General features: G+C 38.9%; 7 protein-coding genes and 7 long non-coding RNA genes across 31 annotated transcripts; 6 read left to right on the forward strand and 8 right to left on the reverse strand.

Annotated features, from left to right (window-relative positions):
• Positions 1–1,432: 1,432 nt before the first annotated feature.
• Positions 1,433–54,641, reverse strand: LOC137483141 (uncharacterized). 8 transcript variants are annotated; one of them, XR_011004380.1, is made up of 6 exons: positions 24,152–24,269; positions 11,876–13,362; positions 10,689–10,751; positions 4,262–4,982; positions 1,896–2,346; positions 1,433–1,505 (listed from the first exon to the last, which is right to left on the reverse strand). It is a non-coding gene; the product is annotated as an uncharacterized lncRNA (long non-coding RNA). The 8 variants fall into 8 exon arrangements; XR_011004365.1 differs by lacking the exons at positions 1,433–1,505; positions 24,152–24,269 and adding exons at positions 51,828–51,941; positions 54,160–54,641 and having other exon boundaries at positions 1,532–2,346; XR_011004374.1 differs by lacking the exon at positions 1,433–1,505 and having other exon boundaries at positions 1,532–2,346; positions 4,262–4,404; positions 4,806–4,982.
• On the forward strand, positions 24,466–49,742 carry DYNC1LI1 (dynein cytoplasmic 1 light intermediate chain 1). Of its 2 annotated transcripts, XM_068205980.1 has the most exons (13): positions 24,466–24,700; positions 24,992–25,065; positions 35,338–35,454; positions 36,944–37,174; positions 40,367–40,536; positions 41,677–41,770; positions 43,379–43,514; positions 43,895–44,006; positions 45,438–45,497; positions 45,624–45,668; positions 46,199–46,319; positions 46,488–46,646; positions 48,804–49,742. In XM_068205980.1, the coding sequence occupies exons 1-13, from the start codon at positions 24,537–24,539 to the stop codon at positions 48,914–48,916; spliced, it is 1,596 nt and encodes a 531-aa protein (XP_068062081.1). In that variant the 5' UTR covers positions 24,466–24,536; the 3' UTR covers positions 48,917–49,742. The 2 variants fall into 2 exon arrangements, with proteins under 2 accessions (XP_068062081.1, XP_068062091.1); XM_068205990.1 differs by lacking the exons at positions 24,466–24,700; positions 24,992–25,065 and adding an exon at positions 25,669–25,785.
• A 2,008-nt stretch (positions 54,642–56,649) lies between the features above and the next one.
• On the forward strand, positions 56,650–68,220 carry CMTM6 (CKLF like MARVEL transmembrane domain containing 6). The gene is made up of 5 exons (XM_068206043.1): positions 56,650–56,852; positions 61,592–61,768; positions 62,705–62,803; positions 64,246–66,541; positions 66,613–68,220. The coding sequence occupies exons 1-4, from the start codon at positions 56,727–56,729 to the stop codon at positions 64,393–64,395; spliced, it is 552 nt and encodes a 183-aa protein (XP_068062144.1). The 5' UTR covers positions 56,650–56,726; the 3' UTR covers positions 64,396–66,541; positions 66,613–68,220.
• A 7,840-nt stretch (positions 68,221–76,060) lies between these two features.
• Positions 76,061–102,484, reverse strand: CMTM7 (CKLF like MARVEL transmembrane domain containing 7). The gene is made up of 5 exons (XM_068206057.1): positions 102,243–102,484; positions 83,465–83,638; positions 80,611–80,709; positions 79,499–79,580; positions 76,061–79,142 (listed from the first exon to the last, which is right to left on the reverse strand). Exons 1-5 carry the CDS (start codon positions 102,402–102,404, stop codon positions 79,129–79,131), a joined length of 531 nt encoding a protein of 176 aa, XP_068062158.1. The 5' UTR covers positions 102,405–102,484; the 3' UTR covers positions 76,061–79,128.
• A 1,130-nt stretch (positions 102,485–103,614) lies between these two features.
• On the forward strand, positions 103,615–106,756 carry LOC137483185 (uncharacterized). 2 transcript variants are annotated; one of them, XR_011004389.1, is made up of 3 exons: positions 103,615–104,799; positions 105,431–105,504; positions 105,999–106,756. It is a non-coding gene; the product is annotated as an uncharacterized lncRNA (long non-coding RNA). The 2 variants fall into 2 exon arrangements; XR_011004388.1 differs by having other exon boundaries at positions 103,615–105,504.
• Positions 106,396–141,559, reverse strand: CMTM8 (CKLF like MARVEL transmembrane domain containing 8). The gene is made up of 4 exons (XM_068206069.1): positions 141,266–141,559; positions 113,646–113,819; positions 109,542–109,658; positions 106,396–106,949 (listed from the first exon to the last, which is right to left on the reverse strand). Exons 1-4 carry the CDS (start codon positions 141,431–141,433, stop codon positions 106,866–106,868), a joined length of 543 nt encoding a protein of 180 aa, XP_068062170.1. The 5' UTR covers positions 141,434–141,559; the 3' UTR covers positions 106,396–106,865.
• A 576-nt stretch (positions 141,560–142,135) lies between these two features.
• On the reverse strand, positions 142,136–147,070 carry LOC137483181 (uncharacterized). Of its 2 annotated transcripts, none has more exons than XR_011004386.1 (3): positions 145,211–147,070; positions 143,102–143,613; positions 142,136–142,222 (listed from the first exon to the last, which is right to left on the reverse strand). It is a non-coding gene; the product is annotated as an uncharacterized lncRNA (long non-coding RNA). The 2 variants fall into 2 exon arrangements; XR_011004387.1 differs by lacking the exon at positions 142,136–142,222 and having other exon boundaries at positions 142,899–143,613; positions 145,211–145,360; positions 145,879–147,070.
• A 12,283-nt stretch (positions 147,071–159,353) lies between these two features.
• On the reverse strand, positions 159,354–182,502 carry GPD1L (glycerol-3-phosphate dehydrogenase 1 like). The gene is made up of 8 exons (XM_068206107.1): positions 182,371–182,502; positions 177,565–177,742; positions 176,691–176,831; positions 172,834–172,972; positions 171,574–171,686; positions 163,271–163,504; positions 162,762–162,868; positions 159,354–159,870 (listed from the first exon to the last, which is right to left on the reverse strand). Exons 1-8 carry the CDS (start codon positions 182,421–182,423, stop codon positions 159,774–159,776), a joined length of 1,062 nt encoding a protein of 353 aa, XP_068062208.1. The 5' UTR covers positions 182,424–182,502; the 3' UTR covers positions 159,354–159,773.
• A 23,548-nt stretch (positions 182,503–206,050) lies between these two features.
• OSBPL10 (oxysterol binding protein like 10) lies at positions 206,051–330,749 on the forward strand. Of its 3 annotated transcripts, none has more exons than XM_068206132.1 (12): positions 206,051–206,715; positions 237,453–237,634; positions 239,369–239,448; positions 249,835–250,026; positions 269,191–269,401; positions 277,664–277,824; positions 296,156–296,302; positions 302,792–303,275; positions 311,857–312,043; positions 313,454–313,636; positions 315,424–315,577; positions 316,295–330,749. In XM_068206132.1, the coding sequence occupies exons 1-12, from the start codon at positions 206,066–206,068 to the stop codon at positions 316,337–316,339; spliced, it is 2,676 nt and encodes an 891-aa protein (XP_068062233.1). In that variant the 5' UTR covers positions 206,051–206,065; the 3' UTR covers positions 316,340–330,749. The 3 variants fall into 3 exon arrangements, with proteins under 3 accessions (XP_068062233.1, XP_068062240.1, XP_068062249.1); XM_068206148.1 differs by lacking the exon at positions 206,051–206,715 and adding an exon at positions 206,767–206,978; XM_068206139.1 differs by lacking the exons at positions 269,191–269,401; positions 277,664–277,824.
• Positions 321,131–372,617, reverse strand: STT3B (STT3 oligosaccharyltransferase complex catalytic subunit B). The gene is made up of 16 exons (XM_068206119.1): positions 372,063–372,617; positions 349,911–350,019; positions 347,848–348,135; positions 346,077–346,142; positions 342,388–342,487; positions 337,799–337,897; positions 336,154–336,300; positions 334,184–334,232; positions 332,431–332,585; positions 330,537–330,748; positions 330,259–330,446; positions 329,577–329,748; positions 327,053–327,226; positions 325,972–326,085; positions 324,727–324,939; positions 321,131–322,782 (listed from the first exon to the last, which is right to left on the reverse strand). The coding sequence occupies exons 1-16, from the start codon at positions 372,590–372,592 to the stop codon at positions 322,702–322,704; spliced, it is 2,697 nt and encodes an 898-aa protein (XP_068062220.1). The 5' UTR covers positions 372,593–372,617; the 3' UTR covers positions 321,131–322,701.
• On the reverse strand, positions 330,816–332,053 carry LOC137483245 (uncharacterized). Its single transcript, XR_011004409.1, has 2 exons — positions 331,914–332,053; positions 330,816–331,852 (listed from the first exon to the last, which is right to left on the reverse strand). It is a non-coding gene; the product is annotated as an uncharacterized lncRNA (long non-coding RNA).
• Positions 372,618–372,766: 149 nt separating the features above from the next.
• Positions 372,767–449,315, forward strand: LOC137483223 (uncharacterized). 5 transcript variants are annotated; one of them, XR_011004396.1, is made up of 6 exons: positions 372,767–374,954; positions 432,298–432,361; positions 438,053–438,280; positions 443,949–444,084; positions 447,568–447,761; positions 449,226–449,315. It is a non-coding gene; the product is annotated as an uncharacterized lncRNA (long non-coding RNA). The 5 variants fall into 5 exon arrangements; XR_011004404.1 differs by having other exon boundaries at positions 447,572–447,761; XR_011004398.1 differs by lacking the exon at positions 372,767–374,954 and adding an exon at positions 400,614–400,760.
• On the reverse strand, positions 444,709–448,053 carry LOC137483238 (uncharacterized). 2 transcript variants are annotated; one of them, XR_011004408.1, is made up of 4 exons: positions 448,018–448,053; positions 447,151–447,511; positions 446,679–446,734; positions 444,709–445,186 (listed from the first exon to the last, which is right to left on the reverse strand). It is a non-coding gene; the product is annotated as an uncharacterized lncRNA (long non-coding RNA). The 2 variants fall into 2 exon arrangements; XR_011004407.1 differs by lacking the exon at positions 444,709–445,186 and having other exon boundaries at positions 445,561–446,734.
• A 45,466-nt stretch (positions 449,316–494,781) lies between the features above and the next one.
• LOC137482210 (uncharacterized) lies at positions 494,782–496,082 on the forward strand. Its single transcript, XR_011003970.1, has 3 exons — positions 494,782–495,305; positions 495,413–495,577; positions 495,709–496,082. It is a non-coding gene; the product is annotated as an uncharacterized lncRNA (long non-coding RNA).
• The last annotated feature ends 19,614 nt before the right edge of the window (positions 496,083–515,696 follow it).

Genomic DNA, 515,696 nt, shown 5'->3' on the forward strand with positions numbered 1-515,696 from the left:
TTTGTCTCGTTGACAACAGACAACACTTGTCAAGACAGCCCAGAGAGTGTCACGCACACTGCACCTATGGCGCGCCTCTTGCATGTTAGAGGAAAGTTGTCCTTGGGGAAGTCAACAGCTAAAGACTTTTAGTGGAAGCAGGATTTCTTAGCAGTCTTCTTGCAGTGGCCTCCAGTGACAGTGTTCTCCCTAACTCTGCTATCAGGCCCCTCAGAGAAGTCAGGTTTGTAGGTAAGGAAAGATTTAACACAGGGAAACAGTTGGGAAGAAATGCACTCTAACACACACCAGCTCTGAACACCTTTAAATCACAGCTTTTAATGAGAAAGGCCCTGTAATGAAGGATTCTGAAAAGGAACAGGATTATTTAAGGAATTTGAAGAGCAGGATGATTCTATTTTGTAACTGAAGTTCTGCATATTCCAAATTATGTCTAATAACTTACTATTTGTCACTGCTTCTTCAGTTCATTTTCACTCAACTCTGATCTTCAGGCTTTCTTTTAGACACATATATAGGAAAGAATCACACAATCCTTATTCTTAAATATCTTATTCCAAGTCTCAGAATTTGTTGTATCTTCTTTTGTATGAAAGAGCCGCTGGACAAGACCTGTGTGTATTTGCGAGTACCTGCAAGTAAAGTTGCAATAGCAAGTTCTCCTGAAGTGTATATATTTAACATTGTAATTATTTATTAATGTTGCCACTCTATATGTGCATATATATTTAAAAACCATGCTGTTTTGGTACCAAATAAAACCTATAAGGGGAAGAGCACTATGCTGCAAGTATAACTGCATATTCTCTCTGATTTTATCAAAACAAGGAAGTCACCAAAAATCTATGCCGAGTGACCATGCCAGAATGGCCAATGTGGACCTGACGTGAATGTCTGTGTCCCTGTCTCCCATGCTTGGTCCAGTGTTTATTCCCAGTGCTTGAGCAGAAGCCTGCTTGCTCCAGAGCATGTCACATCAGGATGGGCACCACGGTGAATTTGCTGTGCCGTACTGTAGCTTTTCTTTAACGATCACATCAAAACCTATTTAGTTTCAAGTGTGGCAGCCCTAGTATCCAGCTGGTCCTTTTCCACATCGTGACATCTAGAGGACAGTAGGAGTTTGCTTTATCCATGTCTTGGCTTGAAAAGACAGGTGTCTGCTAAGGAAGGCAGGAGCCTCCTTTGAAATGGAAAATGCAACCCCCCCTCCCTCCAAATTATTATAATTTTAAATTAAGGTGCTCTCAGGCAATGATATGGGAATAGGAATAATAGTTTTTTACTAGGAAAATTAAAAATACAAATGCGATAGTACAAAAAAAAAAACCACTGACAGAGTCAGAATACAACCTGACGCCCTGTTGGTCAGGGTGTTGGTAGCAGTCCCATTAAGTGGTGGCTGCAGTCCTCCTGGAGTGACAGGAGTGGTTCAGGTAGAAGGCTGTAGATTTCCTCTGACGGTCCAGTGGTGGTGTAGGTGGACCTGGTCTTCCTCTGGGAATCTAGTGGAGGGGACAGCCGCTCCTCTGGGAATCTGGTGGGAAAAGGCTGCTTGTGGTGTTCCAAACCTCAGATTATATCCAAGTAGGAATGCTTGGCTCCTCCCCCTGGGTGGAGCATCTCCCAATGGGATGATGTAATTTTATCAGTCACACAGTGATGTTCAATGGCCCATAAACAGCAGATATCTCTCTGGAAAGAGGGTTGGTCGTGGAAGAGATAAAGAAAACTGCCCCAGCTGGTTTTGACAGGTGTCCCAATTAACAGAAGATAACTTCCCCACCTCTAACAGATGGCAATAGAATACACACCCCCAGCCACATCTTGCAACCTAAGACAATCCATCCAGCCATAATTTTACCACAGGACTTGTTTACCTGAGGGGTACTTACAGCAAGCTTTGGTACAACTTCCATCATCATTTTGCCATATCTGTGGCTTGTAGTTCCAAAATAATTTTTCTTTTTCCATTTCTAGGGGGCAGACAAAGCAATTTTTATCAGCTGGCCTTTTTTTTTCAGTATGGATTATTTTTAAAAGGAACTTAAATAAAATCTCTTCTTATTAACACTCAGTTGCTTATGTGTGTGGAGGTTACTGAAGGAAAGGAAGAGATCTGCCCTTTATTACAATTCAAACACACAGTCATGCAATCAAAAATTTTGACATTTTTCCTTCAAAAATATTGTGATAGCATCACTACTTTCCTCTAAGGAAAGAGGAGCAGGTTTCTTGCATAATTGTTTCTTATACTGTACTACTGTTTCTATGTTATACAAGGTTCTTGTATCATTTGCATTCTGCTTGGGATCTCTGGTCTCAGGGAGGCAGGCACGCCATCTGCTGTGGAAGATACAGAATAAAATCAAATACCATTTATGAGAATTAAAAAAGTGTGTGGGGAAAAAAAAACACTCTTAAAATATTACCTCTGCTGGAATTTTGTTTTTTCAGGAAAGAAATTACCACAATTCAGGGTTTTAAAACAAATCTCATTCTGAAGAAAATAAACATGGTACAGAGATGGGCAGTTTTTCTGAGTTTCTTTTGCCCATTTCTAGGTTAAATCATTAGAAGCCCAAAGGAGCCAACTGTAATTTGTAATTTCAAGGACAGTGGGGGAAGTTTCAGGAGGAATAAAACCTATCTGCTCTCAGATAGAGTAGTCTCAGCATCTCATTCCTGCCTTGTACACTAACTTTCTTTAGCAGACTAGATTAAGTAGAAGTAGACCAGGGTTTTCTCTCTGCTTTTGGCCTCAAAAAGCAAACTTTTCAGGCTCTATTTCAAGTCCTTGGAGACCCAAACCCAGCAATACAGCAATCTCCTAGCCAGCCTTACAGCTGTAATGAGATGTAGATAACCTCGCCGCTGATCATACCAGCAAGACCTGGCTAGCAGAGGAGAAGATCAGGATTTGTGGCATCCCCAATCACTGCCAGGCTATGGAAGAGAGAAAAGAGTATGGCCAGCTCCAAAGGGACCTGTGAAAATTACAATTTTTTGCCAGATTCCACAGTATGAAAATCTCAGCAGCACTTTGTTTGCCTAGGATATTCCAAAAGAGAATTTAATAGAAGAAATGCTTTCTATGTTATTAATAAAGTTCCCTCTCCTTTGCCACTCTAGTTTAAAAGCCATTACCCCCTAGGTGGCACTGTCCAATAAAACAAGGCATGTTTAAATATTGAATGATCATTAAGAAAGAGTCATTAAAGTTGGAAAAGACCTTCAAGATCAACTTGTGGCCAAACACCACCATGTAACTAAACCATAGCACTTAGTGCCACATTCAGTCATTTCTTGAACACTTCCAGGGATGGTGACTCCAGCACCAGGAGCAACAGGTTGTACCAATGCTGTACCTGCCACTGGCTGCCTGGGAGAAGAGGCTGACCTCCACCTGGCTACAAGCTTCTTACAGGGGGTTGTGGAGAGCGATAAGGTACTCCCTGAGCCTCCTCTTCTCCAGGCTAAACACCCCCAGCTTCTTCATCTGCGCCTCACAGAACGTGTGCTCCAGGCCCTTCATAAGCTTTGTTGCCTTTCTCTGGACACGCTCCAGCACCTCAATGTCTTTCTTGCAGTGAGGGGCCAAAGACTAAACACAGAAGTTGAGGTGCCGAGCACAGGGGGACAATCACTGCCCTGGTCCTGCTGGCTATACTGTTTCTTTTACAGGCCAGGATGCCATTGGCCTTCTTGGCCACCTGGGAATACTGCTGATTCATGTTCAGCTGGATGTCAACCAACACCCCCAGGTACTTTTCTGCTGGGCCTGTGGAATTCTTGTTTACAATGTAAACTAGCATAATTATGTTGAATGTAGCTATTAGTCTCAGTTTGGTAATCCTCTTTTTGTGAATCAATCTCTCAAAGTCAATAAACACACTGCTGTGAATCTCATTTAAATACAGCATTTTTACTTTCAGAGCGCTATGGAACATATTTTCCTGGAAAATTATTGTGCATTGCATGTATTTGTTCTGTCTGTGCTCAGTGAATAAACCAGCAGAGGCTGTGCTTACTTTAGCAAGTTGTTCCGAGCAGCAGAGGCAGATTGACAGCTGTAAACTGCAGGGGCTGAGGTTCCTCACAGCTCCAGTATATTCTCACACAGAAGTTATTTTGCATCTGGTGGGAATTGGCCCAGTACTGCACATCATCATCACCTATTTTGAAACTCTCTGAAAAAAAGCTCTCTCACAAAACTTCCTCAACCACAGGACCTCTCAGAAGCACCAAGTTCCCCTTTCACCTGTCTCCCATAGATATGCTTCACACCAGTCTCCATTATGTACATAAAAACTCCACAGGCAGACAAAAGCCCTCTTTTCTCACTCCTCCAGGTTCTGAATGACACTGTTTTAGTAGTTTCATATCCTGCTCTTCACTCTGGTGCTGGAACATGGATTGCTTGGTGGTGCAGGGGAGGAGGAATACCCTTTGTCCTCCAGGCACTGTAGCAGTGCCAGGAAAACACCTTGAGTACACCCTTCTTACCTCTTACTTTCACGTACAAAAAAAAGAGAGAGGATATCTTTCTGACAGTGTTTACCACTGTGACAGCATTGTTCACAGTCAGATAGAGATGCTGAGCCAGGAGACAAACTTAGACAGGATGTTGGCATGTAGAAAGAGAACAAGTGGGTGCAAAACTTCTGAGAGCAAGGGGGTACCTCTGAGAAACAGGGAACTGTGGAGCATAAGGGATTTAGAGGAATGATGCCACAATATCATCAATTAATTTCTGTAATTCCCTTTTGAGAAGAGGTGCTCTGCTTTTCTTCATGTTATAGTACCTGGTAAATAACTCCATCACGTACCTCCTCTTTGCTCATTCAAGATCTCCTCTGGTTTTACTTGTTTATGGTATTATGTGTTGTCCCTTCCTTTGGGTCTCACAACAGCACCATTATCTTTTTTGGGTAATGGGTTTAAGTCCAGAGATCATCCAAATTGTGCCATGTAAGGCTTTCCTAGGATAAGAAACAAAATAAGGTTTTGTATAATCTTTTTCATTTTTCTCTTCCAGTGTCATTCAGAAGAAATCTGCCCAACCAATTACAATTACTCTGACCAACAAAGAGGTTGTGGGAGAAGAACTATTCACATATCACCATATATCCAGGGTTGTTTACCTTCCAGTAGAGAAGGCCAGGACAAATCTTATAGAACTTTGGTTTCCAGTTCAACTCTCAAATTGACTGGAGTACCTTCATTTCAATAAAAGTATGCTAAGACTCAATCCATAACTTGCAGAGGGGCAAAATTTCCAGTGTTGCCCAGTTAGGAATAAAAGGTCTCTAAAACATTTTGTGATTACATCAGTGCCTTTTAGTGCAAGCAGGAATTTATTTATTCCTAACAGGAGGATGTCTGCATGATATATGTGTTTATGTCCAATGTGTCAAGCACTACTTTATGCCCTTCAACCTTGCAGAGCTTTGACCCTTTTTAAGACACAGAACTAGAAAGCAAATGTACCTGTGATGAATCAGAGGCTTTGAGGTTTGGTTCTTTCAGCCCAGTATTAAGAATTCTTCCTGTGCTGGCCCAAGCTGATATGCACACTTAGTAGGAAACTCTTAATACTGAATGTCTGGTTTGCTAGCTAGGAGGCTAGGAGCTAGGAGACTGGAGTTTATTAGGAAATTATATTATGTCTCCAGGCACTGAAAAAGTAAATTCTTACTAATGACTTGTTTGTTGTAGTTATTATTCTCAGCATTTCTCCAGACATTCAGAAATAGATTATTCCTCTCTTGAGAAGTATAAAGCAATTTTTTTCACTAAAGAAACAAATTATTTGGCTGATAAAGCCTACATGAGATGTTGCAAAAGCCACAAAATGTGTTCAGTAGTTTTTCTACCTTAACAGTATGCAGTAGAATTTTTATGTATGTTCTCATTATTTTTCCTTATTTTTTTAAGCCCTCACAGGCATTTGAGTAAATTGGAAGTATTTTTTTCTCCAAAACCTTTAGGAACTTTGAAACATAAGACTGCCACAAAATTTGTTGAAAGATGTTATATAGTGATGGAGTTGGTTTTTTTTAAGAAATAGGAGGGGGTTTTACCTATTATTTGCCTAAAATTGTAAGGCTCTGTAAAACTTGCATCTAAATGCCTTCATGCTGCACATCTGAAGATCATACTGAGATATCCCTTTTTTGTTTGTTTGTTGTGAAAAGCAACAGAAATACCCCGTTGGCAGCTACTATAGGTCTCTGTGTGAATCTGTGTGGTTCTGACTCAGACAGTCTCCAGTTCAAGTCAAAACCTCAGGTTTTAATGATATATGATTAAATGCAAAGGGAGTTTTGTTGGTTTTTAAATTAAATTTAAACTTGCAGTGTTACATCCCAGGAACAAAATACTGCATCTGATCCTGGATGAATGCAAGACAAAAATCCTAACCCCTATGTTTTCTTTATTTATAAAGATTAATGTAGACTTTATTTTATTTCAATAGTTCATGTTGATTCTTGAATTTCCAAATATATTTGACTGCAGTAGTAATTTCTGAAAGCTATTTTAGCTTCTTTCTATCTGTCCTCCCTGCCTAATCTAACTCAGTTGTAAATGCATCTGGCTTCAAAGGAAGAAGGAAAAAAGCATAATGAAAATAGTCAATGTGCTTCAAAATGTTAAAAAAATGGAAAAACTATTTAAAGAACAAAACATGTCTCAGGAGCTTGAGAATCACTGTGGACTGACATATGGTAATCTTATGTCAGCATATGCCTGTGCTGCTTCTACAGCATATCTCCATTTGCTAAATTCTATTTGTGTCCAAAGTTGTAGCAAGAAGATCAAGTTTCAGTGCAGTTTAAAAAATGTACAAGCATGATGACATGTTTAATTTTTAATTTTCTGTAGAAACAATTCTGCATATTTTTATTCTTTCCTTGCTCCTTTTTCTGATTTCAGAGACCATCTTGACACTTCAATTTACCCATCTCACCCCATGTTAAATTCTCAGTATCAGGAAAATTGGGATCAACTCCAAGATTAACAAGTATTTATTTAAGTTGTGGGGGGTGGGGGGGAAGATTCAAAAGATGCAATGCATAGAAACATGTAGAATTAGAAAAGGGGAAACAGTTTCCTCCTCTAAATCTAGTATTTTAATAACCTAATCACTGAGTCATTGTGTGTATTTGTTTCTGGATTCTAGAACCCAGAAATCCCATTCTGAACTAAAGAAATCTCCCTTTGGAAAATTTTGCTGAAGTTAATATAATTTTAGTTTCAATTAAATAGAAATATTAGAAAAGTGTTGGGAAATTTCAGCTGCAAACTAGCTGTGAGTTATGAGCTAACCACAATTCTCATATTGTTTCCTAAGAAATAGTCCTTCCTCCATCTTAAAGCTGAGAATATCTGTTTCAGTTTTATAACCCATGTTAAGGCTGACAAACTACATATTTGACTCTTCTGGTTACCAGAAAAGTAGGTTATTAGGAGCTCCAAATAATGCTGATAATTAACAGTACAAATACTGACTATTGTATATGGGTATAAGATTCCTTCCATTACTACAGTGTAAATTGAAAGCATTTTACTTAAGGATACTGCATGACAGGAAAATAGGTTAGAGCAAGAAAAGATTCCAAGGGTAACACTGTGTTGTTTGGGTTACACAGAAAAAGTAAATGGAGCACGTATTTCCTTTCTATCTGGAAACAAGCAGTGAAGAATTTAAATTTCCAGTCAGATGGTCAGGGAGTGGATTCTCCTCTCAAGATAAACCCAAAATAACTTTGCCAAAGGAATGTCTCTAGATTGACACTGCTATACTCCAGCTGAGAAATTCCCCCACATTTCTGAGTCTCAAGCATGGATGAACACAGCAGACTGGTGAAGTAATCATTTAATCATTCAATTCCATTAAATGGGACATTGGTTAGCTGCATGTGTCAAGAGCTAGAAAAAGAAGAGCTACTTTGAACATGCACAGGCCTTGGGATTAGAAAACCACCACAATTTCTGCCCAATGATTGCTGCACTAAAATCTCTTGGAGGTTTCTGTCATAACCCAATGCTGTGGTGGTGGCTGGGGAGAGGCTGTGCAATGGTAGCTGCAGTTTCTGCTTCACTGCATTACCTTATAATGACATTAGCACATATTTTACATTCTGTGAGGGGAATACTTCCCTCCTCCTCCTCCCTGCCGCTTAGAAACAGTGAAGAGATGAGATCTGACACTTGAAAATGCTATAGTGCTGTGACCTCACCGGGGCATAAGATGGTCTTAGTGGAGGCAGAAAATTCAGCTGCCTGAAGTACTTTTTCTTCGTCCAGCTGGTGTCCTACTGTCTGCAAAGCTGCTTCCAGACAGCACTGCTTTGTTATTCACTTGACTTTACTAGCCCTTGTCAGAGTTAATTGGATTTGTGACATGGTCAGATGTTTATTTCTTGATTCTGTTGTCCCTTGCCTTACAGAACACATATGCCAGGGGAAACAACAGTACATCTAGCAAATACCAAACTATGAAGAGATACACAGAAATGCTGTCTAACTTTTTAGGAGATAAAATTTAAGGAAATACATGCTTAAAATATTTATTCCCTCTAATTTATGACAATATTGTCACTTAGCTCTGATTTATTACAATAATTAAAATAGTTATAAAACCTTTTATAATATATCCACAGCTCTCTAGATAGTCAAATATCACATTCATTAATATGGTCATGTATAAATGCCCAACTAAACCTTATTGTAGCTGTATGCTGTTTTGGGGACGAATGCACATAAATCACATAAACACAAGGTTACATTTCTGGTTAAAAATCTTAGTTTATTAATTATTTGAAAAACTTACACTCTTCATGAAAGCCACTGCCTACAGTTATAATTTTATTATACTTTCCTTTGTGTAGTAACTTCTGTTTTGTATGAGATGATATATAATAGTAGTTATACAACTCACTTTCTAAATCTTTGCTAGTATTACTGATGTAGTATTTTGCTGTAAAGGTTTTTAAATGCAATGAAAAAATGTTTATGAAATTATTGATACCTCTAAATGATTTAAATCGAAAAACAAAAAATTACTTAATTTACAACTGCTACAAAAAGCCTGAATTTTGGCATGAAATCCCAGAGAAGGTTTTATTCTGAAATGCAGTCTCCCTTTTTACAGAAGTTTTGGTTGGAAGAGAGGCCCACACGTGACCTTTGAGAGCAGATAAACACACATGCTCACACCACTCTGGAAGTCACAGTGGGTGCAGTCTTTTCTTCAGGCTTGAAACAAGAGTGAATCAACCACAGTTTCTTGTACAAGGAGTGTATAGAAATACCTGAACACTCATTCATATGTCAGCATGAACTAAATTTCATAGATGTTATATGACAGTAACAGCAGGAAGAGAGGGGGAGAGAGAGACAGATTGACAAAGCAGTTAAGCATGGGCTTAACTTTAAGTTTGTATCCAAATCCTCATGAAGTCAACAGCTATGCAGTTGGAGCTATGCCAGAATGTAGCTGAAGATGTGACCATCATAGTCTACTTTATGTAAGCATGTTATTATAAAGTTTGTAAGCAGAAATTGAGTTAGGCAGTTATTGATCAGTAAGTGTTATTAATCAGTAAGTACAATTATTAATCTGTAGGTGTTGTGAAAAACATGTTGGCAAATTTTTTTATATTGGCTAGTGCAATATAGTAATAAAATAAAAGAGAAGCTACTTGTCATCACATCAGCAAGAAACAGAGTGTACGATTTATTTCTATTTCATTATAATTTTATTATTAAGAGACCCCCAGTGCTTCAATACACATAAAGCTACAGTAGCAGAGGGGCAAATAAATTGAGCTTGGTGTCATTTTGGGCAGCTATTTGGAAGCATCTGAAAAATGCACAATAAGGCTAACCTCCACTCCAGCATATTGTACTAGCTGAGGAACAGGAGAGGAATGCTTAATTTTTTTTTTTTTTTAATTATAGTGCTTCCACCTTTTGTACCGATTTTGACAGGCCATTGGTTCCTTAAATAGGGCACAATTTAATCATTCATCTCTTGCACTGTGAAGTAACATTGTATAAGCCAAAATAATGTCCACCTAGACTCTGAAACTGTCACTCTACCCCACTAAGAACTTCAGGAATAGAGTTACTGCCTTTAGTGGGGTCTGAAGTAAAATCACTAAGCATATTTGCTGAAAAAGTTACTAAGCTGGAGAAATTTTATCAGAATACCATCTTCTTTTGTAGCACTGTTCCCATTTGCCAAATTAATTACAAGACTTTCTTATGCTCTACTGTACTATGTTAATTAAAAATTCTTCATTACATTTCCTTGAGGGCAGTCATAAAAAAGGTATCATCTCCAGATAATGGTCTATAAAATATTTGGTGTATCACAGTTCCTTCATTACATGTATCTTTCAATATCATTATTTGGCTTCAATAAAATTGAGATTGATTTATTTATTTACATGACATCAAGTAACAATCTACAACCAAAAGCTGGAACAGAAAAGATGGTTCTTCTCCAACCCTGCCTATTATTGTGTAATTGATTTATTTTTGGAATAGAGCTCCATTAGGAAAGGTAAGTTTTTCAGCAAGCTATTCAAAATGCAGCAAAATAGTAAAGAATAATCAGGAAAAGGAAGAAAAATTGTTTTGTGCACTTTTATTATTTATTAACCTGAGTTGGCACTTACTTTGATACAAAGAGTTACACACCCCAGAATGCTCCATGCTCTTAAATTGTACTTTTCTCAGCCCTAAAAAGATAGGATAAAAAAATTCTAAGGTCAACAACCATGTACACACCAGCATAAAGCTTATCAGCTTCTATTTATTCTTACAGTTCTTTCACAATACATTATTAATACCAAGGTTGTATCAACTACCATGAATATTTAACTGATTGAAAAATTGCATGTTAGTCCACAAGATATTGCTGATGTCTGATTGAATCTCAAATAAGATTAGATATTAGTAGGGGGGGCAAACAAGAATGTCTGTTAAGATAAAATGAAAGCACAAAACCTCAACAAAACCTAATGCTAATGTCAGAAGCCAAAATCCAAATTAAAAAGCAACATTCCTCTAGACATGCTGCTGCATTTTGTGTCATTTCTCCATGAACCTTCCTCAGAAGCAGGATAGCTACAAAGTGATGTGTTAAAGGCATCCATCCCTGCTTTCAGGTACAAGGCCTTCCTAAGTGACAGAAATAGAATGTCCACTTACGAAACAATTTCTTAAAGAACTACTAAAAGTTGGCACAAGATAAAACATTTCCAGGCCTGGAAGTTCCTTAGCTTCCAGCCCTGCCAGGAGGCGCAGTGTGTCACCTCAGGTGACAGGGACCCTTTGGGAGGGATTCCATCTGGACACCTGCTCAGGGACCTGCAGCCCAGCAAGTGCTGCTAGCCCTGCCGCAGAGGCAGCTGTAGCTCTTGGAAGGCTGGGCCACCTGCCAAGTGGATGGGTAGAGGCTGGCAGGCAACCAGCAAGTTTCTGGCAAAAATTTGACAAGCTTGGGTTCCACAATATTTCTCTTTTAAAACATAAGAATGCTACCTTCTCTTCACAACAAAATACTAAATAGTTTATATTAGGAAGTGCATTTTGTACAAATCCATTTTCTCCCTCCAAAACCACACACTGAGTAAAATTTAACTTGACAGTTTGTGGTGAAGTTCAGATAAAACCAAACATTAAGGAATATATGCCTAATTTTAAAAATCAGTATTGAAATAAATAGAACCACACAATCCACCTGGTAGGTCTGTGGCATCTGTTGCTTGAGTAGTGCAATAGGGGACACTGCAGAAATTCTGTAATTAGATCTAAGAAACACTGAAGTATCACAAGCAATGTATCTGTTTACCTATGGCACCTCCTCAGGCAGACCAGGGCCACACACAGGCAGACATTGACTGGAACAAGGGGTTAAAATGTAACTCTCCCAACTTTTTGTTGACTTCCTTTAGCTAGATATAGTAAAAGAACAACGTGATTGTGTGATACAGCTCAATATGAAGTTGCCTGAGCACAATATTTAATACGTATTTTAGACATAAATTAGCACATATTAATGTTAATGGAGTTACAGTGCTTATTGTGTCTGAGCTAGAACCTTCAGCTTGGGTTGTGCAGTTTGCTTACATATTTAGAAGAGCAGGAAAATCTACAGCCCTCCTACTGCCAAATAGCATAATAATTAAGTAATTTTTCAGCAACTACTTAGCTCTTCAACTAGCTAAGCTAAAGAATTCTAGCAGCTATACTTTTGGGGATTGAAGGCTGAATCCACACTATATATTCAATATTCCTTCCACATTTGTGTCAGTGCTTTACAGTCTGACAGGGCGGCTGGCAAGCCCCGACCCAAGTTCATATTCATATATTCATATATTGTTTTACAGTCGGGAGTTCACTATAAGGAATGGTGACAGAGTTGTCCCTTGTGAGTACCTACATCTGACTGAATTTGGTTTTCAATATTCCCCCTTCAGCTTTAAACAAATGCAGGTTTCATGCACCCAGATAAGTATTAATTAGCCTGATGCCTATCACTTGGGGGGGAAATAACTTTATGCCATGTTACATTCCTTCAGTTCTTATAAGTGTGAGAACCAGTTTCAGCTGTTATATGCATTTCTGCTTTTTTTTGTGCAAGAACCTAAACAATCTGGTAATGAAGGTAGAAATGACTGTAGCAGAGAATCACTGTCCCATCCTATCCTTTGACAGCATGAAAATACCAGCATTTATGGTATCCTTTTGCAGCCAGAAATTTCTGTTGTACCAGTACAAGACTTGCGGGAGAAAATACCTGAAAAGACAACAGAAAGTGCAAAGTCTTGTCTCAAAGTTTCCATTTTATATATTGCACTATTTAACTTCCTTGATCAAGGAAGGTGGTGAAGTTCAACTCTTCTTCCTTGACAGCCAGCAGGAATAGAGGCAGTACACATTTTAATGTGATGCTGTCTCCTGCACTCTCCAGACCATCGAGAAGAGCTGTGCATTCCCTGTAAGGCTTCCACTTATGGATATGATGATGAATATAATATATTTGGCTGCCTTCCTAACAATACCTAGCAGCATCCAGCACACATGCTTATACTGTATTAGAATATAACAATTTTGTAAATGTGGAAAAGGGACTCATTTTCTGAAGTCAATAAGTACAGCCAGCAAAAGCTGCATCAAACGGAAAGGACTGCACTGCAGACCACTTGTATAAATCAAAGCCTTTTCTTCAGAGAAGGACACCTTTATTTCACAAATTGATATCAAGCTCAATTTCTCTGTCCAGCTTATATGTTCTTGGTCACTGGCATTTTTCATGAGACAAAGCAAATGCTGATACTCTTTAGGCTGTAAGGGAAAGCAGCTGCTAGTCAGAACTGGGTTATTGAGAGCACTTGGTCAACCCAACTTCACAGAAGGTTTAAGTACCTCCAGACTGTATCACATCTGTCAAAGCAGCAGCAAATACAACACAAAATGTAGAGCAGGTCCAATTTTTAGTGTGTCAGTAGAATCAGCCTGCAGTTATTTTTAACTGTCTTGGAAAGCTTAGCAGGCAGATACAGTTAATCCTATAAAGGATTTGCAGGTATTCATAGCTTAATAAGTAAGTATAGTGGATTAAGCCAATAGGAAATTGTAGACCGTCAAAGACAATCTTTACATTTAAAAAATTAAAATAACAGATTCTTTTATACAGTTCGTTCCTGGCAATCACCCTAAAATGTCAGTATGTGAAAGAATCCCATAGAGTGAAATATGAAATAAAATATTCGTCATTAATGTCAATGTGTGATATTTATCAGAAAGCAGCAAATTACTCTTGTCTTCTATTTCCATTATCCTGTAAGTGCTTTGAAAAGCAGAACTGCATTGTGAAAACAAATTATAAATATGTCTACTTATGTAATAAATAAATAATAAAACTAAAACTGTACAAATCATTTTAGTAAGAAGAAAAAAGCCTGAATTATTTTTAAAGGTCATATTCTATACTGCTTGTATTCTTTTTCAGGATTCACTGAGTTAGGCTCAGCTGACAGATGTGGGCCTTCAGTATATTCAAAAACACTGTGAAAAAGAACACACATAATAAGACAAAGGGAAAAAATCAGATTACACAAAACTATTAGGCTGAGGAAATCTAGGACTGGCTATGAAAAGCTTTGGAAGTGGTTCAATACTGAATGGGTGATAAAATGCCAGAGGCTATTCAGTGTCATTAAGTCCAATGCACATCAAGAAGGGAAGAGAAAATACACATATATGTGTGTATATATATGGGGTGTTAGTATCACCAGGAAAGAAATATGAAAACATCTGGTGCTTAAAGGAACAAACATACCTGGGATTTATTTAAAAATTAACAGAGAAAAACATGAAAAATCTGCCCTGTAAACACTCAGGCCACAAACAAATTATGAATCCTATATGGAGCTTTAGTCATTCCATTATCAAAAACATCATGATAGAATTAGAAAAACATCTAGAGACAAATATAAGAGCGATGTATCAAGTAATGAACTTTATTCAAAAGGTGACCTGGTAACAGTTACTAACTAGTTTTCACAACATAAATATTGGAAGGCATGCCTTTTTTTTTTTTTAAATAATAAACTGACTTCCATTAGATATTGTGAGGCACAAACTGTACATGGACCAGAAAAATCATGACTTCATTGATTCAGCAGTTCTATTCAGTAGGTCAGCAATAACTGTTAAACAAAAGAGTCTCCTAGTCACTGAAGGCCCAAAGAGCATGATGGAAAAATCACTGTAAGCATGACTGCCTCTGGACATTTTTCCCATAAGTATCTACTTACTAGGTTAGATAGATTTTTCATCTGGCTGAATTCAGCAGTTCTCAGGTCCTCATGACTAGAATGACTGAAATCATGATGTATATTGTTTGGTATATTGTCACAAGAAATTTGGCCAAGAGCTCCCTGCTTCTATCACTGCTACTTCAAAAGAATCACGATAAAACAAAACTGCTTCATTAACTGTCCAACTGAAGCAGCCTAATTTCCTACACATTTTTAAGGCTATATATTCTGGCTACCAGACAAACCACTGCTTTCACACCTCAACTGTGTTAACTGAAATATAGTTGAAATATATGTAAGTAAGAGCTACATGAAAGAGAAGAGCAGGATATTACTCCACAATGTTATAATTAGGACCCTGCTCTTCCCAGATGAGTCAATAGTGGGATGTATTGTTGACTCTGATGCTTGAACAGAATTGTGAGACATACGAACATAGGACTTGAAGGGAACTCCTAAATCACTGCAAGTACTCAACTCTTACACTTGCAGTTGTATCACTTAATTTATTTCAGAAACTGACCAAAGTCCCTTTAGTAACTACTCTATCAGATGGCAGTCTCAAAGTGTCTCTCCTCTGACAGAAAATTCCGTTTGATTTTTAGAGTCAGTGTATTCCTAGTCAGTTGATTACTTATGCTCTTCTACTAACACAGTTCCTTGGCTTCAAGAGAGATTTACCTCTGTGATGGTGCATTCAGAGAAGGAAATTATATCATCTGTTAAAACTCGTTTAGCTTGACTCATTGAGGCAAGCCCTTTCACAGCACATCTCTCTTACTGTGGTATGCAATGTGAAGAGGTCCCAGCTGGCTGTGACACCAGGCCTGTCAGAGCAGAGACACTGCAGACATTCTACACCCGCATTGCCCTGGTCCCAAGAGCTGTGCAGATAGGTTAGCACATTCCTTTCAGGCCAATGTGCCCTGTCATTGAGACAGCCAGTCTTCCTCAGCATGCATTCAGAGCCAAGCTAAGGTGGCTTGGCTTTGAATTCACTAATTCACTTCTGGAAACAGTTTAGTGGTGGTTAGATTAATTATTTATGTACTATACTTCACTGTGTACTGTATTTACGCCCCTAGTTTCCCACTGTACACTTCCAATCCCATAGATCACCAAGCTCTTTCTCCTCACTGACTCTGTACTGATTTGCTTTTCTGGAATGCAATGTTTGCATGAAACAGACTCCAGTTTTTCCATACATCTCAAGGTCTATGATAACTTTTGACACACAAACTGAAAAGATTTTCAGCATTTGCACTAAGGGCTTTGCTGGAATGCTGAGCCCTGCAAGTCGCTACAATGACTCTGAAGCTTAGTGACAATTCTGTTATGAGAATGTCATGACTTATAGTTTTGGAAGAAATATCTTAATATAGTAGCGACATTACTATATTAAGTATCTTAATATATATAACTGACATCACCATCACAAAGTTTCTAAGAGATATCTGAGAAGGGAAGAAATGCAGTTAAAACAGTAGGAAATCAAGACTGACAGAACACTTGATAATGGTTCTGCACTTCTTAAGAGCAGTCTATCTTAATTTCTCACACATTCCAATCTTTCCCCTTTACAATCCAATTTTCTTAGGTGACCTGGACACCTTTCACTCCTCATGGTTTCTCTGGCTCCGTTCCATCCTGCAGATTTGTTGCTGCAAGTCATTCCTCCTAATAGACACTGCACAGAGAACACAGTTTCAGGAAATCCACCACTTATCTCACTGAGTGCTTCACTGTCATATCAGCAATTCTTATGAATTCAGGAAGGGCAGGGGTCTAGGAGTGGGAATGAGAGATATTGCTTAGGCAGTGGATTCTATCCTGACACAAGCATGAAGGAAAGACCAGCACAAAGATCAACATAAACATAAAAAAAAAAAAAAAAAAAAAGGATTTGAAGACATAAAAGGGCTCCAAAACATGGGGATACCATAAAAAGAGTTTTATCACAGAGCGAATGAAACATAGTATCATGGAATCACTTGAGTGGGAAAAGACCTCCAAGGTTATTGAGTCCAACCATCTGCCTAACACTGACACTAAATCATGTCTCCAAGTACCACAATATCAGAAGCTCCAGGACCTTAATGGTCCAGAGTGATTTGGTGGCTGGGAGGATGAGGGGCATTCAAGTTTTACAGATGACAAAGAAAGAACTGTGAAAGACAAAATAGCTTAAGAGAAAGGACACACAGAAAAACATTTAAAATGAAGATTTTTTTTTTTTTAATGTGTGGCCTTCTTCAGAAATTTAGATTTAGTTATTGAATATCACCACATAATAGCTGTGTATGCATATTTATTCTTATGAAAGCAAGCAAAATACTACTGAAGTCGAATATACAGCCTACATGTATTTACCCCAATATGAAACCATACAATGTTTACCTTACAGTAATTTATACTCTAACATATATTTTGAAAATCTGTAACACATACCTCAAATCAGACTATGTAATTAGAAAGATCTGTGTTTGCTTAGCAGAGGAAGCAGGAAAGTGGTACTTCCTCATTCCCTTTCTGCCATCCTAATGTCCTATTGCCACTGTACCTGGCTGCTGTGTTACTCACACATTGAAGAAATGAATAAATATGAGGAAACAGCCTGCAGGAAACAGCCTGCGTTTGACTATCCTTTCATGCCCATTTTGCTTTGTTGCAATACCTCTGGCTTAACATGGGTTTCACTTGATTTAGTTCAAGTCAAGGGAAGAATCAGCCCCATGATGTGCCCATATACCTATTCAACACAGCCTTAACATTCCTGACAAACCTTCTGAACACCTGTCCAAAGGCAAAACAAAGCAACTGGATTTCAGATGCAATCTGAATGTAATGTGATGTGAGCCAGACAAATGCTTCAACTGACCTTGATCTCTTTCCAAAACATGGAACACTGCATTAATAAATATCAATATTCATTTCAAAACCTTCAGAGTACTTAGCTGAAATGCTGTCATGGTAGCCATACAGTCAAGTGTTAGCAAATTTTCTTCTTAAAGACAGATGCTGCATTGGCAGTTTGCAAAGAATTTGGACAAAAAAAATTAAACCAAACACAGGAAGCCCCAGTGACAAACAGAATGCTGGACAACTATAGGTTTTTGGGGGAAAAAACCCACCCTGATTTTCTTACAAAACATGTAATGTTGAATAAATCAAGAATTTTTCTTTTATTGCTTTTTTTTTTCTATTATACTCACTGAGGTATACTTGCTGTGAATCAGTTTCATAGAATTGTACTTCCCCAAATTAAAATTTGATCCTTTTTCTTCATCCTGTCAAGATTCTTACCAAAGTAATGAGAAATTGTTTTTATGGTCCACAAGATGAAATATTTATTCCTTTATTATGAGTCAATAAATTTATAAAAATCAGTTAATCCTCAACTCCATCCATAGATGTGCTCCCATCCTAAAGGGATTAAGAATCAAACAGAGGCCTTTCCCTTGAGTGTGGCATCACTGAGCGAAGGGCAGGGGTAAGAACCTGGGAGGGTGCCATGAACGGGACAAGAACAGAGCATCTGTTCCTGTGTGGCTTTTTCTCTCCTCCCACACATTCAAGGGAGAGATGCACACAAAGTGCTTTTTTCTAACCAGTCAGGCAAAGGGCCATCATGGCTCTGTCCCATTGCTCTGTTTATCTCAAGGACAGCTACAAAAGCCTTGTGCCGAGTTCTGAGGCTCTCCCCTCATGCCATGGCATCCCCCTCCCTATTCTTCAAATGTTGCCTTATGTGTTAAAATGTGTCTCAACAACACATATTCTTGGCACTCTGCAGGCAGTTCTGCTTGTTGTTTTTGTGCATCACATCTCTTAATACAACAGAAGGATAGATCTTGCCAGGACTTAAACAAAAGCCAAAAAACCCCCAAAACAATCAGGCCTCCTTCCATGCTAAAGAACCTTCATAATTCTGTTTACTGAATGTATTATTTCTTTTAGGTTTGCTTTCAAGTGAGAACTCTCAACTCTCATTGCCAGCATTTTGCTTCTTATCATATTAACTTTTTTTGGTTTTCTGTTAGACATCCTAAGACATTTTAAGGCTATTCTAAGGCAGTTTCTCATATGGTCAATTTTTTGTTTATTTTCTGTTTGGGCTATGTTTTTCTACCAATTCACAGAGAGCACAGTACAGGTTAGTCACACATTCATAACTTGATTATACTAACCAAAGTCATCCATTTATACAGTTCTGAGGAGGAGGATGATTTTACCAGGCAATTTTATTGAAAAGACATCATCCTCACCAAAGATTTTCACACAAGAGTAATATGGAAAAGAATATCCTCCTCCAACATATGAAACAACATACCCCTTAGTTAAAATTGTGATTTCTAATCCAGTAGTTTAAGGAAGTACATATGTATATATATATTTGAACTCTGTAGGGCTTCAAAGACCAGACTGTGAAAGGGAAAAAATGAGGACATTACATGTATCATTCTCATTTTGCAGTAAATGAAGATATCTTATTCCTACTGAAGACAGAGCAAACACAAAAATCTTCACGGATACCTTGAGACAAAATGCATAAAGTAGCTGCCACACCACAAACACATCCTTATTTTATGTTAGTCTATCCAAGTAGTCATGCCATCTGGCAACCAAAAAGCCATTAGAAAGAAAACCAGCTACTTGAGAAACAGTCATTCAGCTCCCTGAGGTAAAGAAGTCCCTGAAAAGGCAGAATTGTAAATAAAATACAAGGAAGTACCTGCTGCTGACTGCCTCTACATTAATCTGAAAAATTATTCATCCATATATATTTTTTCTGAATAAACAGTATTGTATTAAATAACCAAACCAAACAACCAAACCAAACCTGAGACATTTCTCTCTTGGAAGAAATTATCCTCCTCAAACCAATGGAACAATTGTACTTACACCATGTGGCCCTGAAAGAGCTGAATGTGCCTTGAGAGGGAATGTACCTGGTCTCCCAATGGAAAACAAGGACACTCAGATCCTGGCTAATTAGACCCTCCATAGTTATGTATCTTCTATATATTCATAGTAAGCACATATTTTTAATCAGCAATGAGACATATAAAGCACATTTTAAATCCCACTGATTTCAAGTAATTTTAAGGGTGTACTTAAACATGTTTAAGATGCTCTGGTAACAATTTAGATTCAAAAATCAAATATTGAAATAAAACAGTTTTTGTTTCCTTTTCAGCAGGCCATAATATACTGCTTCACAGTTAACTAGTCCTGACCATTCTTAAAAATTTACCGTGCAGCATGTAGAAAATAAATTTAGAACTAAGTGGTATATAGTTACAGTCTGCAGAGCTTATGTTACCAACCAGCACAAACCATAACTGGATGAATAAGAAGATTTATTGGTCAAGTGAAAAATAGAAATGTGATACATAAAACTGGTCAGAGTGTACTATTTCTTAGGATTAATCCCAGTAAGGCTCCTGAGACATGTTTGTTATTCTTAAGTATTATCTATACAGCTTATATGAACAAATTTCAGCATACAGATTGAAATATTAATTCTGTGCTAAAGTAATCCATTTGCAAATTGCAGTATTGCAACTATTCAGGTAAGTCATGCAGTATTTTTTTCATTTCTTGATAGAATAACTTGAATTTTGTAAACAAGATCAGTAATTCACTTTCAAGATTAAGTTTCAGATGACTGGCTATTAAAACTAAAAAAAGCCACTTTCAAAAATCATTACCAACTTCATGAATGCTTTCTGAATATTAACTACACACAAATTCTGATCCACAAATAATGACTAATCACCCTGTCTCTCTTTTAAAGACTTAGTTTTATAATTTTTGAATACATTGCAGCCAAAGGCAACAAAACATCTTTTTGTAAATTTTATGTATTCTGCTTCTTCATTGCTGTCTTTCCAAAAGGAAGCTTTTTGCACAGCAAACTACAAGCATGTATTGAGCACAGTGACCTCTATAATTCTGATTTCAACAACAAGGTCAACATTGCTAAGAAGCCAGTTTTGCCTTAAAGGCAAAAGTCTCTTTAAGAACCCAAACTGGATCTTTTAAATGTAATTGAACTATAATAAATTCATTTCCACAGGCTTATGAAAAAAATGCCTTTTAAATTTGCAACCAATTTTATAGTATTTGGCCACTGACAATAGATGCAGACAGGAAAGCTGGACCATTACTTTTTGAATTTCATACACTGCTAACTCAGACAAAAGTTTTTAAGTGAAGAGAGACAGGCAACAAGGAGCCCCCTGTTAAGAACTAGCACAGGAGAGTCAAAACACATGAGAAAGTGAAAAGGCACAGAGCGTGAGAGAAAGCAAGACTCTACACCCAGGATCACTGGCCAGATGTGCACAGGTGGTGTCTCCCTGTTGGTGCCTCCTTGGTCAGCACAGCACAGCTGACACAGCTGGCTCCCTCCCAGAGTCTGCTCTTCAGCATCACCCCCGGGGCAGCTCACAGAGGGATGGACAGCTTGCCTGTATTAGGAAATTACATTATTTCACCAGTGAGATGCTGCTGCAGTTAGTCTACTCTTGTGCATGCGTGTAGTTAAGCTGTTGGTAGCGCTGCTTCCAGTTAGAATGGTTGTAACAATCAGCTGAAAAAATGTTATTTCTCAGCATAGTTGAGGGACCTGTTTCTTCATTACCTTTGTATTGGATAGGCATACCTATCTCTGTAAGTGTAACAGCCACTGAGTATAACATAGTATCAAATCAAAAACTTTGACTTCAACACTTACATTTTGATGGCAGGTAAGGCCTTGTATTTAATGTCCTTGGCTAAATAGCTACAGGTTGGGTGAGGTAGAAGAAAATGAGGCTTCAATGTTTGCTAGGCATTTTTGAAAATGCTACATGGAGTGGTTTTTACTATACATTTACAAGATAATTTTGGCAGATAGAAAGTTATTTCACAGGGTAGGAAAGGAAAAAATGTATTACTGAGTTCCCCCCTGCTTTTCTATGGTTGCTTCATCGTAGTTTTCCTAAATTTCCTCTTCCTATCATGATGTACAGCTAACTCTATGAATAATTTAATTGGGATACTCTATCAGCACACCGCAGTTGATGAAGGCTTGATTCTCTCAACATTTTTGCTTCCATCCTGATTTTTTTGTAACCTAACATGAAAGCATGATGACCAAGCATTTCCATTTTCACTTTCTCCTCTGCAGCTCTCGAGACAAAAATAAAATGGAGAGGGGGCAGAATGGGAGGGGTGGGATGCCTTCTGCTAAAGGCAGAAAACACATCACACAACCATCATCAAAACTTCATGTGTGACAATCTGGTAAGTGAATCCTCAGGGAATTTTAACTATACATGTCCCTTCACAGGTACATAGCAAAATCCTCCATGACAAGAGGATGAGGCAGTGAAAGCCACCTTAAAAATACTCCAGAATGAATGGATGTCAGGGGAAGGAGGAGGGAGAAAGAAAAGAGGCAGTCTCTCTTTCACTGTGAATAATCCTTGGTAGCTTTATAATTACCAGGTTTTGGTTTTGTTGTTTCTTTTGGTTTGTTTTTTTTTTTTTTTTTTTCCAGATAGCAATATTAGCCTCCATAACAGTAAAAAATCTGGAAACTTGCACCATCTTTTCTCAGTATCAATATGTTCCTAACTCAGCACAAAGCAGCAAGCTTTTATTATCATCATTCTTACTTGTAGCTTTTTATTTTCTGCTACTTTCACATATTTAAATATTACTTCTGTCATCTACATTCTAGCTTCAAAAAAAGTCCTAGGGTTATATCATTTACATATCTCAACTGAACATAGTTCACATATGAACAATATTATAAAGAACATAATTTAAAATAACAAGCAACATGAAGTAGTTTAAAACTCTCCTTACTTTCAGTGCCTCTGCAAGTGAGGTGTTTAAAGCTAATTCATCAAATTTCAGTGATCTTCTCCTTTTTAATAAAGTTTCACAAAAATCTAAAAACCATACATCAGGATAAACAGCAATCTATTTCTCATTTTATATTAAAAGCAATGCTATACCTATTGATTGAAGTAGGTGGTTGAAGTTTGGACTCTATGAAGTTGTTTCTTTTAGGAAATGTATTCCAGAATCTGTTGGCATTCTTTGTGTATTTCCCCCTTTCCCTTAGAACATGAACTCAACCTGCAGCTGTTTACTGTCACTGAAAAAGCATTCCCATCCCATCCCACTCTTTCCAAATTCAAACTTTACCCTTCTTTTCCCCTTACTCTCTGGTCAATTCTGTTCCCCACCCTTTGTATTGGCTCTGCTGCTTGTCAAACACTTCCCACAAGCTGATTCAGCTCATTAAATTAGCAGCGTTATTCAGCCATTTCAAACATCATTTTTTTCTGTATTTCTGTGATTTAAGTCAGTTGACCCAACATTGGTGAAATCCAGAGATAACAGGTGAAGGCAGTTTACAGCAGGCAATAAGGAGGCCTTGCAGGGTGGTCATGCAGAAAGGATTTTTTCTTGGCAGCTTTTCAGCAGCATTCATCTATTCAGTGGTCCCTGTTTACCAGACAATGCATCAACATCAAAACTTTGCAAGTCTTCTGCACCTACATTCTGTCCATGACAAAATACTTCTGATCAATAACTGTGCATGTACTGTGACAGATACCTCCAGTTCAGCATATGGCTACCATCACTTCACTTATTTTATACCTGAAGTACCTGAAAGAAATACACTTTCATGAATGGTGACCTATACAACAGCTGGTCTCTATTAAAACAACAAACATGAAAGAAACCTCTGTATTTTGGGTTGCAAAGCAACAGAGAGCCATTGAGAGAAACACATGGCTAAGAAAAACAGATTTTTTTTCCCCTGTTTCAAAATACTACTTAAAATCAGTGTTCTCCGGGAAAGAAAAAAATCAATACAGCAGCAAGAAAAATAAAAGTACAAACTGCTGGCACGCATAAGTCGCTGATACAGCCAATACCTTTCCGCACGGCCAGAATCTCTGGGAACGTGCATCCTTTGTTTAAAAGGGGGGACTCAAGGAAACATCCCCTGAGTTAGGTTTTCCCTGAATTCCCCTTAAGGGACAAAACTCGACCATTGAACTTTTACAGAATTTACCATCATTCTTGTGTTACCCTAGGAAACGTATAAGGAGAGGGTTGGCACACGTGCTTGCTTCTTCTGGAATTCTAGCCAAAGTCGAGCTGTTAAAATGATGGCGATGTGACCCATCTTTTCCGAATTCTCAAGCGGTACTCGTGAAGGAAGACCAAGCAATGAGGCCTCTTGAGTGGGGGACCACCCTGTCCTCCCCAAAAGGCACATCTTGCCCCTGAGCCGCACTTACTTCTCTTGGACGAGAGGTGCTTCCTGCAGGGCCGGGGCTGCCCGGGGAGCCAGCGGCACGGCGCAGACCCCTGCCCATGGCAACACCTCGCACGGGGAAGCGATGCCGCCGGGAGCCGCTCGCTGCTGAGCCAGCGGCACGGCGCAGACCCCTGCCCATGGCAACACCTCGCACGGGGAAGCGATGCCGCCGGGAGCCGCTCGCCGCTGCGGGACGCGGCTGAGGGGAGAGGCCGAGGGCAGCGGCCGGAGCGCCGCTGCCGCTGCCCCCGCCCCGGCCCCGCCCCCCCGACATCCGGGTCCCCGCCGGCGCCGCGGCGCCGCCGCCCGCTCCGCGTCCCGGGGAGGCGGCGGGGCAGGGGAGGGAGGAGGAGGCAGCAGCGAAGATGGCGGCGGCGGTGGGGAGAGCTGGTTCCTTCGGCTCCTCTTCTTCCGGGCTCGGCTCGGCTGCCAGCTTTTCCTCTGCTTCCTCCGCCGCTTCTACGGCCACGGCCAACAACAACAACGCGGAGCTGCGGGCGGGCGATGAGGACGATGGGCAGAACCTCTGGTGAGTGCCCGCCCCGCCCCGCGGACCCGGGCGCGCTGGCCGCCGCCCTCGGGGCGCCTCGGTGCCCTGCGGGGGGCGAGGGGAAGGGGGCTGGATAATGCCCCCGCCCCCGCTGGGGCTCAGTGCCTCTCAGTCACTGAGCTGGGGGGGCACCTCCCCTTGGCAGTGGCAGCTCCTGCCCTGCCCCCCGCCCCTCATGCCGTAGCCCCCCCCATCCCCATGAGATGGCGAGGGTGGGGAGCGGGAGGAAGCGGGAGACTCTTCCTAAGTGCTGTCGTCTTTCCGTGCCAGGTCCTGCATCCTCAGCGAGGTGTCCACGCGCTCCCGCTCTAAGCTGCCTTCGGGGAAGAATGTCCTCCTGCTGGGTGAGGAAAGCATCCCGATCCTGCTGCCATCCACCGCACACAGGCTGGCTTCTGAGCCCTCTCTTGGGTGCCTGAAGCTTCCCTTGTTCAGAGCCCCAAGGGGAGGGGTGGTGATGGGTGGCAAGGCGCTGTCTTAACCCTCTGCTTCCTCCCTTGCATGGCTTTGCTTGATTTTGGAGATTGTCCACAGATGCTTTAGACACGCCCCTCATCGTAGGTACCTCGCCATAATACCCTCACTGTCCTTCCCCCACCCCGGCTCCGTAGGCGGGGATGGCGTGGATGGGAGCTGTTATTGTCTCTCCCCCGTGAGCGTTGGCTTCGGGGGGCGTGCGGCTCCCGAAGCCTCCCTCGCCGGAGCTGGCGGGGCCGCTTGCCGGCGCTTGCGGTGTGTCATACGGACACAAAACCCGCTTCCGTGGCCCGAGCGGCATCAATGACGGTGCTGCCTGCGGGCCGGAGGGCGGGGAGGGCCCGGGGAGGGCCGTACGAGCTCTGCCCTGCCCACTCGCACCCAGCGTGGAGGCACCAGCGGCAGCGCTACCGCCCCGGGATCTGCACCCAGGGCCTTAGTCCAGCCTGGCCCTCGGCAAGGTGAGAGGTACGGAAGGGGACTTTGATAGGACGGTAATGAGACACCCAGCTGCAATTCATGAAGGAAAATGATACGTCAAAATTAAAAACTTCATGGAGGAGAGAGAGAAATGAATGCTCTCAAGTGTATGAATAACTATTAGTATTATTATTCGTGTGGTGTGTTTTTTGTTATTTTGTTTGGGGTTTTTTTTCCCTGAAAGACTATTAAATACTATTACCAGTAGACAACATAATGAGTTCAGGTGTATGGATTTATAACTAGCTGCTGCTTCTGCTCCTTTTGCCAACCTCCCTATCCCCAGAAAGAACTGTGCTAGTATTTGGAAAGAGGGTTAAAATTCAGTAGAGATATTCTTGCAGACTCTGTGAACATTATGATTCTGCGTCATTTTGTGGCTTATATTCTCTTGAGGTTCTTCGAGTTAGGCTTTTCTTTTTTTTTTTTCCCCTCTGTAATCCTAAAGCAATCACTGTGATCCTTTTCTTCCTGTTTTGATAAGCTGAGTGGTTACTTAAAACTTAGAAGGAGACTGAGAAGGAGAAAACTGTTCAGGGATGATCGCATGGTCTTCTGAAGTTCTTACAAGACTTACTACCCTTTAATTTGTTGCTTTGTGTGTTATGTAATTAAGGAGGATATTGAGATTGGAAGTTGCAGTAATATTAAACAAAGGAAATATTTCATAACGATTGACAGCTTTTTATGTGACACTTTGAACCTAAATTGGATGATTGTCCTTGCTGAAGTTGGAAGATTCTTCTTCAAGCTGTGATCCTTGTCAAGAAGATTACACTGTTTGTTTTTCCTCACTCTTTGTAGTCAGGTAATCCTTAGTGCTCAGTAACTGGAGATTTCTTTCTTCAGAGCTAGAAAGGTTATCATAAATTGTTTCCAAATGCTCATTTAGTTTGTGCTGTATAACCTGTGGTATATAAATTTTCTTTCTTACCATTTATGTAGAGCTGATAGAATGGCTTAATGTAATACCCTTTTTCCTTTAATTAACTGTTGCTCTTTTTTTTTTGGAAAATGTACAGATTTATAGAAGAAATTCTAATTCTTGCTTAGAAATTTTGTTTTCTGGAAGGCCTTGATCCAGGAGGTGGTAAAAAAACCCCAAATTTGGCATGTATTTAGGAAAAAGAATATCAGCTCTGAGGACTGGCCAGAGAGGACCATGGCCATGTTTATCATGAGAATGCCTAATCTTTGTTGTTCACTTGGAAGTCGTGATGCTGCTCCTGAAGCACACCATCACAGGGAAAGGAGAGGTCTTATGTATTCTGTGTTGGACAGATTCAGTATGTGAAGTTCTGTCTGTTTGGATTCTTGAGTAACAGTTTCTCTGTTATCAAACATTTCCTCTATGTTCAAGCTTTGTTCATTTAGATAGTTTTGTACTAACTTTTGTTACCAATACAAAGCACTTCTTGTCATGATTGTTTTCAGATTCTTTATACTTTCAGTACTTTTAAGGAAAAGGTTTAAAGCTGACCAGCCTCTTGATGGTTTTCAGTCAGTTTGTGGCAGGCGAATATTTACTGTATAAACAGTCATATTGGTCAAAACTTGCCAGATGAAATATGGTTTATAGTAACAAATGAGTTATTATTTTCAATACAAACTGCATTAAAAAAAAAAATCCCTTAAACCTCCAACTTCTCATGGCCTCAGCCCTGAAAAACCAACTGGAAAAACCCACCATGCAGTATTCTTTTGTTTGCTAGGACAGGTTTTCTAATTTGCCTACAGCATTTTTATTTTTCAAACAGTGCATATAGTTGTATGCCTAGTTGTTCTGGGAACCTGTCTGTGTCTGGCATGCTAATTCTGCTATTTCAGTATTTATTTTTAGCTGTGTTAACATCTCATTTTTAAGAACCTGGAAAGCAGTTGGAGTTATCTAACTAAAAGAGACCGGAATGCCAAATGTTAATCTCTAGATATGGCACATAGTTTTATGAAGTGAAGGTTAACAAATAACGTTGGTAATCTTTTGCTCGAAATCAGTTCAGAATTAGTTGACTTACAGTTTTACTTCTCCAAAGTTGTTTCACTTGCAGACATTTTTTCAATAACTATTTTTCTTTAAAGTTTAAACTCTGATTGGCACCACATGTGGCATGAAAGCTTCTCATCTTTCTGTGCTTGTATGAACAAATAATAAAAGTGCAAGCTTTTCTAAACTTTACTGTAAGTCCCTTATGCTCTGATTCTTAGGTAGTTTTGTCAGAGTGGCCACAGCTACCTCATTTAGCAAACTATACCAGCAGAAAATGTAAAGTGTCCATGCTTTCTTAAGGAAATTGAGTGGTCTCATTGACATTTCTAGCTACTTTTTTGTAGATAGCTGAAGCAGTGTTTTTGTTGGTTTTGCTTTATTTTTTTCTCTTTTTTCTTCTACTCCTGCACTGTCTTTTGCTCACTTGTGTAATAAAGGTTGATCACAGGAGATGGTTTTTGTGATGAGAAAACTGATGCTCATAGTTGGGAGCTCTCATGTTCATTCCCTTTCTGATATTATCAGCAAGTGGTAGAGGGGAGCAGCTGACAACTCACCACTGCAGATTGAATGGAATCCATAGTGCTGTAGAATGTGTGAAGGCTTGAATTCAGAGACCTGAACTAATAATTTCTCCAATAAACTGCTGCATGCATTCAAGCAGTAATGTTCAAAGTCATTCCAGGATGCACCAGAACACACACTTCCAGCTGGCAAGCTAATTAAATAGTTGGTTTTTATCTGGCTTTGTGTTTCATACATTCCTCTGTCTCTGAAGCACAGTATATTCTTTGCCTGAAATTTTAACAATGTCAAGCCATCCAGTGACACTCATATGCCTGACTCTGTAGCTGTATTGCACAGTACTTCTGCTGAATCACTAGTGGGCTTGGGTGTTTGTATGCATTTTATTTGACTTGATGATAAAAGCTTTGAGTTTAATGGGCGGTGAGAGTTCAGCTGCCTCATGTCCACATTTTCTCTTTACCCCAGACATCTCCCTTCCCAGGGCTAGGCCTGTTTGTTTGAATCTCGGAGCTCTGCTCCTGTCCAGTGGCTGTAAGGATGCTTGGTAAGAAGCACAATCCACAGCTAATTTACAGGTGCACTTTTCTGTGTGCACATGTACCATTTTCTGCAATAACAGCCATTCCCAATATATCTTCAAGAGCAGATTTAGCTTGCTGCTTTTTTCTAGTGGACCTGTGTATATGAATAACTTGAAAATTAAGTTTTAATACAGCAAATTTTTGTGAGGCTATAAAATCTGCTTACTTAAATTTGTACTCAAAACTATAACAGTTAGTTTTTCTTTTATTTTTTCCTTTTCAAAAGGCTGACAGCTTGTTATCATTTAATAATTGAAACTAATAAAATACTGCTTGTTCATATTGTCCATATTATTCATCTCAAGTATTTTAAATTCCCTAGTACTGCAGAAGTTAACTCAGAGGGTTTCTTTTTGTCCTCTTCTTGCAACTAATTCACCTTCTGCAGGCAATGAAAGCCTTGCAAATGTAGTCAAATTGTGTTTAGGTCAGCAGAGTTATGCTTCTAAAGTGTCAATTGTTTTGATGGGGCATTGACCTAGATAAAATTCTAATTGCTTGTTTTGTAGCTACATTTTTTTAGAATTAAGTAGTACTTCTTTGTTGTGTCCTTCCTGCTATAATACCCTTCCAAAAATCCAGAATTACAAGGATGCTGTGTAGTAGAAGTCACTTAGAACAGCACAGAAAGTTCTGAAATTCTTGAATTGCATTTATTTTAGTTTGTCTTCTTAGTGTCAGAGGTACTGCTGGTTACTGGATGTATCTCAGAAATAGCTCCAAAGGTGAAGAACAGTGAAAGGAGTTGTGCTTTTGTGTTCTCCAGGCAGGTTAATGGCAGGAGTACCAATAAAGATGTCCCATGGATAGTAACATGGGATTATTCTATTTTGGTATAGTGAACTTGGATAACATACACTAGACAGCTTCCTGCTATGTTAAAGGAGAAGGACTGAGTTTGGAATGGATGCTGTTCATAGTCACTGTAGAATTTTCTGCAATATTTGCCTTTCTCTGACTGTGGGTCTCTCCAAGCACAGGTAACACCATTACTGTTTCCACAGTCAGGCCATGTTCTCTTGTGGTGCAGGACATGGCAAAAGACTTGCTGGAAGAGTTGTCTACATTCTGCTTTTTGTCATGTTCAAAGGCTGAAGTGCAATTAAGGTGCTCCTCAGAAAAGTTATTTAATTTTTCAGTGTCACAAATATACCAAGCGAATAATTTGTGAGGGGAAAGACTTAATCTGGCAGAGTAAAATAAACTTGGAGAAGAAGACAATTTTTATTCAACAAGCAAATGAAATTTAGTGACAAGTTATTTGTAAACTTGTTATGGCCTAGTTATTGTGAACTTCCATGTTGGTTTGAGAGATTGTATGCTCTCATCAGCATAATGAATTTTGTTCTTTAATTCTCTGAAAGCAAACTAAATTTGGCTTAATCTGATTATTTTGGTCTTGTTCTGTAAAAGACTTTCTTCAATTAGTATAGAATGTGTAAACAAGCCTCTTTCACTAATATGCAGCTGTAGAAGAGGCAGTTATTAGCTTGTGACAAGTATTTTATCTTGAAAATAGCTATAGTGCACATGTGCTTGGTTCTAGTAGGAAGAAAATCATTATGTCTCTACACCACTGTGTCAGGATTCAGGCATTCCACATGGTATGGAACAGAGATTGCTCTGGGATTCTGGGAAGGCATCTTAGCCCCATTGAATAACTCATGTTTAGACCTGATGGCTTTGTTCTATCATATTTAAGCAAGATAGATTTTTTTCCTATTAATAAAAATATTCAATATTTTATGCTGCAGATATTGAATGTTCTGAATTTTTCTACCCAGAAGCTGTCTTTTGCATTGTAAAAAGTATAAAGCTGATTCACAAAAGTATGCTTGGGTATGTGGGGCGTGCAGAAGATGTTAATTGGGACCATTACTTCTAGTTTTTTTTGGCGTTGTTTGAACACGACTTTTTAGAGATGAGCTGTAGAATTCCCATATGAAGCTGAATTTTAATTGATGGGTTTAAAATGCAAACAAAGAACTTCTTTCAAGGAAAATCTAGGATTAAAGACTACAAACAAGTAAGGTATCCAAGGTTTTTCAAAGATCTGTTGAAAAAAAAATCACAGTCCTGGATTGAAGAGGGACAGGCTACCAATACTGATGACACAAAAGTATTCACTTCTTGCTTCTTTGCTTTGACATGTTTTAAACACACTGGACAGTTTACAATGGAGAAACAATTTAAACAGACAGTCAAAGCTCATGTCTGTCCTGGAGATAACACATTGATTGCTCCTCCATGTACAGATTTCTGTGACAAGTAAGAAATGTCTTGTTATAGGACCAGTGAAATTCTATTTCTGTTTTCATTTGCTAAACTGAAAGAATTGTTGAAATAGCATGAGTAGTAAATATTTTGAATTTGAAAATGTTAATTGAAAGTTTGAAGAAGTTCTGTAACAGAGAGCCTAAGTCCTCCCTAATGTAAGGCTGAACAGTTGGTGTAGCAGGACATAGATAAGTGCCTGTGTTTGCCGGTACTCACAGAAGGACATTGATTCACCTCACTGCCCATCCTTCCTGTCTGGAGGGACCACTCTGCTAAATTCTGTATTGTGGCAGAACATTTAGTGATACTTGATTTCCTGCTCAGCAAACATGCTTTTTGCCTGGAGTAGTGAGAAGGGAGGAGGCTGGGAAGGGTTTCTATTGTTATAGTTTCCTGTATGTTTGAGGGCAGTAGCAAGAAGGATGTTTTCAAAATCTGTTTTGTGAACTGAGTAGCACCTTGGACAGAGGAACTTTCATAACCCCAAACTGGAGCTCATCAGAGGAATGAAGTAGTAGCAATGTGAGGATAAAAAATGTGACAGTGTTTGTTTAGTTGAGTATAAGACTTTCCATTTTGTTAACAAGACAGTGAAATACTGTGTGTAAGCAGATTGGTTTGGCTTTGTTTCAACTGCTTCCTAGCCTGACTTCTGTGCAAAATTAAATCTGTTGTTTTTCTTTTACTTGTATTCAACTTTGCATAGCACCCCTTGCTAGAAGCATCACTTCTGTTTCCTCACTGTTGTATTAATGTGTGAGTGCAGTTTGGTATAATGGAGAAGTATTGTTCTTTAGTATTTACTCTGCAAAAGGAGGCCTTTTTATATTATCTGCAAAAGAAGGACGCAAAATCTACCTGATTTTTATTCTACCTTGAAATGCTATATCAAAAATGCTATGTCAGAAATGTTTTGCTCTGTGACCTTATGTATGGAAGTCAGTTGTTAATGTAATTATCCCACAGTAAAAAATAAAGAAGAAATTACAGGATTTTCCAAAATTCTTAAATGAAGTGGAGGATGACGGTAATTATTCTTGAAGGTGCATAAGGCTCTGTTTTCTCTGTTGCTCCAGTAGCACTTGAAAAAAATTGTTTCATAATATTAATAGGCAGTGATGTTTACGCCTAGGGAATATGAAATTTTCCTTTTGTCTGATACTAAGCAGCTTTACTTCTTCATATACTTTAGAGAGAAATAAGAAAGGTAAATATGTTAAATGTGTTAAGGTTTGCTATTTGAAAAGCCAAATGTGAGTATATATGTATTGTGATTGACATTTTTTCTAAACATATATACTTTTATATATGTCTCAGGTAGTAATTAACATTAACTATATTACTATGTTGTGCATTATCAATCAAACCTCCAACAGCTAATAGACTTTAATTCTCTTGGCCCAGACAGTTATCTTTTCCTCACCTTTATGATCAATTGTTTGGGCAAAAAGGAGGAAGTCCTTGTGTCATAAATGATAGTCCTGTTTTTACTTACTCATGGCTTTTTAAATAATACTGACCCTAATTTGGCTTAAATATATCAAGAACTCTGCATCTCCTATGGGGTAGGGCACATTTAGCTAGGCAGCTATGTTGTACTCTTGCAAGTGGGTCATCCTGTTTGTAAACTAGTTGGTTTATGTATTACTAACTTCAGACTTCACTGATGCATCATTCTGGCTTTCCCTCATGAAAGATGAGTGCTGTTCTCTTCATGCAGTAACTTGTACAGCACTGTTATGTGTGTCAGTGATCCACCTGCCTGATCTTGATGTTTTGAAATGGGCGAGTATTTGCCAAGGACAAGAGAATAGTCAGGCTTCCTCATGGAACAGATTAAATTCAAGTTCTTGGAAGGAACTGATGGAAGGCTGAAATAACTGCTGTGTGTGCATATGTGTCCAGAGGTACTAATTTTACATCAAATCAATTTGTCTTGTGCTGTACTGATAAAATTTCGTTCAGCGTAGAAGGGTAAATAAAATTCCAGTTCTTACTTTGCCATAAAGTATTAATTTAACAGTGTTGAATTCCAGTTTATTTTAGGCATTTGGAAATACAGGTTTGGAGAGGAAATTACATAACACAGAGCCATGACAAGTAAGGGGCTTGTGGAAAGTGTATTTCTAATTTGCCTATATTGCTTAGCATAAGCACTCTCTAACAATAGTTGTCTAGATATTAGCATCTGTATAATAAGTATGGTTTAGTTTACTCTGTTTAGGTGCATCTTTTATCAGGTGCAGAGCTTTTTACAACTGTAGATGTTTTTTAGACTTGTTGCAGCTACTTTAACAACTGGTAGATACACACAGGAGATAGTAAAGTTTCCCAAATTCAAGCAAGTTGAAATCTTTATTGTCACCTGTATGGATCAAACTCTAGTATGCAAAAGAACTTAGCTGGAAGTCAGCTGTTCTGAGAAACTCAGAAAGCTCTTAAATGCAACCCCTCATTAAAAGGAATAAGAAATTTTAATTGAAGCTACCAATTCAGAAAGGTAAAATAGCATAATGAATCATACAGACATTATTGGCAAAGTTAAAGCAGCTTCATAATTTGTCAGAGCAGCAGCAAATAAAGTCTTCTCAGTTATTTGTAGATGATAATTTCAAGAAGCTTGGATAAATACAGAGGTGAGGGCAGAGGAGGAATTGTAATTCATCTATGGTGATGAAGCTTGAACTCTTCACTTTTTCATCAGAATTATTTAAAAGATATTCTTACAAGAGGAAAAGCTTGATGTATGACTGGAAAGTAGCACAGATTTCCAATGGTTATTTAAAACTAGCTGTAATTGCACAAGTACATCTTGATTTAATACAGGAGCTCACAAATGAACCATTAAATTGTGGAAAAGTTAAAGGGATACAACTTAATTTTTCATTTGACTTGTCTATACTTAACTAGACTTCAAACTTCAGTTCTGATCTTATTTCTCTCTTTCTCAAAATATATTTCATTTAAAATACGTTCATTCCATTGAGTAAAATCCCCACGGCACTTTAGACTAAGTCTTATGTTTTCCAGTATTAGTGAAATATTCAAATAAAGCTATCCTCTAAATTGAAGAATTAGTGTGGCAGTCTTGGGGATGTTATGTTAAGCAAATTCAAAATCAGTCCATCAAAGTATATTGCTGTTTTTTACAGTGGTTGTAGCTATAGTGTTTTTAATGTAGCCATAGTGACATCTATAAGATCCTGGTCAGTTCTCTTTAAAGGGAAAATGTCATTATGTTTAGCAGTGAAAGTTACTGCCCTCGAACTTTTGTCTTTGTTATGTGATTAAAAGCATATGTTTAGACATGCTCTCTAGGAGAGCATGTCTCTCCTCTATCTGAGAGACTTGGGAAAAAATGTCCTGTTTTAACACAAAATTAATAAAGTGCTTCTTAGGGACCTGGGATTAACCTTAATTTTATAAGCTGTGAGTGAGTTTCAAGAATTTTGTAATGTCTGTTACATACTCATCATTCTGCAAATTAGAGAGAAAAAAACAAACTGGCAAACCCCTGCTTTGTGTCCAAATTCAGCTTGATTACTCTTTTGAGCTGGAAAAAATGCACATGAAGTTTTCCAACTCTGAGACCTAGGACGACAAATGAAGTTTTTCAAGGGTCTCTGTCAGTTGTGGTGTTTACATTGTGCATATGCTGTAAGGTTCAGTGGTTATCCATGCTCCCTTTGGAGGGGAGAAAACAGGAGTGAATGGATCTGGATTGCAGGCTTGTCTCTGTGCTATCCAAATACACACACATGTATTGTAAGGCAGTGAGCTTACTATTTGTCACTTCTTTTCAAGGTCTCTTGAGACCTGTAACAGAGAAAATATTCAAAGAAAACCAATTCATAAAAGCTGAGGTAACAGATTTGCCTTATTCAGTGTGCTGTTTGAAATGAGAGAGTTTTGAACTGGAAGAGGAGCTTACTGTGAATTAAACTGTACTTTAGAAAAATTTAGTTACTACTTAGGTTGTAGTTGAAAGACTGAAATTGTTTGAGGTGTTTAACTACTCCTTAGCATATCCTTTTAAAGATGGGTATAAGAGCCTATTTTGATAGCATGGTTGGTGGCATAATTGCATTGATCAATAAGTAGAAATAATATTTGAAGCTGAAACATGCAGTTAGAACAGATGGATGATTTGGGCAAAACTTGCTGTGTTTCAAAACTCCAATGAGCTCAGTCACCCTGTTGGGATATGGTTTTCTTCTTGCCCCAGGTGGTTTTTAATATGTAACTGTGATTAAAGACTGAGTGGTATTTTACTTCTGTCTCTCCAGGTGAAGATGGAGCAGGTAAAACTAGCTTAATAGGAAAAATTCAAGGAATAGAGGAGTACAAAAAAGGAAGAGGAATGGAGTATTTGTATTTAAATGTGCATGATGAAGACCGAGATGGTGAGTCTGCATTTGTAATATCTTAAACCAGTTTGAAAGCAATGGTTCAGTAGTGTGATATTTGAAATGACAGTGGGATGTTTTTCATTTTTATAGTATGCAGGAACCCAGCTTATGCCAGAAGTGATTTGTATCATAAGGAATTTTGTCTGTGTAATTTCTTCGGTAGATACCAGGAATGACCACTTAAGTGGTAGAGGGGGAGAGGAACCTGTCAAAAGAAAAAGCTAAAAAGAAAAGACCAGGGAAGCAGACTTAGCTGCAACATTCTGAATAGATGTGTGTTCCTCAGGCCTAGAGGAGGAGGTGCCCAGGCTTCTATCTTCCATTTAATTGCTGTGGCAAGTAGTTATCCTGAACCTACAGAGAAACCTTTGTCTTGCTGGCACGCAGTCTGCCAGACTACTGTCATTGACTGATGGATAGGAAATTGTGCACAATGCTAAAGGAGATTTAAAAAACAAAAAAGAAAACCCAAAAACCTGGGTGAAGGTATGGTTAGAAAGGAAAAAGTATGTTTAAGATCCTGTTTAATACCCCAGTACCTGGAGTTATAGGATGTGAATAAGGATATACTGGAAACTTTGGAGAAAAATAGGAACTCTTGTGTATACTATAAAAAAAATCCCAAACATGTTGAAGGAGAACTAGAAGAAGTTGGCCCTTTTTTTTTCTGAAGTCACCTGCTTTACTGACATTCATGTCTGGGTATTGGTCTCAACGATGGCATGGAACCAGATTTAAGAAGGTTGGGAGTTTGCTTTAAATGTCTTCCTCAGAACTTCTGTAACAGGTAATAAAAATTTACCTGAAAGGAAATGTAATTATATGAAGCCAACTAATTTTGAATCAACATCTCTTCTTTTACTGCACAAGTGTTTGTGAATTTGTAGTACTGTGGTATTTTTGGGGGGAAAAACAGTGGGATGGTCTATTTGTATGGTGATTGTCCTTTTGCAAATTGGAAGAGTAAATCTATGAAGTTAAACTCAATCATTAAAAACTTAGAGTTCTTCAGGTTTTTTGAGTGGCTGAGGTACATTCTATACTCTAAGAGTTAGCCAAGCATGTCAGATGGAGTTTTGAAGGGGAAACAACAATCCTTGAGAGCTGAACAGGCCAATGGCTGCAAAAATTGACTGAGTTCACCCAGTTTTTCTCTTCAAAGTTGCATCTTGAAGAAAACATTTTTCTACTCAAAAATGGTGAAGAGCTATTTTGAAAATGTTAATGCTTTCTCTGGGTCCTCCCTTTCCGATAATGTATTTAAGATCTTCAGTTATCAGCCATTGAACATGAGGGTTTGAAAGGCAAGGAGCTTGTCTCCCCACAAGCTGCAGATTCCTGTGTCATTATGTATGTTCAATGGACTGATAAAACATCATCTGCTTTCTTCCTTGTATTTTACATGTCCAAAGAGCATTCAGTAGCCATTATGTAGTGGTGTGTTTCACGTAAATCTCATTGAATGTTTTTCCTTTTTTTGTAGACCAAACAAGATGTAATGTATGGATTTTGGATGGTGACCTGTATCACAAAGGTCTTCTTAAATTTGCAATGGAGGCAAGCTCTCTAAAGGACACTCTAGTTATGTTGGTAGTAGACATGTCTAGACCTTGGACTGCACTGGATTCTTTACAAAAATGGGCAAGTGTTGTAAGAGAACATATTGACAAGTTAAAAATTCCTCCTGAAGAAATGAAAGAAATGGAGCAAAAGTGTGAGTATTCTGTAAATACATGAGAATCCATTTAAATATGCTTAATGCTTTCTGCACCATTTAATCTCTCCATTGCAGTCTTTTTCATTCTTTGGAATTGTTATTTAAAATTAGAACTTACCAAGCAAGTCTAGCTTCAGATGAGTCTCAAGTAGCTATGTGAACAGTACTAGTACTTCTTTCTAACAGAATAACAATGTAGGGGGGAAAAATTCAGAATTAACATAGCTGAAATTACACTCTCACTTTTTATGTATTTACCTAGGTACGATTCACCAAGCAAAAAAAAAAAAAGTCTAAGCATTCAGTTTTTCATTTATTTGTCTAAAGGCAGATCACTACATCAGCTTCTTAACTGTTCCTGTAGTTAGCTAGTTAGAGAATGTGGGACGTGTTTTGTGCCTACCAAAAGTGTAAATTTTGAGAGGACTCGTGGCAGCATGGCCACGTCTGGGCCCTTTCCACTTGAAGAGTTTTATTGGAATTATTATTGATGTTAACAGAGCTGTGTGTTTGTTGGTCTGTCAGTGTCTTGTCTTTTTAGTTTTAAACATGCAGAACACAGAGATCTTGCAGGGTTTCTTAAACTGCCTGATGGAACTTGGATTATAGCTCCATATTACTTTTGAGCAGCCCTTTGCAGGTAGTAGAATTTGAGTCTTACCCATTAATTTCTTGGTGAATTACGACAAGGAAGAGATTTGAGAAAGCTGTGTGTTGAGATCAAATAGCATGATTAAACTTTCTTTTTAAGTCTGGAGTTGCACTCTAACTGGTACATTCTTAAGCAATGAGTGCTTATGCTAATTTAGAAATGCAGGTTGTAGCTGTGCTGTGATGAAGTGGAATGTAAGGTGACAGTTGTAGATACTCTGGAATGAGGTATGAGGAATATTAGTTGTTTTGTTTGTACCTTTAAGAGACAAATTCTTCTAAGGGAAGTATCATCCTTGAGAATTGTATCTTCCACAAGAGGTTGTTTAAGTGGGAGTAGCTGAGCTCTCTTGGATGTGTTTTTTGGTTTGGTTTTGGATGATAGTGTATGTGTATTAAACATCCCTCAAACACTTTCAGGATAGGATTTTGCTGGATGAAAGTATGGATACAGGATCTATGATATCAAAGGTGTATAGCTGATAGCTTTGCTTCTTTACAGACTGAGTGAACAGAATAGAGAAACTCTACAGTATCCAGAAAATGTAAGCAATTAAATGAGTCAAGAAAAAAATGCTACTCCGTTTAGTTTTGTCTGGTTTGGTTTTCTGTCATGCGGTCTAATTCTTACAGATGTAAGTCATCTGAACATTGGGTATAACAGAGGCCCTGGACACAATCCAGGTATGGCTGGAAGCTGGTTTTTGTTTTGATCCTGTTGGGAAGTGACTTCATGCATTGCTAGGCGGGCAGGATCTTGACACTGCCAAAAGAAGGGAGGGAATATTGCTTGCCTGACTTTTGGCTACAGGATCCCACTAGATTCTTGTGTCAGGCTCAGAGCTCCTGAGAGCTGATTTAACTTGCTACCAGGACTGAAATCTACTGAGGGTTTGTGTGTGTAGTTTTCTGGAGGCATGCTGTTGTGTTTGTCTTCATTTCTAGCAGCTTAATTCCACTCAAAGACAGACCCTGCGAGGACTAGAACTGATACAGAAAGGCATTTGTGGATACATAGCAGCAGTGTGTGAAGTGTTGAAATAGCTCTTCATCTTCACTGAATTAATCTATATTTAATGAAATTGTGTTTCTGAGGAAGACCTGAGATAGTATTCCACAGTTTTGGAGCTGTGATATACTAAATTAATCCTCCTTTTTACTGCTTTCCCTACTTACATAAAGATTAGTGTGATCACACATTGGGAATTTTAGGAATCCACTGGAGGATTTATGCAATTATCCCAGGACAATTACTATGCAGGAAAGACACTGTAGAGTGACTGGCATATTGTGGTGAGAACTCTGGGTTTCAGATACATCCAGTTAATCTCAGAAGCTCTTTGGACCAGACTTGAATTAGCAGCATTCCCTAAATTAGAGCCTGGGTTGACAGTTTGAGATGATAACCTGTGCATGTGCTTTTTGTTATTGTGAACTCCAAGATCCACAGAAAAATTGAATAATCTTCACCTAATATAATTTTTCCTCTAGGGCATTGAAATAAGTTTTACTCTGGTAATTGCACAGACGCTTCTCTAGGTATGAACTCAGAGGGCTTCAGTCAGTTTAGTGACAGTAGCAGTGGATTAACACAGAAATGAGGATGTTCTGCTGTAGTTCACTGCCCCTGTGCACGATGCAGTTGAGCTGCCTCGCTGCCTGACTTCTTGTGCTGAATCAGGATGTGCTATTCATGGAATAGTAGGCAGTGCTTTGGTTTGGTTTGGTGGAGCCGTGTTTCTGCTGTGTGGAACAGGACATGTGATGTGAAAAATACAGACGTTTTATGCCTCACATCGCATCCCTGAGTGTAGGAATAGTAAGTGACTGTGTAATTAGAGGCTTGGGCATGTGAGGCAGAACATGACAAGGACTTGCAACAAGAATTAGGACAAAGGAAAGTTAGAGTGTAACTTACCCTGCTTGCTACATTTTAAAGTAATATCTGATAATTTTAAAGTATACCAAATGTTTAATGTGCTATTAGGTAATTATAAAGCTAGTTAAAACTAGTGTTTATGTATTCTATTATTTTTTGTTCACACTACTGTTGAGTCACTGTACAGAGAGTGAAGTATGGAAAAAGGGTCTGTAGGTAAAACCTGGTATACAGCAGCAGCTAAGCAGTTTGTATGAGGCTTAATTCTGTTTATTCTGACAAACTGTTCCATTAACTTTACCAAGAAGAATGGAAGGAAAGTTATGTCCTTTAGGAAGCAGATCAAACAGTAATCCTTAGTAGCAACTGCCTAGTGGTTTCACAGTGATAAAAAAAATATGATTTCATGTTGTCCTTATGGGCAGTTTTATCTGATCATGTTCCTCTGGCTGCTGATCCAGCAGATCTCAGACTTGCTAGTTCTCCCTTGTGCTGCACAGAGCCAACAGCTAGCCAGGACTAGGTGCATGCTCCGTTTTTTTCAACACCAAGATGCAGAAGTACTATAAAATCAACAGTGCTAGAAATCAATGGCAGTGGAGATCATTGTTGAAATAATAAAGCAGCTGATGTTTTAATGTAACTTTTTTTACTTTCAGTGGTAAGAGACTTCCAGGAGTATATAGAACCAGGCGAGGATTTTCCAGCTTCTCCACAGAGAAGAAATACTTCATTACAGGAAGACAAAGATGACAGTGTGATTTTACCCCTGGGTGCAGATACACTAACATGTAACTTAGGCATTCCAGTAGTAGTAGTTTGTACAAAGGTTTGTTTCACGTTTTAGGTTTTTGCATATTTTATTGAAGTAACTCTGTCAATTGCTGATTGGGGTGGGAAGCACATGGTTGTTAAGTTATTCTGAATACCTCACTTAAGAACTCCTTAAAAGTGTTTAATATTGAAGGTTGGTTATCTTCTGGAACCCATTATTTAATGTAATTTTGGAATAAGCTTTTCCTTTAGTTCTACCAGTTTTCAAGGACTTGAGAAATACCTCAGACCTGGTTTTACTCACAGAAATGAGCTAGTCAATAAGCAACTAGAATTCCCCTTGATTTTGACAGTCCTCCATATTTTGAAAATAGTGGGTTTTCGTAATATTTCTGATATTTTTCTGAAGATAAACTTCTTTGAGAGTTGTAGTTAGTGAAGCGCTGCTTTTTACCTTTTCTCAATTCTTAGGGTGATTATGTGATCAAACAGATCTGGTTTCTGTTAGATATGTAACCATATTAAAGAAAGCAATGATGTGGTTCTCCTGTGGCTATTTTTTATCTGGTTTTGTTGGGTTTTTTTCCCCCAGTTCCTCAGTTCTCATTGGCATTAAGCATACTGCTTCTGCAGCCTCTGCTGGCCCCCAGGGAAGACATAAACCTTTTGATGCATGTGCTGTTCCTTCTCTGGAAGGCTAACCCTCTCATTTGAGCAGCATTTTTTTTCCCACCTGCTAGTGTCTATCTATTCTTTTTCCCACCCCCACACCTTTTTTCTTTTCCTGCTTCCATATTCCTTGCTTTTGCCTCCCTTTGCAAAGAGCTAGTTAGTAACTGGATTAAAAACACTGTCTTTTAATGCCACAGTGTGTAAAAAACATTGGGTAAAAAATGGTGATATCATTTAGTGGTAAGTTTTCAACAGAGATTTTGAGTGGGGAGGAAGAGTGAATGAAAAGTTCCGGTCACCTGAACTCTCAAGTTATGCTGACTCCATTTACATCCAGTTATATATTACTAAAACCAAAAAGGTTCAATTGTGCTTCTAAACTATCTTAGTATGTTTTTGTTTTCCTCTGCACTACCCCACCCCACTCCATCTCCCTTTCCCCTTGTGAACTGGATGTGTAGTAGCACTGCTATTTTAGCAGATGACTGAAAGCAGTATATTAATTCTGTGTTTATTTTGACAGTGTGATGCCATCAGTGTTCTGGAAAAAGAGCATGACTACAGAGATGAACACTTCGACTTCATTCAGTCACATATCAGACGGTTTTGCTTACAATGTATCCTTTAACACATCACAAAAATTATATAATTACTCGAGTCAATGTTTATATTAATAATTACAAGTTTAAAAGAATATTTGTGTCTGTACTAAAGTAGGATGCAACTGTCTTACTGTAGCTTACAGTCTGCTTCAGCTACCCCTATGGGCAGCATTGAATTAAATTTTTCTGTTTTCTTGTATCGTATTTTTACAGAGCTACTAGAGTTACTAGTATGTTCCCTTACCATTAATTTACTTATTGCCTCCATTTCCGTATTTAGGAAATCAGTTCTCAGAACAGCACATCTTAGCTGACAAGCTTCCTAAAATAACAACAAGATAATTCATTTAAGTATGATCCTGCTCCAAATGAACATAAGGCATGTTATTAATTTTGTCCCAGATATGCAGTCTCCTCCATGTTCAGGAATTCCACAGGATGAGGTTAGAAGGGAAGGAAAGAAGTGTGAATTGCTATAGGCAAGGTCCACTGAATTTCCTTGTATTGGTGCAGAGACAATGCACAGAAGCTGTTGCTGTGCTATTATTATTTTTAAACTTCATTTTGTAACATACTGTCTAGTGTTGTTTAGTCAGATAGACATGCTGAGATCTAGATTTTAGATGCCAGTAACATGTCTACATTGTGTCATCATTTGTGCTGTGGTGAAGGGAAGTTTAAATGCTGTTGGAGGGACAGCAGGTGACAAATCGAAAAAATTGTTCAAGAGCCAGACTTCAGTTGAAATGGCACTTCCTTCAAAGGGCTTCCAAGACCTTATTTTTCACAATGAAATAAGTAGTAACTCTTGTATGTAGCAGAAGAATATAAAATAGTAGGGATTAGCCTCCATGATTGCATATGCCACATACAACTTGAAATTCCATTCTAAATTTCACAGAATAGGAATCAGAGCCCATTATATAAATTTCTTTTAGGATTTGAATTGCAGGCATGTAGAAATAAATTAGGGAATTTGGTATTTTTATAATCCCAAAGTAAAAATTTCTTTTTTTTTTCCTGTGCATAAAATGTGTTAATTTGATACCGAACCATGCTAGAATACTAAGCACTCTCTTGGGTCTCTTGGTAACTGATGCATAGTAAACTTATTTGCCTTCATTTCCTCTAAAAGCAGATCACTGTATAATGTAAGAATTTGTTCCCCTAATTAAAAAAGCCCAGATGGGAAAGTGGAAGATCTTTGGCATTTTTGATGCTGCTAGTGTTAGTGCTGCCGTGATTGCAGGGTGGGATAATGAGAACATATAAGGACATGGCATGAGAATATTTGTTCACTAAAAGCAGAAGACTGTTTTAAAGGCATTGTAGTGAAACCGTTGGTACTGGGGGGCTTTGAAAGTGAGAAGAGCCTTTACTTTACTTGAAAATCAGTAGCTGAGCTGGCCTAAAACAAATGCAGAAAAAAAGAAAGATTGATTTAAATTACTTAATAGTTTATTTCAGAATGAAATGATGGAAGTTACTTGACCTGTTTTGCTTTGGTTTTGTATTCCCTTTCAAAATTCTACAAAGTAGTTGACTCTTTTTTGATAGTGTAAAGGTTACTTCAGTTTCTTTTACTAGCCACTAAACTGAGTTTTCTTTAACATGTTTATTCAGATGGGGCAGCACTTATTTACACTTCAGTAAAAGAAAACAAAAACATTGATTTAGTGTATAAATATATAGTCCAGAAGTTGTACGGCTTTCCTTTCAATGTTCCAGCTGTTGTTGTGGAAAAAGATGCAGTATTTATGTAAGTTATCTGCACTATCATGGGGGTGTGACTACAAAATGTATCTGTGCAGTACTGTAAAGCAGCATTTAGAGCCTTTTTTGGTTTATGCTTTTTAAAGTTCTATGTAACATTCTCATGAGCTGGAATTTGGTGAGGGCCAGTGGATGAAGACTACAAGCACTGCTCCAAAGGGAAATGTTAAGCCCAGAGATTTTCCTCTTCTCTGTTATTTTTAACCAGTCTCTATCTACTTGTTTGTACTGATCAATAACCAGCTTGCATAGGAGAATGGCCACTGTGACAGCTTTGCTGCCTCTCAGTTGTGTGCAGTTCAGGAGTGCATGCAAGAATAGCCTGAAACAGCAATAAAATTTTAAGCTAAATAATCCTTTTTCTAGTCCTGCAGGTTGGGATAATGACAAGAAGATAGGAATATTGCATGAGAACTTCCAGACACTAAAAGCAGATGACAATTTTGAAGATATCATAACAAAACCACCAGTCAGAAAGGTACACTGAGATGTCTTCATTTTACTGCTTTGGTATTTATTTGCCTGCAGTTTTTTTATGTTTCATTGAGACTATGCTTCCAGCTTATCAAAAGTGTGATGTACCATGGAGGGATGGTGTTCTTATTTTGTTCTTAAAGTTGCTCTTTAGTTAACAAAATTAGGATCATTATATGTTTTTGTTCTGTATATCTCTTCTTCAGCTTGCACCTTTTTTTCCTCCACTGTTACACTGTTCAAGACTATAAATACACTTGTGTTGCTTTTAAGGCATATTTGGTATTGAAAAGCCTAAACATGATTTACTGGTTTCTCAGGTTGAGTTTTTTTGGGTTTTTTTTGTTTTTTTTGTTTTTTTTAAGAACATTTAATTTTGCTCTGAATTGTTTATAACTTCATAATACTTTCTGTTTCCTTTAGAGTATTTAAAATAAGAAAGCTTGAGACAGTGTAAAATCAAAAAATAAACATGTGCAAACAGCTTCTACATATATTCAGTGTATTTTCCATTGTACTATCTAACAAAAGGCCTTGACAGAATGACCTGTAAACATATGTGAGGTTGTTGAACAAAATGCCTGCAGCAGTGGACTCCCATGCACTCAGAGGGTATTGAAGGCAATATTTCTATGGCTTTTTTTCTAACAAAGCTAATATTTTGTGACTGAACTTATTTTCAAGTGGGAATTATTTTAATGGAGAAAACTAATAGTATGTCCTTTCTGAACTCTTTAGGTAAAATATCAAGACATTTTAAATAGCTATCCAAGGAAAATACAACTGACAATATTTCCTCTTGCACGATTATAAACTTCAGGCCTGGATTATAAACTTTGATACTGATATTTGCCGTGCTTGCTTCGGCAGAATTTTTTATGAGCTTATTTGGGAGGAGAGTGCTTGCAATTTGATGCATAGAACTGGGATCTGAGATGTCTGTGTCCAGTTCCTGCACCAGTGTGATGCAACACAGGTGAAGAGTCATGTGTGCCATAGTTACCCATAAAGTATTACTGAGGTGAGGCCTCAATAAATTACCAGGGACACAGGCATGATGAAGAGTGTGCGCATCCTTGAATGTGTCTACTGACCCTGAGACCCCTGAATATGCCTTGTAACCATTTACTTAATTCCTTTTTACTGAACAATTAAGTAAACTTTTTAGTGGGTCTTTCTGGGAATGTATCTGTAGCTTTATGCCTGACAGGTCAAAGGAGTTAATGATAATTCTATTTCACTTCTAATTAACTTGGCTTAAATGGAATCATGAGGCAGCAGTCTTAAATATGAAAAACGTGATATGCAGCAATCATAGTATTTTATACATCTACTTCATTATTGAATGTTTGGTCATATTCATCAGCAGATAAAAAAGAAAATACCTTTCTTTCTTTCTTTTAGTCAAATTTATGGTCATGTTTTTGTATTGCAGTTTGTTCATGAAAAAGAAATTGTAGCAGAGGATGACCAAGTGTTTCTTATGAAACAGCAGGTAATTTTCTGTCTATAAAACAAGGAACAAGAGTTTAATTTAACAACATTCCCAATACAAATTTGGGGTTGTATTCTTAGTCCATGTAATATCTAACACTTCATGTGTATGTTTGGTTTTTTGCAGTCACAGTTGGCTAAACAACCACCTACTGCTGCAGGAAGGCCAGTGGTTAGTAACAAAAATTTTAAATTTTAAATATCATCACATGAAAATCATTAGCTTTTATATATTTAGAGGGTTGCTTTTATCTGCACTGCCAAATATTGTTGGATCTCATTGTTTTTAATACACAGTATTTAAAGACTCATAGTGCTCTAAAATTATGACCCTCCACAGTGAGTCATGACAGCTTGTATTGACAAGGGCTAAAGGTCCTGGCTTTCATTTTCATATGTTAGCATGCATTTATGGCCAGAGGCACATGGATTTTCAGGTTTCTCATGGGGATGAAATTAAAATCTTCTCTTGTGCTTTAGTTATACCAAAATTAATAGCTTTAACAATGTTCTATGAGCATGAAAGAACTCGTGCGCAATCAGCAAAATCGAATCCTGCGTCATTTCAGTTCCATGAGATACTACATTTAAAATACAAAAGCTTAGGTGGTGTGAGAAATAACAAAATGCTTCATTTAATCTATTCTTACACTTCAGGTTTGTTGTTCTGTTGTATTTTGGTTCTGTTATTTTTCTTAATAGGATGCCTCACCAAGAGTTCCTGGTGGATCTCCTAGAACACCAAATAGATCTGTAACATCGAATGTTGCCAGTGTTACACCCATCCCCACTGGGTCAAAAAAGATTGATCCCAATATGAAAGGTACCTTTTCTTGTGAGGGCACAAATGCAGCTGGAGAAGCAAAACAATTGCTTTGCCTGCTTGCTTTAATAGGCTTATTTAGATTTATTAACATACTAAATCAGTATTTACTTAGAAAATCTGTGTTGGTTTTGTGTTGTGGTTTTGCTTTCCTTCTTCCCCTTGTAGCTGGAGCTACATCTGAAGGAGTCCTGGCTAACTTCTTCAATAGTCTCCTCAGCAAGAAAACTGGTTCTCCTGGTAGCCCTGGTGGTGTTGGTGGCAGTCCAGGAGGAGGTGGCACCGGAGGTGCTGGCAGCAACTTACCACCATCGGCAAAAAAGTCAGGTATGATTAATGACATTAAAGATCGACTCAATTTTAATTGAGTGATTGATTATTCCTGTTAGCATAGTTTATCAAAAGTATGAATACTACTATATTTAACTGAATGTTTTTTAAATATATATATATAAATATATATATATGCTTTTATATTCTATATGGCTTTTTGCTTTTGTTTTCAAAGCACTTTAGTATTGCCTTTTTGTGGCTTTCAGAGGAGCGAAGAAAAGATCTTCATGTAGTTGTTTAAGCATGAATCGTGTCTGCATGAGTTCCTCGTTTTTTCCCTTTGTTTCCACCATTCCAATGAAATGGCTTATGCCATAAGCCTCTTCCAGCCTTATTTAAATAGGTTAGGACTGTATTTCAAGCTGAATCTTTTTGACAATACTGTCAAAAGTATTAAAATAGTTTTAAATTTTGTTTCACTAGTGTTCTAGCTGTTGTGTGGTGAGCACTTTGAGTTTGGTGACAGCCTGTAAAAATATGTACGTGTTTTCTTTTGACAGCTGTTTATATATGAGATGATTAATAATTTTTATTAATCTAGAAATGTTTAACAGTGACTGTGCTAAAGCTAGATGCAGGATTATACTGGCATTTCTTACTATTCCAATCTAACGTGTTTCTGTATTACTTAAGATCATGTGTACACAGGCACCTTCCCTCCCTGCTTTCCCAGAGGTTAATAATGCTGCACTTAGGGGAGAATGCTGGTCTTTCATTGGTACTTCACATTTCCCACTAACATCTCGTGTAGATTAACCCTGATTTTTTTTCACCTGTGCACACTTCCCTTCTCTAAGTGTAAAACTCAGTGGGCTAAACAAAGTTTGAGTGTTTCCTAATGTGCTGTAGGCAAAGTCAGCAGTGCCACTTTAAACAACATATGGAGATTGTTCAAACAAATGCAGCTGACGCAATGTGAGGCACAGAGAGCACCCACTGAAAAATCCTGTGGGGAGTGGCTGGCAGCAGGTTTGGATGATGCCAAGCAGCACTCCAGAAAAGTGTTCTTTCTGGGGCTGTGGCAGAAACTTCAAGGACAGAATTTAATTATTAAGGAGCAAAACAGTTCTCAGATATGTCCTGCTATGCAACATATGAAGGGTTAGGGTTATAGCAAGTTTAACATCAAAAGGGACTATGTTTTTAAGGAATTACCATAAATACTAACAAATTTCACTTAGATGTGGCCTCTTCACCTTCCTCAGTGTTTGCTGACTTGTATTTAGTGGTATCTGTGGCATTCACTCTTCAAATCTGAAAAGTGTCTGTTAAGACAGTAGTTTGCAATTTGAGAATAACTTTTTCCTCAGCAGCTTTGGGAAATTCCTCTGCTTATTAGTTGGAACGTTGGCTGCTTTGATTCTAATATGGTATTATCTTTTGTTAAATTATTTGAAGAGCAGCAAGGTACATCTGGCCAAAATTACCTTTATGGATAGTGCCTGTTAATTTGCATCTTCAGAAAGGATGCTGGGACACTGCTACAACTGCACATGTGTCAGAACATTCTTTCAGAACAGATGCTGTGCACTCTTGTCGTAGTGTTGGAGTCCTAATCCTGCCACTTCCTTTTCCCATGTTGTCTCCTCCATTCCTGCTATAGGACATAGTGGGACAGAAACCTAGACTGAGGAGTGGGAATTAAAAGGGTGGGGGGAAATGGTGTGTTTTGAGCTTGAATTAGGTTAGAGTGTGGCTGCACAAATGTTTGTGCCATTTCAAGTTAGGGAGGAGATAACTGGGTGAGGAGAGAAAGGGATTTGCCATCTGCAAGTCTGTGTGCACCCATGAGCAGTGGTGTCAGGTTCATGCTGACCAAGTACACAAAACTGACTGCTGGGCTTGGTGAAACCCCTGATTTTTACATTCAGCATTGTTTCAAATACAAATTAGACAGAAAATTGTGTAGAAGTAGTCATAACTGCTAGTCTTAATAGTCTTCTGTACTTCATACTTTAAGTCTTCAGAAATATGAAATGATATGACTTTCTCTCTACTGCTTCTTTTCTGTTTCTTTTGGGTTTTGGCCTTATGCCTTAATTGTGCACCCAAAGCAGGCAGTAACACTTACTAGGATTTGTCTGATTTGAGAATTGAAGGTACCATAGGCTTTTCATAAACATGACTGAATGATACACATTTATTTTGTAGGTCAGAAGCCAGTTTTAACAGATGTTCAGGCAGAATTGGACAGAATTTCACGAAAACCTGAAATGGTCTCTCCTACATCATCTACATCTCCCACAGAAGGTGAAGCGTCTTGAAGACACCAAATAAAACAAATTGTTCAGTTTTCTGGGATAATTCAAACTTGCCTCTGCCTCTTCCTTCAGTGACTGGAACTAAAGAACTGAAATATCTTTCAGAACACAAACCATTGATGTCTTTCTTTTATATGTGTTGCCCAACTTTACAAAAGGGAGCTGTACAGATGGAGAATGGTTATCACATTGTGTAGAAGCACTGCTCACAGTGCAAAAACAGTAATTTTTTTTTTCTGGGTTTTGTTGAAAAGTCAGTGTAATTCTGTAAAATTGCAAGTATGTCCACTTAAGTGATAGGGGTTGCTTAGAGCAAGAAAACTGATACACACCACAGGCACTTAATTTACATTGATTTCCCAATCTGTTAGGTAAGTTTAATACTATCTTAAATAGATTAACCTCTACATGAGAGAACTACTGCTAGTTTTTGAAAGAGAAAAATAATTGCACAAATCTGTAAGCAACAAATTCCAGTTATACTTAAACACTTCATTGGGAATATGGTTAAAAAAAATCTGTTTAATCTCCACTGAAATTTACACTGCATTCAAAAACTCATGCAAAAATTCATTCTGGGTATAAGACTAAATTAGTGGCCCTTTTTTTTTGTTTATTCATCTTTGATTAATTGCAGACACTGAATAAAAGATGTATAAAGAAAAAGCAGAGGTTAAATGTACAGAATATCAGTATCCAGATTTGTCTATATATATATGGCTCAGCCTTAATGTCCCCCACTATGTTTCCCACACTACTTATGGTTTAAAATTGGTCATCAAAACTGTAATCAGTTAATAAAGTATTCTCTGCATTCAAATTTAAATAACTTTCATTGAAGCCATGGTGTTCTTCTTCGTTTACAGTTACATCTAAGGATGTGGTATAAAACATCTTCAAACATGCTTTTATATTTTTACCTCTCAGTGAATAACATCAGTGGCAGATATTTAAAATTCCTTAAAACATTATTTCTGGAAGGAAGGGGATAATTCTGCAGTGTTTGTTCCTAGCTTATCTGACTTGGGTGGTGAAACTAGCTTATCTGACTTGGGTGGTTTGTGCTGCAATGTTTTCAGAGCACACTCATTAGACTAAGGATCCTGCTGCTGGCTGCAGTGTGTTGTCTCAGTAGTAGTTAACCAAGGTTAGGACTTAAGCTTTCAGCACACAAATATTGAACATCACTTTTTCCTCTGTGAAATTTGTGGTTACTTTCAACTTACAGCCTCAGACCAGGAAATGTAAAAGATATATCCTGATCAAATGATTGCCAAGACATTTTAATGAGTTTAGGTTTTCTAGTTTTTTTTTAATCAGTCTTAATTTCTCTGATTTGTTAGAAATCTCTGTATTTTGAATATGGTGGTACTCTTCTTCCCCAGTTCCTGCATTCTGTAGCAGTTCTGGCGAATTCACAGAATGGGTCAGTTTGGGAGGGACCACAGTGGGGTCACCTGGTCCAACCTCCCTGCTCAAGCAGGGCCATCCCAGAGCACATGGCACAGGATTGTGTCCAGACAGTTACAGAATATCTCCAGTGAGGGAGACTCCACAATCTCTCAGAGCAATCTGTTCAGTGCATAGTCACCTGCACAGTAAAGATGTTCTTCCTCACCTTCCAGTGGAGTTTCCTGTGCATCCCTTTCTGGCTGTTGTCTCTTGTCCTATTGCTGGGCACCACCAAGAAGAGCCTGGCTCCATTGGCACCCCCCCTTTAGATACTGGCAGACACTGATGAGGTCCCCCCTCAGCCATCTCTTCTGGAGGCTGAACAGGCCCATCTCTCTCAGCTTTTCCTTGTGAGGGAGATGCTCCCTTCCCTTAATCATCCTTGTTCTCCTCCATGGGACCTGATCCAGGAGCTCCATATCTCTTGTCCTGAGGAGCCCAAAACTGGACACAGCACTCCAGGTGTGGCCTCACTAGGGCTGAGTAGAGGGGCAGGATCACCTCCCTTTACCTGAGTTATCTCCATATTTTCAAATTATCTAAATTTATTTAGGAACAACATTTATCTTGCTGTGCACGTAACTCCCTCAAGTTTAGCACACTTGTTAAAATAGAAGATTGAATTGTGGACTGAGAAGTTTCAGTGGATATTCTTAGCTATGTCTTTAACTGCAGTCCTTAAAATTTTGCTTATGTTGACAATTCAGTAAAGGTGACCCATGGGGAAATGCATGACCTGCTGATGAACAGCTGTATGGAACAAATTGTCTGGAAGAAAAAAATTAGGCTTCTAATTATGGATGCATGGCACACATCAGTATCAGAACAGTTGTCTCTAGGTTCAGTATGAAAACTTGAAACTGAATTTGGAACGTGCTTGAGAGAAAGGATCCTCTGATGATGAAAGCAGGACCTGGTCTCACACAACTGCAGTGGTATGTGTCATTAGGGTGAAACTGTATTTTAAGGGCACCATTTTAAACTGGTGGATACTGTCCATATTTTTGAAAGACAACTCCTGCAGTCTCTAAGTTACTTCGTTTGAGCATCTGTCAGAGCACAAAACCCTTTATGAAGCTGGAAATCTGGCCATATAATGATTAATAGCTATTACACCAGGTGCCCTTATTTGGGGAGGCTGGGGCAGGGGAAAACCTCACAAATGACTCATTATAATTTCACTTCTCAAAACAAATGTCACTTCTCTGTATTTGAAGCTTCTAAATGTGTTTTTCCCTAAGGAAAAACACATAGGTTTGGAGTTTTGTGATTGTTTTGATTTTAAAATTATTACTTATTTTTAATTTATTATTGACACAAAGACTGTCCCTTACCATGCCTTTTCATTCTAAAAGACTAAAGTAGCCTGCTTACCTCCAAATTCTCTTGATGCTACTGTCACTTCCTGTCTGCAGCCTGTTCATGCCGTCTGGGGGGAAAATCTACCACCAAAGGAAAATACCTGAGAATATTTCTGTGTAACCTGATGTCTTTGGCTTCTAGTTTCCCTCTGATGAGACCAAGGCTCCTGGGCTGGTTGGTTTGCCCTCTTGAGCTGCAGTTCCCCCAACTATTGCTTTGGTGAGAGTAGACAATTAAGATGGGATTCACCATAACTATCATGCAAAACTAGTCTCTGTGAAAGACGTCCCTTTCCATAAAAATGCCAGTAAACCCTGCTCCCTGTTCTCCTTCTTTCACCATCAAGTCAAGCACTAAACTAAATAAATTGGGTAAAACATTGAAGCTAATTTGGCAAGAATACTTTCTTGCTCTAGGCTGGGGACGGGTTAGGTTTGGGATTACCCCAATTTTTGAAAGAGTAACATTACAAATTACATTAATTTTACTCTCAATCACCCTTCTGTGCCTTTAGTGCTGTTGGGTACAAAGTTTCAGATTAGCACATAAAATGCAGAAAGCAAAGAGGTGATACAAGAAATACAGGGCACAAGTTTAATAATGATACTTCTAAAGTTCTTTTCAGTATGAACACTGAAAAAAATGCTACAATATAAATCAACTAAATTCCTGTAGACTTTCAGGGCTAGTTCAATGTAGACAAGTTGCTGATTAGATTGAAACTAAACGGTTTCAGGGGAATTTTGTAAATCTTCTCTTCCTCCTTCTCTACCCTGTTCTCATGTCAGTTCTTTTGAGTATACTGGTTCTAATAAAGCTGCTCTGCAAATTTTAAGCTTGACATTTTTGAGTAAATGTCCACTTTATTTCCAGGCAGGTCATATTTTTCAGCTGAAAATGACAAAGCATTTGGAAAGTGTCGGGCTTTCATCTCCAGTGCCATAAGGGATACTTAGTAATAACTTAAAAATGCTAATTCTTCATCTTCAGCTGTTTAAAAATCACACATTCAAGCCTGTTTAATGTGGTGTCACGGTTTGTGAAGTTCAGTTGCAATACTGAGCACAAAAATAGAGCCTTAAGAGCTAAAGAAAGCTCAGCAGATGCAACACATTCAAGTCTTCTCTGAGCTCATTGTTGCAGTACTTGGTATATTCCATTTACTAGCTAATCATCCTGTATTTACTTCATGTAATACATGGGGATAATCTTGAACCAAATATGTTGAGATACCCATGTGAGAATATTAAAATGAAGGAGGGAGTCATGCCTCAGACAGACTGTCTTCAGTGGAGCTCCCTGAATTGTGCAGTAACACATATTTCTTCCTCTTCCTCATCCCTCTTCCAATGAAACTAAGTCTGTCTCTCAGTGGTTTGGGCTTCCAAGCTGCTTTCCCATTTTTCTACTTCCTTCTTCCTTGCCTTCTGGCAAGAAAAGCAAAAAAACCCCATAACTGTATTTATGAAAGTGAGAAAAGAAGAACATGAATTCATGAGGTCAGTGCTGCCAATTCCGAGTGTGAGGGATGCAGGCTTTAGTGTTGCATTGTAACACAGCACACAGAGCGTGCCGAAGAGCCACTGGGATGGCTGAAAACAGCCATGCAGCTGTGGCCTGAAGCCCCTTTTTTGCAGTAGCTGGCATTTACTCAACTGCTTCAAGGAACTCCAGTCACAATTTTTGAAATTATTTCAACATGGGGGCAAGAAGTGGCAACTGTACTACAGCTATACTGTGTACACTGCCATCTCCTCTAGTGAGGGGACTTTCTCTGTTGGTATTTCTTTTTGGTCACTATGGAGGGTGTCTTGGAGGAGATGTAATGAGGGAGAAAACTAGGTCACTCATCACTAATCTGCTTCCACTGATGTCCCTCTCTGTGCCTGGCTGACTGGAGATGTTACCACAGCTCAGCATCTAACCGTGGGGCTGCTTCTCTGCCACCATGTCCTGCCTTTAGCTCTGCTCCTGCCAGTCCAGCAGAGGCTGTGGCAGGGTAAGAAAGACTTCTTTTTCTGGAAAACTGTCAAGTGTAGCACATAACCAAAAGGAAATTAATAGCTGTATAGCTGGAATGGGATTTCCATCACATCACAGTCAGCCAGTTACTGTTATTTGCATTAAACCCTATTGTTACTTACAGTAACTGTTGTTTTAATTCCCCCTTTAAAGGAAAAATACTGTACTGGAAAGTTAGTGTGATAAAAAGGGTAAGAAACACCTGCTGTACCTCTGTGAAAAACAGCATAATGTAATGCTTTAAGTATTTTCAAGATATCAACTCCTATGCTGTTGTCCAGTTTTCATTCCTTCTCTATCACATGACCTTACAGTTCCCTAGCTTTGCTGTAGTTTCGCTTTTCCTTAGCCTCTTATAAAAAAATAAATAAATTGGCCTCAATAAGTTAGGTTTTAAATGGCAAGCTAACCTTTATCATTCAGGCACTGTTGATATGTATTTCCTGGAGAGGCCCTGAATAGGAAAACCAGCTTAAAGACAGTAGAAACTGGAAAGAGATTGCCATCTATTTTATCTTTTGTAGTCTTGTTTTGTGTTTCTGTGGCTCCTTGAAAAGTAGTATGTCCACAAGACAGTTGTCTTCAGTACTAACATCTGTATCCATAATCTAGCAATTCTGCATGAAGGCATTCTAAAGACTCATAATGGAAGGGCTACAAAATAGCCTTAGATGCTACTGAACATCTTAAAAAACTGGACAGCCGCTTCTATCTTGGTTAAGTCCTGTCTCTGTCAGACCACAGTATAGCCTAGGCACATGCTTTGTGGCTTTGGAGTTCTTCAGCCAGTTGTGAAATATTATGAAGGAAGAAAAGAAAACAAGAAGGAAATTTCCTTCAGAAGAGAGATGCCAGCTTCTGAAATGTAATCTAATTTATAATGTACTAGTGTGAAAAAAGGTAGTGAAGGTACTGGGAACTTATAAGCGGATCCTGACTACAGCAAATGTTCCTGACAACACCTACCTGCTCAGTCCTGTAGTCTGGGATGCTGCCAACAGAGCCATGTTACACTCACCCCAATCCCAGGCAGAAGCTGGGGCACGCCCATGGTGACACCTCATTTGTTTTAGCGGAAACGCCTACGCCTCGGGAATCACAGCGCTTGCCCTACTCATTTGCTTCCCAAGCCAGTTCCTGCAGCCAAACATTGTCTGTGGCAGTGACAGGTCTGTATGATCCTGCCTAGGGACACTGTGGATTCCCATGGTTTGTGTTTTCTTACCAGGAGAAGAAGGCACACGGCCTGCTGGTACACACTCAGCAGGGAGCATGGCCCAGCTGCTTTGGTTCTGCATCTGCCCGGTTAAGGGGGTGTCCTGGCAGAGCTAAAAGTAGCCCCAGCCTCATGGGGCTCTGTAGCACACACATTCCCACTGCACTGTGCAGTTCCCAAAGAGAAGCAGTTCCCAAAGAGAAGTATCCGGACAGCCTGACCTGTTCCCTAAGCAGGGAGTCTGTTCCTATACAGCTAATGTTAAGCAAGCAAATCTCCTCTTTTTCAAACTATAGCAATCTTCCATTTCCTTGAATTTAAACATGTATCATTGAACTTGACTACAAAGGACCATAATAACTCTGTGGGCAATACATCAATAATATAGAAGCAAACATAACACACCTTTGCTTACACATAAAAGGTTCAATCTACTCTTAGTAGGCAACAAAAACTATAGCTTCTTTGAAAAGCTGACCTGGGCAAAGGTATGGGAGATATTAGAGGAGGCTTGGTGATATGTTTTCTCTCATTGACAACAAGGAATTTCTTCAAAGACAATGATTCTTCTCCTGTACTGAGCACTGGTGAGGCCATACCTTGAGTGCTCTGTCCAGTTCTGGGCCTCTCAGTTCAGGAAGGACATTGAGGTGCTGGAACAAGTCCAGAGAAGGGCAGCTGAGCTGGTGAAGGGCCTGGAGCACAAGTCCTATGAGGAACAGCTGAGGGAGCTGGGGTTGTTTAGCCTGGAGAAAAGGAGGTTTGGGGGTGACCTTACTGATATCTAGAACTGCCTGAAAGGAGGTTGTAGCACGATGGGGGTCGGGATCTTCTCTCAGACAACACATGACAGGACAAGAGGACATAGCCTCAAGCAGCAACCAGGGAAGGTTTAGGTTGAACATAAGGAGGAATTTCTTCACAGAAAGAGTGATTAGACACTGGAATGGGCTGCCCAAGGAGGTGACAGAGTCACCGTCCCTGGAGGGGTTTAATGCAAGACTGGACGTGGCACTCAGTGCCACGGTCCGGTTGACACAGGCTGGATTCAATGATCTCAGAGGGTTTTTCCAACCTAATTGATTATGTGAATGTAACCAGGGAAAGCTTTGTCTTAAAACGCTCTTTTGATACCGTAATCTCGTGTGACAAGTGAATACTCGTGTAAACTTCACTTACCAAGCCCCGGTTGGCGAACTGAACCCCGACGGCGCCGGCGCCTGGGGCGGCCCCGCGGTCCGGTCCGGGCCGTCCCTCACGCTGCCGCCCGCGGCCGCCAGGGGGAGCGCTGGCGCAGGCAGCGCCTTTGTCCCACCTGGACCAACAGCCGGTGCAACCACAGCCCCCCGGGGCCCCTCGCCCTTCCCGCTCCCGTCCCGCCCGCCGCCCTTTTGCAGTCGTTTTTCCCAGCTGACAGCCGGCTGCCCGGCCATGGCTGCCCGCGCCGTCTACAACACGACCACGGAACCGGAGGCGTCCCGCCGACTGCCGCTCTTTTTCTTGCGGTCTTTCCCCGATGGCAGCCGGCGGCCCGGCCCGCCCAGGGAGAATGGCTCCGCCTACAACGAGACCACGGAGGCGTCCCGCCGACTGCCGCCCTTTTTCTTTCGTTTTTTTCCAGCTGGGAGCCGGCGGCCCGGCCCGCCCAGGGAGAACGCCTCCGCCTACAACGAGACCAGGGAACCGGAGGCGAAGACGCCCCGCCCGCCGCCCTTTTTCTTTCGTTTTTTTCCAGCTGGCCGCCGGCAGCCCGGCCCGGCCATGGAGAACGGCGCCGTGTACAACGAGACCACGGAACCGGAGGCGAAGGCGCCCCGCCGCCGCCCCTTCGGCTGCACCCTGCGGCACCTGCGGGGATGGCGGCTGGCAGTCAAGGTGTTCCAGACGGTGAGTGCCCTCCTCCCCTCGCCGCGCGGGACGTGCCGGGCCTGGCGCGCAGGGAGCGCCTCTGGCAGGATGGCTGCCCCGGGCCGGGAAGGGACCTACAGTCTCCGGGGGCTGAGCCCGGCGGGGGGGTGTGCCCCGCTCTGGGATGGAAACGAGCGTGTTGTGAGGACCTTCGTCTTTACGACGGTCCCCTGTCGCTTAAAAATTAACTCCTCGGTGATCCGGAACAGGCTGGGGAGATGGCCGCACACAGGCTTCGAGGGAATGGGCTCTGCCGGTCGGAAAGGGCTGGCTCCGCCGGGAAGGTGTCCTGACTCGTGACGTGCCATGGGGTCACTAAAGTTGTGCAGACCTGTAACTCAGATGGAGAGCTGGCGTGGTGCCTTATAAAGCTGTTCAAAGTGGTTTATGGTGGCGAAGTGGTGGGAGTGTTTCTTCCTCATGTCCGAGCTGCAGGAGCAGGTGCTGACATCGGATGGTGCCAGCGTCGTGTGCTGCAGCCGCCGTGGTCCAGCTCCCTGCTGGCCTTAAACACCACCCGCCCCGGCTCAAAATCAGAGGGAAGCCTCGCAGGAAATGTAGTGCTTTCTTCTGAGGTTCGGGTTGGATGAAATCAGGAGGAAGAAGCCTTTGGTTGAACCTCACCATAGGGCAGTAGAACTGGGAAGGGCATTGCTGGGTCATGAGCTCCAGACCTTCCTCTCTTGCTGCTCCTGCAGCCCATTCTAAGCCTGTCAGTCTGTGCTGTCCATGCTAAAATTAAGGAGCCTATTTCTTCCGTGATTTGTGGTAGAAAATTGCACCAGAAACCCGTAATCATGGTGTCCCATTGCATGAGACATCACTTCATGTCAGGTAGCCTGACTTTTTTTCTGCCTTTTATACAAATTGTTGTTTCTGAATCAAGCAGTTGGGCTCCTGGTGCAAGGTCCTGTTCAGTGTTTGGTGACAGGCTCTTCCAAAATGTACCAGTGTGACTGCTGATAAGGATGTGAGGAGCATCACTCTGATGTACTAGCAGGGAATGAGTGAAACCCGTGGTGGTAAAGGGCGGCTGACTGCCAATGTGTGTCAGCCTGCATTTTGCAGCCAACACAGTGTCGTTTTAGTCAGATGTGTCATGCTCACTGGAATTATAGGTGATTTCCAACCCTTTTCTCGTTAACTTCACCATTGCAGAAAAGAGGACATTTGGCTTTTAAGCTTCATCTCACACACAGTCAAAACTTTCAACCAGAAATGTAATATTCTTTAGTGTTCGTAAAGTGGTAACACTGCCAAAAATAAAGTTTTCTAAGAGGGTTTAAAAAAAAATCACACCTAAGAATGCTTTAAATAAATATAATGGAACAAGAACTTTTAATTCATCTACTGGAGATTATTAAAGCAGGATCTGCTGGGTTCTGCTCCCTGACAAGCAGAATGTTTATATAAATAGGTTCATTAACTAAAATAAAATAAGTGATTATGTAGGCAAATTTACTGTTGTACCAAAGACTTAAACTGTTTAATTATTTTAAATTCTTTCTAAGTAGAAAAAAAAAGAAAAAATATCATTATCCTAAACAGGATAAATAGCTGCTTGATCTATTCTTAAATAAGTAGCAGTTTGTGGCCTGAACCCATTAGTCAGTGAGAGGAAAAAGAAAATGGAGTTATAGTTGTTCACCCTCCTAATTTCCAACATTTTTCCCTCCTTTTTTGTAACCTTTATCAAAAGGCTGCAGAGATCTTGAGGTCTGGGTCAAAACACTTTAAACAAGCCCAGGAAAGTCCTGAAGGTGGAAGCCTCCGTCTCTGCAGTAACAAGGTTCCTGTTCTGGGAAAGATTTTTGTAAATGTCAGTGATGGTCATTAACTTCTGGCTTTGTGTTGCAACAGTGGTTGTTACTGGGATTATGACCTGATAATTGCTTGTGTGGACTGCTAAACAGGGTGTTGCAGTCAGAAAGTGGGCTCTGTTCATTGTAGAGGTGATCAAAGGTTTTATAAAACCTTCTGAAATCATCTGCAGAAAACTGGCTTCTAGACCTAAGAAATACTTTCCTTCAGATGAATAATGGCATACACTGTAACCATAGCCAGTTCTTTTGAGCAAATGAAACAAGGAAAATGTCACTGCTAGAAGTCACAAAAGTGAGTGCCAAAAGGATGCTGGGAGGCATGTTATTGCACAGGTTTCTAGGATGTTGTTGTTTTGGTTTTTTAAATTTTTTTAATAGGTGGAATGTTTTTGTTAGTCCATGACTGGTTCAAATTCAGCACAAAGGTAAAGGGCACAGTGTGTATTGTGTCAAGATTGAGGTAGAAACTAATTCTTATCTAAAGCAGGACAAGTTGTCATCAACTATTGTTTAACTTGAGTCAAAATGCCCTAGCTGGAAAGGAAAATTGTAATTCAGGCTTAAAAATCAGCTCCTTTTTGAGCTATTAATGTCCTGTAGCAGCCTGAATTGTGCAGACTTAGTAGTGAATTAATATGTGCACCCTTCTGAACTAGGAGTTCTTGGGCTGTGAATCCCACTGCTGAGCATCTTCACAGGATTGTCGACAAGTTCATTGATCTGCTCTATTTTTGTAGCAATTTGTTTGTTAAATTCTTTTGTAGCAGTTCACTTGTGAAATCTTTTTTATAAAACTGACATTTGTTTAGAAACTTCCAACAGTAATGTCAGTATCAATGAATAATTTCTTGCTAGTAAAAGACAGATGAAGATGTTTAATTTCTGGTGTGCATACAGACAGGACTGATAACAAAATAAAAAAAATCCAAAACAACTGGTTCTCCAACAATGCTTTTGGTGTTTAAAACTTTATTGGTGGTAGTAGGACAACAGAGGAATCCCTTTTTTTCCTGATCGTGATATCAAACAGCAAGTTAAGAAACCCAAGCAGAGCTCTCTGGCATCTTATAAATGTGCTGCTGATACATTAACTTAATCAAAGCACTTACTGAAAGTTCTTCAAGCCAACTTTTTTTTTTTAATTGATGTACTCTATTTTATTTCTCAACTTATTAATAAAAAAAATTGAATGTTGACTTGGACAAGTCCCACACAGGATTCTACTTGGTAAATCTCAATTATTTGACACTGAACCCTTTATAACTGCTCTTTGAGTGGGATTTTTTTCAACTTGTTTGTACACTCAGTGGAGAAGCTTTTTTCAGCTATGTAGATCATATGGCTATCTGGACATATGTTTTCTTTAAGGACAGATTTATTTTCTTTCTGTTCTGTTTCAGCCCAAGTGAAAGTGATGACTTGCTGTTTCCAGTGCTTATAAAATAAGTTTTTATGTACAGTGCTATCTCACAGCTGACCTAGTGAAAAATGTGAAATTGAAAGTCATTGTATGCAGCTATAAGCCCATGTTTAGAAATGTAAAAAAAAAAAAAAAAAAACCCAAACCATAAGAACTGGAAAGTCAGAGTTTAAAACATTCCTGGTCTGACATTGTAGTTCACTGGTTTAGGTGCAAGGGCTGCTGAGAAGTTTGTGTTGCCAGCCACTGTGGGAGAGAAAGGAAGCATGTGGAGGCCTGGTAGTAATACTGATCTTTCCCAGCTCCCATTCTTTCCCTTTCTGAGCTCCTGTTTACTTTATATTGTTGCATTTCCAAAACGTGGTTCTCTGAAGTGCTCTTCTGAGACCTAGCTTAGTAAGGGGAATTTACACTTCCTACTGCTAAATTGTTGTTCTTGTTTTTACTGTGAGAAAACTGAAACCAAAAACTGTTGGTTATTTTCCAAGAACAATTCTGAATCTTAAATTTAGATTATTTCTTTTTAAACAAATAACTGTCAACCTCTTCATTGCCCACATACTCTTATTAAAAATATGATTGTCATTCTCATATCAGTCTCAATTTTATGATCCAGTCTAATTCCTTCTCATGGTTTTGTTCAATTTGGTGAACTCCTTACTACAAAGATCTCTAAAGCTATGCCATGGGATGAAAGAAGTGATGTTATTTATGGGATGAAGGAAACTAGCAAGAAGTGGCCAAAATAAGCAAACAGTTAAATATAGCAATATTCTTTATTGTACAATAAAATAGTAGAGACTCCAGCAGCAGGGATATGGTGACTGTATAGGAAGTAAGTCACATTCTTTTCTCAAAACACACTGTGGCAGGAAGGTGAAGATAAACCTCTGCAAAAATTAAACATTGTCCTACATGGCTTGTACATAGTGTAAGCTTTCAGTTCCTACAAGAGCAGTCAAGCTTCCGTCATTACTGGGTCACAGGCATGTGAGTGTTGGCTTCATGGACTTTCTCTGAAGTTTTATCAAGTGAGGTGAACTTTTAAGGAGGTAGCTGAGTGTGTCAGGGCTGTCCAGTTTCCCCCACTGCCCTGGACGCAAATACATTCAGAACTGAGTGCAGCTGTCTGTGGTAAGCAGCAACATTTTGCAGGATGTGTATTCTCCATTCTGCTTCAAACTGGCAGTTGCACAAACCCACGAAACAGCAATTTTGTCTGTCTAATCAAGAAACCTCTGTTTTGCTGTGTGCTCAGCTTACCTGAGTGTACTTTATGGACCACCTTAACAGCCAAGTGTAAACCATGTCATTGTATAATTATTTCTGTCTGTATGAAAATAGTACAGAACTTCAAACTCTTTGTAGATTGAGAATTTTTGTCACAGCTAGCTTATTAATGTTCGTATCAGAGTTGTCTGTTTGTTGAAGATGTTAGAGACTTGATCCAATTCAAGCATGTTATTTGTTTGCAGATTTTCTCTTTTGTGGCTGTTGTTTGTGAAGAAATTGTGGACCATTGCATCACTTGTAGTGGACTTTACCTCTTTGAATTCACAAGCTGCAGTGCCTTTCTTTTGAGCCTCCTGATTCTGTATGTGTATTGCACTGATTTGTATGAATCACTGGGGGAAGATAAAGTGCAGAAACTGGTAAGAAAACTTTTTTTTTGAAAAACAAACCATTTCTTCTAAGTGCATAAAGTCTGCTGTGGAGTAAAAAGCCTATGCAAAATGAATCTCCTTTTCTTCTCCATGTAAAGGGTAGATTAAAGTATCTTATAGTTTAAAAATGAGCCAGCTTTGAGAGTTTATATTGACATCTTTTTCAAAGCTGGCTACCTGCATGATTTTAGGACTTGTGTGGAAAAGTCTTTCCATTAATGTACATTAGTACATTAATGGTACTAATACTACAGCATAGCCATCGCAGATCTGTACACATATGGAATATAGTTTACTACCAGCATGATGCTTGCAATTAAAAAAAAAATTACCCTATCTGTTTTCCTACTGGGTGTAGACTACCTCCTTTTGGCAATAATCATAACTTGTTACAGTCTATGGCTTTATACTTCAGAAGATCCAGTAGTGGGAGAAAGTTGCTCTGTAAAGTCAGCAGGAGCATTATTCCATCTCACAAGTGTCCCTTCCTATGTGCCTTCAGAACAAACAGTAGTGTCTTTATGTGAGGGTCCAGATAAGGGAGTGTAGTAAAAGGTTTGAATGAGCACATTTACTTACAGTTTTCTGATTTCTTAAATATTTTACATAAGGAATAAAGCTACCACGGTTGTCCTGAGCTTGAATTTGATGATGAAAAAAGGTTAGATGAAATTAATTAAATATTTAAAAAATACAAAAACAGGGCAGACTCCTTTAAATAGCTGATAATGCTATTTAAATAGCTGATAATGTTGAATGTCATTTAGAATACAGTTGTAAAATGTATTTTCTGAAGCTTCCATTAGCATCAAAATATCAAAACATAAATTCATAGGCAGGTTTACTCAGCTGTTGTTATGTTTGTTCTTTTTAGGTAACCTATCTACAGTTAAATTATATATGTTTTTATATATATATTTGCAGAATTTTTGGGCTGTGCCAGTCATAGGTGCCTGTTTTCTGTTAGCATCAATAGTGTTTTCTGCAACCTCCTCTGACTCTGCTGTTGAAAGTGCTGCATGTGTAAGTCTTAAAATGGCAAGATTTACTTTGTATTTATCTGGTATGTTATTTTCTCTGTCCTCTAAACTTCACTCAATTTGCAGAGAAGGAAATGGGCAGGGAATAGAACTCAGTGCATTGTGATGTTTCAGGAGGAATTAGCTATTTCAGATCTTCCAGAAACTTATCACAGGAAATCCAAAGAGCTGGCATTCCTCAGGATAGCTGGAAAGCTCTGTGTGCCCTTGCAGCTCCCCACCTTTTGCATGCTGCCTTGCATTTGTATTATTACCTGTCATCTCTTGCTGTTCAACATTGTCATCTCTTGAAGCTTGCCCAGTTCTCTGATACACTACTTCTGAAATTTCTGGTTTTCCTCAACTGTCCTTTCATAATGTCACCCCCTCACAAAGTCAAGAAATCCTGTCTTTTGCTTTTACAGAGCATATGTGGGCAACACTGACTTGCACAACTGCAATAAGAGCAGCAGTTTCCTCAGTGACAGAAATAGAGCAACAGGGCATTCATCTCCTAGGGAACACTCAGGGCAAGGCACTAAAGGGGCTTTTGGAATGCTGTAGATATCATAATTCCCTAGTCATTTGAATACTTCTTTTGAGTAACCTTGGAATTGTGCACATGTGAGTTTAAAAGATCAAATTCTTGAATGAGAAAAAATTATTTGGAAAAGAAAACAAGATAATTCTGTTCCATGGCAGCATCAGCTATTAGGGATACACAGTTTTGTGTAGTCATCTTACGTGATGTAGATCTATTTAGACCTAACAGTTTGAGCATAAATCAGGTGTCAGCTTTGCTTGTTTTCTGGTACAGAAAAAAAAATCTACTGTGATTTAATACTTATTAATGTCAAATTACTTAGGTCCAAACCAGTTGTGTATAATTTAGGTAGAGTTAGAATAACGCATATGTTTCTTTCCTTGTTTGAGAAAAGCTGCCTTCTCCTTACCACTTCTCATCTTGCCACGACTAGTAACAAAATGTCATTCACAAAATGTCATTTCATTCTCCCTTGCTGACTCAGGCTCTGCAAATCTTCTCTTCCTTCACCTTCTGTGTGTTATTCTTCTTCATTTACTCTCATTAATCAACAGCCCTCTCTTGGATAAATAGTCTGCTATATGCTGTGCTATTTTAGTAACTGATTTTGGCAATGCAACTAATATACTTTTGCTGTTAAACGTTGATTAGAACACAGTATAAGGTTCACACTTGATTAAAAGAATGAAAACTACAAAAACTTCCGCAATGAATGTGCTAGAATTGTGATTTCTGATCTGTGTCTAATTTGAATGGAGCTATCGATTTACGGAGGACTGTAATCTTAATAGTATAAGTGTTATTAATGTATATAAAATGGTACAGTGAATCTTTCCAAACAATGTTAGAATACTATTACTGTTTATGCATGTTAAAATCACATATTTCTGTCCTTTTCACAGGTATTTGGATTTTTTGCAACTTTGGCCTTTGCAGCTGAATTTGGTATAGAGTTCTATCTCAGGCGAAAACAAAACATCAGTGGATGCCCTGAAAATCCTGGTAACACTCCGAGTGCCACAGAAAATCAGCCATTAAATAAACTAAGCTAACTTCCTGAAATGGTTTCTTCTTTTTTAATTTTTCTTCTTTTTTTTTTTTTTTAATTGGAGCCAACTAAAATGAACTTTCAGTGCACTGTAGGTAACAACTTCTGTTTCTTTGTTCTAGTTGATTTTGTACACATTGCTCATCACAAATTTTTATGGATTCTTGGTCAGATAATGGCATATTGAGCATCATGTTCTAAGGTAACTGATCCTGCCACCTGCTGGGGTGACAGGCACTAAAAAACCTTGGGTCTAAGCAGAATAACTTCAGGACAGCAGTGTGCTGATTTGATTTTGACAGATATGACTAATATTAGACTATATGACTAAGATTAATGTCTGAGGCATAAATTCTGAGCTATAACCTAAAGATATTTCCTGGTTAAATGAAGTTTAAGGTTGTGAGTTAAAAATTAGCACAGCAGAATTCATTTTGTACTTCCTGGTCAAACTGAATGCAAAAGGGATACCTAACTGGAATTTAGAGGAATGTTTATCCTTAAGTAAGGGGTTTTGCATTGTTTTTATTACTCCTATGTCTCAGTTCTGTCTGTGGAGATCAGTTTAATGGTATAGTGACTGTAGGGGGTTTATGGGGAAGGTAATGAAAATGGTATATTGAGGAGAGAGTTTGACACCCCATGATTGTCAAAGTTTACACTTGTATGCCAGAATCTTCTTTCAGATGGTTTTGAAAGCTGTAACAGTTGCAGGAAGAAACTTGAAAAGCCAGCAGTGAGAGTAATAAGATAAAGTATTTTACATGAAGCAACCCCAGAAGTAGCAATCTGAGTATCAGTAAGGAAAGAACCTTACAGCACGTTGATACTACCCTGGTGAATATCACTTGCAAGGTTAATACCATATGTGCCTTGTTTATGTATAGATAATGCTAACTTTTGACAGAATGGTTTTGAACCTCACCATTTTCTGTGTTTATAAATATGGCAGTATCTTAAGACTCCTTGCTGCTGACTAGCTCAGTTGGTAAACAGGTAAATAAGCACTTGTCCCCTTGATTTGTTTTGCAAGCAACAGTCTGTAGGACTGCAAGGAACACCACTGATGGGACATGTATTGGACAAGTGACGATTGTGTCAGACCAGATGTTGATGGCTGTAAAAGAAATGAAGTGCTGAAAAAGTATTTTTCTGATGTCTCAGGTAAAAGCAAGACTGCTGTGTCTCTCTTAAGAGGAAAGCCTTCAAAAGCAGAGCAAATTACTGTAAGCCAGGAGATGTTCCAAAATACCAAAGCAAATGAGAAAAAGCTGACAATGTTTGAGTGCTTGAGACGTTTGCCGTGTCTCCCAGGAGTTAACTGCATTTCACCGATATCCCAATCAGAGAAAGTCCCTAACCCTGTAACCTGTTGTGGCAGCATTGAGACCAAACCCTCCAGAAACTGGCTGAGCTGTATTTGGGAAAGGAAGAGGAAGCTGTTTTAAGACAAAGGACTGTAATAGCAAGTCAAAGTTGGTCTTTTTCCCATTGCTGCCACTTTCTGGTGGGTATGATTTTGTGATATTCTCTCTCTCTATGGCCTGAGACTTAAGACTAACACTACACTTGGAGGATGTTAAATTTTGCCAGGTAGAGTGAAGCACCACATTAAAGCCACAGCTTGGTTTTAGAGGAGATACTTTCCTTCATAGAATTTTCTGTGTTGTAAAGAAGAAATGTTCTTTGGACTGGCTTTTATTTCCTTGTATTTATTAGTGTCTGCACTAAAATCTGATTTCAGTCAGTGCTTGCTGTAGCTGTCTCTGATAACTGGGTGGATTAGGGATATTTGGTTTACAAGCTGTGTTACTGGTGATACAGAATATCCATAATGAGAAATATCTCCTCTATGATCTGCAATGTATTACTCTGGGGACCCTGCTGGAATAATTGACATTCCAACAATCTTGTTTTGGTTTCTTTTTATTGCCTGGAGTCCTGCTGATTTTTTTTTCCATATCAAAATGTCTATAGTCTTTAAATCTTCATCTGTAATTGGTAGCTGCAAATATAGTGTAAGAGCAACACTGTGCTGCTAAGTATTTATTAAGCAATGCAGCACCGTGAATGGACTTTTATCTTGAGGTAATTTCTCCTGTTATTTTTCTCAGCCTGAAGATAAGTTAATTGAAGTCTGGGTTTTGGTTGTTTTTTTTCTGTAGGTTTTTCCCCACCTAAGTAATGTGGTACTGATGTCCATTCCTGGAGATACAGAAAGGGATCTGTAAAATCATCTCCTGGCCTTGGCAGTTTACCTGGCCATAGTCTGTCACATAGTAGTTAAATACTAGGAGCAAGTCACAGAATGGTTATAGGTTTAAGGCAGTTGCCTAAAATGTTCCTTCCAAACCCGTTGTTGGCTAACATGCATGATAGTGCTGTTAATCCTTGCACCTCATAAGGTGCTTCTGCTCTGTTTTTAAATAGTTGAGAAGCAGATTTGTGTGTGTGTGTGTGTGTGCTGTTTTCTGCTTCTGTGAGGTTATTTTTTAAACTGTTTTATCAGCTTCCTATATCCTAGCTTTCCTTATCACTCCTAGGTCCTCTGCCCTCCCAGTCTAGGTGGGGGAGAGGCTTCCTTGCTGCAGTGACTGAGCAGACTGGTCTGCAGTCTTGACGTGCTCCTTTGATGCCTCTGGTGTCAGGTGCTGGCTTTAAATGCCTGTCTCTTAATTAGACTGATCCTAGAGAATGCTGTTGGAGCTGGATTAAATGTCTGGTTCTGCAGGAGTTCTGTGTGTATGGCTGGATGCCTCTTACCCCTCGTGCTCTGTCAGCAAAGCCCTTTGCTTGTTTCCCAGCCTACTTCTGATGAAATCAGACATTATTTAAACCACCTCTTTAAATTGCTTTCATTAAGGTGGTTGATTTTGGCTTAAGCAGATTAGGAATTGTTCAGGAGAGTGATAGGAGTTCTGGCAGAAGTGCTGTTAGATAGAACTGCCTCAAATTTCTTCTGTTGGCAATGTGAACATCTCTGTACATCATAACTGGTAGTAAAGCCTGTTGAAAAGAAGCAGCTGGCCCAGTACATCTGTCTGTCTGGGGATTGTCTTCTCCATTCTTCACCACAGTGCTTGGCAGTGGTGTTGGAGCCTGCTCGGACACTCAGCCTTGGTGTTTTCCAGCTGAACCTGTCAAGGTTAAGGCTCTGCAGCCACTTTCAAGGCTTTTTTGCAGTGCCTTGAGAATCAGTGCAGAGGATTTTGCAGGATAGGTGAGGGTTTGTCCAGGCTGGACTGTGAGATTCTGCTCTGAAGATCTGTACTGGGCATTGCTTAGATTGTGAATGTTAATTTTTGTGTTTGATGTTTAGCCCACATTAAAATCACAGTGCTACCAGTGCCCTTTGGTTCTGAGTATGGGAAGGAATTGTGCCTTACTGCCTGTACCCTGTGCTTGAAAATAGCAGGGAAGGGTTGCGGTCTGTTACGGGTGGGTTCTACCTTTGCACCTTCCAACCTGAAAGAGCAGTGAGCAATCTCACACAATTCTCAGAGCTCAGCACAAGATGTATTTGTGCAATGGCTGTCGTGGTGATCCTTGTTCAAATTTGTGCAATAAAATATCAAGCTTTCTACATGGAAGGGAAATTCTTAGTGAAATTTTCAAAGATTCCATAAAATTGTAGCAAATAAATATGCTGATAGTGCCTTTAGTATGGAAGTAATCTCTTTTTTAGTCTAATTCTGTAAACATAAGCAGCTCTCTGGATATTAAATTTTATGCTGGACAGAGCTATATGTCACTTTTAATGCCATTAAGAATTTAAGTGATTTTTAATTATTATTAAAGTGGGATGAGAGTACATGAATGTTATATATATTTCCAGTGTTGCATATATGTTTCCAGTGTTGCATTGAATTTCTATCTAAATAATTTTTAAATGCTTAAATATTTTTTATCATTCTAAACCTGTGATCTTTTTTAATACATTATGTTTTCTTGATCTAAGGAACTTTATAAAATATTTTGTAATCATTTTTTAAAATAAAGGTTTAATAAATAAGTGTTTCTTGGTTTTGCTATGATTTGTCGTTGCTATGTGCTTCTCCCAAAACCAGCCATAGGAAATAACATCATTCTTTTGTTCCTGGTTTGGAGGAAAGAGCTTGCATTGTGTTTGCCTGTTCCTGGGGAAGAGGGTCCAGCTGGCTGGATATTCTCACTAGAAGTTCCCAGGAAAAAAGATCTGATAAGGTCAGTATTGCCCCTGACCACAGGGTCCAGCCTAAGTAGTTCCAATAGCTTTTACATGTGGTCTATAAGTTACTGTGAGAAGCATAATCAGGTGCTGCTTCCTATTGTCTGGATTACATGGAACTGAAAAAATAAAGGGGCAGACTTGCTAAAGAAAGGAGCACAACCTAGCAAAAGGTGCTGAGAGCAGATAATTTATTCTGCTGTAGAAAAACACAGACTTCCTTGGTTGAGGGACAGCCGCTTGATTTTTAAAAAAATTGTTTGGCTGATTGTCAGTGGTAGGGGGTGAGGAAAAGGAAGCAAACCTGCATGTTTCACTTTTTGGCAGGGGAGCACTTTTTTGTTTCATAGTCCTACAGATTACCTATTACCTGGTGGTCATCTTGTACACAGGAGGAGAATGATGCTTCCTTCATTGCTGGCACAGAAACTGGAATGCCACAGTATGCTTTTCTTTATTTTGTAACATGAAAAGATGAAATAATTTTAAAGATTAAATTGTCTCTTTGATGAAATTGCCAGAGATGAGTGTAATTGTAAGGACTCAATAGGGAAAAAGGTCTCAAATGCTTTTAATTACCTAGATGCAAGAAAACAATCAAGGCAAAATGTTGTATTAGAAAGGTATGTCAGTGGTGGATTTTACACCATGAGAATATAATTCAGAAATACTAGATTTAATAATTTGAAGCTTGACCACACAGTTTAAGTCATGTTATTGCTAGAATCATGACAACCCCCTTCTCAGGAGCCTAATCCAAGTTGGTTCACTGTAAGTGACCAGAATGTAGTGCAGCAGGGCAGAATATGGGCTGGTAGCACGCAGCTTTCCTTTGTGAGTGCACAGGCACCACCTGGTCACTCTGTCTGTGCATCCCTCTGTCAAGGCACAGATGTGTTTCCTTGCTTTGGGATGGCTTTTCTCCTTACAGGGAGGAACGGGACCAGCCATCTGCTCTCTCACACAGCTTGCGGTCATGCAGGAGCCAAGCGAGGGTCACTGCCTGGCTGGGCTTTGGGTGTGGCTGCCCCTTGGATTCGGAATGGCTATTCTTAGCCCGCGGAAGGAAGCACAGGGAAGGGCAGAAATGTATTTTGCCTTGTTCCTGCCGTCTGCACAGGAACTTGCCGACAAGCTGCAGGATGGAAGGTTGTCCACAAGAGGGCAAAGATGATCCTGGGATTGAACTGTATTTCCAGTGGGATTGAAGCCCCCCATGTCCCTCTGTTGTCTATGTGGCTATAAATTGAACTGTGCATTTTAGGGATACTCTTTCCATTAACTTTCTTATTTCTCAATATGTAGCTTGAAGTATTTTGGCAATATAATCTCATCAGTATTGTCTCAGGGAGATACTTTGCCTGAGCAGTTTGAAAGGGTTTTACTTGCATTACTTGTGTTTTGTAACCTGCCAATAAATGTTTTTAAAAATTCAAGTCGAGCTTCAGCTGCATGACAGCACCTGCACTTAAAACATTGCACTGCAGTCTTGGAGAACTTTGTGGTCTGTACTATGCTGTGGTTTTCAATGAAAGGTCTGTGGATCACAGGTGGGAGAGGAATGGAGTGGGCCATACCTTGCATTTCCTGGACTCTTAAGAAGTTAAATGAGGGAAGCTTATTATCCAAAAATGCAAATTATGCATGCTGGAAAAAAAAACAGGGCCCACAAACAGAAATGTTGGCAACCATAGCTGTAAAGCGTGCCAGACAGGACTTCTTGCAGTTCCAGTCCTCTCCAGGCATCCCAGTGAAACTTGCTTTGACCAGCCCACGTGCCCTGATCACTTACTCAGTTTGTTTCTTATGACCTATTATCTCTTGGCTGAATTATTGGTGGGAAAATAAACCAGACTTGGATGTTTAGAAGTTGGCAAGTCCTGAGGTGAGAGTCAGGCTTCATCAGGAGGTGACAGCACATTGTTCTGCAGCATGACACATATGCAGCCAGATGGGGACAGCAAATCCCCAGTCAGGTATGCACTGCTTGATGTGCTGCATGGAGGCAGGCACTGTTCTGCAGTGCTAAGCTTGGGGTGTATGTCAGAGCTCTCTTTTTAGTCCTCACTTGGACTTACAGGAAGCATAACATGGTAAGACAAAAAGGATGACAACTTTTCTGTGACCATATGCTCTACCCTTGCTTAGCGACTGGTGCAATGTTGCTCAAAATAATGCAAGCCTGTCTGCACTACAGCCCTCCTTTTAACTACTTCCTTTGCACCAGCTGCTTCTCTCCCAGAAATAGCAGTGCAGACAAGATTCTGAAATCCCTGCTCATGTTGAGGTCCAGGTGAGGAAGGGATGGTTACTTAATTGTTCTGTGGTCTCTGCACTCCACTAACCAAAAGTGTGGAGCTGCTGTCCTGATGTGAGCAGCAAGGCATCCTCAGCAAGGAGGACAGACTCATCAGTCCTATTTTCATTAACACCCATTTTCAGTCTCCTTTGCCTGCCTGCTCAGTTTCAAATGCTTCAGAGCACTGGGTTTTGATACTCACATTGCTAAAGCCCTGCTTCCCATTCCTGTGCCTCAAACCTAAACTAAACCTCCCTATGAGTGCAATTCATAGCAACAAGAGCTTTGGCTACATCTCTGCCTACTAGTTTCTCAAAACAGCTGGGATAAAGAAGCTGTGGAGGCCTTTCTGAGAGGGTACAATACAGCTCTAGAAACAACTGGCTCATTAATGTAAGCCTGTTTTCTGCCTCATCGTCCTTTTGCTCAGAAAGGCTTGTTTTATGAATGAACCAATGTTGTCCTTGACTTGATACAGTTTTTGTTGGTTTTTTTTTTTTTTAATTGTAAACGCTTGTTTCTGGCAATTGTGCATCTCATTTGAGGGTAACAAGGGCATAATTATTCAGCTCTCATGCATCACAAACTGCTGAGCATGAGGTATTAATGGAGTGCTTTGCTGCCACCATAGCTTAATAGCTACAGCTGCAACATTGTGCTCTTGTTTGGCAGGGGTTCATGGAAAAGGGGGATGCAGATCATTAAGCTTTATGTTAAGAGTGATTTATGGATGTAGCAATAACAGTAGACTATGCTAGACAGACAAAGCACTTCTGATGTAAAAGGAGCTGTTACACCAGCAGAGCTGTAATTCATACTAGTGGTGGTACAAAGCCCCCAGCACCAGTCCACCTCATATAACCCCCAATAATCATAATAAAGGAAAGCTGTGTTAGTGTAATTGTGTGTGTGTGCTGGCAGGGGGAGGAGGGGAATCATACCCTACCATCACAGCTGGCTTGCAGATGTAATAGAAGGAAGCTGCAAATGGGTGCTTTTGGCTAGCTACAGGCTTTGAGGTGGTATCAAATCCCTAGCCTGGTCCCTTTCCATCCACCCAGCTACAGCACCAGCTCTGTTATGTGCTGAGATACAAGTGGCACAAGTAAAAAGTGAGTGTTGCCCCAGCAGCACATGGGAAGGTAAAAGCAGTGTCTCCTCAGCTCCACCCTGAGATGTTCTAGCTGAGAGGCCAAGCTGCCCTGGTAGCTGATGGAAGAAGATTCTAGAGAGTGAATCAGAGAGGAAGGGTAAACTCCTGCACTCTGACTCGCTGCTATGATTCACTCTTGCCCTTCTCTTCCCTCATCAGATGTGCAGGGGAGAGTGGCTGAGTATTAAGGCTAGTCCCATGCAAATGGTCTCCAAGATACACTGTCCTTTTTCCCGGGACAATGATATTTACTCTCTTTGAGCTGTAAAAGTAGTGCAGAATGAGTGCTGTCTCTAATTTCCTAGTCTGACCTCATATGCTGAAGGGTTATATGCCTCAAGTCTACACCTATGGAGTCTTCCCCACATTCCAGTTCCTTCTTGTTACAATTCCTCCTGTGCTAAGAGGGCTGTCTGTCTGTGTTCTCTTCCTACACAGGTGCAAACATGTAAGAAAAGAACTAGTGGTTCAGACGTACTTAATTTAGCAATGACTCTCCATGGGGGGAGAATCCCCTCTGCAGGGAGGAATGCCCCACCACCCTGCGTAGCTGCCACGTCATTCACACACATGCCAGCTCTGCCTCAAGAGCTGGTGTGTTCTCCTTGTCTTTCTGCTGAAGGGAGCCCCTTCCCTTCAGCACCCACAGAAACACACAGGTGCTTCCTTCACCCCTACACAGGACTGTTTTTCTACACATACCCACACATGCAAGCACAGAGCACTCAGCCTGCTCCTTTTCTTCTGTGCTATTCCCTCCTTCCCAGGTGCTTGGCTTGCTGCACAGTTGCCTGCCCGCCTTTGCATGGTCCCAGCTGTCTGGAGTCCCCTGGGAGAACGGCTCTGAAGTGACAGATGTGACAGTGCCTCTGTGCACCAGGCAGGGCTGAAATCATTGCAGAGCCAGGCACAGTAACCTGGGGGCTTCGCAGCACCAAATGTTGGCACCAGGACACCTGGGCATTCCTGGGTTACATCACACTGCAGGCAGAACTTCTTGTCACCGTGAGGAGAGCAGGACTGCTGCTCTTTGTCTTAGGCTTTACAGGTTGCAGTTTATTCCTTTCAAGTGGTTGCTTTGTGTCTTGTTATTCTAGGCCTGCAAACATCTACAGAGCACGAAATTAAATTTACACAATCTTGGGCACTCTGAATTCACATCAGTCTAAGCCAGGATTACCAAAAATTAACTTTAATTGAAGCAAATTTATCTATGCCCTAATCATTTTTTTCTGCTTTAAAAGCTCAGGCCTTTATGGCTGGCTAGTGCTCTGAAGGACATACTTCACCCAAACATACGTCTCACTTGAGAGCCAGCGTTTACCCAGTGACAAAACTGCTTTTGAAAATACTGTTGTGCCTTTCTGTAATGCTGTAGTTCAGCAATATGGATAAACCAGGTGCTGCTGGAGGTGGTGTTATGCTCAGGAAGCAATATAAAAATGTTAATCCAAGGAACAGCACTGTTCTGGGCTGTTCCCTCAGGAAATGTAGTGCTGTAGTGACCCCTTGATTTTAGCTCCTTCATCTGCACTTTCTCTTTTAGCTCTGCCCTCGTTTCTCACTATCACCACGCAAGAAGCCAAGGTCCCTCACAGCCTCCTTTTCATGAGCCCTCCCTATCATACTACTGTCCCCTGCAGCACATTACAAGCAGCCACAGTCAAATTGGGCCTTTGACTATTCAGCACTGGAATCTTAAAGCCAAGTTTTCACAGCACTAAGCCAGGACAATGCCAAGGATTTTGGTATCTAAATGCTGCCTCCCTGTAAAACTGAAAGCTCGTCTTGGCAGCCACCTCACCCCTGAGGCAGGTAACTCCTGTGATGCTGCAACTCTTCTAATTATTGTTTTCTTCTTCTTCCCTTGTTTTTTTCTTTTTTCACCCCCCTAACTTTCAGTCTTCCTACCTGTGAAGTGCTGCTTCTGGGCATGGCTAGAGATCTCTGCTTTCACTATTAGCACAGCTAAGGCAGAGGTTTGGTAAAGGGCAAAAAGCAGACAGATGATTTTTTTTTTTGCCAACTGCCCCAAGGCAGAGGGACTGGTTCAGGCACATGATGAAGGTTTGTTTGATCCTTAATAAATTGGCAAGTCATTCACACAGTAGAACAGTGCAGATATGAGATAAGAAGATGAATCATCAGTTAATTAGAAATATGGCCCTTTTTTTCCCCCTATTTTATGCAAGCTTTGTGATAGTGGGAACCCGCTGTTGATGTTGATCAGTCCCTAGTAACAAACACTGATGCGTACTTGCCATATTGGCTGTGAGAAACCAGCGTGCGGACCCAGGGGACCAGCTGAGGCTGATGGACCGGGCTTAGGGACAGGCAGAACAGAAATAAACTCTGGAGTAGCCTGCTGTGGGTAATCAGTGACCTCTAGAAAGGACATCATTCTTTTCCTGTTTTCCAGCTGCTCTTGTGCTGGAAAAAAGTAATTGTTCTTCTCCAGGAGAGGGAGATAACAAGCACTAGTGCCACTTTCTGACTTGCTAGGGTTAGCAGGGTTTAGCAGGGTTAAAAAGCCCTGGGACCAGGGACTGGAACTAAGAGCCACCTGTTCCCAACAGGATGGCCTCCCAAGTGTGCAGCCCTGTGTGTCTGCAGAGGAGCGAAAGGTAAGCCAAGGGCATGGCACTTGCACTTGCTCCAGTGTGAAACTTGAAACAGCCCCAACAGGTGGGTTGCTTAAGAGCACCCTAGAGCTTTGTGGTGAGGGCTCTCTCTGGCCACCTGGGTATAAATCTCTGCAGGCAGAAAGAACAGGATGTGGTCCTCCCTTTCTCTGGTCCACACTTCTCCCTGGCTCACACAACCAGCAGCACCTCCAGGATGCCCAGCAGGGCACAGTGGTACGTAAATCCAGCTTTCCTTGGCTTTCAGATGGCACTCAGTCTAAAAGTAGGTCCATACTTTGCCCAACCTGCAGCGATGGCCAAGGCCCATGGCCAGCACACAGCTTCAGCAGCATCATGTGTCTCCATGCTATCTCTAAGCACAGTGGAGCCCACAGCAATTTTAAGTTAAACAGGGCAGAGCATATGGCAACTTGATGCCACATTCCACAGCCTGTGGTCAGGTCTCATGCATCCCCCCACAGCTTTAGCAGAACAGAAAAATCCCAGACACAGGGTATAAAGCGCAGGCAAGCAGTAAAGAGACTTCTCTGTCACTCCAGGCAGATCTGCCCTTTAATAACCAGCACAGCCATAAACTGTTAATATCTGCCACCCCTTCTGTTAGTGCACAAGGCACTCACATTAGTTCCCCCACTCACAAGCTTTCTATGGATGTTTGCACTTATCTTCCTTCTCTCCTGATCCTTTTTGTCCCAGGAAGTTCCTAGTCCTACTCCATGAAGCATCACTCGACACCCCACCACCAAACACACTTCCTTACAAGTTATCATTATCTGGTGTCCTGCTACCCCCTTTAAACCCCACATAGTGAACTGTTTCCAAACAGTGCAACCAATTCTCAGCAACAGAAAAAGTGTACAAGTTATGGAGGTCACATAGCCTGCAGTGTCTTCATCCAGCACTGTGGTCCTCAAGCTTTTCAAAGCCACTCTTCCTCTTTTTTAAAAGTTTCACTTCCCCTTCTCATTTTCTCAGTTTCTACCTGATAAAAGCACTATTCACTCTCTAGCTTATCTCAAGCCCCCAGAGCTCAAACATGAGGTTTTGTTTTTTTCACAGTATGAAAAAGTTTGTACTACCAATTTTCTTCTCCCAACATTTACATTTTAATTTTTTCAGTAAAAACTGAATCTCAAACTCTGTGTTAGCTCAAAGGATAAGCTACACTCATCTTGGAACTGAAGAGGATTGGACAACTTTTGGGTGGGATAGTTGATACTGGCACATCCAAACACAACAGCAGGGAACAGGTTTTTCTGTGGCTCTCACCTATTGTCCTCCAGTTACAGGATGTATTCTGATATTCCCCTGAGAGAAAGTCATTGCTTTAGTAGAGGAAGGAAAAAAATAACCAGGACAACAGTCTGATTCTCCACATCACCCAAACAACTAACGGAGTTTATTTCTAAAACAGCTGGAATCCCATATTTGACAAAGTTGCAGACAGATGGAGCTTTGAGAACCAGGTTGACACTGAAGAAAACTTAAAACACTTTTGCTGGCAGAGGTACAGCAGAGAGGCGTTGAATTCCCTGCCAGACGGAGCTGTCATTCAACAACCCCCGATGGAGCTGGTGATAACAGAAAATCTGTGCTTTTCTTGGTAGACATGCTTCACAAGGAGGATTTGGGGAAAGCAAGGAAACTTTGGCAGCAGAGATGTCAGTCTTCCAGCCTGAGAGCCTCCTGATTAGGAGCATCTGGTGGGTCTGTGGACCCAGCACTGTCACAATAGCCAAAGCTGCAGGAATATTTTAGCCCTGTCAGTAGGCACAAAAACCAAAAGGGAACTGGTAACTTACATCTCTTGATCTGGTATAAGCAAGTGCACTTACGGCAAAACATTCTTTGGATGACCACAGAACATAGTTCAGAAATTCTTTGGTTGTTAGACTGCATGAAATTCCCCTTGACTTTTTTTTTCTCCATATGGTGACAAGTGACAGAGTGATGTGAGAGGCTGAAAAAAAAGCTGGAGTGCCAGGAGTGGGGGCATGGTTTCAGGGGAAAGTGGAAACAGCCTTTTCTGCAGAGCAAGCTCCCCCAATCCTTAGCAGGTGCTTCTCCCTGCTGGCACTGCAGCGCTGAGGTCTCAGCTGCATCCTCACTCTCTGCAGCAGAACACTGCTTGCCACAGAATTGTCAAGTGGGCTTAATGCTTGTGGGAAGGTTCCTACTGTCAATCTGAGGTGATACCTCAGGAGGTGAAGGAGAAATAACACAGTCTTTTTTTTCTAGGGGAACAGGAGAGGTTGTATCCTTAAACATCTGTCATACTAGTCCAAATTAAAGTCAGAGTGCTGGTTTCCAAAAACTGTAAAGTCAGTCTTGGCAGGAGGACTGGTGATCAAGCACCCCTGTAGCAAAAATTAGACACACACATGTATATATGTGTGTCTGTGAGTACCTTCTTCTGTAGGTATTTTCACTCAAAGTGCCCAGAATGAAGTCTCTTGTCACAAAAGGCCATTTGACTGCTCCTGTGCTGGCAGCGCAAGGAAAGCTGAGCTATCACTGACACTGCTGACAATGGATTCCCAGCTGAGAAGAATTTTTATTCTCTTAAGCCAGAGGGCCTTTGAGCTATGCTCAATTCTGGTTGTTAAACAGAAAAAAATGGCTCATTTCTGACTAAACACAAAACACATCATCTGAAGGTAGGGGGCAGAAGTTGAACATTGTAGAAAAATAAGAAATAGCCAATATGAAATTAGTAACAATATACCTGCCTGTTATATAATTTCTTTGAATAATACCCCGTATTAATATTGAAGCACTTTATCTTGGCGTGAATGTATGTACCTTCATCCACTAAAAACACAATTTTGTGTTTTGAATTGTTTCCTGCTCTGTGTTGGTCTGAACAGGACACTTTTGAAAAGGAATAGCAAAAAGAATCACAGAAACTGTGCACCATGAGGAGGGGGATTCTTACCTCTTCAAGTTATCTACTCAGTTGTTTTCATTTACTTACTCAAAATTTTTGACACTTTAGCAGTTGACCAATTTTCTGTTGCCAGAATTAAAAAATAAATTCTAAGTAAATATACATATATTAGGATGGAAAAAAAAGTGGCAGCAAATAGCAATATATGTTGACCTTCCATGAGGCACAAAAAATTTTCTGAGAGAACTATTAAATTAATTAGCAGTATTGATGCATAATTTCAGACAAATAGAAAAATATATAGGAGGCCAGAAAATGCTTTTTTCTTCAGACTGTCCCTGGTAAACTGTATAAACCCAACTTCTGCTGCACCATCATGCAGTTATCCTGACAGAATAAACCGAGTTCTACTTCACAGCTAGAGATGATAGGAGAAGCACCAAAAGAGGAAGAGAGGCCCATGCTACCTTTTTTCCTGCAAAGAATTCCCAGCTCACCAGAGATGGATTGCAAAAGGAAAGACAAGGGTGCCAAGAAGGCATTGTCTCAGCACTGAAGTTACATATAATTTCATTATGATACCAGGTTGGACAAAACTGAACTGTTCTATCTGTCCAGGCTCTGGGCAGTGTCCCCAGGAGCACAGATTCCAGCTGAGGCAGAGGAAGTGATAATACCACATGTAAGAGAGAGAAAGAAACACATTGCTCCATTCACAATGGGCTTTCCATAAACACTGTTAGATTACAAAGCGAATAATTTATAGCAAATGCACAGAAATTTTCTAAAGAAATGGTCTTACTATGAAAAGGAGAAAAAATAAGACCTCATAAAATATTAAATGTATGTTCTTGGGTGCATATTTTCCTGTATTTGGCAAGGAATTTTTTAAGAATAATCTTTGCTAAAAAGTCATGGAGAAAATCCCTGATTTCATCATGTACTGTTGGGGTTAAGGAGGAAGTGCTTGCAATGATGTTTTCAAGTTGCAGTTCATAATTTTTGATGCTGGCTGAGCTGATGTTAGAAAAAGTCCACAGTTCTGATAGAAAGAGGTAACAAAGGCTTGGGTCAGCTTATCCAGGCACATATTAGTTTGTAACTGTTCCTTTGTTAAATGTATAATCCTTGGAAGTTAAGAATCAGGTAGGAATTTGCAGGATTTCCCTTGTGTAAACAGATGGAGGAAATCAGAAGGAATTTTTCTGTCCCTCTGAAAGGAGAACCAAATGACTGTCCAAATGAGTTTTAAATAACACTTATTGCAAATAGCTGGAAACAGCCACAGCCCAGCTTGAGAGATTGAAGTCGTCTTTCTCCGAAACAAGCAGGTTCTCCATTATAAACTTCTTTGGGTGGGGGGAGGTGGGGGGAGCAAAAAAACTTTGGTTCACAACATTGTTTTGCATAGGAATTCAAGTAGAACTTCCAAAGCTACCAGCTTGTCCAGGCTAGTAACAAAATACCCACGGCTCTCTCCTCAGTAGTGGACACTCCTCTTTGGTATCCTGTTCTGTAAGGCAGACGTCTTGCACAAGTGATGGAGTCACACAGATGCATCTTTGAAAAGGAAGACAGTGTCACTTGTGTTGCCACAAACAAATTCATCCAATTTATTAAGCAACACACTGGAAACCTTTTGGTAAGGGGTGGGGGAGGGAGAAAAGAAAGCATTGCTATGTTTACTATTTGCTAGAAGCAAGTTATTTTGCTCTTGTAGTTATTTGTTAACAGATGTCAGTAGCTGTGACAACGTTTGTGATGACAGAAAATTTGGAATTATTGCTTTTTGAGTAATTCTGAGTCACAACAACCAGGGCATTAATAGATCCTTCCAGGCAGACACAGCCCTGTGCCAGAAAATATAAATATTCATTTTGGGAAGCACTCTGGCAGTTACTAAGCGCGATACTTACTTGTTGACTGTGTGATGCACGAAACTTTGTAGGATGACCACATGCTTATAACACAAAGTATTGTAGCCAGGAACCCGAAAGTCTGGATGAGAAAACAAACCAACCACAAATACTTATGGAGCATTAGATGACACATATTCCATGCATGTATGGACACTTTTGTGTATTCAGCTATACATTTTATGGGATTAACAGACCCAAAAAATAGTGGTTCTTTTTACTCCATTCTGACAAAAGACTAAAAGTCCCAGAAGTTTCTGTAGTATAATAGCAGCTTATGTCCTATCAAAACTGAAAGATAGACTGAGAGTTGTGCACAAGGGGGGAGAAAAAGCTGGACAGCAGCATGGAGTGTCAATTTCTAAACTTCTCACTAGGATTCTGCAACAAAGAAAATATTGTTTCCAGCACCTCTGATTACTGCTCTTTTACTGCTCCATTCAAACAAGTCTTTCCCTGCTGTCTGCCAAATAAACAAGTCAGGTAGGTCTCCTAGTCTGTTTGCACCGTCAGGACTAAGTTTCTGAAAGTAATTCTTTATTCTGGAGGAGTTGTATTTCAGGTCCTGCTGCTGTGAAAATACTGTCACCCACACTTGGAAGTCATGCCTCTCTATGTAAAGCCTTCCAGCCAAGAGAAGCAGAGAGCATCTGCCAGACGTCAGCTCAGAGCCTCAGTGGGTTTTAGCTCAGGAGAAATTATCTTGAACAGGGCTCTGTTCAGGAGCAGGAAGCGTTGAAAGCCGAAAAGAGGAGTGAAATCCTTTAGGTAATTTCCAGCTGATACAACAGTCATTTGTCAGAAGTTAATTGTCTTAATTCTTCACCTAAACACATTAGTTCCTGTGAGTTAAAGCAGAAGCCTTTGGTTTCAACACTCTGGCAGGACAAATACCAACTTTAGTGGTGAGTCCAGCATCTGACAACAAAATATTTTTGTTGGCACTGTGTTACAGAACATTCACTGAAATGAGCTAGAAGGTTGATCATCCAACCAAGACACAAGTAAGGCAGGTCTATAAGAAAACAGAGGTAAAAGTGATAGATTTCCAACGGCCTACTTAATATATATTGCAATATAAAAAGTGTCAAACTTAATAAACACAGTCTTACCGCTCCAGCCACAAGTCCAGTTATATTGTAACTCTTGGATGCTGCTACAATCGATCCAATGAGAAGCAGAATTGTTCCAATTAAGTAATGAAGAAACTCCTGAAAAGACAAGCACAGCATGCATCAGAAGGGAAACATATCTGCAAGGCATTTTGATATGTCTCAGAAAGAAAGTTGGCAGAGATGACTCAAACCCTCAAACTCAGAGGACAAAACATAGTCTAAAAGGGAAAAAAAAGCAAAGCAAAACAAAGCAAAAAACCAAAAACTAAACCCCAGCAATTCACCTTGTGAGTGGATTTTATACCAAATCTCAATTTCTGTTCAATAAAGAACAGTTTGGGTCTACTAATGTTACTGGAATAGGATTTACTTACTGGGTATGGATGCAATCCTTTCAATTCAGCACAGCACATTATTTCATTGCATCAAGTATGCACCTTACTTAAAGAGATGGTTCTGGAGGAAGGAGCCTTAAAGACATATTTCTCTAGCCTATATGAAATGGCATAAGTGGAAAACCAAATGCTCCTACTTCTGATAATCTTAGGAAGTAAGCACTGGATCTACTGCTGCATTTACTAAAAACTTACATCAACCGAGACTGGAAACCACAGGGAAGGGAAGGAAGCAAAGAAAAGCACAGCTGCAGTAAAACATCATGCCATGAGGTTTTCTGAGAGAGGACCAAAGCATCACATTTAAATTCTTCTCTGATATGATAATTATCAATCCAGGAGTCAATTCTACCTTGTTACAAACAGGGGTTATCTGTAGATTTCGATTTTGAATCCTCACAAAGCTTATGACAACCAGTGCAGGTGTTTGCACACTGAGCATGGGCTGTTTCTTGTGCACAGTGGGGTGGGGCAGGTGGATATCTGCTTCCTCTATCTGCATTTCACTACCAGCATGAGCCAAGCAAATACAAAGCAGAGGAGAGGAGAGATTCTGTCTCAAACCAGAAGACAGAATATAGTCCCAAAGGAAATTTTCCGAGGAAAGCCCAGAAGATGATCAGTCTACCATACCAGTTTCATTCTGCTCAGGTGTTAAAAAGAGCTGAGGAGGATTTTTCCTCTAAAGTAGGCTCTGCAACCACAAGTTACTTTCCTAATTTGTAAACTTGTTTCGGGTAATCAAAATCTCAACCCTTGCATTTGCCAGAATAAATTATATGCATAAGGAGGCTTCTCTGACTAGCCTGTGACGCAGCAGGCAAATGGGACATGCCATTGCCTCCTTAGAGACATCAAATAAAGCAGTGTACACAGGCTACTACTTCAGAGGAATCCAAGGGATGGGCAAAGCTGCAACAGAGTCATCAAAGGCCACATTAGGTGGAGAACCAACCCCCGGCAGGGCCGGAGGAGTGCCCCTCTGGAGAAATAACTCCGAAGCTTTAAAAGGTGTCAGCAATGAACAACCTCTTGAACCACTTCAGCTTTACTGGCTGCAAATCACACCCCTGACTGCAATGTAAAGATCCTGCCAAGAAACTCATCCAAATGCTAGCTGTAGTTTCCCAGACTCTCTCAAGTCTTCCTCTTCTGTTCTAAATATACTTAAATGTGACTGAAAATGAGGTTGTTTGTTTTGTAACAGAGCAGCAATGTTCAAGCATCACATCCTATAAAGCTTTCTGAAGCTGAGCAGCCACAAACTTCAGTGCCTTAAACTCTGGAACGTTGAGGAATAATTAAACACACCACCAAAAAAAAAAAAACCAAAAACACAGAAGCAGCCCATGCAGAGGCAAAAATAGCATAGTCCTGTTACAGCAATGCACACATTAAATGCTGCTCTGCAAAACTGTCATTTATTAGCTTACTTCACTCCTTTATTTGAATCCATGCATCTGTACTATCTCTAGATAAATAAGTACATTTAGAAACAGATAGTGGTGGCACACACTTGAAAAAAAGTCTAACAATAGTTTCAGCTAAAAAGAAAAAGAAAATGAATTTTTTTCTCTCTGGTTATAAGTGGATGGATGGACAAACTGTTATCTTAGATCTGTAAATTACTTACATAGCTTCCATTAACTACCACCCAACCACTTCTTGGGTTTAAAAATTCCTCTCTATCTCTCCATTTGGCTTTCCCCACTCCTTTGGTCCTTCTTCAGTGGAACTAACACATGCAAGGGAGGCATGTTCTAAGAGGTTGCTAAAATCCATCATCCCACATTAGGATGCAGAACTCTTCTGCTAGCTGACCTGAGCCAGAGCTACTGAGGAAGTTCAGGTGTCACATTTTTGGTGCTGCCTGTTGGTTCTCTGTTAGGATATGAGAGAAGGATGTGTATGGGAAATGTGGGAATGAGGCAGGAACATCCTGTAGGATATCCCAGGAATGACCAGGCTGCGGCAGTCAGGCTGAGGCTACTGTTTTTTTGTTGTTGTTTAAGTTATCTAAAACCATACCAAAAAGAGGCACATTTGATTTAAATAGCACAGACTTTATTTTGGGACAGGAAGTAGTACATGAATTCTAAAGCTATGATTTGGTACTTTAGCAATCCCTGAGCTGCTATAAATGACCTGAGCTAGGACCCATCTGCTGAAGGCTTGATGATCAGTAGCTTCCTTTTGATTGTCTCTTAATAAAATTATTGCCTTCCACATAGTAAATCTAGATTTATGTCTGTGTAAAGCAGGGCAGAATCAAATCCAAACCAGCTGAAAATCGTACAGTTACACAATCTGCTGAACTGAATACAAGCAACAAAAGGATTTGCATACCAGGTAAAAAAGAATTGAGTGAAAGACAGCCTGTCTTTGTGAGACAGCACGAGGGAATGGACTGAGAAAGTCCCATCAACGCCCAAGAGAGAAGAGGAACCCAGGCTTACCGCGAGTGGCCAGCTAACGCAAGTCAGCTTCCTGTAGACTCTGAAAATGTGCATGATGTAGAAGAACAAAATCATAACCAAGTCGCACATGGTGACAATCTGAAAGAAGCTGTATGCACTGTAATCTGTCCATGGAGAATTGTTTACGCTGATGAATCCAATCAGCAGTGAGATCTGGAAGACAAAAGGCACATTCAAGGTGTTCACTATGGTGCTCTGAAGGTAGCGGAGATGATTTTAAGCACAACAAAATGGCTCTCAGAAACAAAAGACAAATGTCTAATGTAAATGGGGTGGCCCCAACCAAACGGAGGACAAAGCAACATGAGGTTTTATAATTAGCTGATAAATGAACTGAAGCAACCATTAGGACTGGTGATGGCCAGAAGGAAAGCAGCCTAAAGAGCTCAACTTGAAGATGTCTCTATGTACAACAGAAGAGGTCTCAAATAGAGAAATGGAACTGAATGCCTGGAGTTGCACCAGTGACTGAAGCATCTGAACCCCAGAGACTTTCAGGAGTCCACTGGAAGCTGTGAAAATGGAGGTGTGCATGAACACATGCACCTTCCCTTTCATTTAGTGACATTTCTCACATGCACAATCAGAGGACCTGAGCTAACAGTTTTCCTCTTCCTTTTCTGCCACTTTTAGAGCAGAACTATTAGTGGACTGTAAGGCAGTATCAGAGTAAATAATATAAACATTTGGAGGAACTGATTTAATTCACCTCACCCCCAAAACTTTTATAAGTTAACACTGCCACATAAAACTATAAAGCATTATTGCACAACTTCTTTCAGCTGTAGGCTTGCTAAGGACAAAAAACTATTTCCTTTTTTTCTTTAATCTAAAGCTACTAGTTTATTTTACTAATCTGGCTGCTTCCACCAGCCTGGCTAACCTGGGTGATCAAAATAAATCTACTGAGAATATACTAAAATATTTTTTTTATTACAGACTCAGTCAATGCATGCTTTCAGCCACTGTAATTTTTAGTTCATCCAAAGTCAGCCAGAAGCTGTAATGATTCACATTTTAAGCGTTTCTCCTAGACATTAAAAAATTATCTGAGGAAGCCAGCACTTCAAGACTGCACCATCTTTTCCTGCACACTCATCTTCCAAACTCCTAACCAACTGTATTCATTATCAGAATAATTTCCTTAAGATTAAAAGAGAAAAAAAACAACCCCAACGCCCAAACAACATAGCTTAGATTCTCCCTAAGTGTTAGCCAAGTTTCACCTGCTCAGGTCTAAGTATACAGGTTAAATATATGCGTGTACAAGGGCAACCAAAAGGTCTGTATGTAAAAACTTCACAAGGACCTGCCACTTTCATCAAACTCCATCCAAACAGCCACGTCAATGTCTTGACAGTGAACCACCTCAAACTGTTGGCTTCAGAGAAAAAGGTCAGTGCTCCGGATTCTTTCCCAAACAAGTGGCTAAGCTGTTGTCAGACCTGGTCCAGCTCTTTTACTTTTACTGTGGCAGTCCAAGGAGCTGATATTAGCCCTGTAAGTGAGCCCTGCTCTCTGAATTTTAATGTCAGTTAAGCAGAGTCATCTGACTTAGCCACTGAATAATAATAACTTAAATAATAATAAAAATAATTTAACCTGAACAATCAGAAGGAGATTATTTACCCTATAATCTAGGAGAACACTCTAAGTGATGCAAGACACAGCTAGTATTTCCATAATTTAAAACTAAATTCAATGAAATTTTATTCTATAGGAAGACTCAACAAGTCACAGCAAGCACTGAGCCTTGCTCTTGGATAAAGGTGGGATGAGGATAACACTCTCTAACCGCCAAAGGCCAGAAAAAGTTTCCCTTATTTAGGTGTCTTCACAATAATCAGTTCCTAGTTTCAACTACACTGTAAAAATCAAGAAGGAAGTGTTAATTCACAGAAATATTAAATCTGCCCACCGGCTCATTTCATGTGTGAACAATTAACTTTAGCAGTTTTTTTTACAGTGTACAAAGGATAAAGAGGAGGACTAGACTCTTGAAGTACAACCACCATCCAAATAATAAAAAGCACTGGAAAAAAGCCCTTAGTTTAAGCTAGACCCAGTTCTTTCAGTTTCATGGAAGCATAGCAGTATTTTTCTTTTCAGTTAAAAGGTATAAAAAATTGAGAAGCATAAAGAAGAATGTGAGTCATCCAAGGACAGAAAGTACATCTGAGGTGTCACAATCCTCAGAAATAAGAAGATACATGGTACCAAGGAAGAATCCGCTCAACTTCTGACAGGGTAGAACCATGGATTTGAACAAACATGCTTTCCATGTCAACAGTTCTTCATGACTAAAACAATTCCAAATCCAATTAGTAAAGATTCTCCCTTCTTTGATTTTAGATGTGCCTCAGCACACAGATAGGAAGAAACTACTGCATGGCAAGAGAAGTTTCTTTCAAATATTTACTTTCTTAGCATAAATCTTGCAACATGAGATTTCTAAACAGTGTCCTCGGTTCATAGGCACGTGCTTCTGTTTCACAGGACAGGCGCAAAGGGGACCCTCTCAACAACTTTATATAAAGAGGTACCCCATCTGCCACACTATATTGCCTGCAGATACAGTCAGAGTTTAAAACTGACCTGTTGAAAAAAGAATGCAAACAAATACAAGTATTAGAGCCACACAATATCACTTGTTCTTTGAAACTGACAAATATTGAAGTTCCTTCACCAGATACTGGTTTATCATGATATACCAGGTGATGACTATACCTTTTTTCCCCCATGGGATTCTGGTTTCCAGAGAACTGAGTGATAAAGTGATAAATATGTAACTGTCTGGGATACAGATGAACATCTATCTCAGAAGTCAGTTTGTGGCACAGAGAGAGAGAGAAATTAATGGCAAAGCACTGAAGTGATCAAATGTTATGAGTGTTCTTTATACATCTATACTCAGGGGAGCAGGTTTATACACCCTGAAAATAAAAACTGGAGGCACAAAAAAAAAAAAATCCAAGGCACTGCTATTTCCATTTCAATATAGCACTTCACAGGTCATGACAGCAACACAGATGTAACCCATAGCCAGCAAGCCAGTGTGACCACAAGTACAGGTCAAGTGATGGTCAGTCTCATGAGAAGATTTCAGTGGGCTCCACAATATACATCCGGGCTCCAGACCTGCATTACGAAAGGGGCGAGGGACACATTGCAGGGTACTATTATTTAAGTGCTTTCTGGTTTCTGGGAACAAAATAAAGACCATATGCATTAATCAACCCCAAGGAAGGATTTCTGGATTTAAATAAAATTCCATATTTACTCTATTTCATAGAAGTCAATCAGCTTAAATGAACCCATTTCTTGACTCTCCTTTGGACCAGATATTTGAAATGAGTCGTGAAGCATGCTTAGGGACACTGGTATAGATCAGGAACTATCTTGCAGTCAAGGCAATGTGAGTTAAAGTTAATCAGCACTTAGCAGACAGAAAAGACATAACAGAGCCTGCAAGACTTTTACAGAGCCTGCATTCTCTTCCCTACTTGGAGCTGAAGATAAGGTAACCACATTCTCACAATCAGAAGTCCATGGCTGGCTCATGGTCATCATGATGGCCCCCAAGATCCCAAGATCTTCTCTTGAGTACTGCTTTCCAACCTCCAGCCTGTACTGGTGCAGGGGCTTGCCCTCAAATATCTCCAGACACAGGACTTGGCATTTCTCTGTGTGGAACTTGATGAGACTCCTCTCTCCAGACTGCCAAGATCTCCCTCTTTATGGCAGCACACACCCCCTTGGCTCATCAGCCGCTCCTCCCAGGTTTTTCATCACCTACCAACTTTCCAGGAGTACACTCTGCATCATCCAGGTCATTAATGAAGATATGGAACAGTGCCAGTCCCAGTATGGACCCCTGAGGTACACCACTAGTGACTGGCCTCCAAATGGATCTTGCACTACTGATCACAACCCTCTGGGCTGGGTTGTTCAGTTTTAAATCCATCTCACTGCCCTGTCAGCTTGTCTGTGAAGATGTTATGGGAGACTAGAACCTTACCAAGATCAAGGTAAACCACATCCATCACTCTTCCCTTGTCCACCAAGCTAGTCACCTCATTACGGAAAGCAGTAAGGCTGGTCAAGCATCATTTCCCCTTTGTAAATCCATGTTGACTACTCCTGATCACCTTCTTGTCCTTCATGTGTTTGGAAGTGCTTTCTAAAAGGATTTTCTTCATCATCTCCCAAGGGACTGAGGTGAAGCTGACAAATCTGTAATTCTGGATCTTCCTTCCCGCCCATAGATATTACATCATTCTGTTCAGAATAGCACACTTTTCTTTTGTATCTCTCAGGCTAGAGAAGATAGGGAAAGACTGGACAAGAGGGATACATTCTCCTCCCCTGTGCTATAAAACACTTCTGGAAGTGTTCCCTGGAAATGCTGTTTCTTTTTAAAAATCAGCTGGTTTCCTTCTTGTTCTTCTTGTTCCTGTTATTATACTCAGTAAAAAACAAAAAAAATGTGTATCAAGACTTCAAGGAAATTAATCTTCCACTGCAGGAAAATTCAACACCTTCTTAATGAAAGGAGAGGAATCATGCCTTCACATAATGAAGAAATTATATATAGAAGGAAGATCCAACTTCCAATTACTCCTAAGGCAAATGCATACTGGTGAAAAGCCCCATGGCATTAGGTCCAGATGCTGTTGTACTGCTGATTTCAGATGCTTTGAATTCCACCTCTAACTCCCCATGCTCACTCTTGGGTGGCTGTAGTCCTGCAAATGCCATTAGGTTACAGAGAAAGCTTGGCTCCAAACACCCTGTCCACATGCTGAGACCCGGAGCAAGCCAGCCACACAACCCTCAGCCTCTCTGCTGGATGGGTCCTCTTGTGGCTCCCAGTCCTGTCACTGGTCACAGAGGCCACCAGTAACACTGCCCAAGAGCTGCCTGCCCCTCAGGACTAATGGGCTCTCCTGCACGAACACTCGGTGCTGGAGGGCACCAGCACAGAGGGAAAAGCCCAGGCCAAGCCAGCAAGTTCAAAGAAGCTTAACAGAGAATCGCCTGCTCCAAGGAAGGGGCAGGCAGGAGTGCATGCCCACCAGTCCAGAGATTACACGTACAATTTTCTTCACTCGTGCCCTGAGGGTAACTAAGGAAAAGATTTGTTTTGCTCTACATGTACCTACAAGCCAGCTGGAACCACAAAGCATTTTCTGCTCATGTGGTAGAAGATTGTAGTTTATCTGACCACAGAACAATTTTATAACCCAGGAATCAATCTGTGCAAGTGCTTTGTAAGATCTTTTTCTACTGTCCTGCTATAATGGATGTCATAAATAAAGCTCTGGCTTTATTGCCAATACCTAATTCTTCTGTAACATTTGGAGAGAAATAAATTTTCCACAGACACAGCTACCTGCACAAACATAAATCCCACATGATCTCCAAAACTGACAAAAACCTACTCTTAAAGGAAAGCCTAATGTTCTGAGGACGAGAGGCCCATTTCCACAGCAAACACTGACACAAGAAGGAAGAAACTGTAAGACACTGACTCTTGAATCCTGACTCTAGTTTTGTAACCCTGTTTCTGTCTGAACTTCAGTAAATCATGTATTTCACCACTTCAGCTCCTCCAGTCACCAAATGAGGACTAATAAAGACTTCACATGTGTTGTGCTAAAGTTTTGCACCTTTGAAACACTTCAGACATGTAAAATAAAGGCAAAATTTTTGAGGACTGCTAGTAAATGTCTAGGGCAAGATGACTGTTTTCCTTTACAGAGTGAATGAAAATAGATGCCTACTAAAAATACCCCAGCAAGCAAAGAAGCAAAAAAAGACAAGACAAAACCCCCCAAAGCCATACCAAAATACCCACATCCTTTTCCTCCCTGCTTCCCTCTCCAAAAAGCCCAAATGGACAATCAACAGATCACAGATGTAACAGACAAGCAGGTGTGAAAATCATCCAAGGAGGAAGCCACATAACAAGCAAAAGGAGGAAAAGGTTCACTTTCTGAGAGTTGCTTTAAGTTGCTACCTCAGCACACAAGATAAACAAAAATGAGTCCTAGCTCACTGTAAAATGGAAATCGGTATTTATTTCCTGTCTGCCATTTATTTACTTATAACCAACTGTGAGCAGTGATTCAGAAAGCACACCATGCACAAGACATTGCAAATAAACTGTTTTCTAATCTTTACTGCTAGGACTACTTCACTGCTCAGCCTCTTGACCATCCCTCACTGTTCAGTACTGCACATTCTCAGTCACCTCAGTGCAGCAGTTCTTTCACTACTCTGACAGTGACTGTGGAGCACAGGTTGCCCTTTCCCAGTGTGGCTGTGCAAGCTCCTGCACAGCGGTGATGCTCTGGTGTGGGTGTGTCACAAGCTGCCTTCACAGCAGCTCACAGGGGCTGGGCTTCCTGTGATGTTGATAACATATCAGTGCTTCTGCTGCTGCTGAACTGAGCCCACACAGCAACAAGGCTTCCTGCCTCTCTTCTCCCTCCCCTCATCCCAAAGCAGGCTCACAAGTGGGCAAGACATTGGCAATGCCAGCTGGCTCCAGCGGAGCAATGGGATTTTCCAGCCCATATGATGGTGTGTTCAGTGATAAAAGCTCAAGACAAGGAGGTTTCAGGAGGAATATTTTGGGTTATGGCATTTCTCTTCCCAAGCAACCATTACGTATAGAATCACAGACTCACAGGATGTTTTGGGCTGGAAGGGACCTTAAAGGCCATCTATTCCCAGCCTCCTGCCATGGGCAGAGGCACCTTCAACTAGACCACCTATCCAGCCTGGCCTTGAACAGAGGAATGGAAGAATTTACAGCTTTGCTTGTGTGCGCAGCTTTTGCTTTCCTTATAAAACTGTCATTATCTTTATCCATGGGTATTTTTGCCTTCCTTCTATTTTCTTCCCATCCTGCAGGGGAGGGCAGTGAGTGAGAGGCTGGCTGGGTGTTTGGCTGCTGGCTGAGGTTAACTCACTGCATGTGGCCCACCCCTTATCTGGATTTCTAGCTGCTGTGGTAGTACAAAACAATGTTAAAAAACTTCATTGCTGAAAGACACAGACTATGGTTTTTACAAATCCCAAGATGACGTACTGAATTGCCAGGCTGAAACTGCTGTCTGACCATGTAACTTTAAGCTCTGGATAATAGTTTTCTTTCTTTATATAGAAATAAGATGTGAAATGTCAATCTAACTGTGGGAGGAAAGATAACATTAATAAGAAGCAAAATTGCCTCAAGGTGCCCAGTTACAGAGGAACACTATAACTCTTATCTCAAAGTTTCACCATAATACCAGGACATACACATCCTCATGTATAATCCACCCAGCTCTGCGTTATCTTTTAATTTAATTACTTTGACATGCAATGTATAACCACATCCTCATGTTTCTCAGAGTATTTTTTTCTTGACTTTTCCCCTCTACTATATTCTCCCACAAGAAGAGACAACTTTTTGTCTCTGGTGTTTCCTTTCCTTTTTTTTCCTGCTCTTTATTCCCTTTTCCTCTTCTTTCCCTCCATTACATTCCACATTTCTTCTCCTTTTGTATGCCTCATTCTTTCCCATCCAAATCTCCCTCTATACATGGCAATGCACCCCAATTCACTCTTTTAATGTTTCCTAACTATCTTGCCCACTCTCTTGCATCAGGACGTGTATTGAAATTAGCTAACCAAAAATTAGCACCATTCAGGGGAAAAACGTCAGGGGAGAGGATACAGCATAGTGCTACACCTGCACAAACACTGTAGGCAGCAGCACTGGCTCACCAGTTTCCTGTTGGTAATACCTGAAAGTGCTTTTCTTTTTCATCCATTGTACTTGCTGGAGGACTGATGAACCTTTGTATTGCTTTAATGTCCCTCCCCCTGAATCTGAAAAGAGGAGGACCCTGAGAACTATTCGTAAAATTGATAAAACCTGTTTGATTTCCACTATCTTAAAACTTACCCAAGTTTTAATGCAAGCAATTGTACAGAAACTGTGTCTGCAAATTTGGAGCAAGGGACAGCACTGACTTTCATGTAATTTCATCACAGCCTTTTTTTTTTTTTTTTTTAATACAAGAGCTAAATGCTTTTTGTATCTGAACGAAAAAAGTCAAAGTTTCCAGCTTGTGACAACAGCCAAGATAGTAAATGGAATTTTCCATCCCTACAAGAGCCAATCAGGATAACTGTGCCCCGGAGAAATGTCACTGATTACAGCTGTACATTTCCAAATGTTACACCTCAACACAGTGAAGCAACACCCACATATTATTAACTACATATTTCTGGATGGAGTAAAATAATTTTTAACAGCTTCCCAAATCAGAAAGATGAGCAAAACACAGACCAAGGTTACAACTGCAGCTCATTCAAGACTAGTTCAGATAATTTAAGCAGCAATGTTGACTGCTGCTGTAATTGAGATTTCCTTCTTCCAGGGCAGTGTTGGAAATGTGAGCTGTAAGCCCCTGCTAGAAAACGAAGATAAAAGGCACAGTCCATTTGAAACTTCATTAATGACAGATGAAATCAGCTGCCTGCAAGTGCATGGTTCTGTGAAGCAGTCAGTCTTTGGTTGCACAATCATCTCTCAGCCTCTGCGTCTGGGCAGATTTCCTTCTTGTCTGGCTGCTTTGCTAAAATAAGGAGGCTGCCTGGCCTCTGATAAGTCACTTCTCTTGTGCACCACCATCCACAGGCTATTTATTGAAGATAAAAAAGGTGGGAGGGTGAGAAAAGCCAAAATAATCTTATTCAGACCCTCTACAACACAGATAAGAGGACAATCCTAAGTACAAGCAAGTGGTGTTCTATATCTATTAATAAGAAGTTATCTATCTGCTCAGACCCAGGCCTCAGTGGTAGAAAAGGATGTGGGGTAATCCCAGAACCAGCATATGAAGGGCATTATTAAAGAGCCCTTGTTGCAGGGTGTTAGCCATGATCATTAAAAAGGAAATTCTTTGTAATGACTAGCTGCAATTAAGTCCTGCCTGCCACTGATCACAGGGCATGCAGGACTTCAGTCCTGCCCCTGCCAGCTGAACTAGCTCCCTGCCTCAACCCCACAGCTGCCTGCACACACTGAAAGGCACCATAAAATCCTGCATGTTACTTACTGAAAGCTGAGGACTTCATAGTTACATGGCAAACAATATGCTATATTCCCAATCAGGCAGTGAATTAGTGAAAAAAGGAAAAGCTTGTTACCCACAACAACCTCATAATTTTATTTCTTCTTCTTTCCAATTTGTTTAAAGATCAACTTAAATTTAAAACATTCCAACTGTGAAAGCACTATCAGTAAGTTTTTTCAATCTACATAAAAGCTGCACACATGACCCTCAAAGTATTGCAGCAACTGAGTAACATTGCACAAGTGGCATAATGCAAGTTACAAACAATTCCCCAAACACATATTCCACTGCAAAACACTATTAATGGCACAGCTGACTGCTAGCACGTCTGCAAAGGATAGGAACAGAAATTTCAATACAGCAAATGCCCTAGCAAGGTTCCAGCTCTGGGAAACACTGCTGCTTTCCCTCTAACTTTCAAAGAAGTGCCACCTGCAACAACTGGGCAAAGCCAGGAGAACCCTGCACTTTGTAGCTTGTTCATTTATTAATAAGGAATTAATTCTCTTTTTGCAGCAATAAGGTAATATTCAACAGAATACTACCTTATTGCTGCAAAAAAACATGTATGCACATGGCTGCTGCTGTAGTTCACCCCACTGTAGAAGATCATCAATCTTGCATAGTAGGGAGAATCTCTAAATCACATCTCAAAAGACTACAGGAAGTAAAAAACACTGTAAGAGACTTGAATCTCCAGACTCCCTTAGGAGAAACTGGAGTATCTGGTGATAACAGCCAAAAATGAGGGGAATTAGTATAACCAAATCTCTCCAGATTCAAAAATTGCACAGCAAGCTGTGATTGATACTTCTGTCTTCTGCAAGTCAAGCACTTAGAACATCTAGATCCTCCTGGAGAGCCACGTCAGCTGTTCTCTCCATCTGGTAAACCTGAAAGTCAGACAGAAGGACAGGAGAAGACACTCCACAGTGTGAGTAGCTTTGTGAAATGCAGAGCAACTGCACGAGACTGCCCACCTCACTTGCCATACATCCTTCTAGTTGGCTGGGAAGATAAACTGGGTTCCTGCTTGCAGGAAACAGGCAGCTCTGAGACCACCACTCTGAACCACTCTCTGATATATCGTTTGGCATGTTTTATTACTTGCCCATTAAAAAGCCCCAAAGTGAAGTCCCATATTGCCAGTGATACACAATATAGAAAGAGCTTAATCCATACTTGTGAGCTATAGAGCTCTTGTAGATAAATTTCATGGCTGTCTAAAAATGGATCCACCAACCGTGCATGGCAATACCAGTTACAGAGAAGGATCCCATGTTGGCTGGCCAACCAAGCCTGGCTCAGACTGGCTGGCTGCTAGAAGCCCAGGGTACATTGTGTATATTTACAGGCAGCAAAGTTTCCACCATAAGTTTCTGGATATCCAATATGTATCTAGCAGTGCAGAGACAGTTAAAACTACGATAGGAACATACAACACAAAACCCAGTACCCCAGGGCAATGATCATTCTAGTTAAGCTATCCAATTAGATGCATGAAAAAACAAACAGCAATCTCATCTTCCTGGAAGTTGTTTCTGAGATCAAGGGATACCATGTGAGCAGCTCAGTGATGTCTCATGCCTCCACCTGCCAACCCTCTGCGAGCAATCTGCTCACCACTCCCCCTTAGAGATGCTGCTCACAACACAGCCCCTTCTCACTGTCTGAGGCATTTAGTGCTTGACTGATTCAGATCTTCAGTTGACACCTGCCATATCTCTCCCTGCCTCAGAGATCACCACACTGACATCTGGCAGTCACAGACAGCAGTTGAAAAGTTGTTATTTATCATCTCCAGCAAGGGCTTTGCTAAGGCATAGAAATGGAGGCTTGAGCGAGGTCTCCTTGAATAAGAGGAGGACTCGTTTACATTACCAAGTTCACTTAGATGTGCTGGCATATCATGATTTTCATCAGGAAAACACAGGTGAGAGTTCCTGAAAACATTAAGACAATGCCCAGATGAACTGCCATCATTACAGCCTGGCTGCTGGATCAGGGTGGGTCTTTGCACACCAGAGAACAACCTTTTCTAGTGTGAATACTTGATGCTTAGCAAGGTGCCACTGAAGTGAAGGGCAATGGAAGAGGGGGAAAAATTAGAATAGATGAGATTCCCCTATGGCACTGTTGCAGCTGGCAGCTTTCAGGGAGCGCCTGGAGACTGACACGGCTCACCAACAGGCTGGGACAGCACTCCTGTGTCTGCTAGGAAATTGGGTACTCAAGCAAGAGCCAAAAGGCTCAATAAGCCAGCAGGTGAGAAGCAGCAAGTGGGGACTGTGCTTTTCCCAAACAAAGAAAAGAGCTCTTGCAGAGGATGATTACAGACTGGAGGAAAATAGACCAAGTCAGTCTGCAGTCTGCAGCTGCTGATGGTCATCTCATGTTAACAGCATACTTTTTGCCCAGCTGTCAGCACTTGTGTCTTGAACTCATTAGTGGTACCCCTAAAAACAGAAACAAATCAACAAACTGCCAAAAATATTATAAGACAATTCTCCTTGAAGCAGCTTCTCAATTTTGTCATCATCACACTTCCATTTTCCTTCAGGGAAGCTGTGAGCAGAAGAGGAAGCCCCTAAGCATTACAGCTGCTGCTATTGTTGCAGGAACAGCAGCCAGGTTTGTTTTGGCTTTGAAAGCTGCAGATATCTATTCTGGACCAGTCAGGCACATCTGTCTTTGCCATTACATTTGTCAAATAACCATCATCACAGTGCAGGGAGTTGTTTCAGCCACAATGACCCCTTTAAGAATCTCAGTTACACAAAGAAGAGGAAGCTTACAGATGGGTGAAGGGAAATCACAGCAACTTCAGAGTCTGAACTCTGTGTACAGAAAATAGCAATTTCTGGCTGCTGTATACTTTTCATATGACCACAAAACAGGAGGACAAGGCCACAGCACATATGATGTGACAACAGCACAAAGGGGACAGCTCAGCGGCAGGACTGAGTGAACACCTCACAGGGACTCCCCAGGGAGGGCAGTGGAGGAAACACTTACTCATAGAAGGAAACACTGTCTGGCTCTGGGGGACAATACCCCAGTAATGCAGAGCAGGTACCAGAGCCTCAGGGTCAGGTGTGCTTCTCTCACTGATGGCTTCTACTGGATCACAGTGAGACACAACAAATTGTCCCAGCCCCTGCAGTCCTGGAACCCAGTGAAGGATGCTTGACAAGATGCTCTTTGTCATATATAGGCTCTGAGCAGATGGAGACTGAACTTGTAAACAAGGGATCCACTGGTGTCTGTCACTCTGTGGCAGGGGAGGAGGATGTTCAAAGGGGCACCATCTCCAAACAAAGTGAGGACAGGGAACACACTGCTCTTGCACATCTTAAAAGGAAGTTGCAAAACAGTAAGAATCCACGTTTTTCATCACATCTTATTATCCACAAACAACATGTGACCTAAGATTTTTAAACACCACCTTAAAATTTAACTTCCCATAAAACAAATGTGCTAAGAAACCACTGCCAATACTTTACTCTGCTCCTTCAGGCATACTAAGCACATCTCAGGTAAATTTCTATGCTTCATTTCCCTTTTTTTTTGTTATTTCAGAAAACGTATTTGTTGACCCCTGTTCAATCACCTCTACAGAAAGAATCACCTCTACACACACAGAGATTGCTAATGAATGTATTGCAACAAATTCTAATGGATGCACCAAATAAGCAATGAAAAGATGGCTCCAACTTTGAGCTTTTAGAAAGCCTCTTTTAATAAGTAAAAAGTAAAACATTCACTGACACATTCAGAGCAGAGATATCCTCGTGTTTAATAATGACTATAATTGCCTTGGAGTTTATTTTTTTAGCCTTCTAGAGCAGTTCTTACATCAGAAAAATTACAAGTTTCTTTTTTTTCCCTGAAACATGTAAACAGAAATTAAAACAGATGGTACAAAACCTTCCCCTGCCCAAGAGAAAAAGCAAAAGGACTACATTCTCAGCTTGTGGTTTGAAACACATGGAACCACTTCAAACTTATGTATTTCCTGCCCCTCTATGCCAGACACTTGTTCTTGCCCACAGTCGCCTTGATGGCTGCACTGTTCCCTAAAAACACTTATGGAAAAAGAAATCCACAGAGCTGAAGTAAAGCTCCATTAGTTCCCTGGTACTGTGTAACCTGGTGGACATCTGCATCACTGCAACTGAGAACAGCTGCATGGAGACAAGACAGAAGAGGAAAACTCCTTAAAATGGTGTTGCTTGTGGAATTTCACCTCATCAAATAAAAGTGTATCAGCCTACCAGCAAGCACTCCTTGGTTAACATGCAGAGAACACAGTGTTTGCTTCCAGCTCTTACGCAAACACCTGGACAGAAAAAATGGCCACCCAGAGCAGCAGCATGGAAAAAACACCACTGGCTGAGGCAGCCGGCTTTGGTGTTCTCAGAGGGGAAAATAACAGGACCTCCCAGTCCTACTGGGCTTAATTACTAAGCTTGGACATTCCTTACTCGTGTGCTCCAGCTTACTTTGGAGCCATCTAAGACTCAGATAATTTTTTTTTTCCTTTCTCTTTGTTCAGCATGCACAGCAAGGTCTTTTTACTGCAGTTTCCAGCAGAACAACAAAAATAATGAGCAGCTACAACAGCTCTGACCTTGGCTTCCGAAAATGTGTCTCACTGCTTAGTCAGTAGCTTATCTTGCATATTTTTGGGGTGATTTTCCACAATCCCCCAGAAAGCACAGTCTATACAGGACTCACAGACAGGCTTACAATTTCAGCACCTCTGCATATCACCAGAATACCTCTCTTCTGACTGAGCAGCTTTATAACCACAGAAGCAAAATCACGCCACTGACACACTGCTGCATGCATGGAATTAGATGTTTTACTTCAATCACCTCCACGGACAGAAAGATGTTTCAACCTTAAGATCAAGTTAAAAGATTGATTAGCTCTCAAATAATTCCAGGCAGCACTTGCTTTTGTGAATTTCTTATTGTTGCATCGATGATTTTGATCAGGAATTGTTTCCTTGCACTAACAGACTTTGCTTTCTTTTCATATTTTAACTTCTGAGTATAGCTCCCTAGTAAATTAGTCAGATATTATACAGCACATTCAGAAATGGAACTTGGCCATAGCAACCTAACTACCAGCATTCTCTAGACTTCAGTGTTAGATGAATGAATATTCTCTTGAATACTATTATGCAACTATGTATTAGTATACAAATAACCCAGAGAGGTTTCAGTACACTTCAAAGTTGCTCAGAATTACAGACTGTCTTGTTGGCCATTCACTTGTCAAGTATGTCATTGCTTTTGTCAAGGCATACTTTGGAAATTAAATAGATACTCTGCAGAAAAGCTTTAGCTATTGCTTTAGCATTTTTAACAAGTTAAAATAATGTTGTTAAGTCAACTTTTATTGAATTTATCTGCTTTTTTATATATTACAATTGGTTGTAAATATTTTCTTCAGCCTTGAGAAGGTAATTTTGATTTTCTTGTTTTCTGTCTTGCGAAATTGATGGCTCATATTGAGCTGACAGAATCAGCACTGGTTTTAGCTTAAAACACCCTGTGTTTTGAGGCTGTGCTTACTCTGACAGAGCTGTAATAGTAACAGTGGTGTCATTGTGGGAACAATGGCCTTCAGTCTGAACCGTGACCAAAGTTAGCTTGGCCAACCTGGGGGAGGTGAAAGAGAGTCAAAGAAGGCCATGGGTCACTCTGCACCTCTCAGGAAAAAGGAGTGGTCCGACAACAGTTTGAGAAGCCTGAAAGACCTACACAAGCATGTGCTGTGCCATGATGGCTCTTCCTACATGTGAGCTTTCAGCTCTTCTTTTCTCTCTTCAGCCTGTATGGTCACACTCCTGCAACGCTCTGCACCAGATGCTTTGGACAGGACAGGTAATACAATCACTCCTACCAAGTGCCTAAGAGAGAGAAACACCTCCACAGGCTCCCCTGTCTAACATGGGCTGTGCTGGAAGAAGGACCTCGTCCAGTACAGCGCCAGTGGCATCCTCCAGACTTCAGCTGTAAAAATATAAAAAGCACATGAGGGCTCCAGGACAAATTCATTGGAACCAGACTTGTTTCAATCTATCAACGCTGGCACTTGAGCCACCCTGGTGACAATATAAATGCACATTCATACCACTGACCCTAATGGCACAGGATGCCTCAAAAAACTCCCAAGAACCCATCTACTGAGAACTTGCCAAGCTAAGCAACAGAGGCCCCTACAAAGGCTTATAATAAAACAAACCAGCAGTAGCACAAACACAAAGCAAATGTGCCTCAACCAAACCAGCACAGCTTATGCAGAATGCTGGAGAGTGCCACCTGTGTCAATTTTGGCAAGCTGACAAAAATTCAAGTCATTCAAGTCAGTTTCTCTGGTCTAAGTGTATTGTGTACACTGATTCGTGCCCACTCACAGACTTGCTTAGTACACTGCTGCTACAGAACCAAGGTGGCCACAGCGGGATCCTGCACGTATCCTTAAGAGGTCTTGGCAAAACAGCAAATACCGAAAAAAAAAAAAAAAAAAAAAAAAAAAAAAAAAAAAAAGAAGGAAAGGAAAGAAAAAGCAAAAGCTGTATTAACAACATCAAGTTAAGCAAGCTAGAGCAAGTAAGATGTTGACACATACTGCAATTTCCTGTTAAAATCAGAATGTCAGTTCAGTCTGGATTTTGAAAAGAGCTCCAACTAAGGTTAGTAACAGTCACATATGGAAAAGCAGCTTTCAAATTGTCTTACTGCCACACAAAATACACAAGTCTGCATAACTGTATTTTCTCCTCCATTTTATTATCAACATATTTATAGACTATTCCCCAGGCCATGAAGTCAATGCATTAAAATACACTGTCTTTTCAAAGCTATAATCATTCTGCAAGGTTAAAGAAATTCTCTAGCAAAAAAAGTAAAGGAACTTGTGTAGGCTTACAGCCAAGAAACACTTTTTTCTCCTTAATTTCATTCCATGCTAGACACCACAGCACCCAGAATTTCCAGAGGAAGCACTGGTAGCACCCAACATTAGCAACAATTCAGGCTGCACAATCTCTTCAGTAATCTTGAGTTTTAGTCCTTCTGTCTTACAGCAGAACAGCTGTAACATTACCTTCGATTTTCTTCCTATGATTTCCATAGCAAGTTGTTGTCATATATTAGATCAATGTCACTCACATATACATAAAATTGTTGGGGTTTTTTAGGTTGCAAGGACAGTAAACAGTCCTTAACATAACAGTAAATGATTAAATGTTTCTTTCCTGCTCTCTCTCACACCCTCTACTTCTTGGTAAAGGGGATTGAGGAATAAAGGGAAAACAAAAATTTTAATGTTTCCTCTTCACAACCACAACCACTCAGAGGCCCAGCACAGAATTTAATGTGATATATATCTAACCCAAATGACCTTACCTTTTTCCTTTGCCAGCATAAGGGTTCTCAGTAAGACTACAGCCACCAGCCACACCAACACTAGTGCAGGAATGTTTACAGATTTGGCATGAAGAAATCTTTACCAGAAAAAGTTACTGCCAGCATTTTGTACTAGAAGAACTGAATGCTCATAGAAATGGACCAGTGGGTATAAATATTGTCTGAGACGAAATAAAAGAGAATTGAAGAAATATTTCGCTCTCCCTATTTTATTGGGTGCAGGAGTATATCTAGAACTAATTTATCATGGTTATTTCCACATGCTACAGCACAGACATTTGGTTTTCTTATGGAATTACTTGAGAAGGCGCTATTGTGATATGTGATATTGCAAGAAGTTCATTTGCCCAAAGTTCCTTGAATATCTGAGGTAACTCCTACTGATGTTTACAGGCAGGATGAAAAGCATAAAAATATAAGAAGGTAAAGCTGAAAGAGTGCAAAGAAAAAATAATTTAGATTATTTTAACTTCTGTTAAAGTTGCCACAGAAAGCCACTTGCTTAAATTTGGAGGAATTTTAGATTCAATAGCATTGATAAAATATGACTTTATGCAAAGTATGTGAAGCCTTACATAAAATTAGATAGATTTACATCCAGCACATGAAAATATGTAAAGTATGTAAAGAATGCATGCACTTAATAAGCACACCAGAAACTGACATTGCAGCACAAATGCCCATGCTGTGGCAGCTTTAGGAGTTACACCTCAGAGCTGTAGAAACACCAGGGCAGGATGGAGGGCAGAGAGGATGCGTTATTTCTAGTCCATAAAAGGAACTGCTCTTTCCACAGTGGTGAAAGCAAATAGGCTTCCAGCTCATCAGCAGAGCAAAAGTCTACTCCTTTGGGGCTACACGTTCTCTTGCAATGTAGACACATGCTTACTTGTCTCCTGCAAAGATTCTCCAAATCCACTCAGTGGTTTGGGAAGAACCCAAGCTAGAAGAAGGCAGCAGACAACTCTTTGTGCTCCTACTGCACAGAATTCATAGTGAGGGACAGCTCCGAGGTCTCACGAGTGCAGGGCAGATGCTCAGTGGGTAAAAGCAGCCATGACCAGTCACGGTCAACTTCATCTCTTGCTACTGAGGGTCATTTCTAAGGCTAGATGACAGGCAATAATGAACTGGAAGAAACTGGACAGCTTTTAAAGACAGACTTGAGGATTTGATACTACTACTCAGTATCTTAGAACGCAATGAATCCTAACTTCGAACGTCAGTTTAGAAATCTGGGTGCTTATAATCTACATAACTTTTAAAAAATGACTGGACAAATACAGGCAGGAGAAAGAAGGCACTGGGATCTTACAAAAGATGGAGGCAACAACTCCAGGATAAAACTCTGTCAAGGCACAAGTTTTTGCAGGATGAAAACATACATATGGATGTATCTGTACATGATGTCTTTCATGCTCTTTCCTGGGTATAATCCTTGCCACTACTGTAATTAAGCTGACAAATCACCCCACAGATAATTATGGGCCATAAAAATGAGAAAGAGCTAATCCATCAGTTAATCTTCTCCACATCTACATGGAGCTGAATTTCATGCACTGACTTAAGGCATCAGCTCAAATCCTGGCAGCGTTCCACCATCGCCTGCTTTTGAATTTCAGCCATACATCTCCCACATCCCTCCCTGTGTCACTGGGTCACTGCTGGAGGTCTCTGACAGACAAGGCACGGATCCAGCTGGAGCTGCAGCCTCAGCTGTGGTGCCCACCTCTACCAGATCGCTGTGGGCACTGGCACTTGGCCCCGCTGTCTCCTAAAACCTTACCCTCGCTACGGAATGAGGTGCTGCACTGCAGCACCATGTGCCATCGCATCACGGTGCTACCGCTGTTAATGGCAAAAAGTTAACACTGCTACTTTGGGCTCGTACTCGACCGTCTGGCCAGAAGTGCTCATTGCTGCATTAGGAAGAGGCAAAGGCAGCTTGCGACAGACGGCAAAGCTTCGCTCTGCCAGAGGAACGTGGGCTTTTGGTCCTGCGGGGAGCTGCGAGAGCTGAGGGGCCAAACCCGCACGGAGCCGCGGCTCCGGCACTGCCCGACGGCGCTCTCCGGCCGCGTCGCCACAGGAACCGTCCGGCAGGGATGAGCGCGATGCCCGCGGGCTGCGAGGGCCCCAGCAGGAGCCCCGGCAGCGGCCCCCGCCCCGCTCGCCCCTTACCATCTGAGCCACCTTCAGCATGCCGGCGCAGGAGCGGAAATAGCCGCCGTCCATGAGCTCCGCGTCCGAGCCCGCCGAGGAGGAGGCGACGGTGACGGGCGGCGGGGCCGCGGGCCCCCCGCTGCTGACCCCGGTGCGGATCACTCGCGCCCCGTGCGACATGGCTGCGTCCGCGCTCCCCTCGCCGCTGCCCGGCCCGGCACGGGGATCGGGACGGGATGGGCTGGGACGGGACGGGGCGGGGCGGGCGACGGCGCCCCGGGGCTGGCAGGGCCGGGCGGAGCGCGGCGCTTCCCCGCCCGCCCGGGCTCCCGCCCGGCCCCGGCGGCCGCGGGGCGGGGGAGGCCGACGGGGAGCCTCGGGGGTTTCTCTGCCGCGGGGGAGACGCCGCCGCACCCAGCCGGGGCAGCGGGGTCCGGGACAGCCGGGAGCGGGAGCCGCGCAGGAACGCTCCCACCGCGCCGTGCCGCCCGCCCTGCGCAGCTGGGTGACATGGAAACAGGCCGAAGGGAGGCTTTCCAGGCAGGGAGCGGGACGCCTGCCGGGAGGGAGCTCCGCACGGAGCAGCTTGGCGGGGACAGTGACAAACCCCCAGCGCGTCGAAGTTTGTCGGCGGTGCGCTGGGAGGGGACCGACTCCGGTGCTTTGCCGTGGAGACACAGCTGCAAACGGCGGCTTCCCACACGGCACCCACTCTTGCCAACCCGCCGCCCCCCAATCCTCTGATTCTCCATCTCACAAAAGATAAAAACCATTTGCGTTAAATGGGCAGCAACAGGTAAAACTGTAAGGACTGTCCAGATGTCTCAGGCCCAGTGTTTGAATTAAATCATACAACAATACTAACTAAATGCAGCAAAGGAAGCTATATATTTCCTCAAGTTTAAAAATAACTTGTTCTGCTTTCTGACAAGTGAGGTAATAGCAGGCCTCTGAGCTGGGCATATGCCACTTTTGTACTCACTGCAGTAGTAACCCCATCTTCTGCTGCTTCGTTCTACAGTTACAATGCAGATTCTGTTCATATTTAGTATTTAATAAATTCCTTCAGCAACTAAAATTGTCCTAATAGGGAAGACATGTAAGCCCAGATGATCCCAACCACACATAAGGTCCCAGCATAAGCAATTTACTTGGAGCAAAGTGGGTTTGCCAGTGTGGGCAATGGTCCTCACTAGAATAAGCAGTACCCAGTTCTGCACTTCTGTTAAGCCATCTTGTGGTTGAAATAAAAGGTATTACCTGTCCCACCACATTTTATCTCATGTCATTAGATATCAAAGCTACAACACTGGCTACCACCACAAAAGTAAAATGCTAGCTGCTGAGAAAAAAAGGAAAAAAATTTTCCACTTTTAAACAGCTGTTTTTTTGGGGTTTTTTTTTTGTCTTCTCCTTACAGTTCCCATTTGGAAACATGCATGGCTACACGTTTCCATAAGCCCTGTGGAGGAAGGTTCCAGTAACTTCTTCACTTCCTATTTAGAAATATGGGGGCTTTACCTGCTGGTTCAGCTTCTTTAGTTCTTTATTTCTTTTGCAAGTGTGTGTGTGACTGGGGCCCTGATGATCTGAGTTCAGGGCAGTGAAACAGAAATAACTTTAAATTAATACAAGTGGTATAACAGACGTATTTTCTACCCAGTAATACAGACATCTTCTGTGAAGCACTGGGACAAAGTCAACCTAACTCTACTGTATTTGAAGTTTTTATTACAGTTCTCATGCTATTTACTTTGTCTTGTTAAGTGCATTGTGTATGATGATGAAAAAAGGTACTGACAACTCCTTAATAAATGGAAATTAATGGGCATAAGTTGGCAATCAAGTACCCTTATGTATGTGACTTAGAGTTTCAGAGACTGTTTGTCTGAAACCAATTATTTATAAGTCAAACACCTTCATTTTTCAAGTTGATTAGCAGTTTGTTTATTCTTCTAAATATCTATATTAAGAATTTCACTAATGACTTCATCACTTACCAGTTGCTCTTTGAAGGCTTCTTTCAATCTTATGAGTACTAACCTACAGCTGATACAAACTTTGTTTTAATTGTTATATGATAAACCACAACTAGCTTATCATCTTTATCAATATTAGAATATACAAATGCATTAATTCCTACTTTCCAAATCAATATTTAAGACTAGTGAACTGGAAGATAATCTTTCGGGTGCTTATGCCTTTCTCTAGGCCTGAAATTGGAGGAACAAATTCCAAAAGGAATGGTCAGCTTGTGCTGTCTCCTCCAATTTTAATTAGATATTCAGAACATCTGAAAAACAAGACACTTGGTGCCTGGGCAACAGTTGAGAAATGAAACAGATGAGAAAGAGTGTGGGAAATAAGATAATTATCTTTGTGAAAGGACAGAGCAAGGCAGGTAAGTTATGATTTGTGAAGGGAAAAAAAAAAAAGCAAGGCCAAGTACAAAGCAATTTTTTGCCTAGTATGTATTTTTTAAAATTCAGAATTAAGGATTCAACTCACAGATTTCTCTTTGGAAGTCATTCTGCAGATCTTCCTTGAGGATCAGCACTGAAGTCTCAGAGAGCATGTAGATATTTTACCAGAATCACTCCTTATCTGGTTTTATCTTACATTAAAGGGCTAAAACTGACATGTAACACACAGTTGCCATGACAATCTTAGGTAAGCTGGACAAAACAGAACTTCCTCCTAGCTCTACTCTCTCTTACTGCCTCTGACCACAAATGAGATCTGGGTTATGAGTTTAGACCAAACCATTGCAGTTATCACAAAATCTTGAAATGTTTGTGCAAACATAGTCACATCCTTTGGAGTTTAAATACATACATCAAATAACAATTAAGAAAGAATTTCTAGTACTACTGAAGCTTTTTGACTGAAGAGAAATCACTGATGAAATTTTAATTCTAGCTGTATTTCTAGTCACATTTTATCAGTTGGCACTTGGATCATTTCAATGTCTTTGATTCTTTTTATTCCCAGTGATGGAAAAGAACGTACATGATTTTAATGACACATTTTATCTGTGTAGATAAAATGCAGAGTTGGTAGCCATTCTTCCTTCTTACAACTGGATAAATTTAGCAAGCAGCAGACAGCCTGACCTATGTTGTGTAGGCCAAATGCAATTTGCCGAAAAGTATAGGTTTTTAAATAATATCTTGGCTTCCCTTACACTGAAATCTTATGACTGACAGATAATCAAGAAGAAAACCATGTGATCGAGAAGGGAATTAGCTGTCTGCTGATAAATCTTCTGCAAGGCACATATGTAAGTAACCACAATCTTCTAAATAAGTAATCTTCATTTAGTTACAAAGAGAAATAAAAAAGTTTTTTTTTAATCAGTAAGGTTTCTCTGCTACCATATATTATCAACCAAATAAGCTTTTGAAGACTAGAAGGGAATCCAAATCTTCTTAATCCAAGAATAAAAGATTCACCAGTAGTTTTAAATGAGGAAAGCTTTAAATAACATCATAAAATAATCACAACCTTTCACTCACCATGTAATTTCTGGAAAAAAAAAATCCTTAGGTAATTTGTATTTGAAAGTAATTTTCAAAGGTATCTATTTTGAAAGTCATATTCTGTCATACTTCTGCTTGATTCAAAGTTATTTAAATAGGAGTACCAACTTCATTTGTTAAACTAACAAGTTGCAGATGATGCCAGCAGACAGGAAAGGAGGGAGGAAATTCCTTGCTTGTAGCACTGGTGGCTTGACAGTTTTTCTGTGGATTTAATCTTTGTATCATTTAATAGGATTTAAAAGCCCAGATTTTAATAAGAGAGAGTAATGGCCTAATCTGAGGAGAAGAAAACCCAAACAATCATAGTCTGCTGAGAAACAAGAAGTGTTACCTTTAGCCAGAGATTTGTGATGCCCTCAGCAGGTTAAGCACCAGGCACTAAGGGGGTGTTGTCTGGGCTCCTGCTTTGGAGCCTGTTGGATCTGAGAAACCTGTTAAGATAATGTGTTCCAGGCACAACATTTCTTCAGCTACAGACCTGAGCTTCAGACCTACAGTAACAGGTTCCAAAAGCAACCTTGTGATGTGAGAAGCTGTTAGACTATGCACACTGACAGGACCATCAGAATTCTTGGTAGTATATATTGTACTCTGAAAAAGAAATTTAAAAAGCAACCTTCTACTCTCAGTTTACAAAACATGTACAGTTGGATCATTTATTTATTTATTTTTTAAAATTTCAGGTGTTTTTTTTCTGCACAATGTCACTTTTTCATACATAGTAATGATACAATATCAATCTTAGTTTTGGTAGCCTTCAGTATCAAAAGTATAACTGTAACATTTAAAAAGTTACATTTACATACCTGGCACATTGAGTAAGATTTTTTAAAGGTCTAGTAGTAACAACTATACAATGTCTAGAAAATTACTATGTTAATTTTAAAAGAAGCAGTATGAAATTTTATTATATAGTACAAAGTCAGGTTAAAAATGTCTCTAAAGATGGCATTATTATAAATAATCAATTGATCTTGGTTTATGTTGTGTCAATTCTAGGAGAAATGTTCAAAAATACCTCATCCCTCTTCCAAGCTTTTATCAAAAATGAATAATCCTCACGGTACTTTACACTACAGAATTCACTTTAACAAAGTATTTACTGCAAAGTTCGTGATCGCCAGGATATAAAGCTAAAATATGTATTTCCAGCATAGCAGGAGGTAACCACGAAGGCAAAGAACTGTTGAGAGAGAGGAAAAAATTGATTAGGAAATAAATATATTTGAAAACACTGTAATTTCTAAGGAAAAAATAGTTATGGGACTTGGGAAAAAGGAAAATAGCAAGCTGACAAAAATGGCACGCTCTCACCTCGTGCTTGTGTGGCCATGGCAGCCAACACTGTGTAAAAGTAAGCTCATACTATGCATACATATATGGGCTTGGAGCAGACAAAGCATGACACATTTCAACTTTTTTTTAAAAATTCCTCATTATATGGCCTCAGTATGGATCTTGCAGATTAGACTGCCACCAATCTAAATACTTGCCACTTTTAGAGGCTGAGGAATTGTCTGTGGGACAAGGTGAGCTCAGCCTAACACTCCTGCCCTGCTGCTGTGTTCCAGATATTGCCTGCAGCCCACCTGTACCTCAGCATGGCACACAGTGCATCTGTTTGCTTACAGAGAAAGGCTGGACCCAAATGCAGGCCTAGATGTATTCTCAAACAGCACTGCTGATTAGGTTACCAATTCCAGAGGTCCTCTACTGATAAATAAAATTCCTCAGTGTCAGCAGCCACACTGTCATATTACTATGTTGTCAGAAATTGATAACATTATAAGCCTTCTACAGCAAGCTAGATTTATTTCACTTGTACTGATATAGTCCAATTCAGCACTAGTGCTTAAGTTCTTGTTAATCACTGCATGTTGTTCAAAGCAGACAATATTCAAGATGGTCTTCACGAAAATACCGGAAAGTTTTGTGCTAGTAACCGAATCAAATAAAGCTGCCACTGCAAATAGGATTAACACCACTTTTCTAAGAAGAGAGCAATGAGAGGACAAGAATGAACAAACACAAGTTACAGGACAGGACATTTCAATTAGATATTAGGAAAAAAAAAATCCCACAATGTGAGTAATCAAACAGGCACACAGGCATTGTGGAATAGCCATATTTGGAAATACTCAAATTCAAGTGGACAAGGCCTTGGTAGCCTGATATGAGTTAGCCCTGCTGTAGGAGTGGAGAGAGTTGGACCAGATGACTTCCAAGAAATCCCTTCCAGCTTAAAAATATTTTATGATTCTGCAGTTGTTCCTGGCTTATATGCCATCATTGGCATAGGTAGGCACTGCTGAGCATTCATCCAGGCAATCTAAGCCTTAAAAAAGAGGGCTCTTGGTGAGCATTGTCTACTGCAAATTTAATCTCTAACTCCAAAAAAATGTTGATGATGATGTAAAATCTTATTACAATAAAATACTGTAGCATTCTTCTTTGTCCGATTATTTTGTTTCTTATTAAATAAAAGCTTCATCTAAAATCTTTCTAACAGAATGACTATTGGGGATAGATTATTTGCTAAATCCTCTATCCATGAAGCCGTTAATGGATTTTGAAAGCAAGAATCCACATTTAATAGTTTATTTAGACACTATATAAGATAAACATTATTAGGAAGTATTAGAAGAGAATCCAAACCTCCCATGAGACACTGAACAGTCATGCATTTTGCATAAAACCTGAATCAGCATGGAAGCTTATCTAGCAGCAAGCAAGTTCTTGTCAGCTGCAGTGGCTGAGTAACAGATCTGTAGTTACAAACTGCCAAGAGGAGAAGACCCTGAACACCACTGAAATGACGGGGATTTAATGATCCAATTCCCAGGACAAAACCAGAGCAGGTGTTCAAGTTCCTGTGTTCACGGCCATACAAAATAAGATTCAGACAGGAGATGCGAATAGTCAGGAGGACAACTGCAGAAGCATGAACACTCAATAATTTGGAATTCCTGTATACAATTGAATTTGACTCCTATTGCCACAATATGAAACAAGTTATTTTAAAAGTCCCTTAACTTTGCTAGGGAATGTGTTCATCTAACTCAAGAAGTGACAAGGCTCTTTCTTTTCTGTTCCTTTTTTGTTTTGTTTTTAAGTTATTTTTTATCCACTTTGACTGTTTTGGATTTCTAAATCTAAGCACTAAGATAGTAATGTCAGACTAATTAGTGATTTCATCATGTTACATGATTTTTCATATGTTGCCCTTGCAACTCAAAGGACAGATTATCAAAAGTTGAAGCTGTAACAAGAAGATCATTGTGGAAACAGCAATAGCATTCCAGGGCTTTCCCCAAGGAGCTGTGTGGACAATGTGGACAATAGCTCAGCCCACAGAAAGCTGAACGCATCTTATGCATAAGTATGCAAAGTTAGCTGAGTTAGTTTAAACTGCTTTTGAAGTTGTTCAAGTGCATTGGGGTAACTCAATGCTCACACAATCTTTTTTGTCTGCTCTGATGTGCAGACCTCAGCCAGAGAGCTGGTAATAAATGGGGGCAAGGGAGGAGGAAATCAGTGTGATCTTAAAAACATTATTGCTTTTTCTGATGTGACTGTTATCTGATGGAATTTCTAGTCACCTCTAAAAATTATTAACTAAATTGCAGCTACTTATAGGTTTTATGTGTGACCTCTATCACTCTGCAGCTTTTCAAAATGCAGAACACCTGCAACTTCAACCCATACTTCCAACGAGCCTTCATTGGACTTCATTCTTACTGGACGTAGAACTGATTTAAACAAAAAATGAACTCACTGAAGAAGCTGCCCAGCTGTTGTAATTGTGATTGTCCAGATCTTTGGTAACTGAAGATGCATCTACAATGGCAGCAATGAGATACAAAACAAAGGCACTTCCATTAAAACACAGACCCTGTTGAAAAGACAAACATACGTCATTAATATGCACAGGCATTTGTTTTCCACCATTACAAAACTCTCTTCTGAAATACACTGAACACATGCAGTATACACCAGAATTGTCATTCTTAACTGTTTTTGCCTTCTTCCATGTTTCTATCTGTAAGATTAAAATTTAACTGCTTTGAAGATCCATAAACATTGAGCCATAATTTTGGACAAACTCTTCTCTCCATCACACTAAATCCAGAAGCTGGTGTGCTGTGATTTTCCAGAAATCAAAATAAGGACTCAGTTTGGTTACTGCAATCTAAGGTTAGGAAGTAAGAATATGACTCTACATGATAAAAAAAAAAAAAAAAAAAAAACAAACAAACAAAAAAAAAAAAAAAAAAAAAAAACAAAACAAAAAAAAAAACACAAAAAAAAAAAACCACAAAAAAAAAAAACAAAGAAACAATACCAAATTGCACTTTGATTACATTTCTAATCTACACAAAGAAAAGAATCAACAGCTCCTGGCATATGGAGAGTATTTATAAAGCTTCCAAAACTTTGTTTTCTACACTACTGAAGGACATAAAGAGAGTGACTTTTTTTCTCAGTTGTATTCTTCCATCTCTCTGTACCTTTCCCTTCTGTCTGTTTTTAAGAGGAGAAAGAAACAGGTAAATCCGAGGAGGAGAACAGTCTGACTGGACTACATGGGTCATCAAGACCCATGGCAAACGCTGCATTTTCTCTTTCAAGAAGCAAAGTTAATGTCTCAGGGTACTTATATTTATTACTAAGAAAGAAGCAAAGCAGATAAAAATGACCTCACATAACCATACAGAGAGCAAACAAAAAGTTTGTTTGGTTTTTGCATGTGAGAAAGAACAGGAAAGGAAGAGAGAACAGATGTCTAAGAAGATGAAAGAGAAAAATGTACGAGGGTTTTTTTAAAGTACATGATTTTAATGCTTTGTCTTTTACTTTTTCACTACTTGGTCATGGAAGTTTCTTCTTATTAAATAAAAAAATTAAATCCCTTCAAACTCCACCCTGCTACTTGTCTAAGGCATACAAATTTGGTGCCATGTTTAGGTGGAATGCCTCTGATATGCTTTCCATCTAGTTACAATTGCAGGAATGGGTAACTCAATATAGACCTGGTCCTCATGTACATAATCAGCTCCCTTCAGCTTCTGACCCCAGTTTTGCACTCTAGACTGTCACACAAATATAACCTCTAACTCTGTTGCTCTAGTTGCCTAAATGTTGCCATACTGGTGCAACTCCAACTTATTAATTCCCACTGTGTGTCCCAGTGGATCCTAGGAATTTATGCCAATTACCCACAATTTAATTCACTTTTCACCAGCTTTGGCAAAATCTAAAAAAAGCTGCAGCTCAAGAAGAGAAGTTAAGAAGGAACAGTGGAAAAGATCCACTTATCCTTCTGTAGGGAACTGGGCTGGGCAGTGCCTCAGCACTCAGATGGAGTCCAAGGACTGGCACTTGAGATTTGATTCACACACAAATGAGTGTGGGGTTCATCCCACCTATATCAGTTTGTTTAATAAAAGGTACTATGTCTATCCACCGATCTCACCCCTTGTTTTATCTGAGCAGTACAGCAATAAAATATCAAACTGTCAGTTTTAGGATGAGATGCCAACAACTGGCAGGTTCTGGTGAACTTCTGTAAAGCACTGATTTAGAAACTCCAAATTTGATTACCTAGAGTATTCGTTGTTATTTTCAGATTTCCCATTCCAAAAAGACTCAATTACCCTGGAAAGCTACAAATCCCTGCAATATCTTGTCATGTAGAAAAATGGAAAAAGCACATAATTTCTGCAAAGTGCTGCTCTGGGAAATAACACTGTTGGGGAAGATGGGATGCAGCGCAAGCTGATTGGGCCTTTGCTGCCAATATATTACTCAAACCAAATGGTTCATGTTAAATTACCATCTGCTTCTTAAATTCAAATTCACCAGATTTTTAAAAGCTTCCATTGATTGTTTTAGCAAAAAACTTGCACTATGAAGGAGAGTCAGTTTTGAAGCACGTCTTTTGGGTTAATTTGCAGTAAAAATAACTGCATCTTAAGCAATTTGGTAATGTGCTTAACCTGCAAAAAGTGCATTTATGACAGAGATGTCCAGATGTAATTTTGGATACTGCATACAATAGGAACAGTTTGAGCTAACAGTCACCTAAGGAAGCAGAGAAATAACTGGCAGATACTGAAATTCAGGATTCTTCAGAGACTAGGGTAAAGGTGGGTATAAACTCACTCAAAAAGATGTGTGTCATGCTCTTTCCTACAAAGACTTTAAATGCACCTCTTTGAAAAGAGACTCAACGTTCCTCTTGGTCATACAGGAGCAGCAGAGAACCAATTCAAGGGCTGTACCCAAAAGCTATTTTAATACCTTAGGGCAAAACAAGCTGGAACACAAGTATCTTTTATTTGTTGTGTATTTATTTTCTCTTTATATGACCCTTTTATATAAAAGGAGACTACCTTTTGGACTTATATTTATGTACATCTACAATATATTTGGAACTCAGAGCAAGAAATGTACTTGATATGAAATAAAAACAAATCAAATATTCCAGTTTGTCTACCACATAGATCAGGGGCAACTCATTTATGTGCAGTTGTCTCTGAATAGCATTCAACTGATGAAAGAAGGGTAATGACCAAAGCTTTATTCAAATGGATATAAAGATGCTTTCCCTTTGAATGTACTTTACTTACTTGTAATGCAATGGGAAAAAAAAAAAACAAAAAAACCCTCACACCTTTAAATGTACTCAGACACATTACTGCTGTAATTGAAATAATCCAACATTTCTATAGCAGCGTTACAGCCTTAATGGTAATTGCTGGTTATGAAACTTGAAAATAGAGAAGCTATCTGAACATAATCCTGGTTGTTCTTATTAGTAATTGCTATAGCTGGCTATTTATTGAAGCAGCAAATGGGAACACTAAAAGAGAAGAGTATTCCAGTATTCAATTTTAGTCACATACACAATATAGCTGATAACAAGCTGTTAGCAAAACAGAAGTCAAATACATTTCATCATAGAAATAACAGAATTCTAGTCAATAATATTTAGCTGTTAAAAAAAAAACCAAACAAAAAAACCCCAAAAAACCAACAAACCAGTATCTATCTCACTGTATCCAACAAATGCAAAGATAAAATTTATAGTGATTCTTAGATGGGTCACAAATAGCCAGTTGGCTGAAATGACAATGACTTTTAGGATCTACTATCCTGAAGACCAGGCTGTTATGCAAATGAGGTAAAAATATACTGTTGAGAGTTAGAGCTAGCCAGGTTTGCTCAAACCATAAAAACTGGATCTGCATTTTAAGTGCCTGTGAAATTTTTCTGTAATTACAGTAGCTGTTTATCTGATTTGCTTTAACTCTTGAGCTCAAAGCAAAGGATTACACGGTACATATTTTACATATATATAACTTTCAGCACCATTTTCACAGTAGACTACATAAGGATTGTCAGAGTGTTGCTACCTCTGAACTACCCTTGCTTTCACTTCAGCAGAGGAAGACTTATGTTTTAAGAGCCCAAGTCCTGCTTCTAATGCATGGTGTTGATTCCAGTAGGGATTTCTGCTGTTTAAGCCATATGGCCAAGTCTGTTACCTCAGAGGCAGCAACAGACCCATTCTTCATGGGACATAACCACTACAGAGAGAAAAAGAGGTCAATGTGCATAAGTATCAGTCACACACATTAAAAATCAAGACACTACGTAAATCACTGAACAAAATGGTGAAACAGCATAGAAAAAGTGCTTTGAAAGTATCTGAGTAGTATGAAAGTTAAACACTGCAGGTATGCAGCCACACAGTAATTAGGGAAAAATCTGCAAAGAGTACAAGTAAAGTTGGTTAAATATACATGTAGAATGCACCAATATTTTATTCTCTTCAAAACCCAGCAAACCTGGAAAAACAAATAATGGGTATATTTACCACCATGGTCCATGGCACCTGTGGGATCCTGGTGTAGGTCATTGTCATGTAGATGATCAGAAAGAAGACTGTGAGAACCCAGTAGAACACAGCTACAAACATCACCCAGCCAAAGGCTGGATAGAGAAAGTATTCTGTTCCAGCAATCAGGGTCCACACCAGCAGCCCCAATACCTGCAAAAGTTATTGAGAAGAAAGAAAACTGTTACAAAGTTCTAGACCTCATACATTCATTTGAGGTCGAGGGGTGACACCACTGCCACTCACATGAACCATTCAATGAGCTGAATGAGGATGCTGCACTGGCAAAATACTGATCTGACAAAAAAGAACCTATACAACTGGTTTTACTGTGGCAGGGTGTCACAAAGGAAAAGGCATCTTATCTGTTGATTTAGCTCAACCTTTAACTACTTTGGAGCCATACTTGCAGTGGTTTTACAACTAGCTCCCAAAAGGATTGATTATTGTAGCTTACTTGCTGATGTGCATGAATTCAAATACTGCTGTTTAGCTGCCAGCAATGTCACTTTAGAAACAACAGCCTGTGAAAGACCACTGGGATCTTCAGGTTCAATCTGCCACAGTCACAGGTCACTTACTAGTTGGAGTCAAGCTCAGAATGGCCCGCACCTGCTCTGTGGATTGGCAGACACCACAGACACAGAACAACTCCTAGACCTTACTGTAAAAGGTTGTAGTAAAATATCAACGCCACTACAACCTATAACTCTAAATGGAGAAGAGCAAGTCATGTTGGGAATGTCATTATATTCCACAGCTCTTAAAACATCTCCTAGGTTACTTGACCTTAAGTAGTAGACAAGGACTCACACTCAAGCAAAGTCCTCAAGCAAACCAGTCTGAGGGAAAAAGCCTCCCTCCTGATGTGGCAATCTGTTCAGATCTAAGACATGAAGAATTACGTGAACATACTCTCTCCAGTTTTCTCCAGTGTTAGGTGATCTCCAACGCATTAAAAGGAATGAGGAGCAAGCAAAACATAAGTCAAGTCATATGCCACAGGAAAAAAAAAGTCGTGTGTTTTTCAAGTTGCTCGGCAATTAGAAAAATCTTAACCATAAAAAGAAAGCGATATTCTATACCTTAAAAACAATCAAAAAAAAAAAGGAAAGCTCGCTTTATTAGACTCAGATGTGGGAACTAAAATTCCTGTATTTGCAACAAGGCTTAGCTGTTTCTGCTATCTGGACTATGGTGAAATTGCCTAGCAGTGAGAAATGGTTTACAAAATTAAAGCAAATAGAAATGCATTTAACACATAAGAGCCACAGCTGGGCAGCCTAAAGAATCTTCTACCCCAATATTCTATTCCAGCAGCAGTTAGTACCAGACACCTGAAGAAATACATTAAAGAACAGACCATGCAACAGTGACATATATTTCCTTGGACTACCCTCCTCAGCTCTCAGGACTGTGCAGTGAAGGGACTTCCTGAGCTTGTGGTGATAGCTTTGTAATCAACAGACCCTGACAGCAGATGATGGTTTTGCTACAGCTTCATTTGCACAAGACCCAATCCTATTCCCATGCAATCTGCTGGCCATGGTCACATTTACTTGTCTATTGCAGAATTGAACATATATATAATGTTTAGAGATCTATCATTCATGTTTACAAGACAAAACTTTACTGTTACAGAAAAGTTTCTTGTAATTGGTCCTCCTACCACCTTGCATCTTCAATTTTTATTTTATTTTGTCTTCAATTCATCTTCCAAATTGCCACACAAACTTAATTCAGTCCTCTAGCATTTATTGACAGGAGATTCAGTGTATATTATTTGTACATTAATCTACATCTGCATCATGCATACAAAAAAGCACTGCACAAATGTCTGTTTTATGATGTGTTTGGAGTTTTCTTTCTTTCTTAAGAGAGAAGGCATATAATGGTCTGTTTAAGAGCATTGCCCCCCACGGTTTTCACCAATCCACCAGTTTCTCTTCAACAGGAAGCTCTAGAACTGGCTCAGACCAGGATAAAAATTCCTGCTTTTCACAGCATACCAGGGGAGGGCAGCATTGCCTAGTAAGAACAGTACAAATAGCGTTAAGTGGAGATTTTAAAACACATTATTTTCAATGCAGTTAGCGGTTCAGCAATGCTTCCCATAGTTCATTTTAATTCTACTTCCAACAACGTTTTACTAATAGTAGCAATTCAGTTAATAGCACCTCAAATTGCAAGAACTACCCACAATCAGATAAAAAGCAACTCAATTTTAGAGTAACAAGTATTTCAAGGCTAAACAATTTTGATAGACTGTTTAGCTAAAAAAATACAATTTTCGTAGGATACATAGTTGTTTTTCATTACACCCATACACTTTAATCCAAATATAAATTCATCATCCAGAAATTATACTGATAAACAATTGACCTCGTGCTTGATAAATAATTATGGAAGGCAGATTTATCCTAGATCTGAGTATCTTATAAAATATGAAGAAGAGAAATTTTGAAGGTGAGGGAAAACAATTAAAAATCATTAAATACTCTGCTTATAAGTGTTGATTTTTAGAACACTTTTAAATAGAGAAGTAGATTTTCATGAAATGCACAAGACTATGAACAATTTTTATTACTAAATGCAATAAGATTGATAGGGATACCTCAGCTTATATAATGGATTATTATTTGAAAAAGCGAAATCTTCACAAGTGGCAAATTATTAAACTTAAAAAGGAAAATTCTGAGGTTACACAAGACCACTAATCTTACATAACCACACACTAAAGCTAGCAAGACATTCCCTAGAGCACGAGTATCCAGGTTGGGCCCTGTTTTTTCCAGCAGTATTCTAACCTGGAATTATCACCCCTCTTCCAAGATCATTTTAATATTTAGGTGGCTGGACACTGCACAGGTATTCTGAAGAATTGCTTTTAATCCACATTTTTAGCTAGCTTGTATCAATGGCAGAACAACTCACCCAGGCAATTGAGATGCACCACAGATGTTACAGATTTATATTCTTAACTGGTTCCTGCATCGTAACTTTGATGGGTTGCATATTAGAGCACATTTGACATTTTCAGTTAGATCCAGACAATCTTACAGCATATTACTGGAGCTGACAGGCTAAAATAATATTTCAGAGTTCTTGATTAGACCTGAAAAGGTCAGATCAGCTCATGGTCAACAATTCACTCTGTGTAGTTAAATGATATGGCAAATGGTTTCACTGCATATGTAAACATATGCAATAAATTGATTTAAAGTTCACACTGGCCATCAGCATCTACAAAATACCTCAGGAGCCAAAGGAATCCAGAGATCTAGGCAAGCCTTCCGTGATTAGCTGGTATTCCCAGCATGCTAAATACCGAGAAGCTTCTGCAGTGTTAAACACCTGCCTCGTAATTTTCTGACTGTCCCTTACATGACAGGTTTGCTGTTCAACAGATCAGTACAAACTGGGTGACACTGCTGTATCTGCTGGAGCTGAGAATGCCACTTCTCCTCCTGGTTTGGTGTCGTACCTCCCCACTGGGAAAAAGTGGACTATATTCAAATGTCAACTCAATGAGCATCCAGCATACAGAATCTGGCAAGTGAGTGATAGGCAAGCAATACTTGATTCCAAGATCAGCAACAGCTGAGGAGTGCCTGCAGTAATTCAGTGAGCACAGAGGGTGCACAGCCACCTTCACTGCTCCAGGTCAGCTCCACCCAGGAACTGGGGGAGGTCTGTATCTCATTATGACGAGGTAGGCTAGAGTGTATTAGTAAGAGCTAAGTATTTGATTTTAATTTATGAGCAAGTCAGAATATGCTTAATTAGAATTACAGGAACATACTGCTATTCTGGAAAAAATGAGCCCAAGATAGGGGGAGGGAAAGGCATGAAGAAGGCCCAAGAAAATAATGCATTTTTACCATTAATGTGGTAATGGATGAGAGGGGATGCTGGGTCCTAAGACTATAAGAACTCCACCAACCGGGTCCAGCTTTTCAAGTCAGATGGGAATAGGGATGTCAGTGCAAGATAAAGGCAAGCAGTTTTCTGTTGTTTATGGCAGGTTCTGATTTCAACTCAGACATTTATTTTGTGGTCATTTGGCTGCTGCTTGATCAGGTACCTCCATTACTAAAATACATTAATATGTCAATGCACTAATGCATACTTCAGCAGTTGGCAGAGACCATAAAAAGTAAGTAACTTGGTAGCAAAGTCCAACATTATTGAGTGTACAGGTTTAAAATTAGATGCTTAATTACATCTTCAAACCCTTAAATAAATGCCATAATTCTTCTGCAGTGTTGAGAACTTCAAAAGTGTGGGATTATTTAGTCACTTAAAAAAGGGCTTTGTTGTTAGCACATGAGACACATCTTGTCTCGTATCACAAGTCAGCAGGTATAAAAGCAGGTGTGAGCTTGAATCTGTGTTTCCAGTTTTGCTTTTTAAAGCAGCTCAAAAACTGCAAAAGAAAATTTTTGCTTGCAACCTGCATTTAAAAAGGCTATGATGTAATAACTCCTCTCCAGTGGTACCAGGGTTTGGAATTCTCCAGCATTTCTCCTGAGTGGTTAACTCAGCAACACAGTTAAAAATGTGTATACATTCTTTCCACAATAAAAGAAGTCTCATTGTAGCAGAACTGACAGGAAGAAAAAACCAAGGCTCACATATTAAATTAAAAAAAATAAAAATTGGCATGTTTGCCAGAAGCTTTTTCTATCTTTTATCCAAGAGATGCTTCCTGCGACCATAAGCACTGCAGGATTTATATGGAGTTGCTACTGGCACAGATGAAAAGGATGGCAGATGGATACTAGAAGAGTTGTGCATTTGCAGCACGAACTGCCTCCTGTATGCAGAGCCACCTAAACATGGACAGCATCCAGCAAGGAGAAAGCAAGACATCTTGCCTCTTCTTCCTAGCAAAGGAGATTTATGACTAGAAGACAGAGAGACCATTCTAAATTATTGCACATCATTATTTCATTACTAAATCACAAGTTAGGAGCTACCTTAGCAGCAGCACAAGCAGCCTGTCAGTGTCTCAACCTCCATCCTTTTCTCCCTTGGCTACATACCAGGACGGTGGTGCTGGTGTGGGTTTTAAGGAAAAAAAAATGAGCGAGAAAAAGAGAATTCTCTCTTTACTGTTGCTGTAAATCATGTCCAGGACAGTCAGTCATGGGAACAGGCAGATTTAATGGTATCATTTCCAGCTGGTTTTATTTTACAGATTATTTATAGATACAGAATTACTTTTTTTTAAATGTTTTTTGCAGCTCAGGCTAAATAGAGTAAATGTTTGCACTGCACTTTAAAAGTGTCTTTAAATCAGAATTTTTGTGCTCTCATACATCATCCATGAAGTGACATACAACAATTCTGCCTTCTGCCACTAGAGCGAGCACAATCATTGCTTTTTTTCTTTAGGAAAGGGGCACTTTGCCCAGCAGTAACATCAGGGCAATTTCCATTCAATGCAAGCCCTGCAAAGGACCACTCAAAATAAGCAAGATATATACATGTATATATATGTGTGTGTGTGTATGTGTGTGTGCGTGTGTTTGTGTGTGTATAAATATTTCATTAGGGTAATTCCAAATTTGAGTGTCTTCCCACGGGAACTTTAACAGGTTCACTACCATCCCAGGTACAACAGCAACATGAACTGTAGGTTTATTCACGAACTGGTCAAAATAAGAACACTTGATATGTTTCACTAAAAAAAAAAAAAAAAAAAAAAAAAAAACAAAGAAAAAATATAAGTGAAATCCTGTAATTGCTAGATAAATCAAACATAAATCCAGACTAAAATACAAAATATAAAAATCTTATTTCTGCTGCAGTCAGAGAAAATGTGATAAGCATGTTTTTAAATGGAAAGATTCAAACTTCAAATATTTTTATTAACACTGAGTAAAAGTGCAAAGAGGAGGAAATTCAAAAATGTTTTTCAGCTACAGTTTTTAGAGATATAAGAACCTCACTTAAGTGTCTTTGAAATTTCAAGGGCCATGTGAATGTGCTCTGGAACATCCTAATCAATACATTGCCTTACCCTACTCCTTCTCTTTCCCAGTCTCAAACAATTTTTTTCAAACAGCAAACATTACAATGAGCTGACATCAGCCACTCACTAGTGTCCCCTCCTCATTAGATTTTTCAGGGCTTTGCCTTGCTAGAAAAAAATTTAAGTCCACAGTGCTCGCAGAAGCATGCCAGTGGTCATAGTGGACATACCAATTTTATAATTTGCACAGTACAATCCTTAGCATCAAACTTAAGCAGCAGCTACAGGTCTCAAGTCTCTCCTAGCTTTGAAAACACTTCTGCCTAATAAAAGCCCAAAATTCAGTCTCTTCTACTTTCCCAGATTTTCTAAAAATTGCCTGAATACCTGTTTAATTACTTTCAAGTGACCAGTTTCAGTGATGACTCTTCCCACTGGTCTTCAAGATGTGTGTCATCCTCTTGGCTGTGTGGCAGCACCAGCACACATCCCTCACTACAGGCTAAATGGGCTTGAAATAGTGGCAATACTGACCATTGCTTCAAAGAACCACCCCCCCAGAGCTGTTGTTTAGGATAGAATTCCTAAGAAGGAAAACTGCTGGAAGCAGCACGTGCCAAAATATGTTCCGGAAATATGTCTTCATCAAAGACTGAACTTTCTTACCCCAGAGTTTAGTCCAAATCCTATGACATGTCAGAAAACCTCCTGACCCAAGATTGAAATGGGTCAAAGCCTTCTGGCAGACACTTCATTCAATAGAGAACACACCTATTCCGGAATGAAACTTCAGACAAAGCCCTTCAAGGGCTGACAGACCTCTGTTGCCTTTCCCACACTCCACAAAGCAGGGAAGTCCTTCCACACCCACCCCAAGCCCCTCTGAAAGAGCCCAGGAGCACCTCTGCCTAAAAAATTGGGGACCAGACCTCCTTATATGTGACCCAGTAAAGAAAGTCCAGTCCTGGTGTTCAGATGGTGACGCTCATTATCCAGAGCAGCCATGCAGTGAGGATGCACTGAACTGGCCACGGCATGGGTAAATAAGGGTATCAGCTTGCACTTCCAAAAGGAGTCACACTGGGAAGCAGAGCCAGCACTCAGGGGTGCCCAAGAAACTACAGAGTCTCATTGGGAAGAGTGGAGAGAGGGAGGTGTGCAAGTGCGAAACTTTTTTTTCTGATCAGAATAGGCACTGCCCAGGCATAAAGATAACAGCACCTGGGCAAAATGCAGCAGCACACCCAATTTCATGTCACCTTAATAATCTACCACCTACTAAAAAGGTGTAAATCACAAAGGTACTCCTTCTCCACTGCAGCCCATGCATGAGAAGTCTTCTGTGATACGGTGCTCTGGCTCATTGCATCTGGTATCCCAGAAAAATAACCCAGGGGTGGGAGTCAGTAAGGAAATTGTGCTGTCCATGCCAGCAGCACATTACAGGTTGCTTCACCTGAGAAATATGCATGGAATGTGTGAGACCAGAGCTAACACCTGTAACACAGTAAATTTAAGGAGGTAGCTTATATTAAAAAAAACAAGAGATGTTTTCTGGAAAACACAGACATGCTACATCAAAATTATGAAATCACTACAACAGATTTCTTACAGTTTCTCAGGAAGCTCTATTAATAACTAGAGGAAGAGTAGTGGATATTTAGAAGGTAAATAAGAAACAAGAGTTTGTTCAGGTTGTAAATTTTGTTCATGTCATCAAAATGTTACAATGGAAGATTAGAAACTCTTAGGAAAAAAATAAAAGTAATAAAAACCTCTACCAAAGAGAGAATACCAGAGTGCTTTATAAATCAATGATGTACCCACACACTGAGTATGTTCTGCTCATTCCTCCCTTCCATTTACAAAATGATTCAGTTGGATTATTCAAGGCACAGAGACCAGCTCCTACAAGAAAAGAAAGTTAAAGCTGAAAAAAAGACAGATCCAATTTTCTGTTGAAGACTGAAGGAGGATATGACAGAAGTCTGCAGAATGTCAGGTGGCACAAAGAGGGGAGCAAGGAGTAGAAGAGGACTTGCCACACAAGAAGCAACCTGCTGAAATTATTACACAAAAAAATGAAAAGCAAACAGAATGAAATGGTCTTTAAAAACAAAACAAAATCAAAAAGAAGGAAAAACCCCACAGTACATAACCAAATCACAGAATGCCATAGGAAACATCAATCACACTCTGGATCAGCCCTGTCTGTATGTATTATATACATACATGACAGTCAGGATAGTCAGCAATCTTCAGCACTGGAAATTCCTAAATGTGCAGTTTGATAGAAAACCATAAAGAGAAGAAAAGCTTGCAGTATGTACTCCTTCTTACACTCTTCCCTAAGTTTTCAGTACCAGTGACTATTAGAGATTGAGCTAAACAAACCACTGACTAGATCCATTACTTCTGGTTTTAACTTGCCTTCCTTTCCTGCAACCCTGGCAACCAAGGACTGGAAGATGTAGAAGTGTTAATAGCATAGGATGAGATGATTACATGCCACATCAATATATAATTTGTTTCTAAAGTAGAATTACAACAAATAATCTCAAGCAACTGTGAAGAATCTGACTTGAATTATATCATCATGAAATTTATCTTCTCAGTAGAGCGGAGGTTGATCATTAACAGGCCATTAAAATGTGTACAAAGCATAAGGATTGGTCCTTGTCCCAGGGCACTTTCCACATTAAATGCTCTGGAGTTTGAAGGCTGCATTCAGGAGCACAGTGCTACTTATCCATGCCTGTAAATTCTAACTCAACCTTGTGTTTTGCCTGGGGATCTGCACACATGGAGTAATTTATATAGGTTACTGTACACCATGCATACATTAACTTGGTATCACAGTGCTACCCACCATTTCATCTATAAAGAGGCAGCAGAAGACAGCCTTGTCTGTGCCCATCACGTTCCTTAGTCTGAAAGAAGTGCCCTGATGCAGAATACAGTGAGATGGGCAGGAGAAAGACCTGCAAGCTCAGAGCTGCTGCAGCTGGCTGGGACCACACTGTGCTATCAGTGGCTCCATCAGGGCCACAGCGTAAATAAAGAGGGGTGGGACAAAACGCTACTGGAGACAAGCAGCCTGACCTTAACAGCACTTCCTCACCTCTCTGGAAGGTGACACAGTGCAAGGCAATGACCTCCACAGTGCTCAATCTCTAAAGGTCGACAAGAGCATCGAAACACCAAGGAGAGGTGACTGCCTGGCCTCTTATAGAACAATCCCGAGGGATGCTACTGAAAGGAATGCTGCTGCCACTCCCTTTTCCTTCCACTTCAGCAAGGCCTGGCTGTGGCAGGGGTTTCTCCCACCACCCAGAATTTCCTAGAGAGAAACACTGGGATATTGTGCAGAAATGCTTGTTGATTCCAAATTCACTGCCTCCTCCCAGCCCTGTCAGGAAACGGTGAAGTGGTACTGCTACAGCAAACACTGCAGTATCATGGAGCTGGGAATTACTCACTGGAATTGCTACTACATTTTTCCCTTCAGCAGCAGAGAAAAGAGAATGTAAAGTAACAGCACATTAGAATAAAATAAAAAATAATCTGCCTTTTCAGTTACTTTCTGAGCAAACTTTCATTTAACTACGCCTTCAAGTATGAATTTTAAAGCAGACAATTACAAAGCAGAATAGTCACATAGAGACACAGAAGACACAGGATATGTATTTCTTTGTTTCCTAGTGGCTGCTTTTGTGCAGCCTCTAGAGGTGATGGCTTTTTTGAGGAAAAACTTGAAGGTACAAACACCTTCAGATATAAAAGTAGCAATTAAATTCCATATTCCAATAATTTTTCCTTTTCAAAAACCTGCTTATAAATCAAGACTGGTGAAACTAAAAGCCTGAATGATTTTTTATTTAACGTTAAAATATTAATACATTTTGGAATTCTGAGTAGAAGCTGTAACTGATTTCTTTGGGAATTAACACTCAATTTAGTCCTCTAAACAGTCCTGTCCCCATAGAGGCAGTAGAGAGGTAAAAATAAATCCTATATGACCCACATGAGATCCAGAGGCAATTTACTGAGTTGATTTGTGAGGAGACCTATCATCGCACTCATACAATGCCAAATGATTTAACTGAGTTAAATTTTAGGTTTTCATACTATAAAATTATCTGTAGATTTGAGACCTCACATTTGTCAGGAACATCAGCTAGTTGGTGGAAGGACTTAAAAGAGCTTGCAGTGCTTCTTTGAGGCAATTTAAACCAAAAAAAAAAAAAAAAAAAAAAAAAAAAAAAAAAAAAAAGGAAAACCACACTGACCACATTGGCAAGCTTTTTGAATTCTTGTTTTGAGACATGAAGCTAAAATTTGGACAAAGGAAGTAGCTTCCTCACATTCACCAAGAATGTCAGTTGATGATGAATTTCACATCTCTTCTTAAGACAGAAAGGACTTCCAGAGTGCAGCTGCAGTTTAACTCTGGGGTAGAGTTGCCCCCATCCACCTCAGGACCTTGGGTGGGGCAGACAAAAAGCTTAACATATTCCTTTTCCTTTCCACAAATGCAGTGACTGGTTCACAAACATGAGAGTTTTCCTGAGAAGGACTGCAGGCTTTCAAGCCAAACAGTAGAGGTATATTTCTGGAGGTGAAGACCACAGTATAGCTCTTGAGTTCTGAATACTGTCTCTCCTTTATAAAGCAAATATACAAATTAAATGTGCAGGCTTAACCTGCTGTCTTCACTGAATACAATGTTTCTTTCTTTCTTTTGGGAAGTGCATTGTGAAGAAATGATTGTCCTTGTACAGAAAAACTAGGAAAAAAATGTACTAACTGTCTGTAATCTCATTTAATTTTTCTTTTATTATTTAAACTAGAAAAGGGTAGAAGCAGGTTCTGCGTTCAAAAGATACAGGACCATTTGTGTCTGTCTGAACGTGTCTTCCCCAATGTGGCTATTTACTATTTTTCTTTATTACTACAACTACTACTGCTTCTTAATGGAGCATGATGGCAGGAAGGGTTTGTTCTTCTAATCTAATAAAATCAAGTAACATAAAAAGTCTTCCCTAACCTTGATATTGCCTCTCCTACGGACATACAAACTCTTCCTTTGAAAGAAGTTTTGCAGTGCTCTATTGTCCTTCTTCCCATCTCCCCTGAAGGGACATAGTTCCTAAGGGTAGAAAAATACTAGCTTCTCAATAAATGACAATGGTTCTGTAAGCTGCTTTTAACATTTGGTGCATGTGTGCATGTGAAGTACATATCCACAAAGAAAAAAAATTCATTTTGCCATCGTTTTTACATTAATAAGGTGAACTATTTTTAAAGGAGAATTCCTAACAATGGTTACCTATGAATTATAACTGATTATTTATGTAGTTCATTTTGTTTAAATGGTGCCTACAAGAGAACAATGCTGTATACAGCTGCTTTATTAATAATGTCACAGGCTCTTTGTTGCTATTTTTACATCTCCATCTTCCTGTTAGGCCATTTAAATAGAGATGCCTAAAATTAGCAAACATGCAGCATTGCTTCACAAGTCTTAGCTGCTACATTAAAATAGGAACTTTATTACTTCTTGGGAAATAAGTTTTATTTTGTTGAATAGCTAAGATACAAAGTCATAAAGCCAGATATGATGCAATGGAAGATTCAAAGGGAGTACCTGCTATGAAAAGCTATTGCTGCATTCTTCATCCATTTAAACAGGAGGAAACCCTTAAATGCTCATTCAAAAAAACCTTTAGACTGAAAGTATCTTTTAATTTCCACAGCTGAAAACCACAAAAATTGATTTTGTACAATACAGAATTTTTTCTTACTGTGAGACAGAATCTTCTAGTCATCAAAAGTTGAAACAATGAAACAATTCCCCTCACCTAACAAACAGAGGAGAAAATAAGATGATAAACAGATAAGAAGTCTGCATTCAGATCTGGTTTTGTCTGCCTATTTAGAAGTTTATTATTTCTCTTGTCTACTTCTATACTGAGTCCCAGGTATAATAATCCAACCCTAAGGACTATAATTCACATTTTTAGGTAAAGATTAAGGATTTTACAGAGACTGATCCACATGTTGTAGAAGTACCGCAATGAAAAATCCTTTTCCTTCTCTGGCAAAATTGCTTTCTTTCCCGAGTACACTTAGCAATAACAACACAGAAGAACTGCATGCCTATAAATATTTAACACTTGCATATGTTGTTCTGGAGGCATTTATGTTCAAAGGCTTCACTGTCAGAAAGGACCATTTTGGCCATGTTGCCAATGGCATAAAGATTTCAACTTACAACATGCTTTTTGGAAAGAGATGACATCTTGGCAGAGACGTTGCACTGATAAAATTAATCTTGTCTCTAAAAAAAGCTGCCGTAATGTCTACTGCTGTCATTGGTAAAAAACCCCAGCCCCATTTCTCATCTGAATTTTTCTGAAGTCAGTTTCAAGTCATGTCCTTTTCCAAAATGTCCATCTGTCACCAACATATCAAAGATAACTTTGAACTAAGGGTCATATTCAAAATTGTTGACAAGACACAACTGAACAAGAGATAATCACAAATACTAGCATAGCTTCTGGCAACAAGCTACATTGGGTTTTTTAATTCTGCTTTATCTTTCTCTTTATTCTTTTTGTGGTAGTAGTAGAAAGAGTTGACTTTGAAGGAATCAAGAACAAATCCAGAAGAGATGTTCAGGATATTAAAGCAACTTTAGGATGAAGAATTACATGCAAGTGAAAATATTAATGCCAAATCAAAAAAAAATTAATTGGCCAAACAAGTAAAACAACTCTACACATCAGTCATGCTGTTAGAGAACTCATTTTTCTCAAGCTCCATAACTTTATTTTCAAGGTTCTGAAGAAAAAAGTCCACAAGCCTGAACGACTTCCCACAGCCTGTCTGCTCTCCATAATAAATACTCAAGCAGTGCATACAGCATAAAAGAACAAAGTAAAAAGGTCTGTGGGATACCTGACACTCGAAATTCAAACTACCAAAGTCATAAATTAAGTATACGTGCCTGTTTGCGGGGCAGGGTATAATGTTCACCAACTGCTTCAATGGGCCTTATGTAAACAAAGAACAGAACAACTGGTGACAAATGCCAGCTTTCTAGTGCAAGAAAAAGGTCTCCAATCAAGGAAAAAAAAAACCTCAATCCATTGGCTTATCCAGATTTAAAAATCTGAGCAGAAATGATTTAATGTCCCTCAGATGTTTGGTCTGCTTTTGTGCCAGAGGTTAATGCCCTGCAAGGGTGACTGCAGACAAAGCTGCTCCTCAGTTACTGCACTCTAATGCTCAGTGTATTTGAGGTAAACAAATCACTGGTTTGTGGTATCACCACAGGCTAGAATGTGAACTGCAGTGAACAGCAAGGCATGGAGACCTTGTCAACTGTCTGCATTTATGAGCTATCAGCCTGAAACCAGAAATTCTGTAATTGCCTCCCATAATGCATAAACACAGAAATGCCAAGAGATGCTGTTTTCACTGCATTCCCTCATGCTTCACTGTCCCCACAATACAGCTTATATATTTTGGGTTTTCAAGAATTTTTGATTCCATTTCTCCTCTAAATCTGATTTCCCAATACAGCTCACAGATGTCAGAATGGCTACAAACTACAGGGATTACTATGGATTAATGAATCTTGTATGCCTGAAAGTGTTTAAAGCAATTACACCTCTTAGTGGTAAGGTATTTCCCACACATTCTCCTTCCAGCTCCTCTGTCAGCAGGGCAGTTTCCTCTGGGAGACAAGCATGTTGTTAGACTGAAAGCTGGTACAACCCCCACATGGATCTAGCAAAGTGTGCCCTCGGTCCTAGCCCAGGCTAGAACTTTGTTCTACATTTCGGGGAAGTCTCCTCAGCACAACATCAAACTGTTGGACTGAGATAGCACTGCTTGCTCTCCATGCCATCCAACCTCCACGCATTCCCTGCTCTACCAAAGCCCAGTGAGCAGACCAGGACACCAGGACACAACACTATCTCAGCTTCATGCGCAGACTAAGCTGTGAGAAGGGAGGACAAAGCTCCACAGCATCGATCACTGGCTGATAAGAAAGGCAGATAAATGGAGGGCAGTCACCTTGTCAGACTCCACCACCAAACAGTTTACAAGTCAACCACCACTGCTGCGCTCAGGTCACAGCTCGAGCTGAGGGGACTGACTGGGTCAGCTGCTGGGGCGGTGCAGGCAGCTGAAAGTACCAATATCCAAAATTGCAGCCACTGGCTTTGTCCAAGGCTGTCGGCATCGGAGCTGCGATTCATGAGCAGCAAGTGATGCAGCACACACGCCAAGGTTATGGGGAGGAGAGCTCTAGGTAAGGTAGCAACATCCAGGTTGCTGAGGGGTTACAGGCAGAGTGAGGGTGTGCTCTGCACTTCCTTTGGGGGAAAAACACTTTGAAAATATCTTTGACTGCACACGAGCTTTTTGAATAAAAAAGCCTCCATATCACTATGCAATCTTACAGCTTGCCCCCTTCCCACCCAAACAGTTCTTCTGAAAAACCCAAGCCTTTTCCTGCAGTGCTGTTTATATTATAGCATCCCAATATACACAATCGAGTAAATTATATTTGCTTAGCTAACTTCCAGACCTTTTCCCCTTTCTATTTCCTCAGATTTGGATAACAGCTTTCTTCTGCTCAATATTTTCTTCCCTAGAATGACAATAGTGCAGATACAATAAAAAGGTGTTACCAGCCTTTTGTTCAAGTGCTCTTTGTTGAGCATTTCAGCTATTTACTGCCTTCTCAGAAGTTCCTGTTTTCCCACTGAGGGGGGAAGGGAAAGCCTGTACAATGACATGGCAGCTTTTTGTTCAAAAAGTCTGTGTGCAGTCAGAGTTAGCACATTTTCCCTGCAAAGCCTGATATTACTAGTTTCAAATCAAAAAGGGAAAAAATCTTAAAATAACTTCAAAAAAATTATATATATATATATATATTTATATAAATTAGTACTAAAAAAGTAGAATTTTGCAGATATCCCTTTCTTCAAGCTATGAACTATTGCTATATCAAAATGCCTACATCCACACACACTGAAAACTCAGCCCACTATGATCAAATGTGCACAAACACAGAGGCATGTAGTGTAATCTCCTACTGCCAACAATATTACAGGTCTTACCACATAAAACCAAGAAACCAAAAAGGAATTAGGGCACTGAAAGATATCACAAGCTGGGAGCTTTGCTAGTTCACACAAAGAGAAAAGGAAGAGCACAGCATGCACAGCAATTTGTCTTTGATACAGGAAAAGGCATATATCGTTTGATAATCCAGTGATAAGGCAGGACAGCTATGGGACAAACCCATCTGTTGTACTGAATAAACAAATTTAGATTGATAGCTGTGATGCTGAGCTGTTTTGATACATAGGATTTAATAGAATCACAATGTGGATGTAAAAAAAATGATCAGTGTTTCATTATGAAATAAGGTATGTCCTGGGACTGTGGGATACACGACTATACGGAGCTTTGAAGAAATACATAAATTAGGCAATTGGGTTATAAAAGAGCATGTCCAAGCAATGGATCTGAACAGCTTCCCCTTTCATCATCCATCAGCTAGATGTTCAAGCCAAAGAAACTATGCACAAGAAACAGGTAGCGTGACAGGGAATTTTGGGGGTAATCTTGGTACCAAGTGGGTTAACTGTGCCTTTTATTCTCCCAAAGTCAATTTTAGCACAACAGGTCAACATGAAAATGTTAAAAACTGTTAATTAGGTTCCTCCTAATTAACTCCTCCTGAATCTAATTTGACAGAGAGTGCTCCACGCAGGGGTATTGGAGAGGAAAGGTCTTAAGGGATCTCTTTTACCAGACTAATCCGTGGCCCTGGCAGAAGAAACCAGTGGGGAAAGTTTCTGTGCATACCCTTTTCTTCAGCGCTAAACGGAAGCAACAGCAGAGCCGCCCTTCACCAAATGCTAACAAGAGGATAGGAAACGACTCTCGGAAAGGAGCTGCTGGTCCTGAGGAGTCTGACAAACAATGCCAGCGCTTATTAGAGCACACAGACCTCGCAGTAGGCTGGCTTTCATGTTCTCTTCATTTCGTGTGCAGATACATCGGGATGGCTGAAGTCAATGGGAAATTCACAACAGGTTTTAAGAATATCAAGAACTGATTCATTATAACTTTCTCTTCATAACAATATTGTTTGCATACATTAGATCTTAATCTGATTTTGTTCCCATCAATTTATCCGGACTGTATTTGCACTAGTTCTCATGGCCATCTTCTTGCTTGTGTACACTGTCCATGTAATATGTAATCTACAGAAACATCAACCAACACAAGTCAAAATTAAGTGTTCTTTTTAAATTCACTTCTCCACCTTTTTTTTTAAACTGAGACCTAAATTGAAGAGGCATTTTGAAATTAAGCTCAGGTTTTAGAGTGAAAATTACTTCAGGTATATTATAGGGTGGGTTGGGTTTTTTTGTGAGTTTTTTGGGGGGGAGAGGGATTTTTTGTTTGGTTTGTGTTTTTTCTTTTTTTTTTTTGCCCCCAAGACTAATATTCCCCTGTACAGCTTAATAAGAAAGTGAAAATTAGATGTAACCAAGCTTAGAGAATTCCTTTTCATTTATCGCTGTGTACTCAGTTTAATTTTAACTTGAGCTGGTAGAACACTTTACAAGAGACCCCATCTCACCTTTAACACATTATCTTGACTTGCTTACTTCAGGCAAACATTTGCTAGATAGTTGTCTGTTACTGCATTAAGAGAATGTCAAGTTCTTTGTACAAGCGTCTGGTCACGTTTCACGATTGCCAAAGTCTAGGAAGAAATCCCCAGTTTGAAAAAACTGCTTGGAAACCTCATTCTCCTGGGTAAAATTCCTACCATTTTTACTGAGAAGTTAAACAGAAAATCCTTTCAATATACCAAATGGAACAATGAAATTGTACCTAGTAAAATATAAGCTGTTTATCACTGTTTCACTCATGGCAAGTTTCATCATTAAATTACAGTTCCACAGGCCTGCATTATATGTTCAAGATTAGTTTTATACATCCTTACATGGATGCTCATGTTTCAAACAGAATAAACACCACAAGAGAAGCCATCTCTTCAGATAGCTCATTACTTTCCTCTTGCACACTGCCCTTTAAAGTTAAGTCCCAGCAATATAAGAATGTATTCAAAAGAGTAAAATAAGGATTGTGGTTTTCCAAAACTAAATATAGTAGTTTCCCAATGACAACTGTCTTTCTGCCACGTATGAATTTTATTTGACATCCAAGCTCCTTCCCATGCATTAGGGAAATAAATAAAAAGAACACTAATTAATGTATTGATTCGTACTGTGCTATATCTTAGTAACATCATAAGGAATGGGAAATATTTTCAGCTTGGAGGTCAACTGGCAATCCACAATAACTGCTGAAACTGTATTGCACAGTCCAATGACTGCTTATGCACATAGAGCGGCTTTGAAGCATCAATCAGAAACTCCAGCAGGGATCTTGCTTTTCCATGCAGCCTGAATCTCTTATATTGAAGAGCTTTTCAGCCTTTTTCATCTTTCACTGAGATCACCACAAGATTGTGGTTGGTCTCAAAAAATCCAGCTCTGTCCTGCCTGTTTTATGCCTTTTGATTTAAAAAAAATTGCATTCTGGATGAATGCAAGAACTAACCATGTCACAATATTCACCAACAACCTCCTAAATCACTGTATCACTATCAGTATTTCTAATACTGTTCTAAAACACTATGGTATTTCTCATAGTTTTGTCCACCCACAGCTTTATGAAACCATTAAAGATGATGTCTCATACTGAGCAGAGCCTGTTCTTTCAGGTGCCCAACACCTCCCCTCTTAAAACAACATTTTGCCAAAATTTTAGTGTAGGAGCTGCATTTTCTATGCTGATTTTCTCTGTCAAGCTTGAAGAAGAGCAGATGAAAATTATGCAAATGGCAAGTTACCCTGAGCTGCTGGACAAGAGGGCTTGAAGAAATGAGGCAGGGAGACAAAACAAAACCAAACCCACCACAGAAGAGAGATGGAAAATTAGGACTTGGGACAGAGGCAGAGGGGTGGATGAGATAGAGGACAAATATGTTGAAATGCTTGCAGCGAAGTATGCAACACTTCCAGAAACGAGTTCTTCACACATCTGAATTCTATCCTTGGTTAAGTATACATTATGGTACAGCCTATAATTTTCTGACCACATACTTTCCCCTTCTCCACACCACCACCTGCATGCAGCAACAGAAGGGAGAGCCTCCTTTAGAACAAATGCCTCCCCCTATTTTGCTTTCTGCCTGTTTATCTGCGTGGCCTGCAGAACTGCAACTCAGAGCTTTGCATCTGCTTGGGCTCTTGAAAAACACTGTGTTATCTGTATTGTACCACAAGTCCATCAATAAACTATTTAACACATCTCTGTGAGATAGAGTAGTATGCTATCCCAATTTTAGACAGTGAATTAAAATTAGAGTCCAAATCCAAATTTCTGGAAAACTCTTTTCCCACAGCATTTATTATGGCACTGCATTTTGCATCTTTAGAACACAGAGCTCCAACTGACTTTCAGACACATCTGAGAGTAACTGCTTTTTCTGCAACTCAGATCCAAAGATGGGGATTCAGAAAACAAGGAGTAGAGTGAACACAGTGAAATATAGGGCTTACTTGCCTTGTCTAGCATCCCATAGAAACACTGTGGTTCAAGCAGGAGATAAAAATCAAATTTTCCAAGGAAGCAATTAGCCAGGAGACCATCCTCTCCCTTTGAATAATCCCTTTCCTTACTCACAACATGACTTCCTCCAATGCTGTGCGCACAATATCCCAGTCACGCCCAGAAAAGCTCTTCTGTGCAATGACCATGGCAGAAGTTTCTTGATAAAAACAACTTGATCAAGCAGGTTTTGACTGGATTCCAGTACATGCACACAATTCAATATGAAACCAACACTGCCAGGGTGAAACTAATTTTGGTGCTTCTTAACTTCCAAGTCCTTAATAACATAATAATGTTTTTTAATTGTTAATTATTAAGTGACTATACACATGCAAGCTCTTTGAAATATCACATGGGGTTCCTGATAGCAAGGTACATCACAGTTTACAAATTAAACTACAACCAAATCAGCACAAATGCTGTCATTTTTTGGTCTTTTTTCCCCCACTGAGGATTGAATTATAGCGCCACTCTCCCCAGCATGTATCATAGCTGTGTCCTGTGCCTGTAAAGGACAACTGTGCATTTGTTTATGCTTTCCAGCCTACAGCAGTAGCAACAGGCATCCACCACAGACTCACCTTCTCCTCACCTGATCCTCGTCAGTCTGCTCTACAGTGGCTGTCTCTGGCTGGGCACAACCAAAGCTGATGTTATCGGTTGAAGTGCCATTTTAAAGACACATTGTAGAGGTTTTACTTTTGTTAGAGGCTTTTTATTTTACCTCCTCCCCTGTCCCTCAGTGCTGAATTCCTGCCTGCAACACTCTGTCTCAGTTTTTAAGTTTCATCCACAGTTCCTCATACTTCTCTCAAAACTGTGCTGCCCCATTCAGCTATCACCTGCCATAGGAGCTGAAGCCTTTGGAATACCATTGTTGTTGAATGCAGAGAACCTATGCTAAAATATATATTAAAGGGACAGACAGGAAAAAAAAAGAAAAAAAAAAAGAAAGGTAAAAAAAAAGGGGAGCCTGTTAGCAGCTGCAAAACTTTGAGGCTAAATAAATGGATCTGTGCAAAGACAGTGTCACCTTGAGTTTATTTAAATTCAGGCCTGGACACAGCAGCCATGTTTAAAGCTGATGATACAAACTGTTCTTATTTTCTGGTATAAAGCAGAGGTTCTTGACAGATTTCCTTTCAAGTTGTGCACATTAGGCTACCAGTTAAACACAAGAAGCTATTACCAGAGTATGATCAGAGAGGCTGCTTTTCCCACATAGCCTCTTTCCAGGGTCCTACTTAGGACATTTTAAATTTATTTATTCTTCATAACTAGATGATGATATATCCAGAGACTGACACCTTACTGATTATTACCACACTTTGTCTCAGTTCTACAAAATCTGATTTTAGCACATCTTAAATCAGACCAGAAACATTGTGGCTGCCCAGAGCAAAGTGCACAGACTGCATGCCTCTAACAATACCAATTTGTTGAAACTGGTTTTGTTTTGCTCTGGAGATTTTTCTCTCAGCAAACCTGTGGTTGCATCAGTGTCATCTGCACATCCATAGCTTGCAAAAATGGTCAGTGTAAACACTCAATATTGCACTCTAGCTTGGCAAAAATGCAGTCACGCCCAGGACTGATCCAAGCCTGTGCAGTGAAGAGGTCTGGCAAAGCCTGGAAGCCGTATTAATGCGTGCAGAACCAAGAGCTCAGCCTCTTTAAGTTCATTAACATAAGCAAAACACCAGACTTTCCTTGGGCCAGTCCCAGGTGCCACTGAAAGCAGTGACTTGATTCTTTCCTTACTCAGTCCCTCCTCCACTGGAGTTTTAAGAGCCTTATACCTGATCTGGTCCTTTCAGAGGCAGGTGAATTAGTGCCAGCAGCTTCCACGTGGAACTGGCTCAGGCCACAGGAACAGAACTACCTTGCCAAAGGCCTGATGGATGCTAAAAGCTATTTGCTGTTTGACCCTAGGAAAAAAAGAGCTAGTTCCTCTCTGCAAGGACACATTTTCTGCTGTTTTTCTGGAATTCAAAGGGGATAAAGGGTGGAAATATCACACAATACAATATGTACTTTATTCAAAATAAAATGAAGCTAAAATCTATTTTTATATAAATATACATGCATATACACACATACATTTATATATATCTACATGACCATTATAAACTAAATATATGGCATGGTTATTCCCAGAAGAGAGCAGCAAAGAATAGTAGGCTGACTGAGGAGGCAATCAACAAACAAGAGTACATCATCATTCCCTCCACACTTCCCATTCTGAAGGATTCAGAGTCCCCAAGAGAATTTTTCTATGGTTTTGAGAATTCAATTTTTAAGAAGAATCTTTGAGGCATCACTGCTCCAACCCTGCCTGTTGGTGCTACACAGAACAGAGCAGACACATCAGCGGGCTCCCCAGGTACACAGGAGTGCCCCCATCCAAAGGGCAGGAAGTGAAAGGCATCTGCTTTTGCTCTAGAAGCAGCATTTTGTTAATGGACTCAGAAACCTGGGGGCCATTAATGATTTTGCAAGAATCCAGTGTGACCCATAGACAACTTCTTTCTGTGTCCTTTTCCCGCTCACATTCTTACTACGCTGCCAACAAATACACTTGATCATACACTGCATGGAAAGCAGGGTTTTTTAGATAGGCATACAGTATTTCAAGATCTCTAATCTGCGGTCTTAACAGTGTATAATAAATAATTACAAAGATAAAGCAGGGATGACAGTGCAGAAAGAATATAACACAATGGGAGAAAAAAAAAATCCCAACTGAACAACAAACAAACAACCACAAAGAAGAGACACAGACGTGTCTGGGATTTGAATCCATTTTAGGACAAAATGCACCATCAGGTGTCTTCATCTTTATCAGGTATCTGGCATTACCACTGTCTTCCCATAGCATGATTATGCAGGGATCTGGGACTCCTGTGCATATCTGGAAAAAGGCAATTTTCAGGAATGCAGTCACAGTCTCTTTGCAACTATATCATTGACCTTTGTCCTCAGACCGTGATGGTCACCTCAGCATTCACCCTCGTGACTCACACCCAGCCACAGCATCATGCTAAAGCTAAGCACCTGGGAAGCTCTGCCTATTCCATTAGGAATAATGAGAGGACTGTACATTTCACTATCATACAGACACAGGCCACTGAAGCCCAAAAAGATTATTTAAAATTAAGTTTGTGTGCATAAGAATTTTTGCAAGCACAAAAGAAAAATAATTTCTAGAGTTTGGGAGCAGGGGGGAGGAGGAAGGATTTATATTATATTCACTATCCACCCAACCACAAAGTAGATGTTTAAGTATGACTTTAAAGCATTCTTCTCATGAAGAGATAATGACATTTCATACATGTTGTACCTTAACTCTGACGTATTGAGAATATTTTGCATTTTTGACCTTTGGTAAAATTGCTTCATTCAGTTTAAGAGGCATTTTCACCCTCCTACCACTTTAGCCCTAAGACTGTTTCTATCATCACTTGGAGCACGTTCAAAAGGTTCTGCTTTCTTGTGTCGCCCAAACAGTTCTCTCTTCCCAAGGAAACACCCTGATCTTGTCCAGGAAACCAAAGACCTTACAGGAAACAGAACTTTAAATAACCATATGATCCTAAAGGAAGGTGGAAATCATATAGATGTGTGTATTCAGTACACTAAGGACAGCTAAGGGTTAGCGGTGGAACAACAGCACCTAAAAAAGGCAAAACTGAAACCTCACTTCAGCAAGAGTTTTGTCTGATCAAGACCAAAGGAGAGAGCTGAGACTTCATATTGTGTGTTTTCTTATTCATGCATAGGAGCATGAAGCTGCTGGATAAGTGACTGACTAGTCACTACAGGATTTGATTTTTTCCATTCAGTAATTCAAAGTGAATAATATTAAGATTGCGCTTGTGTACATCTCCTCTAGGCAAAGCCCTTGTTCAACATGTCAGGAGGTAGCTCAGTGTTGTCAACTACTTGCAAGCAGACATGCTATGATTGGAGTAAAAATCACATACGAAAAAATCTCTACTGTTCCTGAAAGAAGAGAAAATCTTTCTGCCACTCAGGTGAGGAAAGAGGCTCTTTGGAACTCTCTCCATGCTTCTGAGCTATTTGTCTGAGCTTTTCCAATAAATGGGAGGGCAGGAGGAGGATGGTGTATATATACATAAAACTTTGAACTGCAGTCAGAGAGGCCATAAGACTAAAAGAAAAAGCTAAATGCAAGGAGAGCTTTAAGTACAATTTTTGTATTTTAGCTTTCTCACAGTAGATCACCCTCTCTGTATTATTTCTGTTTTTCTTAACATTTATATGACTTTATTGCTGAGTTAATTCAACACTTGAATATCTATAGTTGAGTTTGATGTAGTTGATTTTCTCAGGAAAAGGTGAAAAGTCTATTGAAGAAATGCTTGCACGTTTCTAGATGTTCCAGTTTTGGCAACCTCAATATCTTAGATCTGACATAACTTTTAATTTCTATTTAATATTGTGAGGGTTACCATTCTACTAGAATAAACAAAGTCAACAATATTTCCTTTATGAATTAAACCTTCAAAGGGCTAACATTTGAAGAAGAATAATGAACCAGTGATCAAAATTATTTTTATTGTCCAGAAACATAAATTTGAACCGCAATTTTATGTGGTGCTAATGAAGTAAATAACTTCCTATCAGGCTTCTATTTCAAGTATCTATTTTATTCTGGGCATTTCAAAGAATAATGTGCATAGAACAGCATAAAGAAATGCAACTGTAGGTACAATTAACTAAAACTTACACCATCACAAGATCTCATGTACAGCAGCAGCAGAGTAACAACCTTCTAAACCTTTCCAAGCTATATGTATTTGTTTTTGTCAAGGTCAAATAGCCATTACAAGCCTTAAAATCAGTAGTGCAACTTTTACAAGAGGCTCCATCTAGCACACACTGGTGTGAAGCAACAATCTGAAGAGATCAATGTCATCCTGCTAAAAAGTAAATATTTTTATAACCACATCCATGGCAACCACAAAACTCTCCACCTCCCCAAAGTGATCCATAATGCTTGACTTGAGAAGCTGATTTAAAGCTCTGAGAAGGTATCACTAGCCATCATTTTTCTTGGCCATAAAATCCCAGGAAGATAAACGTAGCTTTTCTGGGCCATCATTTTACAGAAAAGAAACACTCAAAAGATATCTCTAGAAATTGCTATACTTGCTCATTTTGAAACTGTAAATCCTCCAGGGGGACTGGTGGTGCTACACTGTAGGAATCAGTATAAATTATTTTATATGATGTATTTTTACTCCAGTGTCAACCCAGGCAATTGACATCTCATTTTCTCATTTAAAGACTTTGTGTGACACCACTTACATCTTCTATACTACTTTTCACAAATGAATCTCAGTGCTCCTTACTAAGATCAGTACACATATTCCATGAATGGATGAGACATTCTGAGAAGTTAGAGAGATGCAGATAAATTAACTTGCAGAGTCAATGGCCAACTAAGGCCAGTAAATGCAAGTTTCCAGAGTCAGAAGCCCCTGCCCTGTCCAGCAAGCAGCACTACTTCTGTATGTAAGTGCTTTGGAAAGGCTTCCACGCACCAAAGTTATGTTTTATGCCAGTTTCCAAAGGCCTCTCAGAAACTCAGTGGCATTTTACATTTTGCTTTTTCCACTGAAATGAACTGACCCCACTTTTTTCCAAGTGAGTGGCAGGAAACCTTGCATCTGCTCTGGTCATAGGGGCAGATGTTGAAGGCAATGGAAATCTGTCAGCACCAGGTAATTTAGCCTACACTTCAGGCTGCATTTCTGAGCTCATTCATGCTAGATTTGTGCAGTGCTAGACCAAAAGGCATTACAGAATTAAGCTGAACCAGGTTTGGGTACATAACTCTATTACTGCTGAATAGGCACAGTCGGCCTCGTCCCACATTTACACAGGCTCTAAAGCAGCTACATAAAGGATGGAGATAATACATGATCCATCATGAAACCTGTCTTTATAAAGCTAACTCATTTTGAACACATTTGAAACAGCAGACTGAGTTAATAGCAGACCAGTGCTTCGCACGACTACAAAGAATCCCTTAGTAGGAACAGTTAAGCTGAATTTACTGTGCCATTACACCACAGTCTCAGCGCAGATGTAGGCTGGTTACCAGCACACATGGAAATCCACACAGCAGTTAATTCATCTTCACAGTATGCAAGTTAGGGATGTGGGAGCAAAGACTGATCAAGATCCTTCAGCTGGAATACTTCATTTATGTGGTAACTTTCTGCTTTTCCATTCTCTTTGGTCAAAGAATAACACAGATTTGGCCTTTGCCTACACAGAGAAGAGAGCTCCAGTTTCAGAGCCAGGAGACACAGACTGCACCCCTCTTGCTGCATACACATTGCTGTCTGACAGCAGCAATAATCAAATATTTATGCAGCCCCACAGTGCAAACTCTCAGAGCATCTAGCACCATTGTTTAATGCCCCTAGCTCAGCTTTAACATGGACATGGGATCTGGCAGATGAGTAGCTGCACTGATAGCAGATATTACTAAAAACAGTCCTCTTCCCTGTTCATGTCACAGGTGTCCCAGAGAAGGGGCACCAGAAGCAAAGGGATGCTCCTACCACAGCAGCTGTTCTTTAGAGCTCAGAGCTTAGACTGCAAAAGATCTACCAGGCTGCAAACTACTGAGACTGAATTACATGCTGATCTTATTTACAGGTTTGCAAATCCTTAGCAGAAGGATTGTGCTATAAGCTGGGGCATCAGTACTGAGGGTCAGAAATATCCTGAAGGGTCAATCAGTGCAGGTAAGGCACAACAATCAGAACAGGCTGATTTAGGGTACACAACTCCAATACTGCTGAATCTGCACAGCAATTTTTGAAGTCACGCTCTGTTAAAGCACATTTTCTTTCAAAAAAAAAACAAAACATACAAAACTGGTGGAAAATGTTTAACCAAAACCCAATGCCAAATATATGTGTGTGTGTATATATATATATATATATATATATATATATACACACATAAACTCACTATTTGATTTCAGCAACTGAGGTTCTTTCAGCTAATTCCATATAAAGGTATTCACTAATATATTTTTCTTTAATTTTACAGAAGAATAGCTATTCTAGCTGCTTTAAAATAAGTGGAATTAAGAATTAGAAGTATTTCCTAAAAGGCACTATCTGTCAGTACTCTACTTCTGTAGGACCTGCCCTACACCTTTCAGCTTAATATCAAGAACTGTTCTCTGTTCTCTCAAATACACCATTGCAAACCAGTAAAAGTTAATCTACATTAGAGACTTCTATTAGCTCCTTTGTTTTGGCCAGGAACTGCTCATCTTCACATTTTACAATTATTCCAAGAGCTAGGAATAGCTGAGAGGAAACAAAATCCCCCTAAAAAGCACCATCACTGTTTAGAAAGGTAAGCTGCACAACACCACCTGTCAACACAAACTGGAAGGCACACTTCCAACATAGAGTAAGCAAGAGCCTGTCCATGCCTTGTGGCCATGTAGCTCAATGTGAGTGCAGCTGATCCAGTATTCACAGCCAGGATGAATACATGACATTCCAGCAGGACTCGGGGAAAAGCCTTGGGCACCTCTGTAACAATCTACAGTGGGATCACTCTTCAGATAAAGCACAAGAAAGGTACATAACTCTGTTGTAATTACTAACTGGAAAAGAGTGGGGAAAACAAAGCAGCTATTATTTCAAAAACTTGTTTATTCACAGATCTACCACAGCTTTGACAGTGAAGCATCTCCTGTACTTAACAACCAAAGCAAGCCTACAATCACCTATCTACTAGAGATTGACAGAATTCCCAAGGACACTGGCACACAGGGTACCAGCAGGGACCATGCTCCGACCTCACAGCCTCATCACTATTGGCCTGCACAGCAATCTGGCATCTCAGTGTGCATCCTCTCTCCAACAGCACTGTTCCTGCCAGAGGTCCCACACCACACATCAGACTGAAGCTTCGCCTGGTTATTTTAACTTTGAAGTCAGCAAAACCAACAGCCATTCCACTGCTCTGGTGAAGCACAATGTTTTCAAGCCTCGAAAACAAATATAGTCTGATAAGTTTATCCTTGAAGCTTCAACAGAACAAAAACTTCACACAAGAAACTCCAAAAGTTAGTTGGGGCAGCCAGCTCTTTAAGACCCTTAATTATTAATAGTGTAGATGAGTGGAATGAAACACATCATTTTTAAGAGGAGATGCTGAGTATCTCTTGCTCAACACACTGAGGGCACACGGGCCTGCAGAGGGATCCCAGCGTCGTGTTGTTCACCGCCTGCCACTAAAGCAAGCGACCGAATTTAGCACTGCCTGGCCCTCTGTATGTTCATTTACAGCTTATGGACTACCTGCAAAAAACAAATTCACTACCAAACCCAAAAGGCGTCAGTTCATCTCCCATTCTGCCCAGGTGTACCTAAGAAGTAAGAATGTAAGGAAATGGTTTTTATTGACCTAGGAATCAAAGATAAATTGTTTAATTAACTCTCACATCATGACTATTTATGTGCTATAAAGTGCAAAGCATACACAACCAATGTGGTTACAGAAAAGTCTCCAGAACTCAGTTCCCTGTCTGCCAGAACTCGTCTTTCCGCTACGGGACGTGGTGATACCGCAGATACCACGGGAGGCTGAACATACCGCGTGTGCCCTGCGCTACTTTTCCAGCTCCCAGGCGGGACGTGTGTGCCCCCGCCGTGGAGCTGCTCTTGCTTCCGTGGGTTCGTCCTTCCCCCGCGCTTCACCTGCGGGCACGGACCCTGGGCAGCCGCACCGGGTGATGCGCTGAGGGACACCCCAATCCCTCACCCCAGCCCCTCACCCCAGCGCCGGCCGAGCGCTCGGCCGAGGCTCCCCCGCCCCTCCGCGCCCCCGGGGCACTCACAATCTCGGTCACCATGAGGAGCCCGGGCACGGTGCGCAGGAACTCCTTGTCGTAGGCGAGGGTGCTGGAGCTGGCCGACAGGTTGGCGGTGAAGGAGCTGCTGGTGGTGGTGACCGTGTGCGAGCGAGGGCGCGGCGGCTGCTCCTGAGGCGGCACGGGCGGCTCCATGGCCGGCGCGGCGTGGCGCGGCTGTCGCCGGACGGGCGGCGCGGAGGCACCGCCGCTCGCCGCTTTGTGTGGCCCCGGCGTCGCGGGCAGCCCCCGCCCGGGCGCGGGGGAGGAGGAGGGTGCTCGGCGCCCAGCCCCGGGCGGGGAGGCGGGTCCGGAGCGGGGCCGCCCGCCCCGGAGACCGCCCAGCCCTCCCGCCGCTGGCCCCGGGGCGGGACCCGGCGCTGCCGGTGCGAAGCAGCCCCAGCGCTAGGGAAAGAGGGTCAAAGCGGGTCCCCGCTCGAAACCATCTCCTGACCTCGCGGACTTTTAAACACTTGGGATCCCGTCTGCTTCCAGTGCGGCCGAGGAGCGAAGCCGAGCCACTGTTGTCTGTGCCGCAGCCCCAGGGGCGAGCACGGTTTGGAGGGTCCAGCCTCGTGCGCCGGCCGTCACTGTCCCTCCAGGCTGTCACCCCTGGCTCCACGGGCAGCAAAGGCTGGCGAGAGCCGTGCTGGTGCTGCAGGTGGCTGTCCCCACTGGCTGCCATCGCCTGGGAGAGGAACCGCCGCGAAGTGCCGCGGGCGGGGAACAAGAGTCTAGGAGCTAACACAGCCCTCCCAGAGCTGGAAATGGGGGTCTTGCTGGGGTCTGCCAAATAACCAAGAGACTGAACAACGCAAAAGACTTTTAAAGGCCATAAAAGTCACTGGAAATGTAAAGTATTAAGTCATTATTGACCTATACTACCTGGCAGTGTTGAGCTGTTTCTTAACCTGTATTTTTCAGTATTCCAGTCTGAAGTGTCATCTTTAAAAAAAACAAATCCAAACATTTTTGTTCTTTTAAGACCTTCTAAAGAGATTTTCCATTCCACAAAAACCATGGGGTTTCAACAATAAGCAAGCAGGTTATAGATATTTTCAACGTTCAGAAACTCTAATTAGCAAAGGATTTTGTGGCCATTCAGAAAAAATGAAGTGTTTTCCACATGTCTGGTGGCTATTGTCCTTGAATTGTTTACTTCGGCTCTCCTACTGGATAACAAAGGCTGGATTTTGTGGTATTACCTTTCAGCAAGGGATTGAAGCAGCTGGGGAGGGAGGAGGAGGAGTATGGGGGAGTTTCTCCCAGAAATACAGGTAACGTGAATTACCCAAAGGAACTGTTTTTGTGCATTGTTGTGTCTCCACTCACAGTGTAAGTGTGTCACAGTACAGGCTCCATGGGCTTCTTGGAATGTGTATCTTGGCTCAGCCTCTGTGGAGCCTCCATGCTTTCTACACTCTGACTAGGAGAAGAAGTAAACTCTTGCTAGGTCAAAATATGCAATTTGGTGAAACCTTTCAATGTAAGTGTTTTAGACACTGGTGACTTTTTTATTTAAGATGGCAGAAGAAATGTGGCAGAGTTTTGCAAACATGAACTGTAGGTCATCTGAACACGATGCCTGTCACTTGACACGATAAGATATACAGATAGCTTTTTTTTTTTTTTTAAAGACCGTTAATAAACCATATATTCAAACCACTGAACACAACTCCTTAATCATGAAACAAGGAATTATATACTTTTTGGCAAAACTGTAACTTTTTTTTGTGACATTAACAGTAATATGGGGTTTTTTGTGTTCCTGTTTTATCTCTTTCTTTTATATAAGAGTTGATATTTTAAAGGAACAGAACACACCTGTGCACTGGTCTGTCTGGAAGCCTGCTTCAACTGGCTTGCAAGTAAAAAGTGCTTTATCTGATTGTTCAGCACTGCCAAGGTTCCTTCCAATGCCAGAGCTACTTTGCTACTGTGGCTGTTTTGAGGGGATCCATTGTAACAGCATCAATTTTCCTCTCTGAGAGATTCCCATCTTTTCTGTTTTCCACCTAGAAGATCAGTAAGTAAAAGTGAGGAAATGTGGGGCTAAAATTCATGCCACTATCAAAATTAACACTAATTTCAAAGTTGTTTGAGCCATTCGCATCACTTTCCCTTTGAGGGCTGGTTTATTTTACACTGGATGTATATTCTCACCATGTTTCCAGGATGTTACTCACTGGTTTCAGGGTTCATGCATAATTCTAAAACTCTTTATTTATACCCTAAACTCTTAAGGATCAGTGTTGGTTTTCTTTCAGCCATCAGAATAAGAGCAATAAATTTCATTGCTTTTGGTCTGCACATCTGTTGTTTGAGCATCCCAGCTCCTGTCGGGGAGAAAGAAAAAGTAAAATAAAAACACAGACAGGGAACCAATTGTTTTCTGCTTCAGCTATATTAATATACTGTACACTTTCAATGTCTATTGTAGAGGTCTAGTATCATGATTAATTCAACAAGAACTGGAGGGCTACACTTGTGGGCAATTTCTCTGAACACTGGCTGCCACTCTGACTTCCCTGGTTAGCTTATTTTTCTCCAGCAAACATATTCAAAGAATGAGTTTCCCTAAAAATGGGTAAACACTCCAGAAGCTTTTCTGTATCTGATATTCCTGGAAACAAATTTCATTCTTTAACTTGACAACATAATACTTGACATTTTGAATGCTAATTATGAGGCTCTAATTTTTTTGTTTTGCATCCTTGCACTGAGGGTTAGAACTGGAAAGCCTTCAGGGACCAGCTAAGCCTAGCTAGATTTTTTTACATGTAGATAGCATCAGAAACAGAATAATTGAATGCTGCTGCTTGAACAATCAACCTTTTATTACAGAACTACCAAGAGAGAATAAGGTGGCCCATTTTCTTTATTTTAAATTAACCTCTCAAGGGAAGAATCAGCAGGGCTTTTAAACACCAGTCAAGATTGCAACCTCTTGTGTGTCAACTGCTATAAGGAAGTAAACTCTGATTAGGGGAAAAAAAGATGCAATTTGGTGAATGTAAATGTCTTAGTAAAAGCAGAATAGTGAATAAAGATATTATCAGGTTTCTCAGTAAAGGGATTATTCCTGAATGTCTCATTATCTAATTAACAGAGTCTTCCATTTAAGCTAGTTTTGTTCTCAAATCCTGAGGTACCAACATTTTTAACATTACTGATCGAGCTCTCAAGAACTACTTTCTTAGCAACAATCTGGCCAGCTGGAAGTGCTAATTAAAGTAGACTCACAGGTCCAAGGAGTGGAGCTGACTGGAATTTCCTGAACTGTTTTTCTGGTTTTGAAATAGAGCTTCCCTTCCCCCTTCCCAAATCCTAGAATTTTCAAATGTCAAACTCATTCAGATTTGTTCTTAGGTAAGTAAAACATGTTAACATATAAAAGATGTGTGAAATTTTTCAGTGGTTATCAGCAGGTTTCAGTCCAAACAAAAACTTACTGTTTTTAAACCACCTAGAAATGAACTAAGAAAGCTGAGGGAACTTAATCTGAAGAGACCAAGAAAGGAATTGTATTTTCCATGAAACCCAGGTCTTGCACAAGGAACAGGGATTTATGTTGGATGTCCAGGACAAATATTCTCACCCTTGACATCCTACTGTGCTAATAATCTGAGGATGAGATATTTTTAGTTAGCATTAAATCAAGAAATGATTGGAAATTTTCTAATGGCTTTTCAGAATTAGCAAAGTGTAGGCTTTGAGCTACAAAAGTATTCAAGTAAATAATTTATAACATATTTTACCCTTCAGCAGCTTACAACCATATGGAAAAGCTGATTTATACTAACCCAAACCAGAAATACTTGATTTGTACTTTGGTAGTAACATGTGCCATAGGCACATGATCAATCAAGGCAAACGCCTCTGTGTAGGAATCCATATTTCACAAAGAAAAGATGGTTTTCATGACTGAGATACTTGGATCTTCCAATGTTGCTGCAACAGAGAGAGAATAGATGAGATGCATATATTTTCAAAATGGCCATTATTTGGCAAATCCATAGAGAATCCTTGTTTGTACATGGGGTTACTGAACACAAGGCCTGTTTTGTTTTGCAGCTTGGGCACCTAAAATTCATGAACATAAAATCAAAACCAATTCAAACAACAATCGAAGTAATGACAGTGCATGGGATTTTATCAACCGATGCTTGTTACAACCCTGATGCTGGAAAAGGCAGGATTTAACTGTATATGTTCTGTACTCCTCTTATCACAAATATTTCTTTCTTTACATTAAGTTTACTTGAATTCTATGGACAAAGTCCTGACTGTAGATACACAGTCATTTTACCTGCCAGAAAGCCGTCTTACAACATATTTTGCCATACGGATAATTAACTCTGTGCTGGGAACAGTAACATACTGACTTCTAGATTTTATTTTTCAGTTTTGAAACCCACGACACTAAGTAAACTGTGTGGTGATAGAGACTGTGCTAAGAAAAGAAAGCACAGAGTACATAAGCCATGTATTTTCTTTGCATTAGGCTTTCACCAGCTGTTTTATCTGCTCTGGGAATCTAAAGATCCCTCCCAGCCCTGCAACACAGCTATGTCACAGATACCGTACTGAGCAAAAATTACTTCTTTCAGAGCTGACTTGTACTTAGAACACACTGTCCCTGCACACTGAATATATGTGCTTAACTTCAGGGCAGAGAGCACATCTACTCAAATTAAAAAGAGTTTGTAGTGAGAGGTGTGAAGTCTAAGTACAAATCTCAGAACGGGAGTTATGGTTTGCTTGCTTAGGGGCCTCAGCTCGGTAGTGCACCTGCAAGAGCACGTCTGCATTTTATTTCCCAGGCTGCTTCCCAGCTGCTCTCGGCCCTCTTGCCCTCCAGCGAGCCTGCAAGCACAGCAACAAGCACAGCTGGTGGCTGTGCCTTCTCACACCTGCAAATCAGAGGCCACCCCAATACTCAAGAGTGTCTGGTGTCATGTTGTGTGAGGAAGGAGCTGATTCTGCCCCTGAGCATGTCCAGGCAGGCTGTCCCTGAGGCACTCTCATAAATACTTTCATTAGGGTCAGCGGTCCGCCACAGACCTTTAAATATTATTATGGAGCAAACACATACTAGTGATTACATCACTGAGAATATAAACATTTCCACTGAAGACATGTGCATTTTCCACTTGCTAAGGGTGGTGCTTGCCTAAGTGTTTATGGAAATCGCAGCAGGTAATGTTTATACAGCACCCAAGCCCAGTGCAAAACAGCTGGAGGAAAATACCACCTTCAACAATTGTCAGTGCCATATTTGTTTTTAGATAATTAATGAAAGACTGTATAATTCTACCGTGGTTTCACCACAGCACCATCCAAGTTTAAGGAGAGAGTTCACAGCCAACTCAGTTTGCTTGCAGGCTTAAATAAAATAATAAACAGTCAGCTATGTTGTTCTGCTGTGGTTGGTACAACACCATGACACAGGCCTGAGACTTAAAGTGTCCCTTATCCCAAATTGTGAGCTTGCTGTATGTGTATACACACTGAGGGAAGACATGGATGGCAGGTAAAAATCTAACCAAATACTATGGCTAAAAGCTGAAACTAGACAGATTCAGACTGAAAAGAAATTGGTTTTGTTGTTGGGACTTTTTGAATGATTTTTTTTTTAACATAGCATGATTAGCTATTTGAAGGATTTATTAAATAAAACATTAAACTCTCCATCATTTAAAATCTATAATTCCAAGCTATAGGTTTATTTGAAATGTACTCTTTACCAGACTTACATTGACAAATTTGGTTGTCTTTATCATACAGAACATGACAAGAGATGGCCTGACAAGTCTCCTGGAGTGGCAGCAGAATGAAGGATCTCATGAATCTCGCTCTGTCTGGACAATGAAAACTGGTAATGAAACTGCTGTACAGGGAGAATCAATTTTAGGCAGGTGGACTGCAAGGTTTAAGGGTGGAAAAATTCTCATCCAGAGGAAGTTAAGAAGCCAGTGGGCTGACTGCAGGATCTGCAGAGAAAGGTGCCAGCTGACTGGGGTGAGGTGCCAGAGTGTACATGCTCTGTCATAGGGGGCTGAAGTGCAGAAGAGAACTGAGCCTGGCAGGGCACTGACCTAAATCTTGGGGAACACAACAGTGGAAGGAGAAGGCAGAGAAGTGCGGGCAGATGTTACTGGTTGACACAGCCTTTCTGTTAGTATGGAGTACAGACATTTGACATCTATCCATTAACAGGAGAGGAAAATGTTAACAGAGGACACAGTACACCACATAGTGGCCTGAAATCTGGTTGACTGGTACTGGTTGACACAGCCTTTCTGTTAGTATGGAGTACAGACATTTGACATCTATCCATTAACAGGAGAGGAAAATGTTAACAGAGGACACAGTACACCACATAGTGGCCTGAAATCTGCAAACAGCTGAGCAATATAGCATTGGTATTTTCAAATCAGCAGTTTATCTTTGCATCTAGACAAGTGCCAAAAGACTTCTGTGCAACAAAGAACAAAATGACCCTGATGTTTGTATTCACAGAGCAGTCTTAGCCCTGAAACAAAACAAAAGCAAAAACAATTCTCCCTAGTACAAAACACAGTCAAGTTCAACTCAAAGCAGGACAGAGAGGTGCAAGCACCAGTGTTTTAGGATAAACAGAATACTGCTCAAGACTGTAAATCACTGGATGCTTTTAGAGCCTTAGTGCTACAGATATGCAAAGAACCAGCACGCAAAACTCCTGATAACTGGTAGGCCTTGTATCAGTGCATGAAAAAATACCTGCAGTGATGCAAGGCACTTAATGAATCCTCCAGTTCTACCTTCCCAAAAACATCCTTTGCAAGAGAAGTAGGAGTTTGAAGAAACAGGGGAGAGAGAAAAATGTTTCTCTTATGACTGCATGTATTTACAGAGAACAGGGAACAGAGTGTGTTTTCTGCTGCTGGCCTAGCAAAATCTGCTGGGATTTTTAAATGAATCAGAAAGACAAATTTAGTTAAATTTCTCAATTTACTTAGTTTTCTACGAAAATTGAAGGCTTTGGGCTGTGAGAGAACAGTGCATGGTGTGAGACTATAGGACTCAGGGGATGGATGATGGGCTGCCTTTTGGAGGGATTGGGATTTCCTCAGAACAAAGGCTTATTCCATTTATGCTATGTCTTGAGAAAGCTTATCCTGTCAAGTCATTTATCACCCTGCTAGCTAGCTACTGAGCATGGATAATGCTTCTTCCCTAGATCAGTGAGGGAAAAGAGAATTTTAGAAGAAAGGAAGGTTTTCATTTGGGGATTTTAGGAGATTGGAGAAGAACCGATAGGAGTTAGGATATCTAAGCTCTTTGAATGATGAGAAAAACATACCAGGAAGGATTTTTCTAACAGCTCACAGTGCAGCTAAAATAGTCTTTCTGCTGAGGGCATCCCTGGTATTTAAACTATGTAAACTGGCACAACCCTGTGGTTTGCAGTACTAGATTAGGAGTAAGTAGAGGATGCTCTGTGATGGATGTGGCTCTAATTACTGATATTGAGGTGAATGAAGTCCATCATATATTTGCAAATGTCTGGCTTAATGCTAACTATGAGACAATTATGATGTGAGACTTTTAATTATATGGACGTCCCCATACATCCCTACAATGAAAAAGCTTATTTTCCTATAAACTCTGAGGTTGGCTCATCATTGGCTTAATGATCAAGAAAAGTACAGACTCCATTGGTTGTGCTGGCTGCAGTGGGGGTATTTGTAAGAGCAATCTATTCCATGTAGATCTTTCTACAGAGAGCATATCCCCAGTTTGCACTGTTCTTGGCATTTACAAGAATTTGGTATCTTCTGGTAACCATCCTTTTTGTCATGTTCACCTGGAACTGACCGATCAGTTAAAACTATGAAGATGAGGATGTGATAGCTTAACCTTCATCTTCTCAGCACATCAGAAATCTGATCATATATATTTATACATACACACACAGAGGCATACAAGAGCATGTCCCATAGATCCAGACAATTATTAAAAAAAACCAACAGTGGTCACTAAATATATCAAATCTATGATGTTACAAAAGCAGTGTGATTCTCTGAATGTACCAATCAAATAATTACTCACTTGTCATCCTCACAAGGATTCAATCAGAGGCCCAGGAAACAAGCTGTATCAGCGTGTGCAAATGAAGGTCATGCATCAAACTGCTGGGTTTTAAGTGATGCTATGATTGCTATTTCAGTGAAGGAGTAATCAGGGAGGTCATCATTTCATGATTCATTGTTCCAGCAGGCAGTGCAATGAAAAATATTGAAGTTAGCAATGATATACTTAAACCAGGTATTACTCTGATACCTTGGAAGTGTTCAAAAAAATTGTGGGTATGGCACAGTTACGTCGTGAAGATGGCAGTGCTGGGTTAACAGGTTAACTCAATGATCTTAGTGGTCTTGTCCAAACGAAATGATTCTATGATTTCTTGCATGCAAGCATCCTTCTTCTGCTAGACTACTTCTTTTATGGGCTGTCTGAAATTACTAGTGAAGGTTTTCTTCATGTAACTCACAAGTAAGGAAAATATGAGTAAGTGGATTACATCAGTTCATCAGTGCTGAAATGCAGGATTCAACAAATTATCTTCATTAATAGCAATGAACAACGCTGGGATACCTCAATGGATATTTCAAGGTGTGTATCTAACCAGCAGATGATTTATAGGTGGCATCCTCCAGCCTGCAAAATACTCCAATGGATAAAGCAACCCAGTGTAAGGCAACCAGTGATAAGAAAAAAAATACACATAGAAAAGGAAAAAAATGCTGGTGAAGACACCTCTACTACAAGGAGGAGTATTCCACAGTGTTTTTATAAGAGCATAGAAAGGGAGCCATGAACAGGGGCCTCTTGAGGAGAGGGGAACGGTGGCTTTGCAGATCCTCAGTCTCCCTCATCTGAGTGTGAGTGATACAGTTCAAGTCCACCTCTGAATAAGGGGAAGTGAAGAAGAGGCAGGACTTGAAGGACTACACCCCCATGTACCTGCTCTCTGTGGATCCCTGCCTTGAAAAAGGAACAACTATTTCCGAGTTATTCATTAATGTGATTGAAAATAATTTTTTAAGATGAGTGACAAAGATCATGACTCTCCATGATCACTACACAGAGAAACTACCTTTACCCTGTGTGTGTGGTAGTGAATCCCCTGATTTAAGGTGTTACAAAAAAAGCCACCAGTTCATTAAAATCAGTCAAGAATACTGGACTAAAGCAGATGCAGTAAGTTGTGTTCATTCAAAGGCAGCACAGAAAATAAAAAAATTGCCAACCCAAATCACCACCAATCCTGAATCCCTATTAAACTGAAGATCAGCTATTTCTTGAGATTTGCCTACTGGATTTCAAGATATTTTACTAATCATCTCAAAACAGATAATTCCTTTGAAAGCAAAATAATCTTTCCAAAGCTCTGTCTAGCTACACAAATACTTGGAAATAGGTATGCCCAAGAAAACTGCATTGAATAGAGATAAATCATATGATAAGATTAATACTTCAGAACTGAAAGCAGACTTGAAAATGAAACATTTTTCCTGTTCAAGTGTTGTCTATGCATATATTTCCTTTTTTAAAATGTGAATTTAACACACAGAAGCAGGTAGACAGCAAGCAGTCCCAGGGAATGATGTCACTGGTTCCCTAAGGTATGTCCAGCAAGGTCAGCAATCTGAGGATCTGCCTTCTAACAGTCCAGCTGAAATGCCTTTTTCCTGACTCAAGGAAGCTGCCTTGAATAGTTTAGATTCCCTGATAATTCACCATATAACTTCTGTAACAATAAACCACATTGTCATTTTTAGTAATGCATTCAAGGAGGACTCATGTGAAGCCTGGTTACCTGGTGCAGAGTTCCCAGTCATTAAAACATAATGAGTTTTAAATCAGTCTAGTCTAACTCAGTAATTAACACAAGGTACCTTGAGCTGAGCTTCTCAGATGTTCCCATTCTGTTTCCTAAAATCTGTCTGTCTGTGCACTCTGGGCCTCTACTTTCTGTCTTTCTGTCCCAACATTACAAGAACAGAGATGTTCAAACCTTCCAATATTTGCTCACTATTGCGTGGATGCTGTCCTGATCCAGCCTACATGCTGACATGATAGGTTCTAGCTAAACATGGCCATTTCACACTAATGCCTCTTCAAAAGTCATGTAACCACATCCACTACACTTCACTTTAGGATTGATTACTGTAGCAATTAAAAAAAAAAAAAAAAAAAAAAAAAAAGAACCAAAACAGTGGTGCTGGCTTTGTGCTAGGGAAGAGAGCTTGGGTACAACACGGAAGCTCTCAGATAGAAGGAAACTAGGAAGCTTTCCAGCCCACCTACATTAGATTAATGAAATCACATCTGGCGTCAGGAGCGTCCCTGGAGTGTTCTTGCTCAATTATTTTAATTTAACCTCCACCTCTGGTGACAACAGGGCAGAGCTGCTAGCAGCATTATACTTATTTGGTTTTATGATGACATAAAAATATTAATAGCCAGGGTTATGGGTACCTTACCATTACCTAGGGCTCCCACTTCTAGTTCTGAATCTGCAATTGCAAAAGAGAAGGAAGATAATTCCCTCAGAAATTCAGGAAGAGCATTTTGAGGAGCTTTGCTTTGAGGGCTTATCTCTGACTACTTAGTCAGACCTAATCCTGCTTAGCTTAGCTCTGAGAAAAATCACAACCTGATGAGAAGGTAACCAACACTTCTGATTACTTCTTACTTGTTAAATACGGTATGTGCAACCTTGAGGAAGTTGCAGATATTTCTCTTGCCAGCCCTTCTCATAACCATCATCACATTTTCATGAACTCTCATGATCCCACAACAAAGTGAGTGAAGTGCATATTAGTTCTGTATAAGTTGTCTATAATGCAGGAACAGCATCTTTTTCTGATCTTAGTTTTCTATTTCTTGCTTGTAGAAACAATACGTGGAATGGAAAGCGAACTTCAACAGCAATGGTTTTATCTCTGTGCATTTTGATAACACCAAGTGTGCTTATGAACTCTCTCTTCTACTTCAGCAACTGCTAAATTCTCTGAGGAGACATTTTCCAGGTTTTAGTTTTGAAAGGAATGCTGTGCACTAAGCTGTTACCATGAAGCCATGCCTGGTACAGACTGACAGGCCAAAAGGGGCTTCAACAAACTCTCAACAGCTTTGTCTACACTCTTTCTGTATTACAGGGCATGTTCTTGTATTACCATCTCTTGCAGTGGTTAAAACTGACTTTAGGCTCGTTCCTTATGTTCCAACAAATGCAATGCTTTGCATTCTGTTCCCTCTCTTCTCCACACACAGTAGATACAAGGTAACACTTCAAACAATTTACCTGTAGGGTTTGCAGTGCAACCCCGTTCCACTCTAATCAGATTGCTTTCAGAAAGCTAGCAAACACCTCTGCTGCTCTAGCCTTGCCCAGCCTTGTCAAGGCAACCACATTGTATTTTGGAAGAAAAGCCACACCTGGAATTTGTCATACCTGGAAACTGCACATTCCTCTGTCAAATGGTTTCAAGGAGCTGAATTATCAGTTTTTTAATGCATCTGTAAATAATGTTCATAATGGAGATAAAATTTCTGAGGGGGAACAATTATGTGAGTACAGTAACTAGGTAGACTACACCTAAGTGTAGGATACTCTGGCTCCAGAGCAGGAATACATTAGAATCAACATAAGCAGCTTTTGTTACAAAGCTTAAGCAGTAAGGGGTAAAGATCATTACTAGCAACCAAGATCTTGGTGTGATCACTTACTCTAGAGACTTAAATCAGACTGAGTAACTGCACTAGGAAACACCACAAAGAAACAACTCCAGGTTCTGCTATTTTAAAACAGTCAATATATGAATAAAGATGGGAGTAGCATAAGGATTAAACCCAAGAGTATGAAAGCTTGGAAGACTTTATTCCACTTAACCTCCCTGCTGGGCATCAAATGTAAGACAAAGCTAAATGCACATGGCAGCATGCTGATCCTTTTTTCTATCCTGGCTAAAGCTCTGGGAGTAATGAAAGGTATTCCTTATCTGTAGCAGCCTACAGCCTGAAAAAATGCAGATAAAGAAAACAGGGGGGTAAGACTAAACAAAGACAAGGGAAGACTGGCACGACCAAGCACTGCTGCAATTACCATCTAGCTTGAAGCTTGAAGAAAATTATGTTGATAACAGCTATATTAAATTTTATAAAATCCCAGAAACAACAAAATATCCAAAGCATCTCTGTCACATTCCATTGAAAATCTGCAGGGTAAGTAGGAATTAGAAAAAAATATAAATTTTGTTTAAAAATGCAACTAAAAATACTTCTATAGAACCTGGGCTTTAATCCAAGGCACAAGCACAGCCAAGGCTGGCTCTGCTCAGCAATCACAGTACAGAGCAGCTTGCTTTGTGCTCACTTTGCTTTCAAGTATTTAGAGCCTCCTAAAGCATGTATCACAATACATGTAGGTTTATTTCTCAATGCAACAATACAGGAAGTGGGTACCACAAAAAAAGAACAGCATGTTTAAAAAAAAAAAAAAAAAAAAAAAGCTTCACTGTCCTGAGTAGCTGTGATGCAAATGCTTGTGTTTGATTTTGCATTTCAAATGCTAGTATTTAAAATGATGTAGATCAGGAACCCAGCCAGTGCTTGCTAACAGATTTGGCTTGCTTTCCAGCTCTTTCCAGCCTTTAAATAGCAAAAGAGCAAACTGAAAATCCCCAAGGCTGTACTTTCTGAGCCTACCCCATGCCTGTACTCAGTAATCATCAAACTGAAAGATACTCACCAAGTCCTCAAAACCACAAATCATACAGAAAAAATCTATCACACTGAGAGCTAAAGTATGGTTCTATGACAAGAATTTGGTTTATAATAAACCCGGATTTGGAGAAAGAAAGGGCAAACTAGTTCAATTAATGTCACTATTACTTTTACCTGAACGTGACATATGCACTATTCTTTACAAACATGGCATTTCAGAGCTTCAGGGACTGGAAGCATGGATGTGATTCTGTTCCCCTGAAATAGTAGCAATGTTTTCAATTACCCCAACCTGACTCATTGCCATCACAGGCACAGAGGAGAGGCTGGAAGAAATCTATGCACTAGCTTTACAGCCAGACAGCTTTAAATGGATAGACAGACATTAGCTAGTGCAAAGGCAGCTAAACATTAATCGTCTTGGTGGCCTTGCTAAAATCCTGTGCAAAATTCCCAGCACTTTACAAGGCTTATTTGTGTACACAACCATTCAAAAGCAAAGTAAGTAGGGGTTTATCTGTGTAGATGAGCATGTACACACATCCACCTTCTGAGATGAAGAACTCTTCTTAAAGGTCACTACAAAACAGCACATAGAGGTGCAGCTACACAAAGATGAGAAGGAAGCTGGAACAGGCACAAAGAAAAGCTGTAGGTTGAAGGACACTCCATGACTCTCATCCAGGTGAGAAAAGGAAACATGCAGTGTAGCAACAAACAGCAACACTAACATCAGAGTGCAATGTGTGTTAGACTGAGCAGACTCTGGCAGCTACATCCACCTAATCAGGACTGCTCACACAGGTCAGAGCGGTACTTTATTTATCATTCACTGATTCCTTCAGCATAACTTGTAGGAAGAGTATACTTTTAAAATCAGTAATTCACTAAGTTTCTTACAGAAACTGTGTGAATCAGAAATTCACACAGAAAATCAGAAATTCACACAGTAACTTACAGAAATAATCTACAAATGGTTCCCAATGTCCCTACAATTACCTTCACTAAATGTAAAACAAATACTGTAAGTAATAGTTAAATATAACAAATAAGTAAATTCAATTTAGACATGGGGAACTCTGACAGAGATACCATTATACTGCATGTCACCCTATTGTTCTCCTCTTAAAATCTAGTTCTGAAACTGTTTTCAGTAAGAGCAGGATTAGACTGACAGATCAAGAGTATCTCAAAGTCCTTACCCAAAGCAGGGTTCTAAAATCAAGTTAGAACAGACTGAGAGCAAACCATGTTTCACTTAACCTGAATGCCAAACACCTCTCCTTTGCACATGCTGAGATTGAAGGCAGATGCTCTTCTCATCCATTATTCAAAATGGAAGTGTTACCTTTTAGTGCTCAGATTTCTATCAGCTCATGGGAAATCACAGGAGAAAAATCCATGCAGCCAAGAGACAGGCAGAAATGGAACAGTTTTATGCTTTCTAATAATATGACGTGCCATGTGTTCCAGGACATTTTATTTCAGCATTATCCAATTTCATCGCTGTGAAATCTATGCAATTGATTTGAAATTATGACTCCAGGCTTACAATGAAGTCCAGGTTGGGACAACTATGAAGAACTATCAGCAGAGGCCACTGGACACTGACTTCTTGTCTGCCGTGTTTCTTGTACAGCCCGGCTGTTATTTGCAGTCAGACCATGAGAGTCACCCAGCCTGTTTGCACTGATTTAGTGAGAAAGCACCACCCCTTCAGAAGATACATAAAACAAAGGTGTCCATCCTAATTCTCTTGTGATGGGTTTTTACTTTGCTGTTGACTCAGGCTAATTAGAATTTAAGCCCTTTTGGATGGTATGTTTGAGATACTTACATATTTATTCTATTGATTGATTCCTGCACTCTTAAAATAAATACAAATTTGAGGTAAAAGTACCACAAGAAATGACCTAATGGCTAAAATTCCATCTTAAAATTAGGAATAAAATGCAACCAGGCAGAGATTTGCTAGGCAACCATCTTTACTCCTCGCAGTATCCCTATGTGTAAACGATGGATTAAGACATTGCTGTCGTTTTATTAACTACTCTGAGGATTTCAGTAGACAATGAATTATTCTGGTCACCAAGAAAACCATACTTGTTTTACAGTATGATGTCCCACACTAAGTAGCAGACCTTTCTTTCTCTGGATAAACACTTGTGACACCTCCCACCCCTTTGGCTGATGTACAAACTGACAAAATGAGCTCTTATTACTTCCCAAAGTCTTTGAACTTCAACATCCAACAGAAACAAACATTTTTGGGTACACAGTACAGTGATACTGAAAGATCTCAGTGACCATATTGTCCAACAGCTGAGGTAGTGGCTGTTGCCCTGTACTTAGGAAGAGTCTTTGATGACAGGTGCCTTGGGTGCAGGTTATAATATGCTGGGAACTTCATACCAAGCTCCTTCCCTCAATTCCAGTGGGTCTACAACACATCCATCTCCTAAACACAAGGAACACACTGTGAGACAGGTGCACTCATACAGGAACCTAAGGGAAATTCAGAAATGGTCAGAAGAGTAACTCCGGAGTGGATGGAATCAGCCACTTACCGACCAGTGCCCTCCAGTGGCTCCCACAGCAACTGAAGGAACTGAAGACAAGAATTTGTTTTCAGAGGTCAAAAACAACACAATCGTATCACTAATGGAAAGAAAGAAAATGCTGACATCTGGACACCAAATAGCTCTTTTTAAAATTTACGTTATTGCATAGCAATCTCATATCTGCTATCATTACATACCACAACCAGAAAAACCTACTTTCCATCAAGTGAATAAAATATTAATTGCAAAACTTGTAAAATGAGACAACAGAAACCAAAGTGATTCCCAAGACAAAAATGTTTATTTGTACTAACTCTTCAAACAGGTATACATTCAACATCTCTAAACAAAATCAGTACATATGATGAGGGCAAGTTGATTAAGTATCATTAGAATGTAATGTCTTCCTTAGCATTAAAGTTCATAAACCAAGAATTAGTTACAAATTTATGATCCCCTTACACAGGGGTTAATGATTTCAGTAAAACTATCCCAGTACTAGGCAAAACAGAGTGTTTGCAGAGCAGGCTCATTCAGTTCCAGTACCATGTCACAGTCTTTTAATGAACAGTAAATATTAGTGGGGAAAAAATACATAGTGCCAAGCTGAGTGTTCTCCAGCACTGAAAAGCAAATGCAAATAGTGAACTATCAACAGAAATTTAAATAAACTATTTTAGCTATTTTAGTTACTGAAACCTCATTTTTTGTCTGAAAAAAAAAAATTGTAACAGTCTGGAGGAAAGAATTCCATAAAAACCTTTTCTCTGGATTTGCCTTAGAATATAACCTTCTCTATAAAACAAGAACTATTAAGATTTGAGACTTTCAGTGGTAGAAGTAGTATTGGAATAATAAAGAAATAATTTAAAAATATATATTAATTTACCACATTTAGCTCATATAGCCCTTTATGTATCTTACAAAATGCTACTGTCCTACATACTGCATGTAAAAAAAAAAAGTTTATATATATAATGTATATGTACACATACAAAGCAAAAGCCACCAATTTGGTATTAAAAAAAAACAGAAAATAAACAAAGCATAAGCAAACAGTTATGCAGTAATGCAAGTTATGCAGTAATGAGGAGTGTATGCTCCATGTGTGCGTTAGCATAACAGTGCTTCCAACCTTAAAATATCCTCTTAAACATCTACGCAGAGTGCTTGCTCCAAGTCAGCTCTACCAGTGATGTTCCCAACTGCCAAAAATGTCTGATGTCACTTAACTTCCAGCCATCTCTAGTGCTTAGCACTAAATCAGAAGTAAGGCAAAATAACTTTTCACATCCCTGAATATCTGAGGACATTCATGAGATCTTCCAAATATTAATTCAAAATGCAGGATCACAAAAAAATGGTATCCCTAAGTGGAAGAGTCTTCCTGTCTACACAAAGTTGCCCCAAGCTTCCTTATTTCAGAGTAATCCAGGCTATCTAAGTATGACAATTACTCCCAGGCATCCTCTTTGCTTTAGCAAATTTTGAATGACAACCTAAAGTTTCAGGATGGGTGAGTGCTCATGTTTTCTGGTCTAAAACCATCACTCAGAACAGTGAACAACAGTTCTGATACTGCTCAGATGTTAGGCATGGATATTCAGAGCAGATGGGCAGTCTTGTTCTATAAATTCTGTCAACCCTTGTCTCCCAGATGGAAGGAGTCCACTCTTAATGTGCCTAGCATATATTTCACCAAAAAAACCCCACATTTTAGTATACAAGAAAAGCAAAACAGATTTTACTTATCTATCTTCTCTTGCACCAATCTTAAAAAAAAATCTAAAAGGACCAACCAAACCAATGTCCCCCCTTAAAACTTCATAAAATCACAAATTTTCCAATAACAAATAAAATTAACCTCCCTCATAAAACAAGGGTTCCTGAAAAAAACCTAACTGAGATCCCTGGGGAATAAAAGAGAAGGATGTCTTTGAGAAGCTTTCTGGGAGATTAGTTGTAAAGGATTTGATTCAGCACCCATAAAAGTTTTGTCCAGTGAAAGAGCAACTCCAGAGCTGGGAAGGCTGGATCAGGACTACAGCCCAGTGGGGACGTGCCAGTGACTGGCAGGCACTGAAATGAATGTAGTCATCGTACTGGCACACAACCCTTCCGACAACACAAGCTGTGCTGTACCAGGGAATTCCCCTGACATTCCCTGGAGTGTTGTGTAGCTCAACACTTTGCACCTAAGCTAAAAACACAGCAGAACAACTTGGAGCAGTGGATACCCAAGGCTATTCTTCATCACCCAACCAACAACAGCAGTGAAGAACAACCACAGGTAAAACAATAAAATGAACTGCAGGCTCTAGGGTTCAGAACCCCCAGGTCAACACCTCTGGCTTGCTTTGGGGAATAGGATTCTAGAAGAGCCTAACAAAGAGGAATAGTAAGGGAGAAATGGAGAAATACAAAAATACAAGGATTAAAAAACAGAAGGGGAGGCAATGATCCCCCTCTAGAATATTCCCTTTAAAACAGTGTAATTTAAAACTTTAAAGTCACTTAGAAATTGTTTTTAAAGTAGCTTGACAATTTCAACAACTTTCAAAAATCAAAATATTCTTCACTAGAGTTCACTGAAATATTCCTGTAGCCCCCCCGAGTAACTGCTACAACTTGTTTTGCATTAACATTGCTTAAATTAATATAGTCATAAGCATGCAAAATGTTAATATTTAATTGTGCATACAGAATAAACCAAAGTTCTAACAGGTTCCTAATATTTCAAGATTACACACTTCTTTCAGCCTCAGATCAAAAACCACTGTGATTCTTCCCGGAGTGCCAGTGGATTTTAGATTAGGCTTTACTAGGAGACAACAAAGCATTGTGTTTCATGGTGTAGGAGCAAACCCAAAGTACACTTGTGTATATATATACACCAGGCATGTAGTGCAACTTTTGCATTGTGTATCTGAGAAGAGTTGCATGTTAGCCAGTAAAAGGACAATGACCAAGCCAACACCACGTGCTGTGTCGAACCAGGCTGGGGAACAAACACCGATACCTGTTCAGAGACATTCATGTTGTTCCTGTTGCCTAAGAGCAGCTTTGAACAAAGCTTAATGACAGCTACATCCACTTGAACCCAGACACGAATTCGAAAGGCAGAAAGCTGCATTAGTACAACAGCCTGATGGATTTTACATGTGCTCTGGATGATTTTGAAGGCAGGATATTATCTCTTTAACAGGTCTCCCCTCATAGCAGATTTGATAAACAGCTGTGAAGAGTGGAAACCTGAGGAAAGAGGGTGAGGAAAGTAAACACAGTGTAAATTTATTATGCAACATTTTCGTAAATGAAAGAAATATACAGGGGTGGGGAGAGGGAGAGGGAAAAGGGAGAGGTGGAAAAAATGATTTATTTTTTCTATTTGTCAGGTGCAAATGCTGTGCTCAAAAGCAGGGCAAAACTACAGAACCTGCATGAATCTCTGAAACAGAGTGACTCTCAGAAGCCTAGCTAGCTATAATGGAGCCTGAGACATTCATTATGTACTGCACAACCATAAAGTGATTTAAAAAATAAATTTAAAACATTTTTCCTGGCTCTTCTTACAGCAGTACCCATCTGTGGTTAAAGAGGATGACTGGCACATCCGTTATGCAGTACCAGGGAATTCCCCTGACATTCCCCTCAGCCATAACTTGATAATACAGAATATGACAAAAAAAGACCCAGGAAGACATTGAAGGTCAAGTTTTTAATAAGAACTGAAAATTAAACCTGGATTTTGAAATACAAAATTCCACAACTACTTTTTTTTCTTTTTTTTTTTAGATTGGTGACATCTCCAACAACCTCCAAATTATTCAGGCTTCTCTGATGCTTTACAGAAATTTCTGCTTGCTTTCTGTCCATCCCAGACAGTAACAGCCAGACAAGTTCAATTTTCATATAAAGCCTGTTAAATTTTAGGGGTTGATCTGTTCATCAAGTACGTATGCCACTTCAGCATGGCTTTTTATATTGATGAATTTTAAACAATGGAAATAAAAAATAAGGGTCACTGGAGATGGTGAAATTGTTAATTTCTGAGTGATTCAGAACAGATCTGGACTAGGACTTTCTCCTTAGGAAATGTGTCCCACCAATCACTCTAAATCTTTATCTGTAATGCCCATTTCAGTGTTGAGCAGTACTGAGCACCATGCATGATGGCCTATACATTCTGCTGTCAGGTATTACATTGCAGTAACGCTGCTATCAGCGCATCGCCCCAAACTAAACCAACTTGAGTTTTGTTTCTACTTCATCGATGGAAAAAAAATTTCATTAGCCACATAGCTGCTCTCTCAAATCCAATGCTAAACTGCTCACACTGCAAAACCCTTATTAGGAAATCTGCAGAAAAAAATTTACACAATGACTTCTGCATTTCTTAACAAACCTCACTTACCACTCACTGTGCATGATGTACTGGGCTGAAGGGGGGGTTACATTTGCTGTTGCCATAAAAGCTCACATGTAGGCACTAACAAAATTTGCTATGACTATGTGAGAGGTGGCCACAAAACAGGTGAACCTTCTGAAGCAAAAGCAGGTTTCCCACAGGTTTAGGTACAGTACTGGCAGTTACTTCTCAGCAAAGAAGCACCACTACTACAGACACAACCTGATATCGAAGTCCTGCTGCTCATCCCAGAGAACATTACTGAGCACAGGTCTGCCACACTTCATGTGGAGAAATCTGTACCAAGGCTGACTGCGGGCTCAGGGCCAGTAAACTCCAAATGCATCTTAGGCCTGAGCACATCAAGAGAGCAAGGACTACAACTATTGAAAAATAGTAAGTGCACCATAAGTATCAACAGGCATCAACCCTGCTACCAAGGCTCTTCTGAACTTTGACTTTTGTACACTTCTACGTAGCCCTCAAAATAGTTTTGTAGGACCAGAGTATGAAATTCTACCCTTATGAGACTTTTATCTCGTCTCTTTGAAACCATGGCTACTCCACTGTGTTTTATGCTTTAAAGCAGTAGTTTTTGAAAAACACATGGAAAGTTGCTTTCTAAAGTCTTGTTGAATGACACCTTTCATGAAGAACTGACATACATATGTTGGCATAACAAAAGGAAATTAGCAACACTGTTTTCATGTCTTTTATTAAGAACATGACCCCAAATCATCTATAATGCACTCAATTTGTTGTAAGATAGAACAGGATACAAAACAACACTCCAACACAGCATCCTGTTTCATTTAGGGAATCATAAACAGTAAAGAATGAAGCCAACATTTTAATTAATTTTTTCTGCAGTTAGCTTAATTACTGTACACTGAGGAGACAGACTTAGGTACCTTACATACAAAGATAATATTAAAACATTAATCATTTAACACAGCTGATCCATTAAAAATAGACTTTAAAAATGCTTTAAAAAAAAAAAGTAACAAGGGTTGGTCTTTCGACTGGCAGTTTTTAAATTTCTGATTTTTCCTCTTTCACAAACAGGAACAGATAAATGTATCCCTTAGTCTTGTAAGGAGACAACTGTGTGTGTGGCTATAGGAATCATTCATGTTCTGACTCGAATACAAGTGAACCAAGCCAGGACAATCTGCTTCATATCATACCACAAAAAACCACCCTGACCTACAGAGGCAGATGGGAGGTTTTAACCTACAGCAAACTGGAAGTCACATTAAGAAGGAGAACTGCAGTATCTAAGCTAGAATCCATGTGGTGGAGGCAGTCACTCTATACAGATGATCACCAAGCTCCTCTCCTTGGAGGTAAGTAATGAATTTCCTACAATGAAATGAGATATAGCGACTTTTCACAGTCTCTTTGGGAAGCTCTACTTCTACTTTCATGCATTTTTTTCTTTTCACATAATAAAACCCACTTGCTGTGCTTTTCTGTAGTAGCAGAAGGCAACAATACACTCTGCAAACAGAAGGACATTCACAAATTTAATGTCAAATGAATAGCTCTATCTACACCAGTATTATTTTCAGCTTCTATTCACTTCTCTCTTTGATTGTAACTTCTAATCTACTGTTATTACAGTGATTTTCTTTTTAGCTATTACTTTTATGACGAGATCAAAATCAAATATGCAGAAAGAATTATGGAGATAAAAAAGGGGTATGTGGAAATTGTTTTATCTGTTCTTACTCACTTGTCCAGCATTCCTTTCTGCTTCAGGATGTGATGCACTTCTGCAGAAGTCTGGGGTCCTTGGAGTTTCTGACCATTCAACATTTCTTTCTCTAATTCTTCAATAGACTAAGCAGCAGAGGGAAAAAAAGAAAGCAAAGGAGAGGTATGATAAACTTTTTAGAAGTCTGACAACATTATCTGGATAAAAAAAAAATTACTGAGATTTTTTTCCTTTTTCAAAAGTAATCTTGAGTGAGCATATAGAATATTCTCCTATGTTCTTGTTTGTAAGTATTCTTAGATTTGCATCTCACAATGTCTAATCTCTCAAGCTTTTTTATTTAAATCACCACCCGCCCACCTTTTAATACCTTTACACTCATTCTAGCCAACTGACTCAGAAAACAAGAGGAAAGAGAAGGGTGCCCACTCAGTGAACTACCATGACTCAGATAACTCTACTGTTACTCTAGCAAACGAGGAGTGGCAGTACTTAAAGGAATGGATTTCACCCAGTGAATTAGGTACCTTTCCAGTTTTAACGAATGCTTCTGCTACACGTCGATTCCGGCCACCGTAACACGTTGTGATGAGATCAGCAATGCCACAGCTCTCCAGAAAAGTGGCAGTAGAAACCTGTCCTTTGCAAAAAATTTTGGCAAAGGCGATCATCTCCATTAGGCCAAGGCGAATAACAGCAGCTTTGGTATTGTCACCGTAGCAAAGGCCATCACAGAAACCAGCTCCTACTGCTACTACATTCTATAAGGAAGAGAAATGGGAAATTACTCAATTACTGCTTACAAATGTCCTTAAGAATGGCAAACACCTTAGTACTGAAAGACTAGATTGTTAGTTTGGGTTATTTTGGTTTGGTGATTTTGATGTCTATGGGATAACCTAAAAAAAAAAAAATTAAAACAAGGCAAAATATTTCCAAGGATAAAAACATATCCAAGGATAAGAGCATAGTTAAAGCTCTGATACAAGTTGCCCCTGAGGCTGTGGAGCTATTATTATTGACCATCTTCAAGAACAAACAGGTTGCACTACACCCAAACAAGGTTTTAGCTAGATTGAGCTACTCCTGACCTGAGGTAGGGGTGAAGTTAGACTGACATCCTATAGCTCCTTTATCCAGATCTTATTAATTATTAAAGCAATAGTACAGCTAAAAAGCATTTAATGACTTCTATGATGACATGCTAAGGGACCAAATTCAGCTAAGCCAATAGTATCCAACCCTTTTAAGTATGCAGAGTTTCTATAACCATAACAATTAATAAAGGATTCCAAAAAGGTTCATGATGCAGGAAGACCTCCCTTAGCAAAAAAAAAGTTTGCTTTTTCCTTAGACCTGGTGACAACCTTCTACAAAGAATGTGCTGTTAACATTCAGCTACATGGTCCCTGTTTCAGTTACAGAACATAGACATTCGATGAGACACATTTAAGTGACTATAAAAACGATTTTCTGGCTTTGGAGTCAGAGCAGACACTAGCCATGGTTCCACTATCCCCACTAAAAAAATCCATCTAACACAACAAACCCTACCAAAACCTGCCAAAAAAAGATGGCATTCTGATATATAGATAAAGCAAGCAAGGAAGTAATGAATGTTAATATCTTCCTGCATTCAACAGCAGCAGCAGTGATCTCAACAGAATGCACAAGAGAACCAACATTATGACTCCTAATGTAGCACTTGATGCAGGAAAAAAAATAAAATTAAAAAAAAAATCAACTTCATCTGTTGATGAAGAAAGAACAGTAATCAGAAGATGTTACTGAAAACAACCACTGATTAACAGCTGGTTTGGTTTTGGACTGTAAGCACCACAAATGCCAGGCAGCTGCAGAGCTGTGTGGCCAGCCATGGCTAGGTGACTTTGAATCACATGAGGCTAGAGGATCAGTCATTGCTTTTTGAGCAGCTACCTGAGGTCTAAAGGTGATCCTAAAAATTGCATACAGATATCCCAACATTAGACCTGAAGCAGCCCAACACAGTCAATTTTAAAATTTGGTCATTTAAATCATCTTGGCTTAGATCTTGGCTGTGGTGATTCAGCCAAGGTACATTTTCATCAGACACCTCTTGCAGAGCAACATCTAGTATTTTTTCATTTGATGCCAAAGCAAGAGGAAGTCAAACAGATATTTAAGAAGCTTTCAGATGGGATAACCCATTCAAATGGATTTTACATGTATGCCTAATCTCTAAGTATTTATCACTCAGCTAAAAACACAAACATGACTGAACAACCTTTGGGCTTTTTCCATATACTTCTTGAACACTCCCATACTAAAACTTCCCTTTCCCTCCAGCTTTGTCCAGTTTGACTTTCCACTTTGAAGCGATCTACTTGATCATAATTTACAATACAATTTGGCCTACAGTATTTTGTCGTCTATTTGTACCTTTTGCAGTGTTTGTCTTTGGAGCAACAGAAATACTCTTTTTAATTAAGTTGTACCAAGACTAGTTAGGCCTGAGGAAATGGGCTAGGGAACAAGGGAAGTTGTGAGTCCAACTCTAAAACACTGAGCTCCTTGTTTGTACAATGTTCCCATTGTATGTCCTTACACAGTTTGCAAATAATGAGGAAACAAGACAACTAATTATGGTCTAGAACACACCCCCATGCCTAGGAGACTTATATTCTGGCATACATATCCCTCAAGCCACAACTGTTAATTTACAAGGTCTACCATCTGGTTTGATTTAAATCCTTGAAGAACCTCTGACAACTGTCTTGTACCTAATATACTGTAGAGAACGAATTATACCACATTGAAAGTTATATCTTAAAGATGAGCTACCCCTTTAAAAACAATGACAAAAAATCTCCCAAAACTTACAACTCAGTTATCCTTCAGGCCCAACCAAGAGGACTGTTTGCTGTGCCAAAACAGACAGTTTGTTACTTGAAATCTCTGGCTGTAGGCACTAAGCTGAGCTTGTTTCAGGAAGATGCACAAGCAGAACACAAACTGACACACAAGGGCCTAGTGGCACTATCACTATTGTGATCTTCAGAGAAGTATATAAGGCTGGATGGGTGACTGACCTGGCAAAAACATCTTTGTGTATTTCATATGGCTGATTTTAAATGCTACCACTGACAAAGACTACACCTGAAGCGTCCTGGTTTCAGTTAACTTCCTTCTTAGCAGCTGGTACAGTGCTGGGGTTTGAGCTCAGTATGAGAATAATGTTGATAACACACTGGTGTTTTGGTGGTTTTCTAAGCAGTGCTTACTTTAAGAAAGGAACTTTTTCATGTCTTATGCTCTGCCAGTGAGGAAGTGAACAAGAGTCTGGGGAGGGGGCAACATAGCCAGGAGAGCTGATCTGAACTGGCCAAAGGGATACTCCATACCCCAGAATGCCATGCCCAGTATATAAACTGGAAGCAGTTGGCTGGGAGCCATCAATTGCTGCCTGGGGACAGGCTGGGCATTGGTCAGTGGGTGATGAGCAACTGTAGTGTGCATCACTTGTTCTTCTTGGGTTTTCACTCTGTTTTCTACAATTCCTATTCACTACAATTACTATTACTACTGCTGTTCTTGTTATTGTATTTTCCTTTATTTCAATTATTAAACTGCCTGCTTCAGCCCATGAGTTTTACTTATTTTCCACTCATTCTCCTTCCCATCCCTGATAGGGGGTTAGTGAGTGAACAGCTGTGTGATACGTAGTTGCCAGCTGGGATTAAACCACAGCATGAAGTTACAGGAATTCCTGCAGATGCAGTGGGTATGTGTTTGTGCAAGAGGCGAGAGTCCACATTTCCGTGAGATTAGAAACTGACTGTATTTGCATGCACACATGGGAGTCCAAGAGCCCAATAAGCAAGTGCCTACTGACAAACATGTTCCACAGGTTCAAAGATACTCTCACAATAACCCCAAAAGGACTGCAACAAAATATTCCTCTTGGCCTGAGGCATTCAGCTTAAGCAAACACACTTTCCCTATCTTGGCATTAACAGTGTTTTGCATGAAAGCACACATCCTGTAACCATGATTCACAGTGTGGTCTTATATTGCATATGGTTTTAAGCTACTAAAATACTTTGCCCTAACAGACAAGCTGTTCTGGTATCCTGAAGCTGGTGTTATTCCTAGTCCTAGTTATTCTAGAACATGAACAAGGAACGGATTTAGTTATTTTTTCACTAGGGATAATGAAGCTATGCTCCAGAAAATAAATGCTGATGCCAGGCAGTGCTCGCAGTATGCATCAGAACAAATGAGAGAATGTGTCCTTTACTTGCATACAACCTGCTACAAACATGCAAGAGGTCACAAATGCAAGGTCAACAGATGACCAAGAAAACAAGGACAAGTCTGCAGACTTTGCTGACAGATTGTTCTCCTACAGAGCCAGTCCTCAGAAGTATCCAATATCCAGTGTACAGCATATTTGTGGAGTGCTCATGAAGACAGCTTCAGCAGCCATTTCTGAGGCAACCATTTGCTCCATAATTAAATGGATCAATAAGAGAACTAAGCAGAAATATTATTTCACCTTCCTTGAGGCAATGCCACAGCTCAGCATAGCCTGCTTTCTCTCTGTTTACACATGAACTTGGAGAAGCTCATTGTTTCCCCTGATGGCTGAGAAGAGGTCAAATGAAAAGACTCAAAAAATCAAAGACAGTATCAGCAGGACTGTCAGAGAGGTTAAGTATAAGCTGTTTGCTTGCTTACATGATTAATGTAAGAGAATGCTTGAGAATGAAAAGAGAATTTGAATTTCATTTCCACTTAATCTCAGGAAAAAGAAAAAAACCCTCACAATCAACTTCTAGAGTATCTACACTGCCTATTCAACAGTGACTGCCTTAAACACACTTTGCATGTAACAATGCTGAGTTACATAACCTGGTAAACAATAAATCCTCACTATACTTCTTACTTCTTTACTTAAGGCTTAGCTGAAGCTGGAAGGTTTAGATGAACCTGAAGCAACCTGAAAGGCAACCCAAGCTGCTGCTGCTTCTCCTTCCTACAGTAACTCACATCTGTCTTGGTCCTTGGCTGCTGCCACTTGAAACAACTACCCAAATTTCAACTTCTTCAATTTTCGTTCTCAACCCTTAGAAAAGGTCAACAGACAAACGTGAAATGTTCATCAGTCCTCAAAAGAAAAAAATATCCTCACAAAGAACATGACAAACACTTTTTGTTCCAACAGCCAGGTTACAGTAGAAAGCTGTTCCTCCTCAGTACTATCAGATTTTGTGAAGTCACTGCCACTGTCTATTCAGCCAGTCTCCAAGCTGACACAAGACTGCTTTTTCATGGCACTGATTTCTGCACTTCACTGTATCTCCACCAGCCCATTGTCACAAATCTAAATACGGTAAATGAAGTGGATATTCTATACATATCCACATACATATCCATATATAAATAGCAATCAAGCTCATGTTCTCTGATGATCACCCAGCTGCACTACCTAATATTACAGTCTGAACTCAAATAGGCTTCCAAAACCAAATTTCAAACCTGTAATTATCATTGTACGAGAAAGCTGTGCTCAGAGCATTCTTTGTTACCCTTCTGTATTTTTCCCAAGCTTTAGGCAACCACCCACGCTGAAAATCTTCCCTGTTTAGAAAGGCTTGCAGAAATAAAAAGTGAGGTAGAGTACAGGCTTTTAACAGCTAGTCCATTATGCCAGTAATAACAGAAAAGTCTCCTTTTCCTAAGCTGGTATTTGCAGAAAAGTGCAGAAGCTGGAAGAATATACTGCTTTCCATGGTGTACTGTTTCTCATCCTTTAAATAACAACACAGGAATTGCTTTTACTATTTCCACACCCAAACAGACTGTCTGGAGTGACATGTTTGCCTGTTTACCCCTGTCCTCCTTGCTGTAGTTTGCAGTGCCACTACTGACTTTTCGAAATGGCACTGCTATGGAAAGTAGAGCCTCTCTTTTCATGCCTGTGTCTCCATGCAACATGACACTGTCACCTTCTGAAATGGGAACTTCCTCCTTCCAGGAAGTTAAAGAAAGATAATTTTTACTATTTTTTACTGAAGTAACTTCCCAAGTTCAACAAACTGTCAGCTGACTGAAACTACACATTAGATTTTACTCTTAAAAAAAAGTCTACTTTTCAAATTTTTATTACAAAGACTATCAGATGAATGATAAAAAAGAAAAGCTCTGCTTGATACCCTTAGCAAACAATTTTCCTGATAGAAAATATGTACAGCTTCTAAGAAAAACCACTATTCATATCTGAGTTTTGCATTTTGCTTTGTACCCTGGAAAGAAAACCTTATCCATAGGTTTAATTTTAGCTTCTTTATTTTCTTTCAGACCCAGACATGCACCCAGTGCATTAATAAATTTTTTCAATCTTTGAGAGTAAAACAGCTCAGGACATTATTTACATGCTGCCACCACGAGATTTAGGATAAACTAGAAAGGGTTTTAAATGAAAAATTACTTAAAAATTACAGTTTTATTAATATTTTCTTTTAGATTAAGGCAGACCTGTATGTTTAAAGACATCACCTATACTAGGATGATGGGTCTATGCCACTTCATACCAGTTTTGACTTTTAATTATGCAAGAAATTCACAGCACTTTTAAACCAATTAATCTATCCTTAATTCACTTTTTGTTTAGACTATACCACGCATTTTTTGGAAATCTCAATTCAATTAATAAAATATACTGCAATCAATATGAAATGACTAGAGCACACAGAATATAAACACCTTTTCAGAAATACAACTAGACAGTTCAGTCTGCAAGATGCACGATGAATAATGAAGCAGAATAAAAATGCGGGTGTTGGAGTAGTGGTTGCTGCTGTCTATAATCTGTCCCCAGCCAGCCTCTCCTGTAGAAAAGCAAGTTGAGTTAACCTTCAGGCAACACAGTCAGACCCTCACTCAACACCCACTGCAGCTGGCTCAGCGATAGAGGCAAGAAAGGCTCTTTTTGCAGGGTTTTATTCCAGTGAAGGATATCACATGTGGCTGAAGGGCAAAATAGCACGACCTTGTGGAGGAGACAGCTTAATAAGGGGCAGGGGTGGGGGATGGAACTAAGGGCGGGGCAGAGGGGTTTGGTCTCCAGGGGAAGGGGGCTGGGCACCAGGGATACCAATCCAGTGAGGGGACAGGGAAAGGGGAAACCAGGGAAAGTTACACAGGGGCACAGAAGTTGTGGCACAGAAGTCCACTTGGGAGTCTGCTTTTCCCCCCCGGAAGACTGACTCTATGGTAAGTAGTTACTGCCGTTGCTAGGGCCGAGGACTTGGGAATTGACCGAGGTGGGAGAGTTCATGGGATGCTACAGCAGAAGAGAGCAATAAAGCAACTTTACAAAAATCCCCAAAAGTCTCACCTTAGTATCTTTCCAGGTCAAGAATAACATCTATTTGAATTCTACTGCTATTCCAAAGAAATATTGGTATCTTGCCTTAGACCTTTACAGTGGAGTTTTGAGTGTCTGCTGACTACCTGCCCAGTTTGATGGGCGTGCTCATCTCTAATGCCCTTTCATGAGATTTGTCTGAATGAAAATTTCCTGGGACAGAACTCCTCTATCAGACAAGAACTGAAGCTAGTCAGAAAACATCCTGCTGAGCAAATTTCAAAGAAAAATAAATCTGCAAAACTTTGTGAGGGTTTATACACAGGGATTTCTGTTTCGGTAACCTCCCACATCACCACAGCATTTTAAAGCAATGGCTGTGGAGCTGAATTACAAGCTCCATCATCTCAAGAAATTTCTATCTATACAGTAACTCCAAAGCATGTTGCCTCAAAACACCTGATCCCATCAATGCACAGACCCATAACCTCCGCTTTCTCAGGCTTTCCAGTATGACAGCTGTCAAGAAGAAATTAAGGAAATTAATATGCCAAAAAAATGCTATTATATCTATCAAGCTACTTTCACTAAGCAGGAATCAGAGTTCCTTATCTTAAGACATTACTGCTTGGTGTGGTAGCTTTCCAAGCCAATTCATTTAGTTTACACAAAATTTCAACAGCAAAACCAAAGGCAGACAAAACAGTTATTCAAAACACAAAAAATAAGTAAGTCAAAATAATTATTAAACCACTACATCCATCAGAAATTATTCAGGATAGGTATCAGATAATGTGAGCTACAGTAATGTTTGCTGGGGTGCCAAACAAGTAATGACTCCCCTTCACAAATGGCCTGTAAATTAACCTGAGAAAATAGCCATTAAACAATCTTTAAGTTAGTCTTTGCTTCCTCTCGGCATCAATTTTGTTATGAAAAAATTTTGGATGAGTAACTGTCCAAAATAACTTTTTTAATATTCAGGTAATTTCTGTATGTGGTTATCCACACAAACCTTATGTAGTATATGTCCACAAAATATAAAACATGAGTGCTCACATTGCTTCAGTCAATGAAGAGGGGGATAGTTTTGTCAACAGATACGAAGCATTAATGCCAACTTCTTTCTCCCTTTCTTTTGGCGAACACACTCTTGCAAAAAGAAAAAGGGGACTAAAATAGATTTAGAAGTATATCAGCCAGTTAGATGAAATCAATACTTGCTTCATGACTGTGTGTAAGTTAAGTGGAAGATGTAGAAAGAGAACCTGGCAGATGGTGAGACACAATCTAAAAGCCAGCTCTCAGAAAATGCTGCTCCCTCATTTCCCCTCTGGGTCTTCTGGAAATGTTATGTGGTAGTTTTACATATTATATAAAATACAATGAACATATTTTTTAAATGGAAATAACCTCGTTTTTTTTTTCTACAAGGATCACTATTTCATCTGTGTATCACCTACAGCTTGATAATCTTACCTTCAGAGCACCACACAGCTCAACTGCATCTGCATCATCTACTACAGTTATTCGGAAGTTTGGAGTCTGCAGGAGTTCTTTGAAGAGAAGGCCATTTTCCAAGATTTTGCAGCCTATTGAGAAAGAGAAAGGAAAGCTTTAAAAAAAGGAATAATTTATTCGTATGTTATTTAGCCTTTCCTGTGCAAATCAAAATGCCTAAAAGCAGAGATAAGGTTGTTCTATCTCAATCCTAAACAGAATCCCTGTTCTAAGAACTTTTTTCACAATTTATTGTCTGCTCAGCAACAGGTTCTAAATAAAAATTCTATTAATTCTCTACACATTGTCTATTTTTTGATCACTGTCTTTAAAAAGGACAGCCAATAAAAAAAAAGATGAATTAAGAATATAGTAGGAGCAATTCTATCAAATATTTTCAAGTCAGCACTCCAGAAAAATACCTACTGATAAAGGTATGTCAAAGCTGCTTTATTAATCAAGCATACTGCCCCTGACAATTGTTTCTAAACACTAAGACGTTGTTCAACCATTCGAAATTAAGTTCAATGCAAAAGCTGTGAATGAGATGCTACAAAAACTAGCAGTGCACAAAACTCTAAAAATTAACATTGAAAAACACCCCGTAATACGAACTCTGTGCTATAAAGTATGAGTATGTATGAGTACCTGAATGCATATACACATACACATGCCTTTCTAGAAACTGTAAAATCTAAGACTAGGCACATCCTCATGCTGCAAAGCTGTGCAGACACCAACACAGAACTAAAACAATTTCTAGTTTTTGTGGGAACAAAGTATTTTGAGCAATTAAAACAAGATACCTTAAAAAAACAAACAAAAAAGTCAAACTAAAACAAACATGCATGAAAGGTACCATCTTTGACAATAGCACCTGAGCTGGAGAACAGAATTTATAATTGTTTATCCATGTAAAGCCATTCAGACCGAAGAAAAATCTTAAAACACAGTAATAAAATGAAGCAGCTTGTTATATGAAGGGTGATAAAAGACATGCTTGTATTTCATATGCTAAGGTTATAACGCTAGTAAGAATAGGTAAAACTGTGGTCTTCTCTCTCCCTCTATTCCCAGTATTGTCCTAGTACTTTTGGAAGTATAAACATTCTAGGAAATTCAACCAACAGCTTCTGGTAACAGTCAGCTAATGTCAAAAACAGTGAAATTTGAGCTATTTGGTGTGCGCCTGTGAGGACAGGTGCATGTTTTAAATATTCTTACAACTTGGAACAGTACCTATTGTGGTTTCACAGAATTTGTCTGCTGCCACCTCATTGGCAATGTTAGCTCCCATCAGCACACTGATGTCTATTCCCATCTTCTCTCGAATAGTGTCAGAGATCAGTTTGAGTCCCTCCGGGCCTTGATCTATTCCCTGCAGCCAACATTAAATGCAATTACTAAAAAGTCATTCATTAGGCACAGTAGAGATGCAAGCAGAACACAATTAGTCTTGTCCACAAGTGAGAAGTGAAACAAGGACTATTCAGACAGAGACTAAAGATGACAGGGGTACTACCACAGGAACTTCTGCTATTTTGACCTCTCCAAGATATCTTAGAATTGTAGGAGGAAGCACCTTAAGATTTAGGACTAAACTCTAAATGATGAAACCAGTTTTTATTGCATCCTCAAAGACCTGATTCTAAGAAGTGCTGAACATTCTGCTCTGTTACTTCAGAAATCAGGTGCTTATTATCAGTATATCCTTAATCAGTGAAGCATAACCAATCCATCAGTTATGAACCTAATCTGAACTTTGATTTGAAATTGCACTGAAACTCAAAAAACGGCATCTGAATAATTTGTCTTGTGAAGAGATATCTGAACTGAAATATCAGAGGCAGGTTCCCCAGTGTATAACACCAACAACAGTTTAGCAGTAGAAATACAAATGGAACAGCCATTCACAGATATGTAGAAAGCTGAACAACTGAGAATAATTTAACTTATAAGGATATTTTAAATCTGTATTTATAATGCACTGTTTACAGAGTGTGAAAAAAGGGAAGAAATAGGGCCTTAGGAAAGATCACCCCACATATTAATGCTGGGAAGAAAGGAAGAGAGTCTGGTACCCTGAACTAGAACTCCAAATAAGACCACCTTCTTCTCATAAACTCTTTTCTCCCAGCCTGCTAAATGCAGAATCCTTTTCAGCTTTTATTACAGAGGTATGGCAGACCAGCTATTGAAATAGCCATTCTTTCCCACAGTATGCCACCTTTTATACAATACTTTTTTAATGCTCAAGATTTTACACTTTTGGGAATTAGTAATTTTGAATTATGATTTATAGGCAAAAAGTGTGATCCTGTATTACTTCCGTATATACATATACATAAACACTTGTATGTTGCCAGTAGTGACATTTCAGGCAGGCAGTAATTTGCACTTCCACAGGTTAAAGGTGCTGCTGCTTAAGTAACATGGTGCAATGAAGAGACACACAGAAATGCCTGTACAAAACCTGCCAATTAAACGAATGCTTGCATTTCTGCATTATTTTTCATTTTGTATTGCTTAATGCACAGCTCTGCTTTCTCATCTTTAATGAGCCATACAGAAACAACCTGAAAGCAAGAATACAATACATGTTGCATTTTTCCCTCACAGTGCCAAAAATGTGCCCACAAAATAACTGTAAGGCTCCTCTTCCTAAGCAGGCAAATAATAAACAGAAAAGCATGCACACATTGGGAACAAATCCAAAAATGTAAATACCTACACAACAATTATTCACGCAAGTGAAATGAGACCTGAAAGGTTTAGGTGTCAGATTCTGCTCCATTGTGAAACAGATGCAACTCCTGACAAAGTCAAAGTGAGCTGTACCTATTTCTTGTAGAGGTACATCCAATACTGAATGACAGAATAAAAACCAAACACCCCTTCCTCCCTGCAAAACCAAGGCTCCACCATGGGCATTTTCACAGGGCGGCAATGATCTGCAGGCAATGCAAGCGACCTTATCCTTGCATCCTAACATGCCTGTCAGAGCAATCCCTGGAGCCTGTAAGAGGGAAATGAAAATGAGGCTGATGTTGAGGTTGCTTGAAGAGTATTTTGAATGACTTCCAGCTACCGTGCATCCTGAGCTCACTGCTGTACTGCACTCTAAGTTTTATATGGCTTCTCTCCCCACAGCTACACAGTTACTTGTAAGGTTTTAGACAAAGAGCTAATGCAAAGCAACAGAGATGCAAATGTTTCAGTGGAAATGCCTACTAACCAGCAGATAAATGTCTTTATTTCCCAAAGACTCAGTTTTATTGTAAGACATTAGGCTCTGCATGAAGATTAGACTGTCAGAAAGAAAAAAAAAAAAAACAAGAAAAAAAGACTAAAAGATGACACACTGCTAACTTGACAACCAATTTAGAAAGCACAGAAACAAGATGTCCCACGAATAATATTTTTCAGAGCAGAACTGCACTTTAACTATCAGAGTTAACACAAGCCACTTCAACAGCATTAGCATCAAGCATGAGACCCAAAAACTATGACACTGATGAAAACAGCATGCCTAAAGAATATGTAAAAGTAGAGGAAAGAATGTTGCATTAAATCTCTACCCTTTCTTCTCAAATTATACTTTTAATGATGTTATGTTATGCCTTTTCAATCATGTCTTTTCACAAAAACTGACATGTACTTTGCATTCTCCTGCAAAATATTAAGGGGCCTCGCAGCATTTCTTTGGAAAGGCTGCCTATGGATGCAGTGCTGCAATGTGACAGTGGGAAGCTGCCCAGTAACCAACTCTGCACTGTATGGCAAGTGCCACAATTTCACTTACACCACTACAGTAAGCATGGACTTTTTGTTTTGCTGGGGGTTTCTGTCTGTTTGGAGTTTTTTTTTTTTTTTTTTTTTTTTAACAATTTTTTCTTCCCCTTTCACTTCTCCCTATTTTTTTTTTCGGTGTCAAATATAGCCTGTAATCAACACTCCATTAGAGCACTGGTAAATAGTACCCAGAACAGTAATTCCAAGGGAATACAGGCCCAGGACCCTGACTTCACATATGGTGACGTAAATCCTTATTTAGTCCATCAATTTAATTAGTTACTCCTATCACTAGAACAATATAAATCACATTTAGCAAATTAAAGGAGAATAAAGTTTATCTTGAGCACTTTTAACAGTGCTTTATTTTACCCTTCTATGATATGAAGAGTTTTTCTATAATTTGGAGCAAGAACACTTGGGAAGCATTACTTTTTCATACCTTTCACCATTACACCAGTCAGCACTGACAAAACAATAGATTTTGTAGGCTTTGTTAGCCAAACTAAAGAGACAAGCTTGCAGTATGCAGTGACAGGGGTTTTTTGTTCTTTATTGAGCACAGATCCATAAAAGCATGATTTTCCAGAGATGACAGGAAACAAGAGAATGTGTGCTGAGAAAATGGCCTACAAAGCAACAACAAACCAAAATCTTCCAAACCTAGTGGGAATAGCTTATTATTTCCAGCTAAACATACAGAGGAAAACAGCCCACCCACCCAAAAACAATCCCAAAAATAAGCTAATCCACATTTTTATATTTTTCTGCCAGCAAAACTGTAAACACTCCAGTGAAATGCCTCCCACACCTCTGCCCTTTCCTGTTTCCTATGCTCAAACTGTCTTTTGGCGATGCTGAACAGACTCTCTTGTTGCAACATAATATTTGACATGAACAAGAGCACTATCCTTGCAATCACATGAAATTCTCTCAGCAGTTCTTGAAATCATCAACTCAGCATGTGGGATGTGCATTAACAATCAAAGCATTATGCTTGTGCTTTGCTCTTCGTCTAATGATGCTTTTGGAAACAACAAATAAAAGACTGGAAAGCTTAGTGGTGCAAAACATATTGACTCTTTCTTTCTAAAAGTCTTGTGAAGAGCCTCATTCTCCTCTTCCTGCAAGCGCTGTGTAACAATCCACTAATGACCAAGACAAATTCTAATCTTACACCTAGAAAGGTTTAATGGACCAATCAAGTGAATAATGCATGGAGACTTTGCATATCAAAATATCAAGTCATCTTGTCTTAGAACCATGACACATTCTCAGTTATTAATGTACAGTATTTATTGTACCTTTATGAGAGTTATGCCAAGGGCTTTCCTGGGTACTTGTCCCGTGATTTCATCGCAGACTTTATGGATGTACTGATGAGGAATGACAAAAACCAGCAAGTCTGCATCCTGTACCGCTTCACGAAGGTTTGGGATAGCAACCTGTGTAGTTATGGGAGACAAAGGCTGCATAACTTTTCAAAATTAACACCACACACAAGTGTTACATGACAAAAGCAGAATCACAGAATCAATTAGTTTGGAAAAGACCTCTGAGATCATTGAGTTCAACCCTGGAACAAACACCACCCAGTCCACTGGACCACAGCACTGAGTGCCACATCTAGTCCTTTCTCAAAACCTCCAGGGACAGTGACTCCACCACTTCCCTGGGCACCCCATTCTAATGTTTAGTCACTCTTTCTGTGAAGAAATTCCTCCTAATATCCAAACAGAATCTCCCCAGTTTGTGCTTGAACTTGAACCCGAGCAGTTTGGTCTCATGCTGAATGCTACGAACTACTGCATTTTGTAACTGAAAATAAACAGTAGCATAGACTTCCCAGACCAACAGATCCAATCCAAGGTTGAGGCCAATTTTTTTTAATGGGTATAGTCAAAGCTGTTAATCTTGCTCTTGTTTTCACATTTGCTTTCTTGTAAAGAAATTGAAGTAACATTAAGACCAATAGTGAAAGGAAGAAAGAGTGCATTGGATTTACTTAACTGCATAATTACATAATTTTACTTGTTCAAATTTCTGATGTCATCAGTAAAGTAGCATAGTCTGAAATATTATAAACCCTAGAGATGTTAACAAAAATTTCTAGCTCCATTTACTGCACAAGCAATATTCCCTCTGCTCCATAACTATCATTTAGCTTTTGAGCCTTACCACATTATCTGGCAGCTTGTATCCAGGGAGATACTTTACATTTTCATGGTCCTTATTTATGATATCTGTCAGTTTTCTCCCATTAACATTCTCCTCAAAGACCCACATGTTCACTGTGGAAGCAAACTTCTGCAATTTTTTTACATTATTACCTATTATTTTGGCAACTGCAGAACCCCTGCACAAAAGAAAACAAAAATAGTCTTAAAAATTATGATTTCTGTGACTGTAGAAAAAAAAAAGACTTTCTTTTTAAAACAAGCACAAATTTACAGATTATTTGATCAGCTACCATACAACATTTTGATCTAGTAAAAGAAGTGGGAAAATACACTAGTCATTCACACCTGCTGCTTTCCCTAAACTACAGCTAGACTAGGTTGGACTGAAGCATTTACTGAAACATCTTTACTTATTTTGTTTTCTTATTGGCTATCCACTGAGAGTTTAGGTTACTGTATTTCCCCCAATCAAATTAATTGTATCTTCAAAGCTGAGGTAAAAGCGACATACTAAATTTTATTAATGTGTCATTTTCACCTTTAAGAGATGAGAAGCTTCTTTGCTAAGATGACTGACTCATAAGTTGTTGTACAATACTGATACTGATACTTGGCATTGAAACCCAAGAATCATTTATATGTTGCAGAAGTTATAAGCTTCATGGCTGTGCAGCCAATCTCACAGAACTTAACTATTGAAATAGCATCCTCTGAAGCTGCAGGGAGACAAGTCCATTACTGTTACCCTCATATTCTCCCCAATAACAGCATACAGTGAGATCTGTATTATAGTGATCAATTTTACTTCTCAAATCTCTAAGCAATAACAAAATTAATCACAATTACAAGAGGAGGAACAAACACGATCTTCCCTTTCATCATTCTATTATACCTGTTAACCTAAATTCCTTTCTTGGGATAGGAGGCAATTTCATAATTACTGATCACCTACTAAGGAGACACAAACATTTTTAAGAGATGTGATAAAAATACAGTCATTGATCTGAGGCTTACATGTGTGTGTGCATGTATGTGTGTAAACTGCACACTTTATTAGGAGGTAAGAACACTAACTTTTCCAATCTAGTTATACTCACACAATCCCCTAAATTTATATTGGATGTTGCTTGTAATAAAACCACAGCTGGCAACTGAAAAAGTGGGTTCATTCTGCTTCAAGAGCTTTTGATGTGGCACAACTCATTGGGCTGTATTAAAGATGTGTGCTAGCACATGGCTATGAGGTCACTTTCTAAGTAGCAGCAAAAAAATTTAGTACTCTAAGTAGACCTTTTATAGTCAAACCATAAAACTGTGTGTCTTAGAAGACTAGAATTTATTTCTCTAATAGCACTTCACACACTAAAAATGCCCCTGGGTTCAGAAGGTGATACAGAAGACAATTGCAAACCATCTCTTATCAAGCTCGTCCAGCATGGTTTCTGCTGCACTGGTATACAGCTCAGCCTCCAAATGTCAGATCCATATAAACAGCAGACCTCACATTCAACACATGTGTATGTGTTCCTCAGACAGTGCTTTGAGTTCCTTGAACAAAAGCACATTTACTTCTACAGATTCATATACAAAGTTGGGATCCTGGCCAACCCACTGCCTTCTGTTTTGAATGTCACTACATATTCTCTGTGCTTGCTGGTGACAGAGCAAGACAGAAATAACTGAATCAGCAACTCTCTGACTGGGATTTTCAGTCTGCCAGCAGAAAGTCTGGCAGTGTGTACTACTTATGTGAGACATTAATTCCATTACTATTTAACACTTAAATACCTAAGCTGTCTTTTTTTTTTTTTTCACCCTTTGAATGCAGTATTAAGAAAACTGAAGATGTGCCTAGTCTTAGTTTCTGAATTCAAGAAGATTCTCCTGACTGGCTTCTCTGGTTCATCATTTCCCATGATGTTGGAACCACTCTTTCAGGACCATTTCACAGTTGGTCTGCTTTCCCCTCATCACTTTTTAACTATAGCACAAGGCCAAAAAGCTCCGTAACTTCCCCTGCTAACAGCAGCAGCGGAGGTCACAACATGCAAGTGGAAATGATATAATTATCTAGCTCTACCACTGTCCCTGTAAAATCACCTCAGTTAAGCCACAGTTCCTCCCAGTTTCCTACAAGATCCTAGGTGCATAAACCCCTCTGTCCAATAAGTTCCCATCTCTTCCCAAATTTTACAGTTTCTGTTTAAGTTTGGCAATCAGGTTACTTAAAGACTGGTTCCAAGAAAACAGTGAGGGATAAATTCTGGCTGTGCACACCTCATTAACTTGCCCTGGTATTGTTATCAGGACAGGCTAGAGTACATGATCAAGGCAGCACTTGCAGTGCTTTAAATGACTCTGGGCACTTTCCTGGAATCCTAGGGCTCCAAGGCATATTCCCAAGGTGTACTGTCTTAACACTCCAGACACCTTACTTTATCCTCTGTCTTAAAAGATCCTAACAGAATCACTGATCCACCAGCTGAGCAAGCCTAAAAGGGTAAGGCCAGCAGACAGCACAGCTCCTGCTCTTCCATGCTGAGCCATCTGTCCTGTCCCATGATCTTCCATCAGGTGTCAAGTGACCCCTGCCAAGTCAACTTCATTGTTAAAGGTGACTTTCTTGTCGCAAACCAAACAAACAAGTCTGACTGGAAGTAGTTATTCAATCAAGGCGACTGGCTTAACCCTTCTAAAGCTACTGTCCTGCCAAGCTCCTTTGGGGTTTTTTTCATCCCAGATATAGCTATGAGAAGAGTTGTCTGATGAATCACCTCACACAGAACCCCAAAATCCACTGTCTGCAAACTGCTCAAGATGCCAAACCCCACTCAGATCAACTACTTACATGCCTACAATTTAGGCACCGACAATCACACACTCTTACAACTCAGGCTTCAAAAGTAAATAATCCCCAAATATCAATGATCGGAAGTTTACAAATGCTTCAATTTCTTTCTAGTTACCTGCTTTAATGCACTAAATACTAATACTTTAATTAAATATTTTAGGACTACAAGCTGCAGTTCAAAAGGCACTTACAAGGTATACAAATGGAGTCCAATTTAGTTCAATGATTACACATACTACTGAATCACAGTGCTCTTTGCAGTCAGGGTTTGGTGTCCATCATCCCATGGACTTTGAAGAAGAAAGCACCTACCTCTCCAAGAATTATGATTTTCAATTTTTTATTACTTTGGTTTCTGCTTTACTCACATGAAAAACCCTGCCATTACATATGAAAGAAGCCATAAGTTATTGAAATACATTTATTCCCAAAAGAAGGAGAGAATGCTACTACCAGGCAGCAGCTTTTTTCTTTCAGCACAGGAGATATGGGCATTTTGCCACCAATTCATCCTATTAGGCAGGAACTTTTCTTATTTATTAAACTGATCCACTGAAGTGAAAACAAAATACATTTGCATGTAGTTATTGCTAGTAGGCAGTATCTACAAATCCTTTTGCTTCTGCAAGTTTTTCACAGTGAATCAAATACAAATGGAGTCAAAGCTCCTGTGAAACTTTTTCTAGACTTCAACTACAGAACAACAGCCACCACACTCCTAAAAGACAAGGTCTAATTGCATAATTTCCTTGTGATATATAGTGCAATGCACACATTTTACAGGCTGGTGCAAGGAAAGCAAGAGATACTGCACTGAAGCATCTGCCATTCCCTCAACAAGGGGATCACAAAGAAAAATAAAACTTAGCAGCTGCTGGTATTTTTAACAGCAGCAAAAGCCAACTGCATGGAGTGGGTAGGAGTGAGCAACAAGTCCACAATCATCCTGACAAAAGACAGGCAAATTTGATGGAATAAAACACAGTGCTTTGTTCTACACGGAATTCCTCTGATTTTAATGTCTTAAAACCCAATGCTACCTGAGTAATGTGTGCTTAGCATTAGTAATTGAAAGTGACAAACTGTGAAGACCTATTTCTATAACAGATTGTACTTAATTTATTCACTCTAAAGAGGGATCTGGTGTAAGAAAAAGGAATAACTAAAGACAAAGGGTCATTAACACGATACTCCCCTTGAAGAATGATGTCAAGTAAGTCTTTTGCTTTCAGTGGATGAAGAAACAAGTTTAAGTCTAATTATAACCTAGAGATAGAGACAGCAATAAAACCTTGTCTCAAGCTCTCAGTGTGCCTCAGCATAATCAATTCGGGGAGGAAAGAAAAAGAAGGTATTTTGAATAACCTAGTGTCTTGCAATTCTTTTTTGAACTGTCTTTGAAAATATGCACATAGGAACACAGAAAACCCCGAACAACACTTTTGCAGACAAGTGAGATTGTTAGTGAAGCTCTACAGGCAGGGCGTAGTTGGAAAAAATTTTAAAAATGTACAGCATCTTTAATGTCTACGTCATCTCATATCAGACAAAGCACACAACAAATACCAGGTTAAAAATATCCTAGAACAACTTCTTCGCAGGACACGCGGGTGTTTACAAGCACTAAAACTGAGTGCTCGATTCTGCCGCTTCTTCCTCCGAGTACGTCACGGCAGCACCTCCGCTCCGAGGGAGCCGGGGGCACGACGAGCCCCCGGACACGGCAGGAAGAGCCCTCCCGCATGGAACAAGCGTGACCCAGGACCCGCCACGGTCCGGCGACACCGTGTTCCACCGCCGGCACCGGGTGGCCTCACGGCCGCCACCCGAGGAGAGCGCGGCCGCGGCGCCGGGCGGGAACCGACAGCAAGGCCCGGGCGGGCACCGCCTCCGGGAAAGCCGGGCCGCGGCGGCCGCCGAGCTGCCCGCCTTGCCAGGGGCCGCCGCACTCACCAGTTGCCCGAGCCCACGATGCAGACCTTGAGGGGGCCGACGGAGAGCGACATGGCAGCGCCGCCCGCGCCCCGCCACAGCGGCCGCGGCGAAGAGCTCCGCGAGGCGCCGGCCCCCGCTCCCGCCTCCGCCGTCAGGGCCGCGCCCGCTCTCCCTCCGCCCCTGCGGCGTGACGGGAACTGTAGTTCCGCCCCCGGCCGCCGGGTCTGCGGAGGGCGCGACGGCTCCCGGGGAGGACGAGGTAAATGGGGCCCTCGAACAAAGCAGGCAACCCCGCAGGCACTGTGGCATATCACCGGGCCACAGAATCATTTAGGTTCGAAAAGACTTCTGAGAGCATCGAATCCAACCTATGGCCGAACAGCACAACTGAGCATGGCACTGAGTGGCCGCATCCAGTCTTTCCTTAAACACCTCCAGCGACGGTGACTCCACCACCTCCTTGGACAGTCCATTCCAATATCTAATACCCTTTCTGTGTAGAAATCCCACCTAATGTCCAACCTGAACCTGGCATAGCTTAAGACTGTGTCCTCTTGTCGTGTCACTTGTTACTTGGGAGAAGAGGCTGCCCCCACCTGGCTACAACCTCCTTTCAGGTAGTTCTAGACATCAACGAAGTCTCCTCTGAACCTCCTTTTCCCAGGCTGAACAACCCCAGCTCCCTCAGCCACTCCTCACAGGACTCGTGCTCCAGACCCTTCACGAGCTCTGTTGCCCTTCTCTGGACCTCAATGTCCTTCCTGAATTGAGGGGTCCAGAACTGGACAGAGCACTCAAGTTGTAGCCTCACCACTGCCAAGCGCAGGGGAAGAATCCTTATTGTCACCGTTATCTGCTGAGCTAATATACATTTCAGCCATATATGTAACAACAAAACTTCTGCTCTCTCCTAGTGCTATATAGCTTTGGAGTAAGTCTGTGAAGGCTCCCAGGTGTGGAGGAATTGTTGTATCAAGCAATAAAGGGCCTGGAGGGATCTTAAGAACAGAAATATGAGTGTTTTCAAATATTCCTTTGCTCTCAGCCTTCAGCCAAAATCACATTGTTCTCTGTCCCACATGCTTCTCCAGGGGGAAAAAACAGTGGATGAGTTGTTGGTCTGATCAATGGGTGTGAGTCATCTGTGATAAACTTTTCCATCAAATGTGTATTTCTACCGACATGTTTAGCTGTATTTAATAATAAATTATCCAGGAAGGACTGAGGAGCAATCTCATCATGGTCTGCAACTTCCTGAGGAGGGCAAGTGGAGGGGCAAGCATTGCTGTCTTTTCTCTGATGACCAATGATAAGAGCCAAGGAAAGAGCAGGAAGCTGGGGTGGGGGTTTAGGTTGAGTATTAGGAAGAGGTACTTCACCCAGAGAGTTGTTGAGCATTGGAACAAGCTTCCTAGGAGAGCAGTCACAGCACCAAGCCTACCAGAGTTCAAGAAGCATTTGGTCAAAGCACATGGTGTGATTCTTGGGGCTGTCCTGTGCAGGGCCAGGAGCTGGACTTAGTGGGTCCCTTCCAACTCATCATATTCTGTGATTCTATGACAATGCTCTTGTCCCCATACCAGAACAGTGTCCTTCTCTCTTTATTGAAATCAACCGAGTCTCAAGACAATACCCTTTTGAGCTTTTCATTATAGCATATTTCTTCATTTGTACCTCTAACATATCGCTTGCTAGGGGTTAGCTGTCAATGAAATGCTCTTTCAATTAGAGGCTATACAAGAAGGAAAGTTGGATCAGTTCTGTTGCCTTTTGAGCCATTGTAGCTGAAGCAGTGTGAATTGCTAGCTGCTGTTTTCCTTTCAGTTTAAAAGCAGGGTTTTCATTTACTCCATTTACTCCATTGCCAGTTTGCTATCAAATTAAATTATAACAGAAGGGGAAAAAAACCCAAAACAACAACCAAAACCAACATGCCTAAAATCTAATCTGCTTGCACTTGTATCTTTATCTCTATTGCTAGCACTTCCTAATTTGGAGAAAGCCCTCATCTCATTGTTTGAGCCCAGTGAGAGAGTATTTTGCTTATGCTTGCTTTAGGCATTCAGAGACCGGGATTGATAATATCAGGCCTAGGTTTTGAGGGACTGAGGAGGGGATAGTCCTATAAGATTAAGGAGTGAGTGACTGGAATCTAAAAACTTAATGAAATAGGGAACTGAATATTATGCAAAATATACATCCTGAATATGAGTACTTCAGGATAATTTTGACAGTCTGGACAGAAAGGTTAAAGTCTTTATTAGGTTTAATGTAAAACATAAAAAAATACAGATAAATTATAATTTCTATAGATTTTCTCAAAAAGCTGACAGTTCTTCAGCAGTCTAGAAGGCTATGGTCCATCAGTCTGCAGCATATTGTGAGGCTGTGTGTGTACTTCTGTATTTTACATAGAATTGTCATTTTCTCACTGGCAGCCTGCAATCTGAAATTTAACATACATTTACACCACGAACTGCACTCAACTTAGACCAAGTTTACACAAACTTGAAAAAAAGCCAGAATATAAACACATGTTCATCTTGAAGAATCCACAGATGCTTTGCAGAAGTACATTGTGCAGGTCTACCATGCCACTTTAAATTTTACAGAATAGAATAAAGTAAAATAGACTATTTCAGTTGGAACTACAACAACCATCTAGTCCATCTGCCTGATGAATTTAGGGCTGATAAATTAAAACTGTTTCTGAAGTAATGGCCAATCATTTAAATAAAAACATTGCAGACAATGGAGAAGAAAGGGCAAGAAAGAAATCTTCTACTGTTAAAACGAGTGCTACCAGATCATTAATGTTAGCAAGAATACAAGATTTTATTTTATGCCTCGTCTGCAGACTCAGACAGTTGTGTTCAGGCAATCTAGTTATACTAACAGAAGGTACTGTCCTCCTATCCTAGTGGGCCAAACTGACCCCAGCTGGAGATTTTAATCTTTTCCTCAAGGCTGGCAGGAGAAAATACATGTCAATGGCTTGAGTTCAGAGTCTGACATCTCACTATAAATTGCTAATGAGAAGAGTCAGGAGCAAAGGCAGTCTGAAAGGTAATCTCAGGGAAATCAGACTTGCAGCATTCTTCATAAAAAACTGCATCCTGATGGTGTAGCTCTGACAGTCCAGGTATAATCAATTAATTGAAGTCACAGATACTCACATCGATATTCCATTCTCCTAAGCCTTGTAGAGCAACCAGCCAAAGGGAAGCGACAGACAGCTCAGTTCTAATAGATTAGTCAAACAATTGTTTTCGTGAATTATGGGTTTTAAGGCCTTCGGATTCTGGGCTTTGTATGGAAGCAGCTGCAGCAGGAGCACATGTTCCCTTATGCCAGCCTTGCTATGGCAACAGTAGGAGCTCCTCTGACAGGTGAAGCAGGCAGCTGGGTTTGTTAAACCACCACTAAGATTTGACACATTGGATCTGTCAACATCCTAAAATACTAAGTCAATATTAACTTTATTTAGTGCTTATCAGAAAGCAGCTAGTGTGGTAATCATAATTCCATTACAGAAAAAAAAAATAAAAAAGAAGGAAGTTTGTTAACACAAAAAATAAATTTTGTATGGGGGCGAAAGTATTATACAATGGTATCACTGTTCTTGTTTTCCAGTTTTCCTCTGCATCTAAGTGGTTTGTAGCTCCAGTGTCAATAGACATAAATCTATTTCTTTTCTTCAGTGCTTCATTTGACCTCACACATGGTGATGAAAACGACAGCATGGATTGAGCAATCATTAAGAAGAAAAAAAAGCAACTCATGAAAGGGCAGCATAAAGCTCTGAAACTCTCTAGTTGCATGTTCTAGACTACTTATAGGCAGAGTCACTGTACTTACAGCTTAATGTATTGATCTATTTTAACTATTCTAGATATTGCTGGGATGCCTGTTTCTCTTTCTGGGGAGTTCTCTATTTGCCTGATGATCCAAGCATTTATCAAAACTGGACAAACTCCTTTCAAAACTCAGTACCCAAAGATAGTAAGATATGTCAGTGCTAATCTACAACTGCAAAGAGTCCTGTACAAAGCAGAAACATCTGGCAAGTGCAAAATACAGAAGAGCTACAGTAATATAAAATATTTAGCTTCAATTGCAAGTTTCTGAAAAAGAGTCTTGATTACGTACTTGGAAATTTTCCCTTAAACAGGCTGATTTTCTTGTTGAATGTATTATAAAGAGAAGTTTTCTTAGGATATAATTAAATGCATTAAATAGCAGTTTTCTTTTAGTTTATTCTTAGTGTTCTGCATAAAATATAAGAATCTGAGTTATATGTAATTAGACAATTATTCCATCAGAACATGTTACCATCTCGAAACACATTTTGAGTCATTCTAAATTCTGGTGATATTCTAGGAATTTCTTTTACGTACATGCTGTTGTGAGAGTGTGGGACTTATAAAATTCTGTGACTCCTTTAGTACTGTAAACTCCTATCTATGGATATGGATTAGGCAGCATAGCTCAGCCTGTCTGAGTAGGTGACCTCAAGGGGAAGCAGATTAAGATATAATAATTAATACTTTCTTAAGACACCTCAGTTTCTAAAGCATCTCAAATACAGACCTGAGGATGACTTCCTGCCTAAATTAAACAAATATTGATGAAACTGAATAATAGAGTTAAGAGGGTCCCAGTCTTTGACTCTTTTGAAGGTATACAGTAGGAGAAGGAGTTAGGTTTGACTTTAAGCTTTAGGGATTTTTTATTCCCAGTGACTGCTGGATAACTTTGAAGTCCTGCAAAAGAAGTGTACATGAAGACCAGGAAATTCTAAGAAGCACAAACATTTTACCTTCCCTCCCTTTCACATCCACTCCCTATCTCTCCTTTCTTCACATAACCTGTTTTCCCACTTCTTATCTGTGCTTATTTTGTCAGGTCTCCACAACGTTATTAAAAGGTTTCTTTTTCCAGTCCTGTTCTATTTTGACTACCAAATCTGCATTTTTGAGGATAAAAAGTTAATGAGGAAAGAAAGGTGATTTGTGGGTTAAAAAGCCTTTTTGCTTTTCCTTACATTGAGGGAAAGGTGCTTACTTTATGTTTAGAGAACTACCCACCTCCTGCAAACATCTTCAAAATAAGTCAGTCTTCCAAACAGATTACACCTCTATGCTCAAAGAAGAAAATGTTTTCAGCTCTATCATATTGCATTTTGGCAGACCTTACAAGATAAATACAATTTTAATCTCGCTGTGAACCTAGGTCAGGCACAGATTATAAAGCTTAATAAATAAGGGGAAATCTAGAAAATAAATATCTGATTTCAGCTTCATAAAGACCTTCTGTCTGTATCTTACATGATATACTGCTACTGTTTTTTCCTGCATAACTTCTTTCAGATAATTTGTTGCAAGTTACTCCATTAAACTTCTGTGTAACATCTCTATTAATTAAGGTCATAGCATGATAAATATTTTGTGTCAGTAAAAAGGCTGACAATTGTCAGCCTCCCTCAATTGTCCATTCCCCTTTCTGCACTTTCTTCCCCCACCTTGTGCTAATACAAAAGTTGTCATTTCTGCTGTCCATGCAGAAAATCAGAAAGGAGAATCAGCTGTGTGTATCTGTTTTTCTAACTTAAACTGTTGAACAACTGTCTCAGCCCATAGTAAGAAGTCAAATATCCAGCTAAGCAATTTAGTGCTATTGGATTTGTATTCTGGAATACAGAGTCTAAATATAAAATGGAGACAGAATTATGTGTGGTGAGGGCAATACACAAAAATGATCTTTGCAAATACGTGTGTCTGCCAGTAAAGTGCTTCTTGCCTACAGTCATTAGGCAGTGGAGAACTATTTTTAGAAGATTTGCTTGTCGTTGCTCTGTACTAAATATAAACAGCATTAAAGTCTATTCCTTACGATACAAAAAATAAAGGCAAGTTTTGCTCTAGAGATATCAATTTTTCCCTTGTTCTTTGAAGTGCAGATTACCTCAAATAATTTCTTTCTTCTCTGTCTTCCATTCTTCTTGAAATTGAACTAGTCGTCATCTCACCTTTCTCACTGAACCACTTGATGGCATGCAGAGAATGCTTTCTTTCTAACCTTTCCTCAGCAGAGCACACAATAGCAAGCTTTGTCTTTGGAAGCTAGGAAAATGGTGTAGGAATGATGATGTAGGAATGTAGGTCTAGTTCCCTGCTTTGTTTAACAGTCAGCTTTAATAAAGCCTTAAATTTGCAACGCATAGATCAGCATCTCTGATGTGACCCTTACAGCTGCTAGAGATTAACTAGTGCCTCTACTCTGGTACTTATTCCAGCTATGTCCTGCTCTCATCACTGGGTTCTGCTTTGTTGATAGCTCTTGCTCAGTAGATTCTCTGCTTTCCAGACAGTGGAATGAGAGGATTTCTTACAAAACTAAAATGAGCTTCCTACTACTGTGCAGCCTCAATCCGTGGAACTGTGTTCCCATAGCTGCACAGGGCTATTATTAGGCACTTATAGTGTATAAATGAGGTCTAAGATGAGTAAATTGAAGTTATTTACTGTCTATCACTTTTATTAGTGACAAAGGTTTTACTCACATGGCATTTTTTCCCTGTTGTCTGCAAAGGAATTATTGAGGGAGGAAAAAAGCCAAATTAATTACAGTCTAGTTCTTTAGGTAAACTGCACTGGCTAATGTCCACGTAGTGTAATTGTTCTCATCTGTCTTTGTGTATCATTAACCATAGAATGCTGCAAATAGGAAAACTGCTTTAACTTGAGTGGAAGTTTTGTACTTCCTTTTTTGACTGCGACACCACAGATGGCTGCAGATCTGCTGCACATTCACTGGCATCATTGCCTCCACTTTTTAATGTAAAAGAGTTCTAAGTGGGCTTGCAAGATCCTAACAAGCAGTAGTCAGGATTAACTACTTCTGGTTTACTGGATTGCTAAGTGCAGTGCTGTGCCTTATCATCATGCTGACTCTGGGCAGCTCTGGAGGGGCACTCGGCAACCAGCACATTGTTGCAGTGAAGATCTGAGAGTAAAGAAGTATCTGGACTTGAAGTGAAAACACTTCTAGCTGGTCAAGATGTAAAGTGTATGACTGGTCAGTTGAATCATGGAATCATAACTTCATGGATGTCAGTGACATCTGCAAGATGGGAAGCACAGCTAAGTGCATGGTTCTCTCAGCCGTAATGAAATCTGATGTGCTGATGTCCAATGATCTGGAATCAGGACAGATCACTTAGAATCTCTCTCTACTGTGCTCCAGTGACTATTAGTACATCTAGAATGAATTTTAACTGGCATGCAACTAGACATCCAGGTTTCTGAAAAGACAGTACCAGTTCTTCCCAATTTTTTAGTAACACAAGATGTGAAGTTTGGAACTTCCAAAATAAGGATTGAGACAATAAAGGCATTTCCATTAACATAGGGAATGTTGAGTTATATATGTATGTCCATATTTCTCTTAATATATCAGATATTCAGCCTTATGCAGCCTGAAGAAAACATTCAGATAAAGTTATTGTAGGAAGATGTATTGACTGATTTTTTTAGAAGTAATTGTTCCCAGCAGTCCCTGCTAGTCAATAATGTGCTTAGCTGATGCTCTCAATAGCTGTCTCTGAAAGTTAGTTTGTTATTGCTTAATAGCTTTTATTGACATAGACTATGTGAAATTGTATGCAGTTCCAAAATTGATTTTTTTTTTGTTGCATTCAAATTTGGTTACATGCCATTGCCATTTTTTTGGAGCAAATTAGTGAACTGCCATATCTATCAAGAAAGACTGAATTGAGAACCATGGAATGTGTTTTTCATCATATAAACACAGTGCAACAATAAAAAAATAGGAATTTGCTATGAAACAGTGAATGTAAAGTACTAAAATCAGAAAGTAACTTCGTTCATTTTAAGCAAAATGATAGCCTCGGTGTACATGGACTGGTGAATATTTAATGTAGCAAAGAGAAAAAAAGTATTAAAAGGGTACTCCATTTTTAAATGGAAATGAGTAGCTAAAAAAGTCTTTACAGAACATTTTAACTCAGCTGCTGTCAGGGACCTTAATGGGCCCACAGGTTTTAGTTATCTCGACCAATCTGTAATCATCATTTTCCATGAGCCTTCTCTGGAATGTCTTCCCCATCTACCAGGCTTTGGCTGCCTCTGTTGGCAGGTAACTATGGTGTGGCACAGCTGTATAATGTTGGATCAGGCTGCTCTGTAAACAGCTAGGTCAGGAGACAGCTATGAGAAGCCCCAGATGGGATTAAGGTGCACATTTCCATCCATGCACACTCCACCCGTTGTCTCAGGAGCTGCATTTCAGCTCAGCCCTCGTTGTTATGTGGATGCAACTGTGCTGATCCTGCATCGCTGAGAGGAGTGAGACCAACAACAGGACAATGATCAACAACTGCACAGAAAGGCAGTTTATTTGTATTTCTAACTGAATTTATTTCTTTAAGCAACCACAGAGACAGTTTATTTGAGTAAAATTTTGCAGGATTAGGGATTAGGGCCATATGAAGTTACAATGAGTACATGACTCATTCATGCAAGGAAGGTATATAAAAAGTGCAAATTATTCCTGATTACAAAACTATTTAAGGCTGGAAGTGAAAATATCTTCTTATTCCCTTATGCTATGATTATGTGAGATAAAATTGAAAATAAATCAGGTAGGATAAACAAATTCTATATATGTACTGTTGTATATAGTATTTAGTAAAAAGCAGCTTGCTAACTATTCATGTAAAATGTAAAAACTCCAGCAACTACAACAGCCAGTGTTTTGTAAGCCACAAAATACCTAATAGATATTGAAATCTATTTTCAATAGCCTTAAGAGATTCTTGGGAACCTTAAGAGGATCACCTTATCCCATGGCTCCACCTGGGCAGTCAGGCTGGTAACTTGGTTAAATCTCAGGTAACCTTCTTATAATGGGTGGTTTTTTTTATGGCAGGAAAGAAGTCTGTGAGCCTTTGAGCTGACTACTAAGCCAAGATAGTTGATGAACACCAGGTTGTGGACTATCAGTTGTGTAAAGCCAAACTGTCTGCAGTAGTTCTACTATGTGGGACTCACAGGGAGTCAGTGATCACAGGGTAAAAAAAAAATATAGGCTGCAGGAGTAAGAAAGCCAAATTGCACTTGGCACTTGCACTGGGATAGACACGTCATTTCATGGCCCCACTGTCTGTATCCCTTCTATTTGCTCTGTAGAGATCCTAGTGTTCTGAGCGCTTTGTGCTCTTTCAGCTGGTTCACTGTACAGAACTCTGCCGCACTGCAGCGCACAGATACAGATGTTGCTGCTCTTGATCTGTACTGGGCATGGATATTGCCCTGTGCTTGTCTGCTTTGTAAGTGGCCGCCACATACACTACAGGAGGGACATCTTGTACCTCAGCTTCTGACCCAAAGACAGCTGGGCAGCTGCTTGTTTTCTGTTCATCTTTTTCTGTATAGTATACTGGTCATAGTAAGTGACCTTGTAAAGGTCTAAAACCACATATTTTTGGACATCAGGTCATTCTCTAATTTTTGATTATTGTAATGGGAATTTCTAGTGAGATCTTTCCTGTAAGCCCCATCTCCTATTCTTCTCCACCCATGCAACTTAGCAAAGGATGGAGGGCAGATCTAGCATTACAGGCTAGTCTTCCCCTGTGATGGAGGCAGAGCAGCTTCGCTGCTGCCTCTGGTCACCTTTAATGAGGTGTAACCTTGTTTCTTCCCAGCACTGTGCTGGTCTTTTGCCTCTACCACTTAGTTTCGTGCTGTTCCAGTGCTGTGCCTCAGAAAACAAAGCAAGCTGTGCAATCCTAATGTACACAAAGTTTCTCTGCATTGAGTGTGACAACTCCAGTAACTCTTGTATCCAGTATGTGCGGTCTAACACTTCCAGCAGCATGCAAACTCGCTTATCAGCACAACAAGCCAGCATGGAATGTCCCGAGTGGAATGGATCTGCAGCAGCTAGTGTGTAACTCAAGGGCATTGGAGTTTTATTTATCTTATCTTCTGAGGATACAAACTCCCATAAGGCTTGCAACCTTCTGCTTTGTTATTCTGTGGTAGATTCCATGCATATTAACCTGCTGAGTATCAACACCTAGGACAAATTTAGCATCCAGAGTAACTGTGACTGATTTCAATGTGGTTGTTTGCTTGGAAATCATACACTTGCCATAAATTGTAAAAGCCACAGGGGTTCTGAAACAGTTTTCAAAGATGGCAGAGGGCCAGCTTTTCTTGCCAGTCTGATAGGGCTTGAGTATGTAAACCAAAGCTTTGCAGTGTGCTTAATGTCATGTGTTTCAAGAAAAAAATGATCAATATCCAAGTGTGTCCTAATTTGCAAACACAGACGTTATTTTTGTTTCTATTAAACTTTAGTTCCTGTTAACACTTGTGTCAGCAGATACAACAAAACACACAAACAGGAAAAAGACTTTTGAATGCCACTTTATTATAAGATCACTTTTGAATGCTACTTTATTACAAGATCACAACATTAATTAGCAATGAGTGACTTTCACAGGAGATTAATTTAGTGTGCTGTAAGGGAGGAAGCGCCGTTGGCACTAGAGGGAGTTGCTGTTTTCTGGCAATAAACCTGTCCTATGCAGCTGAAGTTCAAACATATGGGGACTTTATTGGACTACAGAGTTTTTCTGCAAACTGACAGAGCAAAACACAAGATAGAGACAAAAGAAGCATTAGACCAAATGTTTCTGAACAAGATGTGGTACAAAGTGAAGTTTACAGCCAGTGAGTAGGTCACCTTTTATTGTGATTCTTAAAGTTAATGAATTAATATCCCACTTTGGACTTAATTGAGTCTCCAGCTTTTATGGTTAAGAAAGACTGGGACATCCTTCATTAGCAAAATCTAAAATCTACAAATCTGTAGTTTATGGATAGCTTCACAGGTTTTAGCAGCCAACTTAGGCCCCTGCTCAACAGAGATATTTCCAAAAGAGCTCTGAACTCCAAATTCCTGAGTGATGCCTTGGTTGGCTACTTGGGTGCAGGAGAAGCAACAGAAAAAAAACATACCCACAAATGTTTTGAAAAATAATGATGAACTATGGTGATGTTAACAATTTCATCACTAGTTTTGATTTTAATAGAAGCATAGAATCATTTAGGCTGGAAAAGGCCTCTAAGATCACCGAGTGCAACCATTAACTCAGTACTGCCAAGACCATCAGTAAACCATGTCTCTAAGCACCACATCTATATGCCTTTTACATAACTCCAGGGAAGGTGACTCAGCCACTCACCTGGGCAGTCTGTTCTTTAATTTTGGATAGAAAAACTTCATTGTTTGTAATGTTTATGTATACTAATGTGATTTTCAGACTTAAAATAATGTTCTAGAACTCAAAGTATTCATTTCCAAAGCTCATTCAACTTATTTGTTGCAGATAGGGTTGTGCAGGCATAAAGGATGGTCTTATAAGATGCAATCATGTTGATTAATAAATAGGGTGAGGAGGGGCTGAGTTTTGAGACCACGGATAGGAAATAAACCCAGTAAATATCAGTAGAAAGATATCAATAAATAACACCAGAAAGATATCAATAGATAACACCAGATATCAGTAAATATCAGTGAATGTCTTCAGTTGAAGATAAAGGATAAATCCACTTTTATTGACATAAAACCACTTTGCGTTTCAATAGCATGCCACAAAGTAATGTCTCAAAAGAATATAGTTATGATTTTATGTAGAGAACAGGCTTTATCACTGTTTGATAGCCTAATTTGTATCCATTGGTTTAAAAAGGAAAATTCTTTTCAATTATTAGCACAAAGTGATTATCCTCTCTACAGCTATCCTCATCTCTGCAAACTTGTCTCCTCTGCTTTGATATTCTAGTTTATACTTAATACATTAGAATGGATAACAAAATAGTGTAGAAAATCTTTGTATTGAAAAATAGATTAACTCAAGAGATAATGAAACCTCTTGTTATTTGTATTTATTTTCTTAACTGCTATATGACTTGCTGCATCTTTCAGATGAAATGTTATCAGTTTTCTTGGACATTCAGATCCTCATATTTGCCGCTACTAAAGATGATGCATTGTCAGCTTTTTGTCTGTGCACCCATTAACTCCATGGCATGACTAATTAATCTGCTGTAATAACAGTGAACTTAGTAGTTTATGGCTTAACTTTGAAGTTTGCAAGAGTATTTGAATGTTTTAAACTGTTTAGTGGGTTGGCCTTGAGGGCAGTAAAATGTGCTCAACACACACAAGCTTTGACCATTCAACATTTATCATCAGTAACACAATTAGAAGTCTTTTGAAGTGTGTGAGCTGTCCAAATTATATTGTAATGGAAAATTGGCTTTCTAGTCATTAATTACCATATTAACTGGGCACTTTTTTGCACATTTAAACCTTGGAAATTTAATTAGAATATTGGATTAAAGAAAAATATTATTTAGCTTTTACTCACAGCGAAGAGTGAAATATATAAGCTTGGTAGGATGGGATATTGCAGATGTATACAGGCAATTTTGAGAATGCATTCAGTGAATAAATATCCTTGGCATCAGCCACATTCCCTGAGTGTTCTTCCCTTTTGAGGAAATGGAACATGTTTCTTTTTTAAATATTTGCTGAATTCTTTAGAATCCATGCCTAAGTGGAATATTTTTTTCAATGATGCTGAAATGTTTTTGCTTTTTTGGTTCTTCAGATTGCTCTGTGACTCCCAGAATAATGCATTCAGGTTCTCTTCTCATGGTAGGTAAAGGGGAACTTTTCTGGAGGCGTGAAATCTGAAGTTCTTGAACTTTTCCAGATATTTTCAATACTCTGTGAGGATTTTTATACTTATCCAGGAAGATGTCTTCATAATAATCTGAATTATTTTGCTTTCCCTTTTGCATCTGAGCGTGGCCTCCTTAGTAAGACCAAGGATATTAATTACTTTAAATCCAAAAGTTGGGGCTTTTCTTTTCTTTGACACGGTTTATAATTTATAGAAATATAACCCAATTAATGTATTATGTCTATGGGGAAAGCTAACCACTGTGAAGTCTAGGTCCTATTGCTTAACTTCTATGATTAGTGGCTTTTTATTAGAAACTCTGCAGTTCTGGCAATACATTCGTTTTAAGCTGGACACTGGTGCACAAAGCAATACATTTCCCATTTGCTTTCTAGCTGGCAGTCCATTCATCTCCTGGTAGAACTCCTGTGAGGAATTAATTAGATTTAATGAGGTCCTCATTGTCTCCTTTTTGATGTTATGCACTCTTCTGGTACACCCTTGCAAAATGACAAAATGTATTAGATGTTTTGCTTCTTCATACATGCATTTTGTGACATGTTTTCCTAGATTGTGCCGGCTATCACAGAATGTAAGGCTTCGTGTGGTATTTTGCTTGACTTTGATTTTGAGCTTTGTAAGCATATTCCTCAGTACCCTGCGGAGTTGAGCTTCATACCCGAGTCATCCTTTTTACTGACATTTTGAATTTTCAGTCATGTGTGCTGAGTTAGATTGCCATCCATCTGCTAGAAGCCTTGTTCTGGACTGAGTAGATTTTGAGCTAGGTCTAAATAATGTGCCCAGATTTAATTCGAAATCTGACAGTCTTTCAAGCCCTTTCTGAAGCTTTTTAGTTGTGCCCTGCATTTCAATATTCTTTTCCTTCATGAGAAAACAAATTTGAGTCTCCCATCTTCATTCAGCCACAGATAATCTAATGTACCTTGTACCATAGATAAAACCACAATTTTACTTCTTACATTTCTATGCTGCAGTTCCATTGCCTCCTTTGATCTGTATTAACAAGAGGTGTCTAAATGTACCATGTATTTCAGCACCAGCCACTGTAAAAAGGTGACCTTCTCAATGTCATTTTTACTTTCAATGATACCTATTGCTTTTGTGTAAACTGTATAACAGTGTTTGAACTTCCTGCCATTGTCTGCTGGATTCTGAAGAGTAAGAGCTGTGATTAAACCTTTAAAATATGTATTTTGATTTTTATTTCTGATGCTATGTGACATTGGTAGACTCTGTCAAACAGGATGCATAACAGAGATCAACTACATTAAGTACTTTGATTCTAGTTGGGTTTGAATTTCTTTATCTTCTACATTATATAGCACAATTTTTTCAGAGGCCCAGCTCTTCCCAAAGGGTGCCACTAACAGTACAGGGAATGCACAGGAAGTTCAGTAACCAGTGAAACAGGAAGCTGTGTTCTTCCTGGTCAGTCCTTCCATGAGTGTATTCCTGGATAGCTAAGGGCAGAGAAAAATATGACTTTATTCTCTTTATTTCTAGGGAGAAATATTAATTGCATTGTGTTACAGATTGTAAAAGAAAAATGTACTGCCTTGGTTCTCTATGGAGACTCTCCAAATGGAGAGTCATCCCTTTTCTCTAAACGTACACTGTTTATTTCTATCGCCCCAGTCTTTGTGGAAGCAAACTGCTCTTGGCCAAATAAGAAGTTGGTAACCTTTGGCTTGAACTAAAGTGGAGAATTTTCCCGAGAAAGAGGCTGATACAAGAGTATTTTTCTACCTTTCCTTCACTTTTATTTTTTTCTTTTATCAAGACTCAAGCCTGAAGGACACATACTGCAGTTAATAAACTTTATAGAGTTATGCTTGTTATATGTTAGGGACATATTAGGAAAAAAACAAAGTGGAAAGAAATTATTTTGTAGATTTTTTTCCTTTATGTATTAATTAATAAGGCCATAGTACCTCTGAATGCACAAACACTTTTCCTATCTTCTTTGAAGAAAATTTACTTGAGCACAAGGAATGTGTCAGGATCATTATGCATGAAATTTGTGTTCATGCAAAAAACAGGAGTGGTATTTTCCTTCAAAACTACTAAACTAAAGAAAAATAATCTTAGAACTTGTGGCATCATCTCATCAGTTTACTTTCATGCAGAGAATACTTTTTTTTCCCTTGAAACCTTCTCTTTCTTTTGTGATGGCTTGGGTTCGCTTGCTTATGTATGTTTCCCTTCGTAATATTTTCCTAAGATTCAAATTACCCTAAAACACTTGCCTGTGGGTGATGGCCCCTGACTTATTTCTGATGCACTGCATCATCAAACAACATCATTTATCCTTCTGAAACTCTATTAAAGTGCGAAAATGCTGTGGTTATGTCAGGAGACTTGTCTTCTTTTTCTCCCTGGGTAATAAACTTCCTGGCAGTTAACTGCCAGGATTTTGACACGTTTGGTTTGTGTCTAGCCTCTGAAGACTTCATCTAAGCTAGCCTTTTTTGGCAAACTCCCCATTACACTCTTAGGCTGACACTGGAGCAGCTCCATCTCCACTGGGATGTTTAAAGGAGATCAGCTGCTTTTGTTGCTATCAGAAGTGTTGTCTAAACTTGGTTAGAACAGAACTTGCTGGCAAAAATAAGGTGATAGCAACTGCCAAAGACACTGCTGCTGTTCTGAATGTGGTGTGGCAGACCTCAGTGTTGTTAGCCAAAATACATGAATATCTAAACCTCTTTCCAACTGACTGATTCTTGTCTTTGTTTCTGCCCATAAACCCCATTTTCCCCAGTCAGAAATACAATTCTATGCCCTTCTCTACTAAAAGCAGTATGAATTTTATTTCTGACATGAAGGAACCTGGGAACGGATTAAATTAATATGGGCTGTGTTTCCCCATCATAACATCGTATTCTAGTTTATGAAGCACATGCTGTGTATGAGCTTATTTATAGCTTTTAGATGATGATTTTGTTCACAGAGTTTTCTTAAAAAAAAAAAAAAAGGCAGTGCATGATCTTTTGAAGACCTTTCCTGTTCCATTTTTCCATTTGATATTTATACTGAAACCTCAGATCTTTTCTACTTGTTTTTCATTAAGCATTTTGAATTGAAAAGTCTACGAAGAACATATTTGGTCAGGGAAAGTTTTTATTGAGATCCTTCAAAGCTTTGTTATATTGTTTGTTTAAATTTTCATTTCTGAGGACAGTTTCAAATATTTGTGAGATTATTTTAGACATCCAATACCTGTCTTTGCAGTCAGAGGTTGACCTCTCCTGATCAGGATTTCAAGGTCCTCCAGAATTGTTTCCTATTTTTCCCCAATAGCATAGTAAGATTAAATATTTGTTCCTAATTTAATACAAATGGGATGTCAGAAAAATAAATCAATTTTCTCCAGCCTCCTGTGTAGCTTATAAAGTAGGAAGAAAATTGTCTGTGTGTGCAAACTCTTAGATTCTTCCTCTCATTGTCATTTCAGGTTGCTAGCATCTGGAGATTGTTTTATCAACTTTCATATCTTTAATGCTACCTCATTTGCTGAAAGTATAGCCCTATTATTAGGCTGTAATGCCGTAGAGCAGAGAGAAGTATATGGTTGATTGAAGCTGGCAGAACTCAAAGTTTAGAATATCTGGATTTGTGGAACTGCAGCTAAGGAGTGCCTATTTCAGGCATCCTCTATGGAAAAGGCCAAGGTCAGGAAAAGTTAAACTGAAAAATGGCTGCTTCCTAAACGTATACTATGCTTATTCTGAAAATTTAGCATTTGTTTCTACCTTTGAAATAACGGCAAATACTCTTGTATCAAGCCATGTATGAATGCACATTCTATTTTGCAGAACAGGCTCTCAAAAGTCAAAGATCAAAGCTGACAGATGAGTTTTAGAAACCAGAGGGACAGAATCACAATTCAGCTCTTTGCATATTTGAGGTTATCTCCACTGGATACTTCTGTCAAGGCTGAGTATGACATGAGAGAGTGAGCATTACAAACAAATTCACCAGAGAAGAGGGAGAAAAAAATATGCCTGTCTTTTTCTGTCCAGCAACCGGAAGAGGGCTGGATAAATGATCCTGTCAGGCTTCTATATGCCCCAGTTTATACTGTTCTTCAGAATCAGGGAAGATAACATTGTATGCTGTGGGATCCTGTTGAACGTAATGTTGCCTATCTGTTATATCAGCTTTGAACGTAATGTTGCCTATCTGTTATATCAGCTTTAAACCTACAGACCACATTTGCATGAGGTGGGCAATATGCAGCACATCCCTTTTATGTTTTGTTTTGTTTGGGTTTTTTAAAGCTAATCTTAGTTTATTGCAATATGTAAGAAAATTTTGGTTTGTGGGTTTTTTTCACAAGCTATTATAATTTGTCTGTTATTAGCCAAACTTAAAATCACTCTGTGGTGAACCCTGGCAAAAAAAGATGTCATTGACAGCTTGGGATAATTACACACCTCACATATTCTACAGTTAATTAAAGTATGACCCCCAAAACTATAAACCCCCAAACTGTAACAAATCCCCAAACTTTACTGCCTTTTACTCCCCTTTACGTGCTTATTGACTGGTTTTTGTTGGTAGGAGCTAAAATTTAGAACCGTGTGGTATAATATATTTCAGTAGTTTATTGAATTTACATGAGATTTATTTTGATAGTAAAAAGCAGTTAAAATATAGGTGTCATGACTTGCTCTAAAGGTCTTTGTTTTTTGTGTATTTACAGTACTCAGAAAGAACTAGGATATCTGTATAAGTCTGCACAGCTTCCAAAATATTGCTTGAAAAATGCAGTGTACATTATGCTTGTTTTAATACCAGGTTCTGCAGCTTCAGGAAGTGTTTCAAACAGTCTGTCATTTGTCATGTCTATATATTTTAATCCCACATATTGAAATAAATGAGTGTTCTTAATGCAGATTTGTAAGTAAAAAAGGAGGCAATTATGTTGCATTAGAAACTTGTATTTGTTTTAATTACTTTTCTGTAGATGAATCTGCTTGCAGAATGGAGACTGAAATTAGTAATCAAAAGTAGTTTCTGCATAAGTAGTTGTTGGAAAATTTTATTGACTGAACTTTCCCTCCTTTTCTCAGTGCCAAAAAATCTTAAATGTTTGTGTTTTGCTTTTGATTTCTAGTGCATAGTTATTTCCTTTTATTTTTTTTTAACTGTCATCCTATTGTGTGCTGGATTCTAACATTACCTAAAGAGTTTTTTTAAAGATGATGTGAGTGAAATAGAGCTCTGCTGTAGGTAACAGGCTTAGAGACCAGTCTAATTTAAATGAGACTTGTTTTTAATCTGTAAAATACTGCTTGCTGATATCAAACAACTAGACAAATTACTGTTGGTGGAGTGTGAGACCAGAACCCAAGTGGCATAAACTAGCATTATTTTATCAATAAATACACACTCTGCAGCATAAATGCTCTATAGCAATAGTTTGGGGATGTGCAAATATCATTGCACATCCAAATCACTGCATGTTTCGCATTTTAGGCATAAGATTACAGGAGCATAGATATCTCATTTAGAAAGCTGGGTGTTATTACACTGATATATGGCCTCATACCTTATGAATAATAAATTTGAAATATGACAGATTCCATTGGAACCACTCAGCTCTCAAAAAAAAATGGGATAAAAGAGAGCTTTAGCACTGGTTTGAGATATGAAAGCAACACTGAGTACCCTCAGTTTGGTCTTGGATCTGAATTTGACCTTTAGTGGACTGGTATACTTTTCAAATCCCTAAATGTTTAACCACAGAGTTAGAAAAATGGGCAGTAAAAATGCCTGCAGATTGTTAAGATTAGGTATATTGACATTTATCCGTAATTCAACATCACACCAAAAAGGGTTTCTGTTATCCAGCTGGTTATGCTGGATAATCGCAGCGTTTTCTTCTGGCCTCAGCACATGAATTAATTTATTTTGAAGAACTGTATTTGTGACTGCCTATAAAAACTGTTCAAAGAGGAGCTGGCACAGAATAAAGCTGTTCTCACTAGCTAAAATACACAATATATAGTGTAAGTGATATTTGTGCTCAGTTTTTTATGCTCACTTAGTTTCTTTATGTACCAGCTTCCTATTTGTTTGTTGCAGTTCAAAGGGTTGATTCTAGCCATGCAGAAAATGCCTTTCATCATGGTTGTCATACACACCACTTCCTCATGCACATTTAATGACATCCAATGCAAATATATACATAACATGCATAATATAAGCTAGCATTTTCTCCAGCTAATCATCCCAAAGTTTGTGTTCCAGAGGATCAGCCATTTTGATCAAGTTTTGTCCCACTGGTCTAACTTACATATTACAGAGCAGTGCGCTGTGGCTGAGTAAACAAGCTGTGAGAGTCTAGCTGTGACAGCAGAAGCCTCAGCCCACGTGCAATGCCTTGTGGTTGAGTATATTAACCTGCAGGCAAATGCCTGTCTCCCAGGCTCAATGCTCCTTGCAGTAGTTTGGGTGCTCTTTGCCATATGCAATGTCTCTCTTGGCTTTCCCCTTGTCGCCAGCTTTGAGTTGAGTGAGGTTTAGATGGGTGGTTATGCTGGTGGATGAGGAGCTGCTGACAACAGGATGAAGTGTGGCAAAGCAGCATGTTTGGCATACATTGCAGGCTTACACGCACCACAGAGGGAGGATAAGATGGATACTGGCTCAGCAAAGCTAAATCTAAAGTTGGCAGACTGCAGAGTTAGTGGCTGTTTCTCTGTGTTCTCGAAATTGTTGGGTGGGAAGCCTGCTACTCATGGATGATGTGCTGGTTAATTCAAAGTAAAACAATTATATAAGAGAGAATATTACAATTCTTGTACTGTGTTATTTAAAAGGCCAGATTAGAGAGTCACTGCTTCTTTTAAACCTTCAAACCCAGGAACCTATGACACTGAATCTAAGGAAGGACTGAAGGCCATGCTGGTGTGCACTGTTACACCTGCTGCACTCACTTCATTCCAGTTGCTGTGGACAACTGGGAAGCCTTAGTGACAGTAAGCTTGGTGCAGGTGTTACCATGGCATGAGATGAACTTTAGGGATAATGTTCCAGTCATTCCGGTGCTGACATGTATAGACAGTGGGGAAAGAAGCGCACAGTTGTATGTTTTTGCCATAAGCATTGCCTACAGATTAGTGACAGATGAACTTAGTGTCCAAAGCTCATGCAAAATGAAGCAGTGTCTCAGAAGGACTTTGTAGGGCAAGAAAGAAGAGATGGTACAACTGAGCAAGCCTTGGGGCATTTCCATGGAATATGTTCAATACTTGAATGTAGGCTGGGCAGAAATAGTTTCTGTAGACCATATAGCTAAATTAATCCATACAATTGTGATAGTAGGAAGTTGTGTGGAAATCTGGTGGTGGAAGGAGATAAAAAGAAATTGGAAAGTAATTTGAGAAAATTGTTTACTAGAAGAGTGTTAAAATGGTAGAGAAACCCAAACCAAAGTGTCCAGGAAACATAAGTTAGCAAATGGATTATGAGCTAACCTTGTTCTAGAAGCTAAAACTGTGTAGTTTAGCAAAGGACAGAAAAAGGTCTCTGTTTCTTGATAAGAGCAAAGAGTACTGAATTTGTTATCTTACCAGATGTTTTTCTTTCTAAAACGTGGGATAAATAATGAATTATTTTGATTCTTTTTGATTCTTAATAAAAGAAGCAAAATTTTGGTTTGGTCAGAGAGTGAAAGTAACATTCTAAATGAGGACTGTAACATAGCAGTTGTGTAACCTTGGAAACAGTGTGAACCTTCATCATGCAGGTTGCATTAATAAACAGGTAATTAAGAATACTTGTAACAAGGCATACATCATGTGGTAATGCATCAGACTAAATCAGTGTGTATTACCTTGAGCTCTAGCTCTACTGGGACAAACCATTAGCTAGTAAAATAAATCCAGGTTCAGTCATTTTAAAGATCATTAATTTCTTAAAACAAATGAGGTTAGGAACTCACTCATATCAAAATTGCTATGAAAGGTTGTCCAGCTCTGTTAGGCTGCAATATGTACAAATTAGGAAGGGAAAGGGGATGAGAAGAATGACACATTCTTTTGCTTCAATATAATACAAAAGTTGCAAACTGTGTCAATGTTTGACTCAACCACACTGGTTGACCAAGAAGTACAAGTTGACCTTAGTATATGAAAAGCTATACCATAGGTTAAATCAAAAGTCTTTGTAGTTCAGCACTATTCCTTCCACAAGTAGGTGTTTAGAGAAAGACAAAGAACAGGGAAGGGATTAATTAATCAATAAAGTAAAAACAGTCTTTGAGGAGTCAGAAGTTTAGAGCCTTTCTGAACTTCAAATACACTCAAAATACTTTGGTCAGCCTTGTTTAAAGGTTCTTCAAGAACAATTGCTTTTTAAATCCTTCTAGATATTTAGCATCCAAAACCATCTCCATAAGAAAGAGTTTTATGAGTGTAAACATGTGAGAAAGTAGTTTCTTGTGCTTTTTTTAAACCAGTTGTCCCATAGTTCTTGTTTCATGAGAAACAGTGAAGAATAACTTCTATTAACCCGAATATAATTTTATATATTGGTTGCTTCTTTTTCAACTGAAAACCCTACTCAGTGAGCTCTCTTCATATAAAAGCTGGTATCTACGCTTTTTCTACTCTGTCCTTTTTGAAGCAATATTATAAATGCAGGGTTGTATAGATACTGGCTCTACTATGGATTTATATAGCAGCAAGCTGTTATTTCTGTTTTCCTAATGAGCTTATCACAGCTGTTTATTTGATTACCCTTGAACACTGAGATGAAGTTTTCAGAGGACTATTTAAAATGTCTCCAAGATCTCTTGCCTGAGAGGCTATAGCTAATTTATAGATCATCATGTCTGCATAGTAAAAGATTTTTTCTCACCATGTGCTTTACTTTGGCTTCTAGCAAGATTAAATTTCAGATGCCATTTTATCAGTGATTTAGTCACTACTGTGATATCCTTCTGCTATTTTTTCACATTTGATTCTAGTTTTAACTATAAGCAAATGAAGAGATTCTGATTTAAGAAGATACTGAACAACACAGAACCCAACTCATAGTGGTTTCCCTCCATTTGAGAATTGCCCATTTATTCCTGTGCTTCATTTCCCATCTAGTAACTAGTTTATAACCTACAAGAGGACTTCTTATGTTAAAACATCACTGCAGTTCTTCTAGCAGCAGTGAAGCATGTTTTATGATTTGGCAAAACTCTCCAGAGGCATAATATACTTACAGCCTGTTCCTCCTTTTATTTCAGAAACTTCCTGATAAGTGCACCATTGCTACTTGAGTTTTATTGTACAGAAATGTACAGAGAGGCTTCTCTCTTCTTGTGTAACGTCACTTTCTTTTCCTGAAAAATTCCTGAAGAATTATCTTCCAATGAATTCTGTGAAAGGCAGAAAATATTACTTTCATTACCTATAATGTAGAACATACACATGTAATGTGTTGAAGTTGCTGATGTGGTGACACAGTTTATTAAAATATATTGTTCCACAATTTTGGCCTGTCACTGTAACGTTATGAAGATAAGTGAAGGGGTCTCATCCTTATCTCCACCAAGCAGGATCTGAGCTTCCCAAAGGAGCATTCCTTGTTCATTCAAATGTTTCCTGAAAACTGTGGTCATCAAAAGTAGAGTTGAGCCTAAGAATGAGGATTTTCATGTTGTGGTAATGGAGTTTCTTTCCATAGTAAACAATGATTTGGGAATTTTACATGAACATCTCAAGTAACAGATGCAGAAAAATAGTTACTCTAAAATATTTTATTTAAAAAAAATATTTAAGTTCTTAATCTTTGTCTGTACCTCAAGAGTTGAGCGTTATATGTCCCACCCACCAAATATTAAAATTCAAGCTTCCAGACTGCAGTGCCTTAGTATTTAACTACAACATGAGAAGTTTAACCACCCAAAATTCAGGATCAGGTTGCCCAACATTTCAGCTACCCAACCACAACACATATGGTAGGATTTTCCAGAGAAAAAACTGGGAGAATCTAAGATAGGATCCCTCCTCTCTGTGCTGATTTATATGGGGAATGAACGTATCTAACTCTGTGTGGATTTGGATAGTTTGAGTATCTTCTGAGGTGCAGAACAGAAGGCATACGTGATACTCTACACTCAAAATATCTCTGGTACAAAGGATTGTTAAAACTTTCCACAGGGTTAAAGCACAAAAGCTAAGTTTATACTTTTCAAAGACTCTTGAGTCTCCTCTGCATTTCAGGTCTGCAGTTATGAAATGACAAGAAGACTAGTTACATCTCTGGTATGCTGGGAAGATACACATTGTAACATAACTGAGGCACTTGTTTAAGACAGCAAGGATGGCCACTGAAGCGACTCGTGGGTCTGGGCGGACTGTACAGAATCTGCTTAGCTTGTTATGCTGATCTTGAGGTTACATCCTCTCCTTTCAGGAGGTGTGGACTTACAGTATTTTTTGTCAAGTCTGGATGAATGACATGACTGATGTGGTATGTTGATACACACAACCTGCTGTGGGTTGAGCAACAATATTGTGTTCCTGAGTGCTGGGCACAGCACCCAGCTCACGAACGCGGGCAAAACTGTGCTGCCGGTGTAGTGTACCACGGACAGTCACCTCCTCGGTGGCCACGGGGCACAGCTCGTGCAAGCGTCAGCCACACGCTTTGTGGCCCGGGCAGCCCGCTGTCCGCCGCTTTCCCAGCGCACACCCCGCCGCTGCTCGGGTGAGTGCCTGTCATGTGGCGGGCGCGTCACGGGGGGCGCGGTGCGGCCGCCGGGGCCGGAGGCGGTCTCATTGTGGGCTCTGCCCCCGCCACACGCGTGGGTCTGCACGCCTGCCCCACGCCCGGGCACCGTGTCCTTCGGGGTCACTTCCCGCGTCGCACGGCGTGTGCGTGTGTGTGCCGGCCGCGGGCACCATGCAGTCGGTGTGCGTGCTGTGCCTCTCCCCGTTCGCCCTGTGCCTCCGCGTGTGCGTGTGCGGCCCCCGCCCCTGCGCGGCCCCCGCCGCAGCAGCGCCCTGCCCCTGGCTGGGGCGGGCGGGGCGCCCGGCGGGGCGGCGGGCGGGACCCCGCGGGACCGAGGGGCACCGACCGCCGCCCAGCTCCCCGCGACGCCTGGCGAGGAGGAGGCGGCGCAGCGGTTCACTCGCCCGCCGCGGCCCAGCCCCTTCTCCCCCGGGCGCCGCCCCTCTCCGCGCCGCCTGTGAGTCAGGGCTTTGCCGGGCACGGGCGGCAGCCGGGGCCGGAGCGGACGGGCAGCCGCCGCCGCGGGGCTCCATGGAGAAAGCGGCGGGCGAAGGCGGCGGCAGCAACAGCAGCAGCCGCAGCAGCAGCCGCCCCACGTCGGCGGGCTCGTCCCCCTCGTCGTCCTCCGCCAGCCGCGGGCTCCCGGGCCGGGCGGCGGCCGCGGGCAGGCTGGATGGCGGCGGGGGCGGTGGCAGCAGCCCCGGCTCGGCGGCGGCCAGCCCGGGGGGCGCACAGGCGCCCGGCGGCGGCAGGCGGCGGGAGCCGGTGCTGGAAGGGACGCTCAGCAAATACACCAACCTCCTGCAGGGCTGGCAGAGCAGGTAAAGCGCCGGGCCGGCCCCCGGCGGCGCTGCGGGGCCGCGTCCTCGCCCCCGGCAGCCCCCAAGATGGTGCCCGGGCAACCGGCGCTGCCGCCCGACCCGACCCCAACCCTTCCCGGCCGCCGCGTCCCGAGGCCGGGCTCCGTTCCCCTCTGCTCCCGCTCTCCTTCCTTTTGTTTGACTTGTTTATTTTCCCAGCCGGGAAGGTGGGGAGGTGGCCCGGCGCAGGGTCGGAGCGGTGTCCCCCGGCGCGGCCGCCGCAGGTGCGGGCGGGGGCAGGGTAGGGCTGAGGCTGGACATGCTGCTGTCCCTGCATGACAGGGCTCCGCTTTTAAGCTCCTTTTTCTATCACGTTAGTTTTCATCTCCTGTGAAGTTAGCTTGGATAACTAAAGAATGAAAACCTGAGAGCCTCCCAAAATAAATGGGGAAAAATATAATGCTTATTACTGTTATTTTTTTCGCTATGAGGTGGGACAGCGGAAACAGTTGCCTTTGTGTTCAATAAAATAACTTCTGTTGCTATGTCCTACCTGTTTGACAAGCCCTAATTTATGCTGATACGGTGACAGGCCCAGGTCCTGCAATTTGTTGGGTGTGGACAGGCTGACTTGCGTCTGTGGAAGTCCCGAGGAAGGTCTGGTTTTGGTCTAGTTGTAGTGCAAAATTTTTACGGAGTTGGAGCCAGACTTTGGAGTAAATAGTGCTGTGTTGGGATCTGTTGAAAGCAAAAGAGATATCCTGTTACGTTTTACTTTTTGTTACTCAACTTTGTTGTCTTAATGGATGGACAAAACTGTGTGTCCAAAACACAGCTTCTCAATATAAAGCAACACTGTAGTGATTTTAAAGAGAAGAAGATGCTATAGAGAGAACAAGTACATGACTAGGTTTAAAGCTCTTTACAGACCTTTAAGAAAACAAACAAAAAGACTAAAACCTGCTGTTACTTACATTAGGTGATTACAAGCAATAAGAACATGGGAATGGCTGAGATCTTGATGTTCTGACAGTAAATTTAAAGCATTTGTAAGTGACAGAGTTGCATAAATGCCAGGGATGCTCTGGTGCTGAATCGTGTGTGGCTAAATCAGTGTTAGGACTACTGTAGCAGTACTTCCTGGAGAATTTCAGGAACTGGTCTAATTCCATACACTGGAGGCCATGCATAGGTGTACCAGCTATAAATTACAAGTTTAGTATGAACTGGAGACACACATCTCCATTAAACTTGACTACTTCAGCAGAGACATGGAGAGGGCCCTTTTGCTGTCATTTGGTTACTGTAGTTCTGTTCTAAATGCACATTAGACTTTCATCTCCTTGTTGGTTTATGTAGTCCTCCTGTAGTTTTGATAAGAAACAAACACATTTTGATACCTAAAATGTAGGACTGAAATCCATGACTAAAATTTAAAAGCCCCCTTACCCCCTTTTTTCCCCCTTACACCTCCATCTCTTTTTATAGAGACAGTAGCTTCTTTTACTGTGTGTGTTTTTAAGGGTTATAATCTGAAATTGCAAAAGAGAGGTAATTGCTTATAAATCTTTGGGTCTAAAGCTGCCTGTTTTTTTTGTATTTGGAAACATTAAATCTTTGATAAGGCTAACAGCTGGAAATAGTGTGCATAATCTGTGCATGTCCAAGAAATTTTACCTGAAAACATGATGGAAAAAAGACAAATGTCACTTAAACAGTCCTACCATAGCACTTGGAAACTAATGTTTGTTTACTTTCAGCAGTCATTTTTAATAGTGCTTTATTGTGCTTTGTCAATTGCCAGTTTTACTTTCTGTATGTCTGGCTTTTTCTGTATGTCTGGCTTTTTCAGCAAGTGGTTTATCATGAGGTAGCTTTTAGGATAAGTAACTTTTTTAGTTTGCTCACCTACTCTGTTCTTTTGATGCATGTACCTGTGGTTTGGGATGTGGAATCTGATATAAGTTCTAAACAGATCAGTTGAAATTGCAGCTCACAGAAGTTGATCTTACTATATAATGTTCAATGAATGAGTAGTGATCCGTTGGTTTGAGCATGGTTGTCCATTTGGCCTTCTGGATTTTTGTTATGGAACGTGTTTACTGTGAATTGGAGCTCATTCTGTAACAGTCTGTAAATGACTTTGTAGCTGGCACTTGCAGCATATTTGTTAGCAGACAAATTAGTTTTGCATTTACTTCATTTGAAGAAACACAAGATTGTTCAGCTGCATGATCAATACACCCAGATGGCATGAATATAAATAAAATGGAAAAATAAAGCAAAAACTGATAAGAGTTCACTTATCGTGGATTTGGGATGTTCTTTAAAGCTCCTTATCCATTAGCTTAAATAATTTAAATGTAGTTAATGTTAACTCTTGCTGTGTGGTATTGAAGTTGAAAGGCTTTCCTAGGTTATCCAACACTTAATGTGCAAAGTAGCCTTTACAAGTCTGAAGCAATTACTGTAATTTGAATTATAATAAAGTAGTGTCACTTCTGAATAAGTGTTCCTTTAGCAGGCATATGCAAGATAGTCTGATTTTGGATGAGGGAACTGAATATGATTACTGAAGCATAACACTTCATTTATAAGCATTAACTGAAGTAATTGAAGGCCTCAAAATCAGTCAATCTGGATAGCTGCATTACTTCTTATTTTGAGAATTTCCATGTGTTTGTTGTTTGTTACTAAAGAAATCCATTTGTTCTGCTCTAGCAGATCAGGAACAACCTGATCTGGAAATGAGTGAGGTGATTCCTCACCTTTATGACAAGCAGAAGGAAAGGGTCATTTCTTGTTTTGAGGCAGTTTGTTGTGTGAGAAAGGTGTCAAGGGGCCTGGGCATTTGCAGTGTCTCCACTTGAGTCTGTAACTTTCTGTGGATTTATTCAGGTATGGATACAGAGAGTAGAGCTTAATCTGAAACAGACTCTTTGACATAAGATCACTTGTGTCTGGTCTGAGACAGTAGGGCATCTGGCTGTCTTTTCTATGCAATTACAAGTAATTGTGTTCTCAATTGAAGTACTGTTACAAATAATTTCTATTGGGATTTACTTGTTACATGTGTGTGGGAGGGTAGAGTTTGTATTTTAAGCAGGAATTATGTGGATTTCATGGACAAATATGTCTCTGTAATGTCATGTCATGCAAGACCTATTTTTCATTAATTAATTTGAAATTATTGAAATACTTATTGCCTGTGATGTTACTGTCATGTCTTTTGAGTAGATGGGCAAAATGTTGTAAAAAAAATCTTAAAACCCCCATTTGCTCAAGGTAATAGGAAATTCAAAGTGTCTGCATCCCCCTCTCTGCTTTTTCCCTGAAAATACTTAGTACTTACACTTGTAGGGTTTTATCCTGCAAGTGTGTATAATGTCCTGGATCATCTGCATTTGAGCTGGGACTTAAATCTGGGTTTGTAACAACAATAAATGGAGCCATAGCTGATGGATATTGTCGGTTTTCTGAGCTGAACTGCTCTGTGTAAGTTGTTCTGTAGCCCAAGTGTTTTTTTAGACTTTATTTTGGCCTACTCCTGTTTCCTCTCTCAGTTGGGAAATGTATTGTGTTACCAGCCTGCATGAATCATGCCTCACTTCTTGTGCTTGGGCACCACCAGACTTCTTTTGGGGATTAGCTGCATTCCCTGTAGGCCAACAAGAAGTGTACTTTGGGGCAGTCTGGGGATTTTTTGCACTCAGGATCTTTATCAGGCTCTCCAATGCTGTGATGTAATCTCTTGTCTTGTGTAGTTGCACAGAGCAGTTGCAGTCTGACTCCTGCCACAACAGAAAGACCCTTTCTTATTACCAGTGTCCCAAGCAGCAGGTAGCCATCAGATTTTAATGCCACTTTAGCAGCTGATTTCACTGGCTCCCAGAGCATGTGCTGCTCTGACTGCAGCTGTTACAGGAGAGTTTTCTATGTATGCTGACAAAATGTGTCAACAGTGTATTCTGCTGTAGCACAAAAATCTGTGTGTAACTTTTTTTTTTTTTTTTAATTTATATATATATTCTGGAGAAACAGATTGTGACCTCCTAGGAGAATTAACAAAGGTATCTTCAAACACAGTAATAACCTCCCTCTCCCTCTTTCTGAATCAGCTAACCAGTCTTTCACAGAATTTTGTGATTGACACATCTGCTTGTAGTGTTTTGGGGTAGTTAGTACCTCTGGTACTTGCTAGTATTCTTAGTATTCTTCAGTATAGTATACACTATATATAATATTATATATAGTATTCTTCAGTGGTACAAGTCAAGTTGTTTGAGCAATGAATTGGGGCATTTTAGTATATAGTTACTGAACAAACTATATGACTATGGTATACCTGTATAGCTGCTGAGGGGGAAATCTGTCCTAGAGAAATAAACTGAGATTTTTTAGTATAAAATAAACCACACTCCTAATAAGCCATATTAGCCATATTAAATAGCCTAACAGCAAGACAGTATCTGAGAAGGAGAAAATAGCCACATGCTTAACTCAGTGTTTGTGAAATTTGCTGAAATGGGAATTTTTTGTGTTCTTACTGGAGTTAGATTAACACCAACTCTTCCACTGCGTATTTTTTCATCTTAGTGCTATTCTGTGGCATGTCTGTCCAGGGCTTTGTGTAGTGTTGTAACACCCTCCAGGATTTATTTGCAGAGTCTATGAACAGGGAGACTCCCTTTTAAGGAGCTGGAGATATACAATATATTCTGTTTCTTCTGTTCTGCATCTTCTGCTTGAATTTTGGAGCCTTGCTTATAATTTGTTAGGAATTGTGTAAACCTCAAAATTTCAAGGTGATTTTATACTATAGTGCTAACATTCTGTTAAAGATTTTACTTGCAGAATAGATTTTACTGGAAACTGTGTTGTCCCTTCACTTGTAGGCTCTATTTGTAGTAGGGAGGCAATGTGAAAAGGAAGAAATCTACTTAAAGCCAACTTATTTTAGTTCTCTGGAGCATATGATGTTTCCTGTGCTAAATACTCAGTAGCTGCATATTTTACCTCATTTAAATCAAGATATATGTCATTAATCTTAAATAAACTTGGAATTTAAAATGCCAAAAACTCAGTTATTAGTAAGTTCTATTTTGGATTAAGGCACTAATCTGTTTTCTTAATACTAAAATCTATGTAGCAAAAATAATGACATTAAAGTGTAAGCTTTCTTTTTTCTTCTTCTCCTTCACTTTTTGCTGTTGAAACTTTTCCCTCTTAAGTATAATTAATGCTCACTTTAAAAAACAAATGAAAGTAAAAGAAATAAATCAATCTTTTTAAAAGTATATCCCTAGTTTCTTTGTAGGAAAATTTAAGTTAAGGTGTACCTTCTCTTTGTTTAGTTAGTGGCTGATTAAACTTAACTGGTTTAATGACAGGCTGGTTGATTAGTTTGAATAGCTTTTGCTGTTGCCTCTCTGTTGGGAGAATGGAGAAGGTGTTTCAAACAGCAAAGTCAGAGAAAGAATTTTAACAAGGGAAGAGAGAGGCTGAGAAATCCATCATTCTCTGCCCTTCAGTAGTGCTTGCAGGGAACATTTGGAAGAAGACAACTTTGAACCTCAGACTAAAATTGAAAAAGAAGATCTTGTGGTTAAGGAATTGGTTTGCATTGTGGGGGTGTGGATTCTGGTTGGAGAACTGCCATGGACATTTCTCTGGTCCCCAGGCAGGTAGCCCAAGGTCTTTATTCCTCAGCTGCTTGTGTCATATGGTGTTGGGGCTGCTTATGCCTATGCAGAGGATAAATTCATATAATGGATAATAACCTAATGCAGAACATGCTTGATGATAATGTAGGAAAAATCTGTTGGAAACAGATGAGACTCGGGCATTTTCACTCAGGCTGTATATTTGGGATTTGCGAGTGCTCTTCAGTGCTGAGCAGCAGTCTTGTACCAGAGGGAATGAAGTGACAGTCAAAATAGAGTGTGGTCTTCCTTTCACCCAGATGTCACACTTAGCTCGCAGGCAGTGCAGAGAAGTGGCAGTTGGCACTAGCACTGAAACAGGCACTTGCCCTTCTCTGGGTTTTGTTATTACTGGCTCATTTTGCTGCTAGCTTTTTCAATGGGGATTTCTGTGCTTAGCAAGGCAATGATAAGTTTGGTTAGAGGGAGCACACATGCACTTGCTGGCTCATTTAAAAAGCCCCACCAATTTATGAATATGGATTTTGTTAATGTAGGAGAAGTGACAGTAGGTTGTTAAACTAAGTAATGTGCCTGGAATAATTTTATGAGTATATAAGTATTCAAAAGTTTACCCCAGTCATTTTATATTTAAAACCAATTGTTCAGTAAGAATCTATTTGGTCTTTAGCTTCACCTAATACTCTTTCTTCTTTATGATATATTTGAAACACTGAACTTTCTAAGTGAAAAGGTTGCTAAAAATTGTCATAACGATGGCTATTTAATGTACAACTATATTTGTTAAATATTTACTACAATGAATGATGGAAAAAAATAGTGAATTTGGTTCATTGAAAAATGCAGTTTGTTTCCATATAATAAACTAATGCAACTGTATTTACAAGTATCTCAACATTGTGCTTTAGATTTTGAAGGCTTTTGTGGATCTCTTCCTGAGATGTTTGATTACTTTTTGGAACGTAATCCAGAGAGACAAAGTTTGCTTAGTATTTAACTGTTGCATATAAAAATGTTGCTGTAAATGCTGTCTAAATGCTGCTGCACTTCACTTTCCAAGATGGCTTTTAATTTGTAGGTAATTTAAAACTGAAGGGTGGAAATGCTTAACTACTCAGTTGTATAGCACAAGCCATAGTAATTGCCATGGTTTCTGTTGTGTCTAGACTTGTGTTACTCTTTGGTTATTGATCTGAGGATTTATCTTCTGGTGGTAGAGGATTCTTCATCATAGCCATGGGAACAATTTGCTCAGAGTTAATCACTACTTAAAAACTGCCTGTTGTACTTAGTGTGTATCAGCCTTTAACTCTTCAGTGAATCTCATGATGCTGGACTGAAGATATCTCGTATCACATTTGGGCTCTACGTTTGTTATTTTTGGGCAGGCTAAGTGGTTATCTTTTTCTGTGTTTGGAGTATCTAGACCAATGGAGTTGTCTTGCTGCAAGTCAGCTCTCCCAGCAACTTCAGTAATTTATGATAGTCCTGATGGTTATTCAGTGTTTCAAAGTTTTTTATTTACATGGGACACCAGAACTGTGTACACATGTAGTTGTAGTTGCACTTAGGATCAAATACAAGGATAATGCATTCTGTTTGCTCCAACTCAATATATATTCCCTGCTTAAAAAGTTCAGAGACCAGCCAAGTCTTGGTTGGTTATTTTTTTCAAAATTAGGTTGTTAGTTTTGCCTCCTAAATTTAATTGTTAGTCTGATTTACAGGCAACACTGAGACCTCATGTTCTTTGGTGCTGCTTGGGTTCTCCAGACAGGTATCTCCATACCCACACTCTTGTTATTTTCTATTTACTTAAGCTGCTATATCCTGGTGCTTGTTATGCCATTTTCTCCTGATATCCAGTATACTATTTGATCCAGGAGCATATGGTATAGTACTATCCAAGTGAGTGCTAGAAGTGTCAAAATGAAGGGTAGCACTTCACTGCCTTTTTTTATTTTTTTGGTTGGTGAAGGTGTTGGGAAGGATTGCTGTGGTAGCTGTCTTCCTGCAGACTGCTCTCTCCACAGTTAGCATGTTTTTGCATATCCCCAGTGATTTTTCTTGGGCTTTCTCATGGTGCATGCAGGCCCTGGTTTTTGAGGGGGGGGAAATAGCAGTTAATTATTTGTTTAGGAAGACAATAATTTTAGAATATAGTTGAGGAAAGTTATTAGTAGTTGGAAGAATTATTTGACCAAAATAATCAGTAGGTTTTCCTTATCCTAAATTTTTATGAGTAATTTATTTTCCAGGTGAATCCTGTATCTTGTAATTATGGCTTTTTTGTCACTAGATATATAATTTTATTTTGACAGTATTGGAAAGCATGATGTTGGCTGATGATAGCCTATTTTCATATCATCAGCAATCTTTATGGAAATTTTTCCTCCCATCTAGGTCATTGCTAAGCACTCCAAAGCCAAGTACTGATTGCCAGAAGACCCTATTAGAAATACCTACACTCAAATAACTTCAGTTATATTTTAAGGATAGCTCCATCTTTTAACTGTTTTTCAGTGCATTTAATGTGTAATTTTCTGTGGTTTGGGTGCTTGCCCATTGTTTTTGATGAAGAGGAGCTGGATGCACCAAGTATTGATGAACCTTAACCTTTTTTTGCCATTCACTATATGTGTGGTGTAACCTAATAATTTTGTTGGTGGTGTTTTTTTGTTAAAATTGCAGTGAAATTTGGAATCTGAGCCTTCAAAATAAAAGACAGGGATACACTGATGTGTAGTACTAATTGCTAAATGCTTAGTGCTTGTTTAGGACCTTCCTGCAGGCTAAATGTGGTTGCTGTTGGGTATCAGCATTTGTAGGTGCCTGAAGAGGTACTTGACTGAAAAGATCTTAGGCTGTCAGTTGAATGGTTCTAAGTTGAAATCCCTAAACTGCTATTTTTATTGTGCTTTTTAGTAAGTTACTACTACAAGTTGATGTATCAAGTACTTATTTCTCAGTGACTGAGAAAATGGCTTTTTTCAACTGCACAGCCATTCAGGAGTTGTCTTTTCCAGGGTTAAGACCTGTGCTTTATATAGTGTGCCTTTAGTCAGGTTTACAAGATTTTTTATAAAATAAGTTGATACTTATTTGATTTGCTTGAGAATGGACTTGGAGCACAGTCAAAAATAGTGGTGAGACAGGAAGTACATAAATGTAAGGTGGGGCTGTGGGTTGATAAAGCTTCAGTGTTTACCTTACATACAGAATTGTGAACCACACTCCACTTACAGCTATATTGGTTGCTACATCTTTCATTGAGGTGGGGCACACACACTGTGAGGAAATCTGCACACTGCAGTCAGAGTAGTGTGTTTAACCTCAGATGGAGAAAGGTGTGTGTGTTTTTCCAGCTTTGGAATATGGAGAAAATCTTCCTAGTAAAAGGAGACTTGTTTAAGCAAATGCAGGCAAGACCAGGCATTCTGCTATTTGTGTGCTTGAATTTATGAAATGGAAAAAAAAAGAGGAGGAAGGAAGAGATGAAAAGGCCAATTTCTTGTCTGTTGCCATTGTTTGGAGTTGTCAAGTTTCTGTGTAGTGCTTTTATCATGGTGATAGGAGGAAAATAATGAACTTAATCATGAAGAAGGTATCAAGTGTAAACAAATTAACTATCCCAGCCCAAAGCAGCACAGTGGAGGAGCAAAACAGGTTATTCACTACTGCAAGCATCAAGCATTTGACATTTTTGGTTGGGTGGTTCATTTGGTTTTGGTGTTTTTATTTTGGTTGTTTTTTAGCTGAAAGTTTTGCCTTCCACATCATAAAGTGTAGTGTGGGTTTTGTCTCTACTTTCTTTGCTTCTCTGCTTTTCTCCTGTTTTATCTTACCAGCTTAGTGAGCTTTGTTTTACATTGTGTGAGTGTATCAAAATTCATCCCATTTTTATTATGCAAGTAGAAGGAAGGGATAGCTTGACAATAGAAAAGGGAGGAAAGAAAAGAGTAGAATGGCTGGAGAGTTTTAGAAAAGGGGTTAAAGCGTCTGGAGGATGGACTGATGAAGGCAAAGCACACTGTAGTGACAGGATGAGAGGGAATAGTTTCACAATGAAATAGAGTAGGTTTAGATGAGATGCTGGGAAGAAATTCTTTACTGTGAGACTGACAAAGCACTGGCACAGGTTACCCAGAGAAGCTGTGGATGCTCCATCCCTGGAAGTGTTCAAGGCCAAGCTGGATGGGGCTTTGAACAACTTGCTCTAGTGAAAGGTGTCCCTGCCCATGGCAGGGGGGTTGGAACTGGGTGATCTTTAATGTCCCTTCCAACCCAAACCATTCTGTGATTCTGTGTAAGGGAAGAATCAGGGGTGAGGCAGAAGTAGATGCTCAACTGAGGACAGCACAAGGCTAGACCTTTACTTCTTTAGAAAGAAAGTCTGGAAGTTGTATAACATGAATTCAGAATGAAGTCTTGAAAACCCAAGTGAGAGAATTTGCTCTTATTTATGCATTTTAATACTGCCATTAAGAATGGCACACAAGAAGTAGTGAGTAAAGTAGTGCTTTTTAAATTGCAGAGTGTGCAGTGAGGATTTTTCTGGTTTTGCTTTCTTCCCTTTGCCATCTTCTGTAGCAGAGCTACTTTCAAGTAAGTAGATGACTGATGTGAATAGCAGTCAGAGGAAGCTAGTGACAGTATCCACCTGGATATATATTAACATGCCAGACTTACCTTTGCCCTTTTAAACACAGTATTGTTTATATGGGAATTCAAGCATCTGTGATGATTAAACTATTTTCTTGCTAAAGGTTGTAAGTATTGTTTTTTAATTTTTCATTTGAACACTAATGATCTGGATTTTTGTAGAGCAGTATTTCTAGAAAAAATATATATGTGTACAAAGCAGCAGCCTAATGTATAAAGGTCTTCAGAAGTTATGTTTGCTCACCAATCTAAATACTCTTTCTTCAGAAGGATCAAGGCTAGTGCTCTGCATATCTTGCAACATGTTGTTGAAAGCACCCTCTTACGGGTTCTGTGGACTCTATACATATGTTTCTGAGAGATAGTGCTGACAACATACTTGTTAAAGATTGCTGCATATTACCTGACAGGATAAAGACCAAACATAGAAACTTAAACTTCTCATTTCAGTCAATGAAATGTTAGTTGTAAGAGTAGAGGCAAGGGAAAAAACTATTGGATTGTGAAGTATTGGCACAGAAAGTTGAAAAGTTCCAGCTATTCTGAGATGATGTAAGAAAGGTCTGGTTTCTGCAAAACTTGTTTGTTTGAACAAGCTGGGTGCAGAAGAGCTGGAAGGAAACTAGCATGCTGATCTTGTCAAGATTCTTTGTATATCGTGTTTTCTCCCATATGATGTGTAGAGAAAATACTTCCTTGGATATGTACATTCTTCCCAACAGGGAACTTTTTAGACTGTGGATAAAAAGAAACATTTCAAATACTAGGAAGAATGAACAGAAGGGAAGACATAAAATTGGGAACTTCAGAAATTGCCAAAGTAAGACCTTAACTTGCCTTTTGCTTCTTTTTTTCTTCTGTGTGTTTATCTCCCTATATATAAGAAGTATATGATGTTCACAAAAATGGCATTAGTATAACATAGGTGAGTTCTCAACCCCTTGTATATGGCAATGAAATGAATATTTCTTGTCCAACAGGTTTTGCCAGTGAAATAATATTTTAAATGAAACTTACAGTCGGGAGAAATGTCAACATTCATGTGGTTCAAGTTTGAGAATCTAGATGATAAATTATCTGCATTTTGAAAGTGAAAATAACAGCTCCTATAACCATTGCAGTAAAAAAACACAGAACAAATTTAAAACTAGATGTTTTATTCCATCAACTTGCACAAAAATTATTGTTGAAATAGATGTGTTTGGAAGGAGTTTGCCTGCTAGAAAATACCTAGTATTTCATGTATTCACTTAGAATATATCATAATACTTTGTATCTAGAACAGCTATAAAGAATATACCCTCAATTAAATATTAGAAGTACAGAGTGGAATGGAGGAATGAAGAATTGGCTTGAGGACTGGTGTCTCCTGGCATCATGTATCTTTTTCTCCTGGAAATGACCTTTAAAATTTTTGTTTTCCTTTTATGGTGGTAATCAGATCTTATTACTATGAGTATCTTCCACATAAATTACATGAGTAATGTAGATCTGTCCACAAGCCAAAAATAGCTAAATGAATGTGAGGCAGGTATCAGAAAGCCAGATTCTTGAATACGGAAGCTTTGTATAGGCACTATAATTCTGGTGACCTACATTGATGAAGATAAGCACACTTCTGATGAAAGATGTTTCAAAGTATTTCTCTTTTTTGTTAGAAATGGTAAAGGAAAAAAAAAACTTGCACCCATGAGCTTAGGTTTTTATCAGTATTGCAGTGCATTACTCAAAAATAAAATACTAAAACTGGTTTATAGCACAATTGTTATATTGTTTAAACTTTTAACACCATATTTTGGTGTGATAGTGTCTTCTTAAAAAACCTAAAGTTTTTAAAAGTCTTTTATCTTTCATCTGAAAACACCACAGGTACTTCACAAAATCTGAAACATCAGATGTGATGCATAACATTCCTGAGGTTAGAGTAAGAAAGGCTGGATCTCTAACTGACCACAAATTTCCTCATTAAATGATTACTAGATTATAAATATATATTGTTTTTCTTTTCTTGGTGTAATGGCGACATCTAAAAATGACTCTCATTGATTGAATACAAGATGGTTTTCAAATCTAAACATTAATTTTTCAGTTTACAGGAAGGTTATTATTTCTTGAGGTCTTTTATTCCTTGATGTTTTTAGCTACAGACTAGAAAGTAACAGTGAAGAGTTTCTATCTCCTGGCAATGATTCTTGCTGAGTACAGGGCATTGCAAAACAAGGATGAAGTCTGAAGGTCTGGCAAAGAAGTCAGTGAACTGTGATACAACCTCAGTAGAACTCTGCTGACTCAAAGCAGCTAATTGAAAATTTATGCAATAATATCCATCGGTAGGATGTGGTTATGCTTTGAACTTCATTGGATTGCATTATTGTAATACAGTATGGTCAGTATCTTTCTTTGACAGGTTCTTGTTCTTAAAAAGTTGACTTCAACAAAGGAGCTTCTGAATATTGAAAAATGTCAACTTGAAATCTAATGGATCTAAAAACAAACTAGGAGTAGTCTTGAATATATTTGAAACCTTTTCTGTCATTTTAAAAGCATAAATGAAATGCTTACCAGTCCTTAACATAACATGTACTGAGAAAAAAAAAAGAAAAATTATCTTACATAATATGGCAATCTTTATTCATAGTTACTTCCTTTTGTTGATCACTACGTAAAATTAAATTTTTAAAAAATTAACTGTGTAATCATGCTGTACTTCCCTGTCTACGCTTCTGTTGCCAGTACCTCTGTTCTCTTTTTTTTTCCAAGCTACTTTGAGTATCCTAAGGCATTTCTGTGATTCCATATTCTGTTTGTAAAAACTCCAGTTAGAATTGATGCTGATGCAAGTCCTGTCCACTTAAGTCTGTGTCCACATTTAATACTTACCAGGCATCATACAGTATCTCTGCAATTGTTCCACACCCAGTATGAAATGCATTTTACTCTGCCTAGTGAAGTCATCATCAGGGAGATAGTACAAGGGATCTGGAGGCTGCTGATAAAATGTGTAGTTCACATTTTGCTTTTCTATTCCTTCTTTTCTCTCTGTTTCTCTCTGGGAGGCCACTTTAATCCAAACATGCTATTGAGGCTTATTTCAGAATTATCTCTTCTCCTCCCAAATTGTACTGGTTATGGGAAAATTGATAATTTTCCCCCGAAGTGAAAGCTGGGGCACCTGATCTGGGAGTAGTTCTGTCTAGCTGGGTCTCTTTGCTCCTGGATGAGAAAAACACAGCCAGAGACTGGAACACCAGAAACTTCTAATTCCTTGTTTTTCTTCTGTTATTAAATATCTTGCTAACAGGATTGCTAGTTTTCCCCCTAGTTGTTACATGTTGATAGTAAAAACCCTAGTGAAAATGTAATTATGCTGGGAAATGCACTGGAACTCTTATCCTTCTTTTCTAATTAAGATACTAATTTAGACTTGATAGTCATAAGAAGCTGTGAGAGCAGCCATTATCTTAAAGCAGAGCTCACAAATGTGGGAATGGGTTGCAGTGAGCAGTTGATAACCTGTGGGTTGTGACAGCCGTGTTCAGCTGCTCTGTCCTTGCTGGGGGTCAGGGGCTCAAACTGCTAGTTTGCTTCTGCAGCTTTCTGGTAATCCAGTGCTTTCCCAGCCTTTATGTCCTGCCATGCCCCGTGCTGCTCAGGGGCTGTGGGCAGGTGAATCCCACATTCCCCGATGCCCAGGAGTGTTTTGCCATGGCGGTTTGTGCCAGCTGCCCTCAGCGCTGCCTTGGTGCACTCAGCACGGCATGGCCTGGGGTTCCTCTGCACCTCTGAGCTCACTGCTGAGAGCTTTCAGCTGTACTGAGCTCATTCACAGCCCCTGGGCCCACAGGAGAGGTGGCACAGCTTGCTTCATCCAGTGCTTTCAGTGCTTTAAATGCTGTTGGCCAAAGGAAATCCTGTGACAGATACTGTAATTTTGCTGTGCTGTGAACCTAAAGGCTGGCAGATTATTCAAATGTATCTCAGGGTTTCCTGTAGCACTCTGTGCTCCTGGCTGTGAAGAAGTATTGGAAGTGTCTCCCTGTGCTTTGACCTTTTGTAGAGGGGTCAGATGACTGTGAAAGCTGGTGGGAGGCTTAGGTGGCTGCTCCCTGGGCACAGGGTTTCAAGTGGGAGTCCCCGCGTTGAGGGACAAGCTGCAGAAAAGAGCTGGAATGTCTAAGCAGACTGGAGCAGCTTACAGCTGCTCATCACTTAGGTTCTTATCTTTTCTCTATGCTAGTTTTTCAATGGAGGGATTAAAGCCTTGAGAAGAACTGATCAGCTGCCAGCTGTAGTCTTGCTCCTTGAGCTGAACAAACAGGTTGGCAGTGCAATATTAAGTTTTTCTGCAGGATCAGATAAATGATACGAGTCTGCCTGTCCTCCTTTCCATGTTCTAAGGATCTCTCTTTCCCATTTATTTGATCTTGCTTTTTGATACTGTGACAGCAAGTGCAGGGGGGAGTAGTGCTATAGGAGATGGGCTGAGGAGAATAAAACATTTGAAAGTAAGGAGATCAGATATGAAAATATTACAGGTGCTAAAAATTAGAGGTAGATGAGCTGTGACCTCAGGTTCCAGAGAAGAGGCTAATGACATGATGCTTTTTGTAGGTTTTATTCCCCATGAGCTTAAATTTTTTTTTTTCAAAAGTGGCACTTGAACAGATTGAGCACAAGGGGTGGAAATAGGTGTCTCAACTGAGGGAGCTGGAAAGCTTAGTGGAACTGTCACTCGTAATAGAGAAAGCAGCTGGTATAGGCAAAAATACAGCGCAGTTTCTCACAGATATTTTTTTACTTGAGATGGTGTCAGGACATCAGGTACAGATATCTGAGAGACTGAAAATACCTACTCTGAGCTCTCATGTTGAGTTTTAACTTTCATTGAATAAATCCCTCAACTGGATTTACTTATTAGAATGCTGAATTGCCTGCTTTTTAACAGAAAATGAATAGAATTATGAAATGAACTTGGTTCTGGAAATGTGAAAACTATTTCTGCTCTGGCTTTTTATTTATTTATTGCCTCCATTTGTTTTGTGCTTACATTTTTGGTTTGTTGGTGGTGTAATCTTCTGTTAGGTACTTGGATTCTTGGATGGATCTCTTCTGTTTGAAGGAGTATTTTACACCTGTGAGTTGGTTAATGCACTCCCCTTGCATCTCATTTCTATAGACATGTGCCAGCACTGAGTTCAAAGGTTCACTTGAATTGTCATGTTTATATTGCTGAAGGAAAAAATGAAACTACCTTTTGTCTTGCCCTTCACAGGAAAATGATCAGCTTCTTGAAATCCCTGCTATCGAATTTTTTTCCTGAAATTCTTTTTTGTGCATTGTTATCTGCTTTTTCATTCTTTCAGAGACTGCATGGTAGGCAAGCTGGCTACTGCAGTTCTAACAGCAAGTATGAGGTTTACTCTTAGAGGAGTTTAAGAATATGCCTTAAATTATTGCTGGTGTTTTAGTGTGTTATTAAGAAGTTTTTTCTCCAAGTAATTTGTGAGTTTTTTGTGTTTGTTTGTTTGTGCTTTTTTTTTTGTTGTTGTTTTTTCTGTTTTCTTTTTCAGGGTTTTTTTTTACTGTTCTTTTATCATGCTGTCCGCTTCTCAGTGCTCAAAATGAAATGAAAAGCAGAGAAGGTTACCTTGTCAAATGCTGCAGTGCAGGACCAGTGTGAGTACTGAGGGGGTGTGGTGAGGGCAGGTAGTAGGGTACCAAAGAGCACAGCAGAGCAGGAGTGACCTTCAAATGTCACATCTCTGTTAGGAAAGAGACTTAGCAGTTTGTGCTCCATAAAGTGAATGAATGCTGCTTTACAATGTTGTTTGTTTTGTTTTGTTTTGTTTTGTTTTGTTTTTGAGAAATAGTAAGTTTTTTGAAATGGCTGTTAAAAAAATGTATCTCTCTATAGTTCAAATTTTCAGTTGGGATGTTTCTTTTTGGACTTTTCCCTACCCTCTTTTTTTTTTTTACCCTACCCTCTTTACCCTACCCTCTTTTTGCTTTAGCAATTCTAATTGTAATCTGGATGTCTCAGATACAGTGAGCAAGAGGAATTATTTTTTTGGGGAAGGAAGAAGTGGAAGTAAATCATATGTTGTCTATTTCTGGTGTCAGGTCAGAGAAACTATCAGCTAAGGAGCAACATCTATTAAGACTGTTACCAAACAGTTGATAACATTTGATAAACTAAAAAAAGGCTACAGACAAGTGGAGAAGTAGAGAAGTACTCAACACACCATTGATTTTTTCATCATAATTAGGGACAAGGAAAAAAGCTAGATGGAAGAAGTCTTGCAGGAAAGACATTGAAATAAATTCTAGGTCATTACTGAAGAGAACTTAGTGTCGTTGAGTAATTTTACTTGCTTCAGTTTTTTAAAGCTGTGGACTTCTGGTAACTGAAGGAAAACATACTGCTTATATCTGCTATTTGTGGAAATGGTTATGCTATAATAACGTTCCTTCTTCCAAATCTCCCTGTAGCATTTCATTATTATGATTGTGGAGTTTCATGAAAAAGTTTGAAACGTAGCCTAAATGTTCAGGCACTAAAATTAAGATTTGGGGTTTCAGCTGTTACTAGAACCATTAAACTTCAAGTCTAATAGATATCTCACAACTTGATGTTACTTCCTGTAACAGCAGGAGAAAAAGCCTGCTGTTTTGATATATTTAATGCTGTTTTTTACCTTTACCTAAAGGGGAGAGCACAAGCTTGACCTGAGAGACTGTAAATGTCTGAAGCTGACTTAGAAGCAGACTCTAAGAGATATTTTATTTGTCTCATTCAGTTAGTTCATTATTCCATAGTTTTATCTGCTTTATGCCATTGATAAACAGAGACATTGTCAGCATGTTTAAAATAATTTGATTTTGCTATAATATTGTCATTATTGGCCTAATTTCTTTAATTCCCCTGTACTAGTTTATTTCAAAAGGGGAGAGCTTAAGTCTTCCTTTTGAAGCTGTTGGTTCATAGCTGTTCATAGCTCAAAAATTCATAGTTTCAGTTATGACAAAGGAGTTATTTTTGTGTGGGAGGGTGGATTAGATCAGAAATTCCCAAATTGTTTTTAATAGTAGCATGATTGTAACCATAGGAATGACAGCAGAAATCGTTAAGCTTTAAAAAAGTTACTAGTGAGTTTGACCTTTGCAGAACAGACTGATTGCTTTTGTATTAAGAATGGCATCAAATTTTATTTGAAAGTACTTACCTGCCAGCTGATCAGACACTATGACTCTTCTCAGTCATTCAGTAAGATGAAACAAGAGATTTGACAGAAACATATGTAGTGTAATGTAGGAGGCTCCTGAAAAAAGGAGTTTTCTAATTTTAAAATGTGAGCACAGCAGAAATTAATTTGGCAGGACTGCTGGTGCTGAGTGGTGCAAATTGTTCTTACTATCAGGTTCTTTTGACTATCTAAGATTCTTATTAGTGAAGTAGTTGTTATTGTGGGGCAGGCTGTGTTTTCAGTCTGGGAGAAAGTTGCACGTAATTGAGTAAAAGCTTTCTTGCCAGGAGTTTGGGGTAGTTGAAAGTTGTTAGTGGGGCAACAAGCGAGCTTCTCTGTGCTGTCAAGTCAGGACTGCTATGTACAATCACAAATGCATGTGACCTTGTGTGGATGAGTAGAATATGCACCTCATTCAAAAGAGAGAAGCAGCAATATGTTTTCCTGAGGCAAAATAATAAATTGACAGTGTTAAATGAATTTGATGGAATTAAAAAAGGTTTAGCAGTGGTTTGACAAGGTTCAATAAGCTTGATGGCAAGGTTCACCTTATTAATTACAGAATGGAAGAAATATACACAGGAAAGTTGAAATAGAATCAACTTAGAATGATTCACATGTAGACCAGAGATGCAAAGAGAAAGGAGGACCCTCATGTTATGTCACAACGTTCAGAGAGAACCCTCTTGCTTTCTTAACTTCTTATGGAGAATATGTGGAGCTGGATCCAATCTTAGTCTCAGACTTGGACAAAAATTGATCTGTAATGGAATTATCTGAACAATATCTATAATAATATTAAGCAGCTATGTGGATTGGCAGTGTTTCATTAGAGTTAACTCAGCATGCTATCATTCTATCTCCAAGAATCTGTCACACATAAGGGATCTTTCTGCTTTCTGTAAGGAAGGATCTCTTGGTCAAGTAAGGAATCTTAAAACTTGAGAGGCATCCCTGCTCAAGGGGAGAGTCACCTGGCAGTTCAGCTGCAGTTCGGGGAGAGCTCCAGTTGGATCCATCCTGATAGGAATATTTATGCAGTGAAGTAGTTGGCTGCTTGGCAATAGTGTAAACCAGATGGGTGCCTTCATTTTAGCTGTTATCTGGTTATGTACTTTGGTTCCTTGCATTTTTGGGTTTTGAAACCACCTTTAGAAATAATTTTCCTGAGGCACCTTCGCTCACTTATACCTGAGCCAGCAGCTTTACAGCTCACAGGCTCACCATAGAGCATGAGACCTGTGGCCTCTTAATCAGCCTGTACCAAATTATGGCCTGGGGTCAAGTATCCACACAGACCTACAGCTGAAAATACTGACAATCCAAGTGGTTTCCATGTGATGCTTGTAGTTGCAGAGGAATTGTTTTTGCTGTGGTTTTTTTTTTTTTTTTTCTTTTTCTTTTTTTTTTATTTCCTTGCTTCATGCATGACTCTGTAAAGTTCCCCTTCTACCCAAAGATTGATGTGGCTGTGTTATTCTGAATCCAGCTCTCATTCCTGGATTGGTGCTGCACTGGGATGTGTTGCTGGGTTGTGTGCTGGTAATGGACAGTGATGGGGACAGAGCAGGGAAGGTGACAGAGCAGAGCTCTGCGTGACATCAAGTAGGGGAGGCTAGTTCAGCTGAACTAGGTTTTAAAAGAGCAAGCCAGTAATTTTTCCTTGAGGAAGGAGAGAGAGAATTCACTTGAGCTTTTTAAGGGCTGCCTTTTTCACTTTGCCCAATTATGTGGTGTAACACTTCATTGAGATTTTGGGGGAACAGTTGCTGTTTATTTTGCACCATTGCTATGGACTGTGGTGTAAACATGTTTTAGCCTCAATTAAGTGATTGGAGTTTGGAGATATAAGTTGGACTTATAACTTAAATTTAACCTTGTTTCCCCCCACCCCCCCTTCATTTTAGTTAAGTGATCATATGTTGAGAAATACCAAATCTACTTCACATATTTTCTTCAGTAAAGTAGTTTTGGGATGGAATTGTTCACATAGAATGGAAGCAATGATAAGAGGATGTCTGTGCTGATTTCCTACATCTTCATCCATGGAGATTACATAAAATCTCAATAAGATTAAATATAGTTTTTGAAAGGCTTTTAGTTTCCAGGGGAGTGTCACGTCCTTTAGAATTTCATATCAGTAACCTGAACAGAATTAAATATCTCTGAAATTGGTGGGAAGTAGCAAAACCCCTCAATTTTCACTAACCTTATAATTAGCCTAATGTACACATTATCTAGGGCAGAAGTGTTTTGCTCTGAATGGTGGTTGGAAGTCTAGTTATTAAAGTGCTTTTTTAGACTGCAGTGTCAAATGATTCTTCAGACTTCTGTTTATTTAGTTTTAGGTAGATTTAATGAATCTTTTGGCACATGCCATTGCCAAACTGTTCCGCTTGTCTGCTCCTTCATCCCTCCACTTCATTTCCTCTCTAGATTGTTTCTTGCTTGTTGGCAGCAGAGTGGTTGTAGTAAAACTGATGTTCTGTCTCAATGAATCGTGACATGTGACTGTTCTAATTAATTTTCAGCAACATGTTTCTGTTGAAACCTTTTTAGGTTGGTGACATCTTTTTATTAAGATGGTTTATGAATCCTATCTAAACCTTTATATTTCATGTTCAAAAATAAAAACAATGAGGGAAGAGAGAAGTAATAGTGAAGATAGTTCAGTGATTTAGCTATTTAGTTCAACAATTGCTATATATGAAATAGTGCAGTTGTTAGAATAGAATTTTTGGTAGAGTTGCTTGTCTTTCCTCTGAGATTTTTGCACTGTGTCTTAAAGCAGCCTTGGTTTCCAGTAAGCAGTAAAAAACGAATTTGAAAGAACTCCAATGGCCATTTTGCTTGCATTAACATTTACTTCTATTTATTTATGTGCAGGGCAACTCCGTGAAGATTCCTGACTTAGCACTACACGCTGTTATTGTTGAATATGGGACTTTATTCACCTGTGAGGAGCATTAGATTTTACCTACATAGATGATTTCCCTGGCTTTTAACGTGGAGACGCTGAGGCCAAATAGTTTGGGCTGAGATAACAGACTCCTTTTGTCTCCGTAATTGGCTTAAGATACGACTTGAATGATACTCCTAATTTCTGTACTCTCATTGTTAAATTGAGCAAAAAGCCGTGCTTGAAAGTAGCTGAACTACTCTACAGCTACTCTAATTGAAGCTAAAGTAGTCTTGTAATTTGAGCTACTTCTATTTGCAGTCTTTGCTGTCTGTTTTGTGGTCTGATTACCTGAATAGTTTGCCTGATATTCATGCCTGGAGGTGTTAGGCCGTCTCCTCGTTTGTCATCCACTTCTTGTCTCCTTCTCAGCATCAGCATTTGTGCTGTTGTCCAGGGTCGCTCCCTGTGCCTTTGTTGTTTGTTTTATTAATATTTCAGTCCCTGAAAGTTTATCTCCAGTTGAAATCCGAACTAACATCGGGTCTGGCATAAAAACTCGGGGTCATACTGGTTTTCTCATAGCTGAGTGCTTTTCTGTATACAGTCTGTAATTCTTGGCAGCAAAAGAGAACTCCAAAAATCTACAGATGTTTGAAGGTGCTTCTCCTAGATGGGACATAATATTCAATAACAGTAGTTGTTGGAGAAGAGAGGGGAAGAGTTGGGAGGTACAAGTCAGGGAAGCCTAAACCAACTTCACCTCTGCAAATAAGGGTTCAATTTGTCACTGGTGTGCCATAAAAGGGAAGTGATAATAAAGGTTAGGATGTGGCCAGTGGAAGATACTGTGTATTAGACACAGGGTGTATGACTCTGTGAGGCTTTACTGCTTCCTTCATACATTTTATGATCTGCTAGTAAAGTAGTTCAGAGGGCAAGCTCTAGTTGCTGAGGTGAAGGAGAGGGTCGTGGAGATATTTCAACTGAATGTAAGTTTTTTGTTCAATAGGCTTTTTCAGGGGTGTTTGTGTTTGGTTTGCTAAAATTCAGTAGGTGCAAATTGTAGAGAATTTGGATTACAGATGATAGCATTTTGAGGTAGAACTGTGATTTAGACCTGGCTGACTCACCAATTCAGTGGGATGTGGTTTTCTTTAAACTCTGTTGCATGGTAATGCTGATACAGAACCAGAAATTCCAGGCTCTGAGACTGTGTGTTGTTGGGGGCATTACGTTAGGTGACTGAATTTGCTGCAAGTCTCTCATTATATTTCATGACAACCAGGCTGTCAAATGAATGTATTCGATTCATTTGTGGATGTTGTAATAGCAAGTAGCAGAAAGACCAAGCAAAGGTCACATCTTCTCTAGTCAATCCGTGAAGTCTCCTGCAGGATGTGACATGTAGCAGACAGAAATCTCCATAAAATACTGCCCTTGGTCAAATATCACTTCATTATTGATTTGTCTTTTTATATTACTATCTTGGAAGCGTGTTCCGTGTGTGTGTGCATATCCCTACTTAAAGGAGAGAATGTTGAAAGAATAATACATAGTAGTGTCAGTCACTGTTGGACTCATTAGTGCTCTGAGCAGCTGCCTTCCCAGTGGCTGCCTTCAGTGCTGCCTTCTTTTGGATTACGTTCCTTCAGATTTGGTATTTAGTTTGTTGGAGAATTGCATTTTTTGGTATGTCAGGCCAACTTCTAAGCTGTTTATTTAATTCTGTATTTTTTATAAGTATTTAATGAAAGATGAATGGATGCTCAGCACCAGGCGATTTTTGATGTGAAGTGTACTTGCCAAACCTGTCAGATCTTTAGAAACGTTATAACAGAAAGTGTCAAGCAAAAAAGTGACATGTTTTTTGAGAAGGTCGAATATTTCTGTATCGCTTGCAAATTTTGGTGGTTTGTGTTATAGAAAAGAATAGGCAATAAGACTCCTGCCATAGCTGGTGTGGTATTTTGGGAGGTGTTTAAAGGTGTGTGGTAATGCAGCTGTTTGCTCAGCAGCAGTTTCGATAACTGCTAATGTGACTAGAGGGATTTACAAATATTACTGTGTAAAAGCTTCTTTCACAAGCTAGGTATAATTGGTTGTCTCATTACACATATATATATATATTTTTTTTCTCTTTATTTTGGGGAAGAAACTCAGATTTTTCTTTCTGAATCTAGTGTGTGTGTCCCCCTCCCCAAAGTATTTAGGTTTGGGGGGCTTTTTGTGTGTTTTTGCTTTTGGATTTTCTTGGTAGGTGATTTGCTACAAAAATGAAAGCAAATTACTTCTTGTCATTTACTTACTGACTCTCACCAAGTTTGGTAATAAGGTCTTCTAACAGTTATTTCTCTGGGTATTCTTAAGGTCCTTTGCAACTAGAATATTCCTTGACTAGCTACTTGCATTCTACTTCCTTGCATCTTCTTGAGGATGACTAGGTGAAAGCAAAACATCTGAATGTAAAGCCCAATTTAGCTAGATTTAGGGATAACAGAAGAAAGTGAAGCACTTGATTTCTGATAGCTGCCTTGTTTGTTGGTGGGATTTTTATTGCTGGTTGGGACAGAACAATACTGCACATAGGCTTGGAGCAGAGAAGCAGTTGTCCATACAGGCTGCAAAGTAGGTGTCTGTAGTTTTACTTTCTCAAAGGAGCAAAGCCTTGCTCCTGGATAAAGTGGAAAGGTGGGACTGGAAGAAGATGAACCAGACAGCTTCCTTCCTTTTGGTGTCCAGATGATTGCAAACAACTCCTGTGGGCTTGGCTTCAGTGAGAATCAATTTAGCTACTGAGCTTTGTGTCATGCAGAGCACTGCCTTCCCCTCAGATGGGGAATGAAGTTGGTGTATGTACAGCTAATTTTCTCGTGTATGTTTCCTTGATCTTGTTTTAGAATCTCATAGAGTTGTGTCTTTCTAAAGGCTAACATCCTTTCATTACATGCAGAATCATTAGAAGTAACATGTAAGTACTCAGTTCTTGTTTTGTTTTAGGTCTTCATCGTTTTTCTTACGAAGGAAAGCATATTTTCCTGCCTGAAAGCTCTGTTTTTAATATGTGACCTGAATCAAGCTGGGTAATAACATTTCCAGATTTAAAATTACAGCAGCCCATTTATTCCCCCAGTTATGCCCCTTTTCACTTTTTTCTTGACCTGCAATACAAAAATTTCAGTCCTCTTAATTGTTAGGTAGTAGTGAATTTGGAGCAAGGAAAAGGATGGTGGAAAGGATTACTAAATGACACAAAGTAGCATTGGGTGGCCAGCCAGTGTGGTGGGCTGTGAGCAGTAGGTACTGTTAATGGTATCAAACTCAACTGTGCACCTTTTGTTTATGTTTGCCCCTAAATTGCAGTTGCTACCGCTCAGCATGGCCATGTTGTACTGAAGCATAGATTAGTATGATGAATGTACTTCTCCACAATTCTCTAGGAATTCAAAGCCTGATGGGTACAAATGGATGTGTTATTTTTAGGCCTATTCTTCCCCCCTCTTTCCTAAAAAGCAACCCCTAAGCAATTTTTAATGTTTATCCTTACTGTAGTCTCCTTTTCTGTAAAATCTGGGCAACATATCCATTTGTCACTAAAGGGAAGTTCAGACAGTTGAAAATAATTGGCATTGTAAGCAGAGGTTGATGACCTGATGAGCTGGTCAGGAGCAATTGTGTCTTCACTGAGAAAGAAGTGACATTCTGGTTCATAAAGAGGGCTTGCTGAGACTTGACAAGACAGGAAAGGAGATTTTTCTGAATATTTTATTTGTGTGAGAATTCTGCAGATATTAAAATCATGAAGGGCCTGATCAGCAAAAACAAGCTGTTCATCTGTCAGCTGTGGCTAATACTTCCTCTGTTTCTTAATTGCATTTTAGATGTGGAACACCTCTAAAAGTATCCAGCAAATTGTAGTTCATCTTTACTGAATTCCAATAATGCTGAAAAATGACTGTTCTAAAAATTCAGTTTTCATACAGAGATGCTCAAAGTCAGTAAAGTTTTTAATGAATACTGTGATTCTTACACTTTTTTATGTTAAAAAATGATAAATTGAGGAGTCTCAGTGTGGAAAGGGTGGTAGAATTACTGAAATCTAAGCATGTTCTCGTGATCATCAGTCTTTAAATGACAACTTTGGAGATAATTTTTAATAATAAAGTCCTTGAATTTGTGCGTGCTATGCTTTATCTTTATTGGCTTGAATAACTCCATTAATTTTATGGATCAAGGTAAAAAGGGAAAAAAAGAAGTAGTTGTACGAATGTGGTGTTCAGGATGTCCTAATAAGGTACAGTTTCTTAAAAATGAAACATTTATGTGTGACATCTTATTCAGTTACTGGAGCCATAAATTTTGCTTTTGACACAATAATTTACTTTCTATCCTACAGTTCTTATATATTTTAAAACTACTTCTAAAAAAAGGAAGAAAATTACAGAATAGTTTGATTCCTTATTCTTGAAAATCTTCCTTTAGAGGGTTAGAGAATCAGTGAAGAATATGTGCTGGCAGTGTCTGGGGGGAAATTGGAATAGAGTGAAAGGAAAACATGTTTGGAAACTCAGAAATGTTGAGAACAGTGGTTGAAGAAGAAGGCAGTGAAATTCTTCTGTTGTGAGCTGCTTCTGTTCTTGAGTTAATTTGGTGCTGAAGTATGGAGTAGAGCACAGTATTTGTCACATTGTCTGGGATGATGAGTTCAGCAGTCTGAAAAGGGAAAATGCATGAATTGTTACTATTCCAGTGTGGTAGGGAAGGTGATGCTGCCTGTCAGGGTTTTTTTAAGTCTGAGTGAATACTGTCCTGTTTCAAATAAATGTATTTTATTTAAACAATTTGCATTTTTATGGCTAAAGCAAAATAAAAAGCAGATCATAAAGTATGTATTGTGAGATTGGTTTAGGAGAATAGATGTCTGCAGAAGACCTAAAGTGGTATTTTAGAAAGAAAAGTTCCTCTATGCATCAGTGAGTTAAGTAACTGGGGAAGAAAATCTCCAAAAAGGTGAAACAAAGCTAGCCTGCTGTAGAAACAACCCAGCATCCCTCTCCATCCAGAAGTACTTACTGTATTAGGTCATAATATAATGAAAACAATTTTGTTTTGGAAATTATGGAAAATTGGAAGATTTTTGTCTTCAGTCAGAAGAATTTGTCTGTGCTGGTGTGCAGTATTTGGACACCCATACCAATTTTAAACATAAAGCCTGGGATTTAGACAGAGTCCAGCTATGAAGCATGGACTCCAGCATAGGCTACCTTTATGAACCCAAGGACATGATTAATATAAAGCTGCTTTCCAAAAGAGTTGAGATTATTCCAGAAGATTGGGTCAGAAGCTGAAGATTTGACTGGGACTGTAGTTGTCCAGCTGCAAATGTCTATATAAAAAACCCGTGTCACATTATGGATTCAAACTGGAAGTTGTACAAAATCTGGTCCAGAAAACTGACTTAAGTGGGAAAGAAGGATGTGAGGAGTATTCAAATTGCTAGGAATGCATTACACAATGAAAAGATTTAGTAATCCTACACTGAAAATTTATTTGTATTACAAAGCAGTGAAAACATGAGTTCAGATGGTTGGTTTGTGAGATATGTTCAGAATAAGGGAAGAAAAGGAAAAACTTGTTTTGAGGTGTTTTTTCTGTTGGGAACATAGTTTTGGGTGTGTTGCAGGTTTGCATCCAACCTGTGTAATTGAATGATGGAATACATAGAAATGTGGTTTGTTTTTTATTATTTACTTACTAAAGTATTCATTTCCACTGGAGAATATGGAAATTATTAATTTGCCTTGAAATAGGAAAATTAAAATTCTTTAATCCAATGAGGTGAGTAAATTATGTGGGAAATGTTTGTATCACGTGCTTCTGATAATTATGTGTGGCTTAAAAAATTTTTAAAGAAAAATTCTATATTGCCTCAAATCTGTTATACTGGTGAAATGTCAGTTTTTCTCATGGAAGACCTGTTAAGCTGCTGTTCTTTGTTGACATGCTCTAGTGGTAGAGCACTTTCATGTCCTGCTATACTACCAGCATTTTAACACTCTTTAGAGCATAGTCACTGCTTTTTCTTAAAGTCTTCTTGAATAGGGAACTAATAATAAATTATTGTAATACTATATAATTATATGATCATGTTATAATTATTACTCTAATAAATGCTCTTATTAGTGGAAGCAAACCCAATTGGAAATATTTTATTAGTGCAGTGTTTGACCCTTCCCTTCTAAGAATTCAGAAGGCAACATGTTACACTTCCTAGCATATCATACATGTTCTGCTTGGCATTTTGAAAAATTTTAAAAATGGCTATGAGTGAATGAGTGAAAGGATGAAGGGCATGGTGAAACACAAGTGTTTAATTAAGACAGTTGTAGAATTTATAAAACTTAGGATTTATGCAGAGAGGGCATTAATTTTGAAATATGGGAAGTAAAAGAGAAAGAAACTCCCATCAGGCCATACTGACAAACTCCTGGGTGACTTAACAATAAGTGATAATATAATAAATAAATCACAAATAATATAACAATAATTGTTAAACATAACAATTCAGGTAGTGTCAGACTTCAGCTTTGCAGAGTGTAGTGGATGTTTTCTCTTGTAATTCATGTCAGTTGGTAATGGCTCTGCACTCGGTTGGAACGGCATAGGGGGAATATCCTGATGGATCTCAGGAGCTTAAGGGAAGCTGGGCCAGAGGATCAGGAAGCTTTTAGTTTCTGAATGGATTTGGATCTGAAGTGAGAAATCCATTGGGTTTTCATTTGTGAAGTAGCCTGCATTTTCTTGCCTGTAATTTTGCATGTCTATTTTGAACTGTGCTTAAGCAGTTAAAACTGCTTAAAATATGCTTAAGTGGTGATTTTCTACCTTACCTCTAGATGGACTCTTTTAAAGATTATTAATTAAAGAAAAAGTTATTATGGTTTTGGAATAACAGAAAAATTCAGCTGTCTTTTGGAAGTGTCTCTCAGTAACAGTTGTTCCACAATTTCTCTATAGCACAATTTTTTTGTGTGAGAAGTACGATGTAACTGGGCTCTACCACCTTCTGCCTGACTGTTCTCTAAAGAGTACGCTTCTTTTCATCACTGGTATCTGAGATTTAATTACAGAAATATGACGTCATGGGTAAATGTGAGCAAGGCCAGTAGAGAAATAAGGATGAGGTGGCAAGACGAATCAGTTGTAGAGAGGTTAGTGCTGTTATTTCCCTGGTAGGCAGAACAAGTGACTTTTAGAAGTTAAAAGAGATCTCTGTCCTTTTGATTCAGCCACACAGTGCTTCTAAAATGGGACACGTACCCTTCTCTTCTGCTTTATATGTGTAATGCTTTTCCATCCTCAGTTAATGAAAGACTCTGGTCTTCATTTCCTCTGTGTTTTTGTGATGGTCTGAATTGGGTCATCATTTGGTCTGTGATGCGAGAAAATATTTTTGAAAGCTGCTCCTGTTTTTCCTATCTCTTTGTGTTCCTCCCTCCTCAACCTCCTTTGTATGAAGCCTTGCACTCCTTGATTTGACATTTAATTCCTTATTCCTTCTCTTGGCTTTTTCTATCCTTTTAGCAGTTTTCAAAGTGTATTATCTCCCTGCTTCTTTTGTGAGGCTATAGTTGTCTGTGCAGTTTATTCTTGTCTTTTTCTGTGGTACCACTGTATGAAAGGTGAAGAGGGGAGTTGCACATCAAACCATACTCTTTGGAAAGGAAATGCTTGATTCTGTGTGATGTGAACAGTGTCATGGCCAAAAGGCTTGTGAAAAGTTCCTGGTTCTTTTGGGACAAGAAAGAAGGCAGGATACTGAGGGTAATATGAGGGCTTGTGAGAACTGGTTACCTTTTTCTTTCTTAAAATTACTGCTTGATTTCTAAATTGTTTGCTTTTACAGGCTTCTAAGACGTCATCACAAAAAACCTAAAGTACAAGGCCAGTGATCTGTTTTTCTGAGACTGTACATAAAATAGGTAGTGGTTGGTTAGAAATCCAGTTAACACTACTGCTGTAGCAGTGATAACAAGGATGTGGAAGGATGCCGTCTCTGCATCTGGGAATTTGCAGAAGTTGCTGCTGTCTGATGTCATTATGCTGGTAAAGGTATATTCTGTACTCGAATGGCTGGTTTCCTTCCCTGGGGTAGCTTTAAGCCGATGCAAAGCCCATTTTTGTGGAGCTTACAGTCATTCTGGGAGTGCTTTGCTGGTCTAGCATGCAGAAGTTTCTGAGCCGAAGTGCTCGTAGTGTTTATGTAACTTAATAGATTCTGTTCTAATAGACTCAGAGGAACTTTTTTCTCAAAATCCTTTGGTCTTAATAGGAGAAGAGACTTTCTTGCCTCTCTTTTTCTTTCCTTTTTTTCCCCCTCTAGCTGGTGTTCCTCCTTTTGTTAATTGTAGAGCTGTATTTTAGTAACCACAATGTTGATTTCCAAGGTAGTAATCGATTAAAAAATAGCCAAATAACAAAAGCTGAAATAAATTATTTGTACCTGAACAATAAAAGGACAATAAAATTATAATGAGGATGGCACAGGCTGGGAATGAACATCACTGCATATAAAGTCTAGACTTGTTTGCTGAGCTCAGAGATGATGGGGAAAAGCGTTAGCTCTAGGGTCAAGCTACTGTGTCATTTTCTCAGGGGTGTGGCATCACTTCTGTCTAGTGCTCTGCTTTTTCTCTTGCGTATGTAACAGATGTTCCCAAAATATCTGGAAAATGAGAATAAGCATAATATAAATTTACTATGAAATATGCAAGTCTGTTAAAAAAAAATGTTTTCCAATTCTGCTGTTTTCCCCTGCAGTTAAGTGCATTGTTTTCTCCTACTACTCTCTCCAACCTGGAGAGAAAAAAATGCTTTTTAAGTGGAAGAGTAGTACTGTAATATCATTTGAAAGTCAAACACATCAGGAAGGTTATGAACTGGTACAATACAAGTCAATAAGGTAATCTGAATTTTTGGCAGTTTCCTTTTAGGGCATCCTTATTTTTAACACTGCTATTGAAAATGTGGTTGTGATTCAGTTTGCTATTCCTCTAGTCCTTCGTGTCGAAGATAACCTGCAGAGGGAAGGTGAAGTGATATGCTGCTACGTGATTACAAAAGGGAGGCTTTCCATTTGTTTCTTGAGGAAAAGAATGCAGAAGTGCTTGCAGGAGATGGAGTCAGGGCACAAGGGAAGGATGTGGTGGTGCACTAGTTTAAAATTCTTTGGGACAGAATTGTTACTCTGTAACAATTGAAAGTGAATTTTATCTTTGCTCGGATGTGAAGGCAGTGGCAGTAGAGTGTTAAGCATAACTGCAGCAAAGGAAGGGATCCCAAGCAAAATGAAAATTGTCTGTAAATCATAGACAATAACTGCTTGCATCATGTCCAGGCTTATTTAGCATGAATAAAGAGAGGAGCAGACCACCACCAATAACTGCAGGCTGTGAAGATAATCCTGGAAATGTTCTGTGATGGGAAATGTTAGAGATGTTCTGCATATGGGGATATTGTGAAAGAGCTAAAACAAAATGTGGTAACTTGAGCAAATTTGGGATATACAAAGCTACAGAACTCTGAATAACCACAGTTTCTGAACTATTTTCCACAAATTCATGTGACCTGTGGTAATCTTATCTTAGAGGAACAGTCACAAATAGTGTATATTACAAATGCTCATGTTAGTGGGATTAAACAGATTGTTAGAGGTGGTTTTTCAGAAGCAGCTGAGGGGGGTAACCTGCATTTATGTGATCTTTGCTGTAGTCTGTTGAGGGTTGTAGTAGGCTGACCTTCATGTGAGCCAGGAGGTTGCTGTACGTTCCCTCTTGGTCAAGAGTTAGTGTTAAATAATTGTTCTGTGGAATAGCATGAAAGATTTTCAGGGGGAAATTAAATTTAGGATCTGTGCTGTTGGTAGAGATGGGTTTATTTGTGGAAAAAAAGAAATGTTTTCAACTCTTGAGGCTGACACACCAACTTTGAAATATCTTCACTTTCATTTAGTGCACTTGGGCAACCCAGTTAGTTTATTTTTTGTTTGTATGATCTTTCAGTCCTAGGTGTTGGTTGATTGTGAAATGGCATGTGTTATGAATAAAGGAATAGATCACCTACCCTTGAAAAGCCTAATAACAGTACTTTATGAAATTGTAATTACAAAAATTACTTTAACCTCATTTGTATATTTATGATCTTGATTTAAGATCAATCTGTGCCCTTTGTTGGGTAAATGCATGAAAAGCTTCTGTGGAAATACTGAATGATTGTAATTTCTTTCAACAGGTACTTTGTGCTGGATTTTGAGACAGGGATTCTGCAGTATTTCATGAATGAACAAACTAAAAACCAGAGCCCAAAGCCACGAGGAGCCTTGTCTTTAGCTGGAGCTATAATATCGCCCAGTGATGAAGTGCCACACATGCTGGTGGTCTACTCTGCTAATGGAGAGATGTACAAGTTAAGAGGTACAGTGCTGCTCACAGTGCCTGCTGAATTGTTCTTCTCTTCCACTCCCACTTCTGCATCTCTTCTCTCATGTCTCATTTCTCTTTTGCTTCCCTGTGCTGTCAGAAAGTAGTGGCTATACAGGTCTTATTACACAGTTTATTTTCAAACATGGTGGAGGAGTAATCTGGAGTTAAGTACATGTGACTTTAAAATGTATAGACTTTTGGGGCTGGAAGGTACTTCAGGATGGCTGCTGTAATATGTTACTGTGGCATTTTCATTGACTGCTGTATCTTATTTGCTTCCAAAGGAAGAAAAAGGTGCTTTCATTGCTGTCCACAGCACAACATTTGATTTCTAGTATTGTTCTTCCCTGCTACTATCCTGCAGATAATGTGTGGTAATGAATCTGATGATAGGTTAGAGAAGGGAAAAATGCCAGTGAGAAGCTGCTAAGATATTATGTTCTTATCAGTCTTGGAGTAATTGAATGCACCTATAACATAAAATTTTCCCTTCCCTTGTTTCCAGGTATAAGACAGACAATATAGGGTATATAGGAGTTACTTTGGAATATTTACAAAAAAGGAAGGGAAAAAATGGCAGTGTTCTGATTTTAAGGTATTTTCAGTATGGTTGATTGATCATGATGCTTCCAAATCAAACTAATTTATAAAAAATAAGCTGTTACTTAAAAAAACAAGATACATAATGCAGTGTAACAGAAGTATTCTTAGTTTTATTCTGACCACAGTTTATCAGTTGTCCAGCAGGACTGAGCATGGAGGAGTCCCCTGTGGTACAGTGTGTTGCTCTTTCATACACAAAACTGAATTAAGAAACAACCAGGGAGAATTTCTGTAAAAATGCTTTGAAAGTTGCCCAGCTAGAAATCACGAACATTTGTTGTTTCATTATGCTTTTCCAATCACTTGAAATTATCAAATGCTTACAATATGCTGCTTTTAATTTAATGATGTCTGTGAATTTGATTAAAATCAGTAAACAATTTTTATGCTGAGTCAATAACCATTAAGATACTCAATAGCAGAGGAAGTAAGGGAAAATATTTACTGAAATTATCAACTCTGTATTGCCATTCTTTATTATGATTCCTGCAGTAGTTTAAGAAAAAAAGAAAAGCCTCTCTCCTAAACAGATTTACTACATTACATAGGAGCCAACTGAGAACAGACAAACTCTTCAATAATTTTTAAAGCTGGTTTTTAAAGATGTGTGGGGGAAATTCCTGTGTCTTTAAGTTGCATGTGAATGACCTGGGTTTAGAGAGAGATTTAGTTGAACTCCATTAAAAGAGAAGCACTTAAGTATCTGGGGAACTGGTAGCTTGTCTGGTAGCTGATTGACAACCTGAGTGTAGAGCTTTTATGGATTTAAATGCTGCGATGTGGCCCTTGTCCTTCACAAAGACAGGCAAATAAAACAAAAGTGGATGAAAAATTTTGAACAAAAATGTGTTCTTGAGGTAGGTAGTTCTGCTTTTGCTAACATATGGAGGAGCTAAGTATGAAGAAGGCTCATAAGCTTATTTCTTCCAACTGGCCACTTAACTCACAGGTTTATGTGTGTTGCACTGAAAATCTTAATTGTACTTATGTAGCATAAATTAGGATTTATACTGCATGCTAATCAATAATTAATCTTTCCCCCTCTGCCCTGCTCTGTCACCTCTTGTGCAAAAGAATATTGATTTATGTGTGATAGCCTGCATTTTCTTGTTTCTGTTCTAGCTGCTGATGCAAAAGAGAAACAGTACTGGATAACTCAGCTTCGATCCTGTGCCAAACATCACAAGGAAAGTGATTCTAAGGTAAATAATTAAGAGTGAGAAGTAACTATTATGTTTTAAGTGGAGTAGGTGAAGAAGAGCATAGCTTGGCTGATCGGCCGCTGTAATTACTGGGTTGATGTTCAGAGGGTTTTGAGTAAAAGCAGCAAGTTGTCATTTGTCACTGACTGGAGCAAGATGAGTCAGTTTGGGTGATCCTAATAAATAAACATTTTCCTGTATATGACAAATAAGTGAAGTGCATAGTTAATTGAGTGGCTGAATGAACCATTTATTAATAAATACTATATGATGTCCTGATTAGTATTTAAAAGTTAACTAATACAGTTTTATTTAATTTTATGCAACTTAGTGACTTTAATTATAGGAAGCTTCAGATAGATGTTAGCAGGAGTCTGTCTTCATCTTCTTCACTAAATTGGAAAGAGCTCATCATATGAAGAGTTATGTTATTTACTTCTCTTCGGAACTAATTGTCCACAATTTTTGTCCTCAAACAGCAAAATATTTTGTGCAGGTAAAAAGACCAACTGTTTAGACTTGAAAGATAGCAAAATGATGGGTTGAGGCTGTCTCCTACCTCCAAATAAAAATTGTATGAATTGTGGTACAAATAAAACCCTTTTTGAAGGAGAATTAAGTAGCTGGACTATTTCACTACTTTTAAAATTCTTGCACATTGGAATTCAATATAATTTTTATATGGATGTGGCCCAGTACTACTCAGAAAGGTGCAACTCTACTTGATCAGGGTATTCTTACAGCTGCTGTTGGTTTGCAGCTCCTGTGCCAGATCATGATGCCAACTTTTTGTACTCAATTGCCAGCAAGGAATTATTCCTCAGTATGTTTTCTGGTCACTTCTTAAATGCATTTAAATGTTTAGCATCTATAATTTAACTGTGATGAGGTGGTAAAACTGCTCCAGTATATATGATATTGGAGACTTGTGCAATGGCATACTGATTCTTATGCTTCTACACTCTATTAATTTTCATAATATTTCTTAATACTGGTTTTATTTTTATGCTTTTCTTGCTTGTGATAAATTATTCTATTTTAATAGCAGAATCTCATTTAGAATAGCAGTAATTTAGTTGAAGCTGATCTTTGTGGAACTGAAGTTGGGGTCATATTTCCTCTTTAGGTAAAAACTGTTAAACTTAGTAGTAATTTCTGTTCAGACTATCTTTCCATGTTGAGCTCCTTCAATAGGAGTAGTATCTGCATATTTTGTTCTGAATTAATTTGTGTGTCAAGAGAAAAATCTTGTTGTTACAACAGTGAAAGTAAACAGCAATTAGTACTGGTCCAAAGAAAGCAAACAAAATTTTAGAAATTATCAGGAAAAAGAAGGGCTAATACTTAGATTGCACTAACTCTGTCAAATACTTGTAATGAATACTTTTATCAGTCCCCTTCCATCTCTGAAATGAAAAATTGGAGTGGGGATAGTGAAGTACTTTTCACATATTTGTTATTCTTCTATACAGGATGAACTCTGTGTGATGAGATTTGACTTCATTGTAGTCTTTTTTTTTTTCTGGTGGTGAGAATGGACAGGGCAAATCAGTGTAGTAAGTGCTCTGCAGTGGCTGAATAGGAAGTATTTGCTTAACTGTTAATAATAATATTGGTATGGGGAGCCTCAAAGAAAAGGAGATAAACTCCTTTTGAAAACTCCTTTTGAAAACATAAAGCAAAAAAAAGCACCAAAACGACACGAACAGAAAGTGGAGAATATTTTGGGATGCTTTGGATGCCAAAAGTGTTTAGATATTTGAAAAGTATTTGAAAAGCAAAAATTTATTAGAAAGTCTTGACTAAATGAGTGGGAGGCTAGTAAATACAAAGCCGGTTTCTGCCACAGAAGATCTAAGGCACAACTTTTGGAAACAGGAAGGCTTTCGAATAGGGAGTATCTCACTGGACTACTTGTATTCTTGCATAGTGACCAACAATGCTGTGGTTTGCTCCTTGTTCCTATACTCATTGTGCAAGAAAATAAAAGTATTTCCTTAACTGAGGCGTGTTGCACATATATAGGAGAGGAATTAAATGGAAGAGTATTTCAGACAGTAGGAAGAGGGTTCTTGAATTTTTCTTGAAGACTGGTGAGTTACAGAAAGTTGGCATAGGAAGTTGGAGTATAGATGTCTTCAGGAATAGATAGGTTTTAATTAGCTTGAATCTGTTGAGTATAAAACAGAAATGCTAAAGAAAACTATACTTCTTAGTTCTGTGTTACAAATCAGGCTAGGTCACTTTTCACTTGAAATGTTTGTTAGTGAAGCACTTTTAATTCTCTGCTTTTGTAAGCCACAGAGCAAATAGAGAATATCTGTCTTCTGTATTTTTAAATTTAACAGTCCAGACAATAAAATGTCCAGAATTTATGTGCTTCAGATGAGACCACTGATGACTCTGGTTCTTATTCAAGAAGTGGACTGTACTTGAAGCAATTTTCTGCTTACCTATTCCTAGAAACTTTTCTTGTGACAAGATTTATCTCTTGTTTTTAATATGCTTTTTTCCTTTTCCCCCTCCTATCTTCTCAGTATTAGAGTATTAACTGCGAATAATATTTTACCTGGCTTTAGCATTGCATACAGTGTGAACTTGAATTTCATCTACAAGTAAGATTTTAAATTTCTCTCTGCTTTTCTTTATAAAAGGAAGGGATCAAAAACTTGAATGCTACAATAATTAGACTTTGGAGATCAGATATCATTTGCAAGGTAGCAATTCTTCACAGAAATTCCAGAAACTAGAACAAAAAAAAAAAAAAAAGCATTTATACTCTTTTTCTATTCCTCAAAGTTCCTTACTTCATATCCGCTGCCTGGTAGGAGGTAAGAGAAGCAAGAACTGCTTCATTTTGTTGTGATGCTTTTTTTCTTTCTCTTGTAGATGACGGTACTTTATACTAAATGATTATTAGCATGGGAGTGGAAACATGCTCTTTAAAATGTTTTAAATTTACATCAAATAGCATTCTGCTATTTGTAGCCACCTTACTGTTTTAGCTTAGGGTCTGGAATTACATAGGAAGGTCTGTAATGGCACAGAGATGGATATGTTTGACTTACTTTTGCATAATCGAGGACTTCACAAAAATCTGTATTTTTAGGTTTTGTTAGATAGCTCTACCATTGAAAGGACTGTCATGATGTGATTTGTTATTCTGCTGACAGCAAAGTTGGATCTCTTTATTCCTCCCTCTCTGTATAATTTATACTCGGTAGTAAGTGGAAACTGCCAGTTATATGTCTCTCATCATGCTGTTATAAACAGGCAGATATTCATGGGTTCTGAACTTCTGGAGTTTGAACAGAATCCAAGCTCTGTCTCTGCTGGGAACAGCATCTGGAAGGTTGGAGTCTGAGTGTTTGCTCCTAGCTTCTTCTGCAGCTTAAATTCACCTTTCTCATAGGAATACTGAGATGCAGAAATTTCTAGCTGTTCTTTAGGAATCATACACTTGAATGAGGTAGAATGGAAGTGAAAAATATGCAGTGAGTGGTATATATTATGTTATGCAAGTGGGATATAATTTAAATGTGAAAAAATCCTATAATGGGATAACCAGGCAAGCGGTGGGAGGGTTCCCAAGCATACTGGTGAAGTAACTTAGCGACAGGTCATTCATACTGGAGAGAGAACACATTTTTAAAGTATTGAATAGATATTGTTGGATGGGAATTCATAGAAAAACATGCTAACTTGGAGGATGTTTTTCAAAGCTGAAGCTTTGTCACTGTTTCTGTGAAGTACTCAGAGAAGAGCATTCCTTCTTGCTGCACTGAATCTAGATCAGCATTAGTTTCCTTTCTTTTTCACAGCTACTGCCTCCTTCAAAATGCTACTGAATGACTTGCTGTCATGACTGTTTCTAAAACTTCAGCTGGGGATTGGAGTGGTGGAGGAAATTAAATAGTGAAGTGATTGAAAAAAGAAAGAAAAGGTTGTGTGCTAAACACTAAATTTAGTTGCGTCCTAATGAATGGTCCAAAGGTGAGCAGTACAGTTAATGAGAGGATGTAACACAAGCTAAACCTGACTTAGTTTTAATTGAATTTTATATGGCAATGATAAAAAAAAAGCAGTAAAAGAAAAGTGTTCTCTGGCAAATAATTCCCATGCTGTCAGATAGTCTTAATGTTCTTGGTATTCCCATACAAGTCTCATTTCACTTAATTACAGATTGTTCAACCTCCATAAGCGCAAATCAACTGTATTGGAAGAAATCTTCTCTGGATAGGATTGCTGGTTCTTTTAGACAATTCCAAGTGAATATTTTGTACAAGCTTTAATTAAAACATTATTCAAATTTGAATTCAGTGATATAAAATGCTTTCAAGAAGGAGAAGGCTTATGCATAATTTCTGTGGTAACTTCCAAGAATAATTTTGTATCCAGAAATTATCACAAGCTTTTTAGTCCTTCTATTTCATCCTCCTTTTTTCTTGACTGTTTAATGATGGTGGCTGTAAAAGCACTACTGAAAACAAACACAGGTTTTTAAACCAGCTCTTAATGCCAGTGGGTGGATTGGTTGCTGGATGTGCATATAACCCTTCTCAGTGTGTCTGTATCAGGAATGTGACAGAGAACAGAACCTTTATCTTGTGAACTCACTTCTGTGCTCAGATGGTAACTTTCAGCTTAGGTCTGTGTTAGAATAAGGAGACAGACTCCATTGTTTTAGGTTTTTGGTTTTGAGCTGCACAGTGAGCTAGCTGCTTAAAATGGATGGTGTGGATTTATCTTTAAACTGAACTAATTTGCTGATTCCTTGCAGTAAATTGCAATCTAATTCCCTTCCTTCTGCTGCCTCCTTTTGTGTGGGTTTTGTCATGCTTCCATCTGGGCATCAAAAGTAGAAAAAATGGCATCCTACTAAAAAGAGCTTAGCTCTCTGACCAGCTCTCTGAGGAATGTGTGCCTCTGTCTCTGGTTCACTACTGGCTTACCTCCCTGGAGTAATGGTGGGGAGAAAAAAAGTCCAAACCTGCCCCTGTCAAGTGTCAACTGCAGTAGCAGTTTGGCTATAATGTGAAACCGCACCTGCAGTAATGCCTCAAATGTAACACTTTTATCAAATCGTTATGAGGCTGATGTGTAATTATTCTCCACAGCTTGAAGAATTACTATCATGGATATTTGGTTTTATCAGGTTTCTTTTTGCTTTAGTAATGAATGGCCACAGAGATACCTTTACATTTTTAAGTGGATAATTGGCTGGGTATTTTTAACATATGCATGATAACTTTTCATAAAGCCAAATTGGTGAAAATTTCAAGTCCTTTTCAGTGTTGTTTTGGTTCTTCTGTGCATGTCAAATTGCTTTACTTCTTGAGCTTCAAGTGTTCCTTCTGCTGGTGTGCTTGTCTGCTTCCTCTTCCCTGACCTATGGAAGTCAATTGAAGAATGGCACTTCTAATTAAAACGTACACTGAAATCCTTACAGTAGTGAGGCTGACAGGGAAGCAGTGCTTGGCTGTTGATAGTTGTGAGTTTGACATCTTTTTTCCTCCCTTTGGAAGCTTCATGAAATTAAGAGTTGCTCACTGCTTCTAAAATCTTTCTACAGAAATGAAAGAAAATCAATTTAGGATTGAACATGCTCAAATGATTCTTGATGAAGAAAATATTTTATGATAGAATGATTATCATAGTCTCTTGCTTAAAAAAAGACATATTGCCTTACTGAAGATCATGAAACACAATGATATTCTATCAGAAAAGTTAGTACCATTGTTGGTGCTTGACAGGAATGTGCGAAACATAATAAGCTGGTCCCTGTGCAGTGCTGAAGTTTGGATGTTATGTAGATTCTGTCATTTGCATTTTAATATTTGTGTATTATTATAATGTAAATGAAGCAGAACTGTGTCTAGGTTTATCTTTTATCAGTGTTTGTTTACTTAGGATGCATTGGAAAAGAAGTGGATGGGAATTAAACCACTGAATGGTTGTGTCTCAAAATGGTAATTACATTCTGATAGCGTGTGACTACCCATAATTCTCAAGCTGCATGCAGGCATTGGTTTTCTGTGCTGTATATGTGCAGAGGAGTAAAGGAGTGTCATTTTGGTAATTACTATTCGGAGAAAAACATCTGTGGCACAGTGCCTGTGAAAATGATGATTATCAACCATAAGCAGATATGACAATTCACTTCAGAAATTATTTTATTGATCTCTGGAAAATTGCATTTACTTTCCAAAATAAACAAAATTGTTTGCTTCTGGAAAGTGGTGAAAAACCCTTCAGCTTCTTTGTGAACAGGAAGGGCAATCTCCTGGGAGAATGAGTCATGAAAACATGAGTATAGTTTGAACTTACTGTTCTGCAATTCCATTATTTTAATTGTTAGGATTTTTGATATCCAAATGGAAGCATTCATTATACTGCTTTTTTATCTTGGGGATGGACAGGCTAGCTATTAAAATAAAAATCTTAACCCAAATCTGTTTTAGCTAAGCATACTTTAGCTAGCTTTAGGTCATAAAACCCATATGAATGCAAGTTACAAATTAATCTTTTATTAGCTTCTTTATTATTCTTTTATTGGTTTCATTTTATTAGCAGGTGAAATGTTGGTGCAATGGTAAGGTGTAGCCTCAGGAAAGAAAATTTGCAGTCCTTTTGGGATGCTTCAGCCTGTGTATTTCTTGACTCATTATTGGCACTGTGCATTACTAATGTTGAAGAGCTTACATTTTCCTTTCATCAGACTTTTCACTCTCTTTTTATTTATTTAGTTGCAAGCCAGAAAGCAGTGAGACCAGAGAAAATTAGATATGATGATAATTAGAGGGGCAGATCAGTCATATGAGCAGTGCTGAGGGAAGAGCAAGGATTAGGCATAAAGGCCTATCAGTTACTGTCATTGCTTTGATTTCCTGTGAGAGTGACTTTAATGGATGTTGTAGCATCATTTATCATTAGAGTGCTTTTAGCAGTGGAAAACTTCACACAGTTTTTCACATTTTAACAGAAATGTAAAATTCTGATTTTTGCACAGCTGTGTGTCAATGCAAAAAGGATGCTTGTCATTCCCAGTGTTGAATCTCAAGAAATTCTGCAAAAGAGGAGTCAAGTATTTGGCTGGGACATAGGTGTTGACAATGTGCTGTAAAATTCAAAAGTGCCTGAGGGGTTGAGTGTGCAGTTCCTGGAGAGTCCTCTTCTGGCAGTGACAGGAAGAAGCTGTCAGAAGGAATTGGAAGCTTCCCCCATTTTCTTGGATGCAGCAGGCACAATACTCTTCTGCTGTTCTCTGTGGCAGTGGAGGAGAGGAGTCCAACTTGAAAAGGTTTTGAGTGGTTCCAAAAACTGCCTCCTGCAGACATTCATATGCATGCTGGCTGTGACTGATTTTTCAAGTTTTAACTTGCAAATTTTTATGTTTGTCACGGAGCCTTGCCTACAGATAGCTTCATGGATTGCCAGAGGTCCTGGTGCTGAGCTCATTTAAAGTTTTTATGTTACAGGTGCCCTCTAAAGAATAATACCAAATTTAAGTGCTGGTGTATTTGTGTTGTGGGCTGGTGGAATTTTCTGGCAAGTGGTTTGGAAATGTTGGGACACTATAGATAGATGAAGGGTGTAAAGGGACAGAAAACAAAGAGGTGAGGAGAGCTTGCTTATAGACCTGCAGGAGCTGATCACGTATTTAGCTCTGATGCTTGGCACAGACCATGTATGTGCGAATTCCAGATTGCCAGTCTCTCTGACTGGATGAGCTACATAGGACTGGAGACTCTTCTGTGCTGCAAGGGGAAGCAGAGGGCTCTAGGAGACTCACTGGCAGAGGTGGTCTCTCCCTGGAGATCACAAAGCTCCATGCCTTGCCCTGCAGCAGAGCTGAGTGTCAGGCACACCAGGCAGTGGATCCTTGGGCAGCCCTTGCCAGGATGTGTGCTTGTGTATGTAGAGACTTGGGTTTACCTAGTGTCCCTGTAGCAGGACAGATTTCTTGAGCACCACCCACTACTGAAACTAGCGATGGGCTGTTTTTTCTGACTTTTCTCTCCTGCTCTACTGAGCCCCAAACTCCGTGCCCTAAATGATTGTTCACCAGAAGTTGCTGTGAGCTGCTGCATACCTTGGCAAAACTTAGGAAAAGCCATCTTAAATGCACTGTGGTCCCACAGTCTGAACCAGTGCATGGATTTTTCCATATATGTTTTGTGTTAATTTCTGTTATGTGCAGATCTATAGCTCTCCCTCAAGAAAATCAAAACATAGTAAAACTTTACCTCTCACAGAATATTGTTTTCTTTTAAGTGGATCTAATGGGAAAACTTAGTTGTACTTCGCTGCTGTTTGTCTGAATCTTAGGATCTGTTTAGCTATATGAAAGTAGCACATGTATATTTTTATTATTGTGATCGTGTGATACTAAAATATCAGTGTATCTCAAAAGATTTAATTCTAAAACAAAAATAACTTTTATTAACCTAAAAGAGAAGTTGATTTTTCAATTAAAAAAAATAAATTATCTTGTTCTTCCTCTACACCCTAAATTTAGTTTAGAAGGTATTCTGATACTAGTCAGTTTGAAAAATAAACATTAGTAAAGTATATTCCACTCTTACATACTAGGAATACCCTTCTTCTGTGGAATATATGTTTGAAAAAGGAAATCCCCTTCTTTTTCCCAAATACCTTTTCCTTTGGCTCTTATTTTAATTGTAGTTATATCTAAGCCATGCTCTTTCAAATGGAAGATGAATTATGAACCTGGCAACCTTCTGTGCCCTTCAGACAAATTACACCTCGTGCTGCTTTTTTGCCTTAGAGTCAAATCTGGTTTTAATGCAGATTTTTTAAAATTGTGATTTATCAGCCAGGGTGGATAATTTTTTTAAAGATACTTATTATTGTAATCTTATTGGCCACGGTAGCAAAGAATAGATTAATTTCAAAAACAGTCAGACCATCATTCTTGGAAGAATTTGTAAATGTTAAATCTAGGGCAATGGAATAATAATTATTTCTATGAGATTAGTAGCTCTTTGCACACTGTCAATGTGGTAACCCATTTTTTAAACCTTCAAAAAGTCTAAAGTCTGTTTTGTGTGGCGGTGGCAGAGGGATTGTGTTACTTGATTCACTCCTCCTTGGCAGTGCCAAATAATCTGCCTTGTCCTTTACAGTCAGTGTGGTGGTAACATGAGGCCTGACTTCAGTTGCAGTGCTAGCTGGAACCTGTTCGCCTTGGTTTGAAGATTACCACAGAGTTGCAAAAAGTGACATGGAAGGTATAAGAAGAGAGATTATACCCAAGGAGTACTTTTGTGTAGGAATATTTTTGTGTAGCAGGTTCAAGAGAAGTACCTCGTGTTGATGGTGACTGGCTTAGCAATGTTGTAGGTTGCCACTGTTATTTGTACAGGTTTTGAAGGAGATGTGGAAAGGTGTTTTGCTCATGGGGCTGTGTAATTTCTTCACTGTCTTAAAGTGCAACTTAATGTTACTCTCTGAATTGCTTTGTGTTTCATGAGGTAAAAGTTACTCTGTTTCAGTTTTAACCTTACAGATGCAATCAACAGTTCAAATAGAAGGGAAAAAGTTCTTTATGTTGCAATTTTATACATGATGTCCCATGGTGATCTGTTGCCCATCTGAGCTTGACTGAGAATTGGTGTCCTGTAGACCTCCAGCATAACTTGTGTTTGAGGTCTGCGAAGAGCAAACTGAGATAGCAACACTGACAGATGGTTAGATAAAAACCAAATTCCTGACTGATTTCATAGGTTGTATGTTAAAAGTATTCATACTGCAGATACAATTGGAGATTTCTGGCCTTTTTTGTGTATTGGGTTTATCCCAAGCTTATCCCAATTCCAAAATGCGTTGATTTCTTTAAGACATGTTTTGTTTAGAATGTTAATGTTTAATTGGTTTGTGGATTTACCTTGCCAAAATTGAACCTCCTCTGATGTTGAGAACAATACTACACGGTTTCAGAAGTTTATCAAATGAAAGCATTAAGATTTTTTTCTTCCTTGCTCTTCACACCAGTTTGGTGAATTGTAGGTCAATGGCTTCATGAAAAATATTTGTATTGGCATTGTTGTTACTCTGTCTGCAAAATCTTTCCTAAGCTTTTCTAAAAAGTAGGATTGTGAGAACTAAGCAGCATATTGTTGTGTAAGAATCTGTGAAGATATTTGCAAAGACCAATTTCAGGCATGCCAAGAAACAAAGGCAATAGCTCTAATGTTTCCAAGAACATCTCTCTTGGGCAATGCATATGGTTCAGAAGGAATAAATCAGTTACACCTCCGGATTTAGGTTTGAGAGAAAAGTAGAACAATACAAATGTATAGTCTGAATTGTAAATTTTTGCTTGTGTAAAGGTTGCTACTATCACAATCCTATTGCTTGTTCTAGAGCATCTCATCCTCACGAAGTAGAAGCTCATCTCTGCTGCCACATGGGACAGCTAATTCTGCATCTCCCAGTGGCCAGAAATACACGAATCAAAGTGGGCCAACTGTTGTAACCATCACACATCACAAATCACCTGCAGCTGCTCGAAGAACGAAGAGCCAGAGATCTGGTCAACTCCATGAAGTCCGAGAGGTAAGAGAGAAACATCTCCTGTTTTGGTATAACTTGGAAGTGCTTTATTTTGCTTCAGAATTAGCAATTGAGTCTGACAAATTAACAATTCTCTTTGTTTATGACTTTATGACGGCTTTGTTTTGATCCCCTTGCTGAGCAAGAGGTGGGCTTTAGTTCTGGTTCAGCTTCAGGTCAGGTGTATACAGATTTTTTTATGCTGATGTTAAAATTGGTGTGTGCACATGCTTAAAAGTGAAGTAGATTAGCAACAGCTCCCAGGCTTTGCAGTGGTGTTGCAGGACTGAAGGAAAATCTCTTTGAAGCTGCGTGCAGCAATACCTTTCAGATCGGAAAGTGGGCCCTGAATCATTTAAATATAGCTGGAAAAAACTACTTGAATAAGTCTGATGAATGTGGGAATGAAAGCTTAGCTCCCCACACTCAGTAGTTTGTTGCTATGCTGCTGTAGTCTTAACTTTGTGTCAAGTTTATATTGCTGTCCTTGCAGAGGAAAAATGGTTCTTCTGTATCAAATGCTTGGAAACCAAAGAAGAAAGCGTATTTCTTTTAAAGCCTGTTTGTACCAGTGTTTAAGAAATTTAACTCACACAGAATTAACTCTGGCTTTCAGACAACAAAAATAGTACAGTTTTAAGCTTAAATAGTATGGCAGATTTTCACAGAACACACTTTCATCTTTCATCTCTTACTCTTTTTTGCTTTGTCTTTTGTGTTAAGAATTTGAATAAATTCTTGGGATCTGCTCTGAATGAAGGCTAAAATTGCACATCCTGAGGAGGAATGCTTGTTTTTCTTCTAGTAAACATTAGAAATTAAGAACTGACTGTCTGAATGTCACCCACATTTTCTTTACATTAGAGAAAACATATATCTGTCTATTTTTTATAAAAATATCCTGGTTTTGTCTACCAGTCATCTCCCCCAGGTTACTCCTAGCATGCTAAATGTATTTGCTCTCATAGGTTGAATTCAGAGTGCACCTTAAATCTATTAATAAAATCAACAGTGGGAGTAGTTGCAATTTTGTCAAATGAAGCTGAGTAAGGCTGAAAGCTATTTGGAAGAGAGTATTAGTGTATGTGTTGATCATAATAAGTTGGGAAGAGAAAAAGCCATCAGTTGCAAAGAATACACCTGGAAGAAATAAATACTAACCTACAGTGAAACAATGAGTAAGAGGTCAGGTATCATCCCTGCAGAAAAGGCCAGTGGATTGCTGACTCACTTGTTTGTGGTGTATTGCAATGTGATGTCATGCCAAAAAAGGTAACTATTACAGGACTTCAGTCTGTAATGATGGAAGGTAATTATTTTGTTTTGCTTGATGCAAATGGTACCTCAGCTTCAGCAACTTCCTTTTAGAGGGCTGCAATAATAATGAAAGAAACCCCTCAGACATTGAAGATACAGTAATGGCTGAAAGAAATGAGTGCTGTTCTGGGAGGGGAAAGGGTACTAAGATAAATGATGCATAAGCAAATTTCATAAGACGATGTGTGAAGTTTACCTTTTTATGTGTTGGATATTTTGTGTGTGTGTGTGCTGCTTCCTAAAGAACAGCATAACAACAGTGGAGAAACCAGACCTTCTACCCTCTTTCCCAGTTTTGTGTAAAAAGTGGCTGCTTAACTGATGTTGTTTCTGTCTTGTGAAAGGATAACTCTGTTTCTTCCAGATTCAGGAAGGAAATTTTATTTCAACAGTATGCTCTGTGCACTTCCTTTTCTTCTCCCCCATTTTCCAGAGTGAATGAAATAGACTTGGGTATATGATATCTTTGTTTTCAGGAAATACCTTTGTTCCATGTATGAGTCAAGCGGTGACTGTTAGATCCACCCTCCCTTGTGAAATTTATCAATTAAGAGATATGTCCAGAGCCCCTCACAAAAGTGCGCATAAGTCTGTTCTAGTCCTGTTTTTTAATCTGAAACAATGAAACATAGTAGCTAAAAGTACAGTGAGAGAGAGAGCTAATCCTTTCCTCAATGCCCAAATCTTTGCTTTTTATTTGTAATTTGTTTGGTATGACCTGAATGAAGGAAAGAGACTGCAAAAGGATTATAGATCAATGTTAGTGTTCTCCTGATTGAAAGATGCCATTGAAGTTTTGACAGGCAAATAAGTTTTTTTTAATTGTTCTATAAATAGGACTGCATTAGCTAATTTTGCACCTTATAAATACAGTAGTTGAGTCAATGGAAACAGTTGATCTGCTTCTGGAAAATGAGAGGAAGCATATGTTTTAAATTTTACAACAGTATTATGATATGGTAGTGCTACCGTGCTATATGAGATATCTTTGAAAAACAGTAATGCTGCAAAAAGAGGCATCCTTCACTTGGCATGTGTGGTGTTTGCTAGCTGGGACAACGTTCCTGAGAAAGTGTTGAACTGGCAATTGCTTCTCAATTCTGAACTTATTTGATCTGGCCATATTATTTGGAAAAAAGTGAGGTGTATCTCCATGTTGTAAATAGGGCAGAATATACGCCTATATTTTATATAATGCAAGATGTTCGGTACTACTTGATTGTTCTTTTCCCCCTCTTTTTACTTCATAATAAGAATAAACAAAACAGTAAGAATGACAAGAACAATTATGTTTCCTTCTGTGGTTTTTTCTGGTTGATTTAGTTTTTGTTGATTTGTTTGTTGATTTCTGGTTGATTTTAGTTTTTTTTAACAGGCTAGAGAATTTTAGCATGAAACTAATTGTAGCAAAGAGGTCTATTTAGCACCAAACTGATAAGCAAAATCGTATAAATGTAGTAAATACAACTGTCTAGGTCTACAAAATTACACATGTAGCAAGTGTTTCCATTGTGAAATTGGAATTCCACCTATTTTCCAAATTTTGGTAAGTTAAAATTGAGTATAAGTATGAAGCTTTTGACTACAATAAAAAATATGTGTTTTAATACTTGCCCTACTTTTGTATATTATTGAATTGAAAAGAAGCTCAGAAGCATTACTTTTCATCATAATGTAATTTTTTATTCTGTTTACTATCTCTTAAATTAGACTTTTGCTTATATTAACTTGGTGTTAATACTACAGTCCTAACCAATTTATGGAATGTTACATCAAAATTAAAATTAACTGTACATTAACTTGTGAGAAATGATCTGCATCATGTAGGACTTCATGCAGAATTATTAGAGATCCTACCTCTTTATTTGGACTGTAACTTTAACTTAGCATTAAAGCACTACTTGGAGCTAATTTTTTAATAAGTGATTTTATGGCAAACTAAGTCTGTGTGGTCTTGAAATTTAATTCTGTTTTTAAAACTGTGCATATTAGTATCCTGTTAGAAATTTATAATTAGAGTCACGCTTTCAGATTTCTTTACTGTAGGTGGTTAAAATCAACTGGAAGGTTAAGCCAAGTGGCCACATGATACTTCATATGAAATTTTAGCTGTCACTGAACTAAATAATAGTGACAGAATGGTCAAAACAATGTTTATTTTGGCTGAGAGTGTCTGACTCTTGCACAACCTCTGCCAGTGTTATCATTGTTGTTAAAGAACCAAGTGTGTGAAGATTTTGTAGTAATTGATAATAATGATTTACAGACATTCAGAGAAATAAAACTAAGAGAAGTCCAGAGAAATATTTATTCCCACAATTTAAAAAAGCCAGTGAAGTATTTTCTGATCACTTTGAAATGTGTTTGTTACAAGTTTTGATACCCTGACTAGTCATCAGTATTGGTTTCTGAACATTTGGTACAGGGAGATCCAGATTTCTCGGGGCCTCTACCAGTGTAACATCTCTTTTGAGTGCCAATTGGCAGTCCTAGAACTTGGAAAGGAACTTTGGTAAGATGACAGTCCTACTGCTTCTTGCAAGTCCTTTTCCATATATAAACAGTTACTATTTGATTCCTGCAGGAATTATGCAGCTAAATGACAGTTCTTTGCTTCCTTCCTTACAATATGCGGAAATCTAGGACTTGCACCTAGGGCTTCATGGATAAGGTTTTACAGCAATTTTGTGAGGCAGCAATTTTATGTAGTTATCGGGAGAAAGAGATTATTCTAAAAAACTTCTGAGGATTTTTCAAGTGAGAAAATAATGTCTTCAGGTCACTGTAATATTTGGATAGCAAAGTTAGGAACTGTGATTCCTTACTGTGAACAAAAAATGATGCTGTTGTGTGTGAAGTGTTTGTTGTGTCACAGAATTATAGCACTGCACAGGCAGCATTGTAGGTGACAAAGGAGATATGGTACTTAGACCACTTGGGGAAGCATTAAGACTTGCAGGACTTTCACAGGTGTGACCTTTATGTGAAGATGTACACTAAACTGTGTGTTGATGTTAAAGCTTTGTAGTAAATGCTTAAGCTGGTAGTGGGGGAAATTTTGCTAGTTTTTGACCTATGCCAAATTTTACTTTGCAGCTTTGAAAAAGTCAGGTTTTGTTTTTTATTTTCTCTGAAAGCATGTGCTTGGAAAGGTCAATGGATAAGGTCTAATATGAGTCCTAGCAAAAAGAATGCTGTAGCTCTAGATATTTGGCATAGTGTTGATGTTCTGTGGGGTTGTGCAATAAGGGTGCATGAAAAAAAATGGATTCAGCTCCTTGAACAGGACACCATGCTTAGACAGTGTGAAGTACGCACAAAGAACATCTAAAAATCCTCTTAACAATTTAAGTGTCTTTGAAAGTATGTGCCTAATTTCGTGTAAAATTACTTTGTATAAGTGGGGAGAAATGCTGTATATTAGATCATTGCTTTCACTGGCAGTTCTCACCTTGATTTTGGAGTGCAAGAAGATGAGAGCTAGCTTTGTAACAAAGATGACCTTTAGGTATGCATGAGTAATAAATCAAATATTTGGTTTTAGGAGATGAAAATGATCTCATATTCACCTAAGGTATGGAGGTAGGATGGGCTGCTAAACTGTGCTAACTTCAGTCTTTCTGGCACTTTGTTGGGGGAGAGCTGATAACCTTGGACTACTGCAGCTACAATAGCACTGCTCAGGCCTGTGTTGCTGTGCCTTTGCTAGTCAGGTCTTAAACTAGTTACCTAAAATCATGCCCATTTTTCTTTCTAAATATGTTTTTGTATAAAAAGCTACTTTGTGGTGTTTTCTTTGTGGTAGTTTGTGATTGATTCTTTTAACTAGTCTTCTTGCACTTCAAAACTAGTGTAGTAAATACACTCGAGACAGATTTCTCAGTTGGACTGACCAGGGCATTTCATCTCTGATAGGTACTGCAGAAAGTGTTTATACTTTTTCAGTTGTGAAATGCAAGTGTCCCGTATTCTGTTCATTTTAGGAAATAATACGGTGGTACAGTGAGTGGCAATTTTGGAAGAGGAAGGGAGAGAACACAGAGGAGTAGCCTTCGTTAGTTACAGCTCTCTAGTTTTTCCTGGACTTGTATTTAAAATATCTTCCTCCAACCCCCCACTATACATAAGAAATTAGTAAAGGCTTATCCTATTGATCATCTTCTACAAGTACATCGTAATATATACAAGATAAGTAGTCTTTGTCTATAGGTGGATGCTAATCAGAAAATGAGATATGTGACTGAGGAAGTTACATCCTCATAACACTGCATCTATACTTTATATGGATTGTATGTATTATACTTCCATATGTCTACAAACTCACTGTCAGAAAATTTTCACTTTAATTATCTGGGTGGGAAATACAGAAGAGTGTCTCCACTCTAAAACAGGTAATGTAAAAGTGCTTGGAAAAAAACTTAAAGCAAAACCAGCTGTTTCTCAGAAAGCAATGGATCCTTCTTGTCTTGAAGAAGAGTGAAGCAGAAGAAAAGACAGCAGAAAACATTTGTGTCAGTTTTGTGTCCGTTGAAGTCAATACAAATGAATGAGGCCTTAAGCCTTAATTCAGTAGCTGATATTAATTTGGCACAGAACATGGTGATGTAAGTTATACTACAGCTACTACTATTTAACTGTGTTTAGACACACTTTTCGATTTGAAAGTGTTGTAATACAAATTTTTGTTACAGGTACATTTAACAACTCAGTTGCAGCTGAGCTTGTTGATACCAAAAGGGTTGCTCTCAGTTGGGTTTTAACAGGAGCCATTATGATTTGTTTAGTGGTATTAATTCTGTAAAAGTATAAGCCAGTTTCAAACCTAACGTGAGGCCTAAAAGGGGCAGCTGCAGATGTTACCTCTGCACTTTCTTCTAAATTGGTGTTGGCCCCTGTTCTAGAAACCTGTGATACTTGAACAGTGTGAAAATACAAGTGTGAGCACACAGAAATGTTCTTCTGGCTGTACAGCAATGTTTGTGTGATTGCCTGCCCTTCATCTCCTTAGAGAAAATGAGAGCATGTAGAACAGATGCAGTTACTCGGTGCCTTCTGTGGCAGTTTCTTTGGAAGCCGTTTGTCTTGTCTATAGACATCTATTCTCCTATACCTGCTTATTCTATCTCAGGTTAGTCCTGCTAAGATCAATAGAAACATGTTGCCTAGGGGAGTAAATGGGGTGCTTAAATCTCTGACAATGTCAGTCTAGTCTCCCAGAGTAGTAAATGTACATATGCTTATAAAAATTATCCAGTAAGTAGCATTAGCTGTTTCACTTTAGGGAGACAAAAATACTTTATAGTATTTTTATTCTAATACTATAAACTAATTGTTACTATTACATAAACATGAGCTGAATACTTCTCTGATCTCTGAACCTTTGCCTTGTGTTTGCAATATGTTTGAGGTCACTAAGGGTGCATATAAGTAGCATCTTCCTAAACTGCACTTTGTTCTGTGCATTTGATTTTGTATTCATGTTAAGGTTGAGTCATCCTGGGTTCCAGATACCCAGGCAGGGAGAATTAAGGTTGCTATGGGAATCGTAGAGCAAATGTTCTACAAAAATTACACTGTTTGTCCATATGGGTTATGTCGGGAATGAACCTGGCTCATTATTTCTGATATTTCCTTCTACCAGCCCCCTGCTACTTCAAACCTGAAATATATGAGTTATACAAACATGGCTGCTTTTCATAATTTATTTTCAGCCTGTAGTTTAGCACTAATCGAGCATGTGCAAAGATGATAATTTTCCATCACTTAATAAATGGCAATTTATAAATTAGGGGTAATACTGTGTGTATGATAACTACATTCAGAGATTGCTGCAGCATTCATTTTCTTAAGCAGTTGCAGAGAAGCCAAGATTATTCTTTACAGTTATTGAAACATTTAATTACATTTCGAGTAAATGGTAGGTTCCCAAGGGATCCTGAGAGAGTTACATTCGAAGGGAATTCAGTCTCCAGTTTTTGTGTGCCTTCAAAACTGCCACTTATTTCTGCTTTATGTACAAAATTCAACCGTTTCATGTGCACATTTAAAACAGCATAGCGTATCATACACATACGTGCATTTTTTGAAAACTACCAGGTTGTTTTCTTTCACAACTATAGCACAAATACTGTGGTAGTTTAAAATCAGAGTTCTCAGTTTGAAAATGAAGCTTTAAGGAAAACATATTTCAGTAAATCTTTTCCTGGATGGGGGTATCACATCCCATGGTCTTGTTTTCAGTGCAGGGTGGCTGGCTGATGCAGCAGTGATTTTCACAGCAAACCCTGAACTAGGGTGAGAAGGGGCACCTTCTGCAACTCTGTAATGCAAATTACTGCTTCCAAGATACATTGGCCATTTTGTTAACCCACACTTACCTGCTATTTTTACTGAATTAAGTAGAATGTATTTTTGAATGTTCTCAGTGGTAATAGATGACAATGTAATATTAGGTGGCTAGTGAAGTTTCAAATACTAAGTACAGAAAATACTTGCATAAATGCCCTCAAGAAGAAAGTAACCATAGAAATGGCTCATATATTTTAAGCATAGCATGAAGTTTACATTATTATACATATTTATTGAGGGCTTACTGTAATCTTCAGCTCCTTGTGTAACACTGAAAAGTACTGAATGCGACTCTAAGAAACACAGGAAACATTTTGAATTTACAGCAAACGTGAATAGTAAGCACTGTTACTCTTAGTTATTTAACAAAGACCTAATCTCTGACAGCTTTTGCTGCATGTTCTTAATGTAATGCTTGCCTTGCAGATGTTGAATGCTTTGGAAACTGTGCTACATAGGTGCTTTTCAGCAGCTGCTTACCTGCTTCTTTGTTGCAATTCAGATTTCTGACAGCATGCCTTTAAAAAAGGACCAGTAAGACGATGGCTAGCAACATCTCCTCCAACAATCAAACCTGAACTACATCTGCCCAAATCTGACATATGCTTTAAAGTAGCATTTAAGAATATAATAATAGTAATTTTAAAAGATTTGGAGTTATTTTTTCCAGCACCAGATGTTCTGACAGAAGCCTCTGCAACCTTGAAGCTACTCATGTTGAAATGTGTAATTTATGTTCAACATGGCCTTTTCTCTTCTGAAGACTAATTTCACTCCAAGTCCAAACCCCACCTTTTATCAATTGTGTCCTATGTTGCAGTAAACTGATAGAAATTTCCTGTGATTGCTGATGTTGACCTAATGGCTAGCAGCAACATTTTAGGAGCTCTTTGGAATGCTTGAAATTTACAAATGGGCCTAAATTCCTGATAACCAAAATATGTTTTCCAGATCAGGCCTATAGCTGTTAACTTCAGCAAAATGATCCTTCTGAAGCATAAGGAAAACTGCTACTCAGAAGACCCCACAGAATAACATCTGCCTATGAGTAACATTTAATGACTAAAAATAATGACTTTGCAAGGTAATTTTAATAGTAAAATTGCATAAGAATAAATTCCCACAAAGTTATTTTTATAAACTGCTCTCAGTGCTATATTCTGTGGTTTAAAATAGAACAGTGTGCTTCCTGCTTGGCTAGATGGCAGCCAGCTGCCATCCAAAATTTACTTATATTTGTGCACTCCTTCCTTTTGTTTCTCTGATTTTTTGGTTCTGGATCGCTGAAAGCAACTTGAGGTGGGGGAAACAATCTTGGGAACTGCTTTTTCTCTTCCCTGTGATTTTTCCTTGAGATCCCAGCTCTCTGCTCCCACTGAGTTGTGTTTGACAGTAAAAACAAAGTCTCAATAGATGGCTTTTAGTAGGATATGGTTAATAGAAAATACTCAAGAAAAGGGATCACGGTGAGGGAACCCAGCACTTACTAGTTGTTTTTGTACAAAATATCATGTGTTACCCAGATACATGGAATATTCACAGGGAGCTCCAACACAACAGGCAAAAGAGGAAAACTGTCATATCTCCTGCAACAGGCCCTGATGCCCTGACACCTCCCTCCAGTGGCAAAGTGACCAATGCTAGGTTGATACTGATTGTTTTGCAGAAGAATAGCTTACTCTGATTTGTGGGAAAACACAGTGGTCATTGATACAATTTGTCTGAATCACATGTTTTCACTTGTGTATTTCTTATGGCAGCCAGCTCTTTCTAAAAAGATTTCACTTCTCACCTAAAGGCTTGTGGAGTGATTCCATGAAATACTCTTAGACAACTGACGCTCTCAGAGGAATTTTATTTTTTTCTAGTGTTTTAGTACTTTGGTTTGTTTGTAAATCTTCCTCTTCCACAGGGAAAATTTTGTGAGGGAGAAGTGTTCTCCTTCAGATTTACGCAGGATTTTCAGATTTTAGCAAGAAGGTATTCTCAGAATAATGAAAAGATTTTGGGAGAATGACAGGAGAAGCTTCCCTCTCCTCCCATTTTTTCCCCTCCTGTATAATGAAGCCACTCATGGGAAGCTGAATATATATCAGAGTATTGATTAAGACTAAAAATATCCTCTATTTAGAAAATCCAAGATTGCCTGTCTACTTAAATATTCTCTGGCAAAATCGGAACTTTTTGTCCTAGTCTGTCTGCATGGACACAAGGTCTTTTCCTCCCCAGTTGCCTTTCTATCATTCAGTAGCTCATTTCACAGGTGAGGAGGACAGATTGAATACAGAAAGCATGCATTTAACCTTATGTCTGGGGTTGTCATGTGTGGTAAGGAGGTAGCAAAGGGAGGCATTTGATTTGTTTTTGCCTGACATATGAGGGGTGTTTTGATGAGATTTCTGGAGGCATTCTCAGGGATCCTGCCAGAACTGCTTTGATCCTCTTTACTAACCATTTGTATTGCAAGGGCTGTGAAGCTCTCTTGGTGTCTCTCTGCTTCCCAGATTTAAGAAGCAGACTTCTTTAGAAACTCAGAACACTCAAATTGTCCTTGGGAGTGTCTTGTATCCAAATAAAATGTCTTCGTGAAGTCCCAGAGAACACTGACGATTACAGATGATGTATACTTTTTGGTGTTTGGAGATGGATCTGTTAAATATATCCTGTCTTTCATTCTTTTGAACAGAATGCTGCTTTTGTAAAACAGGTAGTTAAGTTAGGTCAGCTCCCTTTCTTGCTGAGCTTCTGCCTATTTTAGAAGGAGGAAGGGAGGAGCTTCCTCTCATATACCTGAGCAGCAACCAGCTGAGAATTTCTTGGGAGGGTAGATTAATTTTCCTCCTCTGCCACTGCATGGAATGTTTAAGGCTTCCAGACCATTCAGCAAAAGAGACCTGTGTCCCCCTTTTCCTCTCTCCCTCAAATCTGGTGATTTCATGGACTAAAGCAATAGTATTCAGACCTACAAAATATGAAGTCTTACTATTGTAGCTGTGCAACTAATAGCAAGGGAGCTTGCAGGTGTGAATAATAAGCTACTGGATGGTAGGCCAATGAGAAAACGTCTGTAGTTCATCAAATGATTAATGAATGTTGTCCATGCAAAATAGAATTATATTATAAGGATTTGCAGTAAGTGTCCAAGTTGCAGAATTTGAAGACACAAAATAGGAATCGAATGTGTAAAAAAAGGAACATAGTTTCATGTGTAGTATATGAAAAAATTAACTAGCCAATTCAAAATTTTCCTGACAGATGTAGGTAAATAAGAGCTGCTCTCTGAAGAGTAAACCCTGTGCTGAGGTCTGTGGAGAGCTCATAGTCCCTGGAGGTACTGATGGTAACCAGTGGGACAGCAACAGATTGGTAAGAGTAGCTGAGAACAGGAAACAATTGAGCCAGCCTGCCTCCTCCACTCCCTGTTTTTCTGGTTGTCTTAGACTTGGCTTTTAGTCTCAGTCCTGATGACATTTGATGTTTGCTCTGTAAGGTTGTCCTCACAAGGAACCACCCTGTGGAGCGTGTGTTGAGAAGGCTGAACACAAAAAGCCAAAACAAAACCCCAAAGGAAATAATGTTTTGTTAACTGAGACAATGAAGATATGTAGCAACTGACGTTTTAGTTTTTCCCGTAACAGAGATTGTGGGTTTCTGGTTAGGGAAAAGATAACAAAATAACAGATGAGGGTGGAGAGAGCTTGTTTTCATTCTCCTTTGAGGGAAAAAATTGAATCGTGAAAGCAGAGGCTGGGACTGAAGAGAAGAAATGTGCTCTGGTGATTAGCTTCCATCCTGATTGTCAGAGGTATAGTTCTGTTTGTTCCATCACTTTTTGTGTCTCTGTCTGCAAATTGCATGCCAAATGAAAATTAACTTGCTCCTTTGAAGCTTTGTTGATAGGATGTATGTGTCTGAGCCTTAATAACTATTATATAACAAGTCATTCCAATTTTAATGTTCATTGTTTGCTTTGTTAAATTAATTGAGGTCAGCTGGCTGCCACCCTGAGGTGATGATAATGGAGAATTTCGTGCTTATTCCCAGTAATGGGAGGGAAGCAGTAATCAGGAAAGGACAGCTGATACGGATGTCATTATCTGGTTCCATCTTTCCAAGATACTTTCAAGGTATCTCACTTGGTGTTCTAGGATCCTTCCTTAAACCATTTTTTGTCATTGGCATAGTTATGTTCACAGAGGCTGCTGTGGGTCTTACTCCAGACTGAAGATTTGTGGGTAGAATTCTTTCCTGTTTACAGTTTAAGGAGGTTCTTTTTTGTCTGAAGGTCGGGTTTTATTGCAAGATTTCTGTTAGCTATTGGAATACTTCCAGCAGCAACCTCTATTCTTAGTTATTTCATCTTAGTTATATATTAAGCTGTGATTTTGTCTTCCTGGCTTGCATGCTATAGCTGGAATCCCATTGCAAGATCTGTTATGTTACTTTACTGAAGAAAAGAGTGAAGTCTGTAAATCCTCATCACAAAATTTCTTTTGTCAAGTAGTAAGATGGACATAGCAAGTAACCTTGAGTAGTCTGAGAAGTCTTCTCAGTAATTTAAGTCAAAGCAAAAGTTCACTTCCTCTGCTGTGGTTATGCTTAACTCAAAACAACAGAGCATTACATCTGGAAAAAAAAATCACTTTTACAGTATTTGTACAAGTTACCTTCATTTGCCAGACATCTGAATTGGTGAGGTATACTTTCTGAGCTGATGATTAACAGTATTTATGGTAGTCTTGCATGTGTGTTGATGTTCTTTCCTTTTTCAGAATAAATAGTGGAAGGTGGGCAAGTTTAATGGAAATACTGTTGGATTTGTGAATATGAGTTGAATTGGTCGCTAATGTGTCCAGTTAGTGACATAGGAGTGACATAGTGACATAATGACATAGTGACATTGCTTTAGTGACATAGGAGTTCCAGGTATCAGTATCTTACATTTTGATGTATTCTTGATAGATATATGTGTATATTTATACACCTATATTCTACTTATACTGGCTGTTTTAACTTTTGGTTTTTACATATGACAGTTTGTGGTGTTGATGAAATACAGGTCAATATTGCAAGAGGAGTCCTTGCTCAAGGTCAGAATTGATGACTGTGTTAGGTTCATGTGGCAATACAATATATCACATTTACAGTGATTTAAAAGGTTTTTATGTCTTGTTTGTGGACTCTTCTGTTCTTCATTTGCTTTTAAGAAAAAAGGTGTTTTCTATGAAATAAAAGAAAAAAAAATCCAAACTCCTGTGAAATCTGTATGTTTAACAATGGTTTAATGTCCTTACTCATAAATCATTTGTGACTTATTCTAGAATAGTTTGAAAAGCTGGTCTCACCTCCTGTCCTTTCCCAGTGTTTTCTGAAAAGTTATTTTTCTGGTACAATTTTCTGAAAAGCAAAAACCTAGTATTTCCAGAAAATGTGTATGTGCGTGTGTCAGAGAGAGAGAGAGAGAGAGACTGTGTTTTCATATTAGAAAAACCCACCCCAAATAAAGCACCAACCAATCAAATCCTGCCAAAAAAGAGTGCAGCAGCAAGCTCGCTGTTTCCCCGTCTTTAAAAGCAGTAAACTTCTCACAAGGACAGCTTGACTTGGAGTTTTAAGGAAATGATGTATGTTGCATTTCTATTACTATTAAAGTGTCTAAAGATATTTCCACACAACTGTTTATTTTTACAGATGCTCTATTTCTCATATAAGCACTTTTTATTGTGTTGTTTATTTTCCCATGTTTTCAATAACTGTTTTCAACTTGCATGCAGTCAATAATGGAAAGGATTTAAAAATAAAAAATACTGCATTAAATCTTTCAGAGGAATTGCCTACAGATAAGCTGTCAGACCACGTGCTGCTGGTGATGGTGCACAGAGATTGCTACAGTAGAGAAAAAGTGTTATTAACTGATGGAGTAGAATGTCTCTTTCATTAATGATTTCTAGCATGTCACAGATGAGCTTGATGATACAGAATTTCTGTGGTTTTTCAGTGCTGAAAGAACGTTTTCTTTTTTCTCTGGAGTGTTTTGGATTTTTCCTCATGCATGGGTAGGCATATCTTAATACTGACTGTAAAAGCATTCAATTATGTTATCAACACTATTTAAACAACATTTAAACAAAATCTAAACTAAAATTGAAATTGCTCATATGTGTATCGGATTGTGGTTGGCATGGTCTGAAGAATCTCTCTCATGTTTTATGTTCTAGAAGGAGGGTGGGATGATCTGAAGCATTTAAATCATTATGTAGAAAGACAGGATTGGTGATGCTACTTGTTTTCATGGCCAGCTCCATGTGGCCCCTGTGACAAAGGGAGAGTGCTTGCCCTCTGAGGTCATATGGCTGATGTCATTCTTCCTTTGAGGAGCCTGAAGTCACTGTCTTGGGAGGTGCCCCTGTGGCAGCTGTGGATTGAGTTTTACAGATGGCATAAAGCTGGTGTTTGCTTTAGGTTGTTGTGATGCACTGTGTTAATTGGGCAAAATCCTGTAGGACCGATAAATCTGGAAAGAAAGATGTCTGATAATACACATCTGTCCTAGACAAACAGACTTATGCCTGTTAGTCTTGGAGTCTGGATAACAAAAGCATTTAAAATAAAATCATGTCAAAAGCAATCATATGCTCTTAAATTTAGGTGTGGCTATTCAGTTTTCTTCATTTGAAATTTCTGTTTATTTTTGTTGTCAGACAGGAGGAAAAATCTTGAATAGAGATTATTTATTATTATACTTAATAATTTGGAATCTCTCCCTTTCTCTTTTTAGTTTCAGGAACAAATTGAAGCCTTAAGTAAAAAATGGCATTCAGATTTTTAAAGATGATTTCTCTGTGTGGGAAAGAATCATCTAATATTTTAACAAAATGTTGAATTCCTGTATTAATTTTTTTAGCATGGAAAATAACACTTCAATTTTTCATTTTTACTTGCTAAATTAATTTTTAATAACTAATTTTAGCTTATTTACCACATGAAAGAATGTTCTTTCATCTTATTATGTCTGAAATAAATTTCTTTGCAAACCTAGGGTATCTCGTGGCTTTTTCTGCTTATCTTCCACATACTAGAAATAACCCTAATAATTAGTAATTTCTACTTACCATTTGTGTTGGATTCTCATCATGTAAGTGTTTGGTCTCTTGCTTTGTGGTGGGCTATGTGTTCAGAGCAGGAGGTGCAGTTCCAGCTGTGAAGGAGTAGGTAGCAGTGGCTGGGTTAAGTAGGGAAAACAGTCACACAGGATGTTAAGATCAGCCTGAAGAGGAGGAAGCGGGCAGCAACAAAAGCTGTGGATTATCATGTTTTGGAGCAAGAGGTAGGGAGGGCATGACCTAGAGAGGAAAGCATCACAGATGTTTCCTGTTGCGTTCTGACATTCATGAGAGGTTCATTGGATGGCAGGTTTCTTGGAGTGTAGTATTATTCAGGAGAATTTGTTGGCTTTGCGTGGCAAAGCTTTGGCATGAGAAGGGCCACAGACATGGCTTCTGTGAGAAGCTGCCAGAAGCTTCCCCGTGTCCGATAGAGCCAAGGCCAGCTGGCTCCAAGATGGACCTGCAGTTGGCCAAGCCCATCGGCCACTCTGGTAGAGCCTCTGGGATAACAGATTTAAGAAGGGGGGAAAAAACTTATACTGCCAGAGAAGAGAGGAGTGAGAAAATGTGAGAGAAGCAACTGCAGACACCAAGGCCAGTGACAAAGGAGGAGAAGGTGGTGCTTCAGGTACTGGAGGAGGGATTTCCCTGGAGGTTGTGGAGCAGCCCATGGTGAAGCAGGATGTCCTTCTGTAGCCCATGGAGGCCCATGGTGAGCAGAGATCCACTTGCAGCCTGTGTAGGACCCGCCAGAACAGATGAATGCCTGGAAACAGGCTGTGACCCTGTGGGAAGCTCAGGCTGAAGCGTTTGCTGACAGGACTTGTGACCCCACAAAAGACCTGTGCTGGAGCAGTTTGTGCAGGACTGTTTCCCATGCTGGATCAGGTGAAGAGAGCAAGGAGCATGGAGTGACAATGTGTCATGATCAGGCTGTAACTCCCCCTAACTGTCCCCCTGTGCTGCTCTGGGGAAGGAGGTAGTGAAACTGGGAATGAAATTAAGCCTGGGAAGAAGGGAGGGGTGGAGGAAAAGTAAGATTCGGTTTTATTTTCTCATTACCTTACTCTGGTTGGTACTAATGACACTGATTTCCCTCAGTCCAGTCTGTTTTACCTCTGATGGTAATTGGGTGACCTCCCTGTCCTTATCTCGACCTCCCAAACTTTTTGTTGTTTAGCCAAGGAGGGGAAACAGTGGGCACTGGGTAACCAGCCAAGGCCAATCCCCTACAAGAACACAGGCAACACCTGAGAGTTTCTGACAGACTAAAAGGTCTGAATTGCCTTCATGCTTCAGGAGCAGCTGTTAATTGGGAACACATGTCATCTGCTTGTTTTCCTGAATCAGAAGATGGAGAAAGAAGCAAACCGTGCATTTGAGCTGGTGCGTTCCTAGGATGAGGCTTCCTCTTACTGAACATTTTGCAGTTAAGTAAATTCAGGCCTAATAATACTAGATAATTGCACACATGTAATTCCTTTTAATACATATAGTCCTGGTGGTTTTTTGTTTTTTTAATTGTGCATTTGTCACAAAGTTGTATTTTCGACGTTTCAATGCTTTTCTGAGAATGTGCAGTTGCAGTTGTTTTGTGATATTATGAGAAGAATATATAGGTGAAGAGGAGGTTTCAAGTCCAAAACAAGAGTGGAAAGAGAAATGGTGAGGAGACAGGGGCAAATACCCTTTGTTATTGTTACAAGTAGAGAACTGCTACTTTGAGCTGTCTGTATTTGCAAATGGGAAGGATGGAGAATTGTAAGGTGCTAAAATAACCCCATGTAAGAGCAAAGTAATTCAAAATTAGGCAAGTTATTTCACTTTGGAAAAGGAAAGTTAGAAGCTTCCCTTTCTCAGAATCAAAGCTTTTCATTCTGATTTTTAAAGAAGCTTAGAGTGCTAGTAAATCAAGCATTTTACCTCTCCTCTCCTGGGAAAAAGCAAAAAACAGACCCACCAGTAAGACAGAGGATGATGCTATAACTGCATGATTTAGTGGCTTATAAGGATTAATGTATTTAATGAGTTTCATCTTGTATGGTTTGGTGTTTTTGTGCTAGCTTCTCCTTGATTTACTCTCTGTAGGGCAATTACTCTTCAGCTTTTCTGAGATCTTTTGTCAAGGTCTTTAAAAAGAATTGGCAAACATATAAAAAAAGTTCAGTTATTTCAATAATACATGTAATTTCCTTATGCTTTTTGCCACTGAGTTGATCTGTCACTTAGAATAGAGGAGGTTCTTCGTCTTTTTCTGGGCATTCAGCACCTAAAACAGTGTGGTTTTGATCAGCGTTTGAGCAGTAAATGTTCAGCAAGTTCTGATACTTTGAATCCTACACAGAAGTTGCAGTTCCAGATGTCTTCTGCTGTGTTAGGTCTGTAGACCAGCTGCTGGTATCACAAGTATAACATGAAACTAGGTAGCAAGGAAAAGATGAATCAAAAGGCTCCTTTAAAGCTATCTTAGGTCAGCTAGAAAACAGTAAGACTTGGACCAACACCTTGCTTTGGATAAAGGTAGAATAAATCTTTGATTTTATTGGAATTTCACCTAATTGAGGAATACAGCTGACAAAAAAGCTGTAAAGTTTGGGGTGATAGCTGCAAACATTCAGTTAATTTTCTAAATGTTTTCTAAACTCCCTGATGAGTTTATCTTATGCTCTGGTCTTATATGTGAAAGAATATAGTCCTTTATTGAGGGGGAGATTAAAATTAAAATATTTGAAGCTTTCAAAGTTTTGCTTTTGGTTTTATTTTTTATTTTATTTTTTATGGAAGCAAATATTGGATTTGTAAGCTGTTTCCCCCCCCGCCCCCCACCAAAAAAAAAAAAAAAAAAAAAAAATGAAAACTAGTCACTTGGAAATGAAAATAGAAGATTTCTGTCACTGTGAAGTATGAGGAAGTCAGGTTTTCAATTTCACACTCTTATGCAGGATGGGAAAAGGAGAGAAGCAGTTTTCCATACAATTATATTGTTTAGTCTTCCAGGGAGATGGTAATCTTTTTTCTTCTGGCTGTTCCTCCTGTTTGCCTCCTTGTGCTCTTTCCATGAAGTAGGAATACTTGCATTGCCTGGGATTGATTCTGTGGTTCCCTAAAGCTGCATATTGGGAGGGTCTGTGTCACCTTCTGACAGGTCTTGATTTCTGCCAAAGGGAATTAAAATTGTCTGTGGCTTTTACTGAAGTTTTGGCCTCTGTTTTAAGTGTTGATTATTAAGATGTCATGTTAACCTTCAGCAAGGCATTTGGCTAAATTTACGAACTGCAACAATATCTTCTTGTGTAATGTTAGTCTTTTTTGCAAGAGTGGTTATTTGCATCTCTGAATTCAGTTTCCTTTCTTGCTTTTCAGTGTACTCAAAATACATTTTTTAATCAGTCAATTTACAGTAGCATAGGAAGGCTTCAGGAAGCACACAATACTTGAAAACATTATAATGATAATAAAAAAGTAATGAAGTTTATAATACATTTTTACAATACAGTAGTGTGGACAAATGGAGCTTGAATATTTGTTTATTATGATGTCTTCAGATTTATTTTTCTGAAAACTTTGGGTATCTGAAATGTAGACCTGTAAATTTTTGCAGCAAGTTTTTTGCAAGGTAAGTGTAAGAGGCTTGTCATACGCATATATGATTTCCTACAGGCTGCAAAAATGGAGAGACAAATTTCGAGCATCTCCTTTTTCTTTTGGCTTTAGGATTTTGAAAGCTTGCCAATTTGCTTAAAAAGCAGACTGCTCAAATACTGTTTTTACCTGCTATACAAGCCCCCCTTTCATCTCCATCTGGATGGTCCAAACCTAAAAAGAGATTAACTTTCTGCCTGACAGCTGATATTCATATTGGGTATGAAAGAAGTACTCTAAGTTGCTTTCTATGCTAATGTCTGTAAAGTTAAAAATTACTGCATGTTGTAAAACCGGGTCCTTAGTGGTGTTTGAGAAATGGATAATGCCTGTTCTTAAACTGTGATGAGATCCACTGTCCCTCCTCCTTTCCTACATAAAGTAACTTCCTTGTGCGTCTCAGATCACATGCAAAGGCAAGAAAATCAAAGCCTAAATTAATAATGGAGAAGGAAGTAGAATTTTCATACTTTTCCTTACAAAGACTTTCTGAAAGTATGAGTCACTATTAAACCTACTGTGAACCTACTATTTTAAGAGACTATTTTCTCTAACATAGTCTTGACATTTTTACAGGCCTTTGGTAGTCTCAAGCCCTTCGTTTTTTTTAGGTGAGTATATGGTATGTTTGGATCAGAACATTAACATCCATTTGTGGTAGTTCTTCACATTTAGTCACTATTTCAATCCATAAGAATTTAACAGCTACATAGTGATATTTCCTATGACAGCAGATGTTTTTGGACCTTTACAGATCATGAGCCAAGCTGAAGGACAACAGAAGAATCTTGTACAAGCCATTGAATCTCTCCCAAATTCTGGACCTCTTACTGCCTTGGATCAGGACTTGCTACTTTTAAAAGCTACCTCTGCTGCCACCCTGAGCTGCCTTGGAGAATGCCTGAGTCTACTACAGCAAAGCATGCATCAAGTGGGCCAACAGCATAACAGGACACTGTCATCAGGTGAGCACAAGCTCCCTTGGGTATTGTTTCATGTGCCTTGGGGTGTTTTATTATGATATGGAGCAGGCAAAATTAACCATTCTCAGAGGGGCAAGTTGGGATGAGCTGCTTGTGAGCTTCTGCACCCTCAAGCACTGTAATCCTTTGCCTAAAAAAAAAGATGCAAAATGTATTGCAGTCAGAAGAGAGGAGGAAAAGAGGTGGTCCTGAGTTTTCTCAGAGAAATTGGTCCTGAAGACAGCTACACAAAAAAATATGTGGCATGGGGAAGAGGTATATATAAACCTACATTGTTAGTAGCAGTGTGGAATCAGATTTTTTTTTAATAGATTTCAATCTCAATACAGATTTGTTTGATAAAAACAATGCTATGCAGTGCTACAGTGAAAATAATGTTTCTAGTTTTCTGCATGGAAAGATGCTGCTGAGGTGGATTTATTTTGGTCTCTGGTTTTCTTTGAGTCTGGAAAGAATTCTCCATGCTTAAAAAAAAAAAAATACATGGCAAGTTTTATCTGCCTAAAATGTCAGTGAGATAATACAGTGAGCTCTGCAGGCATGAGCCTCTCAGTCCCCATGTATGTCAGTTTTTCCAGTTCACCCAGTTCTGGATCTGTCCATAATATTGGAAGTTGGACCTTGAGCTTTCTGGAAGGGTGGTTGGTGTTTCCCCATGCATAAACTGCACTGCTAAGTCTTAAGAACAAGAGCAAGTGTTGATGTAAGAGAAGCAGCAGCAGCAGAACTCTGGATACAGGGTGGCTTCTTGTGTTTTCTTTGGGTGCTTCCAAAACAATCCCCCTCACACTGCCCTTACTTGCAGTAGGTTCACTACAGGGCAGGACATACCCTCAAGGCTGCTGAGATGGCACAGTGGGACAGCCTCTGAAGCATTCCCATTGTGAGGAGAATAGAAATGTGGAAAGGTTACTTGGGAAGCAGGAAAATGATGTGAAAGTGGTTCTTGGAAAAAACAATATTAAACCTTTTGACACCTGTCCTATAGTATGTGCTGACTTTCCGATATCCAAATTCTGATCAGTTTCATAAAGGAACATAATTTTTTTAAAATTGCCATTTTCTTGTAGAAAATGCAAACCTCCCTTGCACTTACCTAAGTAGTAATAATAAAGTGCATTAAATTAAATTATTTGATATAACTTTATTTCAGAAAAGAATTGTTTGAAACAGAGATGAAAAGCATCCTTTGAAGAAGAGTTACTTTCTAGTTTCAAGGTCCCTGAGGGTCATTTTTTATCTTGATGTGATTTAAGTGAACTGTCAAGAGATAGATGACTTGAGATGTGCATGTCCTTGACTCTGTGTCCACATAATCCTCTGTTAAATGAGTCTTTGTTTTGACTTGATAATGGTTTTTGAGGATCTATGGACAGGAAGAGAGAAAAGCAAGCAAAACATAAGTAATTGCTTAAAGGGAATCCTTGTTGGTTTTTTTTTTTAAAGGAAAGTCATGACTATGAAATACTGAATTATGAAATCTAATAAGTGTTTTATTTGTTCTTCCTAAGACTGTAAACTTGCAAGAGAATCCTTTCAGGAATCAAAATTCTGTAGCACTGATTCACACCAGCATCTTTCGTGTAACTGTGAGAACTTGAATGCAAGCAGTTAATTCTTCAGTGTGTATGTGGGCTTATTCTTTGGTATGGAAGTAAAAAAGCAAAACACTAAGAAGGGAACTAAAAGCTGCTGAAATATTTAGTCTCTTCTCCCTGACTGAAATGATTTTTTTCCCTAGGCCTTATTATGCAACACAGTTGCCTGAAAGAACCTGGCCTACAAGTCTTGATTACTGATTTTCCTGCACACTTAATCTTTTCCAGGCATAGTTTGATAGACTTAATGTTTCTGCTGAGTCGGTAGAGTTTCAGAGTCATCAAAGCTGCATAAGCTCATACCTATTAAGACTAAAGCCTTTAAGTAATCCCGTAGCAAACTAATTCTGAGAGATGATCTAGTTCATTTTGATTGTGTCCTCCAGGTGAATTTTTTTATTTCTATACCCAGAAGATGGCCTTTATTGTCACTGACTCTTGTTAGTTTAAAAACCATGTGCTCCTGTGGTAGGAATTCTCAAACACCTTGCTTGTGAGATGTCACAGTCCTGTGCAATTTATTGCTGAATGCTTCCATCCCAGTGCTGTGTCATTACCTGCTGTGTGGTGTAAAGATGCTAGTGGGCATTGTGGGGCAAAATGCGTAGAAGATAGGAATATGATAATTTATTTTCTTTCTTCTAGTCTACAGTTCATGAAAGCAATCCAGTCCAGGCAGGTAACAGTCTTCCTTGTGTGGAGTGTGAGAAATAACTCAATTGCTTAGCTTGGGTGACTTGAACCAACCCCAGAGTTTGCTTTCCTTCAGCATCCAAAGCTTTCATTATTATGCCATAAAGAGAGAGAACTGCCATAAAAGTTAGATATATATCTACTTAATCTCTTTCTCTCTACCTTTCCTTGTGTCCTTGGGGCCTTTATACCTGATTGTGCAAGTTTTGATGACTTCCCTGGAGACCTCGCGGTCTTACTGCCTCTAAAGCAAAGACTTAAAAGTGGCTGAGAGTTTCTGACCTAGTACTTAGGGAATGCTCTCATGAAGACTGTAATTAAATAGTCACTATTTTAAACAGACTTACTGATATTTATTGTTTTAGACAAGAAAAAAAAAGTGACTTCTTTCTTTTGATGTAAATATTTTTGTTGGTTTATTTCCCAGTAATTAGAGTAGAAAGAAATCAGCATTCACTTTAGTGGAATCTTGTCCAGAATCTACAATTATGTAGGTCATGACATAAAATATTTTTATGGCATCCTTTCTGATGGAATATGTTAAGGATGACATGATTTTCCATTTCATGTTTCTCACGAATTGTCAGTCTTAGACCTCAAGCCTACAAGCAGACATGACGATTAAACTGAAGTCTTCAATCTTGTCTTGAAGGCTAGTCAATAATTTCTTTTTTTATTTCTATTCTGAAGCTTCATGGAAGGGTTTTTGTGATTGTCTATTTTGGAAGTACATCAACAAGAACAGTCAGTGAAGCAAAATCCTATCTGTGTTTCTACTTTTGAGTAAAAATAATGTCAAAAATAATTTCTAGCTGTCATTATTAAAGGTATGTGCATTGATCACTGGCTAAATTTTTGTAATTTTTTTTCTTTCATTGAAAAATACGCCAGAGAAGGGCATTATTAGCTGAAAGTGTTGGTTACATATAGTGTGAGTTGAGGATGAGAGACTGCATCTCTACAAGCTTTCTTTGTGTTTGGGAATTATGGTTTTTTTTGTCGAATGGTGGAAAATGTCAAGGCCTTTCTTTTTGGCTCGGAATGTCACCACTTAGGTACATCAAAATTGCCTTCTGACAGGCTTGAGTTTCTTTGTCATGTAGACAAGGAGCAGGTACCTTTGAAAATAAAAATGTGGAGAAAAAACTTCTGTCTTTATTTCTAACTTTAGAAGTTCTAGTGTTATTTTTTTTTCCAGCTCTGTATACAGTCTTTGGCAGAAGAGTATCTCCAGAGCCTGTTGACTGCAATTGTTAACATTCTTCCCTCCCAGACTGTGAACAGAGCAAACTGGAATGTTTGTTTTAATGTAGCTCTACCAGCGTATGTTGTGTTTTAGGTCTGTGGGGTTTTTTTTTTTTTTCTGGTGTTTTGGCAGACAGAATCCTCTTCTGTAGTAGCAGCCTGCACAGATCAATCCATTAATTTAATCTGCATTTCACTTTGGCCATTCATTTACTGAATAAAGCATCTTCCCAATAGGAATTCCCTCCTATATTTTAATTTCTGTCCCTTGCCTGCTTTTCCAAACTGTAGAACGTTTCATTTTTCTTAAGATTTTTTAAAAACAGAAATCAAAGTCAGGATGGATTTTCTGCAGTTCACTTTCATATGCAAACACTGCTGATTTTGGGTCCCTTGGAAACACATGGGTTGGAGACGATTCTGGAGTTGGGGACAGGATTTACTTGAGCTTTCTATGCTCTATTGCTTTCTTTTTGGAGAAAATAAATGGCTAGGAAGGACAAAATCTAGATGCTTTCAATTTGTTGACAAATGGCTGCTAGGAATTCTCTTGCAGCTGATGATAAGAGAGAAAAATGAGTTGACAAGTAAGTCCTTATTTGTGCTTAAATGCATGTGGAGAGGGAAGAGTGAGGAAAGAAAACGGGAGGACGAATTCTTTGTTACTGGGGTACTTTAGTAAAGTTGCCTTGGTCAGTCAGTTCTCCCTTAATTGTACCATCCTCAGTCTTGCTTCCGTCAAGAATAATCAGAACAGTTTGCTGTTCTGTCTAAAGGCTAATACATTATTCCTTACATGTTCTTCTTTCACTGGAAGATAACATTATTTTTCAGTCCTCACACAACATTAGCAAGTACAATCTCATGTGAAAAGCAGAGATGCTGCTGCCATTTGCTGTTGCTGGTTCAGTGTGCTGTAGGGATTCAGCAGAGAGACCAAGCTGTCGCATCCATCCCTGGCAGGGGAAGGAATCCAGGTCTAATATTGGTTTCTCCTCAAGGCCTACCACTGCACTGTTAGGGGATATTTGTTAGAGTTTATTTAAAATATGTCAGGAAAATGTTATTAATAGATGTTTTTTTACAATTGTGTCAGGGAAAAAACGTAGGTGTTTTTTTTTTTTTTTTTTTTTTGGTACTCTCCCAGGCAAGACCAGAGGACTTAAAATTAGAAAGGTTTTTGTTATGGAATTGAGATAGGTGTTAAGCATATTTCATGCATCAATTATCATGCAAAAGTGAGTTTGAAGGTCAAAAGAAAATTATCAGCATTGCTTAACTGAAAAATCTTTTGTAAACCTTCTGTTTGGAGAGAACTCCCCCCACTCCTTCCTGTAGAAGGGAAAGATGTTTCTCCTGAGGGCATTTGAGTAATACAACCTATTGTGCCCTCTACAATAGGTGTTTGTGAACTGTAGCATTGCTATAGGGCAAGGATAAATAGGTTGTGTCTGAATGCTGTGCTTTGCTTAGGTACAAGTGTTCTCATGTGCCTTGGTGTACTTATCTGTTCATCACAGTGGAAGCTGCTGTTCGGGGAAGTGGGAAAGAAGCTAAATTTTGGGAATGCTCTCTAAGAACTCTTGTTTTGTATATACATATGCTCTGAAGTTTCAGAGGAATCAGACTTGGGTTTTCACTCCTGGAACTACAGAACTACAAGGTGCAGGTAGAAGAGATCTGGCTGATTTTACTAGTTGTGTATTTGGTACGTCCCTTCTAGTTTTTGCATCGTTTACTGCAGAAAGATGTTTTGTTTTAATTAGTGTAGTGCTTTGTATAGTCTTAAAGCAAATAGTAAAGTAGTTATGTAGCTGAGAATACTTTTATATAATTTGTGACTGCCTTTCTGGAGAATTCCTTTAGAGCTCTTAAATGTATCAAAATAGATTAGAATTTACCTTTCTGTCAGCTGTCTTTGGCTATGACTGAGAATAGAGAAAAAAATCTGGCTTAAGAAAACTCAAACCAATGACAGCAGTTTTTTTCCTATTCTTATCCAACTCAGAAGATAACCTTTCTCATATTATGTTAATTTTTGTAGATATATTTTTTAAATCTTTATAAGAACAGGGATTGAACTAGTGATAGAAATTTTTGAGTCCCATAAAGGACAAAGTTGGTAACTCCATTACAGTGGATCAAATGATTTACAGATGGCAGCTCAGTCTGTGGAGAGTAAATTCCAGTAAAACAACTGGATTAGATATGGTACAGAGAGCAGCTATATCTGGACTATTTTGTGATAAGAGTAATTTGTACTAGTGTCGATGAGAACATTTTGGGTGTACTGAAAAACTGAACAAAACTCTGAAAAACTGTCCTGAAAAGTTTTGGAAAACTGATAATATGAGTAAAGTAGGAGCCATATTGTTGTGGCCTTTCACTTTCTACATAGAGATTGTCTTCTAGTCTTAGCTGATTTAAAGATAATTTCTGATGAGTTCTCTTATCAGAGATTGCTTTTGTCTGAAATGTGAGCTGCTGTATTAGATATATGGCAAGTCCCTTGGGATGGTCTGAGAATGCTGATATCTCAGAGTAAGATTTGTAGATTAAAGATCATCACAAGTTGGATTTTTTTTTCAATTTGTTCAGAGAGATACTCTTTATTTGTTTAGATTTCTGTGCTGTGTGACTTAATATCTTTACCTACATATTTCTCTTCCACGAATTAGTCAAATTCCAGATGCACAGTTTAACGAAACAATTTTTCTCATATGCAGAAGTGTTAAGGAAATGAATGTGCTTTAATATCATTTGGACCATAACTCTTGGCATCCTGTTGGTGTTGGCTAGGTCATAATGTATTTTTAAGATCTGTTTAAAATTTGATTAGGCTGACAAGACTTGTTTTGTGAGGGTAGCATTGCCCTTGGTACAGGAGAGAAAACATGCTTGCCTAGTTCTAAGAGTTCCTATTTCTCTTAGAGACTTTAAAATGTGTAGAGAAATACAAGGGTCTTTTTACAATGTGTTTGCACTGAAGAGGAAATCTAGTATAGTGCTTTTAAAAATATGTTTGTGATGATGAAGTAAATGTTCACACTTTAAAATTTCCCCTGAAGTGAGGTACTTCTTTATGTGGGAGCTTTTTATTGTGCTTATTTACATAAACTAGATTTAAAAAAATAAAAAATAACTGTTTACAGTGAAGACCAAATAGATTGTGCAGAGGGAAAATCGATAGCCCAAGGAAATGATGGGATGGCATATTTTTAAAGATTGGCATAAAGAGAAGTCAGTTCAATTTTTTTTAGTGTCTCTGTAATAGGAAAATAGCAACAGTAATCCATTATTCAGCTTCTTTGACAGAGAGAAACAGAAAACTAGATCGAGATCTGTTATTGCAAAATAACCAAGAGTGAGAAATAATTTGACATCAGAACCACAGAAATGTTCTTCCTTTGACATGAGGAATTGTGTAATTGTGTGAAATACACATTTTAAAGAAGAAAAACTGGATTTTTTTCCCCTGTTGGTTACTCAGATCTTTGAAAAGAATTTTTTTTAAACTATTTGCTTATGCTTTCCTCACAATTTCTTCAGTAAAAGATGGCACCACAAAAGCACCCTAAACAAAGTAGCTCTGGACTCCTGCCATGTCTTCATAACTTAGTGCCATTTTAGATGAGAGGAATGTTCTGTAATTGTTTTGTCTCTAGCATTTGGTAAGAGTTCAGTCAGCTGTGGGATTTGTGGCCCATTTTTTAATAATGGAAGTGCTACTGTAACACTGTGCAGCATAGCATCTCCAGATCTAACCATTTACTTCACTTAGGAGGCAATCTCTGATAACCCTGGTGATATGGAGACAAGAAATTGCAGGTTCTTTAATGTACTTTGTGTTGCTCTGCATCATCTTAAAAAAATTGTCAGTGGTGAGAAGAGATCCTCCCTGTGGCACTAATTGTATATTCATATATAAATTATGGTAATGAGTGAAGAGCTGTGATTTTCTTATCCATATCTCTATGTTTTATAGCAGTGTGTAATTAATAGCTGGAATTTTAAGTCCTGTGCTGAGGGCTACTGATTTGACTGTTGAGACTATGTTTTAGAGCACTTAGGGAGGAACAGCTGTGCACTTGCCTTAGCTGATCATACTTTCTGTCATGGCATCCTTAAATACAGACCCATCCAGGAAATCAAGTGCCCCCAGAAATAAGGGTTGGTCTGATGCCAAGTTTCGTTTGATTCATATTTAATGCGTATCTTTCTAATGAGACCTCTTTTAAACTGTGGTCTTGGTACCAGTAAAGCATTTTAGAAAAAAACTTTTAGTAGTACAGGCAGAAATAAAATGCAGCTGCTAGACTTAAAACTTTGATTTCAGGCAGAAGGAATTGAGGGTTTACTTGGATAACTTCATAGCTATGAAAATAGTGGGTAGAGAATTCTTGATTAATTTCCAAGGTATGCCAGATAGAATTATGCAGTCTGGTGGACTTCAAAAAAATCACAGATAAGTTTGCCTATAAGATGCTTACTTTGGTTATTTAAGGTGTTTCTTGCTTCCAAAGGCAGGGATATAATTTGAGATACTGCATAAGCTGGTTCAGAAAGTACAAGATAATTTTTTACTAAAGTAAAGCTTTGCATGGAAGCAGAGAAGAGATACAATTCATTTAGATCAGTAGAATGGTGAGGGCAATGGAGGAAATCTGTGATCTTTCTCTTGTAAGCTGATACCTATTTTCTGCTTCAGATGGTGTCCTGGGATGGCCTGGGCCCAAGTCACACTCCACTGAGGAACTGAAAAACGGTGCCCTCAGCTGCTTATCATCTGCTAGTGCCAACATTACGTGGGCAAGTACCATAGTACCATCTGCAGCCCAGGATGCACAGGCACTACAGCCAAACACTGAGGTAAGTGTACTTGGTCTCTGTAGAGACCTCTGTTGGTTAGACACAGACCATGTGTGATGGTGGATACTTGCATTGATGAATTATTGTATTTTGTCTTGATAATGTATTCTTTGTTTGAAGTTACTTGTGAAAATGATGAATTTCACGCAAAAGTGCACTCTAAAAACTTGAAAAATATGTTGATTATATTATTCTGTGCTTTTACTTCTCTGAGGTGCTTGGGTCAGCAAACTTTGGCAAGTGTACAATTTCCTAATCTTAAAAGTAATCAACAGATTGTCAGTACACATTTCTATCCTCTGATGCAAATAAAAGCTATTTATTTGTTTTTCATTCTGGTTTGAGATAGACAGGAGACACGACTTGCTTGCTACTTGCTCTTCCGTGTTGCTGTTTCCTCTTGGGCATCTCTCGCATATAGCTGACTGTTCTTTGATTTGAAAAATGATGTTATTTCCTGATGCCTTTTCCTGTTAAGTGATTATGGGTAGAACTTGTCCACATCATCCTGCATCAACCAGCTGATTTGTACTTTTGTGGCATTTGCTTGGTAAAGGGCAGTTCTGAAGCATCCACTCTTTGAGGAGACTCACAGCTGCGTATCAGACATCCCATGCTCTGAAAATCTCTCATCATGACAAACTTCGCCAATTTCTGCTGCCTGCTTCAGTAACCAGTCCTGCCCACAAGGAAAACACTTCACTCTGAGACCCTAGAGATTATAGGGCACCTGGAGCACATGAGACCTAGAGAACTGGAACAAAGATTTTGAAAGAACTGAAGAAACCAGTGAATGCTCTGGGCAATTGGAATGGCTTAAATTAAATAACAGTTTAACAAAATATGCAATGGCTGGAGACATCAATAAAGCTGTTTTTCCAGTTCTTTTGTAGTATGTTGAATTGAATGTAGTTCAAAATAATTCACAGATAAACCAGGGTTTTTAACATGTTCCTTTGGTCCTCTGTCCTTAGAAAATAATTTTGAATTCTGTTACTACTAGTGTCCATTTACCAAAATGTTTAAATTTCCTGTAATTAGTTTTTATTAGGAAGCTGTGTTTTTTTCTTCAGATAAGCCCAGAGTACTTTTTATAGTGTGTTTTTAAGACAAGAGGCTGTTTAACAGTATTGTTTTGGGAGTTACTACTTACTGAACCACTGAAGTTTCATTAGGATTTTTTTTTTTTTTTTTTTAGTTTTTGTTGGTATTCTTTTTTATTCTTGATCATCCACTAAAGCCAAATGGGATGTGGAAGGATGAACTTTGCAGCAAGAACATAAAGAGCAGCAGCTGATTTTACTCACATTAAGGTATCATTTTGCAGTTGAGTTGAGAAATTTAGGACATGTTTTAAATTACAATTTTTTTTTATGGATCCAATCCCTTCTGGTTCATTTGCTGATGAAGGGCACTGAGTTGTGTGCGTGGCTTGAGGTACTCTTTTGCTTCTGGAACTCATGATTTATTGGGAATGGAGTACCCTTGGCGGGGGGGAATAGAAACATGGAAGTGTAGCACTGTTTCTAGTGCAGAATCCTCAGTGCTTTGTGGGCAGTCTTCCTGAAGTCAGCAACCTGCATTTGGAGGCCCTGAGGCATTAGCCATTAAAAAAGAAGAAAAAGAGATGGGGCAGAAAGAAATTAGGATTTTTTAAGTTACAAAAAGGTCAGCTCAAGATGGTAGAAACAATAAATAGAAGTCTGTGGATTGGTGGAGCAACAAGAAGCAGCTGGAATCAGGCATGCAATTTTTGTTATGTAGTAGTACAGTTTAATTAGCAGAAATTTGGTTTTGCCTCGAGATGTGGCTTAAACCAGGATTCATTCCTAGAAGTTCTTTGCAAACCTGCATCTTCTCTTACATGGTGTCTGTGTGTGTGGTGCTGGGATTGATACTCTTGGCTCTGAATTGGAAGTTTTTTTTAAATGTAGCTGATACACTTTTCAGTTTTGATCATTTTGATGATTTTTTTTTTCTGAGAAACTTAGCAGTTACCCTGGTAAGACTGTTATCTAAGCCAGGTAGTCACCCAGGAGATGATGTCTGACCTGCACAAAGTTATCAAATATGTTTGATGTGACACAATTTAAATGTTCTGTGTGCACAATGTAATAATATTTTTAAATATATTGTGGCCTTGTGTGTCCAAGGCAAGAATCTAGATCTGGCACTGAATAGGCACTTTATTTTCAAAGGTATAAAAGCACTGACTGTGCTAATTACTTAGCATGTATAATAATATATAAAAGCAAATGAAAATCATCACTTGTTTGTAGTCCAGATACTTTGTTGTTAGTACCAGTGGTGACATTAGCAGAGAATGAGAAAATGCTTCTAGATGCCATTAGTTGGCATTTTGTTAATACTGAGTGCCCTGATTTCTTTTTTTTTTAATTTATCTGATTGCTTCTTTTAGAAGAGAAGAGGAATCCACAAGTGTCATTCAAATGAAGCTTATTTTTCTTAATTATTTTCTTTTTAAGAAAACCCAACTAGGCATTAGATAATCTTGGTTTCTTGAAGAAACTGCTGGGGTATTAATGGGGCAGGTAAAATATACCTGCCAGAAGCTTTCTGTGAAAGCTTCTTGCTTTCACAGAAGTTATAAGATGAGAGTGCTAGTTCCTGTTTCAGTGCTATCAAAATTAATTCCACTCTCTTCTTTGACTGGTCTAGATTTTCACTTTAAAAAAATCTGTGATTTCATCTCTTAGTCAGAAGCTATACCCCAAAGGAATGAGAAAGAACTTTTTGACTAACTCTTAATGTAATATAGTAGATGGACCAACCAAACAAATTGTGAATTGACCTCTAGTCTGAAATAGAAAATGCCATTAAATGGCTAACCTTGAGGGGCAGCAGACTCAGCTTCTTATATTATGGAGTGTTATTTATAAGGCAAAGGTAATTTTAGGAATGTGGATCAGCAGTGATTTTAAGAAGAGAAGAGAGATGTTGTGTTGGGGCAGAGGGGTTGTGGGTGACTGCTGAGGAATCTCTCCCATCCAGCTGCCTGCCAGTGGCAGCAGTTTCCTGGCAGCATGACTGAGTGGCTGAGTGTGTTTAGTGATAACTGTCCTAATTCTCAGCACAACATTCAGACACTTTGCAGCTGTGCATCAAGTGGCATCATTAAAATACCAGTGACAGGTTTTAATATGTTTATGAAGAAGTTCATGGATCTTTACAATTCTCTGGAATAACAAGGTTCATCTAATGCAATTTTCTTTGAATACTTGAGGGATGTAGAAAGTTCTGGAGCTGAGTTTTGATGCCATAGGTAACTAAAGCAAAACTTTTCTTTCTGGTCTGTTGTACTGTCAGAGCCTCAGGAATGCAGTTTCTTCTCTGGTGAAATAAGGTAGAAGCTAAAGATTATCCTCTTTAGATAGTATGTTGGTGTTCACTTGCTTTAGTTTATTTAGGGTGTTTCCTGCTTCCAAATGCAGGGGTATCCTTTGAGATACTGCTTATACTAGTTCAGAAAATACAAGATTTTGTGACAGAGATTATTTTCTTGTGTGTTCCTTGCCTATTATTCTTTTAGAGTTGTGACATAGAACAGCATGAAGTTAAAGCCTAATGTCTTTACTGAAAGAAATAACCTCTGAGATTGAATTCCCAGATCAAGCAATTTTGTCTCTTATTTGCCATATTGTTTTTAATGTTTTATAAGTCTCTAAATTTTAGTTAGCTTTTTTTTTTCTTCTGTCCACCTGAAACATCAGATGGAGGGGATAAGGGCTGGGCTACACAGAATTACCCTCAATCTAATGATAGTTGATGTAAAATGCTCCTGTGCATTCCCTAGTGAACCACTTTGGACTTTTTGGCATAAGTTGTGTTATAATTTCAAGGCAATTTTTAGGGTTTTTCCATAAAGCAGAACAGAACCAATCTGTTATGAAATGTGCCAGAGGTACACTCTTCAGACCTGTGATGTGAAATTGGTCTCTGTCCAGTCTGCCATAAATGGGACCTTGCTTTCTTTATTTAAGGTTTAATAATTTTGAAATTATTTTCAAGAAATACTGACATTAATTAGTTTGAATCTCATAGTAAATTCAGTTGTAACAAACTCGGTGCCAAGGTAGAATAAGGGTGTGAATCACTTTCACAGGTGAACTAGTATTCCAGTTCAGCTAATTGTCATTTTGGGTGTCAGAATTCCTCCTCTGAGCTGACAAAGAATGACTGCAGGTCAAATGCTTCCCCTGACAGCCAAATACAAATAGGCAACAGGCTGGTTTTTTGTGGGGTCTGAAAGGGAAGGAATAATTTTCTTTGGATCTAATAGTTTTGTTAAGAATTATTTTAAAAATTGTTCTGTAGCTAGATCTGCAATATAGCCCTCGTCGTGTGATTTTTATGCCTTAAAATGCCATGCTAGCTGATTCTTCCCATCCTGTGGATCTGGTATCTGTGCTGTCTCTCTGCTTTCCTGTCCCTAACTTTCCCTTGCCTGTGAGCACGAGCAGCTGTACACATGCTCCAAATGGAAGTGTCTTTTTAATGGGATTGAAGTTTGAGCTCTGTAGGACTGAGCCTTTAGCTCTGATTATCTAACTGCTAAAGCAGGTTTTAATTGTGATAGTGATTGCAAGGGCAGTCAAGTCCAGGTTATTAAAGATATTTTGGTCCCGTGGCTGATCTAAACCTTGGTGTTTTCAACTGTATCAGGGAACTAGTCTATTTGTAAGAGTTACTAAATTGTTTAATTTTATAAGTTGATGTATTTTTTTCCCCCAATTTCTTCAGGTGATAGTTTCCTTCAAGCTGTAATTTGTTTTTTATCTGTATGTAAGTACATATCCTAACACGACTTTAGACATTAGAGCTATTACAGAATGTATTAGAGATGCTAAGAAATAATTTTAAAAATGCTCATGCAATTTTAGACACTCAGCTGGATAAAAGAAATGATTTCTAATTCAATATTACCTTTATTTATCTGTGTCTCAGCAGATGTGTCCAGGTCTGTGGATTGTTTCCTAGTATAATTTTTTTCTAGTGTTTCCTAATTCCTTTTTGTACTTGACAGAAACGTGTATAATTGATGTTGGGGTATGAGCTTAGCTATGAACATGCAGTGCTAACCACAAGTGCAGTAATGGAAGAAAAACAGATCAGGATGGGAAAGTAATGTTTGCAGTAATACAGATGATCCCTTTTCACTGTTTAGTGCAGGCATTACAGGGTTTCTCAGTGTGCTCTGCTTTTTGTCCTCTGCATGATTAAGTACTTTTCAGGCTTAAAAGCACAATGAATGGCCTGTAATGATTTAGCTAAATTAATCTCTAGGCAAAGATGGTACCAGTTAATCCATTCACTATGCAGACCATCTAAAAAATTAAATCTGAGGTAATCAATTGAAGGTATATTTAAGGATAATCAAGGGAATGTATATTTAAGGATTAAATGTACAATTAGACTAAAAGTAGAATTAAATGACCCTAAGCCTGCTACAGCAGCACTGACAATGACTAAGATAATCTAGCCAATTTTTTTTTGCTACCTTTCTGGAATAGCTACTGTGTCAGCAAACAGTCCTCCAGTAAAACTGTTTATGCAAATAATTAATACAAATTTTATCACCAGCCAAACCCACTGCATATTATTGAATCACTTCCACCTCCAAAATGCATGTGTTCCAGCTGCTGTCTATATAATTGAGAGTAATACTCTGTGTAAAAAACCCAAACCCTTATTTTAAATCTGCTTCTAATTTGAATAAACATGAGGTTCTGATTCATGTGGCATTCCATAATTGCTAGTGAAAAGTCAGTGAAATCTAATCATTGGAGTATAAAGAACTTGGGTTCCCTTGCAATAAGGTTTAAAAATTAACTTTAGGTGGATCAATTGCATACTTTATTCAGTATAAAACCTGTGCCCCTTGCTAAAGGAACTCTGAAGTCAATGTTAATTTTATTTCAGGATTGTGTGCCAATTTGTTACGTGCCAGTTAATTTGCTTTGTGCTTTCTTAGTATGTGTATATAGGTAGGCTTGGTGATACTGCCCATTAGAAATCTTACCCATCTCATTAAGACTGTCAGTTTCTTACCTAGACCTTACTAAGTAGGGCTCAGCTCTTACAGGGAGAGTTTGTCTCAGGTTGGTATTGCTTTATCTTGCTTAGTGAATCATCCAGACCGGCTTCAGCTCTTCTGTCTGGTCTTGCTAGGAAAAAACCTGGGGTTTTCAGCTTGTGGTGATGAACTGTAGTGTTTCTTTATTTGAAAAGCCCAGAATGTGGAAATAAATCCCAGCTGTGATAACAGAATTGAATTCTAAAATTTGTCCCAGAGGAGGAGTTGGAAGGAGCAGGTGAAAAAGGCAGAACTCTTCTACATTAATAGAGAGTTTTCATTTTGAGATGGACCAAGTGATTGATTAATCAGACTGAGTATAATTTTTAGAAGCTTTTCAAGCAGAGAGTTCCACTGGCCTCAAAGAGTTAGACATATAAAAGAAGACACTCTTCTAGGCCTAATTTATTTCACATACACATTGAATGTTCTCCTGCTATGATTTATAATGATTCAGTTTTCTTTTGAAAGACTTAAGGATTTTTGCTTGGGTTTTTTGAGTTGTGTGTGTTTATCAGCAATGCGAATGTGTATGGTGGATGAGCAATGAAATTGCAGGAAGAGTCAGGGTGGTTTAATAAATGTGTTGTCTTGGGGCAGGACTGTTAATACTGCTTGGATTAACATGTCTTTACCATTCCTGTCCTTTTACAAATATGCTGACATGTGATAGTGCATACAAGAAATAGCAATGTGAAAATTGGATTTACATATAGATTGGTATTGCAGGACCAGATGATTGCAAAGGTTAAATTTGTAGTTGTCCATCTTTTTGTGCCCTCTTTGCATATGTGAGTGGTGTATTATTGACTAATGTGGCAGTATTTTTCTGCAGTAAATTTGTTTAGCCAGCATACAAAGTGACATAAAAGAGAATTACAGCTGGCTAAATGACTTCAGCTCTGTTACTTCCTAACTTTTCAGTTACTGGGCATTGCAGGCAGAATCATAATGGAATCACAGAGTACTCTGGCTTGAAAGGGACCTCCAGAGGTCCTGCAGCTCAACACTGTGAGAGCAGTGCTAATCAGGTCAGCTTGTCCAATCCTGAACACCTCACACAGTGGGGGCCCCACAGCCTCTCTGCACAAAATCTTGCAATTCTCTAGGGATTTTGTCAATGGCAGCAAAGGGCTGTTTGATAAGAAAAGGCTCAAATACTCAATGTGCTGTACTCTCTGGTGAGCAGCTAAAAGGGACCTACCTGCTGGGGCCCTTTACCAGAAGGTGTTTGTCCTCCCCTTCTTCATGGGAATATGAGGCCTGAAGAACCTACTACTTCAGGTTTCTCCCCAAGGATCTCATTCTAGAGATGATGCCTTGTAATACAGGGGAGTGTCTAAAGTGTAGCTTTCTGCCAGCCTTTCCCCCCGTGCTACTCTCCTGCACTGACCTACAGCTCAGTGCAGTCTTTTGTCTTCAGCTCCCCAAAAGTTATAACCATGTGACTTTCAGACCCCTTGTAGTGTCTGAAGTGCTGCTGGCAGTGGCTGGAATCTGTCCTGCTCCACTCTGTAGTTTGTAAGCTTGTACACTTACTTTGGATAGTGTCAGATACTCTATTTGTCGTCATTTGCTTCTAAAAAATTGAATTAGCAAAATAAAACTGAATATGTTTGAGGAAATTGTTCTTCACTAGTATCTGTATTGCATTAGGTGTGTGTTTTGTTAAAATTGTTTATGATGTGATACTCTCTATCTTATGGCTGTGATTTATGCCAGCCTTCAAGATTTTTTTGCTTTAATTTAGAACAAGTCCGTGGGGCTTTTGTCTTTGTATATTTTGTTTCATGGTCTCATGTTACTATTTCTTTCTGATGATACCAGTGATGAAATATATTTATTCCCATTTCTTACTGAATTGATGCAATACAGCAAAGTCCTCTTGTATTTTAGGATTCAGATTAAGCATTTCTGTACTTCAGTAGCCCTTATTTCATGAAAGGTGCTCACAAGCATGTGTGGACTGGTACTGATACTGGTATTGACTGGTCTTTCCCTGTGGAGTCTGTGCTTGGGAATTAGCTGCTTTTCAGCCTATTTTCAGAACTGACTACCTTAAGTTTATGAAAATAGATTTTTGCAAGAGGAATTGTCTTACAGAGAAAATATGAACATGTGGTGAGAAAGTTGTTCAACAAATATTATTTGGTGCATAACAGGGTTACAGTGCTGTAGGTAACTTAGATGAGGAACTCTGTTTAACAGGATGGTTAGTCACTGATAGATTATTTTTTAAAAAACATAATCACTTACAGAGTTAGCTTTGAGTATTTTTTCCGAATGCTTGCACAGGCTATACTGCAATGTAAGCATAGATGTTCTTTGTTTCATGTTACATGCATTTGTTCCTATTCTTTAAACTAGAAACCAGTCCTTTTTTTTCTAAAATCTCTTATTATCTGTCTTCATCACTGCTACATTATGTTCAGCCCTAAATATAGTCAGAGGTCATAGTAAAACACATCTGCAGTGTAGGAAAATGAAGCTTTCTGAGCTTGTTCTTTAATGATGGGAAGATTTCTGTTCCCAGAGATACTCCTGCAAACATTAACAAAAAGGCATTAGTACAGTTCTCTAAGTGGGTAGTATCTGGATAATGTGCTTGTCTCCAGATGCCTGGCAGATTGTTTTTGTTGAGAAGGAAAAAGATTGCAGACCTGTTTGTCACCTAAGGTAGAGGTTTTGTGATTGTTTTCTTTGCTTGCATTGTCTGTGTGTCAGCCTGTCTGTGCTGTGTTAGTGTCATGATTCATTTCTGCTTTGCTTGCTTGCTTTGCAGTGATGGGATATCTCCTGAAGAAGGATAGGTATTCCTTGGTTCAGTAGATGTCTCTGCTATTACATGTTGTATCCAATTAATCTTGTGTGATAGACAGATTGCCACACTTTGATTCTTGCACTTGTCCCTAGCTGAGAGATTTTCTGAACATCAAGTGTGTTTAGCATATTCAATGAAAAACAACCCTAGCAACAAACCACAAAATGTATACAAATTATCCATATACACAAAACTATAAATGTTTTAATCATTGATGGTCCTATTTTGAAGAATTTTATTTTCTCTGGAGACCTGAAATACCAAACACAAGTAACAAATTTGGCAAGAAATTAATTTCTGGGCACTCTGTAGACATTCTTTCCTGATGTAAGATTTTTCTACCAAATAATACCTGGTTTGACCTCTTAGTGCTGAATGATGTATCCAGTTACACAGTTACATAAGTGCTTTGACCCCATGCTGTCAGAACACAAACTCAGATACAGCAGTTACTTACCTATTCAGATAGATAGGCCTGGATTATTTTTCTTGGCATACATAGCTTAAGGTAAGTAGAAAACCTGCCTATTATACCATTTTTCCTTTGTTATATGAAGGAGAAAGTAACTGTCTTGCTGATTGGTTCTGTATGTAGATGACAAAAAGAAAGTGATATTTTTGCTTGCCATTGTGGTGGTGTGTGTAAGTGATAGTGTATTCACTTTTTTCATTGTAAAATTCTTCTCATTTGATTCTTGTCCTCTATTGCTTGCTTCAGGTTTTTAAAAGTTAACTTCAATTTTGGTTCATCATTGTTAGAGCTAAGCTCTAATGACAGAATGCCAGGAGTGTGACTGTGGGTTTGTGATTTGGGGTTTGAAGAGGGTGGGTTCCCCCTTGAGGTGGTAGACTTTTTCTGCATTAGAGGAGACAGCTTCTATGAAATACTCAGAGTAAATTTAAACAAATGCAGTTGAACTGAACCTTCCTCTTTTGCTACCTTTAAGAAACCTTTTTCAGGATGAAATGAAGGTGTACACAGGTAATAAGTTTTGCTCTCTAAATTCTCTGTTTAAGATCTGCTTTGCTTCTGGCATCATTATGTGACTTTGAAAACATCAAACCTGAACACTGGACAGCCTTAAGTCTCTTTGAAAGTCACTATAACTTTAGTATCCAGCTGCCAACATTACAGTGGGCATATGGGATGTTGGTGTGTTTGAGGTTTTGTCTTTGATCTACTCGTTCTTTGCAGTGATCAATCACAGATGCCACCAGAAGCAAAGCATAAATAAGACTACAGTAAGGTGGAGGGAGGCCAGGGCTCAATGACCTGACTTCACCACCACTTTTCCAGCTCCGTTTTTCACCTTCCTCTGCTTACATTGCGTGGTTGTAAACATTGAGAATAGTATTTTCAATTTTATTATTTGAACTGTTCTTGAAGAATAGAAAATTTTATGTAAAGAGACCAGGAGTTTGTTGGATATTAAAAAAGTTTCACTGCTTTATAGTTAAGATTAGGCTTGATAATCTGTAAATGACAATGCGTTTGGAAGTTAGTGAAAAAGTGAGTGGATGAGGATTATTTCAGGAATCAGTCTTCACAGTGGGTAGTGAATGTGTTTCAGAATTTGTTTTGTTTCAAGATTTAGGTTTAGTTTCTATTAAATTCAGTTTTCTAGATGGGAATGATTCTTCCTTTCAAAATCTGTAGTGGGTTTGTGTGGCAAGATTTTCATAGTAGGAGGGGCCAAAGGGGTGGTTTCTGTGAGAAGCTGCTGGAAGCTTCCTCTGTGTTTGACAGAGCCAATGCCAGCTGGCTCCAGGATGGACCTGCTGCTGGCTGAGGCTGAGCCCATCAGTGATGGTTGTAGTGCCTCTGGGATAACTGGCTTACAAAGGGAGAGAAAAGGGAACCCTGCAGAGCAGCAGAAAGAGGAGTGAGAATGTGAGAGAAGCAGCTGCAGACACCATCATCAGTGAAGAAGGAGGAGGGGAAGGACATGAAATGGTCCAGCTTCCAGAGCAGACATTCGTCTGCAGCCCATGGTGCAGACCATGGTGAGTCAGGCTCTCCCTCTGCAGCCCATGGAGGACCACAGTGAAGCAGATACCTACCCACAGGCCCTGGAGGACCTTGTGTTGGCTGGAGCAGGGACCCTGTGGAAGTTTATGCTGGAATAGATTCCTTGTAGGATCTGGATCTATGGATCTGTGCAGAGAGAAGCCCATGCTGGAGCAGGTTTTCTGGTAGGATTTGTGACCCTGTGGGAGACCCATGCTGGAGCAGGCTGTACCCTGTGGAAGGCACCCATGGAAGTGCAGTTTGTGAAGAACTGCAGCCCATGGGAAGGACTCATGTTGGTGAAGTTTGTGGATGACTGTCCCCTTTGGGAGAGAGTCTGTGCTGGAGCAAGGGAAGAGTCTGGATCACAATTCCCCTCAGGCAAGGTGTGAAGTACTGACTGCAACTCCCGTTCTCTGTCCCTCTGCACCACTGTGGGGAAGCTGGTAGGAAGCAGTAAAGTTAAACCTAGGAAGAAATGGTGGGAGGATGGTGTTCAAGTTTTTTTTTTTTTTTTCTCATTACCCTACTCTTACTTGATTGGTAATAAATTGAACTAATTTCCCCAAGTCAAGTCTGTGTTAGCCATGAGGTAATGGGTGAGTGATTTCTTCCTGTCCTTAACTCAACCCATGAGCCTTCCATTGCATTTTCTCTCTCCTACACAGCTGAGAAAGGTAGTGAGAGTGCTTTTGGTGGGCACCTGGCTCCTAGCCAAGGACAGCCCACGACAACCAGTAGCATGACAGTATGCTAGTGTGTATATAAAATACTTTAATAAGTACAACTTACTGCACAAGCTACATTTGATCACTGCTAATGAGGGATTTGTACAGTAAGCTTGCATGCTTTTCTGCCAGGCGCATGCTACAGTAGGTGCAATTAAATGTGTGGTGCCCAATGGAAGAAGAGAAGTGGCACATGCAAGTTAGTGCAGTTATGTCACTTCTAATCCAGTGACAAGCTCTGCAAGAAGCTAACAGCTCATTATATGCTACTGCTTTGGGATGTTCTTACTGTATGTGCTTTACAAAAATAATTCTAACTTTAGTATTGAAACCAGTGAAAATCTTGCGGGGCCAATTTCTCGCATTACTGTAAATGTGCTAAATCTCCCTGACCTTACGGAGTTATATTTAATCTTACACCCACGGAAAACCTGCTTGCAAGCTCTCGAGTTACACAAATGCAAGTGTAAATGATGCTTGCAAACCTGTGCTGTTATTGAAGGCAATCTGAAAATCAAAACGAGGCCTTTGGCTTTTATATGCACTAATAGGAACCAAAGATAATTAGAGGACTCTGTGGAAAATATGACAATCCTTGTCTAGTTTGTGAATGCTAATTCTGTTTAATATTTCTTCTGACTTAATCTGTCTTCCTCTTGATGCAGACATGTTTTGTAAATAGGGTTTTTTTTTACAATCTTTTGCATTTTTTGAACATAGAAGGACTTAAAGAATACTTCCCTTGGAATATTACAAAATGGTGTGCTTTTATCTGGATGTTTTATGTTCCTAAGATTCATCCTCTTGCTCCTGACTACAGTCTTTCTTATAGTACATAAAAAATGTTTTCATGTCTAAATGAAGATTCTTAGAGTATTTTTTGTAATTATATGAAGAATATGAGGTCCTCAGCATGTCCCCAGTATCTCAGGATTTTCATGGTCTCTGCTTACTACCGTGGTGGAGAAGAGGCTGAGTTACTCTGTGCCTTCTTTACCTTGGCCTTTACTGGTAACAGACTTCGAGATCAGAGGGAAAGTCTGGAGGCAGACTGACCCTTGGTGGAGGGGGAACAGATTAGGCAGCACTTAAGCTGCACATATAAAGCTCCAGGGTCTTTAACAGGTTATGGAATTTGGGAGAGGTTTGTGTAGACTAGAGGAAAGTGAATGTCATTCATTTTTGAAAAAAGGGCAAGAAGGAAATCTCTGGGTGTTCTAGTAACATCTGGGGACCTGCAGGTTTGTCAGCCTTTCCCCAGACCCTGGGAAGGTGGTGGAGCAACTAACCCTGAAAGGTATCTCCAAACACAAGAAGGCAATTAAAAGTAGTCATAATGGACTTACAAAGGGAAAATAATGCTTAACCAGCATGATACCCCTCACAATGGTAGTGACTAGCTTGGCGCTTATGCGGAGAGTATTGGATGTTGTTTGCTTTAATGTTGGTAAGGTTTTTGACCCTGTCTTCCCTAACATCCTCATAGATAAGCTGGCAGGGTATGGATTAGATATGTGGGCGTGATGGATTTAAAACTGAACAACCCAGCCCAGAGGGTTGTGATCAGTAGTGTAAGATCCATTTGGAGGCCAGTCACTAGTGGTGTACCTCAGGGGTCCATACTGGGACTGGCACTGTTCCATATCTTCATTAATGACCGGGATGATGATGCAGAGTGTACTCCTGGAAAGTTGGTAGGTGATGAAAAACCTGGGAGGAGTGGCTGATGAGCCAGGCAGTTGTGTGCTGCCATAGAGAGAGAGATCTTGGCAGTCTGGACACAGAGGAGTCTCTTAAAGATAAGCTCGAGGAAGTGCCAAGTTCTATATCTGGAGATACCTGAGAGTAAACTTTTGCATCAGTACAGACTAGAGGCCATCTGGTTGGAAAGCAGTTCTGCAGAGATCTTGGGGGACAACAAGCTGACTATGAACCAACAAGATGTTGTTGTGGCCAGCAGCTTCCTGGGCTGCCTTAGGAAGAGTGTTGCCAGCAGGTCGAGAGCCTTCCCCTCTACTTGGCAGAGGTGAGGCCACATCTGTAGTGTTGTGTGCAGTTCTGGGCTCCCCAGTGCAAGAGGGGCATGGTCTTACTGGGGTAAGTCCAGCATGGGTTCACAAAGATGATGAAGGTTCTGGAGCATCCTTCCCATGAGGAGGGTCTGAGAGAGCTGGGACTGTCCAGCCTGGAGAAGAGAAGGCTCAGGGGTATCTTATCAATGTGTATAAATACCTCATGGGAGTGAAGAACAGGGAGACAGATTTTTCTCAATAGTGCCCAGTGACACTATGACAAGAGGCAGTGGGCACTTGGAAGTGAATCTGAACACCAGAATATGCACTTCTGTTGTGCAGAGCATTGAACACTGGCGTGGGTTGGCCAGAGAAGTTGCAGAGTCTCCATTCTTGGAGATAATCAAAACTGAGCTGAACATGGTCCTGGGTAACTGGCTCTACATGCACCTGCTTGAGCCGGGTATGGGACAAGAAGATACCAAGAAGTCTGTTCCAACCTAAATGAGACTCTGATTCTGTGTGTTCCTTTCTTCCCCTCGAAAAACTAACCAAGATGAGACCCAGGTCATTCTTGACAGTATTGTTGCATTGTATGGTTTGTGAAATACGTTGGAAAATGAAGCTCTGAGCTGGGTATCTGTATTAATTACCTGACAGTTAATTTCCAGCGCAGCAGTTAAATTTGAAAAATTAACTCATGGAAGAAGCTGTAGAAGGACAGAGGCACATTTGCCCTTTCACAGAAGTATAGCTTTTAACTCTGTGATTCTATCCCAGGCTCATTAAAGTGTCTTTTTCCTAAAAGCATTTTTTAAAAATGCAGAATATTTCCTTCAGAAACAATTTCTTACCCTTACAGGTTTCATCTGTTAAAAAAGAATCAGCATGTTTTCTGATGGAGACTGCTGACTAGAACATCCGTTTTGTGTCCCTGCAGATGACCTCTCTAAATTAATCGATCTCAGTTCTAATGAGGTGACCCGTTTAAAATAGCTCTCTGCCGGTGTGTATTTTCATGTCTTTGGCATTTAAACTTCGAAGTGCATCTCCTCCTGGCATTTTTAGAAATTATCTTTTATTTTCTCTTCAGATCTCTCTGAAAAATGCTGGTGCTTCAGCCTGGTATTGGAAACCGATTTTGATTAAAATGATTTTAAATATGAGCCCCTTTTTTGTGGTTGTTTGTAACTGGTTCAGTATTGGATTTCTCAGGGTCAGCACCTAAGCCAAGCTGTGCTGTTCGTTCCCTGGCTGGGCAGTGCACAGCTCAATGGCTTTTACATTATGCTCTGACCACACAGGGGTGGAGCAGATTGCTGCTTTCCTAGGTCAGTTGTGCAGTTACATTTTACAGGACAAGGTAAAAAAAAAAGTCTGTGTCTGATAATTCAGAAGAGCTGCTGTTAAAGGATAATCAGTCCACATAATCCTTTGCATTCTGCTGGATGCTTATGCATTGGATACTACTAAACTGCATGCTATTTTCTTGGATAGAAAAATAATTTAAAATGGTTGAAGTTTTATGACACTTTAAAGTGCACTAGCTTTGTATTTTGTGGCTGCGTGTGTCCACTCACACTGTGTGGTGCTTACATGTTGGTTTAAGAAAATGTGTTAGTTAAAGAAATATGTGTTAGTTAAAGTTAGCTTATGTGCTCCTAAAAACCTATTTAATAGTTACATAGAACAGCTAATGAGGAGAGAGGGAAATATAGAAAGGATATTGCTTTCTGAATATGACTGCTCTTCAGTTTCTGTAGCATAAATTGTAAACTTCTTCCTTAAATTCTTTTCCTTGGAAAGTGAGAAAAGAGCAGTTGTCTGCATGTCATTCACTGAAGGTCGCTAGTGTGTTGATGACTGTAATAGCAGAGCTGTGCTTTTTTTGGTGACCTTGCACAAGTCCTTAGAATAGGGATAGTTAGGGCATAAATTGTAAACTTCTTCCTTAAAGAAGAAGTTATAGCATAAATTGTAAACTTCTTCCTTAAATTCTTTTCGTTGGAAAGTGAGAAAAGAGCAGTTGTCTGCATGCCATTCACTGAAGGTCGCTAGTGTGTTGATGACTGTAATAGCAGAGCTGTGCTTTTTTTGGTGACTTGCACAAGTCCTTAGAATAGGGATAGTTAGGGTAATTAAAATTTTAGTATTTACAGTGTGCTTATTAAACACGATTGATATTAACGTTACATTGTGCTCATCCTCCCTGATGATCAGAAAGGCTTTCATTTAGAACAATGCCAATGCTACTTTAGTGAGCGCCCCAAGTGTCCATAGGGTGGCTTGCTCTGACCGCGGATGTTTTGCAGGGTAGCAGAGAGGGGTAATTTCACACAATATTCTGAGTTGGTTGCTATTTTGTTAGTAACAGTTAAGAGGCAAGGAAAGCCTAACATCTATTTCACAAAGAAAGAAGAAGGATTTTCTGGCCCTGGGTAAATGTCTCCCAAATCTTTGGGAGAAAAAGAAAATTCTTAGTAAGTAACTTAGTCTGCAGACTGGTAACAGGCAATTTGTTTGTTTTCTGATGCTGTTAGCAACTTAAGGCTACGCAGCTGTTATATGTTCATGTAAAAGGATATTACCTGCTAGCATGTCCTCTTTCTGTCTCACACTTGTGCACACTCACACAAATTTGTGCTCCTTCCCCGCTCCCTCCTGGAGAACCGCCGATCAGGATATCCTCTGGGAGCAGCAGCCCCATTTCCCAGTTGGAGCTGCGTGCAGTTAAGCTCACTGATCTCAATGCCATGTGACTGGAAACGCAGGAGCAGATTGCCATCCGGTGCACACTCTCCAACCCCTCAGACAGCAAAAAAAGAAAAGAAAGAGGAAAAAAAAGAGGGGGTGGGAGTGAGGAGGGGAGGTTCCCTTGCTTTTTTTGTAGCGCTGTTAATTCCTGCTGGAGCTTGTTTGCTGCAAGCTCGGTTCATGGCAGTAACAGAAGCAGCAGAGCCTATTCGGTAGCTCAGTGCTCTCAATGAGGTCAAGCTGGATCAAAGGGAAGCCTCCTGTGGAAGCATCTCCTGTAAGTTCTGATACTGCTTTTTCTGTGCTACCTCCAAATAAATCATAGTCTGTATGACTCTGCCAGACTTCAGTGCTTTATCCCTCCCCGACTGATAATTTTGTGTGAGGTTGTCAGGTTTTATGTTAATTGAACTTGTCAGTGAGGTGTCAGTTGGGTAATAATGCTGTACATTTTGGGAGAAAAGGGCTTATCGTTCTCTCCTTTTATTTTCCGAGGGAGTGGGAAAAAGAAAGTGTGGTTTTGTCCTTTTGAAAAGCTCCAAGCTGTTGAGGTTACAGCTCACCAGATTCTGTTTTATGTAATCTACATATTCTACTTTCTGAATAAAGCAGCTGTAAAGTGTCTTGCAGATGTCATTGGATTTCACCAAATAGCTATTCTTTTAGGAATAGCTACCTAAATATTTAAGTAATTAAAAAAATAGAGAAAGTACTTTATTCAAATCTTGGAAACCTCTGTAGTAACTTAATTTCAAAGAAACTCCCCTTACACAAGCTGCAGTTCACCTGAGGGGTCTCTAATGTGATCATTCAGAAATATTCCTTTGAAACCTAATTCTGGATATTAGCTGGTTTTAGTGAAACTTTTCAGTTGTGTAGGTTTCCACAGTGAGATAAATTTCTTGTTTTATGTAATGAGCTAGTTGTTCCTGCAGAAATGCAATTTAGCATGAAAGAATGCTAACTTTTACAGGCAGTGTTGTCTCATTTACAGCATGGAATTTTTGGGCAATAATGACATGCTGGGCTGTAATTTTTCATCTACATAACCCAGTTTTTTTTCCCTTGAAGTACAAAAAGCTTACTTGAATATATATCTGGAAGGCTTTCAGAGTGGTTTCAATGGATTGAACAAAGTAACTACCACCTGTTTGGATTATTGTTAGTTATACATTGTAAACCCTGAGGAAAAATAAACTATCACAAGTCATTATCCCTTTTGCTGTAAAGTTCCTCTTGAAGGGACTGGCATGGTGCCTGTCTATTGATATTCAGCTTGTATTTTTGGAAACTCAGCAGCCTGGGCGTTGTGCTGTAAGGTGATGAAGTGTTGCAATAGTTATAAAGAGTTATGGCACTGCTCTACTTCCCAAAATCTAATGTCTTTGGGTTTTTTTTTCAGAGGTATGTTCTTTAATTGTAGCTGTCTTTTTATGTTCTTTAGTTAATATCTTGACTTTCTTAGATATCTAACCTTGAAATTGGATAGAGAAAGGAAAAAAACTGTGAAATTGGGTCATGCAGCATCTATGTATGACAAGAATATTTGCTGGGGAGATTTATGAAACAAACTTGAAGGCTCATTTTCAACTGCATATTTCTATTTAATGAAACGATGACTTGTTACTTAAATGTGCTATGTGTTTTTTCTGACATGACTGCGGTATAAATATGAGAAGAGAATGTGTAAATTAGCATCTCATACTTAGTACTCTCATTCTGAAGAAAGGATCAAAATGCTTTATGAACCCATCACTGGATTTTTTATTTATTTTGACTTTGTATCTTTTCTTAGCTTTAACAGAGGCTGTCTTCAGTTCCCTCGAGACAACTCCATTTTTAAATACATATAGGGGGGGAAAATACCCATTCTGTATCTTTTTGTCCAGATGGTGACGCTTCTTTTCATTTCAGCATTCAGCTTCTGAGTTGATCCTAGTTGAAGATGAAATGACAGATACTGAAGATAATGAAGAGGAGGATTTAGGAGTCATGGATGATCAACGCAGTGTAATTCTCCATCTCATCTCTCAGCTAAAACTTGGCATGGACCTTACCAGGGTATGAACACTGTTTCTCTTTCATATTTGTTCACGATTGTTTTTTCTTCTCATCCTTCTGTGTGTTTGTGTGCACAGCCGGTTCTTGTGAGTGTGTTTTGTCCCTGTGGACAGCTAAGTTTTCCTCTTTATAAAAGTGTGGTCCCAGAGAGCTATGGTGTGCTGTCTCTTGCTCAGCAGGCTTTCACATGAAGTGACCACATCAGATATTTTAGAGATGGAGGGGGAGGGAAAGAAAAAAGAAGAAGAGAAAAAATCCTTCAGAACTCTTGCTTATTTTTTTGCAAGTCTTTCAGAGTAACTGTATATTGTGTATGTAACCCACAAGTATGTCAGGGTGCACTGGGGTTTGAGGAACAATAATGGCGATTGTATGGATGAAGGATATACATGTTCACATAACTGCTTTGTTATGTGAACAAAGATTGGGTTCCATTTAATTGCAAGTCAGCTTCAAAAAAAAAAAAAAAAACAAACCACCAAACACCATGATGGTAAAGAAATTACAGTCTTCAGTGTATCAGTTCTTCTCTGTGTTGAGCAGCTCAGCAGTTTAACCTTCTGTGCTTGCTTCTGGTCCTAGAACCAGTATTGTCACAAGCTTATCCATACTGATACGAGCAAAGCAATTAGAGTGTCTGAGAAATTTTCCCTTAAGTCCTTAGAATTTTGGAAATTAGGTAGATGTTAAAGAAGCAAGGAGTGCGTCTTTTTTAATAGTCTTGTATTCCAGTGAAACCTTCTCATGGGGCTTAGTAAATAATCAAGGAGATTTTTGTAAACATATGGAATATCCTTTCCTTGCCACAAGGGTTTTCTACCTAAAAATCCCCCAAATAAAACTCCTATTGTCCACTTTTCACAACTAAGAGCTCATTCTGACACTCTCCACAAGTAACACAAAGTTTGGAAGGACCAGAGAATTTCTCTGGCACATGAAGTAGTTTTGCAGGAAGTTGTTCTCATGGGCATTTTGATATTCTGAAAAGTTAATCTGCTTTTCTTTTTTTTTTTTTTACATGTTAGTCAAAAACTATAACTTCCTTACAAAATAAAGTTTTCTCAAAATAGTTTTTCTTCTTCGTCTGGAACAATTATCAGTGTTTTAAAATAATTACATTTTTAAGACTGAGCAATCTTCTGTATTGTTGCTGAGTAGCTGCCCAGAAATGAATGTTTTATTCTAAATAAAACAAAACTTTCATTATTTCATTTTGAATAATTTATACTTGTCACTTTTTAGTATGTCTGGGGTTATATACAGTTCATTTTTGGTTTTGTTTTTCTTACATTCTCACTTTTTCTTTACTCTTCCTCTTTTCTGTGTTGGTTTTCTAAGGCTGTCTGAGTCTATAATGTTCAAACTAGGCTAAGATTTGTTATCCATGGTTCTTGCGTCTTCAGAACATTTTGTCTTTGGTAAAAAACAAGATTTTTTTTTCCTGATTTTCACTGTCATCTTTTTGTCATGGCAGAGGAGGCAAAACCCAAAGACACACAGTTAATATAAGTAAGAGAAATTCCTGTAAATAAGAGTTGACACTTATAAGAAAAACATGAACATAAATACATATATGATAACCTGTTTCTTACATAGTGTTTTTAGAGCACAGTTTATAAAGATAATGATACATGTTGAAATGAGAAGAGGAACAGGCATATGGCAGAGTTAGATCTGTTTGTAGTCTGTGTGATGCATGAATACACATATGATAAGTATTAATGAGACATGCCACATGTGCACATCACTTTTCTGCCCATTTTGAGGATTAAAAAAAATACAGGACAGCTGGCTGCTTTTTTTATCAACTTTGCTTACTGACATGAGGCCCTTAGGGCTGCTGACATGTGATGGTAAAGCTGGGTTTGTTGGCTGCACTTCTTCCCATTTTTCATTATTCCTCTGAAAGTCAGATTTCAGAGCACCTTGATGCTCATCACCTTCTGCTGGAAGTGGTTGTGGCACAGTAGTTGCTAATATCAGAGGATATTTTTACATGTTTCCATTTTCCTCTGCTTTCGTCCCTAGGGCTGTGTCTTTGGTTCATTCTGAGAGCTGTGGATTGCTGCATGATACTCATATGAACAAACAGCTTTTTCTGAGCCCTTGGTGGTTTTGGGTTCTGGATGCATGAGCATTACCTTCACATTTCATATCACAGGAATCTTATCCTTATGTTAGCCATGGCCTTGCCTGTGCTGACAGCAGCTTCCCACAGTGAAAATAGCCACATTTAATGTTGTGGAGGTGCTTCACTTCTGGAATGTGTCATACTGCTTTACTTTTTAGTGAGGAGTTAAGGAATAAAATCTGCTGTGATGGAGAACACCTGCAGTGAAGCATCAAATCTGTGTGGGGATTTGCTACAATGGGCTAAACATCATGGTGGCCAAATAGACTTCAACAGCTGCTAGAGAGAGTTGGGTGGGGAGCAGTTCACAGCAGCAGAATGTGGTACACAACTGATGCTTCAGACTGGTTTAGGACTTTCAACTTCATTTAAAACTAGAATTGCTGGGGAAAAAAACAAATTTTAAAATCGTTTGTTCTTCAGACTTAAAAAAAAAATAGTGCCAAAACCCACTGACAGCCTTTGTTGGCAAATGGCATCTAATGAATTGCAGTTAATGCTAACAGTTTGTACAGATGGGTGATCACTCCCCTGCATTCCCTTACCTTCCTTTACAGTTAATATGTGCTAAAAATAAAGGGTTGCCATTCTTTGTAAAAGGGCTGCCAGTAATTCTACAGAATGTCAACCTGTTGTAAATTAACATTGTGGTGTCTTCACGATGTCAAAAGTTTTTACTTTGCTTGCCAATATTCTTTTACCTTGCAATTTTAAAATGTAAGTGGCATAAAAATAGCTTGTTTTATTCCCACAATGACACAGATTACCGTGAAAAGAGAGCTTTTACACCTCTAAGAGAAGGATATCTCAGCATGAGGTACCTTGGCTGGATTTCTGAAAAAATTAGTGAATGATGCTGAGACCCATGTTTTTCCTCACAGTAAATAATAGTGGGGATAAATATCTCTATTCTTAAGACATTGTGCTCATTTATCTCAGTTGCATTCAGATCTAATTAAGTGAATTCAAACCTAGGAGATTATAATCAAGTTTTCAACCAGTATTGTCTTTTTAACCTTAATGAAAATGGAAGAATGCCTCTTAAACTGCTTTCTTTTCATCTGAAGTCTGAGAAGGAGTAAGAATAGATTATTCTAACATTTCAGAATGTAGTGAGGTATTTTTTTTGCTTCAGACTTCAGCAACTTGGTATTTATTTTAGAGTGTTTCTTTTGTCCAATTGGTTGTCATGCTGGCATTTTCTCAGAGGAAAAAATTAGTCACTTTTGACTTCTTATGCAATTAAAAAAAATTCATAGTCCTGTCCAAAGCCAGTATAAAGAACATGGGTCCTAAGTGTATTTTTCTGGACACTTCATTCTGTCTGGCTGCAGAACAGTTGAAACCCTCATTCCTTTAAAAGCTGGAGTGCTAGCACAAGTGCACAACAGCCCAGTGCTGGCAAGAAGAATGCAGTACACTTGCAAACTTGTTTATTTTTATTTTTCTTATTTCTGCAGAAATCAAGATTGTGCCAATTAAAAAAAGTGTTTGGTGTGATTTTTTTTCTACATTGGTGTATGGTGGTGTTGCATATTGAAACTTTGAGGCTATGAGATTATTTAATAAAAGGCAATGTTTTGTAGGCATATTTTGTAATACTGCAGTTGTGTAAGCTTTAAAACTCAATTATTTTTATTTAATAGTTCTGCCTCCTTGTGTGGAAACAATTCAGTTATTCAGTGGATCCATTCCTGCCACAATTAAGGATGTCATTTCCAGCTTAGTTGGGCTTTTAAAGCAAGATCATTTGAGCTGGAGTTCAGGCGTTACTCAGATTTTAAATTGATTCTTGAAACTCAATAATTAGAGTCCAGTGATACCTCACATCTCATTTAGAGGCAGTGCTGGTGTAGCTGTGTTAAGCAAAGCACACATCTAGAACTTAAGGGAGGAGGTACCAAGATCTATCGCCACCACAGTGGGATGAAACCACAGCAGTCTTAGTGTTGTACCATAAAACCTGCATCATCTGAAGTATGGTCTGCAGTTTTCTCCTCCTCTGTTTGTGCTAATAAAGGTCACTGTATTTAGAGAGAGGCTCTTGGACATAGTGAGATGCAGAATGCTGTTTATTCAAATGAGTTTGCCCTTTCAAGTCTCTGCAGTGAACTCACAAAGGCACTACTGGTATTTCTAGACAGAAGTTAGGGAGATTTTTTTATATGTTTTGCTATCACTTTCCCCTCTGGTAACCTGATTTTTTAGTGTACAATTTATATTAAAATGAGATCCTGAACTGAGGATCTCAACTGCTGAATTGCATTTTTAAAAGATTATATTGGATAATGAATATCTGGTCAGAATGAGAATGCTGCAAATAAGATGGAATTGTTTAAAGAACTGAAAATAAGTAAACTTTACTGGCTTTCTACTTTGCCTTCAAAGTTTTGGATTTCACTTTTGAAAACTAATCTCCTCAGCCTGCCACTGTCACACCACCAGGACTGTAGGCTGTCTTTAGCACACAATCTGCCCCACATAGTGTAAAATTAAGGTCCTCCATCATTCAAGGCCTCAATAGGTTGGTAGCAGAAATCATGTGATGTCCTCAAGGCTTAGAGAGTAGTCAGAGGAATATTACAGATGGAACTTTTCTTGGTTTGTGTCTAAACTTGTAAAAATTTTTAGCCTATAAAGGACTGTATGTGTGTAAATATAAAGTACAGAAGGAGGTAGCCAACAGGCAGATAAGTTACCAGACATGGCACTTCTCTGTTTTTGCAGGGAGGTACTGTGACTTGCTGTGCAGCGGTAAAGACTCTGAGCTGCTGTGACTGGAATTCTTGTTCATGTTTACAAGTTCTCTTTGAGAAGAGCTGAATGATTATAAAAGTTTGAAAGCTTCAGTTTCATTATCCATGGAATCCAAAAAGGCTGATCTGTGCTTTGGTCCCACTTAGAATAGCAAGCTGGACCAGCAGGGGGAAAGCAAATGTGTTTGTGACAAACAGTGGCTCCCTGCCTGCTGTAAATAACCCTTGCTTTTGGGAAAGGGAAAAAGTAAATGCAGTGAAAATTTAAAGAGGAAAGCAGAAGAATTGCTGTAATAGAGGACAGCTCTTGGTTTGCATCTGGCATCATTGAGCCACTTGGATTCACATAAGATAAATTTGTGTGTGCTTGAATTTCCTTTTGGTCATGCAAGAACAGCCCTTGAGCTCCCCTGTGACAGACCTGCACAAAGTGGAGAGCATGGGGGAGGAAAAAAGAGAGAGAAATAAATTACGTCCCTTAGGCCTTGTTTGCCTTGCAGTGCCCTCCGGGATGTTTCACTGGAAACTTCTAACAAAGTGTTACTGTGAAGTGAGTGACTTAGCAACATCTGCATTGCTACAGAAGGCCCTTGAGACTGTATCCAGATCACTTGGGGCAGGCTCCCTCCAGGGCAGACTGCCTAGTGCTCAGCTCCAGGGTTTTTTCTGGGCTCTTGGGAGCCTCTCTATTCCCATGATATCAATGTAATGGTTTGTGCAGTTTTTGTTTAAACTTGTCTGAAATAAAGCAAAGCCATGCAGGGCCCACCACAGTGAAGAGGGTGTGCCATGGGCTTGAGGGAGATAGGAGATCTTGGGGATGGCAGGGGATTTGACTTGGGAGTTGTGAGGGTACATAACATATGATGGCACTCTAGGTCAAATGGGGAGTGCTTTCTTCCCTACAGCCTCTTGGGAAGGCTCCCAGGGATGTTTTTATACTTGGAAATAGACTTGATATTTGGTTGTGGTTGGATCTCCTTGCGTTGGTTTGTTAGAGGCTGGAAGGGACCTAATCCATGTAGAGTGGGAAGTCAGTGGCCCAGGAGTGAAATACAGAGCACAGATGTTTGACAGAAGGGATGGATGTACCCCTTACATTCTCCACCGCTTAGAGGTTGGGAATCGGTATGTTCATATAAAATACTCATCTTCCGGTGGTTTGGGAGGGTGTGGCTCTCCCATTTTGGAGGGTTATGATTAGTTTGGTTGGTTGACATTTGATGTACATTAGTTTATATCAAAGAATGTTTTTGTGTCCTGTAAACAAAGAAAACAATGGCTGGTTTATTAACTGAGAGGAGAGGAAAAGGTGGATTTCCATGTACGTGGAACAGCCCATCCCTGTTGTGTGAGCTGCTCTTGAAAGTCATAATGAAATAGGAAGCAGCCTGCATGAGTATCAAGGCCACTGCTTATTTCCTTCACTCCTTATTTACACTGCAAAGAAAATTAAATTGTTGTGGCATGGGAAGGAAATATGCTATCCCAAAATTCGGCCGGGTCAGAATTACAGCTGTCCTAACTGTTCTCTCTCCCCCTTTCCCCTCGGTAGTGTGGTCACAGGGAAATCATACATGCCTTTGTCTGCTTTGCATACAGGTAGTGCTTCCAACATTTATTTTGGAGAAAAGATCCCTGCTGGAGATGTATGCAAATTTCATGGCCCATCCAGACCTGTTTTTGTCAATTGCAGCTGGAGCCACTCCCGAGGAAAGAATTATCTGCTTTGTGGAATATTATCTAACAGCTTTTCATGAAGGCCGAAAGGGAGCAGTTGCCAAGAAGCCCTATAACCCTATAATTGGTGAAACGTTTCATTGCTCGTGGGATGTGCCTAAAGATAAAGTGAAAGCATTCAGAACTAATGGTGCCTCCACGGTTTCTAAAGACTCAACCAAGGAGCTTGGCCAGGACCAGTCCATGTGCTACAAGCTGAGGTTTGTAGCTGAACAAGTGTCTCATCATCCACCAGTATCTTGCTTTTACTGTGAGTGCAAAGAGAAGAAAATGTGTGTGAACGCGCACGTATGGACCAAAAGCAAGTTCATGGGCATGTCAATAGGTGTTTCTATGGTAGGTGAAGGTAAGAAATGTGCTTTTATTCAGCTTTTTTTGAGCTAATATTTCTGTGTGTCAGCAGAAATCCAAATGTTTTCCTACTTGCTTTTCCTCTGACCTTTCATTTGAACCTCATGGCTGTTTGCTTTTGTGGAGTTTGGAATTAAAACTGTAGGGTTCATATAACGTTTTACCGTCCAGACAGAATGTGAAATGCACATTGCATATATAAATGTGTGCTTATATTGATGAGACTCTGTCAATGTATATGGCCAGACTTCAGCAATAATTAAGTTATAATAGCAAATGACAAATTATAGCATATTCTGTGAGAACATTTTTGGTCACTTTTAAAGTAATATGGGATCTGGTGTTCACTACTGGAACAAAGCAATGAGAAGAACCACATTTTTGCATAAGCCTAACATTTGTTTTTCATAGTTTCTGCAAAGAATCGTGATTTTTATAGTGTTTGCAAAGTCAGTATTGGTGTATTTTCATAAGCTTTCTAGAAAGTCACGTGGTAGAGGTGTGAATCCTGATTTTCTATATCATACATATGCAGTCAGCATTGTGATAAACACTGCCCAACTTGAGTTCAGAAATACAGGGAGTCATAACAAATCCTTAATGGATGATCTGAACTGATACACACACTTGTACCAGTGTTGTCACTGACTGTTAATGCATTGAGATAAGTGTATTTTTAAGCAATTAAGTCTCTTTGGCCATTTGAGGGTAAGATGCTATGCATGGATTTTAGTGTTTTGCCTTAACTAGTTTTTGGACTGTAGTCTCAGAAGTATGAAGACAACTTGTTTTTTTTGTCACCATTATGTTAAATATTGTAGTATTAAAGGCAGCAAAAAAGTGGAATGGGAAATGCAGCGGTTTGGTTTTGCTTATTAATAGCAACAAAATAATTATGGTGAAAAAATACAGGTATATTCTGCTATTTACACTATGTAAAACTAAAGACCAGTGGAAAGGACTACAGTAGCTCCTTCCCTGATGGCAATATAGTCACTTTTTTAATAGAAGAAGTATGAAACCTCCTTACTACTGGTTTTGATACCCTTGTGATAAAGTCTATGTTAGCATGTGTGTTTCCTTCTTCCTATGACTTAGGTATTTTGCTTTGAATACAGAGTTAAGGAAGTTGGGAAGGGAGTGTCAGAAAGGAAATTGGTCTGTCTGTTTGTGCCCTGCCTGTACTACTGCCAGCCTGAGTCACTGGCTTAACATTCTGCATTTTTCTGGTACATGTTCATTTCTAGTGCTCTTTTGCTCAGTGAAGGGAACTATTTAATGGAAATAAAATTAAACACAAAGTCACTTTTGATTATGTAGGAGTAGGGAAATTTCTTTCTCTTGCTGCTAGCGCACACAGTTCCCTGGGATTGGGGGTGTCTGCTGTGGGGATTATTTAAGACTTCAAAGTCCTGATGTGTCCCAGTTTTGAGAGAGAAAGGGTCTCAGAATTAACCGCTTACTCACCCCAAGGATTGTTTAATGTATGCTTGTAAGAATAAGTTCTTCCCTCTACTCTTTCTTTTTTTCGTGATCCTGGAGACATCCCAGGAGTGGAGGCGGGCTTTGGGGAACATCTGCAGTAGCAAACTCTTTTATTCCAAGGTCTGCTGCTGTCTTTGTGATGTGCTTTCTGGGAGGAAGTCTGGGTTCACCAGTTTATAGTTACTATTCATCTTTTTGTTCATGTAAGCAGTGCAAGAGCAGGGACATTCACAGTCACAGCATTTCTGGGAAGTGATGGAGACACTTCAGTGCAGCCCAAGCATTTCTGTTGCATGTTGAGGACTGGCATTGGGCAGCAAGAAGTTGTACCCCTGAGGATTTTCTATCGTCTGAAAACAGCAAGCCTAAGCCTGACAGCCTCAGTTTAAAATGCCAGCTTTGCAGTGCAGTTCCTTCACTTGAAACTGCACTTTCTTTAATTTTTTTGTTTATTTATTTTAGGTCCAGGGAAGTCTTCCTGATTAAGTTGGTGTGTGGATTTGTCAAGCTGTGCAAAAATTAGAATCTACTGCAGATGCTTCTTTCTTATGTGCTGCATAAGTATAAATTCTGTAGTAGATTGAGGTCAGTGTGAGTATCAGGGAATAGATTGCTGAGCCAGCAGAAAGGAGCTGTTGGACTAGAAGTGTGGAAAACCTAAGCCTGTATTTGCGTACCTAGTAATGCAGGGCCTACTAATTTTTGTAATGTGAAATACAATTTGGAGATTTTTTCCTTGTGTTTAGGGGGTTGTTAGAGTTGCAACATTTCATATGGGGTGGATTAGTCTAGTGAAGTTAATGAGTTGGGCTGTGGAAAGCTGCGTTAGTTAGAAGGCACATTAAGCTACTTTAGGTAGGTAGAAAGTAAAGTTAGCTCCTCGGAGAAACTTTCACACAATAAGGTTGGCTAGTAAGGTTGCAGAATCTTATATTAATATTTTAAAAGCAGATTAAGTGAGTTTCTGGGGAATTAAGTATCACTAATCCTACTTTTGATGAGAGACAAATTAATATCTCATGGATCATCAAAATCTCTGGGTTTTGATTGTTGTGGGGTTTTTTTGATACTGCACATTGGATGACCAAACTATAATAGCATTAATAATGTGCTATTGTTGGGATTTTGTCTTGTCTCTTTCTCCTCTTTTTTTTAGAATTTCTCCTCATTATGAGCATTCAGCCCTTTTTTTGCCTGTTGCTGGAGTTAAATTGCATACATGTGAGGGCCTTTCACTTTTTGTAAGACCAGAGAGGATTTTAGATGTGGCATCATGTTACCTGAAAGACAGTTTCCTTGATGCCTCTAGTATACCTGTGTCCATTTTGAGACTTGGGTTAAATAATTCTTCTGTTGGTTCAATATTAGGTTCATTATACTACAGATTAAATCAGTACTAATTGATATATGAGAGGGAAAAAAAATCCTTCCCAACAGAGTGTCAGAGAGCTGTAATTAATGTTTGGAATAATTTAGTGGTAGTGGGTGACCATCTTGTTCTAGTCAAATATGTATCAGAACAGTTCTGTTTGACCAGGTTGCCCAGAGAAGCTGTGGATGCCCCGTCCTTGGAGGTTTCCAAGGCCAGGTTGGATGGGGCTGTGAGCAACCTGGTCTAGTGGAAGGTGTCCCTGCCCACAGCAGAGGGTTTGGAACGAGATGATTTTTAAGGTCCATTCCAACACAGGCCATTCTATGATTCTGTGATGATGACCAGAAACTTCATTGTAGCCTACATTGCTTGTAATGTTGATTACAAGCAACTGTGGTGTGTTTTGAAACTTTGCTCTCCACTGAACAATGCAGTGTGTCCCTCCAACAGTTCATTGAAGCTTTTTCTACTGCAGTTGGCTATTTGCAGAAATAAAGTAGTACTGAATTTTTGGACCTATAGTGTGTAAAGAAGATGGTAATGTGTCTGAGGAGGCTTTGAATCATATTTTTATAGAAAGTCCATAGATGCATAGAGCACATTGCTTTTTATGCTTTTTGTGGAAGCTGACATAGAATGCCATGGAAGTACAAAGGTTTATAAAGGAATTTACAGAATTAGGGGATTTAAGGATGGCATGGTCTTGGCACACAAAGGCTACAGCTCAGTGTCTCGGTGGTGTGATTTTTTGTGTGTGTCGCACCTCAAAGTGACTACGTTTTTTTTTTTTGTTCTGTCTGTGGGTTTTGTTTGTTGATTCAAAGTAAGTATCAGTTGCAGAGATGCAGAACAATTGGGAGAGCACTGCTGGAAATCCATGTGGGGAGCTGTTTTATATGCTAGCCTTTCTTCATCTCTGGTTATGCGTGGTCTAAATCTGGCTTGCTAATGAAATATTGCAACTTTTCTTTGCTGTATGACAAAACCCCCATTCTTCAGAGTAGTCAGCACTGAGTTTCCTCATGAGAAAGCCACCCAGAATAGAAAAGAGGGTATTTTGCATAAAAGAACTTAGGTTGTGTGTGCAGTCCCTAATTCTGGTTAATGTTAATTATGTACTAATGAAAGAGTGAGGGAGGAGATGAGGCTGTAATGAACAGGATCACATTAAGATTTAAATTAGCAAAGGATGAGAAAGTCAATATAAATATTTAATGGTTTTTGCATGGTCCATAGGATGTTTAAATTGATACTGGTTGTGGGGTAAGGATGCTGTGGTGAGCACACCTCGGTATCAGCTGTGCCCGTTCCTTTTCTGCTCTTGGATTTTGTTCAGAGCAGCAAAATCCAACAGAAAGTGTCATCTTTGATTTATGGGTTAATTTTGCAGAGAGCATAAAGTACATTTAAATGGATTGCTGTGTATTGTCAAGTGGCTAGTTACGTCTGGTGTTTTCACTTCTGCTATTTTAAATGCTTTAAAAAGTAGTGAGGCATAGGCTTCCAAAAATTATTTTTTTGTAAATTGAAAATCAACTTGAAAAGATCTGATTGGTGGGTAAAAGGTTCAGCGCTCTTTCCAGGGTAAATTTAAAAGAAAGGAATGAATTTTTTTTTTTTTCCTGTTCAAATACATGTATGTGTATGTATTGATAAATGTACAGGTCTATAATTTCTAGTACTGAGAAATGAGTGATTTTTAAATGTATCAGTCTCAAAGCTTGATTGCTCCATGCAATTAGAGCTACCTAAGTATTTCCCTAAGTACTCATTTTTGCATTAGTATTTTTTAGCCCAGTGTTTTTAGAACCGTTTTCATATAGCATGGCACTCATTACTTAATTTAGCAAATGGTTCCAGTCTTTGAAAAATGAGCAGTGCTCAGCACAGCTGCCTGGAAGGTTTGAGACAATAAGAGCCCAGTTCTGGCATTTCCCGTTTTCCTGTGGAGATCTGGGCGGTTGGTGATGCACAACACCCGGGTGTACCTCATCCCACACCTAACTTGCTCCTCTTTGTATGTTATGAGAAACTCAGGGTGAAGAGCTGCTGAAATGGGGAAACTGCCCCAGGCCCCTCGTGTCCCACGTGCCGTTTGTTGTTCGGATTGATCTCCATGCAGGCAGTGGGAAGCATTAAATCCCACGTTTCTTCTGCAGCTTATTGATCCAGAGCCTCCTCTGGGGTTTTTGTCAATATGTGTTACTGGGAAATCAATTCACAAAGCTGCAGCATCAGTGAGGGACATGTAAGAGTCAAACTGGGAGAGTGAAATGCCAAGCCCATCACTTCCTTTAATGCAGGCTGAGGGGTCATGGATAGGGGTGTGACTCTGAATACATTGCTGTAGTCAAAAGGAGGAGTAAATGGTGTTGAGGACATTTCAAGAGGGAATTTCAATATCCTGCAATGGTTTTTAACAAATTCACCCTTCTCTGTAGCATTTTTCCCTAACAAGCCAGATTACTAAATCCACTAATTCCTCCCAGAGTACTGGTCTGTCGTATTCTTCCTTCCGTAATTGTTGCCTATAAATATTTTTTTTTAAAAGGAATTTGAAGTTTTTGAAAGAAGTCTTTCATATGAGAGGAAAAAAAAACTAAAAATGGGAGAATATTCTACAGCTTTTCATGTGTATTTACGTATAGCCATTTTCAAACTAAATTTGAATCATCCCTTACAGCAGGGAAGCAAGGAAAGAAAAATAGCCTGTGTATTTTCCAGCAGTTGTTTTTAAAGATCAGTTGCAACGTAATGATTGTAAACAGATGTTAAAATGCCACATTGTAAAGTGACTGTTAGCTTTCAGTTAATTGGCTTTTAATTTCTTGAGATTGACACTTGGCAGGGTGGGGAGTTACTTCAAACTGTGGTACCTGTTACAAATGTTGAATCTCAGTGTAATTTTTGGCTTCCTCTCTCCTAAGGGAGCACAAGTCTCTATTCAGATATGGTGGTGCAGCCACAGCATTTGTGGTGCTTCACTTAAATGAGATTTTGCATGTGGGCTCTGAGAACAATGGAATGCAAAACAGGTTAATACTAAAAGTATTATCAAGTCACGGGTATTTCAGATCTGCCCTTTAATCTCTTTAGACTGTAATTATGGAGCTGGAGTCATATTTCAAGTGAGATAGCACTTCATTAAAAAATGTATTTATTCAGGTGTTCAAGGAATTCAGAAAATATGCTACCAGGTGCTAAAAATACTGCCAAGAGAGCTGGGTTCAGTTTTTAATATCTAACCTGCTGTGGTGGTTAAATATTTACATTGAAGGTCACTGCTGCTGTTTGCTCTCCACTTTAAATGTGCTTGGCAGCACGGCAGCACTGCAGCTCTGAGCCCGTCCCACCTGACTAGGGAGAAAAAGCTCTTGATCCCATCGGGGGACAGAGGCAAACCTATACTGACTGATAAGGAAATTGTGTTTATCATTCATACCAGTTTCCTCTCACGTGAGGAACATCACATACAGTGATGATCAGAGGAGGATGGGAGAGGGAAGGGAGACTTTTTACAAGGGCATGTAGCGACAGGAAAAGAGAGAATGGCTTTCAAATGGAAGAGAGGGGGTTTAGGTTAGATATTAGGAAAAAATTCCTTTCTGTGCAGGTATTGAGGCACTGGAACAGGCTGCCCAAAGAAATTGTGGATGCCCCATCCCTGCAAGTTTTCAAGACCAGGCTGGATGGTGCTCTGAGCAGCCTGGTCTGGTGGAAGGTGTCCCTGCCTGTGGCAGGGGGGTTGGAACTGGATGATCTTTAAGGTCCCTTCCAACCCAGGCCATTCTGTAATTCTACAGTTGTTCTCTATTAACTTAATGCTATTATGGCATCCATTTAATGATTTGATAGCCAGAGTAGTTTTTTGAGTAAAAATTCCTTCTAGTTGCATGTCCAGAGTGAGTTGGATAGTTCAGCCTTCCTGCAGTGTATTCAGCTTGGATGTCTCTGCAGGTGTGAAGCCGAGGAAGCTTGAGGCTAAATGTGTGTGTGTGTTCTGGCTGTGTCCTCCTGGCCTTTCCCTGCTGGTGAGGGCTCAGCAGGTGACACAAGGAACTTGTGTTCCAAGACTAAATGATTAAAGGTCCTTTTAAGACATGGCTTTTCTGTGTGCTTTTGCACTCCCAGCTCCTTGTGTCAGACCTGCTGGAGTGCATGTGCTGGCTGCATTGCTGCTGGGAGGCTGAGGTTGCAGAGGTTCTGAGAACAACTGCATGAAGCTGTTCTGGTTTGCAAATGTTTTCCTGTGAAATAGCTTTGGGAGGCAGAAGTGACAAATAGCTTCAGAAGGCAGAATTTCCTGTGCCTGTATTTAGTTTTGTTAGCTGGAGCCAATATTTAAGATCAGGGCTCTCTTAGAGCTCTGTGCTTTTAATTTTAAGTGTGTTTTAATTGAAATTTTTGTTTCCCTGCAGTGTTAAAGGCATATTTTCATATTGGCAGCAGTAGTGTGGTGTTCCGGTTTAGTGTTTTTCATCATTAAATGTGAGATCACTTTGAAAAAGTAGTGTCAGTATTCCCTTAAACAGATAGATTAATCAATGCCACTAACAGAGTGTTCTTCCCCTGCTTGCCCCAGGGTGAAGGCAAATGGGCTCAAGCTTATCTTGCTACTAAACAGATACTATTACTGTGTCAAAATAACTTTTTTTTTTTTCCCCCCAAATATTTCTGGGTTCTGAGTTCTTCCTGTGATAGGTTATTTTCAGTCTGTGTTGTGAAAAAATATTTTCAAAGCTGTCATTTTTGCTTTTAGGCAGTGAGTATATGGGACACAAAAGACTGTAAAACTCTAGTAAAAAATACACTGCAGACATTTCGCATGATCTAATTCTGCGTGCAACGTTTATGGTGCTCTTCTCCTGGTCTTATGTCCTGTTATCCTGAAGATCAAACTACAGTTTTTTTGGGGATAGAGTTGTATCCTTAGCCCCAGGGAAAGCTGCAAAGGTCTGATCAGGAAAGCAACTGTCTTTGTGCAACTTCCAAATAATGTTGAAAAACAGCCGCTGTTGTGTGTTGTTTTTAGTTACAGCCTCATAGTGCTGGGGGTGGAGGAGCCTTTACAGAATGAGATGGAATTACCAGTAATTTTCTCTGCCTGGTAGAGACATTGGACTTGGTGCTAGTAGAGCAGTGGCCCTGCTGGGCACCTCTTTGATTATGCAAGATTTTTTTCAAAGCCTGTGTGAGAAACTAGGCATTTGGAAATTGAGGAGCAAAGTTAATGGGAAATTTGTAGATGCCGTGTTTTCTTGTTGTACCCACAGAGACTTAGAGCCTTTCATAGCATCGAGAGGGAATTAGTGGAGGATGTGGCTGTTTCTAACTGAAAGGAGAAGTGAACAGTTCTTTGGCCATGCCCATATTTTTTCTGGAGGGAGATTATAATGTGACACTGAGAGCACATCTGAATTTTCAGTATGGCTTTTTAGGTGGACATTCTATGTTTATCCAGCTTTTAACAGTAATACAAAGTGAGGAATCCTGTCAGATTTTCTGAAAAGTTGTTTGGTAGCATGCAGGACCACAGAATACACAGTCAGATGGGATGCTTTTGAAAATGCTTGTTGGAAGAAACTTGTTCCAGAGAGCAGAGTTTCTTAGCAGACAGTGCTCTCCGTGGATGTGCATTTTGATGGTGGTAACTGGTCAGTGACCATCAGGTCTTATCAGAGAACCTTTTATCACCTCACTTTCTCCTCTTCCTGCGCAGGTGTTCTTCACTTGCTGGAACACGAGGAAGAGTATGTCTTCACCCTGCCCAGTGCCTACGCTCGCTCAATCCTTACCATCCCATGGGTGGAGCTTGGAGGGAAAGTCAACATCAATTGTGCCAGAACGGGCTATTCTGCCACGGTCACGTTCCACACCAAGCCCTTCTATGGAGGGAAGGTCCACAGGTACAGCAATTACTGTCTTACTCTTCCTTACCTGCTGCTGGATTTCAGGGGAGAGGCTCTTGGGCATCTGTTCAGTTCTTCTGTTGCAGTATTTTATAGACAGATAGCTGAAGGTTTTTTCCTATTAGTGCTGGAGATGACTTAGAGCTCTAGGGCAGTTTATTGTAGCAATACATATTATGTTGTTTAACTGAATTGGATGTATTTCTCTCATTAAAATAAAGTGAATGTATCTCTCCAGGCTTTGTTGCTTGTAAAAGTTGCTGTAAGTGTAGGATCAGAAAAAAATGTACGTGAAAAGGCAATATTTCTGCTATCCCAGCTGCTGCTTCTGTGTGAGTCTTGTAGATGAACTGGTGTTCTAGGTGGAGCTCCTGAAAAGAGGAGAGAAGCAAAAGTGTCACTGCCCATAGTGGTAGCTCCCTACTGGGTACTCCCACCTCTGCACTGAAATTCCAGATGGTGAAAATTTTGTTTACCTTCTTTGGTTCCCCTTTAATAAGGGTGTGAAGAGGCACTGTGCAAGACAGCCTCCTGTCTTGCTTCCATGTGTCAGATTGATGTCCCAGTCATTAACATCAGATCCCTTTCTTGTTCTGCTGTGGACTGTTGCAGTGTCCAGAGGAGACTGTGCCTTGCATGGTGTAACTATTTTTCCATATGTGTGTCAACCATTTCAATGTTGTATTCAGGTAAATGTCCACGTGGGGCTGTTTTGACAGGGTTTTTCTTTAACAGTTGTAGATTAATAATTGGTGCAATCAGGTTGAGTAAAAAATTGGGGGAGTTGTGCTGCATTACTTCAGTAATTAAAAAATTAATTTTACTTTACATGGCTTTCTAAAGCACATGTGTGCATGCTCATGGACACATACACAAAACTTCTCCCTGCATTTCAGTCCTACCTGTCTATTTTGCTCACTCTCAGACCAGCTCTTTGACTGGTGAGGTGGCTTTAATCATTGCCTCTCAGCAGCTGAGAAGTGAACTTGCAGAGCTAAAGAAGAAAACAAAGATACCCAAAGTTTTTGACATGGGTCTCTGACAGCATTACAATACAATGTTCAGGCGTGAAAGTATCATGTATTGAAAATGTCACATCAATGTCAGGGATTGTTTTTCTGGGTGCTGAGGTAACCATTTGGTCTGGGCATGAGCTGAGTATCAGAATTTTAAGTTGGGTTACTACTGTACTTAGCTAGAATGTCATCCCAAAGCTGTTGCAGTGTTAGAAGAGCTTTCCTGGGATGAGTCTGTCTTTTTTGGAGGCAGCATCACTACTTAGCTTGAATAATTGGTTTGTGGAGGTAAAAAGCTGCTTGCACCCTTAGAAAGGTAGTGCTTTCATGTGCTGCTAATAAATGATACCAGTTACTTCAGTGATCTGTTTTTCCTTCCCCCTTGAATCAGGGTTACAGCTGAAGTGAAGCACAATCCAACGAACACCATTGTGTGCAAGGCACAGGGAGAATGGAATGGCACCCTGGAATTCACTTACAGCAATGGAGACACCAAAGTGATTGACACCACCAAACTGCCTGTTATGAGGAAAAAGATCAGGCCCATAGCAAACCAAGGGCCGCTGGAATCGAGGTAAGGGCAGAAGCTTTGCAGTGCTCTCCTGAGCTTTGAGTGGGAACAGAGCAGGGAAGCCAACTGCAGGTCTGAGTGCTGTGGTTCAAAAATTCCTTGCTTCCTACAGCACAGAAATCTGGGCACAGAGAGCTGAGGCTATGTATTGGTTCCTTAGAACATAAATTACACTGTAGTGACGAGTACATCAATTTTGTAGATGGGGAAAATGCCTGTATTTGTTTTAATGAGCATCTGGAAAATGGTAATGCAGTGTTTTCACCTGCTTCTTGAAGTGATTGCAACATGGTAGGCAAATCAGTCAGTTTGTTGCAAGTAATTCAAACTGGTATATATATTATATGTTGCATATCATTGAAAACTGGTGCTTCATGTTTTAGATATTTTAGAGTATATATTTGTATAAACATATATAAAATGTGAGGCAGTATGAGATATAAAGACACACATATAAATGGTTTTGAGGCTGTTGGCACCTACATCGTGTGCCTGACTCTGACTAGTTATGTTAGAAAAAACCTGTTCTGTATTCACTGTCAATAACTGTTGATGTTTATCTTCAGAAAAATCAATACTTTAATTGATTTTAGGGACATTTTATTGAGGGATTTAAAGTATGAGTTAAACTATATTTTATTATCTGTAAATGACTTTTTATTTTACAAAGGTGTCTTGAGTCATTGTGAAGGGTCAGATACAATTTGTCTACTTTCTAGACCACTTGCTTATCCACAAACTCATTTTTCCCCTGTAGTGTGGAAGATAAAGACTGTGGTAAGTAAGGAAACCGGTAGCTTTTCAGTGTATTTATTGTGTTTTTTAGATACTAGTCAGCAAATTGCATCCATCCAGTGGCTCTGCAGGATCTGCAGTTTATCACACTGTGAACACAATCTCATTTAAACAGCCCTGGACATATGTGAAAGCTATGGCTGTTTTCTGACAGAGAGCAATTTGGATTAGATATTAGGGAGAAATTCTTTACTGTGGGGGTGGTGAGGCACTGGAACAGGTTGCCCAGAGAAGTTGTGGATGGCCCATCTCTGGCAGTGTTCAAGGCCAGGTTGGATGGGGCTCTGAGCAGAGTGGTCTAGTGGGAGATGTCCCTGCACATGGCAGGGAGGGTGGAACTAGAGGATCTTTAAGGTCTCTTCCAACCCAAACCATTCCATGAGGGTTTTTCTCAGTGCTTTTCTGGGAAAAGCTTCTGCTAGGCTGATATAAGGCAATGTATCTGAGTGTGGTCAGCTGTGTGAGAAATGTGTAGATCTGTGCTGGTAAATATTGTAACTGGGAATACAGAGCACAGACCTAGAGGGGCTCCCTAGAATCAGTTCCTCTGCTAGTGACCTCGTTAGACCAGTCAATGCACTCTTGGGTTTGGCTAACACTCCCTTATAATTCAAAAATTTACCTGCAAAAAAATGCAGAATTAAACACCTGTTGTTTGGGGGGTGGAGGAACATCAGGAATGTAAACTGGAAATGGTAGAAATAAATCCAATCCACTTGCTTTGAGGAAAAAAGCTCAGGTGGTGAAGAGAACATAAACAGAGTCTGCTGAGAAAATTGCACTGCAAAGTACTGGGAGCTGAGTGAATCTGAAAATCTGGTCCACAAATGTGACGAATATCCTAGGAGAGTGATGGTTCTCAAGCTGTGGTATTGGAAAACCGGCATGGATATTGTGGCCTCAGCCTGCTTTTCATCAGTCTGGTGTCCAGCAGCACTGGGCTGTGGCAGAGCTGTTCTCTCTCACCTTCCCTTGTGCTCCTTCTCCTTGGGCAGGCGTCTGTGGCAGCACGTCACCAGCTCTCTGAAAGAGGGGAACATCGATGCCGCCACGGAGCACAAGCACCGCCTGGAAGAGAGACAGCGAGCAGAGGAGAGGCAGCGCGCGGCGCTCACAACTCCCTGGAAACCCAAATACTTTGCCAAAGAGGTACTTGGAGTCTCTTGGTTTAGAGACCTTTTAGCAAGTTCATGCACAGGGGACAAGTGAATGTCTGTGGATTTTGTCATGAGCTGGTGTTGTTATGTACCACTGATTGCTTAAATTTTCTTTTTGACAGAGTCTGGCTCTTGAAGGAGAGCAGTGGGCTTTTCCACATCTATGTTGTGAACTTGTTCACTTTTCTTCAGTCAGATTGATTTTGATCTGGATTTTTGGTGCCTAATGTTAGGCACATAAAGTGATGTGTTTTTCTGTAAAATCCAACCCTTATTTCTCAAATTCTGCATACTCACTTCCCCAATAATCTTAGCATACTAAAACGAGCACAATCTAGGGAGATTTATCCAGTGTAAGTAAGCATTGACATCCTAAACACAGTCTTGGGTTTCATCTGTGTGAAAGGAAACCAATTCTACCAAGTTCATCTTTCCCCTTTCTTGGAGGAAAGGTGGAGGGGAAATGAGACTAACTGAGGGAATTGTTGCATTAGCTATTTAAATCAGCATCTCTTGCATCTTCTCATTGCATCTCTTTCCCCTTGTAATTTTTTCCTTCCCGCCTATGTTACATGTCAATTCTTTAAACATAGAATTTTGAGGTGACAGGGATGGCTTCTTATTTGGTCTTATTTTAGCTTTTGTGTGGACATACACAGATCTGGTATTTGTAAATCTTGTTTGTAAACTCTGCTTAATTTTCTTACAGGGTGACGGTTGGCTGTACGTGAATCCTCTCTGGAAGACCCATTGACAGGAGAGTGCGGTTAACTTGTAACTTTACCTGAAAGGCATTAAAATGATACAGTATGTAACTTCAGGATGTCCTTGGATAGGTCCTGTACCCAGAAGATCCCCACGGGAAGCTATGTACTGTGAATGATGCATCTCAAAATAACCATGAGCTCGAGTTTATTCAGGAGCCATTTTGTGTGTGCAGATCCACAGACACACAGGCACAGGTCACTAAGTACCCACGGTGTGCATGTGTTGTGTGTGTTATTTACACTACATGTAAACAGTACCAACACCAATAGTGACTCAAAGACCTTTTCCTCCAAGTTTTAGGGCACAGAACCCTGGCTGGACTCTGCCAGGGTTCCCTGAGTTGTGTGCTTGCAGGACCAGGCCCTGTGCTAGTATTTAAGAAAATACTTTTTTATTAGTACTGGTTAAGGTTTTTCTATTTTTCACTTTTGCCAAAAATGTTTTGCACTTAAAATGTGATGTGTCTCTTAATGGCAGTCGATCTGTCTGAATAGTCAGCGAGTAACTCACTTTGACATAAGAATGATCCACTGGCTGTGCTCGCTCTGGGTTCCTGAGCTCAGGACGTGTTTCCTGTCACTGACGAGTGTGAATTTCCTGCCACCCTATAAGAAGTAGCAATACCTTCTCCAGAACGTTGTTCTTCACACTAACCCGTTGTGTCCTCGCTGCTTTGTCTATTCATGCTCCAGCTGTTGAGTCCATCTCTGGTCACCACCCCTGAGCCAGCTGCTCTGGTAACTTTAATCTTGCTGTGTAATGTTCTCTGGCTGCTGTCATGCCAACACTTCTGGCTTACATGTTCCACTAAAAGGGATTGTTTCTGATAAAACATCTGGATGATTAGAGGTGATATAACTAACCTTCCCAGATAAATGATTCCCTGATGTAAAAGTAACAATTTAGTGAATTATTCCACTGAGACAATAACTTTATGAATGAAAGAAATGAAATGGGATACGATTTGTTTTGTAGTGTTAAAAAGAAAAATTAAAAAATCCTGTTGCTTGATCTTGCTTTGTAAGGTACCCACTGTGACACTGACAAAGTGGATTCTAGAAGTGTGTTAAGGCTTTGTCACTTTTTAGTTTGTATTTGTTGGAAGTTAAGATGTTTTTGAGAGAGGTGGCAGCAAAAGGCACATGTAAAATGTGCTCAGTGCTTCTTTCCACAGTCCCCGTAACAAAACCACTGTATTTCTAACACAGAGTAGCATGGATAGTCATCTGTAGAGCTGAGTAATTTTGTGCCTTTTGTCTGCTTTGTTCATACACTGACTTATGCTTATACTACGAAGATATCTATGTCAAAGAGCTGCTCCCATCTGTCCCTTGTGCGTCCTGCATTTTGTTTTTTTGGTAGATGTTAAAATCTCTTGAGCAGTCCAGAAGGCTGAGTGGAGGAGGTATGTGCACAAGGAAACATTCCATTAGTTGTTCCTTTGGATTTGAACTTCAGATCTCTATTTAATGAAGGTGTGGCTACTTTTCCTCCTAAATCTATTTAGTCTTGTCTGTATTTTTTTTTTTTGCACATTAGAAAGATTCATGTTTTAAATGATTTAAATCCTATTTTTTAAAAAAAGTGGATTGTATGAGCTTGGTTTTGTAACTGACACTTTTTTTTTAAGAGGGGAAAAAAAATCTTATTTTTTAGGAATAGCTGATGTAACAGTTTTCTGTAACAAAACCAAAATTATCCTATTGCAGTAATCACTGAACTGCTACTGAGTATCATCAGGAACACTTGTACTTTATCACCTGCAAGAATTCACTTTATAATGGATCCATTCTTGTTCTAGAGATTAGTCTGATAAGTACCTAAAAGTATTCCTACAGTTTGTAGTATCATCACAAAGAACAATGGAAAAAGCAGAGTTAAACCCATGGAACATCCTCCCAGAACTCTCTCACACACCAAAGAACAAGACACATGCTCATTAAATAGCCATTGCAAACCTCTGTCTCAGGCATGCAGGCCTGGGCCCCTGAAGGAGTAGACCTCTTTCAGCTGGGATGGTGTGACTGTCAAGGCTACAGAGATGCTGTAGCTGTTCTTTTGAGGAGAAATTTGTGCTTGTAATTTATTGAAGATTTTCTCTGTCTGCATGGTTGGTTGTTTCTGCATGCCGAGGACATTCCACTTGTGCTCTGGCCAATGTTTTGTTCCGTTCTGATGCTATGAAGAATCCCCTGATGCCATTACTACTGCTTCCTTCTCAAATTAACTTGGGAGACACGAACATAAAAAGTCCTTTCAGAAAAGATCTCATCAGTGAGAGACTTCAGAACAAGATTCACAAGTGTAATTTTATTTTTCCGATATTATGTGTTCAATATATTTTGCAGGACTGAAAAGTAAATATTCATAAGCCTTATTCTGTAGGTCGTTCCAATAGCTGTCTTGGAATTACAAGTAAATACTTTCCTTTTCAAGTAGCTGATGTACACTGAATTGTAATGTAAAAACTTCCATGTACTTCAATTTTTTTTTTTTTGTGCATACCTGTAGAAAGCCTATGCAACCTTTTTCTTTCTTAAATTAGAAATGTTCAGAAAGAAAATTTATACCTTTATCATTTAAAAGATGCTCTGGCAGTCTCTTCTGATTTGCCTTCCTTTCATAATTTGTGAATTTAAAATGAGAATGCTCATGAATAAAAGATTTGTTTCATTTAGTAGCGGGATGCCCTTTCTCTTTCCATGGAAGCCTTAGTTCAGTGGTGTCAGTCACTGACTGTCCAGGAGCTGTGTATGACACCTGAGCATGGTTCCCATGGAAGTGATTTGCTAGGTTAATCTTAAGTTTGGTGTAAGGCTTTTCCACCCTGCTTATTCTCCCAGACACTCTGAAGGTAAGTTTTTTGTTTAAATTGGATAGCTCTACCCAGGGAAAACAGGGCTGGGCAGCAACAGCAGATTTAGGAAAGGCTGGGGAACATCTGCTTCATTTTGGCAAATAAAAAGGAAATAGGCAAAGGTGTACCCTTGCTTCTGAAAATCCCATTTAATTTAATCTTTATCAGAGATCATTCTTGATTAGAACATCTTAAAACACAACTCTACATTTTATTGCAGCATTGGACACTTACATGAGGAGAAAAAATGTTCTTAGAGGAATCGCACAGATCGTTGCCAGCATTTTTCAAGTGTTAGATAATGCCCTTCTGGTTTTCTTTAAACATTCATCCACAGTGCTGGAAACAATCTTGTTGGAACACTTTGTTTTTATGCAAAACGGAAAAGAACATTGCCTGTAAATAGGGCAGGAAACACTACCCAGCCCTGTTCTTTGCCTTCTGTGGCATTGCTTCAAGGCCCCATCTTTGAGCAGTTTATCCACTTGGGTTAAAGATGTGACAGTGTTTTAGTCACAGCCAGATAGGATTTTTTTTTTCAGTTTTTACTCCTGATGAGACTGGTATGTACAAGGGGCTCTGTCAAAGCACTCAGCTACTTTTTAAAGAGTAAATCTGTCAAGCTGTTTAATTAAAGACTTTTCTCCTTGTTATGAAATTACTTCTGCAAGTCAAAATATTTCTTCTGGGATTACCAACAGCCCTGTCTGCCTCCCTGCTCTCACCAGTAATGATTAAGAGATACAAAACCTATGCAGTATTATTGAGTTCTAGACACTTGCAGCTTCAGTTCCTTAGCAACTGCTGACCTAAGCCTGGCTCACGTGTCTTTTGTTGTGTTTGGTTTTACTGGTTTTATTTTTCTTTTTTTACTGTTTTGTGGCAATTATGCTTCAAAATTTGACATAGTAGAACAACAAAAGGAAAAAGGATGGCTGGAATTAAGGAAATAAACTAGTCTGGGAAGTGTGTGTGATGAAGAGGTAAGATGCTGGTAGAAGTGCTGTTCAGTTCTCCTGAAGAGGCAGGAGTTAGTTTAGCTGTTTGATTCCAGGATCCAGCTGTAAACATACACTGTATGCAGATTCCTGAGGAACCAAGGAAGGTGAGACAGTGCCAGTTCTTCTTTGTAATCTTGCTTTTTCTAAGTAGATGCCTCAATGACTTCCAGGTTTTTATTTCATTTTAACTGCAGAATATTGGCAGAATCCTTGAAGTCATGTTAGATTTAAGAAAACAATAAAGCTCAGGTAAGTAGTAGGCAACCTTAGGCCCAGGCTGGCTGGGATCCCTGCAGTTGACTTATTTTTATTTCACATGCCTCAGATTCACTTGTTTCTGCTGTTGAAGAGAACACTGTCACCTAAGGCTGAAGACAGTCTGTCCAAATGTAAATGTACCTGAAGAGGGGAGGGCCGTCTTCTATTTCCTTTTTTAAAACAAGGCTGAATTACTGCCAAGCCACAGACTGACTGGCAGCCTCTGTCCTGCTGCCTTTCAGGTGATCTTCCAAATGTTAGATCACTTATTTCTCACCCATGGTCAGGATGCAGATTGGCTTGGAAGCAGCACGACACTAGGAATCGTGCATGACATCATCAGTCAGCCCTTCTGCTGGTGGGTGAGCAGCTGTAGCAGCCTGAGGAGCTCCAGATGCTGGAAGGAGTTGCTGCAGTGTGTGGTTGGGAAGTCAGGCTGCTCTTCCCTGGAAATATGACAGCCACCTTCATTTCATCACAGCAGAGGCCCTAGATTTGGCCTAGTTTAAGCTGGAGGGAGTTAAGAAGATGCTGTGGCTTCATTACAGCAGCTTGGTGAAGTCAGGAGATTTGCAATATGGAATTCTAATGTCTTAATTTATGACTAGGACTGCAAGCAACATGTTATCAAGTTAATCACAACAAAACTGACACAACATCCTTAACACAAAACTTGAATTAACTTTATTTTCCCCTACAGTTGACAACTGGTCTGCATTGAGCTTTAAAGCAACAAAATAAAATGAAATCTCCAAACGACAGGGGCCAGAAATCCAGATTTAATTACCTTTGTGAAAATGTTGCAGCTGTAGTATTGGTCTGTATAAACCACTGGAGTCAAAATGAGTTCATAAATCAAAAAATATTCTACACCTTGGGAAAGAAGTCAGCAGTAACATTCTCACAGAACACTGTAAATTTACATTTTCTTCATGAAAGGTACATACTATTCTGCATTTTACATCAAGTTATTGATGCAAGATTTGTTTTTATAAAAAGTTACAACTTGTGGCAGGAAAACAAACTGCAAAAAACCCTTTCATTTTAATTAAAGAAAAATTTCAAGTCTGTATAAAGTTTCCTTGTAGCTGGAAAGTGAACACGTTCGGTCTCCATTTATATTTTAGTGCATTTAATCTGACAGTTTTCACCACTTAAAAAAAAAACCAAACCAAACCAGTATAAAAGACAGACAAAGCAAATAGCACTAGAGCAGGGATTTCTTCAATTGATTTAAGCACTCCAAATAAAATGCAGAGAAACAGATTTCCATTAAAACTTCCACCCTTGCCAGAAAGGCAGTGAGGGCTGAAGAGGTTTGCAAATCTTCTACCTCTGATAGCCACAGAAAAGGGGTTTTGTATACCTGTCAACTTTCTTTTGCCCGGTAATCAGGCTATACTTGTTTTACCAATGTAAACATTCACCTAAAATAGTTTAATTTCTGTTCTGAAGCACCAGCAGCTCCATGGTGCTCAGTTGTATATTGTTATAGCATTCATTACTGTCGTTTCAGACCTTTCAGAAGGTTACAAATTTAGCCCTTGTATCTGCAGTGTGCAAGATTTGCCTTGTCTACCTTGTGAAATGACAGTGTAAGGCAGCAATACTGCAATCCCGTGTTGAACAAAAGCAGCTTGTCCAATTAATCTGTCCTGTCACCTCTTGTGAAAACTGCAGCTTTGCTTCTTACACTCCAGCTCAAAACCAGCCTGCAGCAAGAGTAAAAGGACATTGAAAGAAACCATTGAAAAATAATCATGGGAGTAACTTGTTTTGAAAGTTGAATTTGAGAGAGCTCTGCCATCTCTTTCTTGTTGAAAAAGAGTCATTTTCAGATGACTCAGTCCAGTTTTCATACTGCTGCTATTCAGCTGAACAGTGTTCTCCAGAAAAGATTGACAAGTAATGCATGTGCCAAGGACCAAATTACAGGGTTCTTTGGTAAAGTCAGTCCAAATTTTCAACAGATTTGAAGGATAATATGTACCAATAAAAAAAATGCTGCTAGACTTGGATAGCAGCTCTGTCTTGCTTCACATTACAAATCTAAAACAGCTGTTCTCAATAAGCCAATATTTTTAATCAGACATTGCCTGAAAATTTTGTACAATAATCTGGACCAATGATGGTTCTGTACCCTCATGTTGCTGTGAAACATGATTTGAGCTAAAGGCAAAGACTGGTTATCTCAAGGACAACTGCTTCGTATTAGCAATCAGAACAGTGTGTTTAAACTGTCTTCCTGTTGGGTCTCTTGCCTTTCTTTAAAATTAGTTTATTCTTAATGTAGCCACGCTTCCTTTTGGAGGTCTAAAAAGAAAAACAGAACAACAGGTATTAGTTAATGATTTAGACTTGACCATGGTTTAATGATGTGCATTCAATGCCTGAGCTTTAGATTGATTTTAAAGAGCTTAAATGCTAAACCCTCAACTAGGCATTATCCAGTTATTATTTTAATGTTGGGATTATTAATTCCTGCCTAACAGTTGCTTTTGCACAAGATGTGCTTTTGTAACCCTGTCTAGCAGATCTGCAGAATTGTTTTCAAAGCATGTGCTGAGGCAGAATTAATAATTAACCAACATGATAAAACTCTAATATGCCCAAAGGGCAAAACTGGTAAAAGTCTTAGTTTTGTTTGGAAATACCTTCTTGCATCTTTTGCACTATTTGATTTCCTTAAAAGTTAGGTAGAAGTATTTACTCAAAGCAGCATCTTTCAAAAGAAAAAAAAACCTGAATAATCCCATTTTAGTCTTCTAAACTCTGCTGTTGGTCTGTAGGTTGCTTAGTTAGTGCTTCCTGCACATTCCTTTATCAGCCTGGTTTAGTTTTTTTTTTTTTTTTAAGGTAGTAATGGGAGGGACCATTAATGTTGGTCATAGGTAAAATTAACTTCAAATTTGTGTACATAGTTTGTGGCAGGTAGAATTGTACATTCAACACACATGCCAGGAGGCAGCTCCCATCCTTGCTGCACATTGCTGTGCTTACCAGCAGGGTCTGTTATTATTTTAAAAAACTGCATTTAATCAACATGACACCAACAACATGCTTATAATAAAGTGAGATAGAAACAAAATAATATGTAATATTCAGACACATATTTTATCTCTGAGCTTCCTAATGTGATAGGAGATGGACTGAATTTCCAGTAAGGAAGCAACTGCTGAAAAACTGGCTACTAAGGAGCCCTTGGAATGTATTTAAGAAATCCTAGCTTGGACACCTGTCCCATGCTCTCCACCGCTTCTCTGATTTCTTAATGGGAAGTAGAGCTTGTTTGTACTGCAGCCTTCAGAAGCTGTATCAACTTCTAAACAGAAAATTTACACATCCAAGGCTCAACTGGGGTCAGTGCATCTATCATAGATAAATACAGCCTTCTTGTCATGTAAGATCAAAAGTTACAATGTTAAGTGTATGACAGGCAAATAAAGCTTATAATTTCAAGATATGTCTAGCTTCAGTGGCAACTCCCAAATGCCTTACTTTATGTACTTCCCATCAAATCACAGAATAAGTATCTTTAAATTTAACATTCTCTACTTGCAGAGAATGTTCTTTACTTGTATTTCCATGACACAGTGTAAGTCTACTGCCTATACTAGTTTGTTAGACAGGATTCTGGAGTTCCTTTTGCAACATCTATTTGAATATATAAAAAAAGATGTTGTGAAGGAGAGGGCTGCTAACAGTCTCCCCAACTCCCCTGGGAACAGGCCTTTAATAGGCTGAAGAAGGGCAGCACAACAAACACTAAAACTGTGAAGATGACTTCAAGCAGTAAGCAGACAGACACTAAAGTTCCATCAACAAAAGTTTCATATTTAATTTATTTAATACAAAATTGCCATTTGTAAACTTCTAGGCATCACTACTTTCAAACAAAGTCAGAAAGCAACTTCCACATTTACTTAGTGAGCCATAGTTACTGAAACATGAATTGATGTACTTTAGAGATTATACTTCCAGTTACATGAAGACTTAAGAGTTGTAACAGCCAGTGACACACTCTATGTCAAGTTAGCATTCTGCCTAAAAAAAATCTAGCCTTGTGTCTTCACATGCTTTTAAGTAAAGCAGACAGTAAATTAACAATTATTACCAGCAGGCAGGTCTGATATTGGACACTAACATGAACAGTATCCGTAACATTCTGGCTAGTGGAAATATATAATTCACCAGCTAAGTGATTCACTGTTAAAAATAAACTCCTGACCCCTTTCAGTTACTTCACTGGGAACCCACCTTCTTTGACAAATACTTCTGTTTCGGTACAATGTTGGTTACTCTAGGTTTATGATCCAGTGTCTCTCTGTTGTCTAGTTGTTTGACCTTGTATATTCTAACAAGCCAGTGCTCTGAGGTAAAGGCTTCTTCCAGATGTTTAAATTTAATGTCTTTGTTGCCTATCTCCGCATTGCGTGTACGGTCAAATCCTGGGGGTGTCCGAAAATCCAGCTATAAAAATTAAAGTTGCATGTTAGTTTGAGACAAAATCCAGAACACCAATCACTGCAAACTGCGAAATTTCATTCTATAAGGCAATGCCTTCAGCTGGCCCAAGTCAAAGGGCAACACTTCTCTTGCATTGGTTACTCTACTACACAGAAAAACCTTTGAGATCCTAAGGGACAAATTCATTCTTACTCCTACAGCTGTCACAGGAGACAGTACTTAATGTCTCAGCAAAACTCAAAACTACCTTCTCTGCATTCAGAGATGAAACAACTCAAAGAACAGTCTGAGGTGCAGCAGCCTGCGGTGCTTTTTCAGCAGAGCTGCTGCCTTTGTGCTCTTGCCTATACTGCAATAATTTGCACTTCCACAGTTTTCCATGTAATCCAGAAGTAGTTCACAATTATCAGTTAAATTTGGCCCTGCTGTGTTACAAGTAAATCCACTGAAAAAAGGATTCTTGTGCTAATACATCAGAAGGAAGGGCCCCTGGTGTGGGGCAACAAGGGAAGAAAAAGAAAGGAAAAAACCAAACAGGTTTAGCTCCATCCCTGTGTTTGGTGCTCCCAAAGGGGAGTGACAACTGCTGCCCTTGCTATACAGTGTAGTGTTTTATACACTGACGTGACTTGGATGGAAATCATGTAGTTTCTGACAGACATTAAACAGTCAGTAGTTCCACTTGCATGTTGCTATTACAACAAACAAATCTAAAGCTCTCCACAATTGTTGTCACAGTTGATGCTTTAGTGAGCACACAGCACAGTGCAATCGAGATACTCATCTGGGGCAATGTGAAGGACACCAAAAATGAAGTACAAGTGTGGGTTAACAGCAGAAATGCTTTTTGCTAAAGGTTATAAACAGCAGACCATGACTGGATGTGTTTTAATTTGTAAAGCTCACTCTTACTGCAGATTCTGCTACTACAAGCAATGCTTAATTTAATCTTAATTTAAAAGATAGAAAATACATTAAAATAATATTTGTTTTCTCACATTTCAGTTAAGATTCAGAAGAAGTTGTAGCACTAACCTGCATCTCTCCAAATCTGTAATAGGACATTTTATACATGAGGCAGTTCAGCAAAGTTGGAGAGCCTGCCTTGTCTACCCGGAATTCTCCCTGAGGGGTAAAGTAATCACTTTCCTTTAAACAGAAAAGAAGATACAAAGAGTCAATGCAAACAAAAATCTTAAGGGAATTTCTCATTCCTTTCCCAAAGAAAGACACATAAGAATCTCAACGGGCTATTATAGTTTAAAAGCTGATTTAAGGTAACCTTAAAATGAAAGAAATGGTGCTCATTAAAGGTGAAATAGTTGCAAACTACCTACTTGTAACCCAGATCCCAGTGGATCAGTTTTCCTAAATCTTTACTTTGTGTTGTTAGAAGTTTTGTCATATCACTGTAAGTGGTTCTGGAAAAGTTACCTCAAATTGTAAAATTTAGTTGGGCATCTATTCTTCAGAAAGGCGATGAACACTATTGTTAATATACAAGTTCTGCAGGGTCACTATAAACTTCATATATTCTCCATGTTTAAACAAAACATTTCTGCCATTTTCATCTCAAGTACAAGATGAAAGTATGCACATGGGCTACTCCCTTAAGCCTGTGCTCAATATCTAGGAGTTTTTGTTAGGCTTAAGAAAATATTACTACAGACTTCTGCAATCTCAGAGGTGTTTGAACAGCTTAAACTCTACATAAGTCAATATTAACACTTTCACTTGTCTCCTACTATTACAGTGTTTGAAGAAATTTGTAATGCTGTTTAAACAGTCTAAACGCTCCTACTTTTTTCAAGCATGTGATGATGCACAGAGAGACATGCAGACAAGAATTACAGAAAAAAAATCCCATTTTTAGTATCATGCAAAAATGTGAAATGCTTTTGAGGCTACTGACCTTTCAGAATCAAAAACATTTAAAGAAACTCTGCTACAGGCCACTGCACTCCTACTATTCTAGAAAAACAACCCCAGCACATGTTGCAAATAAAATGGCAATTAAGTAGTAGAGATTTCCCTCCACTGTCGCGACCACTCACAGACAAGTGATAACAAAAATAAAAGGGTTTTTAAAAAAACAAAAAGTAGAAGTTCCACTTACCCGTATATCTTTGGGATGTTCCCCCTCTGCTATTCTCACCATCCACAAGAACTTATTAATATCATCACCAGAGTAGCCAATCACACCACCAAAAATAATCAAAACATAATCCACATCCAGGCTTCTCATGATCTCATAGGCTGCAGATTCATTTGATGACATTGCCTTTCCCACCTGCATCATTACAAAAATATCTTAAATTTCTGCATAGCTGCCTATCGAACAGCTCCACAGATCAGTACAGCCAGACCAAAGCCCAGGAATCCTGTGCCATGTGCTCTAGGATGGCCCTGCTTGAGCAGGGAGATTGGACCAGGTGACCCCACTGTGGTCCCTTCCAACCTGCGGTTCTGTGATTCTCTAATACCTATTTGTCAACCAAAGCCAACATTTTCATTCTAGATAAAGAAAACCCATTGTGAATATTTAGAAATGCTAGAGCCCAGCCTAAACTGAAATATTTTCTCCTCTGTAAGAGGAGTGCTGCCTGTAGAAAGGAGTATTTTGAGTATGAAATGTAGCAACAAGGGTTTTCCTTTTGTGGCACCTACATATTTTTCAAGTCATAACTGTATTACCAAAACTTAAGTGTTGCAGAAAATACCGAATTACAAATTATTTTCAAAGCTTTAGAAACAGCCCAGAGTGTACGAATTATTTGAAATGTGATTTTCTTTTTTTCTTGAGCTCTGTCTTTCATTAATGAAGCAGCCATTGTGCATTGCACTAAGTAGCACACAGGCACCCTCAGCACTGAATTCAAGGTAATCTATACAGAGAAAATGTCAGAATAAAACTTTTTATAACTGTATCCAGCACCTCTTGTATCCTGGTCACTTCCCACACTTAAAAGAATTTGGTCAGCAACTGGTATGCATTTTAGCAGTTTTGTTTGCTCTTGAAGCTCTTGTACTTAAGGCATAGTAAGGTATTGCTGTAGTCTAAGGGAGTAACTACAATATACATAATACTGCATCTGACTTGGTAACATTCAGCTAAGAATGTAATTAGAGAGCACTAAGCTTAGGCAGCAAGCTGTCAAAAGACTAAGAAGCCCATCTTCTTGGCCATTATCATAATTAATGTGAGCTTATTTGCTAATTTCCATCTCTGTGCAGGAGAAAATCATCTGGACACATCTCCAGGGCATGCCTCATTTACTGCACAAGTGCAGGTATTGGCCACAAGACACATTTATTGCTTAGGTCCCCCTTTATGGAGTCTTCATTCCAAAATGGAACCTGACAGTGCAGTAGTCATACTTGAGAGAATTCTTTATTGAAAGCCATTATTGCCCGTTGCTGCAATGTGTGTGGTTACTGTGCTTAGGCAACACATATGACTTCCAGTCTCTATTCACATGATGCACCTTGTCCTGCAAGAAACTGTGAGTTTGGATGCAGTATCTGTATTTCTACCTCTTGTAGCAGAGGGAGGCACACAGAGATATCACAACTGAGTGTCCATTAAAACACACCAATACTGTCAGATCAACAACCAAATTAGAAGTGCCTCAGAGTACATGGCAATGCATGTTGACTGACATTAGACTGATATTAACACCATCAGTACAATTTCCCAATTTGCTTCTAGATGAATGTGAGTTTCCTGTCCTGTAAAAAGTGTGGAGGTGTGATCTCTCTTCCCTCAATACACATTTTTTGGGACTCTGCTCAAGGCATTGCTTCATTAATTTGTTGGCTTTGTACACTGCTTTTTGGCAGATCTGATCCATGGCTGTACTCACTACTGACCCAAGACAGAAAGAATACAAGAAACTATCCTAATTATTCTAATTTCTTGAGCCCTTCCCCCATTCTGCCCTTGTAGCAAAACATTCTGGGAAGAAATGTGATTGATGATAAGTCATTGCACAGCACAAGTTACCCTCTGTGGTGCCTTGTAATCACAGGCAACACTAACACCCTGCCTTAAGCACACGTACAAAGGTTAAATTTACTCCTCAGAAGTGAAAGAAATTAAAGGTGCAGTCATTTTGTCTATCTGCAAATTTGAGAAGATAGAATTGCATTATGCCTGCTACAGTTCCACAGCTAGTCATAAATAATCACTTCCTGTGATTTTCCAGATGTCTGAAAATTTGTCTAGTCCTGTGGTCAGTTTTCACATGCCATTCAGAAATCCACTCAGCAAGTGACACTGCTGAAATGCAAGGATCCTTACTTTGATAGGCCAGTAATGCAGTGGTACCAGCTATTACAGTATTAATCTCAAGGGGAATGGTTACCTTAGGTTTTGTCCATCCTCCCTCAAAGAAGAGAAACTGAAGCGGAAGTGAAGTTTTAGAAGCTCCAAGTAAACAAAATGAAAACTCTGAAGCAAAATTGATCCCTATACTTCAGTTTTAAGAAATGAAAGAAGTATGTTCCTTCCACATTTGTGTTTCTCACTCTATGCAATTTCTCCTTAATATCAATCGCCCTAAGAGACACCTGCAATTTCATATTGGACTGGAGTATAAACATTCTGGTGTTTCTGCTCCATAGAAAACTGCCACCCTTACCAAGGCGATGTGGCTGTTGTTCCAAGTGTTGTTATCAACCAGGGTTGTCCTGTTGGCCATTCCCGCTATCTGGTACCCATAGTCCCACCATGACATCACTCTGGCGTGCTCGTCCGTGTTCTGTCTGAGCCAGTAATAGGCTTCTCTGAAGTCATCCAGGATATTCCGAGTGCTGCAAAACAGTTCATTTTTGATGAAATACAAATACTACCAACAAATTAACTGCACCATGGTAAGTCTGGGTTCACAAATAAAGATTTTCTTAGGAGTTCAGCTCCCTTTGAGGGATTTTGTCACCAGCAGTCATAACTTTGAACTCTCTGACAGCTCAATGTCCAGAAGCTGAACTGCTTTTGAAGACATGACTGCTTTTGAAGACATGACTGCATGCATTTCCAGTCAAATATATATTCTTAAACAAGTTTTCCCAGTTCACTCCAAAGCTTTTTTTTAACCATCATTTTTACTGGCTTTTGGTAGGACTGTTTTTATATATTTCATTAAATATTTCAGAAAATGTTGTATCTTTTTGAAAATTAGAGTATTGAATAATTTTTTATTCAGGTCACGCTTCCTTTATATAATAAGGAGTGATTTAAAGAAGGCAAAGCAAATTGCTAATGCAATGGCAGTAAAAAAGGCTTTTGCCCTTTAATCACTTCAGACTGTAGACCTTACTTACCCATCATGGTTATAGGAGGCAAGAACCACGCTGGGGCTGGAGTATGCATTGCTGGTTACCCAGGTACAGTGAACAGCAAACATCATCAACAACATCAACATCAGCATAGTCACAATGTTTTTGATATTGGGACCCAGTCCTTCTTCTGTTTTCTCCTGCTCAGACACATGTTTCCTCACTTTGCCTGCCTAAACAAACACAAATGTATCTGTTACGATAACTTCTATAATCCATGACACTGGAACACAAGATTTCTAACTCTTGCTTCCTCCCCTCACCTTATCATACAGGTTGCCAGGGTTCCTTTTGTCATCCTCATCACTGCTGTCTTCTATTGGTGGATTTTCCCTCTTCATATCATCACCCAAATAACGCTCAAAGACATTGGAGAAAGCAATTGCTGACAGCATACAGACCACTGGAGTCAAAGTGAGCATCAGGCGGACCATCACTCCAGCAAAGTAAACAGCGCTGATTGCATACAGAGCAACTGCAAGGAAACACATCTCGTGGTGGCAGTTTGAAAATAACACTCACTCTGACTGCACACGTACATGCTCTCCATAAAACTACTTCTGGAAGTGGGTTGAGCATCTGTGTGTATAAAGGCTTGAGTGTGCATCTTGAATTTCATTGCTTTTTAATTTACAGACATACGGCTGAATTAACGTTTATGCCTTTGAAGCCTTAAACCCTTCCTGAGATTCATCTCGACAACTGTTAACAATAACACAACCCCATTTTCAATATTCACTAGTAATGTCTCAGAAGATACATTACTAGTGAAATTTAAAATTATACACCAACAATACTATTGGAATAATAGGTTACTTCATTTGATTAAAAGAGTCAAACAGCTCTAGACCAAACAAGTTATTAGAACTGAAAAAGCAACAGGAAGTGTTATTATTTCATGTAAATATTAAATTTTTATTTAAGTTAGAGGTATCTGTGGACAAATTGGGGGCTTGTCTACATTATAATTCTATACAAATAAATAACATGATATTGCGGGCCCTATTCTGAAGTAAGTATTCCTGAGCAGTATTACCTCCACTTTGTCTTCCACAAAACATAAACCAAGATTTTCAGAATACTACAAAACATTAAGAACACATTATTAAAACCCCCAAACAATCCTGTATACACTGATTGGGAATATCCAACAGTGGTTTCCTTGTGGTAGACTCATCTGCTACAGTTTAGAAATATCCTCTTGTGAAAGATTTGCCACAGAGATCAAGGGACACTGATTTATCAGATTATGTAATGTAAATATTTTCTACATTGTGGTGAGGCAGTATGGCTCTCCATCCTCACTCACAGGTCTCTTTATGCTGTGTTAAATGGAAGGTGCAGCCTTCAGAAGGAGCCTGAAAACAAGCTGCCCAGCACTGGTCTTGACAAACATTCCCTGTAAACATTCCTACAGCTCACACATGTCTTAGGTAGCCTAAGAGGCAGCTATATTAGCCTCGAGCCTCCCGTCTCGGTAAAAGTCCAAGACCAAGACCTGAGTGATCTTCACTCCTCCAGATAGGTTACACTGCTTACAAGCGTCATTCAAAATCAGAAGCTGGCTTTCACAATACAGCTTTGCACAAAAAAAAAAAAAAAACAAAAAACAAAACAAAACAAAACAAAAAAAAAACAACCAACCAAAAAAAAAAAAAGGTGTCACTGACGTAAGGAGACCCCACACTTCCATTTTGGCTTGTGCCTTATCTAGCACTTGTTCCGAAGCAAGAGATTCTGTTCACTAAAATAGCAGAAACCCTGGAAAGCAAAGGCATTTTGAATAATTTGTCATGGGATGAATGCAAGATGCCCAAAGGGACCCTGCCTTTGCACAGAGCTGTTCTCCTGGCTGACCAGTTCTGTGGAACCGCATCCCACCAGAGCGTGCAATCCAGCTGCAGAACTGAACACAACAAATGACTGCATCCCACCTCCTGGGACTACACTCCATCACCATTTCAGCAACCTCTGCACTTTTATAAACTCTTTTAAAGACTGCTGGGTGCAGGCAACTCTTAATAATCAGCTTTAAACACACCACTTTTAAACCATATTTTATAACAAGCCATATATCAGCTCTGAGCAAACAAAACCAAGGTAAAATTAAGTTGAAGGCAAACTTTTTCAAAATAATTTAAAAATATTTTCTCTTACCAAAGACTCTTTCATCATTGATGTTTTTGATACAGAACCATAGCCCTGCTGGGAAAGTACACACGAGAATATGCAGATCAAAAAAGAAGGAAACCCATGTTGTAGGCTGATGCTCAGACACAGAGGCAATGATCGGGATGTGAATTTTCGCATACCTTTTTTAAAAAAAATTCAGTTCAAATTATTTTGAAAAGATAAAATTATTAAAACCTGTAAACATTAGGAATTCTGAAATTCATCTCAAAGGAAGCATTTCAATTTTAAATGGAAATTGCCCTAATCAGCAGAAATCTGATGAAACTCTTATACCAAAGAAGTCCCCAGGCCTTACTGTATCGATGAAGCATTTGGTGTATAGTTATTTAAAACAACAATTATTTCCAAACTAATTAAGAAAATTAAAATTATAGATGTTTAATATGTTTATGGCTAAATATGAAGCCAAATTCACCAAAATGGAAACACACAGCTATGGAAGCATCTTTACTACATTTTTAAAGAGAATCATCAATGCCAGTAAATCTCCTAAATTTTCAACATTGTTTTTCAAAACCTCTACACAGAATATCTTCATTTTTCTAGTAACAAAAGTTACAGTATTAAACACCAGATCAGTTACTGATGCACCCACACTCTTTTAGATGCTGAAAAAAACAGGCCTTGTCTACACTTGGAAACACATGTCATCTAAACAACATGTCAAACACTCAGTGCAGACAAGGACAAAACTGTGCTCTATATTACAGACAACTATACATATGGACCTAATCTAGGGTGCTACCATGATTGAATGGTGAGGTATCAAACATATGTCCTTTTCTTCACTGAGATCTAGTTCTCATTCAAAACTGTATTATGTGTTTTAACACAATATGTTTTTCTAATGTAGACAAGCCCTCAAAAGTTTAATGCTTTGTATATACATATATATATGTGTGTATATATATACATATATAGACAGGCAAAGAACAAAATCTATATATTCCTCAAGTAAATCTGAGGCTTCTTTACTAACATTTGTTCTATTACATTTATTATAGAGCTGGGACAGAATCCTGTATGAACTGGATTTTGGAGCCTGAAAAAAAAGTCTGAACTGCACAAAGTTTGAAGTTGTTCTATCCTTGCTTTAAATCTTAAAAAAATCTAGCAACTGAATTTCACTTCAAAATATTTATCTGAGAAAAATACTTTGCATTTTACTCCTTTTCTCTGGGTTGACTAGAGAATCCAACTTGAATAGTATTTTCAAAGGTTAACTAAAACAAAAGATTAACAAAATTTTCACCTGTGAAAACACACATTAATAAAGCAATTGTTCAGAGTAGACATCTGTATATAAAAAACAGATGTATGAACGCAATATAGAGGCAGCATGCAAGATCATATGTGCAACATTTTTGTGATTTCGTGCAATATTGCACAATGAAAATAGTCTAAGGCTCTCAGTAATTTTTAAATGTGTACTCAAGTGTTGGCACAGCTTTCAGTTATTTCATAATGACATACACACTACCATTTCATATAGAAAAAAACATATTACATATTCAAAGACTTGCTAAGAAGCAAGAATTTTCACAGACAAATTAGTGAAGTGGTTGTAAAGACCATGAAACAGGTACTGCAAATACTCTCTTTAGATAACTGTTTCTCCTTGACTGAAATACTAAATGGATTTGGGGATGAGGAGAAGAAATGATTATTAGTTTTCAGTAAAATGCTACCAATATCTAAATCTTATATCCTTACTTACCCAGTGTCCCACAACGAATAAAATCTGCCACTCCAAGGAGCAATATAACCTGTAAAAGAGAAGGAGGAAGAAAAACCTTTTTGCTGCCTAGGTTTTTAAATGAAATAATTTTTCTACTCCCTCAAGTTATAACACAAACCCAGAGAAATTTTCATTGAACTTGTAATATATGTGAACCATACCTACTGCAGTAGGCAGGCTATAAAATCTACCAGCCATGAAGCAAGCTGGTTTCAGAACACACTTACAGGATCACATTGTACTTGTTAAGTACAATCTGAGTATCAAGACATGCACACTTCCAAAAGTCAAAGCAATGCAATACTAAATATTTCTCAAATAATATGATAGATAGCAAACTCTGTGAAGGAGTATGAGAAAAAGAAAACATAATTGATAAGAAAGTATTTCATTTTTCTGAAATGTCAGAGCAGGAAACTGGGAACAGTCAATAGCCAAAACACAAACACTAGATGAAATGCTGGTTTCCTTTTATTTCTCTCCGGGTGAATCTACTTGTGGCATGGAATATAAAAGCTGCTATTACACATGCTGATAATCTTTACATATTATTTGATAAAACAAGGCTTTTAGATAAGTTGAATATGATAAGATGAAAAGAAACAGTATAATTATTAAATAAAAGAAAAATTATTATTAAAAGTTTTTAGATGATTCTTAAATTTTTATTTCCACTTTCTTTGCAATTGTTTCAGCTCCTCCTGAAGACAGATACAGACAAGGAGAAATAAGAGAAGGTTAAATCCTTTCATTATTACCCAAGTTTTTGTATGTAACTCAGTAAGTCTTTCCTCTGTCTTATATTCAAAATTAGTATAATCTGACTGAAGGGTTAGTTTAGTATCTAATTTAGACATTTAAATATTGTGGTCAACATTCTAATACAAGACATATTTTTCCCTTCAGTCTTCAGATGAAAAGATTGCTCCCAATGCACTATGTGCTCATGAAGAAGGAGCTGTCAGCACCCAGGAAACTACTGGCTATGATCTTTTCTGGATGTAGACAGCCTGAGGGCACTGAAGAGTAGGCCAGGATGAGAGCTACCCATCATCTTCACCTGGGTGATGAGGGTGCCTGGGAACTGGCTACTGCTGCACTTTTAGGCAAGGCAGAAAGTTACATGGGCGAACCTACAGGGCAGTAACCTGAGCTGCTGAAAAACCATGGAACACAGCCTCCTGAAATACACTGATAAATGCTTTCTTCATTGCTCATTAATAGCTGAATTAATAGCTGACAGACAAATGGACCATTTGACTGGTTGAAAACTGGCTGTCCTGACAAGCTCAAGGCAGTACACAGTGGATCGGGGTCCAGCCGCTGGCTTAAAGAAAATAAAAATATCTCAGAGGCCAAAAGTAACTGTGCTAAATTGAAAAGAGTGGCTGACATGCCTTGTGGCAGGCAGGATTTCAGTCCAAAACCTGAAGCTCATTCTTCCAGATACTGGGATAAAGAGTCCAGATGTGGGCACCCCCTTCTGCAAGAGGAGTATTAAGAAAATCTAGAGAGATCAGAGGTGAGGTGGTTCAGGAGCCCAGATCACACAGCCTGTCAGAAGCTGAGGGAACAAGGCCTGTTCCAGCTGATGAAGCAGGGATACTGATCAGTGAATTTCAGAAGATGAAATCAACACTTCCCAAGAACTGCAACTGAATACATATTTGGCTGCATGCTGAGATTAGAAGCCAATTTTTGTTTTGATATGCCAATCTGAAAACTTTGCTAACTTACACATGGAAAAGCAAATCAAACAACCATGTTTTAGGAGACTTTGAAACAAACAGAGATGCTAAGAATTCTTTTGGAATTATGATATCATAAATAACAAAAATGAAACTGCTACTAAATAGTCCAAAATGCTGAAACAACTACCTTAGGCTAAACCAAATGTTGATCATCTGGCTTACAAGCTGTAAAGGCAAATGAGTTTCACATTTATTTACCTGTGTATGTCAAATAGATGACACTCAGGAATACAGTACCAGCAGCTAGTGAGACGCCCAAGAAAAACAATGTCTGAAATTCTTGCTTTGTCAATCTGTCTCTCAGATACTGCAAAAATGCATAAGCTTGCAGCAATGCAAAAACACCTATGGAAAGAGGAAAGTTCTTGTTTAAATACTCAAGAGCAGTACAGCTGTTAAAGCAACCAGCATATTTGCCTAAATTTGAATTGGAAAAATAAACATAAGGTACACCCTAACATCTAGAAATTAGTATAGCATGACTTTCTGACAAATAACCTGTAATACTTCACAGGGGTGACACTTGCAAAACCAGAAGCTTCCAATGAGATAAAATATTCTAAAGGAGAGAATCACCTGCAAAGCAGATTGCATTGATTATGACAAGAATACAGGTTAACATACCTAGCTAGATGTGGTGAAAAATTAAGAGACAGATTTCAGGCAACACACAGTGCTAATACAGAAATATATGCAAACTAAGCTACTGAATAAAACAAGAGGAATTAATGAAAGAAAAAACCAAACCAAGTAAGCATTAAGTCTACTGAATTACATAAAGTTAGTGTTGAAACACCAGAATTCACTGGTGAAGCAGCTGACACACTCGAAAAGGCTGTTCAGAGTTTAACATTAAACCCAGAACTTGGAGATGATATTTCAGTTATTATTCATTTCACGGTCTATAGTCAGATCGATCCACTGATGAATCCTTTCAAAAGTGAAAATTCAATGCTGGCTGGCAGAGGAATAAAATAAAACAAAAGTGTATAATCTTTCTTCAAATTAACAAAGAATTCGAGGTACACAATGAAATTTACTAGTTCTGAACTCCTAGAGAAAGACAAAAATTCTATTCACTAAATAAATGTAAAAAATCTTCAGAATCTGAATATGGCTTGGTAGTTTTTTCTTTTTCCATTATATTCAGATTATTGCAAGTCTCCATTTTGAATGTATTTTTGTGTTAAATTTTAATTGTCCCAAATACGTTCTGCTAAGTAACTAAACGTAAGAAAAAAACCTGGGGAATCTAACAAACTGAATTACATCACACAAACAGGGCATGCAGTTAAACTCACTGTTAGTAGAGGTTATTGCTGTCAAGAAATCAAGATGTCTGACTGCCAACAACTATAGATATATCAACTTAAAGAAATCAAAAAAACTCCAAACGAGATTGAAATCAGTTATTTAAAAATCACCCTCCTGATTAGTAATTTAAGTAATTTGTATTTAGCCTGATGTGAAAAATTACAGAAGACTACCAGCTCTAAAACCAAATTGCTCAGTAAAAACTGTTACCCATGTTTCAATTGTACAATGCGTGAAGGCAACATTATATTGCAAACCAGCAGAGATTATCAACTTGTAAAGTAAATGCTTATCAGAATGCTAATTGATCCAGTCTTATGAAAGCATTTTACCTCCATTAGCTCACACAAAAAGAGGAAAATGTGTTGATTGGAAAGAAAACTTCCCAACAGACACTAAATTGTACCTCTTTCTTTAGCAATTTGCTTTGTTAGCCTGTGTTTTTTTAATACAAGGAAACAAAGCTGCAAGTGTGTGAGGTTTTCCTGTGTTAGGAAGGCTGTTGGATGCAGAAGTTTCATTTTCTTACCTGCAGCTGCCATGTGTTCACTTGTTCTAATTGGCTGAAATCCCACAAAAGGTATCTGCATTGATAATATTAACCCCACAATGTAGAAAGTGCTATATGCTAGGAGAGAAAAATGTGAGGAGAGGGGAAGAGAAAGATGGGAACAACATTAATACACATTTGAAAAAGCATTGGCTCCATCTTCAAAGAGAAGACCATCTTCTCCCCTAACTTCACTGACAGCAGAACAGAATTGTACTGTGATAAATATTTCAGCAATCCTAATTACTTTTTTCCTTCATTGACTAGAATAAAGCTGTCCATTGCAACCAACCTTAGCAGATGTAGCAGAGTACTGCTCTTTCTAATTGCACTGTTTTATGTCCTAGGAAAATAAGCTATTTACCTAAGATTCTCCAGCTTGAAAAAGGTTTTCTCTTCCCATCTTGGTTTTGAGAGTCATGGATAGAAAGAGCTCTCAAATAACAAGTGACATAGGAAGCTTTCTATATGAGGAGAAATTGAAGGGACCAGACCTCAAAAAAGCAAACCATTTAAGAGTCCACTACTTTAGAAAATGCAAACAGGCACCGTTGTTCTTTATTTAACACAAGAGCAGAGGGACTGCAAGAAACGTAACAATAGAATTAAAAAACTAATATTAAGCATATGCATTGATAGATCTGTATCAACACTGGGGATTTATAACCCCCCAGAAAATAGAGGCCAAGAGCATCATTAATTACTATTATTAATATGAATGCTTATTGCATATGCATTAACATTTTTTTACTTTATTTTGAAAGGGGTTTTGGTCCTCAATATTACAGGGTGAAGAAGAGACAGAAGGGGAAGATAAAAATACCAAATCTGAAAAGCCACAAGGCTGATTACATTTGAAGTAACCAGCCAACCTAAAGTCCATATGAAGTTCTGTTCCTTCAGTGGAACTCCTACAAATCCTAAACCACTATCTGGTTATAGATAACCTGGATCTTACAAAGAGATCCCTGTTCTCATAGAGTCCTTTACTAACCTCCATGATCAGTTCTGAGGAGTGCATCACTGAGCAGTGGTCTAATTTCCATAGCACCTATGTGGTCTTGCTGAGGGATTATGCTCCCGGGGCACTGTCTGAGGTCCAAACCAGTCAGAAGTGATGGTTTCCTCTTTCAAGCACCTGTATTGCACAGCTTGGCCTAGCTACTCACCTATGCCCTCTTAAGTCACTGAAATGCATTTTTCCTGTAGGAAGCTCAACTTTTGAAGAATTCACTACAACATAAATCATTTACTGTACCATGCAACTGTTACAACACTGCCATCCTGTGGAAGTTCAATGGTTGTCATAAATCACTACATTTCACATTTGTTAGACCACTGTAAATCATTTTAAGCCCAGTCCTGCAACTGCTATACTTGCTATGTGCACTGCCCACCCCCACCCAAATCCCTTACTCCCACTTCTTTGAAAAAGCTACATAGCGCCTAGTAGTGAAAAGATTTTTAAAAAAGGTAATTTACACAATGACAATCTTTCTAGGAACTTAGAAACATCAGGATAATAAATTACCACAAACTTTTCATGTTCCTTTATATTCTACAGTTTGCACAGTCTTTGCAAAAACAAGAAGTTAATTTTGATTCCTGCATGCTGTCCTTATGGTTATAACTTCGACCAACTCCAGAACAAAATCATTCTGACCTACTGTGGATAAAGTCATTTTACAAGGAATTTAATCTGCAGTACACCACACAAAGACAGGAAAGACCTACTGAAAAGCTTCTCCAGAGAGTATAACCATATACAGGCCACATACTTTCAATTAATGGATTACAATCACCAGAAATAAACACTCAATCTGAAATCTTAGAATACTGAAGTAGTTGATATAAATATATGCCTGTTCACTGTTTTAATGATAAAATCCAAGACATATAACAGGAAATTATTGAAATTAAGTTTTAAATTCTGGAAGATCCTCACTTGTTTTATTAAATATTCTTATAATTATAAGGAACCTTAAAAAATTGTATGAAAAACTATAAAATTGAAGTGTGAAAACATAACATAAATCTATACCCTTCCAAGTGTAAAATCATTTATTTTCTAAACATATGAGAAACTAAAGAGATAATAAAAAATAATAAATAATAATATCAATAATAAAAAATATCAATGGTTGCTATATTGGAATAAAGAGGTTATCCTGTTCTGTTAATAAAGAGGTTATTCTCTCTGTTAATACACTGGAATTGTAAGCACTTGTTCATAATGATTAAACTAAGCACTTGTTCATAATGATTAAACTAGAGGATCTGAATGAAAGACACTGGCCATTGTCAAGAAGAAAAAATTAAAGCACAGCTTGAGCTTTCAAATGGCAGTAGCATCATCACTATTGATGCCAAATGGGTCAGAAGCTATCTGGCTAATAAAGTCATCTGCCTTCCAGCCTTAAAATATTTTAAAATTGGCAAACTTCACATTCTGGAAATTTTTACTCATTACATGATACTGAGTTACATTCCCAGATATATAAATCATGTCCCATTAACCTTTTCCTTGGTGTATGAACATTCTTATGAGAAATACATACCAGGAAATCACCACTATTTAAAAAAAATTGGTTTTGCCAAATACTGTTCTCTACATTTATGTTATGTTGGATTAAACTTAACACAACCTTTATAAAATGGCTCATGCTAGCTAGTTTTTTAAGAATTATAAGACTGCTGCAGGCACAGTAGCAATTGCAACAGAAACTCCCCAAATATCTTTATTCTCCCTGCTTCAAGGAGCTTTTGTAAACTCTTCTCCCTATCTGAATAGTTTGGAGGTGAAGCACACTCGAATCTCCTCTCAGAAGTGCTTGAACATTCTTACCTGTTTTACAAAAACATCCTGTTAAACAAACCTAGAAATGACATAGTAATGTGAGATGTACAGACTTCTCTAGGGCTTCCCATGAAAGCTTAAGTTAAGACAGCAGTTGCAATGAAACAGCAGAGCACTGATCACATTTTCATTCTGACAACTCCATGGCAGCACATATCCCTCACTGCTGAAGGGCAATAACATCTCAAAACACTGCAGCTATTTGCAAAACAAACATCTGCCAAACCCTTTAATTCCTATGAACATGCAGCACTATTTTTCCCACATGAGTTCAAAGACTAGTTAAAGCTGAAAAAGCAAGGGCACTTATTCTTTATTGTTTCTGGCTAACATATTGCTTCAGGATTTTATAATTAGTTGATCTAATTTTCTCTTGCCTAATACATAGAAATCAGAAAATGAAAATATTAAATAAAACAATTTTAAGCAGAAAACAAGATAAATTACTCTCTCTTTAAGTTAGAAAGAAGTAGTTAATGAAGAAGTTAATTAATACTAACATTAGAAATTAAAGATGGGTTAGAGTTTCTTCTTTCCCTCTTTTTAAAATTTTATTGAATTTCTAATTCTTAATTACATAGAGTAACAAAGAAGTATGAAAGCAATATTTGATACCAAAAATTCAAAACTGAACTTGAGCAAATTAAGCAATTGTTGTGGTATATAATGGTTCACATATATGTACTGAAAGTAATTTCTCTAGCAGGGACTAAAAAAAGCATTAAAATAATTGAAAATACAAAGATAAAACAGTATTAAGATGAGGAATAAAAATGTATATTTACAAGTATGAAAGTATAAATTACAAGTAATTTCTCTAGCAGGGACTAAAAAAAGCATTAAAATAATTGAAAATACAAAGATTAAGTATTAAGATGAGGAATAAAAATATATATTTACAAGTATGAAACGCTTTGTGATTACGCTTCAGCACACATTATGTTCTCCACCTACCTATGGTAAAGGCTTCACATTAAAAGTGTTCCAGCTACCTTCTAAATCTCTGAATACCTGAACTGCTTACTAATTATTCCATTCACACACCTACATCATGGCCAACTGATTTTATTGGTAAAGTGTCAGTAAAAACAGTTTACACAGTATTTAAATATCAGGCAAATCAATAAAAAAGTTAGGCTCCCAGGATGATCCTTATTCACATGTTCCTGAAACTGGAAGGAAGGCTGACCAATTAATCCAATAAAATTTTAAGGATTCCCATGGAGTAGACAGACTCTTACTGTGCACACCTTTTCTCAGTGATCTAAAACTTACATGGCTGCTTAAAATTTCCTATGTCTTTATCTGTATGTTTACATAATTTCTGTTGTATAACTTTTAAAAATAGCAATTGTTTTATATACTTGGAAAAGAAAAAAACATAAAACATTATTAAAGGCACATGTAATGTATATTTATAAGATATTAATAGGGTTCTTTTACATCAAACCACCCATTTTTCTTTCCCATGCACTAGAAAGGAAAAAATTAATTAGCAGCAACATATACGAAATTTTGGAAGTGTGAGAATGTTTCAACTCCTTATTTCCATGTTGTAGAAAATAACTGACTATAATCAGTAATCAAATCAAAACAACTCAATCTGATATGCAATTACTTAACACCCACTTGATACAAAACGCATCAGTACAATAATTTTGTATCTCATGTTTAAGTATTTGAGAATGACTTTGCAATGAACAGAACTTACCAATGTAGACTCTCCTGCTGTATCTCTGCATCAGCAAGAGAACAAACACATGCAGTGGAATAAGGTTGATGATGAAAACGTAACCACCCCATGCAGAGACCTACGACAAATGGAACAGGAAATCAGATCTGAAAATATCTGCAAATTCTTAGGACAGCCCATGCTGGATTTATACATTTGATGGTCTAACAAGAAAATATAAATCCCATCTACACAAGCAGTCAGAACTACTACTAATACCACCAGAATCCTTCTCACTATATATTATAAAAGAAAAACCACAACAAAGCTCACATATCAGAGGTGTTTGAAATGGGCTGAAGGATTTCCCAGGCTACCCTTCCTGGATCTCCTCCTTCCAAGCTAATCTGGCCATACTGGCAAACGAGAATGTTATGCTGGAGGTTTTTCCCAATGGTGAAGGCTGCAACACAAGGCAGTGGTAGGATTTGTAGGGCCATGAGTTGGACTTTGGTATCTTTGTGGGTCCCTTCCAACTCAGGATGTTCTATGATCTCATGTAGGATCCAAAACCTTCTTTTGACAAAATTAGCACCATACACTTTTCGCTGAGGACAGGGAACATTATCTCCAGGTAGAGAGGGGAAAGGGAGCAAGGTACACCTCCAGGAGCAAAACTCTGGGACCAGAGCAGCCAGTGCATGTTGCAGTGTAAGGAAATAAACAAAAGGAAGAGTATGGATGCACATAAAAGCAGAACTGAGCACTGTGGAATGATATACAACGATATTATAGACATTGCAAACCTGTGGCAACAAGAGCTGTTGAGAAGGACTGCTATGGTGTACTTAGAACTGAAACACTACAGATGTTATTAACAGATCACTGATTGCTGCTTTAGGTAAGGATTTCATGAGCTATCATTACAATGTGGTATCTAAATTTCTAACATATTTAGAAGGGCTCATATTGACTAGACAATCTGTATTTTAACACGTCCTGTGGTCATATTACAGTCTAGACTTCTCCCATATGCACCATGCCTATCCTAGATCTTCATTTTTAGCATGCAGTAGCTAATGTGGTTTTCACTTTAATTGTACTTTAGGGTTTAGATTCATGCAGCTATTTTTAAAGCCCTAGAATCCAAAAAGAAACCCAAATTACTATGTTCTATAGAACAATTCTAAAAAATCCACGAAGCCAAGATCACTGTCTTTTGACACTAATACTACAAACCCCAGCATTTCAAAATTTATGGTAAACAATTCAGACTATGTGAAACAAGTAGAATAAAATAATCTAAGTTTTCTAGTAACTCATTTCAGATTATCCAAATCCTATTGCCTAATTACTTGTATGAAGTATCATGGTTTACACAGATAAGTTTATTTAACGGGAGAAAACAATTACCTCAAGACAGGTAAGACAGAATAGAGTTCAAGCATGCCAATAGAACACTGTCAAATTCAGAGAAAGGTTTGAATCAAGGAGGTCACAGTTTGCATGGACCAGAGACCTGCATCTCTAATTATCAAAATATGAATCCAAATCTAAGTACTGAAAATTATACTCAAGATGCACTTTGGAACTTCTCAAACAAAACTGAGGCAAACTCACAGATTGACAAAAAGAATAGAGACATGCTATCCTACAGGATTGCTTCAATGTAAAGCTTTCTTTTATTCTATCTCCTTGTCATGAAAAGTCATATGAAGCAGAAGCTGATGGAGTAAAATAAAGGCTAAAAATATGAATCCAAGGAGAACACACCCTTCGCTATATTGAACGCAATGCAAGGCTATGAGTTAAATTACCACAATGAGTTAGGTGTATATTATAAGGCAGATTTAGTTATCAGGAAAGATTTGTCAGTTCATGCAATATCCATTTGCCTTTCAAGCTGTTGTCCAAACTTCCCATTCAAGGACTGAACTCTTACTACCTCAAAATTATGATTTCATTTAACTTCCAACTTACACTGAAAATTACTAATTCCATCAGGGAAAGACAAATTATTACAATGTTACAAATAGTAAAATTATGTTTTGTCCTAAAAATATACTCAAGCAAAATATCTAGAAGGGCAACTCCACAAAATTCTTTCCAAAAGGGAAATACAATGTAGGGAAGGCAATCATATGTGGGATGAAGTAGATACAAGCAATAAAATTCTATCATCTAATCACCGAGATGTGAAGCTAAGCTACAGATGAATCTGAACCTTTCATGAGCTGAGAGAACTTGAAAGGAAAATAACAGCACCCCCCCATTTACATATAAGGATTGATTATCATGATGACATTGATTCTTAAGTTCTGATATCATGTGTGTAACATGATCACATATTCTCACATACAATCCCACACACCAAGATGGTAAGAATCTGTTGCTGTGTGATTTTTTTAGCAGTAAAATTGTTAAAGTATGGAATTTGTTATTTGTATGCTTATGAAGGCACCTTTAGAGAATCTTATCAATAAATTGGCACAATACAAAAAATACTCTGCTATATAAATATAAAAAATCAAAAACTTACTTGCAGCTTTTGTACTCCACTTAAACATATACCAAAGCTACAGGACCTTTTCACTATAATGCTATATAAACAGCAATGCTGTGTATGAAGAAGTGGCTCTCTATTAAGCAATGTAGCAAAAAGGAGGAGAAATGGAATGAAATAAATGTACTCTTAACAAGAAATAGCTATCTTAGCCTCTTTGGTGACAAACACAAGGCTATTATCTCCAGTATTTACTGCAGAAATTCCCCAGGAAACCAAATGGACATTAAAGCTAGAGGAAAACTAGACAGCATCCAGACTACCTTTGAATTAACCTTGACTTTAAGGCACATAAACCAATCCAGAAGTTCCTTGTTTTTGCAAACCTACCTGATGGTAGAAAAGCAGTACTTGAGACCTCAGTCTTAACTGTCACCAAGCAATTATCCTGGCTGTCCCAGCACTGGCTATTTTGAGGATAATTTATTTTTCATACAGCCACAAAAAGTTTATCAATTAGGGGGAAAAAAAGGATGTTTGATTCAAACAGGAGAATTCTTAGTCTAATGTTTCAGAAGATGGAGGAGAGGGAAAACCAATTCCCTCTATTTTTCTATTAGTTTTATCTGCTCATGTTTACTACAATTTTCCCCCTCTGTTAGCCCTTAGGAAAATCTCTGCAATAGCCTTCATTTTCATTGATCAAGAATGAAAAGGGCATTTACAATCATTTATTATGACATTTCAGTCATTCACCAGTTCTGGTAGTAAGCATTACTTTATGGCATAATTGTACCCATAGAAATAGCTTTCAAAATTATAAAAATGTAGCTTTGTCCTCACATTCTAAATATTCTGATTATTGCATTATAGTAATGACACACAGACACATAAATATTAAAATTATGCTTTAATTTACCTATATGCAAATAAAAATCCAACTGAATCAGAGCACCAATCCACAACATGGGAAAAATTTGTAAGTAAAGTTATTATATTTCAAATTTTTTTCCCAAAAATTGCTTTAATCATGTTGATTTAAATACTTGACCTTTATATATTTTCTTATTTAGTCATATATTTAAGGTTGTAATAACAATACAAAGCAACAGTTTTATATTATGGCTCCAACAAAGATGAAAATATCCTTCTTCTCTTCTTTGTCAACATATGGACTATGTAAGTTACTCAAATAGTTTAGCAATTATATATATAAAAGCCTTACCATGTAAAAGTAGGATAGACAGCAGCAGATTGTCCAAAAGACTGACCCAGTTTTCACAGACTTCACCTGGAAAAATAACCAAGTATTTATGAATGACAAATCCTGGACAATACAATAAAAATACAATAAAAGTTTAATCCCAAAACAACTGTTGAGAGAACTTTAGCCTGCATCAAGTTATATTTATGCTTCTGAACTGATGTCCATAAAATCATAACACAAATGCAACTCTTTCACACACAGAAGGAGGTTAGGTGTATTTCTCTAGCAAAAGCATACAATCCAACTCTCTGCCTTATGATCTGATGTAGAAAGGTAGTTGCAATGGCTCTGTGCTACTTTCTCTCAGACGTTAGAGCACTTTATAATTCTAAGTGAAGACCATCCATGCCTTAATTTGTCTGGCATGCAACCCAACTCTGCCATTACAGACAAAAGAGCTATTCTGTAATTCCAAACATTCACTTAAGGTTAGCAAGAGCACCCAGATACTACTAAAGGTTTAGCAAGATCCAGAAACTGCCCCAGGAATATGAATTTGTCTGAAACTGATGGGGGTGACTGTGGTGAAGGAAAACAGGAATGAAGAACAGAAATTAAAAACGCTAGAATGTTGTCTGTAAAATGTATTTGATTCTACAAGAATTCATGCAAACATTATTGCACTCTGCAGTTTAGTTAAATACCAATTCCATGAGAACAGGTAATTGCTATCATATCTCAGTTTCTCTCAAGTAAAAACATAGGTTGATTCTATTATTGTTATCAAACACAGCACAACTTTCCAGCTGCAGCTTATTCTAAAACCAGATTTTAAAAAATTGCATTTAAGTAATATCAGTCACTCAGTCATGAAAAAATTCAATTCTCTTCCATTATATTCCTACCAACTATATCCCAAGTTTGAAATATTCTAAAGCTTAAACATTTTTGAATATGCAACTGCTTATGAAAACCAGAGCTCTTGACAAAATTATGGAGAATTGTTGTAGTGACCACGTACTTACTTACATGGAGTTTTCTAAATGAAAAGTGCAGGCATTCCAGAATACACAAGAGACAGTACCCTACAGCATCTGTGCTGAATTAACAATATAGTTATGCTATTTTTGTTATTTCCAAAGTAGGTTCAACAGTCCAGAAATATTCCAGCTTCCCTAGACTCCTTCCTGCAAAACTACCTTATGGATGAAATTCTACACAGATTAAGGAGAGGCAGACATGCTGCTTTAGCAAGCAGGCAAGTTAAAAGACATAAGACTGTTTTCTTAAAGCACACAAGAAACACTAATATCTTACTCTAGACAGCTTTGGCCATTTAATCTGGATACTGAACTCAAAGCCCAGACACTCCATACAGACAAAAGTCTTTCCAGAAGACAATTCAAGGCACTTCATATTCAGAGTCTACTGCTTTTCACCAGCTATATAAGGAGGCTAACGCTTGATGCACACAACACTAATACCTCCAAACCGAAAAACAAAACAACCCTCTGTTTGCTCTAAATTTCTAGACTCGTCATCATTTTTATTACTACTACAGGACACACATACTTCAGTGGAACCGTGCTTTTACACAGCAAACTGAAGAGCATGATTATGGAGTGGTTCAGCTCATGTGACTTCTCAGTACTTGCCTAATCAAGAGCCAAGGGGAAGAGGGATGAGGGAGGAAAATGAAGAATTCAATGGATTCTAAGAAAAATCAGTCATTTGGTTGGAGGAGGAACCAAAAAACCTTTCCAAAGCAAAAGACTCAGCAATTACTTACCCATAAATAGTATGTGAACTGCAGTGCAAAAATAGCTATGCCTTCATTGTCAAACGATCCTGCTACTGATCGGGATATGTAACCTGGAACTATGGCGATAAAACAGGCAGCTAAAAGCCCTGCTCCCTGGTTCCACAGTTCTCTGGTGAGCAGGAAAGTAGAAATAGCTGTAAGGCCGCTAAAGACTGGTGCTAGAAACACACATACATCTCTTATATGGACTGTCACATTAAGCATATTTAAAATCCAATGTATAAGGCCTGCTGTCACCATCAGTCCTGGGTATACCTACATGGAGATAAAAGCCAAAACAAACCAGAACACTAGGTTATTACAGAGAACTGTCATGGTATGCATGTTTACATAGAACTTGCAATTAAACATTAATTTTTAAGCTGATATAAGCACTGAGTATTAGCATAAGCTACCAGAATTATTTTAGTACTACTTTAATCATGTTTTAACACCACTGAATACCCTAGGTTCTTTTAATTTTATCCAAATGCTAACAATAACATATAATCTACTTCATAAATTAATGAGCAGCACACAGTTAATATCCCATGTCGCTTGACATTTATCATATAATGAAAACAATTTGTCATTAAGGTATGGAAGCAGAAACCAAAATCTGCAAGAGAATTTCAAGCCAGCTACCAGTTTTAACGAAATGAAAAAACAAGCCCCCAAAGCCTAAGACATCAAGAAGAAACCCAAAATTTCCCAGTTATATCCATTTTCCTTTAAAATATATCATGCTATTCTTTCACATTTTGGTACCAATGGGGAGAGAAAATGTGCTTCAATAAGATTTAATTTTTTAAAGATGAAAATTTGATGGTCAGTCAATTGAATACTACATTTTTGCAAGGTATCTGTAGACATCTTTGGATGTGAAGGATTAAAACAAAGTCCTGTAAAAATTTAATTAAGATGTGCTCCAGGAAAGGTATCATAGACTTACACAAATCTATTGAATCCACCATAGAATATTGGAGAACTTTAGATTATTCTTAATAGGAATTCTACCCTCCCATATTTATCAACATCTAGATGTATTCCCACATTTTCAGCATCCTGATGAAAAATCAATACATCCTAGAAAAGTTAATACATATTTCACCTACCTTAGTTTCTTTCAAAAACTAAGCAGGACATTGTACTAAATTAAATTAACAGATGACTGAACATTCCCCGGCATATATTTCAATTCTTTTTCTTAAGATGTTTTATTTGGTATAAGACAGGTATAGAAAACATGCACTTACATGTTGCATAAAGAGTGTCCCGTATCTCTAAGATACTAAAATAAATAATGATCTAACTGCTACAAAAGACTTGTAAATGCCTTTAAGTGGTATATACTAGCATTAAAAAGCTTTCACGAACTTTCACCCATTAAGAAACACGTGGCTGCATTACTTAGTGTTACTAAAGCTATTCCAATGAATGAAACTTGCATTCTGATTTGATAACATCGTTTTGTACACCTTTCCTGTCTTGTAACTTGCATTGATACCAATCTTAACTAGTCCTGATGCTTCGTACAGGTGCCACACTGATCTAATTTCACAAGGTCTTCTCTCAGTGAAATCCTAATTTTTTCCCATACATACATGAAGTCTACTCAGCATACATAATTTGATTAAGACTTGTACCTTAAGAGATTTAGGTAATGATTTTTAAAAAATGTTTTTTCTTTTTTTTTAATGTTTTTTTCTGTTTTGATTTCATATACTAGAATTGAAGGAGCCATAATACCCTTATTTGCTACTTATTAGAATTTCATAAGTAAGGAAGTTCTGTATTTCTTGGTCACAATGTGCTATTGGATAAAGACTAAGGCATGTTGACTTACATGTTTCTGCAGCTAAAAATTAAAATCATCTCAATATTCCCTCTGCAGCAATTTGACAATTAAAAGTGTATTTTATTAAGACTCTCCTTTTGTCAACATCAAATTTATATTGAAAGTTCAAAAAACTTCCTGAAAAGTCACCTTTAATTATTTTTTACTTATTAAATTGATTTTATTTTAATAACTTTATTATTGCAATACTTACAGTTCCACCTACTATTCTTCCTAGTGGATACCATGCTCTTTCATCAAACCAATTTAAAAATTCATAAAACCCATGAGATGCAAGATGATGTGTTGATCTATAGTTAAACCTAGAAAGAAACAGAAGGGTAAGATAAATGAGATAATAAAGCACTTGATTTTTACTATGTAACTACAATGGTCCTCTCTAAACCTGCAGAGTTTTCAAGTAAATTACTAAGTTCTCAGCTACTAACCGCTGTATTTTCTTCACTTCTACAGTCAGTGCATATATCACAGACACCAGTTTACAGTTTTTAGTGAGTTTGTTTTTGTGCATAAACATTAAAAGGTTTTCTTTCACTCTGATAAACACTCTGGTTATTTTTGTTATTCCTTTCTAAAACTACTCATTTTCAAATACAGTCATTAACATGCAGTTAAGGCAAGACTCCCATTCTGAGACAGGGTAGCTACATGTGCTGCTGCCCTATTTCATGTAAAATTGCCAAGTGACTCATTCAATAGCAGGCAACAGGAATCAGTCTGTTTGTTCACTATCAAACTAATGGCCTTCTCTCAATCAGTAAGAATTTACACAATGCAGAACCTCTGTAGATGAAGTTTCATCTTCAAAGTTTGTACATTCTCTGATGCAGAGAATTTCTTGTACAACAAAAGGTCTCTCATACACATCTTCAGTTCAGCCTTCCACACTGTAAAAAAACCATTAAAAAACACTAACAGACTGCTATTAAGGCATTTATCTTCAACCTTCCTGGCACAAAATATCTCAAACATCTGACAACAAAACTTTTAAACTATTAAAATGTCCATTAGTTCTTGAAATTAGGTGTCAGGTGGCAAGAAGCACTACAGTGCATGACATCCTAAACCAGCAACTCTTTCATGATCATTCAAAGGCCAAACTAAAAAGGCTACAGATATTGAGAATATGAAGCTTTGTAGACAAAGTTTAGGTAGAGAAAAGCCTGGGTGAACACAGCTTCTGAAACAAGCAATATTCACAATATCAACCCTTCTAATAGATATTCTAATTGAATTTCAGTTCAATTCCTTAGTTAAGGAATTCAGTGAAATTCCTTAGTTAAAGAAGTATTAAAGATTTTAGTCATTAGTTAAGTAGAAATTCAGGTGACTAAATGGAATACTACAACAGACAAAAGGTTAGATGGGCAAACCACCACAAAAGACTTCCAAAGACACTGCTAGAATTCAAGCCTAGAAAAGACTGTGTGTGTTTTTCTTTTTATCTATTTTATGGAAGAATCCCCTTATATCAGAAATATGCATCCCTTCTGACAAAAATTTAAAACTAAATAAAATTCTTTTGCATATCTAGGATTCCCAAAATATCACTGGTTTACTTTGAACCAATTAATTTTCACAGAATAAAGCTAAGGTCATTTAAGACTGCAAACCCCATCAAGTTCCTAATTGTTTAATCAATACAAGTAGTATCTGAAATAAAGCCACATTGAGGTCATGAGCAGATTCTCCATCTAGACAGTGGAAGAACAAAAATAACTGAAATTCAGGTTCAGATGTCAGCAAATTTGCATGTTTCAAGTGTCTGAATTATCACAGCATCAGTCAAATGACATTAAAAATAAGTAAATAACAGAGTGAAGTACTTTCAGGAAGACTCTCTTACATCTGTTAAGTAAGCATTTATATGGGATACATTAACTGATAAAACTGTGGACTTTCAGAAGTCATTAGTCATGTTTATATAAGAAAATTCACATGAACATCAGTCATTCTGACCTAGAAATCTTTGATTCAAACAGCAATGTGACATTGGTTTCTAATAAGCCTACAACTATTCCCATTTGACTAGATTTCTAAATATTAATTAATTCTCCAGTTCTGAACTGTCAACCCTAACGTGATTTCTGAAATGCTGTACCTGTAAAATTAGCCTCTTATCTTAGGATAGCAAGGTCTGATGTTAATTTTAGTGCCAAGTGCCTACAGTATGGTAACAAATCAGGAGCTTCATATTGCACAGGACACACAGAATCCATCCAGCTACAGACAGGACTGAAAACACTGAAAACCCACTGAATATTGTTATCCTAGAACTTCAGAAAGGGAACAAGGAAGATGTTTACTAACACGAATTACTTTTGAATTTTTAAATCATGACTCAAACTCACAGAGGCTACAAAACTATGACTAATGTTTACTTTTACAGCATCAAAAGATTAGTTAACAAACAAAATAGACAAGAAGAATACATATTGACATTCTCCTCATGCTTCCAATTAGCAAAGCTTCGTAACTGACTTCAGAAGGATGCAAACAACTGTCTTGAGCTCTGGCAGCATCCCATTAAGTCCTTAATAAGAATGAATTACTACTCAAAATTGAAATGCAATGTAACAGCATTTTACTTCTACCTCTTCAGAGGTAAGAATTTAATCTTCCCTCCTAATATACTCTTAGACAGACACAAATCTATTAGTCCTTCTTTCAAAAAAGTGATTCTTTTGCCACAAATCAAAGCATGCAGGGACAGTTGGGCATGTCTTTGCAGCAGAAATTCCAGGCAGTACTATAGTGCATTGTGAGAAGATCTGTGAGAACAAGAAGCAACTTTCTAGACACAAAATCTAAAAAAGTATTTAGAAACTTAATTCAGCACCTCACTTTGACTTAAAAAAATAACAAGTGCCCACTTCACCTCCCACTAAGCTACCTGCGAACAAAAATAAGTTAAAATGTCAACATAAACATATGCACTCATCAGGAAAAGGTTGCTGTGATGTTGCATATCAAAGCCAGCTTCAGGCATGGACAAACTGGCAGCAATGGGCTGTGCACCAGACAAAAGTCTAGTATGGCAGTCATATAATGATGCCAGTATTAGGCTCTGATATCACTTAGTCCTTCACAGCACTTTTTTAGGGACAAGCCTGAACCTTGTGAAACTGTTTCCCTTTAAGCTAGAATGAAGAGCGCTGCTAACAAACAGCAAGCATCACAAACCAGTCACACCTCCTTACTATCCCGGTACTTTTCAAACCGTGCTTAAAATGCAGCACAGTGGTATTGTATTTCTACTGCAATGCTATCACAGTACCTCCAACTATCTATAGGTTTCATAGGGGTGTAAAACAGTCATGGAAAATATTAGAAAAACTGCCACCTTTGCCTACACCTGCATCTGGGAGATTCAGGGGCTGCAGCTGAGGAAGGAATCAGAATGGAGGCAAGAACAGCCAGCGCTGGGTAGGGGTTGCATGTCAGGTGTGGGGGTCACTGCCTGCCCCGGTTCTTCCACTTGCAGCAGCAGCAAGAAGAGGTGGTATTCAGGGTTTTTATCTAGCCCTCCTTCTGACCTACTCCATCTTATCCAAGGAGACACTAGAACTGAAGTACACTGCTGTTGCACTTACTAAACAGCATGCAGCACGATGTGACAGAACCAGAGCGAAGGACAGGATCCCTTTTCTGCCACCCTCAACCCTCACATCCATCTGATCTTGAGGTATGGAAACAGATTACCCATTTCCCAGGATTCCCTCTCATCCTCCCTCACCCCCTTGAGGCAAGTTGATTTGAAACAGACCTGAGAAGAATAAAGAAGAAAATTATGTGAAACACATTAAATACCTAGCTAGAAAACCTGAGTTAAATATTCAAGTTCTCAGTCCATGCTGTGAAGATACACACTTGCTAAAATTCAGCTAAGGGCCAGGAAGGACTGACTTATTTCAGTTGACATTCTAGGAGGAAAAGTGATGCTGTGCTGTTCTCCTTGCGTCTTTCTGTCATGTTTGTAATTTGAACTATTTCCTCCTCCAAGCTAAGCTTTAAAGGAATAAACAATCTTAAGTCTTTGTACATTTCAGAATTCAAAGTCCCAACCACCCAACTAGGCTGGTATTGTAGTTTGAACCTTTGGGGGATGCTCTAATGATCACCTAATTGCTCTGTTTAGGGTACCATTAATTTCATGGCACTGTTGGAGATACCTACATTACAGTTGGTTCAGTAGATAACTGGAGGTAGGTTTAAAAATACGGTTCTCATTTGATATATTTTAACACAGAACACAGTATAAGCAGCAACTGCAAAATAACTGAAACAGAGGCATAATCTTTTTTTTTAGTAGCAACATTAATTTAGAAAGCTTAATTAGGCAACTTGCAAAGCAAAGCCTGTGAAGTTTTCACGTATATATTATGCACCGTTAATACATAATCTTAACTATCTGTTCATGCTTAGGTTTGATTTTTATTCCTTGCTATGAACTGCCTTTTTGATGACACAAGGCAATATTGTAGGATAATTACTTAATGCTAGTCACAGCAATCACTCTTTATCCAGGAGCTACAGAATTCTCCAGCACTTCACAGCAACAATTACTGCTATATTTATAAAGAGACGTCTTTGACGTTCCTAGGTTTAGTATTTCCTTGACAATGTACTATTTAAGGTGGGTATTAAAATAAAATTCAGCCTACTGAGAAATAAGAACATATAGAAAATAATAGCACGAGTATGGCAGTGAAGTTACTTCATCCACATCTTAACAACACTTAAGGCAAATTACACTGACAGCAATGGAATTCATTTGACCTCTTGATTCCAAGAGAGTGCAAGATCAGTGTGTTTCTTCTTGTGGGAATGGTGACTGTCTAAACCCCAATCAATTTCATGCTATTATTGCCCCATCATCTAGACTTTTTATCCAGCATTTTACAGCCATATGAGAATATGTAATCTCCTTACAAGCAGAATCTGTTGAAAATTTTCTAAGCCTTCAATTATAAAGGCTTCTGTGCTTTAAAAGTCTTCAGCTGCAGATGCACAAAATTTTCACATCTGCAAACTCAGAAAAATGACAAGATGCAAACTGTGAACATTGCAAGCTATAGGAGTAATTCTAGGAGTCAGTTTTTAATGCAAATGTAGATTACAGAATCAATTTGGCCATACAGAATCTAATTAGAGATGGCAAGTGTAGATTCTTGAAAAAGATAGTTGCAGATTGACTCCATATCCGACATATTCTTTGCATCCAAAGGAAGAATACATTCAGCAATCTTTATGGAAAATCTAATGAGAAACTTCAGTAACTTCAATTGAAACAAAGAAACATATACACAGTATTCCAAATTAAATTTTAAAACACCTGCTTGCCCACAGACTATACTACAAGATCCTGCAAGTTTCATTCTGAGCTCTGTATCTGCAAATGAGCAATTAACACACTGAGTTCTGGTTTTTAAAATGAAAGTGTAGGCACCAATCAATCACATAATGAATTCTAGGCACTAAGGAAGTCTTTCTCATCAGGAAAATTTTTATTTGTGTTGCATTTATAACCTTGGTAAGTATGTGTGGACATTTAAGCTATTTTCAAATAATCAAGATTAGAACTTTGGAGCAGCAATACCTAGAGGAAAAAGTACTTATGACATGTAAAGAGTCTTTTCTAGTGCCCACAACCCAAACCTAAGGTGTTTGACCTGACAATAAGAGTGAAGAAAACATACACCAAGTTCTACCTCTCTCATGTGTAAGAACCCCCGAGACACAGGGTGGTCCTCTGTTTACCTGAGCCAAAACTGACAACTCTGCAAAATGGAAGAACCACCAGGCAATTTTATTTCAGAAAAATCTCATATTCCTTTCTTTTTAACATATATTCACATCAGTGGAATGGTTTTATTAGGTCCTAAGTCTAATACATACACTACATAATTAATTAGTACACTATATATATATATATATATCAATATATATATAGATATATATAGATAGATATTTTAAGTCTTTATGTGACCACAATTTTTTTTTCCTGGAATTTCTTTGGATAGACACCTACCATGGCTTTATGGGGAAACTGTTACCACTTTGCACACTCAAGCTTCTGTACCTCACCGGACAACAATCACCCAGGGAGTCATGAGCACACAAACTCTACCCCATCTTTCACAAGGGACACAGGACAGATTTGCCCAGTTCATGGTAAACTTGATTGAAAGATGATTATTAAGACAAGTCCACTAGAAAGAAAAAAATAAAAGCTTTGACTGATGCAGAGTTTAATATCATCCTAATTCTGATGGTTTTAGGGGGTTAAATATGTGATTTTTGATTGCTTAGTCTTTACATTTTAATATCAAAATATCTGGATATGTAATTACTCTTAGCATTCTGAGATAATATCAAATATTTGTGATGGGTACTGAGACTGCCCTACACTTAGAGAGGCTCAAGTGCTCTGTCGGGGTTTTGTGCAAGTAAGGCCATTTAAAAAGAGAAATACATGTCCTTCAAGCTGCCTGTCAATCACAAACCTTAGAAAAAAGAATTGGCAGCAGTACTGCCATTCTGAGTTTCCTCAGGTTTAAAGTTGGTCATGGACCTGCTTCTGATTTCTTATTTCACCCACTCAGAAAAATGTGGCAAAGGCTCCCTTGTTATACTCAGCTTAGTAAGAATGATAATGTAACAAAATAACAGGAAGTTCTGCAGTGATGTGGCCACCTAACTTCAAAAATGATGGAAATTTTGAGTCAAACGTGGAAGAAATTTCTGTCCCTGGAATCCAGCTGAGAAACAAAACTCCTCCTTTTTGTAATATCTTTAGAATAATCCCTGAAGGTAAACCAGTAGAAAGCCAACTCAGAAAAAAAGGTGGATGACACAATCAGCACGGCACACATTTTTTCAGGCCCAACATTCAACTAAGCTCAATGGAAATCCTGAAGAATACCAGAATGTTTATAGAATAACCATTAAGAATTGCCATTAAGAATATCAGAATGTCCCCAATGTGTTTAAGAAGGATTACAGCCTTCCTACTGCCACTGCTTGGCATGGTATTTTCCCTGCCTGCAATAGGATGTTACGCTTAGCAAGTGCTAAAATCAGGAACTGCATGCTGCCAGTAGCTTAATGATAAAAAATTCTACAAGGAGCATACAGTCACTCAGCTTCTTCAGAGAACCCAGGGCACCTCCAGTATTTTTGCTAAGAAACTGTGAGCTTTTGAGAGCACTCCATGATCACAATTTGTATTTTTTCACACAATATACCACCATCTGAAACCACGATATGCTTCCCATCACCATGTAGTGGGCGTATATCTGTCTACAACTTCAGACACTTCCCCTGATGCCTATTAGGTTTTGTATTACTTTTTCTCTGTCTTGCTTTTGAACTATTCCGTATCTCAAGGCAAATTATTATGAAAAACATTGGTTTTATCAATATTAAAAGGCATACTTTGCCAGTGAATTCCGCCGTTCATAACATGTAACAACATTTTAGACCTAAGAAGAAAGTGATGGTGATATTTTTCTTGGGACAGTCAAAATTCTCAAGAGGTTTCAAAGACAAGATGGAAACAGAATAATCTGAAATTTTTACAGGCAAAAATGGAATGCTTGTTTTCTTTTTTATGGATAGCCATACACTTTACCCCAGATACCACACTACAACTGGCATCCAAATTGATGACAATGTTGGTTCTGTACCTTCTGATAGCATCAGCTTCTTGAGAGGCATCAATTCTCTCCTCAATACAGTATTAACTACCACTCAAAAAACTCTATAGTGCTATGTTTATTTCTTTTTGAATGCTCTTGGGCTACTCTGTGGCACAATAAGCCTTGTATACTTCAACTGTGAAGGCTTTGCACCAAATTCAAGAATATGTTCAAGAAGGTGTTTTTCCAGATCAAATTTGTGCTGTACCTGTTTTAAACATGATGGAGACAGCTTAACTCCAAGGTCTTCTAAGTTAAAGGCTGATACATGAGGATCTGCTTGGCAGGAAGGAATTAAAAGGCTATTAGCTGAACAATATATTTTAAGAGCAAAATATCCTTTCTGTGAAAAATCTGGTATTAAAAATTAGTGAGGTGAACATGACTGCTTCATAAGAAGTAACAGGGAACAGAAGACAGCTAGCTCCAAGCCACTTTTTTCACCATCTCCTAGTATAGAAAAGCAACCTGTAACACCTAAATAACTACACTGGACTCCTATTAAATTGATCCCAAAAATACCTGCTATCTTGTAGCAAGATCTAGTATGTGTGCAGAAGCAAATAATAACTTTTGTAATAGTCTGAAATACAGAGTACAAAAAAGGAAATTTACTGTTCCTTGCAGGTATTTTAATTATTTTTTAACTTCTTGGAAGCACATGGCTCAGTCTTCATATCTATTACGTAAGTCACCTATATCCTACAACGCTGTGGCAATCAAGAAAGTACCAGCTACACCCAAAATACATTTGAACCAACTTCACTTCCCATTAAGTGAAATTTAAGAAATCAATCTGGATGCAAGATGGCCTGGCAGACTGTTTCTACCCTGTGAAATACAATACATGGTAAAAAGTAAACAGGACCCTTAAAAGGCTCCAGATCCCTCACATCACAGATGATATTTAAGCAGTGACAATCTTATTTCTGGCAGAACATTTAAACAGTTATAGCACTGTAGAAGAGCTTTAGCAGAAATTATTTTGTGCAACCCTCAAAAGGCAAGAGTCTGTCACTTGAGCTTCTTTGTAACATGACAAAGGGTAAATCCAGCCAGATTCAGACATCAAATCACTCTGTACAAATTATGGCAACATAAGGTTATTTAGCTCACAGGAATTAAAAGCATCTACAGTGTTGTGGCTGCACATCTAAGTCAGTTTAGCAAGTCAAAATAAGGTAGCTTTTCATCAAAAACTCCTTACATATTTGCTCTTTAGTACATTTCTTAATGCATCTGCTGTTCTTCCTCCTGCATCTAGGCCGGTCTACCTTGCCCGAGTTCTGTGACTATACTTTCTTTCCACTGGTCTCTCTGTAGGAAGATCACGTTTAGTCCAAGAATCTGGATCTCTCATAGTGCACCTGTTGAACTCCATCTGTTGCCGTATTGACTTACTGACTTTTTAGTACAATAACTACTGAAAAAATAAAAATTGTTTCAGAGTGGATAATACAAAGCATCATCAGAGAAGAAAAGACACAGTGTAACTTGAAGAATTTCTGTCCTGTGATTAACACCAGGTTAAAGACCTAATTCTATCTAACTTGAGTATGTCTGCTCAAATTCTGCTTAACCCTTCAGAAACCTGGCATAAATAGACACAAACATTGCATTCCCAAGGACTGTAGAACCAATCAGACAATTTTCACCTGTGGGTATGTATGTGTATAGATAGAACTACCTGTAGAACAAACCAAACAATACACACAGGGTTTACAAAAACCTAGAGACAGATCTAATTATGCCCTAAACAAATTAGGCTGAAAAAAAAGCATGAATATAGCCCAAAATGGAAAGGCGTAAGGGAAAATAAAAAGTATTCCCAACTCTAGGATGCCTTGTACTAAATTACACATGCAAATTTAACTGTGGCAGTTATCCTTCAACTAACCTTTGCTAGCTAGAAGGAGTGCAGAAGCGCTCCTAATCCACTTCTATCTGCAAATCGGACAAATTAGCCTGAATCACAGCTAAAAAGCAAACCACTCTAAAGACGCCATAAAAGACAACAAAAAATATTTCCATAAATACACCAGCAACAAAGGGAGGGCTAAGGAGAACCTCCAGGCTTTTTTGGATGTGGAAGGAAATAGTGACAAAGGATGAACTACCTAATGCTTCTTTGCTTCTGTCTTTTACAGTAAGACCAGCTGTTGTTTGAGTACCATGCTCCCTGAGCTAGAAGACTGGGATGAGCAGCAGAATGAAGCCCCCATACTCCAAGAGGAAATGGTCAGCAACCTACTGCACCAAACAAACACACATGAAGCTGCATGGGATCCACCCAAAGGTACTGAGGGAGCTGGCAGAAGTGTTCACTAAGCTATTTTCAATCATTTCCCAGCAGTCCTGACTAACCAGAGAGATCCTGGTAGACCAAAGCCAGCAAACTTGATGTCCACCTACAAGAAGGGTGTGAAGGAAGATCCAGGAAACTCTGGGCCTGTCAACCTCACCTTGGTGCCAGGGAAAGTTATGGAGTAGATAATCTTGAGCACAATCCTGCAGCACATACAGGACAACCAGGGCATCAGGCCCAGTCAGGATGGGTTTATGAGGGGCAGGTACCTCTTGACCAACCTGATCTCCTCCTATGACAAGGTGACACTTAGGGGATGACGGAAAGTCTGTGGATGTTGTTTATCTAGACATTACTGCAGCCTTTGACACCATTCCCACAGCATTCTGGAGAAATTGGCTGCTCATGGCTTGGACACTCTTTGCTAGGAAAACAACTGTCTGTATGGCCAAGCCCGAAGAGTGGTAGTGAATGGAGGTGCATCCAGCTGGCAGCTGCTCACAAATAGTGTTCCCCAGGGATCAGTGCTGGGGCCAGGCCAGTTTAATTTCTTTATCAATTATCTGGATGAGGGATTGAGTGCACCCTCAGTCAGTTTGCATATGTTGGGTGGGAGTGTTGATCTGCTGCATGGCAGGAAGGCTCTGCAGAGGGATCTGAACAGGCTGGAATGATGGGCCAAGGCCACTTCTATGAGGTTCAACAAGGTGAAGTGCTGGGTCCTGTACACGGATCACAACAACCCCACTGAACACTGAAGGCTTGGAGAAGAGTGGCTGGAAAGCTGAATGGCAGAAAAGGGCCTGGTTCAACAGCAGCTAACGTGAGCCAGTCTGTGCCCAGGTGGCCAAGAAGGCCAATGGTATCCTGGCCTGTATCATCAGTAGTGTGGCCAGCAGGACCAGGACAGTGACTGTCCCCCTGTGCTCAGCACTGGTCAGGCCACACTGTCTGGATTCAGTTTTGGGACAAAAAAAGAACACTGACGTGCTGAAGCAAGTCCAGAGAAGGGCAGTGAAGCTGGTGAAGGGCCTGGAGCACAAGTCCTATGAGGATCAGCTGAAAGAGCTGGGTTTGTTCAGCCTGGAGAAAAAGAGGCTTATGGAGAACCTTACACTCTCCACAACCACCTGAAAAGAGGTTGTAGCCAGGTGGGGGTCAGCCTCTTCTCCCAGGTAACAAGTAGGATGACAAGAAGAAGCGTCAAGTTGAGCCAGAGGAGATTTAGATTAGGTATTTGGAAAAAATTCTTCACTGAAAGGGTTGTTAAGCATTGGAACAGGCTGCTCAGGAAGTGGTTGTCTCACCAACCCTTGAAGTGTTTAAAAGAGGTGGGACATGCTAGTGGCTGGGTTAATGGTTGGACCTATTGCTCAAAGAGGTCTTTTTCAGCCTAAATGATTCTATGACCTCAACTATTTTAACTGAATTTATTCTGAAGCAGGTTAAAAGTATCCACATCTATTAATACAGTCCAACAGAAGGGATGATGGTCCCTAGCTAAGGGCATAAAGAGTTCCAGATGCTTGCAAAGTGACTGTATATTCTCACACTGGAGCAAATTAGTGTGGGAATAGGATGTCACCAATAAAATAAACAAAGACCAGGAAAGTAGCTGAAAACTGAAAGTGGCCTTCATCCTTCCTCATAATACAGAGTGGAGTTCATCTTTCTAATAAATCAGACACTGAAAGTATCTGAATGCATATTTTGCAAGCCGAATTCAAAATGAGTTATGAACTACTCCTATTTTATATCTTTCATACTGCTTCAAGTATGTCTGAATTACAAAGAAACCCGAAGTTTTCGCTGAATTTAATGCAACCTGTTAAGAATTGTACTTAATGGTTACCAGTGTTTCTTTAAAGACTATGCACAAGAAACACAAGTGTAATAACAAAATTGCTTTTTAGGTATTCTCACAGAAATGCTAAAGATTAAGTGTACTGTGATGACAGCAGTGCTCAGCATTTAAGATAGTATTTACAATTAATATTAAATTCCTGTCATGTACAATGTGAAATTGAAGTTACATGTTTATTTTCTCATTATGTGATAAAACTTCCAGTATTGCTCAGTCTTACTCCACCGTAGATATTGAACTATTGTGCTTCTCCATAATTTTAGTAAAATCCTATGAATGCTTAGAAATGACCTTAAAATGTGAAGGTGGGGGAACACTTTAACCATGAGCTAGGCTTGCTATTACACACATATGCTTTGAAGCTGTCACAAATGTTAGTACAGAAATAGTCAGAGACTATACCCACCATTGCCTCCTCTATCCTATGTCCAGGAACATGCCCTTTCAAAAGCAAACCACCTCTTTGACCAGCCAGCTACATTGGAATATCTGGTTTGGTAGCTACAGCCCTTCTGTCGTAGAACATTAAAAGGATGAGTTTCATTTCTAAAGCCATTTTATTAAATCAAAGCACATCCTTTTGCCACTGCCCCACTGACATAAAATGAATATGTGGCTGCCCATGAAAATGGGGAAAGGAGGAGGCTAAAGCAAGAGGTTCAGTTTCAGTTCAGGTGGGGTTGAAAAATCGTGTACTGCAGGGGTATGTGAGAGTTGTTGGGAAGGACCTGGCGTAAGTTCTCAAGGGACAGTTCTTAGGTCACTTAATCCTAAATCTTCTCTCTCCTTGCTCTCCAAACATGAATTAAGCTGGTCTGTCCCAGGACCTTTCATGCTTCAATCCCCACCAGACCATATGCCCTCTCAACTCTCTCTCCACAAATGCGCTGTTCTGTGAATTTTCTTCTTGAAGGTAGCCCTGAAAGAAGACAGCAGATGGCACCGTGTGGAACACACTCATCACAAAGCAAAACCATGATGTGCATAGCTAAGAATGTTTTGTTGAAACCAGAGTGCAATGGAAGCATAAAGAAAAAAGAACCGTGAAGCTGACTTATAAAAGCAAAAGCCAGAAAATAAAATTCAGTGATGGAACAATTACAAGCATGACACATTTCACACAAAATATTATCATACAAGCTTATGCCTAGCAAAAACTGGGCTTTATTGTGGGAGGCTGGGGCTAATGTTGGTGAAGTAAAGGTGGAATACAAAATTAAAACACTAAAAATTCCTTGGCTCCCATTTAGCCATAGGACAATAATTACAGTTGTCATTACTAGCTGACCTGAGACATCACAAATTAAGATACTGTTGCTAATGTTTAAGATAGTCTCTCCAGTGTCAAGATCCATTTTCTATTTGGCAAATGAAAGATTAAAACTGTTACAGAGTAAAATTAATTGTGAGATACATGCAATAGCTTTTCAACTGTTACTTCAGCCATCTGACAATAGACGAATCATTCTAGTCACCTGAGTAAGATAAAAGTTGAAACACAGGAGCATTACACAGCTCCTTGGAAAACTCAAACACTACACTGGCTTTCATGACTTTCATTCTGCAATACTGAGTAGAAGAGACATCCATTTACTGTCATTGTTAACATTGATACAATGCCAAAGCTCCAATTTTGTTTCACTGATTTTCTAAATTAGAAGAATCGCAACTTTAAGGCATTTTATCTATTACCAGAGAAAGAATTAAAAATGTTTTAAGGACCTTTAATACCCAAATAATCAAATATTTCAATCATGATGATGAAATCACCTTTTTCAAGATAAATGTTTCAAAAATATTTATGAAATTCTAAATCATTTAAGTGAACTTCCAAATGCTGCTTGGGCTAAGTTTAGAACAAGGAGTTAGCACATTCAACGTATGCAATAGACTGTGTGTATGTATATATATATATTTATATATATATATATATATATATATATATATATGTATAGATAGATACATAGATGTAAAGTTGGGTAAGTACTCAGGACAGGAAAGCTTGTTTTGTTATGTTTTGCTTCTGCATCACTCTATTTTCGAATCCTCTGGTTCTAGCACACATTTATTCTATTAAATGTGTTCCTCTCAATCAGCTACATCCTCGAAGAGGTACTTTCCATGCCTACACTTTCTTAACATATCAATCTATTGTGAATATAGGAATAAAAATAAATAAAATCACACTTCTTGAATTTAAAGAAGTTGGGTATCATTTATAGCATAATAATTGCAAAAAAGAGAATACAGAGACTGAAAAAATAAAGCAAAGAACTGAAAAAATGTAGTCACATACCCTAGAACATTTTAAAATTACATAATTACATTTTCCTTCCTTCTGCAAAATCCATATTAAATCCCTTCTGCAAAATCCATATTAAACCAGTAGGATACAGAGTGCCCATCCGTACAGTGAGCCACTATTTTAAATAAATATAAATAATACTTCGTAAAACAGTCTGGAAGAAAATAGTTATCCCACTAAGAAAACCATCTAAAATCAATAATCAAGCCAAACTCCCACCCCCCACTGCAACGTAGTTTCCCAAGGAATTTGTTTGTTTAAGTGAGGGAAGTTTTGAAAAGGTGTTTTGCAATTCCTCATGGATTATCAGCTGAAGAGAACTTGAACATGCTCTTTTACCTAACAAACTAACATAACCCATAATTTGACTGTCGCAGCAAATTACATGATAAGCATTGTAATACCTGGAAGAAATTATCATTTATAGTTATTTATGTTAGATGGGCTCTAAAAAAGTAACCCTTCATACTGGGCTTGGGTCCCCCACAGCAGACAGACATTTTAAATACCATTTCCTGCTCTTAAAGCACTCGTACAAATACTCAGTTATTCCTGGTTTAAATCAGACCATTTCTTTTTCTAAAGCACAAGAATATTGCCTCACATAATAGCAAGAACTTTTGAAGTACAGCAAGTATTTAATTCTCTAAAATGCCAAAGGAGCTTCTACCCTGGGAAAGCAGCAGTAAGTTGGGAAATACAGAAGCTGATCTATTTTGTTCGTATCTATATCCTTAAATTCATTCCCCAGGCTGCTTCAACTTATGTAAAGTGTGGTGCAGCATTAGGGTCAATTTCATGGTACCTATCCAGCCCAGACCTAGCAGCTACCCACATTATAAACACCTCAGTTTGACTCCCAGCAACAGCTCAGATGAAGACCACAAACTCTGCTCAGCTGTGGGGCCGGAAATGAAGTCTATGCGCTGGACATACTATAAAAAGGCTACAGCAATACATGTCCGATGTTCACTTTGCTCTCCAAGCAAGTAGTAAGACTGATAGCTCCAAGACGTTTTTCTAAAGGAGTTAATAATAATAATAAAAAAACATTGTCACACATCCTGCTACAGGGTGCAGGCTCCACAGGCCCCAAAAGTAGCAGCTTTAATAGCTTTCCTAAGTAGAAAGAAGTCCTCAGGAATAGCCATAAATGTCAGTACAAATGTACCTCAAAGGACTTTCAAGAATGGAATTTTTAAAAATTCAGGAGGAAACTCTGCAACACATGCACAGTTAGACATTAAATGGAAAAGAACCCAACTAAATTAGACGAGATTCTTACAGAACAACAAAGACACCTCCCTAAACTTGCTCAATCCTTTTAAAACCTATTAGTTCCTACAGGATTTTGAATTTTCTTGCTAACTATACTGGCCATAATTTTGATTCTCCCCTTCCCAAATCAGTTCAATATGAGACATTGAAAAACATGAGTATTAGGATTACAGGCTGCCAAAACTAGAGACTATTAGAGAGAGTTATGATAGGAAGTAAAGCTAACCTTTATAAACCACTCTAACCCTACGTAATCAAATCAAATTTCTGTTTTAAAAACTGAACATATTAAGCTGTTCAAGTAGTAGGATATCTGTCAAGAAAAAGTCCATTCAAGGATTTTAATCACAGCATTTGCTCTAGTTAGTCAAGTGTTTGTGAATGTTTGCTTAAGACCATAAAAAAAAATCATGGCATTAAACGCTAAACTTGATGGTTCAGTTGACCCAGCCTACATAAAACATTTGGATATGTTTTCTTTTTCATGTTTCATTCCGCTATCCATAAATCAATAAACGGGTCAACACTTTGCAAGCATTTTATCTCACCTCATATGTTTTCTACAAGAAGTCTGTAGGGAGTGTCTGTACTCAACCATACTCTGCACGTGTTTTATGAACACTGCCCCTCCTACCTATCATGCATAACCCCATTACTGCACCCACATGAAATCTGATGAGGTGTTCACCCCAATTACAAGTAGTGCAAGTGAGGAAAGAAGCACTATGTGCTAAGTAGAGATGGTAGTAGACAATAGTAGATACAGAGCAAGGATTTGATTCTTGCATGACTGCTATTTTATGAGGCCACACGGTGAACCGTTTTTCAGCTGCATCACTCCAACTGAACAAATCTAGCCTGAGGTCTCCCCACTCACAAAGCAGTTTCTGCTATGCCTTCAACTCTGTTCAATGTTCTTTTACCAAATTATCCTCCTTCCACTGCATTTCTAATATTTGCCTATTTTGCAATTTCACAAGCGGTAGAGAGGTCTAGTACAGTCAAGTACACATCATCTTGACTTTACCACCGCATCAACCTTACAGAAAAATTTACTTTTCAAAAAAGCTTCAAAACAGCTTCCTCCAAGTAGGTCAACAATACCTTACAATTGAGAAACCCCAAAAGCCAGGCTAACTCGGGCTAACAGAGTTTCTCAATCCATGTCATACTGCAATAGAAGTGATCAAAGAGATGCCTGATTTGGATCCTCCTCATTAAAGGGTAGGTGGTGATGTGGTGGTGAAGCCTGGAAGACTATTCTCACATAAAAATCTCTAATCTCTCCTTTCATGAGCACACAGGCCCCACTGATCAGACCGGGACTCTATGCGAAAATATTTGAGTTTGAGTTACCTGAAATTCTGTTAAAATTATTAATATTACTAGAGTATAAAAAACCATTCAAATGTTAACAGTAAATATAATATTAAAAACTATATTTCAATAAAATAGAAATAGGGTACTTCCCACTTCACAGAACCAAAACACTTGTGAATGAAGAACATGTAGTAAGTTTTTAATATGAATCTCATGAAATTTGCAACATCTCAAAATTAATTCAAAGTGATTATATTCAAACTAAATTGGAATCAAATTCTTTCCTGAGGTCTGGAAGTTGTCTAAGATTATAAACAAAAGGAATTGTTTTGGGGAAAAACCCTAAAGTCTGTGAGAAATGTTTCCTAAATAGATCCACATTTATGTACTTCACTTGAACAGGACTGTGTGATGGGTTGAAAAGCTCCAGAAAGACAGATCCAGTTTGAAGACCAAAGTGGCTGTCAACTCTCAAGAATACATTTAGTATACAATCTGCTGTCTATTTTCCCAGCAAGAGGCACTAGCAGGGCAGCAGTGGCCAGATGAATTGCCTGGATGGGCAGTGGTAATTGATATTATCGACACTGTCCTCTTTACGCAATTTTTTCACCTCTCCTTATGAACACCAAATTAACATGCTCTTATTCACCTCTTCTTTCATCACCTGTTGCTCCAGTGTCTCAATATGCTCTGGTTTTATTTGTATACGCCTTCTCGCTGTCACTCAATCCCAGTTTATCCCCTAACATCAGTCACTATTTACATTCCCTCCCAATGTTCATATTCTTCTTCAAAAATAAGAGATTAAACTGTAATATAAAAACTGGTGGCAAACCAGCTCAGAAAACTAAAATGTTATAGCATTTCAATAATTTACCTCACTGCATTTACTATGATTGCTTTATAGCAAGCAAGAAGAAAAAAACTGGACAATATCATGGGCAACAGAACTACTCCAGAAGTCAACTATCAGATCAGGTAACTACAACACAAGCCCACAACCTCCAATGATCGATCCATACACCACTTTTTATGTTCACTTCAGTCACGTTTTGACTTTTAAGGAAAGTTTCATGTCATATTTATAGATGCTAAATTATGTTTTCATTAATGAAACAAGTTTACAACAGCTCAAGGATCCATCTGGCAAACATGATTTGAATGTAGCAAAACCTGTATATTTGACAGTGCCTGAGACAAAAATATCAACTTCTTTTAACCTGCCTGTCTCTGAAACTCAAGCAATGACACTGACCTTAGGTTTATTTTCACCAGCTCATCCCCATTCACCAAACCCCATTAACACTAGATTATGGTATCAATGATGAGAAAATGGATTGCTATTATAGCTATAAGCCATTATTTGCTACCAGGACAATTGTGTTACCTCAGAGGGAGGTACAATAAACAATGGTCACCCCTAATGGCAGGTAAAAAGCCAGTGGTTTGAGTGATCAATGCTGTTGGTTTGGAAGAGGCCAGAAATGTATATGAGACTGTGGTAGTGCTCCAAGAGCTGGCAGGGATGCAGAAGACAACATTCCCAGCAGAAGAAGGTAGGCAAATGGAACTGACAAAGCCTGCACTGGTGCATCATCCTGCACGTGCAAACTGGTAGGGAAAAGATCTCATGCTCACACATATGAGCTTTGGTATTCCAGCCTAAGAAAGCTTTCACTAAGGTAACTGGTATTAATCTGGCTTTTAGTAAGATGTTAAAATTCTCAGGGGAAAGAGAAGTTTGATCTCATGTCATGGGATATGATTAATGATTCAGATACAGTTCTCACACATGTGACTTAATGGTAAGAACTGTACAAACTGAATGTACTATTTTGACAGTATTCCCTGAAGACTACTGAAGTACCAGAAGTTGTTATTATTTCACTTGGTAGCAGTATCAGCATGCAACAGTCTTGCTATATATGTCTATCTATCTCATATGTATAAATATGCACATATACATATTATTTTTTATACATATATATACACACACACATATATATATATGATGCAAGCAGCCAAAAGAAATAGCATATGGACATGCTGTACTTTAGAAAACCAGTGCATAGAAAGTAGTCTCTGTTCAAGAGCTCCATGATTTTGGCTGCCTTGGGTCTGCAGCCAGGTTGACATTTAAGGCAACATCTGACAGTAAGAATGCTCTCACCTGACAAATGAGTTAAATCTGCTGTTGTACTTTCACGTGCAGCTTTCACCCTGTACTTGTGTGTACACAGCACCACAATTAAGCTCTTGGTCCACCCAGCTGCCAAACCAGCCAATAGATGAACCAGATTTCAGACATGAAATCTGTCCATTCTAATGTACTGTCACTACCCATGTTTCAAGTTCTTGGCCTTAGAATGAAATCCTGGAATTAAATGCTGGAGGCCTGTCAATGGCACATCTTAATGTCAGTGCTGCCTGACTTCATGAATCAGCTCACCTGACCTAGAAGCTGCCAAGAAGTATACACATTTCTCAAAGCCTCTGGACCAGCTCAAGTATGGAAAGTAAACATGACATGAGAAATAAATCAAAAAGTTGCAACAAATAGGTAGTCAGTGTGGGAAAAAAAAAAAAAAACAGTAAACCTAGTCATAATGTACAGGTCACAAGTTCTTAACTGACAGCATGGTGACCTCAAAATACCAGTTTAGTTTTACCTTGCACTGGCATTGTATCTCAATGGAGATCAAAAACCAAACACCATCCTCTCTCTACTGCCTTGGCCTATCATACTACATTTGGGTCACTTCTGGAAAAAATGCCAACACAAGTGAGTCTCAGTGGCTGATTTTACAAAAGCAGCAAATCTCCTTTCTATGCCAAATCAAAACCTAATTTTACTGTCAGAAAGGCAGCTCAAAAGGGATGTTAGGGGGAAAAAAAAGTGGTATTTAATTCAATTAATATGTAGAAAACCCAAGGCAATTCTGCCTTTCTTCCCACCCCTGATGGTTTCTAATGTCCATACCAGGAAACTGGATTCCTAAGTAAATGGGAAAGCCTTCTACACCTTATAGGTAATGATATTTTTCAATTCAAAAGAATAAACAATTTGCCTAATGCTCTTCATTTTATCAGATATACCTCAGTTTCCTCTCTGGAGCACAAAACAAATACTAGAGAATAGGTGACTGACTTAACAACACACTGCAAGATATCCTATGCAAGCTTGACAGGAAAAGCCAAAAGAATTGAGAAAAATATCAAACTGTTCCACAAAGTCTACAGCTACTGTCCTGAAAAAAAAAAAAAAAACATTTACCTGGAGAAGCTGCTAAAGAAGTGGTTTAAAAAAAATTAGAAACAAAGCACTGCTACTAGTCTTTTCATAAGCTCCTTTCCCATATTACATTCAGACTTGTAAGACACTTGCAACTATGAAAAACCATTCCCACCTAGCTACTCCACACTGTTTAAGAGAGCAAAATCATTTTTTACTCTTTCCAACAATTTTGCTGTTGCAATAAAGAAAGCCCTTTGTTTTCACTCAGTTTCTACCATTTTAGGTTTTCTTTCCTACTAATTAACTTAAGTGCCTCTACCATTTCTGGCAGGCAGCAACACGACACTGGCATGATTCTTGACATTTCAACTGCTTCTCACAGACCTGCATTAAAATCAATGAGTTTTGTCAACTTCATCTATTCCCTAATTAACAAGGGTACATCCAGCAGCACAGGCAGCAATGCCTTCTGTTTGTGTACTCAGGAAGATGACTTTGCATCAATTTACACATTACTTTCAACAGGAGTTTATCTTTACAGCTAGATCATTACTATGAACTTAACTCCCACAGCACCATTTTAGTGTCCTTCAGGGCTTCAGTAAGAAGTTACGCAACTCAGCACTATAAAATTTTTGTTTATCCAACAAGGATGAGTCTTTATTATAAAATTCAGATAAAATTGGCACAAAAATATAGGTTGCATGCTTAAAAGTTTCCTCCATAATAGGAAGGAAAGCCTTTATGCTTAAATTTAGGTTAGAAGATAACTACTCCACAGGATACAAGCTCAGGTTCGTATTCTCATTGTAGATGTGTTTAAACTATGCTCCCCCTCATTCTTTATTAATTGGAAGTCTGCACTTCTTCCATTCATTTGTGTTTGCAGAAAAACACTTAAATCATGGGCAATTACTTGACATTTTGAAGATATTTTGAGATACTTGGCTTTCACATCACAAAGGTTTATTACTTCACAGGGCATTTAAAAACAAAGCTATTCCTTGTTCTCTATCCACTATTCTGAGCCACGATTTGTGAATGGATTACATTTGCGAATTGGGGGGAGAGTAGTGAGGGGAGAAAAGCCAACGAGAAAAGAGGAAGTTGTGCTTTTGAAAGTATCAAAGTGGAGTGCATGCTTCACAGAGAAGTACAATTTCAGCAACAATTTTAGATGTAATTTAACATAGAATATCTAGCATGCATTTCAAAACGAAGCGTCTCCTTCCTTCGTGCAATTAACAGTGAGACCCAAGACATAAAATTTTAAATTAAAATCTGACAATTCGCTATTTTAAAGTCATCTGCCACTTACCCTACTTAAAGTTCTAAAAACCCTACGGATTCCCAGGATGAATTAACCGGCAATATAAAAAGTCATTGTCACGTTTTTGCATTACAACCCTGCCCCACACGTCTTGTCACCCTTTACTTCGCCTTGCAGCAAGGAACGAGTGCAACATTTCTTGATCTCATCCATAAAATGGTTTCGGTCCCCTCCAAGACGGAAAAAGAACAGACGGCTTCTACAGGAGGGAAAGCAATCTTTGGAAAAATCAAGATGTGTGGGAAACAGCAAAAGTCCTTGGGCTCAGAAACGCAGCTACGAAACACCTGGCAGTAAATCAATGTCACCCATTTCGCTGTAATCCCTCAAGTCACTTTTATGAAGATTACTTCCTGCAGTGCATTCCTCACCCTGCTCCCTCCTCGGCCGACAAGTACTCCAGTAAAGACCACTTCGGGAAGCCGCTCCGCACCGCACACACAGGACCGGCGTCGCGACAGCGGGACCCGGACCGGGGCGCGGGTCACGCCTGGCACAACTGTTTCGCTACCAGCCCCTGACTCCTGCCCGACACCCGATTTCCTGCCAGCACCACAACTTTCTTTCCCCGTGCCCCCCGGAGAGTCCTGCCGCAACTCCAAAGGATGCGGGGGAACTGCCGCTGCCCGGTTCCCGAGGTCTCCGCCGCAGGGGATACCCCAGCGCCCGGCACCGCCGCTCGCTCCCGGCGCTTCCCTTCTCCCGCGCCGCGGTGGCGACCCCTCACGCTCCCTCCGACCTGCCACAGCGTGTCCTGTCCGCACCGCCTCCCTCTTTCTCTCCTTGCCTCCCTCCTCGGCTCCCGGGGCGGCCGCGGCTGCCGGCTCCCTCCGGGGAACAGGCAGGGGCGCAACTTCGCGGAGTGGCGGAGCGGGGGGCGGGCGGCCGGGCCCTCCCGCCGTCCCCGCGGCCACGGCGGAGGGAACCCGCGGGTCTCCCCCGCGGCGGCTCATGGCGCGGTGCTTTCCCGCCTCCCCGTCCCGCCCGGCGGCGGCGGCGACTGACCAGGGGTCGAACTCGTGGATGATGCTCTCGAAGCGGATGACGGCGAAGAGCCGGGAGCTGAATCCAGCCAGCCAGGCCAGGAAGAGGATGGTGAAGGAGAGCAGGGACTGCCAGCCCGCCGGCTGAGACAGGCCCCCCGACAGGCCGCCGCCCGCCCCGGCGCGGCTGTGGAGCGGCGCCGCGGAGTTGGCGGCGGGTCTGTGCTTGTGGTCGGGGGCCGAGTGCTCCGCCATGTTGTACCCGGGGCTCCCTCGCAGCCTCTCCCTCCGCCCGGCGCGTGCGGGGAGGAGGAGGAGGAGGAGGAGGCGGAGGAGGGGAGGAGAGGAGGGAGGAAGGGCAGGGGGCGGGGGGCTCGGCAAGGGGCGGGGCGGAGCCCGCCCGTTCTTGCTCAGCGCTCCTCGCTGACTCCCCGCCGCCTCCTGGCGCACCCGGGCTCTGCCGCTGCCTCCTCCTCCCGCCGCCGCCGTCACCGTCCCCCGGGGCGGGGGGGAGCACGGCGCGGCGCGCACGAGCCCGGGGGGCGGGGCCATCGACAGGACGGGGGCGGGGTCAAGGAGCCGGAGGGGCGGGGCTCGAGGCGGCCCGGGGCGCGCGCGTGGCTCCGAGGGGCAGCGCCGGGGGCGGGGGGAGGGGGCTCTACCGGGAGGGGGCTGCGGACGGGATCCAGGCGGGAGGGAAAGGGGCGGATCGCGTCTCCTGTCCTCCCTCCCTCCCGAGCGCGCCGTTTGACATTGCCGCCCCTCTGGAGCGGGAGGAGCTACCGGGGGAGGGCGGGGCTCCCAGGAGAAGGCGAGGGGGCGGGACCGATCCCCTCCGGCAGCGCCCTCCTAACAGGAACTCCGGTGACGGCCTGTCACGGAGCGACAGGTATTTAAAAGGGGCGGGTCATCCCCGAGTAGCCAATCGGAGCGGCACGGCTCCGCGCGCAGCGGGAAGTCGCGCCGGGCGCCAGCCGTTGGGGCAGTTGACTGGCAGCTGTTTTGTCCAATCGAAGCGCGGCGTGCGAGTCACGTGTGCGCCCCCCGGCGCCGTGCCAGGGCGCTGCGGTGCGTGTGGGCCGGCGCGTGGTGCCGCTCCCGGCGTGCTCTGGAGCGGCGCGGAGCGGAGCGGAGCACGCCGGGAGTTGTAGTTCCACCGTGCGGGGGCGCGGCCAGCCCCTCAGCGTGTGGCCGGTAACTCCGTTTCTTAGGAATGTTTATTTGTCCCGGCGGAAACTGCGATGGCTGGCGCTGAGGGATGTGGGAGAGCTTCGCCCTCATGCAGTTGAGAGGAGTAGCTTGGGGCAAGGTCAGGGAGTGCCCCGCGTGTGCCACTTGCCTCAGCTGGGAGCATTTTTACAGAATCCATCAGTGCATCAGTTAGGTTGGAAGAGACCATTGAGGTCATCGAGTCCAAGCTGTGGCCGAACACCACCATGTCAACTTGACCATGGCACTCAGAGCCAGATCCAGTCTTTCCTTAAACACTTTCCATTCCAGGGAAGATGACTCTACCACCTTGGTCATGCGCAGTGACCAGCAAATGGATACTTTGGCTTTTATGGGGGGTGGGATTGTTTGGGTTTTTTAATTGTCTTTTAGGAGTTTTCCCATTGAAATGCTATTTGGGAGCCTTTGTAACTTCCTCAAATATTTTGCAAAACCTGTCGCTATAAGGAGAAGGTGAAGAAAAGTGAAGGCTTCCAAGGTTGCACAATCAATGGTGCTTGAGGCATGCTGGCCTTTTTTCTACCTGCTTTCAGAAAAAGTATGATACTAAACACAGGCAGAATAAAAGAGCACATGGCTCTTTGCATTGATCGCACGAATAACATATGTTTAATGGCTGTTATGTAGGGCTTCAGTTTTGAAAGTAAATAGCTTGGTGTTTGTTGTCCGAGGTTTGGGCGTTCCCTTTGATGCACAAATGTGGCTGTTCAAAGGTCCTGAAGACTTGCAGTTCAATTTCATTAGTATGGATGGGGACGATACTGGGCCTTAGTTGACTAATATAATTCTAATTAGTCCTTGCTGTTGTCTCTAGCTTTATTTTGTTTGGCAGAGGAAGAAAACAGTATGTTTCTTTCTGTGCACAGTGGAAACCTTTCTATTATAGAATCCTAGAATGGTTTGGGTTGGAAGGGACATTAAAGATTATCTACTTCCTACCTCCCTTCTATGAACAGAAGCATCTTCCACTAGACCAGGTTACCTGAAGCCTCATCCAACCTGGCATTGAACACTTCCAGGGATGGGGCATCCTTCAGCTTCTCTGGGCAACCTGTTCAGGTAGCTCACCACCCCCACAGTAAAGGATTTCTTTCTAACATCCAATTTAGACCTACTTTCTCTCAGTTTAAAGCAATTCCCCCTTATCCTGTCACTACCTGCCCTTGTAAAAAGTCCCTCTCCAGCTCTCTTCTAGGGCCCCTTTAGGTACAGGAAGGTGCTCTGAGGTCTCTCTGGAGACTCCTCTCCTCCAGGCTGAAAAGCCCCAACTCTCTCAGCCTGTCTCCATAGGAGAAGTGTTCCAGCCCTCTGATTATTTCCATGGGCCTCTTCTGGACTTATCCAAACAGGCCGATGGCACTGCTGTGCTGGAGACCCCAGAGCTGGATGCAGCCCTCCATTGAAATTGCTCCTTTTGTGTAAAGCTCTGTTCAACAATCCTTAGGGAATGTAACTATTTTTCCCCAATCCCTGCATTAGCCAAGGGGTGTGACTTGGTCGTGTATTTGAAAGCACAGGAAATGTATTGTCAGGTGTGTGTATATGTTTTGATCTTAGCACTTTGATATGCTGTTGCTCCTAAAGGACTCCACACAGCCACAGAATGAGGCTTAGGGAAAGTTCTGGAAGATTTTGAGGTTCAGTTTTGCTGAATCTGGCTTTTAAAAAGCTAAATTTTTGTTAAGTAGGGATTTTTTGTTTGTGTTGGTTGTGGTTTGTTCGTTGTTGCTTTTTAAAATACTGCATTCTTTCTTATTCTTGTTTAAATAGGCCAATAATATATTCAAGATAGACTATGTTAGACATTTGCTCCTTTTCTAGTGTTGTCAGTGAGGCTTTTTTAATGAGCTGGCCAACTGGCATTTCAAGTGAAGGATTTTTTTTAATTAGCTTGTGAATGCAGAGCAAACGCGAGCAGAAATTTGCAACTATCAAGTGTTTCCTAAAAGGTACTGGCTGATTTTACAACAGGCTCAGTCCTGGTCTACTTTTCTGTATTTCTATTCTCTCAGTTGGCATCCTGTTTTTGGTAACAGCAGTTCAGGCTTAACATCGCAGCAGAGGAGCTGTTTCAAATGGCAGTGTTGTATGCTGAGAGAATACCTTTGTATTTTCTTTCTTTCCTGACCATTTTTCTAGATGTTAAGGAGCCAAAAAGGACCGATGATTCATATAAGATGGGAAAAAATATGTATATCGGAGCTTTTTTTTAATGTATAATTTACTACCAATGTTAACTTTCCTTGATTTGGAATCTGATTTATTTAAAAATTATTGCAGATCATGGTGTGGATAAAGTTATGTGATGTTTACTTTAAATTTCTGTGCTATAACTTTTACTTGCAACAAGGAGGTTATATCATTCTGAGTGTACTGTCAGAGTTAGATCAGACAATTTTTTGAGCATAGACAAACCCAGACAATGTGATTTATTTGAATGCTGACTAATGGTAAAGGGTTTCTCTGTCATTGGTAACAAATTATATTATTGCCTATTTATTTTCAAACTGTTCAGAAGGCTGTACTCTTGAATATCTCAGAGCTCGGGCAATGAGATTTAGTGGCAGCAAAAGCACAGTTCTAATAAAAGCTTTTATTAATGTTTCTGTAAATATATTGTTTGAATTGAAATAAGGCTTAATAATGTTATGATAAAATCAGTCAAACAAATGCACACAGATGGAAATGAAGAGACTCCTATAAGTAGATGGAAGGATTCAGTGGGTTTGGTACTACACTGCCATGACAGCAATGGAAAGTACATTTCTGTAGAGGAGATGCAAAAGGTGCCTACTGGAAACTGCATTCAACCCACACTAATAGCTTGATAGGGAAGGACATTTTCCATTTCTCTCTTTTTATTTTATCTTATTTTTACTTCCTCCACACCCCCCCCCACCCCTCCATCCTCTTGTGTTCTTTATTTCAAGGTAATTTGGTTTGATTTGTTCCACTGTGTATGGTGGGGCATTCTTTGAACACAAAACCCTGCAAAAATGTCTACTTTAGTGACTGAGAAGTTGACTTTGCATAGTGATTATGAACCATTTTGTGTATAGAAAATCAGTTTCCTATTCTGAGCGTGTAAAATAATGGCCAAATGCCTTAAGGAAAGAAAAGTCTTTCATTTCCAAGCTTCCTTAATAGTGGAATTATTCAGGGGATAATGCCAAATGCAGAGTTCATATTATGGTTGTACAAACTAGAAAATCTTGAAAGCTGTGGATCTGCATATAGGAAAATGTCAAATGAGAGCTTTTCATTCCTCAACAGAGCTACCATGTGTCAGTACTGCTGAAAGAATGGCAGCAAAATTCCTGCAGAAAAAACTGCACATGGACACATCCAGGAAATCAATTATTAATCAGAAGTGAAGACTCATGGTTCATATTTCTCACCAAACTTCATTAGCAACAATTCAGTAGTGTTTAGTAACAGGACTAGACACCTTATTTTAGAAATCCATTTAAAGAGCTGTTCAGGTTTGAAGTGACTAAACAAGTCCCTTAAACAGTCTTTTCAGCTTTGTGCTCCTGCAGCTAAACAAGTTGTTAAGCTTGATATTAACATATTTGGAGGATGGCTTTAGAGATTAATTATACAATACCTCCTGAAATGAAGAATATTAAAATAGTACAATTAAGCATAATTTGATGTGGTGGAGGATACTTGATTTCAGCTATGTGCTTAGATGGTCATTGTTTAAAAATGTTCAAATGAGAGGAAACATAAGCCTATTACCTGAATTTATCTTTGGGAACCTGTAGTTTAATACAATTAAAAAATCACCATCTATTAGTCTCCATATAGACAAAAATGACATGAGTTTCCTCTAATTGTAAAATGGGTTTAATTCAGCAGCTGTGACCCTTTGTGGATATGTGCAAATCACTTAGGCAGTGATACAAGATGGTCTGTAAAGAGTTTCACACCTGTGTAACTATAATGAGGTTTGTAATTGATTTGAATAGAAATTGCACAACTGGTGTGTTTAGACAAGGCCTTCATCTGGCATTTAATTCAATAACAGGGGAAATTCAAACTTTACAGCGTTATATTGCTGATTCCTTCTCTTCCTTTCCAATAGTTTAAATGTGTTGATGTGGCTCCTCTGCTTCTTCTGTCTTAATTATCCTGCTTAATTCACCTTTCCCATGACCTGTGCAGTGGTAGAAATCACTCCAGTCTGCAGGCACAGACCTGCTTTTTGCTCTCCCTAGCCAAGCCCTGGCATAATCATCTGCCACCGTAACCTTTTGCATCAACCTGCCTTTACTTCTTGGGAAAAAATGGGGCTTTTCCATCTGCTGGGCTGGTGCCAGCCCTGCTAAATTTTTGTCCCTTGTTAAAAAACTGAGGGAGACACACACACACTGGGCCTTCCTCTAAATTAATAATAAAAAAGCCATACTCGACGTTCTACATGTGTGTTTTCTAACCCACATACATAAATGCTGTGCAACATTTAAAACCAGTGGACCTCTGAAGTACCTATCTTGAAACATGTTTTGTCATCTGTAGTGTTTGCAAGCACCTTAACCAGAATTTGGCTGTTCTTGGCAAATCCTGCACTCAAGTGTTTTTGCAAAACTTTCCTTTTATTCCTTCTGGTGAGAAGGAAAGTGCAGCCTCTGGGATGATCAACAAAGAGTTTAAAAAAAGGCCATTTTCTTCAGGGACATCATTAAATGGCCCATCTGAAGAGTGATGTTTAACATGTAAATGCTAGGTACCTAGGTGTTGTAGATAGTGGATCTTATAAAAATGTTTTGTTGGAACAGCAAAGTTGCTCAGGGAACCAGCTGGACAATAAAGCCAACCTCTGGGGAGTGGAGTGAAAGTTACATTCAATTTATGAGATCTCTCATAAACTTAGTCACAATTAAGGTGAATTTTGTTGAAGAGAGAGGCGAGAGCAGAGTACGGGAAAGAGCCGTTCTGCTGTTTGCTGTAACACCAGCTACTGTTACAACATCAGGGTAAGATGTGTGGAAACATCAAATAACAGAGGGGCAGACAGGAAAGAAAAATATTTTTAAGTTGTTTAAAGCCTATTGAAAACAGTGGGAGATTTTTCTTGGTAGCATGTTGATCATCTTTGAGTTGAATTTTTCTTCATTGCCTCCCTCATCAGAACATTCCACATAGTTTCTGATAGCAATTGAATGTAGGGGAAGGGGAAAAAGATTTTATTTGCACATTGTCTGTAAACTGTTGCCATAATTCATTAAAGCTTAGTTCTTCTGATTTTAGTTTGGCTGATAAATTTAAGTGAGTTGTTTAAGATGGAAAATTCTTCTGCAGTATCAAAGAATACTTCAGTAGGTGGTAAAAAAGAAAATAGTATAGTAAAATATCAGCAAAGAATTCCCCATGCCTGCAAATTTCACTGTAAGTATTGTGCAGTATTTTTCCATAATTGGGTTTATAGTCTAAATGTGCACAGCCTTGAGGAAAGAGAATTTTACAAAAGATTGGTTCTAGTGCTTTTCTCTTGGTAGCAATTCAGACTAATTGTCTCCTTGCTGTTTACTAGACTACTTGTAGGTATTTTTCTGGTCAAAAGCTGCATTAATAACTGTATTAAAATTGCAAAAGAATTTAAGTCACATTGTTGTGGAATAATCTGTGCCAAAATGCACTACACAATACAAAACAGGATCTTATGGGTGCTTTGGGATAGTGTAATTTCAAACCATCCTTGCATCTAGATCTGAAGTGAGGACTCCATCCTTGTCAAGAAGAGAACTCAGCAATGGCTACTTTGACTTTATATTACTTGAATTTCTTTGGCTTCTGCAGTGGCATCATATGATTAGAGGATTCAGAAGCGAAAAACTGATGTATTGAGGTGAAGTTACTATGAGGTTTTTACTGCCTTCTGTCCACGTATGAACTGAGACACGACGTTCTCTGATATATAATCTGCAGGCTTCAGTTCAGGTCTTCAGGTCCCCAGCAATCTCTTTTTGCAAATGACTCCAGTGCCTGAATCCTAGATTTATTGTTAGCCAGTTGAATTTCTGGGTTTTGTTGTTTTTTTCCCCCCCTTATCAAATTGTTCTGAAACAATGAATATTAATGTTTAAAATTGTATCCTGAGGAAACTCACCCCACAGTAATTAATCTAATTCTTACTGCTAAACTCTCTTCTTATGCCTTCCTTTCTTAAATATTTGTTCCACTTTATATATCTTAGAACATTGCAATCCCTATTGATACTCTATGCCATTTCCTGATACATCCTCCCAGTTTATTACTGATACTTGCTCCCAGACATAAAAAATTGTAGTTTTTCCAATTAATTTCTTTAGAATGGATTTCTAATTGCTAAAGGAAAGCAGTCACATAAATTTGATGCAAAAATAAAGATCCTTTTCTTATTTGGCTGTAGCAGAAGTACTGATGCAAAAACAGGACGAGGGGACAGACTCTTCTGCTGAAGCAGCCAAGACAGTGTTCAAGGCAGAGCGCATTGGGCAGGTATAACCATTTCATTCTCCTTCATGGACATGGCAATCAGCAAGTAATACACCATTAATGTAACAAGCCATGCCATACCTTTAAAAGCCTCTTTGTTGTCTTCTGATTTGAATTCTGTTCTCTAAAATTTTTCCTAGTTTTTGCTTTTGTGCTCTCTGTACTACTGCATTTAGAGACACTTGGGAGGGAGGAGGGGTTGCATGAAGTTGTCTTAAACACAAAGATACAAAATTGCCTTACAAATGCTGATTTAGTAACTCTTCTGCCCCGCCACATGCGTACAGCCTCCCTGCTCTCCTCCCATCCTGTTCGATATTATGTCATTTATTTTTACATGGAACCAGTGTTGCTTGAGATCATCCAAAATTGCCAAGACAGGTGTAATAACCCTAATCTCAATATTTCTACTTTCTGAGCTAGAACAGATGCACTTTGGTTTTGCACAAAGGACTACACTCAGTATTGCTTTGGTTTCTTTGTGCCATGGATTTTGTGCCAAATTATTGGCCTTCAAAATTATAAGGGTGAGAGATTGGAAAAATCTTCCAACTGTTCCCTATACATATGCCTCAAGTGTGGACCTTTATGTACAGTATTCAAGATTCAACATGAGATCCTTTCCAGTCCCATAAGCTACTGCAGGGATATCTGTCATGGAGCACTTCTTGCCCTTCCTTCTCCTTCTCCTTGGAACTTAGTGTTCCCTCTGTTGTTTCTAACTATTTTCTAACTCTTCCTCCTCCTCTCTCTAGCCGATGCCTTCTTGTATTTCTTGGATATGTTTCAACTTGGCTGTTGGGCTCAGCCTTGATCTTTAGTGGATCCACTGTAAAGCTTCCTGGAACTATAAGTGTCTGGCACAGGGCAGTCCCTGACCTCTTCTCACAGATTTCCAAGTCCACATAGGCAAGCTGGATAAGGAATGTGACCAAGCTATCTGCATCATGATGTCTTTTTGCTGGTTATCAGGATTTTTTTACTTTACTCAAATGTCTCTTTGTTACATACAGTTCTGTTTATACAGTGTCATGGATTGCATATTGTGTTTGGAGACTGTATGTATTTATGGAGTCATACAACTTTTGAGAAGATACTATTTCTTAATATTGAGAATAAATTCAGGAACTTCTAAGGCAATGCACCTCTTTTTTAGAGAAAATACCTCCATTATCTTACAAGGTTCTTTAATTTGCTGAATTGGTTCTACTTACATCTCCTTCATGTGACTTCCATCAGAAGCAGAGATACACTTCATGATTTTTATTGCAGGCAGATGGTAAGATTTGTGTGGAGATCCTAGACAATTTTTATTAGACTGTTAATTACTAGCACTTGAATTATTAGTATAGAATTATGCTAATATTTTGTTTTTTCTGCAACAGTTACCCTTCTTCTGGAGGAAACATGACTTGTGACTTTCTTGTTTTCTTCATTAACTCATTGTGGTAGGTAACAGCAAAGAGAAGACAGTGTTCAAATGCTCTGTCAAAAGCAGTAGAGTAATTCTGCCGGCCTTAGAAAAAATGCAGTGTCATTTCACTGCAGTCCCACCACCTTACTGTGACCGACCTGTAGCTTAATGTACACTGTCCTAACCTGGACTGTCAAGTATAGGTTGTATATGGTTTCTTCTAATGTGATAGGATAAAATTTTTATTAATACAGGCAGCACAGATTCTCACAGCTAGAGACTAGAAAAGCTGTGAATATTCAGTACAAAGACTGACCATCTTTTACTTAATTCTCTATTTTAGTTGAGAATGAGATATCCTCTGAAGATCAGCCAGGTCCTCCAGAGTATTATAAGCCCTGTCTGTCAGTTTATATATAATACAATTATAATACAATATACATATACAATACATTTTTTTTGGAGTCCTATAGAGGCTCCTAAAAATCCAGAAATGCAAGGTCAAACCCTGAGTGCTTTTAGGCATACAAACCTGACTCATATAAATTTGTGATCATAAAAAGTTTTCTCTCTCTGTTACATATTAGAACAATCTAAAGAATGACAGATCCCCGGTAGGATGAAAAAATGAAAGATCAATATTTTGGTTCCTCTGCCTCCATATGGTATTATTATCCTTTTACTCATACTCCCAACATCATGGCAGCTAGTTTCTTGAAAAGGAAGCAGAAGCAATCAGCTTCCTAAGCACTAGTGCAAGGTAGGTCTGTAAGAAATGCATATGCTAAAGGATGAGAGATATAATCATGGCTTGTTCAATCCATCTATGCTTGAGAAATTAATACCTCTCAACGCAGGTTTTTAATTTGGTAATTAGACATTATCGTGCTTGATCTTAAGTTCATTTTGGAAGTAGTACTCTTGTAATTTCTAACCATCACTTTTTATTAACTCTTGGGAAGCCACACTTTTGTGTATTGGGAGATTAAGTATAATCATATTCCATCTCACTAAAGCACTGCTGTGTAAACCACTTCACCTTCTGTTTAACTGAGAAACTGAACATGGAGAGGCTTTATGTTAACAAGGAAAGGATGAATATTTAAATTGGCCAGAATGGTATTATGGCTCTTCTGAGCCTCTTAGTACATAGTTACTGGCATTGCCTCGTTGCCTATGCTTATACTGTCCTTATTTTCAGGCATCTGCAAGGGTTGGGAAATGCTCTGGAGTTATGAATTATACACCGGTAGAAGAGTTGGGATGCTAAGTGTTTAAAACAAGCTCATCAGTGTGTGTATGTCATGAGCAAACAAACACTGCGTTTCTATCCACGTTTCTAGTCAACTCTGAATATTTGGAAAATGCAGTTTCTGAGACCTAACTTACGTGTGGCAGAGCCTTTTCCCGCTGGAGGAATAGAGGCCAGTTCTTTTGGTAACAGATCTCTTTACAGTTTTCAGTGTGGTCACTGGACCCTCGTAATGGCTGCCTATGAGGAGTTTGCCAAGCACCCACTCCCAGCGACCTTTGATTAACTGGAGAAGCTGCTCTTCATTGAAAAACGAAAAGTGAAAACAGCTGAAGACCTACTGTGAGCAAGGAGCTGCCCAAGTCATGTCTGCTGATGAACAGAATTTACACATAGAGTAAAAGAACTGTAAAGATGTGGTAGTGTAGTTTTTGCCTTCCAGATTCTGTTTTAAATGTCTGTCCTGAAACCTAATAACATCTATGTTTTGTAGGGCTCTGAAGAACAGTTGTGCAGATTGGCAGATGTTTCAATCTGATGGGAACTGAAATTCTATTCTTAAACCATTAATACTAAATAGACCTAAATTTCCTGCACTTCAGCTGTGTTGCAAGAGAATTGATTATGATATCTGAGACGGAAAAGGAAAAAAAACTATGATGGTAGTTGTTGAAGATTTTACTTCAGTTTTAGAGAAATGTAAGAAATATTTTTAAACCAAAACTTTTATCCTATCCTTCTGGTGGAGTGAAAAGAAAAATGCCTATGCCTTAAGGAGCACATATGAAATTATTAGCAGGAGCATTCTTGGTGCTTAGCTACTTGGTTAATCTAAGAACTTGCTTACTGTAACAGAGTTAAACATTTCTCGCAGTGAGTTTTCAAATTCTTTTGAAGAAAGAGTTGCTTGGATTCTGATCAGACTGAATCCATGACAAATTAACTGGGATTATGAGATAAGAAAAATTGGTAGATTTTCCTACAAGGATTTCTATCTAGGTGCTGTGAATTGTTGCCAGAGCACACTTATGGTGATCTATCTGTTGGACTTGTGTCTTTTATGTCATGTTCTTCTTAGAAGCCAGGAAGATGCTGCTGCTATTGACTATTAGTCAGGATCAAAGTGATAGCCTCTTGCAGAAGCACTTTGGCTTAGTTACTGGATCAAAAAACCATCTTTCTTGGCAGTGTTCTTGGCAGTTTCTAGGTATATTTTTCAAACATCTTTTTTTTCCCCTCTAGGAACGTTAATAGATGAGCTCTGAAAAAAAAATGCTGTGCTTCCTCTAGAGATCAGGATGTCTTGGACATTTGTGTTTTGGTTATTTATCAGGGCATAATTTTTCTCTAGAAATGGATAAGTTGAGAATACCTGCAGATTTTGGGTAATAGGGAAAAGTTGCCAATGAGTTGGGAATATTTTTGTAAGATCTATTTTATAAAATCTACTTTTTGTGTTTTATTTGAAGACAGTAATTTTACAGTCATTAAAATGTGTAATTCTTAAGTTCAGTACTTAAGCCTGTATTTCTCTTTGAGCTTGTGAATAATCCCAATAAAGTGCACAGAGGTAATCTTATGCTGAAGTATTTTTGCTGAATTGTGTCCCTAGAAAATTTGATACATGCAAATAAAAACATATCTAAATATATGAGCATTGTTCCCAGATTTGGTAGAAATATTTCTGCTTTCCATATGTACTTCTTATAATAAGTTTCCCTTGAAAGCAGTTTGAATATAATTTTGCTGTTCAGCAATCCAGATGCAAGAAACATGCCATAAATATCTTACCCTTCTCTCCCTCCCCGAAATTTGTATTTGGCAAGTGTATCATGCTATATATTGATGTTACTATTTTATAAAGAATTTATAAAATTTTGGACAGTAATAACATACTTTTTTGCACTGTTCTGTAAGCACAGAGAAAGTGTAAGACCACTTACTCTCCTATTCCAATCCAATATAATATTGATCATTATGCTCAAGAAACTCTATTATCACTCTGGAAACAGGATTAAACTACCCTTGTCTGTAACAGTTATTTATAATTAATTTAGGAGGGATCAGCCCACAGGAGTGGATCTCAAAATTCTAGTTTTGGTGACTGGGATGTATAAGCTCTCAAGAAGGTGCATGGGATATATCCTGAGGGAGGTAAGTTTGTGAGGAACCCAAGATTACTCAATGCTAACCAAGCTGTAATAAAGAGTAGCTGATAGGCATAGGCAGTGCATAGCCCAGTTATTGCTCTTTCTGTCCAATAGGAAACTCCATATGTTTCCAGGATCTGACCCTTCTATTCCCAGTGGAGAGGAGGAAGCAAGAGCTGGGTCTGCATATCACAGCTCTCTGTTGTAGGAGTTGAGTAGCTGGGGTCATGCAGAGCAGCATCTGCAAACACTTCCATGGGAGGATTTGAAACTAGGATCCCAGGAGTCCTTTTGAGACAGGGATGAATAACTGAGACTCCCTGTTCAGTCTGTTTTCCTTAGGGTTGTAGGTAGCCAGAACTGCACGGCAGAGCAGCTCTCTTGTGAATGGTTCTAGGTGGAGCTCCAGGTGACAATGTTAAATGTAGGTATTTTGGTCAATATCCCAAGTGAGGCTGGAAAGACTCCAGGCAATTGTGTCATTTCAGGAATTCTCACTGATGTGATCAATCACTGATGTGATTGCTCTAAATTGACCAGTAGATTTACAGCTTCAATTGGCTTAAATACCTATTGTGTACCCTTTGTTTACCTGTGTGTCTTTGCTGTTTCACTTTGCTCTGGGCATTCACAGCAAGTTGTGTTGGACCACAATCAAATGGAAATGTGTCAGAGTCATGTTTTAGAAGTGTAATTATGATACAGTCCTTGTAAAATGGTGCTTAATTATAAATAGTTTTATTTTGTTGCAATTTTAGAATTGTTAGTGGACTTGTCAGACTTTTTAACCTTAGTATCTCCTGGAATAAGGAAGGACAGAGTTTTCAAAAGATGCTGTTTTTCTTTTTATTGGTTAAAAAAATTATTGGTTATCTTCATTTACTATATGAATAATGGGATCTAGAGATGGGAAAGACTTATTACTTTATGTAGTCCATTGCCTTTCCCAGCAAAATGGTTTTCTGCCATTAACTTTTCCAGTGCTTTGGGCAATTTAGTTTTAAATATCTCTGCAAATAAACAGCATTTTCACTGCTTCTCTAGGTAAGTTATTGAACACCTTTTTTTTTTCCCCCAAGCGATTTCATCATATTTTACTTTATATTGAGCATACATATACAGATAGCTAGATGGATACAGATACCTTTTAAAAGAGAGAAATTTGTTATCTGAGATTTTCTGGGTTAGATAGAGGAAAAAAAAAGTTCTTTCCAGTCCAGTGCTGTAGATACCCAATGCCTCAGCAAATGTTGAGGTTTTACAATTATGTTTTCATATCTATTTTGTTGCAGTAAGGATCCCTTGAAGAATGAGAGAGTACTATTGAAAAAAATTCTTTCAAATACATCCTGACTTAAAAAAAAGAGTCTCCCATGACCATGACTACTTATCACAGCCATTTTGCATACTGCTAATTGCAATGACAGGTAAGCAAAATGAGATTTGTAAATCATATATCTGTATTTAAAATTAATGACTACATCTTTGCTACTGTCCTTAGTAATTCTTGCTGTCAGGCACTGCAGACCTTTGTAGGCATTCCTTCTGAACTAACACTGTTATTGTTGAAACAAATTGCACTGGTCTTCTTCTTTTAATCTCTCTAAAAGATTAAAGATCAAGTAAAGAAAAACATTATAGAGGCACAAAAATCTCGCATTCACCTTCATTTTGTTTCAACTTTAATCAAACTGTAACTGCTCCTGCTAGAAGTGTTTTTGTAGCACATCTATTTGTCCAGAAATGTAATGATTTGTCACCTCTTTGGGACAACTTATGTGATAACGATGACTTAGTGTGTAAGACTGTACAACAAGGGGGTGATTAAAAGGAATTTAAGAACAGAAAACAGGTCAGTTGAAGACAATAAGCCTAAAAATACAGCTTGCTAAAACAGTTAATATCAAAATAAAGATAGCCTCCTCTAATTTAAAATTTATATATATTTTTAATATTTAAAGTTTTTAAATAATATTTTTATTCATTTTCTGAATAGCTAGAATCCGAATAGATAAAGGCCTTCCAATAATTTTATTCTTGGTAATAGAATAATTCATGGTTAAAATTTGGCAGGCTTAAGTTCCTTAATAAATTGTATCTTATGAAATCACATGATTGACTATATAGCTGTAGATCAGTTCATGACCAAAAAAAGGATTTGAAACTGCTATTGCCTTCATCCCTTAATTTCATACAACAAACTTCTGGTGTTTCCCCTCAAAAATTATAAAGGACTTACAAAATGGATCTGCATCCCTCCCTTCCCAAAAATATTGTTAGGTACTTACATGCATGCCAAAATGTTTGAAGTACTTAATGAATTTTAAATAAGTTGTATCTGACTTTTGCATACTTTCTTTTCCAAGGATTTCAGCTTTATCCATAGAATATCCATAGAGATATTTTGCTCAAAATAAAACTAAAAATGAGGTAGAAATTAATCCATCAAGAAGTAGTGCTCCTATCTGAGTTGGGAGTTTAACTCCCAACATTTGCTACCTTTGGTTGTCAAAATTGCTGAGCAAAGTAAGCAAATGAGCAAGCTTGTTGCCCAGGAAGTTAAAGATAGAAATCTTCAGAATTTGTGCATTCCTGTGAGGAGCCTTTTGGACTGGGATCAGTTTCTTGTGAGAAATCTTCCCACCAAAGCTTCAGATGGAACTGAGGAAACCTAATGTATTTAATTGATTAGGAATTTAGTGGATAACCAGTAGTGGTGAGATCTCTAACCACCACGAGTAAATGTGATTAGATGCTAAAAAATTACTAAATTTTCATTAATCAGACTTTATGTCCAAACGCAATTTCCAGAAAGTAAAATCTTATTTCCTTTCCACATTTGTCTTTGTCTCCTTACTGGTCTTATCCTGAGCAATTTTTAATTTTCAAAGCTGATGAATATCTACAGTCATCTCTCATATCATACATCTACATTCCAGTCTAGCAATGTAGCTATAGCTCCTCAGGATACACCTGAGCTGGCTTTAAAACTGCTCTTGTGGGTACCCAGCACAGTGTAGCCAGACAGGGGCCTGGAGTTTCATTTAGGCTGTTTGATGTATTTAGGCTTTAACAGTCTATATTGAGACTCATCCTGCCTCAGGATGGACTTTTGTCAGTCACTAACTTGGTTAGTTGAGTCAGCTTGGATATGTACATCCAAGCTACCCTGCCTAGTGTCAAACCTGCATATTATTTATTCCACTGGAAGTTGCATAGGGTAAAGAAAGGTCAGTGTGTTCAGACTCCTGTGGAGGGAATAAAGGGATTTGCAACATCTAAGTGGCCTGGAGTAACTTCAAACTGTAAAATATACAATGCAGGAGTTATATCATTGCCTTGAGTGTTTATAATATTTGATTTCTCTCCCCAGTAGATGTATAAAAGACCAAACTCTGACAATAGAATTGAACAAATCAACCTTAACAGAGAATATTACAGTCTAGAGTATTCAGCCCAATCCCCATGTCATTTAGCATAAAAGCTATCAAGCAAACCAGTACCAATTTCTTGTATCACTCCCACCCTCCTTAGAGTACTTGTCTGAGATTTAGTTTTGCAAGTTTCCATTTTATAGCATATTTTTATTACCAGTGATAGAAATATATTTATTTTAAAACAGGATGTAACAATATTTCAGTGTGTTGCCCTTTGTTCAATACCATGTTTTACTCTTTTCTTCTTAGTAGTAGTAATGATAATAGTACTTAACACTTATAGTATCCCATGTATTGAAAAGACCTTTGCTGCCATCAACTTGGTATCTTGTGTAGACTAGTTAGATATTGTATCTCCATTTTAGAAATAAATTGAGACAGAAGATCTTTAACAACTAGCCTTTGAAAAGTATTCCTAATTGTCTCTCACTGAATTCTTGTATGTATAACTCTAATTTCCAGAGGTTCCTGGCCTCTTCTGTTACCTTCAACAGGGGTATAAACTATTACTCTATAAAGAGGAACCAAGGAGGATAATTGACAGTGTGTCTGCAATTGAGTAAGATGTTTCCTCTTATGTGCACTCTTTCCTTCATTCTCCATGGGTTCCATATCATACCCAGTGTATGCTCCACCCCTATTGTAGCCACAGACCCACTGCTGCAGAGCTCAGCAAGCAAACCTCAGTCTCTGGAGACTCCAGAGAGTCTCTAGTTACCCTATTTTTCCTTCTCACTTTCTGTCCATCGATCATCTCAGTACTCCTGCATATTATCTGCTTATTTATCCATGACTTCCCTCTAATTGTAGTCCCTTCCTACCATTCTTCTGTTCTTGCTTTCCTATGCTTGCTTGCAAGTGGCTGAAGAATCTTAGTGGTATAATTGCCATGAATTTACCCATCCAAAAGAATGTTAAAATTAAGAGCAGTGTTCCAACATATGTTACACTCCACACTTACTACCACCATCTTTTGCATGCAGGAGTTCACATTTGGTTCTTCTTTCCTTCCCTCCTACACTTGCATTTTCTATACATGCACACACACACAAACATCTGTTTTCCATTCTCCAATCAATAGTAAAATTTAGCTGCTTAAATAAAACTATTGGTATATTTGGGGATCTGTAGATGTCACATTCAGAATGAAAATATAATGTATTTTATCTGTCCACAGAAAATTTTGTAAAAGGACCTGCAATTTCTAGTCCAGGAAAAGAGCAGAAGACAGCATGAAAGGCTGTCCTGTGGGGCTTTTTGGTCTCTGTACTTGTATTATTTTACAGTGTAAGGCTGATGACTTTGATTTGTTATATTTAATATGCATTAAACGTTTATTGTATTCTTAGGATTTTTGCACATGCTGCTTTTGTATCAATGCATTATGTAGGATAGCATATGAGGATTTTTTATCACTGAGGTTTCATCAAAACTGGACAGAAAATAAAATTGGATAATCCTCTTATTTCATTTGGGGGGGATTTATTTTTTTAAATAGTTCACCTCTTCCAATGTTGGTTTAAGCCAAAAAAAAAAAAAAACAAACTGATCTGAAATGGGCTTTTGAACAAAGGTCTAATTTAAATATAGATAGAAAAGGGCAACATTTTTTTCCTTTACTGCATTTTGTGCATGCCAGCAAAGTCTGCCAGTACATCTTGATGATTATTTACAAATAAGTTTCTGTTTCTCTCCCCCAAAATATTTTTCATCTTGAGAATATAGTCTTCCAGTAACAATTTTATGATTACAGTTGTAAACCAATTTTTTATTAAGAGCTTTTAATGCTGACTTTCATAAAGGAAAACTTTTCTCTTTTAAATTTTGAAGTGTAGTCAAAAAACGTACTTGGAAAGGACTCAAGTTTAACTGCACAAGCTGTTTTTTGAGAGGATGGAAACTGAAAAGAAATTGTTCTAATTTTTACAGCAAAAAAACCTTTGCTTTTGATAAACCACAGAGAAATTTCTTCTCGGGAGACTCAATACTCTTGACTAGTGTGAGAAAGAATTGCAGTTATTATTAAGTAGGCAGGTCTTTCCCTATTAGATTGTGTTCAGTACAGTGGAGATACTAGAAATGCTTGAACATCAATTAAAAAGAAATGTTTCTTAAATCTTACAAGACCAAACTGCTCTTTTTTAGCAGAGCTGTACCCCTGGGAAGCAAGGGAAGCGAAAAGGCCAGAGAGGCTTGTTTATTTTCGTATGTCATACTTCGGTCTTTAAACCAGCAAAGAGAAGAGATCTCTGAGCACATCCAACACTTTGACACTGCTGAAAGGAGGACTTCAGGTTCTGTTATCCCTGCTTCCTCTTCCACTTTTCTTTACTTCTGCCCCAAGGTCCAACTTCTTTTTACAGCTGCTATTACTTGTTCAACCACTCATGAGTGGATTCAGCTCATTAAGTAAGCAGAAAACAGGGTGTTTTTGCTGAATTAAGCAGGCTTTTGCAATTTTACTTCTTATATTTGTCATGGAAAAGTGAGTACAAACACATAACAAACAAACAATCAGTCCTGAAAAACATACAGTGTTTCAGAAACCAGAACTATTACTTGCGTGCTTAAGCCATTACAAGTTCAAAACCTGAGAATGAAACAATTTATCTTTTCTGATGGAAAATAAAATCAGGATATGTTATGCCAGAGCCAAAGAATTTCTGCAGCCACTCTCACCCCAGAGTAATTGAGAAGCGAGGTTATTTTTTTCATTTAAAGGTCTGCATGGATGCTAGGATTTCACAAACACTGACTAAGTCAAGGTTAAATTGGCTTCCTCTTCAGTTTTAAAACTGGCAAAGTCTTCTCCCCTTAACCTCTCTGGTTTTTGCCCCTTGTGTTTTCCAGAAAGTTCAGAGATGAATTGCATTCTTTACCTTGTTTGTAAATGCAAACCCTTTTCCACTTTTGTTGGTTTGTTCAGTGCTCTGAAATAAGCAGGTTATGTTTCCTTTCTATTGAAAATGATGATGTAATGGGCAAAACATCAGGAATTAGTAATGAAAATTCTGAAGTCTTCATTCCATAAGAGAAAAGAATTAAAGGTGCCAAACTAAGCTCTTCTATAAGCTTTTTAGGTTTTCTGCTCCTTGAACAGCTCTGAATGTTTTTAGACCATAATTAATGAAAATAATATAATGTCTTTGGCTTTTGGTGCAAAGTATATTTTTCTTTTATTCTTTTAAGTGAGGAGAAAGCACCAGATGAATCTTTATTTTCAAAACTTGGTTACTACTGAATCAACATGTAGCACTTTATTTCTGCAACTATCCTAAGACTTCTATAAAATGGGTTCTGAAAATAGTTACCCTTCCAAAAGGCCAAAATTAGACATAAAATCCTTGTAAGTGCATGTGTTCAAGAGCAGGGTATTTTAGGACCTTCATTTTAATCTAAACATGTGTTTGCTATCAGCGACAAAGGTTAGGCCTTCACAGATTGTTCTCTGTGGAAGGAAAATCAGTGAGATTTTTTTTTTTTTTTTTTTTTGAGGCATAATATGGGTGATTTTACCTTTTCAAACCAACAGTGGTGAGAAGAAGAGAAATTGAACCAATGGTTCAGCATATTTTAGCCTGGTTCCAGCCTTTTTTTCTCCCTCTGAATATAGATATACTCTCTGAACTGCAATAACTGCAACCCACCTACAAGTATTAAGATGCTCATTACTGCACATGTCACAAGAGGGATTCGAAAAACTATCTCTGTGTAAGGAAAAACTATTTATGATGCCCGGTATTAAAATTTAAGTGCATATTCTTATATTAGCCTTCTTGAAGAAAGGGCAACCTTGTATGAGGGAATGAAGTTTTATGTACACCCTGAATATGAGTATCTGTAATAACAATTGTTCTATAGACAGAAAAATCACAGAAGGAGTTCTAGAAGCACAATAGAAGGATGACAATGATTAATTAGCTGAATTGTGCAACAAAGGAATTGTCACACAATTTGACTCAAATATCAGTAATATAATGGAACTACATAGTTCCTACCACACTGGAAAAAGGATATTGAACAAAAAGCAGAAAAGTCAGTAATACCATTTGTCCCATTGGTTTTCTGATACAATACAAGAAATTGGTTATGAGTTGTTCATCATGGATTACATAGATTACAGAAACAGAAAAAAAAAAAAATATTAAGTTAGGAGGGATTTTTTGTTCCTTTTGCCTCCAGCAGTTGAAATTGGAATGAAAAATAAAAAAGGGTACTCTCTTGACACACCAGTAGTTTCCAGCTCTTTAATTATAAATCTTAACTTTGGCCTAAATGCCTTCCAAAATGTTTAGAGTTTCCTAAAATCTAAAGTCTTGTTTTAGGACTTGCAGAGCAAGCAGTTTTCAATCTGAGAAGTATAGAAGAAGCCTCAGTTGAGCATTGCCACAAGAAGACTTATTTGAAAGCCGGTTACTAAATCTTGTCTTTCAGTATGCAGATCCAGAGTCGTTGTGATTGCTATTGCCTTTGCAGATGAACAAGCTATGTTGCAACTGTTTTTAGGAATGTTTTGTTGCCATTAATTTAGCAGTCACTTTTCTTTTTATGAGCTTTCCTCATCTCAGAACTTGAGACTTATCTACATGGAGCAATTCGTGAAAATTAATGTGAGTCAACTAAAGATGTGACTTAGAAATAGATCAGTTAAATGTCATTAAAACCCCTAAGGACCTTCTTATCCAGAATTCAAGTGGTCCTAATTTAATTTAATTTACTTCATCAGTGAAGTTAGATCATTCAAATGTAGTTTGTAAGGAGAACATCCACATTAGGATTTAATGTATTTTTACAGCTTCTCTTTAAAGTAACATTTTTAGTTAATTCACTTTCCTGATTGTCCTCATATAAATAAATCCCTAATCCCACAAGTGTTTTTAGTTCTGGCTAATCCTTGACACTACTTAATAAGAGACTGCATAATCCAGATAGTGTCTATACCAATTGCTCTGTTGGAAAACATCCAGTTTCCAGTCTCTGTTGCATCTGGTAAGACTCTTCTCTGACTATTCAGCTTTACCAGCAAACTACAGGGCAGTTGTAAGGCAGGCTAAATCTACAGCAAGAGGGTTTTGTTCCCCAAAATCAATTAGCTGATACTAATACAATGAGACTTCCATCTATTCGCCAAGCTAAAAAGCTTTTAAGCTGATCTGCAGGGGATATCTTTAGCATCTTCATCCAGACTTTCCCTGAGGGGTGAGCCATTTTCAGTTAAATGTCATGCTTGAGAGGGTGCTTGATCCTTGCTGCAATGCTGAGGTGCAATTGTTGAACAGAGTTGGAGAAGTCTGTGTAGGGGGCAATTTAAATTCCATACTGGATTTCATAGATGTCAGTCAACAAGGGCTGCATAGAGGATGTATAGGATCAGTATATTTTCAGCAGGCAGCTCAGGCATTTAGGTAATTTTAGGTGCTTTGCGTAGATTTTGGCATTATATATTTCTCCAAAAGGATTTAATGCTGATAGGAAATTAGACCATTTGAGCTATGTTTTTAAACCAAATCTGTACTGCTACGCTTTTCCTGTGTTTGCTTTACAGTGGACCTTTGAAGAAAAGACACAGGGATGAGCAAAAATATGGATAGTGATGACACTGTTGAAGTAGAGTAGTGTTTATAGTATGTAGAGATGTAAATTTCTGCCTTGTGACAAACTGTATGATTGATCCTGCTATGCATGGGGGCTGGTTTGAGCTGTGGTGGAGATAATTGTCTTCACAGTGGCTCTTGTGGAGCTCTGCTTTGGATTCCTGATGAAAACAGACTTGACAATAGAGATGTTTTTGTTATTGCTGACAAGGGCTTGTACAGAGTTAAGGCCTTTTCTGCCTCTCGTACTGCCCTGCCAGTGAGAGGGCTGGGAGTGCACAAGGAGCTGGGGAGACACAGCTGGAACAGCTGCCCCCCACTGACCAAAGGCATTTTTCAAACCATATGGAGTCACGCTCAGCGGATAAAGAAGGGAAGAAGGAAAGGGGAGGCATTTGGAGTAATGGTGTTTGTCTTCCCAAGTTACCATTAGATGTAATGGAGCCCTGCTCTCCAGGGGAGACCTGTAACACCTGCCTGTCCTTGGGAAGCAGTGAATTAATTGCTTGTTTTGCTTTCCTTGCATGTATGTGTGTCTTTTGCTTTACCTTATTGATCTGTCTTTATCTCAACTCATAAATTTTCTCATTTTCGCTCTTTTATTTTCTCCCCCATCCCAGTGGGGGGGAATGAACATGTGACTAAGTTGCTGACTGAGGCTGCATCACAACAGCATGCATCCCTGGTCATTTGGGTTGAGTAGTTGAAAGTAATGAAGTGGGTGGACAGATGCATCCATCATTTGTATAAAATCGGCCACAGAAACAGTGCTTTTAACTATGCTGGCTTTATGAGCTGCCAAATTCAGAAGAGACTTTTGAGCTGAATTGCTTTTGGATTCTACCAACTACATTGATCAGTTCTCCACTAGCTACAGTGGGAGTGAGAACATCTAGCTCACGTGTAGAACCTGATTTTTAGATGTCTTAAGCTAGAGCTAAGTCCTAACTTTTTACTAAGCATCAAATGGGGCTTTTTGATCTTTGTGTACAAACACTAACATGATGATACAGTAAATTCCACATTAGAGCTCTTTATCTTGGATGGAAACCACCCTGGCCTAAGGACAAAACAATCCCGCTCACATGGCTAGGTTAGACTTCTCTGAAAATTTTTTGGTAGACTAGGTTTTCTCCTGCTGGCCTTATGCCAATTGACCATGGATGGTCTGTATCACTCCAGTTTTAGGGATCACCGAAATAGGAGTACAGACATTTCCTCTTGTGGGGAAAAAACCCACAAAAACCTAACTGAAAACCATCACCCCAATAATCTTTTGAAAGTCTTCTGCTAATTACACTTGTATTTTAGGTCTTGGTTAAAAGAAGGCAGTTTCAGTGGCTAGGTACCAAGTAATTCTGAGTTTATAATAGTGCAATAGTATCATAATTTCTTCCTTGGGAACCAAGTTTTCCAAAAAGGTTTCCTACCCACATATTTTAAAAGGCCCTCAAACCTAGCACCTGAGCTCTGATAAATCATAGCCTGAGGTGGTCTGGTTGGAAAATAAGAAGCCACTGAAGAAGGAAAATGCTGAAATTTCACTCTCCATAGGGATTACCAATTTCATTAGCCTTGGTGAAAACCACATTTCACTAAATTTAGAGCTGCAGCAGAGCTCAATACAGATAATGCATTTAATGTATGCTCTGGGCAGTCAAGTTGAAACTATTTTCAAGTAATTTTCTTCAGTGTTGGATGCAGCTACCCTGTAAGTTTCCTGATAAATTAGAATTTTTCTTTCTCAAAACAGTAAGTGACACAGTTCCAAAGCATCTAACATTTTCTGTGTTGGTGAAGGTGTATCATCATTTCCCATAGAGTCATGTTTTATCACCACCTGGTAATATAGTGTCACAGTATGATAGGACATGCAATTTAAAGATATGGTTTTTTCCCAGTTCTGTAGTCATGTCAAACACTGTTGAATAATGTAGAGGCTTTTCTTTTTTCCTTTTTTTTTTCACACATGAATCTTTACTCTGCCAAATTAAAGACAGTTCAGGTTTGGTGGGGAGGCAAAAGCCTCCACTGTATTCTCCTTAGAAAAAGATTCAGAGATGGTGTATTTATACAAGGCAATAGAAGTATGCAAATAAGAAAAGTGATGATATGGGAGAAAAAGCAAATTCTATGACAAATATGGTTTGCTTTTTTCATAATATTGTTAACTGTGGAAGAATGCCACTGTATTTTACAGTATTATAGGCAGACACCAGATATTTATCTAATTTTTCATAGCATCAACTGTTCGGTTTTCTGCCCTGAAGTCTTTAAAAATTACCTTTGACAATGCACAAGTAAACTCAATTATGTAGTAAATATATACTTTTCAATAGTTAAAGTGATGTGACTTCATGGCCCATGACTATGTCTCTTGGTGGCAACAGTGATCAAACAATACTAAAATGAAACAGAAGTTTACTTGGATGTTTATGTTGGTTCTGGAGAGATTATTTTTAGCAATAAGCTTTATTTTTATAATAAGCTTATACTTCTTCCAGATTAAATCTGCAATTTTCTAGGACAAAAAATTTATTCTTGTGATAGGTTTTTGGCTATACATTTTAATCAAATTGTCTATGTGGTAGCTTACCAATATTTAAGAATTTGGAGATTTTAAACAATTCTTTGATGCAGAGGACTGTGTGCTATTACAAAGAGGATGTTGTATGTCCCATGTATGTTGGATAGCCACCTTATGTGCTCTTGATTTCAAAACAGAATAAGTGCAAATACTTGTACAGGCTTAAGACATAGGGGAGCCTGGCCAGGTGGAATTAAATATGTGGTAATAGAATTAATACAAGGTGATAGAATTAATGTCTTGTGAAAAGACAACTGTTTTCAAAGTTATGTGCTATGTTCTACATGGCTGAGTAGTAACTAAACCCTTCAAGCCTCTTGCACACCATTTCTCTAAAGGGCATGTATCTTAAAGGGATTTTTAACAGGCTTGCTGTTCTCAGGGACTTGTGTTCCTTGGGACTGGAACAACAGCAAATTGCAGTCTTTCCCACATTACTAAACAGGCAGGAGTATTGCATAGAATAGAGCTCTACGTCTTTCATAGGAAAGGTGAACTGATCTACTGTATTTTGCTTTATTTCTAGTGTACAATTTATTTTGAAAGGCTCAAGGGTGACTGGAATTAAAGAGTTTCAGCAATAAATGTTTTTGTCCTTGTTCATTTAAACAGAGGGTTTATCTGAAAATTGCACTTCTAGGGTACCTACCATTTTTTTCAGCTTTTTCACTTTTTTTCCCTTTGAAGGGAAGTGAAGGAAGTGGTAGCTAAGAAATTAAATTGTATTAATAGAATTCCCATGAAACATAACATGCTTAGCAGCAGTAAGGGAATCTGTGGTCAAACTTGGAGTCAGATGATACAGATAAACATTCATGAATAGTTCTGTCTCAAACTCTGTAATTTATGGTTCACAGTAGTTCTGAAACAAATAAGCAACAACTGAGACACTGTTTCATCTTAAAATCCAGACTAAATCCAGAGGGATGAATTTTAAGTGTGAGGTCTGACTCTAGGGATGGTGAAGAGATGTCTAAGACTGAGTAGGTTTTTTTAAGGTGACACATGCAATCTCCATTTCCATGAGGCCTAAACACTGAGGAGTGCAGAGGTTTACTAATGAGAATTATTTGGCTATTTTCAAACTTGATTTAGTGTCTGGAAAAGTGTTTTCCAGATAATTGCTGAAATTGAGCCAATGCAGTGTCTACTGTGACCTCCATATGGTAGATTAAAGACTCTACTAGCAAAGGCATTCCTTAAAGGATTTTTGGAAGAGGAGCTCTGTATTCTGCTTTGGTGAATTGCACAGCAGAGAGTTTTTCTTGCATTCCTTGACCTCTATAGAAGAGTAATGACATAAGGGAAAGAAGTACATTCTGGATATAAACAAATGGAACACAACTGTCTTCCTATTGTTGAGAGCCTAATAACACCTTTTCTCGTTTAGCAGATGTAGGAAAAGAAAACCCCAGTCTGCAGGTTTGGGAATTACCTGTTGCCTACTAAATTTCCTAATAGCTTCAGTTAGGTGCTTCTGTTTTTTTGTATCCTAGATTGTGGTGGAATATTACTCATTGTGCAAGAGGTGCACATTCCCCACTAGACGTAACTATGTAGTGCAGTGTAGGGTTGTCATATCTGTGGTCTTCTTCTACAGGTGACTGATAGGTCAGCTAAATGTTAATGAACTGTCTTTGCCTCTGGATCTAGGCCCTCTCAACTGCACAAACTTTCCACATGCTGTTCTATCAACTATACTTTCTTCAAGGTTTTGCAGATAATTATTGTCTCCTCACTGCTTCCTTTCAGTCAGTCTGCTTGCCTTTACCCTTCTCTCTATTACTGTGGTATGGAACCTACTCCAGGTGTGAGCTTGGAAGGATGAGGACAAGGAAATGAATCTTCTTGTCAGGAAGACAAACACTTTGGGCATGCTTTTACCTCTTTTGTGGTTCCTCAGAGACATCTCCACTTTGACAAAAGCTTTGGTTTTTAATTCCCTTGCTGAAAGGGACTATAAAATGCAGCTTTCACTAAGTGCTGTGTGGTGCAGGTGAGATGAAGACCCAAGTGATATTAGTATTAGAAGAGATAGTTAACTACCCTTCTTCAAAAAACATTTGTCATTCTTCTGTGTAATGGACTTGTTTGTGCCTCTTGAGAAAGAGGCAGTAAGCTAATAACCTACCATATTTCTTAGAAAGCCAGTTTAAGGAATTGTTTTCAGCATCTCTCTGAGTGGAGTTGACTACAAATTAGTATATTTCTTCCCTGAAATGGATGTATTTTCTATTGTTATTCCATCACACCAGAGCCTGTCTGCTACTTGCTGTGATACTGCTAATATTGTGGCACCTTCATTCCACTGCTCTCTGGAAGCAGTTACCACTTGTCTACAGTGTTAAGATGAATAAAAGAGAAAGTTTTTAATATGGTGTCTAAGGATAATGATCACCAGAATATTTTTCTTCAAAGGCATTTTTTGCTAGCTTTGCCAGCAATTTTTTATTCAATCTCACTATTTATCAATAAAAAAGCATTAGTTTACAGAAATAAGTAAAGACAGCTGAAGATGATAATTGTTGCAAGGATATATGGTGACATAAAAGTATTTTTTCCAGAAAAATAATGAAACAGAAATGAGATTGATGAGGGTTTGCAGATAAGATTGCTGCCTCTTGAAATGTTATAATATTTTCTTTGCCAATAGTGCTGACTGTGTTGGTAGATTCTGAAGGAAGATGTGATTAAAATGGGCAAGAGCTCATTTCTGACTACCTTCCCAACTCCAAAGAAGAAAACAGAAGAAAGGAAAAGAACAGGGGCCAGACCTACAGACTAGCTAATTTTAAGTAATCTCATCTGTTTAATACATGGAAGAAATATTTTGTAGATGGTGTAACCTACTGGTGTTGCCTTTTTGTTGTTATTTTTGTTTGCTTTTAATTACAACAAATGCCCCAAAACCTTGGACAATAACAAACCTGTGTCACAAAACTTTCTCTTTTCCAAACAGTTTTAAATGCAAGGTATTGAGTATATAATAGGATCCTCATAATAAGGCCTTGGAGTTCTTTGTGTAACTCATCCTTAATCACAGAATGAGTTGAGTTGGAAGGGACCCACAAGGATCATCAAGTCTTACTCCTGACCCAACGCAGCATCATCCCCAGGAATCACACCATGTGCCTGAGAGTGTTGTCCAAACTCTTCTTCCGCTCTGTCAGTCTGGTGCTCTAACCACTTCCCTGAGGAGCCTGTTCTGTGCCCAACCACCCTTTGGGCGAGAAACCTTTTCCTCATATCCAACCTCAACCTCCCCTGACACAACTTCAGGCCATGAAGAAAAGCAACAAGCTAAGAAAGGATAAATGTGTGGGTAATGGTTATTAGAGCAAGTAGAGCCATATTTGGCCATGTGAACTTCTTATTAAATACCTTATGTAACCTAGAAGGTAGATACAAAGATATTACAGCTCTTAATAGCTTCTGGCTGTAACTACATATTTCATGTGAGCTGCATGGCCCCAGAATGCTTTGAAACCTTGAAACTGTATGTCTCTGTTAATGAGCTGCAGTAGGACTGAGTGCGCCTCAAAAGATGAGTTCATTTTGCTGATAAGATGCATTCTGAGGACAAACCAGTCACAGTATCCTGCAGCACATCCCTGAAGAAAGCTTATTTGCTCTCAAAAATACATGGGGTTTCTCTGCTAGATGCACAAGTTGTATTGCTGTAGAGCTGACCCTTGAGTAGGCTTTTGCAGGGAAGTGCTGTGAAGAAGTGACAAATTCAGCTTGAGTCTGAGCTTTAGGCTATTGCTACACAGTTGTTGAGATGTTATCAGTTAGCCAACAACTTATTCTCTCACCAAGCTATAAGTAAAACAGTAATTTTGTAGTTCATAGTTTCTTAAACCTTCTGATTCCCCACATCGTAATTTTCTTGGCATTCCATTTTATCTCTTCTGTTCAATAATGTCCTCTTCTGTAATGTTATTGTTCTGTGCTTTGCTTGTTCTTTTTGCTCTAGTTGTGTCCAACAAACCCCTTACCATGACAGTTCACATTAATGTTAAAAACTGACTTCCAAAACCCTGGTTTTCAAACCCACTATTTATTACAAAAGTTCCTGCCTAGTTTATAATTTAGAAATCAATTTCCCAGTGGTGTTATGGACATTCCAGAAGACAAAAAAATAGAAGGTCTATTCATTGAGCTGATGTGTAGGTACACAGTTTGTGGTAATTGGGAGTGAGGCTGCGGCCAAGCCTTATCCTTAATGGGCTACAGCTGTGAAAAGCAGGTGAACAGTGTTGAAAGCAATGAGACATGGAGTGCCAAGGTGCACTGACCACTCACCAGAGGGAACAGAAGGCACGTAAGTGCAATGCATGTAAGGTGAGGGGTATAAAAAGTTGTGTCAAAGGACAAGAAGGGTAGGTACTTGCAGCCTTCTGAAGTGACATGATATTACTCTGTATGGGCAGATGCCTGAAGCCTTCTCATGTGGCGCGGTGTTACTCTGTATGGGTGGGTGTGTAAAGCCTTCTGAAATTGTGTGGTGATGTTCTGTATATCATTGCCGTCTCAACTGTGGTGTGTGCTGCAACATTGATGGACACCAAAATCAGTAAAGAAAAAAAAAATTGTCTGTCTGATTGAATATATATGGATGTTGATAGTATTTACCTGATATGGCCTGCTTAAAACTGCTCATACTCCTTTACTGTCATGACAAACGGAAACACTGTGATCAGTATCAGAGATGATGGAGTTTTGTTGCAAAACATTTATTTATTTTTGAAGAACAGCTGTTCCTTTTTAAATAAAAATCTGTATGAACAGAACACATTTTAGGATTATGCTTAACAACCAACCCTGAGTTCTCTGTGAATTTAAATTTTTCCTCTAGTAATTCACAGTTTGAATGTTTGCTCATTCAAGCTGTGTATCTTTGTCTTCCATTGTTTGCCCAGTGAAGGGCTAAGTGTAGTCAGTGTGTGTCATGCCTATTCAGTGTAGAACATGTGTGTCCCTGTAAAAAACATGTCTGTTCTTTGCTGGGCTCTGCCCAGTTCACACGAGGTGTACTGCAAGCTATGCAGCTGCTGAATATGGTGAATAGTAGCTCATTCTGTCAGAAGATATACTTTGAACTGTGTTCCAAAGTTTTCTGGTTTTATTATGTTTCTAATTGACTTGCTATCTCAAAGCCCAAATCTCTTAAATGTCCTTTTTACTATTTAGACAATTTGGCTCCTTGGTGTTAGGTATCTATAATTGAAAGACTTGACATGTATATGCTTACTGGAGTTGCACAAATGCAAGGAATTCAACATTTTAAAGCCATTTAACAGTGATAAAATTGGATAGATCCACAATAAGTTATGATATGTATAGATTTCATGTTTCAGACTTTATGCTGGTGCTCTTTTATTGTTAAGATGTTTGTACCTATATAGCTATCATTTTAACAAGCACCTCTTGAATTGTATAAGCTCTTGGGCAGGAAAGCTAAGCTGGCAGAAAGAATGGAAATATTTGCATCAATATCTATATTTATAAATTTTTTACCATTGGAACTGAGAAGCTTTCACATTTGTTTATGTTGGAGACCTGTAAAAAGTTTCTCTCTCCTGAGAGGGAAATAGTGCCAGGTTGTTACTGCCCTTCACAGAAACACTGCAGGGAAATACTTCTAACACTTCTTGACTCAAGCTCTAAAAGCAGTTTTGTACAAATAGGCAGTCTGATCATGTCTCTCCAGTAAATTAAAATCCCAGAAAAATACTAGAAAATAGAAAATGCAAGTATGCAGTGTGCAGTGCACATTTCAGTGTGTCCTTAGTTATAATTTTTTTATTACCTGAGGTAATCCAAGTGAGTTTCAGATCAGGGCATATGAAATGATATGAATAAAGGTCTGCTCTTGGAAGCTGTTGTTCATCAATCAATTAACTGAGAAAATTTTTTTAAATTCTCATCTTCCTGCTTCAGCTATACTGAATTAAAGTGTGACAGTTAAATTTTTTCCTTGAAATATATACCTTGATAGAGTGTTTGAACGTCCGTATGCTTTCTGAGGTGAGCAGATGTGGCCACTTCTTCTGCAGCGTGAAGTAAGGAAACACTATGTCTCTTCTGGAAAAATACAGTATGCCCTTACACAGATACTCATTTTTAAGTAAGATTGAACATATTTGGATGAATGAAAAACAGCTGGATTTTCTTAAAGGCAATATAGTCTTCATTATGTAATTGGTGCTGTATCATATATTTATAGCTGTTTGTTTAATTTTTAAAAGTGAAATGAATCTTTAATTGCTGGCTTACAGAGAGGAACACAATGCTTTAAGCACAAAGTCTAAAATGCCATATTATTTCAGACTGGCCTGAATTATTAGGGGACATTTCTAGATTAATAACTAAAGAGCCCTGCACAGTAGAGAATGCATTTTCATGGTCATGTTTTAATGATCTATCAAAATATTGTGATATATTTTGCTATGTTTAGCTGCTCAAGTCAAACACTAGAGGAAGAGCTTAGCATTTATTTTTAGTAAGTCATATGTTTTAGAACATCTCTATATGCATTTCAATTTAGAAATAGTAATGTATAAATATTTAACCTAAAGTAATTTTAAATGTGCCTTTTATCCTTTTCTCAGCAATACCATCATAGTCTTTGATCAAAGAGTAAATTTCAGTATGCTAAAGGTTCTTCAATCAGCATAATATACTGCTTTATCAGGCAGTCTTTTTGGATGTCCCCGATGGTTGACACAGTTCAAGTGGGATAAGATCTAAAAAGACAGTGATGGATTCAAGTAAAGCTTGTCAGCTCTCAAATCTGCTTATTTTATCTGTGTATTTTTGTATTATACATGCACGAAGTTTCAAAAAATTTAGTTTCCTAGGAAGTAAATAAAGTTGTGAGAGCTAATACTTTAAAATGGCTTGTTTGGAAGGAATTCTGTTTAAAATAATTTCAGTCTTGCTTAAGTGATTACCTAAATATATTTTCCATCCAAGCTGGAAAAGACAGATTTATTGGACTAACAGCTGTCACTACTACTGATAGGTGCTCAGCATCTGACTTCTCTAGCTGCTGTTAAATCACATACAATTCCTTAGGCTGGGAAAGTAAATAAAGATAACTAAGTGCAGTAATCTGTGTGAAACCAGGGGAAAGAACATGGGTTGCAGGGAGATCTGAAAGGCCACACATAAGCTAATCTGCATGCATGTGGCTTTGCTGTTAATTGCAGCCTCAGCATCTGTGTAAATAACTTGTTAAAAAGCCAGGTTGGTGTTATAAACATGGAGTTTTCTGGTACTATTGTCCAGTACATAGTGCTGAAACATGTCAGCAGCAATAATTACAGAGAGACACACCTTCCCCTTCAAATATTATTAAATGGAAAACAAAACTAGGAATAAACAGGTGGCCTGGGGAGACTTAAAAAAATTAATGGTGGATTTCAAGACAAAATTACCTACACAAAAAAGAAAGCAATTAAAAACATAATTGAGAATGTGCATAAAGGGATAAAGATGAGAAAATGACAGTAAAGGTTTTCTTTGCTATTGTTCTGGGAAAAGATGGAAGAGAAGCAAATAAGATGCTGTTGTGTCTGAAATACTGGGAAGACTGATAAAAGTGCTTATTGAGTAATGTGACCCCACAGTAGGAGATCATGGACAAGAGGCTGGATGTTCATCTTGTTATTTTCTACTCAAAGCCAAGCAGAAGAGGAAATTATAACAAGAGCTGAGAAGTCTTGTAGCCCCAGAAACTGTGGAAACATTAAAGATTCCTTGTTAATGACAGATTTGTATGTGGCAGACAAGTTTCTTGTGGGAAAGACTGTCAGGAAACATATATTGTGTGCAACAGCAACACTTCCACTAACCACAACTGTGGTATTCTCTTGGGAAAGTATCAAAGTTATAGTGGCTACTAGGAAAAAAGCCCAAAGCAATCTACTGGCTCACAACAAAGAAAGTGAGGAATTAGGAGACATTGAGGCTGATACAGTAGTTTAGGGCAGACATTAGAAAGCAGCATGAAAAGTAGAAAAAACAAGTGCCCAGTCTGTGGACAGGTATAAGGACTAGAAATACTTCTTATCCTGAAACTGAAACTAACATTATAGCGGTCAGCAGCAGTACAGGTAATGAAAGAAGCCTCTAGAAGTGATAGCCATGTGTAAGTGATCCCCAAACTAATATATATATGTATTCATGTCAAATAATGTTTGAAGATGTTATTAGACTAACAACCAGTTACATTCCAGCTGCCTTGTAATTCCAGCTGATAGCTGAGCCTGAAAAGTGGTTAGATTTAGGAAGAATGTCTCCAAAGTGACCAAAGGTAGTAAAACCTTTCTGAAGTCAGTGAAGTGAGTACATATTGTCCATGAAAACCCACCCTCCTCCAGTGGTAAATTATTTTTTAGAATTTCCAGTAGTCCAATAGGATTGTACTTCCCACTGTTGAACAGCAATGAAGTCCTTGATGGAAAAGAGAAATGAAAATTGTCTAGTAGCATGCAAATATATTTCAAGGAAATGGACATGTACAGTGCAGGGTTGTTTTAGAAGTATATTCCCATGTTTACTGTATAAGACAATGAAATGTTTTTAAACTCCCAATAGCAAGGAATTGGCAAACATACTAGCTACCACACTGTGTACAGTATTTACAGCAGACTACCGTGGTTGTGTAGTTCCAGAAGAAATGAGGGAGGTAATATTCAGATAAATATCAGAACATGTACTGAAGTCACACTGAAAATAAGTAATTAGCCGTATCCAAAGACTGTGGGTAGAGGATCTGTTTTAGGATAAAAATACCATTTTAGGTGAAGTCAAGTACATGCTTTGATATAATAAAGCAAGGCAACTACCTTTACTGTTAGCTTTGGGCTGACCACAAGTAGCTTTAAGTATCTGTCTGTCTTCAAAGGAATTCTAATGTCAATTGTAACAGGCACAAGAAAAAGTCCTAAGAGCAGTACTGATGATATTCTTGAAGGTAAATGAGGCATCAAGAAACAAGCAACACATAATAGGAAGGTGCAACAAGTTATGAATGAATACTGTGGAGAGTATATCAATGAAAACGTGGTCAAGGAGAAGGTGAGAGGAACTGAGCTCTGTAGATTTCTAGGAAATAATTTTCAGGCTTTGAGATGCTATTAGGAATATGTAAGGTTGATGTATATGAGGGGGGGCAATGAGGATGAATAACTGTCTTCCTAGGTCTGCATGCTCTTACAAATAGCCTTTGATGCAGGTTTTAATACGTAGCAGTCCAGTGTAAGAAGAGTTGTGTGTCCAAGAACAAACATTTGAAGACAAAAAAAAGTATTATAGCCAAAGTATTTGCTCAAAGCACTTGTTTTGCTGAAAGGCAAGGATTCTGTGGTTACTAAAGGTATTAGCTTGCAGAAATTGTTGGTATCAAGAGACACAAAAAATTTGCTTTAAGAAGGAGTTGTGGACCAAGCTTTTTGCAAATAAAGGTTTCCACCAGCTCACCTGTATGTACCAGCACTGTGAGCATCCCATCAGTAAAACTGCATTCCAAATTGAGTGTTGTGTAGACTGCAGAATTATGTAGTGTGGAACAAGAGTCACTGTTAGTAGCTGACACTGAACTGGCTTTCCTGAACACAATGCACACGTCTCTGTGAGATGGATTCCAGCGATACTATATGTTGTATTTGCTTCTTTTCTTGAAATGTGTATGTGCTCTCTCTCTCAACATAATTCTATACTCTTAAGAGGGGATTAAGGAATAAAAGAGTTTATAGTCTGGCATTGACCATATGAGAACCATGTAATGCATGAAACTATTTCTTACACGAGATGATGGGTGTGCTGTGTGGTGGGGATATATTTTTTTTTTTAATAGGCAATTGAGTCATAATCATAGGAGTTGGCGTGAAATGGACAGCAGTTCATATATGAAATGAGAGACATCACTAGGTCTGGTCAGAGAGCTGCCTGCTTGGCAGACATGAATATCTAATTGAGGGCATGTATATTACTGGATGATGAATTCAAAGACAATATGTGATACAGTCTTTACCCATCTCAGTTCTGGCAGAAGGTGAGAATAGATTTTACTTCTGCTAACAGTCACCCATAAAACAAGACACATTTCTGGGAAGTGTCTGATGAAGGACATGCAGGCTATGCCTTGGGAGCCCCAGGGCTGCTTTGCAAAGTAGGTGTTTGGCCTGAGATCACTGTACTCACACAATAGTCCACACTGTGCTACAGCTGGATTTAACTAAATTGGCATCAACAGGACTTGGAGCACAAGGGCACCTTCTTCATGAGTAGCACAAAATGATGGTACAGCACAGTTGGTGTGCTGTACAGACAGGCAGGAGACTGTTGATTTAATGCAAAACAGAAAGGAAGGCAGACAGGAAAAGATCCTAACAGATAAGCAAGAGAATCCATGGGAGCAGATAAGGGAATGCAAAGCTAAACACAGAACAGTGAAATGGGTGAGTGAAGGTCGTCTTGCTGTGCCCAGATGGTCAGGTTGGGATTCATGCAAAACAATGGCATAAGGCAGCAATACAAGATATGGTGGGATCCTAAATATTTGCGTAACAAATGAAATTGAAGAAAACCCAGGATTTTGGAGCAAATATTAGGAAAAAGCTGTGTTGACATATGAGAGACAGAATAAATTAGTAAGAGCAAAATGGAGAGAACACCATGTTGCAGAATGCAGAGAGCTACTGTTTGGAAGCCTGTATTCCAGCAGCAGCTGATAAAGTAGGAGAAGATTAGTGGACAGTGGAATAAAATTATTAGACCTCCTTGTTCAGCCTGAGAAACCCTAAATGATCAGCAGCTATATTCAGAGAAAAGACTGTACTCTTGCTGTGGCCTTCCTGTTAAAAACGCCTACATACACAAGGGAAAAAAAAAAAAGAAAATATCCTGAAATAAATCAAATGTATTATAGACCTCTTACATGAAACAATAGTAACCTTCCATTTGCACTATTTATTAAGTTTGGTCACTTAATTTCACTTAGGCCAGAAATTAAACAGGAGATAGAGAATAGTAATGAGAAGGATCAGAGGCATGGATAGAGTTCCATACATGCAGAGATTAAAAAGATTAGGGTATTTACGTAACAACAGAGCTGAGTAAGAGGTGAAATGAAAGAGGTGTATAAATTATTAATGGTTTAGAGAAGGTCAAGGAGGTGTACCAATTTAACTGTCTCAGAACTCAAAAACAAAGGGTTCACAATAAAATCACAGCCTTTCAGTTTTAAATTGATAGCAGAAAATCCTTTTTACACAAATGTGGCATCACTCCCTCAAGATCTGAGGCAGTGAACTTCATGACATTAATAAAAGGGGCAGAAAAAATGAGCAATATTTCTTACTAACTTGGTTAATCATCCAATAACATTTGATCTGAATATTTAAGAATCTTTAACATATTGATCCTTACAAAATGCTTCTAATGCAGAAAAGTATTATCATGCCACTAATCGAGTGAACAACGTTGGCACTGCAGCAGCACTAGATAATTTGCCTTGGACTACAGACAGAACCTCATGTAGCGCAAAACTGAATTTCAGATTGGCACTTTAATGTGTGGACAATCTTTTTTTTGGCCATTATTTATTTATTTTGGTGATGCACAGTTGTTCTGATACCGCTGACTGCACAGCTTCTTATGAAAGCACTTGGGTTATGTGTCATGGTGCTTTCCATAGTCACGTGTCCAGCACCTAATGGACTGACCAGAGGATTTGCATTTAAATTTGATTAGTCCTCGTGGAACTGGGCTTACTGAACATGCCCAAATCAATGAGGTTGGGTATACTTGCAAGAAGTGCTGCTTCCCTGAAGCAATGGAAATATTGCATTTTCCATGCAGCATATGTTTGTCCATATCTATCAAGGAAAGTTTTGGCTGTTTTTAAATGCTACCTCCCAAATCACTGATTTATCCCAGTCCCTGCTGTTTGCTTTCACAGAAGCCTTTCACTGACATTTTGTCATTTTTCTCTGACTACCATATGCTGGGCTGATGGAAAAGAAGACTGGGCATGGAGCTATTCAGGTGGCTGGCAGCTCCCTCCTCATTTGTGCCTCAGGAAAGATAAGAGAAGACAGTAGACAGACTTGGTCAGTTGTTTTGACAAGTCATATATAGTCTGTGTTTCTGGATGAGTATTGCCAGTTAGCAGTGATGTTTAGTGCATGACAGCAGTAATGTAGCTTGTATAAGAAATATTCAAAGAATGGCTATTATCTGGGATCTAAGTTTTCAGATTGTAATCTAACTTCTGCCTACCAGAGGTGAGGAAGGAATTTTATACATCAGTATGGTATCAAGCAGCTCCTTACTAAGAAATAATGTTTAAACTGTTGCATGAAATTATCTGCCCATGGCTACTATGGAGGACAGGATAACAGATTCAACAAACTGTTACTTTGATTGAATGCAAAAAAATCTAAAGTAGAAAGCAGTAAAAATGCAGCAGTGAGCTATTTTAAAGTTAATGGTTCTTCCTTTGAGTGTAAAATGGTACAATGCACCCCTTACAGTGGCATGAAATGCAAACCATGCAAACAGTGTTATTTTGTTAATATATATTCTATGTCTGTAATCTTGGTTCTGCATGAATGTGTAAATATAAATGCAAAACTTTTCTGAAAAAGCCTGTTAGGATATCTGTGCTCTACTGAGACAAAAAAAAAAACCCCAAAAACCAAAACCAAAAACAACCAAAAAAACCCCCCCAAAATACTAAAACCCTGTAAAAAAGCAGCAAAACAAAATCACACCACAAGATTTTTGCTTCTAGTTCAGAACTGTCACTTTGCTTCCAATAGAGGCAGACTAACAAAGGCTGCCAATTCAGCCCAAGGAAAAAGGATTGGCCAAAACCTGCAACTTCAGGTTCTGAAATCTGCTATTACATCAACCATAATCTTGTTTCCTAGTAGTCTCTTTTCCTAGTAGCCTCTCTCAACTTGATCTTCCTTTTATTTAATGGCAGTACAGAATTTCATTGGTTACCAATGGCAAATAATGACACACATGGTTCTCTGTGTCCACAGAAAATATCTCAAAAATACATCCTGATTTTGCCTTCATTCTTGTCACAGGCTGGGGGTCTATTCAGCTGAATATCTGAAATTGCATCACATGCAGTGGGAGTTTGTGCTGTACTTGTACATTTATGCTCAGATAAATGGTGGTGTAAGAGAAGAGGGATATTCTATTTTTCTAGTAAATCTGTGCCTCATAGCCAAGATAGGTCCTTTTCTTCAGTTATTTTTCACTAGTTATTTCCTAAATTTCTGGCAAAAACACTTGCAATTAGGTCCTCATGTAAATAGTGTTTTAGTCCAAGTTCTTCTTTCCATTATTCCTGTCCTCAGATCATTCCAATTTTAATCTGCAGTGACTTAATTTTGTTTTACATTGACAATGCTTCTTTGTTTGAGTCATCATATCACTTATTTATATGCCATGATTATGAAAGAAAATTTTAAACCATCTCACCCCAGAACTGATACTTGAGTAAGTACCATTAAGCCCCTTCCAAGTGTCAAAGTGCCCCTTTCAAACTGTCAGCTGCCCAACAGTCTATTTCAATTTTTCCTTTCCATCTAACTGTTCCTCTTTTACCTCTTTCTTCTCTAACATTATTTATTAACTTCCCACATAGCCCTGTATCAGCTATTTCACTGTAGGCTGGACAGAGGACATCTAAGGATTTTCTTTTAAAGCCAACTCTCTGTAAAAAAAGACTTATCCACCAAGGCTGGACTTATCCACACTTGAATTAATTTTGTATGTATTTCTGTCTATAAGCATCATCTGTTTTACAGCACTGTGTTCTACTGAGGTCCAAACAGTGCAGTAACTGGATCACTTTTTCTGTTTCACTGCTTTATAAACACAATAAATGCTGCTACCCGTTCATATGACAACTTGAGACATTTATTAAAAGTATTTTCATGTGAATACATATGCTAAGGCTTTCAGAATACCAGCTTGGAACTTGGTAGATGCTGTAGAAAACCCCATGAGTTTTATTTCTACCTCCTCTGTGGTCAGTACCATCCCACACTTGCATTCCCAATATCCAGCTTTGCTTCCAGGACATATTAAATGCCCTTTCTGTAGCCTGAGGGAGCATTAATTTATTTTTGGATTTATTAATTTTGTTTTTCACCCTATGTCACAAATCAGGGAAGCTGCTGAACTTGGGGACTTCCAAGGCTGTTCCAAAGGATTCACCCCACTGGTGCATTCTCTCATCATATGGTAATTTTGAGAGCATTTCAGCCAGTTTCTTTGTAACTGAAGACTTGGAAGAAAATATTTGCCCCAGGAACAACTTCCAATAATTCAAGCCAATACTCTTTAGCTTTTTGTCAAAGCCTCTTTGGTGCTCAGTGCATATACATATATAAATAAAATTAATTCCTTAATTCCTGTGAGTCTCATCCAGAGGCCTCCTGATTTTTAAATTTTTTAGAATAATTTGTTGGAATATAAATGGTGGGGAGGTTTTTCAAAGACATGCCTAACCTACTTTTTTTTTTTTAATCCATGTATCCATGTCTACTCTCCTGAGCAAGGCTTTAGCTGTTAGCACACCTAAGACCTAAGAACTTTTGCTCATTCTTGTCTTGGCCTCTTCCACTGAGCTCTGTGTCAAACTTTCCATTATGTTGTTTTCTGTTGTATTCTACTGCTGAAGTGTTGTCTGTGGTTTCTTGTGCTTTTTTAATGTTTAATTTCTGTCCTGTAAGTTCTTTGTGGTCTGAAATTGATGTGTGGATAAGAGCAGCTTCCTGCATTGCTAAAAGGGCTGAGCTGGGGGATTGGCTTGTCATGGCAGGATTTTAGCTCATCAGGCTCAAACTCTGCCTTTACAAGCCCCATTCTAGTTTTATGAGTTTAATATTCCTGTTAAAATAAGCAGCTCAAAGAAAGGTAAACCATCAGAATCTAAATTGTCTTGGCTGCCTTTGCATTAGCCCTGTAGCATTACTAGTACCTTGAATGTTGCATCCTTCTGTCACCAGAATTGATCCATAAACTTTTTCTTACCATCTGCAATATGCCTACACATCTCTTGTTAGCAGAAGCAAATCACCTTAGCAAGAGAAACTGGATTGTTTTATTTGACTTGCTGGCCTGGAGTTCATCTCTCTCCAAGACAGATCATTCTTTGAGTGTGATTTAGCACTTCCATGTGGTGCTATGCTAGGTGACACAAGACCTCTGTTGGTGCACTGGCATGCATAGTGACATGGTGGCCAAAATAATAATGTTGTGGGAAAAACTACAGTGTTGCAGAACGTGAAGTGTTAAGTGCGAGGGGTACCTCATGGATCTAGGAAATCACACAGCATAAAAACACAGATAAGATCTCCACCAATATGACTAAATTTCGTTTGTACTCAGAGGGACTGACAGTTGTGAAAAAGATTAGATCTTAGATGATCAAATAGGCATTCACAGCAGGTGTACAAGCCTCATATTTGCCAACAGGAAGTCATGATATGCAGGCATTATGCAGGAACAAACATTTCTTTTGGATGTGACTAATTACTACAGGATTTGAAGTGAGTGTGGGTTTGTGTCATGTGAGTATATATTCAGCATCTCATGCAAGATTATCCATCAGATCTTTTGGATTTTGCTTTAGAAGAGCAATGACCACTGATTGGGAGCAAAGATAAATGCCTGAACTACATTTCAAAGGTTTATTTCAAAAGAAATCATAAGTCTATAATGACTGCTTATTTGATAAATTTCCTGTTTCATTCTGAAAACAGAGCTAGTGTTAACTGAGAGCATCTACATGTTTTTGGTTTGGTTCAGATTATGCTGTTCTTTTTTGTTTAGAGGTAGAGGGGGGAAAGAAAGAAATGTAGCTTTCAGCTAAAGTTTACACTGTAAAAGTTATTCTCATTTTGGGAGCAATTCTTTATTGATGTGACTCATTAAAAGGATTCTTTTCACAAATTGGGATTACTCACTCAAGTAAATGAACTAAAATGAAGGCATTATCTTTTAAGATTAAATGATAAAATCTATGAATTAGACAGTTATAATAGAACCATTAACAATATTTAATTACAGTACAGATACTACAGCCATAGCAGCAGTACATGGCAATAGCTACTCATTCTTTTGCCTGCTCTTTCACTGTGGCATATTATGGAAGGATTATTTAAGTCCTATTTTTAGATTTAGAATTATGCAGACAGAGAACAACCAAAACTGGAGGTGCTGTATTCACAGCTCACATGTTATTTCAGGTGGTTTGAGCTAAAAATAAACACAGTAAAAAATAATTATGTCTTGTGCTCAGAGGGGCAGTTTATGGGGCCCAGAGGGATTCAGGGTCAAATGCTGTGTGATGTGCAGCCAGAACAGTCTCTGGACTCGTTAAATGACATTACAGTCTTAACCATTCCAATTAGGTGCCAAAAAAGGATTTGGAGGCCTATGGTGGACCTTTAACAATGAGAAAGTTATGACAGATTCAGTATATACTTTTCAGATCTGCAAGATTTATTTGTCCATGCAGCCTACTCAAAAAACGAGAGATCTGGTTTGGGACCCTAGTTGACCAAATTAAGCACTGCTCCTAACTCTCCATCTACAAACTGTGCAATACCTACTGTGGATAATTGATTGCTGCTCAATATAGATTCCTAGGCAGGCTCCAAAGTCCTCTTTGTGCACTGCTATCGTATTCCCTAAAGTGTCTGTCCTTCTGTCTGTCTCGGGTAAATGTTTTACCAAGACTATATTATAATATCTCTATGGAAGAACCCTAATGAAAAATGGTATAGGAAAATAATACCTCTATAAAGGTGCTCAAGAATTTGGGTAATGATTATCTGATGAAACACTCTTTTGCAAAAAAGGGGTCACTTAGTAAAACTAGAACTTTCTGCAGAAATACACTAATTTTCATGAAATGTCTGCTGGGTGAAAGCTTTCCAGGTGCAGAGACAAAGACTCAGCTCTCCCATCATCAGTTGATGGCACTTATCTGAGATATGAAAGACTAACAGTTCAGGGGCATAAGTTGGTTTAATTATCAGCTCCACAGAGCTGTAAGCTATAGTAAAAGCTCTATTACCTTAATTGGCAGGATGTTGATTGGGAGGTGCTTTGCCTTGCATGCTTCTCTTTCAGAATTCTGGCTTCTGAATATTGTGTAAATGAATGATGTTGTAACTTGTGCAGAAAAAATATTCACTTCTATGACATCTGAAGTAAAACACCTGATTTGTTCTTGTTTCTAAATACCACCTATTTCAGCTCTGATACAGAAGCTGTTTCCTGTTTTTCATTTTCTCGTATGATTTCTCTCTCATAGATTGTGTGGGCTTTGGGTCTCAGATGATCCAAATTATTTTTCATTTGTGTTGAAATGAGAATATTCTTGCCTTGGCATTATCAAAAAGCTCATAAAAAGGAATACATTGAGATATTTGTTTAAGGTTTTTCTCAAAATATAAGAAAGGTCCTGCTGTCATAAGATGGAAAGCAGTTGGACCTTTTATAATGAGCTGCTCTTTTGTGTGCAAGATTTAAAAAATCCCTGCCACTGCCTTGTATAAATCAAGGTTGTAACATTTATTAATATCTTCTGGATATACATGGTCATTTTTTCTGCGAAGGTGTCTTGATATGATTTGCCTTGACACTGTTCTGCTGAGGAATAAATAAGAGAACTGTGAAAACACAGGATGATGGAGGATCTGTACAACATTTAGACAAAGGAAATCATTTAGTGTATTGAACTTCTAAAAATGCACTTTGAATTGCTGTTTATGTTTAAAGATACAAATTCACCTGCTCTAATATTGGCAAATTAAAAAAATAAAAGTAACCTCCCCATCCATAGTTCCTGATACAGCCTTAACCAAATCATTTGCAAATTTCTACATTGATAGCCTTTATAGCTCTATTTTCTAATTCCTTATTATCTGGCCATTAAAACATGTGCCTAGATCTGTTAAGATCCATGCAATTCCAACTGCAGTGCACTTGAGGATCTTTCTTTTTGGTTAGGTGAATGCCTAAAAATTATAGCAAAGGAATGTATGTGGGTGTGTTAATCTTCTACATGTGTTGCTGAAATGAAGAATTGATATAAAGATTAACAGGCTGACGTTAGTGCAAATGAAAATTTGGTATAGCTTTTTAAAAGATAGACCCTTTTGGTTTTGGTTTACAAGATCTGTCAAAACTTTACATAATCCTTAAAACAAATCAAAACATTTTCCACTGAATCATATTACTTAGCTCTTTTGCAACACAAGGTAGCTACCTATACACATGATCTATAGGGCTAGAAAGAACTGTGTGTTCATCATTGATGGTAGGTAAAACCATTCAAGCAATAGCATCCGAATTGTCCTGGGGTATATTCAGTGTTCAGGCTGTGCCAAGCATCTCTTATTTTTCCCACTGTGTTTTGGACTGGTAATTGGGAAAAAAATGCACAATCACGTGGATCTAGTGTTGTTCTTGTTGCTTAGAAATACATGACATTTTGGAAATAACAGAATTGTAAATTTAAAGCTACTTCCACTCAAATGTCACCTGAACAAGCAGTGCTTCTTCAGCAACAGATTGGATTCATAAGTGCCATTAGATTTGGGACTCACATTCAAATGAAATTAAAATTCTTTGATTGTTAAATAAACTGCTAAATTCAGTGTAATGGTAACAAACAGGTTAATAAATTAGATGTGCCTCATCCCTTATCCTATTTTAAAGATAAAAGCAGTGACTAATACCATATCAAGCAAAGAATTTCACCTCTTTTTTTTTTTCTTTTTTGATTTCTCCTTTTTTTCTATTGAAGTATCTCAGCATAATGCGAGTGGATTACTCTCCTTATGGTTCCTCTTAAGAGAAGCCAGTGGAGGATGTTGCTGATTGTGTTGCAGTATTGCCCTGTGTGTACATTATCCCATTATTAGAGATGTGGGATAGAATCTGACTACTTCTCACCTTGGGATGTAATGCTGTAGAATGGATCCAGTCCTGCACTGACAAAAAATGAGTGCATGTAAGCATTCACCTTCATTATCAGCCACATTTTTAAACATTTTTATCCAGGTGATTCTGCTCTGCATTTCTTCAAAGAATTAAGTCTTTCTGCACAATCCTGTTCACACTTGCCTGCAGTAACGAAGGCAGGTAAGAAAATGAAAAAAAAAAACCAACAATATTTTCAGAACTTTACCTTTTCATTTGTTCCATATTGTATATGATATGTGTTCCATTACTGAGGTACTGTATTGACAGACTTATAACTTCTTTTGTTTGTCAATGTGAGGCACAAGTTGATCTATTTTCTGGATAGACATTATTCCTGAATGGAATGCAATCCAGCAAGCAAGGCATCTGACTTTGGAGCAATTTTCAATTATGTTTTGAAAACAGTGGCCAAGCACAGCGGCCCTGAGCTAAAAAGTTAACCTTTGTGGGCCTTTTTTTATCTCTGAAATGAAAATGAAACTGTTTCCTTGTTTCCAGATAAATTGTAATGCTTACATCTATATCAATATTTGTACAGCTTTCTGAGATCTTTAGAAAGAAGTTGCCTGTGTTATTTTATTACTCTACCTTTTGAATTATGTAACTGTACTACTTTTTACCCTTTGAAAGATGAATTTTACTTTGAGATTTCATAATTGTCTCCTATGACACTCCTACTTTGAGAATAAGCATCTTAAAAAGGGAAGGAATTTAACTCTTATTCTAAAGAAAGATATCTAGAAGTTCTTGGATGTTCATATAAAGAGGTGAATCATTTGTAAACATACCTAAATTTGAATATGAAGCTTGTCTGTAGGAAAGAAACCATGCTGGGATTAAATATGTAATGAATATACAGTTTTAAGTTGCTCTTAATGACTTCTCATTTGGCATATGATTTCCATTTGTTTTTAGTTAGTTCTGTGTCACCAAAACTTTCCTATTTTTTTTTTCCAAAGACCCCTTGGTTCATTCATTAAACAAGGTCCTGATCTGGGGTTTAATCAAAGCTGAGTAGCAATGAAGGCTGTTGTCTCTGAATAGTCTTTTATTGTGTCAACTTTCCTTCTTTTGTTCTATTAGTGATTTTAGCTTTTCATGTCCTGCTCTTTTGTTTCTTTTTTTCAAGGACTGTGGGGTACAGGACATTCCAATTACCAGCCCATAATTCTCTGTTCTTTCAGACATCTCATAGACACATCCTCAAGGATACCTCAAAGGAGTGAATTTATAAAGAAAAAAGGTTAACAAAGTAAAAAGGAAAGCATGATCTTGATTGCTACTGTGTTTTTCTTGCTCTCTGCCCAGTACTAAAGGCTGATTCCTGGTCTAGTGTGTGAGAAGTAATGAATAACTGATTTCAGGGGCAATGAACTGACTGATAAATGCCAAATGTATAACCTACCCTCTGTTACAAATGTTAACCACAGCGCATTGGGAATATTGATGTGTAAATAAACAATAAAAGAATATGAAAGGAAATAATGACTCTGGTACACTTAAGAGCAGTAGGTACTGTGTACCTTGACTTCCCAGAGCTGCTCACTGAGGAGCTGACATGTAGGCTACATGAGCAGGCAAAGAGGGGGATTGAAAACTGAGTGAACAGCTGAGCCCTGAGGGTTGTGATCTGTGGCACAAAATCTAGTTTGAGACCAGTAACAAGCAATGTGTCCCAATGATTGATATGGATCCAGTACCCTCCCTTGAAGTGTTTATATTTTTCTCCTGACCCACTGGCAACACTCTTATTCAGCCCAAGGGAATGTTACTTTTTTTTTTCCTGCAAGGGCACACTGCTGGCTTATGTTGAACATGGGGATGATCAACCCCTTGCACCAATAAATGCTGGGGGCTGCCCAGCTGGAAAGCAGCTTGGAAGAAAAAAAGCCTGTGACTGCTGATGGTATCCAAATTGAACACGAGCCAGATATGTGCCCTTGTAGCAGAAAATCTACTTTATTGTTGGGATGCATTAGGCAAGTCAAGGGAGGTTAAGCTTCCTCTCTACTCAGCGCTGGTGAGGCCACACCCGAGAGTGCTGTGTCCACTTCTGGGGTCCCCATTGCAAGAGACGTGGAGAGAGTCCAAAGAAGTGCCATGAAAACTGTTAAGAAGTTGGAGCATCTCTCCTATGAGTAAAGGCTGAGAGCTGGGACTGTTCAGCTCAGAGAAGAGAAAGCTGAGGGGGATCTCACCAGTGTATACAAATAATCACAGGGAGACAGCAAAGAGGATAGGCCCAGGCTCTTTCCAGTGGTACCCAGTGACACGGACAGGGCTGATGGGCACAAACTGAAATGAAGGAGTTTCCCTCTGAACATCAGAAACCACTTTTTGCCAGTGAGGGTGACTGAGCACCGGCACAGGTTGCCCAGGGACATTATGGAGTCTCACACATTGGAGATATTCAAAAGCTGTCTGGACAAGGTCCTGGGCAACAAACTGTAGGTGGCCCTGCTTTGCTGGGGACTTGGATGAGGTGATTTCCAGACGTCCCTTCCAATGTCAACTCTGATCATCTTTAAGTAAGTGTTTGAAATGAAAATTAACATGCAGGTTCAAAATACATTGAAAAACATATCTATGATCTAGGGCAAATTCTCAACATAGTATAGGACATTTTTAGGATTTTTAGGATTTTCATTAGTGTGCATGAGAAAATGCTGTTATATCTTGAAATGTCACAGAGTAAGTTTACCTCTAAATATGCTGTGACAAATACAATAAAAAAATTCCAGACATATGAATGTCAGAATTAGATATATTCTTGTGTGGAAAATGAGACTGCCCCCATGTAGGCATTTTTGTAAAGAAAATTATTATAAAAATTTGAAAATAATTGAAAACTGAAATACAGATTCAGTATACATTACTTCTATTATTGAAACTTCATGCCCTTTAACTCAAAAGAAGCTTTATAAAATATTATGCTGAATTCTGGCAAGACTGAAGTTATTAAAAAGAACCATAGTAAAGTACTTCTGCATTAGGAATTGAATATTTTTTGTGGGAAATATGGACTGAGAATCTCTAGTGATAATAATAGAGTGGGCATGTAAAAGTACATTTGCACACCCCTGATATCTGAGCACAGTTATGCAGAATAGTTAATTCAAGCAGCACTGTTCTTATTACTAAAGTAGAATGCTTAAAAAATTCTAACTCTGCAGATAACAGAATTTATTCCAAAAGTACTCTTTGATGTATAATTAGGTAGATACCATTTTTTTCCCTCTGTTAAGGTTCTTAAGATATGTTATCTTGAAGTTCAGCTGACTTTATAATGATTCATTGTAGCAAAAGAAATTATATAGTGTAGAAATATTTTTACTGTGGTAAAATGGTCTAAAACTGGTCTCTTGTGCTATCCACAATCCTCAGTGAAATCCTCTTCCTAAAGGGAAGTAAGAAATATAGGAATACATTGTTCAGGAGAAGTCAAATGAAAGCCCTGGAAACAAATCTTGCATCTGTTTCCTAGAGGAACAGTAGAAGCATAATTTTTCTTCATAAGGGATATTCATAGCTATTTGGAATTTCACCGTAGAGGGTTCTTTCTGTTTTTGTGGGCTTTGTTTTCCCTGATCCTACCTGTGCTAGAGCAGTTTGTCTGCTAACAAACTGTGTCTAGTAAACCAGCTTGCTTCCCATGAGCCACTCTTGCACCAGCGAACCACCATTGTCCAGGCCTGGTGCCACGAGGTGTTGGAAGTTAGAAATGAACATCTGATCCAGTCTCCTATTTTAGCTTCTGATTTTCCAGTAGGATTGCATGATTCTTCTCTGTAATGAATGCACCACTGTGCACCTTCTAGAAATTTCCATAGAATCATGGAATTGTTAAGGTTGGTGAAGGACATTTCAAATCATCAGGTCCAGCCATTTATCTCTACTTGCCTTGCTTACCTCTGTTAAGTTTGTACACTGGGTGAGGGTGTGCTAAGCAAAACCCTTACTCCTTTTCCACCCATGTCACCTCTTGGTATGGCCTTTATACCTCCTGGTCCCCTGTCAGAGCACCAGCTACCTGACTGTGCTGCACACCCCATAACTCCTTGAGGAAGAGTATGTGCAATGGAACTTAAGGTTAGACTATATGGACTATTCCTACTGCTGTGTGTTTGCGCTAGAAAGAGGAGAAGGTGAGAGAAAGTCAGCCTGCTCTTGTGTGCTGAGGTTTGGATTTCTCCCAGAGTGCAGGCTTGGATCATGGGATTGAGTTAATGGTCGTGTAAATTTTGGAAGTTTTGTTGATCTTTTATACACCTTGACATCTGGTAGAACGGGGCTTCATTTGCTGCCTGTTGTGAAACCACTTTCAGGTGAAGAGAATGGACTGGATGCACTCACAGCACATGCCTTTCAGAGGGTGCATGCTGTTCTTCTCTGTGCCAGCTGGAATTTCCAACATGTTCGACGGTTTGTGTTGAAGTACATGGAAAATGTACACAAGTCAAGGAAGGTCAAAGGCAGAAATAAATGTGGCCAAGGTCCTCTTTTGCCAGAATGGAATGGTGTTTCTGAGTCAAGAAGATACAGTAAAAACTGTTATTCAACTGTCTGCCCTTAAAATGGGGCAAGATCCATGGAGCAGTTCCAGTCCTAAATAAATACTTCTGCGTGTATATCTTTGACAAAAAGAGACTGTACTTTGATTTCAAACTCTTCAAAGCATTTCTCTATGCCTATGAGCACAGTTTCCTCCTTCAAATAGCACTACTTCATCACAGTCAGGAGTGGATCATCCTCGCAGTAGTGGTAAAGCCATGTGGTGAGAGATAGATGGTGTTACTGATTTCAACAGAAGGTGCCAGGCTCTGAAAAATCTAAAAAAATCTAATAATTATCTGGACAATCTGAAAAATTGGGTAATTATATCTGGTTTGATATATTAATATGGGCTTAGGAAAGTAACTTTATGGGCCAGTGTTATAAAAAAAGATTATTTATTCCTTTGTTTCCTAATATTGTTATGTTTGAAGAAAGTTAGTTTAAAATAACCCCTTGAGAAATAAGATGTAGCTATTAAAAACAGAGACACACAAGCAACCTAGCTTTGGTTTGCTCTTTTGTACACCTTGTTCATTTTGATTATATCTTGGTATAAATCCTTGTCATTAAGTGCTCATATACCTTACAGGCAGCATTTGATGTTTATTTCTGAATGAATTGGATCCGTTCCAGTAGCAGATACTGTAATATTTATAATTTACTTTGACAGTGGATTATGTGGAACTGAGTGTCCTAAGGCATGCAAGTAAATCACATCAGCCTCAGGTTCTCAGCCATTGTGACTTTTGCTCCTTTGATACTGGTGCTTATAGATTCCTTTGCTTGTTTGGTTTGACTTGTTTGCATTCTCTTTCCTTCCTTTATGCTCCTACCCACTCACTGGCTAATTTCTTCCTTGTGTTTTAGAATTCAGTGGCACCTCAAGGAAAGTCAGAAATGACTGAGTGCAAGAAAAAAGTAAAGAGGAAGAGCGGTCCCCTTGCTGTGTTTGCAGGCAGTGCAGTCACAGTGTTGCAGATGAGGACTAGGAAGGGAAACTGTATGGAAACCTGACTCTTGTTTATTGCTCTTTTCCATCTCACTACTGGAAGAATTAATTAGTTCAAGGAATCACATGGGACTTTTTATCTGGACATCTCTGCTTTTACCCCTTTTTTAATTCAGCATTAGGGCTTCTCCTTTCCTTGAGCCCCATGGAGCTTCATTTTTTTCACGCTTGACAAGTATGCCCCTGCTCTGTTTCCTCATGTTCTCATTCAAGAATAAAAAGATGGGATGACCACATTCACTTATTAAATCTCTTCCAACTTCTTCAGAAACCTTTTGATTCACTTTTTTTTTTTTTTTTTGACAGCCATGGTCATATGGATCCATTTTCACCTGCTGTTGGTGTACATACTCCTCTTCAAGGCTGTACCTGTATTGTTGTGCTGGGCACAATTACATCAATAGCAAACTGGATTGAAAAAGCATAGAGGCTGCCTTCAAAGGTTTTAAAATATGTTAATATACTCCCTAATCCAGACTCCAGTTGTGTCAGTGATGCAGGAAAGTTCAAATGGAAGGAAGGGCCCTATTAGTTATGGATCAAGTGACAGAGGAAGAGCAGACAGTGAAGTACGTCCTATGTTTACCTGAAGCCAACTGCTAGTCTCAATTGTGCTGGAGCTACAGTACAGATAAATGTCTTTACTGGTGTCCTGGTTTCAAACATCTGCGTAGGCATGAAGGAACTCTCTGACGTGTGTAAAAGCCTGTTCTGTAGTTATTCCTGCTTGATCAGATGGTATGGTTCTATCAGCCCTATGGTCATTTCTGGACTGATAGTCCTGGAACTCCTCACATCTGTCTTTCAGGAAATAGTCTGATGGCCAGGCACCCTGAATGGCATTTGCACCAGCAGAGGGGGAATAGGTATCTTTTCAGATTTTGTCTCTACACCATGACATACCTGCCACTCCTACTGTCAGAGTCCTCAAGTGCCATGAACTGTGAGGAACATCCTCACACCAGCCTTGCCACACCACACCAACACAAAGAATTGCAATGTGTGGGAAGTGCCCTGCAGAGAGTGCCACACAAAACTGTGCTGTAGCTGCTGTGCAGCTGCAGCAGGGGCCACAGAGGCCACAGTTTAGCTAAGAATGACAGAAACAAAACCCCTGGTGTCTACTTGGATAGACAGTCAATCAACAAACACAGCTTAGGGGAGGCTCAGTGCAGAGGTGACCAGATGAAACATAATAATAGATTATGATGAAACTTAAGCAGATGGGATGATCTCATGGTATCCTTTGATTTAAAACTTTACAAAGCCATGAAATATTTTAGTGCTGTTCCCTGCTGGGATAAGTGTCTGCCTTTTGCTTTTCATTTAATACAGTGAAAATAGGAAAAGCATGCAAGTTCTATGGTGGAACAGATTTTTTTTTAATAAATTAAATTCTGTTAAACTAATGGATGGAAACTGTAGATATAGTGTGAATTTTTAAATACAGTGTGACTTCTCTCAATTTTCCCTGCAAATTTTCCAAGGGTAGTATGAATTGCTGAGAATAACTAACTGTGCATCACCAATAGCTTCAATAGCAGCTAAACCAGAAATGTTGAAGGCTCAGCCTTTATCACAGCACTGGGAAGGTTGCTTTATTTTAGAACCTGTGCCAGCACTTGAATCACAACAGCTCAGAATGACCTTTCACCATAACCAGCAGTTTGCATCCTCTATACCCACAAGGACAAGCTGAGAAACTTTTTCATGTAAATGAAAGATATTTGGAAGTTTGCCACTAGGAGAGGAGAAGAATTTATGGGCTGACTTTGGGGGAATACCTCCACATTAAATTTCTTAGCCCTTCAAAACATTTTTTCCTCCTATGAAGTAATTACTGAATACTAGCAAAACATGTAAAACTATTTCTTTCATTTTTTTGGTACTTTTGTAATGTCCCTTTTTTACTATTGAAAAATGTTAAGCATAATATAAACCTTGGTCTTCCTCATATCTTACTGTAAGATTTAGAAGGCACAACTAAAATGGAAAATTAAAAAATTGCAGAAGGGGCTTTTTGTTGAAGTGAGAGGAATTTCTGTTTTCTTTTAGTTTTCTTTTAGATTTTTAGACCCAGTCTTGTGAACTGCTCTGGATAAGCCATGTCCCATGTCAATGCTGAGTCTAACTGATCTCAATTAGTCTCAGCAGGCAGCAATTTCCTGGACCAAGTCCTTGTTTATTCCTGTGTGTGCTGAGATGTTTTGCTCTGTCATTTTAGTCTGAGTGATTCCCTAACCATTAGGATTTCTGTAATGGATGAAACTCAGGCTATTACTTATTTTATTTAGAAATCAAATTGGACATCTTGGACAGTAATATTTTTTCTGTATATTTTGGCACTTAGAACCAAAGCAATAAACCTAGTAAATCTCTTTTGAGATGTTCCTGCATCAAAACATGTAGAGAAATTCTCTTTTATACAGTTTGATCTAAAAAGAGACTGACAGGAAACCCTTTGATACTGTTTTGCAGAATCATGAGCAATTTACTGGTTTTGTTACTTCAAGTTGGTTTTTTTCTAGTCTTAAATATGCTTCTTTTAACATGTATTGGTTTTAAAGGAGCATTATAATTCAGTCTAATTAGCTATAGTCCTTGAGTCTGTGGAGCAAAAGATTTTACATTTTCCATTTGGATTGCTGAAGCTGTAGAAATACTTAATTTCTTCCAAGGCTAACTATTTGTGAGTTACCTTAGAGTACTTCCTCAGGTAGGACTAAATTTCAGCCATGAGCAAATCAGATATTTATAATAGTCTTGCATATGGAAATATTTCCACTTTTGGGTAATTTTCAGGTGCAAAAAAACTATTGGAGTTAAAAACTTGGCTACAAATGGAAGTATTAATTTTAGCCTGTCTGATAAGAATGTTAGAAAGTATTTAACCCTACAGATTGTTTTAAAACAGAAGAAGTTTATACCAGAGTTGTGGTATTCTGATCCAGGATTCTGATTTAAGAATATATTGGTTTAATTTAAACACATTCCTAATCAGTTTAAGGCAAATTAAAATAATCCTGCTTTAAATGTAGTGGATTGAACTGAGTTACATGCAGTAATTTAAAATGCACACTTAATCAAACTGGTGCTATATTTTATAGACATCTCTGTAGATTTCCATTTAGGTAAAGAAAATTGGCACCAGTACAAGTTAGTTTATGCCAGCACAAATCCCTGAAAAATGTAGCAGCTGGAACAAAATGTAGTTTATTCCATTTTACCTTGGTCATTTAGCTATTTTTCTTGTGCAAGGCCAGACAAATTTTACTCTCTTCTCCCATTCCTCATCCAGTGATGCACCTTGACAAGATATTGTGCATCAGCTGATGTACAGTGACTGTGCACCAAGGAGAATGATAAATTATGTGAATCAGCTTAGGTTTCATGGAGAGATGGCCAGGCTACCTTTGATTACCTTCACTATTTGCTGTGGTCTAAGAAAACTGACATGGACTGTGGCCATGGTTAAGCTGATACTTGGTATCCTGTTCCCTTACTGCATTTGTCTGTGTAGCAATTTCTGGGGGTTTCCAGGCAGGCTTTTTTTTTTTTTTTTTTTTTTGTGTACCTGTGTAAACTCCTTTAAAATGTTAGCCTAAATTAAATGGAATCTATTTTCTTCTGTTGACATGCATATACCCAAATTAAGTTACACTGCTTTAATCTTTTATTAATCTAGAATACCTGTAAATACTTCTCTTGCTTTACATCACCGTACGTTGTGTGTTTGCAAACACCTCTAGGAGTCTGCTGTCATGTAACTGATTTGATAGTTACTATAAAACTTGTGTTTTGCCAGTTTTTTAAATCCAAATGAGCAAATAAATAAGTAATTTGATCCAGATATTGTCATAGCTGGTTATAATAACACTTGTGTGTCACCATTGTGCAAAACCCCACAGTACACAGAATTAGTAACTGTAGATGTAAAGAAATTGGAAATGCTGGTTCATGTTTGTGCTGTAGCCCTGCATACAAGATAATAACTAATAACTAAATCAGGTAATTCATCATTGTTATAGTAAAATCAACATTGCCATTAAACTGCAGAGCTCCCATGACATGCTTGTCTGCGTTTTTTCATAGCTGAGGGTAGTAACTTACCTTATTGCTAAAAATGGATCTCAATGTGCATCCTTTTGCATCTAGGTCAGTAACCTGGTTCTCATATTGGTTTTTTTGCTTTGGCATCTCAAATATAAAACTCATGTAAAACCTTTTTGTTTTGCTCTGCTGTTATTTCCAGCTTGACTACCATGAATGTGCAGAAATCATGTGGTTTCCTTAGCAAGTGACTATGATGAGCTTGGAACTGTGTGAACAGCAGCGATAAACAGTTGTTGACTTCTTTGAGGCTTTTTTTTGTGTCAGAATTGAGATTTACCCCATAGTATGGCTCCAAGGTTTTGTTCCAAAGAAAAAAAAAAGCTGAGCCAGTACTGCATTTTTAATGGCTGAGTCATCTGCCTCTGTCCCAACACCAGAATCTCATTTTAGGACTCCTCTGAAATTCAGGTTTGTTTCCACTTGTAGGCCTAGAGTCTGTGTTAATGTAATTTATATTATTGTAGTAGCTGATAACAGTGATTTTGGATGTAATTTTTTTTGAGATTGCATGGTGCCTTTGAAAGATTTCAAAGTATCTTTGAACAATATATTTAATTAACCATTACCTCAGCTTTACCAGCAGCTGTGCTTGAAGTAGATTATGGTCTGTGTGCCTAGAGTGGGCCATGAGAAAGCTGACCTGCTGAAAGCATTACTTGTTTACAGTTTTTCTCTTCAGCCTGCATATTTACATTTCTAATTAAGGGAGTGGTATATCACTTTAGCTCATAAGAAAAAATACCTCAGGTTTATCATTGTTATGGCTCACATGGAAGCAATTGCTCTACCTGTACAATAAAAAGGTCAATCTGAAGAGATTTTCTAGCATCCTTATAAAGAAAAATTGTACAACCAACATTTGAAATTTATAGAATAACTGCAAATTTTGCTACAAAAGACAAAAAAAATTGCAATATGAAGAATAATGAAGTGTTATTCAACACCAAGAAGGAGTTGTCAATGCATCATAAAAAGAAGATTTTGTACACTCCTAAGTTGCAAAACACTGTTACTCATGACGTCTCAAGATATATAAATGTGATTAATTTTTAAGGTTCTGTTTATTACAGAATCATCTATTAGCATTTAATGAGAGTACTGTCCAGACTAAGTAGGAAATAGTTTATATTTAAAGGGATGTTGCAATTTTAAACATTCTAAAATTAATAATTCATCTTGCTATTATGTCTTGATCCTATAACTTGTCGTGTGCATACAACTGTTCTGTCTGAAGGGAATCCCACTCGCTACAAAACAACCCATTGGGGACAGTTGGATTTGTTTGTCTGGGATGCCATCTGAAACCAGGCCAAGAAACATGGTCTTAGCACTCCAGGCTGCTTATTGATCTGGTGACTGTGCTGGCTGTAAGAAGGGAAAAATAAGTGCTTTTTTTCTGTAGGCTTTAAATGTCTGTCTCCCTTGCTGGCTGCACCTCTGAAAAGTCAGGTCTTTATCATTGTCCAAGAACAACTGTCTCCTTTTTCTCCTGAAAAGCTCGTGACAAGACTAAATGAGGATTTAAGAGAACTGGGTTCTGGTTTTAGCTCTAATAGTAGCTTGTCAAATCTCGATGAAGATTTTTGCCTCAATTTCCTAATCTGTAAAACAGGCATAATGATACCAGCTTCTTTCTTGTGGTGCTTTGAGATGTACTGATTAAAAATGCTACTATGACCTTTTCTGTGGCTAGTATCCCCTCGTAAAAGGTCTGATTCTGTTAGATGTTACCTGAATAATGGAGATGAGACACCTCTTAATGTTTAGTAATGTTCAACCTGTGCTCAGTACTGTGCAGAAGTAGGTACAAATAATGATCCTTTTTTTTTTTTTCTTTTTTGTTCACATCAGGTTTTTCTTTATTTCACCCCATTACAAGACTGTGTTATATTTTCTATTTAATGTTTTGTAAGCCTTCAGCTAAACTAAGAGGAGGGCATTAGTTTTGCATCCTGTTCAAAAGAATTAGGAGTGCAGCTAAACTGATGCCACCGTTGCTTTCAGTGTTAAATTACATGTGCCTTCTCATTGTCTGGGGCTACAATATCCTTGAGTCCTGTGCATAACAGTTCATTCTGACTGCAGCAATGCTCACTAATACTAATGAGTGTGGGTCTGATGTATGACAGAATGCTTTTCTGCCAAGAAGCCACTCATACCTCCTGCAGCTGCTGTTCTTGCTGTTCAGCCTGGAAGGAATTTTATAGACCTGTTCTTCCTATTCCTCGGAAAAAAAAAACCAAAAAAACTGCCCAAGAGTGTTTCAGGAGACAGAAGAGGCTGAAATTCATTCCAAGTAAAAATGTTGACATATTAACAGGATCCTTTCGGTAGCTTCTTGAGGTGAAGAAATACTAGGACATGAATATTTGTAATTTCTCTCTCTGACACCTCCTATGCCCCATCTTCCAGATATACTTAACTTATACTTAGTTAAGTGCACTTATTTGGTAGCTTGCTACCATTATAGATCATCTAATGAAGCTTCTCAGTAAGTTTGTACTCCACTTAAGCAAATTGCAAACTGTCCTCTACTCAATTAACAAAACTTCTCAGATAGCTGAAGCAATTTAATAATTCTACTACAGAGAAGGTAGAGTGAAATTTCTCCTGTCCTACAGTAGAGGTAAAAATTTGTTCCTAGATAATATTGTTTTGTTGATTGCTTATGGAAATAACGCTCTTGATTTTTTTCTGAAGTTGTGGGACAAGGTGACCACAATAGGAAATCCAGTGTTCCATCTATTCCTTATATTTGCAGAGATAAAGAAAACATAAGACTGAAAATGGCAGCAATCTGATTAGTTAAAAGTGATTATAATTTGTTTTGCTGCAGGTCAACAGCTGTCTAGAGGATAAGATCAAAACCTGTTCTACTTTGCTTTCTTTGGTCTTGTGCTGAAATGGTTTTATTTTTACTACTTGGCCCTTTTCCCAGGGATTCTTGGGGATTTAGCTTGAATTAATTGGAATGCTTTTTTCCCAACTGAAGAGTGAATTGTTCTAGGTGTAAAAATTACACTTGTTTTATTAATGATTCCTTTATATGGCAGTGTAGAGCCTAAAGGCATAAAATCAAGACTCAATCCTGTTTAGAACTTGGCCGTTTGATGAAGCTGCAGCCCTTTTTGTAGAAGTGCCTAATTTTATGCACCAAGAAAGTGAGATATTTCAGGAGGTTTCCAGAATGATTTCTTTAGGCAACAAATTAATGGCAAGAGTCGTGAGAGTCAGCAGCAAGGAATGGAGGCAATAGGTACAAATATTGAGCAATCTGAAAGGAGCTAATAACAAGGTATAGCTCAGAAAATAATACATAGAGGATGCAAATATTTTCTATGTAACTCATAGACAAAGACATAATTCTCTAATTTTAACAAACTGATTTGTTAGTGGAGAGGGAAAAAATTGTGATGTTCATATTATAGGTTTTGTGAGTTGTCGTGTGATCAATTTTTCAGAATTTTATTCTCAGGTCTCATATGTGGCCACCTCTGAGCATGCACAAAATCTTCCTTAATTGCATCTGACTTGCTCTATGGTTTATGTCTTATAAGCTGATCTATTAGGTGGTAACTGATGAGAAGAGGAAGAAAAGGTTATTTTAATTTAAATTAATCTCTTGGTGACAGCAGGGCTTGGCTGAGTGCATCTATTTATTACTAGGACCAACAGGTCAGGTGGCTAAGAGTATTTCAGTACTGTTGTATTTAAAACACACTTTAAAGTACACACAGTCTGAAATCCTGACTTCATGATTGATTATATAGCTGGGGGCTTGGATGTTTGGTGAGTTGACCTCAGCACCCGATCTGGAGAGCTCAGCCTCAGACAAGGTTCAGTTTACAAGGTGTTTTAAAATTAGCCGGGACTCACATTGTGGAAACACAGAGATTTGTGAAGGGAATTGACAAATGAAGAGCTCAGGGATAAGTATTGACTTCTTGTTTCAAGAAGAAGTATCGGTGTTCTCTAGCCTGAAAGCCCTTGACAATATCTTGTGAAGTTATCTGTTTCATGGATCATTACGTTAGAGAGGCTCCTTATGCCTTAATTTCATGTTCATATTACTGTGCTGATGAATTATTGTATATGACAATGCCCTTTGTAAGGAAACATTAGCACAAAATGATTTTTTTTTTTTGATTGCAGGCCCAAAGGTAGAGATGCTTCTGTAATTGCATGCAACACACATCCTGCTCCCCTAAATTCCAGTTAGCCAAAGCAAGGAGGAGCAACAGTTTGATGGCCAGAAAGCACCTGGGCATTACCACACAGGGGTGCCACGGGTGGCTGACACCGAGATTGGAAGCAGCCTGGTGCTGTTAGGATAACACAGGGCCTGTGCTCTGCTGGGGGAGCCAATTCATAACCTGCTGCAGGAGCTTTCCTTCAGCAGAGTCTGTTGATCCTCTGGTACAGAAAGATTCTCTGGTATAGAAAGACAGGAGCAATAGTGCAGGGAACATGCCCCTGTCAGGACAAGAATTTTTCTTTGTTTTATGAGCATCATTTATGACTGTGACCTTCAATGTAGAGGAAAAGTATCTATTTTATGGTAGTGGTGAATGCATCTAGGAAGCAGTAAAAGGCCAATCAAGGTCTCAGCATATGCTTCCACTGTGGTAGAATAGAAGAGTTGCTACTAGCAGAATCACTGTTTTTATGTGATCCTTGCTCAGCTGCTGATAAAGAAGGGGAGACAGGGCCAACATGGGAAAATTTCAAGTAGATGATGAAGAAAAATGATGGCGCTCCAGTGTTGTAAAGGAGATATATCTGTAAAAGAAAAGAAGGTTAGTCCAACATCTTTGTGTAAAGGAAGGGATCAAAGCTCCAAAGGAAAATGTTTTTCAAGCAGTTGTGGGGTATTTTTTGCAAATATTGCAATGCCCTGGCACTAGCTAAAACTGAAGTAAGTGTTTGTAGGAAATTCCATTGAATGATTGATTGATTGATTGATTGATTTTTAACATGAACCAGAACAGCTACAACTAGGTGTAATTCTGGGAAAATGTGCCTCTCAGCAGACTTGAGCTGGGCATTACCACTGGATCCTGGTCCTGGGCTCTAACACTAAAATATCCCTTTAGACAGGACTTCTATACCCAGAAATTTTCTGGAGACACCCAGAGTAAAGACAGCATTTGGAATCCTGCCAGATTCATCTGGCTTAGAAATGTGTGGGATGTAACTGTGGGTCCAATTACTGCAGATTGATGATTCCCTGAGAAAGGGACTCAGTCACAATAAGATAAATAGTAAATTGAATTCCTTTACATTTTTTCAAAATCTTTAATAGGAAAAATTATATATAGTATGCAAATATTTCCTGAATCAATAAAGAGATGAGCCATAAATAAAAAAGATAGTACATTCTTGCATTTATTTTTCCATGGGCAAAAAGATGTTTCTTCTCCTCTGATATTTTTCGGCATTCCTCAGTTTTTAATAATTTCAGAATGGAAAGAGAAAGGAATCCTAAAGTGATGTTAGAGATGATCAATTCAGACTTCTCACCATTTGCCTGTCATCCATCTGTCCTGGTCCCCAGAGCATGCTGTTTCTTATTGATGGAAATGGGTATGTTTCCTGCAAGCACTTCAATTAAGACAACATGTTTTCTTTTTACTTGCATTTTTCTCTTTAAGAAGTCAGCACTGTAAATTAATTTTTAGCATGTACTAAGAGTTAGCATTAAAGGAGGATTCTTTTAGTTGATATGTTTGTGAAGTACATTTTTTAAAATGGAAATATCCTTAAATAGATTTTAACCATTTTCTGAAGTTTCTATTTTTTTACTTATTAACTGGTGCCTTTGAAATAAAGTGGCTTGTGGTCCTTCAGTGATCTACATTTAATGCCTCTGAGTCCTAGAGGAGAATTGTGCATTTTGCATTCATTTATTTGAGAAAACTGAGAGGTTTCTACCTTCGTGAAACACCTATTTATTCTCCTAGACAGCTCAAAATCTCTGCTAAACTGGATCTTCTGTTTAAAGGTTTAGAGGCCTGAAGTTGGTGTCTCTGCTCAAAAGAACAGTATCTCTGCCCTTTCTGTGAGTCTTTCCTAACTGTAGTACATTTTACCAGCTAGTGAGTCCTCTCTGATAAACATGATCATAAGTAATAATATTTTGTATTTTTAATTGGTAGCTGTTGGCAGATTCCATTAGCTGTTCTTAACTCCTTGGCTATTGTCAAGCTAGCTTGGATTCTGATGTTTTACTGCCTTGCAGAGTGACTTGGTTTTATTGGCTTTGTAGAAAAAAAAAAAATGCTGTAAAATCTATGTTGAAAAAGCAGTTGGAAAGAAAAAGTAGTCATTCAGTTTTCTAAGCGATCGCATGTTTTTAACTTTGTGATTCTGTCAAACTTCTTGGAGCAGGAAACTTTTGTAGTTGTACTCAGTACAACTCCACATATATCACTTAGGCAGGCAATATGTGAATTCTTGTTCATAACTGAAGTGTCTGTCATTAGACACTAATTTGTATTATAATGTCAATAGTAGATCAAATTGCTTCCTGGGCTCCTATTGTATTTTCAAGGCCTGTTTTTGTCTTTGTGTAGTACTGATGACACATCCATTTAGGAAAAAAGGATTTTTATTAATACTCCTTCAACAGGAAGGAATTTTGGCACCTACATCAATGCTGATAGTAGAGAGCATCTGTACTGTTTGCTGTGATCATGCAGAGAAAGAGTTGACTTCGTTTCTACAGCAGTTATGTCTATAATTTCCCTCGATTGCAGTCTACTTTCATTTAATTTGTGCTCAAGGGCCCTTCACATAGAATGATTTCTGCTGGGTGAAAGATCTTGCTACAGCTGAGAGGTCGCAATATAATACACTCTATTGATTGTAATGAATACTTGGTATTTGCTGTATGCAGGATGCATGGAGGAATCCATTTTTAATCCAGAAATAAAGGTAAAATATAGATTGTATCTACAGCTTGCAATTGAATTCACGGAAGCCTGGTTTCAGTTTTGAGTGGTCTGTCACCAGCTTAACTATTAAAAACTATTAAAAACTTACTATAAAAACTCTTTGGTTTTTAAGTTTACCTTTGTATGACAGCAGTTTTTTGGTGTTATCATGGCCAGATGTACACATAAACAAAGGCCTGCAAAGGAAATGGTTGTGTGACCATTAGTACTTTCCCAAATTCCAGAAAACAGATAATTTAATGGAATTTGAGAAACAGGATTAGAGTTCTCATAAAAGAAAAAAGTATTTGTTAATTCTAACATGAACACAATCTTTCCTAGCAGGCAATGAATAAAAATAAATCAGTTCTACTTGGGAAAGAAATCAGAGTCTACGGGTGCCTTACCAAAAGACAGAGGAGGATGACAACAAGCCTATTTATTCCTCTCCTTTCTTTCTTTGTTCCCAGGACATACTGGACCATCTATATTATTCCTGTCTGCACAGGTCACAAGTGCTCAAATTGTTCCCAGGTGAAAAAATCACAGCTTCTGCTTTAAATTTTCTTCTCTTTGCATTTGTGAAGGGAGGAAAAGATGCATTTATGAGTGTTGGGGAAGGCTGCAGGTAAAAAGCATTCTTAGTGATGAAGTGTTCCTTATGTTGAGAAATACAGCTAGAGACAGCACTTCTCAGTTTTGTTTGTAGGTCATGGCAGCACTTGGTGAAGGAGAAACAACTATGCTGAGAGATCTAGAGAAAAGGCACTTACAGATATATAAGATTCTTGGCCATAGTGCTGCACCATACTGCTTGACAGGACTAATGTGGCCGTCTCAGAAACAGGGTATTTTTCCCCCTGTTTGAATTCAGTCTCCCTGTGTAAAACACATTTGTATATTCAAGAGTTAATATGCTAAAGAAAACACAATTGTGTATATTTTTTTTATTAAAATACAATAAAGTCCTACTTAAAAAGAAAAAGGACTGCAATAAAACCTCAAAATACATATCCAGCCAACCTGGGACAAATCTGTAATGATATAAATTATGCCAAATTGTTGACTTCAGAGTCATGGTACATCTGCATGCTATGGTGGAATTTGTCTCAGAGGATTTACCATACCAAATTAGGCTTGATATCAATCTGCTCTGCAAACTTGGCTCTGAATGTGGCCAGCACCAGATGTTTCAGAGGAAAGGTGGAGGGAACCACCTGCTTCATATAGAAATGGAGTTAATGTGTTCTTTGCATTAGGTGCCCTTCTGAGTAGTGGTTAGATACAGATCTAATTCCAAAAGCAGAAAATGTGCTATTACTATAATCACAAAATTTATGGAAACTAGATATTTTTGCTGGTTTTCTAGATGCAAGTTTGCTTATAGTTTTGAACAAAACTCTTATTTAAAATTGTTATCAGTAAGTCTTTCATCTGTGGCAAGAAGATAAACCTGTATCTCCAGAGAAACCAAATTTCTGACGTCAGCCCCTCAACAAACAGCAGTAGGAGAGGAAGTGGCAAATTTTGAAATTCTTTTTAATGGGACCTCATATGTAGGAAGAAGGTTTGTATTTATTAATTTAATGCTTTACAATAGCTGAAATACAAAATGAAACTCTTTCTAGAGTTTCTGAACCTTCTGCAGCGGTCCTGCTTATTTTCATGCTCATCAGAATTAATATGAATTCAGTTAGACTATTGAGTTTCAAAATGTATTTCCTATGATTATGGTTTAGGTCAGGATGGATAGAACTCAGGTATCCATCAAATACGATGCAAAAATTAGAAGCATATGAAGAAATTTGGATATTTATTGTCTGTGTGAAAGAGTGATTATTAATACATAGAAAATAACAAAAAGTTACAGAAATGGCATTGTGTTTACTTCCAATTTAGCTGCCTACTTGAGCAGGAGCTGTCAAGAGGAGGAGTAGGGCATTAAGTGTGCTGGTGTGGGCTGCATGATCTCAGAGCTCAAGGTCAGGTTGTCCCAGAGGAAAAGTTGTGCTGCAGCCTCTTTGGACTGAGATGAATGAGTGTTATGAGGTGGAGAGCATTTTCCAGATTGTTGGAAGTTTGTGGCTGAAGGACAGTTGTGAGCTTTTGCTCTTTCAATGTTTTAGTAAGTTTCTGGGTAAATGCTCTTGGCTAAATTAGTTCTTCTATTTCTGTCAGTTATAATTCTTTTTTCATTACAACTGTCTAGCTGTGATTTACCTAATAAAGTTACATCCCTAAAAACTACAAAGCAGCACACAGAATGTCAAGCTGTGGTCTTCCAACATCAACCTATTTACACAAGTAATATCAGCTCAATAGCCCAACACACCTAGTATTTTTCTTTTGCAGAGTGTAAAAAAGAAAATGCATCTTAGAATTTCAATAAGCAAAAATAACCATCATATGAGATGTACAATATTAAAAATTGAGAAAAAGAAAGAAGGAAAAACAAGTCAGAGAATATCAGGTAGAGTGGCAGAGCTGAGACTGATTCTTTTCCTCTCTTTCCCTGTGCATTTAGAGCAAACTGATAATAGTAAAAGCCACATAGTCCATTGGAGTTTCTCTTGTGCCACCAAAGGCAGACTGGCTGCTGGGACTGCCTGGATTTCATGGTTGATGTGGCTTTGACAGTGACAGCTGTTGCCACAAGTGCTAAAGAATCACAGCTCATCAAACTCAAGAGATGGTGCCGTCTCAGGATTTTCAGCCTGATCTGAAACAATTGGATAGACTTGTATTTGCTCTGGGGGCTTTAGTCCAGGTTATAACAACATAAGGAATTTTCTTACCTTGTATCTTAATGAGTTTTAAAGAGAGAATTAGCAGTATTAGCTAGGAAGGACCTAGCTCCCCTGTCTGCCATGTGTACATTGGAATTCTGAGCTCAAAAATTGGTGTGTATGCCAGTCTTCAAAGAATACAGAAGAAAAAAGTCTCACTAATACCTAATTCTAATTTGGTTTTAGTTCTTAACAATTCCTAAGGTTAAACTGAAAGATGAACAACAAAATTCCTCTGAAACTTCAAGGACAGATAATAATATTTAAATTTGGCTTAAAAAAGGGGATGAAATCATGGTACTGAGGCTTTTCTTCCTTAATGTTTATGCTGCCATTTCTTTAGTTGATTTTTGACTGTTGGATATATTTATAGCCAACTTATGTGAAACTAAGAACAGAAAGTCTGGTCCTCCTTTTAAGAGGCTTTTTTCATACTTCTTTTTTTTTAACATTAGGAAAATGAAGTCTGGTTTTTAGTTTTTATATTGGAAGGTATGGTTTGGGTCAAACTTAATGATGGCTTTGTGGTCATGCAGGAACCCCATCCTACCCTACATCTAGTCTGATATTTTTAAACTCATGGCTATTGTTGTTTTTGATTCTGATAATTAGAAAATCTTTTCCTGTAGATGTCAGAAAATGTCTCCTGTTTTTCTCTCATATCTCTCCTTAAAACTGTCTATCCCCTAAGATCTTCTCTGGCAATATACTGGCTACAGAGGTAATGAGCTAATGCACACTAAAATAAATGCTTGTGGCTGTCATTGTATGGTTAGCAAATGTCTTGTATATGTTCTTGTCTTACAGATTATAAGCGAGGATGCAACTGGTAGGCAAAGAGGAGATGGTGTAGACACATGATGTTACTGATGTATAATGAGCACAGAATATGAATGGCTTCAAAGTTAAACACTTTGAAGACAGGAAAGAGAGGTGTTGAGTTTTGACTTTATTGGAGATTTGACACATATCAAGTTCTTTAGTGTAATAGTCCTCTAGAATTAGAGGAAGTTAAGATGAACTGTTACGTGTTGGTGAAGATTGAAAGTTTTATTTCTTTCCCGCTCATATTGTAGTTTGCATGGAAAACCCAGTCAAAGGGTTCATAATCTTACTCAGATTCTGCTAGAACAGAAAATTGGTCCTTGAACATGATGAAGACCTACACTACCTAAGCCTTTGAAGGAAGAGACCTCTTCCAACTCACAACTAATGAAAAACAGAGTTGAGCTCTATTTGTGGGCTAGTTGGTCTTCTATTGCTGTGGTCTGTGGCCCAAGCTGTTCAGACAAACACTTCAGGGTAGCAGACCTGCCAGGCAGCAGGTGGCCTGGTGTAAGATGATTGAGTCCAAATAAATAGTCATACCTTTTCATGTCTGCAATATCTAATGCATTAACCTACACATAATGAGACAAATCTTTCTTATCTCATACAGAGATCATCTCTATCTCATCAATAGAGCTGAAACCCAGACAATAAATATAGCTTCAAACCTCCCCATCCCCCTTTTACAAAGTAAGCTTCATTTTTACACAGAAATGAGGAAAGTCATTTACTGCTGGCTTGGGTACAATGCTCTTGTTATCAGACTAGAATCATAGCTGCAATAGCAGAGTGTAGCAGGAATGCATGGAAATGTTATTAACTTCCAAATTAAGCACAGTATTTGTGAATTGCAGTTGGGAGCAGAGGATTTTTAATTAGAAATCTTGACAAGGCTTAAATGAATTGTTTTTGTCCCAGTAAAAAGTGTGGCCTTGATAAATTTCTGCTACTGAAAAGCAAGTTAATTTCCCCTGTTCAATTCTTCTTTTAGTGGCTGTTATACATCATAGGAACTAATTTATGGGGGGAAGCACTGAGTGGGAATTGATGATTATTTTAAGAACAGATCAGCACAAAACTACTCACATGAGTAAAGCAGGCTGGGATTTGGTTCCCCATTCATACTCTACAAGTGCTATTACCAGATGCTTCAGCAGCTTCCCCCCACCATCTTTGTGGCATATAAGAATGCAATGTAACCCAAGGGTTTGCACTTCATTCTCATGGGAGTGCTGGCATCAGTTTTATGCTCTATCGCATTAAATAAAAATAAATAATTAGTACTGTTTTACCAGTTTCAAATAGGTTAACTCTTAAACCTAGAGAGACGTGCTGTGTTCTGCTTGCAGTAGAAAGCAGATACCATTAGAAGCTCCTGCCACAACTGCTTATCACCACCCTTTGTGGTGTGAGATGCTATCACTCATACAGGGTGGCCAGCAATGCCAAACCGTCTTCTATCGAAATGAATCCTGTCCGTCTACATTTGCAACGTAAACTGTTTATGTTCAGGTGGGTGTTATGGCCAAAGCAGGGTAGGGAATACACAAACAAGTAGATGCAGGTTACCCTCCGCAAGCAAGGCACAATCTGCTTGTTTCTTTCTTTCTGTTGGATTCTGTTATCATGACCACATTACTATTCTTTCCTAATAATAGCTGATGTTTTTCCAACCAGTTTTCCCACCTCAGGAAAAACAAATCCTGATGGATTTCTACAAGGCATCCACTTTTTTCCCTGCAAAAAAGCCTTCTGGACTGATACCTGTTAAAGCCATGTGGCTGCATGGTCAGAAGGGAATGTTCAGCGGTCTTTGTTAGAACTATCATAGTCACAGACCATGGCAGTGTTTCTCCAATGTGGTTGCGATTTGAAAATGGCACTGCCACAGGAAAGGCAGAAATTCTGCTATTTTTCAGTGGAGCACCTGCCCTGTTCATGACACTCTATCCAAACCATGGAGAACTGCTGGGAGAAAGCACAGAACAGATATCTGGAGAACAGACCATTTCTGTAAAGGATGGATTTTTTTCAAATGCTGTATATGTTGAAGGTTTTGTCAACAGTCCCTGGGAGGGTGTAATAATGATGGCTGGCTCCAAAAGGCCAGCCCAGGCTGCTACATTTATGCAGACGTTGCAGATTCAGCCTCTGAAAAAGTCTGTGGTCTCCTGGACATACAAAATTCCCAGAGCAGCCAATGATTTCAAAAGCAGCATTTGGCCTCATGCTGTCAGCTTCAGTAATTATGCAATTCAATTAAATTAAAGTGGGAAAGTCACTTAGGCAATTTTGAAAAAAATCATACCTTTAATGAAGAAGAAGGAGGAAACAAACATATTTTTATATATCTATAAATATATAGTGTACATACAGACTGTAGTATATGTTGAAAGTTTTGCTACTAAGAATAATACCATTTTCCCAAACTGTTAGACTGTGCTCATCCCTATGGCACATGACAGCCTTCTATTAGTGCATTAAGCCATATGTCTTACTTGTTTCTTACATACTTATTGTCAGAATCTTCTTCTAGGAGACAAATCTTGTCCAATTAGGTCTTGTATTTTAATGGACCTGAGGGATTTTATTTATTTGTTTTCATTTTCAGTTTACATGCTTCTACACAAATATGCAGATAAGGGAAGATCAAAGGATTTTGCCTTGCACTTGAAACAGAAGGTACAAAGGTCTGCCAAAGGCTCATTAATCCATGACTGATCCTGGGGTTTCCAACTTATCCTCTGTTACTTTGTCATATGAAGCCTTACACAGGGCTCTTGGAGTGCAGAAGGAGTATGCCCTGGATGCCAGTGAAATGAAAGAAGACAGCTGAGAGGTAAGTGCTAATGCTGCTGAGGGCTGTGGGATCTGAAAATAGAAGGAAAATAATTGCTGCTGATGCGAATTTTCCGGCATACATGTGAGAATATGAGGATAGAGCCAAATAGGTTCAGAAAGGGTTTTCATTAACACTTGTCTGAAACTCAGCCTCTGTCAGGCACAGAGGGTCTGTCTTTGTTCAGATCAACCATTTAAGCACTTTAATGCAGCATCTGCTGCCAGGTCTCCTCCACAATTCTGTTGAGTTTGGGACCTTCTCCCTCTCTCTGTGTTATTTTTTGTCTCCTTCATAGCAAAATTATTCTAAGTTTTATCTCTAACCTGTCAGAATTCTGATGCTGGTTTTCAGCATCAGCATCAGTGTTTTCCATAATGCCCAACCTGAGGTAAGATGAGGACCTGCACAATTATCAGAAGACCTCATTTTTCCTGTGCTGTTTTAAAAGTAGCACTTCTTGACATTACCTAAGATGTGTCCTCGACAAATACCTTGTCCTACCTTTATTTACATGTACTTCACAGCATTTTGTGCTTCCGTGACAACTTTTAAAGGCAAATTATTTATTCTCTCAGGTGTTTGAGAAATCTGGGGTCTCTGCATCATGCTAGGCAGTTGCACTGTTCATGATTGCTGTGATGTTGAGCAGGATAATCGGCTTTTAGGAGTGTGTGACCACCAGTGGAGTGCATGGACTTGTATATCAGCTTTTAAAAAGAGTGAGTGAGCAGCTGGTCACCTTGACTCTGGTGCACTACTGGGCAGGAAGATAATCTGACAAACTCGACATGGTGTGGCACACCAAAGGTCAGCACAGCAGTGCTGACTGCATTTTTTAGACTGATGAAGTCTAAAAAATGACATCTGACATACAGATACAACCATGTGAACTCTTCCTTCCCCTGCTTCAACTCATCATGATGCCCTTTTGGAAGGGTTTCTTCAGTTGGCAGAAACTTGCTAGTTCGTTTGGGCACTCCATCATGCTAGTTCATTTGGGAGAACTCCATCATGAAGCTGCAGGGATTTAGAACTGTAAACACCAGAACAACCCACATATTCACTCTTTCCTCTCCCAGCTGATGTAGACTAGCCCTTAGCCAGAATGTCTGGGAGGACAACTGAGTTCTGCTGGTTTGATCTAATTCCTTGATCTTAGAAGTCAATTAGCTTGAGTTTAAAGCCTTTGTCACATATATGGTAAAAGAGAAGTTTGGGTTATATACAGAAAATGGAGATTTTTGAGGTGCAAATTAATATAATTGTGGTGTAAACACAAATTATTTCTTCCACTGTATACAGCCTGAAAGAGTCTTAGAGAGAAGACCGTCTTTACCACTGTGACCTCTGTTGTGGAAAAAGGAGCTTTGGCTGGAAGAGAGTGAGAGTCCCTGGCCACTTTCATTACACAGGTTCTGGACCAGACTTCTAAACAGAGAAAAACCACAAGGTTTTATCAGCAGCATTTTTCCTGGCATGTTTTGTCAGCTTTGACTTATTTCTATTGCTGCTCTGGTGAGAACTGATTTATGAAAGAAATATAGCTAGACTTAGGTAGTACTAGACTGAAACAAGTATACACTGACTTTCATAAAGTTTATGATATGAGCTTGGTGCTTCACTAACTTGGTAAATGGAGATGTGGTTCACATCTAATTCACATTTTCCCAGTAATTTTACTTTACTCAGTCTCGACTATCCTTAGTAAGTCAGTATCTTATATGTACATATATAACAGGTAAATGCTATCTGTCTGTATCAGACATAAAACACTTGCCTTCCCCCAAAACTATTATAATGAGATATATTTGCCCTCAATGTAACATCTGATGATCTTGAAATATCCTAACCATATAATTTCATGCAATTTAGCCAGGATGACATAGTTTATTTTGGAATATAATTTATTCTCAAGCAGTCACTTATTAAAATCTACTAGAGAATGCATTTAGATCTGTTTTAGCAGTTATTTCTCTTCCACACTCCACAAAAGATTTAAATCATTCAAGTATCTCATTTCAGCTCCATTATACTTGTGATACTTGCTTGACAGAAAATGCACTTTTCATACACATGTGTCTCTTGTATCAACACTTAGAATTGACTGGGAATCAACAGGACAGAGCTGGCTGCCAAGGCCTCATGTGACCCACAACTCCTGAGAGCTTGTGCTTTGAATGTGTATCAGCTCTCCTTCAGAATCAGTGGGGTCACTACAGTCCCCAAAGTAGTAACACAGGGCCATATACTGTCTTTTACCTGTCTTTACCTCTTCTGAGTGTGTAGGAATGCCAATCAAATGACATCTCCTGAGGGATGTAGTGGTCAGAGGATACGTGTCCAATTAGGGTCCCAGGCATTCACCAGCTGCAGCTGCTGCTGCAGCATTTTCTGTGTTATGAGGGAGAAGAAACATGGTCTGCTGGCAGCTGCAAACTAAAGGATGTCCTTGGGACATCCCCCAAAATGTTTCTATTATTGTATATAGCAGGTTGTTACCTTCATAGAGTCTTTTTGGGATCTGGTATCAGGATCTCCCTTTCTCATGCTTGGATTAGATGATCTGAGATGGACTTTTCCAAGCTTGATAATTCAGTGATTCTCATTGTTTGAAATGGGCTCTCTATCTGTGCTCCTGGAAGTACAGGCTGTCTGTGTTCCTATAAAAATATAAGGCTTGAATAGTTAACAGGAGAGCTCAAAAAAGATTCTTACTTTTTTTGAATTTTTCTTTTTATTTTCTTGAACTCTGAATAGATAGGGAAAAAATGGAAAAGGAAAAAGGAGTTCTACTCTACTGACTTGAAACATATATGGGCATGATATTCATTAGCTTACTAATGTGACTGTCATGTCCTTTACACAAAAATCATCATTTGCATTTTCCACTTAAGAACTTTATATTCTTTATAAACTTACTTGAATCCTGTAAAAGAGAGCTGACAGTTCCTAAAGAGAAAAAAGACCACATTATTATTATGTCACTTATAGAAATGTTAATGGCAGGATGTGAAGGACAGCGTAATTATAGTGTTGCTCTAGTGATTCTTCAGTAAAGGCTTTCTCAGTACTTTAATTATAAAGTACATATTTCAGCAGTTTAACTTTCTAAATTCTCTGTCAAACACCCTTTGGGTTTGATTCACACTTTGTGGTATTTGTTGGTGTAAAAAAACCTCGTCTACTCAAAGGCAAATTCCCATGCAATTGGGAGCAGCCACATCTACGGAGGACAGCTGGGCTGAAGAGGAGGGGCAAGGGAAGAACTGTCTTTTTCTGTGTAAGAACGAAACTGTTATTGAGAAGTAGGTGCACTGAAGTAAACAGAGGGGATGAAACTCTTGGAAGAGAACCCAGGGAGAGAGTTAGACATATATCAAGCAAATTTGACAGGCCAGGCTGAAAATCTGTAGAATATGTAAATGAAATCAGATGAGGTCAAAGCATAGCAAGAGTAAAAGATTTCTGCAACTCTCTAGACAGCATTATAGGGACCTGCTACCTCAGCATATCTAAACTTAGGAAACTTTACACAGGGAAAGAACAAAACTATCAAAATAACATCTTCTTGGATGCTTGTCCAGCAGGCAGAATTCACCATATTCTAGAAAATTATTTTTTTAGTTGCTGAATCAATTTGCAAAGCTTTGGTCAAGGAAATTTACTTTTCAGGCAATGTATACTGAAATTCCATTAGGATTTATATGCAATAGTTTCAGACTCATGCCTATGAATTTATGAATAAGAGCTGGCTTACTATGTGACCAAACACTTTCCTGAAGCAGGGCCAAGGGAAGAGACAGATAGTTCTGTTAAGCTCTTTAAGAAAGAAATCTGAAAGTAGATAATATCATTTGAACAGCACTGTGAACTTCTCAAAATTGGAAAGCACAAATCCAATGATTAGCAAGATTCCTTTGTTCAGAGAACAGCAATTTGAGAAGCCTGGTCTGCAAAGCCTCAAAGACCTCATTAGGAGCTTGTAATCCTTAGTTTGTTTATGTACTCCTATAAGGGTACACTGACAGTTTTGCCTCGAGAGCTGCTTGTCCTTGGTGGGGAAGAGTATGAAGGTCAGAGTTTTAACTTTTGGGATAAGACAGTGTGTTGTGATTGATTTCGGTAGTGATGACATGGGAGCTGGGGAGAGGGATTGAGAGAGGGAGTAAACACATGCTGTTCTGGAATAATTTGCAACAGTTTTTAAATAAAAATGGGTAATACCTTGATTTCCTCTTGTCACTGTTACAAGCCCTCCCACGCTCACCTATCTTCCTACTTCAAGCAAAGGATTTTTGAAAGTGGAAGGTCTCAGAACAATTCAAATATTTAATTTCCTGTAAAAATATTATTTTTGCTCTCTGACAAGGTAGGTAGAGCTGGCTTCATTCTGAGGAACCACAAAATTCATGGGAAAGCTGAATATATATAGTTTCATTTTCTCAGGACTGTACTACAGCTGTTTTTCTCCCCCTTTATGCTCCTGCTATGAGATGCAGTGCTCTACTATGAAAATGGGAGTGCATTTATGTGCCTGTGTGTGTGGGGAAATAGCCAGCATTCAAAACATCTTAGCAAAGATTTATGAAGCAAATTATGCTGTTTGTTAAATTCCCAGATGGAAAATCAGAAACTCTGACATGGTGACTAGAGAGGGATGAGCAAAAAGCTGTGATTCAGGCAAATAGAAAGCCTCATTATTTAATTTAAAATGAATTACTGTTCTCTTTCTCTAATAACAAAAAAGGCGTTTTGCATTGCATGTGTCCCAACTGCTGTCACCCTTCCTGAAGTGGGGTCCTGCATTCTCCATTTTTGTTCATTTGTTACTGGTATAGGAAGTGAGTGGCTTAGGGAGGGGCAGTACCAACCTAGTGAATCTATAATAATACTGATAATAGAAGGAATGTGCTGCCACAAATTGTTGGAGTGCAGTTGATTTCAGTCTAGGAACTGGTAGACTTGGGGAGAGAAACTGGTGATCCAAGAGTTGTCAGAGATTCACAGGCTGCCAGAAGCCTACAGAACAGGGTTAAAAGTGTTAGATCCCTCCCTTCTCTCTTCACCTCTCTTCCCCAGACCTGTAGGTCCTCCCATGCTCACAAGGGTGGCAGCACTGATGTTCATCTTGGGTGAGGAAAGGAGAGCATCCAGTTAACTGGGAGGCAGAGCCACCCACCCCAGTTCCTCCAGGTGTTTTCTGATCTGTCACTACTACCCCAGGCTTACATGGGTGGGAAACAGGGGCAGAAACACAGTTAGCACTGAATAGAGACACCACAGCAGTACCAGCAGCTATTAATTTTCTAATTATGCAATGCCACACATTTCTGAATTGTGATACCGCTGTGTCAGCAAGTGCTTCTTGTCACTAAGGTCTTTGTGCTGTGACTCACTGTTGCCTTATGAAACACAGGGGAGCTGAAAGGCAGTGTTATCTGCAAATTTCTCATTTCCAACATTTTGTTTTCAGTAACACTGTCAATGTTTCTGAAAATCAAATTGTTCTTCAGTTCCAAGGTTTTCCTTTTAAATGCTGCATATTGAGTTTCAAGTAAAAATGGTATTCAGCAGCACGCAGACCTTTAACTAACCAAGATGCTTCTGGAAATGCTGACCTACCTCTTCTGTGTACTAAGAAGAAACAATAATGTTTCCTTTGCAGGAATTCCACCTGTTATGGGGAATGATGCTGCAGAAGGACTGCTTAGTTTGGAGCATTTCTATTCCAGTGGTGCAATGGTAAGTAAATCAACAGGTTTCAGCAATCTGTATTTGTTAGTCTAGCCCAGCAGTGACAGGTGGGTAAACTGCATTTCTCATTGACCTGTCTGTTCGTGCTCTGCTCCCTCCTATAGACAATGGTTTTGCATCTTAAGTAAACAGAACATTTAAAAATTGAAAAGCAAACAAGTCAGTGCCACCGCAGGTGGGAGGCATTCCTGGTCCAGACAGCTACAGACAGTGGCTTTTTCTGGCTCTTTCTCTGTGAATTGAATCTGGGGTGCTCAACACATATGGAGTTACGCGCAAATTTGCAGTATGTGGGCAGCAAAAGACAACCCACAGCTGTATTTTATTGCTGCTGTATTTTATTACTGCTGTGTGCTCTGTCTTTTCTCCATGGTATCTACTTTTACCTAATTGTAGCTATTAAATCATAATACTATCAGATAACAAGACCTTTTTAGAAGGCTGAATGGAATGGCAATTTGGTATAATGCAGATTACTCTCTTAAAGTTATTTCTTTTTCTCTTCTTCCTCCTCTGGGAAGTGCCCATCATAAGTAGAAAAGTTCCAAACACTTTTCATTTGATGAATCCATAGTTACTTCCCAGTTGTTTCACCCTGCTGTGCTTCAAAGTGAGAGTAACTGAAATTCTGTAACAAAACAATTTAATCAGAATTTTAAAGAAAAAAAGGTGGAATATTTTAAAGCTCATAAATTATACAGTATGAGGATGTTCGCTAAACTACCTTTGTATGCTCTGATAAAGTTTCTTACCATTCAGAGCTGCAGTGGTATGAGGCCACTAATGGAGCAGATCCTCCATTATAACTAAGAGGAAAAGAGGCTGAGGATTCTTCTCCTCCTGTGATGCAGGTGAAAGTGTGACAATACAAGCTGCAGTAAAGGACAAGACTAGAGATAAATGCATTGAGAGAGAAGGCAAGGCGTTATAAAAAAGTCCTGAAACACCTAATGATGTATTTGTTCAGTAGAGCTTTTAAAAAGTGCACTAATGGCCCATTTTATCTTTTATCCCAAGTCAATGAAAAATGCCCATTGACTTAAATAGGCAGTGGTTTGAATGCTGAGCTTTTACAAATAATTATACTCAGTATACTGAAGTTACCAGTATTTCTCTTCAGGCTGAATGCTGTTCCCTCTATTGTGTGCCCTGACTTCAAAAAATAAACAAGCATTCCCTTTTTCCTACCTACACGAAATGAAACCATGGTGCTCCCACCAATACTCCTAAACCGGGTGGCAGATGTTGAAGTTTTTTAGATTGAAGCAGTAGTCTGGACCCATAAAACACTGCTAGGTGGGAAAACCATGTGTAAAGTATGTCTTTGTTGCATATCATCTTTCTGGAGCACAGTTGGTGGCTTTGGAAACCATCAGACTTCTGAAGGTGTGTTTTCACTTGCCCTCAGGCTGTTCTTATTTTCCCCAAAACTGCCCTAATCCAAACTTCCCAAGGAATCTCTTTTAAGTACAACGGCAAAAAGTGTGACCAGTGCTCAGTCCATTGCACTGCCCCCTAACCTGTTTTCTTTTTCCTCAACTGTTTGAAAACTTACTTGATCTTTTTCCTTAGTGGTAGGGCCATTGTTAGTTTTAGTTGCTACTATTGCCCACTTTGATATGTATTGAAACCCTCAGCAATACATTTTATCATCAGAAATCTGTCCAAAAATCTGTAATAGCCAATGAAGAATAAATAAGATGGTGGCTTGGAACATAACTGGATTCCCTCCAACCTGCTGTGCTACTACTGCTACTAGCACTAGCAACAATAGTAGTAGCAATAGAAAAATCCTAGTTCAAATTCTTGGCATCCTCTTGTCTCAGATAAAGGCATGATGATATGAAAGATCATAAGCTGGTTCTGGAGGGCATGAATGAAGCCACTGCAATGTATCCTACAGCTAAGCATCCACTTCTTAAGTCAGTAGAGGTGCCACCTTACCTTGCGTAGATAATGAAAAACTCACACTGAAGACTCAGTAAGACAGCAAGAACCTACCGAGGTAAAAAAGGAACTGTCTAGGCTCTCATTGCTAGTAGATTTGTGTGTTATCTGTGATGACCTCCTAGCAAAGTATTAGTCCCTGCACTGTACTGCTTTTTGAGAACCTGAGTATTTTATAAGTTTTTATGTTTATATCAGCTCAGGACTGATAAGAACAGAAATTGAACTACTCATCCACCTTTTCTGTTTTGAATTTATCTCTTTCTTAGGAATATAATCCTTCTCTCATAAATAATCCAGAGTTGTAAACTAATAAGTGAATGAATTATAGAATCATAGATTTGTAGAATAATTTAGGTTGTAAGGGGTGTCTGGAGCTTACTCAATCCAACACAAATGATATCTGGTTCAGAGCTGCTTTTTCTGTCTCTTGGTAAAAAGTAGAGCCTCATGGGTCACTAGGAATGTCATTTTGGATTCTCTGTATACCTACATTTCAAACTCAGGAGGGAATGGTTTATAATTTAGAAAAACGAGTTTAGAGCCTCCCTACAAAAATCAAAATATTATTAACTGGGAAAATATTGGGGAAAGTTTCACTGTGCTTCCAAGGTGGTAAATAATATTTGAATATCCCTTTTGCTGTTATTTTCAAGATGGAAAACTTGATGCACAAGGGGTTATTTATACTTACAGACGGGTACTTAAACAAATAAGCTGATCAGAGATCTCCAGCTTGGAGATGAGTTACTGCAAATAAGCAAAGAACTAAAAAGTATCTATGTGAATTATATAAATACAGAAAAATCTTTGTGAAGTGCTCTACAAAGGTATGTGATAAAAGAAACTAGTGCAGGGTGTTCAGAGGTGAACCTGAAAACAAACAGACTAAAATAACTTTTTTTTTAAACTGATTTGAACCCAAGGAACTCAAAGGTCTTTGTTCTCAAAGATTAAAAAACCTTGGCCATCTCTCAAGAGCTGATGTGGAATGTGACAGTCATTTGATGCCAACCTCACACAGGATCAGGAGATGAGGTAGTGAATATCATCATGAAGTTCAAACAATGTCATGTTAGGATAGGCAGGATATTATTGTGTGATATATAACTGGGCCAGCACATCTGGTTTACTTCAGGTGGTATCATGACAGGTGCTTTGCAAACATCCAGAGCTCCTGCTTTCTGTAGCACGTGTGCTAGTGGCTTTGCAGCCACCCTTAGTGCTCTACCTGTCCTCTCTTCCTGGGTCAGGTGGAGATAGCTTTCTTGCACAACTCCCTGAACACAAGCATGGTACTTAAAATGCCTTGCAATCAAAATAAAATAGCGTTTGCTACTTTTCCCACCAAATACTGCTTTGCAAGGCTCTGATACTTGGCTCCCCTGAGCCATCAGAACTCTGTTGAGCCTGACATGGGTGGCCAAGAGTGACAGGCAGCTCTGTGAAGCCTCTTGAAGTGATATGAAGTTGCCTTGACTGTTGGCAGTTTGGAAAAGAGCAGCCTGCTCTTCAAAATGCTGCATTCTGTAATGAGAGTTTGAAAAAATTTTCTTTCTTCTCTAGTCCCTCCTCCCTTTCAGGCAGATATGTGCTGAGTTCCTAGGAGCAAGCACCATTTCTTAACTTATTTTAGAAGAGCTTATTTTGATGTTCCTCTCTATGCTCTGTTGCGTGAAATTAAAGCGAAACACTTCTGTTACTTTACAAAAGAAGAAACAAATATGTTCATATCTGAAGATAAAGAAAGCTGGCATTATCAGAGTAGTTATTACAGGTATGTTAGACAAAATTATTAACTTGTTTATAGGTGATTGTTGCAAAGGAGATGTCTGCATCTGCCTTTCCCATTTTCTATGTTATAAGAAAAACTGAAAAAATAACTGTGCAAGTCCAGTGGCAGCTTCGGAGGGGGCCTTTGCCACCATCTATTGGTGAATGAGGGGAAGAGGCAGAGTGATCTGACCTTGCTGATGTTCCCTTCTGTACCCAGTGCAATATTTGTTTCATTTTGAGCTTCTGGGGTAACAAACTTGTGTTTTCTTCATCTTTCTGTGTGAGAGACTGTAGTTATACCCCCTGACTGAAGAACTGTCCTAGACAAATCTTAACAGCTGGCCTGTTGTCCCACATACCTCTCAATGGAGCGAAAGGGAACTTGTAAGTCACAGAGAAGAATGCTTTTCTAGTGTCAAGTCTCTTGTTAAATAATTTTGTCCTGGTTTCTCGCAATGGAATAGGGCCTATTTTTTGCTGGTTTTAAGAAACATCACACTGGAACTTGAGTAGAGCCCATTGCTGCTGACAAAGCTTGGAAGAGTGCAAAGCTAGAGCAATTGCTGGCATTCCTGCACAGTCCACCGAGAGGGGCACTTTTGAAAGGACATCACTTTCAAATAAAATGTTTGCAGAATCAATCTATGCCCCTAAAAAGACATGCAGGAAGAAAAGTGAAGAGGGACAGTGTCAGCAGCTGAACCAAAAGTAAATCTGCAAAGTTGTCTCCAGATATGAAATCAGTCTATTTTATTGGATTCATCAACACTGCTTGCATATGCAAATCCCTCATGAATAAAGCTTTTGTAGTGCAGGCTCCAAAATGAATTCAGGTAGAATCAGTGATAGCAGTGGATGAGCACAGAGATGGTTTAAAGGGGTTGCTTAGTTTTCAAATCAACAAATTGCTGTGATTCTACTTAATCCATCAAAAAAAGGAAAATAGAACAATCTGGCAGCCCGGTGGGAAGATAGAATGGTAAAGGACATAATGTTCCAGCTATTTTAGGATCCATTTATGAAACTGATGGCATTAGAGAACAGTTGTTGAACACATTTGGGGAACAGCTGTGCTATTGCTGAAGTGTAAAGACAAAAGTGTGTGTAGACCTGTCGGGGTGCTCAAGAAGAATAGTCTGGTGGTAGTGGGTCAAGCTTCTCTTCATTGTTAAACCATGTTCTTCCTCATTTTAACTATGAGTAAAGAAGGACTGGCAGAGTCAAATGACTTAATGAACACTCTTTATTTCCATGAAAATGGCAGTTATTATATATGATAACTTTGATAGCTATATCAATCTTTCTTAAATAAGATTAAATAACTTGGATCAAAAATGTGCCTTCAACATTCATTCACAGATGCTCTGGTCATTGTTAAAGTATCTCTGTTCCTTGAATACAACACTTACTTTTTCTTTCTTTTTCCTTTTCTCTCGGTGGGGCTGCTATTTTCCTTGTGCTTCAGAATGGACCCACCACAGAGAAATAAATTGAGAATAAAGAAATGTGTCTCATCTCAAGATGATATGAAAGAGACTTCTGAAGTTATCTTAAGTTTTTGTTCTGGAAAAGATTTTGTTCACTGTTTCACTCACTTATCATAGCCTCCCTGCCATTTCTAACCTGCATCATGTGTTTGAAGTCTGTATGTATTTGTTATTTTTGGATGAATAACTGAAGCAAAAGAATGAATTACTTAACAGGTATTTTAGTATGTTTCACATTGGCTTATCTACCTGTTCGCAACCACATACATGTACACGTGAAGATGTTGGACAAGGATTTGCTGTAGCCAGGGAATAGTGAGTGATCTGTAATGGTGAAAAGATATCAGCTCAGGTCTGCTGGAGTGCAAGGGCTCTCAGAACTACTTTCAGAAATACAGTCAAATAATCTCTGCTTTTATCTCTGTCTCAGTGTGAGAGATATGACTGTCATCTCACTACTGTTTTGTACCTGAAAAATTATTATTTTGCCCTTACTGGATTATTGGTAGTTTCTGAAAAAAAGTGTTAAAGTAATATCATTGACTGCATGCTAAGCATGAGAAGTATAACATTGGTGTGGAAGTTACTTAGCTGTAGTTCCTTGTAATTAGGGTGTCTTTTATGTTTTCTTGTTGGTAGCACAGTTGCTTGCACTAATGGTGTGCAGGCATATTGCACATTTCCTACTCTGCTATGTGAATAAATGTCTAATTTACATTAACTATGACGTCCTTTGCTAATGCAGATGAGAGCTCAAAATCTTCAGAGGAGCTGAAATTCAATTTGTGTAGATCAGAGCAGGTGTTCCACGTCTTTTTAGTCTAGATTGAGACAGCCAAAATGCCACTACAACTTAATCTTGACTCCTATTTCTTGCATTTACAGTTATACAGTCTAGGACAATTTATATCAGTCTTTTATTTTTTGTGGTGATTTAATGTCTTTATGTTAGATTATGGCTTTGAATTCAATATGTTCTTACTGTGCTATAAATTCAAAACACAAACACAGTTCTTGTTCCTGAAAACCGACAGATGAAAAAGAAACATAATAAGGAAAAGAAACTACCTGCCAAACTGTGTGGGAAGAGAGAAACAAGCAGTACATATGTAAAAAAACCACAAGAGAATAAAAAAAATGCGTCTTTTTAAGAACACATGGCTGTAGCACTAACAGAGGAAAGGAATCTTAGTAGGGTTATTATGATATTATTCCTTCAAATTTTACCATTCTTCACCCTCTTTGCAGTATCACATCTTTTCTCAATTGGAATGCTGCGGTGAAGAAAGGTTTTAGTGCCCCAAAGACTTGTGGGACACACTCAGGGGGCATGTTTGATTTATGCTGGAGAATCTGAGTCATTCATTTGCTGTTTCTCACAGATCCTGTTTGCTCTCTTTCTGGGGAAGGCAAAGAGTTTAGCATTCCCTGGCTGCAGTGGCTCTCTGGTTTTACTATGCTGATATTTACCTACCTTAGGTAAATATATTTGGTTTAGTAGAAGAAAACAGAATAAGGAATGGGATACTTGTCTCTTGCCATCAGTTCCTCTCACGGATGTTCCTATGGGAAGAGCAAATTCTGCCTGAATAAATTAAATATGACCTACTATGATTTTGGTTATAGCAGTAAAAATTTCAGCAGTATTATTGATATTACAGAAATATCTGGTTTATTATTATGACTGAATTTGGGGATTTCTAGCTTGCCTATGACATTCATATGGGCAAACACTGTGGTGTTTCATTGTTTGCCATTCACAGAATCACAGAATGGGTCAGGTTGGAAAGGATCAAAGTGGGGTCATCTGGCCCAAGCTCCCTGTTCAAGCAGGGCCATCCCAGAGCACATGGCACAGGATTGTGTCCAGGTGGTTCTGGAATATCTCCAGTGGGGGACACTCTACAACCTTTCTGGGCAACCTGTTTCAGTGCAAAGTCATGCAGCCAGTAAGCTCTTCCTTGTGCTCAGGGGGAACTTCCTGTGCATCATTTTCTGCCATTGCCTCTTGTCCTTTTGCTGGGCACCATCAAGAAGAGCCTGGCTCCATCCTCTTGGCACCCCCCCCTTTAGATACTGGCAGACAAAACTTCACCTTGTTTATGAATACTGTACACTGTTGAAACATTGCCAGATACATTATTGACAAAATTTTAGAGTATAGTTCTATGGAGGCTTTAGTTTGTTTATGTTGTATTGGGAAAAAAAAAGTTTTTGTCAAAACACTTGAATATGGAACATTTAATTCAAATCACTTATAATTTGGATTCAAAAATATTTCCCTGTTGGCTCATTTTTCCTTTCCTCATAATGGGACTGTGACAGTCTCATCCCTTGTGAGAGAAGATCTTTAATGATGGAAGAGAAAATGCAGCTAGGGAGCACAATGTGCGGGGGAGAATGGGAGCATTCAGCAACCAGTGTATGGCTTCCATGGGGTACTGTAATAAAACAACCACATAAAAGAGTTAGATTTTCATACATAAACAAAAAATTGAGACCTTTCCAGCTTTATGATATGTTTGTTTTATTTTGCACATGAAGTAAATATTTTTTAAGACAGGAAATTGTTTAATGAAAACACCGTGTAGCTGCTAAAATATGGATTAGCATTACAAAAACTACATTTAGGAACAGGAAGAAATTTGAAATAAAAACTGAGAGCATTTATCAACTGCTAATTTGATAGAAAATTAGAAAAATTATTTCTAATTTTATTCATTTTTATTTTGGTCTATTAGTAGAAACAATACATAAAATTCCTTTTCTTTCCAAGGGTCTAATGGCTCTTCCTGGTGTTTCTACAGTCTTTGTAGGTTTCTTAGGAATGTCAAAACAATGTTGCTTCTTCTTCAGTCTGTGGGATATCCTTTCATTATCCACAGGACTACAAATTGATTTGGATCTTCTTTGTATGCTATCACCTCTGTGAAAAATCATGTTTATTTCTGGATCTATGAGGGATATATAATTATTGAGGCAATATTAAGACTATAAGAAGCTTTATCAGCAGTCCAATAATTTTTGAAAATCCATCTGACCTGAGACATCCAATTGGCAAAGGTGCTTGGGGAAGTCATAGCCAGAAATTAAATTATGTTCTAAAGGGAAGATGCTTTTCTGATCAGCAAAAAGGGGATTAGGAACAAACTAGAGTTTTGATTTCCTATCAGAAAGTTAACTTAATAAAAAACTTCTGATTCAACTTGTTACACTCTTTCTTGTTCAGTTGAGGCTCCCCCACACTGTATTTCCTGACATTTCTAATAATGCTTTCAATACCTCTTGAAAATTCCTGTAAAAGAGGATTTATGTGATGAATTAATCAAAGCAGACTATATAGCAATGTGTTTTCATCTCAGATAAATATCCATGTTCTGTTACTGAAGTTGATAGAATAGTTGATGGACACTGGTGACCTGCTTCTTGCTGTCCCTGTGCTGCTGGATTTTTTTTTTCACATTCAGAAATGCATAAGCAGGATATGTATTTGGTTTTCTTCCTAATCTTGCAGCTGATTGCCTAAAACCTCCCATCTGTGGCTTATGTGGTTGAGCATACAAGCACTTGCTTTGATAAAATAGGTGCCACAGAGATTTGATGCAAATGAATTTTTCATGCAGACTGTTTCTGTGGGGCTGCTGGCACAAAGTTCCCAGGAAAAGCACATGCCTGGCAGAGCTGTTGTAACCCAAAGAAACCTAGATGATAGCTGATAAGGAATGACACGTGATAAATAGCAAAAGCTTGTTCTAAGGCAAGGCTCACTTGGAGAGTGGTAGTTCCCTATCCAAGATGGGCAGCTCTAGACTGTGAGATAAAAACCTCAATTATTTTCATAACCAGCTTGTCCAGGGTTTCTCCCACTGTATATATGAATGTTGAAAGATCACACAATGTAAACCAGGACAGAGACTACCATACTAAATCCAGTGGCCTCTAGAGCAGCAGCTCTTGCCCCTCTTTCTTCTTGCAATCCCAGCTGATTTATCAGCAGTACTCTGGAGGGTTCAGTATGAATTAATATGCTGAGAAACAAAGGGCATTTATCACCACTGAAGGGAATCAAGAAGTATCAACAGTTGCTTCTATTAACAAAAAAAGGTTGGTTTATAGTGTTATTAGTAAAGCAGTGTAACCATATGATTTTCAGAAAGGTTACTTAGGTTATGTTAGTATTTGCCTGACTTCTTTTAAGCTGTCCCTAAATTATGGAAGCAGGGAAAAGAAAAATAACTGGAAAGTTCCCAGATGTGATGCCTCAGGCTTTGCCTAGAGTCCCAGCATACTGCTTATCCATCTGCTCTTTGCAAGAGAAATGCTGATTTGTGTTTGCCACAGGGAACACATTTTCCAAGCCTTGGCAGTAATGGTAGCAACTGCAAATCAAGGATGACCCTAATTTGATTCCCCATTGACAGTGTAGAAAGAAGTACCTTCAGCACTGGGTCTCCTAAAAATGCTTTCAGGTCCACAATTGTCATTGTCACACTAAAATTTTATCTGCTCAGTTCAGAGGGTTTTCCCCAAGCCACCTTGTAGATGGCTTCAGACAAACTTAACCGGCCAAACAAGGCCAAGCAAAATTTAAGACTCTACAATTTTCTGCCAATATGGAAGGAAATGTTACCAACACACACACAGACACACAACTGAGTTAGTCTAAGTGGGTAGCCACACTTATCCTTTCTCAACTAGAGCCTAAATGTGTCAGTGTTCTGGACAGCCTCCCTCCAGTGTTGCTCCTCACTTACTTTTACTGCCTCAGCTTCAAAGTTTGCACTGTGCAGCAAATAGGACTCTCATCCTCTTCTCTGTAGGAACTTAATCTCCTCTCATCTTTTCCAAAGGCTTGAGTGTCTTCAATCACCCATGGTCTATATAATTGAGAACTGAGGTTTAGAATAAAAATGTGGGGCTTGGTGGCTTGATCTGGAGACCGACATGGGGGCCAGCTGGCTGACTAGCTTCTTTTCTCCAGGGTGGCCTGAGGAATTATACTTTAGTATCCTGTGGGAGCTATTAATGTCACATATTTAGTGTTACAGAAGAGATGAATTACACATGCATTCTCGGAGTTCATGGTCTCCAGTATATTACCAGTTTTCAAAGGAAATTTCACATGACACGTCAGTGGTGACAGTTCCCACAGAAAGATAAGTAGTCCAGTATACATATCCACATTTGCCTTTAGTGTTTGTACCTTCAGTGTCACTCAGTCCATCTCACACTCATTACCAGAGAGCCTCTGACTGCATTTGCTCAGGGCTTCCTTTTGGAGAACAGCAGCTTTGTCTAGTCAGCACCTTTGGCAGAGACCCACCAATAGAGCTGCTCAGTGGAATTGGTGCACCATCTGTGCTCTCAGTTGAGTTACTTCCTTGTGTGGATGGTGCCACCTATTTGTGACACTTGATGCCCTCAACCCTGTACTGAATGAGGCTGAAATATTTTTTCACTATCAGCATCTCTATTCTATATCCGTAGTGAGAAGGACGTCAATGTGTTGGTGGATGAGAGGCTGGACATGAACTGGCATTGTGGGCTTGCTGCTCAGAAAGCCAATCCTATCCCAGCCTGCATCCAAAGCCATGTGGTCAGAAGTACTCTGAAGGCTGTACATCAGAAGGATGTAGCACCTGTCCTGCAAGAAAAGGCTAAGAGAATTGAATTTGTTCAGCCTGGAAGAGAGGCAGCTTTGGGGTGACATAATTGCAGCCTACCTGAAGGGAGCCTGCATGTAGATGTAGAGAGACTATTATGGGAGCATGTAGTGACAAGGAGAATGGCTTTAAACTGAAAGAGAGTAGGAATAGATTAGATATTAGGAAGTTTTTTGCAGTGAGGGTGGTGAGGCACTGGAACAAATTACCTGAGTAAGTTATGGATGTCCCATCCCTGGAAGTGTTCAAGGCCAAGCTGGATGGAGCTCTGAGCAACCTGATCCAGTGAAAAGAGTAGGGGAGTTGGAAGCAGATAACCTTTAAGGTCCCTTCCAACCCAAGCTTTCCTATTATTCCATTTATTTAATTGATATTTGGATTTATTTGGACTACTATCACTGTCCTGGACTTCTAGTCATATCTATCTCTCTGTCAGTCTGTCTCTACATCACAAAATGTTGCTCTAGGTATTATTTGTAGGACTTTTCCTGTGTTGCACAAGTTACTCAGCCTTTCAGCAGTCGTATTAGTTGCAATCTTCCTTCATCCTTCTGTTCACTCTTTGCACTACCTTTTTAAGAGTTAAATTAACCAGGGAATTAATGTTGTGCCAATTTTGTATAGAAAGCTCTCAGTAATTATTGGACTAACCAAATAATTAAAGTGTTAACACGTGTCTTTATAGTATTTGATCTAGCAAAGCATTTGAAATGTGGGAAGTATAAGTGATTTTATCCTCTTGAGAAGTGCAATATTCACTCAAGTATATGCTGATTTTAGAGTCTTCTCTTATGAACTGGAAATTTAAATGTTGCTTGAAAAGACCTCCTAGTGAATTTATTGACCTGTTGTTAGGAGTTTGACATGAGGGAGATCACCTCCAATTAACTCAGAAATTAAAAAATGTTCATAGCATTTCAGATCATGAAACTTTATGCAAGCTTCTTAAAACACACAGGAAGGATTTAATTATGTATCACAAGCTGAGAAGGTGTATAAGTGTTTGCAAGATTGGATTTTTGGATAATAAACCCTTCAAGGCAGAGATTTTATTTTAAAGTATATATTTGTATGTGAAAGCTGTTTCAAAACAATCTAGAATGTGACTTTGAAGCATGCCAGCTATTTTTGCACCAGCTCCTCATGTGGCCATTCTTAATCCAAACAGAGGATCTCTCTGAAATTGCTTCGAGCTAGTTTGGAAGTGGATTAGTGTAAAGGCCTCCTTACTGGGGCATTAGAGTGAGCATAGGAGGAGAGGGCCCATGGAGCTGCTTTTGTGATGAAACTCTGGCCAGTCTCTTTTCCCACATTGGTATAGCTCATCCCAGTAGGGCCCTGATATTGACTGGAGCTTTTCTCTGCTCCTGCACCACAGAAGCATTTATGACTGACAGCACTGCAGACTATTGAGTTGTTTGAACTGTTTATAGCTGTGCTTTCTTTTAAAACATAAGAGATATCTCTTTTGGGTAGATTTCCTCCTGGTAGCAAACTGTCATTTCCCAGGTTTTGTGCTGCAATGAGAAATGCTTAGAAAGCAGGATATACTTGATTTTATTCACGAAGCATTGCTCATGTGATGGAACATCCTGGCTCCGTCTAATTAAGCGATAATTCACCATGGGCAGGAGCGTCTTTCAAAGCGGTTATTGACTGCCCCAGCTGGATACCTGAAGGGCTCATGCTGCAGGCCACACACCTGCAAGAGCATTAGTCTTCTGGGAATTTATTTTCCAGGATGTTTTACTAATATTAAGTAAGTAGTTTTGTCCTGTGTTGAGGTTCTTCTGCTAATGTGGTGTTTATAATCTACACTGAGAGTAACGCCTGGCTTCGTGGAGCACAGCAGTATCTGTCTGACAGTGATGTGAGAGCCAAGACAGCTGAGTGCAGTCATTTCCTCTTCCAGGTGTGTTACCTGAATATGGTCTGTTTGCCCTCCTTAAAGGCCACTAGGGCTAAACTTTGCTGGAGGACATATGGAGCTCTGATCAGAGCTTTACTAGTGCTTGCTCTCTTTTCTGCCTTTTGTTTAGTTTTTGTGGAATGAAGCTTCAAAATCAAATGTAAGAAAGAAAGATCTGAGTGTAGGATGAGTGGAGAACAGAAGCATACACAGTCTCTGAGAGAGGGGACAAAAGGGCATATTGAACCAATTGTGAAAAGAAAAGGAAGAAATTCTAAGTACCAAAAAGTGCAGAAGAGAGAAGGGAGAGTCAGGAAGCAGGTAGCATCTTTAATGGAACATGGAAAAGCTGAGGGAAAAGGAAATACAGTTGCAAGTGACACTGAAAAAGGATTCCTGGTAGGGAAAATGGGCCATGAGAAGGTGTATGATCAGTATGATTTGTGATGGAAGGGAGGAAGTCTGGAAAATATCTGGTTAGAAGCTATGTTTATAGCGTCAGAAATCTGAGATTTAGAAGGGCAATGGAAGAAAAGGCTCAGAAATTCCAATGAGTTTAGGCCATAGGCAGGAAGGAGACTGGTGCCTGAGGGACTTAGGCACTCTGGGGAGCTGATCTGTAGTCCTTAGATTATAGAGAAAAGTGCTAAGGATGATAAAAGCATGAATACAGGAGCTATTGCTAAGAAGGCAGAAGATGACTGGGAAAGACTTTTTCACACAAAGGAGCTTCAATGTCATCCAGGGCTTGTACTGAGATTTGATTCTTGTTCATATACCTTGAGAGCTGCATTTTGGTTTCACAGCTCTGCAGGAGTAGACTTTGTGGCAGTAGTGAGTAACTTCTTTTTTCCCTTCCCATGAAAGAGTGCAAGAACCGTATGAATGGAGATATTTCTTTTCATTGTTGGGCCCAGTCCCTCCACAATCACAGGTCCTGTGGGCCTTCAGGCCTGGCACAGAAAAAAGCAACAAACAAAAAAGTCTTTGCTTTCTGTCTTGAGTTTATATTCTGTTAAAATCTGTGAAAAGTCATAGCATCTGAGTTACTTAATGTAGAAAATTACTGTATATCTCTCTCTTACTTAATGTGGTCTTAGTATGAAAACTCATATTGCATTATGTTGTCTGGAAATATCTTTTATATATCTACAGACAATGTATTTGAAAATATAGACAAATTGTGGGTGAGAACATGTATGGTGAATTTTCCATCCATAACAGCACTTTTGAGATGCTCTTCCCTCATCTTTATTCTTTCTTGTGGAAAATACCTTCACCCTTCTACTCTCTTGTGGAGAAGATAAATACACATAGAACACCATACTTAGCAAATCTTATTAATTGTGGATTCCTTCTTGTTCTTTTTCCATCCAAAAGCTAAAGGAGATGGGCTGGAGATTGTCAAGGCACAAGATGGATATGGAGATACTCTGTTACTGATCACTTGCATGTAAGTACAGCAATATCTTGCTGTAGCCTGCTGTAGACTGTGAGCATTTTTTCCTGTTGTCTGCTGCTCATGGTGGCCATTCAGGACAGGAGAAGTGAAGTGTTTCATAGATTTATTGAGCAACAAAGCCAGCCTGGGTCCTGTCACTGCTGCACTTGCACTTCTTGTATGGCTTATCCTCCATGGTTCCGGCTACCACACAGCCACTTAATAATTCTCCCCCTAGTGGGATGGGGGAGAGAATTGGAAGAGTGTGAAAACTCATGGATTGAGATAAAGGCAGTTTAATGGGTAAAGAAAAACAGCACACACAAGTAAAGTAAAGCAAGAAATTAATTCACTGCTTCCTGTGGGCGGGCAGGTGTTCAGCCGTTCCCAGGAAAACAGGGCTCCATCACATTGAATGGCTACCTGGGAAGACAGACAACAATGTTTTGAATCTTTTCCTCTTCATCCTTCTTCCCCCAGATATTTTTGTGTGCTGAACATCATGGCATACAGCATGGAATATCCCTTTGGTCGGTTGGCTGTATCACCAGCTGTCCCAGCTGTGCCCCTCCCAGTTCCTTGGTCACCCCCAGTCCACTCACTGTGGGGGTGGTGTGTGATGCAGAAAAGGTCTGTGTGAGCACATCTGAGCAGTAGCAAAAACACTCCTCTGTTATCAACACGGTTTTCAGGACAAATCCAATCCCTAGCCCCACACTATCTAATGTGAAGAAAATTAACTTTACTGCAGCCCACCGCTGTAACTGACAGTCAGGTAATAATATGATTAAGACATAAGATTTTATTTCTCTATTAATCACAGAGTTTGGCTTTTATGGTCAATATATTTTGTTTACAGGATAGGTGAGGCTCTTATTTTGTTGCTTTAATGTCAGGCTAGCAGAAAATGTGTCTTTTTCTAAGTCAATAAAGAAATCCCAGCAACACCACTTGCTTGTGTGTGTGTAAGATAGTAGTTTTTACTGTCATAAATATTCTTTAAAATAGAAAATCTTTTCAGTGCTACTTTAGGGTTTTGCTGTTGTAGAAGTTTAACAATCTTGGAGAAGGCTAATCACACAAAACTATTTCTTTTCCAGGCCTGGTACAATCTTCTAGAGTTAACTTCCTAGATGAATAAGTGAGTTTACTTTCATTGGTTGGGACTATGTCATGATGGCTTTAGTTCTGTGGCCAATGGATTGAGCCAAAAGGTATTAGACAAAATGTAGATCAGTCGCATCAGTTCTGCACCTTCAGAGAGCACCTAGGCAGACTCTGCAGTGAAATAAAGTGCTGTGAATATTCAGCAAACCAGGAACAAGGCATCTCTCTGGCCTCATGATGATGTAGGAGCTCATAGTGGGATTAGAGGTTTTCTCCCTTTCAATCTGTCACAACCAGTGGATTGTGATGTTTTTAACTGGCTGGCGAGTATGTAGCAATGTATATAGGACAGACACTGTTCAGTCTCTGGTTGAATAGGTGCCACATGCCTCTGAGTAGTGAATTGTGTCATTAGTTGTGTTTTGGGCATCAGCTTATTGGCTATGTGTCATGGTAGGCAGGTAGGCATGGTAGGCAGGCTGAGACCAACATGCCATGAATGGGTTTGAGACACTTTTCCTGCTAAGAGTAGATTTAGTTTGGTGTCTTTCCCATATCCTTGTGTTTTCTGAGTTTTGTGCTGGAATCTGCACCTCCCAGTTCCTCTTTCTATTGGCCAGAAGGAACACTGGCATGGATTTGATATATCCTGCTCCACAATTCTGTTCCACATCCAGGTTAAACAGGTCCTCTGGAAAGCAAAGTGGCTTGGCCCCAGCTGCACCCAGTCCTGCCTTCTGGGGTCAGTGAAGATGTAAAGCAGTGAGAGTAGAAGCCCTTCCCTGAGATGACTGGGACAATGAGAAGTGTGGTGACATGAGTTTTCCTTGAAGCATTTTCAGGTGAAAGCTCCAGGTAATATTTGGGCTGGGTTGGCTAGAGTAAGGCTGTTGTCTACATGTTCCCTGCAGCAAGCTTGTGATACCTGGCTGACAAGTGTCACAAAACCCAAATGAGTAACTGCAGCAGGCTTGAATTCAGCATGTCTTCCCTTGAGTGAATTTCCATTTGCATTTGTGTCACTTGTTCAGATTTCCTCTAATCTAATGGTAATTTCCTTCCTCTGAAGAATGGCAAAATAATCAATCTATTTGACCTTCCTTCAGATGATAGATGGAAAAGATTAGAAAATACTGAGCAAGGTTCATACCTGAACCAGGTGATGTATTGCTGCCCCAAGGCCACCTGGAAGTTTCTGCCTCAGAGTATCTATCCTGTTTGCATATTAACCGCTCTAGGAGAAACTCTTAAAAACCTGATAGGAAGCCAATGTGAATATAATATCAGAGACAAATGTTCTATATTTTCTTCCTTTTGAGGTCCATTTTCAATATTTTCAATGCACCAGTTCAGCTGATAAAACAATCTGACCCATAAAACCTCCAACCACTGTCAGCTAAAAACCTCTTGAGCAACAGAATATCTGGTGAGCCCGCCTGAAATGAGTCTGTTGTGTTTAGTGTACACATTACCTGTTCTGTAGATCACTGAAGGTGATTAATCTCCTTTGTTCTGCAATAGACTTGTATTAATATCACAGAATTATTTAATGAGTTTTAGCCATGGAGATGCTAATCTGTATCTGGAATGCGCTCCTTAAGCTTTTCCATCTAGATCTTCAAGCTCACACTCCGACAATTAAGGTGAAAGTGGTTTTGTCTGCACAGGAAAATTCAAGAATTGGAAGTAATTAATAGATTTAATAGGTGGATTAGTTAAAACAGATTAATTCCTGAACTTCTTCCAAAGACAATTAAACAAAACCAAGTTAAGGTCACTTTCATTCTGAGTAAAAGCATACACATGCCAACTTAATGCAGTTTAACTAATCTTAATAAAAAGTGAATTAGGATTACTTTTCCTGAATACTCTCCCTAGTTCCTTTGCATTAAAACATAAATTACTTTACCTGTGCCTTCTTCAGGGTTTCAGGGCTTGGTTGAACCTGACACTAAGATTAGATCCTATGATACTCAGGAAAATATCTAAATGGCTGCTAGGAATAAAGTGAATAGATTTTTATGAAGTTTGATGTGCAAAATTAAAACATTCCAGGCTATGCATCTTCCCTGTTTTCAGTGTTTTACTGTGGAAGCTTACATGCAGAGTGACAAAGGCATCTAATTTTAGCAGAGACTGGATGGAAGTAGCATAAGGGATGGGTAGGTTGAATCACCTGAATTCTTATTGTTCTAGGATCAGAGTACTCGAAGGTGTTATGATCCTCCTTATGTAATCTGATTTTCTGCTATTCAAGGTTAGCAGGTGAGTTGTACCTTAAGTCCTGCTGAGTGCTGAATGACTGGGAAAGTTTTGAAGTTCTTCTCTGTTATGTATCTTGACTTTGAGCTGCTGGCTGCTCAGGTGGAGAGATCACTCTGTGTGCCCAGCTCCCTGGCTTTTTCATGAGTGAGGCAGAACCTTTGTCTCCTGCAGTTTCACTCTAAGGAGTGCGTCTTTTTCCACTTTTTGTAGGTCTAATCCCAATGGAGACAAAGTACCGGGAACTTCTGCATTTGATCTGGCCAGTCTGTGGCAAATCTGACTTTAGCTATGCTGTGGTTAAAAGAAAAATACAGTGCTGTTTTCATTTTATTTTGTATTTGTTTGTTTTCTCAGATCAGTAATAAAAAAATAGTTTTCTCACTTTAAGAAGAAGTGTATATTTGGTATGAAGTTGAAAATTACACTGTCAGCTCTTTAGCACAGTGTGTACGTAACTATAAAAAGCTTATTGTTGAAAATTGGTGTGCAATGCTGCTTACTGACTAAAGGTCAGGATTGCAGAAAACCATAACCACTATTTAAAAGCATGAGCAGGTAAATTATTTTCTCTCTCTGTGTATTTGCTCCTGTTTGAATATCCTACTACAAGACTGCAGTATGTAGCTCAAATTCAGCAACCAGTAGGACCAGAGTAGAAAGGGGGCTGTGAAAGCACATCTATTGATTTTTAGTGTGACAGTGTGTAGTCTCAGCAGCTGGTTCATGTGCTCTCATGTGGGATATCAGTGCTTAAAATCCTTATGATCTTTCTGATTTTGGTGAGATTTGTCATGTGAAGAAGTCGTGATTCCTGTCAGCTGAATTATAATGCAAAATTATGCTGCTGCTTTTTTAGATCTGTTAAACCGTGATTCGCAAAATCATCCTAAAGCTGTCCTTGCTTTATTGAGTTATATGTCTCTGTTGCTGGAAATGGATTTTTTTTTTTATTTTAAGGGGTTCTGACACATGCGTTATGAAAATTTTTGAATGTGTCATGCTATGTTTGAGCCAATTGTTCTCAGAAGCAAGATGACATTGTTCCAGTGTGATGCCTGAGCTCATCAGACATCTTGTTGTGAGCTAGTTACCACACACAGCTCCGTGTCATGCTTTTAGATTTTTGTCCTAGAAACTCTTGTGTGTTGCCTCATTGCATGGTGTAGTTAGGCCTGAAGGAGACACACTAGCTTCCAATCAGGTATCTAGAAAATGTTTGGATAAAGATTTTTGAAGATGAGAAATGTTAATTAACACCATGATCTCTTTACATCACCAAGGAATGTAGCATGAACTTAGAATGATGTTAAGTATAGCTCAAAAGTACACAGATTCTCTTCTCTGTTGCTGGTGGTACAGGAGGGCTTTGGTCTAGAATATTTCTTGGTTCCTTCACAAAAAAAAATCTTCTCTACAGTACATGTTAAATAAAATTGTAATAATTCCCTTTTAACAGACAGTCCACAAACTGCTTTCTCATGCACCTGTGATTGGTTTTTTTTTTATGTGACTTTGTTTGAAAGGACAAAATGGGTATCAAAATATGAAAAGTTTTCTACCTTGACAAGTGGCCAGGTTTTACTCAAGAAGAAGGCAATGCACTTTAAATGTTGATCTGTGGCACTTTCCCCTAACTGGTTTGATCTGATCTGTTACTAAATCCCAACACTTTGTAATGCAATAAACTCCTAGTCTTTGATTACATCTGACACCAACAGCAGAGCACTGATCAGAAAAATCCCACTTTGATTTCTCTGGTTAGTGGATCAGATGCAGCAGTCAGAAGGAAGGAGATAAAAAATAAATGAACAACACAAAAAAGTGAACTTTTCATCTCTGTCCACAAAGATGTTCTTTAGAACTGCAGATATTCACTTCTTTTTTATTCTTAGAGTGAGCAAAACCTTTCTATATACAGTACCTAAAAATCACAGAATAACATGAAATGTTTTTTGTAAAAAAATATGTATCAGTGCATACATGGTGATAGGGTATTTCCAGTTGGTCCTTCTGGTATATAGCCCTCCACACCCATGCAGCTGCAGTCTCCTAGCCTGTTCTTAAAAAACAGGTGCAAGTCACAAATCTGTTCAAATGGCATCATGCTATCTATCTGTCTTCTGTGTTTAGAGAAATCTGATTAGAGATAGTTGAAAACTTTCAGACTCTTAAATCTAAGAAGTCAGGTACTACTCATATCCACAAGTCTTCAGACCACCTCTTGGGATGCAGATACCATATCCTCTCTGAGACGAGAGGTTTGCACAACACAAGACCTCTCAGTCTCAGATTATTTCTGGTCCTTCATGCTTCTTCCAACAACAGACAACTTCCAAACTCTTTCTTCATCTTCTACAGTATGGAAGCTCTAGCTATGGTATAAGTTTCTCAAGTGTTCAAAGTAGTCTCTGTTTGTCCAAAATCCCATTCCACCCCAATATCTTCCTCTTCCAAAGCTGATATAATTGCCTGTGTATGTCCTGAGCTCACAGCATAGTCCCATGCCAGTACAGGTGTAACAGATTTTAGGTGCCTTAGTCAACTGCAAACTGGAATAGGATTTGCAAGCTCTCAATCAATGAGTGTTTTAAGAATAGCATGAAGGAATTTTGTATTCTTCTTAGCTGTACTTTTGAATAGAAATATTTCCTTGAGTTATGGATTTGAGCTGTAATTTTTCATGTTGCCTTCCGTATTCAAACTGTTTCTGTGATTTGGGTAAGTGGTGATTAGAGCTATTCTAAAAGTAACTGTTTTCATATCAGTAGCAGGGCTGAAGTGAGAAAGGATGGGCACATTAATTATACAGCACACTTTATTTCCAATGCCAACTCCTGATAGGGCAGGAAATGTTTCTCGTTACTCCAGAGCCTCTTTTGGCTCATGCACCTTTGGAGTTGGAAGCCAAGGTATTTTAGGAAGTTTCTTGTTCATTTAAAATAAAATGTACAGTAATTAGATGAAGCAACCAGTGCCAAATGCAGTGTATCACATATGAAATACTTAATTACAGAGAAAAGTTATGTGTTCCAATTGATAGAGTAATCTGTACTCTAATTTACTTGTCTTACAACTCATTACATCTGAGATATTGATTTTTCAGTAGATGGCTTTACTGCATTTTATCTCTGAGTCCTTGGTTTGAGTCTGATCTGTGAACCTCTGTCAAATGAGCTTGGGAAGCTCAAACCTCTCTATTAGGTGGTGCCTGTGGAATAATCAAAGTAGACAAACTTCAATAGTGCTGGTAATTTGTAAATAAAGGGCAGACAGAAATGAGTCACTTGAAATGATGTGTCTTTTGAGACTTATAAGACGATGTCCTAGCAGTAGCTGAAGTGAGCAGTGATTACTTTTTAATTATATGTACCTTGACTTTTAGGGTTTAATATCTCATTTATTTCAATTATACAGTGTGAAGCTTCCTACATTAAGCCGAAGGGGGTAGAAAAGCTGGAATCATTAAACATTGTTCTGATCTTTCATAAAAAGTTGAATACCTTGAGAGTGTGCTTCACTACATGAAGTACTAGCTCAATTACAGGTGAGATCAACTGCTAACCTTGGTGGGGGAGGCATGAGAAACCATTAACCTTTTTAGCAATTAGCTAAAGCACTGCATTTTGAGGAGTTTTTATAAAAAATATTTTTCAGAAGTTTTCATCATTTGTAGGTCTTGAACATATTGGCAAAAGTTATTTGTGCTAAGCAACTCAAAGAAACAAGACTTTATTGATATGAGTCATGTGCCCTATATTTTCTTTGTGGGAGTTTTATTTGTTTCTTTTGGTTAATTTCCTTTTTTTGACAAATAAGTCACTGGGATGTTATCTTTTGCATTTAGTTTTTCTTTTTTTTTTTTCCCCTGAAGTAAATGGGTAATTTCCAAATTATTATTTCCAAATTATTCTAATTTATTAGTGGACACATTACACTATTATGTTTCCCAAATAACAGTGGGATCTTGACCAGCCTCAAGATCTATTTAGAGCTATATTTCCTAAGACCACCAGTATCCAATACTGCATCTTTTCGAGAAAGATTAGAATCTAATCTTTCATTAGAAGATTTGCAGTTATATCTCAATGCACACTGATATCTGAAAGCAAACAGATTGGTGCTACTGAAATGTATTTTTTTTCAGGTAGCTTCTTTTTGATCCTAGTGAAATCTTTATTTCAATAGTTTCTCGTGGAACTGAATTTCACATGTTTTATCAGTTCTAAAAATTTCTTCTGTTTTAGGATGTTTCCTTATTAGCTAGGATCCAGTTGTTGTGTTTATCTGTACATTACTTATTTCATATATATGTTCTATTCCCAGGTTTTGAGTTCTTTTGCTTTTAAAACAAACACTGTATTTCTTTTTCTTTGTTTTCAATTTGTTCCAAAATGGAGATATTTCTGTGTATTTAATTGTTTTTATTGTCCTTCCCTGTTTTGTATTACTTGTGTTTTGGTTTTGGAGATATTGGATGACCAGAAAGCAAATGTGATTGTGCTGTTGATTTCATATAATGGCACTTTGATGTTTTCCAGATTGCTTGTTATCTGTTTCTGAATGAAGGCTAAGAGGTTATTTGTGATTTTCATACTGCCATTGGACTTTGTGCTATTCAGAAAGATGTCTAATTCTTTTTCTAAATGATTATGGGCACAAGCCATCAGAGCATGCAAGGAGTTCATCCTGTTCCTTCCATTATTCAGCATTCAACTCCATTTTAGATGCATTTGCTACTAGGTTATTCAGTTCCCTAATTACATTAGGTTCCTTAGTCACGGATCATTCTGTAAACTGTGAGTTAGAAGAAAATAAACAGGTTTTCTCTCCCCTCAAAAAAGACCATTTACTTTCCCCAGTATCAAATTTCAGATCACGTGCATTTTATAATATTACTTTTCAATCTTACAGTCACATAGGAAGACACCTGCCTTTTGGGAGTGCCATTTCTATTCAAGGGATGTCTGCACTTAAAGGCTTAAGAGCAGGGAACAGAGTGCAGGCTCAGAGTCCAAATTATTGCAGTCCTATTGGTTATTCTTACTTATAACTTCTTTCTTCCACATGATTTTTGTGACTGGTTTGAACTGCTTGTTCTTTCAACATTTTCTTTTTAAGATGAAATCTTTTCTGAAAATGCTGCCTTGAGGCTAAGTGGAATCTAGATTTTATTTAAATTTTGCCTCTCTGTACCAATTGGAACATTGTTTAGTACAGTGGCTGGCAATCTTTTTGGATCACTGCTATATCCTGACTGACTGCTGCCTTTTCTCCCCCAATATTTAGATTTTTCCTTGCTGTGTGGTGATGAGAACCACCTGGTACCTGAATTAGGTAGTCTCAGCAGAAGAAAAAGGTTCTTATTTATCAAAGGACACCTTGCCCATTTACAGTAAGGGACTAGTACACGTTTCAGTTTCTGGCTTCCAGAACAAGACAAGTGGTATAGTGCAGGCCTGAGGCACAGCAGCCCGAATATTATTTAACACACAGAATGAGGCAATTTTCAAATGAGATCACTGAGGATATCATAAGGATGTGTCTGTGGGATCATGAGTTACTGGGCTACTGGAAGCAATATAGGAACCTTGGGGTATAAACTTGCCAAGAGCTGCTTAGCCTTGCTGCTCAGCCTTGCTGATGTATCTAAACAAAAAGAGCTCATGTATTCACTCACAGCCTTGCTTAGGGCTGCATAAGCATGTCTGCGAAAACTGCAGCACATTTCTGCTTTAGGAGCTCTCATTCATCACTTCAGATTGTGTCTTTTCTTTCCCATGGTTACTTGTTTTGTCCTACAGTAGAAGTTTATTAAAACTAAGAATTGGGAGCAGAGTAGTTTATATTTAGAGTGTAGAAAAATCTGGAGCTCATTTAAGTGGTCTTGCTCAGAAGAAGAAAAACATGTCTGCCTTTCAGCCAAACACTTGTAAATTATTGTGGTTTTGATTTATAAGAATTCTTTCTCATTTTACACATGATCATGTAAAGCTGACCTACATGCCTAGGTGCAATAGACCAGAAAGACTGAGTGGAATAATAATAAGAATAACAGAACTATAAAGCTTGTCATGCTGCTATTTGCGTTCTCAGTGTCAGTGCTGCTTGGCATCATGACAACCCCATTTTTATCTGTTCATATCTAAAATTGACTAATTGCCAGTTTTCAGCAGTATGCAGAAATTTAATGCATCATTAAAAGATCACCTGAGAAAGATTTCCTGAAAGTCGTTTTTCTTTTCTCTTAGGCTTCTAAGTCTATCAGGTTCTTAAACTTTAAACTTGTATCTAGTGAAAGTTTCAATTAATTTTGGATGATAACAGTAAATTGGCACTAATTAAAAGTAAAAACAAAATAACAGCAAAAGTATTTGTTACAGTGTCTTCAACATCTGTGCAAAGGGCTGGGATGTTTGGGTACTTCTTGTTCTTCCTTTTGTTGCATTTCTGACCTCGGTTTTTGATTAGTCTCAAAGGTGTAGAATAGCTAATGATCTTTCTTGTACATGCCAAGATTGTGGCACTTTATAAAATTTTTGCTTTCTCTCTAATCTTTACTGCTCCATGTTCCCTCCAATCAATTAGTTCTATGAAATCTACTTTAACATCTCTATCAGTGGAGAGAAAAATATTATTGATTTCAGTGTGCAGTCATTCCAGTAGTTTCTTTATGAAGCATTAAGCTATCAGAATCCGTGGTAATAGGGATCTTGCAATGAGAAAGCAAAATCTCAACAAGACATGAGTCCTGACCCTGTGTGCTGCTTCCATAACAATGAGGTGGAGCATGACCTTGACCTTATCTCAGAAATGCTGTTTTTGAACTTAGATTCAGACAGTGAAGATAATAAGGAAGTTAATAACATTCATCCTATGTTAAAGGAAAGGAAGACAAAGGAAGACAATACTGTTCTTTTTTGTCTTCTTCCTTGTTCTATAGATTTTTTTAAATTATGTGTGTGGGCTATAAACAAGTCCCTATCCTACATTTAAAATTTTTTTTTGGTCAGCTTTTGTCTAGAGATTTGCTAACAGCTATTTAGCTTGCCCTAAGTAGATTAGAGAAGTTGTACAGTAGATCTCTCAAATTCTCTATGGACCTGTTCTTGTCTAGATTGTGGATAATCTGCTGTCATGTTATTTCTCTTATTCCTAGACTGTACCAGGTGTCTCTTAGAGATTACCTGTATGAGAAGTTGGTGTGAAGATTGAGTGTAAAGTGCTGTAGGCATGCCATGCTGTCTCTGTGAGACCACTCCAGTGTGCATTAACACCACAGCTCATATGAGCTGGCTTATGTTAGGTGGAGAAGGTTACCTCCTTCTTTGTGCAGAGTGTCTGTAGAGGCAATTAAACCTGAGTGCTACTGTGCTGAGAATTTGTACCCATTGTGCTGCATCCACTCAGAAAAGCCCCACTTTTACTGACAAGCATTTTATTTGGTGTGAACTCAGTTAGAAACTTCATGGTCACCAGCACAGAACAAGACAAAACACCTGAGAAAATGGAGCTGAGATTATATCTGTACTGCATGCTGTATTTGTGTGTAAAATTAAAGTGGCTAGATGCTTTGGTACTCTAGATTTTAAGAATACACTGGAGTGGTGCAGATATTTGGTGAAGAGCAAAATGACTTGCAGGGACTGTATGAGAAGTAATACTTACCAAAAAAAAAATGAAAGTGTATTGTTTCTACCGTATAATGGAAATTAGTAACACAGGTACTCACAGAAAGACACAGAGACACATTTGCATAATTTTATTTTGTTCCTAATATTCTCATAACACTTACAGAAAATATTAATGTCAAAAGTTGAATGGGAGGCATTGTTAAGTGTTTCAAGCACAAGCAATGTCCTTGAAAGTTAATTAAGGTTATTTCTGAGTCTCGGTTAACGGTGTAGTTGTATAATCCAGAGCATCTTTATTTTGAAAAGATATACCTAATGATTTGTCAGGGATCTAATCAAGTCTTTGAAGTACTGACACCTGGGAGACTGCTGGACCCTATTTCATTGAGCTCACCCGCTGAAAGTTTTTGTATGTGCAAATGAACTGTAGTGCTGTTTCTTCCCTTGTGTCTCTGATGACTTCCTAGCTTAAGTCTGAAATTGACCATAATATCTCCAAACATTTGTGTACATTTAGCACCCATTCTCACAATTTCAACTACAGATGTAGTTAGACTATAACTCCATAACTCCTCTGGGAAACTGAGGTAAGTGCTATGTATGTGCCCTTTTGTAAGTGACAGTACCCTTGATTGTTTGGGGGTTAAAAAAGAGCCAGAAAACAATAAATCCTAGATATGTTTCTATACCTCAATATTCTTACTACTCTGAAATGTATTTTGGACTCTTGGATCTGTCCCTCTGGGACAGTCTGGAATTACTTCTTGTAGCTTTTGACTGGTCTCCCAAGCTGCTGAATCTTCCCAGTTTAGCACTTCTTTAATTTCAGTCCTTCCTGGAGGTAGACCAGTATTGCTGCTAGAAAAGAATGTCCCTCTCTTATCTCCTTCCCAGACCTCTCTCTTCTTGCATTACAAACCTCCTTTGGTTTCTCTGGTAGTTTTTCACTGCGCAGAATTCCCATCTTACAGACAGATAAGTACAGCATTAAGCATCCTCCATTACTTTCTTCAGTAGGGAGAAATACTTGAAGACACAGAGGCCTTTCATGAGGCAGTACTTGTCTTTGCACTTGGTTCAAAACACTGCAGAGTTCAAAACACTGTTATCCTTGGATTTTTGAGATATACAGATATATCCTCAATAGTTTGGGGGGTTTTCCTCCCCTCTTTCTTATTTTTTTTTTTTCTTTTTGTTGTAATATTTCTTAGATGTTTCTTTACATAGGATTATTAGCAGCCTTTACAAGTGTAGTGGTCAAAACAAGGATACATAATGCTTTTATGGACACTTTGACATCCTGGCATCCTTATTTTTCTCATTTCCTTTATGCAGAGGGTGCCTGTATACACATTTGCTATAATGTACTTACACACCTGTGCCAGCTTCAACCACTCTGTGCTTGTGCTTGCTCAAGATAAAATGAGAGATGGTCAGGGCACAGAGAACACAAGTCACTAGGAACTCAATTTATTTTAATCCTTACCATCATATTCTCAGAAAAGGTCCTTGGGAGTTTTACAAGTCATATTTTATTGTATTATTTCTACCATGTCTGAAAACAAGACGTGATCTCTGAATAAAGTGTCTGGTTAATAGGAAATTCATGCTTTTCTGTCTTCTGAACCCTAACATTTAGCAGACCATGGGTTTATTAGTCTTGAAGTCTTGATACATAGTTTGTTTCCCATGCCACTTTACAGCCACGTTTTTAAGCTGAATATCCAGTGGTATATGTGTCTGTAGCTTTCTGTTTCTTACCCATGTTGCCTCTATTTACATAAGAAATATAAAGACACCAGGTTGGCTTACCACACGATAAATGAGCTTTGACTGGCATCATTGCATGTCCAACATGTAGGCAATCTTAAAACTCCTGTGACCCTTGAAAAACTGACCCACAATTTTCATCGTGTAGCTCCTAAAGAGCATGGGAGCCGTGTACACAAATGAAACAAAGCTGTAACATGTACAATTTTTAGCTTCTCAGACAGACAACCAACCAACACACACACACAGTCAAACACACTACTGACTTCTTCAGTGATCTTTGTTTTCTATAGCATCTTTTCCTTTTGTTTCAGGAGGGCCATGAAAGAAAAAAAGACTGAAATATGCAAGGCTCCTACTTTCTGCTTTGCAGAATTGTTGTTTCTGATTTCAGTCCACCACAGAGCAGAGTGAAGGAAAGGGACAGTGTGGCGTTCAGTCTTCCCCATATCCATATGCATCTGGAAGATCTTATTTTAGGCCTGTCAGATTTTGCAGTGATAAGTTAGCAATATAGATCACATATAAGCTGCATCACAATGATTTTAAAATGAGATTTATTCATTTAAAGTGGATGATAAATGGTCCTCTTTTATCAGACTCTTGCAAATGAGATTAAAGCAACATTATTTTCCTGGAGTAAGAGAACAGCGAGGACGAAGTTAATGTCCGTAGGTTGTACTGTGCTTGCCTGACCTTGCAGAGATGCATAACAACAACATGGAACATCCAGGTAGTTTTTCTGCTTCCTAAATCCTGTTTATGTTTTACAACCAGGTGCTGCCTGGAGTAGGCTGTGGGTTACGTGAACACTGTGAGAGGCTTTGGCAGGAACAGGCACTGGGCATGACAGCACAGTCTGCCCCAGCCTTTCAGGCAATCATGTATATATGCCAAGTCTCTCCCAAAACTGTGGGAAGCACTGTTCTGTGTTTCTTCAGCCTTTTAGAAGGTCTAGCATATAGTACAGAGTACCCTGACTATGCACCCCTCAGGTTTAGCTCATCCTGCTGGGCACTTAGTCTTGGTCTCCCCTGGATGCCAGGAAATATCCTGATATTTTTCCCCTGATTCAGATACCATGAAGCAATGTAAGGACTGCATAATAAGCCTTATAGCCCATTGCAATTCTTAATTTGTAGCATGGCACAAAGGATTTGTGTTGCATGCCCTTAATATGACATGAGTGGATAAAGGGAGCCAAATGTATATGGACTTGTCATTATTACTTACGCAAAGTAGCTCCTGAAATGAACTCTACTAGAATTTTTTTTGAGGAAACAAGTTGGTTCAGTCTGAGGCACTGGGGGAGAGATAACTCCTCATTATCAAGGAGTGCAGTGGATTTTTTTTCCCCTGGATGAATTCTCAGTCTACAGGATAAAAGTTTTCCTGTTGTTCTTGATTGCATTCAGGCAGAGGTCCTGTCCTTGTCCCTGGAGCTTTCTTGGCAGGAGGTTGGCTGTACTGAAGAAGATAGCAGGATTGCAGAGGGTTGCCCTCACAATAAAGAAAAGTACTGGAGAGGTCAAGGAGGAGCTGACAATGACACTAGAGTTCTTCTGTTCCATTGACTCCACAAATTTCTTCCTGCCCCAGAACTTTTCAGGTGTAGGAGATAGAAGGGAAGTTTTACAAACTGAGAGTGATTCCTCTCACATTGTGTTTTGGTAATACATCTATATTTCCTTCTGGTGATTTTGCTCAGAGGAGCTATTCTGTGGTATATTTATCTGTAACTTTCTCTTTCTTGCCTATATTTCCTCTATTGACAGAAGAAATTAAGTCATACAGTCGACTTACCATATGTCATTGGCGAATGAGCTTTGACTGGTGTCTTTACTCCAGGGAAAAAAAGGACTTTGTTATGCAGAGTACATGGCTTGTAATCTCCTGTTTCTCCCATGACACTTCTCTTCAGCATCTCTCCTATGAAAAAGAAATTCAATTGCCACTGCTTGATTTTTTTCCTGCTTCTCAGATGTTATTTTTCTAAGAATTCCTAGCTATGAGTCTGTCAACAAAGTCTGTAGCTGGTGGCATTTTGCCCCATCTGTCACAACTCTGTATGCTTTGATAAATTAGCTGTATTGGATTGAAGACTTACATTGGAAAGTAGTAAAGACTAATAAGTTATTTTATTCATTTCTTCCTTTTGATCTTGGATTGCTAGTCCATAACCTACTCTGCACCTAGTGATCTGAGCATTTGCTTTTGCTAAAAGTAGCTGTCTATTTCAAAGTTTTGGGTTTAGTCCAGTGTTGAATATCAGACCACACAGTGGGCAGGAGAGGAAACAAATTATTTCCCTGTTTTATTTTGAGGCAATACTTGATAAATCTTCTCCAGTTTGAGAAGTGAAATCACTTTTGCACACTCTAAAAACAGAATAGAAGAATACATGCATTACTAGATCCTCTAGATCTGGTGATGGTTCATCAGTTGTCCCTTGGCATCCCTTTGGGTAGTCACACACAGCACACAGGACAATTAGAGACATGAGGTACAAGAATGAAGACTAAGTCAGTCAAATTCTCATGCAAGACTCTCCTACCTTTTGCAGTAAGTTCTTATACATACATAAAATATTATGTTGGAGCTTTTCTTCATTCAGGGGAAAAAGGAAAAGGATTGTCCCCCATGAAATGGGAGGTTAGTAGAGCATCTAAAAGCACTAGATATTTTGAAACCCATCTGTAGACATATGTCTATAAACAGGCTCCGAGAACTGTTGAGAACAAAACGTCCTGCTGTGCTTCTGTGCCTGATGCCTACAGAAGGAGTTCAATAGAAGTGGTCCGTGTTAATCTTTTGTGCTTAGAAATCTGAACTCTGATGTTCATCTCCTCAAAACATATGTGAAACAAGGCGTATTAGTGATTCTAGTGAGCAGACAAAAATCAAAGCCTGAACAACAGAGAAAAATGTTCTCTCTTTTCAAACCACAGTTCATCTTTTCTGGAGAACATCACTACAGGACTGGCCTAGAAAGAAAAAAGCAATTGGGGATTTCAGAGTGCTCAATGTCCTTGCAGTGTGTATGAATGCTACCATTAAAAGCATGCTGAAAATAAACTCCTTTGAAAAAAAATATTGTTAGCAATCAATAAGAATTCATGAGTACAATATTTTATAGATCAGAAATTGAGATTAGAAAAGGTAAAGGTTATAGATCTCATATGCTCATCAGGCTTGATAGAATTCAGTTTTCTTCCAAGTTGAATAAACTTTATTTGGTACTGTTTTATTTTAATCAAAATTAAAAGACACAGTGAGCAAGTCTGCAGAAAATGTATGTTGTAATTTATGCTTCAAAATAATTTCAAAGAAATTTATTCAGACATAGAACTAGTTCTCACTCCATTTATGAGATAAAGAATGCACTGGTGGATATAAGATATGAAACTTAAAAATATAACTCTAAAATAGGAGACATTGAGTACATTTCTCTGTGTACTGACCCCATTCTATTTGTTTTTCCTGTGTGTGTTTTTATCATTATATCTATAGCTGCTAATTTGTGAGGTTTTTCCTGTGCAAATGTGAAGGGAAAAACACAAGAATGAGAACACCTCATTCAGTGTGAGATGATTTTTTAATCCATTTTGCTTCATCTCATTGTTCATTGGTGATACAAATAGAACCCAATCTCCAATGCTGATGTAAATTTGCATATTTAAGTTGGCCAGAATTTCATCCCAGAGAGCATTGAATTATATAGCCAATTCCAGTACACCAGTCTAACTTCACAAATGTGACCAGCTTTGTGCACGAGTGTGTGTGTGACTCTGTACGTAATTTTTAATCTTTGGGTCATAAATAACTTAGTGGAGCATTATAGCAGTTTGTTTTATATAATTCTAATGCTGCAGCTCTTTTATGTTGTGGTGCTTGGCCTCCATCCTACTGGGTGGATAACACAAATAAGAAAGAACCTTTAGATACTTCAATTTCTTTGAAGGGAAGGATTTCTTCCTCAGCTCCTTAGGTCCCTGTCAATTAAAAACTCTTACAGGGTTATAACTGAGACCTATATTGCTTTGAAATGAGCCATCACTTTTAAATGAGATGCCTACCCTTTTCATCTTTCAGTTTTAAAGTCTTTTCTCCTGACCCTGTTTCTAGACTGACATCCTCTTTCACCTTTGCTCGTGGAATAAACAAACATTATGTTTTCATTGCTCCTGAAAAGAAGAGGGAGACAGTAGTAGAAACAGTGCTGTGGCTTCTCACAGGTAAAAGAGAAGGGCTGTGTGATGTTAGGGTAGAGAATCAAGGTATGGCAGAGAGGAATTAAGCCCCAAAGGCCTTTAAAAGATGTTTAAATGGAACAATCCTTGCTTCAATGGGTTTGCAGTGTGAATTAGTATGTGAAAAGTGAGCTACTAGTGGTGACAGAGGAATTCTGGTTGAACTTTGCCTTTTTGTGTGGCAGAACAGAAAGGTGTGATAAAAACCAGCTTTGTGGGGTGGAATATAAAGGTAATAATTCATGCAGGTGAATGGACACATCCTGTTAATTTTGAGGCATTATTTTAGTTTTCTTGTCTTCTATATGTGACTGTTATTTTAAGTGGTGCAGAGAGAAAACAGCAGATGAGATGGGTAGATGATGGCAATAGAAAGGATATTTGCAATGGGATTAGGAAGAACAAACTGTGCCCTTTGGCATGATTAGAAGGGGTTTAACATTCTGGGCATGAGGAAGTGTAGAGAGCCATTAGGACAAATGGCCCAGAGATTGTGGGTTCACAGAGAAGGACAAACATGAAAAAATATCCTGAAGTACAGGATTTTTCTGAATGCACAGATGTGCATTAAATTGAAAGAAATTTTAAAGGATGGTATAGTGAAAACCATGATACAGGTATGCAAAGCAACCTTAAACTGGCTGAAAATGATAAAATTTAAGCTAGTTGTAGAATGGGACTGTGACTGAGGAGCTTGCAAGGGGTGGTAAGCACAACTGGAGAACAAAGCAGAGAATTTAAATCAACAGCACCAAGGAAAAGCTTGGTAAATGCTAGAGGAGCTTGCAGAACTAAGCATAGCTATGTCAAAGATGTGAAATACTCAATGATTGTGATCATCACATGAGGTATGGTTAATTTTTTCTACCAAGCATGTAGCACTAAATCTTATGATTGAAAACTATTTCAGTTTATATATAGCTATGACAGATCTAGGGATAAGTGTAAAAATGGGTGTCTTTTAGGGTTACTATCATTTATCCTTTGGGGTCAGGCAATTCTTTTGTTCTGTTGGATATCAGGTCACCACTTGTACCAAAATCTGGTTTACCCATAGATTATTACTCTACTTTCTTGAATAAACACAAATTTATAAAATACCAGAGTTCTATGTCCTAAAACTTGCCAATGATGAGCTGGATAAGTAACAGCTGAAGCAACTTTTCTGATGGCAAATTGTGATTTTATGTGTCACCTATTTCCAGTGAGAGGGCCATTGAGATGAAACAAACAGCATTAGCTTATGTGTTCCAGCTTTCCATTAAGGATGATTTCATTGGTAGGCATACTCAGTGCATCATCTACCATTGATGTAATTAACAAAGTATCTTTGCTTGTTAATGACTCTCAAAGCTCATTTCATGGCACAACTGATTTGACAGCTGTCTAAATTGCAACAATGTGTGTTAATATTATATTTTCTTATTGCTGGAATTAAAGTTTCTCTTTGAGACCAAAATTACTGTCTCAATCTGTACTTCATAACACTAACTTTGACATTGATAGTCTGATAAATTGCTCAAAACAATTTTCAACCAGTCAGAACAGATATGATTTTCTTCACTTTGGATGAATATCAAAAGTGTTTAGATCCCCATCCAACTGTTTCATCTTGCTAGATATTACTTGATAACACAATGTAATTTTGTAGTGACAGACCATAATTTTGTTCATATTCCAAACATTGCCCTTTATAGGATATATAAGCAATGTTTGAACACTAAAATTCATTTCACAACTTACATTCTAAAATAGTATCATAAATGCTCATCACATAGAATATACCGGTGAAGAGTTATTTTAGGAATAGTTTCAGAAAATATGGTGCGATATCACACTTTTTAGATCCAATTTATAGGTTACATAAATTCTGACAAAAGAGACAATCACAAGCAGAGGTTGAAAATCCACTGAAGCAATGGAACAAAAAAAACTCTTGGAACACAGGTTTTGGTATCAACTAGTGAAAATTCCCAAGGAAAACGATTTTCTGCAAGTGCAGTTTTCTAGGATTCTGAAATGAATCAGTAGAACTACAGATCATTAAAATATGAATACAAAAGGTCAATTGTTGATAATATATCCTACACTAGACAAATATGAAATCCCTGACATCCTGTCAGGTATATTTTAATTTCAGTGTTTTGTGTTAACCAAAATACATTTTTTTAATGAATCAAAGTAAAAATGCTCATGAAAGTCTTGCAAACTTTTGATAAGATTAAATCATACCACATTTTACATAGTTCTAAATTTTTTTTTTAATTTCACCTTTCTTTTTTCTCTTTTAATTTTGACTGACATTGCTGTAACATTCCAGAGCACATATTTGTGCTGATGACAACAGAAAGTCTATTCAGGAAATTTTTTGAGCACTTTAAATATAGATGACAGATTTTAATCTATTGACCACCTGATTTTTCAGAGATTTGAAGGGGATCAGCCTTACAGAGAGGGGGAAAAAAGTTAAAGGCAGTTGAGTCAGAATCATACTGATATATTTTAAGAATCCTTTTTCCTTTACTTCCCAGTCTTTTGTCTAAGACACTTGGTCACATATATCTCATTTTCTAGATAGAGAAAACAGTGATAGGTTAGTTTATTGAACAATTTTCACTGCTCTTTTGTGTTGACTGTCAAGAGTATATTTTATAGTAGTTACTATTCAGAATAACATTTTCTTAAATTTTGTTTAGGATTTAAAAAAATCCCCTGAAGGCATTTTTTGACTTTACTTTGGAAGGAAATACTATAGGGCAAGAACAATAATTTAAACAGAGGGTAAATATTAGGACCCGCTTTCTTTTTTTAATTAATAAAAATAATATAAAACCCACCATGTAACTGTGGTGTCTTCACACATCAAGCCTTCGTTCTGCATTTACCAGTCTAAGAGAGTCTTTCTCTACAGCTGCTACATCTTGTATCTAAGCCACAACAGTTCTTATTATGGGTAATTTACAGGATAACTTAATTAAATAGGTGGTATTTGATAGCAAAAGTTGACTGTTAATCAAGGCTAATGTGGTGCTTAAATGAACTGGAATATCTTGCCAAGATGTGCTTCAGTCATATACACCATGAATGTTACTTAATACTCACATTACCTCAGGGCTTCTTTCTTTGTACACAGTTTTACCCTGCCTCTACTGGTGACTACATAGCGATCCTGTAGATCCAGGAGTTTGCTTTCAAAGAACAGGGGATTACCTGAAGGAAATAATATGTACTATTACTCCTATTACAGCAGCACAAATGATCAGAGTTCTTTTGTGATAGGTGCTTTATATACATGAGGGTGGAAAGGGTCTCTGCCTCAAATGGCTTGCTAAATAAACACAAGTAGGAAAAATTAACTATTATTGCCTTCACTGACAAGAATTGAATGAAAGAGTAATTTACTGACTGGCCCTAGGTCATGCAAGAAGCTGATGGCAGTGCTGCTGATTAAATGTAAGCATCCTCAGTTCCAGTGCAGGGCTTCATCCAAAAACAAATCCTTATTTGTTAGACATCTGAGTAAGAACATCTTGATAGATATCCTGACTATTCTTTCTCTAGAAAACATTCTCATAGTGCTAGGTTTAATTTTAACTTTTTTTATTTCTTTTACGGCCCACAAATCTTTAAACTTATTAAATTATTGGAAGAAGGACTGAGAAGTGGTTAAAGGTGGTATATACACAATAACTAAAATACTCTTGGGATTCAGTTCAGTTTTATTGCATTTAGTCTGCTCAGCCAAGTAATATATCTCGTCCCAGATATTTGCTTCTTGTCTCAGTTTGTATAGTGTTGGTAGGAAATTGGTACCATAGATATTCTTTACAAGAAGCAATTATGTATGTCCCTCCATAAAACAATTTGGAACAGCTCATAGAAGCTGAGAAATGATGGCTAATTTTCCCTTTGATTTTCTCCAGTGTTGAGGAGTACCCAGAGTACTCAGGAATACCCTGAGTTCCCAAGGTATTTGTTGGCTGACCTTGCAAACTGGAACATCACAGTCTGGTGTTACGTCTTGCAGACCAGTTGACAACCTCAGTTTGGATGTGTTATAAATGTGCGAACACCATCTGTATGTGTATTTTAGTGCAGTTCTTTTGTCTTCTCCCTCCAGCACAAAGCCTGAAGGCCTTTAACTATTCCTTCTGTGGCTTGCTGAGGGCTTGATAACTGAAGGATGATAAAGTTTCATTCGGAAGAGGCCTGTCAATGCACATCTCAGCAGTTTGCTGTGAGGGAGGGATGCAGAGAAGAGAAGCTGCATTATGATTCAGTGTATTACCTCACATATCTTTTGCCTATGAAATTAAATACTCCATTCAACCTAATAACACTTTTACAACATTCAAAGTGGAAGATGTAGTCTGCTGCTGCCAGGCTTGATAGAGCAGATATAACAACTTCCATCAGGTTGTCATGAGGAATGTCACAGCCAGAACACCTCAGTGTGGAGCACTACCTGCTCTGCCATTTGCCAGGAGCTGCTACAGAGCCCAGGCTAGAACAGCCCTATAACATTTGTTTCTGTTATGCAAATACCTGAAAGAACTAAAATGAGAACTAAACTACATTTTTTGCCGCCTGTTGGGTGCAGGGCTTTGCAAGGAAAATTTACTCATGGACCTTATAGTCTTTGATCAGCTTGACTGACTTTTCTTGACAGGAGAATCAGTCCCACACTGGACCTTAGCACCGGCTGGGTGAAGAACAAGTTGAGTTATTACTGTTTTCTGCCTGATTTTATGGTTCTTCTAATGTGCTGATCATTGTTTTATCTCATCACTTAATAATTTGAAAAAATAGTATCAACTACAATATGGATGTTAGCAGAAGGACCGGGATTCTTGCCTTATGAAAAAAACAAGAAGTAATGCAGGTCAGTCTCTGTTAGTTATTGGATTGGGGTGATTTGTAGGTTCTCTTGGATATATATGAAAATAAGATTGCCCTAAGGACAGCAAGGATATTTAAGGATATTGTCTAAATCTATTTACAGATACTGAATTCTAAGTTCTGATGCTTTATCTCTATATTTTGATATGATGAAAGCAAGCTGTCTTCACAATTTTAAGGAAATGCTATTATACCACTGTATAAATCCACATTAGGCTTGGATCTTGAATGCTTTAAACAATTCTGGTTCCCCCGTCTCAAATAAAATGTAAAATAGCTTAAAAAGTTAGTGAGATGAATAACAAAGATAATCATGGGTATTGAAAAATTTCCATAATATGAAGTTAAGTATGCTAACACTGTTTAGTCTAGAGAAAAGCTGGCTAAGGGACAACAAGGTAGAAGTCCCTGAAGCTTGACATAAAGGTGAGTAGAGTTCATTATCCTTTCCAGTGCAAAACATAGAGACCTGAAATGAAATTAAAGGTGTTAGTTTCACAGCAAAAAAGAAGCATTTCTGAATATAATGGGTAATTCAGCCAAGAAAGCTATCAACACAAGATGCTGAAAAATGTTAAGCTTTTATACAGTAGTTGACAGATTCATGAAAGAAAATTTAAGCAAGGCTTTCTAAAGAAAATTCTTACATCTGTCTCAATAAACTGCAGGAAGCTGGGGCAGTATTGTGGGTACGTGTTTATTTTCTTACACTCAGCTCTAGGCAGAGTGATACTGGCCAGTGGCAGAGTAGATGATGTGGCAGAGATCCAGCATGGTGCAGCTGTTCTTTCCATTCCTGTGTCCTGGAATCAATATCACTGCTAGAAATGAGAAATTTACTCTGTTTCTGAGATGAAAAGTTCTATCTAGATAAAAAATTTCATTTTCTGAAAAAAAATACATTCATGAGGACAGATGCATTTTTTATAGCAAATTAGATAGCTCTTGATTGATTGTAGAAGAGATAAAGGCAAAACTTTAAAAGGCTATTTTTTTTTTTTAAACGTGCCCTTTCAAATATTTTGTTGCCATGTACAACTGAAACATCAGCATTCAGGGTTGCCTCTGACCTGGTCTGGGTCTGCCAAGGCACTTGGATGAGTTAGGCATCCCCTTCTTGCTGAGGTTCTGCAGAAGTTGGCATAGTTTTGTTTAACCTTCTAGAAATCCTTGACTGAATGCCTGTGCACGGTGCTGCATCTGCAAATTAGAGTCGTGTTATTTGGGTCACATGTAAGAAAACCTGGCCAGGTATCTTAACAAGGCAGATTAACATTCGTCTGACACACACATCCTGGAATAGTGAGTGCCTCTTCCTCACAGAGATGCAGATCTGAATAGCAAACATTTCCTTCTTTTGTTTGGATTTGCTGTTCACCTGTGCTTTGATTTTATGTTCTGTGAAGATATTCCAGAAGCATTTTTCTTTCTAATGACTAGCTAAATATAAAGAAAGACTAAATCTTAAATCGTTCCTCTAAACCCCAAGCTATATCTCTGATTATATTTCTGGATTAAATAGCTTTTTTTTTCCCCTTATAATTTATTTTTGTTTCCCAGTCTTACTAAGTCTTTTGCAGTAATTCTAGAAGTAAAGCAGCATGATTCTCGTACCCATTACTAATTTCCTACATAGCCAAGAAATGTCGAGGATTTAATGCTGGCAGTACCTTTGGAGTTCAGTTCAGATATAAAATAAAAAGAATACTGGTTTACAATTGATTTCACTCAAGTAACTATTTCCTAAGCACCATTATTGTATACAGTAGGAAAGAGGTATAGCTATTTCCTGAGAATAAAGCAGTTTGTGAGGTCTATCATAAAAGGCTAAGAGAATGCTGCCTTTGCTTCACATCCCTTTTAACTGCCTCTATAAAATTTAAGGAATTGCAATAAAACTTGGGAAAGTGCTTTGACTGGTGAGCACTATTTGACAGCACTTATGAGATTACTGTGTGCTCAAGGCCACTTGGAATGTTTGCACATAAGAAATTATTTAAGATTATATTTATTTTCTGATTTTTTTCTTATTTTTAGCTTAAAATATCTCTCAATCTGCCTTTTTTCCCCCCTTTCTTTAAACAGAAAGATCTTTAAACACTTCACTGCCTCCTTGGCATTTCTTCATTCTGCTTTTCATTTCATGTGAAGTCTCCTGGGCTCTGACCAGTTCAAAATGCAACTTTGTAGTTTTCTGTGGTAAATGACTGACAGTGTTGGAAATTATGCTCCTTTTCTGACAGACAATTATATTCACACTGCTAAGCAGCATTTGGACTGAACTTTTAATTTAACCCTACCGTTTTTTTTCCCCCTCTTCTTTCAGCATTGTCTGTATTGTGATTCCTACCATGGCAATGTATCTTCTGTTTCTGAAGCAGCTGCAGTTTTTTTCTGTGATTCCAAATGCATCTTTGGTGAACAGTTTGGGGTCTAATGAAAAAAAAAAAGTGCTTTGTGTATTTGTTGTTGCACAGAATAACCTGAGACATTCATATTAAAGCTAGTGAAAGGGCGGCTCCTGCCAGTCTCTGGGAATAGAGACTGTAATTTTTTTGTATCTGGTAGTGACTGATATGGTGTCAGTCAAATTACTAATAAAAAAAAATGCTAGTAAGACTTAGAGTTTTGTGAAAATTGTAAGCAAAGCAGATGAAAGTTGAACATAGCTGGAGTTCAAATGACTCTTATACTAGTGTCTCTATGCTGAAATTTCAGCATGTCCATGAGAAGATTTGGGATTTTTTTGATACCCTGTGTCTTTCTGATATTTTACCCAGCAGAGAACTATGCACAGGTCTTATTAGTTCACATGCTTAAAATTCCTTGTGTATTTTGATGCTTCCAGTCCAAAGTCTGCAGTATAGTGCTACTGGATTTGTGGAGGTTGTGACATATTTCCATGGGGCTGGCCAATTCTTCCTTGGAAGGTGTGCAATAGCTGTTGGGGCAGCGTGTTTTACTCTGCTGGTCAAACATCTGTACCAACTCAGGGCTAGAATTTATACTGCACCAACCACCTCCATAGGAAAAGAGAGAACAAAGTATTTGTGGCCTCCATCTCTACTTCAGACTCAGACTTACTGCCAGGATGCACCACAGAGATATCCCAGCTTGTGAAGAGGTTCTCTAACTCAGTTCTAGCCCCAGTTATTGCTATTTTCAGGCCACCCAGGTTCACATAAAAATGGTTGATGCTTACTTAATGTAATTAAGAACACAGTCCTAGGTCCTGTGTGAACACTCTTGGCAATGTGTAACCTTTCATAAGTAATTGATTTACTTAAATAACTGGGAAACTTGAAAAGGTAGAAACCTTTCAAATTAGCAAAGTTATGAGACATTTATGTATATAAAAAATAGAATTAATTTAGTATAGCATAGACAACATGCTGCGTTTTCATTCCAATATAGGAATTTATGTCATTTGAAAGAAATTACGCTCTTACCCATATGTCTCTTTTCTACAGAACTCAATTTTGAGATATGTTTGTATAAGAATCTTAAAAACTGTATTATATTTATATCAGTTTTATCTGTGCATGTTGCAAGTGGGTCTGTAAATGTCTTCTGAATGTTATTTGTTACAGGTCATCCCTTACTTTGAGATGAGAAGTGCACTAATAAATCTTTGGAAGTTCAAGTTCAAATACACAGTTCACAGAATGGGGTTCCAATATGCCACAAACACCATTAAAACCCCAACTTTGCTTTTCTTCTCTATCTACTTACCTAAATGCAGTCTGACCACAATTCTCACATTTACTTATGTTATATCAATGCATTTCTAGTGCAAGCTACAGAATACCTACACAGTGTCCTGCAGGATGTGTTTCTCTTGTGTATCAAAAGATGCCTTACTTTGTTTCCATCTAAAAAAGAACTAGAGACTTGACCATCCTCCATTATATTATTTTTTGTAGTTAAAAGATGACAACATATTGCACTATGCTTGTTTGTACTTGCACGGTGTGCAGAATTATTCCATAATGCACTATAATTAAGCAGAAATCCCAGTTTATCTTGAGGTGCCTTTTAACTATAAATGGAAAATCTCAGATTATGGAATCCTGTGGTCTGCTTGAGATTCAAGGGTCTGTGAAGAGTCCAGAGAACAAGAGGCAAAAACTTGAGATTGTAGTTTAAAGCAGCCTGAGGAATATCCTTTTCAAGCAAACATGAGCAGCTCAAAGCAAACACTGACTGATGTCTGGAACTGGGTGATATTTTATTTATAAGCATAGGTTGCAATATAACATATGCTTATCATACAATTATACAAATAATGTCATCTTATAATTAAATTTAATATGTTTAGCATTTATTAATAATCATACTAGCTATATTCTGCTTTATTAGCATGATATAATTGTCTTTTTATATATGATCCTGATAAGGACTTGCACAAACAGAACTGGTTTTGCCTATATGGATAATTATAGTAATAACCAGTAAATGCATTTATTAATCATACAGAGCAGGTGAAGGCTAGCTCCTTTTGTGTGCAGCTGCTCTCATGAGCCTTCTGGACACAGAACAAGAGTGGAGGTTGTTAAAGAGCTCATGGACTGCTTAAGAGGATATTACCCTTTTTCTGTATATTGCGTATTGTAGTGTTCACACACCTCAGAATGTGCTATTATTAAATAAGTTATTGACTCTGAATAAGGCACGTTGATGCATATGTGAGTCTAAGTCTGATTTTTTTATGGGGTGGTGCTGAAAGAGCAGTGTGATTTATGTATCTGTGTATCCAAGTCAGGGGAGAGAATCTACAGTCCCACATCCCTTCCTGTAATGATTTAAATTCAAAAGTTGGCGTTTCAAAATTTTTTTTGCATTTCTGCATGTACATTTCTTAGCTTCAGCTGACCAAGTATTAATGTGAAGAATGTCCCTATTCACCCTTTTAGATCTCCCAAGCAACATGATGCAGCACATCTGCTTTCTAAGCAGCATCCTACAAAGAATGCAGAAGCTACTGTAGATTTGAGAGGGTTCATGGGAGTGATGTCAACATTTTTTTAGAGTGATCCTTTAGATTATTATATGGACAGAGCAGACATAAAAGGCAATCTGAATTAAAGAGGATGTTGGGAAAATGCTTGAATTTTTAAGAGTGGGATAAGCTCACCCACCTTTTGCTTTCATGGCCAGAATTTTTCTCATTATTTAAATTATTCCATCTCTGGCTTCTCACTTGTTCTTTTATCCTCAAGATGCATATATTTAATATCTTAGCTCAGGCTGGATTCTGTGGACTTTAAAAGATTGAAGCATTTTTTAAGAGAATGGTGGAGGACAATGGCTGGAAGGAGAGGGATTTCAAATAAGCAAAACTGTGAGGGAAGTAGGGATGATGGAGATGATACAGAAAATAAGAGAAATTTTATAAATCTCTTTCCCTGCTGCCCATGTTCACACCTTTTCATTATTAAATTTTGCCACTTCTTTCCAGCTTAGTCTTCCTGAGGTGGAATCTACCTGTTCTGGGTGATATTCAGTCCTGTGTCGCACTACGACATGAAATAACTCATGCACTCAGTCAAGATGTAAAAGAAGGAAAAGAGGAAGTTTTTTTTCTGACCTCGCAATATATACAGAATTCCAAAAGTGACAGTGGATTGGAGGGTGAAATTGCCACCTCTCCAACCACACTGGTCAAACTAACAGTCTATCTGTTCTCTCCTCTTGCAAAGAAGAATGCAAAACAATAATTATTTACATGAACAGTGCGTGAGAACTCCAGTAGAATATGTAAACATCAGAAGGCATAGAAAATTTTAAAGGAACTTTAAAGCTTTTAAAAGACCAGGGCGACAGTCCTGTTTCTTCAGGCCTCTTGAATATTCATTGACGTTTTTCCAACAGCAAAAGAAATGTTTCACCAGCCTTCAGTTCTCTCCATTCAGCTGTGGCTGCAGTTGGGCCTCACATAGGTGTGAACCCATAGTTTGCACAGACTCTCTCTTTGCCTTTGCTAATAAACTGGCTTATACAACATCACTGTTTTCCCCAAATCCCACAGCTGCCTGCAGTTCCAAGGACTGTTTTGAATGGCAGGTTGTAGCATCCCCTTGCTGCATAGAATGCAGAGCATGAAGCTTCTGCTGTGTGTTAACTGGTGAGCATCATCTTGTACAAATAGTGTGATAATTTCTGTGTCATGTTCAGCTTGCTCCTTGCTGTGTTACTGGCAGATTTTATAGGTGGAAATAGAACCTAGAGCCAGATTTATTTCTCTTAGTTGGCTTCAACAGTTGTTTGTTGTGGATTTCTTTTTGTAAAATAACAAAGGTTTTAATTGACATTATCACACTAGAAAGACTAGGACTGAGTTTACAGTGAATATGCAAAGCTATAGACAAAATGTAGATAATTTTGACTAATCATGTTTTTCATGATCTTTATACTCTCCCATCCTTGAAGAAAAGTAAGTAAAAAACAGTGGACTTCTTTTGGAAGTTGTAAGGTGCTCAAATTCTATAATGTTAAAGACTTATAACTACACAGAAAACATAAAAATGTATACCTACAAACAAGTCAGGAACATTTTCTAAAGTAATATTAATGACACTTTTTAATATTAATGAACTGCTGAAGATAATTTTTTTTGTCATATAAACTTATATATTGCTACCATTATCCTGATCTTAATTGATTCTCACATAAGAATTACAGTTGCTAATTCTGTATTCATAGGAAGTGAATTTCTTCATTAACAATTATTTTATGTCTTATTTTAGCTGTGAAATGAGAGTCCCACTACATTTTCTTTACCTTCCTATTTCTATTTTTTCAATACCACCAATATGGAAATTCAGCATGTCAAACTTCTGGAGAGCTCTGATTTTTGTCTCCCTCTTAGCCTTCAGTCTGTTAGCCAACCAAATGGGATTCAGAGGTCATATTTTTAATCTGCTGTTGCAAAGCTAGACTGAAAGGTGCTGCTAAGATATATATGTCTAAGCAGGGAGGTCTGGAAAGTATTGAAATGATGTCAGAATTTTTGTTAGCACTGATTTCCACAGGAGAAGTTAGTGACAGAAGGAGCAACTGAGAGGCAGTCCATGAAAAACATTTCTTTATACTGAAGTGTCTCTTGTGGTAAAAATTAGGTCCTTCTCAAGTAAGCAGGGAGATGTACATAATCTAAAACGCCTAAAAGCAAGCACACTGACCTGCTCACTGAGAATTTAGTGCATGCTTGACCCTCCGTTGAGGGTAATTTTTTCACCACTATGTGGTGGTGGTAATAGAAGAACTGTAATTTTCTGCAGCTAATATAAACAAGTTTGTTTTAAGGGGATGATGTCTGCTGGACGTAACCTGGAGGACAAGCATTCATCTTCTTTTCAGGATGGCAGGTGAAAGCATACTTTCCCTTGCTTGGTCTAAGTGGATTTGTTGCCCTTGCCATGTGTGCAGTACTAAATGAAGACAGTGTTCCCTGAATAATAATGATGCTTTAAGCTAGTAAAGTTTGACTATTTTTAAATTATTCTTTTTCCCTGCCTAAATCTGTCTTTTTCATATCCTGAAAGCAAGAGCAAAAATCTGAAGCATTTAGCTGATTGTGATTTTTAAAAATGCTATCTAGAAAACAGGTTCACTGACACATATGTGCAATATATACTTCTGGTAAACAGAACCAGATCATCCACTTTCAGCTCATTTTTTCCAGCAAGGAGATTTTTGAAGACTTAGCGAGTTGAAAAGAGCAGAGCAGGCAAAGCAAGAGATTGGATTATCCATCCCTTTCACACTCAGCACGTGATGTTTTTCTGAGAAGCAAGAAATTTGTTTTCCGAAGACATTGTCAAGTTCACTGAGATTTGCTGACTCCTGGTAGCAATGTAAGCTTGAGACAGCAGTGACAGGCTTTATTTCAGGACACTGCATATCATACAAAATAAGCTTCCTTCAACTGGAATGATGTCTGAGTTACAGCACCACCACGAAAATTAACAGACATATAGATCAGCAAAGCAGTAAGAGTGCAGGATTTCTGATCATGCACAGACAGCTCCTCTCAGCTTTGCTGGTGATACTATTCATAGGCAGCTTCTATTTGAGGGGTTATCCTGCAGCTGAGCACTCCTTGTTCCCTCTCTAACCTGTCCTTCCAGGAGATGCAGAGAGAGCAGAATGCTGCAGCAATATTCGGTCACTAATTATTTTTGCCAGCAGGAGCTCGTTTTGGCCTTTGATTTTGAGCTGACAGTTAATAGATAGGGCAGTTTCAGAAGTGGGTGTGTTTTACAGCACTTGGCAAATGACTGCCTAAATCACAGGTACAGCTTGCAATTGCAGCAATATAAAACATCTCTCTGTTTACTCTCTTTATTGAAGATATGTATTCACAAAGAAGAGCTATTTTTTTCAATACAATGAACAGTATATTGGCATTGATAAGGTGAACTTTATGGAGAGTAATTGGGTGAGTGTTATTATCATTGCATTACAGGTGGAAACTGAGCTTGCATTTGGCTGCACATGACGTATGCCTACAGGGAGGGGCAGCCTGAGGCAGCCCTGTGTAGGGTAGAGCCTACAGAATGGACCAGGGCAGCTGGAGTGTGTAGGGATCCAGGGCTGTGTCTCTACTGCAGGAGAGACTAAGGACAGGGAATGAACCCTTGGGGCTGCTAATGCTTGTTTTGCAGTCTGGCACTGTTTTGTGTTGTCAGGACCAGTTTTGTTTTCCCCTCTCCCTGAGATGATATCCTAAGATGTTTTGCACCTTCAAGGCTTCTGTTTAACCACAGATAATGCAACCTGTAGCCTGCATTTTGTACTGATAAAGTGTTGTTTTGATGAGTTGTGACACTGCCATAGCATTATTTAAAATGCTCTGAACTGAGAATAATATACAATTAAATAGCATTTATGAAATCAGGCTATGGGGCAACTACAGGGGACCAAAGGGGAACTCTTGGCCAAATATTATGCAGAGTGATGAGGCAATGCTATACAGCTTGAACTTTATTTAGCAGTGTGGGTAAGGTCTCAAACCTCAGCTTGGTGTATCTGAGCTGATGGAAGGTGCTGTCTGCTACTAAGTGTGGTATCTGTGGTTATTTTCTAGCAGTCATCTCATGATCCTGCGTAGGAGCAAGAATTGAAATGAAAGACTTCTGTATTTCTAATTCTTGTGCTCCTCCTCTGCAGAAAATGCTGCACTGAAATACATTAAAAGAGAAAAAAACACCTAAAGAATGTAAAATGATGGTTCCTAATGACATATTGGTTTTGTCATCTCATCAGTTCAATGGAGACTTGTCAGTAGAGCAGGAGTAATTCTCTCTGCAGCCCCTGAAAGCTCGGACTTTATTTGCAGTAGAAGTTGGACTGAATTCTGAAGTAATAAGAACTTTAAGTCAAATGCATTACTAAAATTATGTGCTACGGATGCATGAGGGATTAAAGAGTTTAAAAATAATGATTCACTCAAGTCAGCCTTGAGGATCAAAGCTTTGGCTTCAGTGCTGTCTCAAGGTGGACTTTAGTATCTCATGGGATAGTTTCATGGCTCAGTGCAACACAGATAATTTGGCATTCCAAGCTGTGAACACCATGGATTAATAAAGCATTTAGAGTATCTTTTAAATTATTATTGCAAGCCAAGTCTCATGCCCTTCCTGAGTGCTGCTGTGTTTGTTTCTGAAATGCATGATTTTTGTTTGGTTGCTTTTGCTGTTTCTTTTTTTAGGAAAATATCCTTGAAATTGAGAGTAGGTGATTAAAACCAGCAGGAAATGTATAAGAGAATTCTTGGTGGTCTAATAAGGGATTTAAAGAGTCCAGCAGGGGAGAAGTGTTTTATAAATTTAATATGAGGGTAAATAGTATTATCTCTGTTTTGCAAATGCAAGAACTTACTCAAGATCATTATTCATAGTCCTTAAGCTTTTGTGTTTCCTTTCTTAGCTAACTACATCATGCCCATGTCTCCAGCAGAAGGGCAGGAAGATGCACAGAAACTGAACTTCTTAGCTGGGATTATCTCATAAGGCAACCTTAAATTTTGGCAGCAAGTCAAAGGTTTACAGCACATCAAGAAATGAAACATGAGGACAGTTCGTGGTGCTGCTATCAACTTTCTCTCTATCAAAGTCCAACAAGCAGAGGTCAGAGTAAATATCTCCTAGTCACTTTTGGGATCTTTGTAGCAAATGAGGCACTCAGATTGTGCTATGGAAGAGCACTGTAATGCTTGGGTAGTTTTGGCACAAGGCAGTTGCTCTGCAAGGCTCCATGGCCCTCTCGCAGCAAGCTCCTGGCCTGTTCTCAGCTTAGGAGGAAAGGATCTGATGGTCAGTGTGCCTAGTTCCTCTCACTGAGCCTTTTCCAAAATGAGAAATATCTTATTTGCTTCCTTGCCATGTGCTCTTTGGAGCAGAGTTCCAATCCTCTCAAATGGACCTCTTAGGAAATTGATACAGTGAACGTTGAGTACTGGTACTTTGCACAGTTTAGGTGCCTTACACTGAATGTTCCATTGACAGACCAACAGAGTAATTGAGAAGGGTTGTACGGATAAAATGAACTGCTAACTTCTAATGTAAATATGAACATTTAGACAAATTGAGAAAAAGGGCACAGTGACTACCTAATTATTATGAAAAATGGTATTCATGTTTTGTACAATTATGGCTATATTAAGCCTATTTCAAGCAACTAATATGCAGATCTGATTCAGAAGAGATTAATTGGTGATATGAACATTTAAGCTATATAATTTACTCTGATTGAAGAGGCAATACTAAAATGTGGCATTAGCAGATGTTGGATGAATTTTTGCACTGAATCCATTCACTGAAAATGCTAGGTAAATCTCCCCTTATTCTAAACTATTAAATACTCTAATTTCTGGATTTGACTTGCATCTCTGTTTTGTTTTTTTTTTTTTTGAATTATTAGTCAAGAGTTGTTGCTGTGGCAATAGCCAACTCTGTGATGAAATGAAGCACATTCCAGATTCAGCTGTTAAGGTCGGTATGGGGGCCCTTTGGCAGGATCCAGCAGGGTGCTTATTAGAAAACACCTGCCCCTTTCTGTTTAATATTCAACACCATATTTTTGTTCTCTACAAACTCACTGGTTATCACAGGGCAAGTCTCTGGGCACTCCACTAGTTGCTGTGAATAATTCACTGCCCCTCTTCTCACCCTAGAACAGAGAAACTGTGTTTTGTGTATCATGCTGGCACCAGAAATTCCCTAAATCCATATTTTCTGAAACAAAAGGGGAGCTGCAAGTCATCTCCTTACTTCCATTGACAATGACATAGTTAAATACATTTAATTCACTCAAGGTCATCTGTTCTGATCCAGAACCAGAATTTCATTTGCATTGTGTGGATTCCCCTGAAAATTGAAGTAAGAGAAGAGGTGGGCAAATTACTAAACTGCTCTATCTCAAATACACATCATAAAGCCTGATGATGATTAGAGTTCAATTGGAGGCCAGCTATATATGTAGTAGGGTATGGCTCAGTTTCATTTGCCATAAGCACAGAAGTTGCACCTGGATGCCAGTACACATGCTATGCAAATGTGCCTAAATGCTGAAGTGAAGTCCTGAAGTATTAGCAGAGCAGGATCCTAAAACAGCTGTGTCCAAAAAGCCTAACTATGTGCAGCTAACAGAGATATTAAATTGAATGCTTCTCTTACTTTTATAAATGGCTGCTTTGCTGTCTTTGTCAGCAGAGTTGTGGCATTCATCCCATTGCTAAGAATAAGAATAAGATGACCATCTGCATTTCTGCAGAGTGATGGCTACCCAGAGCGAGTTCAATAAAAGAAAATTATGGCTTTGTGCTTCACTACAGCCGATAAATCAAGAGCAGGTCTTACACTGAGGCAAAAAATGAAAAATAGCATTATGTGGCAAGACTCTTTATAGGGTACCAGCTGAGCAGCCACTTGAATTGTAATACCCCTAAAATGAATGTCATGCAAGTGGTAAGTAATGACCTGTTCATGAGGAGCTGACCATGCTGGGTTATTAGAGACACTGGTGGATACATGTCAGGGGCCCCAGTGATTGTGTGAAACAGTGACAGCACATATATGCCAGCTATGAGGGTGTTTTCCATTTTCTTCCTTCAGAATAAATCTCTTCAGAGCTAGTTCAGCATATCATTCCTCTCCCTTTTTGTGACCTGGGGTCTTCTGCAACAGCCTATTTATTCCTTTAGCCTAAAAGACTATATCCTGGAAATAAAAACTGGTTAAAAGACAGCCTCAGGGACCCCTTGGAGGTGGTATCGACCTTCTTTTTTGGCTTTGAATATGACTGGTGTTCTTGCATCACATACATCACTCCAGCTATCTTATTTCTCAAGTAATAAAAGCCTTTCTCATTGGTGGGACTCTAAAATCAACTGAAGCCTAAGCAGAAGTTTTTGATATCCCAAATCAATTCTTCCTAAAGGCAGTTGATTTTCTGGTTGTGTTTTCTCTTTCAGTTTACTTTGAAATCAGTAGTTAAGGTTCTAGTAGTTTCTCCCTAGTTTAGTTTTCCTGAGTGAGGAGTGCATTGCATGCATGGTTTTGCAAATGAACAGAAATATGTGCTAAATGAAGATGGAGTAAAGACTATGGAAAGTGGGTTTCTAAGTAGAGTTTTGACTGTTATCTCATAAATATTCATTGGTGTCTACAATATAGTAAGGTGTTTTCAAGATAGTAGTAAACTAAATGATCATTTAAAGATTATTTGTAGCCATTTACTTACAATAATAGGTAAACAACTGCTTAAAGACAAATTTTGATCTGAATTTAGTAGGAATAGCTTAAGGAGCCTCTGATCAAATCAGGTGTAATACAGATCCTACTGTGGCTCCAGACATGCAGAACTGCACTCCCATCTATTTCTTTTTCAATTTTACAGTCTCTGCTTAAGCACATGGTGATTGTCAGTCAAGAAATGCCTCCAGGTGGATTTTCCCAAAGGACGCAGCATGATGTCAATGGGAACAGTGCTTTAGAAAACATCAGCTTGAACAAATATCAAAAAACATAATAATCACTAAAATTCAGTTATCTAGAACACTATTCTATGCGCTGTGGGGAAAAAGGAAGAAAAATGAGAAAATACGTTTCTGAATCTGAAATTATTTATTTTTATTGCTAATTAATAAGCGTTTGGGCTGCATTTATTCTGTAAAGGCCCACTAGATGTCAGCACATATCTAGGCTACCACAACTGCAGCAACAACCATCTGGTAGTAAAAAAACCCCTCTGCCCTGGAATGATGTAATTTAGACAGCACAGAGTCACTGGCTCATAGTGGTTTTTTTTGACTTCATCAAGATTTCAGGTGCCCCCATGTAACAGTGACTGTTTTAGGCATCAAAACAGGGGGATTTTATACACATTACTTTTTGTTCTTGTTTTGCAAAATACTTTCATTGCCATCTCCATTTGGTCCATTGTCTTTCAGGAAGCACTTCTCATATGAAGGTCTACCAGGTGCTATATAGTGAGAATGGCTAATGTTTTGCTTTTATTTGAAGATCTAATGGCCAAACTTATATGAAACACGAATATGAAAATTCTTTTTTGAAGTGGCAAAAATCTGAATAAAACTTCAGACATATTATTCATAGCATAATATGACATGAGACAAACCCCCCCACCCCATGTGTATTACAGGTGTGTTCCACTCACCTGTATTTCATGAAAGAATTAATGGAAAAAAAATTCACTCTGCTATGCATTCAGGCTATTTAAAATGCATAGACATGGTTCACTGCTTGCACTATTTTGAAGCTAGATCAAAACCCTCCTTGATGAATTTTGCCACACAGTAGCAAGGATTAGTATTCAACCATATATATGTTCATATGCTATATATTCATTAATTAATATTTGTCTAGATCCAGTGTCAAAACAAAGAAGAATTTGGGTGATTTTGGCAGGTAATCCATTTTTCTTAACCATCCATATCTTCAGGACAAATGTGATTTGGAAAATATGACATATAAACTGGAAACTGTTGTTTGGGGTTTTTTTCTAATATGGTGCAGGCCATGGTCCTTATTAGGTATTCCAGCAATTCAGACTTACAACTGTTGCTGGAGTCAGGGAACATCATGTCACCACTGAACAAGGCTTTAGTGAGCTACAGTGCAACCCCTGCAGCTGATCAGTTATCAGGAAAGGGATCCGTGCTCCTTGTTCACCCCATTTCATCAGAGACACTCAGCTGAGGCACGTGAGCTAAAACATCTAACTTACCTGCAGACACCGTCTGAGCTGCTCACTGAAGGGCAGGTACAGAGGAAGCCTAGGGATGGGATGCCTCAGTGGAGGACCTGAAGTTAGCTGTGGTGAATCTGGGCCCATAACATGAAGTCATTTGGCTCTTGGCCCTTGAGCCTCTAGCAGTAAAGCTTTAATTTCTCTGGTGCCACTGTGTCTCTGCCGTGGCAGTGGAACTTCACGTATTCCTTGCACTGAGTTACAGATTCCTGCCGACTCTGAGTTCTGGGGAGCTGGAGAAAAAGCAGAGAGGCTTTTTGTTGACTTGGAGTGGCTCCAGCCTGTCCTGTGATGTGACCTGGTGTGAGAGGTGTAATCTCATAGCAGCTGCAGCCATTCTATTTGCACTTAGCATATTTTACTAAGTCTCTGTCCCAACATCTGCCCAGAGTCTGAAAGGTGTGTTTTTAGCATGGCAGAACGTTCAGCAGGTTTCCAGGCTAAAGTACATTGCAATAACCAGCCTCCCCCGTGATGCCTGTGTTAGTCAGAGCCTGTGTGAAGAGGTGCCTCATCCTTGCAGCATTTCAAAGCTGATAAAGAGCTGGCCAAATACAAGACAGGGAGGGATGCAGAGTAAAGCATAACTTGGATTCAAGAGGGAGATCAAGTCTGCCACCAAATTTTGCTCACAGAAAATACATCCCGCTGACCTAGAATCTTGACTGACCTTATTCACACTGTGCTTAAGGCAGGTTGCCTAGCAGCAGAGATCTTAGCAGAATTTAGCCACAAACAATGTCTTGCTGTCTCATGTGTTAATAAAATTTAGGATGCATTGGAATTTCCATGCCAAAGGTGGAAGACAGCCCCTCTGGATCTCACACAAGCAAAACAACACTAACCTAGGTAGGCTGGCTTTATTGTTCCTGGAAAATGAAGACTATTTTGATTGTGCTTGACAACTCATCTTTTTCTAATGTGAAATAAAGGAATTAATCTTGTTTATAGAACAGATTGCTCTGAATTCTGAGTATCTGAGCAGGTTAAAAATGCTGATAAGTGGGAAGGAGCTGAGGAGGAGTAATACTTGGTTTAAAAGTAAATTTCATTGTGACTACTTGCTGATTTCCTATCATGTGAATCCTTGAGAAGTCTGTGAGGAGACTGGACGAATAAATGTGAGTGTTTATTAATACTATGTCTGCCTGTGATAAATTCAGTGATCTTTATAATTTTCTTGATTTGGAAACCTGATCCAAATGCCTTTTTTCTCCTTAGCACAACCCTGTGCCTCTTTCATCCAAAGCAGAAGCTGATTGTCAGCAGTGTTAATGAAGGAATGACAGTATCCCTTTAGCTGGCCATTGAGTGAGAAGAGGTTCAGCAAAGGGGAAGTGAACCTTGCAGTTTTCCAACACAGTCAATATTCCCTATTACTATAGCATCAGCCAAGGATGAACAGGGAAGTTTCTGGCTCACCACTGATTCTTCCTCAGATTTGATCTTTCTCCATGGATGACTGTTACTTCTAAGGAAAGGTTTTGGTTTTTCAGATTTTAAAACCAGAAAGACAAATAATGCTCAAGAATTCTAAGTCTGGTGAAAGGCAGGATGGTAATTTTCAGTGTTAATGCAGTACCTGAAAACATTTTCATTTCTGTTTGGTTCTAGAAGATGGGCTATGGCATCTGTGGCAGCAGCTCTCTAGCCGCAGGCATCAACTGGTGGAAACTTGCATATCTTTGCTGCAGCCTATACTGGGAATTAAAATTGGCAGATAATTTGGTCAAATAGCTCTGAAAACTGTTGCAATGTGATAGAATACACACATGTACATTGTTTCTTAGTGTGGTAGCATTCCTCAAAAGTAGCATACTCAAAATCCATTCACATCTGTCCCCACCACTTGAATCAGGCCTTCTCCTTGTGGTGGATGTGTACGTTTTTACTTGTTAGCCCTTCTTTGGTACTTAAGTGTTCAGCTTTGTCCCATTTTGTGAGTAATTGTTGGTTGAAAATAAAATCAAACCTGAGGTTTTCAGTCACTATGTTTTGTTCCTTAGGGCAGAAAAATATCTTCCTTCCTGAAAGATAAAGACTGTAGCAACTGATTTCACATCTCCAGTTCAGACATTAAGTATAAGTACAAGTTATAAGCTGTGTGGGGATCTGTTTTGTCCAGTACCAGATATCAGTTGTTTTTCTAGCTTTATTTTTGGTCCTGGAATGATCCATAAAAAGATAATTTGGTAGTACTTATTTGTGATTGTGGATACTGGGATTCAGGGAAATAAGGTATGCCTTTCTAACAAGGAGGATAATTCATCACTTGAAATCATTTATGTGTTGGGTTCTTGAAAATTTCTAATGTAGAAAATCAAAATTCAATGTTTTCTTTTGAAATATTTGTTCAATTTCAACTGCACACAATCATTGGTCTTGATGTAGTAATTAGTAAATGGAAATCCTATGGCTTTTAATATTTTGAAGTTCATTAATCATTAATCCAAAATAATTGGTTTATTGCTAAGAGGAAATAGTCTAAAAACAGTGTCAGAGTATGGTCCTTGCCTCTCAATGCCAAAACCTTACTATAAGTGGATAACAGGAACAGAGATGTATTCATTAATTCCATACTGGTTTTTTTTAATGAGAACTTTTCTCTATGTAGTTTATGTTCTCTTTCTATTTATAGCATTTCACTGCTCTATGACTCTTGCAAAGAGGCTTATTTTCTCAAAGTAAGACTACCTTTATCAGTTACCCATCATGACCACATCCTTCTGGACAGGACTTTTTGGGGATGCGGTGCTGCCCCGTTTAACTATAAACCCTGAATCTTGATGTGTCATGGCAGTCATGGGCTTAGAGTATTTTCATGTCCTGAACCAGCAGAGGAACTCTGCAAGCTGAGTGACTGCACTAGTAAACCCCTAGTTATACATTCTGCAGGGGTACATGTAGCTTTACATCATGAATCAGAGAGAATGAAGCTGCCCATTAGGGTGCACTTGATGTTAATTGAAGCCATGACTCATTCCTTTGCATCTTCCCACAAAGAATATTTAAGTAAGACCCTTTGCTCCTTATAAGGTCTTTAAATCTGTGTCTAGCTACATATCTGAGAAGTTACTGATCCCCGTGGTTGATCAGAAGGTCTGCTATCATAGGCATGTACAGCACTTTGAAATCCAACTTGAAAGCTGACCAGGATTTTTGGGCAGCCTGTCTTTCTGTAGCACCCTTGTGGAATTCTATGGCCACTGGGTACTCTGCATCTCTTTGCCCAAGATCTGTCCTCTGTCAATTTACTCATCATGAACCCACACTGCTGAGGCAAAAGGCGAACAAAGACAGTTTTTCACATTTCTCTTTTTTTTTTCTTTTTATCCCTGCTGAAAATTAACTAAAGAACAAGCAATGAGCACACCACTTACCTTGTTACTGTAAATGCATGCAGTAAGGTAAGTGACAATCCTGGGCTCATTTTCAATTTGATTTGACCAGGTATATGAAGGATAGAAAGGAAAACATTGCAGACAGCGACAGAATTAGTTGTATGTTACCCAGCAGGCAGGGTCCAAATAAAGATCCCATCTCCACAAGGCAGGAATGGGTTGGCTTGAAATCTCTAAATATGAAAGCCTTGCAACAACAGAATGTCGTTATAAAATGTATCCTTTTTTTATACCCTAAGAATAAAAAAATCCTATGGTGTTGTGTAGTAAGGATATAATTTTCAACCAAGCTCTGCAGCTTGCTTAAAGGTTCTTCACAAGATTTTTTCCACTTTTCTTTCAGATTCTAATGAACTATAAAAACTAGGGATTAATTTGGCCCATTAAATGCTAAAAGATTAATACTTTTGTAATTTTTCTAACAATTTAGAAGTGAATTATATAGTTGTACTGCGATCATTCAATTTAATTTTACTTTTCATGTCATTTTTCTCCCAGCATTAATTTTGTCCCTGTTGCAGCATTCAGCTCAGGACATATCTCACTGCAGTCCATTATCTGACCAGTCGAGCCTGCAGAAACAGGGTATCTTACTTAATTGGAAAAATGCACTGATGCAGAAAAGGTACATGTAACTTCTTGCACCAGCTATACCTTTTAAAAATGCATCATTGCAAAGATGACAAACTGCTATTGGTTCTTAGATCTGGAAGATTTTTGGGAGCTGCTGGAGTCAGAAAGTAGGACTAAAGCCAAAAATTCCTTTCATGACATATTATGGAATAGATGTATAAAGAATGACTGCATTGGGAAGCACCAGGTGACAGTTTTTAGAAGCTCTTCAAAGTCATCAGTGTAATCTGATTTAAGAGTCCCACTTCATTCTCTATGTACTAGTGTTCTCCAGGTAGACCATATTCTAATGTGCTTCACAGAGTTAAATAATATAGCTGCCTGGATAAATAACAGCAGAAGGAGTAGTCAGCCACAGCAAATTATAGACCTGGGTAACAGCTGGTTTTCAGCTGAGGTTTAAAATCAAATGGCAAAATTACAGTGCATTATTCTACTCCACAGTGGCCAGAGGATTTCAGCAAACTCCACCACACCTGAAAGCTATCAAATAATAAGCAAAATTAATCAGACAAGAGGAGTGGCTGGAAGACTTCAATGACCTGAGCCCTACTGGCACAACATCTATTGAAAAAGAACCTTGCTGACACCAGATCAAATGTAACGTGACATTAATTTTCTTCTTTCTGACCTTGCTTGACTGAACATGCTGGAGCATTTAATTCTTGATGCTCACATCAGAAGGAGCTAATGGGAGAGTCCAGTGGTAGACAAGCCTTTCAGTGGCCAGTCCAGTAGAGCAGCATGTGAGCTTGGGCAGTTCATTCCTGGAGTAGGGTCCAAAGTTTGACAGTTCTTGGTGGTTGGCAATTGTGAACTGTTTTCCTTGATCCTGATAGCAGAGCAGGTTTCCAAGTCACCAACTGCAAAGCCAATGTTCTTGTGGAGGTGAAAAGAGCATACCTCAGCCTAAGAAATACAGTAGAAATATCTCAGTTTACACCTACTGAGAAGTATGATAAAGCAGCTGTAGCTGATCAGAGTCTGTATTCTTAGCTCAGACACAAATCATAATCAGAGACAGTTTTAACATTTTGAATAGTATGGGGAGAAAAAGATGGAGATACATGCCATAATATATCATCTGAAAAGGTCTTGTAGGCATAGTCATCAACTGTTTAAAGATTTCATCATTCATATATCTTTTTAAACAGTCTGTTTCTTTCAGAACCTGTACACTTAAGATTTGACACACTTCAGCCAGAGAGGTGATACCACTACAATATCATATCTCAAGCCTAAAGAAACACAAATAATGGTATAAAAGTTGCACACCGTTGGCTCATTTTTTTTTTTTACTGCAGAAATGTTGATTTAGTTAGATCCTTAACTGTCTTTTCCCTGTGGTACCCTCAGCATCCCAGTAACAAAAAGCCATCTGCTTTTTCCAGCCTCCATTTAACACCCGAGCAGGAGGAGTCATGCTGTGCCCAGCATTATTTGCACTCATGAGAAAGGAATGGGGAATATGTTCAATGCCCTTTTTAGGGTTTGCCTAACAGTTTTGGAAATCAGTGGCAAGATTCACCCTGATGTTAGGAGTTTGTACATATATATATTGCTCATCTAAAATACAATATTTAAGGTGCTCTCTTATAGATTTCTCCTTCTACCACAATAAAACCCACAAGATTCACTCCACAGAAATGTGGTGGGGTAAACATCTCACTCTAGGTATGTTCTATGCTATTTTAGAGCCTGATAAATGCAGAACAATTCAAAGTAATCTGCAGTTATTTTGTGGGAATAGTTATTGTGTTAATACTAAAGACTCATATGGGTGAAGGATATAAATGTTACATTTGATGCAAATTTTACAAGAACACCTATCTTTGTTAAATTTAGTGAGTTAGTGCTGTTAATGACATTCTGGGAATCAGAATTTGTGGAAAAGAAAAGATCTGTATTTGTACCCTCTGCATCTGTAAATGTTCACTTGTAAGAAACACATTCAACATTTGAGATGCTCTGCTTTGTCATTCCTGCAGTAGAGCTTTACTTACTTAGGCCTAATTAATTTTTGGTTTAATCTTTTTGTGCTTGAAGATACATGGACTGAATTTTGCTCATCATCTCACCCACTTATGCCACTTGTGTCAGGTTTGAATATGAAAAAGAAATCAGTGTTGTACAAAAGGGATATAGCATAATGTCAAAAAATACTGTGCAGCAGAGGATTATTAGGGCTAAAACAGACAACTGTTTTTCAGAAATATATTTTAAATTATTACAAGATAAATGCTCTGCTCAGGAAAATTATAGAAAGCAATTGGAATGAAAAAGATAATTTCAAGGGGATAAAAGTCACAGCAATGCTAAATGGAAATGCCTGATGAATTTACAAGGAGACTAATTAGCTGTATACTGTCTGACCTTGCTTCTCATTGCCCAGTATCTCAGAGTCTAACATCAGGAAGGTATGAAGAAATGGAAAATATTTGTAATCCATACATTGTGAGGATCCAGTGGGTCTACCACAGGAGAAAGAACAAACTGATGTATCGGAAGTAAGTGTTCCACAGAACTGGTAGCTGAAAATAAGTTTTTAATCACCATCTGCCAGCAAGCACAATGTTGAAATACTCATGGTGGTAAACATTTTGGAATCCATAAGTCTTTCTGGGCTGCCTTCCTAAAAAATAAGGAAAACAATTTTGATGTGTGTTTAGCTGGTGAGCATTTGGTCACCCACAAAGTCATCTGCTTGAAAATGTTGTCTTTGTCACTGCTAAGTGCCTATGAGAAGTGAATCTAGCATGGAAGCATGTACAGGAAGAGAGGTATAGATGTAGGGCCAAACTTGAACAACATTTATGAGTAAAACATGCCTAAAGCCTAAATTCTCTCTGACATTGCCCTTCACTTTCAAATTCTTTGAGGTGAGTAATGAAATGTAGGTGAGATTGGCTTTTTTCAACTGTGAAGCTTGCAGGAGAGTGACTGTGAGGAGAATAAGACCCCTTTTTTGTGTCAGTGTTGGTGGTAACAGTGGGAGGATATATCTGCAGAGGGCCATGATACCATAGGTAATGGAGCTGAACACAGTGCTCATTGAAGCTTATCCAGAAGCCCTGTTTTGTCAAAAACAGCCTTTATGTAAATATTAAATGCATATTGAAAGTATGGTTGTGAAAAATCGTTATTTTTAGCAATAGGAAAGCGGAATAGAGAACAGTGTTGCCAAGACATAATACGTGTACTATATACTTCTGGAATGGATTATTATTTTCTGAAACTACTGCAGAAATTGTATGTTCCCATGACTGCAAAGAGAGCACTTTTTAGAATGTTTACATTGGGAGATGAAAGGTCTAGTCCCAGCTTTTGCATGAAATTAAGATAATCTTAGTTCCAGTAGTTCTTAGCCTCCCCATCAATACTGATTTGGCTTTTAGAGTGCTTTTCCCCTTTTTTAAAATTGATAGCCTAAAAAGATCAAAGTGTTCTGTATGAGTTCAGGAAATGGACACAGACCTTTATTTTTACTTCTGTGAAAACTGAGTCAGATGAGTATGACAGTCTGATTTTCTAAGGACTCCACTCTGTAAGATGGATGCTAACATATCAAGGAAACAAAACCCAAAAGTATTCTATGACACCAGTAAGCTAAGTTTCTGGGTTCACCTAATACTTTATTCTCCTCTGTATATTCCCTTCAGCAAGAAGGTGGCTTGTATCCTGTGGTATATACAGAAACAACTAAACTAATGATGTACTGTGAATTGTTAAAAAGTTCCCAGCTCTGATTTCATAATTACCAGGTATGGGTGATTTTGTGGCCCTTTGAAGGCTGAGTGTGGAACGTGCAATCTGGATATATGGGTGCTGAGGTAGCACACATTAATTAGTGAATGTGTTGCCAACGCAAGCTTGAGTTTTCATAATGGTGCTAAAATCCAGGCTCGGAGAGGGGGAACAGCCAAACTGTCAGTGTGTAAGAAGCCCCACATCATCAAGAAAAGCTGCTGTAGCAGAGCAAGCAGACCAACATGATTCCAGCTCCTGGTACTGTTCACTGGTGTCCGCTGGAATGTGTCAAACAACTGAATATGAATGGGCTCCAGTGGGAGGGATGGCCTTTTCCTTGCAAATATTTCTTCAGCTCTTAAGTTGCCCTGCAGCAGTAATGCTTGGCTTTTTATAGAACACTGCCTGATTCATCGGCAACCTTTAACTATTTTATTGATTTAGCATTTCTTCAGAGATGCAGTGAAATATATGACCTGTGGACAATGTGATTTTTTTGAAAGTCAATGCTGATGTCAGGGGTATGTTGTCTGGTTCAAGCTCTGCTGCCTCTGGAGTTCATTAGAAGTTGTTTTAAATATGCTTTCTACTCTGTTTATGAACTATATTTCTTTTTTCACACTTGGTAAGGGTGCTGTTTTACACTGCCTTTAGTGTGTATTTCAAATCTTCTTGGCTGAATTGAGTCATTTCATGGTGAAGTAAGTGGAATGTAAGAGAAATATGCCATGGTTGGGACACTGTGGCTTAGTATATCAAAACCAATAAAGAATGAGGAAGAGGTTGGGAGGACTTCTAGATTCCATTTTATTTATTCGTTAGAAGTAATGAAGCAAAATGTTTATTGTTTGTGTCCTCTGAATGTTAATCTGCTCAGCAGTTGAAATCTCAGCAAGAGGTGATAGCAGGCTCTGATGGAATTGTGTGCAGCTCATCTGAACACAAGGGTAGTTGGCAGGTTACTGAATCAGAAGCTAATGAGCAGGCAGGTCTGGGATTTGGGGTGTGGTGAAAGTGGATTCACCACACAAGGATTTTAGGAATAGAAGCATAGACCTGAGCAGCTAAGTTTATGTTAAGACATGGGTGGGTTAACTGTGAAAACTTCTGAGCCTGCAACAGCCGTTGCTCACCATTTGATGCCAGTGTCTAAATGTAGCTCTAACTTCAGGTTTCTATTTCTGAAAACTGGCCCAAGTCTTTGGGAGTTTATAATTGTGCAGCTAAGAGCAAAACTTAGCACAGCAGAGATAATGGTATTCACTGTCCTTTGGCAGATACTTTGTAATACCAATATGTCAGGCTGAGCATCCTTCAGCTCCTGTGCATGTGTGTATATCAAAAGATGATTTGATTGAAGGATCTCCTACTTTCTCCCTCCTCTTCCCTATAGTTGCTTTATTGAAGCTTTCACCCCTGTCAGCCCCCCTGAACTGCTAAGCTAGCCCAGCCTTGGGGGACCTGCAGGGATAAGAAGCTTCAGAAACCAGGCGAGATGTTCGCAGAGGCTCAGTTTCCAGGTGTTTATTCTCTGGGGAGAAGGGGGGAAAGGAGAACGGACAATGGCGGTGGGGTTTTTTATCCAGGGTCTGGGAGGTCTGGGTTATCTAGCTCTGGGCCAATGGGGTAGAAAGAGGAAGTAAGGATCATTCTAACAGTCACAGCTATAGGGGTCTTCCAGGAGGGTGATAACATTCCACAGGGAAATGCAGCACTTTATCTCTCCATGAATCCCACAGGTATTATGATTGCAGCTGCTGCTGCTCAGCTGCTATTGCTGCACTGTTCCCATTCTTCTTTTCCGCTGTAGAAATGGAGCAAGAAGACCCTTGATAAGCTTAAAGTTACTTCTAGTCCACTGAAAGCTGGAGCCAAGAATCTCAGAGACAATATAGTATGACAGCACCACTCCACACCATGCAAGGCATAGCTCAATCACAACACTGAATAAGCAGGAGAGAAGCCTGGAGTTGATGCATCTGGATTTGGTGGCAGAGGCAGTAGCTGTTGCTACACATGATTAGCAAGATGTGAAAATAGCCTCATCTAGAAATAGGAGGATTTCCAAAACTGATGGGTCAGGTTCATGCTAGAGCCAGCGATAGTGTAATACAGAGTGAAAGCAGCTGGCCTTTCCACATTCTGTCATGAGCTGTAAATCACAATGTCCCTCTTCTCATGTACACAGACCTACTGTAACAGCTCATCTCAGTGAAACTTTAAATAGCCAGGCCTGAAATAACTCCTGTGTCACTCCAGGTTTGTGCTGATGCATAAAATTACAGTGGGATGGAAATACCATGGTGAACCAGACTGGAACACAAATGGTTGTGACTTTTCATGTTTGCCTAAAGCCAGGTGATTGCTGATTAACCAGAAAAGCAGAGGATTGGTGCCATGTTCTTCACCTGGCTTCCTGCAGTGGCCAGCTTTTAGGCTGGTGAGGACTGCTACATTGAATAGTTGGTGTTGGTGGGTGGATTAGATTTCCCAAAAGAAGTCTGATGAAACCAAAACTGCGGTCCCTCCCCATCTCTCCCAGCAGCACAGGCCACAGAACTCAGGGTTTTGTGATTGTGATAGGCAGCAGGTATTGTAGGCCCTCAGGAGTGGCTCAGAGTTTGTCTGAGGACCTCTGCTGATGCAGGCATCCTCTTTCCCTCCCAAAAAAAACGGTGTCTTAGAATTGATTCTGATGTTTTAATCTTTAAAGCAGGAAGCAGTGAGAGCAATAAAATTTAATCAACAGAGCACTTGTTTTATCAAGTAAATGGATAATTGTGACATTTGACATTTTTATGAGGCTGTCTCTTGAACATTTGCCTAATTATCTCACCCCTTTAAAGATTCTGTTCAGATTCCTGTTTAGCAGTTCACTGCATAATCAGATTCAGCTTTTCTGAAACATTTTATTTTGTTTTTGTTATTGTTATGTAGTGCATTCTCTTGGAAATGTCAAGTATGTTGTCAAATATTGTACTAATTTCAGTTTTCTTTGTGTCAGCGCCCTGGACTTTATTAAGAAAACATACTATGAGTAGGTCATTCCAGTAACTAGCTCCATCCTAAAGAGCAATGGCATCACTCAGTTGAAATGTTGAGAGAATCTCTGTACAGTTAAAGGGACCCTCTCAAGATTCCTTTTAACTCTATTTTCTGTGTTCCTTGGATCACCCATTTAGAGCAAAGGTGTCTTTGCATTCCAGAAGCATGCTTTTGGCAATGCATCTGTGTCACCTAGCTATAGCTGTCAGAAGTGAGGCTTTCATCAGGCTCCCTTCTAAGTTAATGGAGGAAAAAACATCTCCATGTGGTAACTCATCCCCAGCATCTGCACTAACTAATCTAATGATGAGTGGAATTTCCGTCTGAAAACCCTGCTTCTCCCAGCTGATAGAGAAACTGTAGAAAGTGGCCTAGACCAGACATTCAAGACCTATACAACAAAAGTTAGATAAAAAATTAGGTCTGCCTGGGCAAAGTGTCATTCTGTACCTGACAAGTCTGTGCTTTCAAAAGTGAAAGGACAAATGTATGGACTAAAAAAATAAAAATGCGTCATCAATAGTTCGGGAAGCTGTATGATGCTAATGGTTTCCGTCCACTTTTGGATGGTTTCTCTACATGTTATCTCTGTTCTTTTCTTCCTTAAATATCCAGTTCTGGCCCCTGTCAGAGAGAGGATTCCAGTAGGAAGGACCTTGGGACACACCTGCCATCAGCTGCTACTACATTCCTGAACTCCACCTACATGGAATATTTCTTAGTGTTCTCTCAGGTATAGTTACAAGGGATAGATGTTGTGTGTGTTTAGAGAAATAGTGCAAGGACTCTGTATGATCTGAGCTCCCTTCCTGCTTCAAATAGTCCACAGACCATGTGCCAGCCCTCGGCGTGAAGTTGGCATTGAGTCCATAAAGTGAGCTGGTTTCCTGAATAGATGAGAAGGCAGGTGGCAAGCCAAAAAAAGCTAGTTTAAAGCCTGTGAATGGAGAATGAAAGGCACAGATGTGTAAAGGAATACTCATATTATAACTCTAGACAGACATTAATGAGTGTGTGTCCTAACTATCATGCCAAGGTTATAAGCCCCTGCTTATGTGCAAGACAGATCTAGTTTGTCTGGCTCAAACACTGGCAGTTCAAACTCTCTCTTAATTACAAGATTTATGCCTTTGCCTTTATCCAAAGAAATGAAAGAGTAGTTCATTCTCTCAAGTTCCATTGCTTTTGTTCTCATTACCATAAATGTAAAGGTGCCAGTTAGAGTTGGTCAGAATATATATATATGATTGTTTTACACTTTGGCACTTCTGGTTGCTCCATCAAATATTTTGTGTGATCTTCATTAGAGTATGAATACAGTGGGGTGCTGAAATACTTCAAATAATTTGTCCTCGGGGTCTCCTTCTCTTGATCTCTGTTTTTGTTTTAAAAAAATTGTTGTCCTGTGGTGGAATGGTTTATGAAGTTTCATCAGTGTCACCCAGTAGTTCAGAGATTAGTCCCGAGTCCCCCACAGGATAAGGAGTCACAGGTGTATGTTAGATGTGGCTGGCACTCCCCTGAATCTGCCAGCATGTCTGTCATTTGTCCCAGGGCCAGTGGAGAGTAAGGATGGCTCATTTAGCATATTGATGGCAGGGCAACTGGAGCTTTTCACTCATTCAGAACATGACTTTCCTTCTTGTACAGCTCACTAGTCTGTCAGAGCGATTTCGTGTTGAGGTTTCTCTCACAGCTTCCAATTTATTACAGCAGGAAACATTTTGGTCCTGCTGGTTTTGGTGGGAAGAATCACAAAAATATTCCAAGTGAAGCTACAAACACCTCTTCTTTTACACCTCTGACCTGGTAGATGATCTTGTCCTTTCTCCTCTTCCTCCTCCTGCCTCCTTTTCACATGCGCCCATGTTCTCTTGCCGCTGTTTCATCTCCCCAGCATTCCCACAGATGCCTTACATGCAATACATGCCCACCTGGTGGTGGTTTGTGATGGAGGCGTTTGCTCTCTGCCCGGTGTGTCCTGGCAGGTGGAGCTCCTTCTTCAAAGGGAGATGAGGAGACACTGCTGTCCCTGCACACAGAGATCAGTCGTTGCCTTACCAAGGAGCAGTGGCTTTAGTGCTCCTTCATTGCCTGCCTGCTGAGACCAAGAGTTCAGATTATTGTGTACTTTCAGGGAGAGTGGGAAGAGCATAACAAGTTCCCTGTGTTTTGGAACTTACTCCTTTTACAGCTCTGATACTTCCAGATAGACATGACTGTTTATATAAAGAGAATAAATAAATACGTGTTTGTTTTGAGAAACATGTTTGTTTTGAGAATACAACATCATAGAATAGATTTAATTTTACTGCAACATTATCAACATTGATAGCAAATATCTTCAAGGCAGAACAGAAGGGTAATGTATTTCTTCTTTTCTTCTTATCATCTTTGTATTGTTTTTCCTTCAATTTGATCCTGCTGCTGCAGTCTGAGAACCTTTATGCAAAGCATGGAGACAACTTAGGCTCTCATCAGATTACTCATTGCCTTGCAAAACTGGATTTTAATGGGTACTTGATGTCATGCTGGGAAAATATTCTTTTGGGATGCTCCATGACATCATTATTTTGACATTTAAATCCTTGGAAAAAAGGTGCTTGCATGCCAATTGGATCAAAAACTGTATCTGGCTTTTAGAGGATCTATGAATCTTTTAAAAATGCCCACTGAAAGCATTGATTATGTTTGTATGTCCAGCAAAATTAACATAGCTTTTTAACCAAATGAGGAATCTCTCTTAAACTGCCCTTTTTTTTGAAATAGCACCAGTAACACATGATACTTTTGGTGAGTGCATTTCCATTCTGTACCACCTAAGAAGTGAAATGGAATAGAAAGGAAAATCCTCAGGAGTAAATACTCAAAAATCCACATGGCTTTTATGGGTGTGTCTGCCAAGCAGTGAAGTGACACAGCATGAGCACACTTACCAGGAAGTATCATGTACACTAAGGGCACTTCTGCAAGAGTGCAGGTATTCACAACTCCTCTCTGTTTCACTAAAAGCCTTCATGAAAACAAATTTTTTGTGCTTATCTGTGGCATTTCTGCAGTTTTTCAGAAGAGTATTCATATTTATTCTAAACTCTTGGGAGAAAATTCAGCTCCATTCATGAGCCAGGAAAAGGTATATACGACCATTATTTCTCACTTATAGCCTTGTTTTGATGGCTTAAGTGCAATTTTCTACACAGAGATGAATTTCATTCTCCAGTAGTTCTAAGGATGCTGTTAAAATTTGCCATATGTCACACTAAAAGGACAGCTCATCTTATGGTCCTCATCCTTAACCTTTTTTTACACATAGACAACCTATAAAATATCTTTACCCAGAGCAAAATTGCATCCTGCCTGCTTCCTACTTTCCTTCCTTCAATAATAAATAGGTCATATTTTGTTGGTCAGAACAATATTTGAAGTTGAGAGTAATTCAGCAAATTCTGTTGGCTGCATCAACAACAACAACAAAAAGCCTAAAAAGAAGAGATGGAAATGTTGACAAGAATAGTTCTAATATTTTCCAAACATAAATATTTTCAGGATTAGAATCGCAGAATCAGAGAATCATTAAGACTGGAAAAAACCTCCAAGATCATCAAGCCCAACAATTAATCAGAGATTTCATTCAGAAGGGAACTTACAACAAAAAAGAAAGGGAAGGTATCATCCCATTCTCCATTAATAGCCCAAAATCCAATGATTCTTGCTTGGATTTTCTATGAGGAAGTGTTAAATCTAGGCTCAACCCAAATTACAACAGTGGTTCTCACATCTTGAAACAGCACTTGTTATCTACCTCTAGGGTGGTGTATATTGACTCTTCCTGACATAGTAGCTTTAATGTGCATAATACAGAAACATTTATTGCAGCAGATGAGACAGGACAGATAGCTTCCTTTACAAAAAGGCCTGAAGCCATCCAGAGCAATTCTCACTGTCCCTCTCTGGTCAAGCAAATATTTGGATATGGTCTATGCTAAAGATAATATTAAAGTTGAAAACAAATAGGTTAGTGTTAAAATATTTTTAACATTTCTTGGTTTGGAGTCTGAACCAGAAAAATTGGATTTTCTTTCAGTTTTATTCATAATTGGGAAAAGCTTCAAAAGAATATGCTTTTATGTACATATTAATTATTATGTTATTATATATTATTAATTATTATGCACTGTTAAGTATTAGAACAGGGAGCTTTAAGCAGGTTAAACAGCATAGACTATATTATGCAAACATGGCTGCTGCAGTTGCAAACTCCCACCAAAGGTAAAACTGATGTAAAATCTTATAGATGCTTTATTACCAAGATATAGTTGAATCACCTTAATGAATGCAGGGGTTACCTGGCCTGCAAAAATTTTCTGTGAATCCTTTCTCAGTTTCCTGGGACCTGAATGCTGGAAACAAACCAATAAGTAGGCCTGTTAAAATGCTTAAGCTGGCTGAATATGAACAACCCTCAGCTCAAGAGTCAGTGAAAATTGTGTTACTGAAACAACAGGCTCAGGGATGACCATTAATAGGTAAATAACTGGTCCTTCTCTGTTGAGCTGTAGCCCCTTTGCTGGTTTGTCAAGGATAAGATTGAATTCAGTGGCCAAGTAATGGAACTGGTGATGATAATTAGCATTGCTGTTTCCTTTGTAACAATCCTGTTATGTGGTAATGGTTTTCAGGTTCCCAAGAAGTATTCCTTTTCATATAGAATTTATTTTTGGTGCAGAATCAATATTTTTCATCTTGTGTCTATGGAAGTCTGCTGAAGTAGGACAAGTTACATGGCTTTTGCATTTTTTTTTTTGTTGCCAGAGGAATGTATCCTGAAAGATCCTTGAAAGTGTGTTCCTTAATATAGGCTAAATTTCCCTCTACCTCTGGCATTTACAACACTACATCCATCCAATTTATTATGTTTAAAATTCAACTTCTTCTATCATTTTGTAGCATGACTCAGTTGTCTTTTAAGATTTCCCCACATACAAAGTTTCCTCTTATTAACAGATGTATCAACCATCTTATACCAGCTTCTCCTTCCCTGTCTGTCACCCTCAGGAAACAACACTAAGGGCTTCTGCATGAATTGTTACCATTTCCATTGGGTTGCTAAGCACATGTAGGCTTTTTCCTTTGCTTGCTTTTTCCCTCCTCTCTTTCCCCCCTCTTTGTCTCCAAGTCCATTTGTAATATATTTGTGGAGTTGTCCTTCAGCTTCATTAATGCATTGATTTTTTTTTTTTTTTTGGTTAATTTATCTAATTCCCAGTCAAATGAGGACATGGTACTTGTAAATCATTTAGTTTCTCATTAATCTCTTCCAGTGCTGGTTCCATTTTTCAGCTGTCTTCCAATTTACTATCTCTAGCAAAAAATATCCACTGTTCCCATCACTTGTCACAAGTAATGTCACAGATCCATTGGCCTGATTAATCAACATGATTTTTTATTAGAAATCAAAATATTTGCTGCTGTTGTAGAAAGCCAAATCTTTAATCCCATGCAAGGAAGTTCACTAAATGAAATGCAATAAACAGAAGATCTAAAGCTTGCTCTGTTACTTTGTGCCAAGTCCTATTCATTAGTTTTTCTCTAACAATAGCTGTAGAATATTAAGATGCAGCTGAGAACAGCAGAAACCCCGAGAACTACATCCTTCTGCCTTGATACCTCACTGGCAGAAATCCTGTTGAGATGAGAGGAATAAGGACTTCAGCATTCACTTGAGAGTAGCAAGTATCAGCTTAGTCAGAACCCACAGAAAAAAGAATTCTCTGCTCCCATCCTCCACTGTAAACATTGGTATCACATCAGGCTTATGAGCTGCTTATAGGTGGATTGGCAGGACAGGCAGGATTCCTGCTCATACAGCAAACTGGCAAGAAAATAATTTTCCTCTGAAATGGAACAGTGCTTTTAAGGGTAGTAGGTGATACTCCCCCTTCCTAGTCAGCACCAAACGCTGCCCTAGCAGAGTATGAAAGAGAATTAGACTGAATTCCCTACTGAAGGGAAGGGCTGTCGTTGCCCATAACTGTTACCTCAGTTTTATTGTTGAGGCAGAATAGGCCTGACCTTTAATGCTCCCTGGCCAAATCTATCCTTCAGCTGTATAAGACTTGACTCGTGTCCCCTGACACTGCTCTGGACTCTGTGACAGCTTTGCAAGGTGGCTTTCCCTGCATTTCAGACTTTTGCAGTGTATTTCAGTGTAAGCATATATATACTTTGTGATCTTTAAGACATTAATCTCAACCATTGTTATCTTATTTTGACAAGAGGCAGATTTTACCAGTAGACTCTTGATGTCACTCATCCTGACTTTTTCCATAGCCTTTGTGCAACAGTCACTGAAAACAACTTAAATGCCATGGTTACTCTAGTTGCCATCCACTGACTCATCTTCCTCTGGCTGTAATGGGATTTAAGGAGCATTTAATGTTCTCTGCTCTGTATAGGGTAATTGCTTGGACAATAGAATGATAAGCATCTTCAGCTTTAATATAGATAGAGATGTTAGATTGATGGGAAGAATTAAAATACGTGGACATGTTTTATTTGAGAAATCAAATAAAAAGCACTGCATTTTCAAGAACAGAAGTCCTGCGTAGGGAAAATCAGGCCACAGTGTTTCTTCATGTGGCAAAAAATATCAGAGGAGGTGGAAGAAATTGGTGTAGCTTTGTTTGTAAAGTATGTACTGGTTAAATTGCTGCCCCTTGCTGATCTGTCTAATCCTCTTAATGAGGCTAGGTAAGCAAAAAGGAGGCAGTAATGATGCTGATGACTCAGAGATTTCTCCGTGTGGAAGAAAACAAGCAGAAGATGATTGTCTAAACAGAACAGAACAGTGACTCTCCAGGTGTCCTTTGCATCTGTAAAATGGTTGCTGGATGGCAAACTAACCAAGCTCAGAGGCTCCCAGTGTCCCTGGGTACAAGTGCTAGAATACAAATTTGTACATTGTAAGAGTGTGAGATTTGCTGTGTTTCAGCCACCTTTCAGCTTGCAGGATGCATTTTTTCTTAAGCCTAGATTTTTGTTGGTCCTTTATGTTTGAAGAATGAGACAGCAGCAAAACAGCTCACAGGCAATAACCAGCACACAGAGACACTGGGGCACTTTGTTCTGCTCTGATGAGTGGAATGGAACCCATCTTTCTCACTGAAACTGCCCTTATCTGAGGATAAAGGATGGTACTTTTTTGACACTCCCTAATTTGTTTTGTTTGTTTTGTTGCTTTTTTTTTTTTTTTTTTTTTTTTTTTTTTTTTTTTTTTAATAGTGAAAGATGTTAGAGATCTGCTTTGTATTTAATGATTCCCCCATGTGAAGTTCTGGGACATCATCCCTTCACCAATGTTGGCTGTTGATTGTAACTTTTCATTGCAAAATTTGTAATCACTCCTGTTGACCTGGGGCTGCAAACTCCATGGCGGGAATCCTGACCACTAGGTTACTTTCCTTCACTCAATGAGATTTTAATTTTTCATGCAAATTGAAGCTAATTCAGCCAGAGAGATTGTAAGGACTTCTGCCCCATAAAACAGGCAAGCATTTGTGGTAAGAGAAGTTTTTTGAGGGGCCAGTTGAATCCCATCAGGCAGAGGATGGCTGTAAATACATGTTTTCACTTTCTGAATTTACCACTAGATTGTGGTACAGAAGAGGGAGCAGTGGTTTTTCTGCTAGCTGTGCCTCCAAAGGCAGCAATAACACTCCTCCTTTAGACATGCTGATAGTCCACCAGCTGAATCACCCCTCAGATGGAACAACAACTGGTGGAACCCAGCAGGACTTGGCACTCAGCTGCCAAGTGATGTTAAGTATCTGTGTGCATGGCCAGAAGTATTCCAGAGACTCAGGGAACACTCACATTTATGCTTGAGTCCCCTGAGGGAATTCAGGGTTTATATGCCAAGAGGGGAAGGAGACAGGCAACAGTTTTAAGTATCCAGGCTTCAGGGTAGGGAGGTAAATACAGAGAGAAGTGAAATGTATATGCCCCAGCCCTTCTGTGCATCTGGTACTTAGTATCTATTTCACTTGAACAACATGGCCTTCTGCCATTGCAGCCTCGTGCCAAGAAAACCGCAGTAATATATGTTTGGTGCCAGCTGTACAAGTTACACAAAGAAAACTAGTTAGAAGAATGTTTAGAAAGTTTAGAAGATCTGAATGATTTCTGCAGGGGATTATTTTTTTTCACCTGCAAGGCTTAATTAGTGGAGTTCCAGATTGTAATAGTGCAGTGCTTGAAAACATGTTGGATTACATTAAGACAGGTGTTTTTTTTTTAATGGGATGCAAGTTTTGATGATATACTGAAGTTGTTGAAATATCCAGCAGCACTCCCTCAGACAGCTCCAGCTCATGCACGATGCTTTGGATATTGGAGCCCATTTTGTTGCAGGTCGGGAAGTTTCACATTTGACTTCTTTCTCTTCACACAGTTCTTACATCAGATTTATTTTTAAATTTATCACTATAGAAATCTACATGACCTTTACCGTAATCTTGAATAGTTGTAGCAGGGTCAGTACAATGCATACTCAAATGTACAAGGTAGGTGACAATGTCAGAGGCAGCACTGAACATCCCCCGTGCTTTGCCTGGGGAGCTGTTACCCTGCTATACACAAGAAAACAGAACAGACCACAGTGCATTTCACAGTGCAGAAGGCTAACTGAGCACTGCCTAGTATTTTTCACTTTCCATCCACACACTATAAAGCAAAAATGTTGGTATACATATTTCTAGAAACTGTGAGTTTTTACACATTGGTAAATACCATAATTCTTTTCTGCTTGTCAAGATGTGCTACTTTCGAGTGTGGGGCTTCAAAGGAGGCCATTTAGAAACATGATTTTCCAATCTGGATTCACACTTATGTGCCCCCCACTAAAAACTAGTCACTGAGACTGCAATTTTGAAATCCTGCTAAAAAAAGCAGTATCTCTCTCTTGACATGTCTGTGCACTAACTGCTGGAAAACAGTTAAATCAAGGGAATATTGATAGCACCAGTGGGAGAATAAAGTTGGTCCCTTAACTGTGACAGAGCCCATTTCAGTCCTGTCAGCTGTCTCTGTTCTTAGCTGAACACCAGAAAGCAAGTTCCATTCAGTGGTGGCTTTGTGCTGCTCTCTGTGGTGAGGTGAAGCTTCAGTCAATGTTAGTGTGAGTCTCTTATTAGAATGTACTGGCTGCAGCTTCCTGCTTTTGATCCCTGGTCTCTTGAATCTGACATCTACTTGTCCTCTTGATTGTGTAATGCTTCATGGAAGTTTTCCAGTCCATCTGTGTGTAGAAGATTTTAACTATATGCTAATTTAATTGTAAATTATTGACAAGATGAATACGGAAAGATCTGTTTGTATGCTTTTGATACTGGAGAAATCTGATCAGATATTTTCCATCAAGGAAGCCTCTTGTCCTGGTTTCCCCTCTTTGTATGCTTCATTGAGACTATATCCTGCTTGGCAAGTGGTCTGAGAAACTGAGAACTAGTCCCCACAATATCCATAGCTGCACATACATGAGGGGTACAGTCAAGTTTAGGCAGCTCAGGCAGACTCATTATGTTGGTGTTTGCACCTTTAGCTCTTCAGTGACAATCATAAATTCCTTTCCTGCAGTTAAGGATAGAGAGGCTCGGTGAATGTGTTGTGAAACATGCTGAAAAGAGACCAAAGAACAGTTTTTAAGCCAGTTGGATATGATTAATTAAAACCACAAGTGAATTTCCTTAGCTAAACCTAGCAGCAATCCTTCTTTGACCTTTCAGTTATTGTGGGTTGCTATTAGGATTATTTTTAGGATGTTATTAGGATGATTGTCACTGTGATTAAGGGTCCTAAGCTTTTTCCCCCCTAAAAGGATAACATGCTCTTTTTATTTTACATTAAGGAAATCACAGACCTGTCAAATCTCGCAATTCCTCAAAGGCTCCTGCCTTCTCCTGCCATGGCACTGCATCTCATTTTTCTCACCTGACTGTCCTTTGCCTTAGCCATCCACTAGAAACACGCTGTCCTTTCTCCTGCTTTGTGGAGGCTGATGATGGAGGATGTTCATGACCAGTGTGACCTGCAGTGTGCCTGTTGTGGCACCTGATGTGTGGCTTGGTAGAGAGGCAAGGCCACAGTACAACATGGAGCACAGCTATGCCCTCTCATGTGATCCAGTATTCAGGAGCCTTTTGCCAGGGTCTTTCCCTAATCTCCTTTGTACAGATCCCTGCTAATTACCTCTGTTGTAGAGAATATAGTTTATATTTCCATCCTGCAAACTCATCTTGTACAGACTTCTCTAAGGTATGAGAGTTCAAAAGAATATTTTTTTTCAGGTCCAGAGACTATAGCACTGAGGCTCTGAGTTCCTCCAGTTAGTTGCCGGAAATTAAATCCAGGCTCTTTG

The sequence above is a fragment of the Anomalospiza imberbis genome, chromosome 1, assembly GCF_031753505.1.
Source record: "Anomalospiza imberbis isolate Cuckoo-Finch-1a 21T00152 chromosome 1, ASM3175350v1, whole genome shotgun sequence".
NCBI classification, from domain to species: Eukaryota; Metazoa; Chordata; class Aves; order Passeriformes; family Viduidae; genus Anomalospiza; species Anomalospiza imberbis.

Coding starts and splice junctions, on each gene's coding strand:
- DYNC1LI1 (XM_068205980.1), top strand. CDS start 24,537: ATGGCGGCGGCGGTGGGGAGAGCTGGTTCCTTCGGCTCCTCTTCTTCC. Junction 35,455..36,943: donor GCATGATGAAGACCGAGATG/GTGAGTCTGCAT, acceptor CTTTTTTTGTAG/ACCAAACAAGATGTAATGTA. Junction 45,669..46,198: donor CTGCTGCAGGAAGGCCAGTG/GTTAGTAACAAA, acceptor TTTTCTTAATAG/GATGCCTCACCAAGAGTTCC.
- CMTM6 (XM_068206043.1), top strand. CDS start 56,727: ATGGAGAACGGCGCCGTGTACAACGAGACCACGGAACCGGAGGCGAAG. Junction 61,769..62,704: donor AAGATAAAGTGCAGAAACTG/GTAAGAAAACTT, acceptor ATATATTTGCAG/AATTTTTGGGCTGTGCCAGT. Junction 62,804..64,245: donor CTGTTGAAAGTGCTGCATGT/GTAAGTCTTAAA, acceptor TCCTTTTCACAG/GTATTTGGATTTTTTGCAAC.
- CMTM7 (XM_068206057.1), bottom strand. CDS start 102,404: ATGTCGCACGGGGCGCGAGTGATCCGCACCGGGGTCAGCAGCGGGGGG. Junction 83,639..102,242: donor TGCTGAAGGTGGCTCAGATG/GTAAGGGGCGAG, acceptor TTTGTCTTCCAG/ATCTCACTGCTGATTGGATT. Junction 79,581..80,610: donor CTGGACTTGTGGCTGGAGCG/GTAAGACTGTGT, acceptor TTTCTCATCCAG/ACTTTCGGGTTCCTGGCTAC.
- CMTM8 (XM_068206069.1), bottom strand. CDS start 141,433: ATGGAGCCGCCCGTGCCGCCTCAGGAGCAGCCGCCGCGCCCTCGCTCG. Junction 113,820..141,265: donor TCCTCATGGTGACCGAGATT/GTGAGTGCCCCG, acceptor TAACTTTTGCAG/GTATTGGGGCTGCTGGTGTG. Junction 109,659..113,645: donor AGGTGCCATGGACCATGGTG/GTAAATATACCC, acceptor TCTTTTCAACAG/GGTCTGTGTTTTAATGGAAG.
- GPD1L (XM_068206107.1), bottom strand. CDS start 182,423: ATGTCGCTCTCCGTCGGCCCCCTCAAGGTCTGCATCGTGGGCTCGGGC. Junction 172,973..176,690: donor TTGGCATAACTCTCATAAAG/GTACAATAAATA, acceptor TGTTGGCTGCAG/GGAATAGATCAAGGCCCGGA. Junction 162,869..163,270: donor CATTCGTTAAAACTGGAAAG/GTACCTAATTCA, acceptor TCTGCTGCTTAG/TCTATTGAAGAATTAGAGAA.
- OSBPL10 (XM_068206132.1), top strand. CDS start 206,066: ATGCAGTCGGTGTGCGTGCTGTGCCTCTCCCCGTTCGCCCTGTGCCTC. Junction 269,402..277,663: donor TAACAGGACACTGTCATCAG/GTGAGCACAAGC, acceptor TTTCTGCTTCAG/ATGGTGTCCTGGGATGGCCT. Junction 296,303..302,791: donor TTGGCATGGACCTTACCAGG/GTATGAACACTG, acceptor CTTTGCATACAG/GTAGTGCTTCCAACATTTAT.
- STT3B (XM_068206119.1), bottom strand. CDS start 372,592: ATGGCCCCGCCCCCCGGGCTCGTGCGCGCCGCGCCGTGCTCCCCCCCG. Junction 350,020..372,062: donor ATCCACGAGTTCGACCCCTG/GTCAGTCGCCGC, acceptor GTTTCTTTCTAG/GTTTAACTATAGATCAACAC. Junction 336,301..337,798: donor TGAACACATGGCAGCTGCAG/GTAAGAAAATGA, acceptor CTCTTTCCATAG/GTGTTTTTGCATTGCTGCAA.